Here is a 482,259-nt window from a genome sequence, read left to right on the forward strand (position 1 = left end):
ACAAATGTTGCAAACTTTATACTTTGATGGACTTTCTGATTGGTCTTGCCATCTAGATGAACTTTTAAATTCCTTAAAGTTGTGAGAAAAGTAAATCTGATTCTCATCCAGTCGTTGTTTCCCAAAGTTTAAATATTGTTCTCAGGAATCTCCACAAATTGCAGATTCTACTTCGAGTGATTGCTCATATCCATTCCAGTTAGGTGTGTGCGCAGCGCGTGCACGTTCGTCGGAATACGTTTTATCCTAGCAACTCCAGTGGGCCGGCAGATCGCCCCCTAGAGTGGCGCCGGCATGGCGCTCGAAATATACCCCTGCCGGCCCACTCACTCCTCAGTTCCTTCTTACCGCCGTGTCGGTCGTTGGAACTGTGGAGCGTGGCATAGCTGTCCTCCACGTCCCTAGCTCTCCTTTGTTCTCATAGTTGTAGATAGTTGTAGGTAGTTGTAAAATTATAGTTGGACTTTTACTTATTGTTACTTTTAGTATGGCTGTATATATTTAGTTAGCAGGCTTGGGCTGTAGCACTTCCCTGCACCCGGCACCAGGCCCATGCCTGGTTCGCCGGGGTTCAAACAGTGTTCAGCCTGCAAAAAGCCGATGCCAACAAGCGATCCCCACGACGCCTGTCTGAAGTGCCTGGGGGAATCGCACATTTCAGATAAGTGCCGCATCTGTAAGGCTTTTAAGCCTCGGACAAAGAAGGAGAGGGACCAGAGGTTAAGGACTCTCCTGATGGAAGCGGCACTTAACCCTGTGGCCCTGACGCAGAGTGCCAGCTCCGCGCCGGCACCGGACCGCGCTGGCACCGGAAATACGCCCCTGCACCGACCTTCCCCGGCACCGGGACTCGATGCAAGGCCCTCGAAGTCTGCCACTCCATCTTCGCAGACTCGAGTGGAGCGCCCGGCACCTACCTCTGCCGTGGCTCCTCCAGCAGGGATTCCGTCGACTCCAGGCCCCGGAGGTCCGTCGAGTCCGGTCCCACCTAGCTCCCCTGTAAGATCCGGGGTTGAGCTGTTGGTCCCTTCGACGCCAGAGACATTCACTTCGGCGCGGGACCTAATTGCTCTCACGGAGCCCGCCCAGCCTCAACCCCCGGTGCCCCCAGTGCGGGTCTTATCTAGAGACAAGCCTGCGACAATGAGAGCGCCGTCTCCGGACTCGCCCAGCCGGCACCGATTGAGGTCCTGGCACCGTGGACGTTCTCGCTCCAGGCGCCGCTCGCAGTCCCGGCACCGTTCCCCCCGGCGATACCGGTTGTACTCGCGGCGCTGGTCATCTTCCAGACAGTCTCGCTACTCCCGGCACTGGTCTGGATCGAGTCGATGCTACCGGCACCGAGACTCCAGGAGCCATTCTCGTTGGCGGTCAGCATCCCGGTCGACCTCCTGGCACCGCGCTGGTGGCAGGTCCTAGTCCCTGTCGACCTCCCGGCACCGGTCGACCTCCCGGCACTGCGCTGGTGGCAGGTCCCGGTCCCGGTCCCGGCACCGGTATGATTCCCGGTACCGGTCCCCGGCACCGAGAAGGTCGTGGACGTTGAGACCGAGGGAGCCCTATCAGCCACGTTCGGCCCCACCATGGCCTTCCCGGCAGCCGTCTGTCTCATCGCAGACAGACAGCATTTACGCCCTGGACACGGACAGACCCGCGGCCCTCTTCCATGACCCTCCTCCGCAGGATCAAGGACCGCAGCAGTGGGGCTTCTGGACACCCTGGGCATACCATCAAGCCCAGGGCCCTCAGCACATTCCACCTCAACCAGCGACATCTGAGCGCAGGGCTCTGGAGGCCTCATCTCACCCTCCCCCTTCTCCGACGGGGGAAGACCGATCTAACCAGCAGGACCCTGAGCACCCTCCAGGATCAGAGCCCACTGTGGACCCTCTCCTGGGTCTCCTCATCGTCCTCCCCCGATGAGGCAGTGGCGGGAACATCATCCTCCAGTCCCCCCCCCACTCGACCTCAGGGCGCACCAGGACCTCCTCAGGCGTGTAGCGCAAAACTTGAACTTGCAGGCTGAGGAGGTCTTGGAAATAGACCTGGCCTTCCTCCGGAGCTCCAACATACCATCCAGGACCTCCCGTTTGAAGGTCAGGGCCTGTTTTCAGAGAAGACTGACCCCAGGCTGAAAAGCCTGAAAGACAATAGGGTCATCATGCGCTCTCTAGGGATGCACATGCCCGGGACGCAGCGCAGACCCTTCCGGCCTCAGCAGCAGCAGCAGCGCCGGCCCTATCCCCAGTACCGCCAGCATCAAGACTTTAGTAGGTGCTGAAGCAGGAATGGCCGGCGCAGACAATCGGGCAACCAAGGGGGGCAGAATCAGGGCTCCTCTAAAGCCCCACCTGGCCCAAAACCTTCATTCTGAAGGTGCGCCCGAGGACGCTGTACCAGTTTCCTCCACGGATCCATCCCCTCCGTTTTCCAACCGCCTTTCGTTCTTCCTCCCGGCGTGGACCCAAATAACTTCTGACCGTTGGGTCTTACACACGGTGCAAACGGGATACCGTCTGCAATTTATTTCACACCCTCCCTCCCGCCCTCCTCCCTCGTCCCTCTTCAGGGACCCCTCTCACGAGCAGTTCCTTCTTCAGGAGGTGCGGACGCTCCTCGACAAAGGAGCCATAGAGGCGGTTCCGGAGAATGAAAAGGGCAAGGGGTTTTATTTCCGCTACTTTCTGATCCCCAAGGCCAAGGGAGGCCTCAGACCCATCCTCGACCTGCGGGAACTCAACAAATATATGGTGAAGTTGAAGTTCCTCATGGTATCCCTGGGGACCATTATCCCATCTCTGGATCCTGGAGACTGGTACGTCGCCCTCGACATGCAGGATGCTTATTTTCATATAGCCATTTTCCCACAACACAGACGCTTCCTTCGGTTCGTGATCGACCGCCACCATTATCAATTTGCAGTCCTCCCGTTTGGCCTCTCCACAGCCCCGAGGGTATTCACGAAATGCATGGCTGTCGTCGTTATCTTTGATGCAGGCGCATACACATATTCCCCTACCTCGACGACTGGCTGATTCGAGGCACGTCAGAGTCGCAGATCCTCAACCACGTCCGCAAGATCAGCAGACTCTTTGGAGATTTGGGCCTCATCATCAACGTGGACAAGTCCACTCTGCTTCCCATGCAGAGGATAGAGTTCATCGGAGCCATTCTGGACTCCACCTTGGCCAGGGCCGTTTTGCCGCTGTCCAGGTTCCAGACGCTGTTGGCCATCATTCGGCGTCTACAGGCGGCTCCCTTGACCTATATAAGGACGTGCCTAACCCTCTTAGGCCACATGGTGGCCTGCACCTTTGTTACGGGTTATGCGTGGCTTCGCATGAGGCCCCTCCAGTCCTGGCTTATCAGCCAATACCGTCCGGCCAGGCATCTGCTGGACGCTGTTATCACCGTTCCACAGGAGGTATTGGATTCCCTCCGGTGGTGGCTAGACCAGTCCGTAGTGTGTGCGGGGCTCCCGTTTCATCCGCCCCAACCCTCGGTATCCCTAACAACGGATGCCTCAGACCTGGGTTGGGGGGCCCACCTCGGAACCCTGCGGTCACAGGGCCAATGGTCTCCTCAGGAAGTGGCCCTCCACATCAACATACGGGAGTTGAGAGCGGTCCGCCTTGCTTGCCAAGCGTTCTCCCATCAGCTTCACGGTCACTGTGTCTTGGTATTCACCGACAACACGATGACCATGTACTATATCAACAAGCAGGGCGGCACGAGATCCTCTCCCTATGTCAGGAGGCGATGCGGCTCTGGGACTTTTGTATAGCCCACTCCATTCACCTCATGGCATCCTTTCTCCCCGGAGTACGGAACACGCTGGCAGACCGTCTGAGCAGATCCTTCCTTTCGCACGAATGGTCCCTTCGCCCGGACGTCGCCCTCTCATTCTTCCAGAGGTGGGGTTGTCCCCAGATGGACCTCTTCGCGTCCAGAGGGAACAGGAAATGCCAGATGTTCTGCTCTTTTCAAGGCCAGGAACCAGGGTCGGTAGCGGATGCCTTCCTTATTCCGTGGACGATGCACCTGTTCTATGCGTTCCCTCCATTCCTGCTTATCCACAAGGTCCTTCTGAAGGTGCACAGGGACAGGGCCCGCTTGATCATGATAGCTCCAGCGTGGCCCAGGCAGCATTGGTATCCGATGTTGCTAGACCTGTCTCTGGCCGACCCAGTCCCCCTGCCCCTTCACCTGGACCTGATCACCCAGGACCACGGCAGGCTCCGTCACCCGGACCTCCAGTCTCTACACGTCATGGCGTGGCTCCTGAGTGGCTGACCAGGTTGGAACTGCAGTGCTGTACCCCGGTACGTCAAGTACTCCTGGGCAGCAGGAAACCTTCCACTAGAGCGACGTATTCGGCCAAGTGGAAGCATTTCTCCTGTTGGTGCACGGAGAGGGGTTCCCTCCCTATGGAGGTTTCTGTCGCCAGTATTCTAGATTACATCTGGTCCCTCAAGCAGCAGGGCCTGGCGATATCATCCCTTCGGGTTCACCTGGCGGCTATCTCCACCTTTCATCCGGGGGGAGATAACTGTTCAGTTTTCTCTCACCCTATGGTGACCAGATTCTTGAAAGGATTAGAACGTCTCTACCCCCAGGTTCGACCCCCTGCCCCACCTGGGATCTCAACCTGGTTCTGACTCTGCTCATGGGCCCTCCATTTGAGCCGTTAGCGACTTGCTCCCTGCTCTATCTCTCCTGGAAGACTGCTTTCCTGGTGGCCGTCACCTCAGCCAGACGGGTGTCAGAACTCCGGGCCCTCACGGTAGATCCCCCGTATACGGTCTTCCATAAAGACAAGGTGCAGCTGAGGCCACACCCCGCCTTTCTCCCCAAGGTGGTCTCAGCCTTTCATGTCAACCAGGAGATCTTTCTCCCCGTCTTTTTCCCAAAGCCCCATTCGTCCCGCAGGGAGCAACAACTCCACTCACTTGATGTCCACCGAGCACTCGCGTTTTATGTGGAGAGGACCAAACCGTTCAGCAAATCCCCCCAGCTCTTGATGGCAGTAGCGGACCGAATCAAAGGACTACCCATTTCCTCACAGAGGATCTCCTTGTGGGTGACGTCCTGTATCAGGACCTGTTATGACTTGGCTCACACCCCTACAGGCCATGTGACTGTGCACTCCACCAGGGCACAAGCATCATCGATGGCTTTCCTTGTCCATGTGCCCATCCAGGAGATTTGTAGGGCGGCGACCTGGTCCTCCGTCCACACCTTCGCTTTTCATCATGCCCTGGTCCAGCAGTCCAGAGATGACGCAGCCTTCGGCTCTGCAGTGCTCCATGCCGCGACTTCTCACTCCGACCCCACCGCCTAGGTAAGGCTTGGGATTCACCTAACTGGAATGGATATGAGCAATCACTCAAAGAAGAAAAGACGGTTACTCACCTTTGTAACTGTTGTTCTTCGAGATGTGTTGCTCATATCCATTCCACACCCGCCCTCCTTCCCCACTGTCGGAGTAGCCGGCAAGAAGGAACTGAGGAGCGGGTGGGCTGGCAGGGGTATATATCGAGCGCCATGCCGGCGCCACTCTAGGAGGTGACCTGCCGGCCCGCTGGAGTTGCTAGGGTAAAAAGTCTTCCGACGAAACGTGCACGCGCGGCGCGCACACCTAACTGGAATGGATATGAGCAACACATCTCGAAGAACAACAGTTACAAAGGTGAGTAACCGTCTTTTACATTAGAAAGATTTGGAGTTTCTATTTTCCATTGCCAAATAACACCATGTTCTGTACACACAGTCTCTAGAAGAATATTATGGTATAAAAACCTTGGAAAGGTAGAGAAGTTCTGTAAGTGAAGAGCCAGTCAGGCACAGATTTATACTCTGATTAAAAGTATTAATGCTAGGAGTGTCAATGAGAGAGAAGAGAAAGGGTATAGGTACTCACTATGCCATGCTGTGCATACAGTGGATGGGGATTTACTTATAAAATAGTTATATTGTGTTCAATGATTTGAATAATGGAATAGCTTGAAATATTCATGTACTTGACTAGGCCTCTTTCAGTTAAAATATGATAAAAGCAGATTTTTAGGCATATGTTGTGTTTGTGTTTGGCCCTTGGTTTAGAAAACATTATTAACAGCTTGCAGTGTTGTCCTACAGCTAATGACCTGGTTGAAAGTGACATTGGTGGATGTAAATGTATTTGCAAAGGCTGAGTCATAAAGTCTTGCCATCTGATAGCAAATTGAAATGCTTGCTGTGTCAGGTTCAGCCATACTGAGAGCCTCTCGTTGTGGATCCATGAGACTGAACTGTATGTACAGTTTTTCACTTCTAAGTCGCTGACACCAGTCCAGCCCATGTTACCAGTGAACAATGGTTATTACCATTTGAGAGTTGCTGGGCAGCCTGTGGAAATCTGTTATGGGACTCTATTTCAATTCCTTGCAGACCAGTGTTACCACCACAAGTGCTGTTACTACCATTTTCAGCAGAGGAGTCAAGGTTTTAATGGGTCCTGGAGACTGACCTGTCCTCCTACCCAGGAAGTGGTGCTTGCAAAACAGGGCTGAAGATGATCAGGGAGTCAGCAAGAAGAATCTTTCACTGCTTTTGCCTGTACTTTACTAGTTCTGTAGACAGAGGACATTCATTCTCCAGGGATTTCATCTTCCACTTGCACTGTAATTCATGTGGAAAATATTTATTTTTTAAAAATGCGTAATAGGTTGAAAAAGAAGAAATAAAGAGCCAGTAAACATACCTTGTTTTTAGTTCCTTCTGTCAACCATGGATTCCTGGGAGCCAGAGACAAGGCGCTATGGTTTTGTTACATTGTTAGTCAGGTTTAGAAAAGTGATATATTGGACCAAATGTCTGAGGATGGCTCTGCACCTACAGTCCCACTGACTTAATCAGGAATAGCAGGTGTTCAGCACCCTCAGGATTTGACTCGTTATTTGTAGCCATCTTTTCCTTTATAACACTCTTTCCTCATTTACTAATTTGAATTAATCAAGAAAACTCTGCCATTGGTTTTGGATTTTATTAAAATAACATCAACACATGCTCAGCAATTCAGTAGTTAAGTCCTACATGGGACATTTTTACTAGATGGATTGATTTTTAAAATGACAGCATCTGTTTGCTTGTACACATTTATTTATAATTCTTCCCTTGGTGATTATACTAGGAGCTTGGTGACTAATAACCAGCTGTTTGAATTAGCGAATAGGGGAAGCAGTTATTTGATCTGTGAAGGAGTATTGAAGCCAAGGCCAGAAGTAATAAAACCTAAACAGATGCCCCAAATATATAATCCCAAGAAGGGACTTGTAAATTACTTGAACTGTTCATTGGCAAAATTACATCAGATGGATTGGGTGAGTTGGAATTTATATTAGAGAGGCAGCCTCCCCTTTCCCATCTACCCCACCCTCCACCCCCCAAGGAGTTTCCAAACTGGCAGGGATTAATCTGATCTCACCCACAACAATCACAATAACTGTGCTGCTGCTTCTGTCAAGTTTTGGTTGCTTTTCCTTGAAAAAATCTGAGCTGAGTTAGAAGGGGTCCTGAAAAGTTTAGAGTTTGGGACAGGGATTACTTATGAAGAGGGAATGCAAACAATGGGATTATGTAAATAGGGAAAGAGAAGAGTTAGGGTTTTTTTTGACAGAGGTACAGGAGATTATGAAAGGGACACTGAAAGCTGGCCAGAACATTCCTTTCACACCTCCAAAGAAGGGGTCATTTAATTAAAGTAAAGACTGGTGAATTTAGAACAAATGAAAGGAAGCACTTCTCCATAGTGCATGGAGTTGGCTTGGGAGCTCCCAGCTACAAGGATACAGACAGTTAAAGTCTGCAGCCAGATTTTAAAACGTGGATGATTTTATGACCAATAATATTTGCAGCTGTGAAGTTAAGGGCACATTGTCTCAGGTGTTTGGGTGTAAAATGACTGCCCCCCGGGACAATACAGGATTATTTTTCCCTTTACATAGGTATGGACAATTGACCTGCTGCATTAGAGACAATTTTTTGTCCACATCAGCATCAAGTATTGGCCACTAGAGGAGGCAAGAACTGGAGCTGGAAAGGAGTGACCTCTTCCAATAAATTGTATGTCTTCATAATACACTCTTTTGGTGGCCTCTCTCTCAGCCTCATCTCATTCTGCCAGGCCAGCATGCGCTATTTGGGATTTCTTTTTATCTAGTGCAACTGCCTGGGAAAACTCTTCACTGTTTCACTCGCTATTTTCAGTACCTGCTTTATAGGCAGGAATGGGATCTGATTATTCAGTCTGAAAACACTATAGCAAGATACTTTAGTTTGATGTCAATTCTGTGATGGTCTCCTGCTGAGGGACTCTGCCTCTGATGACTCTCACAGACATTCAGACAACTCTTCTGTGCTAAGATGGACTCAGGCTTTTCATCTCAGGGTAATAAGAGCATAAGAATAGCCACACTGGGTCAGATCAATGGTCTATCTAGCCCAATATCCTGTCTTCTGAAAGTGTCCAGTGCCAGATGCTTCAAAGGAAACAAACATAACAGGGAAGTCATCAAGTGATTCACCCCCTGTTGTCCAGTCTCAGGATCTGGCAGTCAGAGTTTAGGAACACCCAGAGCATGGGGTTGCATCCCTAACCATCTTGGTTAATAGCCATTGATGGAACTAGCCTCTATGAATGTATCTAATTCTTTTTTGAATCCAGTTACTGTTTTGGCCTTTGCAACATCCCCTGGCAACAAATTCCACAGGGTCACCAGTTCCAGGTCAGTAGAGACCAGTGGCCTGTGTGAAATGAAATGGGAGCCAGAATTCCATTTCTAGTGGACAGCAGTCCTCAGTGCCAATTATGCCTTCACCATTGACCTGAATTGCCTGCCCCTGATCTTGGCCATCTCAGCAGAGAGGCCAAGGAGTCCTCCATCATGTTTAGCAGTGGTCCCTCTATGATAGGAATCAAGCTTATTGATGGAGAAGAGTATGGGAGAAGCTGGCACAGCTGCCGCCCTACTCTGTATGCTTCAGGGCAAATACATGTTATCAGGCCTGAGGGCTGTCTGCTTGTGCACCTACCTTCCACCAGCACCAGACCCATTAAGGAACCCAAGGGAGCTGAAGACGAGGGACTAGTGAGTGAATGTAACTCACTCAATGCCCCTCAGTGCGGGAACATGAAGTGAAAGTTGTCACAGATTTGTGTGTTAGTTACTATCCTTCACCTTAGCTTTTCACTACTGATGACAGATGATTGTCTCTTTCCCACTGGGGGAAGAAGAGGACGACCAGTTAGCGCTGCTCACTGTGAAGATTTCAGGTGTCTTTGCTGGTTGCCTCTTCCTGCGCCTGTGGACAGGAGATGAATTATATTGATTAATAATATGTATGAAATTAATTGTTACACCAGAGTGATTTTCCACAGATAAGCAAGTTCCTCCTGTTCGAGAGTGACAAAGCCATGCATTTCAATTGTATCTTGCAGCTGAGTGTAATTGTAAAGTGAAAGTGTAATGACGGAAATGTCTTTTCAACCTGTTCTCTGCATTGTGTTTTTATCACTGCCATCTGTTGTGCCAAGAGTGGCAGCTGCCAGGTCTTACAAATAGCTTGTCATGTACTTTTATGTAGAACAACATATTGTCATAATTTCTCTGCTATTACTAGCTCGAATAACTTTAACCAAGATAAGGTGACATTATGCTTAGCACTTTGGAATGTGTTTCATTGCAGTGTGTGTAGGACACAGGATGTTCTGCCGCAGGACATCCAATCCCACTTTTAAAATCACCAGAAGCACTCAAATTTTCTTTAACATCACTCGGTCAGACGTCCTGTGACCCTAGGCACCCTGTATTCATGCTCTACACACTACTGCTGTGATACTGAACAAAATATGCCTTGTGAGGTATCATATGAAAGGTAATGGCACACTTGTTATTAATATCATTGTAAAATGCATGTGTTGACTTTATATGTGAAGTTATGAATTCTGTCTTTATGCTGTTTAAGGCAAGATAGCCCAGTCTAGATAAAGATGATAAACAGGTCTGTCCTGGACAAAGGAAAGTAGGTTTATCTCAGTTTACACATGAGTGGTAAACAAAGCTATTAAGCTAAACCAGCACAGGTTCCTGATCCTGAACTTCAGAGACAGAGAATTAACATGGCTCTTGCATGCCAGAGAGATATAGGAGACTGAGTCTCCAGGAGGCCTTTCTGACTTGTAAGACAGAGATCCCTTTAAGGATATAAGGTATAGGTGGAGAATCCATTTTTATTCTTCACCTCAGAGGACAAAGAAACCAAGTGATTTGATCTCTGTGATGGGTTCTGGCCAGGCCAGCCAGTGAAAAGGAGATTGTGAGTAAAAGAAAACATCTTTAACAAAGACTATATCTTGCTAGATTGAATTTTAGACTTTTAGATGTGCTTTTACTTTTATTTGTTCATAACCATCTCTCCCTTTACTTGGTATGACTTAATCCATGTTCCTTTGTTAAAAAACGTACTTCACTTTTACTATAAACTAATTCAGTGCAGTGTTTGAAAGGAAGTGTGTATTTACCCTCAGGCAATGAGCTGTGATGTCTGACTTTTTAACAGAGCAAAGTACTTATTATCTTCTGTGAATGCACAGTGGTAGGAGCTGTGCATTGCAGAGAAACATCACTGAGAAGCTCAGAGGGCTGGAGTCCAATGATTTTTAACTGCATGCTAAGCGAGGCGAGGACTGGGCCAAGAGTGCCTGGAGGAGTTCACAGGTGAGGAAGACAGACTGGTGTGGTGGGGAGCTGCACAGTCTTAAACATAAGCAAAACTCACTCTTGCTGAGGCAGACACGTAACAGTGGCTCACAGCTCTGGGTATCCCCAGAAGTGGTCCCACCTCTTCTGTAAATGACTGTTTTTAGGTGGCATGTGATTTTGTGTCTTTTGGATGTTATAATGTTAATTGTCTGAAAAGGGCTCTGAGTACCTTTGTTGAGTGGGAGTAACATCAATTAAGTCATTATAAAAATGTAGCTTACTGGCTTTCTCTCTCTCTGTTTATTTCAATTTGAATCCACTTAGGGATTTTTTTGTATTTGCAAACGCATTCAGGGAGCTTCTTCAAAATGAAAAGAAACAAAAAATCTTTACAGCAATTGGTGCATCAAATATTTATTGAAGCAGGATTTGCAGTGCCTTGCCAAGAATATTTGTCAGTGGGCTGATAAATATCCAGTAGCTTTGGTGATTTATAACATGTTACTTATTAGTTTTAATGGTCGATATATCTCCAATTGCCATAGCTCCTATCAATAAACCAGTACTACAGAAACCTTCTATTTACCTGAAAAGGCAGTGCCATGCTGAAGAGAATCACCATTAACTGTGACAAATAAAAGTGAGGGGCAGTGTAACAGTCTGTGATTGCAGGCAGTGGCGTAGCACTTGTTAGCAAGGTGCACATGTAGTTAATATCCTTCTTCTTTGGAAACAGGTGCAGAATTGGAGGCAGAAAAGTGTATCCATTCACAAGTACAAGTACAGTTGCATTGGGAGTCTCATAACTTTTTCAGGCTTCCAGGCACAGGAGGGTGCGCTAGTCACAAATACTTGTGTAGATCTGAGGGCTAATGGAGAACAGCCATGCAGACACATAGAAACTTTTACAGGTTACTATCCTCTGATCCCACTGAGGATTACCAAAAGAAACTGCATCATCTGTTCAAGAAATTCCCTAAAGATACACAGGAACAAATCCACACAGACACACCCTGGGAGCCCCGACCAGGGGTATTCTATCTGCTTCCCAAGATCCATAAACCTGGGAATCCTGGACGCTCCATCATCTCAGGCATTGGCACTCTTACAGCAGGATTGTCTGGCTATATAGACTCTGTCCTCAGGCCCTACGCTACCAGCACTCCTAGCTGTCTTTGAGACACCACTGACTTCCTTAGGAAACTACAATCCATTGGTGATCTTCCTGAAAACACCAACCTGGCCACTATGGATGTAGAGACCCTCTAAACCAATATTCCACACAAAGATAGACTACATGCTATCAGGAACAGTATCCCTGATGATGTCACGGCTCACATGGTGACAGAACTTTGTGACTTTGTCCTCAGCCACAACCATTTGAGATTTGGGAATGATTTATACCTTCAAGTCTGCAGCACTGCTGTGGGTACCTGCATGGGCCAACAGTATGCCAACATTTTTATGGTAGACTTAGAACAACGTTTTCTCAGCTCTCGTACCCAAGTGCCCCTCCTTTATTTACACTACAGCAGGGGTCGGCAACCTTTCATAAGTGGTGTGCTGAGTCTTCATTTATTCACTCTAATTTAAGGTTTTGCGTGCCAGTAATGCATTTTAATGTTTTTAGAAGGTCTCACTCTATAAGTCTATAATATATAACTAAACTATTGTTGTATGTAAAGTAAATAAGGTTTTAAAAATGTTTAAGAAGCTTCATTTAAAATTAAATTAAAATGCAGAGCACCCCGGACCAGTTGCCAGGACCAAGGCAATGTGTGTACCACTGAAAATCAGCTCGCGTGCCGCCTTCAGCACACGTGCCATAGGTTACCTACCCCTGCACTACATTGACGACATTTTCATCATCTGGACTCATGGGAAGGAGGCCCTTGAAGAATTCCACTGGGACTTCAACAATTTCCACCCCACCATCAACCTCAGCCTGGACCAGTCCACACGATATCCATTTCCTGGACGCTACAGTGCAAATAAGGGATGGACACATAAACACCACCCTATACCAGAAACCTACTGACCACTATACTTACCTACATGCCTCCAGCTTTCATCCAGAACACACCACACGATCCATCGTTTACAGCAGGGGTCGGCAACCTTTCAGAAGTAGTGTGCCGAATCTTCATTTATTCACTATAATTTAAGGTTTTGTGTGCCAGTAATAGATTTTAACGTGTTTAGAAGGTCTCTTTCTATAAGTCTATAATATATAACAAAACTATTGTTGTATGTAAAATAAATAAGGTTTTAAAAATGTTTAAGAAGCTTCATTTAAAATTAAATTAAAATGTAGAGCCCCCCGGACCAGTGGCCAGGACCTGGACAGTGTGAGTGTCACTGAAAATCAGCTCGCGTGCCGAAGGCGGCACGCATGCCATAGGTTGCCTACCCTTGGTCTACAGCCAAGCCCTACGATACAGCAGGATTTTCTCCAATCCCTCAGACAGGGACAGATACCTTCAGGATCTCTTTCAAGCAATCTTAAAACTACAATACCCACCTGGAGAAGTGAAGAAACAGGTTGACAGAGCCAGACGGGTACCCAGATGTCACCTACTACAGGACAGGCCCAACAAAGAAAGTAACAGATCGCCACCAGCCGTCACCTACAGCCTCCACCTAAAGCCTCTCCAGCACATCATCAAGGATCTACAACCTTCAATCCCTCGCTCTCACAGACCCTGGGAGGTGGACCAGTCCTAGCTTACAGACAGCCCCCCAACCTGAGGCAAATACTAGCAACCACACACTATACAACAGAAACAGCAACCCCATCCTCTGCAACAAACCCCATTGCCAACTCTGTCCACATATCTACTCAAGTGCCACCATCACAGGATCTAAATCTAACCACATCAGCCACACCATAAGGGGTTTGTTCACCTGCACATCTACCAATGTGATATATGCCATCATGTGCCAGCAATGCCCTTCTGCCATGTACATTGGCCAAACCAAACAGTTTCTCTGCAAAAGAATAAATGGATACAAATCAGATGTCAAGAATTATAACATTAAAAAACCAGTGGGAGAGCATTTTAACCTCCCTGGACACTCAATTTCAGACTTAAAAGTGGCCATTTAGAGAGGTGAAGAAGACTGGGACCCCATGAGTTAGGAGTCTTTACCTTCTTTTTTAGTGCTATATTATTGCTGAATCTTCTGCTGCAGCTGATCTCTAGGTGACTGCATGGAACTGTATTTACAAGCATCCCAGAAAGAGCCTACTGCCCATTCCGTGAGTTGATTCATGTAATGTGTCCTTTCTGAGATTTTCTTTAGTCTTTTATTACAAAATAGCATTTGCCTTAGAAGAGGGAAAGCTCACTCATGTCCAGAAGGGCTCTGAGCTCTGGAATAATTGTTTATCGCAAAGCAGAGCTTTTGCACCTTATCATTTCCAACTGGTTTTAGTCACAGAAGGGTTAGATGTATTCATTCATATATTTCATTTGGTCCTTTTAAAAAAAGTATTTCAAAAAATCAGAAGGTTAAAGTCTAAACCTGTTATTAGAATAAGTATATCTAAAAGAAAACAGAAATCAAACACCATGGTTACAAAACAGTTCCAAACAAAGGAGAAAAACGCTGAAATGAGGTACATTTTGAGAGTAGACAGGTCATACAAGTGATAGAGTAAACCAGAAAAGTTATTAACTCTTGTGTGCTGGTCAGCATCTTCAGATATCATCAGGAGCTTTTATGCAGAAGACATGCTGAGTGGAGCTTGCATCTAGATAACCAGGCATATGTTGGCCAATTAGTTTCATAAAGCACAGAGGATTCAGGAAATTCACAATTTGTGTTGGGAACACCTACCCATTTCCCACGGTCCTGGAAGCCACTGGGCAGCACGTGCTTGACCAGTGGAGAGGAAATGGAAGTTTAAGTAGGTGGGCTGTCCCCGCACCAGCTGGGGAAAGTGAAACCATGCTCCTAACAGTGGCACATCCCTGCTTCCTTTGCTCAAGGCTGTCTTTAATAATTTAGTAACAAAGATGCAAAATGAAGCAACCTCGACAGCCTCACAGCCCCTTCTCATAGCCCTTTCTTCAGGACTTCCCAGGCAAGGCTTCTCCTCACCCAGCTCCTACTCCCTGCTTTCTGCATGACAGGTGCAGAGCACCCCCTCCCAAATCCTACTTGGTTCCCCTCTGCCTACAAGGCAGAAGCCTTATATGTAATTTCCTGTACAGCATATGACTTGGAGCAAGCTTGGAGCTGTGTAGCAGGATGGATGGAACTGGACAAAGAGCATCAGGTTTAGAAGGGACTCAGTGCAGCGTGGCACCAGTGGCTTAGGAATGCAGGCCAGCCAGGAACAGGCTGCTGGTCAAAAAAGCTCCAGAATCCCAGCCTGTAACACTGTCCCCTAAGTGTGGTCAATACAGATCTCTCCCCTACAGCTTTGCCTCCTGGCCTGCAGCATCCCTTATTGCTAATGAACATTTCAGGAGAAAATCATTTCAGTAAACACATTTTGGGAGACCATGGGGACTCTAGCCCAAGTCTTGTAGGGGGAGGAGCTGTGGGTAATGGGCACAAGACAAATCCTAAGAAAGATGAGGGCAAAGTGGATACCAGGCTGTCTGTAAATGAAAAAGCCAATGGGACTTCTTAAAGTGTTTTGGAAAAAAAGGCAGAATCTTTGAGGATAGCGTAGCCGGGGTGGAAAGAGGGGACACTAAGAGGGGAAAATAGGTAAGCTATAATATCATTATCTAAAGAATCGGGGGACAGGAATGCTATATGTATTTCTGAGGCAATATGAATAGCAGGGACCATGTGATTGCAGGTCACTCAGGGGAATGGGAGAATGCACAGAGGACAGGGCAGAGCTGAGATGTCACAACCTGGGCCATTTCCTCTCTTGATTGTCACTTGTCTGTTGTGAGTGGACCCAACTGCAGGGTCTCATGTGCTTCCAAGCCAGCTGGGTCTGGACAACGTATAGTTACTGTTCCTAGCCCTTCTTCTGTAAGGCACTTATCCCAGGCACTGACCTCTTGTTTGAGCCCTCCCTTGGGTGGAGGGACTGTGCAGTCCAGCCGCCCCCATTCCCTAATCCTGGAACCAATGCCTCAGATCGCTGAACCCCCAGTTGCTTAAACACACTCCCTCATAGTTCCACCTAGCTGTGGCCACTCTGACTTCTAGTTTAACCCCTTCCAGGCAAGTATGTCAGGAAAGCAAAGAACACAGGCTGAGCAAAGGGATTTCTAATCACTGTCACTTTACTCTTAACAAGTTCTATATGTAACCCTTCTGCCCCTCTGAGTTGGCAGCAACAAGGTCCGGGTTCAGTATCCAGGGTTTCCGTTTCAATAACACAATGCATAACCGACTCGAGCCCCCACCCAGTGACCTGGGACACTTACATACCACACCCCCCGGGCACCTCTAGGAGGCAATACTTCCCCTCTCGCAAGCACGGAGTCTGAGTGTAGCAAAATGCTTTTAATAAAGGAAGGAAATAATGCGGCATCTCATTGGAGAAACACCACAAACAGGATTATAACACAAACCATAAGCAAAAACCCACCTGCAAGTACATTTGGCACTGTCCTTTCCCCCTTAGGGTCTTAAGCCCAATCACCCCAAAGTCCAACAACCCAAAAGTCTCTGGTCAGTGCCACCCCAGAATTCAAAAGTTTATCTGCAGAGTTTTACCCCCCCCCAGCCTGGATGGAAACGGGGGGGGGGGGAGAGTCCACACAAGGTGTTAAGGGGCACCTTATGTGGGCCAGGGCCAACTGTTCCACCTCTCCGTGGAGTTCTGCTGCAGCCTTCACCACAACCAGCTCCATTACACCGGTGTGCCGCTCCTTCAGCTGTCCCTGCAAACCACTCCACTCCGCTCACTGTTTCATGGGCTGCTCCAGCATGCTGCAAACTGCTCCGCTCTGCCAGCTGCTTAGCAATAGGTCTTCAGGCTCCCCCACTAGTTAACACAGCACTCAGTGAGTTCAGCTGTTAGTAGGGGAGCCCTGGTGCTGGTGCACCATTGGCCCAACATGAACTCAGCTCAGCAGTCTCTAGATGGACTCCTAATGGACTCAAAATTAGCTCTACTCTTTAACAATGGAGAGAGGAGGATGTGCAACTGGGTGTTCCAGGCCCTCAAAAGGGGCCCATACCATCAGATACACACACCAATCCCCAACCTCTCTCAATTCACTGGGTATTGGAACCCATGTCCCTTGTTTAGCAAGTGTCACTTAAGTTATCTTGAGACATCTCTGTCATAAAGCAGTCTCGTAATTCCTCATTCACATAATCAGGTGGCAACACTTTATTTATCCTGCCCCAATAACAAAGAAATTGGGGATCCCAGAGCTGTCAAAATAACCATCCCAGGCTGCATTGGGCTATGCTGGGTGTGCCCATGCAAATATCTGAGAATTCACACAGAATTCACACTTTCTGAAATTCTTTCTACACTTCCCATAATTCACCGCCAGATGTCAGGGTAGAGCTCATCCTGACTCTGCTTACATATAGAGTTACAGAACTTCGCAAAATGACAAAAGTCCTGAGTCCAATACAAGATATTACCTCTCACCCACCTCCTCTCACTAATATTCTGGGACCAACATGGCTATAACAACACTGCAAACAAAAGTCTTGAGACATCGTCTCCTCCACTGATCTCACCCATCGTGTGAGTCTGAGGTTTGTCAGCGTCCATGCTGGGTGGAATCATTCTCTCACTCCTGTTTCCGTGCGGTGATGATCTCCCCCTGTGCGAAGAACCACCCCTGCCCTTTAAATACAGTCTCTCTCCTTTTGCCTTGTACCCAAGCTGAGAAGCTGTTGTTATAAGCCATGCTATAAATTGGGCCAGTGTTTGAGAGACAATCAAAGTTGATAGCCCTATATTGCTCTGTGATGGACCTTTCCTGGGCAGGGTAGCAGTCTAAAATACATCATCATAGATTTGTCTTGGGTAAAGTTACACATACATTTGGTAGCTGTCTAGAATACTGGGCGAGGTTATACGTGCATTCAGTACATAGCACAAAATGGAGGTTAAATACAAAATGGAGATTAATACTAAATGAAGTTCACTATTTGGTACAGACATATCCCACTGTGTCACAACAGATATCCAGCATTGTGTGGCAGTCTGAGCACAGGGGAGGAAGGCGGCAGGAAATTCAGTGCTAAATGTGATGGAGATCCTGGGAACAGTAACTTCTCACCGTTATATTACACCTTGTCTCTGAAAGGCCCATACAGGCCATCTGGATAGAAATCACTTCACCAACTACTGAAACACAGCAGTAGGCTGTGCGGTGGATCACAGCAGCTATTTATCAGAGCTCAGCAATGCTACACAGTCTTTTAAGGAAGGCAGTGAAAAATAACTTCATCACCAGAAACTGCAGGGGAAATTTTTGACAGGTAGATGTAATTACCCAAGTTGCAGCTTAGACACTTAGCTAATAGCCCTTCTCTTTCAAAACGTGCCAGGGGATTTTAACATTAGTATTAATAATATTGTACATGCTTTAAAATCTTAAAATTATATCCAAACTCTCTCTTTCTAATCACTCACTACTGCAGTGCAGCTGCTTCAGGGTCCACTGTGATTTCATTTAACAAGTCTTCAGTAGTATACTGCATATAGACGTGAAATGCAAGCGCGCACACAGCGTACATGGTGCCTGTGAGAATATGGGTTGCTGTGTTGTGTAGTGTGCTTTTTACTTTAGAAGAATTAGGGATCACGTAACTGGCAAATGCAGGATGGCAGGGAAGTCTGGATCAGGCCTTTGCCACTGTCCCATATCCTTTTGATAGAACACTACAACAGGATGTCTGCAGATTCATGTTAGTGATGTCCATAGCTGTGTTATTTTTGCCCCTTGACATCAGAGGGTCTGTCACTCTTGTATTAATGTAAAACTGTGACATCAAGGCAGCCAGTCCACTATAACGATTCAGTATGAAAACCGATGTGGGGAGTTCCTTCTGGCTACAGGCACTGATAAGAAATATCACTTCCGGTGAGATACAAAAATAAAGTGATTAGAAAGAAGCAAAGAGTGAAGGGGGAACATTTGCTTTTCATTCTTAGGCCACTTTCCTTTCAAAACACAATAGGCTTTAAAACGTTCAACAAGTGATCAAAGGGATAAAGAACGGAGTCAAAGAGGGAGCTTGGCAGCATTCCTGATCAGAAAGGTGTGGGATGTGGAAAGCTTTGTGGAGAGAAGAATGAAAGAGACTCGGGGCATAGCTCCTCTAAATCTGGAGATGAATATTTTTCAATTGTTCCAACCCCTCATTCTCTGTCAAATGAATGTTCATTTTGTTTGCTTTATAGTCAGCCAAGCAGACAGCACATGCAGTGCCAGGGTCAGCCGCAGAGATAACGTTCACCCAATGAAAAACAGAAGGATGGTCCAATGAAAAATTACCTGACATTGACATAAAGTTGCACAGATCAGACATGCAATCCAGATATATTGGGCCTGCAGGGGCTGTGATGTCCTGGGGGATGTCCTGAGTCTCTAGCTCAGTTGGGGAGTGAAAGTGCCCTTTCCATCAACAGGTCACAGGGGATGTTTTCCTCCCCAGAGCTCTAATCTCACTGGAAGTTTCTGTTTAATGTAGAATCAGATCCTCTTGGGGCTTTTTAGCCTGTGAATGCTTCACAGATTTGTTTTTGTGCTCTAATGCATGTATTTTTAAAAGTATATGCAGTTATTTGTGTCTGAACATCACATCCGTATTAATGAACACTGTATAATTACTGGGTGGATTGACTTTTGCTCCTCTGGCTGTATTTTAAAGGTGTTTTAAGAGCTTTGCTGGAGTCTGCGTGCATTTCAGAAATTAAATTTAGACTGTGAGTTTATTACCCTTTTTATTTAATTTATCTTATCTGTTGCTTTCAAGCTGTGAACCAGCTGTTGACTTTGGAAAAACATTGTTCAATTTGAAAGAAGCATTTTAAAGTGTAATGTAATGTCTGTAAGTAATCACTACAGCAATTATATTCTCTGGTGTTACGCGTCACCATAATGATATTGGAGGTTGAGAGAACATGCAGGATGTTAAGGAAAGATGCGCATCAAATTCATACTCCTCATCCTCACCACGAAGGCCCAGCACTAGCCCGCCCTGAACATAACCCTGCTCCACCTGTCTGCCCTACGGGGCTGGCTCCAGGCACCAGCCCAGCAAGCTGCTTGGGGCTGCCAATGGTGGTCTTCGGCAGCAATTCAGTGGCAGGTCCCTCACTCCCTCTCAGAGCGAAGGACTAGCAGCCGAATTGCCACCGAAGACTGAAGCGGCAGCAGTAGAGCTGCAAAGCGCGATCGCTGCTTTTTTTTTTTTTTTCTTTTTTTCCTTTTTGCTGCTTGGGGCGGCAAAAACCCTGGAGCCAGCCCTGCTGCCCTAGCAAACCTCCCTCTCCTCTCCCACTCCCCATGTTACAGCTTCTGACAGGCCAGTTCCTATGCCCTCAGACAGACTGTGCCACATGGCCTCCCTCTCCTCCCTGAGCCTCTCTCTTGTGTGGTGTCTGCACCTAGCCAGAGTATTTTTCTGAGGGACCAATACTGTGACAAGCCCATGGGTGCCTCTGCTCCCAAGCAGTTGCCCCTGTGTGTCACTGGGTGTTGTGAACTGTAAATGCCCAAAGCAGAAAGACTGAAGCTCCACTTCCTCATCCTTTGGGTGCCAAGCAGGAGAGCACACTCGGCTCCTCAGCTGGGTCCTCTTGCTCCTCCCAGGCTGGACGTGCCTTTCCTCCTCCTTTCATAGTAGACAGCTGGATTCTCATCTCCATGGCAGGCTCATCAGCTCCTCTCAGCCACTGCCACTCCCTGCAGGCCTGACAAGGAGAATGGAGCTTTGGTCCTTGACCCCTTTTGGGGCACTGTGGCCGTTGGGTCCTACACCAGGCTACACGGGGCCAGGGACTGCCTCTGAGGCTATGGTCACACTGGAGAGCTTACAATGGCGCAGCTCATCGATGCAGCCGCAACGCTGCTGCAAGCTCCCGTGTAGTGGCTCTAAGCCCATGGGGGAGAGCTCCCGCGTCGACGTAATTAATCCACCTGCAATAAGCGACAGTAGCTGTGTTGTCAGGAGATGCTCTCCTGCCCACACAGCGCTGTGCACCCCAGTGCTTAGGTCAGTGTAATTTATGTTACTCATGGGGGTGTTTCTTACACACCCCTTAGCTACAAATTTTGTGGACATAAGTGGTAGTGCAGATATGGCGTCAGAGTCAAGAGTGTGTGTATGGGCATGTTGGGGAGTGCTTAGAACTCTGGAATCCCCATCCCGGACGTAGAAAAGAATAACAACGGAGGGGTAATGAACAGTTAATGGTTTGTGCCTCTCATCTACTTCAGGAAGGAATCTCCTCTGTTTACTTGGTAACTACTATCTGGGTCACCCATGCCCGGGCTCTGGAGGAAAAGCCTAGCCATCAAGATGTTTAGACTTGAAATCAGACGAAGGTTTCTAATCATCAGAGGAGTGAAGTTCTGGAATAGCCTTCCAAGGGGAGCAGTGGAGGAAAAGACAGATCTGGCTTCAAAACTAAGCTTGATAAGTTTATGGAGGGGATGGTAGAATGGGATAGCCTAATTTTGGCAATTAATTGATCTTTGACTATTAGGGTAAATATGCTCAATGGCCTGTGAAGGGATGTTAGATAGGGTGGGATCTGAGTTACTACAGAGAATTCTTTCCTGGGTGTCTGGCTGGTGAGTCTTGCCCACATACTCAGGGTTTAGCCAATCGCCATATTTGAGGTCGGGAAGGAATTTTCATCCAGGACTGATTGGCAGAGGCCCTGGGGGTTTTTCGCCTTCCTCTGCAGTGTGGGGCTCGGTCACTTGATGGAGGATTCTCTGAATCTTGAAGTCTTTAAACCACAAGTTGAGGACTTCAATAGACTCATAGACTCATAGGTCAGAAGGGACCAATATGATCATCTAGTCTTCTGCACAAGGCAGGCCACAGAACCCTACCCATCCACTTTTATAACAACCCCTAACCCAGGACTGAGTTATTGAAATCCTCAAAATTGGTTTGAAGACCTCAAGCTGCAGAGAATCCACCAGCAAGTGACCCATGCCCCACACTGCAGGGGAAGGCAAAAAACCTCCAGGGCCCCTGCCAATCTGCCCTGGAGGAAAATTCCTTCCCGACCCCCAATATGGCGATCAGCTAAACCCTGAGCATGTGGGCAAGACTCACCAGCCAGCACCCAAGAAGGAATTCTCTGCAGTAACTCAGTTCCCATCCCATCCAACATCTCCCCGCAGACCACTGAGCAGACTTATCTGGTGATAATCCAAGGTCAATTGCCCAAATTAAACTATCCTATCATAACATCCCCTCCATATACTTATCAAGCTTAGTCTTAAAGCCAGATAAGTCTTTTGCCCCCACTACTTCCCTCGGAAGGTTGTTCCAGAACTTCACTCCCCTAATGGTTAGAAACCTTCGTCTAATTTCAAGTCTAAACTTCTTAATATCCAGTTTGTACCCATTCGTCCTCGTGCCTACATTAGCACTAAACTTAAATAATTCCTCTCCCTCCCTAACGTTAACCCCCCTGATATATTTATATAGAGCAAGCATATCCCCCCGCAGCCTTCTTTTGGCCAGGCTAAACAAGCCAAGCTCTTTGAGTCTCCTTTCATAAGGCAGGTTTTCCATTCCTTGGATCATCCTAGTAGCCCGTCTCTGGACCTGTTCCAGTTTGAATTCATCCTTCTTGAACATGGGACACCAGAACTGCACACAATATTCCAGATGGGGTCTCACCAGCCCCTTATATAACGGTACTAACACCTCCTTATCCTTGCTGGAAATACCTCGGCTGATGCATCCTAAAATCGCATTTGCTTTTTTAACAGCCGTATCACATTGGCGGCTCATAATCATCCTGCTATCAACCAATACCCCAAGGTCCTTCTCCTCCTCTGTCGCTTCCAACTGATGCGTCCCCAACGTATATCTAAAATTCTTATTATTAATCCCTAAGTGCATGACCTTGCACTTTTCACTATTGTATTTCATCCTATTACTATTACTCCAGTTTACAAGGTGGTCCAGATCTTCCTGAATAGTATCCCTGTCCTTCTCCATGTTAGCAATACCCCCCAGCTTTGTGTCATCCGCAAACTTTATTAGCACATTCCCGCTCTTTGTGCCAAGGTCAGTAATAAAAAGATTAAATAAGATCGGTCCCAAAACCGATCCTTGAGGGACTCTACTAGTGACCTCCTTCCAGCCTGACAGTTCACCCTTCAATACGACCCGCTGGAGTCTCCCCTTTAACCAGTTCCTTATCCACCTTACAACTTTCATATTGATCCCCATCTTTTCCAATTTAGCTAACAGTTCCCCATGTGGAACCGTGTCAAACACCTTACTGAAATCGAGGTAAATTAGATCTACCGCATTTCCTTTATCTAAGTAATCCGTCACCTTCTCAAAGAAGGAGATCAGATTGGTTTGGCACGATCTACCTTTAGTAAATCCATGTTGCAATTCGTCCCAATTACCATTGACTTCTATGTCCTTAACTACTTTCTCCCTTAAAATTTTTTCCAAGACCTTACATACTACAGACGTCAAGCTAACAGGTCTATAATTACCCGGATCACTTTTATTCCCTTTCTTAAAAATAGGAACTACGTTAGCAATCCTCCAGTTGTACGGCACGACCCCCGAGTTTATCGATTGCTTAAAAATTCTCGCTAACGGGCTCGCAATTTCATGCGCCAGTTCCTTTAATATCCTCGGATGGAGATTGTCCGGGCCCTCCGATTTTGTCCCATTAAGCTGTTCAAGTTTGGCCTCTACCTCAGTTGCGGTAATATCCACCTCCATATCCACATTCCCATTTATCATCCCTCCATCATGGCTAAACTCCTCACTAGTCTTATTAAAAACTGAGGCAAAGTACTTATTTAGATATTGGGCCATGCCTAGGTTATCTTTAACCTCCATTCCATCCTCAGTGTATAGTGGCCCCACTTCTTTCTTTGTTTTCTTCTAATTTATGTGGCTGTAGAACCTTTTACTATTGGTTTTGATTCCCTTTGCAAGGTCCAGTTCAATGCGGCTTTTAGCCTTCCTCACTTTATCCCTACATGTTCTGACCTCACCAAGGTAGCTTCCCTTGCTAATCCCGCCTTTCTTCCACTCCCTGTAAGCTTTCTGCTTTCTCCTAATCCCCTCTCTGAGTTGCTTGCTCATCCAGCTTGGCCTACAACTCCTGCCCATGGTTTTTTTCCCCTTTCTTGGGATGCAGGCTTCCGACAATTTCCGCAGCTGCGACTTAAAGTAATTCCTGGCCTCCTCCGCATTTAAATCCACAAGTTCCTCCGTCCAATCCACTTCCCTAACTAATTTCCTTAACTCTTTAAAATTAGCCCTCGAGAAGTCGAAAATTCTAATCCCAGATCTACATTTGTTTATCCTTCCATCTAGTTTGAACTGAATCAGCTCATGATCACTCGAACCAAGGTTGTCCCCTACCACCATTTCTTCTACGAGGTACTCACTGCTCACCAAAACCAAATCTAAAATGGCATCCCCTCTCGTAGATACTTCAACTAATTGATGAAGAAATCCATCCGCTATCACATCCAGAAAAATCTGACCCCTATTATTCTTGCAAGCACTCGTCCTCCAGTCTATATCCGGGAAGTTGAAGTCTCCCATAATCACACATTTCCCCTGTGTGTTTACTTCATTAAGGACATTAAAGAGGTCTCTATCCATATCCAAATCAAATCCCGGTGGTCTATAGCACACCCTAAGCACTATCTCAGGGGAAGCTCTAGTTGCTTTTTTACCCAGTGTGATTTTTGCCCAGACAGACTCTGTCTTATCCATTCCATCGCTTCTTATTTCATTACAGTTAATCTCATCATTGATGTACAAGGCTACTCAGGTCAGGGGTTTGTTACAGGAGTGGGTGGGTGAGATTATGTGGCCTGCGTTGTGCAAGAGGTCAGATTAGAAGATCATAATGGTCCCTTCTGACCTTAAAATCTGTGAGTCTATGAGTCTATTGTCAGTGCAAGAAAAGAGAAATAGCCAGGATTTAGGATCTGCCCCCTCCTCCGCCTTTTTTTTGGTTGAAAAAATCAGGAGGGTGCTGTGCAGCTTCCTATATTCTGGAAAATCTCTTGATAATGGTTTTAAACCAAAGCCCAGGGTTAATATGCATTTTGTGCTGGGAATGGGGTGCATTTCACCCGGAGTAATCTGGAGTATGTTTTATCTTCACTTGCTTGTGTAGTGCTCTATACAGACAGTCCAACACGTTGTATAGCCAAGGATGCCTGGTCCTCTCCCCTCCTTTCTCTAGGATTCACTGGCCACAAGGTTCAAGCCATATATTGTGCTAGAACATCAGTTCCCCTAAGAGTTTTCTGAAGTAATAATGCAGTTGAGGAAAACCCAGAAGGAAGCTTAGATGCTGCAGTGTTCTAAACCTTCCCCTAAAAATTGTTCTGTGGTGGTGTGACGGAGTCTATTAACTCCACACTAACCCAACAAGGGTTAACCACTCACTGTGGGCTCAGGGTATGCTCCAGCTGGACCCAGGGTATAAAAGGAAGCAGCTCAGTTCAGTCTGGGCTGACTGCGGAGGAGAGCGGACACATGCTGCAGGCTCCTGCCAGGGAGCTGCTAGAGCTCCAGACAGCGGAGGCCGAACATGCCGAGCCCACTGAGGGCCCCCAGCTGACCACGGAGACAGATGGCTGCCGCCCCCAGAGGAACTGCTGGAGCTGGAACCACTGGTAGGAAGTGGCCCAGGGAATGTGTTTGTGGAGGTTGGAACCTGAACCAGAAACCAGGGCTACTGTTTCTATAGGGCCCTGGGTCGGGACCTGGTGAAGCAGAGTGGGACAGGGCCCGTGCCGTGCCTACCGCTGGGTGTGGCAACCTCCCGAGATATTAGGCACCATTGCCTGGGACTGTGAACGTTAGGCGCTACTGCCTGAGACCAAGGACATGGGCCACTTGGCCTCGCTGCCATGAATGCAAGGGGCTGCAGTCATTGAAAGGGGGTGAGCTTTCATTCTCCCCTACCCCCTTTTCTCCTTGACAGCCTGACACCCCACGATGGGGTGTATCAACCCCGCAACAGGCAGAGTGTATCGACACTGCAACAGTTGGGTTGTTAGTTTTGGGTGGTGCTTGCTTGGTTTGTATTTTGTTATGGAAAGAAAGATCTGATGGCAGATCCTGAGCCCGGGAAGAGGCGTCTAATGCTGATGACAGCTGAGAGAGCATCCATGGGGGGGGGGGCAGGAGGCAGAGAGAACTTTGGCAGAGTCAGGAGACCAAAAGGACTGGTGGTGGTGATGTATTTGGTTGCCATGATTTTAGAGGTGGGATGGGAGATGCACATTGCAATGGGGTTAGTGATGGGGCTCATGCTGGCTGTGGTGGGCAGTAGTCATGGTGCTGGGATTGGGATGATCATTAGGGTGACCCTTCTACTAGTCTCAGTCCCAATTTGGTATTAATAATGTCATTTTTCAATATGTAACCATGGACTTTCAGTCAGAATAACCTTCCCTTTATATTGAAAGAACAGTAACGTCTGCCTGAGATGGGGAGAGAAAAAGCAGTGTGTGTGTGTGTGTACGAACCTCCTTTGTGTGTCTGCTGTGAACTGAGCACAAAATGCCCCCTGCCTTTGCAGACAGCAGTCCTGTGAGGCTTAAAGATGCAGTACACAGAAAATCACAGGCATAAACACATTACATGAAACATGCCTCATTTCAGATCAAAGTCCAGCAGGAGATGGGTGCGGGATGGTGGCTGTGGCACAAAAGTGAGACGGGCAATGGTAACATGACTTGTGATTTACAGCTTATCCTTCTGCTAACACCTCCTGACTAGTCTCTAGGGTAACTATAGTACCTCAGGGCCATGTCTCCCCTGGGGAGTTGTCTCAATATCACTTCTTGTGAGAAGGTGGGAAATCCTCAATCTCCCAGTGGTAGAGTCACTGTCATTAGCTGTTCATATGATTTTGAGCTCCACCTCAGAGATGAGCAGGACTTGCACCCCACCGCTGAGCGGTTTTCTGGTCCTAGCTTCAGGAGCTGTATTGCTGGCTGCCTGCATAGGTGGGAAATGGGAGAGGGAGTATCTTTAATAAAAGCAGTTCAGAGCAACCTGGGTAAGACCTGCTCCTCCAGGCATGTTGGGATGAGAGCTAAGCTACCAGTCAGAGCCTGCACCCATATCTGTATATAAAAGCAATACAACAAAAACCTGCTGGGCTAGAGATGGAAATGGAGCAGTGTTCTGGAAAGTGAAAAGCTCAGCCACCATCCCAGGGTATTTATTTATGTAGCAGCGTGAAATTCCTCTGGGTGCAGCAAATGAGACATAAAGTGTAATGCCCAATGAAAGCACAAAAAGGCATTTTCAACAGATGGAAAAACAACTTTAATACAAAAATAAAAATTGATAGGCTATGCCGTTGGTAATCCAAATACCAGGTAACTCTTTAACAGTACCCATTACTGTCTGCAAAGTATATTTCAGTTGTTAAATGTGCTGCCTGATCTGTCATCATCCAGGATTTAAAATGATGAATCCTACCCTCTTTCATCTTCTTCAGTATAAGAAATTAATCAAGATGTCTGACAAATGGCTGCCGAGCTCTGTGGAGACTTCTGACCCACAGATCATGCTCTCTGTCACTCAGAGGCTGGAACATGGACACTGACCTTTCAGTGGCATGTCTTCTCCCTATTTTAAAGCTGTTTTTGATGACTCCTCATATTAGGGTGTGTTAGTGTCTTGTATGTGGCTGATGTGCTAAGTCACTGGTAATCAGTCCGTGAGCTGTCCACGCAGACATCGTGATCACCAGCTAAATATCTGTGTGTCGGGGTGGAACTCAAGACTCTGCTCCTGGACAGTGGGAGGCTTACACCTTCATTAAAAGAGAAGAGCCTTTAGCAATCCTGGTGTTGGGGTTTAGACCCTCTTCTCAGCCCTCCAGCCACTAACATACCATGATCAGATCTTTGAGCCCATCTGACACATTCCAGCTTTTGTACATTTTATGGATAGAAATGACCAAGACCTAGTCACTTTTTTGACTCAGTTTTTATTATTGTTTCACCTGCCTCTAAATGGAAATTGTGGGTGTGCACAGAGCCATCCTTTGGGTAGGGGGAAACGGGGTGACAGCTCCGGGTCATGTGCTTTGGGGGCCCCTGCAGGCCGGTGTGATTGGCGGGTGCAGTCATAGAATCATAGAAAAAGAGGGTTGGAAGGGACCTCAGGAGGTCATTTAGTCCAACCTCCTGCTCAAAGCACAACCAACACCAATACCAGTCAGTTCTGGAAGAGATGAATTCATCACTTCCACTCTGGGCCCTGTGCTTTGGGGGGCCCAGTGCGATTGGCTGGTGCTGTCGGTTCCAGACGAGACAAATCCGTCACTTTTTCCTTGGGCCCCACACTCCCTTAGGGACGGCCCTGGGTGTGCAGAGCAGCTCCAAGCCCAAAGGCTGTGCTACATATTCTGCTCTTTGCAGCAAGATCCATACTCCCTGCATTGGATGTGAAGGTCTAAGGCAGGAGCTTTCCTGGCTGTACATTGTGACATCTGCTGCAGATGTAGGAAGAGGGTGAGGGCCAGCCTGGCCCAGTCAGTCTCCTTCCTCTCTGCTGAGACTGCCAACAGTTGCAACTGTTTTTGTGATGGGGGCGCTGGTCTGAGCCATCTCCCCTCCCCTGCCCTTCAACAGGAGATGCTTTTGCTGAGCAACTGTTTTCACTGGTTCTGGAAGGAGCTGCTCTGTCCTGCAAAGCAGCTTATTTGTCTTTATCCTCAGAGGAGCCCCCCTGCCGCTCCTGCTTTTTGGTTGTTTTGTGGCCCTTGGGCCATGTAGGAGACTGCGAGAGGTGCAGTGAAGAGGAAGCCAGTTCAGTTCCTTCCCCCTGCATGACTGTGCCGCTGGGAGGGAGGAGCTGGCTCCCAGCTTCCACTCAGCTGGAATCTCCTCATTTATATGCCTCAGAAACAATTTCTGTGAATTTAATTAATCACAGTTTACATGCTAATAATCCTTGAAATATTTTTATGGGTAAATAATGGAAATTCCCTGCTGTGGGGGGATCTGCTGATTCCAACCTTCAATTATTTCATAATTTCCTTTCCATAAAATGATCAGAGAGTGAGACCATGGAAACGAACAGGAAAGGATAATTAGCAGCTGCGGTGTGGACTGGTCCTAGGGTGGGAAAGATCTTATTCAACAGCTGCTAAGTGTTGATGTTTAATAAGGGAGGCCTGACTTCTTTGGGGCCATCCAGGGAGCACCACCAAGTTCGGGGTAGCCTGAACTCCGCTGTCAGCTGCAGCACTGAAATTGAAGCGTCTCTTGTTGTAACGGGTGAGCAAAGCTCAGACTAAGGAGGCCTCACGTTGGATTCAAAGTGTGTTCCTTGGCTGTACTGCCTGGCTGGTTGGCTAGTAGGCTTGCCTGCCCGTCAGTGGTACCCAGAGCAGAGACAGGGAGTCAGGGAGTCGCCAGATGTTCGGGACTATATGGAATTGGGCCCCACAGACTCCTAAGATAGATACAGACATGGGGCCAGATTGGCACTACCAAGAGAGTAGAGACAAATGTGCCTTTAAATCACTTTTACTCCCCTCCTGATGCTGGGGCTGGCCAGAGACAGTGCCCATGTGAGGCTTGGCTGCGCCAGTGGCTCTGGCCCTATTCCCTTCTCTATCTGAGGTGTTTGCAGAGCCCCAGCCTGCCCAGTCTGGGCACCTGATGAGTTATTATCCACAGGGTAATGCTGACTGATACTGTGGCCTCAAGGGGCCCATCCAGCAGCTGGGGATCACTGGAAGTGCTCCGGTCATGGCCTCTTTCTCCTGGCAGTGGCCCCTAGGCAAGAGGGGAGAAGAGGACATGGCACAGGCCAGGCTCCAGCTCTGTTGTACCAGGGATTCCCCTCACACAGCGGGAATGCTCTCACAGATGGGTCAGTTGGTGCAATGCCTGGAGGGGACAATTTCCAGACAGCTTTCCTCTGACTCTGTTACTAGGTGACATGTCTGTGGAAATTCTCAGTCCCCTTGTGGAGCAGCAGCCCCCTGGGGAAGCTTCCCCCACTCCCCGCTCCTTTACAGCCTCAGGGGCTGCTGTGAGAGATGCCCCCCCGCTCCGGAGCTTGCAGGAGGACATGACTCCCAGCAGGGCAGATAGGGCTGGGCTGACTCCAGCTTTGCTCTCGTTGCTCTCTTGACTACAGCTCAGAGCACAACCAGCTCCCCTCGGAACAGGGAGCGGCAGCGCACTGGGGGGGCTAGAATAAAGCAAATTCATGTGCTATGGAGAAGAGAAAAGTGCGAAGGGATCATTCACCAGACACATCTCTGCAGCTCAGAAAGGGCCTGGTGCCACTTGTGCCCTTGATGAATGGAACTGGCACTGCCCTCTGAGGCAAATGCAATGACAGATGGCTGCTCCACTGCACAGCGGCTGTGCACTGGGGGGGCTGAGCCCCCTTGCATGGCTGGCTGTGGATTGGGGGGGCTGAGCCTTCTCGCATGGCTGGCTGTGCACTGGAGGGGCTGAGCCCCCTCACATGGCTGGCTGTGGCTTAAGGCTGGGGGGGGCTGAGCCCCCTTGCACGGCTGGCAAGGCAGGGCTGGGGAGAGGGGCTGATTCAATAATCTGTCTTGGTGCTCCAAGTACCGAGGTGATGGAGTGACAGGTACCTTGTCCAGCTGTGATGGGCTGTGAAGCTTGGGACGCTCCATCTGGGTGCGAGGGCCGAGTTCTCTGCTTCCTGGGGAGGAGGAAGGTTCATCTCTCTCCATCCTTTGCCAGGGGCTGGCCTTGCAGTAAGTCTATGTGGAGTAGGGATCCCTTTGCAATGGAGAGTTTTACTGGGTGTTGAGGGAGAAAGAAACAACTCCCAAACCCAGTGCAGAGAACTAACCTGGGCAGACCCTGCCTCTCTGCTGTGTGGGGGGCATGGGAGGAGGTTATTGGTGCATGAAGGGTAGTCGAGATATGATTTGCACAGTGCTTTTAATCCAGAAACCAAATAGTTAATGAATTGTGAACTGTGTCCATGTGAACTGAGCTGGAGTCCATGCCAGCTGATCACACAGGCAGAGCTGAGGACTGGCAGGAGCACTGGTTCCACAGCCCATGGGTGCTAGTCAGTCTGCAGATGGAGCTCCTAGTCTGGGCAGAGCAGATCTCTGGAAGGTGGCTGGCTCTCTAGCTGCTGCTCTGGATCTCTAAGCTGCTTGAAAGACTCTTTCTGGTCATCGCGAAAGGGAAAGGTTTTGTTTAGGACGAGGCATGAATGTGTGTCTGCTAGTCTGATGTTTTTCTCCTCAGTGCTTGTCATTATGATTGCACTGTCACTGTTTCCACCCTGGAGTGGAGGGAGTGTGAGGCACCTTACAAATAACATTATTGTTTTCATCCCGTAGAGAGGACTTGAGGCCAGATCCTCAATGGGCGTAAATCATCCGAATTCCATTGAGGTCAGTGGAACCATACTGAGGAAATGGCCCTGCATCTGTATGCTCATTAAATGCCCGGTCTGCTGCTGGAGATGTTATAACTCCATGTTCCACGCATAGCAAAGTGCACCCTTCTGCCAGACAGTGGAGTCTGTTGGAATTGTTTAGCATAGTCCAGTCACACACACACACACACACACTCTCTCTCTCTCTCTCTCTCACACACACACACACACACACTCTCTCTCTCTCTCTCTCTCTCTCTCTCTCTCTCTCTCTCTCTCTCTTTCACTCTGGAATGTGGTGGTGTCAGAGTGTCAGAGAGTAGTGCTTGCTAATGAGGATACCACCACCATCAATCAGGCTGATTATTATAAATGCTGGGAGATAATTGTACTGTTCCTAATTTGTTTCCTTTTCCTCCTGCCTGCCGTGTTTTCCCTTTCATTTAATGCAGTATTCACTGTTGTAATTACTACTTTAGTCTGTAATGTCTCTATCAGAAGTTCCCAGCCCCCAGCCGCCTTCAGGACTTTCACCACAAACAAGTGTGGTGTCTCAGCCATGAGGGTCCTGCTGAAATAGCTCCCTAAATAAATAAAAGGCAAATTAGATATTGGAAAATAACTGTAAATTCCTAGGGAACTGAATCTCACCCTCTATGCTAGGGATAAAGGCGTTCGGCCTGAACAACACTATTGGAAGGAAATCTAACAAACACTGGCCATCAAGCTCCATGGACTGAAATCGGAGAAGAGGCTGGTGATAAATAAGGACCAAATTCACAGTTGTGCCTGGGAGGCAGACAGTGCCAGGGACAAAGGAGGAAGCGGATTAAGTATCATCAGGCTCATATAAATTTGTGCTGCCTGTCAAGCCTGAAGAAGCGACTTGTGAATGTGAGCTTGCAGGAGACAACTTGTACCAAAGTCTAGCACCCCTCACCAGGTGCTCTGGGGCTGACGTACTCGGCTCTGCCACTTCCCCTCCGCCCGACCCATCCCGTGGGGATAAACAACAAGCCCCTGGCTGAGAAACGGACAGGTAGGTCACTCCCAGGTGTCCCATTGCTGGAGTAATCCCTCTGTGTCCAGCCCGCAAGCCCGTCTCTCCCTACTGGGCTTTGCTCCCTTCAATCATGTATGTGATATATTATAATTTTAAGATGCTTAATGAACTGATCAGTCAAATTTTATCAGCGACTTTCTCACTAGTCTTCCCTTCTCCCCCGAGATACTGGTAAAAGTTCCTCTTGTTCCTTCTCTTTGGCAGCATTAGTTCATTCTTTTTTCTGTGGTTATCTTCTCCCTATAAGTGATCTTGTGTAGGTCCTGGCTTCTCCTTCATATCCGCTCTGGGTACTGCTTTGTGCCCTGCAGTTCTTTGAGAAGAGGCACCTCCACTGTTCTTTCATGGGAATCTGTTGATCCCCTCAAGGACTCTTCAGCCTTCTTGTGAATTTTAATATTCCTGCCATTGCATGTGCTTGCAAGACTGAAATCCAACATCTCACATCTCGTGCTGCTGCTTTCAACGTCCTTTGCTGTGCCGAGTCCACCCACCTTGTAGCCACTGGCCCCGAGCTCCTGGTTATTCTCAGCAGTGCCCTCCCATCAGCATGAAGTGGATCCATGATGGGTTCCCCTCTAGCTCTATCCTCTACTTCCTGGACCCTAAAGTTGTCCCCCTAGGAACCTAAGAACCCCTTTGGTGGGCTGGAGCACTGTGAGGCACACAGACCAGATGCTGGACTAGCTAGATGTTTGGCTGCATTCGTTATTCTGCTGATATCAGGGAAGCTACAATTCCCACACCTGCTATCTCACAGGGACACCCAGGAGCATATTGTCCTTGCTGTTCTTTGGCCACATGGGTCTGTAGCAGATGCCCACTGTCCCCAGGCTCTCACTTATATCCTCAGCACACGTCATGAACCACTGGCTTAGTACATGCTCAGGGTGCCACCTTTCAGCTCTTTCTGCCTCTCCTAGAACGCTGTACCGGCCATTGCTGTAGAGAGTTGGTGCTGATTCATTCAGCCTTGTGGCCCCTACATCAAGCACAAACATCAGAGTTTTGGGGATTCTTCACTTCCCTTTGGAGTGCACATTCTGTGTCTTGTGCCACAGGGGCAAGTCACTGTAAATGAATCATATTCAGCAAAAAGCTATTCTACCCCATCAGCTACATGGCTCCTGGAAGGAACCAACATCCTTCTCTCTGTGCCTTATTTAGCTCCTCAGATCTTGCTTGTGCTGCTGGACTTTATGGATTAGAGTGGTGTCAGGGATGTGGCTTTAGAAGGATTTATTGCTATGGAATTGTTCAGGTGGAAACTCTCTGTTCTGTCTCACAGCCTTTTAACAGGAAAGGATATCTTTGCACTGCCAGTCCCAGGTCCCTGAGGTTCAAGTTTAAGGCATCTGCTGAGGGTATTTTCCAAAACAGGGACAATTCTGTACACTAATAAGGAATAATATAAGCTCCTGAAGAGGGCAGCATGGGTTAGCTGATGTTACCATACAGAGAATAGTACTTTACTTTCCAAGCATGTCTAAGGCAGAGCTAGTGAAATGTAAAAGAGCATTGAAGGAATCGGTAGTAAAACTCTTGGCTCTGTGATAAGATGCCTGGGTTGAGCAAACAGAGTTATCCACCATTCCTGCTACTACAGGAAAATATCCCCTTCACCAGCAGTTTGCTACCTTGCCACAGGCTGTATCTGACAAGCAAATAAGTGCTGATTCCACAGTGCAATATGTGCTGTCTGTCTATCCTACTCCTCTCTCCAGCATGATGGGAAAACAGAAGGAAACTTACAGGAAACCCCACTTTTTAGTAAAGTTGAGCATCCTGGAATGTATTTTCCACCATATTTTATGATCTTCTATGTTTGCTGTTTATTCCCTCCCTTTCAGTGCCAGTTATGCCTATGGCTCACATCTGGGCACACTACAAAGAGCCATTTTAGAAGAAGTGTGTTTATCAGCAGCACTCATATGATGGTTTCTAATAAAACAGAAACATCACATATCAGCTTCCATTTACTTAATTGCTTGTCACCATTTCCCAAACTGCCTGCTCCGGGTGGACTTTCTCTTAAAACGGTTGGTTTCTCTGTTCTATGTTATGAATACACGACAGACTGCATCAGTGGAACGTTATGGCTGCACAGTTATAATACAAAGTCAGAAAATGTAAACGTTAAGGTTCCAACAGCAACATTAACCAGGCTGCATGCACATTCTGTCTGTTTACAACAGACAGGGGCATAGTAAACTACACATTCCGCCAGAAAAACAGGGACAGAAAATACTGCATGGGAGCAAATGCTGTGGGAGGAATCCTGTGGTCTTTGATGTTTATTCTTTGCACCAGTGTTGTTTTGTGTATTTACTAATAGTTGCTTGGGGCTCTGCAGTTTACCCCTAGCTGAGATACAAGGGGTAGGATGAGTCTCTTTGCTGTTCCTATCATTTGCCTGTAGACAGTGTTCAGTGGCTTCCATTGCCCTGCCTGTATCCTGGAGATGAAGGTCTGGATCCAGGGGTATTTTCCATGTCACTCATTTTCAAGGGTTGTGTGCGGTTTTACTGTGTGTTGCAATGAGGTCTGTCCAGCTGCCCTCGTACATCTTGTCCCAGCAAGCAGCCTCTTGCCTGGCAGGTGGGGCGATTGCAGTGATATCCCAGTTGGACAGAGAGAGCCTGGTATAAGTGGGAAGAAATTCAGTCCCCATATGTCCTTTGTCCCGCGCATGGTGTCATAGTATAATTCCCAAATCTGGACCTTAGCGTCCAAAATATGGGTACTAGCATGAATTCCCCTAAGCTTAATTACCAGCTTAGATCTGATAGGCTGCCACCAATCAGGACTTAGAGTAGAGCGCCTGATAGACTCTGGTCTCCCCTAGTACCTTCCCTGGGGGTCCCAAGACCCAAATTCCTTGAGTCTCACAACAAAGGGAAATAAACCATTCCCTCCTCCCTTCCTTCTTCCTCCCAGGTCCTTCCCGCCCTGGGAACACTAGGAGATCGCCTGATTCAACTTCTTGAATCACCACACCGAGAGGAGTGTTACCTTCCCCCTCACCCAGAGGCCATACAGATTCAAGCTGCATGGATCTAACACAAAGAGAAAAGTTATCCTTCCCTTTTCCCCACCAATTTCCTGGTGAGTACAGACACAATTCCCCTGAACCTTAACTAGGAAAAAAAAATCAAACAAGTCTTAAAAAGCAAAACTTTTAATAAAAAAGAAAAAGTAAAAGGTTTATCTCTACACTTTAGATGGTAAAAAGTTACAGGGTCTTTCAACTTATAAACAATAGAAAGAAACTTTCTCCAGCAGAAACACAATTTAAGCTACTTCCAGCAAGTACACATATGTAAATAAAAAAAAAAAAACAAATTAAAAGACTCTGACTGCCTTTTCTTACTTACAATTCTGAATAGATAAAAGACTGTAGCAGGGAGATTGGCAGAAACCTGGTTGCACCTCTAGTCCCTTCCAGGACCCAGAGAGAACAAAGCCAAACCCAAAACCCACAAACAAAGGCTTCCCTCCACGAGATTTGAAAGTATCTTGTCTCCTGATTGGTCCTCTGGTCAGGTGTTTGCAGGTCACTGTTTGTTAACCCTTTATAGGTGAAAGAGACATTAACCCTTAGCTATCTGTTTACGACACATGGGTCAGCGCTATTATCAGTACTCAGGACAGGGTGGTGTCCAGGCACAGGCTCCCAGTCACTCCCCTGCCCCAGACCCTGGGAAAGCCCAAGCTCCATAGGATGGAAGAGATGTTGATAGGTGGGGGGATGGCAAGAGCTGGAAGTGCAGCTGTCGTGGGGGACGAAGATCCAGCTTTTGCAGTGTGTCCTATTGGATCCATTGCTGCTCCTGGAGTCTCCCTGCCCAAAGAACTGCTCTTCAGAATTAGACGGATGCAATGCAGATAATGGCAGGTCAACTGTATGTGGGGACACGCTGCAGTAACTGATCAGCAGTAGAAGGCTACTAATAAAGTGGGCTTCTTTTTCTTGATCCAATATTTATCTTTTGCTCTCTTGTCCTCAGACTGTGCAGAATCCTACAATAAACAAACAGCCTCCATCTTCGGCGAGAAGGGACATCAGCAGCCAGGAAGTAAAGCTACTCAGAGCCACAGAATGAAGAATTTGGCTCTTGTAGAAGCTAATTAACCAGTAATATATTAGCCAAGTTTTGCATCTTTCCCATAGCTCTTATACTTCTCTTCTCATTGCACTTATCTCTATCTCCCTTCTGTTTAGGAATCTACCCAGTTCATCAGACAAGTTTTCTGTCTTCAGTTTGTGAACACATTATTAACTAGTAGCTGAAGGCATTTGGACCAAGTTATCCACCATCTGTGCAGTCTGCCTCAGACAACAATAAAATTGTTGCATTCAGATTAGCTGCAGAGCAAGGGTGGTGGTTGGTGAGATACTTCTGATAACACAATGGTCTAGGACTCTTGGCATGGCATAGCTACATGCCTTTCTGCAGCCAATCCCCACATGAGTGTAACTTGTAGAGGCAAAATGGGTGAGAACTTAAAAAATGAATGGTAACAGACTGCAAATCCCAGTGATGATTGAGTCTGGTGATGTTCTGAACAAAAAAGCCCTCAAGCATGCTTGTAGCTGTTTCTGTTGTGTGCAAGACTAAATAGAGTCCCTGCCCCTAGGAGCTTACAATTTAAAAAAATATAAGATGCTTTCTCACTGAGAGACTAGTCAGCTGGGAGACCCAGACGAAGGGGTTAATTCAGTTAATCCCCTGGTTTGGGGAACGGCTTTCCTCCTCAACATTGGAAGCAAGGATGGACTGACACTTACAACAAGTCTGTAATGCTAACTTGCAGGGGAAATCCTATAGAAGAATTTTAGTTCATTTGGCATTATTGTGGATGGCCAATCAGGATTAATGTCATTACAAGTAATACAAGTGGGAATCACAGTGATTAGGCCATTATTTTAATGAGTTTTCCAAGAAGGATAATGACAGTTTGTATACCTTGCATGAGCTTCCACGTGCCAAGCAGCTCTGGCACCTCACTGCAGAAAGTGGGGATTCTCTCCTGCCCTTCCAGGCTTTCCAGCCATGAAGTTACACAGTGTTCATCCCTATTCAGACTGTGCTTAGCCACAAAGCCACAAGACGGAGAAGAGTGGGGCAAACAGAAGAGAAGGTGCCTCAATCCAAGTGCTTGTGTTGTCCTCACTAATTGTGGGACAGCTGGGTGAGTTGCATGCCCTGGCTGTTGTCTGCCCAGCACTGAGTAGATTTCCCTGCCTGGTGATTTGGGTAGCAGGAGAGGATTCTATCAGAATGTGAGCTATGAGTTCTGGAGTACTTCAAATTGTGACAGTATCACAAGAACTAATTATGTGAGTCTTTGCTTTCCATCTTTCCTTACAGCTCCTGGAATGGCCATTGTCAGGAATAGCCCATTCGCTGGGAGTGTCTGAGCCCAGGGTTTCTACAGTGCCTGCCCTCTCCCCCTCTCAGATGGTGAACTGAGTAAAACAAAGTTCACATGAGAGAGAGAGTACAGCAACACATCCGCCCGGGAAGCAAACAGAGTAAGAGGAGGAGGCATCCAGTTCTCCTGGTTCAGCTCTTAAGCCTGCACCACAGTTACTGTGTCTTTGTTAAGCAGTGATTGTGCTTGGCCCTGTATGAAACACATGGTTGCTGCCCCACAGACCTTACAGTCTGCATAGTTATGGACCAAACCTTTCTGAAGGACAGCAGCAGGCATGGAGTTTGAGTGTTCTTGCAGAATACTGTTCAGCCAGTGTAGTACCCACTGGCTCAGAAGAAACCTGATGCTGGCTCAGCTCATAACTGACCTAGCACTGACGATCATGTATATGAGTTCCTGGCTACTAACCTGGGAAGATCTTGACTGTGAAAGTGCAGTCAGAGGGAAGGGAAGAGCTGCTCTTTCCTACGCTGTGTCACAAGGCCCAGCGTTTTGGGGAGCGAAGAGATCAAAGTGCAGTTACAGCTTGGGGCCTGGCAGTTCTGTCACATTGTTGGCATAACGGCCTGTGCAGCAGCACGCAATCCAAATGCGAGTCTGTTCTGTTCTATATAGTGAATAGTGTACCGAGTCTAACTGAAGGAAGCCCTAGACCCTTTCCAGAGCCCCAGCCTATATTTCAGAGGTGAGCTACCTGCCCGAAACACCCTACCATCCTGGAAGCACATTCTCATTCCCATTGGTTAGCTAAACAAGCAGTTTCTACCCCTGCTGCCCAGCTGGGTGAGGTGTCATGACATTACCACTATTCTTAGTTTTACAATCAATTAAAAATAAAACCAAAGGGCTGCTGTTAAAAATAACAATTTTTAGTGTAGGCTGGAAAGAAATGGAAACAATTTCAAAGCGTTTTTAAAACACTGCATTTTCATTAGACATTTCAGCTGCTTTTCTCTCAGCCAGGATCATTTGCTCCAGCTCCTGTGTGTTTTACATGCTAAGGCCTGGCAGCTGACAAGGGGGAGCATGCCATGGAAATACTGGGCAAGTGTCACTCAGTGATTCCTGCAGCAGCTCATGGTTGAATAATGAGTTAAAAATCCTGGACTGATGATGTTGCCTGACAACATGAAGCATCCGAGGTGTCAATCCTGTGTTCTTTTTTGGGTGGAATGAGCTGAAGTAGCTGTGTTCTCTGTGATAAACCCCTCCCCACACAGCAATGCAAGTCCCTTGGCTTTGCACACAGAGAAATGAGTTTGAACTAAGTTTCTAGCTCAAACTAGCCAAACAAAACCTTATGACTGCAGATTCCCTGTGACTCTCCATAGAGCTTTTGATTTCTGGACTGAGGCATTTGCAGCTGCAGTATGCAAAAAGTCCTGTGTCCAGCTATATATTATTAAAAGTCCATTTTTGTGGTAATCCCCCAATTTCCTTAAGCAACAGCAAAGCTCTGTCAGAATCCCCAAGCCCCCTTCAGAAGTGCTGTGCCCAAATGCAACCCCACAGACCTGCACTATTCGTCTGTTCAGGAGTGGTTACCACGCTAACAATGTCTGAGCCTGTGGGGATGGACTAGATGTAACTCAGAACTGGTGATCTTTTCCACCTCTGACTCCTATAATTTGGATGCCTAACAATAGGACTGGCCATCTGGATAACACCAGTGTCCTGGGGTTAATATGATAACCTTGTTAGTGCAGAAAGCAGATATTACCTGCCTTTCAGGTCCACAAATACATTTATTTATGAGAAAAACACCCATCTGTACCTTTCTGTTTTATTTTAAATAACCCTAAAGCATGAAGGGTGGCTGGTCATCTGTATTCCAGCAAGGCTGGGCTTTGTTTCTTTGCCACTTGAATGCTTAAAGAAGACACTTGTAGTTTTTGCAGAATTGTGCAGGTGAGCTGTTCTTGGAGAATGGAATCAGGCCATGACTCCATCCACAGTCCCAGGGGTCTTATGGTCAGGTGCAGAAATGGAAGGTAATGCAGGTCAGTAATAATTAAGTATCTGCATTCTGAGCACTGTCCATGTCACTTAGTGTAATTATTGCTTTGCGTATTGGTTATGCCCTGTCCTTTGAAAAATTTAGTTATTGCGATTTTTCATATTCAGTTTTGCATATTTTTTACCTACAGGGCATATCAAACTCAGTGGTAACTCCAAGCATAAGGCCAACCTCTGTGACAAGGCTGTTGCAAGTTCCAGTAGGAACCTAGCTGGCGGACCCAAAAGATTTGTGACTAGAGAATTGTAAGGCTTAGAAGGTTTGGGGTTTCGATGTTATCCTTTGTGAGGATTGCTGGCTTTGCTCTTGGCACTTTCTGACTCTTACTGCTTTCTTGGAGAATGAAATGGCTGATTCAGTGCTAGATGAACTTGGTCCCTTCTGAGAAGTGAAGAATCCTGCACAATGCAATACAGATTAACTAGAGATCTCTGTTGGGGAAATGAAATGAAATGCCTTGACTGATGGTGATGACATCTGGGAACTTTTTGTGTCCTCTTGCTTAAGCATGTTGGGTCTGTTGTCATCCTCTAAAGCTCAATATGCTACCTGCAGTTCTTTCCTTTTGTTTTTTTAAATCAAATGAGACTATGTGAATGCAGCTGGTTCCTTTCAATGGATGTTGGGGCAGAGCCACAGTTGGAATAAATCGTTGCAACTCCACTGTATTCAGTGGGGAGAGGATGATTGACACCAGCTGAGAATCTGGCTCTGCTTTCACTTTCCTGCACTCCTGCTTTGCTCTGCACTGGCTTAAAGTGAGGGCAGTCAGATTTTTGCTTTGTGTGGATTAAATCACTCATGTTAAGTTAGTTCAGTTTTGGGTTGATGAGGCAGCAGCACAATTTAAAAACAGGAGTTCAGGAAGGTTAATAATAATGATTCCTAATTTGATTTTTAAAGCATGTTCCTCCCCTCAACGTCCTTGTGGCACTGCACAGATGGAATTAAAGGAGAGTAATGCATTGTACAATGCAACAAGAGCATCATAACCCAACTGGCCCCCTCTAGCTCTAATGCTGAAAATCCAAGGGGATTTAATGCAAAAACATAAAGGGACAGGGAAGGATGTAAATAGGGGCTGAGTCATTGTGATGGAACAAGGATCTAAGGCATCTTTAAGAGCAGGGAAGGAAGAATGAGATGGACACCAGGAAGAGCCATGCCTGCTGCAACAAGAGGACAGTGTGGTGGGATCCTGAAAAGATAGGCAGTGCCAGAGCTCAGAGTCCCATCAGAGGAGGCTGGTCAGGATTCCTAGTGATTCTGCAGCCTCTTCCCTGCATCGACTCATGCATTTCTTGCTTTTAATCACCTGCTTCTCAGCAGCTTCAGGAGTGATGGATGGCAGCACCTTCCTACACCAGGCGCAGCCACTCTGATGTCTGCAGCCCCTGCCGAAGTCACCTGTAAGCCTGGAGGAGAGACCTCTATGACTGGCACAGATGGTGATGGAGGCCTCATTGAAATTGCTGTTACTGTCTGTGACCCTAGCAGGAGGCAGATCCTAGATCACATATGGCAGACATACATGGGCTGAAGCTTTGGCTGTAAACTGGCTCATTAGCACAGTCAGGCAGTCTCTGGTTGGAAGCAGGGACAATAAAGACAAATTCCACAACCCCAGCATCCAGCCTGAGGCCAGGGAGGAGAAAGAATCTTCTCCCTCAGGCTGCAGAGTAGCAGTAGCATCACTCTGTGCCTGCAGCAGCCCACGCAGCCAGTGCACTCCTGCTGTGGGGTAGATAAATCTAGTGGGCCTGTGCTTCCTCCAGGCCTTCCAAGGACCTAGATCGTGCAGAAGCCCCCCTGCAGGAACCCTGGGAGAGGACCCACATGTCGTCCCCTCTCTCAGCCGTGGGGGCGCATGGGAAAAGGGGAAGAGGAACCAAGGCTGACGTCAGCAGAGCAGCTGCAGCAAGTTTACCAGTGGCCTTCGGACACCAATGATGTCATCGAGCTGCTGTCTATGGAGTGACCCCAAACCTTCTATCTCATCTGCTGATTGGCTGCTGTCTCCAACAAGCCCTTCCCATTCATGGCTTGTTCACTTCAGCCTAGTTCCACCTGCCCCCGTGGCCGGCACCCTCCTCCAGTCCCGTTCCTTTGTTCTTCTCTTAGCGACTCCATCCCAGCCATGTGCTGCCGTAACTCAGTAAAACCCACTCAGATATGAGACAAAAGACCAAACCTGTGGCAGGGTTGCCAACTTTCTAATAGCACCCATGCCCCGCCCCTTCTCTGAGGCCCCGCCCCTGCTCACTCCATTCCCCCTCTCTCCGTCACTCGCGCTCCCCCACCCTCACTCGCTTTCAGCAGGTTGGGGAAGAGGGTTGGGGTGTGGGAGGGGTGAGGATTCTGGTATGTGTGTGGACTCTGGGGTGAGGCTAGGGATGAGGGGTTTGGGGTGAAGGAAGGGGCTCTGGACTGGGGCAGGGGGTTGGGGTGCAGGAAGAGTGAGCTGGAGGTGTGGACTCTGGGGTGAGGCTAGGGATGAGGGGTTTGGGGTGAAGGAAGGGGCTCTGGTCTGGGGCAGGGGGTTGGGGTGCAGGAGGGGTGTGAGGGCTCCAGCTGGAGGTGTGGGCTATTGGGTGAGGCTAGGGATGAGGGGTTTGGGGTGAAGGAAGGGTCTCTGGACTGGGGCAGGGGGTTGGGGTGCAGGAGGGGTGTGAGGGCTCCAACTGGAGGTGTGGACTCTGGGGTGAGGCTAGGGATGAGGGGTTTGGGGTGAAGGAAGGGTTTCTGGACTGGGGCAGGGGGTTGGGGTGCAGGAGGGGTGTGAGGGCTCCAGCTGGAGGTGTGGACTCTGGGGCGAGTCTAGGGATGAGGGGTTTGGGGTGAAGGAAGGGTCTCTGGACTGGGGCAGGGGGTTGGGGTGCAGGAGGGGTGTGAGGGCTCCAGCTGGAGGTGTGGGCTATTGGGTGGGGCTAGGGATGAGGGGTTTGGTGTGAAGGAAGGGGCTCTGGTCTGGGGCAGGGGGTTGGGGTGCAGGAGGGGTGTGAGGGCTCCAACTGGAGGTGTGGGCTCTGGGGTGAGTCTAGGGATGAGGGGTTTGGGGTGAAGGAAGGGGCTCTGGACTGGGGCAGGGGTTGGGATGCAGGAGGGGTGTGAGGGCTCCAGCTGGACGTGTGGGCTGTGGGGTGAGTCTAGGGATGAGGGGTTTGGGTGAAGGAAGGGGCTCTGGACTGGGGCAGGGGGTTGGGGTGCAGGAGGGGTGTGAGGGCTCTAGCTGGAGGTGTGGACTCTGGGGCGAGTCTAGGGATGAGGGGTTTGGGGTGAAGGAAGGGGCTCCGGGCTGGGGCAGGGGGTTGGAGTGCAGGAGGGGTGTGTGCGCTCCAGCTGGAGGTGTGGGCTATTGGGTGGGGCTAGGGATGAGGGGTTTCGGGTGAAGGAAGGGGCTCTGGTCTGGGGCAGGGGGTTGGGGTGCAGGAGGGGTGTGAGGACTCCAGCTGGAGGTGTGGGCTCTGGGGTGAGGCTAGGGATGAGGGGTTTGGGGTGAAGGAAGGGGCTCTGGACTGGGGCAGGGGTTGGGATGCAGGAGGGGTGTGAGGGCTCCAGCTGGACGTGTGGGCTGTGGGGTGAGTCTAGGGATGAGGGGTTTGGGGTGAAGGAAGGGGCTCTGGACTGGGGCAGGGAGTTGGGGTGCAGGAGGGGTGTGAGGGCTCCAGCTGGAGGTGTGGACTCTGGGGCGAGTCTAGGGATGAGGGGTTTGGGGTGAAGGAAGGGGCTCCGGGATGGGGCAGGGGGTTGGAGTGCAGGAGGGGTGTGTGCGCTCCAGCTGGAGGTGTGGGCTATTGGGTGGGGCTAGGGATGAGGGGTTTCGGGTGAAGGAAGGGGCTCTGGTCTGGGGCAGGGGGTTGGGGTGCAGGAGGGGTGTGAGGGCTCCAGCTGGAGGTGTGGGCTCTGGGGTGAGGCTAGGGATGAGGGGTTTGGGGTGAAGGAAGGGGCTCTGGACTGGGGCAGTGGGTTGGGGTGCAGGAGGGGTGTGAGGGCTCCAGCTGGAGGTGTGGGCTATTGGGTGGGGCTAGGGATGAGGGGTTTCGGGTGAAGGAAGGGGCTCTGGTCTGGGGCAGGGGGTTGGGGTGCAGGAAGAGTGAGCTGGAGGTGTGGACTCTGGGGTGAGGCTAGGGATGAGGGGTTTGGGGTGAAGGAAGGGGCTCTGGACTGGGGCAGGGGTTGGGATGCAGGAGGGGTGTGAGGGTTCCAGCTGGACGTGTGGGCTGTGGGGTGAGTCTAAGGATGAGGGGTTTGGGGTGAAGGAAGGGGCTCTGGACTGGGGCAGGGGGTTGGGGTGCAGGAGGGGTGTGAGGGCTCCAGCTGGAGGTGTGGGCTGTGGGGTGAGGCTAGGGATGAGGGATTTGGGGTGAAGGAAGGGGCTCTGGACTGGGGCAGGGAGTTGGGGTGCAGGAGGGGTGTGAGGGCTCCAGCTGGAGGTGTGGGCTGTGGGGTGAGGCTAGGGATGAGGGATTTGGGGTGAAGGAAGGGGCTCTGGACTGGGGCAGGGAGTTGGGGTGCAGGAGGGGTGTGAGGGCTCCAGCTGGACGTGTGGACTCTGGGGTGAGTCTAGGGATGAGGGGTTTGGGGTGAAGGAAGGGTCTCTGGACTGGGGCAGGGGGTTGAGGTGCAGGAGGGGTGTGAGGGCTCCAGCGGAGGTGTGGGCTGTGAGGTGAGGCTAGGGATGAGGGGTTTGGGGTGAAGGAAGGGTCTCTGGACTGGGGCAGGGGGTTGGGGTGCAGGAGGGGTGTGAGGGCTCCAGCTGGAGGTGTGGGCTGTGGAGTGAGGCTAGGGATGAGGGGTTTGGGTGAAGGAAGGGGCTCCGGGATGGGGCAGGGGGTTGGAGTGCAGGAGGGATGTGTGCGCTCCAGCTGGAGGTGTGGGCTATTGGGTGGGGCTAGGGATGAGGGGTTTCGGGTGAAGGAAGGGGCTCTGGTCTGGGGCAGGGGGTTGGGGTGCAGGAGGGGTGTGTGCGCTCCAGCTGGAGGTGTGGGCTATTGGGTGGGGCTAGGGATGAGGGGTTTCGGGTGAAGGAAGGGGCTCTGGACTGGGGCAGGGGGTTGGGGTGCAGGAGGGGTGTGAGGGCTCCAACTGGAGGTGTGGGCTATTGGGTGGGGCTAGGGATGAGGGGTTTGGTGTGAAGGAAGGGGCTCTGGTCTGGGGCAGGGGGTTGGGGTGCAGGAGGGGTGTGAGGGCTCCAACTGGAGGTGTGGGCTCTGGGGTGAGGCTAGGGATGAGGGGTTTCGGGTGAAGGAAGGGGCTCTGGTCTGGGGCAGGGGGTTGGGGTGCAGGAGGGGTGTGAGCGCTCCAGCTGGAGGTGTGGGCTATTGGGTGGGGCTAGGGATGAGGGGTTTCGGGTGAAGGAAGGGGCTCTGGTCTGGGGCAGGGGGTTGGGGTGCAGGAGGGGTGTGAGCGCTCCAGCTGGAGGTGTGGGCTATTGGGTGGGGCTAGGGATGAGGGGTTTCGGGTGAAGGAAGGGGCTCTGGTCTGGGGCAGGGGGTTGGGGTGCAGGAGGGGTGTGAGGGCTCCAGCTGGAGGTGTGGGCTCTGGGGTGAGGCTAGGGATGAGGGGTTTGGGGTGAAGGAAGGGGCTCTGGACTGGGGCAGTGGGTTGGGGTGCAGGAGGGGTGTGAGGGCTCCAGCTGGAGGTGTGGGCTATTGGGTGGGGCTAGGGATGAGGGGTTTCGGGTGAAGGAAGGGGCTCTGGTCTGGGGCAGGGGGTTGGGGTGCAGGAAGAGTGAGCTGGAGGTGTGGACTCTGGGGTGAGGCTAGGGATGAGGGGTTTGGGGTGAAGGAAGGGGCTCTGGACTGGGGCAGGGGGTTGGGGTGCAGGAGGGGTGTGAGGGCTCCAGCTGGAGGTGTGGGCTGTGGGGTGAGGCTAGGGATGAGGGATTTGGGGTGAAGGAAGGGGCTCTGGACTGGGGCAGGGAGTTGGGGTGCAGGAGGGGTGTGAGGGCTCCAGCGGAGGTGTGGGCTGTGAGGTGAGGCTAGGGATGAGGGGTTTGGGGTGAAGGAAGGGTCTCTGGACTGGGGCAGGGGGTTGGGGTGCAGGAGGGGTGTGAGGGCTCCAGCTGGAGGTGTGGGCTGTGGAGTGAGGCTAGGGATGAGGGGTTTGGGTGAAGGAAGGGGCTCCGGGATGGGGCAGGGGGTTGGAGTGCAGGAGGGGTGTGTGCGCTCCAGCTGGAGGTGTGGGCTATTGGGTGGGGCTAGGGATGAGGGGTTTCGGGTGAAGGAAGGGGCTCTGGTCTGGGGCAGGGGGTTGGGGTGCAGGAGGGGTGTGAGCGCTCCAGCTGGAGGTGTGGGCTATTGGGTGGGGCTAGGGATGAGGGGTTTCGGGTGAAGGAAGGGGCTCTGGTCTGGGGCAGGGGGTTGGGGTGCAGGAGGGGTGTGAGGGCTCCAGCTGGAGGTGTGGGCTCTGGGGTGAGGCTAGGGATGAGGGGTTTGGGGTGAAGGAAGGGGCTCTGGACTGGGGCAGTGGGTTGGGGTGCAGGAGGGGTGTGAGGGCTCCAGCTGGAGGTGTGGGCTATTGGGTGGGGCTAGGGATGAGGGGTTTCGGGTGAAGGAAGGGGCTCTGGTCTGGGGCAGGGGGTTGGGGTGCAGGAAGAGTGAGCTGGAGGTGTGGGCTCTGGGGTGGGGCCATATATGAAGGGTTTAGGGTGCAGGAGGAGGCTCAGGGTTGGGGCCGGGGATTGGGGGGGTGCAAGTTGCAGGCTCCGAGAGGGAGTTTGGATGCAGGAGGGGAATCTGGGCTGGGACAGGAGGTTAGGGTGGGGAAGAGGGTTTGGGGTGAGGGGTCCTGGTGGTTCTTAGTGCAGCTTCGGGAAGTGGCTGCCAGGCCTCTGCAGCCTGTGTACATGTGGGCAGCCAGAGAGGCTCTGTGCATTGCCCTCGTGCCCGCAGGCATTGCCCCACAGCTCCCATCGGTCACGATTCCCAGCCTCTAGAGGCCAATGGGTCTAGGGCAGCGGTTCTCAAACTTTTGTACTAGTGACCCCTTTCACACAGCAAACCGCTGAGTGTGACCGCCCCCCTTATACCTTAAAAACGTGTTTTTGTATATTTAACACCATTAGAAATGCTGGAGGCAAAGCGGGGTTTGGGGTGGAGGCTGCCAGCTCACGACTCCCCATGTAATAGCCTCGTGCCCCCTGACAGGTCCTGAGCCCCAGTTTGAGAACCTCTGGTCTAGGGGGTTGCAGGGAGCCTGCCTTAGCCCCAGGCCCCCACTGCGCCGCTGACTGGACTTTTAACGGCCTGGTCAGCAGCCCCTTTTCGACCGAGCTTTCTGGGCAACCCTAACTTGTGGAGTCTGCATGACGCTTCCAAAGCAGTGCCCTGCCTGTACGTTCCAGCCCTCCCCCCTCCTGGGTCTCTCTTGGCTAGTCAGACTGAGCTCTTTGTGGCAAGGACTACCTCTCACTGTGTCTTTGCAGCACCCCACTATGGGGCCTGAGTTTTGTTGGAGCTTCTAGGTGCTACCCTAATGCAAATTAATCAGTCAGCTCCGCTCTAGGCCTCCATGCAATCCCAGGGGAGAGGGCAGGAGCTGGCCCTAACAAGTGACAAATTGCAGAAAATTAGGTCTTTCCCTGTGAAGTGCAAAGAAGATTGTCTCAGTTCACCAGAGTGGGGTGAGCAGAGCCCCAGGGTCATTCCCTGCGTGGGCAGGTTTATGCTTCTAGGGCTGGACTTGACTAGGAAAGGACGTGCAGCTTAGGAAGGGCATAGCTAATGCATTTGATTCAAGTCAGTTTCTGTGATGTGGTGTGTGCTCCACACAGGCACTGAATGGATTAATGGGGGCCTGAGTGGCCAATTATGTTATCTGGCTGCACTTGGAGGGGAGCCAGGCTTAACTGATCATGAAGCTGAGCTGGGCAGAGCAGGCTGGTTATTATAAAGAGGGGAAGTTTGTAGCAGAAGGGGGCTGCAGGGAAAAGATCTGCTGTCACTTTCTGTGGGATAGAAGAGATAGGAAGTAGGCCAGGGAGGCAGCAAGAAGGCTGAGGGCTACCTTGGCTGCCAGGTACATGGTCCCTGGGCGGAACCCAGAGTAGAAGGAGGGCCTGGGTTCCCTACCAGCTGCCGAGGAAGGTGGGGTGAAACCCTCTGGGGCAAGGGGTCTAAGCACCATGGAGCCCAAAGACAGCCAGAAGACCTGCTGTAAGGTCATGGGTTTGGATGGACTCTGTTACCCCAGAAGGGGTGGACTAAAGCATGACCTGGCTGGAGGGCGGGGTTGTGGGCAGAGAGATCACTGCAGCGATTGGTTGACTGTTGGCAGGTGGTGTCATATGAGGAGAGAGCTGCTATGACATACTTGGCCATAGGGAGGTGCTCCTACAGTGAGTGAACCCCTTTGCTCACACTCCTCCTGACACCATAGTATCTGAGCCCCTTGCACTAGTGCATTCAGTAATGAGACTATATGGTTTGTTCTCTCATCTCCCCATGGGGAGAAGCACGTGGAATGTGGCTTGATAGGCCTTCAGGGTTTGTGTTTCATAACTATACCTGTTGCTACATGTTTATGTTAGAGATGGCAGGTTCAAGGAATGTGCCTTTCCCTTAGAGCAGAAGGTGGCGAGGTCTGTGATGTTCCTGGGGGAGTTTGTTCCACAGTCTCTGACTGGCCCTGAGGCAGTTCTGTCTGCTGCTCACATGAGCTTTAACTTTCTAGTGGAGAGTTCCATGGGACCTGAGGAACAGAGCTATGTGCTAGCAAAGCCTGACCCACACTTGGCCTTTTTCTTAGTTTAAATGCAAGGTAACGGCATTAGCTGGTTGCGTTCTAGGCTAGGCTATAATGTGACCAGCTAAAATCAAGTTGAAGCTGTTACTTTGCATCTGCACTAGGAAAAGGTGGAGTTTAGGAAGTTGGCTACATGCAACTGCTTTCCTGATGAAGCCAAACTCTTTCAGCAAACCTCGCTGCTTAGATTCAGCTCCTCAAAGCGGAGGAGAATACTGCAGATCTTTTAGCAGGCACCTGATTGTTCTGAGGGAAGGAGAGTTGTCTGGTTTTTGTCTGTTGTTGATTTCTAATGAGGTTTCCCATAGACACACTATTAAACTAACATAATTAAAGCAAATATTGTTTCTGGATATGTAAATGAGTCTTCACACACCAAAATTATTCCAATACATAAGCTCTGAGAATTTATTAACTATTAACATTTGTGTGCAATCAAACTGGAAACATTACCATTTTTTCTAATAGTTATATGTTCAGTTGTTATTAAATTTGACTTTTCAGAAATAATTGTGAGTAGCCTAATTAAACAGTTTTAACTTAATATATTAACAATGCGATTTGCTCCAATGTAATTAGAGTCCCATAAAATGCAGTTTACAAAATGAAAACTCAGACTGCCCCACCATGCAGTCTTCAGACATCTGCAATCCTGTACCATTACTCAGGCTTGTAAGGAATGAAGTATGCTGGCAAATTCTCCCCAGCACCCTCGCGACAAACCAAAGAATCCCACCATTCTACCTGGGTGTCAAATCCTTTTCTGTTTTAGAAAGTAAAATATCTGGGGATGTAAATTCTGCAGTTTAAATAACTTGGAAGTTGGGCATATGAGATGAAGAGCTGTTGTTGATTTTGGAAGTTACCCCCACACATGGGCCAAACTCACTGCTTGCATAAGCAGACATGGCACCCCTGAGGAGAAACCAGTGGTGTTGTGTCTGGCTGCACTAGTGATGACAAATGAGACTTGCTTTTGAGGTACATGAACAAAGAGCCTCATGGGGCATGTCTGCATCATGTGAAGGTTTACCCAGCAGTGACTGAATTTTCCAAGTCTGTCTCATTGGTGCGGGAGGCTTTGGTTTTGCTATGGTTTGTCACATGTGAAATGTTAACTTTCAATGGTGTTTCCTGTGGGAGAGCCACAACGCTTTAAACTTCTTCTAATGGTAAATATATTTTCAGAAAATGCGAGAATAACAACTGGGCGTGTTTTCTGGGCCCTGCACTTTACAGTTCTGCTGCTGGGAGAAGGAGTCTGCCTATCGGTTAAAGCACAAGTTGGGAGCCAGGCACTCCTGAGTTCTAATTCCTGGTCTGACACAGTGACTCTCTGGGTGACCATGGATAAGTCACGTTGCCTCGCTGTCTCCCTTTCTCTATCTATAAAATGGGAACAATAAGCCTTCCCTCCCACACAGAGGAGGTGAGGACTAGGTTATCACTGGATCATTGCTCTGTATTAGTATGTTTCCAGGAGCTAAGGAATCTCCTTACGTTCTGGAGGGGAATGACTGGAAAGAACCAGCGCTTCTATGGTGGGGAGAATGTTGTGTAGATGGCCTGAGAGAGAGAGACAGAGAACAGGGCTTTTGTTAGAGACTCTGTCTGTTAAAAGTTACAGCTAGTTCTAAGCAAAGCCTAAAAGTAATGAAATTATAAAGTCATGGGCGAGGGTTAATTAAAGACATAATCTCTGCTAATTTCAACGGCAACCTGACTTGACTGAAATCTAAAATGAATATGGCAAAATAAAAGTTCAGATCTTAAAGAAAGTGAAAGGCCAGAGATGGTGTAAAGTACAACTGGAAAAGCAGAAACATATAGTGACCCATGTGCCGGCATGTGAGAGCCCAGCACACAACTGACAAGGTGTGACAAGAACCCCACTCACAGCCCCACTGCCACCAAGCATGCACAGAGCCCAGTGCACCTCAGCGAGCTAGTGCCCCTTGTAAGAGGCTGATGATTTCCCAGACCCAGCGTGCACTTTCTCCACGTCACCCAAGGCATTTGAATGAGCTGCCCAGCTCCTCATCAGCCCTTCTGGCCCAGCGCACGACTCTTGCATAGCTGCATGTGTAGCTGGCAGGCTGCACAGCAGCAGGTGTGTGTGCGAACACAGCAGTCCAGAGCCGCTGGCCATGTACATTCAAACCCAGCTGGGTTTGCCTGCCTGGTTCTGTCCCACCAGTATCTGATGGCTGTCTGGGCTGCCATCCCCATCTGTTCAGGTGAGTCAAGAGAAGGGTAAGAGGTGACTTGATCAAGGTCTACAGGTACCAACATGTGGGAGAGGTTTCTGGCAGAAGAGGGTTCTTTGATCTAGCGAAGGCAGAACAAGATCCAATGGCTGGAAATGAAATGAAACAAATTCACACTACAAACAAGAAACCAGTTTTTAACAGAGAGGGGAATTAACCATGGGGACAGCTCACCTCGGGCTGTGGTGGATTCTCCATCATTCGGGGACAGTAAAGCACAATAGAATCTCTCTCTCCACAAACTGCTATAGTTCTGCCAGGAATCATTGGCTGGGCTCTCTGGCCTGGGTTGTACAGGTGCTCAGATTAGATAATCAAAATGGCCCCTCCCTTCAGGCTTTGAAATCTGTAACTCTGAAAACCACTTCACGCTTATCATCAGGACTCTCGTGAGAGAACCAGGCAGTGCACGGTGCATCAGCCACGCATTGTGCACCCTGGCAACCAGCATCCCAAGCGACAAATCCAGCTGTGCACTGCTGGGCTAACCCTGTGTGCAGCTCCCTGTGTACCGTGCTTCTGAGCAGTTTAGCGTGGTCCCCAGAGAATCAGCGGTTGTGGCAGAACGTAACTCTCCCAGTGTCTGGGGAGATCACTAATGTGATGGTGGCCTACGGTGAGCAATATATGCTGGGTGCTTACTTATAGAATAACATTATCAATATGTATTGTCCATACCACATATCTTACTATGCATTAAGCACACAATATCACTATAACTTTATACTGTATATGTATTTCTAGCAGTTACATGGCCTGAATTGGCCAATGTCTTTCTATAATCAGGTCCACTTAAGCTAAGTGTCTCATAACACCTTGCATTAGCTGAAGTAGCTTTGGCTTACATATCTAGGAAAGCTGTCATGATCAGGCCATGTGGGTGTTTTACCGTAGTAACAGGTAGAGTTATTCTCACAGAACGGTACTGGAATGTCCTATAGATAGGGAGAAGATATGAGTGTTCACCCTGCTACAAGCCTAGGAACAAAGAGCTAAGGGTGTACAGTGTGGTACCTGACAAACAAGACAGAAAGAAGATTGGTTAAATCTACAGGAGATGATGCATGCAGTACCTTTTCACTTGTAAGCAGGTTGGGTATAAAAAAGATCATTTTAGGGGTGTAACTTTGGGAGCAAGCCTTCTTTGGACTCTTATAAGGTCTTCTTAGCCAAGATGGTTAGGGTGCAACCCCATGTGTCATGTGTCTCTAAACCTCCAACTGCCAGAAGCACCTGGCACTGGCCATTGCCAGAGACAAGATGCTGGGCTAGACAACCCATGGATCTTACCCACGATGGCTGTTCTTAAAGGTGTAACCCTTCTGCCCCTCTGAGTTGGCAGCAACAAGGGCCGGGTTCAGTATCCAGGGGTTCCGTTTCAGTGACACAATGCAAAACCGGCTCGAGCCCCCACCCAGTGACCTGGGACACTCACATACCACACCCCCCTGGGCGCCTCTAGGAGGCAATACTTCCCCTCTCGCAAGCACAGAGTCTGAGTGTAGCAAAATTTTTTAATAAAGGAAGGAATTAATGCGGCATCCCATTGGAGAAACACCACAAACAGGGTTATAACACAAACCATAAACAAAAACCCACCTCCAAGTACGTTTGGCACTGTCCTTTTTCCCCTTAGGGTTTTAAGTCCAATCACCCCAAAGTCCAACAACCCAAAAGTCTCTGGTCAATGCCACCCCAGAGTTCGAGAGTTTATCTGTAGAGGTCCCTCCCCCCAGCCTGGGTAGAAAGGGGCACCTTACGTGGTCCAGGGCCAACTGCCCTGCCTCTCCGTGGGTTCTGCTTCCGCCTTCTCCACGAACTGCTCCGCTTTACCAGCCGCTCCACGCTGCTCCTCCAGCCGTCCTCAGAAACTGCTCCGCTCCACCAACTGCTCTGCTCCATGAGCTGCTCCAGTTCTCTCTGCAAACTGCTCGGCTCTGCTCGCTCTGTGGGCCGCTCCACCCGTCCCACAACTACTCCGCTCTGCCAGCCGCTCTGCTGCCACCAGCTGTCCCGTGGTCCGCTCCAACCGTCCCCACAACCGCTCCACTCCGCCAGCAGCTTTGTTCCACAGTATAGCTTTGGGGCTCCCCACTAGTTAGCACAGTACTCAGTGCTCTCAGCTCAGTGATTTTAGCTTTTTAGTGATTGTCAGCTCTTAGTGATTCCAGCTCATAGTAGGGGAGCCCCAGTGCTAGTGCACCATTAGCCCAAAGTGATTTCAGCTCAGTAACCTGTATTTAAATTCTTAAGGGAATAAAAAAATCAACTCTGACATTCCACAGTGGAGAGGGTACAACTGGTGCTTCTAGCTCCACAAGGAGACTGCACCAGCAGGCACAAATACCTGTCCCCAGCCTCTCTCAATTCTCTGGGTTTTGGAACCCATGTCCCATGTCTAGCCAGTACCACCCAACTGAGGGTGAGCAATTTGTCACCAAGCAGTCCCACAGCTTGGGAGTCTGGGATAGGGTGGGCGTGCCTATGCAAATACACTCTCTGAAATTCTTTCCACCAGATGTCAGGGTAGAGCTTATCCTGACTCTGCTTACAGCCTCCCCCCAGCCAAGAATTTGTCGTCCTGACAAATCACATTCCCTACTATACCAACTTATTGGTCCCCTCCAAAAGGCATTAGATAGCCCACTTTAGCTTTCACAAACCTGTGTGCTAAATGTATAGGCTCCTCACTAATCACCCCAGGTGCATCGTAAGTTAACCGTTTCACTGGTCTTATTACCCTGTCTCGCCTATTGAGAATCTCTGTTGCTATGGTAGGGGGGACATCCTCTTGAGTGACGGATGGGGAGGTTTCCTGAGAGTTCCCCTCGGGTACTGGCATAGGCCCCTGCATTTCTAGTTCTAACAGTGGAGGGTCGCAGGTGCTCTGGACATCCTCCATCTGTATGTCACCACTGTCCAATAGTCTGTGTAAGTCATTACACGGGGGTCCCACCAGTGGCTCAGGGATGTCAGGAATGGGCCTAAATACTTCTGCCATAGGGTTCAGGGCGGAAGAGGATGTGCTCTCTTCTGATTCAGCGGATCGAGACTGAAATCTTGTCTTCATCCCAGGATACACCATGGTTGTGTCTTCCTCCTCAGACTCACTGTCAGATGTGCTGAGTAGGGGTAGGTTAGCTGCAGGAGGCCGGCTGTCCACGTTGGAAGGCGGCTTTGGTACAGCACCTTCGTTCTGCCCAGTTGCCCTGTTGTGGCCCATCTCATAAGGGCTGCCTACCAATTCTCCCACAGGAAGCAAAAGGTTTCTATGCACAGTTTTGGTCTGCCCTGGACCCTCTTCAGGTTTGATCTTGTAGACCGGCAGGTCTCCTAGCTTTTCCATCACTAAGTAAGGTATTGCCTTCCATCTGTCAGCTATCTTGTGCTTGCCAGCAATACCCAAATTTCGCAGCAGGACTCTGTCCCCTGGCTGGAGCTCTTGCAGACGCACCCTAGCATCATATCGCTGTTTGTTGCGGTCTGCGTTCTTCCGAGCTGCAGACGTAGCTAAGTGATAAGCATCCCGTAGCTTTTCTCGTAGTCGGGATACATATTGCTGATGGGTTTCATAGCTATCGCCATCCTCTGATACACCAAAGCACAAATCTATGGGTAGTCTTGGTTCTCGCCCAAACATCAAGAGATATGGGGTGACCCCCGTAGCATCGTTCTTTGTGGCATTGTAGGCGTGCACCAGAAATGCAACATGTTGGCTCCAGGTTGCCTTCTGCTCTGGCCGCAAAGTCCCTAACATATCCAATAGGGTTCGGTTGAACCTCTCTGGCTGAGGGTCACCTTGCGGGTGGTAAGGCGTTGTCCTCGACTTTTTAATACCTGCTATCCTCAGCACCTCCTTCAGAAGGTGACTCTCAAAATCTCGTCCCTGATCTGAGTGTATCCGGGTTGGGAATCCATAAACTGAGAAATATTTTTCCCACAGTACTCGAGCGACGGTAGTGGCCTTCTGATCACGTGTGGGGTATGCCTGTGCATATCGCGTATAATGGTCGGTCACTACTAGAATGTTCCCAATATTCCTCTTGTCTACTTCTAGGGACAAGAAATCAATGCAAACCAGCTCCAGAGGTTTGTTGCTGGTGATGTTCTTCAGATATGCGGCCCTTGTGGGCAGAGTTTTCCTTTGAACACATCGAGCGCAGGTGTCACATTTTCTGCGAACATCTTCAGCCATCCGAGGCCAATAGAATCTACTACGGATAAGTTCCAGGGTCCTCTCCATCCCTAAATGTCCAAAGTCATCATGCAGGGCCCTCATGGCCAGGGCTCTGTACTCTTTTGGCAGCACTAGTTGATTCCGTTGCTTTTGTAGAGGGTCTGTGGTCACGCGGTGTAGCACTCCCTGAATCAGTTTCAGTTTGGTCCATTCTCTCAATAGTAGTTTACCCTCTGGGGTAGGTGGGACAACCGCAGCTGGGCCTCGCCCCTCTCTTTTGGCAAGTAGTGTATCACAAATGTCAACATCTTGCAGCTGGGCTTCCTGCCAGTCAGCTGCATTGAGCATGGGCAAGGGAGATTGGTCCAAAGCAATATAGTTCACTGAAGCAGAAGGCACGCATTCAGGGGGCAGGCCCAAAGCTTCAGCAACACATCCATGAAGGCTCTCAGGGGCCTCCGGCTCTCGGCGACTCACACTGCAGATAGCTCTCACGCCATCCGTGGGTATCACAGCGACATCAGGTGCCTGCGGACGTCTGGACAAGGCATCTGCATCTACATTGCTCTTCCCTGATCGGTATTGAATGCTGAACTCATAGCTAGCCAAGGCGGCCACCCATCTCTGGCCTGTAGCATCCAATTTAGCACTTGTTAACAAATAGGTCAGTGGGTTGTTGTCTGTCCACACCTGGAACTGAGCACCGTACAAGTAGTCTGTGATGCAGTAGGGACTGTCTGTGTGGGGAGTGGGAGAGCAGGGGAGGACTTTAGGAGATGGACGATGCCAGAGCCTGTAACCTGAGCTAGGTAAGGGAGGGGAAAGGTCAACACCTTTGCCCGGGAAGGGGACAAAGGAAGGGAGTGGCAGGAGGGAAGCAGTTTGAGTTTGGGCTTGGGGCTGTGTGGGCGGAATTCAGGGTATCCTAGCTAGGATCCAAGCACCCTGAAAGCCCAGAAGGACTCGGTGGAGGGGTCCTGACTGTGCCTGCAAGCTCTGCTGTAACCTGTGTTCCTGTTGTCCAATAAACCTTCTGTTTTACTGACTGGCTGAGAGTCACTGTGGGTCCCAGGAAGAGGGGTGCAGGGCCGGACTCCCCCACACTCCGTGACAACTGGTGGCAGCGGCGGGAGATACTGCACCCCGTGGACGGCGCTTCCTGCAGTAAGTGACTGGGGAGCAGTAAAACGAAGGGGTGGTTAACCCCTGGGAGTGTGTGCCCAGTGAGAAGGACTTTGCAGTAACAGGGTCCCCCGGGGGATTGCAGCGAGCGGTCCCAGGGGCGGAGGAGTCTGCAGCTCGACCCTGGCAGAGAGGTGGTGACCTCAAGAAGGGCTGGTGCACTAGGGGTCCCCCTGGAAACCGTGGGGAGCGGCGAGCACCCCGGCCTGTGAGTGGCCAGCAGGAAGATGTATGCCAAGCGGCGCAAGTGTGACCTTGTGGAGCTGTGCAAGCAGAGGGGGCTGCACCCAGGGAGACGCACCAAGGACCAGCTGATTGCCCAGCTGGAGGAGGGAGACCGCATGAATGAACGGAGCCCTGTCGCTGAGGGAAGCAGCCGAGCAGATGCAGCGCAGGCACCAGTGTCTGTCCCCGCTGGGAGTGGTCAGCCGGCGGACGAGGGCTTCCCGAGACCCCCCCTTCCTAGGCGTAGAGGAAGGGCGGGGAGGAGCCCAGTGTATACCGAGGGCACCGTGACACCCCCGGCCAGCAGGGGATCTGCCCGGCGAAGCCCACCCCCCAGCAGGGGATCCTCCCGGCAACGCTCGGCATCCGTGGAGCGGATGCGGCTGGAATATGAAAGGGAGCTGAGACGGGAGGAGCTCGAGTTAAAGAGGCAAGAGCTGGAGGAGAAGGCGAAACAGCGTGAACATGAGGAGAACCAGCGCCAGCGTGAGCAGGAGGAGAAGGAGAACCAGCGTAAACATGAGCGGGAGGAGAAGGAGAAACAGCGTAAACATGAGCTGGACCTGGCCCAGCTGAGGAGCAGTGAGGCCCCAGCTGCGGTGAGTGAGGGGGGACCCAAGCCTACAAAGAGCTTTGATAAGCACTTGCTGCCCCGGCGTAAGGAGGGGGAGGACATAGATACCTTCCTGACGGCCTTTGAGAATGCCTGCGAGCTGCACAGGGTTGACCCTGCAGACAGGATCGCAGTTCTCACCCCCTTACTGGACTCCACAGCCGTGGAGGTGTACAGCCGACTGAAAGGGGCGGAGGCAGGGGACTACGAACTGTTCAAACAGGCCCTGCTCCGCGAGTTTGGGCTGACTCCTGAGATGTACCGGAAAAAGTTCCGGAGCCAGCGTAAAACCCGTGAGGTTACATACCTACAACTGGTCAACCGGGCGCAGGGGTATGCCCGCAAGTGGACAGCTGGGGCCCAAACTAAAGAGGACCTGCTTGACCTATTCATACTGGAGCACCTGTACGAGCAGTGCCCGTCCGACCTGAGGCTGTGGTTGATGGACCAGAAGCCGGAGAACCCGCAGCATGCAGGCCAGCTGGCCGACCAATTTGTGGACAGTCGGGCAGGGGATGGCAGGGAGGAGTCTCGAAGGAGCAGGCCTGCCTCAACGCAGAGAGAGAGTCAACATGGGACCTCCCAAAGGGGGCCTATGGAGAACCCCCCCAAAAGGGGAACATCCAGCGGCAGGTCCCTCCGACCCACTCAAGGGGACCCACGAGATATGGGCTGCTATCGCTGTGGCCAACGAGGTCACATACGGGCCCAGTGCCCCAAGCTCAGGGACAGACCAAGCAGACCCAACCCGCAGAGGGTGGACTGGGTAAAAACCCAATCGGAGGAGGGGCTACATTCCCAGGAAAGGGGGGTTGGCAACATACCACCTATGGATGCTCCCGGTTCCGGGTTTTTGGTTTACCGGGTGGGCGCGGGGCTGCCCCTCCGGAAAGAGTGCATTGTTTCCCTGGAAGTGGATGGGAGGAAAGTCACTGGGTACTGGGACACGGGCGCAGAGGTGACGCTGGCCCGGCCCGAGGTGGTGGCCTCAGATCGGATGGTGCCCGACACCTACCTGACCCTGATGGGCGTGGGCGGGACCCCATTCAAGGTACCCGTGGCAAGGGTACACCTGAAATGGGGGGCCAAGGAGGGCCCCAAGGATGTGGGGGTACACCAATATTTGCCCACTGACGTGTTAATGGGAGGGGACCTTGAGGACTGGCCTACTAACACCCAGAGTGCCCTGGTCGTGACTCATAGTCAGAGTCGGCAAATGGCACTGCACCCCGAAAACGGGGAAGGTACTCGACCTGAGGTGCAGGACCCTAACTCAGGGAGCGGGGAACGCCCAGGGGCACGGTGCAGAGAGGCTGCGGCCTCAGACCCAGCCAGCAAGGGAGAGCCGGTCCCCATTCCTGTCCCAGCTGCTGAGTTCCAGGCCGAGTTGCAGAAAGATCCCTCCTTGCGGAAGCACCGGGACCGGGCTGACCTTAGTGCGGTACAGACCATGAGGAGAGGTTGCAAGGAGAGGTTCCTGTGGGAGAAGGGGTTCCTGTACCGAGAATGGGCTCCCCCAGGGGAAGTAGAGTCATGGGGGATCAGGAGGCAGTTGGTGGTTCCCCAGAAGTTCCGTCACAAGCTGTTGTACCTGGCCCATGACATCCCTCTCGCAGGGCACCAGGGAATCCGGCGCACCAGGCAGAGGCTGCTACAGAACTTTTACTGGCCTGGGGTCTTTACCCATGTCCGACAGTACTGCCAATCCTGTGATCCCTGCCAGAGGGTGGGGAAGGCCCGGGACAAGGGGAAAGCAGCTTTGAGGCCTTTACCCATCATAGAAGAACCTTTCCAGAAGGTGGCCATGGACATAGTGGGACCTCTCAGCAAGACGACCCGGTCAGGGAAGAAATACATCCTGGTGGTGGTGGATTTTGCCACTCGCTACCCCGAGGCGGTGGCCTTGTCCTCTATCGAAGCAGACACAGTGGCAGATGCGCTGCTGACAATTTTCAGCCGGGTGGGGTTCCCCAAGGAGGTCTTAACGGACCAGGGGTCCAACTTCATGTCGGCCCTGCTCCGGTCCTTATGGCAGAAATGTGGGGTCCAGCACAACTGGGCCTCAGCGTATCACCCCCAGTCCAACGGGCCGGTAGAAAGGTTCAACGGGACGCTGAAGATGATGCTAAAAACATTTATGAACCAGCATCCGCAAGATTGGGACAAGTACTTACCTCACCTGCTGTTTGCGTACAGGGAGGTACCCCAGGAATCTACTGGGTTTTCACCTTTCGAACTGTTGTATGGAAGGCGGGTGAGGGGGCCCCTAGACCTGATGAGGGACGAATGGGAGGGGAAGGCCTCTCCCGAGGGAGAGTCAGTGGTGGAGTATGTCCTGACCTTCCGGGAAAGACTGGCCGAGCTCATGGGCCTGGCCAGGGAGAATCTGGCCCGAGCCCAGAGGAGGCAGAAGGTCTGGTATGACCGCACAGCCCGAGCCCGTGCCTTCGCCACCGGGGATCAGGTGATGGTTCTCATCCCCGTGAGGAGAAACAAACTCCAGGCCGCCTGGGAAGGGCCCTTCAAGGTTATCAAGCAACTGAATGAGGTAAACTATGTGGTGGAGCTGTCAAACCGGGCACATCACCGTCGGGTGTACCATGTGAACATGATGAAACCATACTATGACAGGGGGAATGTGGTGTTGGCCGTGTGTGGACATTGGGAGGGGCAGGGAGATGACCCCTTAGTGGATCTATTCCCTGGGACAAAAACTGGTTCCCCCCTGGAGGCGATTCCCCTCTCTGATCAGCTGACCCCGGGCCAGCACGCTGAGATCAGAGGGGTGCTGCATCTGTACAGACAGCTGTTTTCCAACCAGCCTGGACGCACTAATTTGACTGTCCACCGGGTGGAGACCGGGTCACACCCCCCTATAAGATGCTCCCCTTTTCGGGTCACTGGTAAAACTGCCCAGGATCTTGAAAGAGAGGTCAGGGACATGCTGGCTTTGGGGGTGATCCAGCCGTCTTCCAGCCCTTGGGCCTCGCCAGTAGTGCTGGTTCCCAAGAAGGATGGGTCAATCCGGTTCTGTGTGGACTATCGAAAGCTCAATGCCATCACCGTATCTGATGCCTACCCTATGCCCAGGCCTGACGAGCTCCTAGACAAGCTGGGAGGTGCACGGTACCTCACCACTATGGATCTTACCAAAGGCTACTGGCAAGTGCCGCTGGACGCAGATGCCAGGCTGAAATCGGCCTTTATCACCCCTCTGGGGCTCTATGAGTTTTTGACCCTGCCCTTCGGCCTCAAGGGAGCGCCGGCCACCTTCCAGCGCCTGGTGGATCAGCTACTGAGGGGGATGGAGAGTTTTGCCGTGGCGTATATTGACGACATCTGCGTCTTCAGCCAGACCTGGGAGGACCACGTGTCCCAGGTTAAACAAGTCCTGGACCGACTCCGAAAGGCTGGGTTAACAGTAAAGGCTGAGAAGTGCAACGTGGGGATGGCTGAAGTATCTTACCTGGGCCATCGGGTGGGGAGCGGCTGCCTGAAGCCGGAACCAGCCAAGGTGGAGGTGATCAGAGACTGGCCTGCTCCCCAAACCAAAAAGCAGGTCCAGGCCTTTATTGGGATGGCGGGGTACTATCGAAGGTTCGTGCCCCACTTCAGTGCCATAGCCGGCCCCATCACTGAACTGTGCAAAAAGGGGAAGCCAGACAAGGTGATCTGGACTGAGCAGTGCCAGGAGGCTTTCCGGGCGCTGAAGGAGGCTCTGGTTAGCGACCCAGTTCTGGCAAACCCAGATTTTGACAAACCCTTTATGGTGTTCACCGATGCCTCAGACACGGGACTGGGGGCGGTGTTAATGCAGGAGGATGAAAAGGGGGAGAGACACCCCATCGTGTACCTGAGTAAGAAGCTGCTACCCCGGGAACAAAGCTACGCGGCCATCGAGAAGGAATGCCTGGCCATGGTGTGGGCCCTTAAGAAGCTAGAGCCATATCTCTTTGGGCGACACTTCACCGTGTACACCGACCACTCTCCCCTGACCTGGCTGCACCAGATGAAAGGAGCCAACGCCAAGCTCCTGAGGTGGAGCCTGCTCCTGCAGGACTATGACATGGACGTGGTCCATGTGAAGGGAAGTGCCAACCTGACAGCGGATGCGTTGTCCCGGAGAGGGGACCCTGAACTTCCCCAGGTCACTGGGCAGAGTGACCCCGCTCAGTTCAGTCTCGAAGGGGGGAGAGATGTGATGCAGTAGGGACTGTCTGTGTGGGGAGTGGGAGAGCAGGGGAGGACTTTAGGAGATGGACGATGCCAGAGCCTGTAACCTGAGCTAGGTAAGGGAGGGGAAAGGTCAACACCTTTGCCCGGGAAGGGGACAAAGGAAGGGAGTGGCAGGAGGGAAGCAGTTTGAGTTTGGGCTTGGGGCTGTGTGGGCGGAATTCAGGGTATCCTAGCTGGGATCCAAGCACCCTGAAAGCCCAGAAGGACTCGGTGGAGGGGTCCTGACTGTGCCTGCAAGCTCTGCTGTAACCTGTGTTCCTGTTGTCCAATAAACCTTCTGTTTTACTGACTGGCTGAGAGTCACTGTGGGTCCCAGGAAGAGGGGTGCAGGGCCGGACTCCCCCACACTCCGTGACATAGTCTCGAAATTTCTCAGTGATGGCCCATTTCAAGGCCAAGAACTCCAGCTTGTGGATGGGGTAGTGAGTTTCACTGTCAGACAGTCCTCGGCTGGCAAAGGCTACCGGTTTGCGTTTGCCTTCCACTTCCTGATACAGTACTGCTCCCAGACCCTCCAAGCTGGCATCAGTATGCAGGATAAACGGTTTGCTTGGGTCAGCAAAGACTAGGATGGGAGCATGAGTTAGGCAAGTAATGATTTCCCGAAAAGCCCTCTCACATCTTTCATCCCACCGCGGCCCAAATGGTTCGAAGGGGCCATAGTGTCTCTGCAAAGGAGGCTTTGGAGGCCTCCGCTTATTCTGGGTCTTAGATTTGTTCTTGTTGGACTGGTATCCCCTGGTAAGATCATTCAGAGGTTTTACAATCGTAGCATAGTTCTTCACAAATCTGCGGTAGTAGCCACTAAATCCAAGAAACGTCTTGAGTTCTCTGTAGTTACTGGGACGTGGCCAGGTAGTGAGTGCTTCTATTTTATCGAGGTCAGTACTCACACCCTCTTGGGACACGATGTGACCTACATACTTCACTGAGGTTTGGCAGAACTGGCATTTATCGATTGAAAGCTTCAAACCGTATGCCTCCAACCTATCGAGCACTTTAAGAAGTCTTTCTTCATGTTCCTCCAGGGTTCTTCCAAACACAATCAGGTCATCCAAGTAAACTAACACCTGCAGTAAATTCATGTCTCCCACGACTTTTTCCATAAGTCGTTGAAATGTGGCAGGGGCCCCAGAAATCCCTTGTGGCATGCGTTCGAACTGGTAGAACCCTAACGGGCAGATGAAGACTGTCTTCTCCTTATCCTCTTCTCCCAGAGGGATCTGGTAGTATCCACTCCAAAGATCCAACACAGAGAACCACTGACTACCCAGCAAACAGTCCAAGGCATCTTGTACTCGAGGCATGGTGTATTGATCAACTGTAGTGCGCCTGTTTAGGGTGCGGTAGTCAATACACATCCGGATTTTTCCACTCTTCTTACGAACGACCACAATGAGTGAGGCATAGGGGCTTCGTGACTCTGTGATGATACCATTCGCGATCAGCTCTTGAAGATGATGGCGCACGTCTTCCATCTCAGAGAAGGCAATTCTCCTAGACCTCTCCCTGAAGGGTCGGGGATCTTGTAGCCTGATATGGTGTTCCACTCCCTTTGCACATCCCACATCCCACTCATGTAGTGAGAACACCTTGGATCTCTTGCAAAGCTTCTTCCTCAGGCGATCCTTCCACTCCTCAGACAGCGGTGAGTCCCCGAAGTCAAACTTCGCAGGATCTATCATTGGAACTTCAGCTTCACACTGGGGTCTCACAACGCTTTCAGGCTCAAAGATGTCTGCAATCTTCTGCCCTGGTTTTACAAACACATCACGGCGTGTTTCATTAGCAACCAGTATCGTCACCTCCTCCTGGGCTTCAACAGGTAGGGTTATGACTCCACTGAGAACCAGCACTCCTTCTGGGAGCCCTCCCTTGGTTGGCTGCTCTACCACAGCTAATGTTCCCTTACTGCCTTTTAGGCAGGTACTCCTGACAATCACCTCCTTTTCTGACATGGCAGGCACCACTAAAGGGACCGGGCCCGCATACCTCAGTGCTCCTACTGGCAAATCAGGCATCACTTTTCTTGTGTCCTCAATTTTTCTGTAAGCCGCGGCACAGTGTGTGTGTATCACCAAGGTGTTCAAATATTGGTTTCCTGCTTGCTGTCTGCAGTAATCGGCCAGTATCCTAAAGAGGCTGGAGTTGGTCCCTATCAGCACAGACACATCAGAGGTCCCTTTCGGGTCAGGGCATATTAAGGCGGCGGTGTCTACCTCTTGCCTTATCCCAGCAACCTCCTCTGGGAATTCCAGGTGCACTATGACATACCCTTGATAGGGGTATTCATCCATGCTGAGGCCACACAGACCAATGCCAGTCAGTGGCTGTATGGGCAGGTGCCTAAGCATCTGCTGGTAGAATAACTGAAATATAATAGTCACTTGAGATCCAGTGTCAAGCACGGCTTTACACTCCGCCCCTTCAATCCTCACCATGACCTCTGCTCGAAGCCCTATCAGTCCTGCAGGGATCCCAGCTGGATGGTCTCTTCTGGAGGAATCTTCAAATCCTCTAGGCCTAGGTGGTCTCTGTCCCCGGACCTTCTGACAGCTACTGGATCTCTTCCAACTAATCCTCAGCTTTTCATACACTAAAGAGGGGTTCTCTTCCTTATGGCAGTTAGCAGCACTGTGCCCACCCTGACTACACCGGTAGCAAAAGAATTGTCCTCTCCCCATTTGGCGAGGTGGGACGGTGACTCTAGATACTGACTTCTCTATCGTCACAGTCTGAGGCTCCTTATTCCTGGAAATCTTAGCTTGGTCAATGATGCTTTGCAGCTCAGCTATCCGTTCTGTCAGGACTTGCATTTGTTTGGCAAGTTCCTCTGTGGTGCTCACCATCAGTACACTGGCCATTGGCGGTGGCGTCGTACTGGCTCGTTCCAATGTTTGGGCTTCCCAACACTCGCTGGCCGCCTGCCTTTCTTCTTCTTCCCTGACCTCCTTTATCAGCTGGGAGTAACTTGGGGGATGTTCCTGCCGTTCTCTTAGTCGGAGATGAAGTAGGATTGGGTTCCGATACTGAGTCCCTCTTACAACTTGAGCCAGTCTGGTCTGATCCATCTGCTCAGCAGTCACTGCTCCCCTCATAACAGCTCTCTGAAGTAGTCTCTCCAGCCTCTGTATATAGGCTGAAATTTTCTCACCCCTTTGCTGTTGGGAATTAATGAATTTACAGTAACTGTCCTCAGGGCCCTCTACGCTCCCAAAGGTATTATCAAGGGCCTCTAGGCAGTCCTTCACACTGACCTCAGGGTCAGCGAGCTTCAGGGTGCGAATTACATCTAATGCTGGGCCACTAAGGCTCTCTATTAGACATCGTCGCTTTTCTACATCGGGTACGGCCCACTCCCGCAGCATTTCAGTAGTATGCTCCGACCAGAGTTCAAACTCCTCTTCCCCATCAAATAACCTTAACTTACGACAAGAGTTCGACGTAGCATAGGCCAACACAATCTTTTCCAATATATGCCCCAGTGCGTTTGCCCAATCATAGGCTGAGTCTGCCGCCCCTGAGCTAGAGGCTGCAGGACTGGAGCCCAACAAACCCGACATATTAGCCGTTATACAAACAGTAGTTTCCTCAAAATATAAACACAATTATTTCCCATTACAGTGGAACACTCAACAGGTGCTTGCGAGGGGTACTGACCCAGGCATCCTGGATGAGCCCCCCAAAATGTAACCCTTCTGCCCCTCTGAGTTGGCAGCAACAAGGGCCGGGTTCAGTATCCAGGGGTTCTGTTTCAGTGACATAATGCATAACCGGCTCGAGCCCCCACCCAGTGACCTGGGACACTCACATACCACACCCCCCTGGGCGCCTCTAGGAGGCAATACTTCCCCCCTCGCAAGCACGGAGTCTGAGTGTAGCAAAATCTTTTTAATAAAGGAAGGAATCAATGCGGCATCCCATTGGAGAAACACCACAAACAGGGTTATAACACAAACCATAAACAAAAACCCACCTCCAAGTACGTTTGGCACTGTCCTTTTTCCCCTTAGGGTTTTAAGTCCAATCACCCCAAAGTCCAACAACCCAAAAGTCTCTGGTCAATGCCACCCCAGAGTTCGAGAGTTTATCTGTAGAGGTCCCTCCCCCCAGCCTGGATAGAAAGGGGCACCTTACGTGGTCCGGGGCCAACTGCCCTGCCTCTCCGTGGGTTCTGCTTCCGCCTTCTCCACGAACTGCTCCGCTTTACCAGCCACTCCACGCTGCTCCTCCAGCCGTCCTCAGAAACTGCTCCGCTCCACCAACTGCTCTGCTCCATGAGCTGCTCCAGTTCTCTCTGCAAACTGCTCGGCTCCGCTCGCTCTGTGGGCCGCTCCACCCGTCCCACAGCTACTCCACTCTGCCAGCCGCTCCGCTCCACCAGCTGTCCCGTGATCCGCTCCAGCCATCCCCACAAACTGCTCCACTCCACCAGCAGCTCTGTTCCACAGTATAGCTTTGGGGCTCCCCACTAGTTAGCACAGTACTCAGTGCTCTCAGTTCAGTGATTTTAGCTTTTTAGTGATTGTCAGCTCTTAGTGATTCCAGCTCATAGTAGGGGAGCCCCAGTGCTAGTGCACCATTAGCCCAAAGTGATTTCAGCTCAGTAACCTGTATTTAAATTCTTAACGGAATAAAAAAATCAACTCTGACATTCCACAGTGGAGAGAGTGCAACTGGTGCTTCTAGCTCCACAAGGAGACTGCACCAGCAGGCACCAATCCCAATCCCAGTCCCTGTCCCTGTCCCTGTCCCTGTCCCTGTCCCAATCCCAATCCCTGTCCCCAGCCCCTCTCTCTCAATTCTCTGGGTTTTGGAACCCATGTCTAGCCAGTACCACCCAGCTGAGGGTGAGCAATTTGTCACCAAGCAGTCCCACAGCTTGGGAGTCTGGGATAGGGTAGGCGTGCCTATGCAAATACACTCTCTGAAATTCTTTCCATCAGATGTCAGTGTAGAGCTTATCCTGACTCTGCTTACAAAGGTGACTACAATAACAGTGCATGAGACAGTTTCCTGGAAATTGGTATCGAATTGAGCCTTGATTTCTGTACTGTATTATTACTGACTTTTTGCAATAAGTCTGACTGACATTGTTTATTTGTTCTCTTGAATATATTTCATAACAAACCAAAGTATGGTCGAGCAATTGGCTATAGAATTTACTGACACGTGGATGCATCCAAGTCTCTATAATCAGCTGCCAGGGTCAATATTCAGTTAATTAAAATGGCTCCTGCCCATTAACTGCATCCTGTAGAAGTCTGGGAGCACTTGTCAGCTCCATGCCTACAGACAGGAAGAGTGTGCCTGCACTGACAGGCTGGAGCAGGGAAACCCTGCTGTGCCTCTCTCCCACACAGAGTACCTTGTATATCCTGCTTTCTCCTGCTCCCTCCCCTGACCAGAGAGATTCTTCTCGCTCCCAGCCCTCCTGGGCCATGCTCCCTCCCCTCTAGACCAATGGATCACTCATGCTCCCAGCTGCCACTAGTCCTTCCCAGCTGAGTTTGCTGACTCTTCCCTGATGCCTGCCCTCAGCAATCATGGCAACCTGGGTTGCATCAGAGGAGTTGTCAGGAAATGAGAGAGGGCTTCCAGCAGCATGGAGAGATGGGTCAAGCCAGCTGGACTGCAAGTTAGTAAAGGTCACCTGCACGTTCCAAGGATCTGTTCATCAACAAGATGAAATCTAGAGTGTTGGGGTGGGCAGGTCCCCCTCCTCTCTTCGTTAGCTCTGGACTCACAAAAAGATTTTCATATTTTAAATATGGTGCAATGACATCAATAATCATAATTATTGCATGCATCACAGCTTTGGAGATTAGCTGCAGAGCATGCATCTCAATGGCAGGTGGCTATAATAGCTTCATATGTGAAACATCAAAGTCTAAGGAAATGCTGTTCTGTTATAAAAAATAAATCAGAGTGATCATCCCACTCAGGGCAAAGTGCAGAATTGCAGACGTGCACTGAACAAATGCAACCACATTTCATACCCATTTGGGTGTTTCAAGTAGGGGAAAAATTGATTCCACAGTCCCAATCACCAATCCACATCAAGTGAAGACTGTATTGAAATTATGAGATTTTACACAATATTAGACTTAAGTCAGTTCCTCCTTTGGAAATGTGTTTATAATTAGTGCCTAGGAAAAACAGGGAACAGTGTTCGGGGCTTTAATTTTTGATATACTCCCTGGCAGACAGAGAAGAGGCTGAGATGGCATGAAATTCTTAAAGCCATGATCTTTCAAGTGCCCTTCTGCTGAATTGAAATTGTTCTCTCTGAGATTAAAGAAACTGCACTGCTTGTTTTCTTTGTGCAGAAGAAAAATATTCCAAGCTGGGAAGAGCACAAACTTTCTCCATCGAGCCCCAGGAGAGAGACTGAAATAAGAAAATGCAAAACATTGAAGAGAACAACACACACCTCTGAACCCAACAACTGCAATTCCCAATTACAGCCCCTCTGCTGTTCTCCTTCCTCATCACAGCTGTTTAGCTTGATCACTCCATTGGCCCCAGTGAGATTAATTCTGCAAAGGGTTGTGGTACTGTACACGCTCTGACAGCAAAATCAAAGGCATTGCTGTTGATGCCAAGTTTGCGCCTTGGCTCTGAGTTAGGAGGAAATCAAAGCCCCTCATTAAAGTTTCAGAAAAATCTAACTGCATATGAAGCCAGCATTCAGAAATGTGTTCAGAGAAAAACAAATATTGTTTTAACTCCATTAATAATTGAGTTGCCAGTAGAGATCCTCATAACGTTAAGGGAATTGAAAATTAAGGCGAAGACACTACTTTAAGAAAATATCCTGCTAAATAATTAATATGGTGGTGGCCTACTGGAAACTGAATGAAAGGAGCTCAGAGGCTGTCTTTCCAACCCAGGGCTCTCTAATGCCACAGTTTGTCCCAGGAGGAAAATTTAGTCACTCTGCTGAAAAAAGCAATAGGGAGCTCTGACTCCATTCGGCTCAACCACTGGTCACTGTATCAGAGATTCCCATGGCGAGCTGCCAGTCTCCTGAGCAGCGGAGGTTAGAACTCAAATGTCATGAGGTTCTGAAATCATAGGAATAATATTTTTAACTCCTTTGAGGAGAGAAGGGAAGAATCTCCAGATCTTGCTGCTGGGAATGTGGGTGCTTCAGGCATAAGAACAGAACAGAGACAGACCTGGAGAAGATGGTTGGCAGCTGGTGAAAACTTCAACCAGCACCAGGAAAAGACGTCCCTAGTCTGGAATATAGACCTGGAGGAAGTGCCATAGATCTTTAATGACCACAAGTGGCCAGCACATTTGTCTCCTCATCATCTGAAAGGTGCATCTCTAGCAGCACAGCAAATCTTGGGCCCAGTATTGACTAAATCAGTAGATGGCGATCTCCCCTCTGGCATAATTTTATGCGGTGTCCTGGATTTTTCTTGGGGGTCTGCCGTCCAGGCATGGACCATTGGTTCAGCCCAGTGTAGGAGCTATGGAATAATTAATAAAACTAACTGGTACTAAGACATTACCGGACATTAAACTCTTCAGCAGGAGTAAAGATGACGTTCCTGTACTTCTCTATAAAAAACAGCTCCCCCTCGTCACTATCCGCAGAGCCTTTGAGAAGTGGAATTCAAACAAGTGGCTAAGGAGTTAATTTGATGCACATTTCATGGCATGGAAAGATACCCTGGTGCTTAAAGAGAATATTGAATATTGTGTGAGCCTTCTCTGAAAGTCTGTGTGCTGCTGAAGGGCAAGCCAGCTCTTTAAAGTCCAAATTTATTCTAGTCCACTCCTATCTTTTAGGTTGTTATAAAGAAGAGACTAGTAAGTCAAGTATAATTGCTAGCAGGCATTTTAGTTTAAGAAATTCCACAAGAACATGAACAAAAATATTACTATTTATCAATTCATTCTTTTAAATAAGCCAGAGCTGAATGCTTTCACCATTAGAGTGTTTTACATGCAAAGGGTTTGTTGAGATTGATGGAATTCATAAAAAAACCTTTATTTACTAAAGCAAAGTTAATAATTAAGCAGAAAGCAGAATGTCCATGAAAGCTGCTACCCAAAATGATAATTCTTATCCTAGTCCCCAGCAGAATGCACATGCACATCAGTGATCAAGAACATAAAAGTGATTCACTAGAACCACAAAAGGGAGTTTATTTTTTGAGTCCTACATAGGCTAAATGTACCACTCTGAGATGGAGAGAGGAGGGCCTGCCAAGTATTAGGACCCAAAAACTTCCAAAGGTTTACTAAAAGCACTGTGATTTCTGGATGATATAGGGCTTTTTTGATACTAAAAGGACATTTTATCATTAAAGTGGGACATTCTCCAGATTGCAACCAAAGTGTTTCTCTTTAAGAGACACTGTTTAACACAGTTCTGTAGCTAATACACACAGACCCTGATCTTGGCACCTCCCCCATGTGCTGTAGGACTGGACGGAATTCAGTGGTAGTGCTCCCAGGGGAAGGTTGCTACTCAGCCTGGTTTCAGGCAGCAAAGCCTGGCCTATAGTTCACAAGCTCCTGAAACTGCAAAGCAAAGTGAGTGGAGAGGCAGCAGCTCTGGGAGGTGGGGTCTGGCCAGTCATGTTGGAGTCACTATGTTCAGAAAAAGGGATGTGAAAAAGTCTTTCAGCTTCAGCCCAAATACACAATGTTGTCCTGGAGGAGGATTCCTGTAGGCAGCAGGCCGGGCCTGGAATCTCTAATATTCCCTCTTGGTTGCATTGCTCCCACTACCTCCCCTCCCTCTTGGATGCATTGTTTTCCTAGTTATAAAAGGCTTTCCAGTCATCCTGCTGGGTGCTACCTCTGCACTGTGCTCAGGGGGGAACCCGCAAACCCCTCCAGCCCAGCAACCCAACTGTTGTTTGAAGACACTGCCTAGGAGCGTGAAATCCCTTGTCAGGCCAGGGTGAAGACCTGTCTGAGCTGATTTAAGAAAGCAGGAAAACAAGTCAGTCAGTGTTATCTCGATCAGAAACATATTCCAGGAGTGATTAGTTGCCTGAACTTACATGCTAATTATTTCCCCACTGAATGGCTTTTGCACATTATTGCCCGGTTCCTGAGAGTCTTTGATTTAAATCGATAATGGAAGTGAATAGAGCCTGATTTTGACACTTGTGCTAGAAAATGTCTGGAGATGAGCATTTGTGTGCTCACAGTAGTTAGGTTAATATTTAATATGCTGGCATCTAACAGGCTGATTAGTTTTCCTTGGATACTGTTCAACCTTATAATTACAAAAGCTTGAATCCTCCCTCACTATGCTTGGAGTAGGTGCTGAGAAACAGGGCCTGGCATCGCTGTGGTCATGGCTTTACCACACTGGGACCCCAGGCACTTCACAGTCCATTCAGTATTTCTGCTGCTGAATGGCATCACAGGACTCCACATGGCTCCTAGATGTTTCCTGTTGCCAGAGATGATAGAGAGGCATCTCTCTAGTTGGCTTTGAGCTGAATAGAAATGCACCCCATGGCTGCTCAGGGGGACTTAGCCACTCTCTTGACTCAGGGAATGTATGATCTTTGCCTGCTGCTGTGAATTATCCCTGAGTGATACCAGCTTTCAGAGGTCACCAGCCTCCACTGTATAGTACTACAGGCCAAAAGTGAAACCTGGCTACACTGAATCGTCCCTGTGTGATCCTATATACTGGGGGCAGGGGGCCGTGAAAGAGGGTGGGGCACAGGCACAGCTTCAGGAGACCCCCAGAGATACAGCCACCTGTGGATATAGGGAGATAATTCACCCTGCAGCAGTGTCATCTGCTTTGAACTTCTGGGTTTTTTTTCTTTTTTTGACATCATGAGTCACACATGCTCAAATGACCCTAAATTTGCACTGCTCACCTAACTGTGCACCCCTGCAAGGCACAGCATATTTCAAGACCATCTGAGTCAGGATGTGGATTTTCAAGCACTTAGAACAGTCATCCTTCAAATACAAACTCTCGTCCTATAAGCACCTGGGGACCATTGAGTAGGTGCACGGAAGTGGTCTTACCTCTGGGTACGGCATTGGAGACCGTTACTGGATCCTGTGTCCAGTTTGGGTGTCCAGACTTCAAAAAGAAGGTTGACAAATTGGAAGGGGGTCAGAAAAGAGCTACAGGAACAACGTAAGGTCTAGCAAACCAGCCTCATAGCAAGACTAAAGAAGCTAGTTTAACTCTGTGCCTAGGTGCAGTTAGCTTGAATAGAGCCCCTGCTGGGAGCCAGCCCCCTGTCACTTAGAACACGGGGGGCACTGGGCAGTTAGACTAGGAGTTAGGTAGGTAATCTGATTGCATTTGGAAGGTTAGTGGGGATCACTTGCACCTGTAGGGAGACTAAGGAGCTAATGGGGTAATTAACTCACCAGCTGCAGAGCTTAGAGAAGAAAGCAAGCAGTATGAAAGGTTGAACCTGGGAGTGGGAGGGAAGCCTTTTCTGTCCGCTGTTACATTGCCTGTACCATAAGGTAACAAATAATAAAGATACTTGGTGATGGCACCCTGGTGGAGTGTGTGCTGTATAATCATAGGAGGCCTTACCAGCCAGCATTTCCAGGGCTGGAGGGGGAACCTGCTCACACCAACTTTTGTAGGGCTTTTTTATTTGCTTTTAATTATTTCTCAATGCTTGATGTGTTCCTTAAAGCCCCAGACCTGGAGTTGTGTGACTAGACCAAATCTCAGCTTTCACTCACTCTAAAGTGTGCTTCTAGCTCTCATGGTTGTGGAGGTAAACTTGAAAATATGACCCCTGCTGGTGTAAAAGCCAGATGGTAGATAAAACCTGCTCACAATGTATTATTTTAATATCATCAATGAGTCCTGTGGCACCTTAAAGACTAACAGACGTAGTGGAGCATAAGCTTTCATGGGTGAATACCCACTTCTTCAGACGCATGTATTCACCCACAAAAGCTTATACTCCAGTACATCTGTTAGTCTTTAAGGTGCCACAGGACTCTGTTGCTTTTTACAGATCCAGACTAACATGGCTACCCCTCTGATATTTAATATCATCATGACTCTTAAGCCAGTCTCATGCTTGCTGCGGGTGAGTTTTGAATGCTTGGGGTTGGCAATCCTAAGGATAAGAGGTGACTTGAGCACAGCCTGTGAAAACTGTCATAAGAGGTGCACCTTGCTGGTCCAAGGCCAGGCCCTTTCAGAGTAAGGGGCTGAGTTCAGGTGACTGGGGTCACAGGGCTGCAGGTTGCAAGAAGCACCTACTATAACAGAGACAGCCCACGCTCAGTGGTGAGAGACCCAGGGTCAGGAAGGGTTTTCCACAGTAGCCAGGCAGGGTGACCTTCCAGGGGAAGGAATGTATCATGTAGCTCCTGTCTCCTCTTGGCCCCAGCCAATGAGAGTGAGCTTTATGGCTTGAGCATGGATCACCTCTCTGGTGTCAGAGCTCTGAGGCACCCCATAATGTTACTGTCCATAGCCGCTAGGTTCCCATGGCATCCCTTGTGCTGAGGGAGTTCTCTCTTAGGAAGGATCTTAGCCTGTCAGGTAGGTGCACCCCTTCTTATACACACTCTGGTTTTGCAATCTCATCCCTTGGGGTGCAGCATACTGTAGCTGCTGGCCAATGAATACCTGGTAAGGGGGAAGTAGCAGTGTGCTGTCTCCAAAGTGCGCTGGTAATTAGCTTCTCCTTGACCTGGATGGGATAAAGGTTGATTTCCGCATGTCTCTTTTCCAGGGCACATTTGTAAGCAAAGCAGTGGCCAAACTATGTTTGCCGGGTGCCTGGCAAGTGGGGCTAGTGTGGGTAGAGGTTGTTTTTTATTGGTCAGGAGGCAAATTACCATAGTTTGATCCCAGGACCCAGCCAGAAATTCTTCACAAACAGGTGATTAGAAAATGTGACTCAGTCGTCCAGAGCAATTAAACTTTCACCAGCAGTGAAATACGTTCTCTGCTCATCGTGAAGCTAAAGCTCAGATTCAAATTCCACCTTTGGAATTAACCCATCTGTAACATCCATTAAATCTGGACTCTTCTGGCCAGCCATGCAAAGTAACATCTTGTATTAGTACCATATTCATCTTGCTCTGTCAGTTTTACCAAACTCCTAAGTACTCGGTAATAGCAGGACTGTCAGGGTGTGTGTTATTCATTAGTTTTCATTCACTTGAAGAATATATTGTTGTCATAATATGGCACATTGCATTGGGAACAAACTCCCTGTGCAGGCAGGGCATAGGGCCATTTTTCAAACCCTGCTGACTGTTAATTTGTACTTTGTTTGAAAGGAAAAGGTCTCATTTGAACTCCATTTTTTAATATCACTTTGATGGCACTTAATGGAGGGCTTTGATTATTACTATCCCTCCCAAACTTTCTGCTGGAATAAGAGTTCTGGCAACTAGGTGTCCTGCAGAGTTCCATCCAGTCTGCCCACATGCTCTGTCCTGGAGGGGGTTATTTTAGCCAACTTGATCAAAGACATTTTTTGTGATGTGCTCTCAGCACACTCCAGTGACCTTCAGTGAATGCTACGATTTAGCAGCTCCTGAGCGAATGGCCAGGGACTTCCTGACCTACTCCGTCAGGCCACTGCCCTCATCTCTTTCAAAGGCCCCCTCAAGACCCACTTCCGCCAGGGCACCTACACAGGTTCCAAGGGCGGCCCACAGCATTTTGGCACCTGAAGCGGGGAGCTCAAATGACACCTCCATGCCCCCTCACTTGGGCCAAAACTCTGAAAGGTCTCAATTCTGCCTTCTTCCAGTTCTACACCTTTCATGGTACTGCTCTGCTACCTACCCCAGTAAAGGAGAACTCACAACTTAAAATGTCTTGTTCAAAAATTTTAAGTAACACTTAACCTTCAAACGCCTGAACAGCACATGTAACTTTTCTTGTCTGCATAGTAAACACTGGCATGTTTATCTGTTTGAGTAACCAGAGTGGGGCTTTCCGGGCCTTCTTGGGTGCAAACATTTGAACTGCTTCCTGAAGGTCCACAGTCTGTGCCAGCTCATGCTCTGTTGAGACGGTTGCAAGGCCGACCAGCCTCTCCTGTGTCATTGTGGAGAGTAGATGTGTTTGTATTAACTTCAGCTTGGAGAAGCTGCGTTCTCCACTGGCAACTGTTACAGGAAGTGTAAAATATGTGCAGAGCAACAAAAGCGTTTGGGAAGAGGGTGATCGTCTTATTTGTGCACATATATTCCAGAACAGCCTTTGGAGTTGATCCTGTTAAAATGTATCTTGAAAGGGCTTTCAGTTCATCACCTAAATCACTCGCATCAATATCGCACATACGGGGTGGATCTAGACATTTCGCCGCCCCAAGCACAGCGTCATGCCCTAGGGGGAGCTCTGCTGCTCCCCGGTACCGCAACTCCGGTGGAAGCTGCGGGACCAGCGGACCCTCCACAGGCATGCCGCCGAAGGCACCCTGCCTGCTGCTCGCTTGGCAATCGGCAGAGCGCCCCCTGTAGCTTGCCACCCCAAGCACCCGCTTGGTGTGCTGGGGCCTGGAGCCGCCCCTGTGCACATATCATCATGTGTGAACACTGTCTCTGGTGCCCTGCATTGCTGGTGTAGGTTTTCTTCAAGTATAGTGAGGAGTTTTGGAATATCATACAACATCCCAAATACACTGCTGTGTTCCTTGAGCTGCATGAAACATTCTTCAACTGACTGTATTGCACAATCTAGCAAGCGGTTAAAGAATTCAACTTCGAATTGTTGTTTGGGGTCTCTTATGGGATTATCCCATGCCTCGTAATCAAAATGTCTTCTTCAGTGACTCTTGTATTCTTGAATGGGTAGGAAAATAGCTTCAGTGTGAAGTTTCTCTGCCAACTTCAGTGCACTCTTCAGAACATTTTGAAATCCCTCACTGACTGGTAAGACCGTAGGTATGACTTTGCTTTGTCCAGTTGTTCCGTTTGCTCCAGATACATCAAGGTCAACACCCTGGAGTCTCTTGCTTACAACATTTATTTCAAACAGTAAGTCATGCCACAACACTAAGCCAGACAGAAATTTGAAGTTATGTATGTTTCTGGTGATTCCATTTCCCTCTGCCACTGTTCTCCCATGAACAGTTCCTGTCATAGCATTATCCTCCATAATGGCAACTATGGCATCATCTATCTTCCCAATTCGGTGTTTGGTAGTCTTTATCTCCTCCACTCGAGTTTCCCATCGTGTGGCACTCAGTGGTTTCAGTGTCAGATGTTCCCAGATGTTGCTTCAAAATTTGCCATCAATGAGCTGATGCAGAGAAAATGCATAGATGCTCTGAGTTACATTAAAAAATTCAGCAGCCTCGCTAGAAGCTGATGCTGCGTCACTGACCGCCAAGTTCAATGAATGAGAACTGCATGGGACAAAAAAAGCTTGAGGGTTTATCTTTCGGATCTGTGTCTGCACTCCTCTGTTCTTTCCTCCCATGTTAGCACCATTATCGTAGCCCTGACCTCTCATGTCAGCTATCGCATTTCCTGTATCTTCCAGATTTTTAAGAAGCACATTTGTCATACCAGCTCCTGTAGTATCATCAATGTCAATACATTCTAGAAAATGCTCTGATAGTCACCATTGCAGAGACATTTTCACGAGGTTCTGTTGTTGTTACAAAACGCACCATTAAAGTAATTTGTTCTGTATGGCTGATGTCAGGTGTGCAGTCCAGAATAACAGAGTAATATCTTGCTGACTTCAGATCTGCCACAATCTTCTGTTTAACTTTTGTTACCAGTAACTGTATGATCTCATTTTGAATTGTTTTTCCAAGGTAGTGGTGTGTGTACATTTCCTGGGTTGTGACTCTTCTTAGATGCTCCTGGAGTACAGCATCAAACTCATCCATCAGCTCCACAATTTTAAGGAAGTTTCCATTGTTTGGCACATACAGCCAATCGAAAGTGCCATGCAGTGCAAGGTTTTGGGTAGCAAGCACTCTCACAATGGCAATGAGCCTTTTCAGAACATTTTGCCAGCAAAGAGACTTTGATGCAATCTTCTCCTGATGCTGATCATCTATGGTGGCCTTTAACCTTAGTCTCATCTCAAGCTCTTTCCACCTATGGAATGCTCTCTGGTGATTTGCTAGCTTCTCATGGCATGCCAGATTTCTAGCCAGATTTTTCCAGGCCTTTGTTCTTGTAGAACCCAATGTGGCTGGAACATTAGACTGGAAGAGTTTGCAATAAAAACAATATGCAGCATTCTGGGTTTTTGAGCATATAACTTTAGCGCCTTCATGGCCAAGATGGAGTCTGCTCTGCAGGCAGTTCTGGCCAAGAGAAGGCGCGTGTAGGAATGCGGCAGGAAAAATCCCTTCCACCTCAGGGGCACCTATTCCAAACCTACCAGAGTGAACACACACACCTACAGAAAAAGTACAACGGATATAAGAAAGGGAAATTTATTTACAGAGGGATGAGAGGAGAAAAACAACAAGGAAATATAGAGGGAGCAGTAGAACAGGGTTGCATTCAACACAAGGCCCCACAGGCCCAGTGAGCGAGGGGCCCTCCATCCCAAGAGGAGACCAAGGCTAGACCTTTTGGGAGGGATAGTTTCCAGTCTGGGGATTCTTCCATTCCTGCTGAGTAGAAGGACCACCTGTGTGAGAAGTTAGTCAAAAGGAAGACTGTTTTCTCTATGCACGAATGGGATATTGGGTGTGCACATGATGTAGAACACTATATCCAAATGTAGGATGGTCGGCCTTTTCAAGAGAAGTCAAGATGATTAGCCCCCGCTGATACTGAAGATGTGAGTCAGCATCTACAGGAACTGGTCCAAGCAGGTATCATTGAGGAATCCAGGAGCCCCTATGCATCGCCGATCGTTGTAGTACGAAAAAAAAGTGGAAAGGTGCGCAAATGTGTCGACTATCGCACCCTGAACTGGCGGACGATCCCTGACCAATACACAATGCCCCGGGTGGATGATGCCTTGGATAGCCTGAATGGTAGCTGCTGGTTCTCTGTCCTTAACCTCTGCAGTGGATACTATCAAGTTCCCATGTCACCAGAGGACCGGGAGAAGACAGACGTAGGTGGCGAGGGCAGGTCTGGTTGGTCATGAAGAATGGAGTGGCAGGACTTATTTAGGGCCTCCTTTAGGAGGAGGGAAGGTGGCTCTGAGTTTGCAGGGTGGGTGGCAGGGAGGAGGGGATTGTTATTAGTAGCAATGTAGATGGGGAGGCACGTAGGAGGCCAATTCACACAAGCTTGCTGTGTCCCTGTTCCTGAGGAGCACCTGGGCAAAGGCATCCTCCAGCTAAGATTCTAGCCAGCACCTGCGTTTAATTTGTCTTCAGTCCAGTCTGTGGCACAGGAGCAGCATGGGAAGAGAGGGCTGGCCTGTGCAATTTAGACTCTCTCCCCCTCTGTTTTCCTCAGGAAGCAAGTGCTCTGGTGCTACAGCACAACATGGTTCTCAGTTAGGCCTGTCACTTCAGAGCCTCTAGCAGCAGGGCGCCCAGTACCAGAGTCTGTACTGACCTCCATGCCAGCATAATAAGGAAAAGGAGCTCTGATTGATATTGAAACAGACATTCATTGTTAGCCGCTAGAATGCTCTTCTTTGTCTTAAAGCTGGATGAGCTGGGTTTATCGTCGGGGCACTAACTTCTCCTTCCCAGCTCTGCCCCCATCAGAAACATGGCTCCTTTGCAGCACAAGATGGCTGCCCCATGTCATAAACAGATAGTTAAGGGTTAATGTCTCTTTTACCTGTAAAGGGTTAACAAACAGGGAGCCCAAACACCTGACCAGAGGACCAATCAGAAGACAAGATACTTTCAAATCTCATGGGAGGGAAGCCTTTGTTTGTGGATTTTGGGTTTGGCTTTGTTCTCTCTGGGTCCTGGATGGGACTAGAGGTGCAACCAGGTTTCTGCCAATCTCCCTGCTACAGTCTCTTATCTATTCAGAATTGTAAGTAAGAAAAGGCGGTCATAATCTTTTAATTTGTTTTTTTTTCATTTACATATGTGTACTTGCTGGAAGTAACTTAAATTGTGTTTCTGCTGGAGAAAGTTTCTTTCTATTGTTTATAAGTTGAAAGACCCTGTAACTTTTTACCATCTAAAGTGTAGAGATAAACCTTTTACTTTTTTCTTTCTTTCTTATTAAAAGTTTTGCTTTTAAGACCTGTTTAATTTTTTTCTCCTAGTTAAGGTTCAAGGGAATTGTTTCTGTACTCACCAGAAAATTGGTGGGGAGAAGGGAAGGATAAATTTTCTCTTTGTGTTATATTCACGCAGCTTGTATTGCCTCTGGGTGAGGGGGAAGGTAACACTCCTCTTGGTGTGGTGATTCAAGAAGTTGAATCAGGTGATCTCCTAGTGTTCCCAGGGTGGGAAGGAGCTGGGAGGAAGGAGGAGGGAATGGCTTATTTCCCTTTGTTGTGAGACTCAAGGAATCTGGGTCTTGGGGTCCCCTGGGAAGGTTTTGGGGGGACCAGAGGGTATCAGGCCCTAAAAATTCCTGATTGGTGGCAGCCTATCAAATCTAAGCTGGTAATTAAGCTTAGGGGAATTCATGCTAGTACCCATATTTTGGACGCTAAGGTCCAGAATTGGGAATTATACTTGACATGGTGTGCAGCGTGTGGGAAAGAGTAGAATCCAAAAGCCAGTAAAATTATTAATTTTCTTTTCTCTGTTAGCTGCTTGTAAGCAGAGAGAAGGGTTTGTTTTTTTTAAACCTACAACCAGAGAATTTTTTTTTCCTTGCTCCGTCTGGCTGTGCATAGAAATGGCCTCAGGCAAGGGCCATTAAGTTTAACAGGGGTCTTTTGTTAGACAATAGAACTCCAGCTGTGAGTCAGCTTTCTCCGGCAGAAACACAATTTAAGCTACTTCCAGCCAGTACACATATGTAAATGAAAAAAAAACAAATTAAAAGACTATGACCGCCTTTTCTTATTCACAATTCTGAATAGATAAGAGACTGTAGCAGGGAGATTGGCAGAAACCTGGTTGCACCTCTAGTCCTGTCCAGGCCCCAGAGAGAACAAAGCCAAACTCCAAACCCACAAACAAAGGCTTCCCTCCACGAGATTTGAAAGTATCTTGTCTTCTGATTGGTCCTCTGGTCAGGTGTTTGGGCTCCCTGTTTGTTAACCCTTTACAGGTAAGAGAGACATTAACCCTTAACTATCTGTTTATGACACGGATATTGAAAGAGACATTCATTGTTAGCCGCTAGAATGCTTTTCTTTGTCTTAAAGCCGGATGATCTGGGTTTATTGTCGGGGCACTAACTTCTCCTTCCACAGCTCTGCCCCCATCAGAAACATGGCTCCTTTGCAGCACAAGATGGCTGCCCCAGAAGGGGACTAAAGTGCTGATGGTGATTACAGTACAATTCTCAATGCACAGTTGGCTCTCCTGATGTGTATGAGCCAAATGGGCACCATGTCCCTTCCAAACAATGCAGTCAGCAGAATTGTAGTTGACTGGTAATGTGCTTTGAATCCCGAAGTCTGTGTTGGATTTCCTGAACAAAATGCTGAAAATAAACACAGGAAACAGACTTCTGAGCAGTGACTGATCAAACAGCAGCCTCTGTTACAGCTTCCAACAATTATATATAGGTATGGGCTAGAGAACGTTAGTTGCAACAGTTTATTAACCTGTACTATTCCCAGGCCCCTTAAGCCACTAGGAACAAGCAACTTGCCTGGGCTCCAGCACGTGCTCTGAGATAGTGATATTTGTTCAATTCACATCCTGTAAATACCTCACAATTGAGCTACCGAATATCCAGGAACTAAAGCAAATGATCCCAGCTGTCAGCTTCACTGGCACAATGTTCTGATAAAACACACTTTAAATATTCTAATTATAGATCAGTGATGGGCAAATCTCATGGGGCCTGCACACTTATCTTCCGGGGGTAGGGGGTGGGGGGCTGGCCAGGAGTAGGAGCTTGTTAGAGTGGGGTCAGAGGGAGGGAGTGCAGGGCACCAGCATCCGAAGGACACTCAATCTCATGTGCCCTGTAGTCGAGGTCTCTCCTGAATGAAGGTTTCTGGGACTGTCTGGTGGAAAGAGATCTGAAGGTGGTGTCGTATTCAGTTCTCCCTTCTCGTATGCTGTTGCAGAGCCCCATGGCTGCCCAGGCTGTGGTGTCCCATTGACGCACTTGTCAGAATTTGCAAAGCATCACTCTTTTGTTTAAAACTTTGAAAGAAGCTTTCCCAAAGAAAGCATAGATTGAAACCAGGCACCAGTGCCAAGACCAACATGAATATCATCTGTGAACATAAGTTAAATGAGACAAACACCAAGCACATAGGTGGTAATTAACCACAATATCAAGGGCTATTTCTAAATGAAAACAATAATCTTCAGACTGAAATGGCAAAAGGGTGCCTCTCAATGTATTAATCCTGCCTAACGCAGGTAACATCTAACAAAACTCTGAGGTGACCTGCTAATTTCAGGGGGTCTAGCCCCAAATACATAAGGGTAATGGCACCTTCTCACCTCTTTCAGGGTGGTCTGTGCTTTGGGGCTGCTAGCAAGGAGCAGTGCCTGCACACATGACAATGGGAGGCTCCTGGTGCTCTTTTTCCCTGGAGCACCCACAATATGCTGTATGCTCTCTGGAGCAGTGGGCACATGTTCAGAAATGTCTGCTAACAACAGGAATATCTATAGAGCTGTAGCAATAGCACTGATCTAACCCAGGGAGGCCTGGAAACATGGGTCATGGAATGAGAGAAACTGGGGAAGGGAGCAGCAGCCAGTGACCTCATGGAAAAGCTCTCAGGAACTTCCCTGGCATTTTATCCTAGTTAACGGGGACCCCGCAGAGAGGAGATGGCTCTCCGAAATCTGGCTGAGAAACCAGCAAGTGCTGACTTGTGCCCTAGGCTTGCCCCTGATCTGTGACACACCACAAGACCAGCAGGGCATAAGAAGCAAAGTTACCATCCCAGCAGAGTCTGTCAGACAGTACCTCGTGGGATGTGTTTCAGTCACTATTGGAGGAAAAGGGGGCAGGAGAGGCAGCTCTGCTGAGTTGGGACAGATCTCCGGTGACACACAATGCCAACAGCATAGTGAGAAGCAGGTGGGGCCACTCAAACCTTACCCAGCTGAGTGTGGTTTCCAATGGACACCCCTGGTGTGCGTATACACACAGCAGATGGAAGCACCCCCAGTTGTTGATGCAATGGCTTCTGATTACAGGTCCCAGCACCTGAGTAGCCTCAGACTGGACTGTGTGAGCCATGCTGCAAGAGTCTGGGCCACTCTCTGCTCTCTGGGATCGAGAAGCAGGTGTGGCGAACGGCGCTCGGGAAGATGGTGGGACTGTGCACAGCACCTCACTGGGAAAATGGGGGCTCTGGTTAAAAGCAGTAGGACAGCAGCTGCAAATCCCGCTGGGCCTGGGAGATCTGCCTCGACCTCGCAGAGCTGCTCGCTGCCACTGTCCCATCACGGGGGTTGGCTTTTTTGCTGCCTTTGTCAGACTCTTCAGTTCAGGCCAGCTATTGGTTTGTTTTTCCCACACCGACAGGGTGAGCACAGCCTTGAGGGAATGGAAGCTCCGCTGCAGAAGGAGCAGCCCCTACAGCTGCCCTGCCAGTCCAGATGGGGAACCCCCAGTGCTGTAATTTCCTCCCCATGAGGGAGCATTTCTGGCCTGCCTGTTGTTACACATGGATGGGTTACATTAGCACGTTTGCCATGTATTGCATGTAAGCTAGGCCAGCTAAGCACTGCACTCGGTAAGTTTGTAGTCTGGTAAATCTTTGTCTCTAGTGTGACTGTATCTATTTTTGTAGCCCCATTGAGGCCATGTTGTTAAAGTGGAATCTGTTCTGTTTCCACACTGGGCCCTTCTTTGCAGAAAGGGAGCAGGTTTCTGTTTGCACAGGGTAGAAGTGGACTCCAGTCCCTGTTATGATACTGTGCATGTACATGTGAGTGCCACACCAAGCGTATGTCTATTGGGATCACACCAATCCTTTGCATAAGTGGCACTGTCATGGCCAATGGGTTCTTAGCATGCTTTCTTAGCTGACCTATCTGAGGCCCCTCTAGTCCTGCTGACTCTCAGACTGTCACAAGCTTTGCCCCATTGATGCTCTTGACATGGGCTCCGAAGCCATGCACAAGGGAGGACTATGGGAGCAGAACTCTGCAGACAAAGAGGGTTAAACGTTAGTCTCAGCACTCTGAGAAGGGGCCCAGTTGGCCATCTCTGCCCTGCTGAACAAAGAAAGAGCCACTGGAAAACGTGTAGAATGATGGACGGAAGCTTTTGAAAAGCCACCATTGGGATCTACAGGATGTGGGATTTGTGGCACAAATCCTGAGCCTGGTTGTGAGCCCTGGATTCCTGGGTCATTTAATGGTGAGGACATGCTCCATGATGTTTAACAGAGGGATCTGTGGATCTGCTTTCTCCACTCCGTGATGCGCTGGAGAATTGTAGGCTATTGGTTGTCAAGCGCAACAGAGGTTTTTGCACACTAAGCAGAGTAGCAGGAGTCAGAGAGGTAGCCGTGTTAGTTTGGATCTGTAAAAGCAGCAAAGAGTCCTGTGGCACCTTATAGACTAACAGATGTTTTGGAACATGAGCTTTCGTGGGTGAATACTCACTTTGTCAGATGCATGTAGTGGAAATTTCCAGGGGCAGGTATATATATATATGCAAGCAAGCTAGAGATAACGAGGTTAGTTCAATCAGAGAGGATGAAGGCCCTGTTCTAGCAGTTGAGGTGTGAAAACCAAGGGAGGAGAAACTGTTTCTGTAATTGGCAAGCCATTCACAGTCTTTGTTAAATCCTGAGCTGATGGTGTCAAATTTCAGATGAACTGAAGCTCAGCAGTTTCTCTTTGAAGTCTGGTCCTGCTGCAGGATGGCCACCTTAAGCTCTGCTATAGTGTGGCCAGGGAGGTTGAAGTGTTCTCCTAAGTGATGGTCACATTACCACCACCCTATACCGAAAACCTACCGACCGCTATGCCTACCTTCATGCCTCCAGCTTCCATCTTGGGCACATCACACGATCCATTGTCTACAGCCAAGCACTGAGGTACAACCGGATCTGCTCTAACCCCACAGACAGAGTCCAACACCTACAAAATCTCTACCAAGCATTCTCAGAACTACAATACCAGCATGAGGAAATAAGGAAATAGATCAACAGAGCCAGACGTGTACCCAGAAGCCTCCTACTGCAAGACAAACCCAAGAAAGAAATCAACAGGACTCCACTGGCCATCACATACAGTCCCCAGCTAAAACCTCTCCAACGCATCATCAGGGACCTACAACCCATCCTGGACAATGATCCCACACTTTCACAGGCCTTGGGTGGCAGGCCAGTCCTTGCCCACAGGCAACCTGCCAACCTGAAACATATTCTCAGCAGTAACTGCACACCGCACCATAGTAACTCTAGCTCAGGAACCAATCCATGCAACAAACCTCGATGCCAACTCTGCCCACATATCTACACCAGCGACACCATCACAGGACCTAACCAGATCAGCCACAACATCACCGGTTCATTCACCTGCACGTCCACCAATGTAATATATGCCATCATATGCCAGCAATGCCCCTCTGCTATGTACATCGGCCAAAACTGGACAGTCGCGATGGAAAAGGATAAACGGACACAAATCAGATATTAGGAATGGCAATATACAGAAACCTGTAGGAGAGCACTTCAGCCTCCCTGGCCACACTATAGCAGACCTTCAGGTGGCCATCCTGCAGCAAAAAAACTTCAGGACCAGACTTCAAAGAGAAACTGCTGAGCTTCAGTTCATCTGAAATTTGACACCATCAGCTCAGGATTGAACAAAGACTGTGAATGGCTTGCCAACTACAGAACCAGTTTCTCCTCTCTTGGTTTTCACACCTCAACTGCTAGAACAGGGCCTCATCCTCCCTGACTGAACTGACCTCGTTATCTCTAGCTTGCCTGCATATATATACCTGCCCCTGGAAATTTCCACTACATGCACCTGACGAAGTGGGTATTCACCCACGAAAGCTCATGCTCCAAAATGTCTGTTAGTCTATAAGGTGCCATAGGACTCAGAGTAGCAGGAGATACTGTACTGCTGTGATCCTGTCTGACAGATGGGATTGCATTCCATTCTAATACACATGTCCTAGTGACAGACACTGACATGCTGCCTGTGCGGAGCAAGGAGAGCAGTGAGACAATTAGCCTGCTCTTTTGTACACACTGGTGTCTCCTGTAGTGTGCAGTGGTGCTGACCACCTACGAGACTGAGAAAGCTAAGCACGGAATATTAATGTGGGAGCAAGAGTGCAGCATGTCTCATGGCCAGGCTGTAGCGTCCACACCGATTCTGCCTTCTGGATGGAACCTGACCCTCAGATCCCTGGGCCTAGAGGTGACCGGATGAGTGAATATACAGAGCTACCAGCAAGGGCAAGGAGAGGCCCAGCTTGCAAAGAAAAGGAACAGCACTTACCAATGCCCATGCAGCAGTAATGGTGCAGCAGGGGGTCAGATCCCACCAACTGTGTCTTTACCTCTTTAGCAGCTAGTATGGAAGGCCACAAGCTCTCCTTTGCAGAGCAGAACAAGATACTTCTCTGAAGACAACAGGCAGTTATATGAACACCTCAGGATGGCCTAACAAGCCCTTGAAGGAGGGGGCTGGGTGAGTGTGTGCAGGAATAGGGTGTGGCTGGTTGGGAGGGGAGGCAGAAGGAAGGAGAAGAGTTGGGAGTAGTATGATATGTAGTTGTTTGTCCCACGTCCGACTGATGTATGGTCAGGACGCCATTTGTCCTGATATTTTGCACTCCGGTGGCACTCCAGCTTTTTTTTTTTTTTTGCTTTGGCAGAGGCCCCCCCTCCCTCCCATGTGTCCCGCTATTTTGTTCTTGTCATCTGGTCACCCTAGTTTGGAGGAGATATTATGTCTTCATAAGTTGCAGCTAGACTCCCAGATGTGTTGAGGTTTAATCAGAACAAACCCCATGAGGCTGCGCCAGCCCTTGTTCTGTGCCAGCATCCCATTGTGATGGGGGAAGTAGGTAGGTCACTATTGTACGGTGCCACCAGCATCCCATTGTGATGGGGGAAGTAGGTAGGTCACTATTGTACGGTGCCACCAGCATCCCATTGTGATGGGGGAAGTAGGTAGGTCACTATTGTACGGTGCCACCAGCAGCAGGGATTAGTGTGACTCTCTCTCACCCATGTCAGACCGTTCCAATCCTGGGGTGAGCAGAGCTAGAAATGGGCATGGGGAGAGGTTGTGACAGCTGTTAGGATCCATGGAGTTGAATGGAGTGTTCCAGGGGTGGGCAGATCACAGCACAGAGCCAGGGGAGATGCTCAGATTCAGGGACTGGTTACTCAGCATATCCAGAAATAGGATGCGAATGCCTCATAGCTGGAGTAGCTTGGACTGGGATATTAATGGGGGATTTTCCATGCACGGGCACCTCTCCTCCTCTTCTCCCCCTGTTCCTCCTTTCACACATGTTCCCATCCCATGCAGCCCCCAGGGAACCACTCAGTGTATCAAGCCTTCCTGTTGCTTGATTTCCCTGCTGATGATCATGGCGTGGGCAGCATGGCTGGGGCTTGGCTGATGCAGGGCTATAGTGGGTGAGTAGCTGGGTATTGAAGTGTGTTTCCAGCCTGGCACTTCCCCAGGAGTCTGCGCATCTGCCTCCTACCGTGAGCCACCCACGCCCCCTCCTACTCCCACTCCCACTCTGCAGTTACTGTGGATGGCCTTACTCCTTACAGCCAGGGAGAGCAGAAGAGGTTTGGATTTCTCCCCAATAAGCACTTGCTGCCTCAGCCAGGTGCTGCTGCTGCCATTTTGTCAAATTATTCCTTTCCATTTTAAAATGGAAGGAATTATTAGTGCGGATGAGGGTAGAAACCTCTGAGGAATCCAGAGCAGGAGTTTAGAAATTGTCCAGCAGATTGGTTCCTTTTTAATGATGCAGGACTATAGTTCATCTATTTAATTCAAACTGGCTGACATAATAACTTTCATTTGGACTTATTACCAGCAGAGTAGTCATTCCGCTGGAAGCAGTCCTAGGGCAGGTCATTTTGTCATTATTTTAAATTTTCTCTATCTGACAAAATTGAAGGCCTTAAAAAGACTGGAGCCATTGTACAGGAGAGAGCAACAGAGAATAGGTCACATAATGTATTAAAGAATGAAAATTGATTCATTCTTTCCTCTGTTGAATAAGCAGCTGTACTTTGATCCCTGTGATCCATGAAATGAGCTGTCAGGAAAATAGGAAATGTGCCACATCTGAACTTCACTCATTGGTTCCATTCGGATCCGAGCAGAGGTGTAGTATTAAAATACAGTGTAGCGGCTGCAGAAGCAGCAGCAGGCCTCACTTGCTAGTCAGTTGTCTTGGCTACTTATTATTAAATCAGTGTTTTACAGCGCTCAGACTCATTTACTGGGCTCACCAGGTCAGAGCCAGCGAACGGGCAGAATTTCACAAAAGCAGCACTTGTTGATTTTAAATAAAATCGTGGGCTACACAGGAGACTTGGGAGAAGTGATTCTAATGAGAAACACTGGCCCTTGTATCTGAGGAAACAATTTTCAGGCAATTTAGTAATTCTGACAATAATCAGTTGGAGAGAGGGCTGCAGTGTCTCCTAGAATGTGGGATTATTCAAGAGAGCTTGCTAGGCCAATTAGAGACTCCAGCCCTAATACTCTGCTTAATTGTAACATGATACGCAGGAAATTCCGATCACTGCACGAAGCTACACCAAGTTCTGATCCTTTATTAGAGGCAACACCTTCTTCCTTTGCACATCTTCCAAGTTAAAATCAATGCTGTTGAGCTGACAATAACTGGACCAACAAGATCTGGCTGCTCCCACCACTTCCTGGGTGAACCTGTTTCATCCACAATGAAGTGTCTCTCAAATTTTCTTAAATAAACTATATAAAAGTTATGCTGCCTTTGCTTTATTTGCCTCAAAATTAGGATTCATAAAGATAGATTTTTATAATTAAGGTGGAAGAGAGAAATAAGCTTCTATCTATAATTTAAAATGTTGAAATTATAGATACCCTCTGACTTCAGTTTTAAATCTCAGGAACAAACTGCTCCCCATTAGCAGCCCTAATTAAATCCATTTTTCAATGAGTCTTTGGCAAATTCTGTTTGAGCAAACCTGCATTAAACTCTTGTATTTCCTCTTGCTTTGTAGCATTCTCCAGCTGAGATGAATCTGTCAGAGCCCGAGCTATAACAAGAACAAATGTAATGGGTTGGGTGGCCAGTGTGAGTCCTCACAGGAGAATTCAGAAGCATCTTGGTTCCCAGAGCAGGAACGCTTGCAGAGAACGCTTTGCTGTGCACTGCCCCCCCCCCCCCCCGTTTTATAACAAGGAGCATGCAGCCCATGGTCTCTGTTAATGGCAGTTGTGGCAGTGGGCACAGGGAGAGGCATCTCTGAAGTAGGCAGGTGCCAGGTTATTTAGGGGTTTGTCTACACTGCAGCTGGAGCACGTCTCCCAGCCCAGATACACAGACTTATGCTAGTGCGCTAAAAACAGCAGGAAGGACATTATGGCTTGCGCTGAAGCCTGCAGGAGGGTGGGCTTGAGAACTCCCATTGGCGTCCGTGCTGGCAGGGGCAGGCCTATTATGATAGTCTGGAAGAGCAATGCATTCTAATCTGAGCCATTGCATCAGCACGGCGCCTCCCTGTAGATCAGCCTTGAAGGTGTGATGGTGAAACCCACAAAGAAGTCAGCTCAGGAAGCAATGCACAGAACAGCTGGTCAGGATTAAACGTAGCCTGTAGCGCTCCCTCATTCTGCATTCCTTGTGTGCAAAGATTAACTCACTCCCACTGAGCTGCAACAGTCCCTGAGCAGCAGCCTCCTTCCTATCCTCAAATGGCTGCATCATTCATTTACTGTAACGATTGGCTTCAACCTTCGATTTTCTCTGTGGAATATATTGGAAAGAGAGAGGCTGACCTGGAAACATTTATAAGAATGAATAATAACATGAGCTCCACAAGCTTTCACAATGAAATGATTCAACAGTCAGCCCAGTTTCTTTAATAAATATTTGGTGGTGGCTGAAGACAAGAAAGCCAGAGCCCACAATGTGCGTAACAGCTGAAAGCTCTGATCCTCGGTGATCTCCTTTCCTTCGCTGTGTCCCGCTCAGCTTTCTAACTCCTCCTTTCTCACATCTTGGAGGGAGGTTCATTGGAGACTGGATAAAAGAATTGAGGGGTCAGACCATGCCAACATCCCAGCACTGTGCAGCAACCAACCTCGAGGTTCCCAAGCCAACAGTGGGTTCAGGCCACTTCTCTCCCGCCGGCTCATGCACAGAGATCATTGCTGGCACATATGGCTGATCGTACCACTAGGAGTTCATTAGAAGATGGAATGGCAGAATAATTCTTTCAGGTTAGATATAATGGGCCAAACTCTGTGCTGACTTGTGCCCCGTGGGGACAATGTTATTGCTCAAAGGATGCATCGGAAACTGGTCTAATATTCTGCCATTTTGTCTAAACAGATGCAGATTCTCTGCTATTGGGGTAAAATGGTCCCTCACAGAGTCAATGAAGTAGGAGTTGGACAATAATTATCAGACTGTCCCATCCATTTCTTGGGGTGGGAAAGGGAGAGGGGGTGGGGTGTGAGACCAGGCTCAATATCTATCTAACCTGTGTACTGCCTGTACTGCTGTATGGGCTGAAAACTTGGATCCTCTTGCAGGCAGATGTGCAGCAGATAGAGGCATTCCATGTGTGCTGTCAGTGCCGGGCCTCTGGACATAAGTGGTGTGACTGTGTGAAACGTCATAATCTCGCAGAGTTCTGACCTTCCTCCAGTCGCTTGCTACACTCAGAAGCTGTCTTACATGCTCTTCAGCCATGTCACCAGGATGGACAAAAGCACCCCAGCACGTTGTGCTCTCAAACTGTCCATTCATGTTCAAAAGAGACACTCTATTCTACCTTTCGTTGCTCCTGGGGCCCCCCAGAGACTTGTGGATTCACAGGACTGACTCGCTCTGCGATGCCTGGTACAATGCTATCGACTGTGGTCTCTCTGGCTGGCGCAATGGTCCTCAGTGGGCTACATGTGTTTGATGACAGGGTTGTGGGGGAGGTCCCAGGGACTTCTCTAGTGCCTTATCTCCTTCTCTTTTGTCTGACTGTAGGCATGGGCAATTTATAATCCTTTGTGCAGAATGAACTCCACTGCCAGGGGAAACCGCCTTGGTTGTTAGGCCTTTGCTACAGCACCAATGAAAGGAACTGTTCATTGTGATTTGACATACACCACAGAGCAGGTTGGAATTGAGCAGAAGAGAGTTCAGAGAGCCAGCTATCAATGTGCTCAGTCCTCTAAGAGAAGAGAGTGACGTCTGTCTAATCATGATTAAAGGAACCATTAATGTGTCTTTTAAGGTCCCCCTGATACAGTACAAAGCAGGAGATGTGGTTTCCTCTCTTTGGAATTCACAGGAATTGTGTCACTTGCCTTTTCTGCCTGGGCTATTGAAGTCAGCTTTGTGAACTTTCATGTTTAAAACTGCACATGTTACATTCTAGCACAAGCCCTGCCCCGAGGTGCATGCTGCTACCACAAAGGGGAAAAAGGGTCTGACAGCTGAGTTGAGATGAGTTATGTTGGCTAGAAATGAGAGCTGTTAGGTTGAGTTGCTGTGTGCAAGTGAAGTCGCTTGACAAGAGAAGATGTCTCCTTTTGGGGGATGGCGAATTCACCTCAAAGATAGGGACTTCTGAATTTCATTTCACTTTGTGATCTCATCACTCTCAGCTGCTTTCATACATTAAAGTGATGCTGCCCTGGGCTTGGGACCTCATTCATCCTGCCATACCTGACTCGTAACAGCTTTTTTTGGGGCCCTGCATGTCTGCAGTGGGATCAGAACAACACACAGTAGTGGGGAGTTTAAAAGCGGCTGTAGCTAGTGGGGGTTGGCATGGCTTCTTTGGCCTGGGGCTGAGTGTTCCTGAGTGAGCCATCAGCTCCCGTGGGATGGGAGCGGAGAATGGCAATTGTCTGGTACTAAACCCCTCTCCGCACGGGTCTGGGTAAAGCTCCCTCAATACAAACATGTCTCCGCACAGAGTCTGCCTGGATCTGATCCAGATGTGGACAGGAGAGATCTCACAGCAAAGGTAGCAATGTGGCTAGCTCCTGGTTTCTCCATATCCTGCATGCCAGGGCCTGCTGTTCTCCTGGGGGCGTTCCTTTGTCAATACTCTCCCTCAGCTGCTAACACTGGTTTAACAGGACAAAGCTGGACAAAGTGACAGTGGTGGCAGCACCAGGTTAGCCTCAGAGAACGAATGGGAGTTTGGGGGCTTCAGGTGCTCACTGGGACGTTAGGAATGCACTGTCTAACTTGGCCCAGCACAGTGCTTATGACTGGGATTGGCCTCCTGCATGTTTTCAAGTCCAAATTATTTTCTTCTTCATTAATATATTGAATGAAAAAATCAGGTACACCCAGCCCAGCCAAACACACCTGCTGTCACTCAGCCCATCAGCTCTGTCATAACTCTCCTACTCAGATCTGAACCTTAGAGTTCAGAACATGAGAAGCTAGCATGAAACCTCCAAACTTAATTACCAGCTTGGATCTGATATCGCTGCCACCAGCCAGAATTCCAGTGTCTGGCTCACTCTGGTCTCCCCAAAACCTTCCCTGGGGAACCCCCAAGACTCAGATGCCCTGAGTCTCACCACAAAGGGAAATAACCCACTTCCCTTCTCCCTCTTCCCCTCCAGGTGTTCCCTCCCTAGGTTCCTGGAGAGATATACAGATTCAAGCTCCGTGAATCTAAACAAAGGGATTCCACCCTCTTTACCTCCTCCCAGATTTCCCCACCCTGGGTACTCTGGGAGATTCCCTGCTTCAAGTCCTTGAAACACAAGTACCGAGAGATCTAATCTCTCTCCCCCCTCACCCAGAGGGTATGCAAAGTCAGGCTTAGTAAATCTAACACAAAGAGATTTTCCCCCTCCCTTCGTTTCTTAGCCTTAACCAGTGAAAAACACTTAAACAGATCTTAAAAAGAAAGCTTTATATAAAAAGAAAGAAAAAGACATAAAATGGTCTCTGTATCAAGGTAACAATACACAGGGTCAATTGCTTAAAAGAAAAAATGAATAAACAGCCTTATCCAAAAAGAATACCTTCCAGCAACTACACACATGTAAATACAAAAAACAATATAAACCTATTGTCTTACTATCCTTGTACTTACAACTTGGAAACAGAAGATTAGAAAGCCAGGAGACAGAAAGATCACTCTCAGAGCCGAGAAGGTCACCGAACCAAGACAAAAAAACAAAGAACTCACACCCAAACTTCCCTCCACCCAGATTTGAAAAAGTCTTGTTTCCTGATTGGTCCTCTAGTCAGGTGTTTGGTTCCCTTTGTTAACCCTTTACAGGTAAAAGAACATTAACCCTTAGCTATCTGTTTATGACAAGCTCTGCCAAGTACTCTGGGCTGTCACCCAGACTAGCCTGTTGTCTCTGCTGTTGGATTCGCATTTACCCATTTGGGCCTCATTCCAAGGACGCTCACATGCCAAGTCCATATGGAATAAACAGGCAGTTTCTCTTGCTGCTTCATGGTGCGGCCGTGTGGGTGATAACACAGAATGAGGGCCATGCTGGCTCTGGGGCTACCACTGTGGAAGTATTTGAACATTCAGACATGTTCTGGTTTGCAGGCTTCCTCTGAGCTCAGCTGCTACCTGTCTGTTGTTTCCATTAGTCAAATCTAGGTAAAATTGTTTCAGTGGGAGCATTGCTTAAAATTCCTGTTCTTGAGTCATCAAAATGTGTTTATTTTTAAACAGTAAATGAACATCCCAGTGGCTGGGTGAGAATCACAAGGCTGGGTCATAGTGAGCACCCCCTAAGCATTCCCATTGCGCTCCTCCTGGGGAGACGGAACGTAAGAGACCAGAAGGGCCTGGCTGGAGCTTCAGGCATAGTTTATGGTGCCAGCAGTGGAAATGTTATCTTGGCTTGCAAAGTGACTGAAATAGACCTGAAATAATTCTAAGAGAGGAATTTGAAATCCAACAGTGGCTTCTTTCAGAGCCACTTCTCTCTCTATGGGTACTGTGCACTGTGGGCTAGACTCATCCCTGATGTAAGCCCACTACAGTCAATGAAATGTCACCAGCTGTGCCTATGCTAACCCCCTGAAGCTGAGAGCTCTCCATGGGGCTGCCCTGTAGTTCTGTCCTCATGAGCACTTCTGAGACAGTGTTTGAAGCTATTCACTCTGGACAGGAACCCTCCAGCTTAGGGTTCCAGTTTTGGTTAGACATATTTCTGGAAGTTTCATCATAGCCCAGCCCTGGTCATCTTGTGAGACATAAACTTTAATGAAAGATTAATTTTTAATTCCTGGACACTTCAGGGCAATTCTGGAGGGCTGGCAGCCCTGCAGGTTATTAAACGTGCAGTTTGCAATCGATATGACTGGGCTTTTGTCCCCTGTCCTCTATTGTGCCTGGAGTGTGGCACCAGAAATCTCACTTTCCCAAGTGATTGATGCATTTGTCAGTCCCTGGAGCAATCTGCCTTTTGCCTAAGTGGGTTCGCTGCGCCAGGCCCCTGGCCTCTGACAAGGCTTCTGGGAGCATAGAGAGGTTCCAAGAAACACCCTGTAAAAGGTGCTTGGGATTGCAGAGCTCCCAGAATCTCCATGGCTGGGTCTGCCATCACCTAAGGACTGCTGAGCTGGGCTTTGAACTGTGCTGTTAAATCAAATCCATCCAAGAGGAAGACCCAGCTGGATGAGCTGTCTGTTCTCATCCAGGAGCCATATGGAATGAAACTACTTCCCCTGTTCACAACACACTGGCTGGTGCTAATTCAAATCTCCATTCCCGAATGCTCTCCATGTGTGCCAAGGAAAACTTGACTACAGCAATGGTAACCTGTGGCCTACCCCCTTTGGCTGTGATCAGATCTGGTCTCACAAGCTGACCGAGTCTGGGCTATATCAGGGCTTGGTGAGAGACCGTCATAAACCATGGAAGTGTAATCAGTAACACAGTGCTTCCAACAGTCTATAGATTGGAGAATGCCCATTGGTGGAGCTGCCTCAGTATCTATTCATATTTACATTGTTCTTTATGGACTTTCACTACTCCTGCCTTCCCATCAGCTACACCAGAATGCTCAGTTCTTTCCTTCTTTCACAGCTGCTGGGGCAGCTGCTATGCGATCTGGGCACTGAGAGAACGTGCCACAACAAGGCTCAGTATCCTGGTTTCTTTCCCCTTCAATCAACAAAATTCTCTTTTCTTTCCTTCTCTTCCCCTCGTGTTAATGGTTAATGGTTGTTCTCCTGTTTACTCTGGGACCTGATCTGTTTGGATTCTGTCTGTACCATAATTATGTATTCATCAGAACATAATTGCCTTGTGTAAAGTGATGCTTGGAACTTAACTTAGGTGCTTAGGTTCTGGGCCAGGCCAGAGTGCCCGAGTGCTGCGTACTGTTGCAGTGAGCCGTGTCTGTCTGGTTTTAACAGATCACCAGAACCCAATCCTGTGTTTGAGGCTGTGAGTGTGACAGCAACTCTTGTGGCCTGAGCGCTGGACAGCAGCCAGTTCTAATCCTGACTCAACTCCTGATCATTGTGTGAACTTGGGCAGATCTCTTTATCTTTCTGGGCCCCAGTTTTCTCTCTCTACCATGGATGTAAGGCCTCCTTCCCAGTGTCATGAAAGCTCAATGAGCCCATTCCCATTCTCCCACTGGGTGACATTGAGGAATGAATAACAATAGTGTCTCTGCCAGGTGTGAGAGCAGGCGTGGCCCCAGGTTTCTCTAGGATAGCTCCACACAGCACCCTGGGAATCCTTCACTTGGAAAGCTACAGCCTGTTCAGCCTTCTCAGGAGTGTGACAGTCGCAGGGTGTTGAATATCCCCTGTAACAATCTTTGTCCTGCAACTGTTCCCAGCACAGATTAATAGATTCCAAGGCCAGAAGGGACCAGTGTTGCTGACCTCCGATAGCACAGGACAGAGATGGGCTAAACTAGAGCAGATTTTCTCAAAAAACATCCCATCTTGATTTAAAAATTGACAGTGACAGACTCCACCATGACACATGGCAAGTTGTTCGAAGGGTTAATTACTCTCACTGTTAAATGTTTGCACCTTATTTAATTTCTGAATTGGTCTAGCTTCAGAGTCCAGCCATTGGATCTTGTTATACCTTTGTCTGCTAGACTGAAGAGCTCACTATTCAATATATGTTCCCCATCTATGTACTCACAGACTGATCAAATCACCCCTTAACCTTCTCTTTGATTGAGCTCCTTGAGCCTATCACTATAAGTCATTCTCATGCCTCTTCTTTGATCCCTCTCCAGTTTATCACCAGCATTCTTGAACTGTGCACACTAGATCTGGACTCAGCATTCCAGCAGCCGTTGCGCCAGTGCCAAACACAGAGGTAAAATAACCTTTCTATAGCTGAACTGCTTGGTAATAATGACCATAATGTAATAACATTTGACATCCCTGTGGTGGGGGTGGGGGAACACCAAAGCAGCTCACCATGGTAGCATTTAATTTCAGAAAGGGGAACTACACAAAAATGAGGAAGTTTGTTACACAGAAATTAAAAGGCGCAGCACCAAAAGTGACATCCCATGGTCAGGGTGGAATCCAGGCCACCGTCTTTCTTGGCAGGCAGCTGAGAGTCGGATGTGTGCTGCAGCCTTGAGCTGGCTGGAGTCAATGTCTTATCTTCAGTCTGAGCTAGCCTAAGCGTCGAGTTAACCTGTTCTCTGCTTTCTTCCCCCTCCCCATTTCAGCCTCTCGTAACCTGCAAAGGAATCTTTCCCTCCACACTAACGCCTTTGACCCTCCCCAACATGCTTTGTCATGCTTGCAACAGCATTAGCAACATGCAGTGCTGATCTGCCTTCCCAGGGGACCTGAGGGAGGGGGCACTGGGCTGTGACACATAAAATGATGGGGTCTAAATTAGCTGTTGCCACTCAAGAAAAAGAACTTGGAGCCATTGTGGATAGTTCTCTGAATACATCCGCTCGCTGTGCAGTGACAGTCAGAACAGCGAACAGAATGCTGGGAATAATTAAGAAAGGGATTGATAATAAGACAGAAAATATCATATTGCCTCTATATACTCGAATACTGCATGCAGATGTGGTTGCCCCGTCTCAAAAAATATATCCTGGAATTGGAAACAGTTCAGAAAAGGACAACAGAAATGATTTGGGGTATGGAACAGCTTCCATATGAGGAGTGATAAGACTGGGACTACTTTTCTTGGAAAAGGGACGACTAAGGGGCAATATGTTAGAAGTCCATAAAATCATGACTAGTGTGGAGAAAGTAAATAAGGAAGTGTTATTTACTCCTCATAGCACAAGACCTAGGGGTCACCAGGTGACAGTTCATCCCACAGCCCATCGCCATCCCCTCCCCACTGAATTCAGCTGGTCACCACTTCACGGCCCCCAGCCCTGCCTCATGCTGCCCAGCCTGCCACCCAGCACCGCTGCCCCCTTGCTGCTTAGCCTGGTGCCTCCCCCCCCGCTCGAGCTCCTCCACTCCCACTGCCCAGCCTGCCGCCTGACCCCCACCCCCCACTGCCCTGCCTTCTCATCCCATCCCATCACCAGAAGATGCACAAGTTCTTGTATTTGTGGCCTATGTGCTTAAATATCAGTTACACTCCCCCCCCCAGTCTTTCTTGATACAGCCTCATTTATTCTTCATTTTGTTTTCCATACTTCTAAATAGAAAACAGCCATTGCAGGCAAGGCGAATCAATATTGTGTTCTCTAATTCATCCTAATTCTCACTACGTCATAGTAGCTACTGTGCTTTTCATCTGGGGTCTTTTTAGTGGGATTTGTTTCTTTGAAGAATGTGATCTTTCATTATGGCAGTGCCAAGCTAACATAGTTAATAATTAATATCTGCACAGGTCATTTCTACTGACATTATTGTTCTTTCAAGTCACTTTCACACCCACAAGAGACATGTTTCTAGTAAGGAACAAAGAGATCTTTGGGATTAATGCTTCATTGCTTAGATAGAAGAAACATTCCTTTATACGCATTAGAGCTAAACATGCTCAGCAGCACAGAGTGCATCGGCCCTGCCAGCACTCTCCCTACCTGGCTACTGGAGATATAGGGGAGAGCCCGGCTTGGCCCAGCCCGGATCGGCACGGGAGAGCTCAGCCCAGCTCAGAGCACTAGGGGAGAGGTCAGCAAAAGTAGCAGTGTGGCATATATATTCAGCCAGTTCTATACTGTACTCCTGTCAGCCTGACATTGATCTTGGGCAGAATAATGGGTCAGCCGACCTGGGATTTGGTTAATAAAGAGTAAAAGGAGGTCAATATAATTAATACCAATCAACAGGGGCTTATGGAAAATAGATCCTGTCAAGCTAACTTGATATCTTTTTTTAATGAGTTTACAGGTTTGTTTGATAAAGGTAACAGGGTTGATGTAATAGATTTCTGTAAGGCGTTTGACATAACAAACTAGAACAATATAAAACAAACATGGCAAACCTTCAATGGTTTAAAAGTTGGCTAACGGCTAGGTTTCGAAACGTAACTGTACGTGGGGAATCATCCTTGAGAAGATACGTTTCTAGTTGCCTGCAAATTCCACCTTGCTGTATGTGGATGCAACTCCATAGAATTCAGTGGGGGCTGTGCTAGCACTGAACACAGCTCTGCAGAATAGGTTTATTCAAACTTCCGAGGTCTGCAAAATCTTGATGAAAATCTCACTGGAACAAGTTTTCCCTTGATATTCCTGGGACTTCCTGACTTCAGTCATGGCAGAAATCTGGAGTCCCAGGACTGTTCCTTCAAGGTCTTCCAGCACGTTAGTCTTCAATGTGAGCAGAAGGCACAGTGAGCTGGAGATGAGGTGAGCCACTTCCCTTGCATTCTAGAGGGACCTGCAGCCTGGATTGAAGCTCTGAAGTTCAGCCCATCGCTATGGAAAATTACAGGGGAGAAGCTGTCCAGAGGTTTTCACACCCCAGGAAGTTTTATGTTGGGTTTGAAAGCTGGACAGATCTTCTGACTGGTCCTTATTGGCCTGTCCCTGCTTCAGTCTCTATAAACATTTAGAAATGAGCAGGACCCTTGACAAGTTCTGGAAGCCCCAGAAAAAGGAATGAGGCAAAAACTTCCAGCCTTAGGGTGGCTACTAAGGTTTATCAAAGAAACTGCTAAAAGATAAAGAAACAAGGTTAAAGAGAGACTTTGATGGAGCGTTTGGCTTCGGAGAATAGCGTTTATCAGCATTTCTAAGAGAACAGAATAAATTTGCATGTGCCTGACTTTGTAGGTTGACTCTTATATTTATATATGTGAACGTGTGTGTGTTTGCTTCTGAGTTGAGAAGTGAAGGGAAAGCAACATTTTAGCTACAGCCATTTCAGCAGCTGCCATTCTGAGAGTGCCCCATATTTATACCGCACTTGGGAAACTTACTTCATTTGCCTTCTATCCTCCTCAAGCCTCAAAAATGCTTTTTTCCTTCAATGCCTTCAGTGGCCCCAGAAAATGCAACGTGTCACCAGTGAAGAAGGATGTAACTTTGTCATTACAAACGTAGGGATACTCTTGTGTGTTACCAATGAATGAGGTATCGCTGACCTAATGATTTTGTAATTCTGTGAATATGTTAATGACTGACATTGCTATAGTTGGTTACAGCAATGGACTGAGAGGCAGGAGATCTTGCATCTATTCCTGGTGTGCCACTGACTTCTTTGTTATTATGGGATCTTGGGAAAGTCACTTGACCTCTCTGTGCTTCTCTTTCCACAGCTGTAAAATGGGGATAATGGATGATATCGGGAAGAATCGTGTGTTACATGCCTGAACTCAAGTTTGAAAGCCGTTGAATATCCTTGGATAGAAGGTATGAACATTTTTGTTATAGCGGAGTGGGTAGCTGTGACGAACTAGGAATGTTCTTAATGTTTCTCTGAATACTGTGTTGGTGCCTCAGTGTCCCCATGGCAGTTCTTAAGTATCTGGCAGAGCAAAGGGCCAGTGCACCTAAATGCCTGACACTCTGTCTCCTAGCAACTGATGGCCTGGGCCCCTCCCCAGCAAGGTGCCAGCTGAAGGTGTTGAAGACAAAGGGATCAGGTGACCTCCTGGCCTGGGAAAGGGGCTGAGCAGAGAGGAGGGGCTGGGAGGGGTTGTTAGTCTGGAGCTGGCTGGGGTCAAGGGTAGAAGGCAGACCTGGGGGTCTGGCTCATTGCCCCCCAGAATGGACCCAGCCGAGGGGTCCGGTTCGCTGTATCTACAAGCTCTGTTTTAGACCCTGTTCCTGTCATCGAATAAACCTCTGTGTTACTGGCTGGCTGAGAGTCACGTCTGACTGCAAAGTGGGGGTGCAGAACCCGGTGGCTTCCCCAGGACCCCGCTGGGGTGGGCTCGCTGTGGGAAGCACACGGAGGGGCAGAGGATGCTGAATGCTCCAAGGAGAGACCCAGGAGGTGAAGCCGTGTGAGCTTCTTGCCCTGAACAAGTCTGCTCCAAGGGAGAGGAGGCTCCCCAAAGTCCTGCCTGGCTTGGTGGGGAGCAGTTCCAGAGCATCGCCCGGGGACTCCGTGACAGTAGCGATGCCTATACTTCAGGTTGCACAAATGTTTTCATTTGGATGGGTTTTTTTCAGTTGTTTTAAACTTAGTCAGACTTTTGCCTTTTAGACTGAAATTTTCTATGTTTGTTCCCTAGGTGCAAATGTTTTTGGAACATTTGAGCAAAAATGGTTTAGCCAGTTTTGAGAAGAAGGAGAGTTGGAAATAATACTTTAAAAAAGCAAAAAAGGAAAACCATTTTTACCATTTCATCATTTAAAAGAAAATTAACACTCAACATTCCATACTAATAACAAAAAAAAAACCCAAAAAACTTCCAAACAACCGCATTAAATGAACATTAAAGTCTGTGTAGTGAGGCAGCCAAAAGTCTGAAGTTGCCCATCTGTGACTTTAACTCTGTCTCCTGATACATGTGCATTACCACACAGCCTTGTCAGCTCAGTTTGTTTTATCTGCAGGACCTTGCTTCATTCTCTTCCAGCCTCAGGTTTTCCTGGAAGTCTCCTATCCAAGAACCTAGTAGGTCAGACTCTTATCTTATCTTATGAGATCATGGCGAAATGGAGCATTGCATTATGTATATTTGTGTAAAAAAATCATATCCACAACACATGGGCAGCACACTTATTAGCTAACTGTATCCAGGTACATGAATTCAACACAAAAGTCAAAAAAGACATGTGCAAAGTACTTCACTTAGGAAGTCAAAATCAGACTTACAGCTACATAATGGGGAATAACTGTCTAGGTGGTAGTACTGCTGAGAAGGATCCGGAGGTTATAGCGGATCACAAACTGAATATGAGTCACCAGTGTGACACTGTGGTGAAAAAGGCTAATGTGATTTTGAGATGTATTAACAGGAGTGTTTTATGTAAGACATAGGAGGCACTTGTCCTGCTCTACTCAGCACTGGTGAGGCCCCAGCTGGAGTACTGTGTCCAGTTTTGGGAATCACACTTGGGGAAAGATGTGGACAAATTGGAGAGACTCAGAGGAGAGCAATAAAAATGATAGAAGTTTTAAAACACCTGACCTATGAGGAAAGGTTGAAAAAACTGAGCATGTTTAGTCTTGAGAAAAGAAGACTAAGGGGTGACATTGTTTCAGTCTTCCAATCTGTTAAGGGCTGCATGTTAAATAAAGGTTCATCTTCGCTATCAAGCCAATAAGGTGAACTGCTATTGGCATCTGGCAGATTCCATTCCATATAGGAAAATGGTACACTCTTTTGTGTGTATACACAGCCATGCACATTCCTCAGATTGTTGAGTAGGAATCTACCTCAGACTCATCAAACTATGTTTTCAATTAGCAAGACTGAATAATTAGTACGGTCATGATTTACTAAAGAAAGGTTCTTGCCTACAAATAATTGCTGCCTCTGTTCCATATGCAGTTTGTATCAGTCTGGTGTAATGTCTGATTGGTATGGATTTTGTTTCCACGATCCCATTGATGCTGCTAGTCAGTTAGTGGTGCTTCAGTTCATGCCCTGTTTAGCGTATGCTACAGCCTCTTCCTGGACATCTGATTAAAAAGTGAACATTTAATTTTATAGAAATTAATTGTGTTGGCAAAATGGTTTGGAAATGCTCTGAAGATTGTTCTCCTATCAACGTGACAGATTAAGGTATTGCCATAAAGTGAATTTTGTTGACAAAATAATTTCAGGGTGTTGATAAAATGCATTTTGTCTTCAGAGTGGAAAGCATCAGACTGACAAATACTATTGTCCTTAGAAGTGTTTTCTTCAACTGTCAATCAATTCTTCCCTTTTTAAGGTAGCCAATGATAGTTCTTCATATCTGAAAAAGCTTCAACAAAAGATAATGGAAGACGTTGAAGGACAAAACAATTAAACTTTGATTTGTTGCTTTCAAATTGAAAATAGCTTTGTTACTTTGAAGACAATGATTGGTTGCCTGCAAAGTGGAAACAGGTGGCTAAGCTGTTTGATTCAGATTTGACATGCTTTGTAGTGATGAGAGGGTGAATTCTGAGTGGGGTTTCTTGGCACAGCTGTTTATATGAAAACTTATTGTTCAGATATTTGAAAATGATGTAGACCTTTTAAACCAGTTTCCTGCAAACATTTCTAGCTAGTTAAACACTTGTGAAAGTTTTTTATATTTTCATTCTCTTGTGAGGTTTTGAAAACAACAGAATTTAGGTCCTGTGAGCTTCCCACTTAAGGGCAGATAGTGCTGACATTGGAGCAAAGCCATTGCCGGCAGTGAGGATCCAAGGATGGGCAGTTCAGAGGCAACTGCAGCAGCTGCCCTGCCATGCCCTGTGGCAGAACAGGAGAGGAAAGAAGAGCACTCAGGGGTTCAGTGGCTCTGTAGCTCACCTTTGAGTAACAGCTGATTCGTCACAGGCTATTAGTCTGCCTGCCACACTGGCCTCTTGGCACAGAGCTCATGGCAGTCCAGCCGTAGTTTGCCGGCTGAGTGGGCTAAGGATTTGGCTCATATTGTGAAGTCTCAACACTGCCAGATGTGGCAAGGAGGAGAGCTCACTGGGCATGAGGGCTACGGTTGGGCAGCACAGCTGGGTGTCTAGGCAATAGGGACGTGCAGACAATGGTAGCAAATTACAGCTGTAGGTCAATATATTTGGTCCTGTTTGCATGGCAATAAGAATTCTTTTCATTTGAAAACAGTTTGTTTCCATGGTTCCTCCTCTAAGTAAGCGATGTATCAAACTGCTCATAAGAACGGCCATACTGGGTCCATCTAGCCCAATATCCTATTTACCAACAGTGGCCAATGCCAGGTACTTCACAGGGAATGAACTGAACAGGCAATTGGCAAGTGATCTATCCCCGGTCACCCATTCCCAGCCTCTGGCAGGTGAAATCTGTGTCTTGCAGACATACTTCTGCCACTGCGACAGAGATTGGGGTTTCATCTCACCCAGCTCTAGAAACTGAATATTCTTCTAGTGAAAGGTACCAGGCAGACCAACCTGAGGACCCCGGCTAGTTGTAGAACAGGGAAGGGAACATATCGTGGCAGCACAAGTGTCTCCTGCATGCTGCTCTCCAGAGACCCCACTGTGAGGGATAAGAAGGGAATTCAGCTTCAGCAGCCCTTTGAATTCTTCCCTCTGTGCTGAGACCACCACCAGCGGCTGTGAAGAGAATTATGCTGAGGGTTCCTGTGCACTGGGAAATGCATCTTGTTTCACACAGGTGCTGAGCTGCCTGTGAAGGGTCAGAGCTTTGGGTCACTGCTAACCAAGGCTGGATTTCAGGTGATGACCTGCTGACCACAGCACCTGTAAGAAACCACTCAGTGAAAGATGGCTCAGGATCCCATGGACAGAGCCGCTGGTGCTACAGAAATAATAACAATGGCTCTATGTCCTTGCAGCAATTCCCGGAGCCACCCAGTCCCTTTACCAGGCCCATTTGAAACTCAGAGAAGCAGTTGTGAGCTAGGTGAGATTTTTTAAAAAAAATTCTGGGACCAAATTCCTCCCTGGCATAGCTCTAGTGAAAGCAGGGTCCAATGCAGCTAAACCCATTTAATCCATGGAGCTGTTTTTCCTAGATAATGGGTTGGAGAAAGAACCTCTTGGGCTCTCCAGCCACCCTGCTGCCTTCAGGGAGGGTAATATGCTGGTGTTTTCACTGAATCCCCCTTATTTCTTACCTAGATTCCCAGAGTTCCACAGATTCTTGCCTCCCCCCACCCATCCCAGCTTTGATAGCCTGGCATCAAGCATTTACAGTTCTGCAGACACCCATCCTGGGTATGAACGGGGTTCAGTTAGTGTTCCAGGGAAGCCTGAACCAATGGAGCTCTTGTTGTGACACAGTAATTGTGCTTTATTACTGTTTCGTGGTAGTGGCACAGCTAATCATGTTAAAGGCTAAATGACCTTGTTAGAACAGCTACTCCTAATCAAATGAAAGTGAAGCTCCTATAAGTCACTGGAATGACACTTAGCATAATATTTCCTTAATATGTGGACCATCTGTTCATCCCCTTCAAAATAATCAGTGGCTTCCTTGTTATCTTCACTTCCCAGCATCAAAGTCAGTTAGCTGGCACCAGGCACAACACAGAAGCTGTATAACTTTGGCTTGCAGGATATTTTGAAAACTTTAACAAGATCTAAACAATGAAAACTATAAATTGTGTGACATTCCAGTTCTGATTGAGAAATTAATTAACAACTGCTGCACCCTTTCCCTTCTGGCATTAAAGCAACCTTAGTATGGCTGGGGAAGCTGTGTTCCTTTCTTGGGGGCCTGTAGGTGGGAGGAGTAGTCTATATATTTATTTGGAGTTTTATGGACTGCAGCACCGAACACCCATCCAATAATGTGAACACCATGAAGAGTCCTTTAAAAATACATGGATAAACAAACAGACCCACCAGTTACCCAAGCAAATCAAGTCACCCAGTGACAACATACCCAAGAAAGCACTAATCGGCATCTCCCTGCACTCCTCCCAGCCAGCACCCGCCTCGTCAGGGCAAGGGGGAAGGATGGGCTTGCAGTGCCCCCCACAGACAGACAAACTGCCTGTTCTAGGCCTGGGAGGAAGCTGGTCCTAAATGCCTGGAGTCAAAGCCTTGTCAGCCACCCCTGTCTCTGGCTGAAGGGGTGTCAGCTTGGCTGCTTTGCACTGCCTGCACCTGCGGCAGTCTCTCACGAGCAGAGAGGTGCCTCTCTGATAGGCAGGTCTCAGGCCATTGAGGGCTTTGTAGCTCAAAACCAGCCCCTGAAACTGCTTGCAGAAAACAATGGGTAAATGAGGCTGCAGTCAGCCTCTCTTGAGGAGACAGCACTTTCTTCTGCCATCTTGGGTCCATTTCCTGCAGCAGGTGATATCTGACTGCACTCCCACATGGGCCTGGAGAGCTTGATGGAATTGGTGTGCACCTACTAATCAGCCTTCGCCACACAGCTCCTGTTCAGCCTGGCGGCCCCAGTGTTACAGTCACAGCCAGATTAGAACAACAACTCAAAGCCAATCATTGTATGGGGACACGTAGTATAAAAGGGTCTGACTGTCTTGAGCACACAGCGTCAGGCGCTGTTGCCCAATAAAGCTGTCAGTTAGCGAAACAGCAGCAAGTCCTTGAACAATAGTTTCCCAAATTTAAACAGGGAAAGAACTACTCACTGTCACGGAGTGTGGGGGAGTCCGGCCCTGCACCCCTCTTCCTGGGACCCACAGTGACTCTCAGCCAGCCAGTAAAACAGAAGGTTTATTGGACAACAGGAACACAGGTTACAGCAGAGCTTGCAGGCACAGTCAGGACCCCTCCACCGAGTCCTTCTGGGCTTTCAGGGTGCTTGGATCCTAGCTAGGATACCCTGAATTCCACCCACACAGCCCCAAGCCCAAACTCAAACTGCTTCCCTCTTGCCACCCCCTTCCTTTGTCCCCTTCCCGGGCAAAGGTGTTGACCTTTCCCCTCCCTTACCTAGCTCAGGTTACAGGCTCTGGCATCGTCCATCTCCTAAAGTCCTCCCCTGCTCTCCCACTCCCCACACAGACAGTCCCTACTGCATCACATCTCTCCCCCCTTCGAGACTGAACTGAGCGGGGTCACTCTGCCCAGTGACCTGGGGAAGTTCAGGGTCCCCTCTCCGGGACAACGCATCCGCTGTCAGGTTGGCACTTCCCTTCACATGGACCACGTCCATGTCATAGTCCTGGAGGAGCAGGCTCCACCTCAGGAGCTTGGCGTTGGCTCCTTTCATCTGGTGCAGCCAGGTCAGGGGAGAGTGGTCGGTGTACACGGTGAAGTGTCGCCCAAAGAGATATGGCTCTAGCTTCTTAAGGGCCCACACCATGGCCAGGCATTCCTTCTCGATGGCCGCGTAGCTTTGTTCCCGGGGTAGCAGCTTCTTACTCAGGTACACGATAGGGTGTCTCTCCCCCTTTTCATCCTCCTGCATTAACACCGCCCCCAGTCCCGTGTCTGAGGCATCGGTGAACACCATAAAGGGTTTGTCAAAATCTGGGTTTGCCAGAACTGGGTCGCTAACCAGAGCCTCCTTCAGCGCCCGGAAAGCCTCCTGGCACTGCTCAGTCCAGATCACCTTGTCTGGCTTCCCCTTTTTGCACAGTTCAGTGATGGGGCCGGCTATGGCACTGAAGTGGGGCACGAACCTTCGATAGTACCCCGCCATCCCAATAAAGGCCTGGACCTGCTTTTTGGTTTGGGGAGCAGGCCAGTCTCTGATCACCTCCACCTTGGCTGGTTCCGGCTTCAGGCAGCCGCTCCCCACCCGATGGCCCAGGTAAGATACTTCAGCCATCCCCACCTTGCACTTCTCAGCCTTTACTGTTAACCCAGCCTTCCGGAGTCGGTCCAGGACTTGTTTAACCTGGGACACGTGGTCCTCCCAGGTCTGGCTGAAGACGCAGATGTCGTCAATATACGCCACGGCAAAACTCTCCATCCCCCTCAGTAGCTGATCCACCAGGCGCTGGAAGGTGGCCGGCGCTCCCTTGAGGCCGAAGGGCAGGGTCAAAAACTCATAGAGCCCCAGAGGGGTGATAAAGGCCGATTTCAGCCTGGCATCTGCGTCCAGCGGCACTTGCCAGTAGCCTTTGGTAAGATCCATAGTGGTGAGGTACCGTGCACCTCCCAGCTTGTCTAGGAGCTCGTCAGGCCTGGGCATAGGGTAGGCATCAGATATGGTGATGGCATTGAGCTTTCGATAGTCCACACAGAACCGGATTGACCCATCCTTCTTGGGAACCAGCACTACTGGCGAGGCCCAAGGGCTGGAAGACGGCTGGATCACCCCCAAAGCCAGCATGTCCCTGACCTCTCTTTCAAGATCCTGGGCAGTTTTACCAGTGACCCGAAAAGGGGAGCATCTTATAGGGGGGTGTGACCCCGTCTCCACCCGGTGGACAGTCAAATTAGTGCGTCCAGGCTGGTTGGAAAACAGCTGTCGGTACAGATGCAGCACCCCTCTGATCTCAGCGTGCTGGCCCGGGGTCAGTTGCTCAGAGAGGGGAATCGCCTCCAGGGGGGAACCAGCTTTTGTCCCAGGGAATAGATCCACTAAGGGGTCATCTCCCTGCCCCTCCCAATGTCCACACACGGCCAACACCACATTCCCCCTGTCATAGTATGGTTTCATCATGTTCACATGGTACACCCGACGGTGATGTGCCCGGTTTGACAGCTCCACCACATAGTTTACCTCATTCAGTTGCTTGATAACCTTGAAGGGCCCTTCCCAGGCGGCCTGGAGTTTGTTTCTCCTCACGGGGATAAGAACCATCACCTGATCCCCGGTGGCGAAGGCACGGGCTCGTGCTGTGCGGTCATACCAGACCTTCTGCCTCCTCTGGGCTCGGGCCAGATTCTCCCTGGCCAGGCCCATGAGCTCGGCCAGTCTTTCCCGGAAGGTCAGGACATACTCCACCACTGACTCTCCCTCGGGAGAGGCCTTCCCCTCCCATTCGTCCCTCATCAGGTCTAGGGGCCCCCTCACCCGCCTTCCATACAACAGTTCGAAAGGAGAAAACCCGGTAGATTCCTGGGGTACCTCCCTGTACGCAAACAGCAGGTGAGGTAAGTACTTGTCCCAATCTTGCGGATGCTGGTTCATAAATGTTTTTAGCATCATCTTCAGCGTCCCGTTGAACCTTTCTACCAGCCCGTTGGACTGGGGGTGATACGCTGAGGCCCAGTTGTGCTGGACCCCACATTTCTGCCATAAGGACCGGAGCAGGGCCGACATGAAGTTGGACCCCTGGTCCGTTAAGACCTCCTTGGGGAACCCCACCCGGCTGAAAATTGTCAGCAGCGCATCTGCCACTGTGTCTGCTTCGATAGAGGACAAGGCCACCGCCTCGGGGTAGCGAGTGGCAAAATCCACCACCACCAGGATGTATTTCTTCCCTGACCGGGTCATCTTGCTGAGAGGTCCCACTATGTCCATGGCCACCTTCTGGAAAGGTTCTTCTATGATGGGTAAAGGCCTCAAAGCCGCTTTCCCCTTGTCCCGGGCCTTCCCCACCCTCTGGCAGGGGTCACAGGATTGGCAGTACTGTCGGACATGGGTAAAGACCCCAGGCCAGTAAAAGTTCTGTAGCAGCCTCTGCCTGGTGCGCCGGATTCCCTGGTGCCCTGCGAGAGGGATGTCATGGGCCAGGTACAACAGCTTGTGACGGAACTTCTGGGGAACCACCAGCTGCCTCCTGATCCCCCATGACTCTACTTCCCCTGGGGGAGCCCATTCTCGGTACAGGAACCCCTTCTCCCACAGGAACCTCTCCTTGCAACCTCTCCTCATGGTCTGTACCACACTAAGGTCAGCCCGGTCCCTGTGCTTCCGCAAGGAGGGATCTTTCTGCAACTCGGCCTGGAACTCAGCAGCTGGGACAGGAATGGGGACCGGCTCTCTCTTGCTGGCTGGGTCTGAGGCCGCAGCCTCTCTGCACCGTGCCCCTGGGCGTTCCCCGCTCCCTGAGTTAGGGTCCTGCACCTCAGGTCGAGTACCTTCCCCGTTTTCGGGGTGCAGTGCCATTTGCCGACTCTGACTACGAGTCACGACCAGGGCACTCTGGGTGTTACTAGGCCAGTCCTCAAGGTCCCCTCCCATTAACACGTCAGTGGGCAAATATTGGTGTACCCCCACATCTTTGGGGCCCTCCTTGGCCCCCCATTTCAGGTGTACCCTTGCCACGGGTACCTTGAATGGGGTCCCGCCCACGCCCATCAGGGTCAGGTAGGTGTCGGGCACCATCCGATCTGAGGCCACCACCTCGGGCCGGGCCAGCGTCACCTCTGCGCCCGTGTCCCAGTACCCAGTGACCTTCCTCCCATCCACTTCCAGGGAAACAATGCACTCTTTCCGGAGGGGCAGCCCCGCGCCCACCCGGTAAACCAAAAACCCGGAACCGGGAGCATCCATAGGTGGTATGTTGCCAACCCCCCTTTCCTGGGAATGTAGCCCCTCCTCCGATTGGGTTTTTACCCAGTCCACCCTCTGTGGGTTGGGTCTGCTTGGTCTGTCCCTGAGCTTGGGGCACTGGGCCCGTATGTGACCTCGTTGGCCACAGCGATAGCAGCCCATATCTCGTGGGTCCCCTTGAGTGGGTCGGAGGGACCTGCCGCTGGATGTTCCCCTTTTGGGGGGGTTCTCCATAGGCCCCCTTTGGGAGGTCCCATGTTGACTCTCTCTCTGCGTTGAGGCAGGCCTGCTCCTTCGAGACTCCTCCCTGCCATCCCCTGCCCGACTGTCCACAAATTGGTCGGCCAGCTGGCCTGCATGCTGCGGGTTCTCCGGCTTCTGGTCCATCAACCACAGCCTCAGGTCGGACGGGCACTGCTCGTACAGGTGCTCCAGTATGAATAGGTCAAGCAGGTCCTCTTTAGTTTGGGCCCCAGCTGTCCACTTGCGGGCATACCCCTGCGCCCGGTTGACCAGTTGTAGGTATGTGACCTCACGGGTTTTACGCTGGCTCCGGAACTTTTTCCGGTACATCTCAGGAGTCAGCCCAAACTCGCGGAGCAGGGCCTGTTTGAACAGTTCGTAGTCCCCTGCCTCCGCCCCTTTCAGTCGGCTGTACACCTCCACGGCTGTGGAGTCCAGTAAGGGGGTGAGAACTGCGATCCTGTCTGCAGGGTCAACCCTGTGCAGCTCGCAGGCATTCTCAAAGGCCGTCAGGAAGGGATCTATGTCCTCCCCCTCCTTATGCCGGGGCAGCAAGTGCTTATCAAAGCTCTTTGTAGGCTTGGGTCCCCCCTCACTCACCGCAGCCGGAGCCTCACTGCTCCTCAGCCGGGCCAGGTCCAGCTCATGTTTACGCTGTTTCTCCTTCTCCTCCCACTCACGCTGGCGCTGGTTCTCCTCATGTTTACGCTGGTTCTCCTCATGTTCACGCTGTTTCGCCTTCTCCTCCAGCTCTCGCCTCTTTAACTCGAGCTCCTCCCGTCTCAGCTCCCTTTCATATTCCAGCCGCATCCGCTCCACGGATGCCGAGCGTTGCCGGGAGGATCCCCTGCTGGGGGGTGAGCTTCGCTGGCAGGATCCCCTGCTGGCCGGGGGTGTCACGGTGCCCTCGGTATACACTGGGCTCCTCCCCGCCCTTCCCCTAGGCCTAGGAAGGAGGGGGGGTCTCGGGAAGCCCTCGTCCGCCGGCTGACCACTCCCAGCGGGGACAGACACTGGTGCCTGCGCTGCATCTGCTCGGCTGCTTCCCTCAGAGACAGGGCTCCGTTCATTCATGCGGTCTCCCTCCTCCAGCTGGGCAATCAGCTGGTCCTTGGTGCGTCTCCCTGGGTGCAGCCCCCTCTGCTTGCACAGCTCTAGCAGGTCACACTTGCGCCGCTTGGCATACATCTTCCTGCTGACCACTCACAGGCCGGGGTGCTTGCCGCTCCCCACGGTTTCCAGGGGGACCCCTAGTGCACCAGCCCTTCTTGAGGTCACCACCTCTCTGCCAGGGTCGAGCTGCAGACTCCTCCGCCCCTGGGACCGCTCACTGCATCCCCCGGGGGACCCTGTTACTGCAAAGTCCTTCTCACTGGGCACACACTCCCAGGGGTTAACCACCCCTTCGTTTTACTGCTCCCCAGTCACTTACTGCAGGAAGCGCCGTCCACGGGGTGCAGTATATCCCACCGCTGCCACCAGTTGTCACGGAGTGTGGGGGAGTCCGGCCCTGCACCCCTCTTCCTGGGACCCACAGTGACTCTCAGCCAGCCAGTAAAACAGAAGGTTTATTGGACAACAGGAACACAGGTTACAGCAGAGCTTGCAGGCACAGTCAGGACCCCTCCACCGAGTCCTTCTGGGCTTTCAGGGTGCTTGGATCCTAGCTAGGATACCCTGAATTCCGCCCACACAGCCCCAAGCCCAAACTCCAACTGCTTCCCTCCTGCCACTCCCTTCCTTTGTCCCCTTCCCGGGCAAAGGTGTTGACCTTTCCCCTCCCTTACCTAGCTCAGGTTACAGGCTCTGGCATCGTCCATCTCCTAAAGTCCTCCCCTGCTCTCCCACTCCCCACACAGACAGTCCCTACTGCATCACACTCACAAATCAGTTTTCAAAGAAATAAAAAACACTCGATTCAAGTTAAACAGAGGGATTGAATTTGCTGTCCCCTGACCCTGAGAGAAATGAGGTGTTTGTCCCAGAGGGCACCGGCACTGACACCCTTCACAAGGGTGCTCTGGTCAGTAAGATTGTGTCCACACTGCAACCAAAAACCTGCAGCACCAAGTCCCAGAGCTTGGGCAGCTGACTTGGGCTCACAGGCTTGGGCTATGTCGCTGTAAAATTGCAGTGGAGATGTTCAGGCACGGGCTGCAGCCTGGGCTCCAAGACCTGCCTCTTTGCTGGGTCTCAGAGCCCAAGCTCCAAATGTTTATATGGAAATGAGCCCCGCGAGCCTGGGCCAGCTGACCTGGGCCAGTCATGGGTTGTTTACTGCAGGGTAGACGTACCCTTAAGGGCTGAAGCACTGGTGTTTATTACACAAATTGCCTCTTTGCAGGTTAGCCCTTAGTCTTAGACAGGAGAAGAAGCCCCATATTCCTTTCACTAGAGCAGACCAGACAGAAATGCTTTCAAAAGGACTGCCCCCAGAAACCAGGTCCCATTTCTCCTATACAAAGCCCTTGGCCTGGCCTGTTATCTCTCCGTGACTCATTGCAGCAGAGCACAGACTGTCCTGTGCAGTAGCCAGGGGCTGTGGACTGCCAGAGGGGAGACAATGGGTCAGAAAGAGCCCAAGTCAGACCATCCCAGAGCGCAGTGCAACCCCTGAGCTCCCCTCCATAGCAATGGCTGACACAGGTTTCTGTTTTCAGCAGGCTGTGAAGGGCTGGCTCTGGGAAAGTGTTGGTCAGGAGTGCCTGATGGGGTGAGGGGAGCACTGCAGGGCCTGGCTGGCATGATGGAGGAGAGAACTGCTGTCTGGGATGGCACTGGAATGCTGGGGGAGCCCTGGGAGTTTGGTTTCGGTTAGAGACAGGCCCCAACCAAATCTAAGCCATGGTTTTGACAACTCCAAGGTTGGAGGTGTCTGGATCTGCACTGGCTGTGAAATCCGAACCAGCATCTGTGTTTAGTTCCCAGCTACTCATGCTTGGATGGGGTCTTATCCCCTGGCTCTGTGATGATCAGACACATACTGGGGTGCAGAGCTGGGAGGAGCATCGTTAGACCCAGCCAATCAGATATTCAGATCCAAAGGGCTGGAAGCTGTGGGAACTATTCCATTCTGCAAGCCCCTTCAGTGTCTGATAAACATGCTTGGCACAATAACAGATTTGGAATAATGAAGCGGAGTGCGTTGAGGGGGGAGGCTGGGGTAAATGGTACTCTTTATCCACCGTCCCAGGGCGCAGGTGCCTGTAAATATCATCAGAGCCAGGGGGGCAACCCCCCACCCACTAGAAAAAGTCCCTTCATCTCAGATGCACTCAGATATCCTAAGCGTCACTAATCCATCTTTACAGCAATTCCCGCTCCCTAGCAGGAACCTATAGAATGCACATCCACAGGCTGCAGCCTGATCCCAGTGTCAGAGCATCACCTTCTAGCAATTAGGAGTACAGTATTTCCTGCCTGAAATACTGTCTGTGGCTTCCAAACCTCCTGCAAACAGAGCCCTTTGAATTTCTCTCTGCTTCGGGCCAGGTCCACAAGACTCTGTTTAAGGGATGCCAATTAGGCTACAATGTAAGCTGCCTTCATGCTTTGTTTTCCAGCATCTGTATCCTGTTAGCATCTCTCTAGCTCTATCTCGCACATTTTGTTATGCGCACATGTTTAGACAGAAATAACAAGAGTTCTTCTTTCCTCCAAACCTTTGCAGTGATGAGCTGGGACTGTAATCAGTGGGGCTTACAGGACTCTGCCCACTGCCATCACAGTTCTAGCCACTGAGGGGTTCTTGTTGCAATGTTATCACCAGGGCTGATGAGATGAAGGTGGGTTAAAACACATTATCTGTTTCCATTCTACTGCTGAGATTGATGGAATTTCATTAGCTCGTTGCTCTCTTTGGCTCTTGGAAGCTCTGATCTCTCCTCCAGGGCAAGGGAGCAGCAGCCACTGAAGCAGACAGAAACCTGCTGCAAATAGACAGTGCTGATCCCATCCCCTCAGCACAGCAGCAAAGGTGGCTGCCATATGTACCCAAAAATCCTTGGACCAAAGCTCCATTGTCCTCACCCCAGCTCCAGGACAGTGCTGCTGCCCTATCTGGACTCTTGGCCTGTCCTGCCCCATCCCTCTTCAACCTTCGTCCCCACTCTCTGAACATGGCTGTGTACCATTTTGCAAACCCCATTCCCCCAGCGCAAGGCTCCCTCAGCTGGGCTCTGCCCTCTGGGACCCTCGCTGGCAGCACAGCCTTTGCTCAGCCACAGAATGGTCCCAGTGGCCAGTCTGCCACCTGCCTTCTTTCCCGGATGGAGCCTCTGCAGGGAGAAAGGTACGCAGGAAAGGAGCCCCATCCAGCCCAAGGTAGTCATGGCTCACATGGGCCCCAGGCACAGCTACTGGGAGTGCAGTCTCCTGCTGCTGAGCAACAGAGCTGAGGGCAGGGAGCCCCCATGGGCCAGGACCTCATCCCTAACAGTCTGACCCCAACCAGGCTTGTAGCTCAGAAATCTGGGTGCCTGGCCCTGCTGGCCCAGTGTGCACTCCCCTGCAGTGGTGAGCTGGAGCCGGTTCGCACCAGTTCGCAAGAACTGGTTGTTAAATTTAGAAGCTAGTGTAGAACCGGTTATTAAAGGGGCGGGCAGGTGGGCAAACTCTGGTCCGCAGGCCACTTCTGGCCCACGGGACCGTCTTGTCCGGCCTGCCTGAGTTCCCAGCTGGGGACACTCCCCCGGCCCCTCCTCCACTTGCCCCCACCGCAGAGCCCCAACATGCCCAGCCACTGGAGCCAGCGCTCTGGGCAGCTCTGCAGCTCTGCTGCCCTGAGCAGCATGGTAAGGGGGCCGGGCCGGGGCTGGGAGGAGGGGTTGGATAAGGGGCAGGGAGCGGTTGGAGGGGGCAGAGGTTCTGGGGTGGTGGTCAGAGGATGGGGAACGGGGGGGTTGGGAAGGCATGGGAGTTCCGGGGGTCTGTCGGAGTGGAGGTGGATGGGGTCAGGGAAGTCGGGGACAGGGAGTGGGGCAAATTGGGTTGGGGTTGGGGTCCTGGGAGGCAGTTAGGGTGGGCGGGTCTCAGGGGGGCGGTCAGGGGACAAGAAGCGGGGGGGGGTTTAATGGATTGCAGGTTCTGAGAGGGGCATCTGGGGGCAGTCAGGAGCAGGATGTGGTTTGTGGTTGGATGGGGGGGTGAGGGGAGACAGGCACTTGGATCTTGTACTCAACGCGCGGTTCCATATCTGGTCTTTGGCGGCACTTCAGGGGCGGGGGGGGTGTCTTCACTCGCTCCTGGTGAAGGACCCACTGCCAAAATACCACCAAAAACCCAGAGCGAGTGAAGATCCCCCCACCGCCGAAGTGCTGCTGAGGACAGGGCCACCCAGAGGATTCAGGGGGCCTGGGGCAAAGTGGGGGAACTGCGGCGCTTGTACTCACCTGGCGGCGGTCTGGGTCTTCGGCGGCATTTCGGCGGCCGGGGGCCCTTCAGTCACTTTGAGTCTTCGGCAGCACTGAAGAGCCCCCCACCACCGAAATCTCTCCAAAGACCCGGACCGCCACTGGGCCAGGGCTCGCGGGGCCCCTGCAGGGCTCGGGGCCTGGGGCAAATTGCTCCACTTGCCAGCCCCCCGGGAGGCCCTGGCTGAGGACCTGGTAGGGAACTGGTTATTAGGATTTTGGGAGATCATCACTGCTCCCCTCCCTGCCCCACTCCATACCCCACATACTTTGAAGGGCTTGGAAGGAATCTGGGAAAGCAGGAACGCTCGCAGGCTTTGGGGAGGTCTGTGTCTGCTATGGTACTTACACCAAGATCTCTTCCACAGGCAACCATACCTGCAAGGCTTTGGGGACAAGTGTGCTCAGTGTGGAGCTGAGATAATGCATGTGCTGCCTGTATCTGGGAGTGAAACCTGGCCTGGCTCAGCAGATGCTCTTCTGGTCAGTGAGGGGTTAACATAATCGTGTAGAGAAGTGCCTAGGGAAGGGTCCCAGCACACCCTCCAGGCTGTGTGACTGATGTCCTGGCAGCTCTCTGAGACCTGCCCAAGGCATCTCAGCCAGAGGAGAGCAGGTTGCTCTTTGAGTCATAAAAGTTGCATTCAGAAAGATGATGCTATCCTTGCTCCGGAGTAGTGGTTCTCAACCTATTTATCATTGTGGGCCATGTCTAATGCTACCTGTATGGCCCTGAGGATGTCAAATAGGCCGCAGCTGTGTGCTGATTGGGCCGCAAGTGGTCCACGGGCCGTGGGTTGAGAACCATGGCTCTAGAGGAAGCTGCTGGTAAAAACTGCTCAGTGATGTTGGCTAAATGTTACCCTCATTTTTTCCTTTCAGTGTGTGTGCGTGCACATGGGGGGGTGTGTATTAACCCAAAGTGGCATGATGCCACCTGGACTCATGGCCTTAGCCAAACCCAGGAAAACCCCAAGAATAGGGAACATCCCACATGTGCCATGCTGCCCTGAATGCCACTGCATTGCCTGAATTGGGCACACCGGCGAAGAGCAGCTTGCTGGGACAAGGGTGAATTTCCATCCCAAACAGTTCCTGAGGTGTTGCCAGTTCTGTGTGAAATCGCATTGGCGGCCGGAGCAGCACTTTTACTGTCTTTGAAAATCTGCAGAATATGTGCCAATGACTCTTGTTAGCTATTTAAAAAGTCTCTTTGTTGGTGTATTGTGGGGAGCCCCACACAGCATGGAGCAGGGATCACTCATTTGAATAGTCTGAAACAAGCTGCCATTTTATTTCCTAGCTAAAATGACAAACAGTGATTACAAATCTCAGGCCACAGCACACATCAATAGATTCCCAGGCCAGAGGGGACCACTGTGACTGTCTAATCTGACCTCCTGTATAACACAGGAAGGCCAGAGAACGTCCCCAAAATAATTCCCAGAGCAGATCTGTTAGAAAAACATCCAGTCCTGATTTAAAATTTGCCAGTGACAGAGAATCCACCACAACCTTTGATACATTATTCCAATGGTCTCCTACCCTCATTGTTAAAAATTTACACCTTATTACTAGTCTGAACTTGTCTATTACTAGTCTGAACTTCAGCTACCACCAGATCATGTTAGACCTTTCTTTGCTAGCCTGAAGAGTCCATTATCTATTCCCAGTGTAGATACTTAGGGACTGTAATCAAGTCACCCATTAACCTTCTCTTTGTTAAGCTAAACAGATGGAGCTTCTTGAGTCTATAACTATAAAGCAGGTTTTCTAATCCTGTAATCATTCTCCTGGCTATTCTCTCCAGTTTATCAACATCCTCTTGATATACGGATACTAGAACAGGACACAGGATTCCAGCAAAGGTCGTACCAGTGCCAAACACAGATGTATAATAACTTCTCTACTCCTACTCTAGATTCCCATGTTTATGCACCCCAGGATTGCATGGGAAAATGGCATTGCAGGAAATACTGATTTATGGGTCAGAGAACTTCCCCTCTCACTTGCTGCCCCTGGGAAAAATGAATTTATCCACATAAGAATTGGAGCTGAAAGAAGAGATCAGAGGCTGGCATGAAAAAAGGGAGGGGACGGATTGTCCAACATAAGCTGCTTCCTAACAGATTAAGATCCTGATTTTGCACTGGGCCCAAGTGAGCAAACCCTATACCCATGCAGAGCTGATTGCTTAAGTCTGTAATAAAGAGCACTTAGCTAAATATCCCCAGCCCCTAAAGTTAGTGACATGAATCACTGAAGAAAGAAGAAACCTGATGAGGTTCAACAAGGACAAGTGCAGAGTCCTGGACTTAGGACAGAAGAATCCCATGCACCACTACAGGCTGGGGACCGACTGGCTAAGCAGCAGTTCTGCAGAAAAGGACCTGGGGGTTACAGTGGATGAGAAACTGGATATGAGTGAGCAGTGTGCCCTTGTTGCCAAGTATGCTAACAGCATATTGGGCTGCATTAGTAGAGGCATTGCCAGCAGATCAAGAGAAGTGATTGTTCCCCTCTATTTGGCACCGGTGAGGCCACATCTGGAGTATTGCATCCACTTTTGGGCCCCCCACTACAGAAGGGAGAGAGTCCAGGCAATGAAAATGATTAGGGGGCTGGGGCACATGACTTATGAGGAGAGGCTGAGAGAACTCGCTTGTTTAGTCTGCAGAAGAGAAGAGTGAGGGGCGATTTGATAGCAGCCTTCAACTACCTGAAGGGGGTTCCAAAGGGGATGGAGCTCGGCTGTTCTCAGTGGTGGCAGATAACAGAACAAGGAGCAATGGTCTCAAGTTGCAGTGGGGGAGGTCTAGGTTGGATATTAGGAAACACTATTTCACTAGGAGGGTGGTGAAGCACTGGAATGGGTTACCTAGAGAGGTGGTAGAATCTCCTTCCTTAGAGGTTTTAAGGCTTTTAAGGTCAGGCTTGACAAAGCCCTGTCTGGGATGATTTAGTTGCTGTTGGTCCTGCTTTGAGCAGGGGGTTGGACTAGATGACCTCCTGAGGTCCCTTCTAACTCTGATATTCTATGAGTCTATGATTCTAATAGCTCATCCCTTCATTATTTTGTCCACCAATTAGGCCTAATATCCAACACACCAATTTTGGTTCATTAATTTCTGGTTCTACATCTTCTGTTTTTAACAAGCATCATTTCAACAATCCGTGGATTGTATTTTTGGTTTGGACTAATCCAGTTTCTCTCTCTGTTCTTGCACCTGCTCCCATCCACATTCATTGGTATACTTTGCTGTGACGTTTTATGAATTTACACTCGCTCTTTACAGTTAAACTCACAATTAGGGCACATTGGTAGGCCCAATTGTCACAACAGTGCATGAAATCCCCTGTATGTGCTTTTGATCAGTGATTTGGGCACAAACATGGCTAGCTAGGCCCCTAAGTGGCCACATGCATGTGCAGGATTTATGCAGGCATGTTAGACACTCACGTGGCTCCATTAAGCAGGGAAAAAATACATATGTGCAACTGCACGTCCTGATTCTGAAGAGTTGCTGCACACGCAGTGTGAAGTTTTGTGTCTGTCTCCTAACCTGGGCCACTGGGATGCTGCTGCACATTCCTGGAGACAAGCAGGGCATTTGTTTCACCCAACTGATCATCTACAGCACTGGGAAGATTTGATAATGCATCTATCCTGAACTTATGTGTGGCCTGGGAGAAGCAGTCCTCGTAGGGCAGGGGGTGTTGTCAGGGAGCTGCCTGGGATATTAGTTAGCACAAGAACTCCTGCCCCCACAAATTCAGTGTCATTTTTTTCTTAATAAAATGAAGCAAAATTACCACAGGAATATTCCCAGGTGGCACTGGCGCTGTGACTGCCAGGGCGAGGGAGCAGGGGCATAATCACTCTTCTAACTCCTTGAAGCCCCTTGTTTCCTGGCCATAATTACTGTCTATAATAAAAGCAAGAGGGGAAAATCTGCAGATAAGCTGACAGAGCAGCTACATTATGGTTTCTGCTCCTCAGAACTTATTTGGATGTATTTTGGTGTTGGCCTTGGACCCACCTTCCTGGGAATTCTTGAGATAAGTTTTGCAGTTCTCCTGCTGCAGACAATGGACAAGCCCACCCTCCATCGCTCCCCACATTAACATGGGTCCTATGGTGACAGTCCAGGAATAGGTAAATGCTATCTTCTGGTCTTTCAGTTCCTAAAATTCACTAATCACAGTGCCTTGCTTCACAGCAAGAGGCACTAGGTGATGTCATGTTCATGAACTGAAGGGCAGGCAGGGTCACTATCTGCAGTGGTTCAGCTGATAGGGACTTTGTGGATGATATGGTGGAGTTGAAGAAATGGAGGCTTTGATCCTGGGCTGCATCCGAGCTCAGGAGAATGGGGGAGCGAAGGTATCTGTAAGCAGCACCCCGTAAGCCCAGAGCTGGTTTGACAAGATATGTAGGCTTTGCCCACAGAGTAAAGAGCAGAATCAAATCCTCATGGTTTGACACACTCTGCATTAATGTGTTCTGTCATGCTCGATCTCAGAGGAGAAATGTTTGTGACAGTAACACTACAGGCGGAGCTAGGAAAGCAAAATGCAATTTCCTATGTTGGAATTAGGCCAAAAAAACAGGGCTAACAGCTCTCTTGAAAAAGAGCCAGGGGATCTTCAATGGCTGCACGTGGCCAGGAACTTGGTGTTACATCTCGTCAGAGAGACACCAGCTCCAGCGTTGAGCCAGCCTGGTGTCCCGTGGAGGTACAGGTTCATTTCTGACGTGAAGGACAGATGTCAATTACAGAATCATTAAGATCACAGCTCACACCACTTGGGGCTTCCCTGAGTGTCAGAGGCCAAGGCCAGTTAATAAAATTCCCCAGGAAATACAATCAAATCAGTGCACTGAAGGAATGTCTATAAAAGAGTGCGAGATGAGTCTGTCATGGTATATTTCCCCAATCTGAACCTTAGAGTCCAAAAGTTGGGGTACCAGCATGAATTCCTCTAAGCTTAATTACCTGCTTAGATCTGATAGCTGCCACCAATCAGGACTTGGAGTGCCTGATACACTCTGGTCCCCCCAAAACCTTCCCTGGGGACCCCCAAGACCCAGACCCCCTGGATCTTAACACAAGGAAAGTAAACTCTTTCCCTCACCAGTGCCTCTCCTAGGCTTTCCCTCCTTGGGTTACCCTGGAAGATCACTGTGATTTTAACCCCTTCTCTCTCCTTCTTAGGCTTTCCCTCCCTGGGCTATCCTGGAGAGATAGTTAGATTTAAGCTCTGTGAATCTAAAACAAAGGGATTCCACCCTTCTCCCCTCCCTTCTCCTTCCCTGTTAAGTACAGACTCAATTCCCTTGAGACTTAACAAGGGGAAAAAAATCAAAGAGGTCTTAAAAAGCAAAACTTTTAATAAAAAGAAAGAAAAAAAAGTAGAAGTTGTCTCTGTAATTTAGATGGTAAAAGTTATAGGGTCTTTCAGCTTATAGACACTAGAGAGAAGCCCCTGCCCCCAGCAAAATACAATTTAAAATACTTTCAGCAAACTACACATTTGCAAATATAGAAAACAATCAAAAGACAATAACTGCCTGTTCTACCTAATACTCACTATTCTGAATATATAAGACACTGTAGCAGGGAGATTGGCAAGAAACCTGGTTGCACATCTAGTCCCTTCCAGGACCCAGAGAGAACAAAGCAAAACCCAAAAAACACAAACAAAGGCTTCCCTCCACCGAGATTTGAAAGTATCTTGTTTCCTGATTGGTCCTCTGGTCAGGTGTTTGGTTCACTGTTTGTTAACCCTTTACAGGTAAAAGAGACATTAACCCTTAACTATCTGTTTATGACGGAGTCACTTGTGCAAACCCCCATACTAGTGTGCACTCTGTTGCCACGGTTGCAGTGAAGCATGTTACAGCACTCTTTGGGTAGCATAGGTCAATGGATCGGTTCTGCACAGGGCCATTCTGTATTTGATGTTGCATGTCTGTTATTTCCAAGGGAACATTAGCAGAAAACTGGAATGGGGTGAGCTGCTGCATTCCCCTTGTGTATAAGTCTGTGTTCATTGTGCCTGTGTGTGTTTGTGTGTGTGTGTGATTCCCGTCCTCCTGCCCACACTCTCAGAACATGCTTCTGGGAGCCCCACAACATGCTCTGTGTTTGCAGTGTGAGTGTTGTGAGCCTTGAACGCCGTCACATTCTAATGAGGAGGCTGTTATTAAACGGCAGAAAAGGTCAGGACCAAAACAGTAATGAATCCACATCAGAAATGCTCAGCAACAGCAAAGCAGCCACGTTGCCCCACGGCATTACTCTTCTCCAGAGCCCATTTCATGGTGCTCTAAAGAGGCACCAAAGGTTTTTTCCCACTTTCCCATTTAAAGGGGCTTGTCAGAGACCAAGGGTTTAATTTCTCCAAATCCAGGAGGCCTTTGTGTTTATTTCACGGGGCTCCATCTCTGCAGCTATGCTCCTTTTGGTTCCAAGCCTAGCTGGACTCTGTACCTATTCTGTTCCCTCCCTCCTGTTGATTTGCTTTATCATTGCTCTGTTACAGCAAAATGCTGCAGAAAGGAGATGAAAAGAAGCTTAAAAGCCGGATTCCACAAAAGTATGAATTTATTTTTAAATCTTCTGAATTATTTACTTTGTCTGGCTTATTTTTTTGTTTTTCTTTTTAATGACAGGTAAATGTTTATTGCTTGTTCTCCTTCCAAAGGCAGATCATGGCATGAAGGAAATTAACTGCATGCACGGAGAGAGGCAGCTGGTTTTATTTTTCAAGTTAAATCTGCAACTTTGCTGAAATTTCAGAAAAAAACAACATTCTGTAAATTAAACCCTGATCTTTGTGCTTTGATTTAAAAAGAGGCTCAGCATCAGAAAAGGCAGCAGGAGCAGGAAACAAATATGAGATTGTAGTAAGACGAGGCCCTGAAACATAAGCCCTTGTATCAGAGGCCTGGTATGAGGCCTAAAGCCTGAACTAAAGTAATGGTCAAGACTTTGCTAACATAAAGCAAAGTGAAGCTGTGAGCCAGAGGCAGGCCCTGCTCACAGAAACTGACAGGGAAAGGGTAGATGTTGCAAAAATACACATACCTAAAAGGTGCTGGACACTAGAGATACCAGAACACTCTGATACTTGCACATTCCACACACACAACAAGGAGCAGGCTGACCCATCCTAAAGCCAGTGGCAGGAGAGTAATACAATGGATAGAGTTGTTTTGTTCAAACCAACATGTACAAAGTGAGAGGCGGCACCTTACTACGTAGAAGGGTTGCACCTCAATACGTCAGGAGTGACATGTAACTTGTTCGTACCTGTGTATAAGAATACACCCCTGGGGCAGTGTCTTTGTCCAGCCTGGGGGCAGTGGTGAGTCACTGACTGAGCCGGTCCATTGTCGGGGACACATATTTGGAGTATGCCCTGTAGAGTCTATGGGTAACTATTACTGTGCTTCATTTGACAATAAACCTGGCTGGGTGCCTTCGCACTTTATCGGAGTCTGTGGTCTTTGGGGGTTCTCTTGGGGTCTGCCGTGCTAGCGATCTGCAGAGCCAGGGCAGCACACAGAGGAAACTCACGCATGCAGCCGACTGTTATCAACATTGAACAGAGCAGAGCTCCACCCCGGTGGCGTCTAACAACAGAGATGAAGGAAACTTGTGTTTGAAGATTCCTTCCATTAACTGTAAACAATTGTGAGAGGTTAATATGGCAGCCCATCAGCTGTGTGTGTGGAGTGTAATAGACTGCAGCAGCATACAAACACATTTGGCAGGACTTGGCTTTAGTGGCAAATTGCTGGTTTCTGGCATGAGCTGCTGCTTTAAACTAACAGGTTGATTAGACTAATTGCTTTCGTCTGTGAGAGGGCACATGCTCCACACGCTAGCAGGGAAAGCACCTCACTGGTCGTTTTCAAGGAAGCTTTGGTTCTGAGCCCATGACTGCCATGTTGCAAGGAACCTGACATTGCCAAGTTTCCAACAGGACAACATTTCCAATAAGACAACACGAGAACATTGCTTCCTCGAAAATCAAACAGGACTCATGAGCATTCACCGATGAACTTACCCCTTCACTGCTCAGACTGTGGCTGTTTCCTGCATTTCTATTCCTCTTCTCTCCAGAAGATGGGAAGTGTCCTACATTAACTATGCCAGAACAACAAGCCTTTGGAGAAGCCCCAGCCTCTGTCAGGCGTGCCGGGCTTCAGTGAGACAACTCTGACCGGCATATCAGCCCTCGGTGACACAGCCCTGGCCTCTGGCTGGCATGCCAGGACTCGGTGATGCAGCCCTGACCTCTGGCTGGCGTGCCAGGCCTCGGTGACGCAGCCCTGGCCTCTGGCTGGCGTGCCAGGCCTCGGTGATGCAGCCCTGGCCTCTGGCTGGCGTGCCAGGCCTCGGTGATGCAGCCCTGGCCTCTGGCTGGCGTGCCAGGACTCGGTGATGCAGCCCTGGCCTCTGGCTGGCGTGCTAGGCCTCAGCAAAATGGCTCCAACAACCAACTCAGCTGAGCAGGGACATGATTAACCTCTTGGTCCATCAAACCCAGAATCCTGCTGCTGGAATGGCCAGAGCCTTATGCTTCAGAGGAGAGTGACTCCCTCTCCCTGCTACTGCCCCTGGGCCAGCCTGTACTGTCGGGTGACAACTGGCTGATTGTCCCTGCTCTTTGGGAGGAGAGAGGCATTTCAGCCATGCAGAGAGGTTGTTTTGTGTATCTCCATTGCCATGGAAGCACCATGAAGGAACCCTCCTTGCAGTGAGCTGGGTGCGTTGCATGGTTATGCACTGCACCTTTAACCTGCTGCTCTAATATTTATAACAAGAGAGCAACAATTTACAGAGGCGCAGCCTGAGCAAATTACTCTGCTCTAGGTCTGGTTCTGAAGAGCAATGGTCAGTGGATACCGCATTATCTTTCAGCTCCTGTGTGTATCAAAGAAACACTTGGCTCATGTTTCAAATAGTTTATGGCCCATGTCTGATGGCAGAAAATAAAATAAGTTTATGATTTAGAAGTAGAAAAGGTTAACTCTAAATAACAATCAAAAAGTTAAAAAACAGAGTAGAAAAGTTGCTTTAGTTTTTAAGCATTTTAAATAATTTTGCCTCCTTCCCTGAAGGATTCTGTATAATTCAATGAGAAAATTGCATTCAGATACTGGGGGCTGCTCTTACTTGACTGAATTGCAGCAAGAGAAGCTATAAAGCAATTTTGGAGAAACAATTTGGATGGCTGCCTGCTGGAGATAGCACTCTGCCTGGGCTGCCCTTCATCCCAGCACAACACAGAGCTGGGACAACAACCAGCCTGTGGGAAATGAAAAGATTCAATTCCTTTCAAGCCAGACGCTGCAGTGTTGGGACTGGGATAGGAGCTGTGTGCACCAGAGCACAGAGTCACCTGCTCTCTGTTCCTGCCTCCCAGGAGGGGCTGATGCTTGTCACTGGGAAAGGGGCTGTTCACAAGATAATCCATCTGCTGAGATCTGGCTCATGCTACAGAGATGTAGTAGGCATCTCAGGATAGTACCTACCTCTTCCTGTGTCCATGCAGCATCTGGCACAATGTAGCCGCACGCCTGACAGGGCCTTTGGGGGCTACTATACTGCAAGGAGTTACGAACCTCTGCCCCTTAGTGTGCCTCATGGTGGTGTTCTTGTCACCCGGGGAAGCCCTGCGGGTAGCAGCGGCCCAGGCCTGGTAGACTCCCGAGGAGCACTCCCTTCAGCTCTGTTCCAGGAGCACATGTGCACTCCCAGGCTGACTTCATCTGCCAAACAGACTCTGGAACAAAGTTGCCAATCTCAGTGGGAAGGTAGAAGGATACGGTTCCTGGGAGAGGGGTTCTGGAAGTCCCACTGTGTAGGGAACAGTATCATAGATAGTTCCCATGCAAGCTCCTGACACGTTTGCAGCTTTCATCCTGCAGGAGAAAGTTTTCTCTTTGGACAGTGAGTTGTAAAAGCTCAGACCTGGTCTACACTACACATTTAAACCGATTTTAGCAGCGTTAAACCGATTTAATGCTGTACCCGTCCACACATCGAGGCCCTTTGTATCGATATAAAGGGCTCTTTAAATCGGTTTCTGTACTCCTTCCCAACGAGAGGAGTAGTGCTAAAATCGGTATTACCATATCAGATTAGGGTTAGTGTGGCCGCAAATCGATGGTATTGGCCTCTGGGCAGTATCCCACAGTGCACCACTGTGACTGCTCTGGACAGCAATCTCAACTCGGATGCACTGGCCAGGTATACAGGAAAAGCCCCGCGAACTTTTGAATTTCATTTCCTGTTTGGCCAGCGTGGAGCTCTGATCAGCACAGGTGACCACGCAGAGCTCATCAGCACAGGTAACAATGCAGTCTCCTGAGAATCGAAAAAGAGCTCCAGCATGGACCGCACGGGAGATACTGGATCTGATCACTGTATGGGGAGAGGATTCCGTGCTAACAGAACTCCTTTCCAAAAGACGAAATGAAAACATGTTTGAAAAAATTTCCAAGGCTATGATGGAGAAAGGCCACACCAGGGACTCAGTGCAGTGCAGAGTGAAAGTTAAGGAGCTCAGACAAGCCTACCAGAAAACCAAAGAAGCAAATGGAAGGTCCGGGGCAGGGTTGAAAACATGCCGCTTCTACGCTGAGCTGCATGCAATTCTGGGGGGGTCCACCACCACTACCCACCCCTGTCCGTGGATTCCGAGGTGGGGGTGGTAATCTCAGCCATGGCTGAGGATTCTGTGGACGAGGAAGATGAAGAGGAGGAAGAGGAGGACGAGCTTGCAGAGAGCACACAGCACTCCGTTAGCCCCAACAGCCAAGAGCTTTTTCTCACCCAGACGGAATTACCCTCCCAGCCCTCCCAAGCCACTAGCCCAGTCAGTGAAGCCATGGAAGCGACCTCTAGTGAATGTACCTTTGTAAATATAAAACATGGTTTAAAAGAAAGTGTTTTTTACTGATTGATTTGCCCTGAGGACTTGGGATGCGTTCGTGGCCAGTGCAGTTATTGGAAAAGTTTGTTAACATGTCTGGGGATGGAGCGGAAATCCTCCAGGGACATCTCCATGAAGCGCTCCTGGAGGTACTCCAAAAGCCTTTGCAGAAGGTTTCTGGGCAAGGTAGCCTTATTCTGTCCACCATGGTAGGACACTTTACCATGCCATGCACGTAGCAAGTAATCGGGTATCATTGCATGACAAAGCATAGCTGCGTATGGTCCTGGTGATTGCTGGCATTCAGGAAACATCTGTTCTTTATCTCGCTGTGTTATCCTCAGGAGAGTGATATCGTTCATGGTAACCTGGTTGAAATTCAGGAATTTAAGGAAGGGGACAAAGATGGCCATTCCTGCTGGGCTGTTTGCCTGTTGCTTAAAAGAAATCCTTCCTTGTACATAGCCAAGCAGGGGGAGGGGAAGAGAGGAATAGAGCTGAGCTTTTTTGCATTTGGCTATCAGGGATCTTCCCTGCTACCAGCCACGTGGTGTGGCGGGGTGAGGGGACGTGATTAGCAGTGATCTTCCATGATACCAGCCATGCAGTGGGGGGAGGGGTAAAGCGATCATCCCACAGAATTGGAGGTGGGGGGTGGCTTCTGCTGCTGCATGTTAACAGGAAAGAAGCATCACTGAACGGGATTTGCTTGGTATTTGGGAAAGGAGGGCACTGTGTATATGAAGGCTGCAGAAGCCAAAAGACAATGGCTTACCATGGCCGCATGCAAGCTGAATTCTGATGTCCGGGCCTGCGTCTGTGAGATCTGTAACACAAGAGCCGCAGGCACTCAAGATTAAGATGCAAAATGTGACCTTGTAGTGAAATCACATGTGCTATGTAAGGTGAATAGTATTGTTCACTGTGAAAGAGTATAACCATTTGTCATGGTATAATTCCCCACTCTGAACCTTAGCGTCCAAAAGATGGGGTACCAGCATGAATTCCTCTAAGCTCAATTACCAGCTTAGTACTTGTAGCGCTGCCACCAGTCAGGAATTCCAGTGCCTGGTACACTCTGGTCCCCCCAAAACCTTGCCTGGGGACCCCCAAGACCCAGACCCTCCGGATCTTAACACAAGGAAAGTAAACTCTTTCCCTCACCGTTGCCTCTCCCAGGCTTCCCCTCCCTGGGTTACCCTGGAAGATCACTGTGATTCAAACTCCTTGAATCTTTAAACAGAGAGGAAAATTCACCTTTCCCCCTCCTTCTCTCTCTCCCTCCCAGACTCTCCCTGAGAGAGAAAGTAATCCTGACACAGAGAGAAATTAACCTCTCTCTCCCCCTTCCCTCCTTTCTCCCCACCAAGTCCCTGGTGGATCCAGACCCAGTCCCCTGGGGTCTCACCAGAATAAAAAAACAATCAGGTTCTTAAACAAGAAAAGCTTTTAATTAAAGAAAGAAGAAACAGTAAAAATTATCTTTGTAAATTTAAAGTGGAATAGGTACAGGGTCTTTCAGCTATAGACACTGGGAACACCCTCCCAGCCTAAGTATACAAGTACAAATTAAAATCCTTCCAGCAAAATACAAATTTGAACTCCTTTCAGCCAAATACACATTTGCAAATAAAGAAAACAAACATAAGCCTAACTCGCCTTAGCACCTAGTACTCAGTACTCTGAACTTATGAGAGTCTGTATCGGAGAGATTGGAGAGAAACCTGGTTGCACGTCTAGTCCCTCTGAGCCCCAAGAGTGAACAACAACCAAACACTAACAGCACACACACAAACTTCCCTCCCTCAAGATTTGAAAGTCTCCTGTCCCCTGATTGGTCCTCTGGTCAGGTGACAGCCAGGCTCACTGATCTTGTTAACCCTTTCCAGGCAAAAGAGATATGAAGTACTTCTGTTCTATTAACTCTTACTTATCTGTTTATGACACCATTGTTCTGTAAAATGTATCTTTTAAAATACTTCTCTCCCTTTTTTCCCTCCCTCATGCAGCTGCACATTTTTCAAGCCTCCCTGCTCCATCCCGAAGGCTATCTCAGATAAGGCGGAGGAAAAAGAAGACGCGAGACGAAATGTTCTCGAAAATCATGGAAGTGACCCGCAATGAAAGAGCTCATCTGAATGAGTGGAAGGATGTGGTATCAAATTACAGGAAAGATGTCAGTGAACGAGAGGATAGGAGGGACGAACGTGAGGATAGGAGAGATGCTCGAGATGAGAGGTGGCGGCAGGAAGATCAGAGGTGTAGGCAGGAAGATCAGCGGTGGCGGGATGCAACGCTGGGGCTGCTGCGTGATCAAACTGACATCCTCCGACGTCTGGTGGAGCTTCAGGAAGAGCAGCGGGGTCACAGAGTGCTGCTGCAGCCCTTGTGTAACCACCCTCACCACTCACCATGTTCCATATCTTCCTCACTCAGACATGTAAGAATGCGGGGGGGGGGGGAAGGCTTCGTGCACCCGCCCACTCCACCCCTTTGGATAGCCCAACCAAAAGGCTGTCATTACATTGAAATGTTTTTAGTGGCCTTTTCCTTCCCTCCTATCCTCCTCCCAAACTACACCCAGGATACCTTGTCAGTTCTCTCCCTCTTTTTATAATGACTTTTTAATAAAGAATACATGATTTTTAAACGATAGTGACTTTATTTCCTTAAGCAAGCTGTAATCGAAGGGGGAGGGTGGATTGCTTAAGGGGAATGAGTCAATTGGGGGGAGGGGGCGGTTCATCAAGGGGAAACAAACACAACAGTTACACCGTACCCTGGACCGTGATGAAACTCGTTTTCAAAGCTTCTCTGATGCGCACTGCTTCATGGTGTGCTCTTCTAATTGCCCTGGTGTCTGGCTGCTCGTAATCAGCGGCCAGGTGATTTGCCTCAGCCTCCCACCCCGCCATAAAGGTCTCCCCCTTACTCTCACAGAGATTGTGGAGCGCACAGCAAGCAGCAATAACAAAGGGGACATTGGTTTGGCTGAGGTCTGAACGAGTCAGTAATGTGCGCCAGTGCACCTTTAAACAGCCAAATGCACATTCTACCACCATTCTGCACTTGCTCAGCCTGTAGTTGAACAGCTCCTGATTACTGTCCAGGCTGCCTGTGTATGGCTTCATGAGCCATGGCATCAAGGGGTAGGCTGGGTCCCCCAGGATAACTACAGGCATTTCAACATCCCCAACTGTTATTTTCTGATCTGGGAAGTAATTCCCTTGCTGCAGCCGTTTAAACAGAGTAGTGTTCCTGAAGACTCGAGCGTCATGAACCCTTCCTGGCCATCCCACGTGGATGTTGGTGGAAAAGTCCCTTGTGATCCACCAATGCTTGCAGCACCATTGAAAAGTACCCCTTGCGGTTTATGTACTGGGTGCCCTGGTGCTCCGGTGCCAAGATAGGGATATGGGTTCCATCTATCGCCCCCCCACAGTTAGGGAATCCCATTGCAGCAAAGCCATCCACTATGACCTGCACATTTCCCAGAGTCATAACCTTTCGTAGTAGCAGCTTAATGATTGCTTTGGCTACTTGCATCACAGCAGCCCCCACAGTTGATTTTCCCACTCCACATTGATTCCCAGCTGACCGGTAGCTGTCTGGCATTGCAAGCTTCCAGAGGGCTATTGCCACTCGCTTCTCCACTGTGAGGGCTGCTCTCATCTTGGTATTCTGGTGTTTCAGGGCAGGGGAAAGCAAGTCACAAAGTTCCATGAGAGTGCCCTTATGCATGCGAAAGTTTCGCAGCCACTGTGAATTGTCCCACACCTGCAAAACTATGCGGTCCCACCAGTCTGTGCTTGTTTCCCGGGCCCAAAATCGGCGTTCAATGGCTAGAACCTGCCCCATTACCAGCAGGATCTCCAAAGCGCAGGGGCCTGCGGTTTGAGAGAATTCTGTGTCTATGTCCTCATCACTCGTTGCCGCGCTGCCGTAGCCGCCACCTCCTCCTCGCCTGGCTTTGCAGGTCCCGGTTCAGCATAGACTGCACGAGAATGCGCGAGGTGCTTACGACGTCCACGATTGCGGTATTAATCTGAGCAGGGTCCATGCTTGCTGTGCTATGGCGTTTGCACAGTTCACCCAGGAAAAAAGGCGCGAAATGGTTGTCTGCTGCTTTCACGGAAGGAGAGGTGAGGCTGTACCCAGAACCGCCCACGACAATGTTTTTTGCCCCATCAGGCACTGGGATCTCAACCCAGAATTCCAAGGGGCGGGGGAGACTGCGGGAACTATGGGATAGCTACGGGATAGCTACCCACAGTGCAATGCTCCAGAAATCGACGTTAGCCTCGGACCATGGACGCACACCGCTGAATTAATGTGCCTAGTGTGGCCGCGTGCACTCGACTTTATACAATCTGTTTTACAAAACCGGTTTATGGAAAATCGGAATAATCCCGTAGTGTAGACGTACCCTCAGAGTAACTGCTGGCCGTGGAGCTCAGCCAGGCCTGCTGGGGAGTTTGCCAGTGGGTGCAGAGCCATTTGGCTTTCTCCACGCTGTCCCAAAGAGTGCATTAGTGTCCCAGGCTTTGTGATGGAGGTGGGGTTTCTCCGCACTGGCCCAGCACCTGCTGGAAGGAGCATGCTCGGGGCAGCAAGGCAGCACCAGGAGATGAGATTGTTATTCAGAGCTGTCATTTCAGACCTGGCTGGGCCTTTTGGAGATGGAGGTGGGACCTGACAGCTTTACTGCTCAATTGTCTCTTATAGATTTTGAATAAAAATAAATAGGCTTATTTTAAAAGGACAGCTGCAGAAAGCCTGTGTAAGCAGAAGTGAGTGGCTCCGAAGCATGGCAGACAGCTCTATATTGCAGTGCTTACTCACTGCCAGCTGACAAGGACTTCCAGGGCCAGTGCACAGAGGGGCTGGGATTGGAAAAAGCCTCTTCCTGGGCTTAAAACAGTTCTGAAAATAAATACATGAGGAGGGTGTGAGAGCATCAGCAGCCCACTGTGGCCATGCCTGCTACAACCTACCCCCTCGACCACACCTGCAACCATTACAGCCCCTCCTTGGCGTGGGATCATGTCTAGGGGGCAGAGGTCCAACCCGGCACCGTCGACCACAACTCAGCCAGGAAGCAGGAGAGGGCCCTGCCCCAGCCAGGGGACCCCTCTTGTGTAAGCAGTTCCCAGCGCTGCAGCACTCACCTAGCCTCATCCCCAGTGCACCATCTACCTGGTAGGCACACAGGGGTGGGAAGAGCTGGGAGTGTTGGGAGGTGGGGAATCAGTTGCCTTGTTGATGTGCTAGTACCTCTTAGTCAGCCCGACCCCTTTCCTTACCCAGATCCTGTTTTCTTGCTCCCAGAAAAGCCCCCTTTGTGATAGTGTTGGTTTGGGGGCATTGTTGCTTGCTGTGGCTGTGGTGCTGAAGGGTTTGTTTTGGGGTACTAGGTTTTACACTCATAGCCGGCACTGCTAGTGTTGGTCATTTTCCCAAGGGGCAGCACCTTTGTTTCTTGGACATTGTGAGGAGTCGCCTTTGGTGGAGGCACCAGGCTTCACCAGAAAGGACCCAGCTCATGCGAGGAGAGGGGAGAAGCCATTCCAAGCAGCCAGCATCGGGGAGGAGACTGGAGGCACAGCTTGACGAAGTGCTACATTGGGGAATGTGTTGCGGGCATTGCTAGAAGGTCTTTAGACTTGTGGGATAGAACTTGGAGAGCAGGTGGTGCACTGAGTTCAGCAGAAGATAACCCATGCGGATTGCCTGGCTGTCCTGGCAGGGGTTCCTAGATGTGTGACCCACAGAGCTGAGTGTTTGTCCAAAGCATCAGAGTTGGTGGCACAGTGGCTGCATTTTGTTGCTTTCTGAATTCATATCTCCTTCCCAGAATGCCTTTTAATGCTGGCCCCACGGGACGCAAGCACTGTGCATATTGTATTCTGGGAAACAAAGCCCCTAGGCACTAGTGATAAGTTCTCTTTGCATCTATAAGATTTTATTTGCTCAGAAGCTTTGTAGGTTTTATACGTTATCAGATTGTCCTTTCCTCCAGCCAGTGTCCTGTTGCATTGGCCTCCTCAGGAACTCTTAGTCACTAGGACAGTCCAGCACTGAGGTGAGATGTTGGGGTCTTGCCAGGGTCTAAGTTAATGTCTCCAGGCAGCAGTGCAGAACCTGTCTGGGGGTGAATGGCAGGATGGTAGCAGAGGCGAGGGTGTCAGCACAGGAGCTAAAGCATGGTGAAAGGGAGGGAGGAAGGAAGGAAGTGTGTGTGTGTGAGAGAGAGAGAAAGAGACACACACAGAGAGAGTTTGAAAGCAGCCTTTATTGAGGACAGGTTTGGAGAGTGCTCCTGCCTAATTATGTGTAAGCAATGGGACTTGGGAGAATTAAATTCTGCACAGCTTGGCCAGTCGGGAGGCAGCTGCCTTGGCATTAAACAGCTGACATTCAGGGCCTGGGCAGGGGTTCTGGGATGTAATAATAAGAAAGAGTTTAAAAGGAGGAAGTTTGTCAGCCCAGGCATGTGAGTGAGCTGTCCAAGGCCAGCAGACACTGCCCGCACCTCTGTGCAGAAGGGAAGTGCAGCCACGCCCTTTGGAGAGAAAGGCAAGAACTGCCACGAAGTGTCCGCTCCAGATGTTCCCCTCAGAATGGGAGAGCTTTGCTCTCCAGGGCTGGAACCTCACAGGAACAGCTGATCTTAGGGGCCAACCAAACAGTCTAAGCAAATCTGGCACTCAGGCCTTTTCCTGCTGTGGGCTGAACTGGGCCTATGTCTGTAGAGTCAGGCTGGCAGCCAGAGAGCTGAGTCCCTGTGCAGGCCCATCACTGGTTTGTATTAGGATACAAGTCGCTTTGTTTGAATTTAGCAGCCCAAAAAGCCAACCTCGCCCCGATGTTTCTCACTGTCTCGTTTGTGCCTCCCCCTGCTGCCCCACTCCTCTGGGGCAAGTGAGCTTCTGGGAGGGCAAGTGAGATTCAAGCAGAACTGCCCTGGCCCCACCCATCTGATTTCACTTCAGCCATAATATGTGGGATAAAATACAGGCCAAATGCTGACAGTTCTGCTGGGCAAGTGAAATATGCCCCCTGCCACATATGACACCCTGTAAGGAAACCTGGACTTTACTGTGAGTCTCAAAGCATTTGGTGTTTTTCATAAAGCCCCAGCTCCTGGAGTCAAGTGAGAATCTCAGCTTTCCTTACAACTTGTTTGTTTTTCTAGAAAGTTGCAGAGAAAGGTATGAAAATGTGATTCCTACAGGCTCAAAAACTAGAAGGCAAAAGAACCCAATAGTATTTGTTAAAGACTCATGGTTTTAAAGCCAGTCTCATGATCATTTGGAGTTTGGTGTTGGTAACACTGTGTGCATGCCCTGCTGACAGGTGGGTGTGAATTCTGTTGCCAGTGGCTCTGCTCAATTGGTGTTCAATGCTGTAACAGACGGGATGATGAAACTAGGGCGTGGCATCATGCAGCCACCCTCTCCTTTCCTACACAGAGGCATTGGCTGCTAGTCTCCAGATGGAACTTTTCATGCTGGGACCTATCGTCCATGCAGGCCACACCTTTGTGCTAATGCTGATAGTAGCTGCAGTCTATACCATTGTATGCTAACAGGACACAGCCGCATGCGAGCGGCGTAAGCCCCCGCTGATGGCACAGGGCAGCCATCGCTCCTGGACCAGAGGGTATTGTCTGCTGAGCTATTCGAACTCAGCAAGCCTGCTGATGTGCATCACCCCCAGTTGGCTAATGCTATTGTAACTGTGCGGGACTCTTTGGAGGCCTCAGTCTGAGTTGAGAGCACATGAGCAGCTCCTGGAACACAAGAGCAAATGGCTGGAAGGAAAATGCCTTTCATCATTCAAGATAAAGAACCTGACAAACCTTTGGAGACTTCGCTTCATTCAGGAATTAAATTACAAGAGTCAGCTGGTGTCAAATAAGTTTCATTTAGTAGGTCACTCACTTAAATAAAGTTTTTGTGGAAGTCAATAGCTTCTCCTGCAGCGGGCTGTGCAAGACAGTGCAATCTGCACTTTGCACAAAAGGTTTAATGTCGCTAAAAAGAGACACACCCTCTTCGCCCAGCCACCTCTGCTTGGTTTGTGCTGCCTTAGTGCAAGGTTCACAACTGACCAAAAGCTGGATCATTTCTCTGTCCCTTGTCACAGCGAGCACGTGACAAGCTGAAGACACTTTGATACAGAATTGCTCCAAATAAGGGCAACCAGGCCAACCAGCAGGAAAGATGTGCTGTGGGTTTGGGATTGGATCAAAATGGCCTGGACACTGTGTGTTTTGTGTATAGTTGAAGGAAATGAGGATGAGTCACTGAGGCATTTCTCAGTGTTGAAGTCTGTAGGGCAAAGCCTCTTCATACCTCCTAGCAGCACACGCTGCTCCATGCACTCAGATCCTTGTGTGTTACAAAGCCTGTCCACTGATGATTGCAAAGGGGGTAGTGCCTTCTACCAGGATTGCAGCCACGGGTGCAAATTCCGATACCTTAGGGAAATGGAGCACTGCTGCTAGGTGTTTTTGGTTTGTCTATTAGTATCCTGCGAAGAAATGAGGGGAGTCTGGCAGCTTTCAGAGCCATCCCCCAGGTGCACTATGTGCAGAAGATGAGAGCTGTTACTACTCCTACAATAGTAAAACAATTGTTTCTGAAAACTGCTGTTTCCTCCACTGTGCTTATGCAATTGCTGAGGTTGACATGCCACCTCCAGTTCTGCTTATCTTGTTGCATGGCATGACAGATGCAACCCTGGCTGACACTCTCATGGGGCTTTACACAAATGACTTCACTTGGAGACTCTCACATACCCCGTGAAATGAGCAGCAATAGACACCAACACCCGTAATTTCCTCTGCAGGAAAGAGGGCTTAGCTGCAGTAGAATGCAGCAGATGTCAAGTTTTCCAAGCAAACAGTTTCTCTCTGGCTGAGTGAAAAGAGCAGTTATTTCTTCAAGCCTACTTCCCACCTTAGGGCATCGCCTGAGACACAGGGAAAGAATAATCACAGGAGGTCTGAAAGTCAAAGGGGCTTTGACAAGGCTGAGAAGTGCATTTGATAAAGGGGAATTCCCCTTTCCCTTCCATGCTTGGTCTCCTCTGCAGACCCCAGACACTCCATCTGCTGACAGAGTCTCTGCTGATATTTGCAGGTTGTTCATGAAGATATTTTGGCTGGTTGTTAACTATGACAAACACAGGTTCAGACAAATACACACAGGTGCAATTCCCAATGAAATAGGAGTTCATAATAAAAGTATAAGCTGTCATTTCCTTGAGCATTCAGAGATGGCTGACAAAATGATTAGGGGCCTGGAAACACTTCTGCATGAAGAGAGATTGAAAAGATTGAGACTATTTAGGGTAGAGAGGAGATGACTGGGAAGGGACATAACCCTAATGAACATGCAGAGATGGTAAATGGGGCACTCCATTCCCTATCACAGCACAAGAGCAAGAGGATATTCAATGCAACTGAAAGGCAACATATTTTAAATTGATAAAGAGAAATCCCTTTTTTACTGAGTGCACAATTAACCTCTGGAACTCACTGCCACAAGATATCCCTGGGGTTAACAGGTTGGCATGGTTACAAAGAGGAGTAGACATTTATTTGTGTAGTGAGCACATTCAGAGTTACATAAGATTAGAAAACTCTCCTGCTTCAGGCCATAAGCCAGCTTCAGTGACGGGTCCCCAAATGGGAAGGACGTCTATCATGAGCAGATTATTCCATAATGGACAAAGAGAGGGTTTCTTACACATGGTGCTGGCCAGCATTGGAGAGGGGATGAACTGTACATGATTAGCTGGTCAGTTTGTGTCCGAACGGGGAAGGACACTAATAGCTTCTGGCTCTGCTCACTTGATAGCAAGAGGAGGAGTCGCCTGTGAGCCTGGGGGGAGCTGGGATGTGAACTTGCCATTGTCAGGATTTTCCTGGATCTTATTGGTCTGAAAGTGCAGAAAGCTAGAAATCCAGGGCCAGCTGCTACAGCATAACAGGCCTGATGGCAGTTCCCCACCCTCTGCCAAGGATGCAGAATCAGGAGCTATTTAAAACTGCCCAAGCTTCTCACGGATTCTTTCATTCAGACATAAACTGACCATCTACCATTGCACAACGTCCTGAGAGTCCATTGTACGCAAGGAAATAAAAAGAATAGTTTAAACCATTTCAAATATGGCAGTAAATCCCTAACAACGCTAACCTTTTCCAAGGAATTAAACTCATCCCTGGTGAATTCTCAAAGTTGCTGTTAGTAAGAAGCATGAAATACCCTCTCTCCGAACTTCATGTTCCTAAGGTAAATAACAAGCCACACTGAGCATTGGGTTTATTAGCTTTCTGACTGGCACCCAATTGTCTCCTTGCCCTGGTCTGACTCATCAAACATTAACACTTTTTTGCATTATGAAGGCAAAAGTTCATGCACGAAATCACAGACTTAAGATGGAAACCTCCCCGGCAGTGCAGTTAAAGTGCATGGTGATGTGTAGGTTGAACCACGAAGCTACTGACAGATTTGGACAGCTTGGAATCAGCTAAGAATCTACTGAATAAAGGCTACTTATTTCTCTTTGGAAGGATCCTAGGGCATGATAGCTGCTTGCCTGGAGTGTCTGGCGGAAAGCTGCAATGCAACGTTTTTAGACTCTGGGTAGCAATCTCACTCAGCAGAAAGGGTCTGACCACATTTTTAATTATGATCCATTGGCCTGGTCAGGCCAGGGGAGATAGAGCCATCCACTCTACTTGATCCACAGTGGATTTTCTCAGAAAACTTGAGGGTAAAGTGTGACCTTTATGCAGTAACTAAACTTTCAGTATAGTTACTGCTCCACTCAGCATCACTTGTGGGTCTGATACTAAATATTTTCAGAGCAGCACTATTTTGCTCTGCATGCTGTCCTGACTAGCAGTACACACACTTGCTGCTTTAGAAGGGCCCATTTCCCAAACCTGGAAACAGTCATGAGCAAAACTGAGTGAAAGGAGAAATGCAAACATACAAAATATGAATAATAATTGGGAATTGTTGAAGAATACTCTAACTGATGGCCCAAATAACCACAATTCCACAATAATGAAAGAAGGCTACTTCAGTTCAAAAAGCCTTCATTAAGAGTGAAGTAAGAGCAGCAACAGAATTATATATGGAAATATGGGGAAGTTGATAGTTAAGTACTGCCTGGCAGTTAGGAAATGCAGACAATTGACAAAGATACCCAAGGGTACCATTACAGATCTGTAGCCAGTAGTGGAAAGGATAACAAGAAGGAATTATTTAAATATATGAGGAATAAATGAAATCCTAGAAATTGTGTAGATCGAATGCTAGGTCCGGATTGTCAGTCATGATGCAGAAAAGCCAGAACTATTCAGCAAATGTCTGTTCTGTATTTGGAAAGAAATGGAGTGATGTACTCATATCATACAGTGATAAGGAAATACTTTCTGTTCCATCAGTAATTACAGAGAATGTTAAACAGAAATTGTTAAAATTAAACATTTTTATTATGAGGATAAATAAATTTTCCATATGGAGAGAGATTAATAAGATTGGGACTTTTCAGCTTGGAAAAGAGATCACGAAGTGGGGATATGCTAGAGGTCTATAAAATCATGTCTAGTGTGGGGAAAGTAAATAAGGAAGTGTTATTTACTCCTTCTCATAACACACAAACTAGGGGTCACCAAATGAAATGAATAGGCAGCAGATTTAAAACAAACAAAAGGAAGTATTTTTACGCATAGTCAACCTGTGGCACTCCTTGCCAGAACATGTTGTGAAGGCCAAGACCATAACAGGGTTCAAACAAGAACTAGATAAGTTCATGGAGGATAGGTCCATCAATGGCTATTAGCCAGGATGGGCAGGGATGGTGTCCCTAGCCTCTGTTTGCAGGAACTGGGAATGGGCTACAGGGGATGGATCACTTGATGGTTACCTGTTCTGTTCATTCCCACTGGGGCACCTGGCATTGGCCACTGTCAGAAGACAGGATACTGGGCTAGATGGACCTTTGGTCTGACCCAGCAAGGCTGTTCTTATGTTCTTAGGAACCAGGCCAGCTGGGAGATATAAATGCAGCCTGAGTTTGGGCAGGATAGAGAGACGTGGGTGGGTGTGTAGGAGGGTTGAGAGACAGAGACTCTTGCAGCTCCTCGGTACAGAGCCTGGGGAGTGCAAGCCTACAGAGAGAAGGACCCAACTGGGAAAGCCTCAGTTGGGTTAGGACTGTGAGCTCTGCACCAAAGGTTGTGGAAGATTTGTGCATTTAACTTTATTTGAATGACCCGGAGGGAGAGGGTGTGTGGGAAGTTCTTGTGCAAACACCCACAAGATAAAGATTAAGCAGGGAAGAAAAGATAGTGAGGCAGTGGAGGCACCTGAAGCCAGCTGAGCCAAGCCCCTCCTCTAGTTGCCTTGTCGGGTGTCTGCTCTGAAACTTACTGTACAAATGGGTGAATCAGGCACATGACAGGAGCAGCATACATGTAAAACACCCTGGTCTCTGTAACTAGCTGAGATGAAGTCACCATTGAGAAGGCAGCAGAGTTGCTAGGGTGTACAGCACTGCTAAGTACTCTGTCAGAGATGTCTAGGATCCTGGGAAAGATTCACAGGGTGTACCGCTTTTTTCAAATACTGACCAAGCAACTTTCTCAGAGCAAGAGAAACAGTCCTCTTCATGTTGCTCAGCCTCTGTCTCTGCTTCACTGCACCCCCTGTCTGCCTGCCTTCATGCTACAGAGTTAAAGAGACAGTACTCTTATCCTCCTACATCTCATTTTCCTGTCTGTCTTATCACCTATAAGTCACATTCTTACACTCTTTTTTTCTTACAATCCTGCAGTGCTGGCTCCATTACCTGTTCACAACGTGCAGGGAGATCAGCAGCAACAGCAATGTATCCAGTATGGGCAGATTAATTTCTAGGCCACTTCAGGTGCCATTAAAAGCCATTTAGTTCTAAGAAAGGACAAGTTCACATTCTATCTAACATCCTGAAGACTTGTAATTTGTATGTGCAGTGAAATTGATTCCTAGGACTCTGCTGACTAGAACACAAATGGACAGCAACTGGCAGGAAGAACTTCCTAACATCCCTGTCTCATGCACCCTGAAGATACTGAGTGATTTGTACGTTCCCAGCAGCTGTAGTTTGGTGATAATAAAGACTTATGTTATCTGCACAGTATCAAGTACATCCTGGCTGCAATTTTCTTTAGCAGGAGCTGGGCAGAGAAGGAGCTTTGTATGTTTGTCTCTTTCTAGTTTCTATACTTCTGTAAACGATAACCCCCAAGTGCCCAGGTCCTTTTCAGGCTGTCGCTGGATGACACACTGGAATTCCCATGTTTGTTACACAACAAATACTAGCTATTCGCTCTCTTCTGATGGAGTGTTTTGCATCTGTGTTGTGGACACAGCTATTGCCCAGTGAGGGAGGTACCGTGAACTCCAGACAATTCATGCAGACTTGCCTCAGTGTCCCAGATTTTGCTTTAGAAAATGGGCATCTATTTAAATCCATCCCTCTGATACCTGCACTGCCTCTTTCCTTGTTTCACTTAGACACATTCTGGGTGACGAGTGGGAGGTAAGCGCACAAATGCTGCTAACAAATGATGAGATTTGTGCTTAGGCCTCCCATACAATACTTAGCAAATACACCTCCTGGTCACTGTCTCGTCTTCCTGAAATGGTCACGCTCCAAATGCGGGTGTCATGCTGGGAGAGCACCCCCTTTCAGCTGCATTAATGGACTCAGAGCATATTCCAGCACGGCATGCTCCCTGGAGTGTGTTTTTGGTGTGGACAGTGACCCAAGATCAGTATTAGGACACGCAGAAAAGGAAGGGGTCTATGCTTCTTTGTAAAGTGCTCACATTCCATTAGACAAAGTGCCAGAAAGAAAGAGGCAATTACGTTGCAATCAAACATAGAATGGCCTCTTGTGTGCAGCCTCTCTTGGAAGAAAGCTCCCCTCTTCCCTGCTTCTAGCTCTCCATTGTCCATCCATTCTTCCCAATGCACCCCTCACCTTAGCACCAGCTCTAGCCTTTCTCCTGCCTCCCCAGCTCCGTGATCCTCTCCCTTGCCCCTTCCCTTTTCTGAAGCTTTCAGACTTTACGCTAGATAGGAGAAGAGTTGGAAAATCTCCCTGGCCCATCTGTAAATCTAAGCAGTGGCAGCGTCTTAGCCTGTAAACTCATCTCATCAGCCTCTGGAGATGCTCTCAGCAGCTGTGCCAAACCAACGCCTCTTGGAGAGGAGGGACTGCTGGTTTTCCAAAGGGACGAGGAGGCCACTCAGCACAGCAACTGCTGGCAGCTTGGTACAGTGCCCAGCGGCTGGAGAGGCACTTCGGATCTGCCGAGACCATTCTCTCCTGCGTCCTTTGCTGTGTTGGAAGCATCTGCTTGCATCAGATGGAGGTGCAACATCACTTCCTTTGAAAGGCTTCTGGACTCTTCTTGGCTGCCGGCCCCAGCCCCAGCTTGCTTTGGTTAGACTCTTAAATCCATAGAGATTATTTTTAAATGGAACAAGATTCCTCACTCTTGTGGGGAGATAAGGCAGCCAGTGCCCTGGAATGACTGAGCTTTAGAACAAGAGACTCTGGGACCTGGTAGCTGATGATTTCCTCCCTAGCAGTGGGCTGCTGTGACCCTGAGTTGCCCATGCCTCGTTCTGCATGGCAGGAACATTTGCTGCCTGTATGAAACGAAAGAAGGGGTCACCTGGAACTCCCTCCCTGTCCTTGCTCACGCAGCAACCTCCCTTCCAACATGTCCCACCAGCCCTTAAGACAGTGAGGCACCGAGTAACTCAAGTTCTATTTAAACCATTGGCAGCATGAAGTTTGGCTCTAGCCTGTGTCTGATGGATGCTTCCTGTTTTTCTGCATGCGCTGTCTGTACCTACCAGCTTGGGCTGCCCTGTCCAGGCTGTTGTGTGAATTGGCCTCATTTTACTAGCAGGGCCCTGGCGTGGCATTTGGTGCCCTCTGATGTGGAAATCTAGATTATTTCATTTGTTATGGGAGACAGGAGCATGTGGGTGGGGCAGGGTCTGTCACGATGTGGACGCTGATGAAGCAGGGAGCGTCTGTGTGTGTACACGGGTGGGGGGGTGGGCTCAGAACTTGGGGCCGTGGAGGGAGCAGGGAACGTGTGAGTGGGGCAGGGTCTGTCACGATGTGGACGCTGATGAAGCAGGGAGCGTCTGTGTGTGTACACGGGTGGGGGGGTGGGCTCAGAACTTGGGGCCGCGAAGGGAGCGTGTGAGTGGGGCAGGGTGTAATAACCTTAGTCCCAGATTTGGACCTTAGCGTCCAAAATATGGGGGTTAGCATGAAAACCTCCAAGCTTAGTTACCAGCTTGGACCTGGTACCTGCTGCCACCACCCAAAAAATTAGAGTGTTTTGGGGCACTCTGGTCCCCCTGAAAAACCTTTCCTGGGGACCCCAAGACCCAAATCCCTTGAGTCTCACAACAAAGGGAAATAATCCTTTTTCCCTTCCCCCCTCCAGGTGCTCCTGGAGAGATACACAGACACAAGCTCTGTGAAACTACACAGAGAGACTCCCCCTCTCTGTTCCCAATCCTGAAAACAAAAAGTACTTTCCTATTCCCCCAGAGGGAATGCAAAATCAGGCTAGCGATCCAACACACAAATCTCCCCTTGATTTCTTCCTCCCACCAATTCCCTGGTGAGTACAGACTCAATTTCCCTGAAGTAAAGAAAAACTCCAACAGGTCTTAAAAGAAAGCTTTATATAAAAAGAAAGAAAAATAAGTACAAATGTTCTCTCTGTATTAAGATGACACAATACAGGGCAATTTCTTAAAAGAATATTGAATAAACAGCCTTATTCAAAAAGAATACAAATCAAAGCACTCCAGCACTTATATTCATGCAAATACCAAAGAAAAGAAACCATAGAACTTACTATCTGATCTCTTTGTCCTTACACTTAGAAACAGAAGACTAGAAAGTAGAACTACTTCTCCAAAGCTCAGAGCAAGCAGGCAGCCAGAAAACAAAGACCTTAGACACTCAATTCCCTCCACCCAAAGTTGAAAAAATCCGGTTTCCTGATTGGTCCTCTGGTCAGGTGCTTCAGGTGAAAGAGACATTAACCCTTAGCTATCTGTTTATGACACAGGGTCTGTCACCACACGGGCGCTGATGGAGCGGGAGTGTGTGAGTGGGTGGGGTGTTGGGGGAGTAGGACAGAAGGGGGTACCTCCCCCTCGTCTTCCACCCAGAGAGGTGGTTTGCAGTGATCAGAGGAAAGACCAGGACAAGCTGTTTGTAAATGGGAACATTTAACATTCCTGATTCTTCCAAGCTGCAGCCGAGTGGATGCTGCACATCACTGCTGTCAGCCTCTGGACATGGCGGGTTTTAATTCATTTACATTCGTGTCACCTGTGTCCTATGTGCTGCTGCCACCTTGTAAAACGCACTTAGCTCCTTAGGTGCCTCCAGGCTAGGGTGCCCAGATGTCCCAATTTTATAGGAACAGTCCCAATTTTTGGGTCTTTTTCTTCTATAGGCTCCTATTACTCCCCACCCCATCCCGACTTTTCACATTTGCTGACTGGTCACCCTACTCCAGCCAGTTCCTGTCCCATTATCATCCAGCCCCTCCCAACCCGCTGGCAGAAAGTCTGCTGCCAGTTTGGCCCTTTTCCCAGGGAGTCCAAAGGCTAGTGTGTTTGGTCAGGGCGGCTGTGTGTTCCAAGCACGGAGAGGAAGCCGGTGTCTGAGTGGGCTGTGCTTGCAGTTGTGAGATCTGAGTGTGTGTTGGCTGGGGAGGAAGGGAGCTGCAACGGCTCAGGGACACTGTAATTAGATGTCCTGCAGCCCGAGGAGCTGGCATGGGCCAGCTGAGGGTGTCTAACTGCAATGAAGACATAGCCTCTGGGCTGTTTGTATGAAGTTTGAACACAAGATTTATTAAAACCAGAGTTAGTGGTAATAAAAGAAAAGCAACCTGGGACAAATGCTCTGCAAAACCCAGGGAGGTGAGCACCCCTTAGCTTAGCTACAGAGACAGGAAAATCTTGTCTCCAGAAATCATGTCCTGCCCTAGCAGGCCAGAGGAGTCTCCTCCAATGCCTCACCGACCCTGCTTAGCAAGTCCCTGGGGTTAGAGTTCACTGTCGTGTCCCCTCATTTCCCCTGGGCTTTCTTGCACTTTCCCGTCACTAAGTCCAGCATTCCAAAAGCCCTCTTTGCTCTCCCCTTCCTTAGACCCCTCCCCAGGCAGGGCGATTGCCTCGGTTTTGGCTGGAGAGGTTAGATGGTGCCCTTATGCTTGACCTATACACTTTCTATCTTAGCTGGTCAGAGAAGTAGCATGGATTTGCCTCTTTTTAAATCCCTCTTATCAATTTGCCTCGCTCTGAACTATAAATGATTGGCTGATCCCAGGCCCTCTCTCACTGCCTGATCCTCTGTCGCCCACCTATCTTTGTTGCCATGGACATTGCTAAGCTGGATCCTCAGCTATCTGCAACTGTTACATTAAAATAGACTCGGGCTGCTGCCTGGAGGGACAGAGCATGTCGGCAGCTCTGGGTTTTCAAGGTGAGGGAGTTGAATGTTCTCCCATTATGCATCTTGAGACGTTCGGAGACGGGTGCATTTTCTAAATACTTACCAGTGCCACTTGGGTGCCGTCTCCAATGTCTGGGACTCTTCTAGGTGTCAGGACTTAGTGCTGTAGCTCCTCAGTTGGCCTTGGAGACATGTGTGATGCAGTAGGGACTGTCTGTGTGGGGAGTGGGAGAGCAGGGGAGGACTTTAGGGGATGGACGATACCAGAGCCTGTAACCTGAGCTAGGTAAGGGAGGGGAAAGGTCAACACCTTTGCCCGGGAAGGGGACAAAGGAAGGGAGCAGCAGGAGGGAAGCAGTTTGAGTTTGGGCTTGGGGCTGTGTGGGCGGAATTCAGGGTATCCTAGCTAGGATCCAAGCACCCTGAAAGCCCAGAAGGACTCGGTGGAGGGGTCCTGACTGCGCCTGCAAGCTCTGCTGTAACCTGTGTTCCTGTTGTCCAATAAACCTTCTGTTTTACTGGCTGGCTAAGAGTCACTGTGGGTCCCAGGAAGAGGGGTGCAGGACCGGACTCCCCCACACTCCGTGACAACTGGTGGCAGCGGCGGGATCTACTGCACCCCGTGGATGGCGCTTCCTGCAGTAAGTGACTGGAGAGCAGTAAAACAAAGGGGTGGTTAACCCCTGGGAGTGTGTGCCCAGTGAGAAGGACTTTGCAGTAACAGGGTCCCCCGGGGTATTGCAGCGAGCGGTCCCAGGGGCGGAGGAGTCTACAGCTCGACCCTGGCAGAGAGGTGGTGACCTCAAGAAGGACTGGTGGAAAGGTTCAACGGGATGCTGAAGATGATGCTAAAAACATTTATGAACCAGCACCCGCAGGACTGGGACAAGTACTTACCTCACCTGCTGTTCGCGTACAGGGAGGTACCCCAGGAATCTACCGGGTTTTCACCTTTCGAACTGTTGTATGGAAGGCGGGTAAGGGGGCCCCTAGACCTGATGAGGGACGAATGGGAGGGGAAGGCCGCTCCCGAGGGAGAGTCAGTGGTGGAGTATGTCCTGACCTTCCGGGAAAGACTGGCCGAGCTCATGGGCCTGGCCAGGGAGAATCTGGCCCCAGCCCAGAGGAGGCAGAAGGTCTGGTATGACCGCATGGCACAGGCCCGTGCCTTCGCCACCGGGGATCAGGTGATGGTTCTCATCCCCGTGAGGAGAAACAAACTCCAGGCCGCCTGGGAAGGGCCCTTCAAGGTTATCAAGCAACTGAATGAGGTAAACTATGTGGTGGAGCTGTCAAACCGGGCACATCACCGTCGGGTGTACCATGTGAACATGATGAAACCATACTATGACAGGGGGAATGTGGTGTTGGCTATGTGTGGACATTGGGAGGCGCAGGGAGATGACCCCTTAGTGGATCTATTCCCTCGGACAAAAGCTGGTTCCCCCCTGGAGGTGATTCCCCTCTCTGATCAACTGACCCCGGGCCAGCACGCTGAGATCAGGGGGATGCTGCATCTGTACCGACAGCTGTTTTCCAACCAGCCTGGACGCACTAATTTGACTGTCCACCGGGTGGAGACCGGGTCACATCCCCTATAAGATGCTCCCCTTTTTGGGTCACTGGTAAAACTGCCCAGGATCTTGAAAGAGAGGTCAGGGACATTCTGGCTTTGGGGGTGATCCAGCCGTCTTCCAGCCCTTGGGCCTCGCCAGTGGTGCTGGTCCCTAAGAAGGATGGGTCAATCCGGTTCTGTGTGGACTATCGAAAGCTCAATGCCATCACCGCATTTGATGCCTACCCTATGCCAGGCCTGACGAGCTCCTAGACAAGCTGGGAGGTGCTCGGTACCTCACCACTATGGATCTTACCAAGGGCTACTGGCAAGTGCCGCTGGACGCAGATGCCAGGCTGAAATCGGCCTTTATCACCCCTCTGGGGCTCTACGAGTTTCTGACCCTGCCCTTCGGCCTCAAGGGAGCGCCGGCCACCTTCCAGCGCCTGGTGGATCAGCTACTGAGGGGGATGGAGAATTTTGCCGTGGCGTATATTGACGACATCTGCGTCTTCAGCCAGACCTGGGAGGACCACGTGTCCCAGGTTAAACAAGTGCTGGACCGACTCCGGGAGGCTGGGTTAACAGTAAAGGCTGAGAAGTGCAAGGTGGGGATGGCTGAAGTATCTTACCTGGCCATCGGGTGGGGAGCAGCTGCCTGAAGCCGGAACCAGCCAAGGTGGAAGTGATCAGAGACTGGCCTGCTTCCCAAACCAAAAAGCAGGTCCAGGCCTTTATTGGGATGGTGGGGTACTATCGAAGGTTCGTGCCCCACTTTAGTGCCATAGCCGGCCCCATCACTGAACTGTGCAAAAAGGGGAAGCCAGACAAGGTGATCTGGACTGAGCAGTGCCAGGAGGCTTTCCGGGCGTTGAAGGAGGCTCTGGTTAGTGGCCCAGTTCTGGCAAACCCAGATTTTGACAAACCCTTTATGGTGTTCACCGATGCCTCAGACACGGGACTGGGGGCGGTGTTAATGCAGGAGGATGAAAAGGGGGAGAGACACCCCATCGTGTACCTGAGTAAGAAGCTGCTACCCCGGGAACAAAGCTACGCGGCCATTGAGAAGGAATGCCTGGCCATGGTGTGGGCCCTTAAGAAGCTAGAGCCATATCTCTTTGGGCAACACTTCACCGTGTACACCGACCACTCTCCCCTGACCTGGCTGCACCAGATGAAAGGAGCCAACGCCAAGCTCCTGAGGTGGAGCCTGCTCCTGCAGGACTATGACATGGACGTGGTCCATGTGAAGGGAAGTGCCAACCTGACAGTGGATGCGTTGTCCCGGAGAGGGGGCCCTGAACTTCCCCAGGTCACTGAGCAGAGTGACCCCGCTCAGTTCAGTCTCGAAGGGGGGAGAGATTTGATGGAGTAGGGACTGTCTGTGTGGGGAGTGGGAGAGCAGGGGAGGCCTTTAGGGGATGGACGATGCCAGGGCCTGTAACCTGAGCTAGGTAAGGGAGGGAAAAGGTCAACACCTTTGCCCGGGAAGGGGACAAAGGAAGGGAGTGGCAGGAGGGAAGCAGTTTGAGTTTGGGCTTGGGGCTGTGTGGGCGGAATTCAGGGTATCCTAGCTAGGATCCAAGCACCCTGAAAGCCCAGAAGGACTCGGTGGAGGGGTCCTGACTGCGCCTGCAAGCTCTGCTGTAACCTGTGTTCCTGTTGTCCAATAAACCTTCTGTTTTACTGGCTGGCTAAGAGTCACTGTGGGTCCCAGGAAGAGGGGTGCAGGGCCGGACTCCCCCACACTCTGTGACAACATGCCACCATGCCACCTGTGTCACCGTGCCCACGCTGGGCTGGTGTTTTGAAAAATTCCCTCTGCCAGCCTGGTGGAGAAGCCCAGCTTTCAGCAGGCGTGGATATCCTCGGATGAGTCTAGAGGCAGCGAAGAGGAGCCTGTTTTACAGAACATCTTCCAAGGGTAAATAAGACTTCTCAGAGACCCCAGCCGTTGGTTTGAAGAGCAGAGTTAACAGTGATATAATTTAAAGGGCAATCTCTAACCCAATTTAATTAATGACATGTCTTCTGGGTGTATTGTTGGTTTTGCCCAGCTATGGGGAACCCATATATTTCCATATGATTATACACAGATGCACTGGCAGCGCATCCTGCAGCCAATTCTTCCCACTGTCCACAGCCCCCACCCTCAAGATAGACGGCTGCACATTTAACATGCAGCTGCAGTGCATACACATCCTTTAAGCATCACTTAGAAAGAGACGTGCATCAATTTTTTTTTCCAGAAAATGACATTTTGAAGTAGGTTAAATCTACCACTTTCCCACATTTTCTCAGAGAGATTTCATCTGGCTGGGGTACGTGCTTTCCATGGGAAATTATTTATGAACTACTGAGTCCCTGATCTGCTCTTCTTGATGTGACAATAGAAGATCCAGAGGAATGACCAAGGTTAGCTTTGTAGTCTCACTTCAGATATGCCACCAAAGCAGTTATTCAGTGCCTCTTGCTGGTAGTGCCTGAACCAAAGGCCAATTTAGCTCAGCAAAATCCTAGACATATGCATTCTGGCCCAATCCCAGAAGAAAGCGCTACACTTCCCTGTCTGTCATACCTTAAATTGAGGACAGCCTTCAGGAAGACAAAGGAGATACAAAGGAAACATAGAAAGCCCCTTCTACTTTAGCTACAGCATCCTATTAAATTGTTCACAGCCAGCCAGTGACACCTCAGCCAGGTGAGAGTCAGCAGAGCTTATGGGCACAATAGAAATTGGACGGGCCACACTCTTAGAATCAGAATGGACACACAGAGCTGGCACAGTCTCATCCTAGCAGATGATTCAAGTTGTGGCCATTTCCTCAGCATCCTGTGGGCCAGGATTGCCAGGGGCTATCTCACTTAATCACTTCCCTGCCACGGCAGAGGCCTTGTGCACTGATGACCTTAGCCCCTCCTGTTCTCTGTCTGTGGCACATGATAGTCCAGTCTCCAGTGATAGTCCAGTCCATTCTCGGTCTACCTTGTGCTAATCCCAGTTGCTGTGTTTAGTGTGCAGGTGTGATATACAGGCAGTCAGACTGGGTGATCCCGTGGTCCTTTCTGCCCTTTGATGCTATGGTTTTGGACCTCTGGCCCTTTTTGCACTGGGAATGTAATGCCATATCTCAGCTCCCTACCCACAGCCAGCCAGCTATTCTGGTGCCCGTCTAATTATAACACAAGCTTTATTGCTTGTCAATATTTTAACCTCTCTGACATATTATCCCCTAGGGCAACCGAGCAACATTAATAATCTAGTTGATAATTATCCTCTGCATGACTAAAGTCATCACTAGGGTTCTGTGTAAATCCTACAGCAAAGATGACAGATTTCACTGGCTGGTCATCACCAGAATGGGAAGAGGCACAGATTGTGACAGCTTAATAGGCAAGGTAATAAAACCTACAATAAAGTCATTTATAATATGAGCAATGGTTCTCAGGGTCTCTATTTGTTTTCCATGCTAAACAGAAGATAAATGTCAGATTAGGAACAAGACCTGAGATTTCTATTAAAAATATTTGGAAAATGTCATTAAATACCAGCCATTTGTGGTTCCAGCAGTAGCAGCATGGGCCTTAATTACCAGTGTGAGATGCTTGGAAGCAAACTGGGGATACTAATACTTGCTTCCCTGAGAGGGGGAGAGAGGAGGATGTTTGTACAATGCTTGGCCTGTCCCCCGCCCAGTTCCTCTCTGAAACACTCAGAAATGGTGTGCGTTGCAGCAGTAGGACCCTGCTACTGCATCGTATGGGCTGCTAGACCAGAGGGGTCTCAAAGTTGGCAGAACTAGGGCTGTGATTTTCAACCTTTTTTCATTTGCGGACCCTGAAACAATTTCAAATGGAGGTGCAGACCCCTTTGGAAATCGTAGACGTAGTCTGCGGACCCCAAGTTGAAAACCACTGACCTAGGGAATTTCTAGGAGGCTCTGAAATTTCCTACAGGATCCAAACTTTCATTTAAAAAATATAAAGACCTAGCTCTTGTCACTGCAAAGAAAACATCCTCTATAGAAATAGCAACATCAGAGTGTATTGGATATGTAGCAGTGGGGATGGGGCAGTTTACCCCAGTCTCACTATGAAGGCATAAATTCCACTCACTGGCAATATTGTAAAATCAGTTTCTGTGCAGTGAACATAAGTGTGATGGGTGGTTGCCTGTAACACTGAACTGGCTGCACGCTATGATGTATCACAGACTTTGAGTTTTCCTGTCTGAAACAGCACAAAGGATTCTGTGATGTTGGGTCCTGGGAGGAGGGGAGGAGCAGTTTGGGGGTTACCAAAGGAAAAACAGGTGACTTGGGCAATGCAGACAGGCTGAGGGTCCCTGCATTAGGCCAGCTGGATAAGGCGAGGACAGAGGCAATTGCCACATTAATTCTCCTGGGCAGCATCTGGACAGGGTTGTGTGGGCACCCGCGAGGGAAAAGGGTGCACATCTCACAAGCTGATGGAGTTGCATGGGGTAGAGGACAGGGCAGGATGCAGAACTGAGCGTGGAAGTGTGGCTTGGCTAATGCCCCATTGGGGCTGAGTGGCCACAAGGAATGGCCCTGTGAAGAGAACCCCATTAGTAACAGGCTCTAGGCAGAGTCCATGTGGCTGGGTCAGGAACAGCAGTAACCCATACCCCAGAATCACATCGCCCTTTCAGAGCCTTGAGCCGGCTGCTCGGTGTGAGCCCTCCACTCTACTGCTCCTCTCCCTGTCTCCCTTGAAGGGCTGAGGACAGAAGTTGGCCCTCGAGCTCACTGTTTGCTTGTCTCCTGCTGGGAATGACACGGCTCTGGAGGCCTCACACAAGCCATTTGCACTTTGCTGACACAGAGTGAAGAACCTAGTTGTTATTGTACACGGTCCCTGTGTGGCCTACCTGCTGCTGAGGACACCTGGCGTTGTTTGTAACTCTCCTTCTTCTACTGGTTCCCTGGATGCCCCACCAGGAACAAGGGGTATTAGCACTTCCAGTGCCTGCGAGAACTAGAAAGAGTGACTGGTTGCCTTACTCCTGCAGAGGACAAAGCACAGGGTCTGTAAGCAAGGGCAGAGTTCTTCAGGTCCAGTTTCTGGAGGCCACTCTTGTCTGACAGTGGGGCTGATGGCAAACTGCAAAACCTTGGAACCAGAAGCGTGGTTACGGCTGAACTGTGAAACACCCCATGGCCCACAAAGATCATTGGGACTCCTCCCCACTACTGTGTAAGCCACAGAGGGTCTGGCTGCATTGCGGTGTGTGAGCCCCGGGTAGCAGAACTCCAGTGAGCAGACTGTGGGATTGTTAGCGTAGGACTAGAGAGTCTACACTCGACTGTAACCCCCGGTTTGGGATCGTCGAACCCTGGATCCCAACCTGGGGCTCCAGCATCTGCGCTGCATTATGTGGGCCTGAGTCCAACCACCCATCTCCCAGACTTCCTGGTGCTCTCCCAAAATGTGGCCACACTGGCCTTTTGTGCGCTGTGCAGTGTGACCAGACGTGGCTGCTCAGAGGACAAAGGAAGTCAGCCTATGGGATCCTTTTGGCAGACTCCTAGAGCATGAGTTCAGTGGAGCTATGTCTACACTGCAGAGCAACAGGGCTTGAACCCTGGGTCCAGGCCTAGCATTTGACTCAGGCTCAGACCCTCCACCCCCAGGGGGTTCTGGGACCATGGAACTGGGTGCGATTTGTGTGTTGATGGAAGGGGGGTTAGGTTGAGCCTGAACTGGAACTCTGGGCTTACACAGCAGTGTAGACATCTCCACAGTGTCTCGGCTTCCTCCCCTCCCCTCCAAGCAGGTAAAGATACCTTCCTTGGCTGTCAGAAGCCAGGCAAGCCAGGCGGGGGGGTGCAATACTCAGCCTTCACTGTGCACCCCCGTGCCTATGCTTAAAGCACAGTCTGTTCTGCATCTCTCTTCTGACAGCACGTGTTCTGGAATTTAGGACCTGGGGGTAGCTCTGGGTGTGTCCTGGCTTTGGAGTGCTGGGTTTCTCACCGAAGCTCCTGCTCTCCGGGCTGGAATCCTGGAGTTTCTCTGTATGAGGCTGTCTCTGGGCACATCTACACTGCGGGTGCTAAGCAGCACGGCTGCAATGTGAGCACCATGTTGCTGTAGTGTCATAGTGCCGACGTTTCCTACAGCGATGGAAGGCATGAGTGTAGACAAAGGCTCAGTGCCACAGAGGTGGCTTCTTATGTGCCGGCTGACCTGGCCCGAGCCTGGCCTGACAGCGGGCATGGGTGGGTGCTATGTGTTATGTGTTTAATGACCCTAGTGTACATTCTCGGTGCATCCTTTCACTTGCACTTCTGCTACACGTATACACTGAGTCTGAACCCTGGTGTGTCTAATCTAGTGAGAGCTTTATTGATTCAGTCCTAGCATTTGATCCTCTGAGCTTCCTGCTGCTACACAAAGGGGCAAATGGCTGCTTGTTCTTTAAAACGATACGACTGTCTGTGACGCTCCATGGAGACATTGATACTAAATATTGCATCACAGTTGGGATATGAGTCCTAGAAAGCAGATTTACCCAAAGAGTGAGGGGTAATTAATATCTGGAGTAACAGTGGGCCAGCTCCCCCCAACCCCAACCCCAAGGGGATACGGTGTATTTATCATGTCACTGTTGACATCGGTGATGCAGCTTTTGGGGCGTGAAGTATTGAATTACAGTTGCTGGCAAATATTGTTTCAGGCGTGTTGAGGAGAGTTAGTAAACAATGTGCTGGGAGGTGACAAATACACAGCCGCTTCTCACAGCGCTGGTCCAGTAAACAGCCCAACAGCCATTAGGGGTTTTCCCTTGGCTGCCCTCCTGGCAGGAGGCACGGAGGGCAGCAGCTCTCTTCTCCAGGCCATGCTGGGCTGAATTAGAACGAGGGAGTTGGCAGGTTTGTTTAGTTCCAATGCCTGTTTCCCTTAAATGATTATTTTATTACCCAGCGCAATACTAACAATGGCAAATGAACCTAGAGCCTAATGAGGAGCCATCTGCGATTCATCTGCTTCAGGAAACAAGCTAGGCAGGCTCTCTGCATGGCCTTTGCACATGGTGTGATCTGGGCCATCCCTTCTGGGCTCCCCTGGTCTCAGAGTGTGACCTCAATGTGGGGTCCTGGCCACAGGTTTCCTTGGAGCTGTGAACTTTCTGGTCCCTTTGGAGAATCCTGTTCTTGGCTGCAAGCCCTTGTCATCATGAGACCTGAACAGCGGTGAGTGGTCTCAGGTTCTGCTCAAGATGAGATATGGATGGAGTGGAGAGGTGGTCTGGGCTGCTATGGAGGATGTCTTCCTCTTTGCTTTCCCTGCCAGCACCATTTGCCAGGGAATTATCCTAATGGCTTTGTTGCTTGTTAGACACATTAATCCCATAACACTGCTAGCAATCTCTGAAGCTACGTCCAGCAGGTAAAGTGATGGCCCGGTCTCAGGCTGTCCGGTCTCAGGATGTAACTGTTGACATCGGTGCTGCCTGCCTGTGACGTCGCTTAGAGAAGCGCAGAGCAAAGTAAATAAGAGTGAATGGGAAATTCTCTCCGAAACGCCATGTTCGTCTGACTGTCAGCAGAAAAGACGTGCTCAATTACTTCATTAATTAAATGGGTGACTCCCACAGCAACCGTAAAGAAGCTGCCAGCTGCATCTGGGGGCTGAATGGGAAGTTAATTGCCAGTTACAGTCTCTGCCATTCCAGCTGCCCGTGATGTGTGTGTTCCTGTTTATTTGGTCTCTGTTTGAATTGGGAAGAGGGAAGGTTGCTGCTCTCTGCTGTTTACTCATTTTTAAAATAACGATTTATCTTCTAAACCTGCCATGCTAGGAGTGAGCTGAACCATGTGCCAGGAACAACATGATTCTTCCAGTAACGTTTCCCTGCTCTTCCAGCAGTCCCAGCAGACAGGTGAGCAGGACACACTCCTGTCAGAACAGGTACTGAGGAAGAGGAAGAACCACTTTCTCACTGGAAGGGAATCTGACTTATCTGAATGTGTCCCTGGCCAGACTGGAGGTCTGTCCTTTTCCGCTGATACTGGGGCTTGGAACAATGTTGAGAACCCAGATGGTCCGTGATGTTTTCAGAGAAGGTTCAGCACGAAGACTGTTCCCAGATTTCTAACTCTGTGCACGGAAGAGACCAAGCTCTGGGGAGCAATGGCCCTCCTGTTTCTTGCAAGTGTTGCAAGGACACTTGCAAAGTCTCAGAGCTCCAGTTCTGAAGGCGTGTCCCGATATGCAGTCAAGGCCAACCAGAGCTCTTCCTGGGAAAAGGGTGAGCTCTGGGAGTGGGCAGTCTGCCTGCACAGTATCTCTGAGGGGGTGTCACCTCTTGGTTTTATCAGGGGGTGGCCAGCCTGGCTAGGAGCCTGATGAAGGTGTAAGAGAAGTCCTGCTGCTGTGGTCTGCATTTGGCCCTGCCTCTGGGTTTCTGCAGCAGAGCCCCATACAGACTACAGCTCCTAGCACCGTGAAGCTGTCTTCGGTTGCAATGGGGGATGTAAGCAGAAATCTGACCAGTGTGTTTAACATCTAGAATAAGCATCACTGGCTAAGGCTCCTCGAGAATAGGTCAAATCCAATTCAGCAGGTACTGCCCTTTACTCTTTGTGTTAATCATGGCTGGAACTTGGACCTGAACCCGTTAAATGTACAAACAGGAGGCATGAAAAAAATCAACAGACCAGAAAAGCCTCTGAATCCTGAAGCATTGTGTGGGATGATGTCAGATCAGCCAGGCCCCAGTTTAGCAGAGTGTAAATACAGTCCTTCTCGCAGTGCAGAGAACCGTCCTTAGGCAGAGCAATGGAGAAGTTAAAGGTAGGGAGAGTTTCAGCATCTTGAGAGACAAATCCACCCCTGGTGCAGTTCTAAGGTGTTTCGTTGCTTTCACTGATAAAAAACAGATCTCATGGAAGGCAAAACAGGGAGGATGCGTGGCCCAGTGGACAGGGTACTGGACATAGTGCACTGGGCAAGGTTCTGCTACTGCCCAGCCCTCAACCAACATAGCTAGTACTCTGTTCTCCTGGTTGTCCCCACATACAGTGTGCAGGCCTCCATTTTCGCTCAGCTCAGTGCCCTGCCCTCTCTTGGATCCCCATTCCTGGCACAGGATCTCAGCTCCACAGGGGATGTGCCTGCCGAGAATTGATACTCTTCAATAGAAATCTTGCAAATGTCTCCGCCTAAGTCCTTTTCTCTTTCCTTTCAGTTCAGAGATGAGCTGGAGGCTGGCAGCAGTGACGGAAATGTCTGGAGCAGATGGGTTTGGTTTATATCACAAACAGAGGGGCTGTAAATTCTTCCTGGAAGTCATTGCAGTGAATGAGCTGGGCCCACAGTCAGTGCTGCTCTCGGGCAGAGGGTTGGGAGGAGCTGGGCACATCACTTGAAAGAGAATCTAGTCAATACAAGACATGTGAAATCTTCAGTCTTTGCTCTTGCTGGGCCATTATTAGTATTTTTAGCAGTTTTAGCTTCTGAGCCCCCATGCCCTGGTTTAGGAGCGGTTAGCTGCGTGTCTTACCTGACAAATAGAGCAGAAAATTGGAGTGTTTCCAGGGACCTTCTGTAGTAAGTGATGGGAACATTCTTGTTTCACTGGCTCACCCTTAACAGACTTTAATACACAGAAAAAAGGAATAATCAATAATTACCTGTAAGAGCCAATCAGCCAGTGTCTTATGTCCAGAGTCTTTTCACTTATTCAAAATGTTTACTTTCAGTAAAGCTTATCACTGTGTCCTGAAGCAGCACATTTATGGGTGGAGAATAAAGGAGACTAAAGTCCTAATCCTGAAGCTACCTCCAGGTGGGCACAGAAACCTGCTTGTGCAGAGTGGTGGCTAGACCTCTATGCACCTCGTGCCTTGTAATATACCCTAGGCATCTTGCCTTTCATTAATCATCAGTGTGAACACTCTGTTACACCACACTTAAAACTAACCACATAAAGGCAACATCGTGTGTGACTTGACCTTGGCATGCTTACAAATACCAAACCTTTACAACCAATCAACTCTTTAAAGTGTTTCAAAATCTTTTAAAAATAGTCTCATTTTAACCAAGTACTATTTAATAGAAAACCTTGCTTTGAAGCCTTTTAGGGTTAGCATTCTATAGATTTTACATGGACCTAAAATTTGAAACATGCACAACTGCAGAATGAAGTGCCCTTTTTCTTCTAACCAGCTATAAAAGGGAGTTTTACTAAAACTAATTGAAACTACAATTGCAAATGTAGCCATTATCTTTCAAGGCAAGCCCATTTATGCACCAATTAAAGAAGCAAAAAATCTTGCATTGCACATGTTCTAATATGTTTACTTGAGAAAACGCTCTTCCTTCCTGTCCTCGGAGGAAGGAAGAGATGGCATTTGTCTCCTTCCCTGCAGGATATTTGGGGGTGTCTCATTCATAGGCATTCCAAGTTTTGTCCTTCAGCAATGGGCACCTTCTGTGCATCAGCTGATTAGCATTTTCTTCATTTTTCTCCCTCTTGTGAGTACATTAAAGTTACCATCAACTGAAATATTTTATATTTTCCCACAAAATCATTTAACTCTTTTAATCTCTTTACTCTAAAATATCCCATCTCGGTTTTATTATAAAGCGCTGCCAAAGTGCTCACATACAGTACGTTTCAGTATAGAAATACATGTACCAAACCTTAGACATTAGCTCTGCAATACATGGACCCACCCACTGTTTAATTTTTGAGACCTATATGGGCTTCTCCCCTTCTGTCTTCCTGCCATGCTTCGTTCATCACTTGTCATCACCCTGGTAGAAGGTAGAGGGGCTCATCTTGAGTGCTGGGACAGTTTGGTTTTCCTATTCATGTGATGGCCCCCATCCAGTAGATTACTTAAGTATGTGCTTAACTTTAAGCATGTGAGTAGCTCTGCTGAAGAGAGACAAGATGAGGGAGGTGATATCTGTTATTGGACCAACCGCTGCTGGTCAGAGAGACCAGCTTTCGAAACACATATTGCTCATCTTTTACTGAAATCAATAGAACTATTCATAGCTTAAAATAAAGCACATACTTAACTGCGTTGCTGGATTGGGACCATCCTAACCCTGGGAAGATGTGTGAACAGGCAGACTGTGCACATACAAAGAATTGATGAGAGCATGAAATGCCATGTGATATTTCCCAGCATATAGTGAATCACAAGGAGACTGCCTGAAGGTTAATTCAAGTCCTGGCAGAATCGGTGCCTCCTCTCCAAGGGCGAAGGAGTATGCGGTAGAGTTGTTCTCCTGTTGCTTGCAGGAGAGTGTGAGCTGGGTTTTGGTACAGGTCTGGGATATGGTTATTGTGTTCGTGATGTCTGTAAGGGAGTGTTACTGACATAGTTAATTATTTGGCTACTGGTCTACAGTGCTGTAATAAGCCTCTGATGTCTCTTGTCCTCTCAGTTCAGGCATGAGTTACACACAAGGGCTTCACAGACCTTCCGAAGCAGCAGTGTCACAGTACAAAGTACTGTGGCTCTGTTTCAGTCATGAATCCTTTGAAAGGTTTTGAATGATAGCAGCAGCCACAAATACCAGCCCCATGATGTCCATTTCTCAGCTAAGCACCGAGCTGATTCAAAGCTTCCTTGCCTTTCAAGACAGCAGCTAAAGCAGTGCAGCGATGATGACCATGCTGCAGCACTTGGTTAACCTTTTTTCTTACACATTTTAGGTATGACGTGCTATGTGCAGTGCTTCCCAGATTTGCTGGTTGGCCCTGAGAGGATGGTTGGATGATACTGTTATTCTGCCATCAGAATAGGGAGGTTAAAACAACTTAGAATGACCACTAAGTAAACAGAGCTGGTCTGATAATAGTTGTTGAAACTCTCTCTATTCCCCACTTCCCTCTCATCCTACTTCTTTGCCATTTATAGTTCTCCTCATCTTTGTCTGTATTTGTGTCTTTTTCTCATTCTGACTCATTTCCTCCTGAAAGGTTTAAGTCTCAAGAGTCAGGTTTCTTGACACTGATTCACAGTGGAGTCTCTAACAGCGGGTGTCAGGAAGGTCAATGTGAAAGCTGCAGCTTTTTCCAGGTGTCTTGCCTGAAATTCTTGTGTAGCCTGAAAACGCATGAGGCAAGCTGGGAGGGAAAGAGCTTTTTCTTAGAGAAAATTCTTAAAGTTTCAGGGTTTCAGACATTCGCTTTCCAGCTAAATCCCTGGGAAGAGGCAGAAAAGGCTTCCTGGTCAGGAGTTCACATTTCCCGCTCAACAGCCTTAGTAACGGGTACATATTCGGTATGTCAGGACTGAGCTTTTGCTTCACTGGAAAGTTTGCTTTCCAGCACCTCTAGATCTTTGGGGCTACCATGAAGTGCAGAAGTAGCCAGGAATGTGTGACATTGTCCGTTTTCACATTGCAGACGTCTTCATTTCAAACAATTCAGTTTGGTTTCATTTTCACTGGCAGTGAACATGTTTTTCATGGTAAAGTTGGAGAAATCCTGCCCCGGAAGCAGGGTGCTGAATTCCAGAGAATTTTCTTCCTGTGAAATCTTCCTTCTTGGTGGGACCCTGCTTCCTATAGAGACAAATCGTCATGAACTCTGCAAAAAACATTGGAAGAAAAACACAGGCCCTGTTTTTCTCCCTGTCCCAGCAGAAAGAATGGGAGTTCTGTAGCAGCTGGTCCTCTTGCAGAGCAAGTTAGAGGGATGCCATGGGGCTTCCTGGTTTCTGATTGTAATCACTGTGAAAGCAAAGGCAGGCGTTGAGGAGTGGGAACACACTGACATGGTGGAGAAGGGTCAGTTGCCATTGCCCCATCTCAGACAATTCCCTAAGGCAGGCCATGACCACCTCGCCTCCTCACCATGGATGCCTGCCACATAGTATCCTTCGTTAACACTGCATATTAAAGGTAGCACTGATGCAGCTGGCCAGACACCTCTCTTGCTATGGCTTGGGTGACATGGCCTTCCTAACGCATCCTTGCCATCCCTGGCATGATAGAGTATTGGTTTCACAGATTCCAGCACCAGAGGGGAACCATTGTTGTCATCTGGCATGATCTCTTGCACCCACAGGCCTGAGACCTGCTCCACAACAATCCCCAGAGCAGAGCTTTTAGAAAAAATCCCATTTTGGTTTAGAAATTGTCAGTGATGGAGACTCCACCATGGCCCTTGTCCATATGTTCCAAGGGTTCACTGCTAAATGGGGCCCTTATTTCCAGCTTTTCTAGCTTTGACATCCAGCCATTGGATGGGGTTAACTTTTCTCTGCTAGAGTGAAGAGCGCACTACTAAACATTTGGTCCCCATGTAGATAAGTACAGACTGCAATGAAGTCGCCCTCTCAGCGTCTCTTTGCAGCAGCAGGTTTAGTTGTTTGGCAGCCTGGAGCCTGGCTCCGATGGTCGTTACGCCCCTTGTAAGGCAAGTGAGGGACGGAGTTTCATCAGGGGCTCTGGCTGTGCTGCTCTCTCTCTTGCTTCTTGCAGAGTTCAGCTCTGGAGGAAACTGAATTGCTCCTGCGTGGAGCCAGGGTCTCTCTTGCTCTGGTCAAGGTGGTTCTCCCCTTCTTGCTGTTAGATTGCAGCAGTAGCCAAGAGCCATCTTTAATGGCTACCTCTGCGTCTCCCTGTTGCCTTGGAGCCCTGCTTCTCCAGCCTTGCTGAGTCCTTCTTCATACCTGTGGGATGATGCTGGGCTGGGTTTTCACACCTCATCCAAAGGTGCTTTGACACTTACAGACTCCTGTATTACTTCCCACCGGCCCTCCCTGGCCCTGTTACAAGCCTTTGGCCCCTGAAAAATGCTGGCCTGGAGTGGTATCATCTCAGACAATGCTGGTCCCAGGGCATGTTGGGCTGGATTCTAAGAGATGAAGTGATGGGGAGGGGCTGGTGCTGCAGACGGCCACCAACGAGGTTGTTACATCTGCAAGGCTGCTCAGTTCTCATGTGGAACATGCCAGGTGGGCTGGGTCCTGGCCGGAGAGTTTGCTCAATCACACTGCTGAAAGCGTATGGTGAGAGAACTGCCCTTTGAATCTAACGTTGTTTGTTAAGCTAGGCACCAGTGTTTGATCTTTATTTTTCTTCTAACCATTTCTGACTTTTATGCCTCACTACTTGGACTCACTTAAAATCTCTCTCTTTGTTGTTAATAAACTTGTTTGACTGTTTTGTCTCTTCCAGTGTGTGGAAGTTGTAGCACCTGGGTTCTCCATTTAACATCATAAGCTGGTACATTATTCCCTTAAAGGAATAATGGACTTAATATGTTTGTACTGTCCAGGAGAGGCCTGGGCAGGGCAGGACACACGTTTCTGGGGGGAAATCTAAGATGGGGGTGTGCTGGGGTCACCCTGCAGCATAACCAAGGGTGGTGAGAGCCACGGTGTGGCTGGCTGGCAGCAGCTCACACACAGACACAGGTGGGAGTGACTGGCATGCCGGAGGCTGTTTGTGAGCAGTCCAGGCTGGAGGCTACAGCAGCAAAGCATTGCAAAGAGCAGCCCAGGTAACATGCACGGGGGACACAGCCCCCCGCATTAGTCTGGATTGTGCACTGGTTTGTCACCTTCCTCCCCGGAGGCTTGCTGAGGTCTCCTAGGCACCACAAAGTCTCCTGGAAAGCCAGCTTCTCGTCATCTGGAGTGACAGCACATTGGATCTGTGCTATCTGCTGACTGGTGGCACTAATACGCATTGCACCTCGACTGAAGCCCCACTGCAGAGTCGGTGGCCCAGACCACAGCACCAGTATCCGGAGCGCTGAGACGGACTGGGCATCGCAGGCAGAATTAAAGGCATAGCTATATTGGCAGACATCCCGGGGGATGGCATGTCCTTGCCCAGCCCCCCTCCATGTGGAGGTGCTATGGTTTATCTGATAATGCTTTCAATGAAGTATACATTTCGTTTTGATTTAATAAGGTCATTGTTTTATATTAAACAAACACCAGTTAATTACCAAAGGGAGATTTATTGAGGTTTGCCAGCTGTGTAATACAGAGTTATTGAAACACGTATCACCTACCAGAGCTGTTAATCTGCATATGTTAAACACTGCAGTCATTAGTGTCTCAGTCCTGGCTGGGTGAGATGGCAGGTGCTATGGTTTGGATGGGGAGACCAGGGAGAACACTTTCCCCACCTCATTTCTCCCTGGCTGCTTTCTTGATGTCTCCTCCTGCCCTTCCTCCCTCCCAGGCTCTAGCATCTTCCTTAGTGACATTTGGGGCTCTGCATTTGGCCCTCGCTACTGTATCCCTGGCTGACTGCACTGGGTTGTATGGCTTCCATGCTCCCTGATCTTCCCCAGCCCCACAGGGAACTCCCATGGGTCCAGCTTGCTTGTCTGACAGCTCAGAGGGGAGCTCTAATCGTAGAATCATAGAATAGCAGTGCTGGAAGGAGCCTCAGGGGGTATCTAGTCCAACCCCCTGCTCAAAGCAGGACCAATCCCCAGACAGATTTTTGCCCCAGATCCCTAAATGGCCCCCTCACAACCCTGGGTTTAGCAGGCCAATGCTCAAACCATGTTAAGGTCAATGTGGCAAAGCAGGAGCTTTCTCTTCCTTTCATCCCTCACTACCAGGCTCCCCATCCTTCCTGTCTTACAGCCTTACTTCCATGGCATCTTCTTGAACTCCTTACACTAAGGACATGGGTCCTTCAGTCCAGTATCCAGACTCTGACAGTGGGTACCATCAGATAATGCAGAGGAAGGTGCAAACACCCCGTTGTAGGGATATGTGGGATAATTTGCCCACCATGTAGGTCTCAGTCTGATTCTTAATAGTTAGAGATCAGGTAAAGCCCTGAAGCCAGATTTCCTGTCCCTTCAAAAATTTTATTTTAGCCTTAACTATTACAGCTCTGGATAATCTTGTTATCTATATAAATGTATAATCCCTTTTTCATGCTTGTTAGGTTCTTGGCCTCAACTACTTCACGTGGCAGTGAGTTCCACAATATAATCTCATGTTGAATGAAGAAGTATTTCCTTTTATCAATTTTGAATTTGCCACCTTGATTAACATTAAATGTCTCCATTTTCTTGTGCAATGAGACATGGAGAACAGAAGTTCTGACCTGCCATCTCTTGACCATTCAGTATTTTATAAACTTTCATCCTGTCCCCTCTTATTTGTCTCCTTTTTAAAGTAATGCCAGTCTTTTCAATCCTTCTGCATAGTAGAGTTTTTCAAGCCTCCTTATCATTCTCATCACTCTTTTTCTGATCCTCTTCTAGTTGAGCGGTATCCCGTGTGAGATGGGGTGGCCAGTCACACACAGTAGCCAGATGGGGCTGCACCATTTTTTTATAAAGGTATTATCTTCCTATTATTCTTCATCTCACCTCCTTACGCAGCCAAACACCTTCTTAGCTCTTCTGACCGAAGCTGTGCATTGAGCCAAGGTCACCATGGATGCCCAAGCCTTTTTCCTGAGTTCATACAGCGTCTTTCTACACTGCAGTTAGACATCCGTGGCTGGCCTGAGCCAGCTGTTTCAGGCTCATGGGCCTGTTTAATTACAACGTAGACTTTCCAACTTGGGCTGCAGCCTGAGCTCTGGGACCCTGCCACCTCACCAGGCCCTAGAGCCTGGGCGCCAGCCTGACTGCAGATGTCTACATGGACATCGGCAGTGCACGTGACCAGCCCCGCGAGCCTGAGCCAGCTGGCTTGGGCCAGCCTGGGTTTTAATGGCAGCATAGACAGAACCCAGTGAGGTACGTGAGCAATTTAAATCTTTCCCTCCAAAGTGCATTACTTTGTATTTATCGAAACTGAGCGTCACCTACAACCTCCCTCCTTTTCCTCTCACTTTGATGCTGTCAGTAAATCAGGCTTATTTTATCTTTACTGCGTCACCTAAATCTGCCCAGCCGTCCATCTCCAGGCGCACCAAAGCACTTGTCCCCCGTAGCTGCTGCCTTCTCCTCCTCCCAGACTGCTCCTCTGACTTGGCCAAAACACTGCTGCAAAGTCCAGCGCTGCAACCCCCAGCTCCAGCTAGCTGCTGCCCCATGCTACCTGCATTACTTTAAACACCTTGGCCTCACCTCCAAGGCTCTGCACAGATTTACTGCCCCCCCATCATCCTGTCAGGCTGTGTGACTAGCCCCCCATGTCCCTCCCTTGCCCCCATCTTGGAGCTGCCTCCTATACAGTCTGGTGACCAAAACCCTCCGCTGACTTGGTCTGCCAAGCCTCCGCTCCCTTCTCCTGGGAGATCTGTGAATGCCAGTCTTCGCCTCCAAACAGAGGCAGAGCCAAAGGCTGGTGCTCGTCGCACACTTGGGTAAATCAGGAATGGCTCTGTGCAATAACAGCAGTGTCACAGCAGCGTGAGTGACATAGGAGCAGCTCCACTGCTCACTCCCTCCTGTCCCCTCATCACTAATCCAGCTCCAGAGAATGCCAGTTCTATGGGGCAGGATCCATGTCTTCCTTCATGTCTGCGCAGCAGCCAGTGCCCTCTCGGTGCTGCAGACATTATCATGATTAAAACCCAAAGTTTCCCCACTGGAGCCGTCAGGGTCCTCCCCAGGGATTCAAATACCCCCAGGGAGGCTGCAGCCACCAGCTGAAATTCCCCAGGGTTCTGGCTGTGCTACTGATGCTTTTCTGAGACACACCAGCCCCAGCGGAGACGACAAGGAGCACAGAGCAGCTGTTTTCCTGGAGGGAACATGCGGTTGTGTCAAACACAGGAGAAGAGGTGCTGGAACAAAGTGCTACATTACAACAGCAACACTGCCAGGACCAGATCGCCCATGCAGGACTTTGGAAGCTGAGCTGCTAGCACCAATGTGCCGTTTCCATCCTAATCAGGGCTACAGTAGTGATCTGGGGTAGCCAAATTGTATCTGTTAATAAGGCAGCAGGGGACATACCGGGTATCACAGAGAAAGCAATGGAATGAGGCCAGGTGCAGAAAAACATTCATATGGCGAGAGAGAGAGAGAGAGAAAGAGAGATAAAAGACAAGTGCTGGCTTCCTTCGGGATGTGACAGATGTTGGTATACAAGGAAAAGAATGGGACAGAGGCGGCAAATCAGGCACCGCTGTTTACCTTGTCATTATGCAGATACAAAGGGATATTCCATTCCACTGAAAAGCCGACTGAGTTCAAACTAATGCAAAGAAACTTCCGCTGTTTACACAATGCACAGCTAACCGCTGGAACTCACTGCTGTGAGCTGTCACTTTGTCCAGGGGCTTAGTGGACATTTATATGGATAGTGAGGACAGCCACAGTCAGGTTACATAAGACAAGGACAAGTGCAGAGCGGAGCTACTCCTGCTCCAGGCTCTCAGCCAACTTCTAGCTGATGGAGCCAGGAAGGAGCTTCTCCCACAGACAGGTTATTCCATTTTTGTTCTCTGGGGGCATTTCTTGCACCTTCCTATGAAGCAGCTGGATGCTGGGCTGATCTGCAGTGGCAGGTCTGGTGTTTCTGTCTATGAGTGTAGTATCTAGGCCTGGCAGAGAACATGTCTGTCTGTGGTTACTGTAAAATCTACCTCAAATATGTAAAGTAAAAGTGCTGTGAAGCCAGCTGTTGCAACGTCATTGGTCTGTGTATAAATCTCGAACACTGCAACTGTCAATCCAAGTTTTCAGGTGGTTTTAACTAGCCTAAACCTTTCTTTTTACTCAACACAACTTGGATTTCCCCTGGGAGCTCTCTTCTCTGAAGCCTGAACTATATCTGTCAAAACATCCCCTCAAGGTTTCTCAACCTTTGATAAGTCCTTATATTCCATTTCGGGAACAGAGGAGAGAAATGTCTGCCCTGTAATCCCATCCCCTCTGTAAAGGAACGTGCCCAGAATGGCTTGTCCTGCAGTGGTGCCAGGTGAGGGGGATCCTCACTGCTCCAGATTTGCTGGGAAAATCCTTCCTGCCCTTCATGTGCTGCTGCCAACGACACTCTGCGCTTTCCCTTTCTGTGCATGCCAGGCCATTGCTGGCCTCTGGTGCCAGGCTCCATAATCCACTGGTTACATTTTCAAACGAGCATCTTTGTGCTTTCTCCCAGGCTGCCCTACACCCTTGGGAGACCTCTGTGTAAGCAGCCACAAAAAGAACTCATTAATCTCTTTCCAGTCCCGCATCCAAATGCTCCTCTGCAGGAAGCCAACAAAAAACTTGACATCAGCTAGACTACAGGTGTGCTGAGACTGCAGCCTGTCATGCTGGCTGGTACTGTCCCATTGTTACCTTGGTTTCTCCCACCAATCTGCCTGTATCCAGCTGTTGTCTCTTCCCTTCTATTTAGATTGCAAGTGGCTTTGGGCACAGACCCACTCTTTCTCGGTGAGTGTACACACCTAGGACAAAGGTGGCCTAGCCGATGGCTGGGATCCTTGGCACAATGGTTACACAAGGAATGATAATATCCACAGCAGGTCTGGGGAGAGCTGTCTTTAACGCTGTGCAAACATCCGCACGCTTACAGAGGCTGATCCAGGCTGGACAGGAAATGCTTCTTCAGGCTCTTATGCTAGGGCTGGTGATCCGAGTCTGGCTGGACTGCACACACCATCATTTCAGGCTGGACAGGAGCTATTTGGGGTTTGTATCCTGGCATGTTTCTAACTCTTACATGACAAGCTCCTCAAGCACCTGGGCCGTCACTTCAGAAGCCCCGGTGCCATTGCTCAACGAACCAGGCAGCCGCCTCGCCTCTGCAGAGGCAGCAATGTTTGTGGTTGTTTCTGCCCTTTGCCACATTCCCCATCTGTAAAGGAAGCACTCAGTACGTCCTGCAGCCTTCGCTCCCTTCCTGATGTGGGCAAGGGGCTTTCTCTGCAGCACTGAGATAGCCTGGCGTTCTTAGCTCACTCCAGGCTGGGACAAGGAGTTTGTCCTTGTGCTGTTCCTCGAAGTGCAGCGGTCAGAGCTACTTCGCATGTAACGTTGTCATATAAATACACTGACCGGAAACCCTGGCTTGTCTGTGGGATCTTGGCCATTCAGAGGCCAAGGCTGTTGCTACTCTGAAAAGCTGACATTAGCATCTATTTCCTTGTTACTGTCATTAGGATTTTGGCTCTAATTTGAAATCTTATCATTTGCTTGCTTGTGGGTGGCTTTCAAACCGGCTGCATCAGGCCTCCAGCAACCATCCCCCACCAGCTTTGTTAGCTCAGAGTCTGCATTTGTAACTGCATGTAGATCTGTGTTTTCAGAGGAGCCACAAAATCTTCTTAGTTCTGGGGCAGTTAATTGATAACACTGAGCCCATTTGGCTGGTTGGCACCAACAGAACACGTTTGACACAGAGCTGTTGTAATAACAATTTCTTTGCCTTACTGTCACCATACCTGCATGGTGCAGAGTCTGGGCTTTTCCCCCTGCCTGTCCGAGATGAGGCCTTGCATGAGGGTGAGCTGGCAAAGGCCAAGCCTAGATGCACGGAAGAGATGCAGGGAGAGGGATGGGCAGGCATGTGTTCTGCCCGCATCATTGCGAGTGCTTGGCCACTACTGTGACCAGGTGGGTTCTCAGCGTGGGGGCTGCTTGTGGAACCCTACTGGCCATTTTCAGCTGCAGCCAGTCAGGCACCTGTTCCTTTTCTCTCTAGCCCAGCCCTCGGCATGCTGGGCTGCAGAGTTGGGGCTCACACACCGCAGCCAGAACTGTCCCATCTCGTTGCCTAAAGTTAAGCAGAAATTTAATGTCAAAATGTGCATGTGAATGAGTATTTAAGGGCATATTAATGGGGAAGAATGAAACTTCAGGAAAAGAAAATGAGCCCTCTCCCTCCTGGGGTGCACTGAGTGACCTGACTGATGGCCTGTATCTACTGTGCCTACCCAGTGTGTCCGCTCTCCATATTACACCTAGGGGAGGCAGCTGCCGGGATACAGGAGAGCACTGGTCACTGCACCCACACAGCAGTTCTGGAAAGCAATGTTCAGCCAAGGTTGGGGGCACACATCAGCCTGGCCTTGACAGGACTCATGGCTGTGTGGCCTTTTGGCAAGCCTTGGTTAAAGGAATTTAGTGATGTACTGGATAGATTTGCAATTCTTCGGCTGCCCTTATCCATCTGGATGATTACCTGTCACTTAAAAACCATGCAGCCTGGTGCAGGGTAGCTCTGGACATGTCTAGGTAAGATGTATATTCATGGAGAATCACAAAGAGTCTGGAACAGAGAGTGAATAATTACTTCAATAGAAGCAACCGTGTCACCTTACACACCGGCAGTTTGCACAGCGAGGCCCTCTGCCGCCCATTCGGGACCCACAGCACGGCCCAGCTCCCAGGATAGCTCCCAAGGTAGCACCAGGTTTTCAAGCTCTTTCACCTGGGCAGACAAAGGAAACTGACCCCTTGTACTTTTGTGGAAGGACCTGACTGAGGGAAAGGCCCCATATACAGTTGGAGTCATATTTTCAAAAGCACTCAGCCTATCCTGTTCAGAGATAATATGGTTCATTTCTTGCTCTAAAGACACAAAAGTACATCACAGCTTATTAACTTAGCAGGGGTGAATACCTCCTGCCTTGCACTCCCCGCATGCAGCTGGGTTACGGTAGAAATGAAATATATTTATTAACAAAAGCTACCCAGGCCTCAGTGAGTTCATGTAAAAGGAATGAAGATAGGAAGAATTAGCTGTAAAACAAAATACGCCTCTAAAATTCTAAAACGTAAGCTAGCAAGATACAGGCTCTATTCCAGATGGTTTCTCTCACTGGTCCTTCTCCTCCCCAGCCATGGCTGCCTTTCCCTCAGTCAGGTCCTTCCACAAAAGTACAAGGGGTCAGTTTCCCTTGTCTGCCCAGGTGAAAGAGCTGTGCCCAAGTGCGTTTCTCACCTCTGTTCAGTTCCAGAGACTTGAGTGCCCCCCTTGGCTGAAGGACCCACCTTCATCAGCTTGAACAAGCTCTGGCCTCTTGTGCCGATCTAGTCATGGATGCCAAGGATGGTTTCAACCCTTGTTTTTATCACCCACAGTTTGATGACCTTGCTTTGGGAGGCAGGATGCTCTCATAGACTCATAGACTCTAGGACTGGAAGGGACCTCGAGAGGTCATTGAGTCCAGTCCCCTGCCCTCATGGCAGGACCAAATACTGTCTAGACCATCCCTAATAGACATTTATCTAACCTACTCTTAAATATCTCCAGAGATGGAGATTCCACAACTTCCCTAGGCAATCTATTCCAGTGTTGTAGTGCTCAGCTTGCTGTGTCACCAGGAAGCTGACCGCGTGCTGTTCCTGCCCTCCTGTGGGCTTCCAGTGTTTTGATTCTGCCATTGACACAGGATACAGGTAGATAGCTGCCCCCCACCCGGACAGGCCTCCTTCCTTTGTCTGGCCACTTGCTTTCAAACATAATATCCAAGTGGATTCACAACACCTCCTGCAGCGTTAATATGGACGTGTCACATGGATAGGAACCACCGTTGAGCCATTAGCTTTCAGACAAGACCTCACTCTTACATCACAGCAATGTTCTAGCCAATCAGTTGATTCTGTAGCGTATCACAGGAGGGTCGGCCCCCTGCTTTTTTACACCAGTGAACCTTTGCAATGGATTTGGCTGAACAGCAAAGCCCAGACCAAGCTTCCCAGGTGTAAGGTCTGGTGTCCCGTGGCTGGGCACTGGGCGATTGGTCCCATTGGAAAGAGGAGATTCCTGGCTTCCCTCTGGGAGACACAGCACTGGCTCCCAGCCCTGAAGGGCCTGCAGAGCTTTCTAGGCAGAAAATGCAAACTCACATGGCATGACCTTTGAAATCCCCCCAGCCTGCAGAGTGCTGTGAACGTGGCTGTGATAGCTTGGAGGGATTCTGATGTTACAGTGCTCCACCAGCCTGGGTCAGGCCCAATGAGTGCAGCTGACAGTGGGTTTCACACACTCAGCTGCTCTTCCCAGGGCCTGGCATTGGGCTCAGAGATGGAAGATGCCAGAAAGACAGGAGGCAGATGGCATCTTACCAGGAGCTCATTGGGCTGGAACTGATGAATCACTCTCATCCTCACAACTGGCTGAGCCTTTCAAATAAGCTACGTGAGGGAGACGGATTGGGTGTCTGGATGCCGAGTCAGACTAGCTCCTTGGTGCTCTGACTGGCCGGCTGTGGCTGGGCACCAAGCGACTCTGCTGCAGTGCAGAAGTTCAGCGACCCATTGCGCTTCCCCCTCTGGTTACACGGCACCAAGAATGGACAGCCAGGTCCTGATAGTGTCTAGGCAAAACCAGCCTCAGCTCCTGAGTCCAGTGACCGCAGCACCTTCTCCCTGGCAAGGGAATGGTGACCTCTGAGGCCACTCTCTGTCTGCAGGTGACCAGTAAGGAGCTGGTGTAAAGAAATGCCTGACACTTCTCACCCCCAGACTAACAGACGTATTGGAGCATGAGCTTTGGTGGGTGAATACCCACTTCGTAGGATGCATGTAGTTTCCACTACATGCATCCGACGAAGTGGGTATTCACCCACGAAAGTTCATGCTCCAAAACATCTATTAGTCTATAAGGTGCCACAGGACTCTTTGCTGCTTTTACAAATCCAGACTAACATGGCTACCCCTCTGATGCTTCTCACCCCCAGAGACCCTTGGAGCTACTGGGAAACAGCTGGCAAGTGGAAATGTGTCAGATTGAAATTAACTTGCTGCCTGTGGCCTGCGAGCAGCTCCCAGTCCCAGGGGTCCCCTGGCTCTGGTGCAGCTGTGGGAGGGAGGTCTGAGGCTTACCCTGCCAATCTCCAGCTTGCGGGTACTCCGCATCAACAGGGATACAGAATGGGGGCACATTTCGGGGGCCTGTCTGGCCACTGAGCGATGGCTGCTCCTCAGATGCAGCGGTAAGGACAGTCAGCGGCTGGAACCCAGCACACCTCGCAGGGGGGTTGGTTTGCTCTTTGAGGTAAGAGACTGAAGGACCGTGGTGTCTGGCGCTCTGTCTCACTGCAGTAGCACAGGCAATAAGAAGAAATAAATACTGCCAGCCCATCTCACTTTATGCTGAGACGCTGGTATGAATGAATCTCCGGAGACAGATTTGCGTGGCTCCCTGCACTGCTCTCCTGAACCCTTCGGTGCAAGGGGGAGGGTTGCTCAGATTTCTGGGACATGACAGCAAGGAAGAAGCATGCATTGCTGCCTTCCCACACCTCCCAGAGAAGACACTAGCCCAGTGCCCCCAGCTGCCCAGGACTCTGTCCAATCTGGGGTCCCAAGCCTGAAATGGCTGGAGTTATTGTCAGGCAATATATCCTGTATCTGACATAGGCGAGCATGCTCCTGGGAGCTGGAGGGAAGTGGTGAGAGGCAGCAGGCTGTAGTGGTGCTTTATTAGTAATATGAGCCCACGATGTGCTAGGTGCTACTCCGAAGCTGTTGAACCTCTCTAGGGTCACCTCCAGCTAAACTAAAGACCTCCTCCTCTCCCAGGGTGACAAAAGTCCAGCACAAGACAGGCCCACTGAAAGTCCCCAACCTCTTCACCCCGCAGTGCAGGGCTTTACCACAGGGCAGTTTCCACGGCTCTCTGGCGAAGACACACAAGCAGCCCTTGGTTTCCCCCACACCAGCACCCCTACCTCAGGGTACTTTGCTCAGCCCTTTGGCCTTTCTCTGCCCAGAAAGACTCAGCTTGTCCTATTCCCTTCAGGCCTCTACCCTGCCGAGGAGGGAATGTGCCTCTTTCCTAGCAGGCCCTGCTGCCCAGGGTACAATTCCATGGGTCCCTCTGGGAGCTACATCTCCCAGAATTCCCTTGTTCTGGGCTGGAATTGGGACTGGGACTGGGCTATGCTAGTGGTTAGCCTCCCGTAAAGTGCCAAAGAAGCCTTGCCTGAGCCTCCGTCTGCTGGAGCAGACACCAGCCATGGGGGCTGAATGGCCAAGCAGTTTCTAAGTTGTTGCAATGGGGTGCCTGGCTCCACTTATGCACTCCACTCCACTCCACAATAGACTAAACTGCCAGGTTTATGGGCTTTGGGCCTAATCCCATGAGGCCCCGTGATTACAAGACAGACATAAAGTCACAGAAAGACTGTCAAGCAGAAAGTAAAGAATATGGTTCATAAAAAATGTGTCACCCAAGTAAACAGATGAAGAGTTATGGCTTTCCATTCTCCCTTGCTGAGGCTGACGGGAGCGTGTGCAGTGACAGCACACGCCCCAGGAGCTGTGCAAAGCCAGAGGAGCATTTTGCTGCCCCTGTAGAGATCCTTCCAGAGTTATTAGTCATGAGGTGCTGTTTAATGTACTGATTAGGCCCAGGACTTGTAGACAGCAACTGCCTGTGCATGCGAATTCACGTAAGCATTATTATGTACGACCATCGTCAGCCCGGCTCCCCAGAACGATTGATACACAGTCTGAATCTTCTCAAGCTGTTTCTGAAAAGATTCATGACACTGCAATGAAAGTGGCTTCCAATGGGAACTTTTGTATACTGATGTCAGCATATATTTTATTCCCCTTGACTACAAGGACTGGTTAGGTGATGAGCCTCCCACTGCAATGGACTGAATACAACAGCCAGATAATTGGTTCTTTGCTTGTAAGCTAATGAAGTTATGATTCACCCCTGACTCCCTCGAGTAGCAGTCACGGCACTTATTTTGAATGGAGCTGAAGTGGCTTGCTTTTCTGCAGCTTGGCACAAGAGAGGGAGTGTTTGGATCAGTACAGAGAACAAAGGGCCAATCATGGCTCTCGGGGTGAGCATTAACTCTCTCTTTGCTAGTATCTGGGAGAGCGTGCAGTGGTCCAGCAGTGGCTCACACATACCTGTCTGAGCTCCGGAGGGGCTGCCAAGGGCACACGGGCCTGGCTGGGACAACATGGCAGAGGCTGCAGTTTCACTTGTGACATTTGACTCTAAGGCAAGGAACGCCGCAGAAAGGAGTCTGTTATTCTGTATCTGACACTTGCATTTCAGTGACTAACTCTGCAGTGGAGCATTGAGCCCTGGCAGGCTGCATTCTGGTCCCTGTCCCCTCACCTGCCACTGGGTGGCGCTGCTGCTTATTGCCAAGAATCATCATTTTGGTCCTGCTCAGAATTGGGGTTTAACGTCTCTTCCTGGAGATTCCCCTCTCCTCCTGCCCAATAATGCGAATAACGCTGTTTACATCGCCCATCACTGCATATCTTGCCTATGGCACAGTAAACCTTCGAGCAGCCCTTTCCATTCAGAGGGATCTCAACTCACTTTGCAAGCTAAACACACACAGGAATCACAGCACTAGTGAAATGCAACCACCTCTGGGGTGGAGGGCAGATAGGGGAAACGTTGGATGAGGATCCCAAGGCAAGCCCTGCCGGGTGTACAGTACTCTGCATGGAACAGGGAAGGGCTGAGAAAGCCTTACACTATGTTATGCCGCAGGCTGAGACCAGACTGCTGTGGCCAGATTTAAAATGGAAGCATCCCTTCTGTTAGTGGGGCACCTGTCTCTTAGAGACACACACTGACATGCCTGAGCGTTGTGGGGCTAGCAACCCTTGTGACTGGAGCATTGCCAGCACAGCTGTCTGTAGCTAGGTACTGCAGTTTATAGCATACGCACATTGCTTGGAGCTACAACCTGCCAGCCCAGCACTTCCCTGCTTGTCTGTCTGAGTCTCCTCTGCACTCTGAGCACTACGATCAATGAGGGATGTGCTAATTAGCCCCAGCTGGGGTATGGTTTTGGACCAAGGCATCGTAGCAGGGAAATCCAGCACCTGGCATGGAAGGTGCAATTTGAGAGCTGAGCCTTGGGGCTATCAGCTCCTGATTCTCATTGCAACCATGACGTCACAACAGCAGGGTGTGCTTACGCAGTATTGTGAACGTGCAAGGCACTGCCAGACCCTGCACCCTGTGGGGCTGCTGAGGTGAATATTGTTAGTTACCTTTCTCAAAGGAAAAAACAGCTGCTCAGAGAGCTGGAGGAGAACTCAGGAGTCCTCGCCCCTCTTCCCCTGCTCTCTCACTAGACCATTCTAAGCAGCACTCCAAGTCTCTCTCCTTCCATCTGCCCAGAGGAATCCAGTGTCCCTGTCCCCTCAGCCATGGAGGCAGAGTGCATGCTGGCCAGAGGTTGGAATCTCCTGCTAAGTTGTTCCTCTCTCGGCTGTTTGCACCATTTTGAATCCCCACTTCATAGAAACACAGACTTTAAGGTCAGAAGGGACCATTATGATCATCTAGTCTGACCTCCTGCACAACGCAGGCCACAGAATCTCACCCACTCATTCCTGTATCAACCCCCTAACCTATGTCTGAGCCACTGAAGTCCTCATATTGCGGTTTAAAGACCTCAAGGTGCAGAGAGTCCTCCAGCAAGTGACCCGTGCCCCACGCTGCAGAGGAAGGTGAAAAACTCCCAGGGCCTCTGCCAATCTGCCCTGGAGGAAAATTCCTTCCCGACCCCAAATATGGTGATCAGCTAAATCCTGAGCATGTGGGAAAGACTCACCAGCCAGCACCCAGGAGAGAATTCTCTGTAGTAATTCAGATCCCACCCCATCTAACGTCCCATCACAGACAATTGGGTCTATTTACTGCTAATAGTCAAAGATCAATTAATTGCCAGTTGGTTTGGGCCCTTCTTGAGGAGCTTCCCTGCCCTTCTGGCTGCTTTGAACCTGCCATGCACAGGGTGTGCTCAAGTGCCCGGCCATTTGGCTTTGTGTCAGAGGCAGGCAGGCTGAGCGGCGTTGACCGCCTGGTGTCTGCCTGTCTCTCTTCTCTAGCTCCCGCCACAGCTGTCCTTTGGCACACTCCATAGCTCAGGCTGGGAAAGGGGATGGACCTTTTCTGACACACTCATGGGAGCCACAAGCTTTTGCTGGGTGAATGACAGCTCCTGCACCGGGGCAGTGACTTCCATAGCATCTGTCCTTCCTACCAGCACTTCGGTTAGCATGTGGCACTCATCGGTGCCGAGGATCCCGGTGGAAAGTCTGCTGGGTTTTCGGTAAGATCAAGAAAGGCAGCGAGTTGGCAGGTCAGTCCTTGGAGAAATCTGTGTAAGCTGCATATCTGAGATGGATCATTCTGCTCTGCAGCCTCCTTCATCATCATGCCGAAAGGAACAACCACTTTGCTCTGATTCCAGAATTGGATGTTATTATGCTGGGTCTCTGGGCTCCTCCGTAATTTGTGCTCAGAAATCATTGCAGTCGTCCTGCTAATGAGCTGCCTCCTTGGTAAAGGGACCTGTGTCAGTCACTTCTCTCCCCTGCCTCCTGCACCATCTTGTTGCACACTTTCCCCCCTTACCCTGCAGCTGGAGTGGAACGCTACTCACACAGCTAGTGCAAATTCGCAGCTGACCCCGAGCTGGCTATGCCAGTGTTAATCCACTGAGAGCAGAATGTAGCCCATCATGGCTAACCCTGGCCTGCTTGGAATGGTTGACATGGACTGAAGGACAACTTGGGAACGGGCTGGCACATTTCTGGGCTCACAAACGCATAGAAATTAGCACTGGGAAAGCCCCAGCCAGCCCCAGGTGCCAATGCAGAATTGTTGCATTAGACACCACTATAAGCAGTCCCTCAGAGATGTCTGGGGCTTTTATATATGGCAGCAACGGGACTTCTTCACTTCCCTCTGGAGGCAAACCCTGCTCAGACCATGCCAGAGACAAAGCTTGCAGCAGTGCCATTAATTTCCATTCATGCCTTCCTCTTCACAGGGCCCCTGGGATTCATAGGAACACACCTGGCAGTGTGTTGCTCACGCAGGGCCACTTCCAGCAATGTCACTTGTGAAATATGAAGGGCTCAGTCTTACCCTCAGGGCTCATTCATGGTTTTCCAAAACCAGTGACACCTTCATGTCATCAGTGAAAACACAAATATCAATGATTTGAGCAAAGGGGAATCCTGCACTAGAAACCAGAGGCGCGTTCTTCCACCCTCATTGGTGCAGTTATTACAATAAAAAATCCCAGAGAAAAAGAGAGACAAACAATGGCTGCCCCATGGTAACCTTCGAGTTGGTATGTGCTGGGCCAGGTCACCCTGGAGAGCACAGCCACGCTGCTAGGAACGGCTGCTCTGGCAACGTGTCAGTGGGAAGCACTGTCCGTCGTTTCTTAGTTTCCCATTGTCATCTTTGGGATTGAAGTGAGATGCTAAAGAGTGCTCTGCCCACGTTGTCAAGGAGTGAATCAGTGATTTGCAGGGACAGGCGTTGGGGAAATGGTTCATGGACATTTTATTTTATTTTCTTGCACAGAACCCCCCCAAAATCCAAAGAGATGCAAACTGAGAAACCCAGTTATGAATTGTTTAAAATGCAAATGCGAGACCCATTGGAATCCCAATGACCAAAGTGCCATGGCCAGTGCTCACTATACAAAATACACCTGTGGTCAAACAGAGAGATCTCTGCCAACTGCCTGGTTCTTGTCACTGTATGTAGCCAGATTTAAATCAATTGTTCAGAAACCTTCTTTCTGCTACAGTCACTCGAAAGACTCCAACTTTAATAGGTTATAATGGAAATGGAAATGGTATGTATATTAAGCAGTCTGCAAGGTCTGTTAATGTATGTGTAAATAATTGTCAGATACATGGGCAATGTGTATTAGTTTCCTTATTAGTCTGACGTTTCCTGTTGAGCATAATGCAGGGAACCGAGCTGAGAGTCACAGAGATCAGCATGTGTGAACTCCTGTTTGGATCTAGCCTGCTCCTGCACTAACTCTACGGCAGCACTGGGTGGAGTCCCATGGCACCAGCCAACTGGGCACGTGCACTTTTCTGGCTGTAACAAACAACATGTCTGGGTCACCCTAGTGAAATTGGAAACTGCCCTATGGGCGGGCTTCTAAGCAGCATCAGGATTCATAGCTTGTTAGGCCAGAAGGGACCAGCATGATCATCTAGTCTGAATTCCTGCAGATGGAGGTTCGGTGGCCTGCAATGTACAGGAGGTCAGATGAGATGATTCTGTTGGTCCTTGATGGCCTTAAAGTCTATGACAACCTCACCCACCCAGTCCTGTAACAGGCCCGTAACCCTGGCTGAATTACTGAACTCCTCATATCTTGATTTAAAGACTCCAAATTTCAGAGGCTCCACCATTTACACTAGTTCAAACCATCAAGTGACATGTGCCCCACACTGCAGAGGAAGGTGAAGCCCCCTCAAGATCTGTGCCAATCTGACCTGGGGGGAAAATCCTTCCTGACCTCAAATATGGTGATCAGTTGGACCCTGAGCACGTGGGCAAAACTTACCTGGGAAAGTATTCTGTGTAGTGACCCCGTCTAGTGTCCTGTCTCTGGCCGTTGGAGTGCTTTGCTAACAGCAGTTGAAGATGGGCCACATGCCATTGTAGGTAATCTCATCACACTGCCCCATCAGTAGGCTTATCAAGCTCAGTCTTAAACCACTTAAGTTTTTTGCCCCCGTAGCTCCCCTTGGAAGGCTGTTCCAGACCATCACTCCTCTGATGGCTAGAACCCTTCACCTCATTTCAAGCCTAAACTTATCCATGGCCAGTTCATATCCATGTTTGTTCTTGTGCCAATACTGGCCTTAAAACGCTTCTCCTTCCCTAGTGTTCATCCCCCTCCTGTATTTGTAGGGCGCAGTCTGAACCCTCATCAGCCTTCACTTTGTTAGGCTAAGCAAGGCAAGTGGACACGCAGTGACAGCTTCCAGTAACAGCAGAGTGAGCTCTGGGCCAAGTCACCTTGCAGGGTGTCTGGGAGATCCAGCCAGTCCTACCTGAAATGAATCCAAGGCTTGGGAGAGCCTGAGAAATGAGATAGGACAATGGCTAGGTGGCCCCTGATCTGCTTCAGTGTGGCAGGTGCCATGTTCTTGCAGCTTTGTATGGAGTTCGTTGTGCCAGACGTGGTAACAAAGTGGGTAGGAACCATGGGGTATTTCCTGTCCTGATGGGTGAGTTTACACTGAGCGATGCCGTGTGTGACTCTGGCTGCAGTGCCGTGGATGGGGATTTTCATCTGCAAACGGCCCATTTCCTGACCAGAACCATGGCGGCTGGGATCCAGGATCTGCTGTGCTTGAATTTTGGGGTACTGGGTTCTACTAGCCCCCTAGCACTGCAACTGCCTGCTCTGTGGAAGGGTGGGGCAGGAGATGGTGCTACTGGTTCCAGCTTCACTAGGGCTTTAGATAGGCAAACTGTCAGCATTGCCAGCTATTGCAATAATTAGTGTTTTACAGAAAGTCCCAGCTTCTGGAGTCAGTAGATTGCAGGAGAATCTCAGCTTCTGTTAAAAAAGATCCATTTTTAACCCTCATAGCTGCAGAGAAAAGCTTAAAATTGTGAAGTGCGTGATCCCGTAAAGGCTCAAAAGCTAGAAAGCAAAGACACTCCTCCCCTACTCCCCCCGAGTTGTTATTTAAAAAGCCCTGATGAGGGGCTGACTCCTGCCTTGGCATGCCTGCCGCTGGCACTACTGGGTTTGGAGATTTTCCCTAGGCTTTTGTTGCTCTCGCACTGTCCTGCCCCACACAAGTGCAGCCCCAAACAAAGGCCAGGCGTGCTGTGTGCAGGCCTGTGCCCATTGGTTTCTGAGGCACAGATGCTCAGGTTTGCATTTCCCTCTCCTGGGCTGCAGGCCTGTGAGCAGGTGGGATGACCCAGGGTGTGTGGAGAGGTAGGTGCCTTGTCTTCTCTCCCACTGCATGTCTGGACTGGCTTTGCCAGAGGACTTCCTCTATCGCAGATGGTGGGTGGCACCCTGCCCCAGGGCCAGTGCCCAAACTGACCAATGAAGAGCCATGCTAGTAGCTAACCAGGAGCTACAGGGCTTTGTCTGATTTGCATAAATGCATATTTAACACAGAGACATGGCTCACACAGACTACTGGCCAGGCTGGGCATGTTGGGGTCCCACCGCTGTGCTGACGCTGAGCAGAAGCGGGGGCTGGGCTGTGTTCTGGACATGGGGCGGGGGCAGTCTGGCTTCATTGTAACGTTGTGGCCAGCATGACTCCCCAGCAGCTCTGCAGCAGCCAGTTGGACTAACAGAGCCAAGTCCGGCCCTGCCTGGTTGTTCTAGAGTGGAGGGAATTATGTGTGTCTTGGCTTGTCGACTTTTTTGAAAAGTCAGAAAAAAATCATCAAGGGGATGGGGCCCAAATGTTTTGTTTGAATTGCAACCATTTAACACATTTTGAAAACGTTAAAAATAAAATGTTTTTATTTTGCAGTGTTTCTGGGCTTTTTTGTATTGCTCTGAAATGACCAATTCAGCTAAATCGACTCCAATTTGCAAAACATTTTGGTGATGCCAAATCTACATTTTTCTCTGAAAAACAAAAGATGTGGGCTCAGCTCTAGTTGTCGCTATAGCGATAGGGAGCCATGGTTAAAGCTCGGGCATTCCTGCTCTCCCTAAGGAACGGCCAGGCTCTTCATCTGCGGAGAAATCTACCCCCTGGGCCCGATGACCCATGAGCCCCGAGCAGCATGGGCCAGAGCTAAAGGGCTTTGAAAGCCCTCACGGGGCTGTGGGTGGGGAGCTTGCAGGGCTGTGGGCTGGAAGCTTGCGGCTTTGTGGGCAGGGAGCTCGTGGGGCTGTGGGCTGGGAGCTCACGGGGCTGTGGGCAGGGACTCACGGTGCTGTGGGTGGGGAGCTCGTGGCTCTGTGGGCAGGGAGCTCGCTCACAATGCTCTGACATGCCCCTGTCACCAGCCTAGCTCCCAGGTCCGCCCTGGGAAGCGCAAGGTCAGGAGAATGCAGGATCCTGGGGCTACACTGGGCTTTACTCCAGAGCGTATCATGGAGCCCAATCTGAGCTGACCTCGCCTGTTAGAAGCTCCTTAAACTGCAGGCGTTGCTAGCCAGCTGAGTAGCCAGGCTGTGACTATCTCGGCTGTGTGCTGTGGGGCCAGTCGCGGCGGCTCTGCTGGTGGCTAAGTGCTCTCTTTGGAGCAGAGGGTGTCTCCGGCTGGGACCAGGATCTTGGGGAGTGTCACGGAGTTCCCGGGCAATGCTCTGGAACTGCTCCCTGCAAAGCCAGTCGTGACTTTGGTGAAGTCTCCTCTCTGTGAGCAGACTGTCTCCAGGGCAAGAAGCTCACACGGCTTCCACCTTCCTGGGTCTCTCCTTGGAGCATTCAGCATCCTCTGCCCCTCCTTGAGCTTCCAATAGTGAGTCCGCCCGGGTGGGGTCCTGGGGAAGCCACAGGGTCCTGCACCCCCACTTTGCAGTCAGATGTGACTCTCAGCCAGCCAGTAACACAGAGGTTTATTAGATGACAGGAACATGGTCTAAAACAGAGCTTGTAGGTACCGAGAACAGGACCCCTCAGCCAGGTCCATTTTGGGGTGGCAGTGAGCCAGACAACCCCGTCTGCACTTCACTCCCCTTCCCCAGCCAGCCCCAAACTGACTCCGCCTCCAGCCCCTCCTTCTCTGGGCTTTGTTCCTTTCCCAGGCCAGAGGGTCACCTGATTCCTTTGTTCTCCAACACCTTTAGCCATCCCCTTGCAGGGAGGAAGGGCCCCGGCCATTAGTTGCCAGGAGGCAGAGTGTCGGCCATTTATGCACCCTGACCCTTTGCTCTGCAACACTCTAACCCCCTAGAGGCTTAAGAAATGCATAGAGGAAACTGAGGCACCCACACAGTATTCAGAGGAAACATTAAGAACAGTCCCACTTGGTCACAGGGAGACAGGCTGCCTTTGCTGTGTAGCTCCCAGTCTTTCCATGGCTTGGTGTTCTCCCATGTGATTTTACTAGCAATTTTCAAACACATTTGTCCAAGAACCATAGTGCGTCGAACGAAGAAACAGGCTGCATAAAAACCAAGCGGCAGCCCGTGCTCCTGAGGTCCCTGCGGAGCAGCACGGGCCCCAGGACTGTGTCCAGCTCTGCACATGGCCTGAGCTGCTAGAGCTTTGCAGAGTGTTGCCCCAGGGGAGCAGGGAGGAAACTCATGGTTTTTAGTGTTTCCATTTGGCTGCCAATAAACTGGTGAGGGGCACGAAAATGAAGCTGGAAAGGGCATATTAAGGGAGCAGCTTCAGAGCCGGGGATTTGGGGGTTCTCCCTACAACAGAGCCAGTGTCCCTGCTGCACTGACAGGCCATACGGATGCTTCGCAGCAGCCAGCAAGATTGGGTGGGTCACCTGAGCTAGGCCCCTTCTGCCCAGAAACTTAATAGTCAGAAGCAGCCCAGTGCAGCTGGCAGCCCTGGGGTCAGCCCCAGGGCAGAGAGTGGTGCCCTGTTCCAACACTCTCAGACCCACATTCACCTCCTCACATCCAAAGCTGGCAGTTCAGAAGCCTTTTGCGTGGACTCTAGATTGACACACGGCTGGACCTGAGCTGCAGCGAGTTAGTAATGGCACAAGCCTCCAGTTCTTGACAGCTTCACAGCTGAGTTCCTCATCCCCTGGCCTCTCCGGGAAATATCTGTCCCCAGAGCCGCTCTCAGGGGCATCTCATTGTTCTCACTGCTGACCCCTCTCTAGTGCCAGGCATTGGCCTGGGCCAGTTATTTCCCGTGGAAATCCCCACTTTGCCTTTACCCCTCATAAATCTAGGAGGAGAACGCTGACTATGAAGAAAAAACAACAAGCAGAGAGCGAGTCACTGTGGATTATTAGGGGATTTCCACACTGTGCTGCTCATGCTGCTATTTAATTAATGTCTGTTATCCTGGGAGGTGACGAGGAACCAGAAAGCAGAATGGAAAAGGCCCAGACTTGAGTCTTCTCCTCGTTACAAAATGACTAGGGATTTTGGGTGGGCAGCTTGAGATGCCGCCAGGGGCCCTGATGGTCAGTTTAGGGCTAATCTGGATCCTGCACAGCACCTGGGCCTTGTGCATGGGTCTGTCTTGCACTGAGTGAGAAAGCAGAAGGGGAAGTGGCTCCGGAGGGCAGTGGGTGATGGGACACCTGGGAGCAGGGATCGGAGGACTACTGTGGTGGCTGTGAACTGATGTGGTTCCCCAGCAGGTGTGGATTCCTTGCAGGGGCACAGAGAAGCTAGTAAGATGGAGCTGAGTCGGTGCCAGTGTGGTGCAGGGTGCATGCCCTCGGTGCAGTTCCAGACAGACAGGAGTATTAATAACCAGCAGCCAATCACTGGGCTGCGTGGAGGCTATCAAACACTGGCCAGATGCTGAGTGACTAGATCAGACAATTACTGGTTGAGCAGTTCATTCAGATCAGGCTAGTGGGGGCCCAGGGTGTCATGGAGTCCCCGGGCGATGCTCTGGAACTGCTCCCCACAAACCCAGGCAGGACTTTGGGGAGCCTCCTTTCTCTCGGAGCAGACTGTCTCCAGGACAAGAAGCTCACACGTCTTCACCTCCTGGGTCTCTCCTTGGAGCATTCAGCATCCTCTGCCCCTCCGTGTGCTTCCCACAACGAGCCTGCCCCAGCGGGGTCCTGGGGGGTGCAGAGGGTTCTGCACCCCCACTTTGCAGTCAGACGTGACTCTCAGCCAGCCAGTAAAACAGAGGTTTATTCGATGACAGGAACAGGGTCTAAAACAGAGCTTGTAGGTACCGCGAACCGGACCCCCTCGGCCGGGTCCATTCTGGGGGGCAGTGAGCCAGACCCCCCCATCTGCACTTTACTCCTTGTCCCCAGCCAGCTCCAGACTAACAATCCCCTCCAGCCCCTCCTCCTCTGCTCAGCTCCTTTCCCGGGCCAGGAGGTCACCTGATCCCTTTGTCTCCAACACCTTCAGCTGGCACCTTTGCAGGGGAGAGGCCCAGGCCATCAGTTGCTAGGAGACAGAGTGCCAGGCATTTAGGTGCACTGGCTCCTTTCTCTGCAGCAATCACACACCCTGATTCCACCACCTAGATATTAAGAACTGCATAGGGGACACTGAGGCACCAACACAATATTCAGAGAAAACATTAAGAACATTCCCAGTTCATCACAGAGGGGTTGGTTGCCTTCCTGCTGGCTGCACTCGGTCACCCCTGTGCAGGAAGGATGGATTTAGAGTGGAACTGGTTCAGAGAAGAGCTCTGAGGAAGTTGAGTGTCAAAATCTTAGTAAGGTTCAAAAAGGATCAGAGACTCGTATGGCTAATGAGGCCAATCACTGTGAAATTAAAGAGGATTTTAAAGTGCTACAAACCCTCTGGCTACAGATCCTGTGCCAACTTTAGCGGGGCCAAGGAGAAAACTCTGTTGCGGGGAAGGTTATTCCATTATTGTCCTTTGAGGCAGGGGTTCTCAACCTTTTTCTTTCTGAGGCCTCCACAACATGCTATAAAAATTTTAAAACTCCACAGCCCAGCTGTGCCACAACAACTGGTTTTTTGCATACAAAAGCCAGGACTGGCATTAGGGCAGTTGCAAGCAGGGCAACTGCCCCAGGAAACAACATTGCTCAGGCTCCGGCTTCAGTCCCAGATGGAAGAGTTCAGGGCTCCAGCTTCAGCCTCATACGGTGGGGGCTTTAGCTTTCTGCCTTGGCCCCCAGTGAGTCTAACACAGGCCCAGCTTGGTGGATCCCCTGAAACCTGCTTGCAGCCCCCCAGAAGGCCCCAGACCCCTGGTTGAGAACCACTGCTCTGTGGGGTGTCTTGCATCTGCCTCCGGAGTGTCTGGCATTAGCATCTGCCAGGGATAGGATCCTGGAGTGGATGGAGGCTTGGCCAGATGCAGTCTGGCAACTCCTCTGCTAAACTGGTGCGAGATCAGACTCAGGGCCGGTGTGCTGATAAAAGTGGTTCATTACTGATTGAGGGAGAGCTGATTTGGGAAGTTATGGAAAGCAGTAACTGGGGAGAATGCAAGGCCCTTCTGGCTCTGTACCACTTGCACCTGGAATGGAAGCCCAGGGCAGGTAGGATCGGGGTAAAGTAACTTAAGGGACTTACCAATACACAGGGTGGCTGAAGTCCCAGTTGCGGGAGGAGGCTGACTTGCGCGGAAGGGCAGGGCGGGGGCCAGATTTCCCCAGCCAGCCCTTCAGCAGTACCAGGCCCTTGCCACCTGGGGCTCCGGCGGCAATTTAAAGGGCCCAATTTAAATCGCCGTCGGAGCCCCAGGCCCTTTAAATCACCAGGTCCCGGGGCAGCTGCCCCTTTTGCCCCTACCCCTCAGTGGCCCTGTGAAAAGGAAGGAAGTGTGTGTGTGTGTGTGTGTGTGTGTGTGAGAGAGAGAGAGATAGAGAGAGAGCGAGAGAGAGAGAGAGCGAGAGAAAGAGACTCTTTAACAGGCATTTCAAAAGTATTTGGTGTTCTGCCACTGGAATTTGATTAATAGATGAACTATGAGCAGTGTCCTTACCTGCAATAATGGCATAACAGACTCTTTTAAATAAATCAAGAATTAATAACGTTCTTTTACATTAAAGGTTGCCAAGAAAGGTAGAGCCAGAAGCTTTGAACTATGAGTCCCTCCTGAGAGATGGGGAACAGGGGATTTTAAAAGAAATGAAATAATATATCAGAAACAGCATTACATTCTCCCGAAGCCTGCTTGGGGAGTGCTGTAGGAAGTTTAATATTTAAAAGGGCCAGCCGCATGGTAGTATCTTAGTGTGCTAAGAAGAACACCACAACTGGTTCAACCTAGCATGGCCTTTGGAAATATGTATCTATAGTCCTGTGAAGTTCTTCCTTATTTGAGAAGGTTAAGGAGATCTTGAACATCACCTCAATGTAAATGCCCCAAGTTCTCTAACTATGCATTTGAAGTGACACTTTTGCATATAAAAAAATCAACCGTTAGGAAAAAGGTGTGTGTCGGGCTTGTGCCTACTCGGTATAATACAATTAATTAATATCATATTCCCGGGAGTTTTTTTTAAAGGAGGCTAAGCTGGGTGCTTGCAAAGCCCTTGTTTTCTCCTGTGGCCATTAGACTTCGGAGAGGGCAGTGTGGAATGCAGAGCCCAGTGGCACAACTAGCTGCTGTCATGCAGGCTGTGAAAATCTCTGGCTTGGCCTGCCTGGGACGCTGTCACTAGGAGAGCTTTGGTTCCCTGCCTTCTGAGCCAGCAGGGGCTGGATGTGCTGCATGGTCAGCATGGCGAGGATGGATGGAGAACACCCCCCTTCTATGGGCAGTGCCAGCATGGGAAAGGATAATTGCTTTGGGAGGCCTGGTCTCCTTCCATGTCCCACCTGCTTCCTGCCACGGATGAGCCCAGCCGTCCCCTGGGTGCCAGGAACACCCTCCTCAGATCTACTTGCCCTGTGGCAAATTCAGATGCCTCCTTGCACCACTTGCCTGCCTCTGGGCCTGGGAACAGGACAGCAACAGTAACAAGGTCACCCCCGAAATGGACCCACCTTCCAGAGTGGCCATGCGGTGCCATCTGGGCCAGCCTGTGCCCTGGCAGACAGCGAGCACTTTGGGCAGCCTTGTGTAATAATACTGGGCTCCAGTAATGGCACCAGCTGGTGACGATCTGTGCAGTGCCCATGGTGCACACTCCTGCGTCTGGCTCTGTGGCTCGGGCTGTTTGCCAGGATGCCGGTAGGAAGCCAGAGAGCAGCCGGCCCCTCCTGGTCCAGCCCAGGAGGCAGCGCCTCAGTTTACCCTGATAGCCCCTCGTCTCATGGCAGCAGAGCTATGCGGCTGGGACAGATGCTGCAGAAGGCCCAGTCTGCCCGGGGACAATCACGACACTGCTCCATGGTGGTTTTGTCAGAGGGCCCATGGCCATGTGCTGCTGGCAGAGGGAGGCGAGAAAGACAGCTGAGCTGCCAGACCTGTGACTTGTGGCCAGCCAGCTCTGCCCTTGGCTTCTCCTGGCTGCTTTTCTTGGCAGCCAGTCAGTGCTCTGCTTTAACAGCTTTGCCTCCCACATTCCACTCCAGGCCACGGCTCCTCGGGCTGGGGCAGTGGGTGGCTGAGAGGGTCTTGTCCCCCCTCTGCAGAGTGTGCGTCTGCTGGGGCCAGTTGGGCCAGGAGGGAATGGGAGAGCAGCAGAGCCCTGAGGGGACAGCTCTGGGTGTTACAGAGAGAGGGACGCGGGGCTGGGGGGACTTGAAGGAGGCTGAGCCCTGAAGGGAGGCACAGCAATGGGGGAGGGGCCACGGGGAGAGGGGGACTGAGGCAACTTGATTCTGGGGGGGTAGAAATTAAAAAAAAGTTGGTTTCAAATGGTCAGAGTATGCAAATGTATGCAAATCAGCACATATTTATGCAAAATTGCTCTCCGGCCCAGTGTCGGCAGGCCTGACCGCCCACTGACCCATGCAAGCAATGACACCTCCCTGGCTCAGGGCAGGTGCTGGCGGCTCTGGAGTGGCACCTTCACCATCTGCTGTCTGCAGAGGGCCTAAGGCTGGTGCCGAGGGCCCGGCGGTGGCGGCGCTGGTTTTCTATCTGTCGAGGTGCCCAGCACTGTGGTAGGTGAGCCCCTCCCGAGGCAGCCTGGTCTCTGCCCCTAGGAGAGCAGGGGCTGGTTTATTTCTGTTACAGGCAGGCATTGGAGTTGCATGAGTGGCCACATGCGGGGCTGCTGCTGCCCCGTGCCCTGTAGCTCCCTGGAGCACGTGGCCGATCGGCTGGGAGCGCGCAGCGGGCAGGGCTGGCTCTAGGTACCAGCGTTCCAAGCATATGCTTGGGGCGGCACTTTTCAAGGGGCTGCACTCTGACTTTTTTGTTTGTTTGTTTGCTTTGGCAGCGGCACTCCGGCCCCCCTTTTTTAATTTATTTTTTATTTTTATTTATTTTTTTTTGTGCTTGGGGCGGCCAAAAACCTGGAGCCGGCCCTGGTAGCGGGGTTTCTTCATACGCAGTGGGAGGAGACCGGCTGCAGGAGCAGCATCTGGGTGACCTGGTGCTGGGGCAGCCTGCACGGTCCATGCAGAAGAAGCCTGGTATTCAAGGCCAGGGTAAATGGCCTGTTTTCTGGACGTGAGCGCTGGGCTCATGGAGTCACCGCATGGCTGCACAGCTGGGGAGTTAAACGCTGACAGTGCTCCAGGCTCTGGTGAAGTCAGCACTCTGGACAGTGCACTGTGGGGATGCCCCAGCTGACTTAGGCACATCTGGGCAGGCATAGGGTGAGGCAGGGGGCCAATAGGTGGCCCGTGGGCCAAATCTAGGCAGCTTTTGAATGGACCACGAAATCTTCTGACGTACTTGTTATCATTGGTAGTTTTTCATTAGTGTCTCTGGAGTCTGGACCTTGCCTGTAACTAGACCAAGAAATTTGGACCTTGAAAAAAACGAATTGATTCCTCCTGGGGTAGGGCCTGCAGAGCTGGCGAATGGATGCTCCAGGCTGCGGCGGAGAGCCTGAGCCCATGTGCTGTCCTCTGGTTTGTGAGACTGAGCAAGGGCAGAGAGTGCTGGATTCCCTCCACTCCCACATGCTGTGCGTCTCTTCCCCCTGAAGATCTGGGTGTGGGCCGCTAGCTACTCCGCACAATTCTCTTTCCATTTCGTACTTTGCTGCCATCCACATGCTGCCTGTTTACCCCCGGTCACAGCCCAGAGAGGTCCCAGGGCCTGGAGCCAGCCCCAGATGGGGATTCACATTAGAACCAAGCTCCTGTGTGTGGTGATTGGGCTGCGTGTTTGCCAGGCTTGGGGCTGGCAGAGACGCAATGTCCTGTCACTCACCCCCTACTCAGGAGGCACTCAGACAGCTGCCCAGACAGACAGACGACAGGTTGGCAAATCTTCCCACTCACAGCTGTGTGGCGTCCTGTCGCCAGCAGACAAAAATTGCATTCTTGATGGAAGAAATAAATACAGCAAAATACAAGGAGGGTTTCTGAGAGTTGTTGTAATGGGTTAAGTTCAGTCATTACATTACACTTAGCTGAAGATTTTCTGGAAAAGAAAAAGCAGACGGAAGCCGGATCCCTGAAAGGTCTATTAATCTTTCCCTAACCCCATTAACACAGAGTGCATATCTCCTGTTCTACATTTGAAAGAAGATATTGAAAATGACCACAGCTTGCAATACAAGAGGCTTTGTCATGTGTCTACCCAGGGCTAGGCATTAGCCTTACAATAGAGATGTTCTTCTAATGTTTTTCCTTTGGTATTGTTAGAGATAGAGAGAGAGAGAGAGAAGCACTTGACCCCGGGATTCATGCAACTTAACAATTATTACAATATAGACACCTGTATTTTGCCATCTAGAAATATCTATTGCCATGAACCCGGGGTTATGTAAGTGCTCCCCAGGGGGGATCATGGGCAAACAGAGATTTATTCGCATAGCAATAATTGAGAAGCTCATTTTATTCCAGGAAGGATCTTTCAACCATAATCAATTTCACATGCTGTCATAAATGATGGAGGTCAGCAGAGCCGCCAGAGTGCTTCGGCAAGTCCTGTTGACAATGTTAGAATGGCATCAACAGCAGAGCGCTGCGTCAGTGGGTGTACGCTGGAGCAGGTTTAAAGAGATTTTGATGCGCAGCACAGCTTGGTTAGGGTTTTTTTTTTTACTGGAAAATGAAGACAAGTTGTTTAATGCAGCAACTTGAAGGATGTCTGTGGCCCAGCTGGGATCCCAGAGAGGATCTAGACACAGGGCAGAGATTTTGGACTTACACAACATTGCTCCTGCGTGCACTCTTGGTGGGAAGGGTCTGCCCTCTTTTCTCAGAAGATTATAACTTAATACTTATTAATTAGGTGACTTTTCTTTATTAAACTCTGGCACTTTAATTGGCATTGGGCTGGTGCATTTTCTGAGAGTTGCCAATCCAGAAGCAGTGGTGGGCCTCACTGAAATCAGAGAAGATGCAGCAAATCATGGTCCTAATCCTCCTTTAAATTGCCCTTCAGGATGATCTTTTCTTGGGCAGGCTGTTGTGACTAGCCCACCGGCTAGTACCTGCAGAATGCATCCGACCAGCTTGTGACGCCATCATTCAGGCCTATGGAGCTTCCTGTCCTGGCCACAGCACCACAGAATCTGTGCAACTTCCAGCTATGCATCATCCATTTTGCCTGGCTGTCTAGTTTAGGGCTGTGTTGTCTCTCTGCCTGTTTGTGTGGATGGTCCCTGTAATGGGCCAGACCTCCCAACAAGGCAGGAAGGGGATTATTGACCAGTTAGCCCAAGTTAAGACAACTGGAGCAGGAATCAGGCTTCCAGAGAGGGGCTTAATGAAAAGAGCCCTGCTCAGTTGGAGGGGAGCAAGCAGAGAGGGCAGATGTGGAAATCTCACTGTGGGAGAGACGGGGGGTCAGGGCCAGACTGGTGCCTAGCAGATTTCCCGGAGAAAAGGGAGACTTTGTTTACATTGTTTCATACATTTTCTGGACATGGCTTGCCCCAGAGAGGTGGAACTGTAACCGAGATGAAGAGTTACATCTCTGCAACCCAGCAGGCAACTGGAGGCTGGGCAGAGCAGAAGACCAGTTGGGAGACTGAGGCTGAGTGGCTGCTGCATTGCACAGATCCACAAGGGGACGCTCCATTAACAGTCCCGTCACTGTAGAGTCTGGACACCTCTGAAGAGGAATAATGGAAAGCATCATACAAGTGTTGTGTTGTTATTACATTTTCACTGTTTGCAAGGTTCATTACCAGGCACCAACAACTGACAGGGCTCAGTTCTTCAGGTTTATCAAATACACCATTGGCTCAATGACGCTGTGGTGTCAAAACTGCTCAGGGCTTCTCTAGTGCTCTCTGGAGATAATGACGTACAGAATGATCACAGCATAACCCTGAGACTTGGGCCAGTCTCATTAGCCCTACTTTAGTGACAAAAACAGGGAGGTAAAGGGACTCCCAAAATGACACGGTCAGTCAGTGGCAGAGCTGAGATTCAACTCCCCAAGTCCCCAGTTCTCAGACCTGCCCTTGTCCAGCAGACTGCGCTGACCCTCTAACCCGCCTTTCCTGCCCTCACAGTCTCTATAACTTCACGGTCTGTGAAGTCGTTTTCCTAGGCGGGATGCATCTTGCACTAGGCCTGCTCCTGCATTCCTTATTCTGGCAAAACTCTTGTGAAGCCAGGGCAAGTCAGGGCCCTGCGGCTGGGCAGACGGCATGTAGTTCCCAGCCCTTGAGAACGGCTGCTTCTCTTAAGCTACGAACTTGGCCCTGCTGTGTCAGAAAGAGCTGCCAGTGCCTAGAGATCGAGACCCATGTGCACCTTACAGTGTAATGAAAAATAGTGCTGCGCTGGCCGTGAATTGATTGTGCATACGCTGCTGATGAAGTGCTATTGATCACACTACATTAACTTCCCACTGAAATCTTATTACCATGGCCACCTTCCCTGCAGCTTCTCTTAAAAATTATATCTTTTTGAAATATGAGGCTGTATTATGTGCCTGGTGAGGTGCGCAGAAAGAGGTGGTGGGAAGTAGATCTGTGGGCAGCGGTTGGGAACACCAAGGCACTGCCATGGCTTGCACATTGGTGCGCTACCTAATCTACTGGCAAACAAGTAAATAACAATATCCCTCGGCTGCAACAGAATAGCCAGGGATTGTTAAAGTGCCTTAAAAAAGCACCAGGAACTGCTTGCATGGAGGGAGATGAAACACAGTGGAGAGATGAAAGGAAAATCGGCGCCGCCAAGCGAACCAAAGATGAATGTAAAATAGATCCTCATGCTTCTCCCAGAGATACATTTGGGAAATGACAACAGTTTTGACAGGCTTGAGTGTGTGAGAGTGATTCTGTCACCAAGTCTGGTCTTTTCAAATAGAGTGACTGAGGAGTGTGCCCACTCCAGCCTTGCCCCCTGTGTCACCGCTGGCTCCCGCAGTGCTGGGCTGGGCTCCCAGAGACGTAGCCGCGTTCTGCATTTCCAAAAGGCTGAGCGCATCTGCCATGCACAGTGCAGCTGGTGGGGAGCTGCCTCCTGACGGAATGACACCAGTCCCCCTCAGGCCATCGCTGAATCCAGGGAGGATCACTACCGCCACAGGCTCTGTCTGAGGCTAGGTCTGCAGGGCCGTGCAGTGTCTCCTACACACAGTCTCACTGAGCTGCTGCCACGCTGCACTCCTGAGGCAGCAGAACCCTGGCCTGGGACTGACTCGCCTCGTGGCTAGGGGAGCTGCCCAGATTCACACACCAGCTGAGCTGTGGACACCAGCTGTCAGGCAGGAACCCAGTTGGTTTACTCCTGACCCCTTCCCTAAATCCACATGCCACTCATTCAGAGCTGGATCCACTGGCCTAGATCGTACCTTGACCTGCTTATCAAACTGGGCCTGGCTCAGCCTGGCTCTGCTGTGCTTTCTGCACCCAGGCCCAGAGCCCCAGTGGCAGAGTCTGCCAGGGGAGAGACTGCGGAGGCAGAAAGTGGCCACCACCTGCCCTCGTCTAGGGGCCTTGCTGGGCCCCAGGCAGCCCCTCAGGAAATAGGCAGGCTGGCTGGGAAGCGGCTGTGGCCAGTGCAGTTGGCAGATTCTCTATGGCACACTGTTCCCCAATGGGGGGGCTCCTTCGTAGCCCCAACTCTAGCCCAGTGCTGCCCTCCAGGTGAATGCCCCTTTGGGTCTAGGCTGGTGCAGGGGGGCGCAATGGCTGTGCATACCCCAGTCAGTGCCCAGTATGTGTCCCTGCTCCAGGGGTCTGCGGACCTCCCACGGCAGGTCGGAAGTTCTGCACCTGCTTCCACGTCCATTCAGACCCCTGCAGAGCACATGGGTGTAAATGCCTGGGGTTTGCCCTGTGCGGGGGCCGGGGGTTAGGTGCAGTAGCTGTTGACAGCGTGGCTGCATAGGAAGCAGTCACCGTGCTAGCCTCTGGCGAGTGATTCTGAAGCCTCTGGCCAGGGTGAGTCCTCAGGCCGCGTTTGCCTGACCCAGCGAAAGCAGATTCAGGCAGCAAGGGAAGCTTTCTGGTGCCTCCTTCCCTCATTCCCTGCTTTCCAATCAGTTATTAATAGACAAGGCAACTGTGCCGGATACCGTGATACGTACGTCTTTATCCTGCTGCTCAGTGCAAACAGCCACCAACAGCTCAGCGTCAACTCCTGGAACCCGTGATCGCAATAGAAAATCCATGCATGGCCCCAGCCTCTTGGGGAGACAAACAGCCAGTGCTTATTACTCCTCCCTTCTCTGGACTCGGCTCAAACCTGGCTTGCAGCACAGCAACGCATGGGGATCATCCATTCGGGTTTGGGAGGTGCTTGGATGCCGTGTGCTGGGGACACCTTAGGTCGAGGGCTGACACTGAGCCAGCCCTGCAATGTACTCTGGCTGGATTCACACCATGACAAACACTGGCCTGGCTTTTCTAGAAATGGTTATTGTTTGGGAGGCTGAATATCTGGGGCTCTCTGAAACCTTGCCTTTGCGCTTGGATTTGGGGGCTGGTAGTCTGTGCGCGCTGACCGCAAGCAATCATAGGAATCTCCATATCTGATACATATCTGATCACACATGAGTGTAAAGAAACATCTCGCTGGAAACATCTCTCTGATATATGCTAAAAGCGACCCCATTGCAGTTTTCTTGTCTAGTTCTGCTTGTGGCAGCTGTTAATAAATACACACATGGATTCTGCACTTGCATCATTTAGATGCAACACCTTCACTACAAATATACAATACATGAAATCTTTGAAATACGTAAGTGTCCTGCAAGCCAATATTAACAGCCTGCAGATGGTGAGATGCAAACTCTAGGAAATCTGATGACCTCTTTATTTACCTACAATTTACTTCAATAGGAAATCCATACACGTCTCTCTGAGTAATAAATCCGGCAACGAATTAAAAGCTGCCCTTCATCTTTTCAATTTTCTTTATCCTGCTTTGTCCATGCAGCTCAAACCCAGTCCCACAATCCCTGTATCGTGCCTGGAATAACTCTCTTTGAGTTTCTGATGTTCTTGTAAAGTAATAAATGATGAAAACTCCAACTAATCATTAACCAGGTTTACACTAAAAAGTTCTTTTCAGTAAGTGTCATATATTCCCTGCAGAGTTTTGCAAAGGGTTCTGTTTTGATAAACTTGCCACACTTATGAGTCTGCTGAGGGGCTGGCATTGTGGGAGCACCCTCTGGCCTGCAGAGGAGTGTGAATATGGACATGCTCACTGTATAGTTATCAGCCGATTGTGTTCTGCTCAGTCTGTGCATTTATTTGTGTAAATAATGAGACCAGAGTTTTCCACGCTTGTTCAACAAGTTAATTCAATTTGAATTCTGTCTCCCAAACATATGCTTCTCCAGTGTTTATAACTCTCTAGATCAGTGAGCAGAAGGCACACTTTTACCCAGGCAGTATGGCTCATGAATTTTCCCCAAAGGGGCCATTTATCATTCGCTGCCAGACACCTGGACACAAGCATGGCAAACCTTATGCATCTCTGTGCAAGTGATCGGCAGCGTGTTTGTTAATGGGTGCAATCTCGCGTTGACAGCAGGCATCCGAAAAGCAGCATGAGCAGGGGGCTCTGGGGCTGCAAGAGCTCAGGCGAGGAGTTTTACTGATGAAAACTGGCTGGAAGAGACACCTGGGAATTGCTGTAAGTGCAGACAACGGCAATGTAAAATAATGTTAATGAAGGAAAGACTCTTTGGGTCCCGCCAGGGCCTCGCTGTGTAACCCTCACTCAGAGGGACTTCAGTGGGCGAGAGAAATCATTTGGCGGGCTTAAGGCTGGCAGAATCTGGCCCGAAAGTAGCAGAAGCTATGGAGCCCGAAGGTTCCCCCATGTGGCACTGCCCGGGGGCTTCTTCTATCTTATGCTTTGCCAGCCCACCGCTAACCAGTCCCTCATGTGCAGGAACCCAGCTCTCACTGACAGCCTGCGTGGTATGAAACATTGGCTCCCGTCCTCTTCTCTGCTCTTCTCAGCTCCTCCCTGCAGCCCCCTGATGTTCAGCATGGGACCTCTTCTACCTTGGGAGCCAGTGGTTCTTCCCATTTGATCATCTGGATGCTGAGCTCTGCCATCAGTCACCGTGTCCATGTCTGAGCTTACTCCCTGGCGGGCACAGCGCCAGATATTCCTGTGCCCTCTGTGCCCTTGTATAAGGAGACAAGCTGTAAAATATGCCAAGCTCTCAGTGATTGAACTTCCAGATGCTACAGTGCAGCCGAGAGCCCTTCAGTCCATTTATCACAGGGCTCGGGCAGAGGATAATAAACAATGAACAAGGACAGTCAGTCTGTAACACAGACATCTCTGGGTCCATTCTCCCCCACAATGCATGCGGAGTAGCCCACACATGGGGAGTAGCAATGCTGCCCATGGGGAAGGTACCTCTCAGTGTGGATGGGGCAGCTGGACTCTGGCCCCTGCTGGGCAATAACTTTGTGTTGTCCTGGTGCCTCCAGCTGACTTCCTGATACTCCCCAGTCCAAAGCCATTCATTGTCTTGGAGACGGGAGGGCGAGGGGAGGGCTCTTGGCACTGGTGTTTCTGGGCCTTCTCTGTAACAGTTTCTTCTGAGTCCAGGTGCTGCTCCCTGCAGCTTGCAAATGGGCAAACAGGGCTCTGAGTGAGCAGCAAAGGCTCTCTCAGTTCAGCCTGGCTCCCCAGCGTACCCCTTTGCTGGGGGAGCCGGACGCATGGGGAGCCGTATAACCAAGCAAACAGCAACAACAAAAGATGCATCATTTCACTGAGGTGTCGGGATAGCTCATTCCTGCCTGCCCTGTGGCGATGGATGTGGTGAACTGCACAGCGGGCATGGCTGCACATTCCCTTGGATTTATTTAATAAAGGAGTCCCCCCCTCATCCCGCCCCCAGCCCTTTGCTCCGGCACAGGCGAAGCCCCATGACAAGGCGGCATAGCTACACATATTGTGGATGTGTGAGGTCTTCACCACCTCTGGGTCAAGAACATCTGTTCCTAGGAGGCCTGTGGGCTGGGCTAGGTGAGGTTAACAGTATCTACTCTCTAACGAGTGGTGTTTGTGTGCCAAGGTGCAGGTGCTGTATGCGTGTGTGTGTGCATGCACGTGTGTGTACATGTGTGTGTGTGTGTGTGCATGTGTATGTGAATGCGTGTGTGTGTGTGTGTGCATGTGTATGTGAGTGCACGTGTGCGTGTGCATGCACTGATGCCATCATTTCTGTGCTCAGTGACTTGCTAATGTTGGGGCAGTTCCTCGAAAACACATTGGGGATTAGAAAAAAGCCTCACCTGTAAGCAGTGCGCCTAGAGCCTCACTGGTGTGCCTAGAGTCGCAATCTCAGCCCAGGCTTAATCCCAGCCATGGGAGAACTGTACCGTAAGAAACCCCAGGCAGAGTGGAAAAGCCTGCACTCTGGGCTTGTTTTCTAATGAATCCCCCTCTAGGGGCGGCTAGGTCCAGGGCTGGCCCAGGACAGCTGGGTATCCTGGACATGGGGCTTTGGTTGTATTCCCTCAGGAGCAGCTGCCAGGTTTTTGGAAGGCTCCTGCAGAAAGTGAAACATCCTCTGAAGCTGCAGGCTTGTCTACTCGGGGTCACCACGTCTCGCTCAGCACTGTGTGTCCCTGCAGAATTCAGTGCTCCCCATACCCTCTATCGCCATGGGGCTAGGGACATCTGGCTGGAATGCCCCTGTGTATTAGCCATTCCTGGCTGCGTTTCCCACCTGGTGGCTACCTGCAGCTTCCTGTCTGCCCTGTCCTGGCACACAGGGCTGTCTGAGCAGAGAGGTACTGCAGAATTGGGGCGGGCAATGAGTGCTTTCCACCTCTTTACACTAGCCATGCTGTGGCCCGAGTTGCGTGCAGACCAGCGCGCACCAGGGTTTGTCTGGCACATGCAGCATATGTGTTTCTGTAGACAGAATGGAACTGGAGCCTGGCCTAGATCCACATTTCCTGGCAGAGTCCCTAGGATCACAGGCCCCAGCTGGCCTGATTTGGGCCTGTGTAGTGGGAGAGGGCTCATCCTGCGGCATTGGGTCCCTTCTGCACCCTGGTGTTGGCTGCTCCACCCTAAGGGCCGAGTTGGCCTTGTGGGCACCCCCATTCATGGAGGCAATGCAGAGTTATGCCATGGAGACAGCCGGAACCTGCGTGGCCCTATGCTGTCTGGACCCCTGGTGTGGCCACCTGCCCCTGCTGGCCCAGGTGTGGGAAGGCAGAGCCTGTGTGAGACCATCCCAGGTATGGGGCCAGGGGCCAGGCTCTGCAAAGGGCCCTCAGGCCTGCATGGCTGTCGGGATGATTGTACCTTTGGCTGTTCTCATGGAGATGGCTACAAAAATGTTTTGTGCCAGTAGGAAAGCCAGGGAAGAGAACACCCGCCCAGGATGCATGCTGGCAGTGTGGACTGGATGTGGGAAGCAAGGGGGAGCCAGTGCCGGGACGGGAATGGGGCCATGGTGCTATGCCCCAGCCCTGTTCCCGAGCTCTGCATAGCTCTCTGCAGTGCGCTCTTGGTGTGAGCAAGAACCTCCTGGGAGAACGTCCCGGCTTCTCCCCACCACCACATGCAAAGGCCATCCCACCTGAAGCTGGCTTATGGAAAGCGAACTCAGGGAGAGCAGCTGGTGTAACCCTGCCCTGCCTCTCAACTCCCAAAGCACATTCACATGGCCTGATTCAGCGCGGCCTGGCTCCGCTTGGCCACTAGTGTCACTCTGTTGACTAGTTCCTGTCCCTTGTGACTCCCTGCCCTGAGGCATCGCTGGGCAGTAGCTGTGTGGCATGGATATGGCATGTGATTGTCCTTAACAATGCTGAGTTGATCCCAAGCATCTCAGACTGGGCCAGGTGTCAAGGATGTGGCAAGCTTTGGGGTGTCAGGTTCTAAATAGGTCATCCCAGAGAGACCTGAGAGCAGTGATCCCCGACCCTGTGGGAGAAGAAGTGTGGCTAGCAGCGAGCTTTGGGGTGTCAGGTTCTAAACAGGTCATCCCAGGGAGACACGAGGGCAGTGATCCCGAACCCCGTGGGAGCAGGGGTGTGCTGTGCTGAGGCACTGTTGAAAGGTGGCCGCAAGTAGCTAGAAACAAGAGGTTTGCATAAAAAGGAAGAAGAGAAGTGGCAGGCTGGTGGTAATGGTGCTGCTCTGACACAGGCTCTGCAGGGCTGAGCCCATTGCCTGTTATTGAATCAGGACTCAGTGTTTGGTCGCTGGGCTCCCAGCCTCTGCTCCCTTCCCTGACCCCCTTTCCTCTTCATGATTCATTCTGTGTCAAGAGGAACAATGTCTGAGGTTCCTGGAGTGCAGTGCTCCCCAGGCAGCTGACTGTGCATGAAAAGTGCTAATAGGTATTGCCATTATCTAAATCAGTGATGAAGATATTGAACAGAACTGCAGGACAGCATTCATTATGCCCTTCCAGCTTGACTGTGAGCCACTGATAACTACTCTCTGGAAACGATTTTCCAACCAGTTATGCACCCACCTTATTGTAGCTCCATCTAGGTTGTATTTCCCTGGTTTGTTTATGAGGTGGTCATACGAGACAGCATCAAAAGCCTTATTAAAGTCAAGCTATACCACATCTACTGCTTCCCCCCACCCACAAGGCTTGTTACCCTGTCAAAGAAAGCTATCAGGTAGGTTTGCCAAAATTTGTTCCTGACAAATCCATGCTCACTGTTACTTATCACCTGATTTTCTTCTAGGTGTCTGCAAGCTGATTGCTTAATTATTTGCACCATTACCTTTCCGGGTACTGAAGTTAAGCTGACTGGTCTGCAATTCCCCAGGTTGTCCTTATTGCCCTTTTTATAGCTGGGCACTAGATTTGCCTCTTTCCAATCCTCTGGAATCAAGTTCCCTTGAAATCGCTCCTGTCTTCTGTCACTTTTTGAAGATAATCACTAATGGCTCAGAGATCTCCTCAGTCAGCTCGAGTGTTCTAGGATGCACTTCATCAGATCCTGGTGACCAGAAGCCGTCTAACTTGTCTAAGTAATTTTTAACTTGTTCTTTCCCTATTTTAGCCTCTGATTCTGCCTCATTTTCACTGGCATTCACTATGTCAGACATACGATCACTACTAACCTTTTTGTGAAAACTGAAACAAAGAAGTCATTAAGCACCTCCACCATTTCCACATTTTCTGTTACTGTTTCTGCAGCCATTGAGTAACAAGCCTACCCTATCCTTGGTCTTCCTCTTGCTGCTAATGCATTTGTAGAGTGTTTTCTTGTTACCCTTTATGCGTCTGTCTAGTTTGATCTTGTTTTGTGCCTTGGCCTTTCTAATTTTGTCCCTACATACTTGTGTTATTTGTTTATATTCATCCTTTGTCATTCTACCCAGTTTCCATTTTTTGTAGGACTCCTTATTGAGTTTCAGCTCAATGAAGATCTCCTGGAGAAGCAAGCATGGTCTCTTGCCATACTTCCTATCGTTCCTATGCAGTGGGATAATTTGCTCTTGTGTCCTTAATAACATGCCCCAAATTAGTGCAGCTCAACAGAGACGGCAGACCATGCTGTGTCAGAGCAGCACTGCAGATAACATCCAGAGTAGAATTTTGTAATGAACAGTTACCAGGGAGGAGGGGTACAGTTTTAAGAAACATCTTTATTGGGATACAATGCAGCATCAAAGAAATTTCAGGGGCTGCTCTAAATCGAGTCAGCGCCTCAGGCACTAATACAGCCTGTCACTCAGCAGTCTGAGTACAAACCTTGCAGAACCACTGACAGGGTCTTGGAAGATTTATTTTTCCACACTTAATTGCCCTTTTTGCTTTGTAAACATAAAGGCTACAGCTTAAACTCTGATAGCTTGAGTAGCCTTTTCCTTATCTTTGAAAAAAACGATATTCTGCTTGTTAGAAGACTTTTCTTTAACTCAACTCCAAAATCTCACAGAATCTACACAACCTTTTTTTTTAAGTCATTGAAGCATTTCAGCCCTTTCTTTGGGGGAAAGTACCCTTCCAGCTCGTACAAAAACAGAAGATGGAGCTAACAGAGCCAAGATGTTTCCTGTAGCAACGGCAGGGTGAAACGCCTGGGTGAGAGTCAGACGACACCATCAGCATTCTGCCTCTCTGCTACAGGAGTGTCTGTGTCAGGTCATTGTTCAAGAAAGAAACATAAAGTGCAAACAAGAGAGAAAAAGAACAATGAGCCCTGAAAGAAAAGGCCCAGTGGGAGTCTCCAGCACTCCCAAAGCGTAGGTCTTGCTTGGAAATAGACACACTGCAAAGAGGGTCAGATGCTAAGAGAGGACGCAGGCCATTTTTTCATGCAGCCAATTGGTTTTTACCCACTGCCTAGGTGAGGCCTAGAGGGTGGAGTCAGTCTCCAGACTTTCCAGACTTCTCTTTTGGCTTCCAAGAATTTTATTCACTCTTACAAAGATAATTGGCTATGAATATTTTTAAGCCACTATAAGGTGTCTGTGAAACTGGACCACCTGATGCAAATGCTTATTCTGTTCTGGGAGGTCATCTGATCCTCCTGGCAGGAACTGGAGTGGGTGCTATTACCCTGCCACTCACCTCTGCTGTAGCAGCAATTACACCTCTGGGCTGGGCTCTCCTGTGAGGCCTCCTTCGCAGATGGCAGTAGGAGGCACCTGGTGCCTTGACCAGCTCTCCTCCTAGGCAAAAGAACATCCACCCTCCTCTGCCCCACAGCCAGCCACTCCAGAGATGCTGTGCCATGCCCTTTCTCTAGCTATGCACAGTGCTTTGTAGAAACAGGAGCTGGGCTCTGTTCAGCAAGCTTTCACCTGCAGTTCACTTTCCATTCAAGCAACAAACGCTTGAGCTAATCAGCCAGGAGGTTCAGTCCCCATTCTTCAGACCATGTGCACAAAAGAAGTCTTCGGATGCAGGCTACTGTAACACACCAAAAAGCTGGGTCAAACACAGGGGATTATCTATCACTCTCCCCCCTGTACTCTTGCCACTCGTTCTGAATTCATTTAAGGTTTGATACAGTCTAGGAGTTAGCCCTTCATGTTGCTGGAATGACGTATATTTGCCATTTCTGTAAGTACAGGCTGTGGCTAATAGGGGGGGTTTGATTTCCATACTGGTGACATCACTAACATTTATGAATAGTTCCATCCAGCGCAGATCATTCAGAAGTTTTCTGGCAGGGTGCCAAGGGTTTGATCCAGCACTGATTATTTCCTGGCAAGTCCTTATTACAGCACTTTATTGTGTACTGGAGATGACTGAAATGAAGCCCTTTCATGAGCAACCAAAGTTTTTTACGTACAGGACAGAACTGAAGTGAAATCCTTGAAACACATTTTGAACATAACCTTTGATTCTAATTACAAGTTTGAAATGACAAATGGGAGAGAGAGGCTTCGGGAGAATCTATGTGTCGCAGCTCCTTCGTCTCCCCATCATCACCAATAAGGCAGTGACAGTGACTGGCATGCTCTAATTGCCAGCTACAGCATGGCACAGAGGGAGGGGCCACACCGGGCAGTGCTTGGGGAATAGCTGTCAGAACTGTTACAGGGAAAATGTCTCTGTTACGTTTTTCACTTTCTTTTGTGTTCCAATTTGTCCACAATTAAATGTTGGTGTTATTCAGGCTGGGACGCTGCAGAGGTATTGCTCGGATGCCCGCTCTCCAGCAGCTCAGCGTCCTGCTCTCCTTTCCCCAGGATGCCTAATACGTTTCTGAGCTGGCAGCAGTCTAGTGACTTTTCCTTCTTCTGGTCAGGTCCATTGATTGAACATGCCCTTGGCATACTCATTTCCTAGGGTGGCAGCTGATCATGACTGCCCAAGTGGGAGCCACAGGGAAAGCACATGGCTGGCATCTGTCTCCGATGATTTACTATCTGCCTCTTGATACGCTTCGTTCAACAGGTCATGGAAATGTTTGATAAGTCCTGGTACTTCCCATTTCAGTGCCTGGGATTCCATTCCATCAAACCATTTCTCTTACCCCCATCCCGCATTGCTTCCCTTTGCTTGCAGCTGGGGTGATGGAATGCACTGTGTGTGGAGTGTACAGCAAGGAGCATGCACTGGGATCTGGGCAGTCTGCTCAGTCACATATTTCTGTGCTGATTTCAAATGTGGCCAGTGAGTTCTCTACCTGCATCTGTGCCCTGGGTGCCACTCCTTCCCCCTGAGAAGACCCTGCTGCGATCCTCACATGCACAAAACTTCTCTGACTGTCCACGTGCACTGAAGGAGTGGGCCCACTGGGCTGCATGCTGGATCCAGGGAGCAGTCAGTCACTCAGTGCATCACTAGCCACAGCCTCCCAATGCTTGGGCCGGCCCTGGCCTCCTGAGCCCTTCCCGGAGCAAGGAACATTGTAGCTCTTGTCCATAGCCCCGAGCTTGGCCTGGGCAGCTTTGTGTCCAGGAGCCCTCTGCCAGGGTAGCACACTAGGCTTGCAAGACATCTGCCGTCTGTCCAGGTGGTGATGACCATGTGTTTTTCATGACGTGCAAGATGGCAGAACCTCATTCTGTAGCAGTCTGAAAACGCTCAGTTGCCATTTCTATTACTGTTTGACAGTAGCATCCAGAGCCTTCAATCAGGATGAGGGCCCCAGTGTGCCAGGCATTGCACAAACACATAGTGAGAGACAGACCCTGCCTCTAACACACATTCATTAGGAAAAGAAACACCAAGGGGTGTAACTGTGAATGGGAGGCAACGGGGTAGGGAGAATGAGGTGCCAGGAAGAATATGAAGGGAGCGAAGGTCAAAGCTAGGATGGCTTTGATCAATCACATTTCTTTAAATAATGAAAAATGAAAAAGAAATCACTAATGGCAGTGTCAGCAAGGCCTGCTGGTCACAGGCCTCCCCATTATCCAGGAGGGACAGACGGACATGATAGAGACTCCAAACACCCATACAGCTCATAGACTCATAGACTCTAGGACTGGAAAGGACCTCGAGAGGTCATTGAGTCCAGTTCCCTGCCCTTTATCTAACCTACTCTTAAATATCTCCAGAGATGGAGATTCCACAACTTCCCTAGGCAATCTATTCCAGTGTTTAACTACCCTGACAGTTAGGAACTTTTTCCTAATGTCCAACCTAAATCTCCCTTGCTGAAGTTTAAGCCCCTTGCTTCTTGTTCTATCATTGGAGGCTAAGGTGAACAAGTTTTCTCCCTCCTCCTGATGACACCCTTTTAGATACCTGAAAACTGCTATCATGTCCCCTTTCAGTCTTCTCTTTTCCAAACTAAACAAACCCAATTGTTTCAGCCTTCCTTCATAGGTCATGTTCTCAAGACCTTTAATCATTCTTGTTGCTCTTCTCTGGACTCTCTCCAATTTCTCCACATCTTTCTTGAAATGCGGTGCCCAGAACTGGACACAATACTCCAGTTGAGGCCTAACCAGCACAGAGTAAAGCGGAAGAATGACTTCTCATGTCTTGTTTACAACACACCTGTTAATGCATCCCAGAATCACATTTGCTTTTTTTGCAACAGTATCACACTGTTGACTCATATTAAGCTTGTGGTCCACTATGACCCCTAGATCTCTTTCTGCCATACTTCTTCCTAGACAGTCTCTTCTCATTCTGTATGTGTGAAACTGATTGTTCCTTCCTAAGTGGAGCACTTTGCATTTATCTGTATTGAACTTCATCCTGTTTACCTCAGACCATTTCTCCAATTTGTCCAGATCATTTTGAATTTTGACCCTGTTCTCCAAAGCAGTTGCAATCCCTCCCAGTTTGGTATCGTCTGCAAACTTAATAAGCGTACTTTCTATGCCAACATCTAAATCGTTGATGAAGATATTGAACAGAGCCGGTCCCAAAACAGAAGCCTGCGGAACCCCATTTGTTATACCTTTCCAGTAGGATTGGGAGCCATTAATAACTACTCTCTGAGTACGGTTATCCAGCCAGTTATGCGCCCACCTTATAGTAGCCCCATCTAAATTGTACTTTCCTAATTTATCTATAAGAATATCATGCGAGACCGTATCAAATGCCTTACTAAAGTCTAGGTATATCACATCCACCGCTTCTCCCTTATCCACAAGGCTCGTTATCCTATCAAAGAATGCTATCAGATTAGTTTGACACGATTTGTTCTTTACAAATCCATGCTGGCTATTCCCTATCACCTTACCACCTTCCAAGTGTTTGCAGATGATTTCTTTAATTACTTGCTCCATTATCTTCCCTGGCACAGAAGTTAAACTAACTGGTCTGTAGTTTCCCGGGTTGTTTTTATTTCCCTTTTTATAGATGGGCATTATATTTGCCCTTTTCCAGTCTTCTGGAATCTCCCCCATCTCCCATGATTTCCCAAAGATAATAGCTAGAGGCTCAGATACCTCCTCTATTAACTCCTTGAGTATTCTAGGATGCATTTCATCAGGCCCTGGTGACTTGCAGGCATCTAACTTTTCTAAGTGATTTTTTACTTGCTCTTTTTTTATTTTCTCTTCTAAACCTACCCTCTTCCCTGAGCAGCTTCCTCTCCATGTTGCCTGTGAATCTAGTTTCAACGCAGTTCACAGGTCTGTGATGCAATAGGGACTGTCTGTGTGGGGAATGGGAGAGCAGGGGAGGACTTTAGGGGATGGATGATGCCAGGGCCTGTAACCTGAGCTAGGTAAGGGAGGGGAAAGGTCAACACCTTTGCCCGGGAAGGGGACAAAGGAAGGGGGTGGCAAGAGGGAAGCAGTTTGAATTTGGGCTTGGGGCTGGATAGGCGGAATTCAGGGTATCCTAGCTAGGATCCAAGCACCCTGAAAGCCCAGAAGGACTCGGTGGAGGGGTCCTGACTGTGCCTGCAAGCCCTGCTGTAACCTGTGTTCCTGTTGTCCAATAAACCTTCCATTTTACTGGCTGGCTAAGAGTCACTGTGGGTCCCAGGAAGAGGGGTGCAGGACCGGACTCCCCCACACTCCGTGACAACTGGTGGCAGCGGTGAGAGATACTGCACCCCGTGGACGGCGCTTCCTGCAGTAAGTGACTGGGGAGCAGTAAAACGAAGGGGTGGTTAACCCCTGGGAGTGTGTGCCCAGTGAGAAGGACTTTGCAGTAACAGGGTACCCCGGGGGATTGCAGCGAGCGGTCCCAGGGGCGGAGGAGTCTGCAGCTCTACCCTGGCAGAGAGCTGGTGACCTCAAGAAGGGCTGGTGCACTAGGGGTCCCCCTGGAAACCATGGGGAGCGGCGAGCATCCCGGCCTGTGAGTGGCCAGCAGGAAGATGTATGCCAAGCGGCGCAAGTGTGACCTGCTGGAGCTGTGCAAGCAAAGGGGGTTGCGCCCGGGGAGACGCACCAAGGACCAGCTGATTGCCCAGCTGGAGCAGGGAAACCGCATGAATGAACGGAGCCCTGTCTCTGAGGGAAGCAGCTGGGCAGATACAGCGCAGGCACCAGTGTCTGTCCCCGCTGGGAGAGGTCAGCAGGCGGATGAGGGCTTCCCGAGACCCCCCCTTCCTAGGCGTAGAGGAAGGGCGGGGAGGAGCCCAGTGTATACCGAGGGCACCGTGACACCCCCGGCCAGCAGGGGAGCCTCACGGTGAAGCTCACCCCCCAGCAGGGGATCCTCCTGGCAACGCTCGGCATCCCTGGAGCGGATGCGGCTGGAATATGAAAGGGAGCTGAGACGGGAGGAGCTCGAGTTAAAGAGGCGAGAGCTGGAGGAGAAGGCGAAACAACGTGAACATGAGGAGAACCAGCGTAAACATGAGGAGAACCAGCGCCAGCGTGAGTGGGAGGAGAAGGAGAAACAGCGTAAACATGAGGAGAACCAGCGCCAGCGTGAGTGGGAGGAGAAGGAGAAACAGCGTAAACATGAGCTGGACCTGGCCCGGCTGAGGAGCAGTGAGGCCCCGGCTGCGGTGAGTGAGGGGGGACCCAAGCCTACAAAGAGCTTTGATAAGCACTTGCTGCCCCGGCGTAAGGAGGGGGAGGACATAGATCCCTTCCTGACGGCCTTTGAGAATGCCTGCGAGCTGCACAGGGTTGACCCTGCAGACAGGATTGCAGTTCTCACCCCCTTACTGGACTCCACAGCCGTGGAGGTGTACAGCCGACTGAAAGGGGCGGAGGCAGGGGACTACGAACTGTTCAAACAGGCCCTGCTCCGCGAGTTTGGGCTGACTCCTGAGATGTACCGGAAAAAGTTCCGGAGCCAGCGTAAAACCCGTGAGGTCACATACCTACAACTGGTCAACAGGGCGCAGGGGTATGCCCGCAAGTGGACAGCTGGGGCCCAAACTAAAGAGGACCTGCTTAACCTATTCATACTGGAGCACCTGTACGAGCAGTGCCCGTCCGACCTGAGGCTGTGGTTGATGGACCAGAAGCCGGAGAACCCGCAGCATGCAGGCCAGCTGGCCGACCAATTTGTGGACAGTCGGGCAGGGGATGGCAGGGAGGAGTCTCGAAGGAGCAGGCCTGCCTCAACGCAGAGAGAGAGTCATCATGGGACCTCCCAAAGGGGGCCTATGGAGAACCCCCCCAAAAGGGGAACATCCAGTGGCAGGTCCCTCCGACCCACTCAAGGGGACCCACGAGACATGGGCTGCTATCGCTGTGGCCAACGAGGTCACATACGGGCCCAGTGCCCCAAGCTCAGGGACAGACCAAGCAGACCCAACCCGCAGAGGGTGGACTGGGTAAAAACCCAATCGGAGGAGGGGCCACATTCCCAGGAAAGGGGGGCTGGCAACATACCACCTGTGGATGCTCCAGGTTCCGGGTTTTTGGTTTACCGGGTGAGCACGGGGCTGCCCCTCCGGAAAGAGTGCATTGTTTCCCTGGAAGTGGATGGGAGGAAGGTCACTGGGTACTGGGACACGGGCGCAGAGGTGACGCTGGCCCGGTCCGAGGTGGTGGCCTCAGATCGGATGGTGCCCGACACGTACCTGACCCTGATGGGTGTGGGCGGGACCCCATTCAAGGTACCCGTGGCAAGGGTACACCTGAAATGGGGGGCCAAGGAGGGCCCCAAGGATGTGAGGGTACACCAATATTTGCCCACTGATGTGTTAATGGGAGGGGACCTCGAGGACTGGCCTAGTAACACCCAGAGTGCCCTGGTCATGACTCGTAGTCAGAGTCGGCAAAGGGCACTGCTCCCCGACAACGGGGAAGGTACTCGACCCGAGGTGCAGGACCCTAACCCAGGGAGCGGGGAATGCCCAGGGGCACGGTTCAGAGAGGCTGCGGCCTCAGACCCAGCCAGCAAGACAGAGCCGGTCCCCATCCCTGTCCCAGCTGCTGAGTTCCAGGCCGAGTTGCAGAAAGATCCCTCCTTGCGGAAGCACAGGGACCGGGCTGACCTTAGTGCGGTACAGACCATGAGGAGAGGTTGCAAGGAGAGGTTCCTGTGGGAGAAGGGGTTCCTGTACCGAGAATGGGCTCCCCCAGGGGAAGTAGAGTCATGGGGGATCAGGAGGCAGCTGGTGGTTCCCCAGAAGTTCCGTCACAAGCTGTTGTACCTGGCCCATGACATCCCTCTCGCAGGGCACCAGGGAATCCGGCGCACCAGGCAGAGGCTGCTACAGAACTTTTACTGGCCTGGGGTCTTTACCCATGTCCGACAGTACTGCCAATCCTGTGACCCCTGCCAGAGGGTGGGGAAGGCCCGGGACAAGGGGAAAGCGGCTTTGAGGCCTTTACCAATCATAGAAGAACCTTTCCAGAAGGTAGCCATGGACATAGCGGGACCCCTCAGCAAGACGACCCGGTCAGGGAAGAAATACATCCTGGTGGTGGTGGATTTTGCCACTCGCTACCCCGAGGCGGTGGCCTTGTCCTCTATCGAAGCAGACACAGTGGCAGATGCGCTGCTGACAATTTTCAGCCGGGTGGGGTTCCCCAAGGAGGTCTTAATGGACCAGGGGTCCAACTTCATGTCAGCCCTGCTCCGGTCCTTATGGCAGAAATGTGGGGTCCAGCACAACTGGGCCTCAGCGTATCACCCCCAGTCCAACGGGCTGGTAGAAAGGTTCAACGGGACGCTGAAGATGATGCTAAAAACATTTATGAACCAGCACCCGCAAGATTGGGACAAGTACTTACCTCACCTGCTGTTTGCATACAGGGAGGTACCCCAGGAATCTACCGGGTTTTCACCTTTCGAACTGTTGTATGGAAGGCGGGTGAGAGGGCCCCTAGACCTGATGAGGGACGAATGGGAGGGGAAGGCCGCTCCCGAGGGAGAGTCAGTGGTGGAGTATGTCCTGACCTTCCGGGAAAGACTGGCCGAGCTCATGAGCCTGGCCAGGGAGAATCTGGCCCGAGCACAGAGGAGGCAGAAGGTCTGGTATGACCGCACAGCACGAGCCCGTGCCTTCGCCACCGGGGATCAGGTGATGGTTCTCATCCCCGTGAGGAGAAACAAACTCCAGGCCGCCTGGGAAGGGCCCTTCAAGGTTATCAAGCAACTGAATGAGGTAAACTATGTGGTGGAGCTGTCAAACCGGGCACATCACCGTCAGGTGTACCATGTGAACATGATGAAACCATACTATGACAGGGGGAATGTGGTGTTGGCCGTGTGTGGACATTGGGAGGGGCAGGGAGATGACCCCTTAGTGGATCTATTCCCTGGGACAAAAGCTGGTTCCCCCCTGGAGGCAATTCCCCTCTCTGATCAGCTGACCCCGGGCCAGCATGCTGAGATCAGAGGGGTGCTGCATCTGTACCGACAGCTGTTTTCCAATCAGCCTGGACGCACTAATTTGACTGTCCACCGGGTGGAGACCCGGGTCACATCCCCCTATAAGATGCTCCCCTTTTCGGGTCACTGGTAAAACTGCCCAGGATCTTGAAAGAGAGGTCAGGGACATGCTGGCTTTGGGGGTGATCCAGCCGTCTTCCAGCCCTTGGGCCTCGCCAGTGGTGCTAGTCCCCAAGAAGGATGGCTCAATCCGGTTCTGTGTGGACTATCGAAAGCTCAATGCCATCACTGTATCTGATGCCTACCCTATGCCCAGGCCTGACGAGCTCCTAGACAAGCTGGGAGGTGCTCGGTACCTCACCACTATGGATCTTACCAAAGGCTACTGGCAAGTGCCGCTGGACGCAGATGCCAGGCTGAAATCGGCCTTTATCACCCCTCTGGGGCTCTATGAGTTTCTGACCCTGCCCTTCGGCCTCAAGAGAGCGCCGGCCACCTTCCAGCGCCTGGTGGATCAGCTACTGCTGGGGATGGAGAGTTTTGCCGTGGCGTATATTGATGACATCTGCGTCTTCAGCCAGACCTGGGAGGACCACATGTCCCAGGTTAAACAAGTCCTGGACTGACTCCGAAAGGCTGGGTTAACAGTCAAGGCTGAGAAGTGCAAGGTGGGGATGGCTGAAGTATCTTACCTGGGCCATCGGGTGGGGAGCGGCTGCCTGAAGCCGGAACCAGCCAAGGTGGAGGTAATCAGAGACTGGCCTGCCCCCCAAACCAAAAAGCAGGTCCAGGTCTTTATTGGGATGGCGGGGTACTATTGAAGGTTCGTGCCCCACTTTAGTGCCATAGCCGGCCCCATCACTGAACTGTGCAAAAACGGGAAGCCAGATAAGGTGATCTGGACTGAGCACTGCCAGGAGGCTTTCCGGGCGCTGAAGGAGGCTCTGGTTAGTGGCCCAGTTCTGGCAAACCCAGATTTTGACAAACCCTTTATGGTGTTCTCCGATGCCTCAGACACAGGACTGGGGGCAGTGTTAATGCAGGAGGATGAAAAGGGGGAGAGACACCCCATTGTGTACCTGAGTAAGAAGCTGCTACCCCGGGAACAAAGCTACGCGGCCATCGAGAAGGAATGCCTGGCCATGGTGTGGGCCCTTAAGAAGCTAGAGCCATATCTCTTTGGGCGACACTTCACCGTGTACACCGACCACTCTCCCCTGACCTGGCTGCACCAGATGAAAGGAGCCAACGCCAAGCTCCTGAGGTGGAGCCTGCTCCTGCAGGACTATGACATGGACGTGGTTCATGTGAAGGGAAGTGCCAACCTGACAGCGGATGCATTGTCCCGGAGAGGGGGCCCTGAACTTCCCCAGGTCACTGGGCAGAGTGACCGCGCTCAGTTCAGTCTCGAAGGGGGGAGAGATGTGATGCAGTAGGGACTGTCTGTGTGGGGAGTGGGAGAGCAGGGGAGGCCTTTAGGGGATGGACGATGCCAGGGCCTGTAACCTGAGCTAGGTAAGGGGGGGGAAAGGTCAACACCTTTGCCCGGGAAGGGGACAAAGGAAGGAAGTGGCAGGAGGGAAGCAGTTTGAGTTTGGGCTTGGGGCTGTGTGGGCGGAATTCAGGGGATCCTAGCTAGGATCCAAGCACCCTGAAAGCCCAGAAGGACTCGGTGGAGGGGTCCTGACTGTGCCTGCAAACTCTGCTGTAACCTGTGTTCCTGTTGTCCAATAAACCTTCTGTTTTACTGGCTGGCTAAGAGTCACTGTGGGTCCCAGGAAGAGGGGTGCAGGGCCGGAGTCCCCCACACTCCGTGACAACGTCTCAGGCCAGTAAGTAATAACTAGGGAGCATGAGCCCTGGAACGAACTGGTTTGGGCATCGTTCAGCTGGGTTCTTGCACCCGGGATGTGCTCCACAGTCCGGTGAGACAGACTCTTATGACCTGACAGCCACCAGTCTGTTCTTTACAGCCGGCAGCTGCAGGTTCTCCTGATGCAGAGGAGTGGGGCACAGGGGAGCTGCACTCCCCGCTCGCACAGCAGCCGCCCTCAGGGATACTCACTCAGCAAACAGCAGGCTCGATGTGATGTTATAGCTGCCGTACCACTGAAGAGAAAGGAGAGCCCTGGAAGCAGAGGTTGCTGCTAGTCTGTAGCAGGCAGAAGGGGCCCTGGTCCTGCCTGAGGGCTCGGGATGTTCCTGCCAAACACTCATCAAAACTTTTACTATGTCAGAGACGGTTGTTTTACATCCATGTAAAACCATATCCCCCCTCACCACGTTGCGCGTGAGGCTGCTCTGGTAGCCAGTCCCTAAGATCTAAAATGTGCCCTGTGCCTGCACACATAGACCCTTGAGCCACTGGGCTCGACACGGGGTGGGGGTCCCCCCGTAGCTGGGGAAAGACGCCATGCCACAGGAAAAGGGACATTTTTAGTCTTCAGAGTGTCCTGGCCTGGAATTATCCCCCGAGGCCTGGCACACACCCCTGCTAGCTGGGGCTGGGGCTGCTTTAACAAACCCTTTTGTCCAAAGAGTGAGTGTCCTGGGATGAAATATCTAATTCCGGGAGTGTGTGCCACAGCCATTGAGGCAAGGGGCCGAGGCAAGGGAGGTGGGTCTAGGGCAGTGTGGCTTGCCCCAGGCTCTGGGGAACGCTAGGCTAAGACAGGCTGATTACGGAACAAGCACCACTGGCGAGGAATCAGGTGAGTCCAGTGTACAAGGAGCAGGTATAGGGACGCGTAGGGGACTGTAGCCATGTCTGCAGACACTGCAGGGAGCAGTAAGAAGGCTCCAGCGGGCCCCAAGTCCACAGGGAGGGGACACCCACTGTGAAAGCCTGTGGAGAAGGCAAGCACTGGGGGCATCCCAGCCTGTGAGAGCTGTGTTCTGTTTTCAAAGACTTTGGTTCTTTTGGACTGCTGGGAGGGAAGGGTTGGGGGCTGGAGGGTCTGTGTGAGCCCAGAAACCCAAATAAATGAGACCCCTTGAGGGAACTGATTGCATTACCCGTGGACTGTGTCATCTTAAGGGACCTGGAAGAAGAGGACAGAGGCAGGGCGCTGCACAGCAACTGCTGGCCATGAGAGGCACTCAGAGGCAACCGCCCATTATGGGTCCCATGACTGATTTTTACGTGGCATCAGAGGCAAGTGTCCAAGTAACCTTCTCTCCAAGTGTTGGAAGAAGGCAGGGGAATGGGAAAGAGGTTTTCACCTTCCCAAACACATTCTTAGGAGCAGCCCCTGGGCAACGCAATGAGACCCCAGTCCCTGGCATGCCCCAGCAGCAGGGAAAACAGCATCTCGCTCACAGCATGATACGAAGCTGCAAGGAGAGATGGCTCACCAGGCAAGCAGAGCTGAGCCTAGCTACCAAGGACCATCATTTACATTATATTAGAAGGTGAAAGATTAAGCAACAACCACAACAATTCCTGTTCTGGGTCTGAACATCTCATTTATACAAATATCGATTCCCCCTTCCCCGGACATAATTGATTAATTACATTTTGGAACAGAAAAATTGGTTTTGAGCTTGATTTGCATTTCCCCATCTCACTATGTCCTCTTCCTGCATCCACTAAGAGCCTTATTTGTCAAGTCTCTGACTGCCAGAGAGACAGAGCGAGAGATGCCCAGCCCGCTGCCCATGCAGCAACGAGTCATGCAAGCCTCTGAAGTTCCCACGAAGGGGAGTCCTGGTGCTGTGCCTGACTTACGGCAGGCACTGACTTTGGGGCTCCTGTCCTAGCACATCCTAACACTCGCAGGGCTGGGGCTCTCCTGGTGAGCCGGGGTTGCAGGGCTCCCTCTCTGGGTGTGATGCATCCCGTCTCAGCCCCCTCCAGCCTCACTGGCCTTAACAGGCTCTCCCTCGTGATGGCCTTCTTTCCTGGAGCCTTGAGGTTCACCTAAATCTGAGCCCCCCATGTCAGCCCCAGCCAGCAGCTCCCACGGTGCAACAGGAGCCAGTTGTTGCTTCTCAGCTGCTTCCAAAGGGCGGCTCTCTAGCACGTGGCCTCGTGGAGGGTGTTTCACTAGGTGACACACGAGTGACGGGGTGCAGGGCCATTGTCATGTGCTGAAGCTCTGTCTCCCTGCCTGAGCCAGGAGTGCCTGCTGAGCTGGGGGCTCCCACCAGAGCTAGCTCCTCTGTCTTCAGTGGGAGATGGGCGTGTCCTGTCCTGAGGCAGGCGTGGCAAGGAAGAGACTGGTCAGGCTGAGCCTCCCAAACCCTGAGGTCAAAGTCTAGGCAGCTCCATAGGAGGCATCCTCACAGTCCACCCCACAGCTCTCCTAAGGTCTGGGAGAACACTGGTGTGGCTGGGGCTGGATCCACCGCTCAACTGGCTGAGGTGCTGGTCCAGAGTCTAAGCAGCATGTTAACAGTGCTTGGAAATGTAATTGGTTCGTTGTTGGGTGCACTGGGTAATTACTGATCCCTGCAAAGGCATTAAACATCTGCCCAGCAGTATCTAGGCCGAGAGGAGCTATGTAAGCAGTTCTCCACCCTTAAATAACAGCCTTTAAGCTACTAGCTTATTGCATCCCCAAGCAGAGTTGCAAGGCTACTCAGATGAGCCAATTTATTAACAGAGAACAAATGCATTTGTTTATCTGGTAGCTGCTGAGTAGGAATGAGCTAGGGAGGTAGAGCTCCCATAGCACCCTGGTGGCCTTCCCTGACTATTTGTCCCTGCGTCAGTGGCAAAGTTAGCCTGCTGGGGAGACTGCTGCAGGCTCACAATGACTGGGAGCTCCCGCGGGGGAGGCTGGGAGAATGGACTTGCTGGATTTGTGTACTTTATTTTGGGGATGACTTTTGTGTTGTTAAATCCAGCCCGAAGGAGGGGTGTTGTGGGACCAGGGAAGAGTTGGTTTTTGATAGTTTGATTGAGAAAGCCCTGAAAAGAGGGGAAACTGAGGCAGTGGGCCCCTTGCAGTGCTGGAGTGGCAGCTGGCCTGTTCCCAATCCCAGCACTGATTCTTGCCAATGTTAAAAGTACTCCCGGTTTGCCCTGTGCCAAGAGCAGAGAAAACTAATTGTCACTCTGGCACAGGCACATTTCAAAATGCGGCCATAGGCTGTGCTGTTGTGTACTGGTGTGGGCCTCTGGGCACGGCTGTCATATCAGCAGTAACAATGGACAAGCCCATTGAGCTACGTGAGTGCTGACCCACACCCAGGGGACTGAGAGCACTGCTCCCTGGGGCACACAATACTGCCTAGGCATTGTCCAGTCTCGTGTGACCGTGCATCCTTTCCCACAGAGAGCAGTCCACAGACTCGGGGCTGGCCGTGTCCTGCAGGCGGATGCACTGATTTTTCCCTCTTCCCCCTAGGGAAGTGTCTCAGCTGCTCTGCCGCAGCATTCCCCACCTTCCCCTGTAGCCTGAGGCAGGGCTGCCCGTAGCATCGGGGGCAGGCTGGTGGAGGCACCATCCATCTCAGACACACAGCTCCATTGCTGTGAAGCTGCTTGGGCTGCTGCTGGTCTGTGCCTGGGACCATTAAATGTCAGAAGGCTCTTTTCTTTAACAAAAAGACCTTCAAAGCCCTGTCCCACCTAGTGACACCCCCCACCCTCGACCTTCAGAGAACGAGATGCTCAAGAGGCAAGAAACACTGCTTTGCCTGCTCAGGGTGGTCAGACCTCTGCTGGCAATGTTGGGGATGTGCTACCCCAATACCCACCTCTTCAGAAGGGGAAGCAGATGCTGGGCCGTCATGTCATTAGGTGGCCTCTTGCTGCGAGGCACCAGGCTGAGGAGGGACTGTGAGTCACAGCTAGGATGATAACGAAAGCAAAGAAGGCTACAGCCTGGTGTCACTGCTGAACAGCCCAGTTCACTCAGTGACTGTGCGGGAATCTCTGCTCCCTGGCTTGGCAATAAGGGCTCTGGCCTGACAGTGTGAACAGTGGCACCCACAAGAGCGCCCTCCTTTCCATCTCCCTTCAGATTTCCATCCGAACAGGAAAGAACAACAAGAAAGATTGTTCTTTTAAACTGCTTAGCCGAGAGTACAGGCCATCAAGCTTTACACTGGTGGATAAATCAAACTAACTGCTGAGAGTTAATTTGTCTGACCATAAAGTGCATTCAATAAGTGTAAAACAAAACTAATTGGTTCTCTGCCATACAAATTTAATCATACTATAAAATGTGATCAATGCAAATAAAAAGCCTTGAGTAGGTTAAATGTCAAGAATCTATAAAGGAAAAATGGTTCATGAGCATTCTTGCAGGAATCAAAATCTGGAAAAGATTCCACCCCTGCATTAATCATCTTACGATTCTGCCCTAACAAGAACTTACTGTGCATTAGCACTGCGATTTTCTCCTTTCCATGTCATGTACCTGAAATAATTTCCCATTGACTCTTTGTAACTCCTGTTATCTTTGAATAAGTTATGGACAGTGTCAGTGGAATGGCTTACATTTCACATATCATCACGTTTTCTATTAAAAAACACACCCCAAATATCTTCTAGCTGCCTGGCCCAACTCACATGCACTGACGGCACCACTGTTTTGGTGAAATGACATAATTTACCCCCCCTAAATTAATTCCCAGAATGAAATATGTCTCAGGAAGTGCAGAGTGAGTGCTGCTCCCCACTAGGGTTCTCCTGCAGGACTGAGTTGGTGAGGTACTGCTCCAAGTAGGCGTTTAGAGTTAGGTCTTCGTTTCAGTTGCATGGACCCAGCTGGAGGTGATAGTCAAAGGCTCCTATCCTAGGAGACCCCTCAGGTGTGTAAAACTACTTGCAGAAGTAGCATTTGCAGGCTCAGAGCCTGAAGGCGCCAAGAATCTCCCTACAGATGAAATGTCTGTAACTGGAAACCCAGCTTGTGCTTTCTTGAGCAGGTGTCTTTCAAGGGTTACAAGGAGGATGGGAGGCTGGATAAACCCAGAAAACACCACATTAGTGATAACAAAGGGAGATCGAACGCAAGCAGCACATTGTGTCAGTTGCAAGTAGCTTTTCCTGGTGATAAACAAGGCCCTGTGGAATCTGATGGCATCGCAACACCCAGCTGGTTAGCGCAGAGAAGGGACTAGAATTCTGCCACCCTTCTGCTCCCAAAGAACAACTCGCCACTGGCTTCTCCAGCAGAGCTGACACTTTTACTGCCACGCCAGGCCTCTCTCGAGGGTCCGAATCACAAAAGAGTGGCCCAGAATTCCCTGACTCAATAAGCACACGAGAAAGCCAACTGGAATCACTATGTCCTTGGGGGTTCTCATCCCACCATCATTTGTGCTGCTGCTGCTCCTCCACTGCCAATTACCATCTGGTCAAGCCGAGAGGAGTTGTCAGGGCGTGTAGGGGTGACACAGTATCGGGCACACTAGATGTTATCAACCAAGGGGAAGCCTTTTGAAGTTCCCTGTGCCATGCCCTGCGATGAGCAGCTGACCCAGACCACATGCGTGTGGCCAGGCTCCTGCTCTGGCAGAGATCAGCAAAGGGCTCCACAAACCAGATTTCAGAGCATTGACTCTCTTGTAAATAATGTCCATTAAACTCCCCCTGGTGGCTGGTCTGACTGGGGGATGCAGCGAGGGAGGGTTCTGTAGAGAGGAAGGCAGCTGGCAGCTCCCCACCACTCTGCAGAGAGGAGAGAAGAAATAGCAAGGAAGATAAGCTGCCGGAGAGAAATGCCTTTGAAATGCAAAGAGGTAGCTTCTGGAATTGAGCCGTTCCCTGGGTGGGAAAGAACAGACTCCAGAGAGAGAGAGAAAAGTGTAGCCAAGGCCAGAGATGGGGAGAGCAGAATAATTACACCACTGCTTGGAGACTGGGAACTCTGCTTTCCTGGCCAGGTTTCCATCAACAGCTTCCACATGTTTGAACTGACACGCTGCCCAGTTCAGCTCATCCCTGCGCCCTTCCCACAGCGCCACTGGCCTCTCCGTTTTCCTGTTCAAACCTTTGGTATTAACATGTGAAGACACCAGGGGCAAACAGTACAGAAAATGAACCCCATTTACACAGTGGATTCCCACTGGCCCAGTGTGCTGGATGGGGAAAGTTTAACGGCATTGTCAGTGCATGAAATTGGGCACCCAAGTTATCGTCCCCAGGACAGGTGTATGATTCAGCATCCTGTTCTGGTCCCTCTGGCATCTGCAGGCTCTCCTGTTGCAGAGGAGGAGTGGGGCACAGGCAGGGCTCCATCTCTCCTCTGATACAGCAGCCCCCTTGGGACTACTCCCTCAGCACACAGTCAGCATGGAATGCCATTGCAGTTATATTCTCACCTAGGACCCTGAGCTCCCAATCCTCCCAAGGAGAAGGAAGGGTTGTGCGAGCCAGGGAGAAAGCCAGCCCAGCCCTGGCCATCCTTTACAGAGCTGAGGTCCCTGGGTGAATACGGGGAGCAGAGGATCCATGTGGTGCTAAACTTGGGCTAAGTCAAACTTACTGGAGCTGAGAGTCTAGCAGTTTCTTCAATTTATCTGTCACTGCCCTGACCTCCAGCTCACGGCTTAGCACCTTCCAGAGAGAAATACAGCCAGGAGAGCCTCCCGCTGATTGCTCACCAAGTGCAAGCTTAAACTCCCCAGAATTTTGAACTCAAGTTCTATTATCTCATAAAACATCACGTTCATATCATAATTTCAGTCCACAGAGAGCTTTTCTGCAGAGGGGCTGGGATGCATACAAATTGCCACTCTAAATCTCTGGCTACAATAAGGAAACTTCAGATGCTGACAGTTTATTTGATAAATACCTAATAAAGCTTAAATAATTATTTAAAACAGACAAATGGAAGACGAGCACAGCCATATGGTGTGTGGTAATAAATCACAGCCCGTTCCTTGGAGTGGTGGCAGCAGCCCTAACAAAGGGCTTTCTACCGTGGTCTGGGAGAAAGGACACAAAGCCCAAGGTTTAACAGTCGAAGATGCTGCCAGGGAGCTAATGGATTCCAGGCCTAAAACTAATGAGGGATGAGACTCCTCCTCGAGTCCAATTAATAAAGTGCCTGTGACCTTGTTAGAGTCAATGAGTTCTGTAGCACGACACCTGCTCAGGAGCAGAGCTGCTTTCCCTGGTCAGAGCCACAGAAGGGGCACAAGGCTCCTGGGGCAGTTTCAGCACCAGTGAGGAGAGCTCAGCACAACAGGGAAATAAAACTGACGGGGGTGGGATGGGCCTTGTTGTCACCAAACGGCAGCAGAGGGTCTGGCAGAGACTGTGGGGCAGACGGCTAGTTCCAGGCCCCGTCACCCGCTGAGAGGAAGTACGTTTCTCCCTGGACTTTGAGGAGGACACTAGACAGGGAAATGAAGTGTCTTCCCTTAGTTTCAGAGGGTTGGCTCCACCTCTGGTGTAACTCCATTCACCTCAGTGACATTACACTGGGGTGAATTTGGCCGAGGGCATCCACTGCCAATCAGCAAGAACTGGATGATTCCTGAAGAGAGGGGTCTGAAAGCTTCACCCACAAACTGGACACCTTCAAACTGGAGCTATGTGTGTCACCAGTCCAGGCACACAAATGGCCAGCCACTATCAAATCATGAGACAGCATCATCTTAGCCTGGGCACTCCTGGATGGTTTATAATGCCCTGCCCAAAGTCTGAGCAGATCCCTCCACTTCCTTGCCACAGAAACCGCTTCCACCAAGCCTCCCTCGCACTGGGTTAACAGCTAGCCTGATTCCCACTGAAAAACACCAGACTCTAGCAGTGGGTAGGGTACTGCCATGAGATGGAGATAAGATGAGTGCTCAGTGAACCAGATCTATTATCTTAAGGCATTTGGCACAGCACAACCATCTGACAGCAATTTTTTAATATTTCGGGGGTGAGAGGGCAAAATAGTTTGAGTGGGTAATTACAAACAGCTGACATTTAATTACCTTGCTCCCTTCATAACCAGTGTTCATGCACTTGCAGAAAGCGACTTTGGCTGGGAAATGCTGGGGTTCTTGCCTTGTTTTGGATATAAAATGTTGGTAGAAAGCGGTTGTATTATTTAGTTCCAAGAGCTTTTCTACCTCTGTGCACTTGTCTTATGTCTCCTGAGAGGAGCCACAAGACCCATCTTCATGTCAGTAGAGAGAACCAAAGATTCACACCCGTATTCCCAGCATTGGCGGAATGCGCTCTTTCTCCAGAGGAAACACAAAGCGACTTGCCAACATTTCTGACAGAGGAGATCAGATGGTGTTGCAGAGGGAGCGCTCTGTTAAACAACACTGCCCGAGGAAGGGCCAGCTTTCTGCTAGCTGCTCTGGCTCTTTCCACCGGGTTCACTTGCCCTTTCCAGCTGCCTGCCAGGGATCACGCGGGCAACAGGCAGAAAGTGCCCCATGAAGGCAGGTTGAATCCAGAGAGGTGGGGCTCATGCAGGATCATCCGGCTTCAGCCACAGCATTGCTACAGCCTTAGTACTAATCATCTGAGAGATAGGGGGCCCTGGTTTCCCCGAGGGAGGCAGCTAGAAAAGTGTATGTCTCTTTGCATGAATCAGCACCATGCATGGGACGCTGAGGGTTGTCTGGCCCCACGAATGATGAGTCAGGCTCCCCAGGAAAGCCAGGCCTTTCGCTAAAGACGTGTTCCTGAGCTGAGGCCGAAGCCTGGGCTCCTGTGGGGGGGCTGATCCCCGGGGGGGATGAATGCTCTTTACAGGAGTAAATCTTGGTGCTCCAAGACATGAGTCAGCATGTGAGACCCAGCCATGGCAGAGACATGTCCCATGGTGCCTCTGATGCAGCCCTCATCCCTGCAAGGTCTGGGCACCTCCCCGGAGGGCTTGACAGGCCTAACACCAGGATGTGTCGTTCTTTTCCTCCCTTCGTCTCCCTGTGGGGAAGTTCTCACATACAGCCCGTGGCCTGTGCAATGTGTCTGTGTTAGCAAAGGTAGGGGACCTGAATGCCTTCGCTTGGAGGTGGAGGCTGGGATTTCTTCTGTGCATGGGAAAGGCTGCGGGGGGGCAGGGGGATGGCGGGGCTTTGTACACAGGCTGCAGATGGGCCTATCGAGCAGGTGGCAGCTTCTTTTCCCAGGGGCACTAACTCACCAGCAGCAAAGCACGTCCCTTTCTATGGTCAGGCAGCAAACCACAGTCCTAGACTCATTTCACAGCTTCCATGATTGTAGCTCCCAGATTGTACCTACTGCAGGCTCCATGGTCAGTGATTGTTTACGGTTTTTAGTTTTGCTTTATATGCTCAGTGGTATTTCAGGGAGCCAGCTGATCTCTTCCAGGAGCATTATGACAAATTACAAGGATTGCACTTGACTGAGTTCCTAGCATTCTATTATGTCAGCCTTAGAAAAACTCAAGGCTGCTGATGCACCTTTGTACCGAGCAGGACAAATACAACGGCAGAGATTGAAGATAAGTGGCAATAAAAAGTAAAATGTGGTGCGCCTGTCCTTTGAAATCTATTATGCAGTTTATAAATAAAGCTCTGTATTTTTAGAATATATGTGGAATGTTTTTAGCCTCTAGCCCTTAAGGAATATGACCTTGAAGAGAAGAAATACAGCCGTGAACAGGCTTAGCAATGTTCTGGGAATACAGAGAGGAAGGACAAGCACTTGTGCCTGGTATTTCAGCTAGACATGGGTTAACCTCAGTGGCTCCATTCCATTTGGAGAAGTCCCCCCAATTCCAGTGGTCTCCAAACTGTCAGAGATCCTTGATCCTGGATGACAGGGGATGGATATCTCAGTAAATTGCCCTGTTCTGTTCCCTTCATCTGAAGCATCTGGCACCAGCCACTGTCGGCAGACAGGATACTGGGCTAGATGGACCACTGAGCTGATCCAGTAGGGCTATTCTTATGACTCATAGATTCATAGGTTCTAAGGTCAGAAGGGATCATTGTGATCATCTAGTCTGACCTCCTGTATCTTCTTTGTATGGCTTGGGTAAGTAGCAATGACTACAAATTTATATTTAGGTTTGATAGCCAGCACATTGCCACAGCAGCGAGCTGGTGAATGTCGTTCAGGCTCTTGATGAAAGAACAAAGGGGACACTCAGATATGACATGCTCCATCGTTTGTGCCTGGTGACCACAGTTGCATGCAGGCGTTTGCCTCATTTTTCGTTTGAAAAGGGCTTGTCCACATCTCCCATGAGATGTCCTGATGTGATTCAATCTGCACCAGTCTCTCCGACATAAATCGAAACCTGGTGGTTTCATGGCAGGGCCAAAGACAAGCTGTTTGTTTTGAGCAGTCGAAATGCTCCATGTGACTCTCCATTGAGCCTCAGCATCGCAGTTTGGTGTGAGAGTCTCGGTACAGTTCCATAGAGAGTTGTGGGATTTTAATCTCGTCTTTGGTGGGTTTTGCAGATCATTGTGCAGCGGGATCCTTGCATTTGTATTGACATAGTTAAGTAAGCGAGATGTCTGAGCAGCTCTTCTCATCTGCGGAGGCTGGATGTGCGATAGGACCAGGAGCCAGTTGACTGGAGTCGACTTGAGCGTCCTGACACTATGCACATAGTGTTATTGAGTTGAGTGTCAAGGAATTTAGTGTGACTGTTGTGAGACCACACTGGGGCACCGTATTCAGCCACAGAATGTACCAAGAAAATCATTGCAGTTCGTAAGGTCCATGGACTGGAGCCTCATGATGCTCCAGCTATTTTTCTGATAGTGTGACACGATACCTGAGTTTATGGTGGATGTTCTCAAGGTGTTGTCAAAATGTGAAACTCCGGTCCAGTGTAATGCCAAGATACTTTGGGTTAGCCTTGTGACTGATGTTCTCACCGCAGAACAGCACATTGAGTTTGGTTTTAGCCATTTTATTGTTCAGATGGAAAGCAGTTACCATGTTTTTTTTTCAGGTTAGGCTTAAGTTTCCAGCATTGGAAATAATCAGCCATTGTGCTAAGATCTCGGGTTAGGGTGCAACTGATGGTATGGAGGCTTGTGTGCTGGACAACTAGGGTAATATCATCTGCATACACGAATTTCCTTGACTTCAAAACCCTGACAAAAGCACAGAAGAGTGAAGGCCTAAATCTGCAAAGGACCCACTCATTTGCGGACATCTGTTTTAGGGGCCCAGCTTGAGACATCTGGGGCCTGATTTTCAGAGGGTCTGAGTGCCTGTAGCTCCTCTTGTTTTCAGCTGGGATTGTGGGTGCTCAGTGTTTCTGAGAGGCAGAACTGAGACATCACAAGATGGCCCTGGAGTTACTGGTACTGTGGAAAAAGGAGACCTGGGTGTTTCTCTGAGAGTCCTACAATGAGTCAGGGATAGAACTGGGAATATAGCCCAGCAGTCCCAGCTACCAATCCCCTGCTCTAACCACTAGGTCATGCCACTTCCTTTTAACTTTACATTTATTCTTAGCAAAAACATGAAACCTCAGTGCTTGAAGAATCAACTGATGAATTAATGCTCTTCAAACAGAGCTGCTGATCAGAAGATGCTGTATAATAGGCCTGTGTCTCCATGTGCTCTGGGCACTGGCAAAGGGAGTGTAAACAAACCCCACTTCTATGTCCAATTGAGGAGATGTAAATCAAATGCTTGGTCTGAAGCCTTTTAAATATTTTGACATTCTCCAATCCATCAGGGCCTTTAATTGTATTTTGAGTGAGTTGTTCTGTATGTAAATACCAGTCACTGTTGAAATTGTTTATAGCCAGACTGTCTGTTTATGCAAATCATGTTCCCAGATTGCAGAGTTTTCGTTGCAGGATAAAAATGTCTCTTTTATTTAATGCCAGAAATGTTTCCTTTTGCAGCTCTTGCTTTTAAATACAGTGATTCTTCTTTGCAGTTGGGGGGGTGGGGGAGGGGAGGTGGGAGAACCTGGCTTCCACCAGAGTCTAATTAGGGGAGCTGCTGAGTGGTTGAGGAAGGATGGCAGCCAATTCTCAGAGTGTCATGTCCAGCGTGTGGCTTCCCTCACCAGATTAGCCACACGCTCACAGTATTCCCAGCAATATTCTCCTGGCAGCATTCACTCCCAGAGATAAATGCTACAGGGCCCCTGCATGGACCTTCCCACTATCCACACCTGGACCGTGCCTCTCTGTGCCCTTCTGGTGAGCCTTGGCTCTTCTCCATAGGCCTGAGCAGGGATGGCATCGCTGTAGTCAGCTTGCTTTCCATCTAGCATGCCTCAGATGCTCTCCAGTCCAGGTTCTCTTCTGTTTCCACAACCATGCAGTCAGAGTTCAACCAGAAACCCTCACTTTCCCAGATGATTGTATGTGCTCAGCCAATGATGCCTGTGCAGGCATGGCTTTTCTGTAGCATTTTCTTCTCTGGTTGGTTCATCTTTTAACTCATGGTGTTCACTGCAGAGAAGAAAGGCAGTAGCAGCGGCTCTGGCTGCGTGAAAAATGAAGAGACATCAACATGCAGCTCCTGCTCGTGCTGAGCCTGAACAGTAATGAAGAGCATCACCTGGAGATAAATCTCGCCCGCCACTGAGGCCGAGTGAGAAGGGCTGTTACAATGGACTCTGCCTTTGGGTTTGTAATCATTTTGGCACACATGCAAATTGATGGCTTGCCCGTGATAAGAATCAATAGTGCTGAAGCATTTGCAAGCCATGACTCTGCTAGGAGACAGCACGCCAGCGTTCATATCACATGAACGTGTCTGTACACAGCACCTTTCCACTGATCCCTGGGGACACAGGGCCCTACTTCCCAAGACTGTACAAGCTTCTTCCTCAACTCTGAGTCAAACCACATCTTCATTCCTTGCCTTAGTGTTTGCCAACATCAGAGTTTCTCAGATGACACCATTGAGTAATGGCAGTTGCATGGTCTGAACTGGGGTTCCCATATTATTTCTTCATTAATATTTGTTGATGTTCATAAATATTTATATTTGCTCCTATTTATCACAGGACACCAATTACTCACCATACATTCTAAGCAGGGGGAATATTTCAGTCCAGTTTTATTACAAAGTGATCTTTAAAAATGTTGCTGAAGCTTTTAGCCAGTTATACTCTACTCAATATTTAAATCTGTATCTCTTGTTGCATGCTGAGTTACATCAAAGGGATATTTAATGTTCTCATTTCACCAGCATAAATCTCTGAGGAATTGGATAGAAAAACATATAGTCATACACAGCCTACATACATTCAGAGCACTCCCTCCCTTTACTCACATGTCTCCATTGCATATAACTCAGAGCTGGATGAATAGTCCTGAACTAATAGTTACTGTGATGCGCGAGTTCTGCAAACACGTCTTTTTGATTTGATGATGCTATGTGGTGAGTGTGGTGAGCACAGGCCCTTTGGAAAGGGATTTTACATTCTGTTGACTCTAAAATAAATCACTGGGGTGAAATCCTGGCCCTGCAGAGATCAATGGGAGTTTTGCTGTAGGCTTCAGTGGGGCTATGATTCCTCCCCTCCTTTAGGGTCTGTCTTCTGGAAGAAGGACCATGGAACTGGACTTGGCCACAGCAAGCCCCACAGGGCTCATCTGCTGGACCTGATAACATGGGGAAAGCTACCGCTCATGGCCTTGACCCACTCTCTGTCCCATTCCTGCTCAAAGACCCCCCAAGACTCATGCTATAAAGGTACGAGAAAGCTTCTCAGACACGTCTCTTTGTACCCACCCTACCCACTGATTCCTTGCCAGTGAAACATGCATGGCTCTTTTTTATGCAAATAATCTGACTTTCCCCTCCAAACAGCACCAACCCAAACTCCCACCCCCAACTGCGCCTCCGGGATGTAAAGACATTTCTACTGCTTGATGCTTCTGAAAGCTCCTCCCTGAGCAGGTGCCAGCATCTCCTGCCTGGGCTGCCAGCACACGGGGAGGCACAGGAAAGCAACGCTGCATTGCTCCGAGTAGCCAGCTGTCGTAGGCTAACAGGCAGTATTATTGCTGTCAGCATTAATAAGCTACGAGTGCCTGGAGGCCTGTTACCCACCAATTAAACTGAATTTTAGAGTTTGACTGTGAGACTGGTTTACGACATGAGAAGCTTTCGACAGTTAAATGCAACTAATATTAACCATTCCCACTTGGGCTCTAACCGTCTCCTCCATTAAAAGTATGATTACAAAATTAATTGATCTGGAAGGGATTGGCACAAATTTCTAAACAATAAAATAGTGACTTTTTTCTTAAGCCAGAATCCTGTAGCTGCTTTGGACGTGGCAGCCCCATTGCTAGCTGCTTTGCTGGGCTGTGTAAGTGCCATGAGGATGAGCCCCCGTTCTCTCTCACCTCTGGCTGTGCATGCAGGCAGCAGGGCACACTTCACCCAGGGAGCAAAGTTCACAGCCTAGCGCTGGTCACCAGCAAAAGGACCCTGGTCATGTCTCCAGTGCCCATTGTAAGATCACAGCACAGCGGGAAGCTTCTGGATGGGGGAGAGGTACAGGCCTCAGGTAGGAGGGGCCTGGCACAGGCTGCTGCAAGCCTGGAACCAGGGCCCTGGCAGAGCTGTCTTGGGCCCAATGGCTGGGGGAGCAGGAGTTGCTCGGATGAGCAATTACAGAGTGCTGGACTAGCATGGCAATGGTGGGGGGGTGATGCTTCCCAGGGGCACCTCAGGCTGTGAGGCAGCTCACCACAGCCCGCCCTCAGTGGGCGGAAGTCTTGTTTGGGCATGCTGTGGATCAGCTCCCTGACCCCGCCAGCCTCTGGCAACACAAGCCTGGCCTGCCAGGCCTCTGCAGGGCTCTGTCTATACAGGTTAGCGATAGGCACCCATCATCCCCGACTCCTTGGGGCACTGCCCTTACCCATAGATGCTCAGAGAATTACCCGGCCTGCTGGGCCCACCGGGCAGCACACACCAGCTTGTAAGGTTCAGCTCAGGATCAGCCTTGTTCACAACACCACAGCACTGAGCTATACACAGCGTGGAGCCAAGAATACATTTATCATCAAAGAACAGAAGGTTCAGTGATAGCGAGTGAGAATATTGGAACAAACAGTTACATATAGCTGCTTTCAACTACCTGAAGGGAGGTTCCAAAGAGGATGGAGCTCGGCTGTTCTCAGTGGTACCAGATGACAGAACAAGGAGCAATGGTCTCAAGTTGCAGTGGGGGAGGTTTAGGTTGGATATTAGGAAACAGAATGGGTTACCTAGGAAGGTGGTAGAATCCCCTTCCTTAGAGGTTTTTAAGGCTCGGCTTGACAAAGCGCTGACTGGGATGATTTAGTTGGGGTTGGTCCTACTTTGAGGAGGGGTTTGGAGTGGATGACCTCCTGAGGTCCCTTCCAACCCTGATATTCTATGATTCTATGATATAAAACAGAATCGTTATATGCTTTTGTGAAACTGGCAGGCCAGGGGCCAGCTCATGCCAAGGGCCCCATGTCTCAGCTGAACACTGACAGCTCCCTGGCTGGAACCAGTCTGGATCACAGGTGTGTTAGTATTGTTACAATAGGTATTAGCATTATAAGACAGTGTTTAGACTTTATCGAAAGCTTGTGAATTGCTGCCTGCATTCATCTCATGTAGAGCAGCTGTTAGGTAATATTTAAGTATTTGGACAGTAAGCAGGAGTTCCAGAACCTATGTAAAAATGATGGGGCCACTGGTGCTGGAGCCATGGTCGCACACCCTGCTCCTTCTCTCCTCCCTGAGGCTCTGTCCCCCTGCCGGGCTGGAAGCTGGAACCAGGGTGTAGTAAGATTTGTCCAGGAAACTTGGAGGCCCGCTTTGCAGCCAGGGTGGGAAAGAAGCTGCCTGCCTAAGGACCAACAGAAACACTGGAACAGCGTTCCAGCTCCCAAAAAGTGCCGGAATTCTGTTTGGAGTGGGGGGAGGTCCCAGCACTGCCTGACTGCTGAATAAAACCCTCTGTGGCACAGGCAGGACTGTCTGACTGGGCTCTAAGGGTGCTGGGAGGTCACTTCTGCACTGCGCCTTTTATTCAGTGATCCTTTATACTCAAACCTGTAGCTACAGCACTACCATCCCACAGCTGGAAGAGCAGCAAGGGCATCCATCCATCCATCTTGCATCCTGACACTCAGGAGGAATGTTTGATGGTCTTTCCCAGCAGCCAGATGCACAGCAGGGTGAAGCAGAGTGTCTTGAGTGAGACATTCTTATCACTCCACATTAATCTGCTGAAAAGCCCAGCTCACTGCAAATTAAAATGAAATGCTGACAGACACTGGGAAAGCTTTAAAGTCCATCCGTTTATACTTGTAGGTGATTTCAAAAAGCTCTGATTTGCTTCTGCCAAACAATCAGCTATTACCCTTAAACCCCTCCGCCCCCTTCCCCAACTTTGGCAAGGAGTGGAAGGAGCAATCTCCTGGAATTGCAGGAGATAATGATGGATTTGCATACTCCTCTGTTCTGTGCTTGAGTTGCTGGGTTCACTTCTGCTGTTTCCCTTGAAGAAATTCGCTGGCGGGGATTCATTGAGAGGAGGTAGAAGCACCTCTGCCGCCCCAGCATGCCAAGCCTCTTGAGCTAGCCCCGTGGTTCCTGGGTGCAAAGCTGCAGGCTGCCTGTTCCTCTCTGAGCTGCAGGGGGAATGGCTGTTTTGGGGCAGGGGTGTCAGATCCTGGCAAGCCACTGATTTTTGTAAAGTAGAGTTACTATATGAATTCACATTTAATTTGTAGGCTACGGCCTTGTAGAGCAATCCTTGGCTAAACGTGGGTGTCTGGAGACAGGCAAGGGGTCCAAAATATAGAGGTGCCCAGTTTCAAAAAAATCCTAGCCTCATATACACACATTTATAGTTGGGGGGGCACAGACTTGTGTGCATCGGAGGCAACTGAAATGCAGGATGTCCTGGGGGCTCTGGAGAGCTCTGGCTGCCTGTCCCAGCTGTTCCAGGATTACCCTGCTTGTGTCCTTCCAGAAAGATTTTCTGCCAGCCTCTTCATTGCAGCTTGACCTGCCACCCCAGTCCCTTGCACAATAACCAGCAGCAGCCTGAGCAGCCTTTAGTTTCTGGTGCTAACATGCTCCCCCAGCAGACTCACCCGCCTAGCCTACGGCCTGCACTACTGCCAGGGGCTCCAGGGCACACGACTACCCCACATACAGACTGGCCCCGGAGCTCTGTTGCCCGGACGCAGAGGTGCCAGGGCTCTGAATTGCCAGGCTTGGAGGTTCCAGGCCCAGAGGTGCCAGGGCGCTGAACTGCCAGGCTTGGAGGTTCCAGGCCCAGAGGTGCCAGGGCTTTGAACTGCCAGGTCTGGAGGCTCCGGGGCTCTGAACTGCCAGGCCCAGAGGTGCACGAGCTCTGAACCGCCAAGCCCAAGGTGCTGGGCTATGAACGGCCAAACCTGGAGGCTCCGGGGCTCTGAACTGGCAAGCCCAGAGGTGCTGGGCTCTGAACCTCCAGGCCCAGAGGTGCTGGGGCTCTGAACAGTCAGGCCCAGAGGTGCCGGGCTCTGAACTGCTGTGCCCAGAGGTGCTGGGGCTCTGAACTGCCAGGCCCGGAGGTGCCGGGCTCTGAACGGCCAGGCCCAGAGGTGCCAGGCTCTGACCCGCCAGGCCCGGAGGTGCCGGGCTCTGAACGGCCAGGCCCAGAGGTGCTGGGCTCTGAACCGCCAGGCCCGGAGGTGCCGGGGGGCTCTGAACTGCCAGGCCCAGAGGCTCCGGGGCTCTGAACTGCCAGGCCCAGAGGTTCTGGGGCTCTGAACTGCCAGGCCCAGAAGTGCTGGGGCTCAGCCCTGCCAAGGCCAGAGGTACCGGGCTCTGAACTGCCAGGTCCGAAGGTGCCGGGATCTGAACTGCCAGGCCCAGAGGTGCCAGGCTCTGACCCGCCAGGCCCGGAGGTGCCGGGCTCTGAACTGCCAGGCCCAGAGGTGCCAGGCTCTGACCCACCAGGCCCGGAGGTGCCGGGCTCTGAACTACCAGGCCCAGAGGTGCCAGGCTCTGAACAGTCAGGCCCAGAGGTGCTGGGGCTCTGAACTGCCAGGCCCGGAGGTGCCGGGCTCTGAACTGCCAGGCCCAGAGGTGCCAGGCTCTGACCCGCCAGGCCTGGAGGTGCCGGGCTCTGAACGGCCAGGCCCAGAGGTGCTGGGCTCTGAACCGCCAGGCCCGGAGGTGCCGGGCTCTGAACCGCCAGGCCCGGAGGTGCCGGGCTCTGAACCGCCAGGCCCGGAGGTGCCGGGGGGCTCTGAACTGCCAGGCCCAGAGGCTCCGGGGCTCTGAACTGCCAGGCCCAGAGGTGCTGGGGCTCAGCCCTGCCAAGGCCAGAGGTACCGGGCTCTGAACTGCCAGGTCCGAAGGTGCCAGGATCTGAACTGCCAGGCCCAGAGGTGCCAGGCTCTGACCCGCCAGGCCCGGAGGTGCCGGGCTCTGAACTGCCAGGCCCAGAGGTGCCAGGGCTGAGCCCTGGCAGAAATTAATCACAGCCTGGAGGCTACAGGCAAGAGGCACCTTCTGGCTCAGCTACAACAGTGCTGCTGCTTAGTAGTACTGGAGCGGCTTGACTGCACCACTGTTCTGCCACCTGAGCCCAAGCCCAAGCCCATTAAGCTATATGGGAAGATGCCCATGGACGTCACTGGGCTTTGTATCGAGCCCTTGCCAAACGTATAGACTCTGATGGACATTCCTTAGGGTGTACCGAAACTGGAAAATAGGTGAGAGATTTGTGAACGGACGTGTAAAAGCACCATCCCTGTGCAGCGCTCCCAGGGCCTAACATCCCGCCGGGAGCTGCCACATCATTTAACGCTTGGTGCTTTTATTTCCTGAGTTCACTCATTCCCTACCCTATCAGGTCTCTTGTGGTAGATCCCCCCGGAGTGGCGTGGCGTTCTGTGAATTTATTGTGATTGTTTACCTGTCACTTCTGGCACACAGAATAGTAGCTGGATTTGACTCCAACATGGACCTCAACTGGAATGGGGCTAAAATTTGTTCCAGAAGATTCTTCTTGTAATGATTTCCCTTTCCAGGTCCTAGCTCCATCCCTTCTCTGCTCCTGTCTCCTTTGCATGGCCCGTCTTTCTTTCTTTCTTTCTTCACCTGGGAAAAGATACCATCTGTCTGGAGAGGCACGAATGATGAGCTGTTACACTAGTCATTGCTCTGCACTAGTGAATGATTCTCCTGAACTCTCAGTTTCTGTACAGCCCCTTCCTGCCTCTCACAGCACTCTGCCCTATCACTGTGGGACAAGTTCAGTTCTCTGGGTTGTACATGTGCTTCCCTGCGAAAGACGATTATTGAAGGATGATCCAATTGCTCTCTACTGTAGTGAGAAAATAAAGTTTAGAAGCCAAGTTCACTGATAAAAATGGAATGAAAAATGATTGGTTGACACTGGATTATTTGGCTTGGTGCCTGGGTGGCCAGGGAGGTGTGGGTCACTTCTATGAACATTAACCAGTCAACTTTAGATGCGAAATTCTGCGCTAGTGCCTCAATATGTAATGTCTTTGTGAGCTGTCAGCCCTTGTGTGTGAAGGGGCTGGCTCTGCCAGCAAGACAGCTGCCTAGGGCAGTGAAAAGCCAGTAACGTTGTGAGTAACTGCAGGCTGCTAGGGGCAGATATTGCCTGCTTTGCCTAGAGCCTGCCTGGGGTGTGAACCATGGAATAAACTTAATTGGTGAGGAATTACTTATAATGTCCTAATTCCTGACAAGCCACTGGCTGAGCCAGCTCAGATGGGGGGCTGGCTGGGCCATTAGCAGAGAAGTGTCCAGGTTCTAGTCTGGGCAAATCTTAGGGTATTGGACAGTTCGATTCAGGGAAGCAATCAAAACTTTAGCTGCTACTTCCAACTTTCTGAGCCTTCCTCCTGTTTCCTCACGTGCAGCCAGAGACTGAGAGCCAAAGAGGAGCTGGCAGGCTAGGGCAACAGGGGTCAGCCTCCAAAACAAGACCCCAGTATTAAAGAAGCTGCTGTTTCTCAGAGCTGACCAAGGACAAGGAAGCCCAGCTGCACAGTGCGGGACAGGTGTTGTCGTTCCCAACACAGCCAGCATCCCTGTGCGCTGCACAGTCACACCGACGCCGGGAATATTCATATTGTGATTTATTCAATTCTTTCTCTCCATTTATTTTAATTAAGTTCAGTCTCTGCTGCCTGGGGAACATGAGAAAAATTAAAAATACCACAAGCAAGCTTGCTTTGTACTTCAGCTTTTCCAACTTTTTACAGCTTGTACATGAGCGAGCAACAGGGAAGCCCACACAGTGGTGCTGGCATTTCCTCTGCTCCATCAGTCCCCAAATAATAAACATAAAATTAAACTCCTGTTAAGAGAATCACAGAAGTCATTATAGCTCTCCTACTGATAGTCACTTTGTTCAAATCTTTTATGCAATTTTACAGCTTTCGGTGGGAGTTTAGCATGCACACATTGATCATGTTAGTTGTGGTTTGATTTTTTCCCCACAGAAACAAAGCATAAAGAATGGCAAAAACCCCAATCTAATCTTCTGTTAGAAGGGTATGTCATGCTTTTTAAAACAAGCTGCACAGCAGCAGCTGTGGCCGCATGCCCAGCACTGATGGAGACCTCTTCCCCAGCTCAGACTGCTCACTGCTGCACCTTCTGTGCCATGTTACACTGCCTTAGGCAACACGACCTCAGAGAGAACCTTTCCACCCAGGAGTATCTCATGGGCTAGTCTGCACTACAGTGCTGCATTGGCATAGCTGCACTGATGCAGCTGTAGCGTGTCTGGTGAAGGCACACTATGCCGACGGGAGAACTCTCTCCCATCAGAGTAAGTACTCCACCTCAGCCAGAAGTGGAGGCTGTGTTGGTAGGATAGCATCTCCCACCGACATAGCACCAGTGTGGACAGTGCAAAACGTTCATTGCTCGAGGGTGGGGGGAAGGGGGACAGGGGCCTTTTTCACATCCCTGAGTGATTGAAGTTAGATCGACTTAGGCTGCAGTGTTACCTGCCATATGTAAACACACTGGTCAGAGTGTGAATCAGCCCATTACAACCCTTCTGGGTTTAGATAGAAATGTCCTCCAACATTGCCCAAGGGACCTGCTCCTGTCTACGCTACACGCGCTGAGCAGCAGAGCTGGGGCGCTGTAGCACTGTAATGAAGAAACTTGCTACAATGAGAAGGGTTTTTTCCATTGCCATAGTAAATCCACCCCCTTGACAGGCACGAAATTCTGCTGTTGATTTAGTGCTGTCTACGCCAGGGCTTAGGTTGGTGTCACTACTTCTCTCCAGGGTGTGAATTTTTTACATCACTGAATGACATACCTAGGCCAACCAACGTTTTAGACCTCCAAACAATAAATTACACTGGGCCTGACTCAACTCCCACCCTGCTGGAAATCAAGAGGAGTGTTACTGGACTCAACAAAGTGAAGATGGTTTGGACATGGTGTGAGCTGAGGATTGGGGAGGTTACTATACATCAGAGGGTGCCCTGGCTTCACCTTGCCAGACTGAGGGGAGTGTGAGGTAGGAAGCAGGTCTCTGGAATCCCCTAGCACATCTGTCTGTCTCTGGTGAGATACTATTCATGGCTGAAGGCTGCTCTGCTGTGACTTTGAGGGAGCCTATGCCAGCTACAGAGAAGGAGCCCACTGGGTTGGGGACCGGGCCGGCTCCAGGCACCAGCACAGGAAGCAGGTGCTTGAGGCAGCCAAGGGGAAGGGGCGGCATGTCGAGCTCTTTGGTGGCAATTCGGTGGTGGTTCCCTCCATCCATCTCAGAGGGAAGGAACTGCTGCCGAAGAGCCGCTGAACAAGAAAGCAGGCCCTGGTTGGGGGCAGCCAGTGAGTTACTTTGGCGTAGGCCAGATAGAAAGAAGAGGACAGTGAGGTGCAGTGCAGGCATGATTGCACAGCCTGTTTGGCTGTAAATGTCACATTGTTACCATCAGTATTATTCTCCTAATAAATATTACAATAGATACTAAAAGTGTCAGCCACAGGGCGGACGTGTCCCAAATCCTGCAGCTCAACTTATTTCCAATTCAGACTATAGCCGTTTAAGGAAGGAAAGAGTGCACAAGGATAGAAACAGGCTAAATCATTGTTTAAATATCACTGGGATGCTGGACTAGTCCCAGCAAATCACCTTTTTAACATTATAGTCAGAAATTGCTAAAACAAGTCTGAGTTATTTGGGCTGTTTTCTCTCTCACCACATTTTTCAACATTTTGGACTCATTTTTCATAACAGCTAGGATGATAAAAAGATAAAGCTACCTTTGCAATCTTAATTTTAATTAAGCTGGTCATCAAATTGGATATGAACAAAAAAATTAGGAAACCTCAGCAAAAAATGTCGAAGGGACATAAAACAGGACAATTTACTGTTTGCCGAGCTGTGCTCTCTTCTAATCATAGCCAGTCATGGTGACTTAGGTTTTGATAGATGTCTGGAAATACCTGAAGCAATCTCTTTACAAAGTTTAATGACTTTGAGTCATTTAGCTCTTGAAATATTTCAACCACCAGGGAATAAAAATGGCAAGATTGTTACAATTATATTCCAGAAGATCATATCCATCCAACTTTGGCTAAAGGTCTGAATTTCCTTAAAGCTACCACCATACAAAGAGAGATGAGACCAGCTTGTTTAACTTGATCCATATTTTGCCCACAAAGATCTTCTGTAAAATATCACAAATGGCATTAAGTTTCACTACACAGGATGGTTAGTTTCAGACCATGAGCTTTGCCACTACCAGAGAGAAATTGTTCACGTGCCATTCCTTGAATTAAGAGTTTCGTGGTTATTTTAGTGATGCAAGAATCTTACTGGAGCCTCAGAAAGGTTTAAAAATTCAAGGAATAAGAGCAGGGAAGTGCAGCCAGTTCTGTGGGCTTGGAATGATCAGCTTCGCTCGGTGGAAACTTTGTAAAGTTTTCCAGAACTCTGGACCTGTTGGTTTTTGCCACCTATTTCAATCTGGCTGGCCTGATGTGCCAGCTCGGCATGTGCAAAGCGATAGCCCTTTCATCTCAATGCACAGGTGCTCATGCATTGCCCAGCACTAGGTGCATGCACGCTGTCAGCTTGACTTCAACCCGACAGACCAACTGGGTTTCCAGTAAAATTCGCCTTGAATTAAAGTGACTTGGAAGGTGCTTTCTCTCCATCCCCTTTTCTTTGCAGCCTGTTTCCTTTGCTGTCATTCACAGGGTTCACCTGTGTGGTAACACTAGGGAAATCTAGACATAACAAGCAGAGCACTTTTAGTCTCTGCAGGGAAACTGCTTTGGATTCCGAGTTGTCATCCCAATAGATAGGATCTATAGAGATGTGGCCTAGGGAAGGTGGAAAGGGAGTGAATTTCCTCTTCAACTGACATTTTTGCAGCCTTTCCTTGGCTGCTTGTGGTTGTTGCATATATCTTCATGCAGAGAAGCTTCAGGTAAATTAAGGACACTGTCAAAATCCTAGGCAAACAATCAGTCCTTCAGATCTTGTTATTTACCATATCTGACCACAAAGCAGCGCTAATCCAGCATCCAGATCAATTTAAGCATCTTCCTGGAGGGAGTGTTCTTTCCCCATACCTGCTCTGTAGGTGTAATGCCACCTGATGTTAACGTTCATGAAGTGCTAAGGAACTGGAAGCCAGAAGGCATCCACAGACTATTCCCCAAATGTCCAGCCAATGAGGAAGCTCCATTTTCACTCCATAGACAAAGAGAAGAGGTGAGAGTGATCAAGTTGGAGGCCTCCCTTCTGCAGGTGATAATTAGTGAGTTTCAGGGGGAGTCACCTGCTGTGAAGCAGGGTCCCAGACAGGATATGAAGAACGCTTGCTGGAGGCTGGACAGATGGGAGCCTGCAGAAAAATCTTATTACTTGAGCATCAGAGACTGCAAGCAGTGAGGCCCCCATGGGAACATGTTGAGAAGCAGTTTTTGCTCCTGGTTTTGCTTGACAGAGTCAGGCATTGCAGACCCACTGGTCTAATGATACCTACTTCATAGATATAGTGATTAACCAGGGCTGCCGATGAAAAGCAGACTGGCAAGTGTGCAGTGCCGGATTCATCCCAAAGAGAAGTAGGAAAAGCTCCAGGCTGGTGTACCAAGCCTCAGAGGAATCTCCTCTTAGGTATTGTTCCAGGTTCTCTGGCAATCCAGGAATGCTACAGAGAGGATGGAGATGGATGATGGCCAGAAGCTCTTTAGTACTCCTGCTGGTTTATTTTCCTCAGTTGCAGCAGCAAAGTGTCAGCTTGATGGCAGCTCCTGACTGGAGGTTTCTACCTAAAAAAGCACCCCGTGGCTTGGCCTAAATGGCAATCACTAGTGTAGAGACGTCCAGATTTGGATATCAGGGGCTGGTGTGATGCCAAGCCTGAGGTTCAGCAGCAGAGCTGTAGGTGGGTGGAGGGGGAATGGTATGAAAATTGTGGGGATGCTGTTGGCAGGTTCATTAACAGAGTCAAGAATTGGTCTTGCTGGGATTCTGCAGTCAGAATTGAGGGGCACCAGCAGAACTGGGTTAGGAACCTAGAACAGACACAGCAGGAAGTGAGACAGATGAGGACTAATGTGTACTGGCAAGCCGGCCTGGAGGGGCAGCACTTATGTATCTGAGAGTGTGCAGTGGGAAGTGGCACAAGTGGGTTGTGAGCGGGTATCGAAGGCCAAGGATGAACTGCTCTGGCCGAGTGACGTGTGGATCCAGCAGAGACATTGCAGGAGTGCGTGGGGAATCCGGTACATTTCCCCAGCGAGGTGCCTGGTTCCAGTCAATCCTGTGCCGAATGCAGCTCTGAAGATGAATCATTTCCATCTCTTCTCCATTCTTTCTTGTTATGTAGAAATCTGCTTTGACATAAATATCTGTTGATTCCGAGGTGATTTTGTGCAAACAAGCCCTGAGTGACAGACAGAACCTTCATTACACACTTTATTGAGCTCCTTTGGCTGGTTCCACTGCAATATCCATCACAATTACTGCAGAGTTTAACTTATCTGCTCTCAGACCTACAATTTGTGAGTCCAGCAATTGAAATAAAACACAAAAATCAACCTATTGATTCTCAGCATAATCTCCTTCTCATTATTAGGATAATAATTAAGATGGGAGGAAATTATATCATTCAAATTGTATTTGACAACATAATCTAAATACAGTTGCAAACACAGTGAAGAGACATCAGGAAAACTACCCTTCCTAACAGATAGGAGACCCCATCCTTCAGCTAATGTCATTAGCAGCACAGTCTGTGTAGCCACATTGTGTCTCCGTTAAGGCATATTTACAGCAATATTAAATGGGAAACATGGGGCTCCACCCACCTTCTCCGGCGTGAGGATTTATAGGCCCCTCTCCCCATGTATCAGGGAAGGCTCTGGGCCTTGTTCTAGTTTATTCTTTTCACTGTCCTGTCAGATAGAGAACATGACTCTGCTTTTCAGAGCCATTGTTATCAGCTTTACTATTCCTCAGCGATGGCTCGGAGTGAGCACTGCCTCTTCTTCCCTCCTGTATGCACCCTGCAAGAGGCTCTGGCTGAGCCAGGGGAGACGTTTCTCTGGTTGTGTACTGGCATGGCGCTGGAAGAGGCAGAGATGAGGGATTTGTGGCAGAGCAGAAGGCCTCTTTCATCTTGCCGCTGGAGCAGCAAGGCACATCTTTGAGCCTCGCGGGGAAGACTTGTTCAGTACAAAATATTCGAAGAAAATGCAAAGAAATATGTTTTTAAACTTATGTAGTCCTTAAGCCACCAGCTCAGGCCAGGGTGTCACCAGCCATGTGAGTATCTGGGCCCTGGCTGGCCTCACACTCACACCGTTTGACACTGTGGGTGAGTGCAAGGTCGGCCAGCTCCAGACTCTCCCTTGGGTGTCTGTGACGAGTGTGGTTCTGTTTCAGCTCTCTAGCTCAGCTAGATCTGTGGACTGGGTGGATATTGTGTTGCAGACAAATGGCAATGAAGGGTTTCCATCAATCAGAATGAGCTTTGTACTGCAGGAACCCACCCAATGGCTGCAGACAGAGCTGTGTGGTCTAACGAGGTGAGGCACGGCTGGGAGGAGTGTGGGTGCTGGCCTCTCACCTGGCAAGGGTGCCCTGGAGAGCGAGCTCCTTGGGGCAACTCACCTGGAGCTGGAACGGACTGAGCACAGCAGTATGATGACGCAGAAGGTGTTTATATCTAAGTTGGCTCTGCTCATGTGCCACCTCCAGCTGTCCTGGGAGCACATTGCAGAGCGAGGGCACAACCTGGAGCCTGGAGTAAACTCCCACCAAAGAGACACATCAGGCTGGCTGTTACCTCCCAGCCCTTATGGCCAGCAGAGTAACAAACCCGTTCTGCCGCAGCGACAAACTGTTATTTGCGTTTCAGATGCCACTAACTCAGACAATTAATGTCAGTGGACTGTCATTGTGAAGCTGCTAATAACTAAGTGAAAGGAGACGCACTGGTCAATTAGCAGCTATGTGATCTGACAGTCCCTGCAAAGGGCAGATCAAGCTGCCAGCCCGTCTGGCTAATGTCATTAAGTTTAGAATCTTGTCAAGCATCTGTTGAAGGCAGTGATAGTGCCCATTAGAGCAGGATGAACTTTCCCCGCGGGACCGTCCAGCTCTGTGGCCACCACTCCTTGTTTTCAGAACTGAGGTTAGCTCAGGCACGTGGCCACTGCCCAGTTTGGAACCACTGGCTGCCAGCATTTTTCTACACTGGGTCATGTCCATAGGCGCCTAAACATCGACGTAGGCTTGGAACGTCGGGGCCTCATTTTGAACATTTCAGCCATGACATTCCCTGGCTTCTGCTCTGGAAATTTGTTACGGACTCCTTATGGATCACTCCTGTAGAGAGCCTCCAGGACCCTACTGTCCCTTTCCACCCCCTACCATGTAAGCCAAGTGCTGGACTGGTCCCATCTGTGCCCCTGTAACTGGGGGAAATCTCCCCTCATTCCATACTGTCCACTCTCCACTGCCAGGAACTAGAGAGAAGCCTTTTCCCCGGCTTGTGGATTCATTTAAAAGGGGGCAGGCACATCTGTCTGCATAACCTGCTCCTCTCCCTAAAATTCCTTCTGCCCCTACTGTTTCTGTGTATTCCAGCTGGAGCCCTGTGGCCAGGGACTGCCTGCTTCCCAGAAAGAGGCACGTATTGGAAGTCAGGCAGATGTTGCTCCTCAGTCAGACAGAACAGCTACCAACCCTCTGCTCTGCACTCGGTTGAATTAGCATTTCTGAGAGCAGCTGCACCAGCTGCTTCTGTCACTTACGTCGAGGTAGTGACCACAGCCACATGGATGCAGTGTGAAGGGTGCAGACTTCCAGGCAGCAGGGCTGGGACAGTGGGGAAAGAGTAAACGTTCTATACAGCACCAAAAGTGCAAGTCAAAGACATGGTAACTGAACTCCTGGGCAGCCTGCTATCCCTGCTCCTCTTGTACCTGGGTATTGGCCCTTCTGGTCCTGCTCCTCCCCACAGGTTTCCTTCTGGAGACAACAAACAAGACCTCAGTGCTCCACTTGTTTCAGCTCTAGTGTGGCTCTAAGTCACAGCTGTGGTCACTGCAGCCGCGTATCTGCCTCTAGCCCACCCCCCTGGCAGCAGGGGATGTGCTACACAATACAGTCCTGCAGGCACTGGTGAGCCTGTCGTGGTGCCAGCTCCAAGCTACTCCTGTCTAAAAGCAGAACTAAGGCCTGAGGGGGAACACGGTCCATTCTTGGTCTGGCACGGTGCCTGTATGACCACCTTGCTGCAGCGTCTGAGCATGTGGGAGCCACAAGCCTGAGAGCTGCCCATGCCCTATCCCGAGAGTGAACATGCAGCATGTGCCACTGAGAGTACGTAGGGCAGAGGATGAGCCCTACCCAGAGCAGGTCTCAGCTGTCGCTCAGTAACCGGCTGTGCTGCATGTAGGAGCATGTAGGGGTGGCTGGCCTGGCCTAGGCATGCAGCTGAGCAATGCCTGTCATTGTGGGGTGAGGGGCTGTGGCAACAGACTTCCAATGGGGCAGCAAGTGCTGGGCACATTCCAGAGAGCAGCACAGGCCTCTTCCCCTCACAGGCTTCTGGTCAAGCATCCGAAGGGGCAGCACTTTCATAGATCATAGAAGATTAGGGTCGTCCTGCATCACTTTGTCCCATTCCATTGCCCTCTCAATCTGGCTCAAGTCCCATCACTTCTGAGTTCACCAACTGTGGAATTGCCTGAGCACCGTGATACCAATGAAGAGCCTGGCACAGCAGGCTGAGGCAGCCAAAGCAGCCCTGACTTGGCGTGATGAAGCCCTGCCGGGAGGAGACTGGGGCACTCCAGACTGGGGAGAGGAGCCTGGGTCCAGTAGCTAAGGCCTGTGTGGAATCGCTCTGCCTGCTGCACATGAATGATGCCAGGGTCTAGCAGGCAGGACCCTTCCTCCCCTCTCTTCCCCTCCTCCCCCGCCCATGTTTGTCACCTTGGTCTGTGGGGTTGGGAGAGTCTTAGCACACATGACAAGCCCCCATGCAGCTCTATCTGAGCCCCAGGACAGGCATTGGTGCCAGCCAGAGAAGTGGAAATAAGCATTGTCCCCTTGGAGGGATCCTGCTGAGTGCACGAGGGACGGACCATCCAGGCTGCTGAATTCCAGGGATCAGAATCTTTCCTGCTTTGCTTCATCTCATGATACCCATACAATTAGTGCACAAGACCCTTGGCTTTCTCTGCTATGGTTCCTATAGTGAAAGCAGGCCACAGCCTCTGTAATGTAAAACCCAGGAACAAAATGAACTGGTGTCATGAAGTCCCTGGGTGATGCTCTGGAACTGCTCCCCACAAAACCAGTCAGGACTTTGGGGAGCCTCCTTTCTCTCGGAGCAGACTGTCTCCAGGACAAGAAGCTCACACGGCTTCACCTCCTGGGTCTCTCCTTGGAGCATTCAGCATATGCCCCTCTGTGTGCTTCCCCCAGCGAGTCCGCCCAGGTGAGATCCTGGGGAAATCAGAGGGGCCTGCACCCCCACTTCACAGTCAGACATGACTCTCAGCCAGCCAGTAAAACAGAGGTTTATTTGATGACAGGAACGTGGTCTAAAACAGAGCTTGTAGGTACAGAAAACTGGACCCCTTGGCCGGGTCCATTCTGGGGCTCAGCAAGCCAGACATCCCAATCTGCCCTCACTTCCCATCCCCAGCCAGCCTCAAACTGAAAACCCCTCCAGACTCTCCTTTCTGGCCTTTGTCTCTTTCCTGGGCCAGGAGGTCACCTGATCTATTTGTTCACCTTTAGCCATCCCCTTGCAGGGGGGAAGGGCCATGGTCATTAGTTGCCAGGAGACAGAGACATTTATGCACACTGGAGACTTAAGAAATGCATAGGGGAACCTGAGGGACCCACACCGTATTCAGAGGAAACATTAAGAACAGTCCCACTTGGTCACAACTGATCAGTGTTATAACAGTGCAAAGAGGGTGCTAGTGCCCACTGTGAGCCCTATACCCTGCCATCACAATGGGGCAGCTGCTTCTGAAGTGAGCACCTAGCAATTCCTAAGGGATGTGTCACCGTACTATGCTCTTCCCTCAGGAGATGTCTACAGAATAGTTTTCCATAGCCCTAGCATCACTGCGATGGGAGTAATTTACCTTCGCGCAGTTCAGTTCTCTTATCATCGCAGAGTGCAAATGGCTTGCATCTCCTATCGTAGGCTTTCTTCATAAGCATTCTGTCTTCTTAACAAGACAATACAGGGAAGTCTTAAATGATGAAGCTGCAGTGACAGCCTGCCCTTCCCGGGAGCTTAGCCGCACACCTCTGGAGAAGCCCATATTATGACTTTTGCAATATCAGGAAAACTATCAAATTAGAAATATACCTCAGAGCCCAGACAGTGTAATATCTGCATATGACAGAGCCTCCAATTGCAGCCACAGGAATATTAGAGGATTTGTGAAAAATTAACACTATTCCTTCTTCAGTGCAATAGTTAAAGCCAGGAAACAGGGCCTCACAATTCTCTTTATCACACAAACAAAGGATGTATATGACCAGTCTGGCATGTGCTGTAACTCATTCCCACATGGCCTGTCACCTGCTTTTCCTTTGTTACTGGGCATTACTGCAGCTTTGATGCTTGGGACCTCTGACACATACAACATTTGGTATCTCCAAGACATAGCAGGGCAGAGGGGGGCACTCAACATGCCTTTAACAACCTGTTCCAATCCCACTTGGCAGTGCTCAAGGGCTTAGAGAAATCACACAGCGTGAACCATAGCAGGGATGTAATAATGCCCTGAGCACAAGCTACAGAGAAGGATAATGATCATATATTGCATGGGAGATGCTAGTGTATGTGTGTGTATTGCATACACATCAGCCCCTGGGTATGTAGTACATTGATACAACATTGGCCATCTGGAAGGGTTTTTCCTAACAGCAGGCCTAGCAGAAAGCACAATGGATGGGGCAGCTTGGTGGTTCAGCACCAGGAATTCTGAGGCCACATGTGTCTCAGGCAGATGTAAGGTGTCGTCCTCTCTGTGCAGAAGTGGCCGTTGCTAGTCTCTCTTCATCAAGACATCTCAGAAATGCTGAGTGGTTGACGTTAGTGGTTGGGATTATTTTTGCTTCACCATAACTGGAGAATCTCATTACAGAAGTTTTCCTTCAGGAAATTGATGCTTTAATATTCAGTCTTGTCAGCTGAGGGGCTAAATTTTATTCCTAGAATAACATTTAATTAAACACTCTGGCTCTCTGTCTGTGATGCATCAGTGAGCCACACACATGCACTTACCTTCATCAGCTCTTTTAAAATCAGCCAGTACTGAAGTTAGAATAAACTGTAAAATTTATGGGCTGTACCCTCCCTTTTTAATTAGCACTGTGAGTGCATGGCCTGAGCCTTCTGGGCCTGGGGAAGGAGCCATTTCTTTGTTTACTGGGAGCTATCACACTTCACTGCCTGATCTGGTCACATCCCCCTAGATGGAGCTGTGCAAAAACGTTTGAAAGCAGCAAAGCAGCAGAATATCCTATTGCCCTGGCAAAGCCCAAATTACTGTAGGAAATTTCAGATTTTGCTCTTTGTTCGCCCATGGGAAGGCCCTTCCCTGTGCTGTTCCCACTCTCCTACAGACTGGGCTGGGCTTGCCGGGGTTGAAAGCAGGTTCTCATCTCTGTACTGACAGCCCTGGCCGCACATTAAATAACAAGTGTGCTGCAACGCAATAGCTCCTGCACCCATCTGGCCCAGCTGCAGGGGCTTATCCTGGGCCACAGGCACCCGTGGAGCTGTGTGTCGCAGAACCAGAAAAATAGGGTTGCCATCTTGCTGGTAACTGGACCCCCAAAGGCCCACCCCTGCTCTGCCTCTTCTCTTGAGGTCCCATCTCCTTCTTCGTCTCTTCCCTTGAAGCCCTGCCCTTAGAATCATAGAATCATAGAATATCAGGGTTGGAAGGGACCTCAGGGGGTCATCTAGTCCAAGCCCCCTGCTCAAAGCAGGACCAACCCCAAATAAATCATCCCAGTCAGGGCTTTGTCAAGCCAGGCCTTAAAAACCTCTAAGGAAGGGGATTCCACCACCTCTAAGGAAGGGGATTCTTTCCTAGGTAACCCATTCCAGTGCTTCACCACCCTCCTAGTGAAATACTGTTTCCTAATATCCAACCTAAACCTCCCCCACTGCAACTTGAGACCATTGCTCCTTGTTCTGTCATCTGCCACCACTGAGAACAGCCGAGCTCCATCCTCTTTGGAACCCCCTTCAGGTAGTTGAAAGCTGCTATCAAATCGCCCCTCACTCTTCTCTTCTCCAGACTAAACAAGCCCGGTTCTCTCAGCCTCTCCTAGTAAGTCATGTGCCCCAGCCCCCTAAGCATTTTTGTTGCCCTCCCACTGGACTCTCTCCAATTTGTTCACCTCCTTTCTGTAATGGGGAGCCCAAAACTGGACACAATGTTCCAGATGAAGCCTCACCAGTGCCAAATAGAGGGGAACGATCACTTCCCTTGGTCTGCTGGCAATGCTCCTACTAATGCAGCCCAATATGCCGGTGGCTTTCTTGGCAATGAGGGCACACTGTGTCTCAAGGACTGTGTTGAGATCGTGCCTGTGAACCAGGAAATGTTGGTCCAGAAATTAATGAACTTGAATTGATCTGTTGGAAACTGGGCCTAACTGGCGGACAAAATAACGAGGGGCCGGGCTGTCCCCCCCTACTCCCTTTGTGGGTCCCGAAAGAAAGACACTTGGGGGGAAAATAGAGAAGAACAGACGGAGGCTAGTGGAGCGAGCTTCCCCATCATGGCTGCCAGCTCCCTATTTCCTGGGACCCTGCGCCTTGGTCACCCTGATCCTGAGAGCTGCCCTGAGCACCCCAGGGCAGTGAGAGGGACCCAGACGACATGGCCACCTCTATTGGCTCCAGCTGAATCCCAACCCCCACCGGGGTTGAGATAGGGTCAGACTGTAAAAACAACAGCTCCAGGCCACGTCAACTGACTTCTCTTTCCCACCAAAGGACAGTTATTACCATCTTTGAGACCAGTTACAGGACCGTCAGACAAGGGGCCTTTCTCTCCTAAAACCCTCTCCAGCTAACGGGAAATGGAACGAGAGATGCGGCAAAATGAAAGCCCAGTTGAACACTTGACATTTCAAACACTGTAACTGTTTATCCTTCTTTTCTGTATCTCTAATACAAGGTTCACAGGCTGTGAATGGAGTGTTTGCCTTGGTACTATGCAGGCTGTGGAATGGTGTATTTGCCGTGGTACCACACAGGCTGTGGAATGGAATATTTGCCGTGATACTACACACGCTGTGGAATGGAGTGTTTGCTGTGGTACTATGCAGGCTGTGCAATGGTGTATTTGCCATGGTACTACACACACTGTGTAATGGAGTGTTTGCTGTGGTACTATGCAGGCTGTGCAATGGTGTATTTGCCATGGTACTACACACGCTCTGGAATGGAGTGTTTGCTGTGATACTATGCAGGCTGTGGAATGGTGAATTTGCCATGGTACTACGCACACTGTGGAATGGAGTGTTTGCCGTGGTACTACACAGGCTGTGGAATGGTGTGTTTGCCATGGTACTACACAGGCTGTGGAATGATGTGTTTGCCTTGGTACTACACACGCTGTGGAATGGAGTGTTTGCTGTGGTACTATGCAGGCTGTGGAATGGTGTATTTGCCGTGGTACTACACAGGCTGTGAAATGGTGTGTTTGCCTTGGTACTACACAGGCTGTGGAATGGTGTATTTGCCATGGTACTACACACACTGTGGAATGGAGTGTTTGCCGTGGTACTACAGAGGCTGTGGAATGGTGTATTTGCCATCGTACTACACACACTGTGGAATGGAGTGTTTGCCGTGGTACTACAGAGGCTGTGGAATAGTGTATTTGCCGTGGTACTACACACGCTGTGGAATGGAGTGTTTGCTGTGGTACTATGCAGGCTGTGGAATGGAATGTTTGCCGTGGTACTACACACGCTGTGGAATGGAGTGTTTGCTGTGGTACTATGCAGGCTGTGGAATGGAATGTTTGCCGTGGTACTACACACGCTGTGGAATGGAGTGTTTGCCATGGTACCACACAGGCTGTGGAATGGAGTGTTTGCTGTGGTACTACAGAGGCTGTGGAATGGAGTGTTTGCTGTGGTACCTCACACGCTGTGGAATGGAGTGTTTGCCATGGTACCACACAGGCTGTGGAATAGTGTGTTTGCTGTGGTACTACGCAGGTTGTGGAATGGCGTGTTTGCTGTGATACTATGCTGGGCTGTTAATTACAAGCTCTCAATGTGTAAATGGGGGTGCTGAGAGCCATTGAATGGTGTGTTTGCCAAACCCCAGTGTCATAAACAGATAGCTAAGGGTTAATGTCTCTTTCACCTGAAGCACCTGACCAGAGGACCAATCAGGAAACTGGATTTTTTCAACTTTGGGTGGAGGGAATTGAGTGTCTGTGTCTTTGTCTTTTTTCTTTTGGCTGCCTGCCTGCTTTCTCTGAGCTTTGGAGAAGTAGTTCTACTTTCTAGTCTTCTGTTTCTAAGTGTAAGGACAAAGAGATCAGATAGTAAGTTCTATGGTTTCTTTTCTTTGGTATTTGCATGAATATAAGTGCTGGAGTGCTTTGATTTGTATTCTTTTGGAATAAGGCTGTTTATTCAATATTCTTTTAAGCAATTGACCCTGTGTTGTATCATCTAATACAGAGAGAACATTTGTACTTATTTTTCTTTCTTTTTATATAAAGCTTTCTTTTAAAACCTGTTGGAGTTTTTCTTTACTTCAGGGAAATTGAGTCTGTACTCACCAGGGAATTGGTGGGAGGAAGAAATCAAGGGGAGATTTGTGTGTTGGATCGCTAGCCTGATTTTGCATTCCCTCTGGGGGAATAGGAAAGTACTTTTTGTTTTCAGGATTGGGAACAGAGAGGGGGAGTCTCTCTGTGTAGTTTCACAGAGCTTGTGTCTGTGTATCTCTCCAGGAGCACCTGGAGGGGGGAAGGGAAAAAGGATTATTTCCCTTTGTTGTGAGACTCAAGGGATTTGGGTCTTGGGGTCCCCAGGAAAGGTTTTTCAGGGGGACCAGAGTGCCCCAAAACACTCTAATTTTTTGGGTGGTGGCAGCAGGTACCAGGTCCAAGCTGGTAACTAAGCTTGGAGGTTTTCATGCTAACCCCCATATTTTGGACGCTAAGGTCCAAATCTGGGACTAAGGTTATTACATGGTGGCAGCGGTGGGATTAGAATCCAGAAGCCAGTAGGAATATTATATTTTTCTTTTCTCTGCTAAGGGCTTTTTAGCAGAGAGAAACAGTTGGTTTTAAAAGGGAACCAGAGAGAATTTTTTTTCTGCTCTCTCTCGCAGTTTGTGGCTTGCATGTTAAGCAGAAGTCGTTAAGGACTATTAACAGTCTTTTGTCACACAATAGCACTCCCATTGAGAGTCATACCAGCACTTATATGCATGCAAATAAAGTGGTTTTTCTGGTTTCCCTTCATTGAACATTAGCTAGAGAGAGAAAAGAACAAAAAGCACTGTTGCTAGGCAGACTTCAGGAGGCAACAGAACCTGCAGTTCAGAAGATAAACACCGGAGGGCACCCCAACCCAAGAAAACAGGAACCATGACTTCTAAGGCAAAAATTGAGGCCGAAGAACAAATCAAAGAAGCTGAACACAGGCGAGAGATGGAAAAACACAAACAGCAACTGGAAATAAAACAAAAAGAGATGGAGATGAAAGAAAAGGAAGAAAGCATGAAACTGGCAGCCTTCCAAAGAGAACAGGCAGCCCAAGAGGCAGCACACAAAAGAAAACTAGAAGAAGAAGAGATAGCCTACCGAAGGAAACAAGCAGAAGAAGAGTTGGCCCACCATCGAGAAATGGAAAAACACCAAAAACAAATGGAAAAACACCAAAAAGAAATGGAAAAACAACAAAAAGAAATGGAAAAACAACAAAAAGAGAATGAAGAGAAGGAAAAACAGAGAAAACATGAACTGGAGTTGGTAAAAGCTGGGCTGCATGTGCCAGCCAACCCTAACAACCTGGCACCAAATATTGCTCCACAGCACAGGAAATTTCCCACCTACAAGGCAGGTGATGACACCGAGGCCTTCTTGGAAAATTTTGAAAGAGCCTGTCTTGGGTACAGCATTCCCGAAGACCAGTACATGGTAGAATTGAGGTCACAGCTCAGTGGACCTTTAGCAGAGGTGGCAGCTGAAATGCCTAAGCACCAAATGAATGACTATAAACTTTTTCTAACCAAGGCCAGATACAGGATGGGGATAACCCCAGATCATGCCCGTCGGCGTTTCAGAAACCAAAAGTGGAAACCAGAGGAGTCATTTCCCAAACACGCCTACTACATTGCAAAAAACTATGAGGCCTGGCTAACAGGAAACAACATTCAAACCTTGGAAGAACTGAACCTCCTCATACAAATGGAGCAGTTCTTGGATGGTGTTCCTGAAGACATCACACGGTACATACAAGATGGAAACCCCAAGAATATACTGTTTAATGTTGAACAGTGACTGGCTTTGGTCAACATCTTTGGGCCCCTATATCCCATCTAAATGAACATAATAGGCCATAGGAGGGCTAGCGAGGAGGCAGCTTCGCGTTACAAAGCACTTCAGGAGTTCAAAAGCCTGGCAGATGCAAGAGACAGTAGAGTGGGGAAAGCCAGAGGCTGGTGTCTCTGCCATTTAACAGCCATTCCTTGCAGATCACAGAATATTGGAGGACAAATATGTGAACAGGTGAAAGGAAACATCTGCCCGCATCACTGCAGAGTGCTGATAGAGAGAGAGAGAAAAGCCAAATCTCTATGCAGCTGAGGAGGCACATCTGGATGCACTGAAACAGGAGCAGGAGAGAAAAGAGAGTTAGGGCCAAGCCAGGTGTGTGCAGCCCCCGGGCTGAGGAGGTGCCTGCATGCAGCAGGGGCCAAGTTCTGCTGTGCTGGCACGATGGTTACTAGCCATGGAGACAGACAGATAGACAGGGGTCCATTGCAATTGGCTTGACTTTGCAGATGATTTGGCTTTAAGGTGCAGAGGCTCCTGCTGCTGCCTGGTGGCAGGTGGAAGGTGGGGAGGCAGGGAGAGATGCAGGAGTGCACACTGGACAAGAGATGGAAGGCCACACCATGCTCCTTGCCAGGGGCTCCCAACCAGGGCATGGGGTGTGTGGTATAGAGGAGCCTGGCTATTGGGTGAGTTACAGCTGTGAAAGTGCAGAGATCAAAGAAGTGAGTCGAGAACCAACAGGCTGCTTGGGGGGCGTGGGGGCAGCCCCAAAGCAAGTCTGGGCAAGGCGGCTCTGGAGGGTGCATAGCTGGGGGAGCAGGGCTGGGCCAGCTCTGGAGGACAGGTGGGGGAGAGGTAGTGGGGGGTGGGGGTGGCACAGGGAACCCACAATTGTTTTTTTCATGATCCGTAAGATTTTATTTTTATATTTTCTAAATATTTGAAAAGCATTGTCTGTTGCTGAGAAGAGACGAATCGCCCACGTGTGCCTTCCAGCCGGCAAGCCACACTGGCTGTGCTGCTCAGGTGCCACTGGCTGTGGCTGGGGAATGAGGCCATGGCGGGACATGTCAGGGTGATCTATGGTTTCATTCTCTGTAAGGATGGCTCCTATTCTGCCTGCGAATTGTGGAGCAAGCACTATGGCCAGTCTGTATCCTGGCTTGTCAAACCCATCAGCGGCCTGGAGCCTGCAGACAGTTTACAGGCCATGCCGCTCCCTCGCTGTGATGCCACAGCGCCTCCTTTGCATTCAGAATCAGCCAGAAGCTGTTCACTGCCAGGGGAACAAGGAGGCAGCCCTGCATCTGCCCCTTTCCAAGTTCCACAGGGCTGGGTAGCAGGCAGAGATGCAAGCATGCTGAGATCTCTCTGGCTGTAACAGACTGCCCAGGCCGTCCCCTGGCTCCAGCACAGTGCAGGACCCTGCTCTCAGTCAAGTCATAGGAAATGTTGCCATTGGCTTCTGTGGGAGAGGCTCGGGCCAATGCACCGACCTTGTTCCTGTTTCTGAGCAGGTCCCTGCAGTGCCCCTGGGGCTGGGGAGTGGGTTGCAGGTGGCATAAAGGGCAGTGGGAACAACTGAGAGGGTCCCAACCTGAAGAACAAAGTACAGCTGGGCTGCATCCAGCCATGTGCCAGTGAAGCACGCAGCGGGGTGGGCGAGAAGCTGCCAAGCGCTGGGGTGTGGGAAGATTGAAATGGCTGCTGGGGCCTTCCCATTCGTGGCTTGGAAGGCAAATAATGAAGTTGCTTAACTCTCTTTTGGGAGAAGAGCTGGAGCAGCCGTTCTGGAGTCTGCAAGTGAGTCCCTGACAGACAGAGCTGAGCAAAAGGGTCTAATCCTGCTCCCACCGGAGTCAATGGGAGTTTTGCCATTGGCGTCAGTGGAGCAGCTCTGGGTCCTTCAGGAATATTTTATATTGGGAGCAATAGAAGTTCCTGCTCACATGAGATTCAGGCCTGAGTTCCACGGGGGGATGGGCCGAAGACTGGAATAGTAGGGCTGCAGGCCCAGGAGTCCCACATCCGGCTGTACTGCCTTGTGTCCGTGGGAAGCCAACCCCTCATCTCTCCATGTTAGCCCTGGCTCTTACCAGCCCTATTCATCCTTTAGTTCCATGAGCAGTAAATTCACTCACAGATTTTATATGTAGATATATAAGACATGCTGTCGTAAACCCAGCCACTGAGCACGCCCCGGTGAAATGAAATGCAGCTGCTCCTTGGAGGAAGTGCTGGTTCTGCACTGTTTGTCTAGCAAAGGTTTGGAAAGTCTGGAGTATGAGTAGCATCGTGTCTGTGCTTGGCCCCTCTCGAGTCCCAGATAGGCCGCAGTCCTGCAGCCCCTGAATTCAAAAGCTGCCCTTTCTAGAGATCTGGACACCCGTATTAGTAACAGCAGCCCTCTGCCAAGGCCTTGGATGAATGGTCCGAGGGGGCCTGGTTTTGCAGGGCAAGGATACAAAGGGAGTGGCACTGAAATGCTTACAGGCTTCCTGCAAGGAGTCTGCAGAGCCTGGCAGTGGTGGGCAGGCAGCAGCTCTGTGAAGGACAAATCACTATATTACCATGCGCTGTCTTGTACTGGAGCTATGTACAGGTGTGTATACAACATGTATCTGGGTTTGGGGACCCTGGAGCAATTCCAAGTCATTCCACACCAGGCCAGGCAGCTGGGGGGAGTCTGGCGAAGCTGCTGGCACATAGGGAAGTGGCTGGTGAGTGGTGGGATTCTCTGCAGAATCCCTGAGATTTGGAGCCACAGCACAGAGTCAAGCCACAGAAGCAAAGAGTTTTCATGGCCAAGGGAATCCCGGCAGATTCGGCGTGAGGACGAGGCTGTTGCTAGCCCATAGTTTTGGTTGGCAAGGGCAGGACGTGGGCGCTAGTGCCAGACACGGTAATTGCTCTCGCTGCTCCCCACCTTTGGAGCTAGCTCATTTCTCCCTTCGCTCGCAGGTCTTTGTTCTGCTGGGATTGCACAGGAGTTTGGTCTCCCTGAGCTTTGCGTGCCGGCTGGGCACAGGGGGTGCAGGCTGGCTGGTGAGCACTGCTCCCGCTGTGGCTGAGGCAGAAGGTTCATCTGGAGAAGGAGACGCTCCGGGCTGCTTGGCTATTGTTTCTAGCCAGCCCACCAACAGGCAGCTGGGCACAAGGTTTTGCTCCCAGATTCCATTACCATGGAGACCAGTGCACCCTTCTGCTCTCTGCCTGTGCTGGAGTGAATTCATCTCCAGAGGTAACTGCTTGGGTTCTAGTTAAACGTACCGCGGGTTTGTGTGTGAGTGCGACTTGGCTGGGCTTGAAGAAAAATCTTTGTTCAGTTAGGTCACTGCCTCGTCCTTCGCTGTGTGGTAGTGCTGGCAATTGGAAGGCCATTCGGATTGTGCTGTTACATATGTAGCAAGAAGTGTGAAGTGGCTTCCATCACATCCAGGGTTTTCAGTTTGGTTCAGTGGCTCTCAGCATCCCATGTACACATTGTTCCAGCGCCCGCAGAGAGAGCTTGTAATTAACAACCCAGCATTACATAGCAGCAAGGACAGCCACACTCTGCTCTGCCCCCTGAAGGCCAGAGACCGGCCTTCCCAAACGGAGGATGTCTCCACTGCCAGCTCAATGTCCCTCCACAGCCATGGTGCCACGTCACGCGCCCTTCCATGGGCACAGCACCTTCCACGACCACACACCACACGCCCACAGGCCTGCGCCAGGCAGCCTCCAGTTCTTATAAAAACAAACACACCTGGGGCACCTGCTCCCTCTGCACCTGGTTCTGGAACTGGTGTTTGCTGCTACCGGCACATGCATGGTCAGAAATAAGGCTGCAAATCTGGTTCTGGTTGCTTGGGAGAATGTTCTCCTGGTCACTGCTGCCACCCCAAGCTCCACCTTCCAGGAGACCGCAGTCTGCTGCCAAATGTCTGGTGGACAATTGCTAGTGCCTCCGGGTCCAGCTTCTTCCAGCACAGCAGGATTGCATTCTGGAGGTTTTCAGTCCTCCTGCTGCTGCCAGCTGTCTGCCCAGTGGGAAGGAGCAAATGTGTCCGTCCTGCCACACTGCTTCCGAATGGCATTTGTCTCCTTCAGGCAGAAATTAGCAATTCACTTTCAGTCTCTGTTGTGGATTCGGTGGCACTTAGCGCTCGGGCTCTGGGCAGCTGGCAGTGCTGTGATGTCCGGTGACAGTTGGCAGCAAGACACGTCTCATCACTACAGCCAGCACTGCATCCCTTCATTACAGTCACAGTTTTCTTTTGCCTGCGTTAACAGAGGCCTGCATCTGCGATTGCTCCTATTCCATCAGTTGGCAGCTTTGTCTGGCTTTTCCTAACAGAGGCTTACAAGCTCTTAGCAAAGGCCTGTGTCCCGGCTCAGCTCAGCACCCCCCACCAGCCTCTCTCTAACCAGGTCATTTCTTAAGGGGCTTTGATTCCCTGGATGTTGCTGGGTGCAGCAGAGGAAACTTTCAAAGGTTTCTTTCTTTCTAGAGACACAATAAGCTTCAAACGGTGGCAGAACCTGTCGAAACCAGTGGTGTCCGGGAGCGAGAGCTGAATACCTAGAGCCTCTGCATCAGCTACAGTTAATAATACGGCCCCTTTCTGTTCATTGCTCCTTATGTTTGCATCCATTGTGGTCCTAGACAGCAAAGGCCTCTGTCTGAAACACTTCCATGATACTGCCACATTGCCCCCAAAGCTGCCCTCTGCCAGGGCATCAGGGCACCCGGCCACATTGGGCGTGCATGTCACGTGTCTGAAAAATTCTGCACATTCAGGCTGTAAAACACTTCCAGGCTGTTCCCAGAGCTGCCACTCCTGGTGCCATGTGTGGTTCTGCTCACTAAGGCCTGGAAAGCAGGTAGTTCCCAGCTCAGTAATGTTGTACTGAGACCTTACAAACTAGCGATGGGAGCTGGCCACAGTCTGTTCTGTCCCTGCCCTCCGGAACCCTGCCTTCCAGCCTGGAGGGGGCCTGGTCTCTGCAGCCAGCCCCACACCCATGCCCAGCAGTGATGCTGCTCCATGTAGCCAGGCAGGAGGGGCTGAGGAAGAAGCCAGTCAGAAGCCTTGTAGGGAAGCAGAGGCAGATGAGCAGCCTTAGGGACATGACTTTTCCTGTCAAAAGTTCCTTGTTCCATGTTTGGAGAAAGCGACTCTGCCTGGGGTATTTACCCTCCGACAGCAGTGACTTCTCTCCTTCTGCCAGGAGTAGCCATGTGTTTCCTGGTCTACCCGAGCTCTTTGTGCTGGGAACAGTGTCTGGCCCTATGAGCACCGTGGGCCTCCAGGCTAGACGACTCAGCCGTTGTTTCCGCACTGTCAGAGATTCCCCCAATGTCTTTGTGGGGCAGGAGGCTTCAGTGCTCAGGGTGACGCAGGGACTGATTTGCTCTGCCATCCTTTGAGAACTCTTGCTGTTCATTGGCTAAGGATATCTCCCACGAGTGCCGAGGCACCCCTGGAAATGCACCCTTGGGCCCCACCTTGCTTTTGGCAAGCTCTGGACATGAGGTTGTTTCTGTTTCTTGCACTTTCTCTTCTTACTGTTCTCTGGGTCCTGCATTCCCCTGTCTCTAATGTCTGCTAATATCAGTCCCTGCTCCCCTACCCAGTCCCAGCCCAGCCTGACAGAGGGCATGGCTGACTGCCTGGGTAACAAGTGTCCCAGCTCTCTCCCTGCCTGGGTAGACAAAGCAAGAGGGAACGCTTGGAAACCTGACTCAATTGTGACTCTGGACTCATCCACCCTAGAACGTAAGAACAGCCAGACTGAGTCAGACCAAGAGTCCATCTAGCCCAGTATCCTGTCTTCCAACAGTGGCCAATGCCAGGTGCCCCGAGGGAATGAACAGAACAGGGCAATTATTGAATGATCCATCCCCTGTCGCCCATTCCCAGCTTCTGGCAGACAGAGGCTAGGGACACCATCCCTGCCCATGAAAACACCCTACACGAAAACCCTTCGCTCCACATGCGCCGCTTGGAGTAAAGGGGGAGGAGGGATGCAGATGGAGATGTTGCCCAACAGGGTGTCTGGAAGCTGCATATGCCTGCAGCACCCTGTACCCCCTCATCAAAGCAAGAATGCTCCTCTGTAGCCCAGTGCAGAACTCTTCCAGCTAAGATGCAAAGAGCCGGCTTTAATCGAGTCATTACGACTATGCCTGGATGTTCCTTCTTGCGGGGTTTATGTTATTGGGCAGACACAGATGGCCTTTGTGCCATCCTGCACCTTAGGATGATGAGCACTTGCATAAAGGCACCATGACGAGGCCTGGATTTTACTGCAGGAAGTGTGAGGATTGTAACTGTGACCGTGTCAGGGCAGCCAATTGCTTGCCAGGGAGACGCGGCGCTGTAAGTCTACAAGAGGAAGAGGTACCCTTGTGTCAGTGTTTGTGCCGCTGCCTCGCTGCCGGGTGCAAAGCCGGGGAATTGGCTATGGTGTGTCAATAACATAAAGCCAAATGGTCTGGAAAACAAACAGCTGCTGGAACAGAGATGTGTGTAAATTCCTTTAGTCTGGCTTTCAACCCACAGCTCATTGCGCCTACAAAGCAAAACTCAGAACCCCCAACAGCATGAGAACTTGTCCTCCCGCCCCTGTCCTTTCCACAGGGGGGGAGTGCCCAGTGTTGAGCAACCCAATACCTGGTGTGACTGGAGATTTGCTAGGATTTTATTAATTTATAAATCGATTCATGAATTCCTGCTTCCTCTGGCAGCCCCTCCAGTGTGTAATGGAAGTGACTGTTTGCCATGTGCTAGCAAGTGACCTATCTAATGCGCCCCATCTTTGTGCCACTAACATTAGTACTAAATGACAGATACGAGCACTCTCAGCTCACACTTTCCATCAGTAAATGTCAAGGCACTTTGTTGTTATCTGTATTTTACAGATGGGGAAACTGGAGCACAGAACAGGGTTGTGCCTGGCTCAGGGTCACACAGCCACCAAGCAGCAGAGCCAGGCCTACAATCCAGGTCTCCTGAGTCCCAGTCCAGTGCTCTATCCACATGGCCACACCGCCACCTGCAGGAGGAGCAGCACAGCGTGTGCTATGGGAGCTGGGACCTGGTATTCAGGAACCGAGACAGAGTGGGACAAGAACTACTCACGGCAGGGGTCGGGGGTGTTGGAAGGAGGGCGCTGGGGTCAGCGCAGACCTTTCGGAGGCTCACAGGGAGTGAAGGCCATGTCACTCCTTATCTGACCTGGCCTGGGCAGGTTCTGCCATGTTAGGGTCAGCTTGGCTCAGCTGCCAGTCCCCAGCAGGGGGTAGTTCATCGGCATGTGCCTGGGGCATCACTGCATAAAGGGAAGGTGCAGCATTGCTGCATTGTTTCCTGCTGCTCTGAGCACCCACGGTGCTGAGCCGAGTGCATGGAAGGGTTGGAAGCTCCCCTTGCATTTAGTGCGGGTCCGGAATTGCAGCTGTTCTCACTCTCCCTTGACTCTTGCTGTCTCTGACGGTCACTTAGTGGAGCGCTGGGACTTCACATTCCGCAGTTCGATGATATTGTCTGATCGGGCCCATTCTAACATCTTCACGGCCAAGGATCCCCACCCTGCCTACACACCCAGCCAACCGAGACACAAACCCCCTTCTCCCTCAGGAGCTGCCGCCAGCAGGGAGGGAACAGAGCCATTTGCAGGCATGCGCAGTAATCCCACGTTACCGCTGAGGAACTGAACTAGGCTTCCATACCCAACTGAAATGGCAGGGCAATTGAAACTGGCACAGTGGCACAGTCTGATCTGGAATCTGAGGTGGAGCCTAGGATAAATATCCCTGCTCTTACCAAGTGTGACTGCTTCTTCACTCGGCGAGGCGGCAGGAGCAGGCAGGACTGAGTCTGACAACTTGCAGGAGGATGGCACCTCAGGCAGCATGCGGTGCCCTGTTGTACCAAGCGGTGGCAATAGCTGAGTGACACACTTCAACATTGAAGTGGGACTGCACCACGCTGCACTCAGCGTGCTCTTCCCTGATACCTTTCTGGAGATACTTCAGTTTTGTGCCAGGAACTAGATGTTACGTGCCTGCCTTCATCCTGTGTTTCTGGAGGTCTCCTATCCAAGCAGTGGCACTGCTTGCTGCCACTTAGCTTGTGAAGCTGGTGCAGCTGCAGGCATGGCCTCTTTGGCAGCAGCCTGCCAGGGGGCCAGGCTATTTGGTGACTCATTACACCAGGCCCCCAATGTAACAGCCAAACCTGCCTTTGGCCAATCGAACCAAAAGCACGGTCAGTCGGCAGAGAAAGAGCAGCAAGGCAGCCCATTGTCAGGGCAGTGGCTGAGAGAGCACTCCCTATGAGCCTGCCTGGTGCAGCGAAAGGAACCACTGCCAGTCAGCTCCATTTACATCTGACCCAAGGAAGCACTGATATTTCCTGCCTGCTTGAAGATCGCCTTGAGCGGAGTGCAGGTACGAGCTAGAGGCTCACAGAATCCTATTGACTGGGATGGCTGCAGGGGTCTCCAAATGCTGGTGCTTCCTGGGCAGGATATAGCACCCTGGGGAGTGGCTGCTGGCACTATCGATGGAGCTGCAGCAGAAAGTGCCTTGCACACAGCTCACATGCTGTCTGAGCTGCATCCCACCTGTAATGTCACTGCCGCCCATGCCGGTGCTGGGGGGAGGCCGGCTGTGCGCTAATCCCCCTCCTCCCAGGGACGCAGGAGGGAGAGGCCGGGGGCTGGCAGGAGGGAGCTGATGTGGTGGATAGCACATGGCATGTTGCTAAAATACAAAGCAAGGGAACGGACCTCTGGGAACTGCCTCAGACCCTTGGATCTGAGCTTTGCCGCTGGCCTGTCTGTCGCGGGACTTTCACTAGCTGCCTCCTGCCAGGATGATCTCTCAGCCAACTGCTCCCAGGCCTGCTTGTGGGACCTGCCAGCACCACTGTGTATGTGCCTGTGGGAGGGTTAAGCATGGCAGAGGGCAGGTCTGGCCAATGCAGAGCAGAGTGCGGATCCCCAGGGCCAGGGTCTGTGCTTTCCCAGCTTTTCAAGTGTGTCTTCATGGAGAGTTAACTCGGGTGACTGGCACCCAGGTTGGCCTAGCCTGTGTGTGAGCAGCACCCCTGCACAACCAGACTAGCCTGGTCCGCCTGTGCACGACACTCACCCGTGGGAGGCACAGGACTTTGGGGGCACGCCCCTGGTTCCTCTGTGCTGCCATACATTCAGCTGCTCTGATTCTTTCCCAGGGAATGGTGGGAGAACGTGTCTGTCCTCTGGGCACTGGGGGACTGTCAGCCATGGACTCATTTAGCCTGCATCCACACTTCACAGTGGGCGGGTTCCAGCCCCCGGATAAACCGCACGCAGGTTCTAACTCACCTCCTAGGCCTGCCTGTCAGTGAGGCAGGATTCTGTCTGCTTGGAGCCTGGATCGTGACCCTGACTTCTGTGTGCCTGACCCCACTTCACTGCTTCCTCTTCCCATCCTACACTCTCTGCCCAGCCCCCCACGCCCTGGCTGGCCTGTCGTCCTGGAATTAGCGGGCAGGAAAGCCTGGTGTGTTCACCTCATGGCTCGCTGTCTATGCACATCATCTCCTCCTCTCTGCTCTGCACCCCAGGGACACCCTCCATGGCTTGCGTGACACACCGGTGCCCCAGGGACACACTCCCTGGCTGGTGGGTGTGCTGTGTCCCACCCCTGCCTTACAATGGCTCATTAGTTCTAAACGACATACTTGCAGCACTGGCGGCTTGAAGCTTTGAAACTGGGCTATGCTGGCGAGACCAGGTACGAGCTGGCCCCACAAGTGGGGCAGTGCTGCCGTGACCAGGTGCACTCCTGCCCCATGAGCGGGGTGGTGCCAGGGAGACCAGGTGCATTCCCACCCTGGAGCCAGACTGGTGCGAATGTCTGTGAGTCAATAACCAGATAATAAAGACTAGACTCCACAGGAGTGCTGCTTGCTGGCCCTAGGCAGGTGCCTATGGAGTGCACTTTGCAGCCATCCCTTATTCCCATGGGCTGGTGCAGGTCACTGCTCAGGCCTCAGGTCTCAGATTAGAGCCGTGCGGGCCACTGGGGTTCTGGTACAGCAGCATGGTGGGGAGAGGCTGGAGTGGGACGAGGTTTATAACCTCCTTGTGTTTTCCCTTGTTAAATGTTACGGCCTTTTTTAGCGTTATTTTCCTCTTGTATTTTCTTTTACTGCCCGGTTATGCTTCCCTAGTGGAGCCTGCTGCATTGTGCTGCATTAGGGTTATTGTACGAAAAAATACAGCTCCCAGGGCAGCTGGTTTGTACCTCTGGATAGCCAGGGTGGATCTGCTTCGCATTCTCCATGCGCCCCATGCTCAACAGTGCATCCAGCTTCCCACACTCCGTGTTACCACCCGGCAGCGCACTGGGAACAGGTGGAAGTGAGCTGGAAATGACAGGGATGGGCCCATGTTCAGAGGGACTCTGCATTTGTCTCTGAGGAGCCTTTGGTTCTCCACCGCCCTCACTGGACCCCACAGCCCTCGCTGCGGCAGGCCAGGCCCAGCACTGGACTGTTCGTGCAGCTTTTCAGTCTGTCTGAGAAGCAGCAAGTCCCTGGATCTCACCCCAGAGCCTGTTCCTGCCAGCTCTGAGGTGTGTCAGCTGCAGGGAATCGCTTGGAGCCAGCCTGGAGTGTGGAGGAGGGAAGTGTGCAGAGGTCAGGGCTGGAACTGGGAACAGTGCACAGGGCTTCTTTCTACAAACACGTGGAAGCAGCCTGGTGTGACAGTGGGAGCAGATGAGCTGTTGCTCAGGGTGCTGCAGCAGAAGTCCTCACCTCCCCTGACTGTCCATTTCCTCCCACTCTCCCTTCACCAGACCCCTCGCCCCTTCCCCTCGCCTCTTTCCCATCGGTGCCATTCCGGAGTCTGAAGGGAGCTTCTATCTCATCTAGGGAGACCAGATATCCTGATTTTATAGGGACAGTCCTGATATATGTGGCTTTGTCTTATATAGGAGCCTATTATGCCCCACCCTAGTCTGGTCACCCTAGGCTCAGTGCCAGTTAATCCAGGAGTGAAGAGGTTAACACCGCACCACAGCAAGGTCCTCGCAGAGCATGCACTGAGGTGTCCAGAGCTGACATCGGCAAGTTCAGCCATTTCCGCTTTCCCAGAAGCCACTGCCCCTCTCCAGGAGCCTGGAATTCCTCTGCCAGCTCCATGGAGTTGTGCGCATGGTCCGATGGCAGAATCAGGGCCTTAGCACAGTGTATGTCAGCAGAACTCCTGCACAGGGGACCCTCCCTGTCTCTGGGAGCCACCTCGCAGCTGCTCTGTCTGGGTCGGAGCACTGTGCGGGAGAGCTCCTTGCAGAGAGAGCCCCTGAACAGCAGAGTGCTGGCCAGGGGATGCCCGGCTGCCCTGGGGTTCCACAAAGCCAGTCCTTACTGACCAGTGTCTGGGGAGCTCGTTCTCATGAGAGAGGTGCTGGCCTCTCCTGCTGGAGTGCAGTGGGTATTTGCCAGCTTTGGGACACAGCCAGGCAGCCCCACCCCCCTCATACCTCTCTGTTTTTTTTCACATTTAACAATTAATAGGAAATATTTTCAAGTGATTTAAAAATTTAAAGAGGTTAATTATTATTTCCAAAAAGAGCAAAGAAAAATTGAAACTGCTTCAGTGGGTAAATCTACAATACATTCAATAATTTATCAGCCAATTTCCATTTAGCAAGAAGGACTTAGGAGGCTCCAGACCCTCCAGAATATTATCTTCAGTGAACAAGAGTTTCAATTACTTATTTCCCTTCCTATGGTGTGTGCCAGGCCTGGTGCCTTTGCCTACCAGCCACTGCTTGTTCATGTGTCTCTTCCCTCTAGGCATCCATCTCCTGGCCTGTGTCTTCAGGGGTGGGGAGGGGTCCTGCAGTGGGGGGTGCCTGTCCCCATTACTGTTATATCTCAGCACTCTGCTCCCCCAGACTGCCAAGCCGCTCTGGCCCAGACAGCACAGGGTGGGACAGCAGAGCGCAGCTATCAGGCTTGGATTCCCGCAGGGCTTCTGCTCCTCAAACTGTTCCAGCTTGGGGAGTGGGCACCCCTCCTCTCTAGCTGGTGCAATGACAATGCACCAGGCAGGGAGTCTGAAATGGGAGCAGCAGGATGAGCCAGTGCCCTTTCCGGATCTGGGTAAACCTGTTTCTGCCTTGGCTCCCAGAAGAGCCAGGCCAGCTTTGTGGGCCTCTTTTCACTATATCCATAGAGATCCATGCTTTCCAGACACTAACACTGAAAAGTGGCCAATTCCAAACTGATAGCAGGCAACACTTTTCCATGCAATGCAAAATTAGTCTGTGGAACTCCTTGACACAAGATAACACTGAGGCCAATTGTTTAGCAGGATTCAGGAAGGATTTAACATTAATGTGGAGGGCAAGAATATCCACATTTATCATATTAAACATTGTTGACTCTTTGCTGGATAGTACGGAATTTGGAGCCTCGCAGGTTGTGACACTTCCCAGGGCTGCGATGTGCCTCACTCCACCTGCCCTTAGAGTGGGGACACCCTGTCTGTGTGCAACAGTGGGTCAGCTCCCTGACTCCTCCAGCAGCACAAGCCGCCCCCCCCCCCCGCAGCCTATGCAGGTGCTGCTGTCCCTCTGCATGTTAGTGACAGGCATGGCCACCTCCCGAGCCCTGCTCTTGTCACCCTGGAGTGTCCAGCCCGTGATCTGCTGGACAGTTACAGGATTCACTGATCCACAGCTCACAAGGAACCAGTGCACCTCAACTTCCCAGTCACACCTCAGGGTCACTGCTCTGCTTAACTCGCAGCACTTAGCTGTATTCATAGTGTAAACAAGCCAATGTTTATTTAACCAAGAGAAGAGTTTCAATGGTAGCAAGAGGAAGCACTAGAAACAAAAGGATACATATCAAATAAAATCATAACACACATTCTAGAACCTAGACTTGTGTAACTAGATAGTTTCATGCCTTATAAAGCAGAGCTCACCCCAAAGTATTCCTGTGTTTTTCAGCCAAGCCTGGCTGTGGTCCCTTTAATCCACAAAATACCCTCACCAGCCTGGCATCTTCAGCTCCTCTGTGGGGACATTCACCCCTGGTGCCGTTACATGCATGACCCTTAGCGTGCAAGCCGTTAGCACAGTGATGTTGAAACTAATAAACAAGAGTTTTGAAAGGCAAATAGACGCTCCTGCTTCTGGTCACGAGCCAGCTTCCAAGGAGGAAACTTCCCTGGGGGTAGATATTCCCATAACTGCCAACTGCTTATTCTGAACTCAACTGGCACTGGCCACAGGATCCTGCTCTGATCCAGCCTGGCATGTTCTCAGTGCTCCTGTGTAGAGGGGTAGTAGATAGATGGTAACTACAATACTATAGCTGGTGGTAAGCAGGTAGTCCCAGTCCTTCTGGCATGTCCTTCACTCCTGAACTGCCAGTAGAATCCCGCCAGGACTGTCTTTCCAACTCACAGCTATGGGATGGGGCCCCCTTCAATCCCTGGGCCTGTATGGTCTGCGCATTCTCATCCTGGTGTCTCCGAGCCTGGCAGAGATGGGTTGACATTCCCGAGTCACTGATCTCCAGGTGCTGTGCTTGTTCGAACAGAGTGTAATTTCCTATGTTCTTCCATTCCTGACTTTCATTCAGCTTCCCGAGCATGGTCAGGTTAGTAACCAAGGGATGAGAGGCAGAGAAACAAAGAGCTCCCAGCAGAAAGGATGATCCTGCCTGTGCTTCACCAGTGGGGGCAGAGCACTCTTGGCTGTGCAGATCTCCTTTTCCTAAGCAGCAGAAGTGGGCAGCGTGATGTCAACATCCACTCTGAATCCCTGGCCAGGTTTCGCAGCCAGGAGCCATGGGTCCTGTTGGATTAGCTGGCACATTTGAAATGATGCTGCCAGGCTGATGAAGTTTATGATAACTGAGATATATGGAGGGTGCATCTCTCTGGGAAAACTTGCAAATTAACATTGATTAAGATACATTATAGTGGGCAAAATGCACAGGAAAGAAGGGCTGCAATGGCTGGCTTGTGGTGCTTGGAAATGTGAGGTCAAAACCTCATCTAAACAACTTGTACAGCTCAGACGCTGTCTGGAAGAAGGGTCTCCTGGGTGCACATGGGAAGGGACTAGAATGGGACGCTGCAGTTGGGAATAACAAAGACCCCTGCTCCCTTCCCAGGGCCTATTTTCATTGCTTTAAATCAGGAATTTATGTATCTGTTTGTCTGCACAGTCAGAGCCTAACTGGCCAGGTATAAGCACAAATCAGGTGTGTGCTGTGGGCCTGGGCCAACTCTCATTGAAACCAATAGAAAGACTCACTCTGGCTTTGATGGAGAAGGATCAGGCACCTAGGTATGTGTGCAATTGCATGTACCTAACTGCAAACTGGCCCTCACAGTGTCCTGTCATCACGTTTTCTGTACCTCCATTCATTTCTTGAATGCCCTACACTGGACTTGTATAAGTGGAGCAAAGACATTTATTCAGGCTCACACTCCCTCCAGGACTAGAAATAATGTACCAGATTCATAGATTTCAAAGTGAGAGGGGCTATTGTAATTTAGTCTGACTTAATACAGGCCATAGGACTGCACCCGGTGATTCCTGTCTCCTGCTCAATTACTAATGGCTGCACTGGAGGACTCCTCTCCTGATGTAACAACTCCACAACACTACAGCCTTTGGCAATCTGTACAGTGTCATTGTGTAATGACAAGCAAGAATGATCAGAAGGAAATATGGATTGACTATATTTATTCATGATCTGGAATTGGGGGGTGAGCAATAAGGTAGCCAAATCTGCAGATGACACGTAGTTATTTAGGTTAGGCAGATGAGGACTGTGGAGAACTTCAGAGGGAGCTAACCCAGCGAGGTGAATAGGCAGCATGATGGCAAATGAAGGTTGACATTGATAAATGGAAAGTAATACACATTGGAGGGAAAAGTATAATCTCCTCATACACCTCACAAGGGTCTCAATTAACTGCATCAGCTCAGCAAGGGGACCTGGGTGTCACTGTGGACAGCTCAATGGAGACCTCTGCTCAAAGTGCAGCTGTGGCCAAAGACACAAACAAGCTAATTAGGATGCACAAGGAATGAGATGGAGAAGAACATGGAGACAATTACGGTGCCATTACAGGTCTCAGTGGTGCAGCCATTTATTCTAGCACACTGGGTGCAGTACTGCTCAGCCCATCTCAAAGGGAATATTGCAGAACTAAAGGCAGTCAGGGACAGGCAACAAGAACAATGAGGGACCTGGAAAAACTCTCCTATGGAGACAGCTTGAAAATACTGGAATTTTTGCCTTACCATGAAGATGAACAAGAGGAACATAATAAAAGCACATATATTAATGAATGGTCTAGGAAGGGAAATCGGGAACTTCTGTCCTCCTTGTCTCATAGCATAAGAACAAAGAAACATTTAATGAAATAAAAGGAGACAAATTCAAAACTGATTAAAGGAACCGTTCACAAAACCTACAGACTGCGGAGCTCCTTGCCCAAGAATGTCACTGAATTTATCAAGATTCAGGCCATTTCTACAGTGCAGTGCTACCATGGCACCCCAGCAATGCAGCAGCTCTGCCAATGTAGCATTGTAGGGTAGCTGCATTCTACGCTGAGGGAAGGAGTTTCTCCACTGACGTAGGCAACCCACCTCCCCAAGCACCGACAGAAGAATTCTTTGGTTGACCCAGCTGCGACTACACTGGGGGTTAGTTTGACTTAATTACAGCACTCAGGGGTGTGAATTTTTCACATCAGAAAGTGACTGGACATTTATATGGCAAACTAGATTGTTCAGAGTTGTCATAGTTAATGATACACATATTTTGGAGGGGATAATAAAATTTCCGTTTCAGGGCTTCAGCCTGTCTCAAACTGTTGGGGATTCGGATGAGATCTATGTAGGGGCAGATTAGCTCATAACTGCTATTGTGGGATTCTTACTCCTTTCTCTGCAGCTCATTGCTGGCCTCTGTCAGACACAAGTCCTGGGCTAGATGGACCTTACATCTGATCCAGATTAGTTGTTCCTATGGAAAGGAGGAAGCACAAGAGAATCCTGAATAGACCCAGGTGCTCTCCATACTGCTGGTCATGCACATGTCCAATGAAGACGAGATATTCCCGTGGGAAAAGATGACAAATCTGCATGAATCAAACGCAGGAGCTTAATTAGAACCCATGGCAACGGAAGTAGAAACAGATGTTAAAAGTAGCGTCAGTTGGAATTCATCAGTCAACAAATAAAAAACCGGTTGCTATAAATAACTAAAGTGGCAAATGACCTGTCCTCACAATGCCTCTACCTGACACAGGAAAAAATATGCCCAGTTCTACACACAGATAAAATAAATATCTTGAGTTGAAAATAAATGGCATTATTAGCATAAAGGGAGTCCCTAATTAACCAGCTATAGTTCATTACTGTAGCCTTCAATTCATTAAATGGCATAATTACATAAAAATACTGTTGATGCTCTATTCAGTGTTTGTGGTATTGTCGTCCCAATAATTAGTTCTATAATTGTCAGTTTGACAGGGCAATTAAAAATGTTTAAAGACATTGTGTCAGCCTTTTTCCCTTCCAGAGCTCAGTGGGACATTCTTGGAAGATGTTTTTCTGACTCAACTGTTTGGTGTAGCTAATTTTGCTTTGGTGATACAGGAATGGCCAGAAAAGTAGATTCCTCTGGTGACTTTTCTGCTAGATTTTAGAATAAAAATAAGACAAACCCTTACACCATTTACATTGTACTTCACCTGTTAAAACTGATATGCTCGACAACAGAGAGCGGCACGTTTCTCGCAGTAATCTTAGTGGCAATGAAAAGCACTTTTGTTTAAGGGAAAAGAGGCTGTGGGCGTATTGGCTTAATCCCATACCACCCTCCAATGTGCATTAGCAACATCAGTACTGTCACGAGGCCTCGGACGTGTAAAAGGGGAGGTCTGGTATGTTCTCCGATGACAAAGAAGAATGACATGGAGTCCCCTGACTGAACGTGGTGCCACACCTCTTACTCACACACATAAAGTGAATGGACATTACAGCCACCGCGCCAGTGGGTCAGGCTGCTCATCTGCTATCCCGCAGGAGCCCAGGCTGTGCTGCTGGCATCACAATTGTGGCCTAGCTTTGGCTTGATCAGGAGCAATTTTGAGAAGCCTCTTCTCTGTAGCCAGGAAGGATAGAACAACGTTTCACCAGCTGTGAGACTGACCTCCTTAGGGAGGCTGTGACCTTTCCCCCAGGGCTAAGGAACGCACTGTTCTCAGGTATGCTGCTCAGGACTGGCTGACACTGAGCCTAGGGCTGAATGCTCAGTGCTCAGAAGATGGTTCATCACTTGGCTGTGCCCAAAGCGAAAAGTCCAGGTGACGCCAGCATGCATTTCCTGCCCATGTCCTACAGGTCTCTAGGACTGTGATGATTGTAGAAATGGAACGTTTGTGAAATCTGACATTCGTAGCCCCTAAATCTCAGTCCTATTTGCTATGTAAAACCTTTCATCCCACGTACATTTTTATGAAAGGATTGAAAACCCAAGAAATAAAACTTGGCTCCAAGCAGCATTATGCACAAGTTATAGCAGCTCAATCAACATGAATGGAGCAGCCTGGTCCCAGGAGCAGAGAAATTCCATTATGCTCCAGGCCTCCATCAGCCTGCAATGGGGCACAGGAATAGGGAGGGCAGAAAGGATTAGCTGGGCTCAGGAGCAGAACTGTTAGCACAAAGCATTAGAACTTTGTTTGAAGAGAAAGAGGAGGTCCCATTCCAAATTACATCAACAGAGAGGGTCTGTTTCAGCACCTTTGTAACACACACCCTGGGCAGCACCAGCAACCAAGGGGGTGGGAGCTGAAGACATAAAGGACCAGAGAAAACCCAGTTAAGTAGCATGAGCTTGGACAACGAGTGAAGCAATAACTCAGGAAAAGGCCTGAGCATCTCAGTGTGAATATTCAGCTTCAACCTCTGGACACTTGCTCTGGGCAAGAGAACGACTTTCTTGAGCTAGTGGCATTTCTGCCGATGGGCCTGTAGTTTTTTCCAGGGTAACGACTGAGAACTTTCAATGATCAAATCTCCTTTGCATTCCCCTTCCCAACGAATATTGGTAGTTAGATGTGACAAAGCTTTCCCCACACAAGGCACTTCACCAGCAGGATTCTGGCTGGGTGAGAGTGTGTCTGGGCAGGCTTTTCGGGATCAGTTGCGATTGCAAATAATATTCTGCTTTGGAGTCATTAAAGGAACCCTGAACATGATCAAAGGAAGTGAGATTTGAACTCCCTTCTTGGCAAATCTACTCCTGTCTCTTCCTTTGCCTGGGCTCTGTTCATTACACCAAGGACTCCAGCATATAATAGACTCTAGCAGATAACACACTAAAACAGCCCCAGTATTTAGCTGGAAGAATCCCCTTCCCACACTCCTCTCCTGCTTTGTTAGAAGCACACATATGAATCCAGATGGCCCAATTCCATTGTTCTCCAGCCATTATTTTGTATTCAGTATTCATAATTGCTCAGCTAACTGAGAAACTTTACAATCTGTTGCAAGCCTTTATATGCAGAACCATGCCCAAATAATTGATCCCCTGCCATCCAAATCACAAAAGTGCTGGAGCGTTTTGTAATCTTACAGAAAAGGTTTGTATTCCAAGTATTTCAAATGTATATTAAAATAAAATTGACAATGAGATAACAAGGCATAATTTTACAGCAGCCATGTCGTTAAGTGGGCACGCACCCATACCTGCGCACTGAGGCAGCGTCCTGCTGCGAGTGTTATCTTTTTCTAATATGCTATCTGGAGCTGAACTGATGCAATTTAATTTTTTTATGTTCCATATTTACCAGCCCCTATCTCACTCCAATCTCACAGCATGTGCCTGTTTTCCATCAAACTAACAGGCTAGCTAAGTGCTAGCAGCAGAGGAAGAAGGCATAAAGGGCCTTGGCAGGGGAAAACAAAATAGTCACATTTAGGAGAGACTCAGTTTAGCCACTTAAATCCACATGCAAAGGACCTGGGTTTTCTGAGGTGCTGAGCATCCAGAGTGCCCATTGTCTTCCTGGGGAAAGGCAGGTGCTATATGGCCCCTAGATCTGGATTTAGAACCTAGCAACGCTGCACAAACTCTGCCCCACCAGGGGCCGTGTCATCAATTTAGCCTGACAGCTGCAGTCACCTTCATCGTAGGCAAGACAGGCAGCGGAGACCAGGGGCTCTGACACACTGTACCTCACTTGGAGCAGAGCGGCTCTTCTGAGAGCAGGATGAAACATTGCATGCTGGGAATTTTAATGTCTGTGTGCTGCTTTCCTGTACGTAAGCTTAGAAATGCTTCCTGAACCACAGCACAGCCCTGTGCAGACCCAGGCTTGAGGGACGTTCCCCTCCAGATCCAAAGACAGCAGCCAGCTGGCTGCCTCTCTAGGGTGGGCTGAACACTCCTCCTGGACTTTCCCCTAAGCTCTGCTCTCTAATACCTGTGCTGGTGACAGACAGACCAGGCTTACAGCAGGACTCCAGACCTAGTGAGTCCCAGGGCCACAGTCACAGGTTCTAGTTCCAGGCCCTGGTTCATGCTTATCAAACATGAGTTTGTTGTCAGTAACACTCGGGCTAATTGGGCCATCCTGCAGTGCAGGAAGGAGAGCCTTAAATTTCTGGCTTGCATCTTAATGGACGCTGCAGTGGCCGCAAACACCAGCTGTGGTGGATCTGTGTGCTGTGTCTTTACATCTGGAGCAGGAAGAGGGCTGGGAAAGGTACTAGGAAGAAGCAGAGAGACAGGCATGAGGCTGTTTTCCTTATTCCTGGGGTTTTCTGCCTGGGAGTCACAACCACCAGGCGGGTCATGAACAGGTGCTGGGACTGAAGCTACCCTGCCCCTCCCCTCGTGCTGAATGGGAGAGGGTGCAGGGGGGACCAGCCAGACAGGAAGGGGATCTATGGCAAAGGTTCCTTATTCTACAACTGCCACCCCTTGGGGCTAGGAGAAAACAGCTCGTTCCATGATTCTTTCCCATTGTCACAGCCACTAACAGTGATTTCTTGTGGCTCAGAGATCAACCAGCCGGGCTCATGCTATTTTGGTCTATGTGGAGCACCCCGTACGAGCGCTAATGGCTGAGTCTCAAAAGCCCCACAGGGATTTGGCTAACTGGGGCCTCGCACTGTGCTGCCAAGCATTTGCTGATTCTAGGGCTGGGGTAGGGGGAGTGAACTAGCCCATCTTGCTGGGGGTGGGGGTCTCGTCACTTCTCGTCACTGTTTGATTCACGGGGGCTGTAAGTTCTGGGAGAGGGGCTGGAAGGAAACACGGGGTTGGGTATTTGTTGTGGAAGGGCTGGAAGAGGATTGTGAACTCTAGTCATGCGCCACATCTGTGTGTTTCTATGGGTGAAGCACATTTTCTACACATTCTGTTGATAACAAGTGGTTGTGCTGAATGGCGTCATTTGGCTGTGAAGGTAGGAGTGTAACATAGAGTCTCATCTCAGGCATTCAAACAGAGCCAGAGAGGTTTCTCATAGGAAGATGGATCCCCTTAAGTTATCGCAGAATGGCTCCTGCAAAGAGTAGTAATAACTTCATAAATTCTTCTCAAGTCACCTGGGCTGTTTCCCACAAAAGAATTGATTACCTGGAATACATTTCCTTGCTCTTAATAATGAGATTTTGGCTTCAACATGTGACATTTATGACTGACATTATTTAAAAAAAGGGCATATGGGCTTTATGAGAAATCTGTGGGCTAAGTCTCCAGCACACAGGTACAGTATATCCTCTCTCCATAACAGGAGGAGTCTGTGCTGTGTTTTAAATCAAGGCACCAGCAATATTTTAGTCGTTCTTTTTCAGTGGAAATGAACAGCAAGAAGAACAATGTCTCTAAAAGCTACTAGGCTGCTTGCATCATTTCACAGTACATGCAGGATGGAGCTGCCCCGTCCCCCACACAGTCTGCCCTCCTCCCAAAGTTAGGAGTCACTCCCATGGAGGAATGCTTTTGTGGGTTTGCTCCTCTCTGTGGAAGCAGCCTAAACATGAGTGCAGAGTAAATGCTGCTCATTAATGACCCAGCTTAGGCTGCAGTGTGGGCTTCAAACATTCCTGCTCCATCAATGACCGTTTGTACAAATGTCTGCTGACTGCAGCGCCAGTGAATCTGCGGTGTAAATTATAACAAAAATACACTATCGCTGTTGAAAAGAGAGGACTGAGAAACCAACAGGATGGAGAAGAGCAAGGAAGAGCATGAGGATGCCTTTGCTGGTGACAAACTCCATCTCGGAATTATGCTAAAATCCCTGCACACCTCTCAGGAGCCCACACAGATCAGAACGACGAGGAAACCCACAAATCACGGGCTTGGCATTTCACAGAACAGCCCTGCATTGCCCATTCTAACCAGTGAAAATTCAGCCTTGGGCTCTTGTAACAGGATAGGGGCCCCTGACATGGAACTGGTCTCAGCTCTCCTGTGCCAGCCTAGGTGCACCCAGGAGGGTGAGGTTGCCTTGGGAGATGTGAATGAATGTTCAGAATCCGGTTTCCAGAATCTCAAGGGAGGGTTCCAAACCCGGGCTTTGGAGAGAGCCCAAAGCAAGCTCAGAGGCAGGGCAGAGCTGGGCTGAGAGCTCCGGGGAGGGGATGACACTGAAGGAGGGAGTGGTCAGTGTTCCTTGCTGAGCAGCGGGTCCAGATCAGGCTGATGGAAGCTGAAGGCAGTTGGGGGGTCACTTACTGCCTTTCCCAAGCCAAAGAGCTCTGGCTGGAGAGGGCTGAAGCTTGGGGAATGATGGAAGAAAACCAGGTGGAGATACACCCTGGCTAGAGGAGCTGAGATGGGGTGTGGTGAGAGATGCCAGAGCCACAACTTGGGAATGGTAGGAGGCACGGTGAGAGATGCTGGAGCTGGACCTGGGAGCTGGCAATGAGCATGGTGAGAGATGGTGGAGCTGCACCTGGGAGCTAGCATTGGGCATGGTGAGAGATGCTAGTGTTACGAGAGAACTGGGTGCCAGCAAAAAAGATCTTTGCTTGGTCTCAGTTGAGAGTCTTGAGCCTATGCTGGGCCATGTCACTAGTAACCTACTAAACTCATTCTAAGAGAAGGTCCTAATGTTATGTGACCTTCAAGGAGGGGAGTGTTACAGGAGACTTGCACTGGATGTAACCTGCAGCCATCTTGTGCACTTCACCACCATAAGCTGGAAGCAAGGACACTGCATAGCCAGAAAAAATTTGGCCTTACTTAAGAAGGCACAAGCATCTGCACAGCTGCTGTGTTACTAACAAGAATTGCTGACCTCGGCCTGTGTTTGAAAGTTTCTTGCTAGAGTTGCTTTTTTAATAAGTAAATATTATGAGGTTTTTTGCTGTTGCTAAAAACGTTGTTGGCCTATTATATTAAAAGATATTTTGTTATGTGCTTTATTTAAAAAAAAACTATAAAAAGTTTAATAAAAGTGCACACTTTAAAAATGTTTAAATTTTCTACAAGCAAAAAAACACTAACAATGTCCCCAGCAGCTAAAGAAAAAAAGGGGAAAAAAAAAAAGACTGGGCTCTGAAAACTTGCTGCTACTACTCAACACCATCTAAACTTTGGGTAACTGTATTCTGGGTGCTCTGGACTATTGCTACTTTTAATATGTGCTTTATACGCAATAAAAACAAGAATTTTTAAGTAAAAGCACCCTTGTGTGTACCTATAATTTATTAGACAAAGGTGCTGGGTTGCCCACTAATTTATTTTCTGATACCACCTTGTCACAGGGTCCCCGGTCAATGCTCTGGAACTGCTCCCCATCAAGCCAGGTAGGACTTTGGGGAGCCTCCTCTCCCTTGGAGCAGACTTGTTCAGGGCAAGAAGCTCACACGTCTTCACCTCCTGGGCCTCTCCTTGGAGCATTCAGCATCCTCTGCCCCTCCGTGCACTTCCCACAGCGAGCCCGCCCCAGCGGGGTCCTGGGGAAGCCACAGGGTCCTGCACCCCCACTTTGCAGTCAGACGTGACTCTCAGCCAGCCAGTAACACAGAGGTTTATTCGATGACAGGAGCAGGGTCTAAAACAGAGCTTGTAGATACAGAGAACCAGACCCCTCGGCCGGGTCCATTCTGGGGGCAGTGAGCCAGACCCCTCACATCTGCCCTCCACTCCTCGACCCCAGCCAGCTCCAGACTAACAACCCCTCCAGCCCCTCCTCTCTGCTCAGCTCCTTTCCCGGGCCAGGAGGTCACCTGATCCCTTTGTCTCCAACACCTTCAGCTGGCACCTTGCTGGGGAGGGGCCCAGGCCATCAGTTGCTAGGAGACAGAGTGTCAGGCATTTAGGTGCACTGGCCCTTTGCTCTTCAGCAATCACATGCCCTTATCCCACCACCCGGATACTTAAGAACTGCATAGGGGACACTGAGGCACACACAGTATTCAGAGGAAACATCAAGAACATTCCCAGTTCGTCACACACCTGAAAAACAAAGATTAGTTACCATAGCTTTGGATTCAAAAAACCTCAGGTAACACTGAAGCCAAATCTGTTGGGACAAATTTGCTGTTTGGACAATGCTGGGGAGATTCCAGTTTATGGTAGTGGGATTTCTGGTAATAAATTAACCCCATCAAAAGGGATATTTATATACTTCGAAAGCTGTACTGGGTCTATTGAGGAATCAAGAGGGAAACTGAGGCAAGAGGCCACTTGCAGGACTGCCCTGAGGCCATGAGGGGGCACCCGGGAAGAGGCCACATTTTTAAAGCTCTTAAGAAACTGGCCTGATCCAGCCTTCATTGAAATCAGGGGAGTCCTTCCACTAACATCAGCCAGAGTTGGATCAGACCCTGAGAACATCTGAGGTACAAGTTCTCTTTGGCATCCATGAAATGCAAGTTCTGGGCTGCTGCATGTTTCCTGCATTTTATAATTCTGGCTTTCAAAGCATCAGGGTTCACATGACTTCCAGGACACTGGCATCTTCCTGGCTCTCACAGCACAGGGTCCTCATGAGCTAGAATGCCAGGTTGTCTGTAACAGCTCCCTTGAATGGTTCAGAGGACAGGTGTGTGATGCTGTGTATAAGAAAGGTGATCATTTATATCACTGTTATGACCACCCTTAGACATTTCCATAAGTCTTGTACGAAGGACGTCATACCAGGTATCACTGGAAAAGTTATGATTTGCTAAGTCTGATTATCCTGCTGATATGCATGTATCATCCTTGTATCTGAAGTTATGCACATTGGCAATGTACATGTATCTTAAACATGTGTTGTATTCCCACAGTTCTGGCATCTCTCACCACCCAGGAGCAAGGTTAAAAAAAGAACTAGATACATTCATGGATGACAGGTCCATCAACGGCTATTAGCCAGGCTGGGCAGGGATGGTGCCCCTAGCCTCTGTTTGCCAGAAGCTGGGAATGAGCAACAGGGGATGGATCACTTGATGATTACTGTTCTGTTCATTCCCTCTGGGGCACCTGGCATTGGCCACTGTCAGCAGACAGGATACTGGGCTAGATGGGCCATTGGTCTGACCCAGTCTGGCTGCTCTTATGTGACATCTCCTCCACCCCCAGATAGATTTATATCAGGGTTAGCCAGCTGTGTGTTGATGGCCCATTAAGGACACTCAGCTCACAATGGGACATTGAAGAAATTCATGCCACCCAGTAAGCCTTTCCTGTGGACCTTTCAGAAAGAACACATGCAATGGCTCCCTTGTGAGTCAGCAAAGCATGTACGGACATGTGACCCTGGGCTCCATCTTGGGCCAGTAACTTTCCATGCACCAGGACTGTGGGCTTTGTTTGGGACAGTAAATTTCCATGCCTATGGCAGAGGATATAAAAGACACTAAAGACATCTCCACGTTGCCTCTTTCCTGCTCCTGCTCTTTGGACTGTGGATTTACAACTAAAAGGAACATTTTGAACTATGGTCTGAGTGGCCTTCCAATCTTTTGGAAGTTGCCAGACAGACTTTTGCAAGCCAGTCGTCTATTATATCACTGCTACAAACCTGGTTGAAGGACTTTGCATTCACTTGTATGTATATGCTCTATTAACCATTTATAACTCTCTTCTCTTCTTTTCTTAATAAACCTTTAGTTAGTGTACTAAGGATTGGCAGACAGCGTGGTATTTGAGTAAGATCTGAGATACATATTGAGCTGGTGGAAAGTGTCTGATCTTTTGGGATTAGTAAGAACTCAGATATGGTGAATTAGATTTTCAGCAACCCCTCATTATATTCAATCTGTTTGTCTAGATGGAAGCTGAGAGCTGGAATGTCTAAAGGGGGCTGTGCCTGGTTTCGGATTACCTAGTGCAGTGCTGCAGAAACTCCTTTGTTCCTGGCCTGGTGAATCAAATTATAGAATAAACCACAAATATTGGGGGATTGCCTGCCCTGATTCTTACAGTCTGCCCTGAGTGTGGCCTTCTCAGTGTGATCCAGCCCTGGCACCTGGTCACAGGGAGGACATATTGCATGACATTCAAAAGAGAGATGAAACATGCAAGGTTGGAAGTTCTGAAGGTTTGATGAATCCCCAGTGCCCCTAATTCTAACCCCAGCCCCTTGGGAGGGTCATGAACAAGGTTTTTTTCTTTGGTTCATGAAGGATTCCCAGGGGGTTGGCTCTGTCTGTGAGGCACCCTGACTCCCTGCCCCGCTGGTGCCGCTCTCCTTTTGGCTCACTCAGGAGGACATGGTTCAGACAGGAGCTGAGAGTGCCCAGGTCTATGAGAGGGCCTGTTGCTACAACGAGCCTTGCACAAGGGACTGTACTGCTGGGGTAAAGCATTACAAGTGCTACGAGTAACGATACTCTTATGGGCGAGGTTTCCAGTTGGGATGTTTCCTGCTTTTATCTGTCCGACTCCTTGGGAGCCACTGGCTTGGAACAGCCCTTGAGAATCTTATGCAAGGACATCTTGTGTATTGATGGGCAAATCAGGGGGAGCCTGGTGAGTCGGGCTTCTGTTACTGCTGACCCTGGTCCAAGAGGGCTGTCATAACCTAGTCCCAGATTTGGACCTTGGCGTCCAAAATATGGGGGTTAGCATGAAAACCTCCAAGCTTAGTTACCAGCTTGGACCTGGTAAAGCTGCCACCACCCAAAAAATTAGAGTGTTTTGGGGCACTCTGGTCCCCCCAAAAACCTTCCCTGGGGACCCCAAGACCCAAATCCCTTGAGTCTCACAACAAAGGGAAATAAACCTTTTCCCTTCCCCCCTCCAGGTGTTCCTGGAGAGATACACAGAAGCAAACTCCGTGAATCTAAACAAAGGGAGTCCACCCTCTCTATTTCCAGTCCTGGAAACACAAGCACTTCCCTCTTCACCCAGAGGGAATGCAAAGTCAGGCTAGTAAATTTAACACACAGATTTCCCCCTGACTTCTTCCTCCCACCAATTCCCTGGTGAGCTGCAGACTCAATTCCCTGGAGTTCCCCACTAAAGAAAAACTCTAACAGGTCTTAAAAGAAAGCTTTATATAAAAAGAAAGAAAAATACATAAAAATGGTCTCTCTGTATTAAGGTGACAAATACAGGGTCATTTGCTTAAAAGAATATTGAATAAACAGCCTTATTCAAAAAGAATACAATTCAAAGCACTCCAGCAACTATAGACACGTAAATACAAAAGAAAAAAACCAGTAACCCCTATTGTTTTTATGATCTGTGTACTTACAACTTGGAAACAGAAGATTAGAAAGCAGGAAATAGAAACCCCCTCATAGCCGAGAGAGAGTCAGGCAGAAGACCAAGAACAAAGGACTCACACACAAAAAACCCTCCACCCAGAGTTGAAAAAATCCTGTTTCCTGATTGGTCCTCTGTTCAGGTGCTTCAGATACTTATTTCCAGGTGAAAGAGATGTTAACCCTTAGCTATCTGTTTATGACAGCTCCCTGCAGTATGGCTGAGGATCCCCTGGCCACACAGCAGAGTTTGTGCTATTTACCTTTGATTACTTTTCTGCATTCAGTCCACCCTCGGTTTTCAGTGTCTTGCTTCTTTTGCTGTTCAAGTTAATGAAGTGAATTGCAACTATTTTTGGCTGGCTTTGCTGCTGACCGTATATACATCAAAATGATGTGGAGGCTGAAGCAGAGGGGTACTTGCCATACAGAATCCTGCATGAATTATTACTGGATTCACGAGCCCCCGGGGAAATCACGCCCTCTGCCAGGATTTGCATTATGGAGAAACCAGGATGGCTCATGTTGGCTCACGTGGTGCCCAGGCCCCGTGCTGACCTTGTGCACAAGGGTGAATTTCGCCCTCACTGACTTTGAGTCATCTGGGGCACCACAATAAAACACAGCTCAGCATTTAGACTTCCTGATCACAGGGACAGCGAGCAGAAACAAAGCAAAAAAGTACCCAACCTCTGTTGCTGCTGGTGGGGCCAGCCTTCCTCTCAGTCTCTCCGGCAGCCTCTTTGAGCCCTTCTCCTGAGACCCTTCTGCCATGCAAGCAGAAGCTGGGCTGATGACGATAACTCCTCGTGGCCTCGGGTCAGCTGGAGCCTGTTTCCATCATGCTCCCTCGGGCCTTTGCGCTCGGATGATGCCTGCCTCTGACATTGATTTTCTTAGAGCAGAATGCACCCTGTGCATAGGGCTTCTGTGCCCCACTTCTGCCCTGGCCAGGGAGTAAAGCCGCAGCCATTGCCAGCAGGGAATCCGGAGCAGGCTGGACTCACCCCAGGGTTAACGCCCAGAAGGAATGGCTCAGAGGGGGCAGACAATGGCTTTGTGCCTAGCTGAGGCTGGGGTGACTTTCACCCTCACTGCACAGATGCATCTTCCTGGCTCTGTTTGGTTTGTGCCTCATAGGCTGCTGCTTTGCCCGTCGCTCGTGTTACTGGCTGTGTTTCCGTGTCTTTGCAGGAGCCGCCCAGGTGTCTCTCCCAGTGATAACAGGGATTCTCTGTTGCTCAGCAAAGGCGCTGGGCTGGCGGGGTGTGGGAGCACCACGGTGCAATGGGAACCTGCCCACCCTCCAGTAGGGGGTTTTGCTGGAAAGTTGGTGGCAGAGCATGTGTAGCGCGATGCCCCCTGCTAGATAGTCACATGCAACCTGGGGTTTTCCAGCTGGACTCATTTGCAGGCAAGAAAGCAGGATATCACCAAGCAGCAGGGTTGTTACGCGACTTAATCCTCAGCCTGTGCTTTTCCAATAAAGCCGATGAAAACAATATCAGTGGCAGCAGGCTGCACGGCTCGGTGTAGCCACAGGAGCCCAGGCTGGATTAGGCAGCTGTGTCTGTGGGCGAAGGAAACCAGCCGACTACCTGTGTGACAGGAAATAGAATCTGACGCTCATGCAGTGCATGGAGTTATCCCCCTCTGCCCCTCCTACCCGTGGAGGCCACAGACCCTGGCTAGGGCTGACAGCTTCCCAGCTTCACTCAGGTTGATCAGATGCTTTCAGAACTGCGGGTTGACTAAACCGCACCCAGCCCCTTATCTGCCGTTCATCCCTTTCCCTGGGAAAAGCACTGCAAACCGCTTGGGGTAACTTGTCAGCAAATGCCTGTCCCCAAGCTGATGCCTCTGAACCTAACATCCTCCAGCTTGGGGCAGGGGAGATTCAAACTACAGGTCAAGATACACATTTTTGCCCATGATGCCTGCTTTCAGACTGGTCTGAATCAGCCCTCCTCCCCGGGCTGAGGCCCAGCCATCCTCCCCTAGCTGTGCGGGGTTAAATCCAACCCCGGATCTGAATGCCGTGCGGAGCCACTCTCGAAATAGGATGCAATTCAGCCTCCCGCTCCAGGAGTCTGTAAAAGCTGCAAAGGTCTCCAAGCTCATTGCTGAGTGCAGTGCCAGCTGCACCTCGGCCTGGGATGTCACTGGACACTTGGTCAAAGCCTTTGGAAGGAAATGTTCCGAACTGCAGATGACAAGGGGCCATTCTAATTGGCTCACTGAGGGTTAATGAGGGATCTTACTGGGCAGTATTCATCAGCGGTTGAGGAGCAATTACCATGGTAACCTCTTTATCACATGACATAGACTTCTACAATGGCCAGGGGAAGGGAGATTTCCATGAAACACGAACTCTTGGGCCTTTGGGTAGGTGCAGAACTAATGATCAAACCACGTTCCATCCAGAGTGTGCTCCCAGCAATGTCCCCAGGATACCCCTGGCACAAAGATCTCAGATCTCACTCACCCCCGCGTGAAGCCACAGGCCTATGGGGTACCAATGGGCTCACCCTGCTGTGCGATAGGGCAGAACCTGACTAGAGAGGGTGAAGGGCTGGATAGAGCCAGAGTGGGAAGTCTCTAAGCACAGCCAGCCCAGCAGCAATTGCAGAACTGCAGGCTTGACCGTGCTCCCCTCTCTCTGAACAGTCAGCTGTGTGTAAAGCCATAAAGGTCAGGCGCATCCTGACTGGAAGTGGATCCTTCCCTGCTCATGCGAGGCCCAGAGGAGGGAGTGGGGGACTCTGGCTGTGCTCCATGCTGAGTGGGCACAGTGTCCTGAAGGCTGTAATTGGGAATTTCAGACCTCACTTTCCTGCCAGGGCCGGAGCGTTGGCCGAGAGTGCTCAGGTTCCCTGATTGTGTCAGGCTGCTGGACTGCAGGATGGAATGGGCAGTCTGCAGTGGGGGAGTATAGCCCCAGGAGGCTCATGGCATGGCCTGAGCTTCTCCCAGGGCACACGCCCGAGAGGTGCCGACTCCCTGAGCTTTCACTGACCTTAGCGTGTGAGGCCCTTCTGTATACTGTATGTGTGAGAGTGTGTGTGTGTGCATGTGCATGTGCTTGCACGTGTGCATGTGCGTGCATGTGTGCATGTGTGTGCATGTGCGTGTGTGTATGTGTGTGCATGAGTGAGCGAGTGTGTGTGCACTCACGTGTGCTCACGAGTGCTCAAAGAGCAACAGAGGTGTGTGCAGGGATGTGTGATGGGGGGGCGGATCCAGGTGTCAACGGGAACTGAGAGGGCTCAGCCCTGCCCAGGATCGAGCTCTAACTTGGTAGCCATGAGCTCTATGACAGGGCAGCTCAGTGGCTCATCCTGTGGGAACGCTTCCTCCTATGACAAGGGTGTTGGCTGAGGAGAGACAAGACCAGCCCCTGGGGAGGCGACTGCATGCCAGAGGACCTAGGCTCTGCAGGCCAAGGAATAGATTGCCAGTACACAGCACCTCAGGAGTGTAGGGCCTGGTGACGTTTTGTTTATTAAATGGAATGACCTTCTACCTGGGTACATCTCTTAGTTCAACAGAGACACAGCTCTGCACTGGGAGTGTCTGCCGTGACCAGCTGTCGTGTTACCTTACTTTTAGGTGCTTTTAGTGCCTTTGACCCAAAGGCTGATGGGAGCAGGATCAGAGGGAATCCAGAAGAGCCCAGTTGGTGTCAGGAGATTATACGTGAATCCAGGGGATATAGTGGGTATAGCAGAGTGCTGGTCTGATGATCCTAGTTTGACTGTCACTAATATCTGCCTGCACTTTAGAATGAAGCCCTATGCATGGACCCTGCCAGCACGGGAGGGAATTGGGATTCCTGCCCAGCTGGGCCGTGTACAACGGCAGAGATTGATGCTGTATGAGGACGCATGCCATGGCCTCACACTCACCAGAGCTAGCCGAGCAGCTGCATGTGGAAATCCAGGGCTCTGTTACTATAGTTACTACAGGGCTCAGGGTAACAGCGAGAGAAAGATTTAAAAATTGGCTGTTTTTGCAACAGCTGATCTGCACTTGGCAACATCAGGCACATGACAGCAGCCGGCAGAGCTGTTGCTCTTCAGCTTCTGAAAAGTCCCTTTTCCAGGAACTATTTGCTGTTATTTTCAGCACTATGACCATGCCTGGCTCCAACCCCCAGACACATACATGGCAAGGCCCCTGTCCCAGAGAGCTGAGCCCCTGAGCTCAGGTGTGAGGCGATGGTGCTTGGCCACAAGCACAGGGCTAGCCAAAGGGAGGTCACACAGTAAGACCATGTGGTGACTTTGGCTGATAATACTTCGAGGTTCTGTCAATGAATTTGTGATCCTGCAGCTAATGGGAGAGGCCAGGGTGCAGAAACCTCACAGGAGAAGTGCACCAACTCTTGTAGCTTTGTGAGTGTGATGCAGTAGGGACTGTCTGTGTGGGGAGTGGGAGAGCAGGGGAGGACTTTAGGGGATGGACGATGCCAGGGCCTGTAACCTGAGCTAGGTAAGGGAGGGGAAAGGTCAACACCTTTGCCCGGGAAGGGGAACAAAGGAAGGGAGTGGCAGGAGGGAAGCAGTTTGAGTTTGGGCTTGGGGCTGTGTGGGTGGAATTCAGGGTATCCTAGCTAGGATCCAAGCACCCTGAAAGCCCAGAAGGACTCGGTGGAGGGGTCCTGACTGTGCCTGCAAGCTCTGCTGTAACCTGTGTTCCTGTTGTCCAATAAACCTTCTGTTTTACTGGCTGGCTAAGAGTCACTGTGGGTCCCAGGAAGAGGGGTGCAGGGCCGGACTCTCCCACACTCCGTGACAGTGAGGCAGCCACCTCCAGCACCCATGGGTGGTTCCCTCATTTCCTCCTAGCCCCTCAGGCATCCTCAGTCCCCGCACGAGCTGGTGAGATTAGGGCAGCCTGCCACACTGTCTGCATTTGCAATGTTTCCAGGCATAACCTGGGGAAATATTGCTGTTGCTAACAGTCTAACAGAAAGGAGAGTCGCCTTGGTCTCCAGGCAAGACAGCTACTTGGTCTAGAGAAGCACCAGCACCAGCCACCCTAAGAGCTCCTGCCCTGCTCCCTGCCAGCCGCAGAGCAAGGAGAGGGGAAGAGCTGTTGGGAAGGCACCACGGAGCTAGACCCCAAACTGGAAGACAACTAACTTCACCTACAAGCTCCAGCCAGAGGAGAGACTCTCTCTCCACCCCCTCCCCCCAACCTCCGGCTGTACAGGAGGGGCCACGTGTTAGCAAATCCGGCTCTGATCATTCATTACTGGCCATGTTCTTAGTGATCCAATGCGTGATGCTAATTATTGCAAGGGACAGTTTCCGAAAGTTCTTGTGTGACTAAATGATTCTTGATCCTTGGCTTGTGCTCACATAAACCAGCAGAGCTGACAGCTTCATGGTGACCACCAAGTGCAAGCAAGAGTTGATCATACCGAGCACAGTGACTGATTAACCCTTTATTTGTCCTTATTTCATCTGAGCCTTTTAACAAAGCTAAATGCTCAGCAAGAAAGCCTGAGTCCCCTGGGTGGGAAAGGCCAGAATCCAGAGTCAGGAAGCAAAGTAACGTTATTATTAAAAGTAATAAACATCAACATGACATTAGTACCTAGATGCCCCAGTCAAGAGCAGGGTCCCATTGTGCCGGGAGCTGGACAAAAGTGGAAAAGGACAGTCTGTGGCCCAAGGAGCTCCCAGTCTCATACAGTCTGGATGGGGAGGGTTATACAAATAATAGTGTCTGCTCAGTTTAGAACAGGGCCACAGGGATGAAAGGCGGCTGGTGCTTTGGGGATCCTGGGTTCTTGGGAGATCAACCTGAGACACCTTGGGCCTGATTTTCAGAGGTGCTGAATGGCGGTGAGGTCAGCTGAAGCCAGGGGATGCTGCCTCTGAAAGTCAGGCCCTCTGTGCCCTGAGTGCAATGCCCCAAGATTTCAGTGTTTAAACTTACTGCACTTACTCTAGCACAATGGCTCCTGTGGGATTGTTGCTTATTATAGACTGTGCAGGGATGGGCACAGGGGAAAAAGCTGAGCCAGACGGGGAGGTGTGTAGCTGAAGTGCTGGGCTATGCGGAATGACAAAGAACAACAAAGTCTTCATCATGAGCAGCCTGCAGTCTGACTCTGAGGCACTTGGCAGTGCCTGGGTGCACGCACCTCCTGGGCCTGGAGGGGCTGAGTTGCTGTTTAAAGGTTTTGGGGAAGATGGGAGCGGTGAGGAGACATCTGGCTGAGGGAGAAGGCCGTTGGGCATGTCTGGGGAAGTGTGCTGTTAACCAGGCCCTGCCAGTGCGATCTCTCTGTGAAGGGGGTGCTTGACAAGGGTGTGCTTCTGAGAACACATCGTGTTATTAATGGGCACAAGCCCATGGTGCTGCAAATGAATTGGCTTTGTTGCTTCTGTGGTTTTTGGTGCAGACACCTATGCTGGAGCAGGTGCAGGGTATCCAGCCCTGTGTGCAAAATCACCCCTCTCTTCTTGCGTAAACCCTCAGCACTCCATGTCCCGAGGGCTCTCTGCAGTGTAGACATAATATCTGTTCCATACAGGAAAGCTTTGCCTAAGAGAAGCCGACTAGCAACTTAAATCCAAGACAAAGGGCTGGTGAGAAGAAAACGTTTAGAGCTTCAGTAACGGCATGGCCCCTACGATACGGGAAGAAAGCTGAACAGCGATGCAGGCATACAACTCCTTCCCGTCTCTCTCTCCCTCGGCCCCATCAAGGCTGTCCTCTGTCAAGCACTGACGTTCATTGACCATTCCAACGGAGAGTACCCTTTAGCAGCCACAAGGAACTTAGCAGCATAGTGGATGTCTAAGAAAGTTTAAAATCCATTCTAAGCCAGAAACAGCCCCGCTGACAGAATGATGATTGGCCTTGGTTTGTGTGGGGAAAACGACTGCCTCCGTGTCAGCACATGGACTAGGAAGTATTTTGTTCCTCATAAATTAGTCCAAAGGCTCATCCTCTTTCTGCGCTTCCTGCCATGCTCCAGGCCCGTCTTGTTCCCAGCACTGAACACTGCTACTAGCTGCCAACACGGAGCTTGAATATTTGGTGTTCCTCCCTTTCAAACACCAACATCAGACCTGAGTGAATGGACTGAGTTCTACAGCGTGTACCTGAACACCAGCATGTGCCCCATGCGCCAGCATTAGGCATTATCAGGGCCTGGGATTGACTACAACTTTCCCTGCATCCTCTTCTGCCATTCAGCTCTTCCCTCACCCCCTGGGAGCAAGTCCCGTGGGAGGTGGGGGGCTGCACTGCACAGTAAGTTAGCTCTGAGCTCCTTCTCGGTGGCCTGACCTAGATCCAGAACCTTCCTTTCTTACAGCGCATCCGTGTGTCCAACAACCTTGCTAGTCCTCTCTTCTCCCCTGAGGCATGTTCTGGAAACTCTCTCCCTCTCCACACTCCTCCTCGGTGCTCCCTCGGGCTCTACCTCCCCTGGGACAGCTGCACTGGCACGACATTACCCAGGTTACAGGGATCTTAACAAAACCAGGATGTATTAAGAACAGAGAGAAAACAGAGTTAAAGCAAAACACACAATTTGCATACCATGTCTAGACCGACCCTCTGAATGAGGGAAATGGGATACAGATGCTCAGCTTCCTGCGAGAGAAAGCAGGAAAGTGAAGCGTGTACATCTCATGAAAGCAACCCTCTTCTCTGGCCATTGTTTGGCTCACTGTCAGCAATGCTCACTCTCCAGGTATCAACTTCTGGTGCTGTGCTCGGGCCCCACTCTTCAAGGTCCATTAGGGAAGAGCCATGTGACCCCAAATTGCTTCTGGGACTTAACCTATCCCAACCTTCCTGCTTCCAAGATTGGTATGAAAACCTCTGAGGATGTCTATTAAGCAGACTGATCAGCTTCTGATCTGCACCCTTGTTCCTTTCTGTAGGAGCTAGTTCATCCTCTTGCTGCATATGCTGGTCTCTGCCGCACACACATTCAGCTGAGATGTGGCTCTTTCTACATTTCTTTGGTGAATTTCTCTCACCAAGAAACATAAATTATTGCTGGACCTTTGAGCATCAGTCACAATGTGTAATCAAAGCTCTGTGTGGGACAGCGTTCTTAGGGCCCCTCTCATCAGGTGCAGAAGCACGAAACAGTAAAAGCCTGCCCGGTGGGTAATGATACTCTCAATAGGCAGTCAGCACATTTCAACCTCATGATCACATACAGGTGCTATGATAATACAAATGATAATAAGCATTAAGAATTCAGGCTGAGGATGTGCTGGGAATCTCCGGGAAGAGCTCTGAGAGCAGGGAAATTCAAACTGATGGACTTAGTGAGTGCTGGTTTGATTGCAGCAATTTATAAGGGAAGATGCTTCAGAGAAGATGGAACCCTCTTTAGTGAACAAAGGCAATAAAACAGTGTCCAAGATTAGGAGAAGATCAATCACCGGCAGCAGCCGATGTACAAATCACATGGGCCTTTCTGAAGAGAAACCTTTTGGTCATTTGCATTTTATGAGGGACAAAGTTAATTATGGGGCTGGCAGAGACAGTCATTTGCATGATAGTTTGATTAGGGAGGTTCTCAACATCTCTCCCTGGGACCCAACGCCTATAGTTATCTTTGGGGGGAGGGATAGCTCAGTGGTTTGAGCATAGGCCTGCTAAACCCAGGGTTGTGAGTTCAATCCTTGTGGGGGCCATTTAAGGAACTGGGGTAAAAATCTGTCTGGGGATTGGTCCTGCTTTGAGCAGTGCTTCTCAAAGTGGTGGTCCGCAGATCGGTGCTGGTCCGCAAGCCATCAGCTGCCAGTCTGCAGCAAGTTTCCTCATAAGAGTGTCGAGTAGGATAATAATATGGCACCGGTCCCTGGCACGTTGGGAAAAAAAATTGTCAGTCACTCACATCAGATAGCTTGAGAAGCACTGGACTAGATGACCTCCTGAGGTCCCTTCCAATCCTGATATTCTATGTGAGCCTGAAGAGGGCTTTGGATATACAGGTGCCATTGACCCTAGTGATTGCTGGTACTGGGTACAGCAGGTGAGCAGAGGTGAGAAGATCTCTGGGTACTTCTCTTCTGAGTGATAAGGGACCAGAAAGGTTCAGGTGAACAGAAATGATACAAACATGTGGCACGTTCCTGTCCTCCTGTTACAACCCTTGAGCCTTACAAGAGCAGATACTCTGGTAACTGTAGTTCACCCAAAAGATTGAGAGTCCAGAGGTCATGTGACCACCTGTGGGAACTATATAGGGGCTAGGCTGAGCTCAGTATGGGGGCAGATGAGGTTTGAGTAAGACTTTGAGGGGATATCTGGGAAAGGTTGGGGCGCTCTCCTGAGTCCTGTCCCAGCTTACTGTACCTGAAAAGACCTGACTGGACTGTTGCCAGTGTCCTTTGTTACTTTGATCCTCTTCCAGCATCTCCGTTAAGTTAATAACATGGCCAGAGGAAAGGGCCTTGGGCTGAACTGCAGTTCTGACTGGTGTGCTGGCACACAGCTCGGTGTCACTGGCCTCCAGACTGGCAGCTGGAAAAGGAAAATCCCAAAGTCAATGTTGTCAGGGAGCCTAGCACTGGTGGCAGGTTTGCCAGGAGAAGGCATTGCAAAGACACTGGGTGGAGGGGAATCCTGGGAAATTGGCAATAGGGAGTGAAAAGCAAATGCCAAGAACCCCATGCAGGGAAGAGAAATAGGCTGAGGTGTAGTGACAAGGATGGGCTTGGGGGCGGGGAGGCGGAATGTGCAGCTTGGTGTGGTTTAGGCATCCTGAACACGCACACATTGGGGAACCAGCCTGACGGCACCGGCCCACTGTGACCACTGCACAGAAGCATCACACCCCAAAGAAACTAGCGTGAGAGGGACAGTGTTGGGCCCATGATGCTGCACTGTTGGGGATGCATCTGGCAGAGAGGCAGCGTCTTTCTAGGCAGGAACACGGCCCCATAATAGGGTGACAGAATGGATGGAAAGTGACCCCATAACAGGGGTGACAGAACAGTGGGAACGTGGCCTTGTAACGGGGGTGACAGAATGGATGGAACGTGGCTCCATAAAGGGGTGACCAAATGGAGGGAACGTGGCCCTGTAATGCTGGTCACATCCCAGAAGATGCCTCATCAGTTCCCTGCAATGCTCCAGAATGGGGTTCAGGATCGCAGCTCTAGCTTTTTACAGTCAGATCCGGCCTTTCCTGGTCCGTCGAAGTTCCACCCAGAACTTGCCTCCTCTCTTTCCACGGTGGCGAGCAGTGTATTTCACTTTGCATTTAAGTGTTGTTATTTGTGTGTATCAAGCCCGCAGCCGTTTTCCCCCAGTTTTTAGTAGCTGTCAGTTTAAGTTATGGCTGCTGGGAATTGATTATGTGGAGTTCTGTTTGCATGTAAGAAATATTTGAATACATCAACATGTCTTGGATACATAGAGTGTGGGCATTTCATGTGTGTGAATCAGGAGGCGTGAGATGAGCATTGTCACTGTTCAGTTCTTCCAGTACCTTAGAACAGCACCAAGCCATGGAGATTTTGAAAATGGAGCCTTAGTGGGTGCTTTCATTACCAGTGCATCAGACCTACTGGCCATGGCCCCTGAAAGCGCGGTGTCCTGGTACTAGCTGGTATCCTCAGATACTCTCCAGCAAAGAGGGATGACAGCATTTCATTCTAAGCCCACAGGGAGCAGAGTTCATTTTCAGCAAACCAGAATCTCTGGCTCAGAAATTCATTTGCACACAGCACAGTTTCACTGACGGATTGCTTGCTTCCCTGTGTGACACCTTACTCACTGACAGCTCTGCAGCCCAAACGGTTCCTGCTATCTGTCACCCCCCTGTGACTCCATGTAGAAAGGAGGGCAAAAGTGCTAACAACTGTTTGCATAATTGGGCCTTACACTTCTTATTCTACCCATCGACTCTCTGGAAGCTGATCCCCTAGTCCAACTGTGCTCTGTGACCCTCTGTTCAGCTCCTGGCCACTGCTCCCCATCCTCCTACAGTGCATTCTCATCCTCGGTCAGCTCCTCCCTTCAGGGACAGGCATAGATCCAGGATGCTTTCTCCTCCCCAGGAGTCTCTACTCTGCTCCATGAAGCTGTGCTCTCTGGGACTTTGAGGCAACGCATGATGAGCTGTGTTTGTCACTTAGCTGGTGCCTGGGTAGTTAATGTCCCTCTCTAGTGTGGTGATTTCAAACCTCCTGGTAGCTGGTCCAGGAGTGTTTGTTCTGCTTGTCTACCAGCATGGGAGACTGAGCACACATATTCGGTGCACTTGCTCCTTTGATGTTCATATCATGCATTGTTACCCAGAGTTCCTCTCTGCTTCAGTTCTTGACTATCATCACATCCTGCTTCACTGACTTTGTAAATACTTTTGACAGTGCCACCACCCACCTTCTCGCCTGTCTGGCTTCCCTGTGTACATCATGCCCCAAGCAGCATTAGCAATAGGCTATGGGAAACATTACCTTGCAGTTAGGCTGGTGAGTCAAAATCGCATCATTTAGTTTTTCTTGTTTGTTACCCCTCCTCCTGGCATGGGTGTGCAGGCATCTCAGAGAATTAATGGTCTCGTTTACTTCTCATCGCTTGCTTTTAGTTGCATACCCTCTGTTTGCTTTCTAATCATTAAACAAAGGCTCCCCCTCTTCTCCTGTGCATACAAAGTTGTTCCAGAAGCAGAAGCAGCCCAGGAAATGTCTGACAGCTGCTCCAGCGCGGGCTCTGCCCTCATCTGGGTAACTCTAAAGTGATGACATTTTAAACTTTTTAAAGTCTGGTAAAGCAGAGTTTTTTCAGAGGAGGTGAAAAACAAAAGCAATTCCTCAATCCCATAGTCAGTACTGAGGGGCAGGGAGAGGGCCTTTCCCTGTAGGATAACATCTTGCTATTATTTATTGTGTATATTATCATAGTGCCAAGGCATCCCATTCACAGGCCAGGACACTGTGGTGCTAGGCTCTGTACAAACCCAGGACAAAAAGATGGTGCCTGCCCCAGAGCTGCACACAACATATTCCTCCTGACTGTGAACCTTTGTCACTTAGATCTGGGCTATCCAAGGGCCTCAAACAGACCAGTAAGAATCTCTTATAGTGTCTACTAGTTGGCTGAAATACAGCAACTTTGGCAACTCTTCTAGGGCTTCTCTCCAGCTTAAATAACCCATTCTGTCAGCCTTCCTGTTGTAAAGTCCCCTTCCTTCACTTAGAATCCGTTACCCTACATTGTTTATACCTCAGTTTAGCTCTGTCTTTGTTCCAATCCAGTGACCAAAGCCAGACACTCCTCTGCACATCTGGTCTAAATACTGATTTACACAGGGTCTGCACAGCACAATTTCCTTGGATTTGTGTAACAGACTGTCACAGAGTCACCGGGTGATGCTCTCTAACTGCTCCCCACCAAGCCAGTCAGGACTTTGGGGAGCCTCCTCTCCCTTGGAGCAGACTTGTTCAGGGCAAGAAGCTCACACGTCTTCACCTCCTGGGTCTCTCCTTGGAGCATTCAGCATCCTCTGCCCCTCCGTGCGCTTCCCACAGCGAGCCCGCCTCAGTGGGGTCCTGGGGAAGCCACCGGGTTCTGCACCCCCACTTTGCAGTCAGACGTGACTCTCAGCCAGCCAGTAAAACAGAGGTTTATTCGATGACAGGAACAGGGTCTAACACAGAGCTTGTAGATACAGCGAACCGGACCCCTCGGCCGGGTCCATTCTGGGGGCAGTGAACCAGACCCCTCACATCTGCACTTCACTCCTCGACCCCGGCCAGCTCCAGACTAACAACCCCTCCCAGCCCCTCCTCTCTGCTCAGCTCCTTTTCCGGGCCAGGAGGTCACCTGATCCCTTTGTCTCCAACACCTTCAGCTGGCACCTTTGAAGGGGAGGGGCCCAGGCCATCAGTTGCTAGGAGACAGAGTGTCAGGCATTTAGGTGCACTGGCCCTTTGGTCTGCCAGATACTTAAGAACTGCCTAGGGGACACTAAGGGTATGGCTACATTTGGAATTTCAAAGCGCTGCCCCGGCAGCGCTGCGGGAGCGCTGCCGCGGCAGCACTTTGAAGTGTGAGTGTAGTCAGAGCGGCAGTAGCGCTGTATGTAAACCACATCTCTTACGGGTGTAGCGTGCAGCGCCGGGAGCCGCGCTCCCAGCGCTGCTGCCCTGATTACACTGACGCTTTACAGCGCTGTATTTTGCAGCGCTCAGGGGGGTGTTTTTTCACACCCCAGTTGCAGCGCTGTAAAGTGTGAGTGTAGCCAAGACCTGAGGCACCAACACAGTATTTAGAGAAAACATTAAGAACATTCCCAGTTCATCACACAGACCATCTTGGAACAAGCCACGATCCTGTTAACATTCTGTCTGGCGGCTGCAGATCAGAACACAAAAGTAGATGCTATGTCCATGATACACCTAGTGCTGTTTCCTCTACTGTACTAGCTATTTCAGTGGCATTGAAATGATGTTTAGCAGAGAAATTATTTCTATGCATGCACATGTGGACACATTATATTTCATTCATGAGCTCTGTGCCCATTTGCCTGATCTATCCAGAGGTTGGAATAGTTTAGATTAAGGGAGAGTAATGCTGAACTAGATGAGGTGCTAGACTAAGACTCTTCATGGGGACACACTGGCCACCCAGTCCAAGCAAAATGCCTTCCATTGGGGGTACGAAGGAAGCTTTTGAGGATTTGCTGCATTGCTAGACGGTGAATTTAGTATCTGACAAAGCAGATCTCCTGCTTCATGCCCTGAAGAGAGAAGCTGCTGTGCAGCTTCTGAAAATTCCTCCAAACATAGGGTAAGATGTTGCACAGCTAAGTTAAGAACATCAGAGCTGCCATACTGGGTCAGACCATGACCCATCTTGCCCAGTAGCCTGTCCCCAACAGTGGCCCGCAGAGCTTCAGGGGGAGAGTACAGACCAGGGCACTTAGGAGGTGATGCACTCCTGTCTTCCACTCCTGTCTTCTGGCAGTCAGAGGTTTAGAGCATGGGCTTGTGTCCCTGACCATCTTGGCTAAGAGTCTTTGATGGTCCTATCCTCCAGGAACATATCCAGTTTTCTTTGGAACCCAGTCATACTTCTGGCCATCACAACATCCCATGGCAATGAGTTCCACAGATTAGTTGTGTATTGTATGTAGAAATATTTCCTCTTGTTTGTATTAAACCTGCTGCCTGTTTATTTCATCGGTGAGCCCTGGTTTTTGTATTGTGTGAAATGGTAAATACAATTCTCTATTCATTTTTTCCACATCATTCATGATTTTATGGACCTCTATAATATCCCCACTTACTCATCTCTTTCTAAGCTGAACAGTCCTAATTTTTTAGTCTTTCCTCGTATAGAAGCCATTCCATACCCTTGATCATCTTTGTTGTTCTTCTCTGAATCTTTTCCAGTTCCACTATATCCTTTTTGAGCTAGGATGACCAGAACTGGACACACTGTGCAAGGTGTGGGCACAGCATGGATTTATATAGTGGCATTATGATATTTTCTGTCTTATTTTCTATCCCTTTTCCTAATAGTTCCTAACACACTGCTAGCCTTTTTGTCTGCTGCACATTGAGAGGAAGTTTTCAGAGAACTATCCAGAGTGACTGTATCCTGCAGATACTCTAGTGCAGGTTCGGAATGGCTGTCCAGAGGAGAAGTGGAGCAGGTACTGTGAAGCACCAGGGTTAGCACAGTAGCATGAACATTGGCTTAAGCAGACTGGAGACAGCTACATTTTATTGCTAGTATCTTGGATGCTATTGCAGAGACAGACAGAAGAAGACAATTGAAGAACATAGTTATCACCTTACTTCTGCCTTCCACTGGGTAAAGATAAACATCAGGTAAATCCACTAGCCTGGGAGCCTCCAGCCTCCTGGGAGAAGCAGAGATGACCCAACCATTACCAGCAGCTCCAGAAACTTGTTCCAAAGTTTTGCTGCTGGTGCCATGTCTATCTGCATTCCCGAGAATCACTGCTCCATTGCTCACCAAGGAATCATGCACACTAAACCCAAGGGGGTGAGCTTGAGTTATTCATCCCTAGAAGCCTGCTGGGGCCTGCTCTATAGTGTAACACCATCCCACCCCACTCAGGATACGTTTCTCCCAAGCCCTGCTGCTCAGTCACTGGGGTGGTAGCAGTGAGTGTCCCATACACCTCGAGAGTGAGCGCTGAGGAGATATGATGCAGTACACTTCAGAGCAGTGTGGGGAGACAGGGAAGTTGCTCTTTTCATTTTCTCTGTAATTTACAAAACTCCTGGAAGTTTTTTTTTCTGCAGATGAGGGAATTTCAGAGGGGTCCTGTTGGTGGAGCTGCAGGAGAAAAGCTTCCCATCTGTGAGGACAATGTGTGCACAAACAGCCCCCTCAGGATCTGGGGGTGGCTGGGGAGGACAGAACTCCCTTCATTCAGGGTTTGAGTGGGAGCAGCAGGGTTCTGTGTGAAGTAGCAGGGCTGAGGGAGAGGCCATATTGGGAATATGGGATGGAGCAAATGCAGCTTTTTATGTGTTGATGACGACTCTGTCATCCAAAGGAGCTGGGCTACACGGCTAGTGGGTTTCTCTGGCTAGGATGATCTATAGCCAGCCCAGGAGCACTCTACCTCCTCAGGAGCACTCCCCACCGGCGTGCCCCACCTGAGGTCCCTGTTTCTGGAGGAGGAAACCCCCACCCCACTTGGCATGTGTTGGATTTCCATATCGCTGCATTGATCTCCTGTTTCTGGGCAACCAAGAGAAGAAGAACACTGGAGCAGTAGGTTTCTTTTCCCAGCCTGCCTGGCATTGTCATCTGGGAGGGTTTTCAGTTTATGTGTTGTCATTAATCCTTATATTAAAAATGTGTGAATGTAACTGGAAGGTGAAAGGTAACAACTTGTGTCTGCTATTATTATACATGCCAGATGCAGTAATGATTAAAGGGACTTTAGTGTGAGGTAAAGAGATGCCATCCTGGAATCAGATGACTGGGTGATACAATTAAGATAAAGAAATCACATATTATAGGAAACAGGGAAGCAAAAGTGATGAAATGTGTGATTGGGGAGTGTGGGGGATGAGATGAAATTAAAGAAAAATCACAATAAGGAACAGAAAATGAGCAGGACTTGGAACAAGAGATGCAATTGCTGAGAAGGTAAGAGGTGCAGAAATAGAGGAGAGCAAACACCCTTGGAGCAGCAGAGGTGAAGATACAAAATATTCTTTCCCAACTTGATTAAGAGATTTGTTGCTGTGTTGAAATGAAAGAGTCTGAATCAGCAGGAAATGGTGGTGCTGAAGATCAGCTTCCTCCTGCCCTGTATGTGAGGAGGGAAAACCAGGGCAAAAAAGCACAGCAGCTGGGGTATTGCAAGGTCATATTTTCTGAAGAGCTCCAACCCACTGGAGATTAGTATTCTGTCTAATAACTGCCCTCTTAAGGTTTGCCAGGCGGGGTTGGAATCGGGACGTGATACTGTACATCAATACTGTCCAAGCCAGCCAACAAAATAAACGTGTGAGTTCGACAGACTTGGCTGAACAGTAGATAATAGCATCTGTGAGAGTTGTTGGCACGGTCAAATGATGAGGTGGGAAAGATCTCACTAGAACTGGTTCATGGTACTTCTGCACTGGGATGAGGGCAGGTAGCACAGAACTAACAAGGTGCGTGTGGCCACCAGAAAGATGGAGAGAAGCGGCAAGCAGGGTGAGGCAGGACTCCTGCCAAACAGTGACCGAAAGATCAGAAAATCTCCTGGTGAAGCAGCGTTTGAAGTTTGGTTGTCAGCATGTTCCATGTACTCGCATGGCTCTGTCACAGCAAACGGCACAACAGTCAGCATTCTAGTTTTACACAAGAACACGTGGTGGCACATTATTGTAATTATTACAGTTATTTTCCACCAGAAAGGGGTAGATTAGCTGCCAAAAAGAGCTCAAAAGCATATAAATGAAGCAGAACCCTCAAAAACTAGAGCTGCCTGGGCCAGACCCAGGTTCACACACAGATACTGAGAAATCTCTCGGGAGCGGGCAGCATTCAGTGCATAATTTGTCACGAAAGAGGTGCCAGGGCTAAAGCAATTTTTAAAATTTTCATATCTGACATGGCAATCCCAGAGATACCGGGGCTATGAACGGCCAGGCATGGAGGTGCCAGGTCTGAACTGCCAGGCCCAGAGGTTCCAGGCTCTGACCCGCCAGGCCCAGAGGTGCCGGGGCTACGAACTGCCAGGCCCAGAGGTGCCAGGACTTTGAACGGCCAGGCCCGGAGGTGCCCGGGCTCTGAACTGCCAGGCCCGGAGGTGCCAGGCTCTGACCCGCCAGGCCCGGAGCTGCTGGGCTTTGAAATTCCAGGCCCAGAGGTGCCGGGTATGAACTGCCAGGCCCAGAGGTGCCAGGCTCTGAACCGCCAGACCCAAGATGCCGGGGCTCTGAACCGTCAGTTCCAGAGGTGCCGGGGCTCTGAACCGCCAGGCCCAGAGGTGCCGGGGCTCTGAACCGTCAGTCCCAGAGGTGCCGGGGCTCTGAACTGCCAGTCCCAGAGGTGCCGGGGCTCTGAACTGCCAGGCCCGGAGGTGCCGGGCTCTGAATTGCCAGGCCTGGAGGTGCTGGGCTCTGAACTGCCAGGCCCAGAGGTGCTGGGGTTATGAACTGCCAGGCCCAGAGGTGCCGGGCTCTGAACCGCCAGACCCAAGATGCCGGGGCTCTGAACCGCCAGGCCCAGAGGTTACGGGCTCTGACCCGCCAGGCCCGGAGGTGCTGGGCTCTGAAATTCCAGGCCCAGAGGTGCCGGGGCTACGAACTGCCAGGCCCAGAGGTGCCGGGGCTCTGAACTGCCAGGCCCAGAGGTGCCGGGACTCTGAACCGTCAGTCCCAGAGGTGCCGGGGCTTGCCCGCCACTGCCCTGGCACAAACGAAGCCCTGGCGGTATCGTGTGAGAGACGCCCACGTTGAGGGATGTTTGCAGGCATGGCTGGCTGCCTGGTTCGGACACCTAAGCTGGGCCGGCTGGGCAGTGTGACAGCTATACTGACCCATAGCCCCCTGCATCAACAGCAAATTATTTGTGCTCCCACCTCCCCCTTCCCCAGGGTGACTGCACTCCTCCCCTCCCCAGTGAAGCCTACTTGTGCTATCCGCTGCCCTCCCCACTCACTGTGCAGAGGGGCTAATGACATCTCTTCCACATGCCACAGAACACAGGGGCCCATTCCCTTCAGAGGGGCTGCAGACATTGAGCTAGGAACTGAGCAGAGACACCCCAGGATGCTAGGCACAGTTTGGAAACATCTGAGGCTCCAAGAGGGAACATTCCTGTTAGACCAAAGGGCTGAGAGTCAGGAGCCTGGGCTCTGTTTTAAGGTCTGATACTTGATCTATGGCCTCAGACAAGCCATACCCCCCTCTGTGCCTCAATTTTCACTCCAGTAAAATGAGTATGATGCTACCTAACCTCTTTGGTGAAGCAGCTAAAGGTGCCTGAGTGGAAAGGGCTGTATCGGAATGCAGCCTTCTCCTCTGGCCAGGACAATGGGGGAGCTGTCCAGGTCAGGCCTAAGCCATAATTTGCTGGGATTTCAGAGAACGGAGCTGAAAAAGCAGAGTTGATTGTGGACTTTAAAATCCTCTGAAATCAGCCTTGATGCTTTGAAGACATGGGGGAGTCAATTCCTTTCATGTGTCTTTCCTGTATTGAAGGAATCTACTGTATGTGCTTGGACCCTCTGCACTCAGCTGCTTTCATGACACTTAAGTCCCTGGGGATTCACTCCGTCAGAGTGGCATGAGAGGTCAGCCTCAGTGTATTCCCTGAAACAATCAGAGGACTGATACATGATTGCAAACTTCCTGGGATCTGGTGCATGTTCACTCCTCGTGTTTATTCTGCACGTGGGCTACCTGATTATATGAGATTTTGGTTCTAGAGAACAACAAAAGCAGCAAAGAATCCTGTGGCACCTTATAGACTAACAGACGTTTTGAAGCATGAGCTTTCGTGGGTGACACTTCATCAGATACATGTAGTGGAAATTTCCAGGGGCAGGTATATATATGCAAGCAAGCTAGAGATAACGAGGTTAGTTCAATCAGGGAGGATGAGGCCCTGTTCTAGCAGTTGAGGTGTGAAAACCAAGGGAGGAGAAACTGGTTCTGTAGTTGGCAAGCCATTCACAGTCTTTGTTTAATCCTGAGCTGATGGTGTCAAATTTGCAGATGAACTGAAGCTCAGCAGTTTCTCTTTGAAGTCTGGTCCTGAAAATTTTGTGCTGCAGGATGGCCACCTTAAGGTCTGCTATAGTGTGGCCAGGGAGGCTGAAGTGTTCTCCTACAGGTTTTTGTATATTGCCATTCCTAATATCTGATTTGTGTCCATTTATCCTTTTCCATCAGAGCCCCGACCAGGGTTATTCTGTCTACTACCCAAGATCCACAAACCCGGAAATCCTGGACGCCCCATCATCTCTGGCATTGGCACTCTCATGGAAGGACTGTCTGGATATGTGGACTCTCTACTCAGACCCTATGCCACTAGCACTCCCAGCTATCTCCGTGACACCACTGATTTCCTGAGGAAACTACAATGCTTTGGTGACCTTCCAGAAAACACCATCCTAGCCACCATGGATGTAGAGACTCTCTACACAAATGTCCCACACACAGATGGAATACAAGCTGTCAGGAACAGTATCCTTGATGATGCCACAGCACAACTGGCTGCTGAGCTCTGTGCCTTTATCCTCACACACAACTATTTCAAATCTGATGACAATATATATCTCCAGATCAGTGGCACCGCTTTGGGCACCCGCATGGCCCCACAATATGCCAATATTTTTATGGCCGACCTGGAACAACGCTTCCTCAGCTCTCGTCCACTCACATCCCTTCTCTACCTACGCTACATTGATGACATCTTCATCATCTGGACCCATGGGAAAGAGACTCTGGAAAAATTCCACCACGATTTCAACAGCTTCCACCTCACCATCAACCTCAGCCTGGACCAATCTACATGGGAGGTCTACTTCCTAGACACCACGGTGCAAATAAGTGGTGGTCACATTAACACCACCCTATACCAAAAACCTACCAACCGCTATGCCTACCTTCATGCCTCCAGCTTCCTTCCCAGGCACATCACACAATCCATTGTCTATGGCCAAGCACTGAGATACAACAACATCTGCTCTAACCCCTCAGACAGAGACCAACACCTACAAAATCTCCACCAAGCATTCTCAAAACTACAATACCCACACAAAGAAATAAGGAAACAGATCAACAGAGCCAGACGTGTACCCAGAAACCTCCTACTGCAAGACAAACCCAAGAAAAAAACCAACAAGACTCCACTGGCCATCACATACAGTCCCCAGCTAAAACCCCTCCAACTCATCATCAGGGATCTACAACCCATCCTGGACAATGATCCCACACTGTCACAGGGCTTGGGTGGCAGGCCAGTCCTCGCACACAGGCAACCTGCCAACCTGAAACATATTCTCACCAGTAACTGCACACTGCACCATAGTAACTCTAGCTCAGGAACCAATCCATGCAACAAACCTCGATGCCAACTCTGCCCACATATCTACACCAGTGACACCATCACAGGACCTAACCGGATCAGCAACACCATCACCGGTTCATTCACCTGCACATCCACCAATGTAATATACGCCATCATATGCCAGCAATGCCCCTCTGCTATGTACATTGGCCAAACTGGACAGTCGCTACGGAAAAGGATAAATGGACACAAATCAGATATTAGGAATGGCAATATACAAAAACCTGTAGGAGAACACTTCAACCTCCCTGGCCACACTATAGCAGACCTTAAGGTGGCCATCCTGCAGCACAAAAACTTCAGGACCAGACTTCAAAGAGAAACTGCTGAGCTTCAGTTCATCTGCAAATTTGACACCATCAGCTCAGGATTAAACAAAGACTGTGAATGGCTTGCCAACTACAGAACCAGTTTCTCCTCCCTTGGTTTTCACACCTCAACTGCTAGAACAGGGCCTCATCCTCCCTGATTGAATTAACCTCGTTATCTCTAGCTTGCTTGCATATATATACTTGCCCCTGGAAATTTCCACTACATGTATCTGACGAAGTGGGTATTCACCCACGAAAGCTCATGCTTCAAAACGTCTGTTAGTCTATAAGGTGCCACAGGATTCTTTGCTGCTTTTACAGATCCAAACTAACATGGCTACCCCTCTGATACTACAGAACAACAAAATATGTGCATAATTAAATCCTAAAGCCAGTTTTAGTTGCTGTTTTGGTTTTGGGGCTTAGGGTTGGAATGAGTGCCTGTTGCCACTCTCCTTTCAGGATGCTTTCAGATGCCTCTCAAGAGTTTTCAGTAAGTGATAGTAATATACACAGCCCACAGTCTCGTGCAGCAAGAAAGTTGGATCTCATTAGTCAAATTAAAACTTTGGAACTCACTAAATCTCTGTGATAGACTCCAAGTGAATCCTGAGTTTATTTATAGCTTCCACAGTCTTAAACTGCAATATGTTCTGTTCATAAAGAAAATAAATGGCACCTCAGTCTGTTCAGCCACTAATTAACGAGACTCCCTAACTTGTGCTAATTGTAGACACTGAGCCTGCAATAGACCCAACAGGGGCTGGCCTGAGGACACTGCAGATGCAGTTTAACAGTTTCACAACAGGCAGTGCTGAGATTCCGTAGAAAATCAAACAATTAATAAATACGAATAAATGGATCCAGCTGGGGTGAGTCGGCAGCAACCACATGAGAGCAAAGGCCCTCACTGACATAAACACAGCTGATCAAGTGCGTGCAAAAGATGGGGTGGCATCAAATCTGACCTCTCCTGCTGGCCCAAATTAAAGCTCTCCTAGGTGCTATGGTAACACAAGTACTAAATAATGATTTATAATTGTACTTTTGTGTTACTTCACCATACAAGATTGTTGGCCCAGGTTTTACGGCTCTCAGAGCTAGTCTGCACAGGGAAATTGCCCAAAATAGCTATTCTGGACCAGCTGCCCCTATGGACACTCTGTTCCAGAATATTTACTCTGCTTTGGAAGTGCACTAATTATTCCAGAAGAAATTGACTTTTGTTCCTGAATAGAGGCCCACGTGGCTCGTCAGAATCACTATTGCAGAGCAGCTTATTCCACAATAGCTCTTCCGGTCACTTTCTCTGTGTGGACAAGACCTTAAACTCTGGAGTGACGGACTTAAAATCAAAACTGCTGGAAACTGCAGAAAGGAGACAAATGGCTCTGCGTGGCTCTGACATTGCTCACTTGGGTTATCTGTTTGGGGGGAGAGGAATTAAGCTCCCTCTGTGAAAACATAAACTGGGTTTAAAATGGACTGTTTGCAATATACCAATTAAATCTCTGTGGTGCTTGTATTCTTGCTGACAGTCTGGGCCAGGCCATTCAGCATCCCTCACTATCGATTCAGTAGGCTAGGTTGGCTTTTTCCCTCTCAACCTGTATATTAATGGTGTGGAAATGTATTTTCCTAAGCCTTCAGGTTGCTGATTCAAAAGCACATTTTTCACCTGTCATTTTCTCCTTGACCTCTGCAAAGAATTATGGGGCATAAATGAAATTCAAATAAGGTAAATGCTTTATCTACTCTTCCTGCATTTTCATCCTCTGCAAAGTAAAAATGAAGAAGTCCAGCAGCGCTTGCAAAGATGGATTGAGGCAGGGTGAGGATTTTAAACTTTATTGAATAAAGTGCTGGTATCTAACCAGAAAAAAATTATTTTCTCTCTTTAACATATGTGCTCTGAGTCATTTGGGGCCTCCAAGTGATAGATCTTCCCAACAACTTGCGGGTGTTTTCCATTCTGCACCATGGAACGAACAGTGATACATATATTCCAAGTTGGTCTGAGTCGTGAAGATGCAGTGATGCCTTTGATACCGGAATGCTGTAATGCACTCCAGACCATTGGTGCAGTCACTGCAGCTTGCTTCAGGTTCCAATCAGCAAGAATATGTAAGGATGGAGGTGTCACCAGCAAGATGGATTCACCGATGATGTTATGGGATGAAAGATATATTATATCTCTGTCTACAATCAGTTGCCAGTTTCAGAAACCTCTTCCCTAGAGTACAGGTATTCTGTACAATGTATAGAAACAGATACTTTATCGTTGTGTAACTTAGTTAATTTCAAATCCCTAACCAAAACCATACACCCCTTATAGTAGGGTCTAACCCTAAATACTAAATTACACTTTCAGCCAAGTTGTTATTAATGCTGGTGCCCTTTGATGCACAAAGCAGTTCTTCTCTTAGGACAAGTGTCTCCTATTGTCCGTTACGTTATACAAATGTGAGAGGCCAGTTACCCAGGTACTCTACACTGTAGACCAGTCTATGGGAAAGCTGAACCCAAGCGGTTCATTCCTGAGGAAGGATAAGGCAACAGTGAGATCATCCAAGCCCTTCTTAAATGTTCCCTATAGAGTATATTATCACCTCCTCTGCTACTGAGAGACAGCCAGCTCGGGGGTGAAATGCAGCAACCTTCTCACAGTGCCTGGCTAACCTACACCACAGTGTAGATCAGGAAATTACTAATCGAATTTCCAGCCGAAAGAGCCCGACAGTGTATGTATGTTTCCTGTGGGGGCATTGTGGGGTGAATGCATTAAAGACTGAGTGCTGAGACATTATGGTGATGGGGCCCAGGTCAGTCCCACAGGTGGGTGGGACAGTCAGACATCAAAATGTGCCCATTGGAGATTTCCTGGCTGCTAGTTCAGGAAGATTAAAACAAGCAACTCAGCTGTCTGTTAATTCCTTTAAGGTCATTGATATTTCACAAATATCAGCGCTTTGAGCCTGTTGATGTTGAGTCACCTATCAAGGCTGCTGCCCCAGATCTACTAGCACAGGGGTGGTCAAACTGTGCTCATGAGCCACATACGGCTCTTTTACCATTGAGTTGCATCCCCCCCCACAACTCCCTATTCTCTGCCTACGAGATGGGGGTGGGGAGGCTCAGGACCTCTGCCTTGCAGTGGGGTGGTGGAGCAGGAGCTTCTGTCCAGCGGGGAGGAGAGTCTCGGGGCTTCAGCCATGCGGTGCTCACCAGCCGGGGCTCGGGGTTCCAGCAGGAGTGGGGTCCCGACTCCCAGCAGCTGTGCTCCAGCTCTCGAACTTCTGAAGATTGTCATATGTGGCTTGGCGGGCCAGTAAGTTTGGCTACCCCTGTACTAGCAGCTTCTTGCCTGCATGCCAGACGGCTGCTGCCAGCTGGGAGCCAGAGGAGGCCTTTCCTTCTGCCATCACCCTTATGGGCCAAGAGGCAGGGCAAGGATGTCTCCATGCAGTGCAGGAGTTACAGGTTATCGTCCTTGCCAATCTACCCCAGTCATCGGGATCCACATCACATCAGTCCTTTTGCATGCTCTCCTCATCCAGGCAGCTCCAGCACTAACAATACACTCCCCAAACAACAATAGGCTTGTCTGGTTTTTTAAAATTAACTGAGGCTGCCCACAGTTTCTGGCAATAGTTTTGGAAAATGACATCTCCTAATTCCAATCTTTTAGGGGACTAAATATGGTCATTGCTCATTAGACAGCACTTAGAAGAGTTTTAAAAATGTATAGTAATGCAATATTGCAACATGCCGGACAGTGGAAAGTGGGAGTCCAGTGTCCTAGCAGGGAGCAGGTATTTTACACTAGATACTTGGGTACCAATTCATTTTCATGATTTAACTCATTACATCAAGTCAGATAAATCCAGGCCTGATGTTAAGGAAAAAAGGTGGTTTGTAAATGAACTCCATGCAATTCAGAGATGAGTGCTGCAATGAAACAATTTTGCCCATTGGGAATGCAGATAAACGTCCCTGCTTTATTCCACAAGTCTGTCATTTAGATTCTCTCTCAGATAATCCTCCTTCCCTTTTCCTTTGCCTGTAGCCCAGGCATTACTTTGGGTGGGTGAATTGGCACAAGAGACACAGTCCCAGGTGGGGGAAGTCAGAGCGAAGTAGGAGACTGAGAAGCAGCACTCTATTTAAATTACCAAGAGATCTGGGGAAGTTGCCACAGCGTTGCATGAGCAAATGCTAAAATCAGGGTGCGTTTTCTCCTTCGAGTCCTTACAAGGGTGTGTGGGTGGTCGAGAGGGAAGGAAGATCTTAGCATAAGTACAGTGCATTAGACACAATAAAATGCCACCACACAATAAAATGCTACCACACATCAAGATATATGGCGCTATTACTCCTTCCGATGACTTTGTCCTGCCTATGTGCAGGCCCAATTTATTAATATTAGTGAGATGCTGTGAGGAGCCAGAGAGAGCAAATTTGGGTATTTTTCAGTAGCTTGTGATTTACTAAACAAGGTTCTATAGATCACAAGGCTGCAATCTTGACCCAAGCTGAGATCAGAGCAGGAAAATAATGCCTCTTGTGAAGGGTCCCTGTGCTGTGCACTTATGCAGACTGCTCTGAAGTCTTAAAGGAACTGCAATCTCTTTTGGCCTAACAAGATGAAAGAAACTCTCACAGGTGAGTGTGTGCAGAGTCTCCCAGATCAGCATGTCTGTGTGAGTTAATCTCAGTGCTGCCTGGCCTCTGGGCAGAAGGACAAGAGGCCGATACAGAGTGTGGCAATAGCAATATTAATGTTACCTAGAGAGGGACCTGGGCAAAAGCACAGATCCAAATACCTCCATATCTGGGGAAGTTCAGGAGACAAAACTGTTATATAAACCTCACAGGGGTCTGGGACTAGATCTCCCCCCATGGATTCTTCCCCTTCCCTTGTGAGGTGCTAGGCCTAGAGATCCCACAGTTAGGCATCCCTCCCCTAGAACACCCATCTCGCCTCGCCTTGCAGCGCCCAGCCTGGACCTGCCCCCTCCCTGTGGAGATTACAGAGACCCAGCACATTGTCCTTGGTTCCTGCTTGCACCAGTCCTCATCTCTTTGCTCTATGGCTTCTAGCAGCCACCCTGAAGAGTGGCTGGAAGTGCTCACAAGGGTGGCAATGCTGTCAGGTGCTGGTGTCTCCCAGGCTGGACTCAAGCCCTAGTGTGAGAGGGGCTCTCCAAGGATGGCTCAGCACCTGGACCCGTGTATCTGTGAGAAGTGCACTCCTCTCAGACACTGTCCCCCTGCCTTCTGCAGCCCAGAACCAGCCCAAAGCTGGCAGAGCCATCGACCAGAACAGCATGGAGAGGCCATGGAGCCCTGGCTCTGGGTCGGATCAGGAAACACCGAAGAAGGGACCAGGAAGGGCCGCGAGGCTCCCCTCGCAGCATGGCTCCTTCCAGCAGGATGTGGGCTGGAGTTCACCTTCATGTGGAGGAACTGGGAGTCCAGCCCACAAACCCTGTGCTTCCCCTGAAATCTGTTGGGGAAGATGCCATGCACATGGAGTCCTGGTGCCTCTGCACTGGGTCTTCCTAGCTCACTGGCCCTGCGGGTCTCTGCTCTGCAGGCCCATGAAAGCAGCTGTCTGTCAGCTGGGACCAAGGGCATGCTGGACATCACTGATTCACAGGCCCCAGGGCCAGTCGAGACCATTGTGATCACATAATCTGGCCTCCTGCACACCCCAGGCCAGAGAACAGCCCCACAATTCCTGGACAAACCGCCAGCCTTGACTGAAAAATTGCCAGTGATGGAGAATCCACCAGGACCCTGGGTCAGGTGGCTCAATGGTGAATTATTCTCACTCTTACTTTTTTTGCCTTATTTCCAGTCTGAATCCCAGCCCTGGCCCACTCCTCCTCAGGCCCCTAGGGCCTGCCCCAGGGCCAGGGAGACGAGGAGACAGTGAGGGGTGAGGGGCTGATACCCTGCTTCTGTGTGAGGCAGGTACCAGGGCCAGGTCCTACCCAATGAAACACCTGGAGTGCCTTGGCCCTTGTGCTCCTGCAACCCTTACGGGCTTGGCCTCCGTCCTGCCTGGCCCTGGACACAGTGTGTGTGAAGCTCTCACAGCAGGTGCCAGGCTGGGCAGAACCAGCATCATGTCCCCAGTGGCTGAGAAATGCAGGATCAGACCCTCTGGCTCAGTCTCACATTGGATCCCTTCTCCTTCCCTTTCCCATGCTGGTTGGGTTCTGTAGTCTTCTCCCCTGGTCAGAAAAGCTCCTGCCCACACGGACTATCTCCCGCCACTGGGATCCCATTACAGTCTGATTAACACCACGCTGCTCCTCAAATTACCTTCCAGTCATTTAAACAGACTGATAGCCCAGGCAAACTGCTATTCAGAGCACAAACAGAAGGGAGCGTTACAGCTAATCTCCAGCCACTCCCCCTCAATGGAGCCATCCTCCCTGGGGATCAGTCACTATCACAGACACAGATGGTGCCCCACAGACTGTCAAGGGCCTGCCGCCCAGGAGACATGCGGCTCCATGCACCCTCCCAGCCTTTCCCCACTTGGCTGTTTCCTTTTCGGCTGAGCAGACTGCCCTGATCAGACAAGGCCCCCCACTCCTGCTTTCTTTTTCCAACAAGGTAATTTAGTAGAATTCAACTCCTGCTGGGCTAATTTCTGTGAATTAAAAATAGCCATAGCAATGATGCATTTGAAGTGTGCTTGCTTCCACCTTTACACAGAGAAATGTAGCTTAAGAGGGGCAGAGATATGGGTTGTGAGAACAACTCTTGACTCCCCTGGGTCTGTCAGGGCAATCATAGAATCGTAGGACTGGAAGGGATCTTGAGAGGTCATCTAGTCTAGTCCCTTGCACTCCTGGGAGGACTAAGTATTATCTAGATCAGTCCCTGACAGGCGTTTGTCTAACCTGCTCTTAAAAATCTTCAGTGATAGAGAATCTGCAACCTTCCTGGGCAATTCATTCCAGTCAGAACTAAACTGCACAGGGCCTGATTTGCCGCCCTCCAGCACCTCATCTAACCATGCACACCGGTGCAAACTGGGTGGCAGGCACATGCCAGGGTGGCCAGGAAGCATTATACATGTTGCACTGGCTTTGCTCAGGTGGAAATCTGAGATGCAGGCTGAGGGATTTGGGGCCCCTTTTTAAGGTGCCAAACATCATGGATGCCACCAAAGTGCCCAGGCTCCATGGTAACATGTGCCTGGTACCCAGAGCAAGGAGCTGCTGTGGCTTGGATAAAATATTGTCACATGCCAGAGCCACCTGATAAACTGGGAGATTATTGCTTGACATGGAACGCGGGGCATCTCCATCTGGGGTATGCACACAGGTGTGTGTGTGCGCGTATGTGCATGTGCAGGTGTTTTTACATACTTCCAGGCCTGGGCACGGCTGGTCTGGTCTCCTGGTCCAGGTCACTCTCAGATGGCCATTTGCAGTGGAAGGAAGCCCTGGAGTGATCACCCAGCAGAAGCCCTCCCCAGCCTGTAATTACCAGGACACCCCCGCCCATTTGCACCCTTTCTGAAGCTGGGTACAATGTTGGCCGCCCTCTAGAACAGGAGATGCTTTGACAATGAATTATGTTTGCTCGTTAGCAGCTCAGTTATTTTCGTCATTCGTTCCTCCAGAACTCCTGGGCGATGCCATCTGCTCACGAAGCCTTCGTGCAGTTCCACTGGGAGATTGTTCCATCACCTATTTGTTTTTGTTTGACACCTCTGGGTCAGGAGGATGCTCCACCTTCCCTGCTCATGGAGAGTAACCCCAGAGCAGCAATGCAAACAAACCATGGACGTAGCGCTCTTTGCTGTCCCCCTTGTGTCTGGGGCCAACTGAGCCCACTGTCTTGCCGATGGTTTTCCTGCTCCGGAGACACTGATTATGCTCCGCTCTTACTGTTAGCGCTTTTGGACTATGTTGAGTGGGTCAGGCACAGCCCTGTGCTGCCCAGCTGGAGCTCCTGAGCCATAGGGCCCCATACAGGTGCAGAGCCTTCAGGGGCCCTGGGTGAGCGTGGCTGCTATTGCTGGTATTTGCCTTTGAGAACATCCAGAGGCCACAGTCTTGCACAAGGGTCCTGCTGTGCCAGGTGCTGCATGGCACCCAAGGACAGCGCAGTCCCTGCCCTGGAGATCTGGCAGTCATACTAACAGGACAATGAAGAGAGGACAGCAGGATTCAATGTACTAGAAAAGCTCTCATGGCTGGTAGGTGATCCCAGGGGGTTATGTCCCCACACCAGGCAGCGTGGAAAGGGTTGTGGAAGAGGTGAAAAGTTGTGTCAATAGAAGCCAGATCCCAGAAGAAGGCAGAAAGAATGGAAGAGGAGGCAGAGCATCTGTCCTGTTCCCTCCAACCTCAGTTATTCGCATCTCTGAACGTCCACACGTGGTCTGCAAAGCCCCAGGGAGAACTGCCAAGGAATTCTGCTGGCTTGCAGCTTGCCAGACAAGGAGCCTGCTGCTTTCCTGGTTCCACTAATGAATCTGCTGCCCGCAGAGTGCTCAGCTCTCCCAGAGCCTGCCTCCTCCATGTGCATGATGCAGGGATACCTTCTGCCTCTTCCTGCCCCCAGGTGTCGCACAGACCCTGGGTACCCAGACCCTCTGGATTTGATCTCCAAGAGTGGATGCTGAGAATATCAAAGATTCCCTTTGCATAGTTTGATCCCCTGCTCTCCCAGGCGCTTTCTGGTTTGCCCACAAAAACCCTTAGATCCTTTGTTTTCAGCTTGCCTGGGAAGCACATCACCCAGCTACATGGACAAGAAACTGCAGAGCATTCGAATGACCTGATGCTGCTACTGCCATGCTTTGGCCCAAGCCACTTCTCCCTCCGCCTCAAATGAGAGGGCTGTCATAGTTCACTGACGAACTCTGGCTCACAGCACACAGGGCTTGAGCGCTTACCCTAAGTCCAGCCACCAACAGCAGAGATTTCTTATAGGCCAGCTTCTGCTCTTCTGCCACCACCGTCCCCAGAGCTATGCTTCACACAGCACCTGCTAGCACGCCCAATTGCACTGTCCAGACGTTGGCCCCATGCACTCACCTTGACGAAGAGCTCTCGTCATGCTTGCAGAAAAGATGTATAATGCACAGAACCAGTGAATCCGATGCTAACTCAGACTGCATCAGCCACCCACCTCTCCTGGCCAGGAATGGCCCCTCTACACCCCCTGAAGCCCAAAGAAAGCCCTGAGTAATAGCTGAGCAGCTGCCCCTTCTCCAAAGGTATCTGTCCCTTGAATGGTGCAAGGTCCTGCCAGGCTCCTTACTGAGCCGACCCAGAACGGAAGCGTAAGCCATGAGAAATGCTGCTGTTTTCCCCCTGTTCGCTAGGAACATCACTTCTTCCTCCCAGACTGTCCTGGTCACAGCAACCCGTGTGCTCAGCACCTCCAGGCTGGATGGCAGAGACTTGCTCATCTGAGTACCCAAGATGGAGGACATGCTGCTAGCGCAGAGTGTTTCCAGTGGAGTAAGCAGCTTCTGTTTACCCAGATTGCCTTGGCACTCTAGGGATGGGCACGATGGCAAGCCCTCAGACAGACACAGGGCAGACAATAGGAGATATCTGTGTAGAAGACCCAAAAGTCAGGTCTCCTACAAAGGTCTTCTGGAGAAGTTTCTACTTCAAATGACTTTAAAGCTCCTTATGCAATATCCTCATGCTTTCCATAGGCACAGGTATAATTATTTCATTATGCTTTCCTGTGAAGTGTGAAAACTATCTTTACCAATCCTCTTAAATTACTTAAATATAATATTCAGTGAGACAGGAGATAGAGAAATGTTAATTGAAACCGGAGAGGTGTTTATAGGGTGATACAGTGTGGCCAACTGTGACTAAAATTAATGTTCAGGGTCCTTGATAGTGATTCATATCTCAGGGTTTATTAAATATTTTCAACTGCAGCCAAAGCCAGACTGAGTGGCCTCATTACATCTTGGAACGCAATCTCACAAATATATGGGGCTCATTAGCAATGGAACAACCAAAATAATTGTTAATTGGACTGGGTTTTGGGGGGTGAGGGGCTGCTGGGAGGACTCCTTTGAGTGCCTTTCATTGTTAGCCAGCTGATGAGCCTATCACAGACTGTATGCATTTTGTGGGGAGATCAAATAGTTCATAAACATTGCTTTACATGTGTGGGATTCCCTCAAGCCCTTCACATACAAGGGAGGGGCTGAGTTTCTCCCGACAGCGTGATGGGGCTGCTGACCTCCTCGTCTCGTGGTGGACTCTGAGTCATTTCATTTGGGCCTGTGCTGCCAGGGACAGCTTCTGTTGCCATCAACGGAGTAGATTGGGCCATTCTTCTATAGCACAACATAGGACAAATCCCCATCGCACTGAGGCCATTGGCAGCACTTGTGCCTGCTTCCTAGGGTGAGGTTTGGGTACCTGGCTACGTGTTCCTCTCTCTCTTCACTCTGTACCATCAGCGCAAGGAGGTTTTCAAGCAAACAGGGTCTTTTTTTTTGTTTTCTCCACTCTTGCTGCTCATCCCATGCTTGGAGGGGGCTCCCCTGCCAGCCACGCAGTTGCACAATCCACCTTCCACAGAGCAGATTCTCTGCTGCTGGAGTGCCAGCCGGGAGCACTCTGTCTCTCCATGGAGCAGACACAGCAGGGCAGCAGCAGGGCTGGTCCTCTCCCCTCACACCCTGCTTTGGAGGGAGGAACTCTCTGGGCATGAGTCAGGAGGCCAGCCTCCGCTCGCCCCCTTTGAGAGCTAGCTGTCATGGTGCCTTTGGTGATGTGGCACCTGCTAGGTAATGACCCTGTCAGCTGGCCACTCAGGCAGGTTCCCATGCTGACCCACCCAGTCATCTGTGCTTGTGACGTCATGGACACCAGGGAGGTCACAGAGCAAGGGGTTAAGTGAGGGATGTGCCAAGCGACAAACCGCAACCAGGCATCAGCAGGAGCTGGGGGTTCTCCCAAGCATTCCAGAAGGCATCAGGGGGTTTGAGCTTAAATGCTGCTCATTCTCAGCAAGGGCAGACGGCTTGGGAGCTCAGCAGCCAGGCATGGATGCCAAGGGAAAATATTCCTCAGCAGCTGGGGTTTCCATGGATGCCTCCTTGCTCTCAGAGGACTGGCTGGGGGCCAGTGGAGTTACTGGAGAGGTGCCCATTGGCTGCAAAGGGCGCTAGTCCAAGCCCTGATATAATAAGGGGTCTTTTTGCTGTACAGTCCCATAGAAGCAGTAGGTTGGTTGGAACTAGGAGAGGAAAACCATCAGGGCCCTGCAGGCCTTGAACCCGGGTTGCCAGGAGTCTCACTCAGCAGGTACTACCCTGCTCCCACCCAGAAGCTCACTGCTAGCCCCCTCTGCAGAAGAGACCATGAAGCCAGAGGTTACATCGGGGAGTGGGGGGCACATCCCTAGGCCTGACTGGAGGAACACGGTGAACTCTGGTTGGTCAGGGCTTCTGCTTTAAACCCAAACTGAGGCACAGAAGTGGCACAGCTGGGTGGTACCTGGCTAATAAACCAGACCCTGCCTTGTTGCCTGACTCTTGTCCAGCTCCTGATCCTTGCCTCTGGCATCTGACTGTGGGCTCGACTTCCAGTTCTGACTCCTGCTCCAGCCACTACAGCTGGCTACCTGTGGCTCAGCTCCACCCAAAGGACTCAGCTTTAGCTCCTACAATTCAGCCCCTTGGCCCTGAGCAAACCAAGGAGGTGCCTGAGGGGAGCCCTGGAAGCTCGCAGGCCAGTGTAACTGCACTGTTTGCTCTTTGCAGGTAGCAGATTGTGTGTGTCTCATGCAGGCAGCTCACCCTGGGGACAGAGCAAGTGAGGTTTCAGCGGGACTCTGCATACTCAGTGTATGTCTCTCTGGGACTGCATGTGCCCCGTCAGAGCTAGGCGGAGATTCCCCAAAGGTATATGGAAAATGCAAAGCCCCAGCAATTCGCAGGTGCCTCAGACTCTGAGTCAGAGCAGAAGAGGTCGCTTGTAGCCTAGCAGCAGATGGGGACTGACATGTAGAGAACACATAACAGGAGGCTGGACAATGCAGGCTGCAGGACACAGTCCTGCCCTGGGCCCCTGAGACCTAACAGGCAGCGGCAGTTCTGGGAGGTGGAGCCAGAGCCCAGTTTCTGCACTTGCACACCAGGCAGCATAGAACAGACACCCAGCTGCTCTCCTTGGCTGAGAATCACAGGGCCAGTTAGTGTCTTGGTGACCCTCTACCAGGAATCTTGGTCATGCCCTGGCAGGGGATCCAATAGATCTAACCTGTGGGATCCAGTGGATGCGGCCCCACCGTCATGCTGCTCTCACCTTGTATTTGGCGGCACTGTGGAGGCAGCCTCCAGCGTGAGTGTTCTCCTCCTGGCTTTTGGGTGCTCTCTGTAGAAAACCTCATCCTGTTGTAACAGCCAGTGAGAAGGCAGAGTGAGTGTGAGTGTGTGTGTGCGGGGGGTAGGGGGGAAGGTGCAGGTGCGGTGCAGGACTTTGCTAGACTGACAAGATGGTGCAGGGAACCCGAGCTGGTGAATATCCGCACAGAAAGGTATTTCCAAGCCCAGGTGAGACTCTCAGCTGAGAAGGGTTGGCAGAGAGGTGGGAGTGAGTGTTCCCCTGAGGGCTGGCTCCACACGCAGACACAGCCCTTTAGCCCAGGTGTCACTGAACCTGGCTGGGGGGAAGTGCCCTCAGCTCAGAGCTTCTCCAGCTAACGCTCTGGCCAGAACAATGTGGAGGGGGAGTGCTGGGTGCACTGGGAGGTGCCCTGCTCCCTGCATCTTCTACTCACTCTCCTAAGTGTCACCAACTGAAGCAAACCATGAAGCACAACGGATTTTTCTAACTGCAAGAACTTTGCTAAATTACACATATCTCCCCCCTCTGCCCTCCCACAGCCATAGGGTCCCTTGCAGGATCCTTTCTTCCAAATTCCCACTGGCTCCCCCAGCCACAGTGCCCTCACACCAGTGCATGGCAGGAATTATTTGTGGAATTTTGTTAGCATGAAAATGGTGTGGTTTGATACCCTCCTCTCCTGTGCCTCTGAGCAGGACCAGACCCAGGCCCCAGAGGGGACCCTAGGTCTTGACTGCTGGAAGGGAAAAGTTCAGATAGACTCTCCTGTGCTGGGGCCTTGCCCCCACCCCAGAGGCACTTGTGTCACCCTACAGCCTGTGCTGGTGTAGAGGCTTGTGGAGCCTGGCAGCGCTGCTCTCCTGGGGACAGCTGCCCTGTGTGGGTCCACCGCTCACAGGCCTTGTGCTCAAGTAGTTGCAGGGACTCTGTTCTCCTTCCTTCCTGAGTGCCCCAGAGGGGAGCAAGGGAGGGGGTTGGCTCCTGTGCTGGGCTGCCCTTGAGCCCGGGCGTGACGGGCGTTGGGCTGATCTGTTTGAACGGTGGGATCAGCGGGGGTGGGTTTGCTTTTTAACATTTACAAAACTGCTCCCACGCTGCCACACCACTATCAACCTGTTCATCTGCGTTGCCTCAATAGGCAAAACCAAGGTCTCTCACAGGACAAATATACAATCAATTCCACCCAAAAAACCTCCCTTTGCAAAGCCCCAGCTGATAAACATCTCCTTCAGCCCAGGAGCACACAGTGCCTGGTCCAGGAGACGGTGCTTGCACAATGATTCAGCTCTGCCGTGCTTAGAGAGGAGACAATCAGAGATATTCACAAGGAAAACAGAAAACATTTTCCAAGCCCTGTTCCTCGGCCATGCTGGCATCCTCTCCTGCTGGGCACGATCTGCCCTGGGCCTTTTCCCAGTGCAATCAGCAAAATTCCCTCAGAGAGTCAGAGACTCATACAAACTGGTGTATAAAAACTCATTAATTGCTGCTCATTACCAGGCAGGGGTTGAGCAGTGATTTCCCCTGAGGCAGTGCCTGGACAAGGAACTCCCTGGCCCAGGTCTGCTCCCTGCTGTCATGGGTGGTGTTGGGTTGTGCCCACACCTCTGACCTGCATGCATGGAAGGCGTGGGGCATCGGGAATAAGGAGCCAGGAGCTGGGGTAGAATGTTGAACAGGTCAAGTGGAGAGCCAGGAGCTGCTCATCAGAGTGGGGGTCCGTTTGCCCCCAGCTTGGCAGGCTGGGCAGCCCCCATGCACTTAGTTCCTCCTCTTTCCAGGAACAGGCTGGGAGCCCCATCCACAGAGCTCACCCCACACTGGCATGCTAGGGACCTCAGTCCTGAAGGGAGCTGACTCTTCTAGGGTAAACCCAGGACATCTTTATTAAATGATTCCCCATTTTTGCACAGAATATAATTGCTGCCAAAATGTCTGTATCTAAGAGCATAGCGGGAATTAGATGGTCTTCCTACCATTTAGTCACCAGGCAACCTGTGCTAGCTTAGGGCTCTCATCCCTCTAACATAGCACTGCAGCCACTCAGAATTATGCACCCTGCATTGGGAGGAATGGGAAACGCAGTGTAGCAGCTGAGGAGTGAGAATGTTCCATCCTGCACCACAGGCTCAGAATTTCTGCAAATCTCCCGCTGGCCTCAGGCACCAGAAAACATTTTAAACTATTGAATACTGCAGCCAGTAACAGACCCAGAAATGTATTGATGTTCCCAACTTGTCAGATTCCTTTCATCCATCTTGGAGCCTGGCCTGTAATTCTGGAATAGCTAATAGTGTTAGTTTTTAATTAAGTTGATGAGACATTCTCCTCTCATTGGGCAAGACCAATATCCCATTAGGAGTCCTGACACTTACAGAGGCCAAACAGTGGGTTGGGATCTACAGGCAGGCAGAAAATTGTGACATCTGCCCCTTCACTCCTCCCTGGAGCATGGCACCAGCACACCTCCTTACACCATCTTGAGGCATGAGGCAGCAGAGTCCATCCCTCAGTGATGCAGCCGAGTCTGAAACGTTGAGCTGCTGCTGCAGTAACAGAGCACCCTGCAATTCTGCAGGGCCTCATGACAGCGCTGCAGGACTGTGGGTCCCAGAAGAGCTCACACTGAGTCCACATTCAGACTGGAGTGCAGATAAAGCCTCAGTCCGGCAAGGACACCTCTGAGCATCAACACCCCTCGCACTCTGCAATCTGGGCTCAGAGAGAAGCAGCTCTAGGGCGCTCTAGACTCCTGTGCTTTTCTATATCTGCATCTAGCGCTGAGATGCCAAGGTGATTAGGCACCTTGGCCCAGATCCACAAGGGACTTGGGTGCCTAAATCCAGATTTAGGTGCTACTGTGATCCACAAAACCTTGCTCAGCTGCTGACTAACCCTGTAGGCACCTAACCTCACTTAGTGTCTCAATTTCTCTTCTAAAAGTTCCCTCCACTTCTACGTTTCTGCCTCTGGGCTTGTGCCCTGCTGTGCCAGACAGGTGCCCACACACCAATGCCCCAGAGCAATTCTGAACAAGATAGAATGAGACCAGCAGACTGAGTGGTATTGGGCTTTTTGCAGCCAACTGGGAAAGGAATAGGCCCACTTCCTAGCTCTGCCTGCTACATATCTTTCCTGCAGCTGCACTCCCCATGCTTGTCACTGGGGAGCAGGCAAACTCCCAGCTCTGAGACCATGGTTTGGACTATAATTACATGATAAGTGCTCTCTCCACCTGGCCTGTCCTACCAGCCAGGGCTGTGGCTGTTTTATTTTTAGTTAACACTCCCTCGCTATATCACTGGGGGACCCTGGGTATCTCTGCAGGTATGATTGCTAGTAGCATGGAGTGTTTGAGGAAGCACCATGCTGCTATAGAGGGTGGGAGGGAACAGCCTCTGAAATTGTCAAGTCACAGGAGCTGCCATTTCTCTCTGGCCCAGATGTGGTCTGTGTGAGCCTGATAGGAAGCAGCTGGGAATGGCTTTGATTGTTTCCCCCAGAGAGGAGGAGCCTGGAGTGTGAATGGTTGTGACTGGTGGAAAGGGTTGAGCAGGAGCCCCTTGAAATTGGCCACTTTCCCTCAGCTTAGGGGGTAGATGCAGGTGGTGATGAGCAAACAGCTAGGGCTCCCTGCTAGGATGCTGGGTAGCTGTGTGCATTAGGGCACTGAAATCATTTCTGGGCATTTAGAGGGTGCTTCTCCTGATGTTCTCTCAGCACAAAGAGCCAAGCTCTGCTCTCAGCTGGCGTGTGACTTCTGAGGACTGGGAGTGCCTGAGATTCCCAAGGGTTTTAGCACATCTAGGCTGAGTACTCTCTGATGGCCCATACAGCATGCACTAGGGCCAGAGCAAACCTTGTAGTAATTTCTGTGGTTGGTTCTAAAGCCTGATGAAGCTGGAGGGAAAATTCCCAGGGCAGTAAAACCAGCACTGTGAGTATGGGCTACAGTCAGTTGCTGTAAACCCTACCCAATGCTGCAGCCAAAGACTTCCCACCTGAGCTGGAACAACACAGTCCTGTGCTAGCACATGCAGAGATGCATTAAATGTTTCTAGTCTATTTGGCAATCTGCTTAAACTCCCCAGCCCCTGGGCACCAGCCCCAGTAGTCCTCATCTGTGCTCAATGACAGGCTCTGCTCCTGCTCCCTAGGGTTGTCAATAGGAGCAGGATTAGTCCCATAATGCTGAGTGACCCCAGCTCTCTCCAAAGAGTCACTGGGGTGTGGGTTAATGAATGCTGCAATGGCAAAGGGCAGGCCTTTCACCCACACGTTCCCTGCAGGAACCCCACAGCTGCTGTCCCATGCCCAGGGATGGGAATGGGAGTCTGATGGCCACTCACCCTGCTGGCATGGATGCTGTAATGGCCTCTGTGCCCTTGCTGAGTCAAGCCTAGAAGCAGGAGGCTCCCAGCCCTGATGGCTTTCAATAACCTTCCTGGCTGTCTCCCTGTGCCTGGATGCTTCACAACCCCTGCTGTGCAGAGTCAGCACTGGTCCGGGTTGTCACTGAATGCTTGGATGGTGACCCATCGCTGCAGCCTCCTGTCTTTACATCACATGAGGTGCTCAGTATGCTCAAGGACTCATGATGCTAACCCTTCCTTGGAGGCTGCCCTCTCCCAAGTTCAAACATTCAGAATATTTCTCCTATCAGAGATCAATTCCATTGCATTTTTTCTGTAGCTGAATTACTTAGGAGCTCAGCTCTCATTGTCTTTCCATTCAGGAACAGCACAACCTCTTGTTTCCCCAATTGCCAATTCACACTGCTACTGAAAACCAATTGAAATGACTCTGCATAATCCTATTGGCATTTTGTTAAACTGATCAGCACATCCCATCACCATGGAGAGAGCTCAGCTTCCAGAGGAGGAGAATTTACTAAAGGGGAAATCAATTTCCTATATAGCATCACTAGCGCTGACATGAAACAAACTCCTGTTAGATCGATGTCCTTCTATGAGCTTGTGGCTGAAGGAGCCTGCTGGATTCTGGAAGCTCATTGTATTCTATACCGTTCTCTGTCCTGAAAATAAAACAAAACAATGGGATGCAAGTCCCATGACTCAGGTCACCAGGCTCTGCATTATTGGTCTGATTTCTGCCTCTCTGATTTTGGGCTGTTCTGTTTATCCAGTGGCTGGGTGATGCATTTGGAAACAGTGGGGCAAATTATCCTTGCTGTCACCCCATTAACTCCAGTGGGGATCTCTGAATTTAAGTGTGTATATGTGTGTGTCTAGGTGTGACAGGGAGCATTGTTCCTCCAAATGTATAGCCAAAGATTAGTTATTTCAGTAATATGGGAAGTGCAATCATTCCTGGGATTTTAGGAAATCGGGAGATACGTTTGGGTTTATTTTTTCCTCGAATTGCATCTTATCTAGGATATTTTGGGTTATCCTTCCATTAATGAGAAGGGCAATGAATAATGGTAGAGGGAACAGGAAAACCCTAAACCAATAATTAGCAAACTCCAAAGTATGTGTGAGAGATGCAGCATATTTTCAAACTAGCCAACATCATTTAAGAGGATCTGAAAATGAATATCCACAGAATCATTGAAACGTAGGGCTGGAAAGGACCTTGAGAGGTCATCTTCTAGGCCACGCTCCTGTATTGACTAGACCGCCCTCAGCAAGTCTTTGTCTAACCTGTTCTTTAAAACTTCCGAAGAAGGGGATTCCACAACCTCCCTTGGAAGTCTGCTCCAGTGCTTCACAAGCCTTAGAGTTAAGAAACTTTCCCCTAATATCTAACCTAAATCTCACTTGCTGCAGATTAAGCTGATTATTTCTTGTCCTGTCTGCAGTGGACATGGAGAACAATTGATCATCATCTTCTTTGTAACAGCCCTTAATATATTTGAAGACTATTATCAGGTTCCCAAGTAGTCTTCTTTCTCAAGACTAAATATACCCATTCTTTTTAACCTTTCCCCTTAAGTCAGGTTTTCTAAAACTCTGATCATTTTGTTGCTGTTCCTTGGACTCTCCCCAATTTGTCCATATCTTTCCTAGAGTGTAGCACTCAGAGCTGGACACAGGACTCCAGCTGCTGGCTCACCAATGCTGAGTGGAGAAGGACAATCATCTCCCATGTCTTACATATGACATTCCTATTAATGCACCACAAGAATGTTATTAGCCTTGTTCACAACATCATCACATTGATAACTCATATTCAATGTGTCATCAGCTATAATGCCCAGATCCTTTTCAGCAGTACAACCACCTAGCCAGTTAGTCCCCATTTTGTTGCATTTGATTTTTCCTTCCTAAGTGTGGTACTTTGCACTTGTTGTTATCGAATTTCATTTTGTTGATTTCAGATCAATTCTCCAATTTGTCAAGGCCATTTTGTCAGAGCCTTTTGAATTCAAATTCTGTCTTCCAAAGCGCCTGGAACTCCTCCCAGCTTGGCATCATCAGCACATTTTATAAGTATATGCTTCACTCCATTCAAGTCATCAATGAAAATATTGAGTAGTAATGGACCCAGACCAGACACCTGTGGGACCCCAGTACAAACAACCCCTCCAGTTTGTTAGCAAACCATTGATCACTACTGAGTAGGATCTTTCAACCTGTTTAGCACCCACCTTATAGTAGTTTCATCTAGACCACATTTCCCTAGTTTACTTATCAGAACACCACGTGGGACTGCATCAAAAGCCCTACTAAAATCATGATCTATCACATCTGTTGCTTCCCCCCATCCTTTAGGCCAGGAACCCTGTCTAAGAAGGAAATTAGGTTGGTTTGGCATGATTTGTTCTTGACAAATCCATGTTGGCTACTCTTATAACCTATTATCCTGTGGGTACTTAGAAACTAATAACAATTAATTATGAATTTAAATAAATTATTAATAAATTTGTTCCCATATCTTTCCAGGTATCAAAGTTAGGCTGACTGCTCTATAATTCCCTGGGTCCTCTTTGCTCCTCTTTTTAAAGATAGGTGCCATATTTGCCCTTCTCCAGCCCTTTGGGACCTCAAGGGTCCTTTATGAGTTCTCAAAGGTAATTGCTAATAGTTCCAAGATTGCTTCAGCTGTTCATTGGGTACCCTAGGGTGAAGTTCATCATACTCTGCTGACATGAATACATCCAAATTATCTAAATATTCAATAACCCCGTTGTGACGAACTGGGAATGTTCTTAATGTTTTCTCTGAATACTGTGTTGGTGCCTCAGTGTCCCCATGGCAGTTCTTAAGTATCTGGCAGAGCAAAGGGCCAGTGCACCTAAATGCCTGGCACTCTGTCTCCTAGCAACTGATGGCCTGGGCCTCTCCCCTGCAAAGGTGCCAGCTGAAGGTGTTGGAGACAAAGAGATTAGGTGACCTTGTGTCCCGGGAAAGGAGCTGAGCAGAGAGGAGGGGCTGGAAGGGGTTGTTAGTCTGGAGCTGGCTGAGGGCAGACGTGGGGGTCTGGGTCGCTGGGCCCCAGAATGGACCCGGTCGAGGGGTCCAGTTCTCTGTATCTACAAGCTCTGTTTTAGACCTGTGACGAACTGGGAAAGTTCTTAATGTTTTCTCTGAGTACTGTGTTGGTGCCTCAGTGTCCCCATGGCAGTTCTTAAGTATCTGGCAGAGCAAAGGGCCAGTGCACCTAAATGCCTGACACTCTGTCTCCTAGCAACTGATGGTCTGGGCCCCTCCTCTGCAAAGGTGCCAGCTGAAGGTATTGGAAACAAAGGGATCAGGTGACCTCCTGGCCCAGGAAAGGGGCTGAGGAGAGAGGAGGGGCTGGGAGGGGTTGTTAGTCTGGAGCTGGCTGGGGTCAAGGGTGGAGGGCAGACCTGGGGGTCTGGCTCACTGCCCCCCAGAATGGACCCAGCCGAGGGGTCCGGTTCGCTGTATCTACAAGCTCTATTTTAGACCCTGTTCCTGTCATTGAATAAACCTCTGTTTTACTGGCTGGCTGAGAGTCACGTCTGACTGCAAAGTGGGGGTGCAGGACCCGGTGGCTTCCCCAGGACCCCGCTGGGGTGGACTCGCTGTGGGAAGCGCACGGAGGGGCAGAGGATGCTAAATGCTCCAAGGAGAGACCCAGGAGGTGAAGAGGTGTGAGCTTCTTGCCCTGAACAAGTCTGCTCCAAGGGAGAGGAGGCTCCCCAAAGTCCTGACTGGCTTGGTGGGGAGCAGTTCCAGAGCATCACCCGGTGACTCCGTGACACCCGTCTTTCCCTATTTTGGCTTGCGTTCCTTCTTCCTTGTTGTTAATATGAATTGTGTATATATTAAAAAGTATCTAGTCACAATTTATCTTTTTAGTGAAGACTGAAGCGTAATAGGCATTAAACATCTCAGCCTTCTTGATGCCATGAGTTATTAGCTCTCCTTTCTGTCTAAGTTGGAGGGCCTACACTTCTGTTATTGTTCTCCTGCTCCTAAAGTATTTAAAGAACCTCTTCTTATTGCCTTCTATGTCCCTTGCTAGAGGTAATTTTGTGTCTTTGCCTTTCTGATTTTGTCCATGCATGTTTGTGCTGTTCTTTTGTGTGCACTCTAAGCAATTTGCCCATGTTTCCACTTTTTGTAGGATCCCTTGTAGGATTTTCAGGTCCTGATGGAGCTCTGTTGGCCTCTTGCATCAGGATAGCTTGCTATTATGCCTTTAACATTCTCTCCTTGATAACTGCCAGCTCTCCTGAACAAATTTTTTCTTTAGATTTTCTTCTCATGAGACCTTACCAGTACTCTGAGTTTGTTACAGTCTGCTTTTTTTGAAATCTATTTTCTTTATTCTGCCACTCTGATTCCTTCTTTCTGTAGAATTACATCTATCATTTCACGATCACTGTCCCAAATTGCCTTCAGCATTCGGATTTGTAACCAATTCCTCCCTATTGGTCAGAATCCAGTCTAAAATGGCTGTCCTCCTGGTTGCTTCCTCCTTCTGAAACAAAATCCTGTCCCAAGCACATTCCAAGAACTTGTTGGACATTTTCTGTTGTGATATCACTTTTTTGACAGATGTCTGGGCAGTTTAAGTCCCCAATTACTACCAGGTCTTCTCTTTTGGACATTTTTGTTCTGTGTTCTAGAAATGCCACATCCACCTCCCCTTCCTCATTTTGTGGTCTATAGTAGATTTCTACCATGACATCACCCCTGTTTTTTCTCCTTTTATCTTCACTCAGAGATTTTCAACCATGAGTGGCAGGTGAACGAGCCATTGTGGGAGGCTACCCCCAGGCCCCTCCTCCTCTATCTAGTCCCTGCCTCTCCCCACCTTACGTCACTGGAGCCCAGAGCACCCGACCATGGCTGCCGGGCCCCCCTAACACCCTCATCCATGGAGTGCTGGATGGGCAGCTCCAGCCCCCCCCCCCCCCCCCGCCCAGCTCTGGGCCTTGTGAGCACCAGCCCTGGGCCTTCTGAGCACCATCCTCAGCCTGCCTGCCCCAGTCTCTCTGCCACAGAAGCGAACTAGAAGCAGGCAGGAGGTAGCCTTGGGGCAGAGCATGGGTGAGGCTATGCCAGGGTGTCAGGGGAGGCACAGCCTCCCCCAGCCTATGATACCTGCCACCCAAGCTTTCAACAGGTCTGCCTCCCACCTAGTTCTGGACCTCAGAACACATGTATATATTCTTGATGTACAATGCAACACCTTCTCCCTATTTTCCTTGTCTGTTCTTCCTGTGCAAATTATACCCCTCTCTACCAATATTTCAGATATGAGATTTAGGCCACCAGGTCTCTGTGACGCCAGCTCAGTAATAATTTAGCTTATGTGCTAATACTTCCAGTTGTTCCTGATTTATTCCCCATACTCTTCGCATGTGTGCACAGACATCTAAGATGTAAAAAGCTCTACTGTGTCCAAAGTTACTTTTCAATTAGCAGAGTATTAATGCAGATCACTGTCTGCTCCCATGAGGGTTGGGAAGGAAAGGAGCCGTCTCTACTGCCCTCTTTCAAAGCAGGATGAATGTTAAGTCTATCACATTTCTGAACAATGTGTTCTCAAAACATCACATCTACAAATAATACTGAGGAATTAAAATCTGCTAACATACATCATTCAGTCATCACACTGCATTTTCTTAGACTTCAGAGCTCTTTGTATTATTACAAACAGAATGGTACAAATGATAGAGAAGCAGAATCTTTCAGTCCCTGCATAACTCTTTGACATGCTAAAGGTGCTCCTACCTTTCTTATTTTTGCATGCAAGGCTCACAGCATTATTGCTGTGCACAGCAAAAGAGGGCAGCTCTCGATTTCTTGGGACTATGAAAAGTGAAAAAGTCAAGGTCCTTTAGCAAACACAGAAAATTCTCACAAGAAGAAATTAATTTTGCAGGCCTGGTGGCAGATCAAACAGCTGCTTTGGATTTGCAACCTTGACTTTTTTTTCTTCACTAGGGCTGAGAGTTGGTTGTTTCTGTCTGTTTGCAATCTCTTTCAGTACAAGAATAAAATGTGATTTCACATTAAAAACGTAAGTGAATGGAGTAACCTGCTTGTTAATTGGTCTCTCAAGTTCAAGTCCTCACACTCTGGGCCTCTTTTCCCCCATACCTTGCAAAGTGACAGATTAATTCACAAGGTAAGTCTCTGACCCAAGATACCGAGCAAACTGTCACTTTAACGGTAGCTGTCATCCATCTCTGGTGGAACCTGTGCTTCTTTTCCCAAGTCCTCTCCTCTTCAGTCCATCCATCCAGTCCCTGGTGGACTCTCCTTGTCCCCAATCCAGGTTACACCAGTGCAGGTATTCTCAGATGCCACCCCTCTTGGCAAGCTAAGGGAAGGGAAGGAGCTGGGTAGCTGGGTCGCCATGTTTGTCGATGGGCAAATGTACCATTCATCACTATCCCTAGTGCAACCTGATAGTGCTGTTTCCCCCCAGCCCTCTCCTAGCAGAGTGATCGGATGGGGGTTTGTGTCTACGGATGGATTTTGTGTTTAACATGCGTAAGGGCCAGGTACCGCTGCCCATTTGACTGTGTTGGGAGACAATTTAATTGACAAAGATTACTGTAATACTTTGCTCTTACAGTCTATGGCCCCTTCTCTCTGTGGGTCCCAAAGGGCTTTGCAAACCTGAGTCAATTAAACCTCCTAATCCACTCCCTTTCACAGGGGTGGCATGTGAAGCCAGGGGAGTGAAGTGAATTGACCCATGTTGTGTAGAAATAGACAACCAGATCTCTCAGTGCTGTGCTTTCAGCACAAGACCATCGACAAAGTAGCTTTGCAAATTTGGGCAAATGCTTTATTTTCTTTATTTCCTGGCAATGGACAGGAGATGCTAAAGTATTTTTATTAGAAATCTTTAGTCTCTGAATTGTAGCATTTCATCATGAATCAAGGTCACTTGGTACAATCCAGTGCAAGCATTCTGAGCCTCTGGAGCTTAGGAAGGAATTTAGAAGGCTTTGAAGTGCTCTTGATCGTCAGAAGGACATCTGCAGTGAATGGGCTGCACTAGCAGGGCCAGAATTGTATGGTTGCACTGCTACTGTCCCAGGTTCCCATTGCCCTTTACTGCAGGTTCAGAGAAATGTGAGTTGTAAAAAGCTTAGCAATTTATAAGGTTTTCAGTGGAAAGTTAAATAAGCAGAGACTCCAGACTCTTCTCCTTACAATTCAAACATTCATTCTGATTGTGTCCAAACAAACAACGACTCCTTTATTAGGTACGCAAAGCAGCCTAACTGTTACCAGATTGTGTCTGGGGTCCATCCCGCACAAGCCAAACCAACCTGTTTTCAGGCTGGATCCAGATGTCCAGGAACAGCCTTTTCAGCTGCCTCCCTTCTCTCATTTGTTGATGGTATTCGGTGTTCTTTGCTAATTAATGGCTGCAAAGCTCTGCAGACCCTCAGCTGACAAGAGCCAGAGAAGTGGCTTATTATTCTTTATTGTTTGTACTGTCAGAGCCCCCAGAGGCACCAGTTAAGGGTCCCAGGAACCCATTGTGCCAGGCAATGAAGACTCGTATTACAGATTCAAAAACGTATGGTTTGCAATGGTTAGTAAAGGGTAGAAAGAGACCCTTGCTGAATCCCATCTGTCACTGAGCCAGGTGATCTCTACATGGGGTGTCCCCTGCACACACACAAACAGCCTATTCTGCATTCTAGGGCTTAATCAGCAGCACCCAGTTCTGATGAAGGAAGAGCCAGTCCGAGCGTCCGACTCAATATGAATGGGTTTTGAAGTTCCAAGAACCACTTTGGCAGACAATATACCTCAAGGGTTGTGCTCCTTTTTCTTCAGCTCCCCCCAGCAGCTGATGTGCCCAAGCCCAGCAGACGCAGGCTCTAGTACAGAGTCGAGAAGAACTTGGATAGCAATGGGGATTAGTGCCTCACTCCAGCCTTTCCCCATCACCAGAGTCTAATGGTGGGATCAATGCTGCCTCACAAGCTGAGTCTGTCTTCTCCATGGGCCACAGGAAATCCCATCCCCTGGGATCTGGTTGCTGACCTTGGTGTCATGAGCAGGGCAGAAGGAAATATCTGTGAGGATGCTCTCTTCAGGTGTTTTGGTTAGGAGGGAGAGGCTCCATTAGGCACAGAGCAGCAGCAGGCCCCCTCACTGATCTCATCATCTGGTACTATGGCTTCTCCTCCTGTGTGCCCTGGGCAGAACATTGTGGTGAAGGGAGGAACAGAGAGTGCTGGAGGCTAACCAGATTTGCTGCAACTGAGTTTACTTTGCCATCTAAAATGTCCAAAGTACTATCCTTATTAACTAACAAGAGTATTAAAAATGCACCTGTCACGGAGTGTGGGGGAGTCCGGCCCTGCACCCCTCTTCCTGGGACCCACAGTGACTCTCAGCCAGCCAGTAAAACAGAAGGTTTATTGGACAACAGGAACACAGGTTACAGCAGAGCTTGCAGGCACAGTCAGGACCCCTCCACCGAGTCCTTCTGGGCTTTCAGGGTGCTTGGATCCTAGCTAGGATACCCTGAATTCCGCCCACACAGCCCCAAGCCCAAACTCAAACTGCTTCCCTCCTGCCACTCCCTTCCTTTTGTCCCCTTCCTGGGCAAAGGTGTTGACCTTTCCCCTCCCTTACCTAGCTCAGGTTACAGGCTCTGGCATCGTCCATCTCCTAAAGTCCTCCCCTGCTCTCCCACTCCCCACACAGACAGTCCCTACTGCATCACATCTCTCCCCCCTTCGAGACTGAACTGAGCGGGGTCACTCTGCCCAGTGACCTGGGGAAGTTCAGGGTCCCCTCTCCGGGACAACGCATCCGCTGTCAGGTTGGCACTTTCCTTCACATGGACCACGTCCATGTCATAGTCCTGCAGGAGCAGACTCCACCTCAGGAGCTTGGCGTTGGCTCCTTTTATCTGGTGCAGCCAGGTCAGGGGAGAGTGGTCGGTGTACACGGTGAAGTGTCGCCCAAAGAGATATGGCTCTAGCTTCTTAAGGGCCCACACCATGGCCAGGCATTCCTTCTCGATGGCCGCGTAGCTTTGTTCCCGGGGTAGCAGCTTCTTACTTAGGTACACGATGGGGTGTCTCTCCCCCTTTTCATCCTCCTGCATTAACACCGCCCCCAGTCCCGTGTCTGAGGCATTGGTGAACACCATAAAGGGTTTGTCAAAATCTGGGTTTGCCAGAACTGGGTCGCTAACCAGAGCCTCCTTCAGCGCCCGGAAAGCCTCCTGGCACTGCTCAGTCCAGATCACCTTGTCTGGCTTCCCCTTTTTGCACAGTTCAGTGATGGGGCCGGCTATGGCACTGAAGTGGGGCACGAACCTTCGATAGTACCCCGCCATCCCAATAAAGGCCTGGACCTGCTTTTTGGTTTGGGGAGCAGGCCAGTCTCTGATCACCTCCACCTTGGCTGGTTCCGGCTTCAGGCAGCCGCTCCCCACCCGATGGCCCAGGTAAGATACTTTAGCCATCCCCACCTTGCACTTCTCAGCCTTTACTGTTAACCCAGCCTTCCGGAGTCGGTCCAGGACTTGTTTAACCTGGGACACGTGGTCCTCCCAGGTCTGGCTGAAGACGCAGATGTCGTCAATATACGCCACGGCAAAACTCTCCATCCCCCTCAGTAGCTGATCCACAAGGCGCTGGAAGGTGGCCGGCGCTCCCTTGAGGCCGAAGGGCAGGGTCAAAAACTCATAGAGCCCCAGAGGGGTGATAAAGGCCGATTTCAGCCTGGCATCTGCATCCAGCGGCACTTGCCAGTAGCCCTTGGTAAGATTCATAGTGGTGAGGTACCGAGCACCTCCCAGCTTGTCTAGGAGCTCTTCAGGCCTGGGCATAGGGTAGGCATCAGATACGGTGATGGCATTGAGCTTTCGATAGTCCACACAGAACCGGATTGACCCATCCTTCTTGGGAACCAGCACTACTGGCGAGGCCCAAGGGCTGGAAGACGGCTGGATCACCCCCAAAGCCAGCATGTCCCTGACCTCTCTTTCAAGATCCTGGGCAGTTTTACCAGTGACCCGAAAAGGGGAGCATCTTATAGGGGGGTGTGACCCCGTCTCCACCCGGTGGACAGTCAAATTAGTGCGTCCAGGCTGGTTGGAAAACAGCTGTCGGTACAGATGCAGCACCCCTCTGATCTCAGCGTGCTGGCCCGGGGTTAGTTGCTCAGAGAGGGGAATCGCCTCCAGGGGGGAACCAGCTTTTGTCCCAGGGAATAGATCCACTAAGGGGTCATCTCCCTGCCCCTCCCAATGTCCACACACGGCCAACACCACATTCCCCCTGTCATAGTATGGTTTCATCATGTTCACATGGTACACCCGACGGTGATGTGCCCGGTTTGACAGCTCCACCACATAGTTTACCTCATTCAGTTGCTTGATAACCTTGAAGGGCCCTTCCCAGGCGGCCTGGAGTTTGTTTCTCCTCACGGGGATAAGAACCATTACCTGATCCCCGGTGGCGAAGGCACGGGCCCGTGCCGTGCGGTCATACCAGACCTTCTGCCTCCTCTGGGCTCGGGCCAGATTCTCCCTGGCCAGGCCCATGAGCTCGGCCAGTCTTTCCCGGAAGGTCAGGACATACTCCACCACTGACTCTCCCTCGGGAGAGGCCTTCCCCTCCCATTTGTCCCTCATCAGGTCTAGGGGCCCCCTCACCCGCCTTCCATACAACAGTTCGAAAGGTGAAAACCCGGTAGATTCCTGGGGTACCTCCCTGTACGCAAACAGCAGGTGAGGTAAGTACTTGTTCCAATCTTGCGGATGCTGGTTCATAAATGTTTTTAGCATCATCTTCAGCGTCCCGTTGAACCTTTCTACCAGCCCGTTGGACTGGGGGTGATACGGTGAGGCCCAGTTGTGCTGGACCCCACATTTCTGCCATAAGGACCGGAGCAGGGCCAACATGAAGTTGGACCCCTGGTCCGTTAAGACCTCCTTGGGGAACCCCACCCGGCTGAAAACTGTCAGCAGCGCATCTGCCACTGTGTCTGCTTCGATAGAGGACAAGGCCACCGCCTCGGGGTAGCGAGTGGCAAAATCCACCACCACCAGGATGTATTTCTTCCCTGACCGGGTCATCTTGCTGAGAGGTCCCACTATGTCCATGGCCACCTTCTGGAAAGGTTCTTCTATGATGGGTAAAGGCCTCAAAGCCGCTTTCCCCTTGTCCCGGGCCTTCCCCACCCTCTGGCAGGGGTCACAGGATTGGCAGTACTGTCGGACATGGGTAAAGACCCCAGGCCAGTAAAAGTTCTGTAGCAGCCTCTGCCTGGTGCGCCGGATTCCCTGGTGCCCTGCGAGAGGGATGTCATGGGCCAGGTACAACAGCTTGTGACGGAACTTCTGGGGAACCACCAGCTGCCTCCTGATCCCCCATGACTCTACTTCCCCTGGGGGAGCCCATTCTCGGTACAGGAACCCCTTCTCCCACAGGAACCTCTCCTTGCAACCTCTCCTCATGGTCTGTACCGCACTAAGGTCAGCCCGGTCCCTGTGCTTCCGCAAGGAGGGATCTTTCTGCAACTCGGCCTGGAACTCAGCAGCTGGGACAGGAATGGGGACCAGCTCTCTCTTGCTGGCTGGGTCTGAGGCCGCAGCCTCTCTGCACCGTGCCCCTGGGCGTTCCCCGCTCCCTGAGTTAGGGTCCTGCACCTCAGGTCGAGTACCTTCCCCGTTTTTGGGGTGCAGTGCCATTTGCCGACTCTGACTACGAGTCACGACCAGGGCACTCTGGGTGTTACTAGGCCAGTCCTCAAGGTCCCCTCCCATTAACACGCCAGTGGGCAAATATTGGTGTACCCCCACATCTTTGGGGCCCTCCTTGGCCCCCCATTTCAGGTGTACCCTTGCCACGGGTACCTTGAATGGGGTCCCGCCCACGCCCATCAGGGTCAGGTAGGTGTCGGGCACCATCCGATCTGAGGCCACCACCTCGGGCCGGGCCAGCGTCACCTCTGCGCCCGTGTCCCAGTACCCAGTGACCTTCCTCCCATCCACTTCCAGGGAAACAATGCACTCTTTCCGGAGGGGCAGCCCCGCGCCCACCCGGTAAACCAAAAACCCGGAACCGGGAGCATCCGTAGGTGGTATGTTGCCAACCCCCCTTTCCTGGGAATGTAGCCCCTCCTCCGATTGGGTTTTTACCCAGTCCACCCTCTGCGGGTTGGGTCTGCTTGGTCTGTCCCTGAGCTTGGGGCACTGGGCCCGTATGTGACCTCGTTGGCCACAGCGATAGCAGCCCATATCTCGTGGGTCCCCTTGAGTGGGTCGGAGGGACCTGCCGCTGGATGTTCCCCTTTTGGGGGGGTTCTCCATAGGCCCCCTTTGGGAGGTCCCATGTTGACTCTCTCTCTGCGTTGAGGCAGGCCTGCTCCTTCGAGACTCCTCCCTGCCATCCCCTGCCCGACTGTCCACAAATTGGTCGGCCAGCTGGCCTGCATGCTGCGGGTTCTCCGGCTTCTGGTCCATCAACCACAGCCTCAGGTCGGACGGGCACTGCTCGTACAGGTGCTCCAGTATGAATAGGTCAAGCAGGTCCTCTTTAGTTTGGGCCCCAGCTGTCCACTTGCGGGCATACCCCTGCGCCCGGTTGACCAGTTGTAGGTATGTGACCTCACGGGTTTTACGCTGGCTCCGGAACTTTTTCCGGTACATCTCAGGAGTCAGCCCAAACTCACGGAGCAGGGCCTGTTTGAACAGTTCGTAGTCCCCTGCCTCCGCCCCTTTCAGTCGGCTGTACACCTCCACGGCTGTGGAGTCCAGTAAGGGGGTGAGAACTGCGATCCTGTCTGCAGGGTCAACCCTGTGCAGCTCGCAGGCATTCTCAAAGGCCGTCAGGAAGGTATCTATGTCCTCCCCCTCCTTCCGCCGGGGCAGCAAGTGCTTATCAAAGCTCTTTGTAGGCTTGGGTCCCCCCTCACTCACCGCAGCCGGAGCCTCACTGCTCCTCAGCCGGGCCAGGTCCAGCTCATGTTTACGCTGTTTCTCCTTCTCCTCCCACTCACGCTGGCGCTGGTTCTCCTCATGTTTACGCTGGTTCTCCTCATGTTTACGCTGTTTCGCCTTCTCCTCCAGCTCTCGCCTCTTTAACTCGAGCTCCTCCCGTCTCAGCTCCCTTTCATATTCCAGCCGCATCCGCTCCACGGATGCCGAGCGTCGCCGGGAGGATCCCCTGCTGGCCGGGGGTGTCACGGTGCCCTCGGTATACACTGGGCTCCTCCCCGCCCTTCCTCTACGCCTAGGAAGGGGGGGTCTCGGGAAGCCCTCGTCCGCCGGCTGACCACTCCCAGCGGGGACAGACACTGGTGCCTGCGCTGCATCTGCCCAGCTGCTTCCCTCAGAGACAGGGCTCCGTTCATTCATGCGGTCTCCCTGCTCCAGCTGGGCAATCAGCTGGTCCTTGGTGCGTCTCCCTGGGTGCAGCCCCCTCTGCTTGCACAGCTCCAGCAGGTCGCACTTGCGCCGCTTGGCATACATCTTCCTGCTGACCACTCACAGGCCGGGGTGCTCGCCGCTCCCCACGGTTTCCAGGGGGACCCCTAGTGCACCAGCCCTTCTTGAGGTCACCACCTCTCTGCCAGGGTCGAGCTGCAGACTCCTCCGCCCCTGGGACCGCTCGCTGCAATCCCCCGGGGGACCCTGTTACTGCAAAGTCCTTCTCACTGGGCACACACTCCCAGGGGTTAACCACCCCTTCGTTTTACTGCTCCCCAGTCACTTACTGCAGGAAGCGCCGTCCACGGGGTGCAGTATCTCCCGCCGCTGCCACCAGTTGTCACGGAGTGTGGGGGAGTCCGGCCCTGCACCCCTCTTCCTGGGACCCACAGTGACTCTCGGCCAGCCAGTAAAACAGAAGGTTTATTGGACAACAGGAACACAGGTTACAGCAGAGCTTGCAGGCGCAGTCAGGACCCCTCCACCGAGTCCTTCTGGGCTTTCAGGGTGCTTGGATCCTAGCTAGGATACCCTGAATTCCGCCCACACAGCCCCAAGCCCAAACTCAAACTGCTTCCCTCCTGCCACTCCCTTCCTTTTGTCCCCTTCCTGGGCAAAGGTGTTGACCTTTCCCCTCCCTTACCTAGCTCAGGTTACAGGCTCTGGCATCGTCCATCTCCTAAAGTCCTCCCCTGCTCTCCCACTCCCCACACAGACAGTCCCTACTGCATCACAGCACCGAGTCACTGGACAAGGGCCCCAACAGAGAGACAAATTGGACAACTAATAGGTTACATAAGTGCCAAGGCTTGGTGACAAGGTGACAGCATGACACAGTGGAGTCTGGGCAAATGGATTGTTCAGTAATGCCCAGAGGGTCATATTTTCAGTGTCTCTCTTTGCAAGGGGGACTCATCACAGTCAAATGAAACGTGACTAGGGATGTTGGTGTCCCAGGAGGTTAGTGATGGAATTGCTGACATGGCTTCCAGCATTTCCAGAGGGTAACTAAGTGTCTTGGTTACTTTTCCAGGCAGCTGCTGCACAGCCAGCACCGTGGTCTGATCCCTGTGCTAAGGGCTTGGCAGAACCCACCCACTGAACAGGGGAATCCCCTGCAGGTTCACAAGCACACTGCTTCTTGCTCCCCACCCACATCAGATCTATCCTAAGGCTTCCTCAGAAAGTTGCCGTCCCCTCCTGAGATCTCAGACTCTAGAGCTGGGGAGATTTTCCTGGAACGACCAGAGAGTGCCCAAAACCACAGTGTCAGCTCCATCCCGACACCAGCCTAGAGTTTGCTCTTTAAAATGCCCCAGATCTGATCCAAGAAGCTGCCACTCCTTTGAGGCAATGTTTCAGCATTGTGCATCCAAGGAGGGGCAGTGTGGGTCTGAGGCATTCTGCAGAACAGGGCCCTGGCACCAGCTGCAGATGGAAAAGGAGCAGCACATGCAATGGGCTAGATGATTTAGTTGGTGTTGGTCCTGCTTTGAGCAGGGAGTGGGACTAGATGACCTCATGAGGTCCCTTCCAGCCCTGATATTCTATGATTCTATGATTAGGCTGGTGAATGCTTTGTTCCCATAGACCCTGCAAAGTGCTGGGTGCTGCAGAAAACACAAGGAAGCTCCTTTCCTGCCCTGCAGCGCTCACACGGTCAGACAAAACGGAAAGTGATGGGAAAGGGGCACCACATACAAGCAGCGTGGTCAGGGGGTATTGGCCATGGTAGGGCTATGGACCATCTCCAGGTGTCCCACAACTTCAGCACAGCAGGTCGGCTGGGTTTTGAAGGTGGAGCGATTGGTGCCCTTGGTGACCACGCAGGCATAGGGGTGGCACAGAAATGTGTGTGGAATAAGCAAACAAACAGGGATCACTGGTAGAGTGGAGGGGAGGGGGATGGTGTGAAGAGACAAGGACGAATAGTAGGGAGGGTCGAGGCCCTGATGACAAGGATGAGGAGCGCGACCTTGACAGAGTAGACGAGGGAGAGATACAGGGTCTACGTCACAGGGCATCGTTCCTGTTCCCAGACTGGATAACAGACACTTTTAACAGAGGAAAGTAACGAATGATTTTTATCCCATTGAAGCTCACGGGGCAGTTCAGGGGGGTCAGCGTGAGGGTAGCTGGGCTGGATGCTGGCCAGGGCTGGTGTGGCAGGGCAGGGGTAAAACCCCTTGACTGCCCTGCTGAAATGCTGGCTAAGCCCTGCTTTCGGGCAGAGAGGCCAGGGGCAGAGGCACAGAGCAGCCAGCAGGGAGCCCAGCTGTGGGCCCTAACCAGGGCTGGCTCACTGCAATAGACAAAGCTAAGCAGCGACAGCTGGGCTGATGGCTGGGAGGGCTATAAAAGCTCTGAACCAAACTCAGTCAGGAGGCTTCAGCTCTGTCTCCTCAACACAGGAAGCTGCTGATGTCTCCTCCTGTGTCTGGGGCTTCACGGGGCTGGTTAGTAGCCACAAATTCTGATGCTGAGTCTCCACACAGTGCAGCTAACAAGGCCCTTGTTTGCTTTGAGTCATCAGAATTTTAAAATGCGTCTCTAATACATCTTGGTAAATGTTCATTTCCAGCCCAGTTGGCTTGGCTGGCTCAGTTCCTCCCTAGCAAACTGATTTCCTGCATGAAAGTGTCATTCTTATTAGCACAGGGAGATCATTTCAGATGCTGTTTGTCTGGGTGTCTGATAGGAGCGTTGGTTCCTGCATAATTCTAGGAAGGTTAAATATTTTAGAGTGTTTCCAGATGGGAGGGAAAGTCAGACCCAGGCCTTAGTTTCCTGAAACGATGCTAATAATTTTCAGTGTAATATTAGGGATGTCTCCAGAATCCTGACTTTGGGATCCTCACTAGCAAGAGTCAGAAAACAACTGATGGACAAGCAGAAATGAAGTCAACTCAGTAAAGCTCAGAGCTATTGCAAAGTGCAGAATGGGAGCGAATGCAGACAGACAGACACCCAGAACCGATGTCTCATGTCAGCGCAGGGGGAGCATATACGTTTGGATTCATCTGGGGGCATCGACACACCCTCCTGGAAACAGGGCTATTCTCTGTGTTTTGGCCCATGACTGTAGGGCAGGATAGCCCGTGGGTGTCTACGAATGGCTGTGCCAGCAGAGGGAGAAAGGGTTGGATGGGGAAATTGTCAGTGCATTGCCTCAGAAAATACCTTTATGGCCACAGCCTTTGTGCCAGTGGCGAAGGGCAGGGCTCCATGCAAGTGCACAGGGAAGGAAGCAAGGGATTCACCTGCTCATCAACTGCGTATGTTGGCCAACAGGCAGCATCCTGCTGTTCCCTAGCAAATCATGGCACATGGGGGGAATGTCTTCAGGATGCCACTTTTCTTTGTAAAAATCAGAGACAAAACCTGCATAAAAAGAACCTTAAGGTAGCAAAATGAAACTCTCAGAAGTCAGGAAAAGACAAAGTTGAGGGCACATTTGTTTTATGAAATGACACCGCAGGCCTGACCCTCTATGGACTTAAACTGTTGCAGATCAGATGTGACTCCATTCAACTCTGGGTCACATGTGTCCAAGCGGTATCTGTGAGAGGAGAATTGCGTCCAGTATCTTGAAAACAACCTAGCTGGGAGTCCATGGATCTGGGAGCCCCCCTGGGCTCTCTTTCTTTTCATCTGTTGTTAAATGGTTATTAAGGGGTTAACGTATATCTTGCTTTTAATGACATTGCTGAAGGCAATGCTGCCTCAGAAAAGCAGGCTTAATTATTATTAAGATATTATTTAATTGTATTGATGTGCCACACACAAAGTCACGAACGTGCAAATCAATATACACTTGCATCAGTGTTTAATCTGTTTTCAACTTTGTTGTCAGTGCTATTTAATAAAGTTGCTCTTTGATAAATTATCTTACTGGGAATATGTGGGAAATTAATGCATTTCCAGTAAAATCAGATCCTGAGTATTTGTTCCAGCAATCTTATGTAAACCAGGAAATGAACAGAGCTGCAGCTTCCTCAAAGAGAACTTTTGAAACTTGTTCCGTTTCCAGATCATCCTGCTGCTAGATCACATGTTTTCTCTATTTCCTTTGCAAGATTTTTAACACTGGGGCTATTTCGTTAGGACTTTTAGGCAGAAGTGAAAGTAAGCTGGTCCAGTCCGATACGGCGTACCGGCAAGAGCTAGTAAACTGTGCCGGACTGCACCAGCTTCCACGGCTGGGATTTAAAGGGTTCAGAGCTCCTAGCTGCTGCGGGCAGCCCAGAGCCCTTTAAATCCTGCCCGTGGCTCTGGCGCCTGGGCTGGGGCCTGGATTTAAAGGGCTCGGGGCTCCCCACTGCGGCAGGAGCTCCGGGCCCTTTAATTTGCCCCTGAGCCCAGGGGACTCTCGGCCACCTCTGCAGCTGGGAGCCCCTGGTTGATTTAAAGGCCCTGGGGCTCTCAGCCACAGCTGGTGCCCCAGGGCCTTTAAATCTTAAGAGGCCCTGCCTCTTCCGTTTGAGGCCCCGCCTCTTCCGGATGAGGCCACACCCCCTCAGGACTCCAGCAGTACCGGCAAGTCCTGTAAGTTACTTTCACCCCTGCAAGTTTTTAGGTCATGAGTCTCTCCTTCTGTAATCATCTGTATGTGATGTCACAGTCATATCCATGGCAATGGTTTGTACTGTCACAAGCAGGTTGTTGTGAAGTCAGATGGGAATAAGGAGCCAGGGCTGAGGGACTCCAGTTCTCTCACCATGCCAGGGTGAGGAAGCAGCGGTGTAAGTTAGAACTGCCGTCCCAGTGTCATTTGTCAGCTGAATTGATTGCTAAGAGAATGTTTTTGAAGGTTTCCTTTCTGTGAGGCTTCAGCGACTATTTAGAATTCAGTTTAGCTCACTATACAATCAACAAGAGTAAAGCTAGCTCTGGGCTCCCGCACTGACGCTCAGAGGCCTTTGTTAAAATCATTGCGGACTCCCAGATGTTAAGAAGTCTGCAAATAGCAGAGCAGCAGACCTTTAGTCTAGGCCATGTCTTGTGACATCTCGTGGGCTCTAACCTTTTTCATCACCCAGGAATTGCCCATGTAGGTCATATGTATTGTGGTTTGCACTCAAACATCATCTATAGGCCACAGTTGGAGACAGGCTAGATAAACTAATAGCCTGCTCCATTACTGCAGTCCCTAGGTACCTCTGGGGCACTTGAAAGCACTGCCTGCTCCAACCACTCCATGCCAATGCTCACAGCAGGAGAGAAGGGCAGCTTGGAGCCCTTGGCGGCTGCGGTGTGGCACACGTACAGTTTAATAGGATACGATCTAGCACTTGAGAGCAGCACGGAAGTGTAACCCAATTTTGTTGAGCTTAATGCTGGAGCCCCAGCAGAGCTCACAAAGAGTCAGACGCTGCCCCTAGTAACCTGTGCTCAGTTCAGTGCTTTGCTTGCTCATCTTGCTTTCCAGGGTTCTCTTTACAATGAACAATTACTAGTTATTTCCCCTTGTCCCACTTTCTCGGTGGAGTCCTTATTCCCCAGCCACTGCCACACATGTTAACAGCAGGTAAGACTCAGCGGGATGTTGCTAGTGGAGATCACATTCCATGAGCAATTTACAATCTATGAGACACATTTAGACCTAGGAAACTCAGCTGACTACAGTGAGGTGTAGCACACAGTCTGGCCTCCAGGGTTCCCATAGTTTGGACCCTCAGGTTCTAGGATACACAGAGTCAAAAGCTGGTTAAACTGGCAGCCCTAAAATAAGTGGTGCTGGGTGGAGACAGTCAGCAGGGTCTCTGTAGAGCTTTTGAGCAGGGTCAGGTATAAGGGACATTAGCTGCTCTCTTGTGACCAGCGTTGTTGCAGCACCAGCTTATTTTCCAATATGAACAAATGCAAATCCACAATCTGTGCTGAAATAAGAACTTAATTCCGTTGGAGTTTACACCTGGAAACAGAGTGAAAACAGGACAAGTGTTGTCAGACAGATGTATGCAAACCTTAAATTCTCATAGAGTGCTTCCTGGAGCCCCCCCCCCATTTCCATTCAGGGCTTCAGCTATGGGGTGGGAGGTCTTGGGGCTTTAGCCTCATGGGGCACTGCCAAGGCTCGAGGCTTTTGCCCCATGGGTTTGAAAATATTTACTGGAGCTCTGCTCTGGACAGTTCCAGCTGAATTTAAGCCCTACATGTATGTGTCCAAAAGGAAAAGCCAGATTTCTTCAAAATCCTGCTGTGTGTTTACTCTCCTCATCTCTCCATGTCAGAGCGCTGTGAAGTCTCCAGACCCCCTTACCAATTCACTGTCCTCCTCCACAGCCCCAGCACTGATGGTGGAGGGAGGCTTGTGCAAAGGAGTTGTTATTCTGGGTAAATCCTGGGCCCAGGTGCTGCCTCCCTACCCTCTTTTCACTTCTCTGATGACTCAGGCCTTTGGTCCTTGCTACTGATTTTCCTGGTAGCTCTTGCACCGTTGGCTGGTCGGAAACACACTGCCTTTCCCGTGTATGCTCTTGGCATGTCTTAGCCTATTGCCATTTGCATCCAGTTGGATTTCTCTTCATTGCCTTGTGGGTGAGAAATCCCTGATGTAATCTCTGATCCTGCCTGCTGGCGAATTACCTTGTCTCTGAGCTATTTGTCACTAGCAGAAGGATTTATGTTGAGGAAGTTCTCGTTTAGGTGCCTTTTATCTTCCCACATGCTCTCTGTTGCAGCATGATTCCTCCCTGGTCTTCATCCATCAGCAGCCCTAAGTACATATATTATCTTCCTACTGGTTCGGCAGCTCCTGCTTCCTGATGGGCTCTCTGTCTGCTGCTTTTGTTTAGACAAACAGTGATGACCCTGGCTGTGATGGTGCCTGCTGTTTTAGCCTCTCTCTTGTTGGATGCAGTGGGGGAGATTATCTCGGGGGAAGGAGAGAGTCTGATCTTCATTAATGATTCTCAGGCACTGAAATATATTCTCAAGTGTTACAGAGTGTATGCTACTGGCCCCCGCCTTCTTTCCCTGCTGAATTGAGCCATCTTTTCCCGAGTGACCGGATGCCACCTGCACCAAAAGGTTAATCTCTTCCTCTTCCCCACAAGTGCATTTATCATTTTGAAGTGGCCTGTTGTGGAAAATATTGATCCAAAGCCACCTGTTCCTTGACTGGGCTGAAGTGAGTTGATTGTTCAGCTTTTTGAACTGCATGCAGGTGGCTCAGCGAGGTGCAGGAGTGGCGGCTGGAGCTCCTGCCTCACCTTCCAGTGGCTCTAACACAGATGTTTCTCTGGGGTTATTTTCTCTGGATTAAATGGTGTGGCTGTTCCCTTAATGGGAAGCAGATGTTACCCCTATACCCAAGAAAATTACCTTGGCTTGTTGTCATGTACAGAAGGGTCAGAATGGCACAGGCAGGGGCTGGGCTGCCCCAGGGAGCTGGGGGCTGTGGGGAGGGTAGGAGATGAGTGTGGATTTGGGTCCCAGCTTTCCCAGTGCTTATGGCAGAAGGGCTCTCCTTAGACCTAGGTTTGAGGTTTGTATTATAGAGGTAAGTGGCAGCTGCAGTGATCAGATCTAGACATCCCCCAGACTGCGGGATGCTTGGAGCTGAGGTCCTGGTGAGAATATTCTGGCCTATTTACTTAAGAGTTTAGAAAGCTGCAAGTGCATTTCCAACCCCTCTAGTTCTTTGTCTCTGTCTAGTGGTTATTCCAGCCTTGGGCCTTGACTCTTGCCTGATTCTCGCTGGCTTCTCAGCACAGCCCTGGATTGAGTTACTGGTGTAATTGCTGAGACCCACTCATCTCTTTATTAAAAAGAATGATACAATAATAATGACAGCTCCTGGTGGCAGCAGCATAAACACACTTTGCTTTGAGAAAACATTGCTGTAGGAAACTACCATAAACAGTTCCCACGCAAGGATTGGGTTGTTTTAGAGTCAGGTATCCCACTACCCTTAATAACAGTTCATTGCTAGTGACCGAACAACAGTCTTTGTTACATACAAAGTTAACATATAGACAGAGCATCTTTGCTCAGGTGAATCTCTTAGTCTAACCTTAAACCAGCTGCCTCCTCCTGTTGTCAGCTCCCACCCCTGGAGACTGTATCATTCTCAAAGCCACAGTAACACCATGTCTCCTTTCTTTTAACTATTTTAGAACAAATTTATTTGTGTATAGATATAAATGTATTTGAATTATCTTAACAATTTCTGAAATAAGTCTTATACTGGGTGACCATCTAACTTCTATACTGATTGAAGTTGCTCTTATTACTCTGATGAATTATGTCATTTTCATTGTCTTGCTGCTCTTGTTGCTGTATTATAGCATTTCTTCTTTTTGACGAGTCTGGCCCTACAGATAGCAATTGCAGATGTCTCTGATTTCGTTCAAACACTTGACTGTTATTAGTAATTACATCATAAGATTGAGGTGCTTTCTCTTCTGTTACACTGGCTTTCTGAGCCCAACTTCTCCATTATATATACACGTTCTATCATTCAGTTTCACATAAGGCAGTTCATGCAATCCTCTATCATACTAGTTCTTTTGATACAAATTCGACTGATACCTATACTTATCCTTTTCTTGTATCCTTCTTAAAAAAAAATTAGCTAATTTCTGTCAAAGATGTCTATTAAATAACCTCTTTGCAGATGATAAACCTTGTTGTAATGGTGATATTTTATAATTAATCCCAAATACAAATCAGTAGTTGTTTCTTCAGCTTTTCTTAGTAATCTTTTTACTATTTTAACACCATTTTTGGCTAGCTCATTAGATTGTGGGTAACCTGGATCTGATGTAATACGTTTGAAATCATATGCTGTGACAAAACTTTTAAACTCTTTTCTGTGAAATTGAGGTTCATTATCAATCATTACTTTATTGGGAATGCCATGTCTTGCAAAATTGATTTAATTTTATTAATGACTTGTTTGGCAGGTGTATTTTCTAGGATAGAGATTTCAGGAAAATGCAAAAAATAATCAAGAACTACAACATACGCATGTCCTTCATATTCAAATAGATATAAAACTAATTTAGACTAAGGTCTTAAGCTTTCTTGATGTAAAGTACTGGGTTGTTTATATGTTTATATTTTTGACATCTGTCACATTCTTTTATAGAGTCCTCTCGTTTTTGATTCATTTGTGGCCAATACAGAACCTTTCTTGCTCTCTGTTCTCTTTTCTCTATGCCTAAATGTCCTGCAATTACTACTCTATTACCTTCAAGCAGAATTCCTTACATTACTGATGTCTTGAATAAATTGATTATATGGCTTCACTATCATGTTTGCATTATATCCTTTTTCACTAGTGGTAATAGCCCTTTGTAAATTCTCATCCTGTCTCCTTGCTAGTACAATTTCTTCCCATACTTTCTGAAATGGAAACAATTTTAAAGCATATCTATATGTACTATATCATCATCTTCTTCAATTACATTGGTTACATCATATGCTCTAGAAAGAGTATCAGCAACAATTAATGAGTTGCCTGGCTGATACTCAAATTTTAAATCATATAAATACAATTGAAAAAATAATCTTTGTAACTGAGTGGTATGTCTGTCATGTTTCTTTTTGAAACAGTCTCTAATGGTTTATGAGCTGTTTCTGCCAGTACAGATCTACTGTATAGAAATATGTAAGGTTTTTGCATACAAAAACGAATCTCAAAGCCCCTTCTATTAGAGCACACTGGCATTCTGCTTTTGACATGGCTGTAGCTGCATAAACAATTGCTTTCCAGAGAGCACCACACTCCTGTAACAGAACGGCTCTGAGGCCTTGTTTGGGTGCAGCTGAAAACAATTTTGTAACTATCAAATAGTTATTGGAGCTGTTTGTATTTGTTGCTTAAGTTGCTTAAAGTCTTGTTGGTGTTGACAGTCCCGTTTCCACAGATTATTTTTACAAAGTAAAGCTCTTAAATTTGTTGTTTTTTCTCACAGACTTATAGATTTTAAGGCCAGAAGGGACCATCAGGATCATCTAGTCTGAGCTCTTGCACATAACAGGCCACAGAACCTCACCCACTCACTCCTGTAACAGACCCAGAACCTTTGGCTGAGTTACTGACATCCTCAAATCATGGTTTAAAGACTCCAAGTTACAGAGAATCCACCATTTACGCTTGTTTAAACCTGCAAGTGGCCCCACACTGCAGAGGAAGGCAAGTGCCTCCCCCGCCCTGACCCAGGTCTCTGCCAATCTGATTTGGGGAGCAATTCCTTCCAAACCCCAAATGTGGTGATTAGTTAGAACCAGAGCATGTGGGTGTCACGGAGTGTGGGGGAGTCCGGCCCTGCACCCCTCTTCCTGGGACCCACAGTGACTCTTAGCCAGCCAGTAAAACAGAAGGTTTATTGGACAACAGGAACACAGGTTACAGCAGAGCTTGCAGGCACAGTCAGGACCCCTCCACCGAGTCCTTCTAGACTTTCAGGGTGCTTGGATCCTAGCTAGGATACCCTGAATTCCACCCACACAGCCCCAAGCCCAAACTCCAACTGCTTCCCTCCTGCCGCTCCCTTCCTTTGTTCCCCTTCCCGGGCAAAGGTGTTTGACCTTTCCCCTCCCTTACCTAGCTCAGGTTACAGGCCCTGGCATCGTCCATCCCCTAAAGTCCTCCCCTGCTCTCCCACTCCCCACGCAGACAGTCCCTACTGCATCACAGTGGGCAAGACCCACCAGACAGATACCTGGGAAAGAATTCACTGCAGTAACTCAGAGCCCTCCCCGTCTAGGGTCCCCTCTCCGGACACTGGGGATATTTGCTATCAGCAGTTGCAGATGGGCCACATGCTGTTGTAGGCAACCTCATCACACTGCCCCCTCCATAAACTTAGCTAACGCAGTCTTGCAACAAGTTAGAGTTTTTTCCCCCCATTGCTCCCCTTGGATGGTGTTCCAGAACTTCACACCTCTGATGGTTAGAAACCTTCGTCTAATTTCAAGTCTAACTTACTGATGGTCAACTTATAGCCATTTGTTATTGTGTCTACTTTTGGCACTTAATTTAATAACTCATCTACCTACCTGGTATTTCCCTCTGATGTATTATAGAGAGCAATCATATCTCCTCTCAGCCTTTGTTTGTTGGGCTAAACAAGCTAAGCTCCTTGTGCCTCCTCTCATAAGGTAGGTTCTCCATACCTCTGATCATCCTTGGAGCCCTTCTCTGCACCTGTTCCAGTTTGAATTAATCTTTCTTAAACATGGGAGACCAGAATTGCAGACAGTATTTCAGATGAGGTCTTACCAATGCTTTGTATAGTGGTACTAACACTTCTCTGTCTCTATTGGAAATACCTCACCTGATGCATCCTAAGATTGTATAAGCCTTTTTTCACAGCTGCATTACATTGGCAGCTCACAGTCATCCTGTGATCAGCCAATACACCCAGGTCTTTCTCCTTCTCTGTTGCTTCCAACAGATAGGTCACAGTTTATAGCAAAAAATTCTTGTTGTTAGTCCCTAAGTGCATGACCTTGCACTTTGCAGTATTAAATTTTATCCAATTTCTCCCATTTCTATTACTCCAGTTTTCAAGGATACCCAGATCTTCTTGCATTCTGGTTCTTCTCCCTATTGGCAATACCTCCCAACTTTGTGTCATCTGCAAATTTTATTAGCACACTCCCACTTTTTGTACCAAAGTCATTAATAAAAATGTTAAATAAATTTGGCACCAAGACCAATTCCTGAGGAGCTCCACTAGTAACTTCCCTCCAGCCTGACAGTTCACCTTTCTGTATGACCCGTTGTAGTCTCCAGTTCCTTATCTACCTTTCGATTAACTAATAATTTCCCATGTGGAACTGTACCAAATGCTTTAGTGAAATATAGGTAGATTAGATCTATGGCATTTCCTTTGTCTAAAATCCATTATCTTCTCAAAGAAAGAGATCAAGTTCATCTGGCATGATCTACCTTTTGTAAAAACATTTTGTAGTTTATCCTAATTACCATTTATCTCTATGTACTTAACTACTCTCTTTCAAAATTTGTTCCAAGATCTTGCATACAATTTAGGTCAAACTAACAGGCCTGTGGATTCCTGATCACCGTTTTTCCCTTTCTTAAAAGTAGGAACTATATTAGCAATTGTCTGGTCATAGGATCTGATGCCTGAATTTATGGATTCATTAAAAATCCTTGCTATTGGGCTTGCAATTGCATGTGCCCTGCAATTCGGGCTCCCTTGGTTAAGAGCCCCCATCTTGGCCTTTGCCAGCTCTGGGCTTGGGCAGCCGCTTCCCACTTTGTGGCCCAGACACAACACCTCTGCCGTCCCCCCTTGCACTTACCAGCTTTTAATGTCAGTCCCACCTCCCTGAGGCAGCCCAGACCCCTCTTCACCTGGGACACCTGTTCCTCCCAGGTCTGGCTAAAGATGCACATGTTATCAGTGTCTGCCAGGGCCAAGTTCTCCATCTCCCTCTGCTTGTCTAGAATCTCCCCAGGCCTAGGCATGGGGTCGGCACCAGACACTGTGATGGCTTTAAGCTTCTGATAGCCCCCATAAAACCATATCTTCCTGTCTCCCTTGGGGATCAGCCCCATGGGTGAGGCCCACAGGCTGTAAAACGGCTGGATCCCATCTAAAGCCAGCAGGTCCTTGACCTCTCTCTCCAGTTTCTGGGCTGCTTTCCCAGTGACTCTGAATGGGGAACACCTGATGGGGAGATTGGCTCCCACCTCAGGGAAGAGATCCCCCAGGGGGTCTTCCCCCTTCTCCTCCCAATCCTTCCTTTCCGGGTCCAGGGGTCCCCTCACTCTCCTCCCATCCAGCAGCTCAAATGGGAAGAACCCTGTGGATTCCTGGGGCACCACCAGCTGCCTTCCGATTCCCCCCAGTTCTACTTCCCCTTTGGGAGCCCATTCCCGGTACAGGAATCCCTTCTCCTGCAGGACTCTGTCCCTGCAGCCTTCCCCAAGGGGGTTTGCAGCGCTGTGGCCAGCAAGTTCCCTCAGCTTCTCCAAGGAGGGATCCCTCTGCAGCTCGATCTGGGATTCAGCAGCTGGGGCAGGGAGTGGGACCTGTTCCCTCTCGCTGGCTGGGCCTGGGGTCACAGCCCCCCTGAGCCCTGTCCCTGGTAGCTTCCTCCCTGCTGTGTAATCACTGCCCCGCAGCACGTCTGGACCAGGCAAACCTGTTTGGCAGCTGATCTGCCCTGCCTGGGTGTCCCCCCACTCAGCTGGGGTCTCAGATCCCCCCGTGCTCAGCACTGCCCTTGCTGTCCCAGTGGGGTCAGGCACCGAGCCCTCTGCTCTGGTCACAGCATCAGAGCCAGCGTGACCCCCGTCTCCGGTTTGCAGGGGGGCGGGGACCATCTTTCCCTCCCACTCAGCCCCAGGGGGCAGGTTACAGGTAGGCAGGTATCCTGAGCCCAGCAGCCCCTCCCCCCTGCCAGCCAGGTCATTTGCATTTTCACTGACCATTTCCATCCTAGCCAATTGGTTCCCTGGATTTGAATTCAAACCCTCGGCCGTTACAGGAGCGGTGCCTGGATCCTGTCCCATGGGGAGACAGTCACCCCTCAACAGGGCCTCCCAGCCGATATCCTGGAGAACCCCAACTACCAGCCAGCCCGACCCCTCCTGGGTCTGCACAGGGATCTGGGCCATAGGCAGGGCGAGGGGCTTCACCCCAGGGAACTTCACCCAGGTCCCACAGTCCCTCAGCATCTGGGGCTGCACCACCACAGTTCTCTCTGTCCCAGGGTCTTGCCCCCGCAGGCGTGTTTCCCCACTGACCCCTGGGCAGCCCCCTATGTCTCTCTGCTCCACCATCACCAGTCCATACTGCTGCTGCTTCTCCTGCAGCTTTTCCTCGGGCTCTTGCTCTCTCTCACGGTCCTCTCGCTCTCTCGGGCTCTGCTCCCATCCCATCTGTCTCCAATCTCCTGATGGGGAACCCAATCGTGAAGACCCTCGTCTGATTGGGGATCAGACTCTCGGGGATGCCTGGCTGATGCTCCAGCTGCTCTCAGATCCTCTTGTAGCCCCATCTGGGCCAGTAATCTGCTCCTCAGAGCGGTGCTTCTCCTCCAACTGCACGATTAACTGTGCCTTGGTGAATTTCCCCATGTGTAACCCTCTCTTTGTGAACAGGATCACAATGTCCTTCTCAAGGAGATGGTGATAGGCCATCACTTCACCGTTCCCAAGTGGCTCTGGACTCACAGGCCTGTGCGCTCTTGACTCCCCCATGGTTTCCAGGAAGAACCCCTGGTGTGCCAGCCCTTCTCGTGATCACCACCTCTTTGCCAGGGTCGAGCTGCAGACTCCTCCGTCTCTGGGACGGCTCCTGCAATCCCCAGGGGAACCCTGCTACTGCAAAAATCCTTCTCTCTCCCAGGGTCGAGCGGCAAGCTCCTCCGCCCCTGAGACTGCTCGCTGCAGTCCTCAGGGGGACCCCGTTACTCCAACAGTCCTTCTCACTGGTCACACACTCCCAGAGGTTAACCGCACCCTGAAACCGTCCCACTCTGAGCCTTCAGCACGCCTGGTCCTCATTATCCCTCCTTTGTTTTACTGCTCCCCAGTCACTTACTGCAAGCAGCGCCATTCACGGGGTGCAGTACATCCCACCGCTGCCACCAGTTGTCACGGAGTCCCAGGGCGATGCTCTGGAACTGCTCCCCACCAAGCCAGGCAGGACTTTGGGGAGCCTCCTCTCCCTTGGAGAAGACTTGTTCAGGGCAAGAAGCTCACACGTCTTCACCTCCTGGGTCTCTCCTTGGAACATTCAGCATCCTCTGCCCCTCCGTGCGCTTCCCACAGCGAGTCCACCCCAGCGGGGTCCTGGAGAAGCCACCGGGTCCTGCACCCCCACTTTGCAGTCAGACGTGACTCTTAGCCAGCCAGTAAAACAAAGGTTTATTCAATGACAGGAACAGGGTCTAAAACAGCGCTTGTAGGTACAGCGAACCGGACCCCTCGGCTGGGTCCATTCTGGGGGGCAGTGAGCCAGACCCCCACGTCTGCCCTCAGCCAGCTCCAGACTAACAACCCCTCCCAGCCCCTCCTCTCTCCTCAGCCCCTTTCCCGGGCCAGGAGGTCACCTGATCCCTTTGTCTCCAACACCTTCAGCTGGCACCTTTGCAGGGGAGGGGCCCAGGCCATCAGTTGCTAGGAGACAGAGTGTCAGGCATTTAGGTGCACTGGCCCTTTGCTCTGCCAGATACTTAAGAACTGCCATGGGGACACTGAGGCACCAATACAGTATTCAGAGAAAACATTAAGAACTTTCCCAGTTCGTCACAGCTTGCAATTGCATGTGCCAGTTCCTTTAATGTTATAGAATGGAGATTATCCAGGCCCCCCAGTTTAGTCCCACTGAGATGTCTGAGTTTGACTTCCACCTCGGGTGTGGTAATTTCTACTTCCATATCCTCATTTCTATTAGCCACCCTGCCTCTACCCTGATCCCCGCATTACCAAAAAGTATTTGTTTGGGTGCTGGGACAGGCATAGATCATTTTTTATCTCCATCTCCATCCCACTTAGTGATCCCACTTCTTCTTTCCTTGTTTTCTTTTTATTGATGTGGCTAAAGAACCTTTTACTATTGGTTTTAATTTCCTTTGCAAAGTCCAATTCAGCTTGGCTTTTGGCAGTTCTCACTTTATCCCTACACTTTCTGACCTCCAAGAGGTAGCTTTCCATGCTGATCCTTCCCATCTTCCATTCCTTGTGGGCTTTTTGCTTTCTCTTAATCACCTATTTGAGATGCTTGCTCATTCAGGTTGGTCTGCAACCCTTCTCTATGAATTTTCCCGCTTTGCTTGGGATGCAGGCAAAGTTTCTGCAACTTTGACTTAAAGTAATTCCAAGCCTCCTCCACATTCAGATCCTTGAGTTCTTCAGTCAAGTCCACCTTCCTTACACTTTAAATTTTTTAATGTTTACCTTTTTGAAATCAAGGACCTTAGTTGCAGACCAATTTTTCTTTCTCCTTCCATTCAGTGTAAACTGAATTAGCTCATGATCCCTTGAATCAACGTTGTCCTCTACAACCAGTTCTTCTGTGAGGTCCTCACTACTCACCAACATTGAATCTAAAATGTTGGTTCAATGACTATTTGGTGAAGAAATATGTCAGCTACCACATCCAGCATTACCTGGTCACTATCATTATTAATAGCCCTTATCCTCCATTCTATAGCTGGGAAACTAAAGCCCCCCCATAATCACACAATTCCCCATAGTGTTTATTTCATTAAAAATATTAAAGAAATCTCAATTCATGTCCAAATAGGATCAAGCATTATTCCAGTGGAGCCTCCATTAGCTTTCTTCCCCAATATGATTTTGGCCCCAAAAGATTCTGGTTTTTTCCATTTAGTCATTTCTAATTTCTTTACAATTTACATCATTGTTAATCTACAATGCTACTCCACCACCTTTACTTTTATTTCTGTCTTTCCTGAACAGCACAAATTCTCTGATACTTGTACTGCTAAGTAATATATGTATTTTCCTGTAAAATTAACCACACTCAAATATTTCTGTAATGACTCCTTATCTTTTAGGTAAGCAGTATTATCAATGGTTTGTATTCATTGTGGATCAATCTGTAATCCCTGACTGATTGGTTTTTCTCCTAGAAATGTTAATTCTTGCACTCTCAATTTACATGTATTTTTGTTGTTTCAATCCTGCTTCTTTTGCTATGGATAATGCTTTAGTTAATCTTATATCATGCTCATCTAAAGTTCTTCCTCATATTATTAAATCATCTATCTAAACTTGTCTGCCATCTATATATATATATATATATGTATATAAATATATATGTGTATATTGCTCTATGAAATACCTCTGGAGCTGAACAGGTAATCTTTTAAAATAGTAATGTCTCACAGGTGTGTTAAACGTACATAGCAATTTACTTTCTTGCTCCAATGGTATTTGGCAAAATCCATTTGACGCATCTGAAGAAGAAAAGTATTTTGCACCTGACATTAGCCCAAATATTTCTTCCCTGGCAGGTATTTTAAAATATTCTTTTTTAACAAACTTATTTAAGTCTTTTGGATCTAAACATAAATGCAAGGATCCATCTTTCTTTTCTGCTATTACTAATGAATTGACCCGCTCAGTTGGCTCTTCCACTTTTTAAATTATATCTAAATTAACTAATCTTTCCAATTCCTTTTGTACCCTACTTCTTAAAGTGAATGGTATTTTTGTAGTTGCATGTATAATTGGTTTCTTTGTTTCATTCAACTCCATTTTATACATTGTATCCAAATTACCAATGCCAGGGAATAACTGTGTAAACTATTTGACTATTTCCAGTGTTTCAGGATCTTTACTAGTCTAAATTCTACCAATTAGATTTAGTGCTATACGTGTTTTTAAACCTAAAATAGAAATACCTTGTCCCTTAACTACTACAAACCTTATGTTTTCTAAATTATCTTCAGCTGTGACCTGCAATTCACAAATACTCATAACAGGATTTTTTTCACCACTATAAAATTGTAAATTAATATGCATTTGTTCTCTTATTATAGGTTTTACTTTTAGACATTTTATAATTTCTTCTTGTGCCACTGTAAATATTCCATTAATAGATAGTGGAACTGTCTAGTCCTCCTTCATGTTCAGAGTGACTCGGCCTCAAAATACCTAGAAACAAATTTTCTCCATCTGCAATGTCAACTCTGTATTCCTTATTCAGTATCTTCCTCAAGACCTCTGAATTTTGAACTAAATGTATATTTCTAAATTTTTCCAGACTTCTCTAATTTCCAACTTGTGAAATGATTCTGTTTCTTGCAGCTATGATAGGTTTGACCATATGCTGGACATTGTCTAGGTTGGTGCCTCCTTCCACATCTAGAGCATTCTTTCATATGCTCAGGGGCGGCTCCAGGCACCAGCGCTCCAAGCACATGCCTGGGGTGGCAAGCCGCGTGGGCGCTCTGCCGGTCGCTGCTAGAGCGGCAGGCAGGGTGCCTTTGGCGGCATGCCTGCGGAAGGTCCCTGGTCCCTTTAATACTTTCACTCTGTTCTTCTCCATAGACTTTGGGGGGGCAGTGTATTTTGTTTTTTTACTTCTCCTTGCTAAGTCTATATTCACATCGGCTTAGGTGTTTTTTCCTAAAATGTGCAATTGTTGTTGATTAAGTTCAGCAGTTTAGCAAATTCTCATTGCTTTTTCCAGATTTAGATCTGGCTTTTCTAACAGTCTTTTTCTTATACAGGTATATTTTATATCATCACAATTTGATCTCTTATCATTGACCTCGATAGAGTCTAGAAATTACATGGCTGACTTTTTATCTTTAGATCTGTTAAAAATAATTCAAGAGTCTTTTCATCCATTTGATGTTTTGAGTGAAACCAAAATCTTTCAAAAGTTTCATTTCTTTGTGATAAACTATATTCCTCAAAAAATTTAAGACAAATTCATAGTCAACGGGCCCTCTCGCATTAAACTCAAAGGAATTATATAATAAAATTGCTTCAGTACCTGCAATATTCAAAATAGAAGCAATCTTTTGTTCCCCTTCCTTAGCAGTAGCTCCCAATTCCCTCAAAAATAAATCAAATTCTTGTTTAATTCTTTCCCAATTTTCTGCAGCATTTTTCAACATTTTTAGAACTGTGGGAACTCTTACTTGAGCTGTCTTATTTCATTGAAGCTCATTTTTCATTCTGAGTAACTTTTACCTCAGTTTTTAATATTTTTTTAGCTTCTTCGAGTGCTTTTTATCACTTTCCCCAGTCCTGGCACCAGATGTTGTTTTTTAGTCAAGTAACCAATTTAATAATAATTTATTGCTAGTAACTTAACAACCATCTTTATTCGATACACAGTGAACATATACACAGAGCATCTGAGTTTAGGTCAATCCACCAGTCTAATCTAAAACCAGCTGCCTCTTCCCACTGTCAGTTCCCACCCCTGGAGAGTCTATTCCTTCTCCGAAAGCCACAGTAATACCACAAGGACAGCTTGGAGAGGGCCGCACACTGGGACACAATGAAAATGTACAATTCTTCTATTTAACATATATCTGCCTTCTTTTAGCCCATATGATCTGCCCCTGTCTTTGTTCCTGGGCCATTTACTGGCATGTCTTTGGTGCCCATCCCCTTAGAATCTGACTGGTGGATTCAGTAGAAGACCCATGACAAAGCAGCCCAGCTTCTCCAAGTCTGGTCTGAGGGGTGGTAGGAGCCTGTCCTCTAGGCCGTGACCCTCTGCTCTGCTCTGAAGCTCTCTGCTGGCCTGGCATGCTCCAGCAGCTGCTGCAGCTATTGAAACACACATTTCTGTGGTCCCCTCACCATGGTGTGTAGGCACCAGCTGGTGTGTGTGTGTGGGTGTGTCTGTCTGAGGAACGGCCCTTTTCCACTAAGCTGGCAATATTCACACAAGTGGGGGTGTCGATTGTTTCCCATTCACCCCCTTCCTCAGCGCCCCCCAAAAGTGCCAGTGGGGGGGACACTGCATAGCACAGGCTCACTTTCCATTTCTCAAGACACCACCCTCCTCCCACAGGAGATAGGTGCAGTGGCAGGTGGCCGGCGTCCTGAAGGGAGTACAGAACAACACCGCGTTTTCCTTTTCATTGTTCCTGCTTTCAGCGCGTGTCTGGTTACTAATGCACACGCTGGTACCATTGGAAGATGGATCTCACTGATCTGAGCAGCTCTTCATGCCCCCATTGTGGGAGGGGGCAGGCTGTGGGACTGGGTCTCTCTGTGAGAGCCCGTCAGGGGCCCAGTGTGGGACTGGGTCTCTCCGTGAGCTCCCATCAGGGGCTCGCTGTGGGACTGGATCAATCCGTGAGCACCTGTCAGGGGCCTGCTGTGGGACTGGGTCTCTCTGTGAGCGCTCGTCAGGGGCCCAATATGGGACTGGGTCTCTCCGTGAGCTCCCGTCAGGGGCTTGCTGTGGGACTGGATCAATCCATGAGCACCTGTCAGGGGCCTGCTGTGGGACTGGGTCTCTCCGTAAGCGCCTGTCAGGGGCCCACTGTGAGACTGGGCCTCCCTGTGACAGCCCATCAGGGGCCCAGTGTGGGACTGGGTCTCTCCATGAGTGCCCGTCAGGGGCCCAGTGGGGAACTGGGCCCCTCTGTGAGCACCCATCAGGGGCCGGCTGTGGGACTGAGCCTCCCTGTGAGCACCCGTCAGGGGCCCACTGTGGGACTGGGCCTCTCCATAAGCGTCTATCAGGGGGCCACTGTGGGACTGGGCATCTCTGTGAGCACCCGTCAGGGGCCCACTGTGGGTGTTTATTTAAAATCCCTCCTGCCTCCCTGGTCCTGGGACCCGTAAGGCCTGAGTCTGTGGTTGTTTCTCTGCCATGGGCCAGGATGGGCTTCTTGCTATCAGAGGAAGTAGCTTTTGTCCCTCTAAAACTTTCTCTAAAACTTTCTGCCAAGTTCGTCTTGGGTGTAAAAAACTGACTGTGTGATGGGTGCAAAGCTTTCACACCTCTCTGGAATGAGGCAGAGTCACAGTGGGAGCAGAGGGCCCTGCAAGGAAGACTGAAGGATCAGCAGTTAGAAGATGGAAAAGGGCAAAGCTCCCAGGAGAAGCAATGCTATTTCTGAAGCTAAGTGGCTATTAACAAGCAATGGAGAGTAGCAGACTCAAATGGAAAACTACGGTGTGCACTGAGAAGAGCCCTGCCCCTTCAGACATGAGCCAGTCCCAGTGGAGGCTCTGGCTTTCATCTCCTCTGTCCCAAGGACCTGCTCTGGGAGCATCCAGCCTGCTGGAGAGACACATTCTCCATTCCCCAATGTCACAGCATTCATGTTCTCTTTGTTTCCAATTGGGGACAGACATAAGCTCCCAAGACAGTATGTCCATGTGCAGAAACAAAGGGGTGTCTGAAGCTGTTGTGATGACATGATAGGACCAGTTGCACTTGACACAATGTGAAGTAGTGCCTTGGGCTCATGAGAGCAGGTAGCAGACCCCAATTGCAGCCATTCTTCTGCTGCCCAGGCAGCCCTCCGGAGCTCTACTCTGCCAGTATAGTAACAATTAATTAGACAGTAAATGCTTCTTGCTTCCAAGCCCTGAGGCTGAGAAGTATGAGAGTGTCAGTGTCCTAATGGGACAACAGTCCCCTCCAAAAGGCTGCAAATGGCTTTATTGACACTGGGTAAAAATCTGCATTCAGTTCACACCAGTGTAATTCTTGACAATCTGGGCTTTTACCTGCATTTCCTCAACATACCAGCCTCCATGTACCCCACCCCAGCACCGATATCCAGGTCTGCTGAGCTCCTTAGCGCAGAGTCCTCTGCCTTCCCCACAACCCCCTCTCCCCTAGATAACAGCCTTCAGCGCCCCACTCCTCTGTGAAGCACTTGGCAGCTGCTCCTGGAATAGGATCATTTACTACTAATACTACGGCTATTTATGTGTTTTTCCTTTGTACAGGGTTTGTGCCTAACAGCCTTTACCAGCCAGGGTCCCAGGCCCTGTACAAACACAGAGCACACTGAAGTCTCTCCCCAAAGAGCTTGGAGCCCAAAATCACTCATAATACAACGTAACAAACTCTGGTAGCTATGAGGGGATGCAGGTGGCTTGGTCCAGCCCCCGTCACATCTGACATTCTCTGTACACTGAAGCTTTACTGGACAGAATCTCTCTCTCCCAATAACTAAGATCAGCTAGTTACAGCTCCTTACCTTAAAAGGGTCTTTGGATATTCTGAGTATTGATTTTGAAACTGCATTTTCACTTTGTATATTAAAGAAATAAAGAGACTCCTAATGGCTGGGAAAGTTCCCAATCTTTAAAACCATTTCAGTTTGAATCACACTCCATGGTGAATTTGAAAGAAAAAAAAATTCACATCTTTGTGCATTCTAGTGTCTCTCTGGGCCTTGGCAAGAAGGATTATGCAAGGGATCTTTCTTGGCAAACTAGGGTATTTATACTGCAGGAAACTCATTAAAACATATTTCCAATATCAAAGGGCCATTCTTAATCACTCTGGGGCAACCTGCTGCTTCAAACAGCTTCTCCAGCTATCGCACCAGCTCCCTTTGCTCCTGGGAGAGCAGCTTTTCCCCTCCCTTCTCCTGGGGCACTGTATCATTTGCATCCTGATTTAAAAAAACAATGTCAGACCTCAAAGTTCATTAACAGGCTATTTATTAGTGAAACAGTGCGGGGGCAGGGGTCTGGGTGTTGCTGTTACATTGCTGGCTGGAGCAGAACAGCTGTATGATTTGGGGATCAGACTCCTGCACTGTCCGTTCCAATTTTCAGTACAAACTGTTGGTGCTTGGATCTTTATATGCCTTTAACTAACTCTCCTCTTTGCCCATTTGGAATGATAAACGGGACTTAGATCTCACCAGCCGAGCAGAGATGAGTCCATGGTACTTGCCTCTGTGCCCCTGTTAGAAGCAATAGATTTGGGGCTCCCCAGGTGCAGAAGCCAGAGATAGTATCACCTGAATCTCACCCTGTGTGGAGACGAGATTGAATGTAACGTGACCCAGCACACAAACCAGCAGTCCTGTGACAAAATGTAAAGGGGCTCCAGCCCCTGAATTCCTGGCTATCACCTGGCTCATCCACAAGGAGCTAGACAAGGGAAGGGAAAGCTGGCTTGGAGGAAGGTGTGATAGGAGACAGCTGTGTCCAGAATGGCCTGCTGGCCTGGCTAGTCTGGGTTAACTTGTTTTGGTTTGGAGTTGGTGTTTTTGGAAATGAAGCCAGCCCTGGAGAAAGGGATGGGAAGTGATCAGTAGCTGGGAGATGTGTTTCCTAATCCTGCCTCAGAGTAAGGGAATGCACTATGTGACCCCTCAAAGTCCCTTCTCCCTGCCTGGCTAGTGAGTCTGTCCCCGAGCTCACAAGTGCACACATTAGAGCTTGGAGATGGGCTCCCAGCCAGAGCCCCAAACTGACGAGAGTGCATGTGCTTTTGTATCCGTGTACTATCCGCATTTCTAAAGCAACGTGTCCATGGCCTAAGCCATGGGGAAGGGAGGGCTTCAGGAAAAGTCCATAATTCCCCACTAGTCCCCGGGGTTGTCATAACCTAGTCCCAGATTTGGACCTTAGCGTCCAAAATATGGGGGTTAGCATGAAAACCTCCAAGCTTAGTTACCAGCTTGGACCTGGTAAAGCTGCCACCACCCAAAAAATTAGAGTGTTTTGGGGCACTCTGGTCCCCCCAAAAACCTTCCCTGGGGACCCCAAGACCCAAATTCCTTCAGTCTCACAACAAACGGGAATAAACCATCTCCCTTCCCCCTTCTCCCCTCCAGGTGTTCCCTCCCTGGGTTCCTGGAGAGATACACAGAAGCAAGCTCCGTGAATCTAAACAGAGAGACTCCACCCTCCCTATTTCCAGTCCTGGAAACACAAGTACTTCCCTCTTCACCCAGAGAGAATGCAAAGTCAGGCTAGTAAATCTAACACACAGAGATTTTCCCCCCTGACTCCTTCCTCCCACCAATTCCCTGGTGAGCTACAGACTCAATTCCCTGGAGTTCCCCACTAAAAGAAAACTCCAACTGGTCTTAAAAAGAAAGCTTTATGTAAAAAGAAAGAAAAATACATAAAAATGGTCTCTCTGTATTAAGGTGACAAATACAGGGTCAATTGCTTAAAAGAATATTGAATAAACAGCCTTATTCAAAAAGAATACAATTCAAAGCACTCCAGCAACTACACACATGTAAATACAAAAAAACAAACCTATCTTTGTACTTACAACTTGGAAACAGAAGATTAGAAAAGCAGGAGATAGAAATCCTCTCATAGCCGAGAGAGAGTACAGGCAGAACACAAAACGAAAAACTCAGACACAAACTTCCCTCCACCCAGATTTGAAAAAGTCTTGTTTCCTGATTGGTCCTCTGGTCAGGTGTTTCAGGTCACTCCTTTCCGGGAGAAAGAGACATTAACCCTTAGCTATCTGTTTATGACAGGGGTGCTCTCCAGACTTGACTATAAACCAGCCCTCCACCAACTGTAGGCAACAGGAATGCTGAAATGGATCTGTTTATTGGAAAGTGTCTTCTTTTCCAGTTTCACAATAACGGTGACATTCCAGTGAGCAGAAGGGCATCACCACTGCTCCTGCCTTTATTCCAGCTGGAGCTGGGCCCCTGCACACAGCGGCTGGCTCGGACACGGGGCTGCTCTGGCCAGCTGTCTCTCTCTTTGTTGCTGTGTTTGGCCTACAGACCCTCTCCCACTTGAGTGTGAGACTCGTTCCAGGGGAAGCACAACCTAATCCCAACCAGAATGTTTCTGAGCTTTGGGATGATTGAAATCTTGACCTAAGCCACATAGTTTCACTCCATTCCCCCTGCACGTGGCCAGGAAGAGAGCAGAGTTACAATGGCAAAGGGGGATTTTTTGAGGCAACTGTCACTTCCAGGAGAACCTGAATCCCACGTTCTGGAGCTGCTGTAGTTAGCATTAGGAGATTAAAAGAGAACACCCATCAAAGGAAAGTTTAACCCAAGAAGGTGAACGAAGCCTACAGACTGTGACATTAGATATCGCAGCTGCCTTTGGATTGCTTCATACCCAAAATGAAAGAGAACAACCTGCAATGCCAGTGCAATTGTAACAAAGCTGTGAACACTCGTGGAGCAGGATAGATGCTGCTAGCTTCCCCCGAGCAGGAGTCCTGTGGAATTTCACCTGCCATCACGCGGGGTGGGGGCCTCCTGAGCTTCAGTGAAATCATGTCAACCTCAGCAGGGCTTTTTGCTGTGTTTATGCATCAATAGACTGGCCCGGGTTAGGAATCAGACCACCAGAAATAGGAACAGCGAGTATTTAATAGACATGAATGTGAGAGTGCTGCAGCCTTCCTGAATCATGCCAGATTGGCAGCCTGGAAAACTGGCGCTCTTTCCTTCCTCCATTGTAATGCAGAATATTATTCAACCCCAAGAGAGCTGGCACGTAATGGCAGGGCTAGGAATGAGCTGAATTTGGAGGCACACATTGGGCATTGGATTCTGAACTAAGACCAAACTTGGTTGCAGTTGCCACACTCCCTGGAGGGCTGTATCTGTTCATGAACTCAGGTTTGCATTCAGTTTGGAACTTGTGACTTGGATCTGCAGCCACGAGTACGGACTGAAGTTTGCTTTAGCATCTGTTTCAGAACTTCCCAAACTATTTGGGCATCAAGGATTTTTTTAGTTTGTCATTGATTTACTTCTCCTGTAACTCTGATACTGAGATCTCAAAAAGACACCTCTCAAGTCTAATAACAGTGTCTGAACTATTTGTTGCTTCAAGAAATGCCTTCCTTACTCTAAGTGAGATTTAGGAAGAGGCTGTTGTTATTTATAGATTTTTATCCACCCAACAAGATGCTCATCGGGCCTCCCTCACTGTAGTACCTGAATGCCTGACTGGACTTTAAACAGAGTTGTAGATGTGGTAGAAGTGTCGCAGTGCCAACACTTTGGCCCTGAAGATAGATAGAGACGGAAATCACTATACGTCACCAACCACCAAACTGCAGCTACTTCTGGGGTGGGCCATTATTACACTTTGATTTTCATAGTTACTGACCACCAGACTAAAATGCAGACAATCATTAATTCAATCAGTTTGAGGGAATTAATTAGCATAGCAGTGATTATGCTGGCAATGACTAACTGTTCATATCTGCTTGGATGACGTGGCAAGATATTTCTTCTGGCTCCCTTTGGAGCTTAGGCCTAAATACCTAACTCAGGTGCCTGGTGTTGATCTCCTGTGGCTCCCACTGACTTCTGAGGGCAGCTGTGTCGCCGAGTCCCAGAACCAGCCTTGGTATTTAAAACGCTGAGACTGCTGCCGAGCACTCCAGGAGATAGGCTGAGGCGTGCAAGTCCACCTGCACCGCAGGCAGCATCATGCCAGTGTCTGAGCAAGTTATCTCTGTGCCCCTCCCGTCAGCCTCCGGCAGGTTCTGAACATGGTTTGCGTCTCCATTGCTACTGCACTGCACATTGAGTTACCGTGGCAGGGATAAGTGTGGGGGTTTGTCAGGGTCTGTGGTATCACTCCCAGGCACAATGATTTACTGTGGCAGGAGTAAGCATGGGCCAGGATGTACCAGGCCACGGATGTCCAGTAGTAACAGGCAGGTATTAATGCCATTGTGCATGGCACTGGTGACACTGCATCTGGAATCAGATGCACAGTTCTGTTCAGCCACATTCGAGGCAGGCGAATTCAGACTGGAGCAAGTGCAAAGAAGGACTGCTCGGAGCATCAGGGGAATGGAGGGCTGTTCTGATGAGAGGAGTCTCAAAGCGCTTGGCTTGCTCAGCCTAGTGAAATGAAGGCCATGCTCCTGTACCTCGTCCTGGAGCATGGCAGTGGGACGTACCCATCAGAGGGAGTCATGGCTGCATGGCAGGGGTGTGAGCCCACGCAGGCCCTGATGTGGAGCCTGTGTGCAGCGGGAGCCAGTGAGACAAGCTCTGGGCGGATGGCAGCTTGTGACACAGAGAAAGTGGGTTACTGATGGTTCAACCAGCTGGGGGTTTGTCAGGGTCTGTGGGATCACTCCGAGGCACAATGAGTTACCGTGGCAGGGGAAGCATGTGGCTCCTTCTGGCTGAGGACAGAAGGGCTGGGAGGCTGAGGATCATGCTGACAGTCAGAGGAGAGTGTGAGGTTATGGAGATGGCAAGGTCACCCTGGCACCTCCCTGCCCTAGCAGCCAGGTTTTGCCCAAGTTCATCAGCAGCCGGCTGTATTTCATCCAGGTGCTACTGGGTGATGGGGCTGTTTGAGATGCAGAGCTGGGTGTCATCCGCTTACTGCCGGCCATGAGTCAGTGGGGACCCATGATTGCCGCTGCTGGCTCGCTGCGAATGCTGACTAGGACAAGGGAGAGGACGGAGCCTGTGGCAGCCTGGATTTCTGTATGGGGTTCCCAGACTTGGGTTGAGTGAACGGGCTGAGTTCTGGGATGTAGGAGCGGGTGCCATGTGCTTGCAGCTGTTTCTCCCCTGAGGTGGTTGATCCTCCCCGTGAAATAGACTGTTAGTTACTCCTGGACAGGGGCAGGCCGGGTTTGTAAAGCAATTTGCTCTCTGCAGGATTCCGGAGGGACAGGACTTGGTGATTGCTTGCTTTTGCTGCGATCTTTCTTGGAATATGCATGGCTGGAATTCCTCATCTGTATCACTTAGCAAACTCACCGCTGAAAATCTCGCCAGTGCCTGGCAGTGCCAACACGTGACCAGGAGCCACACGTGTCCAGTGGTGACTTTCCCATTCACTCGGGTAGTCGGTGCAGGCAGCAGGTTTGATTTGTCTGTGTTGATTGTCTCAGTCAATCAGAGAGGTACAGGCAGCTATAAGGTTAATTGCAGATGATTGACTCCACCATATTGTGATGTTTGATTTCATTGGCTTTCAAATGCTTTCCACTTACTGATTTTCAATACTGTGCTTTTAGCAGTGCAGCCAAATGTCATTTAAAGAAAGGGTCAGCACGGCAGGAAATATTCACTGCAGACACAGGGATTCCCATCCATAGTGATCACGACAAACCCTGACACAGTGCCAATGCAGCCAGGAAATACACATGCTCTTGTGCCACTGCAGTGGTATTAGACACTGACCCTGGGTGAAATTCCCCCTGTGCACAGGGCCAGACCAAGGCTGAGGCTGCCCATTTAACTCCAAAATGTAGCTGACATGGGACTCAGTGGCGCACAGACTCCTCCAAGAGAAGGATTAGCTACTGTGTCCCAGCGAGTCCACAGCCTGCTCCTCCTGCTGAGCGACCAGCGGGGATGGTCCCGTTGCCATTGTTGGTGGTGATGTTACTGTTTGTGTCTGAAATTAAAACGTCTTGATAAAAATGAAACTGTGAAATTGCTGGATGCGAAGAGATGTTTAACCCTTCATTTTCCCCTTCCGGCTGCAGATTATCCCCTCTCCCAGGGGAGGCTCAGCAGCTCTGTGTCATAAACAGAATCATAAGGTTTTATTTGCATCAGCTGGAAGAGGCTGTGGATTTGGAGACTGCAGGAAAATTGCACTTGGGTGATTTCATAGGGAGCTTCCTCTGAAAAAATGTCAATAAGGCATTAACATCCTTCCTTGCCAAGGGCTGCCGTTCGCACATGCTCCCAGCCCGAGAAGGGTTCCAAGAGCACAGGCAATGGTCCCAGATAAAGGCAGCAGGGAAGTGAAATGATAATAACAATAAATACACCCTAGTGCTCCCACTGCACTCTCTGGGCCTGGGTCAAAGCCACTTGAGTCCAGGGAAAGATTTCCATTCACTTCAAAGGGCTCTGGATTGGGCCCTGCATCTTCAGTCTTGCATGAACAGTCACAAATTAGCTGCACCCTGCATTTGTTTATCCGTTTTATTAGATTCTAGTTACAAGTTTCCCCAGATGCCGTCAGCTTGCTGACCTCTCCCCCTGCAGTAGGATCCCCGCCTTTGCCTTTAACTGACTCTGCCCCATGTGGCAGGAGCCCCACCCTCCCCTCTCAATGACCACCCTGTCCTAGAGGACAGGACGCACAGCCCCACTCTCCCATTGTGGATTAACATGGTTCTGGGAGCTGGCTGGAGAGGAGATAGAGAATGAGAGAGCTGCCTCTGCAGGCCCAGACATCGAAGAGGACAGGTGACCTTCACCTCTTGCCCCTAGACAGCTGTGCCCAGCCCTGTTACAGAGGAGGCAAGGCTAAAATATTCAAGCAGCAGTTTGTTCCAGCATTGCTGCGCTGTATGTTCCTTGCCCATTTCCCAGCCAGTCCCCGGGCAGAGGAAGTTACCAAAACACATTCATTTCCTAACATAATCTTAGAATCAGAGGCAGGAAGCACCAGTTACATCATCTGTCCTTCTCCAGGGGACCATGGCAGAACTGTCTCTCCTGGGAGTTACTGGTGTTCTGGCCAGTCTAACTTTGAAAGTCCCAATCGATAAGCTTCCGGGAGGGGAGACGATTCCATATAGAATGGGTTGGCACATCCTGTGCCATCAGGGAGGAGCTGCATCTTCATTGAGAGACACTCTCCGGCTCTGTGATGGTGTCAGGACAGATGGACTAGACCTCCGGAAGTCTGGAATGGTACTTCTTGCACCTTAGTCAGGGGTACAAGAAAAGTTCGATCTCCAGGGTTCTTCATTGCCTTGTTGAGTGGAATATGGTGCTCATTATATCCCTAAGGCCAGGCTGTTAAAAGAATATAATACTGACATTTAAGCACTTGGAAGCAAGCATTTCTCATTGTAGATTGTTCTATGTGTTTCAATGTGGAGAGATAAAACATCACCAAGAATTTGCCTCTCCTCCTCCCTGCCTGCTTTACATTTATACACAAGGAATACGCACAGCACCAAGAGTAGCTTGTCTGAATGTTTCTGCAGGGAGATGAGTACAAAACACTGTGATGAACTAGGAATGTTCTTAATGTTTTCTCTGAATACTGTTTTGGTGCCTCAGTGTCCCCATGGCAGTTCTTAAGTATCTGGCAGAGCAAAGGGCCAGTGCACCTAAATGCCTGGCACTCTGTCTCCTAGCAACTGATGGCCTGGGCCCCTCCCCTGCAAAGGTGCCAGCTGAAGGTGTTGGAGACAAAGGGATCAGGTGACCTCCTGGCCCGGGAAAGGAGCTGAGCAGAGAGGAGGGGCTGGGAGGGGTGATTAGTCTGGAGCTGGCCGGGGTCGATGAGTGAAGTGCAGACGTGGGGTTCTGGCTCACTGCACCCCAGAATGGACCCGGCTGAGGGGTCCGGTTCGCTGTATCTACCAGCTCTGTGTTAGACCCTGTTCCTGTCATTGAATAAACCTCTGTGTTACTGGCTGGCTGAGTCACGTCTGACTGCAAAGTGGGGGTGCAGGACCTGGTGGCTTCCCCAGGACCCCGCTGGGGCGGGCTCGCTGTGGGAAGCACACGGAGGGGCAGAGGATGCTGAATGCTCCAAGGAGAGACCCAGGAGGTGAAGACGTGTGAGCTTCTTGCCCTGAACAAGTCTGCTCCAAGGGAGAGGAGGCTCCCCAAAGTCCTGCCTGGCTTGGTGGGGAGCAGTTCCAGAGCATCGCCCGGTGACTCCGTGACAACTGGTGGCAGCAGCAGGATGTACTGCACCCCGTGAATGGCGCTGCTTGCAGTAAGTGACTGGGGAGCAGTAAAACAAAGGAGGGATACCGAGGACCAGGTGTGCTGAAGGCTCAGAGAGGGATGGTTTCAGGGGGCAGTTAACCTCTGGGAGTGTGTGATCAGCGAGAAGGACTGTTGGAGTAACGGGGTCCCCCTGAGGACTGCAGGGAGCAGTCTCAGGGGCGGAGGAGCTTGCCGCTAGACCCTGGGTGAGAGAAGGATTTTGCAGTAGCAGGGTTCCTCTGAGGATTGCAGGAGCAGTCCCAGGGGCGGAGGAGTCTGCAGCTCGACCCTGGCAAAGAGGTGGTGATCACGAGGAGGGCTGGCACACCAGGGGTTCTTCCTGGAAACCATGGGGAAGCCAAGAGCACACAGGCCTGTGAGTCCAGAGCCACTTGGGAACGGTGAAGTGATGGCCTATCACCATCTCCTTAAGAAGGACATTGTGATCCTGTTCACAAAGAGAGGGTTACGCATGGGGAAATTCACCAAGGCACAGTTAATCGTGCAGTTGGAGGAGAAGCACCGCTCTGAGGAGCAGATTCCTGGCCCAGATGGGGCTGCAAGAGGATCTGAGAGCAGCTGGAGCATCAGCCAGGCATCCCTGGGAGTCTGGTCCCCAATCAGACGAGGGTCTTCACGATCGGGTTCCCTATCAGGGGATCGGAGACAGATGGGATGGAAGCAGAGCCCAAGAGAGCGAGAGGACCGTGAGAGAGAGCAAGAGCCCGAGGAAAAGCTGTAGGAGAAGCAGCAGCAGCATGGACTGGTGATGGTGGAGCGGAGAGATATAGAGGGCTGCCCAGGAGTCAGTGGGGAAACACGTCTGAGGGGCCGAGACCCTGGGACAGAGAGAACTGTGGTGGTGCAACCCCAGATGCTGAGGGGCTGTGGGACCTGGGTGAAGTTCCCTGGGGTGAAGCCCCTCGCCCTGCCTATGGCCCAGATCCCTGTGCAGACCCAGGAGGGGTCGGGCTGGCTGGTAGTTGGGGTTCTCCAGGATATCGGCTGGGAGGCCCTGTTGGGGGGTGACTGTCTTCCCATGGGACAGGATCCAGGCCCCGCTCCTGTAACGGCCGAGGGTTTGAATTCAAATCCAGGGAACCAATTGGCTAGGATGGAAATGGTCAGTGAAAATGCAAATGACCTGGCTGGCAGTGGGGAGGGGCTGCTGGGCTCAGGATACCTGCCTACCTATAACCAGCCCCCTGGGGCTGAGTGGGAGGGAGAGATGCTCCCTGCCCCCCTGCACACCGGAGAGGGGGCTCATGCTGGCTCTGATGCTGGGACCAGTGCAGAGAGCTCGCTGCCTGCCCCCACTGGGACAGCAAGGGCAGGGCTGAGCATGGGGGGAGCTGAGACCCCAGCTGAGTGGGGGGACACCCAGGCATGGCAGGTCGGCTGCCAAACAGGTTTGCCTGGTCCAGACGTGCTGCTGGGAAGTGATTACACAGCAGGGAGGGAGCTACCAGGGACAGGGCTCAGAGGGGCTGTGACCCCAGGCCCAGCCAGCGAGAGGGAGCAGGTCCCACTCCCTGCCCCAGCCGCTGAATCCCAGACCGAGCTGCAGAGGGATCCCTCCTTGGAGAAGCTGAGGGAACTTGCTGGCCACAGTGCTGCAAACCCCCTTGAGGAAGGCTGCAGGGACAGAGTCCTGCAGGAGAAGGGATTCCTGTACCGGGAATGGTCTCCCCAAGGGGAAGTAGAACTGGGGGGAATCGGGAGGCAGCTGGTGGTGCCCCAGGAATCCACAGGGTTCTTCCCTTTCGAGCTGCTGGATGGGAGGAGAGTGAGGGGACCCCTGGACCTGAAAAGGGAGGATTGGATGGAGAAGGGGGAAGACCCCCTGGGGGATCTCTTCCCTGAGGTGGGAGCCAATCTCCCCATCAGGTGTTCCCCATTCAGAGTCACTGGGAAAGCAGCCCAGAAACTGGAGAGAGAGGTCAAGGACCTGCTGGCTTTAGATGGGATCCAGCCGTTTTACAGCCCATGGGCCTCACCCGTGGGGCTGATCCCCAAGGGAGATAGGATGATCTGGTTTTATGGGGGCTATCAGAAGCTTAAAGCCATCACAGCGTCCGATGCCGACCCCATGCCTAGGCCTGGGGAGATTCTAGACAAGCTGAGCGGGATGGAGAACTTGGCCCTGGCAGACACTGATAACATGTGCACCTTTAGCCAGACCTGGGAGGAACAGGTGTCCCAGGTGAAGAGGGGGCTGGGCTGCCTCAAGGAGGTGGGACTGACGGTAAAAGCTGAAGAGTGTAAAGGGGGACAGCAGAGGTGTTTTATCTGGGCCACAAGGTGTGGAGCGGCGGCCCAAGCCCAAAGCTGGCCAAGGCCAAGTTGAGGGCTCTTAACCAAGGGAGCCCAAATCACAGACCAGAGGGCTGAGAAAAGACCCAATCCCAGCTTGAAACCCAGAGGTACGGGGGTGGCAAAGGGTGTGGGCTGCATAAACCTTCCCACATGCGGCCTGCAAGTGCCATCAAGCACACCCGACCTAAGGGAGGGCGTGAGACTGGACTGTCCTGGTGTAACTCACACCAAGGAATGGGAGAGATGCTGGGGCATCCATAGGAACGTTGGTGGGTTCGAACTTCCCCTGGTCACTGGCTGAAGTGACCTCGCTCAGTTCGGTCTCGAAGGGGGGAGAGATGTGATGAACTAGGAATGTTCTTAATGTTTTCTCTGAATACTGTGTTGGTGCCTCAGTGTCCCCATGGCAGTTCTTAAGTATCTGGCAGAGCAAAGGGCCAGTGCACCTAAATGCCTGACACTCTGTCTCCTAGCAACTGATGGCCTGGGCCCCTCCTCTGCAAAGGTGCCAACTAAAGGTGCTGGAGACAAGAGATCAGGTGACCTCCTGGCCCAGGAAAGGGGCTGAGCAGAGAGGAGGGGCTGGGGGGGTTAGTCTGGAGCTGGCTGGGGATGAGGAGTGAAGTGCAGATGTGAGGGATCTGGCTCACTGACCCCCAGAATGGACCCAGCCGAGGGGTCCGGTTCGCTGTATCTACAAGCTCTGTTTTAGACCCTGTTCCTGTCATCGAATAAACCTCTGTGTTACTGGCTGGCTGAGAGTCACGTCTGACTGCAAAGTGGGGGTGCAGGACCCGGTGGCTTCCCCAGGACCCCGCTGGGGTGGACTCGCTGTGGGAAGCGCACGGAGGGGCAGAGGATGCTGAATGCTCCAAGGAGAGACCCAGGAGGTGAAGCCGTGTGAGCTTCTTGCCCTGAACAAGTCTGCTCCAAGGGAGAGGAGGCTCCCCAAAGTCCTGACTGGCTTGGTGGGGAGCAGCTCCGGAGCATCGCCCGGTGACTCCGTGACAAACACATCAGCTCTGAGGGGGTGGGAGTGACAGAGACGCAGAGCAGCTGGAATACAGGTAAGGCGCTGGTTTCTCTTTTCATGGCTCCTGTCTCCTCCCAGCTCTTTTTCCCTTATTTTTCAGGAACTATTTTTGCCTTCACATGGTGGTCCTGTGCTGAATATTGATGAGATACAATGTACACAGGCCAAAGGAGGCCTGTTCTGGTAACACACACACACACACACACACTTTTATGCATGTTACAAAAAAACAAACCAACCTCACAGCTGGTTTGCCTGAGGTGTTTTGTAACCAGTCTTGGGTACCAGGACGGGAATGCCAGTCGTAGCTCCCTACTTCACATGCATGTTGCTACATATCACTCCAGTTTGTGAAGTGCTGGGTACCTCATGTTGGGAAGTACCTTAATTTTTGCGGAGTGCAGTGTTTATATCTATCAGATTTACAACCGCTACAACATCAATGAGAAACTACCTGCTGGTGTCTGCTTAATATTACACAGTCATTTTGGGAATTTGTCTTTCTTGGTTATGTTCAGTTACATGCCTGTAGCAGCTGGTGATGACATTCTGATCTTTGAAACAACATTCGAAGGACATACAAGAATGTTCTAGGAAGTTTGCAGACAAACCAGATTACATGAGGACAGGTGCATTCTTCTGAAATCTCACCCGAAATTGGTTGCACATATTTTCATACCAAGGGAGTCTGCACAAATCCATAAAGGTCAAAGCCATGAACCAAATGCCTTGAGTGAGCAATGCTGCAGATCTCCTGACACTTATAACTGGCCAGACAGATATGGACACAGTCCTTCTTGCTCTGGTTTCAACATGCATTTTCCCTCTCTAGTTACTCTAATTTAAGCACCTGTAAAATATATCAAGAAGTTTGTGTGGACAGAAGCACATTCTGAGCCATCTGAAGCCATCCAATCCAGTCCCAGTGAACACTCCACTATGTTGTATTGTCTCCTTGTACTCTTGGTCTGTATCCATCTGTTGTCTCTTTGGGACAGGGATCATCTTTTTGTTCTGTGTTTGCACAGTGCCTGGCACCATGGGGTCTTGGTCCATGATGGGGCTCCTAGGCACTGTGGTAATACAAATCCTATATAAAAAGAGTAATGATTTGCAGTTGACTTGAGGCTCTCTGGACGCCAGGTTATGCTGATCAGCATAATGAAGCAGCCCTTTCAAGTCAAAACCAATTGGACACTGGAGGCAGATGCTTTCTGGTGGGAGGAGATGTGTTGGTGGCAGTGTGTGGTTGTGAACACTTTTGTCTGTACGTGTATGATACCTCATTTGCTGTTCTAACTGCTCCTGTAATGGGGCGGATGACTGACCCCTGCGGCGCCTCCTGTCGATTGTCCTGGGAATTAGTTCTTCCACCCAGGCTGGTGTCCCGCTTCCCGCTGGGTCCCGAGTCCCTCTTGGACCCCGGTGCCCCTTTCAGACCGGGGTGCTGCCCCTTCAGTACCCCCCAGTCTCACGGGGTCTCCCCTCCCTGGGAAGCCCCCCCCCACATCCCCACCTTGCCTCAGTCATAGGCTACTGCCAGTCACCAGCTAGCCTGGGGCAGACTGCAGTGTACGCCACTCGTCACCAGCAAGGGGGGGTTGGGCTTGCTGCCCCTGTCTAGCCTTGGGCTGTCCCCTGCAACCCCACTATCTGTTTGGCCTTATACTAGGCCACAACCTGGGGGTTTCCAGGCAGGAGCTCTCCAGCTCCCTGGGCCTTCCCCTAGCCTCGATCCCCTCCTGGTACATTCTTTAGCTCCCCAGCAGCCAGGCCCGTCTTCCTCCACAGCCTTTATAGGGGCAGCTGGATTCTGACTGGGGCGTGGCCCCCATCTGAGGCTGCTTCCCCCAATCAGTCCAGCTTTCCCCCTGCCGCAGCCCTCTCCCAGGGCTGTTTTTAACCCTTTCAGGCCAGGAGTGGGTAACCACCCTGCTACAGCTCCCTATATACAGGTAAGCCCCTGCAGCCAACAGCAAGTGCTGAACATTCAGCAACAAGCACATTCTTTTGATGCAGCACACAGAACTGGGAAAAGTAACATGCATCTCAAGACATCTCAGAGCACTAAAACAACAACATCTCTCAACGTGTCAATTATATTGTCATCAGTAAGGAGAATGGGAAGATGCATCATTAATAGATCTTGTATTGGCTGCTCTCGGATAATGCATATGGGAAATGACACATCTTCCTTCAAGAGAACCCAGCACTGCTAGTAATTTAAATTATTCCCTCCTCTTGACTGCTCTGAATTTCACCGGGGGCAGACCTTTCACCTGGCTTCATTAGGAGCCTCTGAACTTCTAAAGTCTTCTCTAGTCTTGACTAATGTAAATAATGTTGTGTCATCTACACATTTTGCCATCAGCCTGTTCTCCCAGCTTTTCCTGATCATCCATGTGTATATTAAACAACAGCTGTTCCCACACAGAGACTTGTGGCACCCTCACTAATAACCTTTTGTCATGTTAAAAATGGATCAGTTGTTTCTACTGTTTGTTTTCTACTTCATCATTTCAGGCTAGAACTCTAAGAGCTGCATGCAATGACTAATACACACCCCTGCCTGTGGTATTTCCAAGATGTTGTGACATTGCCAGCAGCTCCTCTGTCTGAGCCACCCCAACAGAGAAAAATCCCAAAGTGTGACAGACAGCAGACGACCAAGGCAAAGCTGGATGCTGACTTACATCTCAAAGAAGGTGACCAACTACATGAATAGCAACCGGTATCTCCTGGCCAACCGCCAGCTTGATCCCAGACCATGGGCTATGGGCATAATCTCAGCACTGAGATTGATGGCTATTAAATCACTCAGAACACGTTGTTCTTCGAGAGACCTTTGCCCTGTCCCTTAGTGGCCATTTTTATGCTTGCGCTGTAGTCAAAGAGCACCTGTCTGCCATGTGACCACAGACAATGGTCTGCCTACTGGAATCTCAGCGAGGGACTTACCCTTGGTGAACAGTCTGGCCTCTGGAGAGATTAGCTGAAGAAGCTTGAGAGACTGGAATATCATGACGGCCCTTCATGGATTTTAAGGACAGAAGGGCCCGTTATGATCCTCTAGTCTGGCCTTCTGCGTAACACAGGCCAGAGAATGTCACCAAGTGGTTCCTGTGTCCAGCCCCGCTTCATGGCTGAGCTAGAGCAGACCTCTTGGAAAGATGGTTAATACTGACTTCAAGTGGTGGAGAATCCACGTTATCTCTTCCAGTGCTGCTAAGCGGGAGGGGGATCCATGCTGGGCAGGAGGGCAGTTTGGGAATGGAAAAGGTTGAGAACCACAGGTGGAGTGGAGTTGAAATGGTTTTGTCCATGTTTGTGATCTTTTCTTCTAAGTGTCTGTGAGGTGAATTTTGAAGAGCAGATAAAGTCCCACAGTGCAGCTGGTGCAGACACGCCCGTAATATGCTAACATATGTTATAAGTTATTCTGTGCAAGGAAGAGGGGTGACATGGTGTTTGCGAAAGGGTTAATGAATGGCGATAGGGCTCAATTTTTAAAATGTAGGTGCACATCTTGGCACACGTCAGTTACATATTTATGGGTCAGATGGGTACTTGGATGCACACATTGCTCATTAGGAGTCTAATTGGCTAGCTGCATGCACAAACACACAGTTCATGAATGCTCACCAGGTAGCTGTGCATATAACTTGGGCAGATGCACTCATATACATGCAATTGATTACACTTGCTTAAATCTGAACAGTATGTTTTGTCTTCAGGAGAGCTCTGATCCTGGGTCATCATGTGACCTGCAGTCACTGTTTGAGGAGGCCTTTCCTACTGGGAATCACACAGACAAGATGAGACCAAACCTGCTCATATGAGCATGTGCAAGCTGCAAGTTTCCCACATGCCTCTTTTTGTGATTAATATGTAATATTCAACATATGGTAGTAGAAAGGGGGAAACACCTGCACAGGCACTGGTGACCTCTGTTTCCACCCAGGGAGTCAGCAGTGGGGGTTTATGCACCATTTCTATGCTCACTGAGTGAGAGCTTTCCCTTCCTGAGCTGTTAATGGAAGTAACCAACCCTGACTATTTCTCTGCTGTGTCTAATTGGCACTTTCAACTGTAAGTAAAGTGATCTACTACTCAGTTTGATCTCAGTTCAGTTCTTTGATCTCACAGTTGTTCTCAGGTGGATATAGTGACAGCACAATTAATTAATTACTGGTTTATAATCATGCAGCCTTAGCCTTCTCTGGTGCACTCCTGGAATTTTATCCTTTTCACATTTCCAAGGGTGTTGTTAATACTATTACCAGTCAATAATAACTGCCAGGAATCCCGTCCCCATGCGTTTGACAGAGCAATCGCCCCATGAGCCCATGGCACAGCCTAGTGACTAGTCACAGCTTCCAGCCGGGGTTCCCAGTGCCAGATGTGCGGCTCTACTGGGACACCAGGTGCCAATGGGGGGCAGCAGAGACAGCTGTGGATCAGCGTTTCCCAGGGCTATTCTATTACGTATTTCTTAGATACCAACTCTACGCTCTGCGCTGTACCAGGCACACGGTAAAGCGCACAGTGAAAGATAGGCGCAGAGATGAGAGGATGCACTGGGAGAACACTTGGTGGAAAAGCCAAGAATAGCCAAGAATAGCCAGAACTAGGACTTTCCCAAGTGAGAAAAGTCAATGATAATGGAAGGGCCATTAAACATCCTGTGTGAGGGCCTGAGCTGATCTCTAGCTCCTGGAGAGCAGGACGAGACCCAGTGTGGGAGGAAGATTATCCGATATCTGCTGCCGTGGGGTCTACAGACCTTCCCCCAAACCATATGGCGCTGGCCACCCTATAAGGCACCCACGCTGGTTCTGACTCTACAGTTTAGTGTGTAGTTTGTCCTGGAGGCAAGAGGAATTTACTGCATGAAAAGTAAAGTCTTCAGACGAGATCCAGCCAATCACAGGACGGGTGAGCAAGGTGACAGGTGAGGGAGGAGATGGATCAGTCAGGGCCGATGAGAGGGGGGAGAAGCAGATACAAATTACCGGGGCTCGGTGGTCCGGAAGGGGGCCATGCACCCGGCTTCCCCGGCTTCAGCGGCCCTGTTTAGCTGGTCCGCCCTTGCTGGGGGGCCTGAAATTTTTTTTTCATCAGGGCCCGAACCCACTCTTGGCAGCCCTGGGGTCAGTACATGGGAAGAGACAGGCCATCATGTCAGAAAAGACGAGGAGCTATGGGAATTAACTGCCAGCAATGTGAACAGACCTGCAACCATGGAAGGAAAGAACTTCCTCATGTCCAGAGACGAAGAACTAGCACATGGTCTGTCTTTGGAGGGCTGATGAGGCAAAGCAAGGTGGAAAGAGAAGGACCCTGAGGCTTTCTTAGTCATACAAGCATGGGCTAACTCCCACTGAGGCTAGAGGGGAGAGTAATTGGGTTCATTGTGGGTGCAGTCCTGGCACAGGAGCTAAGAGGCCTTTCCCCAAGAGCATGTCCCCAGCTGGGACAGAACTGATCCCAGGCTTGTTTCTAAGCTGGTTTGAAGAATCTCTCCCAGTGTCCCATGACTCAGACAGACAGAGAGGAGATGCCCACGCCAAGCACTGCCTGCTCCCCTCAGCTCAATAAACAGAGCAAACCACCTAGGACAGGCAAGCAATGAAGGGTGCAACCCCAGGACCAGGGACTTAAAAAGGGCAGAGCTTTTGCAGGGCCCAGGGAAATGGCTTTTCAGACTGGACCCAGAATCCACTCAGGGCCAGTTCTGCTGCCTGAGCTCACGCTGTGCAGCGCGTACAGCCACTGGCTGCAGTGGAGTCAGAGTGGCTGTTTGCAGGAAAAGGTGCCACCACGTGTGCCCTCCTGCACAACACAGGCCATAGCACCCCTCCCCCCAGTCACTCCTAGAGCAGATCTGTTAGAAGAATTCTAACCTTGACTGAAAAATCATCAGTGATGGAGAATCTACCACAACCCTTGGGAAATTGTTCCAAGGATTAAACACACTGAAGTAAAAAATTAACCCCTTTTTTCCAGTCTGACTTTGTCCTTAGCTTCATCTTGTGGCTGTTGGCTCACACTATTCGTTTCTCTGCTGGAGCGACGAGCCTCTGATTAAATATGCAGTCAATGCCCATGGAGGTACTCGCAGACTGGAATCAAGTCACCCCTTAACTTTGCTTTGTGACGCTAAGTAGATGGAGCTCCTTGAGTCTGTCACTATGAGGCAGGTTTTCTAATCCGTTAATCATTCTCGTGGCTCTTCTCTGAGCCCTCTCCAATTTCTCTTGAATTGTGGGCACCCGAACTGGACACAGGATTCCAGCAGCAGTTGCGCCAGTGCCAGACACGGAGGTAAAATAACGTCTCTGCTCCTGCTTGAGATTCCCCTGTTCATGCCACCTAGGACTGCATGGGCCCTTTAGGCCACTGCATCACAGTGGGCGTTTTGAAGGGGCACCCAAGAATGTGGAGACTCAACAGAGCGAGTCACGATCCCTTGGAACCTGGCCAGAGAGAATGGCACTATCAGACTCTATATTCCAGCACATCACTGAGCTGTGACAGGCTTGTTCTGTGCAAGAGGCCGCAAGTGTCAATGGACAAAAGCTTCCTACCTAAATAGGTTGCCTCACTATGTACAAGAAAAATATTTTAGTATCGGTTTGAAGGGTATTTGCATTTTTATGGATAAATTCAAGAAAAAAGGTGCCACACAATCCCAATTTGCATCCCTTATTTCCATAGAAACTACAGGAGCCTTGATTGCTTTTATGTGCTTTTGATGAAAATTGAGTGGGTATCTTCATCCTACCATAAAGTGGGAAGAAAAATTGGCATTTGTAATAATTTCTAATGATTCAAAGACGTCTGCTGCAAAATAGCTTGTCTGCATTTTATTTACTAACTCTTGTGTTTAAAAAAAAACCCCACAGCCACCTTTATAGAAAACTTGTTGCAAGCCTCTGTGAACCCACTGCAGATTAACATCCGTTTGTGCTGACCAAGGGTCGTTTACCAGTACATGATTGATGCTTGTGAAATTGAGGTCACTCAGCCCCTAATCAAAGTGCAGACACTAGCAGAGGGCAATAAAGAATGTATATATCGTCATCTAGACACAGGCTTTTACATTGTGGTAGGAGCACAGTGAATTGCGTAGTGCTGCAGACAGCTTTACTGTCGGGTGCAGATACTAAAAGAATTAGGGAATTCAGTCCATCATCACAGCTCCCGGTGATTAATGTAAGAGTGTCAAAGCTAATTGTACGGATTCTGAATTCTAAGATGGCACCTGACACGGAAGCTGGGCCAGAGGGTGATTTATTAGGGTGGTTGCTGAAATTCCCACCACTGAACTTAGCTGCTACCGTAATTCTCAGTCGGATGCACCCGGGAGATTTGCAGCGGGAGGGTAGAGTCATGCTGAGCGCTTGCCCTGTGGCACATCACTCTGCTGCCACCATTGTAATGAGAGAGACAAGATGGGGGAGGTGATCTTTTACTGGACCAACTGCTGTCGGTGAGAGAGATGAGCTTTTGAACTACACACAGCTCTTCTCGCGATCTTCTCCTTGAACATCCCTGGACCAACGCAGCTACGACAACACTGCACACTGTTATAATGGGCAGGATTTGCTTTGCTAATCTCTTATGCGCAGGCCTCATTGTTAATAATTAGAGGCCCATGTTAGCATGTGAGAGTGTGTGCTGTGTGTGTACGAGCAGTACGCCGGTGCAATATGCTCAGCATGGCAGTCTGTTCAGCCTGCATCATGTACATCTGTGCAGTGTGCTCAGCATGGCAGTCTGTGCAGTGTGCACCATGTGTGTGTGAGCAGTGTGCCTGTACAGTGTGCTCAGCATGGCAGTCTGTTCAGCCTGCGTCATGTACATCTGTGCAGTGTGCTCAGCATGGCAGTCTGGGCACCGCATTTCAAGAAAGATGTGGAGAAATTGGAGAGGGTCCAGAGAAGAGCAACAAGAATGATTAAAGGTCTTGAGAACATGACCTGTGAAGGAAGGCTGAAGGAATTGGGTTTGTTTAGTTTGGAAAAGAGAAGACTGAGAGGGGACATGATAGCAGTTTTCAGGTATCTAAAAGGGTGTCATCAGGAGGAGGGAGAAAACTTGTTCACCTTAGCCTCCAATGATAGAACAAGAAGCAATGGGCTTAAACTGCAGCAAGGGAGATTTAGGTTGGACATTAGGAAAAAGTTCCTAACTGTCAGGGTAGTTAAACACTGGAATAGATTGCCTAGGGAAGTTGTGGAATCTCCATCTCTGGAGATATTTAAGAGTAGGTTAGATAAATGTCTATTAGGGATGGTCTAGACAGTATTTGGTCCTGCCATGAGGGCAGGGGACTGGACTCGATGACCTCTCGATGTCCCTTCCAGTCCTGGAGTCTATGAGTCTATGTGTGTGCGAGCAGTGTGCCTGTACAGTGTGCTCAGCATGGCCATCTGTTCAGCCTGCATCATGTACATCTGTGCAGTGTGCTCAGCATGGCAGTCTGTGCAATGTGCACCATGTGTGTGCGAGCAGTGTGCCTGTACAGTCTGCTCAGCATGGCAGTCTGTGCAGTTTGTGTGCCAGCAGTACGTCTGTGCAGTGTGCACTGTGTGTGTGCAAGCAGTGTGCCTGTGCAGTGTATTCTGCACAGTTGTCTGTGCAGGGTGCACTGTGTGTGTGGGTCAGCAGTACGTCTGTGCAGTGTGCCCTGTGTGTGTGAGCAGTGTGCCTGTGCAATGTGTTCAGCACAGTCATCTGTGCAGTGTGCACTGTGTGTGGGCGAGCAGTGTACCTGTGCAGTGTGTGTGCAAGCAGTGTGCCTGTGCAGTGTGTTCTGCATAGTTGTCTGTGCAGTGTGCACTCTGTGTGTGTGCAAGCAGTACGTCTGTGCAGTGTGCCCTGTGCGTGTGTGAGCAGTCTGCCTGTGCAGTGTGCTCAGCATGACAGTCTGTGCAGTGTGCACCATGTGCTAGTTTAGCCTTCTACAAGCCTGACCTGTTTAGTGCGAAATTTCAAACCTCCCAATTCCTGCCCCCTGGAAGGTCTGCTACTGGATGTGCCACTGATCTGCTGGATTAATTTGGATGGAATATATGGGCCTAAGGAGTCAAAGGCATTAATATGACCCTGTCCAGCATTAAACAAGGTTTGGGGTTTGGCACACAGAGACCGCAGCCTGCTTAGTGCCAGGGCAAACACTCCATTCAACAGCTCCTTAACCTTTTCTTAAATACAAAAAAGCAAGAAACAGTTAAAGCCTTTTCAAGGTAACGTGTTACATCGGATGTTATCACCATGATCCATGTTCCCTTCCCTTTAGCTGGAGAGAGGTTTTAGAAGAAGAAACCCCCCTTCTCTGGCAGTCTCTTAGATGGTACTAACGACTCTTTGGGAGGCAAAGCACAGTTATCTGAACTGCCCGCAGCTCTGGCTGCTGCTGTTAAATTCCAATTCCATTTCCTCAACGACAAAGCAAGCCAGACACACACAAGAGGGGGAAGGAAAGAGAAGATGCAGTGTCTGTCTCTGGTGCTGACTTTCACTTGCAACCTTCCTGCTGGAGAGACACAGACACAGCACAGGGTCTGATCAGCCACTCCAAGACCTGGCAAACTTGTACCAGAGTTGGGCTGTTTAGGGAATAGCTCTCAGTTGCTACTTTTTGGTCACAGGCTGGTTGCACTGTCAAAAACACACAGGCTTGCTAGTCTGTTATTAGACAGAGAGAGAAAGGAGAGAGAGCAGAAAGAGAAGAAATAATGCGGGGAGAGAAAAGGACACTGAGGCGTGTGTGTGTTTGTATGTGTGACAAAGATCCCAGGTGGTGTTTGGACTTTAGCTGGAGCCAGTGGAGGTGGTGATGTCATCTGGGTCCCTCTGTCTGGCCAGGTCTGGTCAAGACATCTCTCAGGATCAGGACGATGACAGCCAGAGTCCCAGGAGATGGGTGGGGGGTGGCAGCCATGAAACTTGCTCCAGTTGCCAATTTTTCTATCAAAGTTTCTTTTTAAGGATCCCAAAAAGAGAGTGGTGGGTGGAATAGCCTGTCATGTCATTATGTCTGCTGCCCTGAGCACCCCAGCCCCAGCTCTGCTGCCCCAGACACCCCAAGCAGCCCCAGCAGTGTTGATCCTACATGTCTCCTTGCCCAGTGGCCCCTGCGAGGGTACCAGGGCAGTGCTATGCTTCTCTCTGGTCGTTCTTGTGCCAAGTGGCCTGTCTGTGGTTTGCAATGATGCTCACAGATTCCTTGGCTGCTCCTTTCACAGACCCTCGAAGCCACTGACCGCACTCTCTGCGCCCCTAGCATCAGCTCTGTCAGGAACAGCCTCAGCTTGGCATGGTGCTGCACCAACCCAGATGGGCACAGGAGGCATCTGCCTCCGGAGACGGCTCCTGGAGCATCCTGCATGCAGACTCCGCAGGCCCCTTGGCAGGGACGCAGCTTACTCCCTGCTGGCCACTGGCTGGTGCCTGGCAGGGGTGTGGGCAAAGCCGGGGTCCTACTTCCCTGGCCCCTCTGGAGCATGCCAGGGAGAAAAGAGTGATAACCATTCTGCTCCTAGAGTGCAGGGGCTGCTGTTCTGCCTGGGCTTGACATGAATGCACAAGGGAAGGAGGCTTCCCACAGTGCCAGGCCCCACTGCACTGCACATGCACACACCCGCCCCACACAGGGTGAGACAGATGCTGGCCCAGAGAGGGAGCACTCCTTTCATCCCCGGCAGGCCCTGCACTCCTCCAAGGAGCAGTGAGCATCTCCAGAGCCTGCGCAGCTCGGAGAGGTGGGTGAGTCTGAATTCCTCTGTGCAGCTCTGAGCTACTGCCCAGAGGGGAGTCACTAAAGTGCCAGGTAACCCTGGCCCTCTAGCCCGCTCTTGATCTCTAATAAGCATCTTCCCTTGCCCATGAGAGCCAGTGAACACCCCAGAGCATGTGTTACAAGAGTCACACACCTCAGCCAGTCCCTACAATCCAGCCTGGGTCCCGCCACTCTGCCCAGCAGCTGCCATTCGCTTTGCTAACAGTGAACTCAGAACTCACGTCCCGCTGTGAAGCATCAAACTGACACAGTCTCGTTATTGTCACGAGAGGTAATTCGGCCTTTCCAGGGTAAAGACAATCTAGCAAGTCTCATTTACGATGCATCTGGACTCATTTTGCCCATTGTATCTGAATATTGATTGGACTTTAAAAACAACTTTTCATCTTTCCTGTGTGAATGCAAAACACACAGACCAGTAAACCTAAGCCCAGAGACTTCCTAATTCTGCAGTTAATTCGGGGCCCAGGGACAAGGAGGGCTGATTGCTGGGGCAGTGACAATGACTCTGAGCAGTGTGTGGAGGGGAGAGGACGCAGCGAGGCTGGAATTAGCTACATTCGGTTCAGTGGACCTAGGCTGTCCTGCAGGGACACTGCCTGGGATGGTTCTGACGTGAGATTTCATCCAAGTGGCGAGAGGCTCCTCTGCAGCTTCTCTCTCTCTAGTAGCAGATTAGGGCTTGCCGTGCCTGCGTGGCTTGGCCCACCACAGGGTGGTTATTTGGGATGGGGCTTCGCTGAATTATACACACTAGCCACTGAAGAGAACTTTGAAGTATGCCTCAGTTTGTTCTTGCTGCTAACAGGGCTACAGAGAATATTCCAATCCTGGCATGAATCACGGCAGCTCCGCCCAGTGAGTTCACAAGTAAACGGTAATCGCCCGGTTACAGCCATTGCGTGCTCTCTTCACCCGAGACCACCCAGCAAAGAGCGATCGCCACTGAGCAGGAAGAGCTGGGTAGCAAGGAGCCATCAAGATGAAACAACAACAAAACAGATCTGTCAACTGCTGTCTCCGTGTCAGAGCTATATCCTCCCCCGACTGGGAAAGATGGCACTACCATAACAGGGCAGGCAGGCAGGCAGGCAGGCATTATTCAAGGGAGAATGTTCCAGGCAATGGAGCCGATAAATGGCTGTGTGGGTGATTAAGGCTGGAATGAAGCGCAGGCCTCAGTGTCACAAACTGTATCCCTGTTACGCAACCAGACGGGAGAAAACCCAACCACCCATGGGAGCGGGCAGCAGGGCTGGTTCCTCCCCCTTGCTGCCACCACCTACCCTGGCGGGCCGTCCAGTGACGCCATACGGTGGCTGGGGCTCAGCTGTGTGAGCACAGGATGGGGGCACTGCAGGCAGATAGCTGTGTCCATCAGAGAACGGATTGCTGATGGAGAGTTGTGGCTGGCCACTCAGTGGGACCGGCTTTCCCGTGTCACAAGAGAGAGGAAACATCTTGATTTTTCATGGCTGAAACGTCCTCCATGGGCCAAAATCTCTGCACTCTGGTATGTGCAATGATTAGATGAGTCTTTGGTACCTGTTACTAGTGTTATTACCAGTAACACTCATGGGAGGTTTCCCCATCCCTGGAGCTCCCAATTCAGGGCACCAGTCCTGTGTCCCCTAGGGGTAAACTAGCACTGGGAAATAGAACACAGGGCTCCAAGACTATTTTATGGGAAGAGAAAATGACAGAGCCAAGCTGCGCTGTGACTCAGGAACATGAGCGCCAGCCTGAGGGCAGACTGTTACCAACAAGGGCACCAGCCCCAAACTGGCTGCGAGCTCGGTACATAGATTTCACCCACCAGTTAGTAAGTGTAAACCCCTCAGGCATTAAATGGCCTTAACATGGTGTCACAGACAGTCCCCTTGGCCACTCCAGCCTGTCACACCACCCAGGGGAGCCTGCCTGTGTGACAGCTGGTCCCTTACACTAAAAATCACAGCAATATTCAGGTTGCTGCCAGCCCCAAAGGACCAGTCACTTACCCCAGGTCACTTGCACTTTAGATCCTACCCTAGAGATAATGCCTGTAGCCAGTCCGGTAATAAACCATCTACAGATTTATTGTGCAGGAAAAGGAAATGAGAGTTATTGACAAGGTTAAAAAAGAAAACATAGATACGCACAAACGAGTTATAGTCTTAAGTTTTGGAAGGTAATAGACACTTCTATAATAAGCAAGATCTAAATGTCCTTTAGGGCTAACCCAGCCTAAGCAGCTGGGGATCCCTTGCTTATGCCTAGAAGCCTGGCCTTGCAGAGCCCAGGCAGCACATAGATATGGCTCTTTCCCCCATGTGCTCTGAGCTGCGAACTTAGCTGATGGGAGGAATCCACTTGCAAGACTCCTTTTTCTGGGGGTGGGGTGGAAGCAGAACTACAAAGTCTTTTGTTCTCTTTAACATTCGACAATAGTCTATCTGAGTCAATGGGCCTCCCTTGCTGGCCAGGATGTAACACCTTTGTCTGGAGACCAGCACTTTACACTAGCTGATGTCTCTCTCCGGTCTGGTGATTTACAGTCACAGAGGCTCACAATACGAATGCTTAAATATAACCTTACAGTGTGGGAAACAAATGCTACCAGTGAGGTTAATGCAGGAAGCAACTCACAGGCATTAAGTAAGGTCTAAGCACTAAACTCGTCCTTGTCTAATCCTAACACCTGCTTTAACAATACAAACACACATGAGCCGGCCTGATTCCAGCTGTGTAGCTGTCAGTGTCCAGCTGAGCCTTGGGGGCCTTGGCAGGAGCAGGCCCCTGGCTGCCAGCAGCACAGACCATGGTCCCTAATGCACTCCCAGTGGGCTATGCAAACACTGACAGTGTTAACCCACCATGCAAAGGAGGGTGAAGTGCTACAGGCACTGACATGTGGCCCCTCTGGGGAGCAGGCCGACTTTCCGACCGCCCTAGCAATCAGCCAGCTGTAAAAAGAAAATGTCCTCATGCAACAACAGTGACTCCATCCCTGAGCAAACGGATTGATTTAGACTGGTGGAACTGTCAGGCCAGCCCCACCCCCAAGAGTTAGTGGTGTTATTAACTAGAGGAAATTCTGGAGCACAAGTATTAGACTTGTACTATATAGAATTTGTAAGTGTAAATTCATTAATTTACAGTTCTACTTTTTATTAAATTAATTTGCATTTTAATGAAAACAATAAGTAGATCCAGTTCCCTTCCTGGTGAGGCAATAACACGCAGCCCATGTGTGGCTGGATGTGGCTGGGCAGGGAGTGATCCAGCGCTGGTCTCCAGGAGCTCCGGAGTCTGTGTCCCGAGGTAGGGGCTATGTGTAGTGTGAGACGGGGACTGCTGTGCTTTCTGAGCGCAGTGAGAGAGCACGCGCTGGGGGACCCCACCAGCTCGCTTCTGGTCTCATGTCTGTGCTGTCTCCTCAGTCCGCAGCGTGGGAACAAGGTGTGTGCAGGGACGTCACACAGCAGGGTGATCAGGCCACCCTAAAGCATCAACAACTGAGGATGTTCCCCAGGGGGCCAGGCTTGGGAGCCTAGGAGAAAGCATGAGAGAGCAGGAACCATGGCCAGCCCACGGACAATGGCTTCCAGCTGCAGCAGATGCACTACACACAAGGGCAGCTCTAGGTATTTTGCGGCCCCAAGCACGGCAGGCAGGCTGCCTTCGGTGGCTCGCCTGTGGGAGGTCCCTGGTCCCGCGGATTTGGCAGCACGCCTGCGGGAGGTCCACCGAAGCCACGGGACCAGCAGTCCCTCCACAGGCATGCTGCCGAAGGCAACCTGCCTGCTGCCCTCGCAGCGACTGGCAGAGCACCCCCCATGGCTTGCAGCCCCAAGCACGAGCTTGGCGTGCTGGTGCCTGGAGCCACCCCTGGCCACGCACCTTTGGCCTAGGCACCAGCGAGTACGAAACATTCAACATTATGCAGCAAAGCCCCGCCCACTGGTGCACAGCCAGGCACGGAGGCCCCTTGCTCTGCTTCTGCACTCATGGACTCTGTCCATGCCCTGCTGCTCCATTGTGGGTCTGCTGCCCCAAGCAGCACCCAGAAGGGTATTTGCACATGAGCGTCTTAGAGAACACTGGTTGTTCAAATAGGGAGTGGCTGGACCTGCAAAGGCCCTGCCCCCTCCAGCGTTGGCGATGCCGTGGTTTCCTGGCATCGGAGGTGGAGTCACCTCTGCATGGCATCTCAGTTAGTGCTGAGCTGGGGGCTGATTTATCATTCACACAATCCTGAGAACAACCCTGGTAATTAGAATGGGGCCTGTCACCTGCACAACACCGGAAAAGATACATGAGTGTGAGCAAAACCTGCCACAGTCCTGTTAGCCAGCTCCTATGCCAGCTGCCTCCTCTTGCGAACGGGCCATTCGAGTCACAGCCTTGTCTCTGACTGGCTATTTCCAGGCTGGCTTCTACCCTGAGTGCTCTGCTGGAGCTGCTCTCACCGCAGTCTCTAGCTGGCTGTCCACTGCTAGGCCCTGTCCTTACACCCTTCGTCTTCCCGCAGCTTTTGATACTAATGACCCTTGGCTCGCATTGCAGAATACGTCTCACTGCTCTTTCAGGCCTGCTCCGCCTTACAGGCCTCCCAGGGACAGCACGGGGCCTGGCACAGGTTTGGCCCAACAGTGTTACGGATCCAGGATGAGAGTCCCCATTGCTGCCTAGGTCACGTTTTGTAAACTACCAGGCACATGCCAGCACGTGCCTGATGATAGATGTCAGTATCTGATTACAATGTGCTGAACCGCTGTCTCTCTGCAACTCACACCTACCCCAGCACTTGGTTGCCCTTTACATCTAAACGGGCCCAGGTTCACAGCGGCAGCATTTCAAAGGGACAGATGGCAGATTCCAGCCATGGGACACTCTCAGCTCTCAGACTTCTCTGATCAGAGACCAGCCCGGTGAAGAAGGGGACATGGAAGTGCTCAGCATGGTGTGTTCCCGGAGAAGGAGCCAGTCACAGGGTCCCTTGCTAACAGCTGCTGCAGTTTGTCTGTCAATCAGGTCTGCCCAGTCAGGGTTTGGTCTGGAGAGTGATTGAAATAAAATGAAGAGAGAAGTCACCTGAGCTGCAGACCTGCTCAGCACTCCCGCGACTCTACGCAATGTCATCAGGGGTTCTCCAGTGTAACTGCACCAATCCTGTTAGAACCTCCCTCTTTTCCTTTGCGTTAGTTGTTGTCGGTCCCACAGAGACGGGATTGTATCAACACTGACTAACTATGCCACACCTCAGAGAGTGGGCACCTGAGAAACCTGTCCTGCTTTGCTACCCGGGGAATATGAATGTCCCATTCCCCAGAATCCCCCTCTCTGTGTCCACATAGTCACTGCCTGATGAGAAGAAACGCTACAGCACCAGCTTTGTGCTAGAAACTGTTTGTTTTCAATCATACTGATGGGTTGGGGACTTGGAAATTGATGCTGAGAGCATAATGATTGCTACTGCTGGGGGAAAATCAGTACTAACAAATATATTGTGAAGAAACAAGACTTTCCTGGCTCTTGTATAGTGAGGCTGGTACAGAGGAGTCCATCCAATGGCCTCACAGCCGGGAAATGCTACCACTCTGTATCGTTTGGTTCTGCCGTCCCAAAAGGGCCCAGGCACCCCTTCTAAACTGATCTTGTACCAAGATTTTCCCTTGGTTAATCAGTAATGCTGGGATATACCACACTGGGACTGATGAGTCCTGGGGCGGCTTTTCCCCCTGTGGCAGGATTAACTCCATGACAAAGTTTCAGAAGTATTTTCATGCAGGGTGGGTGACAGGCACCTTCGTCGCTTGCATTCTAAATGCTCTGCCAGGACTGCTCCTGCACTGATGCCTGTTAGCCAGTGGGCCCTTCACAAATGCCATCTTCACCTAATTGGGAACTGTAGCTCTTCAGGGAAATCTGCACTGTGACATTTTTTGACTGACAGGTATCGGTTCTGGAGCCAGGCAAAGCAGCATGTATAATGTAAGCAGTAGAGATCATTCTGAAGTCATACTTATGGAGCTACTTGCCTAGTACTTAGGGCAGGGGTAGTCAGCAGATGGACCGTGGGCCAAATCTGGACCACCAGACGCTTTCGAATGGACCTTGAAATCTTTTTACTTAATTATTATCATTATTATTATTATTTTCTCTGGAGTGTGTACCTTGACCATACCTTGACCAAGAAATTTAGACCGTGACAAAAAATAATTAACTACCCCTGACTTAGGGAATGAAAACGGTGGAATTTTTACCTGCAGGTATCTTGTTTCTTCAGATATGGTGAAAATCAGCCTAAATAACTTGGAGGTAGAATACTCCTCTAACCAGTAAGCAACAGATCTGGCACTTCCCTATGCTCTAGTGCCATAAGGACACCTCCCCCAAATGCCTTCTGCAGTGCAACAGAGTAATAATTTAACAACTTTATTCTTTAGAGATTTACTAATCTGACTGAAAAGGAGATGCTCCCCCCCAACAAACCATCCTTCCTTCCGTCTCTTGTATCATTAGATTTGCAGTTAATCTCGCCTGAAGCAATCCCATGATTTCTTTTTTCATTTTAGACAGGTTAATTAAACATGTCTTTTAAGCTACTTTTTCCCAGTTGCATCCAAATGTCTGCTAAGGGAGCTTAGACTCTAATACCCATGTATCTTGGGAGAAATTCAGTACTTGTAAGCCACAAATATGGATCTTATTCTAACCTATGCACCCACTAGATGACAGCTGCTTCTGAATTCCAAGAATATATAAATGTTGGCTCCTTACAACGTTAGCCAAGGAATATCAGGGCTTTTGTGCGTGTTTTTTGTAAAGAAAATTGAGAAATAAACATCCAGAGAAATGAGACATTTAAACATTCAAAGTAATTGATACCAGGAAAAAATATGATAGGATGAAATCTATTCCTGCAGTAAACCGTCCATTAGCTGGGCCATCAGCATAACCCTAATCTAAAGTTATGAGTCTCCATTACAGATATAATCCAATACAATTTTCTATATTCCATGAATCAAAAGCACCATATGTATTAAGAACGTAGTTTGTCTTTTTGTTCCTGCCTTCTCCTGGAACAGTATAGATCTGATTTCTTGTGTTATATTGCTCAGATGTCTGCTAAGGGCACCATGCCCTAGAAATTCACATTAAATAGCAGCGAGTGAGCACTAGAAATGAAAAAAGTGAAATACTATCTAGACAGCTGGAAGTAAAAATATGAAAAGTGTTGCACTTACAGGAGGAAAACAGCCTATTTTTATTACTTGAATAGACAGTTTGGTATAAAGAGAAATTCCTCACCCAAGATCACACACAGTGGAGCTGCAGCAGGCAGGCTGAGATGCTGAATCCGCTATGTGCCAGGGCACTGTGTAGCTCTTGACTTCAGTGGGCAGCAGTGGGATATCAATAGGGCCAGGGAAGTGCTGTAGCTGTAGCACACCGACGGGACACTGAGTTCAGTCTTGGTTTACCCTGTCCGGCCATATTGTCCCCTCCACCTAGATTTGCCCCTCCCCTTCTTTCTTCCACATAGACACTCACTTTGCTCTCCTGTCCTTCTATTCTCCCGTCCCCTTGCCTCATTTGCCATCACCTGGCTCCTTCAGACCCCTCTTGGTCCTGACCCCCACCCTCCTCCCGTGTTACCACCGCTGGCCCAGCGTAGCTCAGCACCCAAGCCCGTGCTGACATCCATCCCTGCTCAGCAAAGCTCCTGCTCAGGAGTGCTTTACTGGACCAGGGCCATTGTCAGCAACGCCACTTGTTCTGAGCTCCCCAGCTCTCTGCTGCCATCCCATTCCCTGGCCGTGGTTTTCTCTGCTCACTCCCTTGCCGGGTGCCTGCCTGAAATCCTCCAAAGACACAACTGCTCCACTGTGGCTACAGGGAACTTCCTCCATCCCTGTTCCACCAGGTCCCTCCCTGAGTGCACCTGCACTGCCAGAGCCTGGACCCTGGACCCTGAACCCTCTCCTTCCTCCTCTCGCTGAGCCTCGGGCATGGAGTAAATCATGCTTGAATCATGCTTGTTACTGTCAGACCTTGTAGCTTGTCCTGGCTCCTCTGAATCTCCAGGCAGGCATTAGCAGGTAGATTTGATCTGAAAAGCCCTCAGTGACTTGGGACAGGCCTTTCTGGGAAACCTGAGCATGTTGCTGCAGTTGTGAACAGCAAAGGGCTTGAACAAACAGCAGAGCAGGGCTGGGGCCAGGTGTTCCCCAAGGGGGCCCTCAGCGCTTCCCGTGCTCAGAAGCAGCCCCCGGGTACAGGTGTGCAGAGCACGCCTCAAGGCCATTGTCACAGCTGAGGCTGAGCTCCCCTGGGACACGCACCAGGCTCTGTGCTTGGACCCACACGCCAGGCCCCGGTGCTTTAAGCACCCCAGGTCTGAGTGGGCTCCAAGCGTTGCTGCTTTCTTTGTCCGCCAGGCTGATTCCTTGGGCAGACTCTGTTTGTCACCTCTTCTCAGAAGTGGGACCTCATGGTCCAGCTGCCAGCCCCCAGGCCAGGGCTGACCCCTGCTCCCGAATAGCTAGAGCTCACCCTCCCGGCCACTGTACCTTAGAGATTAGCCCTAGGGGACAGCTAAGACACAGCCTTTTCAGAGGGATTTCTGAACCCAAATACTCATATAGCACCATTGACAGGTGAGCTCAGCAAAGCAATACAGTGTCTGCAGACCATTCCCTGCCTCAGTTTCCTCACAACTCTCGAACGTTCTTGGGGGTTTGGGCAGAGCCCTCTGAGGACTCCAGGTTTCCCCTCCGGGACCTCGCTCCTCCAGCTCAGGCTTTTCCTCCAGATCATGGAGACTCCCTCTGACTCCTGCAGCCAGTCCCTTCTGCTTTGGCTGGTCCAGCAGCCGGACGGTTCCCTCTCACTCAGGGAGCAGCCCCCTGCGGTGTTTCTCTTCCTCTCAGCAGCTCAGTTTTTAACACCTGGGGGTGTTTGTTCCAGTTCTGGGAGGTTTCCACTTCTCCCCCCTTTCCTCTGCAGACAACCTGGAGTAACTGGATTCTTCCTGCTCAGGTGTCCTGCTTAGCATCCTCATTGTCCTGCCTGAGACAGTCATTAGACGTGAACCCGTCCATGGTTTGTTCTGCAGCTTTCCCCAGACAGGCCCTGGTCTGCCCTGCGACACACAGAGGGTGTGAGTTAGCGCCTTCGTCCTCCCAGGCAGAGTGCGTGGCTTGGACCCAGCCCGGACCCCAAGGGTTGTGGGGGCTTGCGTCTCAGCTGGTTCCTCCCGTGTACTTTGTGGGCGGGGCTTGTCATCTTGCTTTTGGATGGGCTGCTATGTAGCTGGGACAGTCATAGCAGTGCCTGGGGCAGTCTGGGCAGTCTGCTGTCAGCACTGCATGTGCTCAGGCCTCTGCTCCAGCGGAGCCCATCATCCTCCAGGACAATCCCAATTCCCTCCTCCTCGGCCTCCTCGGCCCTGCTCTCCGGACACCAGCTCGTGCAGACAGGCCCTGCCCCTTTCACACACAGGGCGGGGAACATGAACACATCAGCCCCTCTCATGGCCACTCGCTGCCCATTCATCAGCACATCCTGTTCGCGAATTGCCCTGGGAACTGCTGCCTCCTCTTCCTCAGCCTTCTCCCTCCTGCGTCACCCATCGCTCCCTCCGTCCATCTCGCACTGGCCTCTGTGCTGCCCCCCCCCCCCCAGATGGAGCCAGAAGCTGTCTTTGCTGCACCTCCTGCCATCTGGAGCAGCCTCCCTCTTTCTTCCAACCACATTGACTCTCCATCTGTTTTCAGATTTCAGCTGGAAAAAATCTCTCGCTTTCCCCAGCTTGTCCCATTGATTTATCTCTGCCTGAGTTCTTCTCCATTGGCTCCTGTCTTCAGGAACGGATGCTTTAATTTATTTATCATACAATACTTCTATGCCTTTCTCTCTGTCGTTTACACAGTGTTGTGTCTGCTGACCCAGAATATTTAACACTGTAGTGCATTTGAGGCTATTATTGCCAATGCTCAGTACGTTTGCAAGGCCCCATGGGTTCTGCTGGGATGAAAGACTCCAGCAAAAGGCAGAACGTTCGCATTGCTCCAGGAAGAAATGTCGCTGCTTGACACAAGCCAGACACTTCTTTTGCTGTTTGTGAAGTTTCACAGGGCTCAGGATTGTGCTTGTCCCAGAGCTTTCCCGGGAGATGAGTGCTGTTTGTGCTGTGAAATGGCAGGTCCTCTTCAGCGGGGACTTTGTCATGAAACCAGAAAGAAATCAGCTGTTTTCCTGAGCAAAGCAGAAGCCTTGATGAGCCCTTAGCATCTGCACACAGTTCGCCCTCACCAGCCTGTTGCAGACTTGCCAATAAATTCCAGGGAGAGGAACAAAAGGTGCTAAATTAAAGTATTGACACCAGTAATTTAGACTCCAAGTGGGGCTCTGCAATCAGACTAAATCAATGAATGCCCATGAGTGCTGAGTGAGCACCACGCCTGCTGCAGGGTGTGAAAGTGACAGACTGCTAGGCCAGGAGGTGGAGGCAGAGTGGCTGCTGTCAGACTCTGAGGAAGAGGGAGGGAGAGAGGAGAAAACATCAATTGAATTTTCAAGTTTCGTGTCCTTTGAGATGGAACCAGCTGGAGAAGGAGCAGTGACATCAGTGCGCCAGACAGGGATCAGCTGTTTAGCGGCTCATTAGTGGTACGGACACATTAGCTCTGACCACCACATCCCAGCTCTTGTGCCCTGGCCATTCAGAGGGATGGCAGTGGCACAGTCTTTGAATGCATTGCGTGGGAGAGAAGAAGGTTCATGCCTTCATCCTTTGTCAGTCCACTCATGCAGGAGACCCCAGCAATCCCTGATCCACTCATGCAGGTGACTCTGGCAATCCCTGGTCCACTCATGCAGGAAATCCCAGCAATCCCTAGTCCACTCATGCAGGAGACCCCAGCAATCCCTGGTCCACTCATGTAGGAGACCCCTGGCAATCCCTGGTCCACTCATGCAGGTGACTCTGGCAATCCCTGGTCCACTCATGCAAGAGACCCCAGCAATCCCTAGTCCACTCATGCAGGAGACCCCAGCAATCCCTGGTCCACTCATGTAGGAGACCCCTGGCAATCCCTGGTCCACTCATGCAGGTGACCCCAGCAATCCCTGGTCCACTCACGCAGAAGACCCCCGGAAATCCCTGGTCCACTCATGCAGGAGACTCCCGGCAATCCCTGCTTGTTTATGTAAGAGCAGAATAAAGGCCCTGCATCTGCTGTACTAAGGACGTCCAAAATTAATTTTCTGTAATATAGATTCAAGCATATAACTGTGTGGTCAAGGTTTAGTGAGTTAAAGTTGCATACCTGTCTGTGGTCTGGCTCCAGGCACGTTGCTTACAGCAGGGAGAGAAAGCAACAAGTAACTGTAGCTGTAACTGATCATCTTCTTACATGTACAATACAATCCTAATTAATAGGCAGGCTGAGCTGCAGCTACCATCTCTGTTATCAATTTGTGGCTGTGGTTGGATTGTCTGTCTCCCAGGACAGTAATATTCCTCCAGCTTATTGCAAACTGCTCATGGCATCACTCTATTACACAGACTTAATTCTTCCAAAATAGAGATTTAATACTCCACCTTATCAACATAAGTGAGGGTCAAAGCAATTCATATCCATGATCCCACAGAGCTCCCTGACAGTGGGCTTTATGGCAAATAGAACGCTGACTTGTGAACCTGGGGAGCCCTGGCCCTCTGCAGAGAACCTGCCCACTTTGTCAGACAGCAGAAGGAATCTCAGAGTTAAAGTATTCGAGATAGTCTGAAAGATCCCAAAGCCCTGTGAGTGTGACACCCATGGCAGAGCGAGGGATAGTGAATGTGGGCTTCTCTGCCCATCTCTGCCAGTGCACCTCAATTCTCTGACGTGGGGCAGCCCCATAATTCCAATCCTCCACATCTCCACACAGTTCAGCCTCTCTGCACTGCCGCATCCCCAGCCCTTCCAGCTGGATGACTTTCCATTTCCAGACAAGGATGAGACCAGAGAGGGTAGTTCCTCTTGTGATGGACAGCACACAAATCTCCAGGGACCTAGTCCCCAAGTACTTACTATTTTAAGCACTTTTTAATAAGCTGTTTGTAAATATAGCTGCATGCATGTTCAGACTGTTTCCTGGGAACTGTGCTTGCCTTACAGCTGCTGGGCAGAAATCCCGGGGAATGGCATATCAGATGGTTCTTTGTTCATTTGTGTCCTGAAATATACATTTGAAAAGACATCCATAACCGATGTGTGTGAGACACTGCATCCTGCTGTCTTCCCTGCAGGAAAGGCCAAGGCTCCAGGGAGAATGTTTATATTGCCAAGGCACGTTGTTTCTGCATTTGCTTTTATGTGCAAGCCAGAGCATAGGTTCTACCTGCAAATCACAAAGAAATATCTGAGCATGCAAGGGAAATGGGAGGTTTCAGTGCAGGGGGATTTATTTGCAGAAATTAAACATATGTTAGGAGAACTACCCTTTTGCTTCCCACAAAAACAACATAACAGCTATAATTCTCCTGGCATGAGCTGAGCTGACATGGATCTGTCTTCACCCTTAAACTGCTAGAAAGTACTAGGCTGCTAACAGTTTCACTGGCTGAATCTCGTGGCTAAGTGCCATGGCTTTCACTGAGGTCCAGGGGCAGAAGAACCTGCCGTAATGGAACAAAAGTGGCTGGTCCCTGTGACGGAGGCTGCAGGTTTTATCAACCGTGGCAGGGGACCCAGATGTGCTGCCATACCCATCTGGTGCCCTGAGCGGGAGGCTAAGCCAAGCCAGACAACAGCCCAGGGTGCGAGTCAGCCCTGGGAGGCACTGCCAGCTGGGAGCTCAGCAATTGCAGCCAAGTCTAGATCCACTCTCCTGAAAGCAGGGGGCAAGGCAGGGGCACTGCCGCCCGCCCGTGGGGGCAGGGAACGTGGGGGGAGCAGAGGAGGTGCCCAAGGATTGTGCTGTCCTGTTTGCTGCCTGGCAGGAACATGCAACTGAAGACATTTGCTGACTTGGTGTCAGTTTGTGATAAACCAGAGCCTCTGAGGGAAAACCCAGCCCCGCAGGAAGGCAGGTGTTCAAACTGCAACCTGTAGGGCCTGTTCTCACTGGGTGAAATGCCTCAGCCCCATCACAGCCATCCACGAGAAAAGGCCTTCAACAAAAACTCAGATCCCATGGCCAGGGGACCATACACAGCAGCCCGTGAACCAGGGTTCTGGGTCTCGTGCTGGTCCCCCACAAACTGACTATTAGGTGGCTGCCTGTGGCTGAGGCTAGTTTGAGCTGATGTATGGTTCAACCGGTGTTTCCCAAAGTTCAGAAAGTTCCAGCTCCCATGGGGAGCTGCTTGTGCCTAGCACTTGGAAATGGGCAGAATCTGGCCCCTTCCAGCAGGTGTGTGTCATGTCTCCTGTCTGGCAGATGCCGGAGCTGCTGTGCCTGGCTTAGTGGGTCTCTCACTAGGGATGAGCATGAAATAGTGCTTGGCCCAGCCCAGTGTGCAGGAGCAGGTGGGTATGGATCCCATCGGAGAACCTGGGTGTGAGGGGAGAAGACTCCCAGACACTGCACTTCCAACTGCTCCATTTAGTAGAGAGGCAAATCCTGGGCTTCTAATGAACTGACGTGGACAAAAGTTTATGTGGCGACTAGGTCTGGGGCAGTCCGTCTGCACTGAGTTATACCTCCCCTTCTCCCTGGCAAGAGCCCACAATGTACAGCAGGGCGCTGCAGACGCTGGCTCATTACAGGGCTTGCAACCAGACAGGAATCACTGATCTACTGCAGGTACAACATGGCATGAACCAGTTCTTCGACCCCTATGAAACCATAATGACTTATCCTGCCATGAAGAGTAACACCTGCTTATTATAGTAAATGTGCCAGGCTGTAGGAATATCTGGCATTAGGGTCATTATCACAATCAGACACATTAAAGCAGAATTCTTTGTTAGTGTCTGCAAAACTGCTACGATGTTCAGCACATTATCATTACAAAAATTACAGGCTGCAAAGAGGATTATTTCCTAGTTTGCAGAATTCCTGGAGTGCAACTTTTGATTGCAATGAATTAGTGAAGACCTGCTTGGCTCTGCCCACAGGTTGGTAAGTCCTAAAAGATGCCGTAATTAAGACAGAAAGGAGTAGCAATGAAGAGTGAGCACAGTCCCCTGGTTAGGGAAACTGAGTCAGCAGCAGGTTACTCCAGTAAGGGTTCATAAGTTACATCCCAAGCAGTCAATGTTTCCAAGAAGGGAATTAGGGACATAGGATGCCGCCTGGTGAACCGCAGTGATCTGGTGGGAAATGATTGATTGTTAATTGAACAGGAGGATCTGACAAATGGAACGAGCATCTGGGATTTGGGAAAGCACCGTTTCTCATGGTGTGCTCCCCTAATGTCACGTCACAGAGCCTCTGCTATAATGTGCTAGCAAATAACCACATGATACAGGTAGCAATTTATAACACTTGATAACTGTATTTTCCTGAGGGTACATCAGTCAGGAGCATACCCAGAGACAGGAGAGCGAGAGAGAGAGAGAGATATGCATTTTCCGCCCTACCACGTGAGCACACTCCCCCCCAAAGCAGACATACAAACCCAAAGCTGCACATGCTCCCCCTTTGCAGCACCCAGCCCAGCCATTCTCTCCGTTCACACCGTCCCTACTCTGCCAGGAGCTCCAGCGTGAGCCATTTCCCTCCATGGTAGGTGTTCTGGATTTCCCACTCCTTGCTTAGATTCATTTTCTTTTTTCTTATCTAAATCTCTGCAATTTTACCAGACGGGAGGCTGAAAAGTCTGTTGAGCTTTGGAGGCCCAAAATATGGCCCCTTTCCCCCTGCATCTGTTGCTAAGTCTGTGGTGTTGTTCAGAAGAGTTTTCTTGAGCAGCCAAAGATTTCTTATCCACAACAACCAAAAATCGACAGAAGAAGAATGCCCAGGGAGCCTCTAGTGCTGGCTTCAGGAGAGAGCCCGTTCCTGAGAAAAATGAGAGATGGGCTGGCTGCTTTTAAAAAAGTCCTTCCGAGCAGTAGAGAACTCAGAAACCTGCCATGTTGTGCATGTCAAATCCAAACTGTAAACTCCATTTACAATGGAAACCACGTCGAGCTGGGGCTGCGGCAGCCCCCCCCCGCCCCTCTAGTTCCAGCACCGCTGTCCACAGAGCTATGGCCAGTTGTGATTGGTTCCCATCTCCAGTGCGGCTGAGCCAGCCCCTCACTCATCACAGTTTGTGTAATTATGTAGCCTTCCCGGGGCCCAGCAGATTGTTCACCAGGGGAACCGCCTGGGCCAGAGGGAAACAGGAGGTTTGTAGCAGGAAGTGAGAGAGACCCAGGAGAGCTAATGCACAGGATCCCAGGCAGATGGGGCATGAAGGCTGGATGAGTGCCAGCTCAGTGGAGTCAGGACTCACAAGACCTTAGTGCAGTGGCTTAGGGTGTGATGGAGCCAGTCACTACATGCTCAGCCCTGCCTGTACAGTGCTCTGAGCACTGTAGTGACAATGCCGTGAGAATGCTGGGTGATGTTATGGTGCGCGCTGCCTACAGGGCGCAGGGCCAGTGGGGGCAGCGAATGGCGGGGTGCCTTCCTTGGCAGCAGCGAGCAGGGGAACCATTTCAGATGTTGGCAGGGTTTGCAACTTTAACTGTGATTCCAGGGGCTATGCCACAGACATAAGTAGATATGAAAAATATCCCCACCCCACGACTTCCCTGCATGCTGGCAGATTTAAACCTTGTGGTGCTGCCACCGTTTGGATGATGCACACGAACAATATTATATCACACTCTAACTCAGAGACTGTTTCATCGAACCCCACAACTTTTCATAGCAGCAGTTTTTGTATTCTTACTTTTCCAATGCACAAATGATTGACTGACATTCTAAAATGAGTAGAATTTCAACCAACCTCAGGTTTACATTAAGGAGGTCAAAATATAGTGTTCAAAATCTTGTAGCAACAAGATCAAAACTAGAAATGAAAGAAGACGGACCATATTCTGTTCTCATTCACACAACTCCAAGTTCAGAATATTGCTTGAAACCCTCCAGATTTCCAGCAGTGCTATGGAGAGCAGAATTTGCCCTTTGAGTTTGGGCACTGTGCTACAGGTAGCTATGGACTCTCTGGTAAAGTCTCTGGTAAAACCCCTCCCAAGGTAGTTCACAATACTGAAGAATTCATTTATCACAACTAACCATAGGTATTAAAATGTGCCTAGTGCCCAGAACTCGATGAGGTTTCTTTGAAAACAAACATTAGACCTTTGTGTAGGACCAATTGCAACTAATTAACTATGTCAGGGATCAGCGGGGTAGCTGTGTTAGTCTGGATCTGTAAAAGCAGCAACGACTCCTGTGGCACCTTATAGACTAACAGACGTATTGGAGCATGAGCTTTCATGATATGCATCTGATGAAGTGGGTATTCACCCATGAAAGCTCATGCTCCAATACCTCTGTTAGTCTATAAGGTGCCACAGGACTTTTTGCTGCTTTTAATTAACTATGGTGAAAGGTCCATCTGTATGGAGCTCATCCACCACAGAACCCTTTCACTGGGGGAGGACGACAGCAAGGGGCAGGTACCTAGATATAAAGTTGAACCAGGGGCTAGAGCCTTAAACTTGTACACCCCAAGTTAGCACCATCCCCTGCTTGTGGGTAGGCACCTGAAGAGACCTCTGGAGGCAGCTCTTGCTGATGCTGGAACATGAGCCAACCTACAAGCAGAGGAGCTCTGAAAAGAGCCCTCCCTGGATAATTCAGAACTACCCCACTGCCTTGCTGCTGGGCATCATTTACCTTTGCTAAGCGTTGTCCTCACCATTACTGAAGGCACTGTCATAGGCGGTCTAGCCCTAGTGCTACATCGCCTCCGGGGAAGCACTGGCGGCTAGTGGCTGCGTGGCACACAGCAAAATATATGGCAATGTGAAAGGTTAGAAAACTGCTCAGCAATGTGATGAACTCCCTGACAGATTCACTGGGCAGAGAGGCACCTGGGAGCATTAGATCAAACCCTTTTGGGGATGAAAGGGGGTTAAATTCACAGCCTGGAGGATGAAGAAGCTGCTGGATCCAGGGACCAGCAATCCTGCCCTCCCCCAACCGCAGGAAAGTTCCGTGAAGTACCAGCCTGGGGGAATGCAAGCCCAAGGCTTTGGCCAGGAAAGGCCCGGCATGGAGTGGGGCATGTGAGTGAGGCAGACGAGCCCCAGTCAAGGCCTGTTGACATCAAAGAAGTCGCCAGCTAATTGACAGCTCAATGGAGGGGTTATGTGACTCTTACACATACACACAGCACTGCACACCTGTCTTAAAGGGCCAACGCTCGTTTCCTGCATGCCCCGCCGTGAACACAAGGAGCGACCTGGAGCCTGGCTTTGGGGCCAGGGGCAGCTGGTACTGGCCAGCTTGATACTGGGCTCGACAGGGCCCTGCTCTGATCCCTACTGGTAATATATTTGTTTTCTGTGAATAGTCACTAGGACATGTGCAGGAACTTGGACCTGCTCACAGGTATCCTGCAATTTCTCAGGATGAAATACTGGGGGTGATTTATTTGTTCAGCTCATCTTTCTTTACAGTGGGTCCATGGCTGCCTGTTGGTACAGACCTCGCCCGTTCCTGCTAATGAATCTTCTGTTAATTTCAGCTGCATAACCTCCTCCACACCCTGAGGACCTTCAGGACTCCCTTGCTGGTGTCTATGAATGGACAGATCTGGTGTGTTCCCACAAAACTTGCATACACAGCACTGTTACATCACTGGGCCCCAAAGTGCAGTGGTTGCTTCTCTGCAGCTGCAAAGGCGCCATCGGACATGTGCATGGACCCTCTGCCTTGCCAACTCACCGGCCTTCCATGGGCCTCTTCACTTCCTGCAGCATGGATATTCATGCACTCTGCTGCCTGCCTGTCTGGGAGTGATCCGTGGATGCATCCTGCCATGGCTAACTGATAGGATTGTAATTGCAACTGGGGGCTCATCATTGCACAGGTACGTTTCCAACTGGGTCTCTCAGGGAGTGGTCTTGGCCCTACACTGTGTAATGTTTTTACCAATGAAAAGGAAGAAAATATAAATCCTTCCTGATAAAGTGTGCAGGCAACGCAAGGATGGCGGAAGTGGTAAATAATGAAGAGGAGAGGTCTGAGTTGGGGAATCTGTTGGTACAATTTATGAATTCTCTATATGGAGTTTTACCAAGCGGCAAAGTCCATTTTGAACATGCAGTCCCTTTGTCTCCTCTATTGTCCGTTTGCCTCCATGTCAGACTGAAATCCCAGCAACAGAGGTTGTTTAACTTAAGTACTTGACTATTTAAATGTAATTGCTTTAGACAATAGTTGAAGCTCAACAAATTTGGACTAAATAAGGAGCAAATGTTTCCCAGTGTTGATGATTAATCATTGGAACAATTTGCCAAGGGTGGTGCTTCCTCTATCACTTGAAATCTTTCAATCAGAATTGGAGGTTTTTGGAAGAGATGTGCTCTGGGTCAACCAGGATTTACCGCAGGGATGTCCTGTGGCCTGTGCTATGGGAGGCCAGACTAGAAGATGATCCGAATGATCCTTGTAGCATTATAATCCCTGACTACAGGCCTGCCTGTGTGGGTCCTGTGCATGCAGGGAGGAAGGACGATGGGTTTGTGATTAAAGTGAAGGACTGAAAGCCCAGGGGTGTGGAGTCTGTTTGCAGCTCTGACACAGACTCACTGCCTGACCTAATCTCTGTGCATCGGTGTCCTTTTCTGCACAAAGCTCACCTGGCAGGATCTTGGGAGGCTGAAATCATTCATGCTTCACGAGTGCCTGGAGATCTGTGGCAGGAGGATGCTGTAGAAGTGCAAAGTATCATTATAATGTTACTGTTTCTTGAGACACCAGTTGGGTATGCATGGCTCCATTACGCCTGCCTGGTGCACCTGGGCAGCATCTGTGTGTGCATTGCTGTTACCCTGCCCATGGGGATGAACCCAGTCTCCAAGATGTGTCAGGTCAGCCTTGTCTAAAGACTTTCATTTTATTTTGGTGCCCAAAATAATGTTATTAGTAGCAAAATTCTCGGGCTCCTGCAGCCCACTTAGGCATATTTACAGCACCTTGATGTCAGCAGCCAATGTAGAGGTCTCTGTTTATTTCTGGCTGGGAATGCAACCCTGGACACCCCTATCCACTGTACAGCTTACATGCTCCAGTGCCCTGTCAGCGTATGCATTCCCGCTGCCCCGTGCAGTGGATCACACAGTTGTCCCTTCCTTTCTTTCAGAGCTCTGAGGGATTCGTGTATTTGAAATATAACCAGCCCTGCAACTGCAACTGCTCCTTTTCTCCCTGACTCTGGGAGCGTCCAGCGCTGCCCTCACATCCAGCCCAGATGAGACACGACTGTTTATGTGGTGAGAATAAAAGAGTTGGAGGAATCTGTAGAATTTGCAGGGAAACTTTCTTTCCTTCTCAAGTAAATAAAATATCACACGCAGGTCCTGGCAGCAGCTTGCTTCTTTCTGCACAAATTGGAGCCACTGCAATCTCCTGCCAAGAAGCCTTCGCCTCCAGCCAAGCTTCCCGGCAGGCATCAAACCCCAGGGGTGAGGAGGGATCAGAGCACTGGGCTACCCGCACTGACAAGGAAGCAGCTAGCAGTGCAGGGGAAAGGAGGCACAAGCATACACATGTCATTTCTGTGCACAGGGGCTAGGTGGGCTGGTCTCTGCCTTTCCCTTTCGTTCCCCACCCTTGAGGTAGGGCTGGGAGGGTGGGTGTGAGGTCCCGTAGTGCGAGAAGTGGGGAAGAGATTGATGGTGGAGGTGGATTGGGATGCTTGAGTCTAAAGATTATCTGAGCATGTGGATGCTCATTCTGTTCTAGAAGCGTGGGTATGTGTGTGCATGCGCTCATGCACTCTGTGCACGTGTGTGTGTGTATGTGTGCTTGCATGTGCGCACACAAGCACTCTGTATGTATAGAAACACATGCAGCTGTGCCTGCGTACAGACACTTGCCTGCCTGCGTGTGCCAGGACTGCGGGGATTTGTAGGTGAGTATGCGGGAGGGGAGGGGGAATTGAAAGCAGAGTCCCCCTGCATTAGTTCCTCAATCGCACATTTTATTAACTCTTGGCCTCCTCCCAGAGCCATGTTGCTCTGCTCCACACAGTAGAGATTGGCCCAATTAATCGGATGGATAAAACCAGTTAATGCACCTTAGAGAAGCATAATTTAATTGGAAACAATTATGACATGCCACTCCTATGTAAAATGTCTAAGAATCGGCACTAATGGCCCTATTATGAACATAGCTTTTAATTGCCGTGTGGTTCTGTGTGCTAAGTGTCTTTCTGGGCATCCTTTTATTTCCCAGGAATTACAGGTAGGCTGCTGCTGACGCAGGCACATTGGAGATTCCCGTTTGGGAAAGCAGCCTTCTCAGAGGGAGTTGGACGTGCTGACCTCCCAAGGGACCTGGGGTGTAGCCCAGCTCAGCTGCTGCTTTGCCTGGGAGCTGTGCTCAGTCTCATTTCACTGTGTGGTGGTAGCGAGGCCATTTCCGTGGGAGCGAGCTGCCCAGCCCGCGTCGGCAGACTCAGGTTAGCAGGGCTCGTGCTAGGGCTCTGAAAATGGCTGTGTGAATGGTGCTGCCAAGATTTGGCTCGGGATTTGGCACCCACCCCCCTTCCTAAGCTTCAGAGCCTGAGCTCAAGCCCCCGCTGCCACTTCCAAGCTCTGCCTGCATGACTATTGCTGGACACGAGCCCCGCTAGCCCAAGTCTGCTGAGCCGGCTCAGTGGTATGGGCTGTGTAGACAGAGCTAAGGACCCCAGAGGTGCCGCTACCCCATGGTTTCCACTGAGCATCTTTCCCAGCAAGCACTGCAGTGTTTTGCTGGGCTGCGTATCTGAGCAGAAAGATCCTTCTGAATTTTTGTCCTCCATCCTAATGGGAACCCTCTCTGCAGGGAGAGGACCCGGGAAAGGAATCATTCTCCACTTTCGTAGGTGCCTTGGGTCTCCCTTCCTTTGCTGCACAGTGAGTGACCTAGCGTGATTTTGCCCCAGGTTTATATATGGAGCTTGAAGGCCTTTTGTTACTTCCACCTCACTGCCCAATGCACCCCACGGCCTGGACTCCACCTCAGCGCTAATCTCACCCAGGCCTTTCCCCCCTTGCCCGCTGTATCCTCACGTCCCAGCTTGCCTGGCCTCAGTGCACAGAAAGGTGCTGCCCGCATGGCTCACCCAGACAGACAATGTTTCATCCTCAGCCGTCTCCCCTGACTCCCCATTCAGTTCAGGGCCCAGCTCAAAACTGGCTTCCTTGCCTTGAACAGAGATTTGGCCCAGATGACCTCAGAGACCTTGCTTCTCTCTCAATCCCCTCTTCATGCTCATCAGTCATTAGCTTGGTCAGCTGGCCAGCTGGTCCTCCCCACCAATCGGCTGCCTCCTCCTCTCCAGCACCTGCCATATGGATCAGCTTTCCAGTTCCAGCTGATGAACATACCTCTCTTCCTCTGGAACCCCGGCTGTGTATTCACACTCGCTCTGGCCAGCATTCTGGGATACGCCGTACACAATTCATCTGCATCACACTCCATGTCTCCATCTGTATCGCATTTTCTTTTGCCCCTGCACAGGACATGGCTGAAGTGAGATTAAAGCCTAGGAAACCGGAGAGCCAGCAATTCTGTTTTCAGGACATGTTCCCCAGTCACTAGTGTGTAACTGCCCAGGCAGAGGATGGGCCACCATATCTGGGTGACTAGTGAGGAAGGGGGCCAACCTTCTACTCCCACTTAACTCACAAATAGAGCCAGTAAATGGGCAGCTCTCTATGGCCTTTGTATCCCCAACATCTGATTATGCTGCAAGCCCATAACCAGCTTCTCTACACGCAAAGGAAAAGGCTCTTTTGTCTAGGCTCTGTGAATACATTTTGGCTCTCGTGCGCAGGGTGGGGGTTGCCAGGTATCTCCTGCCATCAGCACAGATACATTCACGTGCACTCTCTTGGGAAGCAGCATTTTCAGTACAAATTGGTCCTGCCAGCTAGGGATGATAAAGCCTAATCAAAAAGAAAAATGGAATATGGAAATGGTGCTGAGCCAGGTTAACCCCTCACAGCTTGGACTGGCCAGGGTGTGCTGTGGCTGTCCAGGCAGCATCAGTGCGGCTGCAGCCAGAGAGTGGCTGGCAAATCAGTTCTGCTTGTCCAGCCTGTGGGATTGGGAGATTGCAAGTGGGGACCAGATTGCCGGCTGACCTGGAAGAGGGTCCATCTTTATGAATTTGCCAAGAGGCCAGCTAGATTTTAAAGCTGAAATCTAACAAACTAGGTTTGCCAGTGGATACGTGCTCTAGCCAATATAGAATGGAATCTAGTAGTGAGTCCAGGGACAGTTAGCTAACTAATACAAAGCTTGGTTCTTTTCAAGTCAACTTGTAATTTGAACAGTATTTCTCAGGACACTTGCTTGTCTTAACCAACCACCCATTTACTAATTCATCCAGAACCACATTAGTATGCACTGAACAGTATACAACCATCCCTCAAGTGTAGACACAACCAATATTCCATGTGTGTACTACACACAGTGTAGTCTTGCACAGATGCAGTCTTACCACAGGCAAGAGTTGAGGTTCGACAGTTCTACCAAGGAACAATGCAAATTACCAACATTTCTTATTACATTGGCTTGTGATCGTCAACACTGAATTATTTAGTACCTAACACATTTCTCTCACTTCCAAGGATGCCCTGGACTTTACAGCACTTTGACAAGTTTCGTTACTGCTGTTTGAATGGATTGGTTCAAAAGAGACAAGTTTAGAATGTCAAAAGCTACATCTTATTTTCAGTCTCTCTTGGGTCAATTTGCTTGGACTTATAAAGGAGTTAAAATCCAAAATATGGTTTCTTGATATCTCACTAGAGAGTGTAGATGTACCAAGGTAGCCTGCTGTTATTGATATTAAAGAATGGAAGAAGCAATGCAGTCTTTGCAATGCAGTCTCTCTACTTCCTATCAGTTTAACCCTGGAATGGGGGAAAGTCCTTTCCACACAGCTGGTCTGGGCATCGATCAAATTTAGGATTCTGCACCTTCCTGATGGGTTCAGTCAACTCTTTACTTGCACATGCTGACTTCCATTTTATATATCCTAATTTTAGGGATAGTTGGAAGGGGCCACCCTCTGATTTCTACTGGACACGTGCCAAGTGAATGCTCAGATTTCAGCTCTCTCTGGATATGTATACCTGCAGCTGGCCTGTGCCAGCTGAATCAGGCTCGTGGGGCTGTTTAATTGTGGTATAGCTGTTTGGGCTTGGGCTGCAGCCTGAGCTCTGGGACCCTCTCACCTTGCAGATCTTAGACCCCAAATGTCTATACTGGCACAGGCCAGCTGTGGGTTTTTAATTGCAATGTAGACACACTCTCTGTTTCTCTATCAATAGATGATGTTTTTATATAACAGGCTTCTTCAATCCTTTGCTTATCAGAGGCTTTGTATATTGGATTCATTTCAAGGATTACATTTCATTATTAGCCCCTACTATCAGTTGGGATCCCCCCTTATAAGCAAATGCTCTTGTTTATATCTTTCAACATTCCTTTTTCCATGTGTCAGACAGTGCCTATTATTTTTAGAATACAACGATTATTTACAAGGAAAACTGACAAAATCCTTAATAATCTCCTAATGTAAGGCCTAAATAATGTGAAATTCTTATGTACAGTCAAAGAATGTATGGAGTATGCCCTCCAACTTTAGAAGAAGACATATTATTGACATATAGAAGAAAGTAGATCTGACTCACTAGGCAAACCAAATCTGCCACTTCTAATTTGGGGTGAAAGACAGATTATCCATGGCATGTTTGATTTACCAGGAGAACAATGTACAGTTATAATCTGGGATGTAAACCTGTGACTTGGATTTCTTGGAGTAACAGGCGGTTTGCTCAATTTGGCTGTTAATTTTACAGCCAGTCATTTCTAGTTTACTGAACTTGCAGATTCCTCACCCATCTCCTGAGCCACTCACAGTGTGCAATGAACCATTTTGCACAGGAGAACAGAGTGTTGCCCTTGCTTGGTTACCTGGGGTTCTTTCTAGCTCAGCTGGGAGGGAGAAAGAGGTTTCATCCATATACAAATTATGAGAGATTCTTGCCTAGGAGATTGACAATAATCTCACAGAACCATTTTAGTTTCTATTCTTGGGGAGGGGAACTCTGGCCTTGGCTGATCTGTGGATCCTTAGACAATGTATCTCACATGAGGTGAACTATTTCTGGCTGTCTTTGCTTCCTCAGTGGATCCTATTTGGGGATAAACAGAGGTGGAGAGATTTTCTAATTGTTTAGGGCCAGAAGGGACCAGCAGTTATTAATCATTCAAAGCAGATTTGTTCCTTCCATTCCTTACAGCGCTCCTGGGGGCGGCTCGTGTTCTGCAAACAAAACGCTTCAGGGCAGCCATGGCTTCCAGTAATGCAAAACTGTAGGCTGCAGAATGGGAGCTGCCGGCTGAGCAGGCATGAGAACAGGATGGGTGGGAGGAGCCCTGACAGCTAGCTGGGAGGGAGAGAGACTGGGAGGGGGGGTTATGTAAATAAAGTTTGCTCCTACTTTGCTTACATGTTTAGCAGATACAGCAGTGTCAAAGTGATCAGCTTTGGCTGGGTTTGGGTACAAATCACCTTAGTACTAAATGCAGGGGCAGTGCAGTGTGGTTACCGATGTTGTAATTATTGTGGGAATACAGAAAAGCAGAACAGGGCTTAACCTGGCCCAGAGGAGGGGGTCACTATCAGCTGAAAGAGCCTCAGTAAGCCAAGTGCTCAAATCTCAGCACCCTAGGAAGGTAAAGAGGAGGTCAGAGCTCCCAGCTAGGATGCTGCACAGATTCAGTAAGGGTTTTCTTCAAGACTGGTTCCAGCTGTTCTTCCGCACTTCTTCAAGAGTAGAGCTAAGTAGGCTTCACGAGGAGCCTTTCTTGTTGTTTTACACTGCTGCAGCTGCTTGTGGTAGGACCGTGTTTCTGCCCAGAGCTGAAATCACTGAGAGCTGAAATCTCTTGTGGCAGGACTGTGTTTCTGCCCAGAGCTAAAATTACAAAGAGACTGTTGTGCAGAGGTCACAGCAGAGAGGCAGGGGGCAACAGAAGGTGACTGACAGTCAGCTGGTGAATGAGTGGCTGGAGAGGTGCAACAAGCAGCCAGCAGAGCAGCAGCAGAAAGGTGTGGCTAGAGCAGCGATCAGGTGGCTGGCAGGAGTGACCAGTGAGCAGGGGAGGTGAACTCTGCAGATGCACCTCTGAACTTTGGGTCTGCACTGACCAAGGACAGCAACTGTGAGTTGGGGTTCAGAGAAGGGTCAGGCTGGTTGCTGGATTTAAGAACCTGAGGGGAAAAGGACACTGCCCAACTTACTTAGGGGTGGGTGTTTTGCTCATGGTTTGTGTTTATGAACTCTGTTTGCGGTGGTTTCCCAAATTAATGCTGAGTTACTTCCATCCTTTTATTAAAAGTTTTTTTTCTACAGTCAGACTCTGTGCTTTCGAGTGGGGAAGTGTTGCTTCTCAGACGCACCCAGGGGCAGTGTGTAAATTTCCAAGGTGACTGGGTGGGGGCTCGAGCTGGTTCTGTGTTGTGTCGATCAAAAGGAACCCCTAGATATTTAACCCGGCCCTGGTTGCTGCTGGTTCCACTTGGTAGAAGGGTTACATGTACAATGGGGTAATCACATCAAATGCCTCAAGGAATTAATGCCTCACTTGGTGGGACATCAGGGAATTTCCACCTAGCTGCAGAACTGCACAAGTGCGTAGAGCATTGCATTGATTTTCACTTTCCCCTGAACACCAGGTGTTGCTGCTGTCAGAGGCAGGATGCTGGGCTGGATGACTGGTATAGTCCAAGTCAAGGTGTCAGAACCTAGGTTCTGCATAAGCTAAGACACTCTTGAAAGTGTTCAGAGGCCAGTGCAGAGCACAGCATAGATATGTGGGCAGACAGGTCCAGATGGACTCAGATGCTAAAGACATCCTGATACAGTGGCATGTAGCTGGAATGAAGTGGGAGCAGTCAGTCATTTCCAGTGATGGACAAAAGCTCAGCCCTGAGTCTAAAACCCTGTAGTTTCAGTTTTATAAATGTCTTGTTTTAAATAAATAAATCTTTCCTTCTGCTGAGACATTATTTCAGTGCCAAGCAAGGTACCTAATTAATATATCCATAGTGCACTTAAACATATCTGCAGAAACAAGAGACATTTCTATCATATTCATCCATTCTCCAAGCATCATGCTGAGGTGCAAAGGAAAATATTTTATCTTCCCCTGCAAGAACAGATTTGATTCTAGGCAGCAATTGTTTGGAAGATGTGACATTTTGCCAGAGGAGCACAGGGAACAGGGAATAAAAGAGTGAAAACTAACGTTCTGTTTTCATGTTTAAGATGTTTGTTGTTTACTATCAACAAGTGTCTGAAATCTGTAAGGTAAGGATTGAACTGGAGAGCTATTCCCCATGGTTCTGCTCACATCACATTCAGTTTGCAGAATCCCCATTTCCCCTCCTTCATCCAGCTCTGCTCTTCCCCACCCCGTCTTCCCCTGCCCTGCCTCCCCTCATCTCTTTCCTCTAGTGAGAATTCCTTGTTGCCCAGATTAGTGAAGCATTGGTCTGGGCGCAAGGCAGCACACTGAATTCAGCAGAGCACCCAGTGGTTCAGCCACATTACAGGAGATACAATCTGAGTTATCCAGTAGAGGTGTAACCACCGCCAGGATGGAAGAAAGTGCTCCCATGCACACCAGTCAGCACTGCTTAACTAGTATTGCCCACTCGCTGGCTGGCACTTGACTTTTGGGATTAGACAGGATTCCTGGACCGACAGTTCTGCCTGATGAAATACGGAGATGGAGCCTGCTGCATGTTCTGCTACCACAGCTGCCTGCTACTACACTGGACTCTGAGGCACACTGAGGCCAGGCAGCAGGACTTCCTCCATCATCGGCTGTTTCATTACAAAGAACTGCAAGGGACTCAGTGACATTTGGAGCCTTGCTTTAACGACCTGACCTCTAGGCTGGGTCTAAGAGCGAGTCCCTCTCAGACTTCAGTGTCTTGGATGGGTGTTCTTTGCAGCTGTCTTGTGTGGTTTTTAGTGAGAGCCTGTGGCACATTTTGTGCAAAACTCTTGTTATGAGCACAGAATGCCCTGCTGCAGAGTTGGCCAAGACGCCCTGCCCAGAGTGACTAGAGCTAGTATTTGTTATCTAATAGCTTCTTAAGCTGGCACAGCCTACCCTACATCAACTGCAGGGACTGGCTGTTCCTACAGCATACTGCTGAGGTCGGATCATTGGAGACCAAATTAACATCTGCAGCTAAAACACACCCCAAGGGCAGAGCATTAGCTAGGCTGGGCATATTTTCTTTTCCTTCTGATGCTGTGAGTCACTCCGGGACAAATTCATCAGGCATGTTGGAGTAGGGGAAGGGGAACTGCTCTGTGGTTCCCCAGATCTGAGCTGCCTTGCTCTGCCTGGCCGTGAAGTACAGAACACATGGCCATGGCTCACCTAGAGTTCTGAGCCCTTTTCCACACCCATTACTAACAGTTCACATTTTGAAATCGTTCCAGGGCTTACCAGAAGGCTGCAGACCCAGCCCATCACCCATTGACCAAAAAAGGTCCATGGAGATGAAGCTACCACTTTAAGCTAACATCAGATGCAACCCTCACTGTGTCCCCCATGTACTTCAGGGAGGGACATCTCCATCCAGGGTATAAGCACGTTGTAATTCATCTTCCTTGCCTGGGTTCAGTATCAACCATCCTTTCGTTTGCAATGGAGCTGAATTTGTGTTTAAAGCCAGCCTTCTTCCTTCCACATTGTCTGCTCCAGCGAGGTCATTAAGCTGGATTTGTGCCATGACAATCCTTCTTCTGGGGAGCACCTGTGATACCTCAAGTCTAGGATTCAGGCTTCTCTGGGGAATGAGCATTGGGTCGTTGCCTTCCTTATGCACATACCACCCTCTTAAACACACTGTGGAGACTTGCAGAGTCACGGAATAACCAGGGCCTCCTGCTGCACTGTGATTTCACCACACCACACCATATGTGATATATGAAGGTGGGGGGGCTCCCTTTTATGGACACCCAGCCAGCCAGTAGCTATACAATACTGCTAAGTAGCTGTTCTCTACTTGCTTTACCTGTAGAGGGTTAAAAGTCTCACTGCTATGCATAGATAAAAGGAAGTGAGTGGGGACCTGACCAAAAGAGCCAATGGGAAGGCTAGAACTTTTTAAAATTGAGAAAAAAACTTCCCTTCTGTCTGTCTGTCTGTTGTTCTCCCGGGGAGATGGGGACAGGGCAGCAGTCATGTTGGAACAAGCTTAGTCCAGGTATGAAAAATCATCAGTATCATACCTAGAAACTACTCATTGGAAACTCCAGATATGTAAGTACATCAGGAAATGTCTAGGAAGACATGATTAGGTTCATCTCTTTTATTTCTTTATGGCTTGTGGATTCCTTTGTGCTAACCTTTAAGTTGGACTTCAAGGAAGCTATTCTTGGTGCTTAAGCCTTGTAATTGCTCTTTTAAAATCTAGCAATCGTCTGAGTCCCCAGATGTATTTTCTTTCATTTAAAAAAAAATAAAATTTATCTTTTTTAAGAACAGAATTGGATTTTTGTGTCTTAAGAGGTTTGTGCACATGTTGTTTAGCTGCTGACAACAGCTGATTTCCTTCCTCACCCCAAATTTCTTTCTTTTCTTTCTCAGCTCTTACCAGGAGTGTGTGTGAAAGGACTTGAGGGTAACCCATAGGAAGGAAATACCAAATGTGCCTTCCTGGGCTCTCAAAGGGGTTCTGGACTTGGGTGGTGGCAGCATCTACCCATCCAAGGTCAGAGAAAAGCTGTAACCTTGGGAGTTTAACACAAGCCTGGAGTACCCAGTATTAATTTTTAGAATCCTTGCGGGCCCCACCTTCTGCACTCAAAGTACCAGAGTGGGGAATCAGCCTTGACACCATACATACACCAGCCATGATGATACAGCTTATCCGTTCTCCCTCCTTTTCCTGGCTCTTGAGAGAGAGGCTGGTATCTCCTCTCTCTCAATCTCATCCTTCCCTCTGCCTTCCCCACTATGCTGGTTGCTGGGCTGGGAGGAACTTTGCTCTTACTCAGTGCTCAGTTTCTTAGCAAAGAGGTTGCTGGGGCTGCGAGCTGCCAGGGCCCAGAGGTTGCTGGGGCTGCGAGCTGCCAGGGCCCAGAGGTGCCGTGTGAAGAACTGGGAATGTTCTTAATGTTTTCTCTGAATACTGTGTTGGTGCCTCAGTGTCCCCATGGCAGTTCTTAAGTATCTGGTAGAGCAAAGGGCCAGTGCCCCTAAATGCCTGACACTCTGTCTCCTAGCAACTGATGGCCTGGGCCCCTCCTCTGCAAAGGTGCCAGCTGAAGGTGTTGGAGACAAAGGGATCAGGTGACCTCCTGGCCTGAGAAAGGAGCTGAGCAGAGAGGAGGGGCTGGGAGTGGTGGTTAGTCTGGAGCTGGCTGGGGTCAAGGGTGGAGGGCAGACCTGGGGGTCTGGCTCACTGCCCCCAAAATGGACCCGGCCGAGGGGTCCGGTTCGTGGTACCTACAAGCTCTGTTTTAGACCCTGTTCCTGTCATCGAATAAACCTCTGTGTTACTGGCTGGCTGAGAGTCACGTCTGACTGCAAAGTGAGGGTGCAGAACCCGGTGGCTTCCCCAGGACCCCGCTGGGGTGGACTCGCTGTGGGAAGCGCACGGAGGGGCAGAGGATGCTGAATGCTCCAAGGAGAGACCCAGGAGGTGAAGCCGTGTGAGCTTCTTGCCCTGAACAAGTCTGCTCCAAGGGAGAGGAGGCTCCCCAAACTCTTTACTAGCTTGGTGGGGAGCAGTTCCAGAGCATCGCCCGGTGACTCCGTGACATGCCATGACTCAGCCCTGGCACAAATTAAGCACAACTCTGACTCCTTTTTCCCCACGAAGAGGCACTCCAGTGGCACCCTACTCCATTTGTACTAGGCTGTGTGCATTGCTGGAGCAGAGCAGATCGTAGTGCCAATCTGGTATGTGGAGCTTCGAGAGCCGCTGCAGCACGGACTGAGTACTATGCATTTAATTCCCTGGCTGCATTGAGTGGGGATTTCATTGCAGGGGTTGGGTTTAACCATAACAGCTTCCATATCTGAGCACGGGGCTCCTGGGCATGGTGCACAGAGATGGTACTGCCATGCACAGTGAGGACTTCCACTTTTCTCTCCTTGTGAGGTTTCTGTCTTGTGGTAGAACAAGGAAGAGTTAAATTCATTTGCTGGAACCAGAGTGCGAGATGGGATTGCATGTGCCTGCGGGCTCAGCGTGGGGGGCAGGTTTGTCAAGCCATGACCTGCATGTGATAGGTTTTACCTATTTATCCATCTGGCTCATTTCTTTCAAACAAAACATCTTCAGAAATGTGCGGGCAGCAGAACTGTGCCAAGCAAGTATTTCTGACCAACGGAGATCTCAGGGAGATTTCCACAGGGGTCAGGTAGTCATCAAAGAGCAACCGAGAAATGCAGATTGAAGAGCTAAATTGGGACATGGAAAGCCTCTGGAGGGTAAATGAGTGGAAGAGGTGCGTCCGTAAAACGTGATTAGCTCTATATGCAGCAAGGCAGAGAGACACTCCGAGGAGGCACATGATGTCAGAGTGGGCTACTTAAGAGCAGAGGCAGCAAGAAGAGTGGAGGACTAAAGAAGCTGATAGAGTAGAAGTGCACAGCATTTGGCCAGCTCTGGAGAGTGTTATAGGAGGTGGAAGAGGAGTGAATGTTAAGGAACAAATCAGGGAGTGAAGCGAAACAGGCGGTGATGGGGGATTGGAGGGAGACAGGGGCTAATGCAGCAGGGAGCGGGGAGCACTAAAGAGGGAGGTTGGCTGATGATGTCGGGGGGGAATGATGGGGTGTGAGGACAGGAGGGGAGCCTGAGAGCCATACACACTTAGGCTGCTGCTTTTGCCATGGGACCCTGGACCCCTTTCGCTTAAGACCCAGCACTTAAGCAGACCTCTGAGATGATAAAGAAAAACCCCTACCTGTCGTGCACTGAATGACATCAGAACTGCTCAAGTACATGTGTCTGGATGAGTTAGTCTCACTCTCTCAGTGTTTCTGTGTTGCCCTGTGTTGCCTGGTGGCTAAGAGCTGGTTGTTGTTGTTATAAGACTTTCCTATAGGCGTATCTATAAAACATGGTTAGTGCATAGGATGCCCACTAGCATTTCAATGAAATCAAGGCCCTGGCTGAGAAAGAGAGAGAGTGAGTGATTTTAAGGGACAATGTTTATTAGGGGTAGAAGATAAAGCATTTGCGTCACAGGCCATGATCCCTTGCACGAATATTGCTGCAATAGGGGACCCAGTGGACCTCTGCTGGCTTGACACAAGATACAGGATACTAGACACTAAATACAGGACAGATGGTCACCCAGAGTAAATCAGTAAATGTATGTAGCACAGCACAAGCACATTCCCTGTCCCAGGGAGATCCGAGCCTGCTTGCTACGGAGAGCACACAGAATGTATGAGGAAAAGGTGCCCATGTGGAGTTATCTGGGATGCACATTATGTACATGGCAATTCACAGTTCTGCTCCTGTTTGTCCCCATTAGAGCTCTCTATGCACAGAACCGAAATACCACAACACAACCCTTCTGAGAACAGAGCTGTGACAGGCACCAAGGCCCCTGCTCTGGCCTCACACACTCCTTTTTCCTTCCCAGTGCATCTGGTGTAAATGCAGAAGCCCAGCCGGCAGGCTGGAGCCCAGAGTAGCTGGTTCACCACAGCTCAGACCAGGCCAGCAGGGACTGACTCCTGCCTACACAGGCCAGAGAATTTCACTCACTTGTACTAAGGTCAGCCACTTGTGGCTAACTAAGGCCTGACTTCTAGAAAGGCAGCCAGCTAGCCTTGCTGTGACGACATCAAGCTGTGGAGAATCCACTCCTGCCCTTGGTCATTCGGGCCAATAGTTAATTGCCTCAATGCTAAACATGTGAGCTTTATTTCTTATTTGAATTTGTCCAGCTTTAATTTCCAGAGATTGTTTCCTGTTCTGCCTTTCTTGACTAGATTACAGAGGCTGTCAGCACTTGGTGTTTTCTCTGGCTTACAGCACTGTTGCTGCCGGGTGTCTGTATGCTAGGGGCAGAAGAGTTTGATGTTTAGCTGGAGGGGATAAAAGAAAGAGCCATGCTGGTAAAACCTGCAGGAAGTGTTTTCTTTGTGTGCCTTTTGAGTGTATAATTAGGAGCATTTTATCAATAACAGAGGAACACATGCAGTGAGGGGCAGCGGCTTTAGGGCAGCAGACAGAGCAGGACATGGTGGAGGAGGGGCACAAGGGCTCCCCTCGTGGGGTGTGGCTCTTTCTACTTGCACCTGTCTCACAGCTTGCCCGAGATTACCCAGCCCTTTGTGCCCAAAGGCTGGCGACCCTGGGTGCACTCTGCACCAGGCCCCCACCCCAAAAGGGCCCTCAGATGCTTCCACCCTGCATGTGTTGTCTCTGCTCATAGGGTCCCTCCCATTCCTTGTGGGGTGAGTGCCCTGTGCCCCTCATTCCTGCTCTGAGCTCTTTGCTGCTTTGCTGGTTGTCACTCTCTCCAGCTTGTTCATAAACAGAAACTATTAATGAGGAAGAACAGCTAAAAATACCTTTCCCCCAGTTTCCCCCTTCCCCTGCGCTTCAAGTCTCTGTGTCTTCACAAAGCATCCTCTTGCCTGCAGGATGGTCCTGGGCTGGAGGGCTGGCTGCTGGCTGGCTTTCCTGCCCACATGGTCCCAGTCCCCTGGCTGGACACTATCAGCAGTGGCAGGAGCTGTGCAGCACTGGCCCCCGCTCTGGCCCGGGCCCTCTGCGCAGTGAATCTTGTCACCCATTCTGCCGTAGGGCGTCAGATGTTCTGCTCCCCTGGCCAGCCCTGGACTCTCTCTCACCCCCTAGGCCGGCAGGGTCTGCATGGGCGCCCAGGAGCTGTGCAGATTGTGTCACATCTTTTACCTTCTCAGCCTTTCACTGCCCTCACCCCGAAGACTGAGTGCATCCGGGGCTTGTCCACTAGCCTAAGGTTAGCACACAGCCTAGCCACGTGGCTGGAATCGCCCTGCGTGCAGAAAGCAGGACCGACATGCGCGGGCAGAGGGGTGGTAAAAATCAGGCTGCGATGGGGGTGGGGCTGGACTGAGATGCACTGACGCAGCAAGGGGAGCCATGAGAAGGCTGCACAACACCCAATGCAGTGTGGATATCTCAGGCTAGTGCTGCTGTTCTCTCACTTTCATACACTGAAATTCATTCACCAATGAAAAGGGAAAAGAAAAGCTCTCTAATAGTAAAAAGGCATCGCTGACAGAACTGTGACACAGCTCTAGTCAGCCTGCTTAAAAAGCACTTCAGCATTTAGTTTATTCAGCCTTTATGGTCAATTCAATTCTCTTCAATAAAATCCCATTTTAACCAACGCTTTAAATTAAGCAAACTCGCCTTCCCCTGCAGGGCTGGAACCCAGTGCAGCCACAGCTTCTGTTTGTTTATGAAGGTTGGAGTTGTTCATGGGCCATGCAACCTGCCGTTATTCAGATTCCAGGCAGTAGCTCTGAGTTTACTTGTGGGATGAACTCAGCTGTCCTGCTGTGTTTGCTGTGCTGTTCAAACTCAGATCCATCTTCCCAAGGAAGGCAGTTTGCTTCTATGGTGTTGAAAGCTCTTTGTGTTATTGCCTAAGTACACTCAGATGTTCCACTTTAATTGATTTCAGTTGTTAAAACAGCATGCTAGGGAGTGAAACTATTAACATGATCTCCATGAGCAGCAGAACCCAAACCCACTCCCAAGCCAGAGACACTAAAGCTGAACACTGTTGTAATGGCCCAAGTCAGAAACACTGTGAGTTAGGAACAGACACTGAAAAGAAGCTTAGGCTGGATGGTGAAGGGAAACAGGAGGAGAAATACAAAATACCTGAGAGGACACCCAAACCCAGGACACTTGGAGACTGATAACTGCACTAAGTCCCAGGAGTGTGGGAAAGCAGCAAAGGAGTTGGAGAGAGGGAGCAGGAGGAATGTGGGGGCAATAAGTCTGTCTGGAGGCTTCGTTCTTTGTGCACTAGCATCATCATTGCAGCAGAGACAGCCCAAAGAGAGGGCTCTATACTGAAATGCAGCCGCAGGGGTGCTCTGCAGTAACGACACACAACACTGCAGCACCAGGATTGCGACTGGCTAGGTGATGCGGCGAGGGCCCATGCAGGGAGGTTTCTCAGACCATTGCTGTCGTGTGTTTCATATTGGGGAACAGGCACATTTCTGACTGTAAGCGCCTGGGGCAGGGACTGTCTTGTTCTATGTTTGTTTGGCACAAAGCACAGTGTGGTCCTGGGCCATGCCTAGTGCTCCTAGGGGCTGCACTAATCATAATAATAATCATCAGTATTCCAGAGGCTCCCAGGGCCAGGAGCCCATATGACTGTTTTCAGCTCCTGGCCTGTTTGGAGGCTAACCTTTCTGCTCAGACTCGGAGCTCCCTTCCCCAGGGTTTTGACAGAGTTAGGGGAGCTCAACCCTTGGCTAGCGTCCCAACAATTAATCTCTCCCTCTTTGTTTGGGATGCTGTAATGATCTCTATATCTGCTTGCACATGCCTTAGACAATCAGTGAAGTAAGACGAGCTGGAGAGTAATTGGAGCTGAGCGCCATGAACACCTGCCTGCGTCACTCTCGGAATGCAGGAGCAGTGGGAGAGGAAGAGAGAGAAGTTTGATTAGGGAATATAAATGGGATTTTTCATAGCAGGGCCTGTCCTAGCACAAAGGCAGAGCAGTGACGTGCCTGCAATGAATATTCACATGGCCACCTGCAGACACTCTGGCCACAGGGGATGCACTAGTCTTGCACACTGCTAGCCTCCAGCCCCCAGGCTGCACCTGTCTGAAGCAGTGAGCCTCAGCCCCTGAGCAGTGGCATGGGGCTGTGTGTCTAGGGTACTACACAGCCATGCAGCTAGGAACCGTGAAGAGATGGAAAGCCTCTCCCTCTGCTCTGTGTGGTGAAGAGGCCTGTTGTCTTCAGACTACAGAAAGGGACTGGAGAAACGTGGAGGCAATGGGCAGGACTGGTGGACAAGGGAGAGGAGGTACAGTGGCACATTGCCAGCCAACAACAAAACACAGTGAGGTGCAGTGACTGGCTGCTGCCGGGCCTGGGAACAGGGCGGTTCCATCCTCAGTTTTGCTCGGCTCCCCCTCTGTGAGGAGTGGCAATGGGACCCCTCCCGGCCTGGCTGTCCTGTGGGAGATGAGCTGGCTCCAAGGGAGCAGAGAGCGAAGCAAGGCCTGCACTTGGACTGGGAATGGGCAGCGGGAGGGGGACAGGAGCAGGAGAGACTCAGGAAAAGTTGAGGGGCCAACGAGCAGAATATGGGAGGGAAAGACTGGAGAGCTGGAGACAGGGGACGTGGGGAATATCAGAAAAAATTATCTTCTTTCATGTGTGTGATGGAGTAGGGGCTGTCTGGGTGGGGGATGGGAGAGCCGTTTAGGACTTTAGGTGAGGGACAGGACCTAGGCCTGTAACCTGAGCCAGGTAGGGGAGAGGGGTGTCAGCACCTTTTGCCCGGGAAGCTGGACAAAGGAAGGGATCGGCTGCAGGGGAGTGAGTCAGTTTTCGGTTTTGGGCTGGGTGGTTGGAATTCAGGGAATCCTAAGCTGGGATCCAAGCTCCCTGAACCCCCAGAAGGACTCGATTGAGGGGTCCTGACTGTGCCTACAAGCCCTGCTGTAACCTGTGTTCGTGTTGTCCAATAAACCTTCTGTTTTACTGGCTGGCTGAGAGTCACTGTGAGTCCCAGGAAGAGGGGTGCAGGGCCGGACTCCCACACACTCTGTGACAACATGGCAATTTGAAAAGCAACAGTAGGTCAACATCCAAGCTTGTCATTCACTCTGTGGCCGCCGGTGCCATGGATTGAACGCAGGCTGTCTCTCCAGAGTGGGATCTTAGAGGGCAGCGGGTCACTAGATGGGCCATGGTTTGCATGTCGGACTGTCCTTCAGTTCTCATTTGTGTCATAGGGAATGACAGAGCCTGGGTGAGGTTCTGCTGCAGTTCCCCAGGATCCAACGCTTACCTGGCATGGTGAAGCCAGGTGGCTGGTCTGCAGGACATGTGATCAGGTCTTGATTCTTGACTCTGCTGTTTTCTGTCTTTTGGTGACAGTCCAAAGGTTTTGAGCATTTTAGTTGCTGACCAGAAGGGGCTTCTGAGATCCTCTGAGAAATCCTCAGGCCTGAGTTTGCTGTTGCAGAAGGTGACATTCAGGCACCTTTTGCATGGTGCTTGCTCCGGTGGCATGTGGAGACAGGTGTCTCTGGACACTATGCCCTTAAAAAAAGCAGGATGAAGGGTCGTTCCACAGCCCAGGAGGTGCACGATGAGAAGGGAAAGATGTAGCTAAAGAGGGAGAACGGGGGCATAGGGAGAGATTCAAATTGATGGAAGGCAAGGAAACAACTACTAGGTTTGAGGTGAGTTTATTTTTTGCTGTTCTGATTGTGGCGTCCCCGTTTCCCCCCCGCCCCCCGTGGTGGGTGGGCAGCTCCCTGAGAGACAGCATGGCAGCAGCTGAGTTGGATTGTATGGCTTGCTGCTTGCTAAACCCAAGAGAATAGCCCTGGGTGGACAATGGGGCTGTTCAGACCAGGGGGATTCAGAGGAAGGTGGAGAGTGAGGCTCAGCTGAAGGTAGGTGTGAGCTAAATGGGCCCATGCACGTCTGCTGTACAGGGCTTACCTGGCCACTGGACATCCCTTGAGAGTCATGACTTAGAGCCCTGTCTCTTTCAATGGTGTCTTCAGGAATTGATTTGCCCTCATCAAATGACTTTACTCTAACAGAGGAAGTTAGTAACACAGGCAGCTGCTGGGACCGATACAACGGCTCAAATACCCAGCGAGTGGCTGTGTAAATACTCCGCTTCCCCCTTCACTGTCAGCCCTGGATCCGGGATGGCACCTGGGCAGAGAGAAGGGTTTGCAGGTTATGTGTGTGGATTTTTTCAAAATCAGGGAATATGAGCTTTAGTCCCATGTTTGCACACACACATGATGTCAAGACCAATCCCATGTGCAAGCAGGAGGGCCAAATCTAGCAGCTGGAGTGAAGGTGCAGAACCTCCAGAGACAGCGGAGAAAGTGCTGGGGAAGGGAAATTCTACCAGCCAGCACTGGGCAAGAGATGGCAGACAGATAACGAGAGATGAGCTGTGCTGGGAGAAGTTATAGGAAGGCACTAGTGATGGTCTGGGAGCTCCAGACTGCCATGTCGCAGGACAGAGGCTGCTTCACCTATCGATAGGGATGCTGAAGCTAAGGGTTAGTTTTTAGCTCTTTTTTAAAAAGATGATGACTTGAGCATTACTGCAGTGATGGAGTGAGGTATATGGAGCGAGGCAGATAGCAGGATAGAACTGGAGAGCAAGAACTGAATGCTAATGTCCGGAGGAGTACCCCTCTCTTCACATACACAAGCCATGGAGCATGGATGGGCTGGAGGAGCGAGAAGATTCTTGACACAGAGATTGAGGAAATGAACTGAGGAAACTCTTGAGAAGCTTAGAAGTGGAACGCCATGGCTGTGTTGTGTCCTGACTTAGCTTCAGGGCCTTTCTCTGAAATGATTATTGGAACTCGACAGGTACAGCCAGGGGGGTTTATAATACCCACACAAGACCTAATGGTGACCGTGGTCAACTCTCCTGATCTAGAGCTCTCCCTTGAAAGGGTTACTGTGATGTCCTAGGAGTTAGAGTGTAAGCGAAAGGTACAATGCTTGGGGAGCGCATTGGCTTTAATTAGGATACATGTTGTGCTCTTGGAAACGGAAATCCTAAACTCATAAGAAATAGGCGATGGCAGCTTACACTTGGACATTTTGTACAAGATTCAAGAAGCAGTTGGAAGGTAAATGTGAGCAATTTGGGCTTGAAATAGAGAGAAACTCTCTGCCAGGAAGATGAGCTCTACCTAGAAAGTAAACTCAATTTCAAAAACATAGGGGAAAATACTCTCCACTCATAATGGAATCCAGGAAATGCCCTAACGTAGAAATCAGGCTGAGATATAGGGAATTCTATCCCTAGAGAATCTCTTTGAGTTCAGTTTGAGCTATTGCAGCTAAGTCAAAATGCTTATCCTGTCGAATAGGGACCAGCATACTGTTGTGCTTATATTTTTTGAGTCACTGATCATTATCTAAAATGTCATCAGGGAGTTAAAATTGGAATGAGAGGCCAGCCTGAAGCATGGCTCTAAGAATCTCATTGCACAAAGACTTTGTGGTTAGATGGGTGAGGTAACCTAGAGTTCTCTGGTATGAAGATGTAGTGGCCAGTGACCCGTCGAACTAACAAGCAGAATAATTAACTTATTTATCTTACTGTTTGAGCCATTACAAAGGAGAAATTTTAAAGATTCTGTTTCATCTATAATTCTTACTTGCCTTTGTTTAACTGTGAAAATTAAACAAGCAAGCTAACAAACCGCCACCACTACTGGGACTTAATTTTAGGTCCACAGGTATAGCCCTTCAAGTGTTGTTCTTTTTACCAGCTATCCATGCTGATAACTTCTGAGGGGAAAGCCACAGACCCTTAAATCTTACTAGTGGTGGCATAAAATTCAAATACATTTGGACTGTAGTTCTGGTCTGTATGCTGCAGAGTGCCTATGCACGGAGCTCTTTTGCAAATCCCCAGCTTACTAACAAAAACAGAGAAACTGAAAGCCCATTCCTGGCAGTCAGTAGAGCCTGCTTTGTGCATTTATTCTGCTCGTTTCCAACGGGAGGTGGAAGCACATTTCAGTCTCTGAGCTGGAGATGTGGCTTTGGTCTTTCTCCCATGGGACCATGTGCGAAGAGAGACAGAATGGAAGGAAGATGTTGCGGAGCATGTTTTCATTCTGTTCTCGTGGGGATAAAGAGAGACAGCCCAGACTATCACAGCAGAGTGGACTTTACACAGAGATGCAGTTAATTGCATCTCCACATTTGGCTTTTTCTCAGCAGGTGCCCAGAGACTTCTAGCCACGGTCACGCTGACAACAGAGAATTCATTTTTAAATGTGGCTCAGGAACTTGTGCAAAGGGAACTGTAAAGAAGCCCTCACCCTGAGCGATGTGTGTCAGAGAGATTTGTACCACTTGTTGCAGGTAAAGGCAGCCACTTTGCAGCCTTGGAGAGGCAGCTCCAGCCTGGTTTGGAATTGGTGTTGGTAAAGCACATTAGAGCAGAATCCAGATGCCACATCCCCGCTCTGCCCTGTTCCCAGGGTTTGCAGGGGGTTCCTGGGATTGCTTTCTAGGCTACACTTGCCAACCACAGTGGTCTCATAAATAGCAGCAGGGTTTCCTCAGATCACATGCTGAGCTGGATCCAAAAATCATTTGTACTGACATCAATTTTTAACGCAGTTTATGCCAAATGTTGTTTTAAAAAAAGCCATTAACATGACATTAATTCGATCATTGGAAATATGGTACGTGTTGCTAAATGAAAATATGTTATTAGTCAATTAGATTAACTGGATGTAACTCACTCCCAAATGCAAAGTATTATGATCTCTACATGGTTAATTACAGTGTGCAAATTACATGGTAATGAAAGTTAGTACCGGACCCTCAATTAATATGTAAGCCCAGAAAAATAGCTTGCAATTTATATTTTATGGTTGTTGATAAAAGTTAAGTATCAGAGGGGTAGCTGTGTTAGTCTGGATCTATAAAAGCAGCAAAGGATCCTGTGTCACCTTATAGACTAACAGACGTTTTGGAGCATGAGCTTTCGTGGGTGAATACCCACTTCCTCAGATGCATCTGAGGAAGTGGGTATTCACCCACGAAAGCTCATGCTCCAAAACGTCTGTTAGTCTATAAGGTGACACAGGATCCTTTGCTGCTTTTGATAAAAGTTGAAAACTATGAAGAATGTAGAAAAAGTGAGTATACTGCAAACCTGGAAACAATCTGGCATTACAGAACACAACCACTCCAAAAGTCTAATAGGCACCAGGGTAGATCCTAAAGAGACATGATGCTGTGCTCTGGGATCACAGATACTCTTGGTTCTTTGTAAAAGTTCACATTATTGGCTTTAAAAGGGTATTTTAATTTTAAGCAGACAAACTCTCCCTCTAGGCAGGGATCACTTCACTCACGCCCAAAGGATGGCTTCACTACCTACACGCCTGTTTGTGTTTTAGGATGGATCTGTGCCCACTCGCAAGGAGCTGTGCCAGACTTTGGCTCCGAAGATGCACATTGTGCCTGACAACAGTGCAGCGTGCAACAGACACTACAAGCCTGATCCCAACATATGTGCCACCATAAATATTTCTGGGGCCCGGAGGGAGATCAGCTCGGGATGATGTTGATATTTATGGTTGTATGTTGCACTCAGGAGGCTCTGAATGGGAGGGTGTGGAAACTTCCCTCGGAACATGTCTGTAGGCACCTGGCACAGGTGCATTGCACTAACCTGGCAAAGGCAGCTGTGGGACTGGGTGGTGTCGCTGAACCTCCAATGCTCAGTTTGGGTTGGAGAAACTCCTGCAAGTGTGGCTGGTTACCTGAACTGTCCAAACGTCTCCAGCCCCAAGCACAAGATGTCACTGTGACGAACTGGGAAAGTTCTTAATGTTTTCTCTGAATACTGTGTTGGAGCCTCAGTGTCCCCTAGGCAGTTCTTAAGTATCAGGCAGAGCAAAGGGCCAGTGCACCTAAATGCCTGGCACTCTGTCTCCTAGCAACTGATGGTCTGGGCCCCTCCTCTGCAAAGGTGCCAGCTGAAGGTGTTGGAGACAAAGGGATCAGGTGACCTCCTGGCCCGGGAAAGGAGCTGAGCAGAGAGGAGGGGCTGGGGGGGTTGTTAGTCTGGAGCTGGCTGAGGGCAGACGTGGGAGTCTGGCTCACTGCCCCCCAGAATGGACCCGGCCGAGGGGTCCGGTTCGCTGTATCTACAAGCTCTGTTTTAGACCCTGTTCCTGTCATCGAATAAACCTCTGTTTTACTGGCTGGCTGAGAGTCACGTCTGACTGCAAAGTGGGGGTGCAGGACCAGGTGGCTTCCCCAGGACCCCACTGAGGCGGGCTCGCTGTGGGAAGCGCACGGAGGGGCAGAGGATGCTGAATGCTCCAAGGAGAGACCCAGGAGGTGAAGCCGTGTGAGCCTCTTGCCCTGAACAAGTCTGCTCCAAGGGAGAGGAGGCTCCCCAAAGTCCTGACTGGCTTGGTGGGGAGCAGTTCCAGAGCATTGACCGGGGACTCCGTGACAGTCACAGCGACTGACTTTGCCATTATCTCACAGGACTTCCTGCTTCGAGTCTGGCTGGGACTCTCATGGCATCAGGCAGTGTCACAGAGACTGCCCGGCCAGAGAACAGGCCAGAGCGATATCACACCTAGCTCTTATCTAGTGGTCACCCCAGATCCCAAAGCAACAAGGGCAAGGGACGAGCACTGACCTCATTTAGCAAAGATGTGAAAGGTGGTGAAAGGAGCTCCGTGGCGCTGGGGGGGGCTGGTGAGGGACGGGGGTGTTGGGCCTGGGAGCTCCTTGGTGCTGTGGGTGTTGGTGGGTGGGGAGGAGTTGGGCCTGGGAGCTCTGTGGCACTGTAGGGGGCTGGTGAGGGAGAGGAGTGCTGGGTCTGGGAGCTCTGTGGCGCTGTGGGTGCTGGCGGGTGGGGGAGAGGTTTGGTCTGGGAGCTCCAGGGTGCTTGGGGGGGGAAGAGGTTGGGCCTGGGAGGCGCTGTGAGGGCTGGTGGGGGGGAGTCTTGGTTCTGGGAGCTCTGTGGCACTGTGGGTGCTTGTGCAGGGGGGCAGGGGTTGGCTCTGGGAGCACCATGGCGCTGAGGGGGCTGGTGAGGGAGGGGGGATGTTGGGTCTGGGAGCTCCGGGGTGCTGTGCATGCTTGCAGTTATGAGGAGTTGGGCCTGGGGGCTCCATGGCACTGTGGGTGCTGGCAAGTGGGGGAGCGGTTTGGTCTCGGAGCTCCGGGGTGCTGTGGGTTCTGGCAGGGGAGGAGGGGAGAGGTTGGGCCTGGGAGGCGCTGTGGGGGTTGCCGGGGGGGAAGGGGTTGGGTCTGGGAGCTCTGTGGTGCTGTGGGTGCTGGCGGGGGGGAGGGGTTGGGTCTGGGAGCTCCAGGGCACTGTGGGGGTGCTGGTGGGTGGGGGAGAGGTTTGATCTGGGAGCGCCGTTGTGCTGGTGGCGGGGGAGGGGTTGGGTCTGGGAGTGGCGCTGTGGGGGTGCTGGTGGGGAGGAGGGGTTGGGTCTGGGAGCTCCGGGCGCTGTGGGGGTGCTGGCGGGGGGGGAGGGGTTGGGTCTGGGAGCTCCGGGGCGCTGTGGGGGTGCTGGCGGGGGAGAGGGGTTGGGTCTGGGAGCTCCGGGGCGCTGTGGGAGTGCTGGTGGGGGGGAGGGGTTGGGTCTGGGAGTGGTGCTGTGGGGGTGCTGGTGGGGGGGGAGGGGTTGGGTCTGGGAGTGGCGCTGTGGGGGTGCTGGCGGGGGGGAGGGGTTGGGTCTGGGAGCTCCGGGGCGCTGTGGGGGTGCTGGTGGGGGGGAGGGGTTGGGTCTGGGAGCTCCGGGGCGCTGTGGGGGTGCTGGCGGGGGGGAGGGGTTGGGTCTGGGAGCTCCGGGGCGCTGTGGGGGTGCTGGCGGGGGGGGAGGGGTTGGGTCTGGGAGCTCCGGGGTGCTGTGGGGGTGCTGGCGGGGGGGAGAGGGGTTGGGGCTGGGAACTCCGGGGTGCTGTGGGGGTGCTGGCGGGGGGGGAGGGGTTGGGTCTGGGAGTGTCGCTGTGGGGGTGCTGGTGGGGGGGGAGGGGTTGGGTCTGGAAGTGGCGCTGTGGGGGTGCTGGCGGGGGGGGAGGGGTTGGGTCTGGGAGCTCCGGGGCGCTGTGGGGGTGCTGGCGGGGGGGGAGGGGTTGGGTCTGGGAGCTCCGGGGTGCTGGCGGGGGGGGGGAGGGGTTGGGTCTGGAAGTGGCGCTGTGGGGGTGCTGGCGGGGGGAGAGGGGTTGGGTCTGGGAGTGGCGCTGTGGGGGTGCTGGTGGGTGAGGTAGGGGTTTGGTCTGGGAGCTCCGGGGTGCTGTGGGGGTGCTGGCGGGGGGGAGGGGTTGGGTCTGGGAGCTCCGGGGTGCTGTGGGGGTGCTGGCGGGGAGGGGAGGGGTTGGCCTGGGAGGCGCTGTGAGGGCTGGTGGGGGGACACTGTGGGGGCTGGGTGGTTTCCTGCAGTTTTTAACATTGCCCACATGGCTCAGGAGGGGCAGCAGGGGCTGCTGAGCGGGAGGTGAGGGAGGTCATGTTCTCCAGCACCCAGAGCACTGAGGCCCTGAGCGGGCTGAGCACTGCCCCTGGCCTGGGGGAGCTGCTGGCCCAGCCCCTCGTGCTGTCACCAATGTGGCGCTGCCCCACCACTTACAGGGTGAGACCAGCCCAGCCCAGCCACCAGCGAGACTTAGTCCTCCACAGCCCAGAAGGGCCAGGAGGAGGAGCTGGCCAATCAGGAGCCGGCAGGCCAGTTAAAAAGGCTGCTGCGGGCTGTTTGGGCAGGGCCAGGGCTGTAGGGCCAGGCTGGGCGGTGGGTCCCTGTGAACGGTGCAGGGGGATGACAGGGCAGCCAGCCTGCGACAAACACATTCGCGCGCACCCCCAAGTCAGTGGAAGCCTGTCCCTTCTATTTAACCATCAGTTTCGGTCAGTGCTCGGCCCAGCTGCAGGCCACTCATTGCCCCTTGTGGCTGGAAGGCACCTTGGGCTCTACACAACTTCAGTTCCTTATACTGACTCTAGCCACACACAAAAAAATACCAGTGTTTAAATATCCTGTCCTTTATTGTGAGACTAGAAAGAAGTGACAACACACTGCACTTGGCACCAGATAAATGAGTCAAGTTGTCAGCAGCACTCAGGAAAAGAGTTGCTGAAGTTACAGATACTGAATTAACCTTTACATTCACTCTTCAGGGCTGCTAGGCAGACGTGCAAGATCTTTCAGTGAAACGGAAGGGCAGTCCTTGCATAAGGCTGGGGGGATGTGGCTAGTGCAAGGGTGTTACCACAGGTGCTAGCTTGGACAGAGGGGGCACTCTGCTTTCTAGTGGGCAGTTATTCACATCACTAGTTGGCCACCTCTCTGCAGTGGCGAAGGACTGCATAGCTCTCATGAGTCTTACCCTAAGAAGCAACCTCTCCTGGTCAGGCTCAGGACATTTTGGTGAGATGATATGCAGGGGTAGGGGGACAGTGAAGGCAGCTTCTGGCTGTGCTGCACTATACCTACTATGTGATTAAAGTGAGGACTTCCATCTCCAGGACTAGCAGTTTTGCTCTTTGGAGCCGGGGCCACATATGTGGAGCTATTTGTATTTAGGGTGTGTGCAGTACCTACCCGAATGGAGCCTCAATCCTGACCAGACGCTCTGGGTGCTAGAGTAATGTAAACATGAAATAAGAATCTTTCCCCATTGCAAAATCCAATAAATAAATAGTAGAAAGTAACTTGTGGGACACTGGAAATGCATTTGTATTTCCTTTATCGCAATCATTAGCATAAGCCATGGAAACATAGCTCTTTTCTCTGCTGATATTTAGTCAATAATCTCAACAACTCAACAAACTGGCACTATGCATCTCACAGAGATGCGGGAACCATAGAAAAGCAACACGCACACAGGAATACACCCTGTTCAGACATTATTGGCTCTGCATAAATACAGCAACCCCAGCTGAACTCTGGCTTAGAAAGAGCCAATATACGTACGTGTGTGTGTGTGTGAGAGAGAGAGAGAGATACCAACAAAAAGAGTAAGAAAAAGAAGTAAAATAAAAGGTGCAGCTGGAGTGGAACAATGAGCAACAGATCACAAGAGACAGATGCGGCCACAATATTTGCTAAAGATGAGGAGTCGGCCCTAATTTAACGTCTGTTGTTGTTACATAAATGACACTGTTAAGCAAACCCAAGAAGGAAGAAAGTAAAGAACCGGGAGAGACAGATAGAGAGGAGAGAGAGCTGGAGCCCACATGAACATGATGGGCACAGTGTCTGCACCATTTGTGCCAGTGGCAGGAGAGTGGTCGTGCATCATGCTGGTGACCTACAGACAGGGCTGGATAACACAAAGGGATGGAATCACACTGGAGATGGGTGAGAGAGAAACTCCCTCCCTTTTCACAAGGGCACATTTCATTTCTATGCAAATAGTCATCAGTGTACATATCTCAAATGGCCTACAATTCTAGGAGCCCAAGTGCACCTTGGAGTGGCAGTATTATGGACACAGCACCGTCACCAGGCCTTTCTACCTCCTGTCCAAGTTGAAAGAACAGTGAAACACTCAACTTGGTGCTCAGATCTGACTCTTTCTTCTCCCCCTTTCACCAGCCTCATTCCCCAGAGACACAGGGCTTGAATTCACAGTGTCCAGCCACAGATATCAACCATTGTCCTTAACAATGACAGCTGTCAAATCTGTTCGCAAGGCCCCAGAACTTCCCAGGTGCTTCCCAGCCAGGGATGAACCAGACCCCTTGAGAGAGCACAGCTATCTCTCTGATCCCTTTGGAGTTTTCCACACTTTGCTAGTTTCAGTCTGGTACTGGAGAATAACATATATCTAGGATTCAGAGTAGCAGCCGTGTTAGTCTGTATCATCAAAAACAGTGAGGAGTCCTTGTGGCACCTTAGAGACTAACAAATTTATTTGGACACAAGGACTCCTCTTTATCTATCTAGGAGTGTCTCTTCCTGGCCCTGAGCTACAGTGGAGACCCAAAGTGAAGAGAATAACAATATAATACAAAACAAAGCAAACTCCTCTGAGCCTTCACAAGCTTTGGGTTGTGTGTGAGTTTGGGACAGTTCCCATTCCACTGCCCCAGTGCCCAGTGATGAGGAAGGCCTAGTATCTGTTTGAGCTCAGCCTGGCATACGGAGAAGCTCCCTGCACTGCCTGGAACTGCATCGGCAGCGGTTTAAGTGAACAGAAGTGAGCAGTGAAATCACTTCCTGACTTAGGCAGGGTAAAGACAGTGGGGAGGAGCGAACCACTCTGCATAGAATGGGACCAGCCTGACCCTTCACCCGGAACTCAGAGCAGGACCTTCTGGGTATCACCCCTCACTGTGCATGGCAGACCCACTGGGGAGAGGGGGCTAAGGGCAGAGCAGTAACATTGCAGCCCTATATTATATTATGCCATTTCGTCTCCTGTGGATTAAATATCTCCAAACACCTCACGTTTATAACAATTTGTAACTGATCTGTGGGAACTGGCTCATCTCACCTCAGCCAAGGCACCACCATGCAGGGAGCCATGTCCTTCTTGAGCTCCTCGGGGTGCTGGAGCCAGGCCTTTGATACTGGAAGTTTAGCTGTGACAAGAGTAAGATTTGATTTAACATAGCAATGGGCACGGTTGGGGAACTCAGTCGTGCCATGCAATGGAATATAGCTTATTGGTTTCACAGGGGATGGAGAACCATCTGCGCAACCTCTGTACTCTGCAGCCAGACGCACATCATTGCACTGTTGACTTAGCAGCAGACACTGACAGAGAGCAGTGATAGAGCCAATGGAGATATTCCTGTTTCATCTGTCTCGTGTAAATCAGGGCAAGGCTAGAAACATCCGAGGAGCCAAAATGCAAAAGCAATAAACCATTCTGCCGAAGGAAAACTCAAGACTCAAATTTGAGTCAGGAGTTAGTCTGACGAGACCACCAGCAAGTGAGAGATTTCACAGGATCGGGGAGGGATTTTGAGCTGAGGAATTGTTGATCATTTAGTGACTGCTTAAGGGGTTTGGAAAAAATCAAAGCTGCTGCTGCTCACAGGTTGATGAAAGGACTGCAAGCTGCCCCATCTCAGCCCTTAGTTACCATCAGGCTTTACCTGTGCAGGAAAGAATAAGCAAAGATTTCTAACTGCTTGCTCAAAAATAAAGAGCAGCTGAGAATCAATCATTTGTTTACATTGTATAATTTGTTGAAAATCAATTGGCTCCACATGTTGCAGATCCGATTGCATTTTGTTAGCAGTCACAGGAAATGGTTTTCCCCTGACATCCCTGTATTCGGCGTTTGGTTAGTGCATCACTTGTATCAGGCTTTTAGAATAATTGAGACTGAGCAACCATCCCCTTTATAAATATTAATTTTGACATGCTTGGGAAACTTTGTCTCTCTTAGATGAATTTTTAACTAGCTCTTTAATCTATTGCTTCTTGACAGAGAAGCAGGATCATTTCTCTGCATCGTTTTTTGTCCCTTGCAGCCCGGGAAAGCTGGTGTGTAGGGGTGGGGCCTGCGAAAATGGTTGCCAGAGTCCGAAGGGGGAATGCTGCTGGGGGGAGGCTCATCTGCATTTCTAACTCCCTTCCTTGCAGGAGAGAATGTAACAGGCGCAGCTTTCCAGCTGAGATATCAACTTGCCTGAGCCTCCCTGGCACGAACCTGATCCACTTGGCATGTCAGTGGAGTAAGAAGCAGAATTTTATTGCCCTGTATCAGGGAGGAAGCACGCAGGGGCCCCTGGCATGACAGAATCCTTCCAGTCACTCTTCAAAGGGCTCAGCTGGGTCAAATTTCTTCAGGATTAAAGAATCACTGTGTCTGAGCTCTGCCAATAGCCCTTCACAGCACTGACTTGCTATACCCCTGCTATTCTCCTACTGGGCCTCTCCTGAGCCTGGCCTGCCAATCATGCTTAACTGTGTGGTGATTTCTGTACAGAGAATGAACCTCCACAGGAATCATCTTGGGACCAACAAACTTATTTCACTTGTGACCCAAGACAAATTTGCTGTGAAGTCTTTAGAAGTAAAGGCTTTGTGTGTTATCCCAGTGCACCATCTCCCCGCTTCACAGCTAATCGTCTTAGGGAAAAAAATCTATATCCTCGTCAGAAGCTAGGGAGAAATATATCTACAGTGTGTTCTTGTCTCTTGCCCAAACAGCTCTGGTGCTTCTGTGTCTCGTGTTTTCTCTTCAGAACTAATGTATGGGGCTGGAGCTCAAACTTCCCCTCACCTTCCAGAGGAAAGCGCTTCCAGCAGAGAGGGCACCAACTTTGCCCAGAAAATGCTGGGCCCCATGTTAACTTCTACATTGGGATGAAAGTCACAGGCTTCTCCAAAGGGGAAATCAATGCTTCCCCAGTGTTTGACTCCCCCCAGCCGAGAAAACTCCTGCCAACTCTTGCCCACAATGTTTCTGAAATCATCTCCTGTCCGCCAGGGCGTGGTTATCTCATGCTTTGACGATGGAATACTCCTTTCTCAGCTGTGCCAGCACCAATGCCGGCTAGCTGGCAGTGCCAGTCGCGGCAGCAGGCAGGATATCCCAGGCAGACTCTAGGGCTCTTGCGGACTGTACTCTGAGCTCTCACCCAGGGAACTCCCGAGTGCATCTGAGTAGATGGGATGCGCCTTGAACCAGCGCAGTTGGTCCCTGACTGTAATCGAGCTCTCCCACCCTTTGCAGCCAGACAGTGTGTGCCATACACACTGCACTGGGACCTGAGCTGACGATGATGCTGGGGGAGGAGACTGTGCGAGGCCTGTTCTTTGATGCTGGTGGAAGAACAGATGCCAGAGGGGGTGCCCGTTCCAGTTCTAGTGACAGTGATTGGCTGGGACTCAGGTCAGGAGCAGGGTTAACCCTGTGCTGCTGGCGGTGCCAGATCCCGTGTGTGTGGCAGGGGAGGTGCTAGTGGCTGTGCTGGCTCTGGGGTGGGTGTTGCTGCTGCTGGGTGTGGTGTTGTTGCAGCCTCTCCTGATGCATTCTGTTTGTTTGGAGCGCAGTTCTGGGAGCATGCTGGCACCAGGGGTGAGAAACACACGCTCCTCTCCTGTGATTGTGGCCCAGACTCCCCGTCACAACGGCAGAACAAGATTCTGAACTGAATGAACTGACAGACGTTATTGAAAGTCTAAAACCAAGCTCCACAACCCGTCCCTGTACTGTGGGTTTAGGCTACATTAACCACCTTGCTGCACTGTTAAACCAGGCTGCTCCAGCGTCATGGAAATGGGAGAGGCAAAAAGCCCATTGGACTCTCTAGTCCATCCCTCTCCCTGGCTGTGGTGCCATTGCAGGATTTCTCCCAGCACGCAAATCTCTCTGGTGCTCTGTCCAAGGCAATTTAAATGGCTCTAGTTTAATTTAGGGCTCCCACCACTTCCCATGGTGAGCTGCTCTGTGTAAGATGCTTTATCAACGGAGGTCAGACATCTGCAGCTGGGGGGGGGGGTGCAGGAAGAGGAGGGTAAAGATTGTGCAGAAAGGAGGATGATCATGAGATGAAGGAGAAGCTGCCAACTGCTGTCAGCATCTAGGACTTTAAGACACTCGGTGGGCACAGCCACACATTCCGAGTCATGCTCTGTTATTTGAGGAGTTCCTGCTCTGTGATGGTGAAAGCTTTTCAGACTCTGGGTGAGGCCGAGAATGGGCATTTGATGCTGTGTTTCTGCCTGGTGGGGGGTGGTGATACTCCTGGCACCATTGCCAACCTGTTTCATTTCTGGTTTGAGAGTTTAGCTGTACTGAGAGAATTAACCAATCCAACAGACCCAGCTAACTTTTTAACCAGATCTGCACTCCTGCGACCTGCTGCTGCTGCTCCTTCACACCCCGCTCTGCCAGAGGACACCGTAAAGTGATGACATGCAGCAGAACGTCCCAGTGCGGCACTCTCGGTGAATGCTGCCCATCCATCTGCAGCTCACAGACAGTGCTTAAAAGGAAGCAAAGCAGAGATGGCTTGTGTTTTGTGCTTAAAAAATGAGGCACTTTCCTTAGCAATTTCCTATCTCATAGCAGCTCTGACGCATAAAGGCAACATACGTGAATAGTGAGGATATTAAAATACCGGCACATCACCGTATTTTTCTCTCTGAGAGCTGTTTGTGAAAGGCAATGCGACTTCAGGCTTCCAGGCCCCACGTGTCATAGACCACAGTCATAAGGGGATGGTGTTCACTGTTGGGATAGTTTGAACTGGAGATTTAAAATGAGAGCACTTTCTTCCATACGTGGGTAAAATCTTTGTTGTGAAGAGCACACGGCGCATGAGAAATGTACATCAACCAATCGTCGCCCTCCTATGTCCCCTACAGGGAGCACTGGCCCTTCCACATCCACACTGTTCCTGGTTGCCCAGAGAACTAGACTTTCTGGGTTGGAAGTCCCATGGGCACATGAGAACCGCAGACCTTGCAGCAAAGGCAGGCAGGGCTATAAAGCCGCTGTCTCTTGTTAGTGTGCTGAGAAAGGAAGTGTTGCTGGCAGGGCCGGCTTTAGGCCTGTTCCACCAATTCCCCCGAATCAGGCCCCCCGCCTAAGAGGGCCCCGCGCCCAGTGAGAATCCCTTCCCTGGCTAGAGGGGCCTTTTTAATTTTTACTCACCCAGCGGTGCTCCAGGTCTTCGGCAGCACTTCGATGGTGGGTACTTCGCTGGCTCCGGGTCTTTGGCGGCGGGTCCTTCAGCGCCATTGAAGACCTGGAGTAAGTGAAGGACCTGCCGCCGAAGACTTGGAGCACCGCCCGGTGAGTACAAGCCCCATGTTTTTTTTTTAATTTTTATTTTTTTTAGTCATCCCTGCCAGGGCTCCGTCAAAACTGTTCAGATTGGGCCCCACACGTCCTAAAGCCAGCCCTGGTTGGTGGGCTGATGAGGCTCGGAGGGAGAAAGCTGCCACTGGGTCTCTCCAGTGAGATGGTCCAAGCGGGAGGGGAGGGGTTCCTCACTCCCCCACCCCATACTAGATTGAAAACTCTTCTGCCTGACACTCGATTGGGCCAGATGTCCGCAGGGTGAGAGCTGTCTGGAGTTGGCTGGCAAAGCAGCATGCAGCTATCTCCCTTGGCGGGTCACCAGTCCAGAGACCGAGCAAGCGGAGACAGAGAGAGAGAGTAGGATAAACAGCCCGAACACTCCCTCTTCTCCAGCCTGCCTTGCCAGTGCTTGGAAACAGCCCTCCCTGGAACGAAGGTTCTAGGCCAAATGCAGCCACCTCGCTTGGCTGGTGCTAGTGGGCGCTGAGTCGGGCTCCTGCTGAGCGGAGGCTGGGTGAACCTAGCATAGTTACTTCATTAGAGTCTCAGGAGAATCTACAACTAGTGAACTTCACAGGGGCCCTGCCTCAGAGACTGGAGAGTCCCCCGTCATCATCCCATCTGGCGGTAACCCACTGGCCTGTTCTCTGTCCCGCACATGGGAGAGTTAAGCCAGAGTGCTCTGGGGCTGCCTCTCGAGTTACAGAGAGTTCTTCACACTCGATGTAGTGTACAATTCAGGGCCTCTGAATGGGGAGTCACTCAGCCATCCAGGAGCCGGGTAAGGTACTTTCCTGTTTGTCCACTGTACTTTGTAGATCATCAATGTGCTTGGATGTGGCTCTGTCCCCTGGCCCAGGGCACCCCTCAGCTGAGAACCGAGCAGGTGATGAGCATGTCAGACAGATGAGATGATCTGTCATTATGAGGACACCTCTTCAGAGAACCTCCTGCTCTCTGCTGGCAGGTGACACTGGACAGCTGATTATTTTACCAGTGCAGTTTGTTAGGTTTCTCTCATTTCCAACACAAAGTCCAACTAGTCTGAGCTTTGCTGGGGAGAAGTTTTCATAGAAGCTGCATGAGCCTCCCTAGTCCAGCCTTTTGTGTGTGATACTCGGCGACGGATTCCTGCCCACACAGCACCAGCAGCGCCCGGCTTTTCGCCGTTGTGGGGTCAAAGACTGCTAGTGTTTCCCCCACACTCCTGCAAGGTTCTTCCTTGGCTGCCCTCTTGGGAAAGGGAAGGGTTAGGAGGAATGCAATGGAGCCGTGCCCTCTGCACTGGTCCAGGACGAACAAGAACTACCCAGGAAAGCAGAACACCGGGATTTGGGCCATCCCCTGCTTTCAGCATTTGTTATATTGCTTTTTCTACAGAAGAACATGGCCATTTTGAATCATCACATGGCTGACATTAGCAGACTACCGTGCCACTGTTGCTTAGTGATCAGCTACCTTTTGAAACACCGAGCTAAATGTGCACCAAAGCATTCGTGACCCGCTCAGCCCGCTGGGGAGGAGCTGCCAGGTACTGAGACATCACCATGCCTTAAGTTCGTCTGCGAACTGTGACTGAGGCCACACTCTAGCCATGACGACTTGTGCCCATAAATTGTGGGTGCAACAAGGCAGGTCTGTTTTTACCGCTCTGGGGCCTGATTCTCCTCTGACAACGGTGCAAATCCAGAGTGACCCGCTGAAGTTACTGGAGTTACACTGGTATAAAAGAGGAAGTAGGTCCCTGTAGAGCCACTTCCCTCTCTCAGAGCCCATTGCAAATGCACTAGGCCCCATTCCTGCAACTGTGTTTGTCTGGATTAACCAGGCAAAGACCCTGAAACATTCATGGCTGCTTGCAATCACTGCTAGATCCTGGCTTGCTGTTTGGGAATCTGCCTGTGGCAGGAGAGTCCTTTGCACAGATCACTGGAATGGCTTACTGGCCTCAGCACTGTCACTGGTCAGTTCTCCGGAGATGCTTCTTTCATAGACAACACCTCAGGGCCCTGAAGTGTGCAGGTGCCACAGAGAGAAAGGATGGATGCCTGGGCCTGTCCTGCAGCTGTGATTTATGATGAAATACAAGCTCCTGAGAAGACTGCAGAGATGCTCCCACAAAGGAACATGCCCCAACAGCTGACCCTGCTTTTCGGGTTTCCCCAGGCTCGAGATTGCAGACTAATTCCTCACAGCTGTGGACTGCAGAGTCGGGATGTACAGGACACACCTAGTGCTGGGCACCTCATTCCAGGTTTGGTAAATGGCTCCTCCTAGCTGGGTACTCCAGGGAATTACCAATCCCTTGCATCACTGCAGCCCTGGAGCAGAAGTCGCCTCTTCCCAGCCAGGCCCTGTTCATCAGCGGGTGCATGCTCTTGCCCTCTGTCTGGTTCCCACTAAGGCCCTGTCTTCACTAGGGACATTTTCCTTGAAAATTTCCTCCCGGCTCTACCCTGTTCAGCTGCAGCAGTGTTAGCAGCATCGGGAGCCCTAGTGTAGACGGAGACCCCCCCACTTCTCCACGCCCCTCACAAACACACCAGCGAGCACTGAGCTGAGGAGCCCCAGGCTTGCAAAGGAGTGGTTGCCTCACTAGCCAAGGACCAGCTCATTTCAGGCTTTAGAGGTTAAAATCAGCTCTGTAGATCCCACCCAAAATAAAGCGGAAGCAAGTGCCGAGCCCACGGGGCAGGGGTAGAACCCCCTGGTGAGACACAGCCCGACAGAACAGTCTGTCACACGCTGCATTCGCTGATTTCAAAGCCCGGGTAGTCAGAGAGATATTTGTGTAAAAGATTTAAACAAGGAGTGATGCCGATGGACTTGAACTGAGCTGTAAGGAGTTCAGGCAGTAAAAGTCACCCCTGGCTACAGTCATGCTGGAGAGGGGCAGAAAGACAGGCACATTTTGATACACTTCTCAATGCAGCCTTTTCTGTCTGCTGCAGGTTCTCCTAGCTGACGGTTTCTCTGCGGGAAAGCTGTGAAGACAGGTTGACAATGCATGAAAAGGAGACTGGCGTTTGGTGTGTCTTGGCTGGCGAGTTTTCCCAGCATATAATGAATTTCATTGCACTGGCTCCATCTGATCTAATTATCTGCATCTAGGTACATATGCTGCCCCCATCACTGGGATGGCTGGGTGCCCCCAGAAATAACAATACCGGCCCCTCTGGGCCTGTCTTCTCAGCCCTGAGGAGAATGGCCAAGTTAGTGATTGGCTCTGCTGATAATATCCAGGCTTGGGATGACCGGGGACAGAGGCCTTCAGGATCTACAGCCATAGGGACCATCTAAGGAGCCTGGAAGAACAGAGGCATTGGGGCTGCAAATGGGAGGATCTCAGAGGTCTCACAAATGCACCTAGGGGATTCTGGCTCTTTCCTGAGCAGCAGCAGGAGCTGTAACTGTGTAAATCCCAATGCATTCCTGCCTGGGAAACGATTCTATCAAGCTGCTAAAGCGACATGCGGCATCTGCTGCTGGAGCACCCCACAGTACTGCTCTGGCACGTGGTGTTAGCAGCAATGTGTGAAATGCCCATTCCTGGGCACCTGTCTGTATTTCCAGGTTAAATTAAGGCCTTTTTTTTAAACAAACCCCATACGCCAGGTCACGCTGTGAATGTTATTAAAATGTTCTGTTTATCAGATGCAGCTCAGCTTAATCGGAACAGTGTGTAGGAATTTAAATACAAGAGTTGCATTTAACTTCCTTGTAGGCAGCACTGGGCAAAGAGTGTGGCTGCTCAGTGAAGAGAATCTCTAGCAATTTCCTGCTGCACCATCCTTTCTGCCTCTGCCTCCTGAGTGCTGGGACATGCACATCTGTGTATAGACACGCAGGGCAGAGTGTCAGTCCGACTGCACTCCAGGCAGCTGCCATGGGAGGGTGATTGCAGTGCCTGAGCCCTGCCTTGCTCGCACCCTAGCACCAGTGCCGCTGCACCATCACTGCAGCTGGCTGCGCAGTTCTGGTGGGAAGCCTGCCTCAGTAAGGACTGAAGAATTTGGCCCTATGACTGTAGGAGCTGCAAAGCAGGGCTTCCTGCTGAGGCATCTGTTCTATGAACCTGACAGTTCTGTGCAGTATGACCTCCACATGCTGCAGCTTGCAGGCTTGATCCCATGTCACTCAAGGTAGCTTGGCTCATAGAACGACGTGGGTGGGGTGGATCTCTCAAAGCCCCTGTGTCCTGTCTCAAGGGTGCCCTGGGAGAGGCCCCGCTGAGCCCCACAGTGCAGTGGGGTGGTGGGGGAGGAGGCACGTCCTGTTAGGAGAAATTAGGTGCGCTGAGCTGCGTTAGCTGAGACCCTTCCACAGGGGATGGGCTGATTTCAGTGGGAAGACAAGAGATAGAGCCAGGACAGGAAATGCCCTGCTTGTACCCGATCATGGCTCTAGCTGATACTGCTGCGGGGTTAAGGATCTGAATGGAATGTGACCAGAGAGTACGATGGGGTGTGTGTGTAAGCGAGTGTGAGTGTCTGTGAGCACGTGTGTGTGTGTGCACAAGCGAGCATGATTGTGTGTAACAGTGTGTGTGAGTGAGTGAGTGAGCATGTGTGTGTGTTCACGAGCAAATGTGTATGTGCGAGCGTGTGTAACTGTGTGTGTGTGAAAGTGTGTGAGCATGTGTGTTTGTGTGCACGAGCAAACGTGTGTGTGTGAGCGTGTGTGTGTATAACTGTGTGCGCGCACACAAGTGTGTGTGTGAGCAAGCATGTGTGTGCGTGTGTGTGAGATGGGGTGTTCACTGCACACCAGCCCCGGAGAGGATAAGGTGGCCCAGAGGAGGCCAGGTGACCTTTGCAGTTGCACCTGAAGGGAGGCTCAGGGAGTCGTAAATACTAAGTGCTGATGAAGCCCAGCTTGGGGGATGCTGGTCAGGAACGTGAGGAGAGGAAGTTGTCAGTAGCAGGGGTGAGTCTGCAGTGGCTCTCTGGGAGCAGAGAGATGGTACTAGACCACTGGGGGCCCCAGGCAGGAACATTTTGTCCCCCCAACACATAATTAACAGTGACCAGGCCCCCCCTGGAGTTTCTCGGGCCCTAAGCAATTGCCTATTCTGATTCTACCTAGTGCAGGCTCTGGGAGGAGGAGGAGGAAACCAGGCAGAGAACAAGCCCTGGGCTCTGAGCCCTGGAAGCAAGGTCCACCCCAGAGGAGTTGGGGAAAGGAAGACAGAGAAAGAAGGTAGGAAGAAGCCCAGGGAAAGGACAGCGAGGAGGGGCACTGGGCAGGCCTTGGCTGCTGGTTAGAGGGTCCCTGGGCTGGAACCCGGTGTAGTGGGAGGGCCTGCGGTCCCCTTCCAGCCATGGGGAAGTGCCATGGACTGTTGGAGGCATCACCCAGGCAGCTACTCTGGCAAGACTGATGCCCCAAGTGGGGCTATAGAGTGCCCTCGCCAGAGGGCTGAGTTGCCAAGAGGAAGAACTGTGAGTTATGGGAAGAGAGACCAGTGCGGTGCCAGTGACCATCGGCAGGGGCTCCACCTGGGAAGAAAGCTGCCCTGCCATTCCTGGCCAGGAGGAGGCGCTCTTGCAGCGAGTGAAGCCCTGTTGCAGCGTGGGTGAGTGAATATATTAACTTGAAGCACCAGAGAGGGCGTTTTGCCTAGGCTGGACCTCCTGTCCCATCTCCCCAGCAGCCGCAGGAGGTTCAGCCTCACTGGCTGCGCCAGCGGGAGGAGGGTTCTTGACTCAGAGGCTGGCTTTTTCAGCTGCGTTAGCGTGTCAGAAACACAGGTGGCGAGAGTGGTGCCATGCAGGGGACTCTGTAACGTCTGTCTGAGCATCGCTTGGCAGCCAGTCCCAGCCTCCCAGCCGATTATTTCGGGGAAGCAATTAGTGAAAAAGATTTCTTTTTTTCCTTTTGTGCAGAAAAGCACGAGAGCTATTTTTATTCTGGGAGAAGGATGCAAAGATGAGGAGGGAAAAAGCAGTTTCTGATTAAATGAAAAATTAACAGCTTGTCTGTGTGCCGTTTTCTAGCACAGTGCAGTCTGGGTGGGGGAATCTCTCTCTTTCTGTTGCATAAGCCAATCTTTCCCATATTTTAACATTCAGGGAAAGCCAGTTATTTCCTGGCTATTTCAGATGGTTGCAGAATTTAGTGGAAGTGCTAAACCAAACAGACTGTAGAGTGTCACATTTTGTTAGTGCTACATGGAGAGAGGCTGTCAAACTGGCAAACTAGACATGGGAGAAGTCTGAAATCAACACAAACACTGATATTTATTTCCACTGAAAGTTCTGAGTTGTGACGGGATGTCAGTGCAGGGACTGGAGCACCTTTTGCTTATTGCCAAATGTAATGTTAAAGGCTGGAGCAGTAGCTAAAGCTGATGGAAGTGTGTTTATTTAAACTGTCAGGACAAAATAACTTTTAAAGCCACGATGAAAAAGTCTTCAAAGTCTGTGACACAAATCAGGGTCATGAATATTCAGGCACAGGGACTCACTGAATTTGTATGTTACGAACATATTGGAGGCAGCTGTTCATTTAATAATCAGGGATAATCACAGAAATAGACGACTAGTTACTTCATGTAATTTGCATGGTTAAAATGATAATTTTATACGAATTTCAGCAGTTAGGTTTCAAACCTATAAAAAGCCAGTGAGACACAGTTAGGGGGATGCTATTCATTTAGTGCAGGAAAGCCTAGGTCAGAAGTGGGGCTGCTGTCATGTGTCAACAGATTCCTGACTCCTTATTTATTTCTGACTCAAACCCACAGCTCAGAGGTGAAGTTCTCTGAATTATGAAATCAAACGAGGATCATGCAGTCAGTCAGGGGTTAATTTTTTTTGGCATTTCGTGTCTTCATTACAATATTTGCCCCAAGAATAGATTAATTTCTTTCATTCTTCTTGCCTTTACAACATTTTGTCATGGGAACAGGTTTCGCAGAACTGTAATGTCTCACGCTTGCTGTGAGTTATGGCTGTACCGTATGCTGTCAAAGTTTGACTCTCATGTATTCTACATTTTGATTCCACCCCTGCAGGCTATAAACAACCCGAATTACCTCTTTCTTTAGCTTCCAAGAGGCCTAATCCCTTGTCTAGTGCTTTATCAGTCAGTTGAGAAAGAGTTAGGCTGACCTGCCAATCCAAACAGAATATATTGAACAAATCATATTTCTACAATACAGAGCCTTGCCATAATTCACCAAACAGTTCACCCAGTAAAATTCTAATACTGCACCTCATTCTTTTACTGTAATGAGAATAGAACTTGCTACAACATCAATCCGTTCTTTTTACAATGTTAAGATTCTCCTAAAATACTGCACAGAACTCCAGCTCTTGGGAAATCCTGTGCAAAGTGATTAACAATTATGGAACCACCTGCCAGGATTGGGCTGGGTTAGAAGCGGCCCATCACTGGGGGTTTGAAATCCTGCCTTCTGATGACTCAGAAGGCTGATCACTGTGTTGCTATGAGATGCCGTGGTGACAAAGGATTTTATTTACTCGGCTTTGTTACCACAAATCTCCACATGCCTCCCCTAATTACAGCCCACTGACCAGAAAGCATTGTGTCCAACAGAGCAAAAATGTTAATGAATCAGACTGTACCATAGAATCTCTCTGGATAGAAATCTCATGTTTGAATAGTAAGAGTACAGCAGCAGGAATATACTACTGACCAGGAAGGTGATGGTGACTGTGAAATGCTCCAGTAGATGAGAGAGACTATAAGACTAGATAACTCAATAATAATGGGGGATTTCAACTATCCCCATATTGACTGGCTACATGTCACCTCAGGACGAGATGCCGAGATAAAGTTTCTAGACACCATTAATGGCTGCTTCTTGGCACAGCTAGTCCTGGAACCCACAAGAGGAGAGACAGTTCTTGATTTAATCCTAAGTGGAGCACAGATCTGGTCCAAGAGGTGACTATAGCTGAACTGCTCAGGAATAGTGACCATAATGTAATTACATTTAACATGGTTGTGGGAGGGAAAATACCAAAGAAGCCTGTCACAGTAGCATTTAACTTAAGAAAGGGGAACTACACAAGAACGAGGAAGCTAGTTAAATGGAAATTAACAGGTACAGTGACAAGAGTGAAATGCCTGCAAGCTGCATGGAAACTTCTTGAAAACACCATAACAGAGGCTCAAATTAAAAAGAATAGTAAGAGGGCCAAAAAAAGTGCCACCATGGCTAAACAACAGAGTAAAAGAAGTGGTTAGAGGCAAAAAGTCAGCCTCTAAACATTGCAAGTCAAATCCTACCAAGGAAAATAGAAAGTAGCATAAATTCTAGCAAGTCAAGTGTAAAAGTATAATTAGACAGGCCAAAAAAAAAAAATTGAAGAGCAACTTCCATCTCAATTGAATTGGCCTCATTAGCACTGACCCCCTACTTGGTAAGGCAACTCACATCTTTTCATGTGCTGTTATATATATACTGCTTACTGTATTTTTCACTCCATACATCTGATGAAGTGGATTTTAGCCCACAAAAGCTCATGCCCAAATACATTTGTTAGTATCTAAGGTGCCGTAAGGACTTCTCGCTGGTTTTGCTTTATTTTTCTTGTAACCATTTCTGACTTTTATGCCTTATTACTTGGACTCACTTAAAATCTCTCTTTGTAGTTTAACAAACTTGTTTTATTGTTTTATCTAAACAAGTGTATTTGAACTGAAGTGTTTGGGAAACTACATTTGAGATAACAAGATTGATGCGTATCGCATCTATTAATAAAGTGATGGACTTTATATGAGCTTGTGTTGCCCAGGAGAGGGCTGAACAGTGCAAGACGCACATGGCTGGGGACAAAGCTGGGAGGGGGAATGTGCTGGGGTCACCGTGCAGTATAATGCACGGTGGTGAGAGCCACAGTGTGGCTGGCTGGCTGCAGCTCACACAGAGATGCAGCTGGGAGTGACTGGCATGCCGGAGGCTGTTTGTGAGCAGTCCAGACTGGAGACCACAGCAGCAAGGCAGTGTAAAGGGTGCCCTGGGCTGACACAGTTAATCACTGGTCTGGATTGTGCCTGGGGCATGTCATAGCCACCCTCACTCCTTGAAATGCATCTCAGTATCTACTGGACTATGACTACGGCACATGCATTCAGCATAAGCCTGTTAAGTTAAAGCAAGGCGAGCTTATGTATGCGTGGCAGGCCTGCTTTTCTCGTCTTGAAGGAGCGTTTTATTTTTCCACATCCTCAGATATTGTATGAAAAAAACTGTCACCATGCAGCATCCCCAGCAGCCCCGCTAAAATCCTGTACTGAGTGGAGTCATTAATCACGGGAGGCCTGAAGGGTCGCTGCTCCTCTGGGTGTGTGTGTGAGTGCGTGTGGCTAGGGGATTGCAATAGGCTGGGCATATTTCCATTCCATCTCTGACAGGAAGGGCAAGCTGCTGCTTCTGCCAGGTGACAGGGCTTCCTTGGAGGGGAAAGCTAGAACTAAGAAAGTTCTGGAAAGAATAGTGCTAGTCCATAAAGGTGTATTCCAGCCCAGGGCTAAAAGCTCATCAGCTCCATTAAAACTGCTCCCTTCTCAGGCACCAGTGGCAGTGCAGGTTGCTTCAAGCTTTAACGCTTTATTAGAAAATGATACGGTTAGAACATGTTCCAGAGGAGGAAGGAAATTTATTGGTGCCCTGGCCCTGCAGCAAAGCAGAACTCAAATAACCCAGGTGCTGGGAGAGTGATAAATCCCCCAGTAGAAATCAAGCTGGAAAGAGGACAACATTTACAACTGCAAACTTGGGCCAGTTCATATTTCTCATATCTTGAAGAGAAAGTAACAATATTAAAATGAAAACTCTGCTGAACAATGCAGCAAACCAAGGGGGTGTCACACACTCAGGGTACATCTACACAGCATCTTAGCATGTGCTTTCCAGCATGGGTAGACAGACATGCACTCACTGCTTGAGTCAGCCCACTAAAAACAGCAGCATAGTTGTGTGGGTACCATGGGTGGTGGCTTGGGCTAGCTGCCTGAGTGCAAACCTGCCTGGACCTCCTGGGTACTCACTCTTAGAGACACTCTCTCCGACTCTCAGATGCATTCTCTGCCACAAAGGAAGACAGACACAAGCCATATGGAGATCACACCAGGACCCCCTTGCATGTAATGACAGTGGTCGCCCCTCTGGGGTCTCCTGGAGTTCCCTTACACATCTCTTTGCTCTGATGACAGGGGATTCCTTCACCAGCTTCTCCTGGGGATTGTCACAGCACTGCATGGCATGGAGTGGACGAAGGTATCTTCACTGCAGCCCCAGGAGCTCTCTTCCCTCTTTAATCCATTTTCCTTCTTTTAAAGATCACTTCATTGGGGGAGATTTTTTTAAAGTTCTGAATTTTGTTTCTTTTGGGCCCCATGTTTGACATCATCCTGAAAGATCCTTTGTAGCTGCTCCCTGGAATGCCGTGACAATCATTTATGTATTGTACACATTTCCAGGATTTATTGTCCTTCATTCTGGATCTTTGGTAAAAATTCATCAGTTCCCGCAATCTACAGGCCAGTGGAAGTGCGTGTGCTCTGGAAGGGGCCTGTGGAGCTCACTGACATCACCGTACAGGCAATAACTGCACATGAAGCGTCCCACATCATTTAAATGTGAGTGGTTTTAAAAGCCAACATTGCAGGGGCAGAAAACACAAGCTGCTGAGGACATGGACAGAGAGGGAGTTTGGCTTTCTGAGCTGACCTCTAAAATAACTATCCAATGACCTTAGAAATGATGGCAGGTCAGGGTGTCAAAGATGGCTCCGCGGGGCCCTGCTACCCCTGGCATTTCTGCCCATCCATCTGCTCAAAGGAGAATTCCGAGTGCACTGTAGCCCCTTGTGTCATTAGCCAGATAACCGACACTCTGCTCCAATCTAATACCATAAGGATATATCGTCGGATGGCCCAACTGCATTATCCCAGGGGAAAATCAAGACCTTGCCACAGAATAATCTGCCCATAAATAAAATGGCCATTAATATTACAGTTTTACCACTCAGTGGCACTCAGACAAATGCTATTAATGTTACCATCACCCCATACAGGACTAGTGGTTCATGGAAAACAAATATACTCAGGGCCCAGAGAAACCATTCACTATAGCAGAGTGTAGCCCATCAAAACAACTACTGGATAACATGAAATATTGTCACAGACCTGGATCTTTCACCATCTTTGTGCCAGGATAACCCCATTGACTCCAACAGTGGCACTAGTGCAAAATTGGTGCGACAGAGATAAGGCTCAGCTCTGCAGCAGACATCCGTGTGACATTGCAGGTGATTCTCTGCCCTCCAGAGTGGCAGTGAAACAGGTTTTGTACAAATAAACTTTTTATCCTGCTTCTCCAAATGCGCTTTATAAACCTGTTAAATAAATAGGGTAGGTTTGTGCTCTCATTCTTACAACTTGTGCTGATCTCCACAGACTTAGGCTCTAGGATCTTTCCATTTAAAATATAGATTTCATTTTCTTTCCTCTCGCTCAGCTCCCTTCAAGCCAATTTGATCATGTATTACTGCCTCTTTAATGAACATTCCCATTTATCAGGCGTACGGGACATACACTAACCAGGCAAGTGGTCAGTAGGAACACAGTGCGTGTGCGAGATATTTGGAATTTCATGAAGCAGTTGGTTATCTCATAAAATTCATTTGAAAAATTAGCTGATTCTAGAGTCAAAGCTACTCAATGGTGAATAAACAAAAGGGGGAAATAAACAGCAATGAATTGAGGCAGGAGACGCTGTCAGAGATCAGCAGCCATTTTATCCAGCTTCTTCATTAATGATTGGGAAGGAGGAGAAGCCAATCCCATGTGACCAGTCAGCTCTCTGGCAATCCCTAGCAAGTGCGCTGTTGACCAGTCTGCTGACCTCTGCTGTCCTGAGCCAGCAGTATTCTATCTGCAAACGGAGGAGGAGACCTGCAGAGACCCAGCTGTAAGGCCCGTCAGGAGGTGCTAGTGTCCTGGAGATGCCGAGTTGCCCATTGCAAAGGAACAAAATACTGTAGTGCCTCAGAGAAGGAGCTGGGTGTGTGTGCTGGACAGAATGCCACAGAGCCGGAGCCTTGCCCAAGAGAAGACGTGCAAGTCCCACTGCATGAGACAACTGGAGAAAGTACTTGGTGGTGAATGAAGTGAGCCAGAACTGAGCCATGGCACTAGCAAAATGACTATCCCCTGGGGCCTTTCCAGAGGAGATTCTCCTCGACCGATGGCCTGGGCTTTCTAACACGGCACAACTGGATTCCTGAGAGTGCTGGTAGAAAGGTTCTGAACCCAAACTCCTCGCCTGACAAAATAATGTACTGCTAAGGAGATCTCTCTGGACACAGTGCTATGACTAAGGTAAATTGTTGCCACTTTTTCAAAGTGCACATCCAGAAATGCATTAAGAATCAACAAGATGTTCCATTGCTGGAATTCCTCAGGGCAAACAGCAAAAGGGGTCAGAGTGAGATGCTGAAATAGAATGAAAGCCACAGTTAAAATCCCCTGTGAATAAAATGCTTCACGCATCCCACAGGAGGGAGGAATAGAGGGAAGTTATTTCAGGTTTACTGTTCCAAAAATGTCAAAACATTTAGTCACATTGAACAACTGGTCTGAAAAACCAGCTCAGCGGAAACGTGGTAGGATGCCCGGCACTGGCTCCACTCGCAGCCTGCAAAGGAACAGGACTTTCCCAATGGGACCACATTGGCCTGTGAGGGAGCAGGAGCTGTTGGCCAGGGTGCACAGAGCCACTCCTGGGTAAATGCTGAATAGCCCTGAGTGGGATGGGAGAGGGCAGCGACAGCGCCTGGAGGGTGGGCATTTGATACATTTTCAGAGATGCTCCCCCTTCCCCTCTGACATGTCCTCTGCTCCAGCTGGGCCATTTTAGTTCTGTTCTAACTTCATGGGTGTCTCCTTTCTCTTGTTTGCCCCCCCCTCCTTCTCGTCTCCTTTCCCAGTTAGTTCAAGATTAATTTCAGAGATTTTCCAATTAGAATCTGAATTGTCTTGACCCTGAAGCTCAGCAGGGTTTAGATTGTGTCTCCAGCCCTCTTGGGAAGTAATGCTGTGGATCCGTAGCCCCAGCACGGAGAGAGAGAAGATCACAGCAACTGATTAACAAATTGGCCCCTGTCTGGACAGCTCTTTTCTTCTGAGATTTCTTTTCACAAAGGCCAGGGAAATGTTAAACTAATCTGGCTTCTTCCTTTCCAGGTGGAAATGTAGCTAGAAAGGCATATTTTGTAAGATGAACATTAGACAGGAGAGAAGAGACAGCACCACTCTTTCCTCTCCTGCCTTTGCTTTGGAGATAGTCCCTGGGGATTACTGGTTTTCACACTAACAAGTAGCTCTGTTAGACAGCAATTTGGGTTTTGATGCATTTTAATCCTTCTCACCCTGAATGAATTCATAGACTATTTCAGAATTATACAAGCATGATTCCTGCCTCGTTAAGAGACAAGCCACGCTGGGCGACCTCTTCTTTTAACACAGTCCTTGGGAGACTGGCCTCCTGAACGTTATGCAGTAGTGCTGTTACCACCCAGGTAATCATAACTGGAGTTAGAAGCCATGCTCCAGTGCTTTCAGAGCTGAGGAACTGCTCTAACGAGGATCAGTAGCAAAGGGTGGAGGCTGTGTTACGGAAAGGAAAGGAAAAGCAGGAAAGCTGCTACCTCTGGGAGTCTCAGGTCTGCCCCTGGTGATAGATGAGGGGGTTGGATGCACAACTTTCCATCAGAGCTAGGGGGCTGGCATCCTAGTGGGGAACAGAACATCACAGCCCAGATGCTATCCTGCAAGTATAATGAGTCAGCAGGCTGAGATCATATTGCATGTGATTTTTTCTCCTGTCCTGCACTTCTGCCCACTCTTCCGCTGAAGGACAGGCCAGAGATCAGTCCCTCCAGGATAATGATTTAATGTTATACAGCCGTATGATTTGGAGACAAAGGGAAAGTGAATAAGTATCAACTATCTAGCAGCAATATTGACTTGGTTGTGACTATTTCTCACGACCCATTATTTTGTGTTTGGTGTTCCTCCCCCACACCTTCATGTGCTGCTATTGCAAAATACTGACAAAATGACCACCTTGTACCTAGAGAGACAACGGGGGTGAGGCCCTATCTCTTACTGGACCAACTTCCGTTGGTGAGAGAGACCAGCTTATGAGCCACACAGAGCTCAACCTCAGAAAGGAACTCTCAGCATCCCAGCTAACTAGAAGATCAAACAGATAGTTTAGCACAAGTAGTCAGACACTGAGTTTATGGCTTATTACAATGATCCATAACCCACTAGCCCCCTGTTTTTGTCCTATGACTGCAGAGGTGTTAACAGGTTAACCCTGAATGGTCCCTTACAACATGGGCTTACTACCTATGCTGAACAGTCTGTCCCACTTTGTGTTTAGCCGTGATGCTGGGAGCTCCTTTCCCAGCCCTGAGGAAGAGCTTGGTGGAGCTGGAAGGCTTCTCTCTCACCAACTGAGATTGGTCCAATAAAAGATCATCCCGCCCCGACCATCTCTTCAGCCACAGCAGTCTTAAACTCTCGCATCCAGCGGTAACTCCGGTGAGTTCTCTGGCTCTGGTGACAGGGAGAGCGCCAGCGCATCCCCATGGAGGGGCACAGTCCCTGAGCCACATACACCTCATGCCCGACACCTCGTCTCCCTGCCCGCTTTGCAGGCTCTTTCCAACATCCCTGATCTATAGCCTCCTCCTCGCTGAGCTCCCATTGCTCAGCTTTCAGACAGTGACTCTGGGTGCATCCTGACAGGTGGTTGCCAACAAGGAAAGCTTCCTATATAGCTTCTAAATGGTTACTGAGTGGATGTTTAGTGACTGCCAGACCCCACAGTCTGGATGTATTTAGCTCCTCCAGCAGAGTCACTCCACCCCGTGCCAGCGAGTCTGCAGGCACACAGAGTCCCTGAAAACAACACTCTATCCTCCACACTGTATCTTCCCTGATTTACACACTGAATGCTGCAGAGCAGGCGTCTGGGTTAGGCACACCCATGCCTTGTCTCTGTGTCAAGCAGCCACTCACTTTCCCAGGACAGGTTGACAGCTGGTCCTGGATCCTGGCGGAATCCCAGAGTGCTGCTGGAGAGGTACAATATCTGCTGTGGTTGTGGCTGCTGGCCAGGGGTGGTGCTGGAACTTGAGGGTCACAGTGTTTTTCTGGTTATTGGTCCAGGCCCGATGCTTAGCAGACTTTGCACTGGGAAGGCCTGACGCACCAGGTCACAGCACCCGGCTTGGCTATGTTAGTGCCATGATGTCAATCGTCAGTGGATTTGCTCCCCCCAACTCACCCCTCGAGCTTGCAGGAGCGTGTGTGCTCCCCTGGGATTTCCATCTCACCTCTTCCTCTTGTTGTGGTTTTCGCTCATGTTTCCTCTTTGCACTGGTAAAACGAGCGTGAGACAAACACATGGTAATAAACTCATTTCCACCAGCACTTGCCCTAGAAAAGCAATTTTATCTGGGAAAAAGGAAAGGAGCTTTTCCACTTGGCACTCGGGGCAGACTCTGGTGACTCATGAGATTGAATCCTTAAACTCCAATCTACAATTTAAAAAGTGATCAACCCAGCCTGCCTTTGTAAATGCACTTAGCTTGCATGCACTTGATTTTGCAGACAGGGAATTTTCAAGGCACAATATTGCACAGAGCTTTTAAAATCTTGCTGTAATTTCTACCTGGCTAAATGAGCCAGCATAACAACCAGAGTGCAAGGGCTGAGGAGAGTGACTTCCCTGGGATGCCAAAGCTCTGCAGCACCAGTGCCAGCCTTGGCGGGAGCTCCTAACCAAAGGCAGGCCAGTGAAGCACCACTCCCACCACCACTAACTAAAGGCTCGGCCTGGGGACGCTGGCTCAGGGCTCATGACATTCCAGCTTGTTGGCGAGGGAGGAGGGTCAGTGCTGACGGCTCTGGGCCTGCTACCCATCTCCTCTCCCCTCCCGCCAGCTCCTGAAGCTGCGCCTTGGTGGGGAGCCAGAGTGCTTGCCAGTGGCGCAGCTCAGACAGCGGGAGAAGCAGTGAGGTCACGGGAACAGAGAAGTGAGTTCTAGTCCCGGCTCTGAGGCTGGCTCCCTCCCTCTGTGGCTTTGGGCACAGTGGGGCGAGGGACTCGCCTACAGGGCTGCCAGTCCCAGAAGATGCCCAGCAGCCCTGTGCCCCTGGAATGGCCAAGGCACAAGCCACTGGGATCAGCCAAGGCTGGGCTAATACCATCCAAGGCCCATGTGGCTCTGCCCCAGAAGCTGCTCGCAGCTTGGCCAGTGGGAGGAGTTCCCCCTTCTGGTCCCAGAGAGGCAAAGGCACCAGCATGGGGTCCCCTTTGTCCCCAGGAGAGGTAGCAGGGCCCCCTCCACACAGGACAGGTGGGGAACCATCGGGGGGCCCCAGTATTTATCCCAGTAGTCAGGCTGTATCTGTCTGGGGACATGGGCTGGGCTTACTGCACCCTTCCCCTCCTGCCGTAATTGTGAGGTTTATGTATTAACACTGCATAAGATGTTATGAGTCATCAACATCTTTAAAGACTGGGACCCAAACAGAGGGAGAAAGAGGCTTTCCCACCCAGACGGACTGGAAGGTCACAGCTCACTGTCTACCTATCTGCTATCTCCAAAGAAATCAAACAAAGTGTGATCAAAACCAATGGAAGCCGCATTGCATAGAAATCAGCAGGGGGATGGAAGAGGAGACCAGCATGAGTTCATCTTGCCCCTTGAAGAGGTGTGCTTTTCAAAGGGCTACAGGACTCGAAAGAGAGGGGCAGAGAACCGCGAAGTTATCCAGCACTAGACAGACACAAGGGGCAGAGCTCTTGCAGCGTGAGAAAGAGCTCTGCCCCTTGTGTCTGTCTAGTGCTGGATAACTTCGCGGTTCTCTGCCCCTCTCTTTCGAGTCCTGTAGCCCTTTGAAAAGCACACCTCTTCAAGGGGCAAGATGAACTCATGCTGGTCTCCTCTTCCATCCTCCTCTTCCATCGTCCTTCGACCAAGGGGGCTGAAGTGTCTGGGAACCGAGTACAGGTGAGAACCCTGCTTAGGCAAGATTGTAATTCGTGGAAATGAAGTCTTAGTTTAGAAGCATATTTTTACTATTGTTTGCTTGTAATCCCACCTTTATACTTGACTTGGTATCACTCAAACCTCAGACTTTTGGTTTAATAAATCTGTTTTATGTTTTCTCTAAACCACTTCAGTGCTTTAACCCCTGGTAAGGCATGAAGCTGCTGGGAACTGTCTCTTTAAGGGAGCAGCAAACTTAATAACTTCTGTAAGTGCTCAGCGAGAGGGCTAGATACCCCAGGGCAGACTGTTGGGGGAATTCAGTACTGGGAGCATATTGGGGGTCATGCTGCAGAAAGCAGCGGGGCCGTGGAAGCCAGGGTGTGAGCTGCATGCTGATATGTGAGCTGTGAGTGCCAGGGCTTTGAATGCACCCAGAGTCACAGGGCAGGCAGTGACACACCCCCTGCCAGGGCTGGGTTGAGCCCAAAGCATTACAGACAGGGACAATATACAGACCTTTTAATGCAAGCTCAACTGCAATGTGTACTGCTGATCCACATCAGCTCCTCCATGACCATTGCACACCACTGCATGCCTGCCCACTGCCACTGCACACCCACTGCATGCCCGCCCACTGCCACTGCACACCTACTGCATGCCCACCCACAGCCACTGCATTCTTGCCCCTTCATGACTACTACATGCCTACTGCATGCCCACCTGCAGCCACGGCACACCATCTGCATGCCTGTCCACTGCCACTGCATGCCTACTGCATGCCCGCCCACATCCATGGTATACCCTCTGCATGCTTGTCCACTACCACTGCACATCCTCTGCATGCCCACTCACATCCACGGCACACCCTCTGCATGCCCACCCACAGCCACTGTATACCCACTGCATGCCCACCCACAGCCACTGCATTCCTGCCCCTTCACTACTACTGCATGCCTACTGCATGCCCACCCACATCCATGGCACATCCACTGCATGTCCACCCACATCCACGGCACACCCTCTGCATGCCTGTCCACTGCCACTGCACACCCACTGCATGCCCACTCACATCCATGGTACACCCTCTGCACGCCTACCCACATCCATGGCACATCCACTGCATGCCTGCTCCTTCACGCCTACTGCATGCCCACCCACATCCACGGCACACCCTCTGCATGCCCACCCACAGCCACAGCACATCCACTGCATGCCTGCTCCTTCACGCCTACTGCACGCCTACTGCATGTCCACCCACAGCCACAGCACACCCTCTGCATGCCTGTCCACTTCCACTGCACACCCACTGCATGCCCGCCCACAGCCACAGCACATCCACTGCATGGCTGCCCACAGCCATGGCACACCCACAGCCACAGCACACCCATATCCAGGATTTTTGAGCCCCATTCGTTCCACATTCAGCAGCACTCCCGTTGGCCACAGTGGGGTGACTGCAATACTGAGCCCAAACTGTGGAATTGACTCCAAGGGAGTCAGTCTGTGAGCGTGATGCACAGAAGACACATTACTTCAGAATCAAGCAGGGAACAGAATTAGAACTTACAAGCCATTTAACAGCTGAATCCAGGTAGCTCCAGTCTTGTTAAATCACATTTAGCATTACTTTGACTAACCTGCTTTTTCTTTAATAAGAAAGGAAGCGTGCCTGGAGCTATCCTTCACAAATGCATTTGAACAATAAGAGAACAATATAAATAAATGCTCCAACACAGTTCAGTGTCACTTTAATTTACATTTTCAGTGACCTGCTATTGACTGGGCTGATGTTAAAGTGCATTATGTTAAGTAATTCATAGCAAACACTGTCGTAGTCTCAGTGATATATGCAAATAGGGAGAGCTCTTATTTGTTAACTTATATTCCATTTTCCTTCATGAATTTTAAGAGAAAAATCTCATTTTCTAGCAAAGACTCTAGCAGGGTTTCTTCTTGTCTGACAGCACATGCTGAGTAGCCAGCCCCTCTCAGGACAGACTGCTGACCAGGGAAATCTGGTCACAGATCTATTAAGAGATTACATCTTTTATGAAGTCCAGGGCTGTGTTTGATTTGTTACTTAGCCACAGCCCAGCAGGGTATCCTTCTGCCCAGCCCTGGTGCTATAATTTCTTTCACTTAAATACACTAGCTTGGAAAAGGGCTGGTCTCAGCATGATTAATGGCCCTGCTTGCAGTGGGACTGGAACATTGTGTATAGTGGAGAGGAAGGAGAGGGAGAGCCATTGACCCAAACTGTAAACTCTGAATATGATGGAACCACTTCACACCAGGGAGTGCAGAGCCCCCCACCAGCACCAGCACCTCTGCCTCTTGGAAGGAAAAGAATCCTGGAGGGCCTCTGCCAAACTAAAGACTCCCCAGGAGAGTGCAGGAGGCACCCACAGTGCTCTGCTCCCAGCTCCTGGCCACCAATCAAGAAGCATCATTGCCATGGCTTTCAAAGGCCCTTCCACATGTATCTTTCATATGGTAACTGCACCATGGTCATTGCCCGAGAACCATCTCTTCCAGACAGACGCAGCCACAGCCACAGTGGGACATCCAGATTTTCACAGCATGCAGCAAGGATTCTCATGGGAAATGTGCTGCTAATTACACATAAATCTGAATCATATGTTTATGCCCATCCCAAATTGCTCTCCCTGTGCTCATCCTAAACTGCTCACTCACCCAGATCTCACAATGGGAGACTGAAGGAGTTCAGACCATTTCATCAAAGAGAAGGTGAAGAAGTGAGTCACTCCCAGCTTGCAGGATCTATACAGGGAGAGGAGCTCTCAGATCAGAAGACCAAGGTGCAGCAAGATCCGATGGGTGGAAGCTGAAGTTAGCAAAGTTCCAGCAGAAAATAAGGTGCATGCTTCTAACAGTGATGGTAGCTAGTGACTGGAACCACTTCCCAGGGGTGTGGTGAATTCTTCTCCACACAGAGTGTTTCTCAAGGCGACATTCTAGTTCAATCACTAGTTGTTGGGCTTGATGCTGGAGTCTCTGGGGGCAGGTCTCTTGCCCATGTTATTAGGTCAGACTAGTCGATCCCATTGGTTCCTTCTGGCCTGACAGTCAGAATAGAACATCTCATCCATTTTCCATCTCAACTTTTTAAAATGATGACTGGATAGTTCCCCAAAATGTTCAGCTTTGTTTGAAATTTTCCAATTTTTCAGTTAGAAAGAATTTTTCCAATTTTTCTTTTTCTTTCTTTCTTTCTTTCTTTCTTTCTTGTAAAAGAAATAGATATTTTCAATAAAAACATTTTTACATGATTTTTTTTTCATTTCTTTCCAAGTGTTTCATGGAACATCTCATTTTCGCACTAGCTGTCTCCTGCTGGCCTAGCTGTGGTAGGTTGGTAAGGCAGACCTTTAACTTGCAATGTCCAGGCTTCATAAGATCTGTATTATTTGAGAAAACTCCAGTGTTCTCAGGAGTTTGGGATCCAGTCCCCTTAACTCCAGGCAACAAACGCTCTTGCCTGGAAATTACCTCAGGCATTAAAAGATGTTTAGGAATCGCACCTGTGACAAGAGTCAGCCCAGGGTTTGGGGACACTTTGCAAGCTGTGCAGGAATGGGACAATATTCCTCCAATACAGCCTCCCACCTCCACATGGCGCATCAGCCCTTCCCTCTCCTGTACTAGAACTCATGTCTTCTGCTTCCTGTCCCTCCTCCACTACTTCCAGACTGTTCTTCTGCACCCCAGGAGTTCTCTCGGACTGCAATTCCCCTATCACAGACTGCCACATGTGAGCCAGGTATTAATCAGACTGATGCATGTAACGGGTGCTGGTGTTAATCAAACTGATGTGTGTATCAAGACATAATCCCTGTAAAAGTTATACATACAGTCATGCACCCCGTATTTCAAGCGGTACTTCTACACACTAAACATATACTACAAGTTCTACACAGTAAACAACTTATTATATGTGGAGATACATAGTATGTATATGTCCATATTGTTGTATTCTCATGGTGTCACCTTTAAATGTCTCCATAATTCTTATATGCCAGTCCCCAGCACCTGCAGAATTCACTGCCACTCTCTGGGGTCTCAGAGAAGTGAGGTTTGACATACTCACATGAATCTATGTCATGAGACTTCTCTTAAAAACTTGATTCTCACAAAGCCCAGGGTGGAGATTCTCAGCCATGGAAGCCTCTGCACCTGCCCTGGGTCTCTGCTGGGTCCTACATTCTGTGGGTTGTTGAGCCAGCAAACATTGCCCTCAACCAGAGCCAGGCAAAGGGTAGCTAGATCCATGGAGGGCAGTGTTTAGATTTCAGCAGCATTTTGCCAGGCTTGGTCTGCACCTGAACGGAATTCCAATGCTCATCTGTCTGACTGTACTTTGCCCCAGGGAGGCTTTTCTCTGCGACATGCTTTGTCTCCCTCATGCAAACACTTGGCAGGTTAATGTGCAGCTATCCCCAGTGGGAGTTTTACAGCACGAAACCCAGCTGTGTGACCAGAGGAATTCGCAGGGAAGTAGTTTTACCTCCCAACATCAATTTTTGTGTTGGGCTGCGCCGGTCTTGGCCCAGGCCTGGCTCGATGTGCCTAAGCTGCACAAACATACTGTTCTCCGTGGTCATGAGTCTTTTCTTCCTGGGGTCGACTTGTTTCTCTTTCTGAGGCATAGGAGTTCCCAGTGCTGTAAGCTCTCCGATTGTACAATGAAGCTCGGGCCGATGCCCCCGGGGTTCTCACAGCTGATTAGGTCAGAAATGCAGAAGTATAAAACATGCCCATTGACAAGAGAAGGTAGCGTCGGCTGCTGCAGCCTGCGAGAGCCCCAGCACTGCGCCCATCTCCATGGCTAATGAGAACAGAAGGTCGATGTGCTGCAGCACTGCCTTACACAAGCAAAGAATCCAACCTGCCCAGGCAGGGGCCAGACTTCGAGGTACCTAAGGAAAGCAGCATTCAGTAAGGCACAGATTCTAGAGAAAGCAATTTCAGGCTCCTTTCCAAGCAGCTTTTGGACCAGGAAAGGAATCTGCATGCTTCAAAACAACTAGAGGGCACAGCTGTTCATCTCCCGTCCCCCACAGCCCCCCTCCCTCCCACCTCCCCAAGAAACAGACCCAGGTCTACATTAAGACAGGGAGGGGACGCAGCCAGAGCGGGATTGGGTGGCCTCCCCTAGCTCTTCTCATGGGATAGTTACAACAGAGGGCCAGGAAATGAAAGACTAAAAAGCAGGTTAGGAATGAACAGAATGGGAGCTAGTTCCCCTTTCCTGTCCAAGGAACATTCAAACCGTCAATCTCTATTTGGCATGGTGGCTCCCAGCACATGCTGGGCACTCACAGGTCTGAAGGACTCTGCCCCAGAGACCCCTGTAGTGTAAGAAGCCAGGGCAACGGGCTCCTACCGGGTTTGTATAAGATTCTCAGGTGCAGCAGCTGGACCTCATGAGCAAATTCATTTTGTTCTCCCCTCTCCTAACTGGAGAAAGCAGAGGCCAAATCCTTAACTGGGGTAAACTGGTGTAGCTCCATCTACCTCCAGATGAGGGTCCTGGCCCAACAAGTGCACATTACAGCTATCCATTTCTAAGTCAGCTCAGGACAGATTGAGCCAGTAGCAACAGCATCATACAAGCATAGGACCTGCACGACTGGGTCAGAACCAAGGTCCATCCAGTCCAGTGGCCAGCACCAGAGACTGTGGGGGAAGTGTTTGAGTGGGACAGTCTGCCTGCTCCCATGAAGATCCTGGTCTCCACTAGTTACAGGTTGGCTTGAGCCGTGAAGCAGGAGTTTCAACGTCTTTCGTTTTGAAATTTGCTTCTGCAGCAGCCACGTTTTGTAGTTGCCCTAGGACAGGTATTCTCAAACTCATTGCACCACAACCCCTTTCTGACAACAAAAGTTACTGCATGACCCCAGGACGGGGGACTGAAGCCTGAGCCCACTTTGGGCAGGGGGGCAGAGCCAAAGTCCCAGGGCTTCAGCCCCAGGTGGGGTGGCCTGTAACCCTGAGCCCTACCACCAACAGCTGAAGTCCTCGGGCTTGGGCTTTGGCCCCGGCAGTGGGGTTCAGGCTTCAGCCCTGGGCAGTGGGACTCGGGCTTCAGTCCCAGGCAGTGGGACTCGGGCTCGGGCTTCGGCCCTGGGCAGGGGGACTCGGGCTCAGGCTTTGGCCTCAGGCAGTGGGGCTTGGGCCTTGGCCCTCGGCAGTGAGGCTCAGGTTTCAGCCCCAGGCAGCGGGGCTCAGCCCCGGACTTTGGCCCTGGGCAGTGGGGCTCAGGCTCGGGCTTTGGCCCCAGGCCCCAGCAAGTCTAACGCAGCCCTGGCAACCCCATTAAAATGGGGTCACAACCCACAGTTTGAGAACTGCTGCCCTAGGAAATTGGGGGGAGGGGCTGGATGACAATGCAGAGGCCCTGGGTCCCTGCGTGCATGGTCCCCAAGGCTCTCAGGGGATGTGTGGGGCGGAGGGGATGAGCCCCGTCTCACCCACACAGTGAGGGAGGGGCACAACCCCTTGGCAGCAGAATTCCAGAGAACCCCTTTGAGCTGGACCTCTGCAGCAATAGCTCCTGCTGGGATCGCCTGGGGCCAGGCCCGGTCCCGTGCGTCTGTACAGTGCCAGGGACTCCTGAGGTGCCCTGTATGGTCACTGTACCCCAGGAGACACCTGAGCAGCCCCTCACACCAGTATCTCAGCATGCGCTGAGCGCCCATGACTCATGTTCCTGGCCCTTTCGTCCAGCTCTGCTCGCAGACAGGCAGGGGTACGTGCCACTGGCACAGCTCTGCTTTCAGACTAGTGTAAAGGAGAAGGGATTCAGTTTTGCCACCAGATAGCTGGATTCAGAGTCTAGCAAGTCCCAGGTGAGAAGCGGTTCAGCCCTCTCCCAGCTCCTCCCAGACCTTCATGTAAATAGCAGACTCACCCAACCAGACCTCACCCTGTTCTAACACCAGCTGCAGGGAGAACATGGGGGGCTTTACTAGCCTCACAGACTCAGTGAGGCAGGGCAATGTTATCCCACTTGAGAGGTGGTAAACTGAGGCATGGAGCAATTTGTGCAAAGTAACACGGTGCATCAGTGCCAGGGTGGGAGCAGATGGCAGATCTACTGAGTCCTCGCTCTGTGCTTTAGTTGCTAGACAGGCTTCCTTTCAGTGAAGGACATCGGGATTCTCACGCTGTGCTGCTGACTACAGACCTAGGACTGGACTAGCAGAGGGGATGGCGGAGCAGGACTGAGCGGGGCATTGGCAGAGCTGGGGGTGGGGGAGGAGGTGAAGGGGTTTGGCTACAGTCAGGTTTGAGGGGCTTCAGCACAGTGCACGGGGGAGTTGGGGTGGGGGCAGAGTTGGAGCTTAGAACTGGGGGAGAAAACCCAGCACTGGGATTTGTTTTTTCTTTTCTTGGTCTTTTTAACACCTGCAGAAGCTGTTGCTGGGGCCCAGATTACAGCTGGTCAGGGATTTGTGTGCTCTTCCAGAGGGCAGAGGCTGAAACAGGCTGAGACCAGCTCACACAATACTGGGATCCTCTAAGGATTCCCTGAGTCCTTAAAAACCCATCCCCAGCAGGGAAAATCTCAAGTCAAGCAGCTGAGGCCCAGGTCCACCTCCTGGCCCTGCCCCCTGCGGGGGATCCTGTGCTTCTGTTAGGGGCTTTTACCTGGAAAGTGTTTTACAGACCAGGTCTCTGGGGAGGAGTTTTATGACGGGCTTTGGGACTTTGGCTGTGCTGAGCAGGGATCTGCTGTCCTGGTTGGGAGAGGGGTGAAGCTTGCTGCCAATTAGGTTAATTGGGAGCCAGGCTGGGCTCTGCAGGAACAGGTGCTCTTGGGATCTCAGTTTATAAAAGGGGGAGAGACAACTACCTCTGGGCACTCCTCAGGGGCTCTTAGTGCTTAGAGGCAGGGCAGAGGAGATGAGACAGGCTCAATCCATGAGTCAGGTCAGGGCTAGTGTGCTCTAGGGTATCTAGGCTTTGAGCTCGCAGACAGAGGGTGACAGCAGGCTGGGGTGTGTGTCTACGGAGGCATTCCCCTACTCCAGTGAGGGGATTAATCCTTCATCAAGAGGGAGCAGAAGGGATGGTGCAAGGGCTTCCTACTGAAACCCTGGCCCTGCCTTTTGAAGGACTGGGAAGGTCACTAGAGCATGGGGCAGTCGGCAGCAGCTGCCCAGAGGAGCAGCCCTGCGGGGGGCTCTGGGGATGGCCTGCATTGAGGGGAGGAGGAGGATGTGAACAGGCCTAGGCCAACCTGGCTGCATTTCCCCAGGGCCAGGGGGATGCAGGGAGTGCTGGAAAGGCCTGGGCAGGTGGAGCCTGATGTGCAGTTGAGCTGACACTGTTCCTGGCTGGCACTTTCCTCTCCAGGAAACACTTACATGAACAGTCAGGCCCAACAAAACCTGCTGGTGGCATGAAGGTGGGAAATGTCTGACTGACTCCAAGTAGAGTTGCCAACACTCCAGGATTGCCCTGGAGTCTCCAGGAATTAAAGATTACTCTTTAATTAAAGACTGTAATGTGATGGAACGTCCAGGAATACTTCCAACCAAAATGGGCAATCCTAGCCCCAAGACCCCACTGCACTTTCTTTCCAAGGCCTAGCGGCTGGCTTCTCCCCTCTCAAAGATTGTAACACAGGGCCCAGTCCTGTCTGCATGACTTTGCCCAGTGTGCCCCTTTCCAGTCCATGTATACTTTGCACGGAGACTGAGGGGTGCTGCCCTTCCCCCTCCACTCGGCATGAACAGTGCGTGTGGCCTAACTGGCAGTCACCAGCATACCTCAGCCATGCTGCTTGCTTGTCTCATTCCAAAACAAAAATCAATAGCACTGGAAGAGGTGCAGGCATCACCAAGTCATGCTTTGCAAGCCTCAGATGAAGAATCCATCAATGGGAGTAAATAGTGCTTGTGCTGCTTCAGCTGAGAGGGGCAATGCTGGGAAATGGCCCCGAGACTAACGTAGCAAGTCTCTCTCTCACCTCTGACAGCAAGGGGTAATTACCACTTGGGGAAGCTAAGCTTCTGTTTTTTTAACCTTGCATATAAATACTGCTGGTGCAGAGATGGGGGCTTAAATCTAATCCACATGTAGTGGGGCTATTAAAGAAAAGGTTTAAGTTGCCAGAAGTGAATGGATCACAATATTTATAGGTCTTACCTCCCCCCCAAAATATAGGAAATGGAAACCCAGAAGATGTAATAACCCTTCCACAAAGGCCCCAACATGTTATAAAATGTTTCAAGCTCCCTTTGAGTTTTCACATTAAGTTGATAATGGCATTGGCGTTCTCTCAGCATCAATTTCCCTGCAAGATCAGATAAATGCCTCTGGAAATATTGATAATGACAGGAAAAGCCTGGAGTTTTCAAGAATCGGCAACTCTGTTGCTGTGCAACCCTTCCTCTGCCAGACGCACCGAGTTTGCCTCATATGAAAATCCTAAACGCATAACAATTAACTGAGCTGGTTTGGTGAGGCTCCTCACAAACCTTCATAGGGGATCTGAGCTGTGCTCTCAGGAATGGCACCAGACCCTGTTTCCTGACTAACCCTATAGCAGCTGCAGCTCAGGAATGAGTCATTCACACAGCAAGGCCTGCTTTATGGCTGTCATGCTGACCTGGAATAGCAGCTGCTTTCCCCCTTCCCCTTTCTTCCTCTCCTCCACAGGCAGTGCTGTGTGGCGTGGGGTGCCGGTGGAGTGGATGAAGGTGGTTTCATTCATCTCTTACAGGCAGAACCCAGCAAGTGCTGGTGGGCAATCATTCTCCTGTCCCTGAGCCCTGCAGAGGAGCCGCACAGGGATTAGTGCTGTGCCTGGACCTCCCGCTGGGGTGAGACACACCACAGGCTCCACTGACAATCTCTGCTGTGCTGATGCCCATCAGCAGATGCCCACAAATCCCACTCTGGAGCCTGCCTGAGACTGGCCACAGGAGGAAGTGTAGATGGCTCAAACTGAGCCCAGGCAAGACTGCCGTGACGCTGGTACAAAGAGAGGCCCCTCCAGGAGCACCCAGGCACATGAGTTGCTCTGCCACACCCTTTCAGTGGTTCAGGAAGCACAAAGCCCTGGAGTCTGACTGCACTGCACCAGTGCAGCCAGCCAGTGCTGCGTTCATTCCTTGGTAATACTCATCTTAATTGGCAGGACTGTGGTGCCAATGGCAGGGGGCTGGGCAGTCAGACTGGAATGAAGAAGCAAAATTTTCCCAGCAAGGAGGATTAGCCATTGGAGCAAATTCCCGAGGGAACACAGCAGTGTCTCCATCCCTCGGTCTTTATATCAAGGCAAAGGGTGTTTCTAAAAGTTCTGCTCTTGCTCAGCCACACACTGTGCAGGAGTCAGAAGGTGTGTTCTCTGGCCTGCCTTAAACAGGGCAGATGAGATAATCCCAATGATCCGTTCTGGCCTCGACCTCAGAGTCAGCATCATGGGTCATTGGGAGTTGCCACAGGTTGGACTCTCACTGCTCACGTGACACAGGAACGTCCACACTGGGTCAGACCAAAGGTCCACCTAGCCTAGCATCCTGTTTTCCGACAGTGGCCAATGCCAGGTGCCCCAGAGGGAATGAACAGAACAGGGAATCATCAAGTGATCCATCCCCTGTCGCTCATTCCCAGCTTCTGGCAAAACAGAGACTAGGGACACCATCCCTGCCATCCTGGCTAATAGCCATTGATGGACCTATCCTCCATGAATTTATCTAGTTCAGTGGTCCCCAACCTTTTTGTGGCCCGTAGCACATTCATGTTTTCAGAAGAGTGTGGCAGGTGCCAACAATTTTTCAAGGCTTATTTTGTATTTGTACATTAAATAATACAAAAATCATATTTAATATAACACAATATATGAATCCAGAGAGAAGCCGTGAGGACAGAGAACACCGGTGCCTGCAGCCCTGGAGCTCTGTCCCCAGCAAGTGCGGGGCCGCAGCTTCTCTCTGGCTTAAGCCATGGCCCCACACCTGCCAGGGACCAAGAACAGTGACATCCACAGCCTGCAGCCCCGGAGTTCTCTGTCCATGGCAGGCGCGGGCCTCGGCTTCTCTCCCCTGCTGGGCATTAGGCAGGCCCCGCGCCTGCTGGGAACAGAGAACACCACACTCACAGCCTGAGTTCTCTGTCCCCGTCAGGTGTGGGGCCGCAGCTTCTCTCTGGCTTAAGCCATGGCCCCACACCTGCCAGGGACCAAGAACACTGACATCCACAGCCTGCAGCCCCGGAGTTCTCTGTCCATGGCGGGCGCGGGCCTCGGCTTCTCTCCCCTGCTGGGCACTAGGCAGGCACAGATAAATGCCCCAGCGGGCGCCATGGCGCCCGCAGGCACCACGTTGGGGACCACTGATCTAGTTCTTTATTGAACCCTGTTATAGTCTTGGCCTTCACAACATCCTCTGGCAAAGAGTTCCCCAGGTTGAGTGTGTGTTGTGTGAAGAAATACTTCCTTTGTTTGTTTTAAACCTGTTGTCTATTAATTTCATTTGGTGACCCCCTAGTTCTTTTATTATGAGAAGGAGTAAATAACACTTCATTTTCTTTCTCCACACCAGTCGTGATTTTACAGACCTCTATTATATCCCCCCTTAGTCATCTCTTTTCCAAGCTGAAAAGTTCCAATCTTATTAATCTCTCCTCATATGGCAGCCATTCCATGCCCTTAATCATTTTTGCTGCCATTTCTGAGCCTTTTCCAAATCTAACAGGTCTTTTTTAAGATGGGGCAACCACATCTGCATGCAGTATTCAAGATGCGGGGGTACCATGGATTTATATAGAGGCAATATGATATTTTCTGTCTTATTATCTATCCCTTTCTTAATGGTTCCCAACATTCTGGTCGCTTTTTTGACTGCTGCTGCACATTGAGTAGATGTTTTCAGAGATCTATCCACAATGACTCCAAATATCTCTCTTGAGTTGTAACAGTTAATTTAGACCCCATCATTGTATATATATAGTTGGGATTATGTTTTCCGATGTGCATTACTTTGCATTTATCAACATTGAATTTCATCTGCCATTTTCTTGCCCAGTCACCCAGTTTTGTGCAAACCCGTTGTAGCTTTTCACAGTCTGCCTGGGACTTAACGAATAATTTTGTATCATCTGAAAATTTTGCCACCTCACTGTTTACTCCTTTTTCCAGATCATTTATAAATATGTTGAGTAGTATTAATCCCAGTACAGACCTCTGGGGGACACTACTATTTACCTCTCTCCATTTTGAAAACTGACCATTTATTCCTACTCTTTGTTTCCTGTCTTTTAGCCAGTTATCAAACCATGAGAGGACCTTCCCTCTTATCCCATCACAGCTTACTTTAAGAGCGTTTGGTGAGGGACCTTGTCAAGGACTTTATGAAAATCTAAGTACGCTATATCCACTGGATCCTCCTTGTCCACATGTTTGGTGACCCTCTCAAAAAATTCTCATAGATTGGTGAGGCATGATTTCCCTTTACAAAAGTCATGGTGACTCTTCCCCAACAAATCTTGTTCATTTATGTGTCTGAAAATTCTGTTCTTTATTAGAGTTTCAACCCATTTGCTCGGTACTGAAGTCAGGCTTACAGACCTGTAATTGCTGGGATTGGCCCTGGAGCCTTTTTAGAAAATTGATTTCACTTTAGTTATCCTCCTGTCATCTGGTCCAGAAGCTGATTTAAGCAATAGGTTACATACCACAGGTAGTAGTTCTCAATTTCACAGATGAGTTCCTTCAGAGCTCTTGGTTGAATACCATCTGGTCCAGGTGACTTACTGGTTAATTTACCAGTTTGTTCCCAAACCTCCTCTCCTGACACCTCAATCTGGGACAGTTCCTCAGATTTGTCACCTAAAAAGAATGACTTAGATTTGGGAATCTTCCTCACATCCTGTGCAATGAAGACCAATGCCAAGAATACATTTAGTTTCTCCCAATGGCCTTATCATCCATGTAATACACGCAGTAAAAAGTACATGTTTTAAATGGTGCAAATGGCTGTTACAAATAAAATCCTTCTGGAGCAAAGAAGGTGACTGGGGCAGGGGGGCAGCACTCAGGCAACTCCTCAGCGACTGCATTAACTTTGGGGGTGGGCCAGATGCTAAGGTTGTGAGTGAATGGGAAGATGGCCCAGTGTCCAGACAGGTGCGTGAATGGTGGTGGCCAGCTTTTTTGGGGGGATTTTTAGAGGCTACTGACACTATAAGGCTCCCTGACTGGAGCCACTTGAGACAGAACCTGGGGAAGAGGGACTGGGATTGTTACCCGCACAAAATTCTCTGTCACTTGCACACTCTAGGGCACCCACTTCTACCTAGTTCCTAGTGCTCAAGATGTAACCCGGTTAATTTAGACCCCCCCACCCCCTTTGCAGTTCCTAGGGCTCCAGGCGAAAGGCACCGAACTTTACCACTCTGTGGGCTCCAGGCTCTACTCCTGTGGACTCTGGGTAAATCCCCTTTCCCTGTGGACTCAGAGCAAACCCCCTTTCCCTGTGGGCTCAAGGCTTAATCTTTTGCGGGTTTCTGGGGTCTTTTACCAGTGAAAGAGCCTCACACAGTAATATTCTACTTAACCTCTATTTATTAACAATCCCCAAACCAGACTGCACACACTACACACACACTGCTCGCCACTCTCAACAAGACAGATGAACTTTTCCTGATAGCCAGTCAGGATCAGGTCATCTGGGGGACTCCACTTTCTGCACGGTGCCATTGGTAAAGCGCTGAGGTCTGGCAGTTCTGATCTTGGGGCTTTATCCTGGAGTTGGTTCCCCAAAACTTCCTTCTGGACCCCAGTTTATATAGTGAAACTTGAGTCCTGCTTACCTGTACCTTAACCAACCATTTTACTAAAATTTTACTAACCAATCCTAACATATTGTAACAAAATTCTCTAACCTAATCATCCCACAACCTTAATTTACATCCAGCAAAATTAATGATGTAACAGTCAGAAACAATCAAAGAACCAGGCAGAGCTCATACAGACAAACAATAGAGAAGTGGGGACCATAAAGACAAAACAATAAAGAAATGTGGATTTCACAACCACAACTATTGATAAGTATCAGAGGGTAGCCGTGTTAGTCTGGATCTGTAAAAGCAGCAAAGAATCCTGTGGCACCTTATAGACTAACAGACGTTTTGGAGCATGAGCTTTCGTGGGTGAATACCCACTTCCTCAGATGCATGTAATGGAAATATCCAGGGGCAGGTATATATATGTGTGCTAGCAAGCAAGCTAGAGATAACGAGGTCAGTTCAATCAGGGAGGATGAGGCCCTGTTCTAGCAGTTGAGGTGTGAAAACCAAGAGAGGAGAAACTGGTTCTGTAATTGGCAAGCCATTCACAGTCTTTGTTCAATCCTGAGCTGATGGTGTCAAATTTGCAGATGAACTGAAGCTCAGCAGTTTCTCTTTGAAGTCTGGTCCTGAAGTTTTTTTGCTGCAGGATGGCCACCTTAAGGTCTGCTATAGTGTGGCCAGGGAGGTTGAAGTGCTCTCCTACAGGTTTTTGTATATTGCCATTCCTAATGTCTGATTTGTGTCCATTTATCCTTTTCCGTAGAGACTGTCCAGTTTGGCCGATGTACATAGCAGAGGGGCATTGCTGGCATATGATGGCGTATATTACATTGGTGGATGTGCAGGTGAATGAACCAGTGATGGTGTGGCTGATCTGGTTAGGTCCTGTGATGGTGTCGCTGGTGTAGATATGTGGGCAGAGTTGGCATCGAGGTTTGTTGCATGGATTGGTTCCTGAGCTAGAGTTATTATGGTGTGGTGTGCAGTCACTGGTGAGAATATGTTTCAGGTTGGCAGGTTGTCTGTGGGCAAGGATTGGCCTGCCACCCAAGGCCTGTGAAAGTGTGGGATCATTGTCCAGGATGGGTTGTAGATCCTTGATGATGCGTTGGAGGGGTTTTAGCTGGGGGCTGTATGTGATGGCTAGTGGAGTCCTGTTGGTTTCTCTCTTGGGTTTGTCTTGCAGTAGGAGGCTTCTGGGTACACGTCTGGCTCTGTTGATCTGTTTCCTTATTTCCTCTTGCGGGTATTGTAGTTTTGAGAATGCTTGGTGGAGATTTTGTAGGTGTTGGTCTCTGTCTGAGGGGTCAGAGCAGATGCGGTTGTACCTCAGTGCTTGGCTGTAGACAATGGATCGTGTGATGTGCCCGGGATGGAAGCTGGAGGCATGAAGGTAGGCATAGCGGTTGGTGGGTTTTCGATATAGGGTGGTGTTAATGTGACCATCACTTATTTGCACCGTGGTGTCAAGAAAGTGGACCTCCCGTGTAGATTGGTCCAGGCTGAGGTTGATGGTGGGGTGGAAGCTGTTGAAATCATGGTGGAATTTTTCCAGAGTCTCCTTCCCATGGGTCCAGATGATGAAGATGTCATCAATGTAGCGTAGATAGAGAAGGGGTGTGAGTGGACGAGAGCTGAGGAAGCGTTGTTCCAGGTCGGCCATGAAGATATTGGCATATTGTGGGGCCATGCGGGTGCCCATAGCAGTGCCACTGATCTGGAGATATATATTGTCATCAAATTTGAAATAGTTGTGTGTAAGTATAAAGGCACAGAGTTCAGCAGCCAGTTGCCACCAGCCACCAGCACTCCCAGCTATCTCCGCGACACCACTGATTTCCTGAGGAAACTACAATGCATTGGTGACCTCCCAGAAAACACCATCCTAGCCACCATGGATGTAGAGGCTCTCTACACAAACATCCCACACACAGATGGAATACAAGCTGTCAGGAACACTATCCCTGATGATGCCACAGCACAACTGGCTGCTGAACTCTGTGCCTTTATACTTACACACAACTATTTCAAATTTGATGACAATATATATCTCCAGATCAGTGGCACTGCTATGGGCACCCGCATGGCCCCACAATATGCCAATATCTTCATGGCCGACCTGGAACAACGCTTCCTCAGCTCTCGTCCACTCACACCCCTTCTCTATCTACGCTACATTGATGACATCTTCATCATCTGGACCCATGGGAAGGAGACTCTGGAAAAATTCCACCATGATTTCAACAGCTTCCACCCCACCATCAACCTCAGCCTGGACCAATCTACACGGGAGGTCCACTTTCTTGACACCACGGTGCAAATAAGTGATGGTCACATTAACACCACCCTATATCGAAAACCCACCGACCGCTATGCCTACCTTCATGCCTCCAGCTTCCATCCCGGGCACATCACACGATCCATTGTCTACAGCCAAGCACTGAGGTACAACCGCATCTGCTCTGACCCCTCAGACAGAGACCAACACCTACAAAATCTCCACCAAGCATTCTCAAAACTACAATACCCGCAAGAGGAAATAAGAAAACAGATCAACAGAGCCAGACGTGTACCCAGAAGCCTCCTACTGCAAGACAAACCCAAGAGAGAAACCAACAGGACTCCACTAGCCATCACATACAGCCCCCAGCTAAAACCCCTCCAACGCATCATCAAGGATCTACAACCCATCCTGGACAATGATCCCACACTTTCACAGGCCTTGGGTGGCAGGCCAATCCTTGCCCACAGACAACCTGCCAACCTGAAACATATTCTCACCAGTGACTGCACACCACACCATAATAACTCTAGCTCAGGAACCAATCCATGCAACAAACCTCGATGCCAACTCTGCCCACATATCTACACCAGCGACACCATCACAGGACCTAACCAGATCAGCCACACTATCACTGGTTCATTCACCTGCACATCCACCAATGTAATATACGCCATCATATGCCAGCAATGCCCCTCTGCTATGTACATCGGCCAAACTGGACAGTCTCTACGGAAAAGGATAAATGGACACAAATCAGACATTAGGAATGGCAATATACAAAAACCTGTAGGAGAGCACTTCAACCTCCCTGGCCACACTATAGCAGACCTTAAGGTGGCCATCCTGCAGCAAAAAAACTTCAGGACCAGACTTCAAAGAGAAACTGCTGAGCTTCAGTTCATCTGCAAATTTGACACCATCAGCTCAGGATTGAACAAAGACTGTGAATGGCTTGCCAATTACAGAACCAGTTTCTCCTCTCTTGGTTTTCACACCTCAACTGCTAGAACAGGGCCTCATCCTCCCTGATTGAACTGACCTCGTTATCTCTAGCTTGCTTGCTAGCACACATATATATACCTGCCCCTGGATATTTCCATTACATGCATCTGAGGAAGTGAGTATTCACCCACGAAAGCTCATGCTCCAAAACGTCTGTTAGTCTATAAGGTGCCACAGAACTATTGATAAGTGGTTTCTTGCCAGACAGACGCTATCAGACTAAGTTTTCTTTAACCAATTTAAGATCTGTTTCCTTATCTGGTGCTGGTGGGTGCTGTTAGGTTGGTATCTCCTTCTTAACAGCCTGATATTACATTGTTTTTAACGTAATTTAGATGGAATATGAGGATGCGACTTCCTGCTTCTCAGCTCATGGCTGCTGCTCTCCTAATGTGGCCACAGGAAAAGGCCTTATAAGGACAGTATCTCCATCAGCCCACGCTGAGGTTATTATCCAAACCCTGCCCCTTCCTGGGTTGCTGGGAAAAGAGCTCCACCAAGCAGCTGCACACACTATCCCAGCTGGCCAGAGACGTGCAGCCAGTTCCCATTGGGCCCTCCCATCCTTCTCCCATTGACACTAAGGGCACTTCTGTGGTCCACAGGGGCAATCAGGTCCAAGCTCTTTGAAGTGAAGGAGAGAGCCAGGAATGGTGCTGTGCTCTGTGCGTCCTGAGCAGGATATTGGGTTGGGGAGTGGAGCTGGGCTTTTCCCAGGACTCTGCAGAGAGATCTTCATGCACCTCTCCAAGCACCGAGATGCAAGCAAAGAGGGGATGAGGAAGTGATATTTCAGAGCTGATCTGGTGAGCCAGCACCTGTGCCTGGCTATGAAGCTGCTCTGCTGACTGAGGGTCTGAGTTAGGGGAGATGTCTGGTAAAGGCACTCAAGAAATAGTCTGAGATTTTGCAAATTTCCTAGTGACTGGCTGAGTCAGAAAAACAGCCCTGAGCGGCAGTTTATATTCTGCCAGAGACATTAACTGCAGAAAAACTGAGGTCAAGGTAGAGTCATATAATTTCATGGTTGAAGGCTCTAGGCCTTAGCGAGAACCTCTCCGAGCAGGTGTTTCGTGCTGTAGGGGAAATGTCCTCGAGGAATTCTGAGTGCAGTTGGGACAAAGACTCTTGTTAGTGTCCCGAGTCTTGGATTTGGTGGAGAGGGCTGGTAGCAATAGACACAAGCACTGACTTTCCAATGTGCCTAGTGTCTGAAGTTTGAAATGTGCATGAGAGTGACAGGTGGTAACCTTGGTCATTATGGAGAGGAGAGTAGGGTGCGTGATTGCTTCCTGATTAGGGAAGCAGAGGGTGCCCTGTAGTAACCTATTACCAATATTCATTCTGGGCATATCTGGCATGTATACCTCAAAGCTCATATTCTGCCAATGGCTTATTTCCTAAAATTTGTTAATGAGCTTGTGTGAGGGGGGAGGAGAGGTTGTGGTGCAAGGGCAGACACATTGTACAGTATTAAGAAATCTAAATAAATAACCAAGTGGCATAATGGATGAGCGATCATGGCTACAAATCTGTTTGTAAAGGCAGTGTTGCCAACTCTCATGATAATTATTGTTTTCCTTAAAGCCTCAGTCCTGGAGTTAGGTGGTTGTGTGATGATTTCAGCCTTTGTTCTTAAAGAAAAAGTGAGTTTTTAATCCTCATGGCTATGGGGAGAGATTCAAAATGTGACCCCAATGCACCCTAAAGGCTCAAAACACAGAAGGCAAATAAAAAGACCTCCAAATCTAGTATTTTTACATAATCTGACTTTAAAGACAATCTCATGATTTTGGGTGAGCCTGACTCCTGATTTTTGAACATTTGGGGTTGGCCGTACTGTAAAGGACAATATTAGTGAGAAATTTCAGACCCTTTTCTCTAGGGCTGAAAAGGAAAGAGAAACACCTTTGTGTAGCTTACATAGATTCATAGGTTAAGGCCAGAAAGAACCATTAGATCATCTAGTTCAGTGTTTCCCACCGACTGGTCCATGAGATCTCCCTGCACAGGTTAGGAAGGCAGCAAGCTGGTCCCTGGTCTCAAACAGGTTGAGAAACACTGAGTAGACTGACCTTCTGGATAGCCCAGGCCATTAAATGTCACCCACATCCCCCTGTGTTGAGCCCAGTCCCTGGGGTTAGCTAAAGCATCGCTTCCAGAAAGGCCTCCAGTTTGGATCTGAAGACTCCAAGAAATGGAGAATCCATCACTTCCCGTGAGAGCTTGTTCCACTGGTTCATTGCCCACACTTGAAAAATGTGTGCAAATTTCAGATTGGGATTGCCTGGCTTCAGCTTCCAGCCATTGGTTCTTGTTCGACCTTTCTCTGCTAGACACTTGGTGCTCAGTGATTTCTCCCCAGGAAGGAATTTATACACTGTCATCATTTCACTTTGATCTTCTTTCTGATAAACTGCACAGACGGAGGCTCCCGCTGTCAGGCATTTTTTCCTGCCCTTGAATCATTTTTATGGATCTTCTCTGCCCCCTCTTCAATTTTTTAATATCCCTTTTAAACTATGGCCACCAGAACTATGCACCGTGTTCAGTACCAATCTCACCAGTGCTATGTACAGAGGTCAAATCACCTCCCTCCTTGTACTCGCTACTCCCCTGCTTGTACATCCAGGGATCACAGTAGCCTTTTGGCACAGCATTGCGCTTGTCCACTATGACCTCAAGATCCTTCAAAGAGTCCCTGCTTCCCAGCACACAGCCCCCCATTCTGTAGGTGCGGCCTGCATTTCTTGGCCCCTGTGGTGTAACTTCGCATAGGGCTGTACTGAACACATTTCATCTGAATGGGCCCAGATCACCAGGCAATCCGGATTGCTCTGTGGGACTGTTGCACTCAGCATTATAAACCCCTTTGCCAATCTCTGGGCCATCCATAAGTTTTATCAGCAGTAGTTTGTATGTACTTCCAGATCACTACTGGAAATGGTAAATAGTATCTGGCCTACTACTGATTCCTATGAAACCCCTTAATGGAAACACCCCCACTGAGAACTAACCGTTGAAATCCATCATTTAGCTGGTTATCCCTCCATTTAACATGTGCTCTGTTGATAGTGTGTAATGCTCGTCTCTCATGGAATGGGGTGTGACTGAATAGAATGCTGTAAATCAAATGCCTTACAAAAGTCTATCTCTGTATACAGTGAACTTTTATCAACCCGACTTGTAATCTCCTCAAAGAATGAAATCAGTTTTAGGTGACAAGATCTATTTTTCATAAAACCATGTAGACTGGCATTAACTTATATTCCTACCTGTCAATTCTTTATTAATTGAATCCCGTATCAGCTTTTCGATTATTTTGCCCAGGACTGATGTCAGGCTAACTGTCATTATCTGGGTCATCTTGTTCTTTCTGAATAGTGGCACAACATTAGCACTCGTCCAGTCTTCTGGAATTTCCCTGGTACAGTGAAACCCCGCTATAACATGATGTTTGGGGTCCAAAAACTTCCATTGCGCTAAATGCAGGGTTGTGGTATAGCGGGGTTTGTCAGTGGTCCCCAAAGTGGTGCATTGATGTGCACCGCCTAGTGCCCCTAGTGCCTAGTGCCCAGCAGGGGAGAGGAGCCGCAGATGCCAGTGCTCTCTGTCCCTGGCAGGCGGGGAGCCGCAGCTCCTCTTGAAGCTGGAAAGAAGCCACGGTTCCACTCCTGCCGGGGACAGAGAGCACCGGCGCCCGCAGCCCCGGAGTTCTCTGTCCCCAGCAGGTGGGGAGCCGCAGCTTCTCTTGAATCCGGAGAGAAGCCGCGGCCCCGCGCCTGCAGGGGACAGAGAGCACTGGCCCTGGCAGGCCCAGAGAAGCCAGAGAGAAGCTGGGACCCCACACCTGCTGGGGACAGAGAGCACCGGCGCTTGCAGCCTCGGAGTTCTCTGTCCCCGGCAGGTGCAGGGCTGCAGCTTCTCTCCCCTGCCATGGTGTTGGGGACCATTGGTACAGTACCATACTGTATTATACCTTAAAGGGGAGCCAACCTGTGATCGTGTTATATGCAATTTCGTGTTATGGCGGGGCACGTTATTGCGAGGTTTGACTGTATTTCAATATTTATTAAAAATTAAAATCAGTGGGCCGGGGATCCCCTTGGCCATCTCATTTAGCAGTCCTATGTGCAAGCTACTGGGGCCTGCTGATTTAAACATGTTCATCCCTAATACAAGTTCTTTAACATCCTCCTTGGTAACTAATGGACTGGAAAGTACTTCATCATCCTCATGTGAAACGAGTACATACTGTTGCTTCTTTCCAAATATAGAACAAAAGTGTTTATTGAACACTCCTGCCTTTTCTACATCATTATTATCCATCTCCACCTAGTCATGGGCCTGCACCACTGCCAGGATTTCAGTTGTTTCTAATACACTTAAAAAACCCTCCACCTTATTGTCCTTAGCCCTGCCAACCTTGCATTCTTCCTCTGATGTCTCTTCAGAGAATAATAGACACGTAGGGCTGCCAGGACCTGACAGGACATCTAGTGCAGCTTGTTGTGCTGAGGCAAGACCAAGTGACCCTAGACCATCCCTGATGGTGTTTGTCCGGCCTGTTCATAAAAACCTCCAATGATGGGACTCCCCAACCTTCTCTGGAGTCTGTTCCAGAGCTTAACTACCCCTGAGAAGTAGAAAGTGTTTCCTAATACTAACTGAAATGTCCCTTGTTGCAGATTAAGCTGATCAGTTCTTGTCCTACTTTCACTGGACATGGAGAACCATTGATTATCATCCTCTGTATATATAACAGCCGCTGTCAGGTTCCTCCCTCTGGCCCTCTTTTCTCAAGGCTAAACATGTCCAGTTTTTCCTTTAACTTTTCCTTTATTAGTCAGGTTTTCCAACCTTTTACATTGTTTTTTGTTGCTCTCTTCTGGACTTCTCTTTCGTTGCTTTCTTCTGGACAAATTGTCCTCACCCTTCTTAAAGTGTGGCGCCCGGAACTGGACACAGTACTCCAATTGAGGCCTCACCAGCGCTGAGTAGAGCGGGACAATTACCTCCCGTGTTTAATATACAATGCTCCTGCTAATGCACCCTAGAATTATATTAGCCGTTTTCACAACTGCATCACATTGTTGATTTATATTCAATTTGTGATACACTATAACTCCCAGATCCTTGTCAGCATCCTATCTCCGAGCCAGTTATTCCAAATTTTGTAGCTGTATATTTGATTTTTCCCTTCCTAAGAAAGGTACTTTGCCCTTGTCTTTATTGAATTACATCTTGTTGATTTCAGACCAATTCTCCAATTTGCCAAGGTCATCTTGAATTCTAATCCTGTCCTCCAAAGTGCTAGCAACCTCCCTCAGGCTGGTGTTACCAACAAATTTTTTAAGGATCTGCTCCATTCCATTATCCAAGTTATTAATGAAAATATTAAGTATTGCTGGACCCAAGACAAACCCCGTTGGGGTCCCCCTAGATATGTTCCCCAGTTTGTGTAGCTTCTTCTAACCAGTTATGCCCCCACCTTAGGATAATTTCATCTAGACCACATTTCCCTGGTTTGCATGTGAGAATGTCATGTGGGACAGTGTCAAAAGCCCTACTAAAACTGCAATATATCATGTCTACAGCTTCCCCTTCACTAAGCCAGTAACCATGTCTAAGAAAGAAATCAGTTTTTTTGACAAATCCATATTGGCTATTACATATAATCCTATTATCCTCTAGATCAGGGGTCCCCAATGTAGTGCCCATGGGCGTGCCCACTTCCTGGCCAGCGGTTGAGCATCTGGGGAAATGTTGCAGAAATTCAGTGGCATTTTGGCGGCGACGCCTCTGGATGATGCCACTTGCCACTGACAAGTGGCGTCATCCAGAGGTGTCACCGCCGAAATGCCGCCAAATTTCAGCAGATGCTCAACAGCCGCCATGGTCCTTCGTCTGGCGCCAGCAGACACACAAGGTTGGGGACCACTGCTCTAGATGCTTACAAACTGATTGTTTAATAATTTGTTCCAGTATCTTTCCAGGTATTGAATTAGGCTGACTGGTCTGTAATTTCCTGAGTCCTCTTTCCCCCACCTCTTTAAAAATAGATACTGTTTGCCCTTCTCCAGGCCTCCGGGATCTCACTCATCCTCCAGGAGTTCACAAAGATTATTGTTAATGTTTCCAAGTTTGTTTCAGTGAGTTCCTTAAGCATCCTAGGTTAGGCACCGTTGAAGCACTGGAAATTAAAGTATTAACGAAGACTTTCATTTTAACACCATCCTTTGCTCCCTTCCCTTTAGCTGGGGAAAGTTTTTAGAAGGAACCTCTCCCCCCCCCTTGTTTGACAGTCTCTTAGGTGGTATCAAAGACAACAATAACTGCCCTTCTGGGGAACAACAGGGTAGTTGAGAAGGGCTGGAGCTGAGCTCTGGCTGCTGTTAGTCTGATTACATCTCAGGTGGGGTTGGGATTCAGCTGGAGCCGGGCAGGGGGTTGTGATGGAGTAAGGGCTGTCTGTGTAGGGAATGGGAGAGCCGGGAATGTCTTTAGGTGAGGGACAGGATCTTTAAGCCTGTAACCTGAGCCGGGGAGGGGGTTAGCACCTTGGCCCGGGAAGCTGGACAAAGGAATCGGCCGGCTGGAGGAGGGGCTGGTCAGTTTCGGTTTTGGGCTGGGTGAGGGGAATTCAGGGGATCCTATGCTGGAACCAAGCACCCTGAAACTCCAGCAGGACTCGTTTGAGGGGTCCTGACTGTGCCTACAAGCTCTGCTGTAACCTGTGTTCCTGTTGTCCAATAAACCTTCTGTTTTACTGGCTGGCTGAGAGTCACTGTGGGACCCAGAAAGAGGGGTGCTGGGCCGGACTCCCCCACACTCTGTGACAGGGGGCGACATTATCTGAGTCCCTCTTGCAGGCCTGATCTGGTCAGGACATTGCTCAGGATCAGGGTGACGAAGTGGCGGCGTCCCAGGAGACGGTGGGGGTGACAGCCATGACGGTGAAGCTCGCTCCAGTAGCCTCTATCTGTTCTTTTCTCTTTTCTCCTCAGTCTTTCTTTCGAGACCCACAAAGGGAGTGGTTGGGGGACAGCCCAGCCACTCATGATTTTGCCCACCAATTAGCCTGAGTTTCCAACACAACAGTTTTTGTTCACTGATTTCCAGATCCTCATTTTCCTGTTCACCATGCAGGATCTAATCGCAGTCCTTGAGTTACAGCAGTGGGCCTCTTTGTTTAGACTAATTCTGTTTTTCTGTCTCCCTTTTGTACCTTTCCCCCATCAACACTTGTTGTTTCTGTGACAACTAATGAACTTTCACATCCTTTCTGTAGCTGAGCTCATAATTCGGGTGAATTCGTAGGCCCAAGTATTACATAAGAACTCACTTACAGTACCTCACAGTGCTTGGTGAGAAGCAATGTAATAGCAGCTCACTTCGCATATGCTTAATATGAGATCACTTGGATTCAAAATCAGATTGGTGCAATTGAGGTAGATGCAAGGTCATGGCCCAGTGCTCTGATGCTAGAGGCCATATAAGAACCTAGAGAGAGATGCAGGCTGGGGACTGACTGGCTAAGCAGCAGTTCTGCAGCAAAGAACCTGGGGGTTACAGTGGACGAGAAGCTGGATACGAGTCAGCAGTGTGCCCTCGTTGCCAAGAAGGCCAACAGCATATTGGGCTGCATTAGTAGGAGCATTGCCAGCAGACCAAGGGAAGTGATTATTCCCCTCTATTCGGCACTGGTGAGGCCACACCTGGAGTATGGTGTCCAGTTTTGGGCTCCCCACTACAGAAAGGATGTGGACAAACTGGAGAGAGTCCAGCAGAGGGCAACAAAAATGATCAAGTCCCTGCCCCAGGATCTTACAGTCCAAGTGAGATTTCACCCTGCCACGTGTTCTACGTGGGAAAGGATGTTGCTCTCTCCAGTGGCAGGATCAGCTTGTGACACACCCCACCTGGGCTCTGATTCCCTCTGAGGCTTCTGTACGTTCCCATAATAATTGTATATCTGAAATGCCGCCCCTGCCACGCTGTGCAGGGCCCAGCACATACAGTGACACCTAATAATAACACCCCGCCAAGGATCTGAAATGGGCGGGGAAGGGAAGCGGTTGGTCAGTCACAGCAGAAACCCCGCTGAGAGGAGGATCCCAGATGCGGGGGGCGGGGGGAGCCCCGGTCACATGATTGGCAGCATGGCAGATTGGCAGAGGGCCCTCCCGGCCTTTGTTAATAACAGCCATGTCCGCATGGGCTGCTGCAGTGGGACCAGTCCTAGGGCAGCTCAAGCCTACATTTCTAGCTGCAGCTTCCCATGGGATGGCAAGAGCCGTATCTGGGAAGTGAGAGAACAGGCCTAGCCCGCAGGAAAGTGCTTTTCGTTCGTCTGCAGATGGCTGTGAAGAGGACATCCAGGCAGTCCCAGCCCACCCTTCCCTGGTTATCCCCCAGGAGCTGCCAGTTTGGAACAGCTCACAATCCCCCTCCCCATGCAGTCAGTAACCTGCTCTGAGAGCTGCCTGCCAGAGATGCGGCTGCTTCCCACGGTCACTCAGATGTCACCCAGGCTCACCTAGACTAGAGGAAGCTAAGAGCACTTTGCACAAACAAAGCACAACAGAGGCACCCTTTGCAGGTTTTGTATGTCTCCTATTGCACATAGAAAAACATTGCCATGGCTACACACCCACTGTGCAACTCATACCAGCAACTTTCCCCGACACAAACATCTGCAGTTACGAGGAGCTGGACACATGCATGGCTGCGGCTGGCGGGCAGGGAGCTGGTCTGGATTGTAAGTCTCCGGTGCAGCAGTTCTGTTTTCCAGTAAGCACCACATGCAGCAGGCAGGTTCCCTTGGTGAACTAGGACTGCAGAGAGAAGACTGATTGCCATGAGGGATGGGTGTGGGCACAAGACTTGTCTCAGGATCCGGGCTGCCAGCTGCACAGTCTGGTGGGTGTCTCGGAGTGGAGATGTGGCTTGGCCCAGGACACAGAGGGAAGGAGAGCAGCTGTGAATTCAGATCTGGATCTGGAGCACACACTGGGAGGCGTTTGGCCCTGGGGCTCATCTCTAATGAACAGTTATCCTGTAATTTCCATAGGAGCCCCCAAGTGCTGCTGGGTAGAGCAATCAATGCAGGAACGTGAAGAGCACGAAGCAGCTTGGAGCTGGAATTTGCGAGCGGTGGGGATCTTGTGCCTGGGTCCCACTGGAAGGAGCTGGATGGAGGTGCAACTCGGTAGATCAGCTGGCCTAGGGCGGGGCAGGCATCCCATGATGCTGAGTGCCCAGGTGGGGGGAGGAAGTTCGCAGGTCCCTGCCTCCACAAATAACTAGGTGCTGACTTGTGAAGAGCCTTAACCGATGACTATCTGTGAGCGCCAGTTCTCAGCCAGGGCAGAGTCAATGCCTCATTCACCATAGAACGGGCTCTGTGAGATGGGGAAGTGGCCAAGCCACAGAGTCCTGTGGGAGCAGCAGCAGGACAATGGGTCCTGAGGTTATTACCAAGGTCTGAGCAGGAGAGCGCAGGGCCAGTCCCGTGCTGAGGGCTAGGCTGGATAAGGATTGGCTCTAGGACTGGAACCAGTGCGAGCTCCAGAGCAGAGTCCTGGTGTGGGGGGGGCCTCACCCCATTCTAGCCAGCGAGGTGCCTGTCCCAGGGCAAGCCCCACTCGTCCGTCAGTCAGAAAGGTGAGGGACACAATCCAGGCCTCCACAGTGCAGGAAGTAGGTGGGGGAGATGAGACACAGGGAGTCTGGAGGCCGAGCTACCTAAGAGACTTGGGGGAGTAAGACAGCTCTTGTGTTTGGTGTACTGACAGCAGTGGCCCTGTGTGCCTGAGCAGGGAGGGGTTCCTGCTCCCCGCTCCCTCGTTCACTAGCCTGGGCTGCCAGCTGCTCCCCGTCTGACATCCCTGTGCACTGATGCTAGCACTCTGGTGAGCAGATAACAGCCTTGCTAACCTGCTGAGTGCTCTGAGCAGGCCCAGAGGAGTCTGGAAAATAAACTGACACCACTTTTGTTTGGGGTTAGTATCAAATCTTTGGCAATAGGCTCTCGCCTGCATCCCCTGGAATAAAGCAAAGGCCTGTTAGCCTCCTCCTGGAGGAGAAATAACCCTTCGCAGAGATCTATAAAGCACTGGCAGTTTATCAACTGTGAGCTGTGAGGCTGCTCTGCGCTCTCACTCCCCACTCCTGCGCTGGTGGCACAGAGATGGGGAATCAGGTGAGTGGCCGAGTCCAGTCTGGGCTGCAAAGCGAAGCAGTTAGAAGTCTGGCCCTCCAGTTGTTACAAAGGGCTGAGCGAGAAAGAATGGTGGCAGTCGCAGGCACAGCTGTGGGTGTGGAGAAGCGTTTGCTCACTAGCCCTGAGAAGAGCAGACCATGATGCAAAGTCCCTCTCCTCTGGGCAGCGTCTGAGCCTGGAAGTGACAGGAGGAGAGCAGTACTCTGAACCCTAATGATGGCCATATAGATGTCAGTACTGTAACTATTCCAGTGCTGGTCAATCAGCAGCAGCTTCTGGTTTCTCTGGGACTGTGGGTGGAGCCGGGGATTGTGGATGGGGTTTGGGCTGAGAACCACTAGCAGAACTTCTGGTCAAAACCTTTTTTTTTTTTTTTATGAGAAAAGTGAATATCACAGAAAATTCTAGTTGTGATCAACATTTTCCATTTTTTTGGCAAATGGTTTTCAAAAAACTATTTCCCCTGAGACTTTAGGACTTAGTTTTTCATTGAAAAATTTCATGTACCTTGCCCACGACTGACACAAACAATAGTTTTGAAATTTTCCACAGAACTGACATGTTTTTACCAGCTCAAAACAACGTTTTGCACCCCTGGTCTGGTGATGGGGACATGTGGCCGATAGCAGAACAGGCGGGTTGGCTCCCAGCTGGCAGGATGAATTCTGATATGTGGACTCTATCCATCAGCCCTACCTCTGGCACTATGGGGCACCCGCCCTTTGGGAAAGTGCTGATGTTTCTCTGGCTTCCTGATCCACCCGCCCCTATGCTCACTCTAGCTGGCACCACCCACCAGCCGGGGCTCTGCAGATCTCACTGCAAATACCAGGGACTTCCCTGTACTAACTGCACATTCCTGAACGTGGCAGTGCCAGGACCTGGGGCTTTGATCCTGCCCCACGTCATGATGGGCAGCCCCCCTCATCACCAACCCACCTTGATTCAGCCACTAACTGTTGGTATTTCTGACTCCATTAACTTCGTCTTGTGTTTGGGGAGCTTTCAGACCCTCCTGGAGTCCATTACAGCATCTCCCAGTATCACGCAGAGACAGAGATTTTGAAAAACAAAGGATCGATGTGTGCGTTGAGTCACTTTATTGGCTCATTCGTTTATTAGTGAGCGTGGCTCCCTTCTCACTGTTTGTGCTCAGAATGGATTTTTATTGCTTAATTCTCTGTAAGTGAAGTGCTGGTGAATTGTAAAATCCTATTGCTTCACATGTAGCATTAAGTACTGAACTAGCAAAAGAATCAATTACAGGTTCAGTTGCTGATTAGCTTGACTTTTTATGGAATTTAAAGTAAAGTCTCATTATAGTTCTGCTTTTTAATTCACACACTGCAATGTGTGTGGGAGGCCTTGTCAGCCAAGCTGGGCTGCGAGAGTCCTCGCTCAGTTCCTCACACGGTGCCTCCAGACCGATGCTTGGCACCTCGGATTCGGCTTTTTAGAGATGCTAAGTGCTGGTGAAAGGTGCGAGGTTGACGGTACTGGGAGGCATCCATTCCCACGTGCCCAGGACATGCCGAGCTCTGTTGGCAGCAGCAAAAGCTGCCCCATGTCCCTTCGCCCACGTGTCCCATCCTTGGATGGGAGCAGAGACTTCGCACACATCACAGTCCTTGGCTTCTTCTGGGGCTGCCAACAAGGGGCCAGTCAGTGGCCCTGGTGATCTGCATCCATCCACTAGGGACTGGACTGAGACCCCCAATAAGCTGCCCGCTCATCTCACGCTACAACTGCTGGATGGGAATGAATTTCAGCAGCAGCTAGCTGAGTCAGGCTGAATTTGCACTGGTGACTCACCACGTGAAAGCCTTGATGTTCCTTTCCCACTCCCGAGAGCCAGCCATCCCCCAAAGCACCCACAACAGCGGCGCTCAATTTGGGTTTGGCTGAACTCAGCGTTTAGTATTTTATTATAACCCAGTGCAGGTCCAAATCATCTTACACTTGGCTTTAAAATGCTGGTGGGAGCTGCGAGCCTGCTGCCTGGTGGGCGGTAGTTGATGGCTCAGAGTTGGTTCTAGGCATCAGCAAAGGGCCAAGCTGCCATCAGTTCACTAAAGAAGAGTCCGTCAAGGGCCTTGAAAATCCATCTGGCTTCTGATAAAACACCAATGTAACGATTCTGAGCAGGTGCAGTGGGAGGAGGTGTCCGAGTCAGAGTTAAAATCCTAGCAGGAGCATTTTAAATGGATTGTGACCTGTGTGGGGTGGGCCCCTGCTGGGAGATGTCCAAGGAGAGGCTCCAGGCAGGAGGTAAGAGAAGCAGAAACAAGTGGTTGTTTCCTCTGGGGGACAGGTCTGAGTGTATCCACCCAGTGATCCCGAGAGAGGAAAGTGTCAGTCTTGGGGCTGAGATACTGCAGCCATTGGCAGACATGCTGCCATGATTCCTTGCCCAGCTGTGCCCAGTGCCATGTCTGTCATCTTCCCTTCCACAGCTCGAACCAATGAGTGGGTGCTTCCTCCTCCCCAGAATCAGCAGCTGGAGCAAAGCAGTCCAGGATCTGGCACCAGGCATTTCTTGGCCTTCTGCATAGTGTCCGTCACTCGACCTGGGTGTTGTGTGTGTGGACATGCAAAGCTCCGTTTGTAAGCAGCACTGCTGTCACCAGCTTGGGACTCTGCTGGTCTTTTAGCTTCCCTCATGCCTCCCCCAGGTATATCCCAGCTTCCTCATGGCGCTGCCTAGGAAGGGGCCCAGCGACTTCCCTCTGGCTGGCTGACTGTTGCCCCACCTTGCTCCTGCTTCCATCTCTCTGGGGGAGGCAGGTGGTTCCTTCTCTCCAGGTGCCTGGCAGAGACATCTCCACTCAAGGCCCCTGGGCCACTTCTAGTTCATTCAAATAAAAGCCCATTCGTCTGGCCTGAGGAAGAAAGACCTGAAGGGGGCCCTCCTGCATCCCCTTGAATAAAGCCAAGGCCTGAGCTGTGTCTCCTAACAAATTAATTACTTCCTCTCCTCACTGGCACTACCTCACCTCCTAGCCTAGTTTGTAGCAAAGAAATTGAGAGCAATCTTCCCTCTTCCTTCAGGTTTGACTTTCATAGCATGGCATTTCAACATGTTTAAATCTGTGAGGAGTTTAAAATTCAGCTACGTCTGTAGGAATTCAATTACCCCTGAAGATTACAGAAAGATTATCAAAGTTGTAAACAGCAGAATATGCTCAGAGATCAATGAAGCGCAACAAAGACCATATTTAACAGGAGAACTAAAAGAAGAGCATGCTGGCAAGTGCTGACAGCGGAGTATAATGTCACATCATCACACTGAAGGTTAGAAAGCAATTGAAATCTGTTAGAGCACATTAGAGCCTAGCGCACAGGTTTGCAGTTTTGGGAGCTAAGAGGTGTGCAATTCATTTGGTTTAAGCCGGCACAGTAACAGAGGTGTGTTCCCTTTCCATGTGCTGAAGGGAGAGGTTCAGATTGGCTTTCACAGTGGCAACCCATTCTGCTTTCAGTGGACAAGAACTTGAATTGCAAACTCACCCTGAGAGACAATAGCTTGCAAACTGCAGCTGCCTCCATAGGCAAAATGGGTAAAGGGGCTGGATCCCCTCTGCAAAACTTTGTCTGCTGGCAGAACCCAACCAAACCTCATTTCCAGTTCTCTTTGGAAACCTGCTTCCACGCCCCTTTCCAGCTGGGATCGGAAGTGTAGGACATTCTGAAAAGGAGCCAAGTCTCCCCAGCCCAAAGCTGTGGGCTCCTGAGAGCTGGACTGCTCAGGAAAACACCTGAACTTATAGCCAGCAGGACCCGAACTCCAACCCTTCGGAGGCACCTGAGTTGCTACACAGGCAGCGCCGTGATGCGTGATTGATGGACGAGCTTGTGTGCAGTTATAGACAAATGGCTGAGGTGGTGGCCCAGGAAGGAGCTGCAGGACTGGTGATTGGAAGGGCCACCACATGGCCTAGGTGAGCTACTCCCTGTTTTTTCCTCCCCCACCCCCAAGAGACTGGAAATTCCAGGGCTCCCCTGAGAGTTCCCTGTGCACCCTTCCACGGGGGCCTGGGATTTAGCCCATAGGAATGCTGGGTCTCATGGGGGTAAAGCCACCTGATCTGCCGGAGCATCGTGCCCCCAGGCAGCACCCTCTCTGCTCCCTGTGCAGGGACACAGCTGCTGTGTGCTCCCCTCTGCTGCCAGGCGTAGGAATGAAAACCCCCAGGCTGAGGGGCCAGAGCTTTCTAGGGGCCCAAGGAGAGGCCAAAGCCCAGCCTCGCACTGAGTGGCCTGTGTGCTGTACTGGACACCAGGCCGCTCTCTGCAATGAATCAGCCTGCTCTCCCGCCTGGCTGCTGTTAACCCTGTGGGAAGGCCCAGCATTCCAAGCCCAGAGGAAAAGCCGGTTCACGCTCCAAAGCCCTGACAGTCTGAGATCACACTGAGCACTGCGGCTGTGCAGCCAGGTAGGCTGCTCCAGGGTCACGTACGTGTGCCCCCCACTCCCTGCCCCTTGGGCCCTGGCTTCGTGTTCCCCTTCTGCTGTGGCAAAGGAGCACAGCTCGGTGCCGTGTGATAGTGTCTGGCCACCATTGTCCTGAAACTGCCGCCTGGTGATTCCCACCCATCCTCCGCTGGCCATGCCCAGCTCTGCACCCCACTAGCCATTGCACGCAGCAGGGAGATGGGCAGCACCCCAGCAGGCAAGATCCTGTTCCGGGCTCCCATTGCTTCCATGGCCAACCCGCATGAGCTGGCTCCTTTCTGAGCTGTTGGGAAAGGCGGTGTAGACGGAGGGGCATGTCCGCCTGAGGGACTTGCTCTGGCCTCCTGCCCCCATTGCAATGGGCTGCCACTCACAGAAGGGTTATATTTGATGGAGAGCTTAGTAAATATAAGGAGGAAGTTAATCTGTGTGATCCAGCATGGCAGCTGCATTAGGCTACCAACTTCCTCCTCCAGGCGCACTCCTTTCCCCCCTGTGTCAAACAGCCACCAGTCAGCTCTGCTGGGATGGGCAGTGCCCCACGTGAGGGACTCCTGCCCTGCTAAGTACCCCACTCACCTGGGCCTAATGCCCTATAATCCCTCTGGGTGGAATTTCCCCAGCTAGCCTCACCCTCCACCATGTTTTGTGGCTTTCCATTGTCATTCTGGGTGTGCTTTCTCTTATCGTAACACGTTGCCGCTGTAATCCCAAATTCAGCAGAACAATAAACTTTAAAGGACGGTAATACCTACCTCTCGGTTTGCAAACTAAACATAATTTTTATTTGCACTCAGATATGTGGTTCCTGCGGCTGGTGAACAGTGGGGGAGGGATGCTCTCCGCACGGAGTGCGTGCAGCACTTCTGTGCAGGGGGCTGGGCACAGCCAGTCATGTTTGCACTGCTCCCCAAGTGGAGTGTCTCTATGTGCATGGTCTCCACTCAGCATTGAAATTCAAAGGAGGATTCCCTCTTTGTCGAAGACCACAGAGTTTTCAGCAGAAACCCTTCAAACCAGATTAATTACTGCTATCTGTACCCACTGGGGTCCCGTCCACCTGTCTGCCTCTTACTTGCTGCAGCCAAAACAATATACAATTTTCATTCCCTTTTTGTGTTTTCCTTCTTTTTTCCTTTGCTGTTTACTTCTGCTTTAATCTGCATATTATCGTCAGTGCAAAGACCTCTGAAATAACATCTGACAAATGATGCCTATTAAAAAGAAAACTCTGCACTCTCCTCTTTCACCGCCTTCTAATTTGGACTAGCATTATAACTATGCATCAATAGACAAGCAATATTATGCTAAGAACATGATAAAATACCAGCAGCTTCATAATGGCAGCAGCCAAATGGTAATTTCTGCTTCAGAAATTGGTCATTTATTTTGCTGGTCTGTTCTTACGTTCAAATTAGATGAAGTTTAATATACTGTAAAATTGAATGTATTCTATCCTTTTCAACAAACATGGCATGTATGAAATGATTTATGAGTCTTACAAACCTTAAAATGTTAAATAATCTCCTTTTTCCTGTGCCTTAAGTCAGTGATGCCACATAGTTTAAGTACAGAGAAGCAAAACTTTATTAGCTCCTATCCTGATCACTGTGTAACTTTGCTGCATTTATAGAGGCAGGAACAGTATTTAACATATTAGACTGAGTTTTAAAAGCAGCCATATTAATTGGTACATTAATTTTCTTCTATTAACTGTAATTGGTAGGAAAGCAACTCTTCCCTGGTGAATGTTGGAATTTGTGATTTAAATTTTTAATAAAGCCATGATGAAACTGCAGATGCCTAAACCAGAGTGTTCCTGTTGACATTAACGCCATCTATACATTGGGTCCTCTCCTCTCCAGAGCATGTCACCTTGTCACTCCCCAGAAGGAAAGCCCTCCCCAGAGGGAATGTCCACAGCAGAAAAGCATTCCCCAAGGGAATTTTGCATCTGAAGCAGGTGGCATGAATCAGTTGCTCTCGTGTGAGAGTGAATGGATGTTTGCTACCATGTGGTAAGCTGTTGAGAGTGCATTGGTTATTCCTGGGCTCCCTGCACAAGGCAATTGCTCTGGGAGGGTGAAGTTCACCTCTGTGCAGAAGGCCAGTCCAAGTCCTTTGGGCCACTTAAGTCCCAGGATGCACAGGCCTCCTGCCTCTCTGCACAGAGCTGAATTTCCCCCACAGAACCTAGAACATCCTTGCTAGTGTCTGTCTGGCAAACCAGGTCCTCCAGCCACCTTCGCCCCAGACAACTGTTTGTGTGCTTTGGTTTGGTTTGGTTTGGTTTGGTCTTGGCCAAAACCACCTGTGTCCGCCTCTGCATTGACCTTCTGGCAGCGAGTCCTATCACTGTTTCTGGGTGATAAGAAACCTCCCCTGCTGTGTTCCTTTCAAGTCTCAGTTTGGAGTAAGCGTAGACGCCTGGCGGCTGCCTCCTCACAGGCTAGGGTGACCAGATATCCCAATTTTACAGGGACAATCCTGATACTTGGGGCTTTTTCTTATACAGGTGCCTATAACCCCTCACCCCCGTCCCGATTTTTCACACTTACTATCTGGTCACCCTATCATAGGCACTGTGGGCAGTGGTGGTTTAGCTCCAGGACTGTGTGTTAGAATTCACACACTGATCAGTGGCAGGAATGGTGGGTTTGCTTTGGCGAATTTTGGCAAACACAGCATCTCATCCCATCACCCTCATCCCTTTGCTGGGTCTGGCTGGGGCCAGGAGGTGGGGTGTGTGCACGGCAAACCATGTCACAGGGCTATAATAGTTGGGCTGCATGCTGCTTCTCTTTGTGCTCAGAGCTGCTCCTAGGAAGGCCACTTGCTCTTAGTTTCTGTGGCTTATCAGCCTGTAACCAGAACCTTCCAACCACCCTGCCAGAGGGGACAGCTGCAGTGCAAGCTCCCAGCCCCAGAGGCAAGCCCCAAAATCTCCTTCCTTAGAACCATTTCGAGAGCAGCCGAACTCTGTGCTGCGCACAGCCTTTTCTACAGTGCAGGTTCACTCATAGATCACACGGCCAGAAGGGCCCCTGGGACCATCAGCTCTGGCCTCCTGCACTGCACAGGCCACAGGTCTTCTCTGAGCGAATTCCTGTTTGGACAGAGACGGTCCGTAGAAAAAAACAGCCAGGCTTGATTTAAAAAGTCAGTGGTGGAGAATCCATGGCAGCCGCAGCCAGTTATTCCAGTGGTTAATTAACCTCCCTGTTCAAAAATTGCCTCTTATTTCTAGTCTGAATGTATCTGGCTCCCACTTCCAGCTATGGCTCTTGTTAGATCTTTATGTGGTAGCTGAGGAACCCCCAGGATCAGTTTTCTGTCCTCCAGGCAGCCAAGTAAGGACTGATCCCATCCCTCCTCCCCTGGATGTTAGCACCTCATGCTGTGTTGTGTCTCAGCAGTGAAAGAGAGTGTGCGTTCCCAAGGCACCTCCTCTGCTTTGGGAGTGACACTTCCTACTGCCAGGCTCCGGCTCTGCTAAGAACCAGGATTTCACATCAGGCCAGCAGACTGGATTGCCACTCAGGGTGTGTCTACACAGCAGCTAGATGCCCATGGGCCAGCCAACTCGAGCTGCTGGGTTACTTCATTGCTGGGTAGATTTCTGGGCTCGAGCTGGAGCCCGGGCGCCAGGACCCTGTGGGATGGCGGGAGGGTCCCAGAGCTCAGGCTCCAGACCGGGCCAGCCAAGGGTGTCTGCATGCTGTGTAGGCAGATTCTCAGAGGCTGGTCTGTAGCTCCAAGCCCTGATCACCCCGCCTTAAACACATTAACACCCTGTCCCAGGGCAACAGAGCCGCCACTGCTACAGTACAGAAAACATCCCTAGAGAGCCGTGGGACTGGAGGGACCTGGAGAGGCCGTCTAGCCCCTCCGAGGTTAATGAGAACCATTTACCTCCCTCATCTCATAACAATCTTTTCTGTACTTGAGAACTGCTCTACTGTTCCCCCTCAGTCTTCTCTTCTCCAAGCTAAACACACCCAGTTCGTTCTTATTGGGTTTTAATGCAGCTGCTTCAAATTAAGGGCCAGAATGACATGGCTAGATGACGCCCACTTGGGTGTGCGTGTGTGTCTTGTCTCCTCACACTGCAGTGACAGTGTGTTACTTATATCATTGGCTGTCAATGCAGTGACGCTCCTTGGCCACCTGGTACCAGGTGCGTCTGTCATTTGAATAAGAGTCAGGCCCTCGAGGACTCGGAAGCTGATGCCAGGCTGTGCATAGAGCACACAGCAGCATTTCTTTTCCTAAGCCTGGGGAGCGCTGCTGTGGGGGGAATCCCCCTGATGTGCCTCTGCGTGTGATCGCCCCAGAGCCCAGGTGTCTAGCTGCACAGTGGGCTCTGGGCTCAGAGCTGCTGTAAGGGGAATGTGGCCAATATCTCCTCCCTGCCCCCTCCCCCCCCCACTCCAGTGCTGTGGGTCTGCAGCATCGAAAACATTCCCAGGTCAAATAGTTGTGGGAGGGATGGGGGAGCAATTGTATTTTTCTCTCTGTACAAACTGTCTCTGATGAGACTATCCGGTCACGTGTGGGGAGCAGGGGAGACTGACTTTTACCGCTGGAGAATGTGGAGCCCCAGATCACAGAAATCCTGTTTGACAGGTAAATGTTTGTGGCATCATTTAAAAAGAAGAGATTTTATTCACTGAAACCGACGGCTGCGACCAGACACAGAAAGGGGATACCTAGCTCCAACCATGCCCATTAGCATTACAACTGTAAATCCCCAGCTGTCTGTAGCCTGTGGTTGCTATACAGCTGCTGGTTTTGAAGTGGGTATACTGTGTGTGTGTGTGTGTGTGTGTGTGTGTGTGTGTGTGTGTGTGTGTTTATTAGTGCACGAAGGTGTGGTTTTGTGATACAGGTAGAGTGGCTGCACACTAGCTGCATGTCTGACGCCAAAACAAGGCAATGGAAAGTTAAGTCACTTACCAACATGTACCCTCTGTTCCTTCACCCATAAGCATGCATAATTAGTGTACACCACAACCTTAACTCTGCCCCCGAATCTTACCCCACATCCTCCACAGTAGCAGGTGTGTGGGGTAGTAACTGTGTTGGGGGAAGGTAGATTGCTAAAGGGCTTGTTACAGCGTATGATTAAAGGGAGTGGTGGATGGCTGGCACCCTAGAGGGCAGAGTGAGGGCTGAGTGCCAGGTATATTGTATGTGAAGAAACCATAACTCCATCACAGTGGGTTGTTGTGCATTACTGCCTGAGGGTATTTAGAGCGAAATTGAAGGTAGGGCTTGGGTGAGCATGACGGGCTGCAGGAGGCCACTTTCCATCACCTGTGGGACGTGGCATAGGCGAGACACTGTCAGAATAGCGTAGTGCCAGACAGAGGGCTCTGTGTGCCCTTGCCCCCTATCAGCCAATCAGGCTTTGAGTGTGCCCTCTCCCTTTCCCTCCATCATCCAATCAAATCTGACTGTGCTCTCCCCGCCCCCAGTCAATCAGACGTGTGAGCGCAGTTTTTGAATGTGAGTAACTGTGAAACATGGCCCTAAAACCAGCCCTCCCGGTGCACCCATTCTCCTAAGGGGCATCCTGCCAGGCTTTGGGTGGATGGCAATGTCTGCAGGAGCTATCAGTCAGCAATAATAGATGATGGCCAAGGAAAAACTGCAGCCAAGCCAGAGCCCAAATTTAAAGGCAGATTATAAAAAATGTATGAAGAAACCAGACAAAAACGCCATAGAAAATTCAATGGGCTTGTAAAGGCGCACGGCCGAGGCTCGACCCTCCCTGAGGAGGAGGGGAGCCACACCAGCCTCGATATACGTCGTCTACGTCAGCCCCTTTCTGCAGGGCTGGGCGACGCTGTACAGTCGCCCGGGGCCCCGGCCTTCTGCTCTAGGGCGGGGCAACAAACACACAGTTACAAAGGCTCAGACCCTCGTGGCTCAGGGTCGAGCTGTCAATAGTTCAGGCAGCTCGAGCCCTTTGGGGCAGGACCGAGCAGCGGCACAGTCAAAGGGGCACGGCCCTTGGTTCGGGCGGGGCACCAAACACACAGTTACAAAGGCTCGGACCCTTGTGGCTCAGGGTCGAGCGGTCAATAGTTCAGGCAGCTCGAGCCCTTTGGGGCAGGACCGAGCAGCGGCACAGTCAAAGGGGCACGGCCCTTGGTTCGGGCGGGGCACCAAACACACAGTTACAAAGGCTCAGAGCTGAGCAGTCAGTCACTAGACTTGATGGCCTCCTTAGGCCGGGGAGAGGGGGATTCTGCCACCCGGGTACAGGTGGCAGGGGGAACGCAGGCCCACCCACTCCGCTGCGTTCCAGCGATCACCGCTAACGGTCAGCGGGGTTCCTGACCGCTACACACTGACATGGGGTCAGGTACACTTGCAGCCTGACTGGAGTCGGCTGCTCCCGGGCTACTTCCAATCTCCCCCTCTGGCTCTACCTGATCTGTGGCATCAGCCCCTGGGAAGTCCAGTAGCCTGGGCCCCTCCCGGCCAGGGCTGGGCGGTAGATCCAGCAGTACCTCTGGGAAGTCCGGCCAGGCCTGCTCCGGGGGTTCCTCGGGGTAACAGCAGGGACGGGGCGGCTCCGGCAGCTCCTCCTCGTAGCGGGCGCGGGGAAGCTCCGGCCAGTCAGGGCAACGGCCCTGGGCCTCAGCAGCCTCCCAGCCACGAGCACCTTCTGGCAGGTCTGCTCCCGACGGCAGCTGGGCTCCAACTGAGTGCCGCCGGCCGGCTTTTATACTTCTGGGTCGCCTCCGGACCCTCTGAGGGGGGGGTCCAGTGCCCTGTGGCCCAGCCCCTGGCGGGGCTCGACTCTCCCTGAGAAGGAGGGGAGCCACACCGCCTCGCTACAGGGCATAAACACTATTCCTATGTGAAATTTCACATTGGTCATCTGTTCTTACGGACACATAGCAGAACTGGTGCTCCATTTTCGACTGCACTCCAAACTACGGGGGCACTAGCAGCCTGCGCGGTACAGAGCTGAGAGCTGCAGCATGAGCAGCTTCATCCATGCTTCTAATAAGGAGCATCACTCATCAGTCTTCTCGTGGGGACGGAGTTAGGTTTCTGATGTTCAGAGACAATCCCAGCCAGGCCTGAAAGCCCTCATTAGAATCCCCTCCAGACACTGTACAATGGAGACATTGAAATGAGGCTTAATGCTGGTCACGTTCTCTCTTCGCCGCCAGTAAGTCAAGGATGTCTCTTTGCTATTGTATTGTGGTGACTCATCTTTCATGTAATCATCTACTGGAAGATTTTGTGCCAAGAAGACAAGATGCCAAATCACAACACGTGTGTCTGTGTCTTTCTCCTAGCATCACATGGCAGGGAAGCTGCTGCCCCTTCCTCCCTGGCTGCAGCATGCCCTTCGGGCAGCAGAGCTGGGCTGGTCCTGCTGCTTGGGGGTGCATCTGGGCAGTGGGGGAGGAGACAGATACTCTCACAGGAGGCCTGTTATCATTCTGCCCTGCACTGGCAGGGAAGGTGCATTGGGCCTGGTGGGCAGGTGGCAGAGAACCACTGCCCGCCCAAGCAGCGCTCTGACATCAGGGTTACTGCTGTCCTGAGCACACAGCAGAAGCCACAAAGGGTCTGGAGAAAGAGGTGAAGATTCTGTCCTGAGCTGGCCCCTCACCTGGGCCAAACCTATTACTCATATTTGCCATGGGCAGCGTGACTGAGCCTGGAGAAAGTTGCCCAGAAGCAGAAAGCCAAGCTGGGGCAGCGCTCTCTGTGCTCCCAAGAGGGAGACTTCTTTGGACACTTGACAGCCTGGCTCTGGTATGGGGGATGGAGCAGTGATGCCCTCCAGGCTGGGATGTGTGCTCGCCTGTCTCCTAGCAGAATCTTAAGGAAATTTCCCTCCTCAGGGAAATAAAATATGCAGATTAGCTGAGTAACTGAACACGGTATGTTAATTAATTCCACGGATCCACTGTTCCATAACATCAAAGCTACCCAAGGAGGATATGCCGGAATTAGCTCGCTCTGGAAAACATTTCCTAGTTGCTTAGGAAGAAGTTGTACAAACCTGTGACATAGTGTACAAGACTCTGAGCATTTGCCATTTGCTAACATCAAAGCTTCAGTAGGTGTTGCATGCAGTGACACAAGGCAGGCGTCTCTGTGGAGGATGCGAAATGCTCAGTATTTCTCAGGAATGCTCAGAAGGGGTTGGCAGCAGGTGTGTGGCTGAAGATGCTGAAATATGGTACTTGCAAGTTAAGTGTAGCCCGGGAGAGACCCACTTCCTAAGTGGCCCGGAAAACAAAACATACAGGTGCAAAAGGTGCCAAAGTCCAGCCCACCAGACTCTGCACGCACTGATTAGATACCCCCCTGGGGTGCCCATTGCTGCGGGACGCTAGGCTGGGGCTGCTCGGGTTGGTCTGCCAGCTGGGGCCAGGCCAGGACTCCTCTGGTAGGGGAGTGTGTGTGTCGGGGTTCCGGCCAGTCTGGGGCTTCTCCGGCAGTGGAGGGGCTCAGGAGAGGTCCGCCTGCCACCTATGGTCAGCATGCTAACAAAAGAAAGACCACTCTGGCCCCTATACAGAGGAGCATGCAATATAAAATCTGATGTTGTCACGGAGTTTGGGGAGCCCAGTCCTGAACCCCTCTTCCTGGGACCCACAGTGACTCTTAGCCAGCCAGTAAAACAGAAGGTTTATTGGACAACAGGAACACAGGTTACAGCAGAGCTTGCAGGCACAGTCAGGACCCCTCCACCGAGTCCTTCTGGGCTTTCAGGGTGCTTGGATCCTAGCTAGGATACCCTGAATTCCACTCATACAGCCCCAAGCCCAAACTCAAACTGCTTCCCTCCTGCTGCTCCCTTCCTTTGTCCCCCTTCCCGGGGAAAGGTGTTGACCTTTCCCCTCCCTTACCTAGCTCAGGTTACAGGCCCTGGCATTGTCCATCCCCTAAAGTCCTCCCCTGTTCTCCCACTCCCCACACAGACAGCCCCTACTCCATCACAGATGTGCAGTCTGTCTCTTCTAAACATCCCCCTCTTCCCCTGAAATTAGACCATCCTCTGGGGCGGTAGAGTCTTGGGCTGTTCTCCCAGCCCTGAATCTCAGCTGAGGGTGTGACACACAGTCTGTGTGGCTCTGCTCCGGAAGGTGAACACAGATCCCAGAACAAACTCCTGTTCCAGTTCTCTGAGGCGAAGCAGGCTCTGAGCCCTCCTGTCCCAGGCCATCCTCTGCACGCAGCAGTACATTGCCATAGGAACCCTGCCAGGGAATTCTAAGAAAACGCCATATCACCCAGCTGGGGAACGCTCTAGAAACTAATAACTGTGCCCTGTGCATTCTCTGGACCACAAGAAAGCAAAGCTCCTGCCTTGGAAGCCTTTCTTCCAGCTTAAAAAAATGGAAATTCTATGTCAGAATGACCTCCTAGCTGTGTACAAAGGTGAGGCTTTGCATAAGAACCAGAGAGGTCAGAACCGAGGTTCCTAGAGTAAGTCCGCACCTGCCTCCATGTGTGTGCATATGCTGCAAGAGGGTCTTTAATTCTGTGCTGCTACAACATGGATGGTCTGACACCAAATGAGATGCACACACGTCTACAGGTATGCACCAAGATGCAAGAATAAAAGAATGAACAATTCAACTTATTTCCAAGTGCAGTTCTCCTCTACTGTAGTGGTGTGTTAACTTCCAAATCCAATCATCTCTCTCATCGTCTAGCGATGGGGGATCTGACTGCATGTGGAAAGGCACAACTATAGTTACACAGGGCACCTTAATGTTGGATTTTCTAACTTCTGTGTGTATTAAGATCTCAGCTTTAGCCTGACATAGCTTTAGCCTGACATTGCTTTAGCTTTTTCACATTTAACATCTTAGAACTAGATGCAGCAACTCTTGCTATGACCGATGGCAGACCTGCTGGCTTGGGAGCTCTTCTGCTACGACCATAACAAGACAGATGGAAAAAACAGTGGCATACGCCATTTCCTTCCTGACTGATATGAAAAGACATAATTCCCTAATGGAATGGGAATAAACCTCGCGGCTGTTTGAGTTTTAGAGTGTTTCAGATTTTCACTGTGTCTCTTGGAATGTATCCTTTTTCTGGTGGCTAATTCCCATATTGTCAGTCTGGTAAATCACTTTTGCTATATACATTTCAGTACCTGGAATGAAGACATCAGGCTTACAATTTTATTAAACATATCTAGAAAAATAGGCCAGCTAATGCTTCATTGTATCGTAGCCTGTAGAGATGGCCCCGACCAAACGGATGAGCAAAGCATTAGCTGTTGTACATGCATATTAGCTCAGAAGCTTTAACGATCAAGAAACTGTAAAGCACTTCTCAGCAGGACCTTCTCTTCGGTGAACTCTGCCAGACTGCATGAACTGGAAGGTGGCCAAATTGCAGCCCAGATAAACACAGTCTTTCTGCACAGTCGCTACTGAACTGTCTACGCAGGATGGTATTGTACTAAGGGAAGGACATTGTGGTGCCAACATTCGAGATTAAGAAGTTGCTACAGTTGGCTCAGGAAATGCGGCAGTGTTCTAAAGAAAGCACACTTCTCAATAGCATGCCTGCTAAACAACACAGGCTGAGAACCTGCCCCATAAATTCAACTACCTGCATGAAAGGCAGCCAGTGCCACTAATACATTTACCATCCTGGTCGTGGGCAAAACGCTCTGAAATGTTTGGTCTCCTTCACCAAGATCACCTGGCGAATGTGCTGACGAGTCTGCCAGGCCTGGCAGCCTTCATAGCCAGTGATGATCTACTCCAGTGCGAGTTCTTTCCGTGCCTGGCCTGCCCTTTGAAGTGATGGGAGCAGTGTAGGGCCTACTGTTGAGGGATTATCCTACATCTGAGGAGCTAAGCCTGTTGCTAGAGAACTGAGAGAGTGGGACCTTTGCTAAGGAGTGGATTGTGACTAGGTTAGGCCCAGAGAGTCCTAGGGCAGGCTTATCACTCAGCACTGTACCCACAGGTACTGGGGAAAGGCCTACAATGCTACAGCTGCCCTGAGAGATTCCCACTACACCCCACAGCGCTGTTAGGAAGGCACTTGAGTCTAGAGTCTGTTGCCTCGACTGAAAGAGGCTGGAGCCAGGGCATTCTTTGGGAGAGAGCCTCAACTTTGGGGCTGGGCTCCAGAAAAGCCCAGATTTGTTGACCTTGAGGACATCCCGCAAGGCTACATAGCCCCCCCTTCCATCTGCACAGGCCTTTCTTGGAGGGTGCATGGCGCGTGGGGAGGGAAGAGGCTCTGTGGACTGTGGAAAGAGTCTGTATTTATAACCGTGTCAGTACCTAGAGCATTGGAGAGATGCTGGCTGGTAAGGCAGCACCTATGGATAACGCACTAGTGCTGGAGGTGTGTCATAAACAGATAGTTAAGGGTTAATGTCTCTTTTACCTGTAAAGGGTTAAGAAGCTCAGTAAACCTGGCTGACACCTGACCAGAGGACCAATGGGGGGACAAGATACTTTCAAATCTCTGTGGAGGGAAGTCTTTGTTTCTGCTGTTTGTTTTGTGTTTTGTTCACTCTTGGGGCTAAGAGGGGCCAGACATGCAACCAGGTTCTCCAATCTTTCTGAAACAGTCTCTCATGTTCAAAACAGTAAGTACTAGCTAGAAAAGGCTGATTAGGCTTATGTTTGTTTTCTTAACTTGCAAGAGTGTATTTTGCTGGAAGGAGTTTTACCTCTGTTTGCAGTAACTTTTAATCTCAGGCTAAGGGGGAGGAAGTCTCTCTAGTTTATATAAGCTGAAGACCCTATAAACATTTTCCATCTTGATTTTATAGAGATAATTTTTACTTTTTCTTTCTTTAATTAAAAGCTTTCTTTTTTAAGAACCTGATTTGATTTTTTTTCTTGTTTAAGACCCAAGGGGATTGGGTCTGAACTCACCAGGGATTGGTGGGGGGAAAGGAGGGGAGGGAAAGGTTAATTCCTCTCTGTTTTAAGGTCCAAGGAGTTTGGATCAATCTAATCTCTCAGGGTAACCCAGGGAGGGGAAGTCTGGGAGGGGGAAAGGAGGGGGAATGGTTTATTTCTCTTTGTTTTAAGACCCAAGGGGTTTGGGTCTTGGATTCCCCAGGGAAGATTTTGGGGGAACAGGAAGTATGCCAAAACACTATATTTTTGGCTGGTGGTGGCGCTATCAGATCTAAGCTAGGAATTAAGCTTAGAAGGGTACATGCAGGTCCCCACTTTTTGGACGTTAAAGTTCAAAGTGGGGAAAATACCTTGATAAGGTGAATGTGTCAGGTGTGGCAGCGCCAAGGGGCAACGCTGGGAAGTGTGGACTGAAGATGAGCAGAAATGCCACTCACTTCTCTGGGATTGCTCAGCGAGTGGTAGAATAGTTGTGTGGAGGGAGTGGGTCAGGAAGCTGCTCCTGGGAATGCTGCTAAGACCACAGAGCTCGGTCAGCTCCCCATCTGTGGTGCCTCAGACAGCCACATGCGCTGCTGGCTGTGGTGGAAACCTGGAACCTGCCAGAACCTGTGTGAAGAGGATGGAGGGACCCAGAACGGACACTCCTGAGTCTGCTTGGTTGCCTTTCCTGGGCCTCGCCAGCTCGGTGCCCCATGTACTCAGACCTCACCACAGTTGTGGGCCCAGGATAGCCCTTGTGACTTGCGGTGTAAATGTTGCTGAGTTGAGTCCCCAGCATGGAGCTGAGTTCGGGGAGCTTGGCTGGCTGTTGGCAGCAAGGGTTAAGAGAATGGAGGGACCAGGGATGCTGAGCCAAATCCTTCCATTCGAGGAGGAAAAGCACGGAAGGGGCATTTGCCTGGTGTGCACCCTGCTCGCCTCTGCACCCTGCGGTGAGGGGAGGACAGGCCGGCCCTGGAAGAGGCTCTGCATTGTTGAAGGCAGCACAGTTTCGGTCGGTGCTTCAAGGAAGAATGTAGCTCAGTGCCATCTAGTGCCAGGCCTGCACTGTTGTACCCAGATAGCGCTTCTGTGGTGAATGTTCTGAACGAAAGTGCTACAGAAGCCTCCCTCGCCAGCCAGCACAGAGGAGCCAGATGGCAGGAGCAGGGTGCACCTGGGGATGTGAGGCCAAGAGCTGTAAGAGCCTGGCAGTGAGTTACTGAAGAAGAGAGATGCCTTGGGAATCCTTTAAACATAGGGCTTGTGTTGGCAGCTCCCTGGTTTCAAAGTGTAACTGAAACACCGTGTGCTCGTGAGCTACTGCTGTGTTTCCAGTCAGAAATGGTAAAGAGAGCTAGCGGTCTGACCTCAGCAGAGGAGAGGGCATGGGGCATGGCTAGTCCCCTGATCAGAGCTGCTACTCGCACCACAACAGAGAATGCAACCTGCCCAGATGGAGATAAATATACCTCAGGCCAGCAGGACCGGTGCTAGGGGTTTGAGCGCCCTAGGCGAACGGCAATTTCGGCGCCCCGTGTGCTGGTCCCAGGCTCCGGTGGAGCTGCCACAGTGGTGCCCGCGGAGGGTCCGGCGCTCTGTGGCTCCAGTGGAGCTGCCGCAGTCGTGCCTGCGGGAGGTCCACCGGAGCCCCGTGAGCAGCCAACCGTCCGCAGGCACGACTGTGGCAGCTCCACCAGAGCCGTGGACCAGCGGACCCTCCGCAGGCACCACTGCGGCAGCTCTACCGGAGCTGTGGACCAGCGGACCCTCCGCAGGCATGACTGCGGCAGCTCTACCGGAGCTGCCTGCCACCCCCTCTGGCAAAACGGCGCCCACCAATTATTCTGGCGCCCTAGGCGATTGTGTATGCTGCCTAAATGGTAGCGCCGGCCCTGCAGGCCAGGCATGAAAGGGTGACCTAGGTGCGGAAAGGGTGACATGCAGTTGCCCAGAACAACCATGGGGCCAGTTCTGCTGCATTCACACTTCCCTGTGTGACTATTATCTGAAGCACAGGAAATCCCAGGAGGGTGAAGGCTGATGGGATAATTTCTCCCAGCAGCAAAACTGCTGGAGCAGAGTGAATAATGCACAACAGCTTGTGCAAGAGGTACTGGGAACAGAGAAGGAGATGATACTGTGACTTCTCTGGCCAATCACAGCTAAGTACACAGAACAAAATTTGAATATTTATGACCATAAAACAAAAAATGGAAAATATTCACCTGAGAGATTAAATTCCAGGACATCGTAATGTGAACAGAGATTCCATGAAGAGAGAGAGGCTAAATTTGTCAAATGAATTATTTACTCTAAATCATTTATTCTGTCTAGTGAAACTCTCCAGGGGGGACGTGTAGTCACCCAAGGTGACCCGAGAATTTCTTATCCCTTTCATTCACTGCACTTTTTATTCTTTGGTTATTTCTAAAACCCTTCTGCCTTGGGCATCCCGGGGAAAGTTCATCTGGGCCTGAAGATAAAGGAACCCAGGCCTGGTCCCTGTGAGCAGCTGGATCGATTGGTGCATGAAAGGTGGGAGGAGCTGCCAGTCCACGGGGGGAACCCAACAAGAAGAGCTGGGGCCTGCAGCCGAAGAGACGGGATTTAGGGTTTGTGCAGAGTTTTGGTTCTGAAGCTGTGAGCCCCAGCATGGCATTGCTATGAATGAGCAGTGCATCCAAGTCATTTTGGAGGCACTCCAGCATGTGTAATGCCCGGTTTGTTACGGGGTGCGGTGGGTATGCTGGCTGCCACTGGCTTGTCAAGTATTGTTACAGTAGGTCAGTCTGAGCGCACGTCTCTATCTCCTGAATATGATCCCAGGCTTAGCGCTGGGAGATCTGTGGCTGATGACCCCACAGCACCTAGACAGGCCATGCGGGATATTGCTACCTGTTGATCCCTGTCAGTTGGTGGAATGTTGCTAGATGAGTCATTTGCCTTCGTTACACAGAAGTCTCTTGTTACCGGCCTCTCTGCAGTTCTGTAGCATGTAGTGCTGGAGTAATAGTGCTTGTTCTGGATGTAGCAGGGACACCTATATTTTAAGTATCAAATCCTGCCTTAGACAGAAAGTGACAAGGAGAGAAACACACTTAATGCTGGACCCTCTTTGTGGGACACAGCACTGCATGCTACAATTCAGGTGTATCCTCTGCTGGCTGCAGGGACAGCACAACCTAAGGACCTTCTCCCTGGGCCCAAGTTTACCCACTGGTGCTGGAACACTGTTACTGGGGGGGGGGGGGCGGAAAGCCAGCTTCCTTATTCCTGTCCATGCCCCGCCCCCCCGCAGCTGGGGCTGGGAACAGAGCTATGTCTACAGGAAGGGGGGACCCAGACAGGGGTGAGGGGGCTGAGGCTGTGGGGCGAAGCCCCATATGTGGAACTGGGAGCAGAGCCGTGGGTGTGGGGTGGCAGCCGGTACCCCATGTGCAGAACCAGAAGCAAAGTCTGGGTTGTGGGGCTGGGATCAAGGATCCCCAGATATGGGCAGCAGCCAGGACTCCACGTGTGGGGCGAGAAGCAGAACCCCACATATGCGGCCGGGACCCCACGTGCGGGGCCAGGAGCAAAGCCCCAGAAATTAAAAGGTGCAGCGCCAAAAGTGACATCCCTGCAAGCTGCATGAAAACTTTTTCAAGACACTCTAATAGAGGCTCAACTTAAATGTATACCCCACATTAAAAAACATAGTAAGAGAACCAAAAAAGTGCCACTGTGGCTGAACAACAAAGTAAAAGAAGCAGTGAGCGGCAAAAAGGCATCTTTTAAGAAGTGGAAGTTAAATCCTAGTGAGGAAAATAGAAAGGAGCATAAATTCTGAAAAATGAAATGTAAAAATGTAATTACGCAGGCCAAAAAAGAATTTGAAGAACAGTTAGCCAAAGATTCAAAAAATAAGAGCAAAAAATGTTGTAAGTACATCAGAAGCAGGAAGCCTGCTAAACAACCACTGAGGCCACTGGACAATCGAGATGGTAAAGGAGCACTCAAGCACAACAAGGCCATTGAGGAGAAACTAAATGAAGTCTTTGCATTGGTCTTCTCAGCTGAGGATGTTAGGGAGATTCCCAAAGTTGAGTCATTCTTTTTAGGTGAAAAATCTGAGGAACTGTCCCAGATTGAGATGTCATTAGATGAGGTTTTGGAACAAATTGATAAATTAACCAGTAATAAGTTACCAGGACCAGATGATATCACCCAAGAGTTCTGAAGGAACTCAAATGTGAAATTGCAGGACTACTAACTGTAGTCTTTAACGTCTCATTTAAATTAGCTTCTGTACCAGATAACTGGAGGGTAGCTAATGTGACGCCAATTTTTAAAAAGGGGTGATCCCGGCAATTACAGGCCAGTAAGCCTAACTTCAGTACTGGGCAAATGGATTGAAACAATAGTAAAGAACAAAATTGTCAGACACATAAATGAACATAATTTGTTGGGGAAGATTCAACATGATTTTTGTAAAGGGAACTCATGCCTCACCAATCTACTAGAATTCTTTGAGGGGGTCAACAAGCATGTGGACAAGGAGGATCCAGTGGATATAACGTACTTAGATTTTCATAAAGTCTTTGACAAGTTCCCTCACCAAAGGCTCATAAGCAAAGTAAGCTGTGATGGGTTAAGAGGGAAGGTTCTCTCATGGATTGGTAGCTGGTTAAAAGACAGGAAACAAAGTAGGAATAAATGGTCAGTTCTCAGAATGGAGAGCGGTAAATAGTGGTGTCCCCCAGGAATCTGTACTTGGTCCAGTCCTATTTAACATATTCATAAATGATCTGGAAAAAGGGGTAAATGGTAAGGTGGCAAAATTTGCAGATGATACAAAATTACTCAGGCTAGTTAAGTCCCAGGCAGACTGCAAAGAGCTACAAAAGGATCTCACAAAACTGGGCAACAAAATGGCAGATGAAATTCAATGTTGATAAATACAAAGTAATGCACATTGGAAAACATAATCCCAACTATACATATAAAATGATGGGGTCTAAATTGGCTGTTGCCACTCAAGAGAGCGATCTAGGAGTCATTGTGGATAGTTCTCTGAAAACATCCACTCAATGTGCAGCAGCAGTCAAAATAGCGACCAGAATGTTGGGAATAATTCAGAAAGGGATAGATAAGAAGACAGAAAATATCATATTTATTGCCTCTATATAAATCCATGGTACCCCCACATCTTTAATACTGTGTGCAGATGTGGTTGCCCCATCTCAAAAAAGATATATTGGAATTGGAAAAGGTTCAGAAAAGGTCAACAAAAATGATTAGGGGTATGGAATGGCTGACATATGAGAAGAAATTAGTAAGACTGGGACTTTTCAGCATGGTAAAGAGACGACTACGGGGGGATATGATGGAGGTCTATAAAATCACGATTGGTGTGGAGAAAGTAAATAAGGAAATGTTATTTACTCTTTCTCATAACACAAGAACTAGGGGTCACCAAATGAAATTAATAAGCTGCAGGTTTAAAACAAACAAAAGGAAGTATTTTTTCACACAACGCATAGTCAGCCTGTGGAACTCCTTGTCAGAGGATATTGTGAAGGCCAAGAGTATAACAGGGTTGAAAAGAAAGCTAGATAAGTTCATGGAGGATAGGTCCATGCATGGCTATTAGCCAAGATGGGCAGGAATGGTGTCCCTAGCCTCTGTTTACCAGAAGCTGGGAATGGGCGACAGTGGATGGATCAGTTGATGATTCCCTGTTCTGTTCATTCCCTCAGGGGCACCTGGCACTGAGCACTGTTGGTAGCCAGGATATTGGGCTATATGGACCTTTGGTCTGACCCAGTGTGGCCGTTCGTATGTTCTTATGAACCCAGCCAGTGGCCCCTTGAGTCGTGTTCAGAAATCCGAGCTGCTCTGAATTTTCCTTGCAAGTGACCCAGCTAAGCAGGCTGTTGCTCTGAGCGGCCTGTGGAGCTGATCAGCATGTGTCTGTCAGCTGCGCAGCAGTAAGTGCTCCAACGTTTGTGATATGTACTGTAAACAGCAACCTGTCTCCTCCTAAAGCAGTGTGTGTGCTGAGCCCGGCTGTGTTGGAAACATCTTCTGGGGAGACACACAGGATAGCCAATGGCTGGATTCAGCCTGCACCTGACTCGTTACCAGAGTTTAAACACTGTTACTACTTACTTTATATTTCAATGACTAAACATCCTGCTTGACATTTTGGGAACATGAATCTATAGTGCCCTCCATGCCAAAGAAGCACAGAGCAGCTCGTAAATGCTGTCTAGACTAGTAAGCTGCTGTGTTAGCCTGCACAAAAGCAGCACAGCACAGCACCTTGTGACAGCTGTAAAAGCATCATGCATGGTACAGTCTGTGTATTTATCTTCTAGCAATGTGCATTGACTGATTTGGATAAAACACTCTTTGCGACATACAACCAACAGTGAGGTCACAGACAGAGGATTAGGGCTAAAGGTGCAGAACAGGCAACAAAGAGATGCTGTTTTTCAGCAAGTGTCCATGAGAATAAGGGAGAAAGCAAGACAGAGACTGGATTAAATAGAAGGGAATTGTCTCCAAATAGAATGTTTTTCATGCTTTCCCATGAGGCGTCAGAATGTCTTTACAGACAAATAGTCAGAGTAGAGTCCATTATGCTCAGCGCTTTTTGCCTTGAAACATAAATAGCTGCATATCATAGAAGTGTTTGTTAGCAGGAAATGTGTATGCTGGAAAAAGTTAGACATTAAATCATTACTTCATGCAGAAAGATATTGCTAAAGGGAGAGGATTACTTACTATATTAATTCTCTCCTTCAGCTCCCCACACATCTTTCTGCATATAATAAGGTTAGTCACAAAATGTGGTGTTGAAACAATTTTGGTACATTGCAAATCTATTTCCTCGGAGACTGCATGCCCTGGTGCTTTCCCTGCCCTTC

General features: G+C 50.0%; 1 protein-coding gene and 1 long non-coding RNA gene across 2 annotated transcripts; both read right to left on the reverse strand.

Annotated features, from left to right (window-relative positions):
- Positions 1-98,517: 98,517 nt before the first annotated feature.
- Positions 98,518-353,048, reverse strand: LOC127058510 (uncharacterized). Its single transcript, XR_007776393.1, has 3 exons — positions 352,876-353,048; positions 349,451-349,505; positions 98,518-98,669 (listed from the first exon to the last, which is right to left on the reverse strand). It is a non-coding gene; the product is annotated as an uncharacterized LOC127058510 (long non-coding RNA).
- On the reverse strand, positions 107,824-319,723 carry LOC127058491 (uncharacterized). The gene is made up of 2 exons (XM_050968607.1): positions 318,655-319,723; positions 107,824-108,163 (listed from the first exon to the last, which is right to left on the reverse strand). The coding sequence occupies exons 1-2, from the start codon at positions 319,721-319,723 to the stop codon at positions 107,898-107,900; spliced, it is 1,335 nt and encodes a 444-aa protein (XP_050824564.1). The 3' UTR covers positions 107,824-107,897.
- Positions 353,049-482,259: the final 129,211 nt, after the last annotated feature.

The sequence above is a fragment of the Gopherus flavomarginatus genome, chromosome 9, assembly GCF_025201925.1.
Source record: "Gopherus flavomarginatus isolate rGopFla2 chromosome 9, rGopFla2.mat.asm, whole genome shotgun sequence".
Lineage (NCBI taxonomy): Eukaryota > Metazoa > Chordata > Testudines > Testudinidae > Gopherus > Gopherus flavomarginatus.

Coding starts and splice junctions, on each gene's coding strand:
- LOC127058491 (XM_050968607.1), bottom strand. CDS start 319,723: ATGTATGCCAAGCGGCGCAAGTGCGACCTGCTGGAGCTGTGCAAGCAG. Junction 108,164..318,654: donor GGCCGACCAATTTGTGGACA/GTCGGGCAGGGG, acceptor ATTTGTGGACAG/TCGGGCAGGGGATGGCAGGG.